Source organism: Manis javanica, chromosome 8 (assembly GCF_040802235.1).
Source record: "Manis javanica isolate MJ-LG chromosome 8, MJ_LKY, whole genome shotgun sequence".
NCBI classification, from domain to species: Eukaryota; Metazoa; Chordata; class Mammalia; order Pholidota; family Manidae; genus Manis; species Manis javanica.
The window spans coordinates 40,678,476-41,255,191 of NC_133163.1; the positions used below are offsets into that span (position 1 = coordinate 40,678,476).

Consider the following 576,716-nt stretch of genomic DNA (forward strand, 5'->3'; position numbering starts at 1 on the left):
AAAGGCTTAACATCCAAAACATATAAAGAGCTCACCCACCTCAACAAACAAAAAACAAATAATCCAATTAAAAAATGGGCAGAGGAACTGAACAGACAGTTCTCCAAAAAAGAAATTCAGATGGCTAACAGACACATGAAAAGATGCTCCACATCGCTAGTTATCAGAGAAATGCAAATTAAAACCACAATGAGGTATCACCTCACACCAGTAAGGATGGCTACCATCTAAATGTCAAACAACAACAAATGTTGGTGAGGTTGTGGAGAAAGGGGAACCCTCCTACACTCCTGGTGGGAATATAAATTAGTTCAACCATTGTAGAAAGCAGTATGGAGGTTCCTCAAAATGCTCAAAATAGACTTACCATTTGACCCAGGAATTCCACTCCTAGGAATTTACCCTAAGAATGCCGCACTCAAGTTTGAAAAAGACAGATGCACCTCTATGTTTATCGCAGCACTATTTACAATAGCCAGGAATTGGAAGCAACCTAACTGTCCATCAGTAGATGAATGAATAAAGAAGATGTGGTACATATACACAATGGTATATTATTCAGCCATAAGAAGAAAACAAATCCTACCATTTGCAACAACATGGATGGAGCTAGAGGGTATTATGCTCAGTGAAATAAGCCAAGCAGCGAAAGAGAAATACCAAATGATTTCACTCATCTGTGGAGTATAAGAACAAAGGAAAAACTGAAGGAACAAAACAGCAGCAGAATCACAGAACCCAAGAATGGACTAATAGGTACCAAAGGGAAAGGGACTGGGGAGGATGGGTGGGTAGGGAGGGATAGGGGAGGGGGAGAAAGGGGGTATTATGATTAGCATGCATAATGGGGGGGTGGGAGAAAGGGGAGGGCTGTACAACACAGAGAAGACAAGTAGAGATTCTACAACATTTTGCTATGCTGATGGACAGTGACTGTAATGGGGTTTGTGAGGGAGACCTGGTATAGGGGAGAGCCTCATAAACATAATATTCTTCATGTAATTGTAGATTAATGATAACAAAAAAAAAGAGAAAGAAAAGGGGGATTACTCCCTGATAGGATAAAACTAACTGCAAATCAATGATTAATGCATGCTTTACATATCTTTAATTTTGATCATTTAAAGGTGTCAGATGATCAGCTATGGAAGTACATTTTTCTGATAATATTCCTTTCTCTTAAAAAAAATCAGTTCCTGTGTGGTGATCTCCAATAAGTTCTTCACAATGGTAGAAAGGTCATATTAAAGTGTGGGCAAAGGGTTTGTTTGTGTTTATACAGAGGATCAAAGCCTAATTTGGCTACCCAGAAAATGAATTAATATACAATATGAAGAAGAACTTCCAACCTCAACATCCTCTGAAAGAGTCATTCCAGAAGATGATCATTAAAAAACTTCAACAAAGATCCTGGCGCTGTTGCAATTGTAGCTGCATTCATCCCACCGGTTCCTGGACTTGCCATTGGAATGAAGAAGGAGATATCTAGGCGGGCCTGTGCATACAGTAAAACAACAAATTTGACTGGATCTATACTGTTGGAACTCAACCAAGAATTAGGAGAAGTGCAAGTTGCAGTGCTCCAAAATCTTGTGACTATAGACTATCTACTGTTAAAAGAACATATGGGATGTGGACAGTTCCCAGGAATGTGTTGTTTTAATTTGTCTGATTTTTCTCAAACTATTCAAATTCAGTTAGACAATATCCATCATATCATTGATAAGTTTTCACAAATGCCTAGGGTGCCTAACTGGTTTTCTTGGTTTCACTGGATATGGCTGGTAATTGTAGGTCTGCTTTGGTTATGTAGCTGTATTCCTAGTATGTTAATGTGTGCATGCAATTTAATTAGTAGTTTAAAACCTATACATGCATATGTTACTCTACAAGAAGATATGTCAAATAATCAATCTTCCCATGTTTTCTTCCATCTGCTACTTCTATAGCTTTTCTTCTTCCTTCCTAATTACAACCCTTTAGTACAATTCATGCCTCATATTGAAATTACCAAGTATAATAATTCTTCCAAGTGGTAAAGATACCTCAAGACAAATGCTGGGCATAGAAGCCACAGGGCATAAATCTGCAAAGAAGTAAGAAGCTAACCTTTCCAAATAATATTGCTTCTCTCTCACTTACCAACTTTACATTTCCCGTATGGCCCCGGAAGATGACTGGTTAGCTAGAGATGGGTAAGATTCCTCAAGGGAGGAACAACCTAAGACAGGCACAGTCGCAGGGGGGCCATCAGGTGAGAAATTGGGGATCAACAGAGGGGAGGCTTAGAACCTCATCCCCCCTGTTTTGAGAGAAATCTTCTGTATCTGTGGATGTTTTGTTGCCCTTGTCTAGCTTGGATTAATACTTAGTCTATAGGCACACACCCGATCATCTACATTTGCCCTCTTACAGCACTATATCATGTTTTCTACCTTTATCTTGCATCTACCTACCACTTCAGCATTTTATTAAAAATAATAATAATAATAATAATAGAGAAATGTGGGATTCACATATAAATCAAGTATAAAAATCAAACGAATAATCATATTGGACCTGATTGTTTATAGTTCATGATCCGTGATCAAAACCGAAAGTTTCTGTGATATGACTGCCCTTGCACTGTTCACCATGTAAGAACTTATTCACTATCCAAGAACTTGTTCACCTTGTAAGAACTTGTTCGTTATGCTTCAGAAGATTGGAGACTGTTGAGAACTAGGCTTGGGGTTGATTAATGATTGTGCATTGAGTCCCCTATACAGAATTTTATTGTTGTTAACAACCATTTGATCAATAAATATGGGAGATGCCCTCCCCCCCACAAAAAAACAAATGATATGATCCAGAAATTCCACTTCATATGAAATATATGAACACACATGTCCACACAGAAAACATGTGTGATGTATTCAAACAGAGAAAAAAGTGAAACAATCCAATATCCATCAACTGATGAGTGATGACAAAGGTGGTATGTCCTTACAATTGAGTACTAGTCAGCAATAAAAAGGAATGAAACACTGACACATAGTACAACATGGATAAACTGAGAATGTGCCAGGAGAAAGCAGCCAGTCAAAAAGACCATGTACTGTATGATTTCATTTATATGAAATGTCCAGAATAAGCATATCTATAGACACAGGAAGTAGATTAGTGATTACTAGAGCTGGGGGGTGGGAAATGGGGAGTGACTGCTAATGGGTATGGGGTTTCTTTTTGGAGCGATAAAGATGTTCTAAAATGACTGTGGTGATGGTTGCACAGTTTTGTAGCTATACTAGTAACCATCTTGAATTGTACATTTTAAATGAATGAATGTATGGTAAATTAATTCTATCTCAATATAGTTATTTTAAAAAGTGGTCAAAATGGTATCAAGGGTTATTATGGGATGAGGATATCTGCTAGTTGAGGGTTATGTAAACTGTTAAAAATACTGTTTGAAAGAGAAGATTAATAATTTGAATAGGCACCTATCAAACTTTCTCCTTCTCAAAACAGATTCTAAGAAGAAGAGATGAAAAGAAAAAGGTATTTGGCTCTTTGCTCAGTTCCCTGGGACATTATACTTTAATCAGAGATTATGCTTTAGTTTAGGTCAGTCAGGAAATACTTTCTCAAAAATATTTTTTTACTCTTCTGTATCCTGAAAAGGCAAAAATGAATATTTTATAATTTGGATAATGGGGAGATTTGATTTTTAGCTTTGATATTAATTTTGAAAGGCACCTAACACATGAGCATTTTTACTCAGCTAGCTATATGTGTTTTAACATAAGCAGTGTCAAACTTATTTAAGAGCATTTAACAACTGGGCTGTACATGGAGACCATAGAAAAAGCAGCTGCAGTGTTAATTAATGATATTATGCATCCCAGCCAACTGAGGCCTGACAGAACATTGGACCACAGAAACCCTGTAAGTGAATAACATGGGAACCATTCTATAAATAGGAAGAATATTAGTTATTTGCCAGAGCACACAGATTCTGATGCGACCACACAGAAAGGCGTAGGAATGCCATCGGGATTTCTGACAAGCTGAATGATCCTTGGACATAAGAACAGCGGTCAAGATATTATGTTGACTGAATATTATGATAGCTTAAACCTCTCTTTTCCCCTGGTTACTTTTCAGCTTTCCAGAAGAGGAAGGCGCAGCCTGGGAACATGGACGGCGTGGCAGTGCGCTGTCGGAGTCTGGCTCATGTGCTGGGCTCAGCCACTCTCAGGGCCAGTGCCCAGGGAAGGTGCTGGCTTCTTCTGCTTGGCAGGGACCATCTGTTTGCTCCTGAGGTGCTGAAAGAATCTGGGCAGACCGTAGAACACTTCTGCCAATGCGCAGAGTGGAATGATTCTGTCCTGCCATCCTGAGGATGGTGCATGTGGCCGCTTGACTGTCTCCCAACCACCTCACATTCATGTCCCACTAAAGTTCTCATTTCCATACGTACTTTGATACTCTTGTGTTTTGGTACATATTATTCCTTTTAGTTAGAATTTCCCTCTTCTTCATCTAGAAAACTTCTCAGGCAAAATCAGTCATTTCTACCTCTGATCTCGTCACAGCCCTTAAACTGTACATGGTTCTCCCTCCCCAAACTATGAGTGTCTGAGACACAAGGATTACATCTTATATTTTAAAGTCTCTGTCACTTAGCATGACTGGTATGTAGTAAGTACTTCATAAATGTTTGTCAAGGCCACTGTATTGAGATGCTGATGGATGACCTGAGAATACAGAGATGAGTAGCCAGCTGCCTGGCCCAGGAGAGAGAGAATGTTATTAACATTCAGTAAGAGACAATTAAACTGACCACCACAGCTAAAGGACCCACCATCTCTAATGTGAGTGTTCGAGGCACCAAGGGGAGAAAGATTTGCTCAAATCATACGATGGTGGGTGTGTTAGTCCACTATGGCTGCTGTGATGATGTACTACAGACAGGGTGGGTGGCTTAAACAACAAAGAAGTTTATTTTCTCAAGACTCTGGAGGCTGGAAGCCTGAGATCCAGGCGTTGGCAGGGCCGGTCTCATTCTGAAGCCTCTCTTCTGGGCTTTCTCTAGGCAGCCGCCTTCTCGCCCCGCCTTCACGTGGTCTTTCTGATGTGAGCGTGTGTGTCCTATCTCCTCTTCTTATAAGGACACAAATCATAGTGGATTAGGGCCCACCCTCGTTGAAAGGAAAGGAGCGACACACAGCAGCAATTCACCGGAGAGTTCCACTTTATTAGGGAAAGGTGCTGGGTTATATAGGAAGGGGCATAGGGTGATTGTGGTGTTACTTCTACGGGGCTGGTGGCTGTTGGCTAGGTGCTGGGATTGGGAGGGGGGTAAGAGGTGATTGGGCTTCAGGTGGCGCCAGTGGGAACCGAGGACCCCGAAGAGAAGCCGGAAGTTTGCCATCTTACTGGTGGGGACCCTTCATTCCCCCCTTTCTCCTCTATGGGTTTGTGGACATTGCTTTCTCTCTGACTGCTTCCTGCTGAACGGGGGCGGAGAAGGGAGTGAGGGTTTGAGGATTGGGAGGAAAGGGTTGATAGGATTCCCCACAGTAAGGATGAGTAGATGTGGACTTCTTCAGGTTGGAAATCAATGAAGGTTCCCTGTAACCATAGGTCGAGGACCTGTTGATTCCAATGGTGCCAAGAGGATATGGGTGTCAGGAGCCAGGCGTCTGCAGCCATTGTTTCCAGGAACAGTTTCCAGTGGAGAGATGGGTCCATCTCAGTGTGTGGTGAGGAGGTCATGTGAGGGTGAGGGATCTTCTGTGGCCAGAAGCTGGTAGTTCCTGAGTAAAAGCTGGTTGAAAGCTTGATTAGAGATTTTTCTGACTTGGGATTTGATGAACTTTTTTATACAGGGTAAGAAGAGACAGGCGAGAAGAATGATTATTATGGGGCCTGCAATGGGCCAGAGCCAGGTGGGGAGGGGGTTTGTTAGTATTGAAGAGAATGGGTTGGAATTGGAAGCAGAGTGGAGGCTGGAGGCAAGGTCGGTGAGTTTGGTGATGTCAGTTTCTACAATGCCGGATTCGTTGATGTAATAGCAACACTCTTCCCAGAGGAAGATGCAGGTGCTGCCCTTCTCGGCTGTAAGCAGATCTAGGGCCCGCCGGTTTTGAAGGGTGACGTTAGCTAGCGAAGTGACCTGTCTTTGGAGAGAGCCTAGGGAATCGGCAGTGGATATCAGGGCTCCCTCAAGTTTGGCGTTGAGATCTCTAACTGCCCATAGAGAGTGACTCAAGGCTTCTCCCGAAAACCCTGCCCCAATGGCTGAGGTGATCAAAGAGCTACTGACCATGATGGGAAGGAAAGCAGCTCTTTTTGTGCACGAGGGCAAGGGAGGTTGGAGCTCAAGAAATTCTGCCATGCTGTAAAGTGTAAACTGTGGGATTAGGGTGATGAGAATGCAGGGTGTATCGGAGTTGAGAGGCAGTGAGTTAAAAAGACTGCCATTACACCAAAAGAAGTGTCCTGGTTGTGTAAAAGTCTTAGAGCCAGAGGTAGGGGTGTAGATAGAGAGGCAGTGAAGTGTGCTGGAGGGGGGTGGAGTTGGGCCTACACAGTGGTGGATGGTGAGATTATCTGCGTATTCTGGTTCCCATAGGGGTATGTCTGCCAGGGGGCGGAGGGGTTGTCCTTCTGCATGGAAAGAGTAGTTGGAAATATTGAGGGGCACAGCGGCCAGCAGTGGGTGCTGTAGTGATGCGCACAAGAAACAATTGGCGGTGTTGAGGGTGTGGTTGAGAAAGATGGTGGTGTCTTGAATGAGCTGTAACCAAGAGTAGGAGGAATAAGAAGATGAAGAGGTGCCATCAAGAGTTTGGATAATGACTTTCTCGGAATGTCTGATATCTGATGCAACTTGAGAGATCTGGGAGTGAGCGGGAACATACTCTCGAGAGATATGAAGGGTACCGTGGGGGGTCGAGGACCCCCCCCCGTAGTAAACTGAGGCTGTTACTCCAGCAGCCCATCGAGAGTCCCAGGGATCTGGGATTGATAAGGAGAATGAGCCGTTGGGATATTTCATGAAACGGTTGGAGGAGTAATACTGTGGGTACTGGAAGTCACCCATGTAGTGAATGGCGCAAGACCAGTAGGGACATCCCCCGTAGGTGTCTTGCCATTGCTTGCAATAGGCTTGTCTTTGGTCATAGAGGAAGCAGAGGTAGGGAGAATAAAGGTAGCTGCTAGTGAACACTTCGGTGGAGGGAGGAAAGTGGAGGTATAAAGGCTCAGAGCAGCTTTTCAGAGGGCAGTCTGGTGTGGCAATGAGGGCAGTAACTTTTGTTTGATGCTGTGTGTAAGTCTGTCTGACTTTGAATCGCTATACAAAGGAGGCTGGGGTGGCGGGGAAGACAATAAGAATGAGGAAAAAAAGCGAGAGAGCAGTAAAGGAGGAAAAAGTCATGATTCGGGTATGGATGGCAAAGGGGGTGAATGGGATTTTGGAGGAAAGAGGACAGTAAGGTCAGGAGTCTGGAGGGAGGGAGAGTCTGTAAACTTTTGTAGGTTAAGAGATCTTTTAGGTGATGTGGGGACAGAATGGTAAGGGGCGCTCCGAATGTTAGTTTATGAGCTTCTTTCTGCAAGAGCTGTCCAGTGGCTAATGCCCGTAGGCAGGGGGCCCATCACTGAACTGTGGGGTCTAATTGCTTGGAGAGATAAGCTACTGGGGCAAAGAATGGACCATAATATTGGCCTAGGACTCCTAGAGCTTGACTGGACCTCTCATGAATGTATAATGAGAAGGGTTTTGACAAATCAGGGAGATGGAGAGCTGGAGCTTCCACAAGGGCTTGACAGAGCTTAATGAAGGAGTGTCGGGGTGAGGATGATAATGGTTCTTCAGGGGGGCCCTTGCTGAGGTCGTATAGGGGTTTTGCCAACAGGGAGAAGTTAGGGATCCACGCTCTACAATACCCAACTAGGCCTAGAAAGGAAAGGATTTCTGTCTTGGTTTTGGGAACGGGCAGGTCAGAGAGGAGTCATTTTCTGTCTAAGGTAATGGACTTTCTTTGTTGAGACAGAGGGAATCCAAGGTAAGTGACAGAAGGGGAAGAGATTTGAGCTTTGACGGGGGATACCCGGTAACCTCTGGAAGCTAGAAGGTTAAGTAGAGACGCAGTGTCAAGTTGAGACTGTTCCCACGAGGGACTGCAGAGTAGAAGATCATCTACATATTGTAATAAAGTGGACTCGGGGTGATCATGACGAAACTGTTTGAGGTCTTGAGCTAGGACTTGTCCAAAAATATGGGGACTATCTCGGAAGCATTGTGGCAAAACTGTCCAAGTAAGTTGTTCAGAATGTCTGGTGTATGGGTCCGTCCAGGTGAAGGCGAAAAAATCTTGGGAGGAGGAGTCTAGAGGGATAGAAAAAAATGCGTCCTTGAGATCTAGGACTGAGAAGTGGGATGCTGAGGCAGGGATCTGCGATAAAAGGGTATGTGGATTTGGAACTAAGGGATGGATAGGGACAACGGCCATCTTGATGAGGCGAAGGTCTTGGACAAGGCGGAAAGATCTGTTGGTTTTTTTAACAGCTAATATGGGGGTATTAAATGGGGAGTGAGTGGGTCTGAGGTAGTTTTTGTTTAAGAGATCTTGAATGATGGGTTGGAGGCCTATGAGGGCTGAAGTGGTTAGGGGGTATTGGGCCTGACAGATATACTGAGAGGGGTCATGTAATTTGATAGAGGCAGGGGGACATAGAGCCATGGAGGGGCTTGTAATGTCCCAAACTTTGGGATTTACAGGGTGTATGAGGGTGGAACCAGAGCTTTCATTGGGTAGAAGGGGGTTGTCGGCTATGAGGGCCATCAGAAAGGGAGTACTGGGGGCTGTGGGAGTGGATATAGTTATGGAAACATGGAGGAGGGAAAGGATGTCCCGTCCTAGTAAAGGGATGGGACACTGGGGCATAACTAGGAAGGAGTAGGAGAAAGGTATGGGATTGTCTAAGATTGTGCATAAAAGGGGGGGGGTTTTAATGGGAAAATCTGTTTACCTCCTACCCCGACTATAGGAGTAGGCTGGCGTGGTAGGGCCCCGGTATTCTCGCAAGACTGAGAAGGTGGCTCCTGTATCTAGGAGGAAGGAGATAGGGCGACCGTCTACTGTTAAAGTAACCCTGGGCTCCTGTTTGGTGATGGAAATGGTCAGGTGAGAAGACCCCGGGCCCTGTCAATCTTCTTCTGCCAGCCCCACTACGGCGGGCTTAGGATGAGGGTTGTTCATCCAGCCTCCCCTTTGGGTGGTTGGGCAATCAGACCCCCAGTGGCCCTTTTTGTGGCATCTGGGGCATGGGGTGGTAGGAGATCTGGGGGAGGGGCACGCCCTTGACCAATGTCCCTCTTTTCCACACTTGAAACAAGCTCCTGGGGGGGGGCTTGTTTGTAGAGGGGCACCCAGGTTGTGGTTTTATCAGCTGGGCCAACATTTGGAAATTGGCCTGATCAGCCTTTTGTTTACGGCGTTCTTTCTCCTCCTCCCGGTTATGGAAGACTTTAAAGGCCACTGTTAGGATCTCAGTCTGTGGGGTAGCGGGGCCTTGTTCTAACTTTTTGAGTTTAGCTTTAATGTCGGGGTAGCTTTGAGCTAGGAAGTATGTCATAAGGACATGTCTTCCTTCAGGTGTTTCTGGGTCCAGGCTGGTATACTGTAATAGGGCTTGAGTGAGTCTGTCTAAGAACTCGGAGGGGGTTTCGTCTCTCTTTTGAATTATGTCTTGGAGCTTTTGAAAATTGACTAGTTTACGAGCTGCCTTTTTCAGACCTGCTATTAAGCAGGAGGCAAAAATATCTCGAGAGTGGAGACCCACGGCGGTGTTATAATCCCAGTGTGGGTCTTGTTCGGGGACAGCAGTGGGGCCAGAGGGATAGGTGTGGTCAGTCCTGTGGGTCTCGGTAGAATGTGTTTGGGCGAAGTCCCAAACTCGTCTACGCTCTTCAGGGAGGAGAGTATTGGCCAGGAGTATGAAAATGTCATGATGCGTGAGGCTGTAAGACTGGAGGGTCCATTGAAACTCCCTGACGTATGTCGTGGGATCAGTGGAAAAGGAACTTAGGCGTTTCTCTAGTTGGGCTAAATCTCCTAAGGAGAAAGGGACGTGAACGCGCATGATGCCTTCAGATCCTGCTACCTCCCAGAGGGGGGCTATAATTTTGGGAGGCCCTCAGGACTGGGTCTGAGGGGGACTGAAGGGTTCTGGCTCAGTCTGTGTGGGGGAGACAGGTGATGGGGGCAAAGCCGTGATAATTTTGGGAGGCCTTCGGGACTGAATCTGAGGGGGCAAAGACGGAGGAGGCTCCTGGAACTTAGAGGGGGGCTGAAAGGCTCAGGCTCGATCTGCGGGAGGGGGGAGGTGAGGGGGATGGAGGAGGAGTGGGGAGGTGGGGGAGGAGATGGGGGTGGAGGGAGGGGAGGAGGGTGAAGGGAGAGGACGGGAGGCTTCTGCGGGGTTGGAGGCAGCAGCAGCGGCGGCAGAGGAAGGGGGAGGGGCTATTGTAGGAGAAGAAGGGGAAGGGAGAGGAAGGGAGGCTTCCACCACAGAGCGGTGGCAGCGGTAGAGGAAGGGGGAGGGGCTCTTGTAGGAGGAGAAGGGGAAGGGAGAGGAGGGGAGGCTTCTGCTGTGGGGAAAGAGGCAGCTGCTGCAGCGGAGGCTGGAGGGGTTGTAGGAGGTGGAGGGGCCGAAGGGGGAAGTCTGTATGGCGGAGGCTCCTCGGCTGGGTCAAAGGTAATTGAAGAGGGACTGGGAGTGTGGGGAGGGGAGGGAGACGGCTTGCAGGCTAGGAGAACTTGGGGCGGGGAGCAGGTGGTGCAGAGGCTGGGATTTTGAGCTAGGAGGCGAAAAGCTTCGATATAGGGAATCTCCTTCCATTTTTTCAGGCGCTGGCAGTAGTTAAAGAGATCGGGAGTGATGTTAGGATCAAGAGTTCCCCCTGCAGGCCATTGGTTGTTATTGTCTAGGGGGTATGTCGGCCAATCTTGGGAGCAATATTTACGGTGAAGTTTTGGTTTTATCTCAGGCGTCAGGGAGAGGGTAGCCAGATGCTTAAGCAGGCATTCAAGAGGTGAACTTTCAAGGCGGGATGAGGAGGCTCCCATGGCTAAAGGACAGAGAAGGAGACAAACAGGGGAAGACGAACGGAGATCCTCGGACTGGAAGCAGAACGCAAGGAGACAAAGGGCGTTCCCGATGATCCTTGGTGGTCTGCGGAAACTCGTACACGAGTCGAAATTTCTTAGGAAGTGTGGGTCGTCACTCAGACTTCCCTAAGAAGGCAGTTTGCCGGAGTCACGAGGTACCTAGCCTAGGAGTTTTCGGCAGACAGAACAGATTTCGGCGGACGGAACAGAAGGAGGTTGGGGGGGGGGGAAGGGAGCGTTCTCATCTGCAAAGGAGTCACCTCGTTTATGGCTGTTGGAGGGGGGTCTGAGGGTCTGCCACAGCCGTGAAGGCCTGAGGCGGGGATTTATGGCTGTTGGAGGAGGGGCCTGAGGGGCCGCCGCAGCCGTGAAGGCCTGAGGCAGGGAGAGTTCCCTCCTCATCCCGGAGCGTCAGGGCCTTGCCGGATGATCACGGTCAATGGCACTGCGATAGCTCGGGGAAGAGTGGCCCACTCCTGGGGGAAAACTTATCTAAAGGCCAGAGAGGAGTGGTGTGATGAGCCAGCGCTGGAAAAAGAGGACGAGGGCAAGCTGCTGCTGGTGTCGGGGGGAAGACGGGGCCCAGTTGGGGTGTCCTGTCTCCTGGGTTTCGGCACCAATGAAAGGAAAGGAGTGACACACAGCAGCAATTCACCGGAGAGTTCCGCTTTATTAGGGAAAGGTGCTGGGTTATATAGGAAGGGGCATAGGGTGATTGTGGTGTTACTTCTACGGGGCTGGTGGCTGTTGGCTAGGTGCTGGGATTGGGAAGGGGGTAAGAGGTGATTGGGCTTCAGGTGGCACCGGTGGGAACCGAGGACCCTGAAGAGAAGCCGGAAGTTTGCCATCTTACTGGTGGGGACCCTTCACTGGTGACCTCGTTTAACCTTAATTGTCTCTTTAAAGACCCTATCTCCAAATAGAGTCACATTCTGAGGTACTTGGGGTTAGGATTTCACCTTATAAATTTTGAAGGGATGCAATTCAGCCCATAAAAATGAGTAACTACCTGTTTTGCCTGAGGTTAACAATTGCATTGAACCATCAGTTCTGCAATTTTGTTTTACTTTCTTTGAACTTGATCTTCACATCTAAGCAATGTTGACAGAGCCCCTTTAAGCACACGTTTAGATGGTAATTGGAACTGGCAAATGTAGAGACTGGATGCTAACATAGGTTCCTTCTCCCTCTTCTCAGTACTGCCTGGGCTGGGGGGATCCAGCCTAGGGACCCTTCCATAGGATGTCAAAAACTCTGTGGTTCCTGACTCAACACACTGCAGCCGTATGGACTGTTTTTATACCACAAAGGAATGTGCCATTGAAAGTCTATGATTAGCATTTGCTAAAGGTCCTCTCTGAAGTTAGCGCCACCCAGCACCAAACTAGATTAGAGTTCGTGCACAAGGCTGAAGAGGGAAAGAAGACAGCTAAGGTCTCTGTATCATCCTTACACACTAGAATTGGGTATAGCTGAAGACATCAGCCCCAGAGGTGGACTGAAAGCCAGACTTGTTGTGCCAGACTATTATTATGTGAATTCTGACTCTAAGTGTAGATGGCTATTTCAAAATAAAACAAAAGAATCAATGTAATATTGTGAAATAGTTCAGAGTGGATTCCTCTTAGAAAGAGCAATCCTGGGGTAATTTCCTGAGCTAAAATGAGTTTTTGTTTGTAGCGGTGGCACTCCAAAGAAACATCTTTGCCCTCCTTTAGTTAATATTTCTCCAAGGAGGGTTCTCAGCCACCTCTGTTGGACTAACATGGGGTTCTTCATAAAAATGTTAGTTCCTCTGTGCTACCTCATGTCAACTGAATCAGTATCTCAGGGTGGACCTAGGAATCTGTTTTCATTTTTGCCTTGTGTAATTTTTATCCAGACTAACATGTGAATCACTGATTTAGTAACTCTTCTGGAAATGTGGGAGAGGTGCCACTGGGTGTGTCTCTGTACGCATGGGTGTGGTTCACAGACTCGGAAAGACTGACAGACTCAAAATCCGGGTACCAGGGACCCAGCTTCTGAGTCACTCTCCAGGGCTCTGCCGACGCTGCAATTTATCCTTCTTCTCTATCCCTTTGTTCTTTGAGGTAACAGCTTGGATCATTCCTAATTAAAAACAAAAACAAAAACAAAAACAAGTGCCCGAAACTTTTCTAATCCTGATGTTACTCAATGTTGATGATGGTGTGATTAGGGGAAGGGCACCCTTACACCCAGCTGCTGGCAGTATGAACTGGCACTCTGCTTCCCAGAGGGCATTTTGTCAATCCGTACTAGAAATGATGACTTCTATGTCTAGAAATGAACCCCAGGGGAAAAGTGAGAGATTCTGTCAAAGACTTACATTGAAGAATATTCATTAGAGCCTTATTTATAATAGTAAAAAATGTTTACCAGATAGGGAACTTGTCAAATTCATGAAATTAAAACTTTAGGTAGTCACTAAAAATTCTGTCACAAAATACTTAACAGGTGGGAAAATATATTTAATTAATTTTCTCAAAAGTAGGCTGAAAAATCTCTATAAAAATTCCAATTTTCTCACCTCCCCTGCAAAATTTCTCTATCTTATCTCAAGAGAAAAATATCTAGTTGTTAAAAATTAGTATCTTCAGGTGAGGAGTTTCCACAGGGGAGAAATGAGCAGGAACCCCAGGGATGAAGTCACCTTAATCTTTAGGGAAATCACATCAATCTACTACCTGTATCTTAATTTGAGCTGGAATCAGCCGGTTTGAGTGAATAGAAATTTGGACTTGTGGTGGAGGTGGAAATAGTCAATTAGAAAGGAAAACACTTTGGGCTGTGCATCTCAAGCCTTAGTGTGTAAAAGGATCCTCTGAGGAGCTGGTTAAAATGCAGATTCCTTGACTCCACTTCTAGAAGCTTCTACGTAAGAGATGGGGCTTAGCAAACTTCACTTTAATAAGCCCCTGATGTAATTTTGCTGCAGGTGACCTGAGGGTACCTGAGGGAGGTGCAGGCTGGGCAGAGAACCACAGGAGAGACCCAGAAAAGCAGAGGGCACTGAGAAGTTCAGGTGAGGGGCAAAGAAAGAGGTGCCAAGTTTTAACATTGCTCCTTCTTTTTCATGTAAATGAAGGCTATTTACTATAATACTAGGACTATAAGAATAATCTGAAAGCCCTTCATAGGCTAAACCTGAGGGTATGGCTGTCATTTAAAATTTTAATATGATTTCCAATGGAAAATATGTTTCAAGTTTAAAACAACAAATTCCCATCTGAACTTTTGGAATTCAATTTATCCCTCTACTGGCAACTATCTGTTATGACTGCCATGCCCAAGGCTCCTGAATAGAACTGGGAAAACCACCTCAACCCCAATGTCACTTTTTAGATGTTCTTCAATTTTTCACATTGCTATTAGCTTATTTATCAAAACAGAAAAAAAAATAAGATAAACCTATTTTTGAGAGAAAAGGACAGTTATCTCCTGTTAAAAATACAAAATGACATTCAACCTCCAGCCAAAAAGCTAAAAGCCAATTTGAGTCTCCATTTTTTTCACAAACAGCTTTGGATTCTCACCTTGTTGGAGAAGGGAAATACAAGGAATAAGGATATAGCTAACAGTTCTGGTCAGTTTGAATTGGGAATGGCCCCTTAAAATTTGATAAATTTCAAATTCCAGAACTCTAAAGAATAAATATTTAACAAGTTTCTTTTGACAGGAATGGAGTAGGAAAAGATGAAAACTGCCAATGCTTAATATGTACAAAACAAATCTGCTGTTGTACACTTACAATTTGGTGATAAGAAGTTGCTTCAAAGAAAGGTCAGATGTGATTTGAAACTAGGTTTAAAACAGGCGGTGGGGTGGGATGGCAGTTGCTTCCGTGTCTGTCTTGATTGGGTACAAATACTGGCAAGACTGAAAAGGGCTCTTAAGGTGTTCTCTCTCCTGATGTTTTAAGTCATTTCCAAAATAAATGAATATAAAGCCAAAATTAAAGGCCCTAAGAGTTTAGCTAGATGCTCAGTGTGCTACAAAAGACTGAGGGTGGATTCATGATGTTCCAAGCTTTAATTAAAAAAACCCTTGGTTCAAACAGAGTCCCTTTGCTGAGGCAGAGGACTGGTCCCTCTGTCCCTTGAAGATAGCAGATGAGACTTTTCTAGCAGTTAGGGTTGTTTAATTCCAAGCAACAAATGTTGGCCAGTTTTCAGAACTGCTGAGAAAGCTGAAGAAAAGACTGAAACCAAGGAGCTCCTGAATTCCTGGCTCTCAAAGCAAGAATTAAAGGGTCGTCTCTTTAGGAATCATCATTAGAGCCAGTCGTGGGGTTTCATAGCTCTAATCGCCTTGTTTAGGTCACGTGTCCATCCCTTGATCTAGGTGGGTGGGAACATTTTGATGAGTCATCTGGCGGGAAAGGATAACAGAAGAAGGGGGAGTTGACAGTGGGAAACTAAACACGTACCCTCTTCAGCCCCAGGATTCTGTAACTGCTGTTCCATTATTAGAAAATCCCCATTTTCTCTCATCATAAGAAAAAAAAATTTTCTGTAACTATGTATAGTATAGTGATGGATGTTAACTAGACTTATTGTGGTGATTATTTTACAGTATATACAAATATCGAGTCATTATGTTGTACACCTAAAACTACCATAATGTGTCAATTATACCTCAATAAAAAAGTAAATAATAAAAAAGAAAATGTTTTTAAAAATTGAAAATCTGAACTGGGATACTGATTAAAATGAAAACTGACCACCCCTCACAAAAGAAAGAAAATTCCCACCTGGAACAGCAAACCAAAGTGGCCTCAGAGAGCTTCTGCAGGCTCTGTTCTAATTTCAGTTTTTCACCTCAGAGAGTAACAGCATCAACAGAGAAGAAAAAAATTAGGGGAATAATGACAGTGTCTATGGCAATTTTTTTTTTATTGCATATTTGTTAAGGGTTCAGATTTTTGGTCGGATTATGGTTAAATTTTGTGTGACCTTGGGTAAAATTCTTAATTTTCCTGAGCCTCAGTTTCCTCATCTCTGAAATATGAGTCATTACGTATTGGGTTATTGTATGGGAAATGCTTTTTACAGTGCCTGGCAATAATAAATAGTAACTATTTATTTATTAATATTAAAAAATAAATAATATTTAATTATAATTAAATAATTAAACAAAAATTTATTTTAATGATTAATAAATATTTATTAATAAACCATAAAGTACTGTTTTATTTTGATATATTATTATTATTAATAAATAATATATTATTATTCCAAAAGGGGATTACCTCTCAAATGTCAATGATAAAGATTTCTATAGTAACATTTTAATGAATTCATTTTCATAAATTTATTAAGCTTGCAGACATGGTGAACAGACAGATATTCTTGGATTCTTACCAACCAAGCCCAGGGGACTAACAAAATGAATTGCGGCAATTCACTGAAGCTATAGGTTTGTGTTCCATGAGTAGAAGAACATGTCATAGGGATTGTGTCCAGGTACATAGCTGGTATTTATATTTGACAGTAACTGGAGTGACACTGTAGAAAGAAGATTACAAATGCTTACTTCAAAGACTTACCCTGACTTTTTCTGAAAAGGTTTCCTCCCTGATGACTTCCTTGTAATGGCATGGATACCAAACCTTCGTAGGGGTTTGATACGTAATCAGATTCTGTACATCCCTGTCCTTTGGCAAACTGGAGTGGTTATGACTCCTTGGTACATCACTGTAATGACTAAAGTACATGTGAGTTTCCGGCTAACAGTGTGTACTGGGAATTATAAAACCACATGTCCCAGAAGACCTCACAAAGCAGGATTTCAAAACAAAGAGGTACTGGAGGCTGGGGAGAGAATCCCACTCACTTAGTTCATCATGAGCACCTTATTAGCAATGGGAAATGGGGAAAGGAACTGTTACTAATGCAGATTTACAAATCATCCTGGTGCGACCAGAGTTATGTGTGAGAGGCCAAGATGTCTGCCCTTCTGTTGACAGAACACCCTTCCTCTGGAGTTTGCGAGTTGGAAAGTTTCACTTCCCTCTTAGAAACAAACAACCATGTTCAAAAGCTTACTGCCAACTCTGCAGAATCCCCCATCTTTTTATTTCTAAACCCAATGGACAAACAGTATTTGTCGCCTCCTGCCAGCATTTTTCTTCATCACCATGTTTCCCTCTCCTGTCTCAGAAGACAAGGCTGATTCAACACTTCTAGACTCTATGTGGGGAGACACGTAAACACATGAAATACTAAGACCAAGTAGAAATCAGTACGAGATGAGGGCTCATTTCTGTGGCCCACAGACCTGCAGCCTGGACAGCTTTGTGAGTTTCCCTGCATGCTCACAAATCCCTGTGCTTGGTGGAGATTTCAGTCAGCTGATCTGCACCAAACAGAACAGCAACCAAATCTGCCACCAGGCTGTGTTTGAAGGAACAGGCAATTTGTTGAAGTCACTTTGGATGCAGGAAATCCTGTGTTTACTGCCTAGGAAATACTACATAAAGATCTGGACTTTTTCCCCCTTGTAATGCTCTTTCCAAGTGAAATTTGGCAACAGAGCCACTGCTGATAAGAAGAACATTCCTCAGGAAATGACAATATGGTGATAGCTGATCACATACAATAGCCCTTACTTCTTTGTTTCCATCCTGGTTCTCAAAAGTTAGTTGTGAGCATCACTTCCTCAGGAGTCCCATCACTCATAGGCTCATGCAGCTTTAGGAGGCATTGCCATCTCCCTGAAAATGTCAAAAAGGATATATGAGAGAAATGCCTCGAAAATACTGGGCTCATTGGTAAAGGTGCTGGAGATGTATGAGAGAGACAGTATTAGAGAGACAGTGAGATTCTCTAGGCCTCAGTTAATTTAATTGAATCAACTAAATGGGCATGAAGTAGGCCTCTAGTCAAAAGATCATGGGTTTTAGACACAATCTGACTTTACACAGCATGGCAAAGATGTCTGGTAATTCAGTTAAAGGAAAAAAACATCAACAGAAGAGACTGGCAGAGCCCTAGAATTCGGGTGAGCAGACACAGGGCATCAGTGCAATGTAGGCAGCACCGTCCAAGAATTTAAGTCTTAGAAGTATTATTGCCCCATTGAACAAGGCTGTAACTACAGTGGGAGAGCATTCTTCCTTTAAATTAACTTACCTGTGAGCTTTTTCCTTTAGATTACTTATTTTGTTGTTACCTTTGGCTTTTTGGGGCTGTATGCTAATTTTTAAGTTTCAACTTGTAGTTCGTTTTTAGTTATTTCTCTTTTTAAGAAATGATGATATCAATAAACATACTTTCACCTTTGAGTACAGTTTTGGTTAAATTCTGTCCATAGTGGCTGTATTTTTATATGTAATGATGTTATATTCATTATTTTATTAATTAGAGTTGCCAGATTTAGCAAATAAAAATATAAGATTCCCAATAAGTTTTAATTGCAGATAAAAAACTGATAAACTTTTAGCATAAGTATATCCCAAATACTGCATGGGATATACTTACAATAAAAAAAGATTTATTATCTGAAATTATAATTTAACTGGGTCTTCTGTATTTTGTCTGGCAAATAAAGATCAAATGCAGTTTTAGTTAACTTTTGGCCTAATATTTCATGGAAGATCTTTCCCCCAAATAATCATGATCTTTTTTGTTTAAATTTTCGCTGTTAAATTCTATTCTTTCTGTGTATGTACGGTTCAATTTGAGGAATGTAACCATAAGTTAGTGGGCCTCAGTGGAGGGCAGTTTCACTCCTCAGGGGATATTTGGCAATGTCTGAAGACATTTTTGGTTGTCAAAATTTGGGGAGGTGTGCTAGTGGGTAGAGGCCAGGGAAGCTGCTGACCATCCCGCAGTGCACAGGACACCCCACAATAAAGACTTTCTCAGTTGCTGCTATATTGTTAAATACTGTCACAAACTTTACAAAATTGTATTTTCTGTTGCTGTTATATTGTTAAATACTGTCACAAACATTTGAAAAGGGGCTTATATTTTAAAATATATCTTTGTTTAAAATATATCTGTTAAATTAACCTCCAGTGCATTATTCATATCATCTCTATTTGTTGCTGATTTGATCTATCCAAGAGAGTGCCATATCAAAGTCATTCATTAAATTTAGCAAACATTCATTAGATCTACCAGAATTTCACAACTTGTTCCAGGTCCTGGGAATCCTCAGCAAACAAAACAGACAAACGTTTCTGACTTTATGGAGCTTTTATTTTAATGGGTGGGGTTGGATTGGCAACATACTAAACAAATGATATGCAAAATATAAGATGATAAGTATTAGGAAGGAAAGTAGAGCAGAGAATAGGGGTGGGTGCTGAGGTGGGTGTGGGCTGTAAATGTAAACTAAGTGGCAAGTAAGTTATTGCTGAGAAGGTGACATTAGAAGAAAGCCCTTGAGGACATGTCAGAGAAAGTGATGTGATATCTAAGGAAAGAGTGATTTAGGCAAAGGAAAGAGAAGTCCAGAGGCTCTGATGTATGTCAGCGCTTGGCATGACTGAGCAAGAAGAGGACGCCAGTGAGGCTGGAGCAGAGGGAGGAGATGGGAAGTAGTGAGGATGAGGTCAGAGGGGCAGTGGGGTGGGCTAGTGTCCACGTCACACAGGGTGTGGGAGGCCACTGTGTGAGCTGCCACATGATACCTAAGTGAGGTGGGAAGCCTCTGGAGAGTTCAAGTAGACTGACATGATTTTACATATACTTCGGAAGCATCACTTTGGCTATTATATTGAAAGTAGACTGTGGGGGGAAAAGGCTGAATGAAGCAAAGACACTAGTTAGGAAGCCATAATCCAGAAGAGAGATAAGGCTTTGTCCCAGATGGTATGAGTGGAGATTGTGAGAATGGATTGAATTCATCAGACACACCTACACATTGTATACAAAACGGTATAATCCCTATGATTATCAATCTTTAACAAAACCCGTATGTCTACTCTGACTCAGTGATCCCACTTCTAGGAATTAATACTGGAGATATACCTTCAACAATAATACATAGAGATGCACACCTTATTCATTGCAATGGTATATGTAAGTGGAAAATATGGAAGTTTAGTTGAATATGTTACTTACACACAGTGGAGTACTATGCAGCTGTAAAATAGAAAGAGGTTGAAGATCTGTATTAATTGATATGGGAAATTGCAGGTATTAAGTGTAAAAGGTTTACTGCACAAGAGCATAAGTAGTACGTTACCTTTGGGCAAAAAAAAGAAAAAATAAGTGATCTGTTTATCATTACAAAAGAAACAAAGATAAACTAGAAAACAATGAAGTTGGACAGCTACAAGGTAGGGTGTGGAATGGTGTGAAAGGGATACAGGAGAGAGGGATGCTTCTCTTAGTAAGCTTTATGTGTAATTTGGACTTTTAAAGTATGTTAGTAGCCTACATATTAAATGATAAATCAGAATGAGAAGTAGACAAAACCTAACTGAAACTGAAAGAAAATGGAAACGAATGAGTGTATTTTAAATGATTACTATAATCATAATGAAAGGGCAGAAAATAAAAAGAACCTATGAAAGTAATTTATGAACATGGTTTTAGATTACATATCCTCAGGCTGGAACAGAGAAGGATGTGGGGAGAGCAAGTAGAAGAAGCACAAATTCTAGTTTGTACTCTCTGGTAGGTAAGTTTTGGGGGTGTATGTAAGAAGCAATTTTGAAACTCTTTTAAATTAGGATTGAACAAATGTGTTGCTGTGGTTGGAATTTAGGGTTCTCACTGCAGAAAAAGAGACATACAAATATAGAATAGAGGAAGGCAAGAAACCCTGGGGGATGGATTAGAATTTGAGGTATTGGTGTGAAGTCATCATTTCTAAAACATGTGTATGTATATCTGTGTATATGTGCACATGCATACCCATGTGCATGTTATCTGTATATATACACGTATACATTTATTTCCTGTCTGTGGAAAGGTTCAAGAAGCAAAATCTCTGTCTCTGATACCATTTCCTACTAAAAGGCATCAGAGTTCCTTGGAGAAATGGCTCACTCCAAGGCTGGATCATGGTAGGTATAAGATGAACCTTGAAACTATTGTTATGCCAGAAAGTTAGGAAATGCTTTTTTTTTTTTAGAAAGACATAAGAGCAAATTTGAGGGGGTTCTCCCTGGCCAAATCTGGAAAGATTTGAGCATAAAGATAATTAAGTACAGTAATGAATTATAAGCCACTGGAAAAAATACATATTCATGAGCCCATACTGATGACAGGTAATTAACAGTGGAGGGGGTGGAAAGACTCTTGCTTACAGTAGAATGCCTTCACCAACTGGTAAATGTGGAGAGAATGTTGGAGCTGAACAGTCATCATTTTGCAACCATCATTATAAAGATTGTTTCAGCCAAGAATCTTCGATGGATGCTATGTTTAGGGGGAAATTTTGAGGAGGAGTAGACTGCTCATTAATTGAAAGAGAGAACAAAATTCTGTAATTAACAGAAAAAAAATTGGGTGACACCTTGACTGAATGATCAAGATTCCTGTCACCTCTGAGGGACATTGTGTGCCTGTGCATGTGATTCTCTTATACAACCTATGCTGCATTGAAGCTGAGGATACATAACTTCCAACATGACAAAAAGGACCATCAGTCAAGTACAGCACAAGGAAAATTACAGTTCGAGAGGAAAAGTGGGTGGGAAGACTTGTACTCCTTGTCTTGAGGTGTCCTTCCATCTGAAAAGTGAGAATTACATCACTCCAACCTCTGCTTTGCCTCACATCTCCTTCTCTGACTCTGTCCCTCCTTTCTCCCTCTTATAAGGACTTTTGTCATTACATTGGGCCTTTCTCAATGATCCAGGATATTCTTACCTCGAGATCCTTACTTAATTATACCTGCAAAGTCCCCTTTGCCAAGGGAGGTCACATATCCACAGGCCCATGGATCAGGACATGGACATCTTTGGAGGGGCCATCATTCTGCCTCCATAGGACTTTTGTTCAAAAACGTCAGTGCCATAAAAGACAAAGAAGGACTAGAGAGTATAAGAGGCTAAAGTGATGTGACAACTAAATGCAGTATCTGACCTCTACTGGAGAGGAGATACTATAAAGGACATTCATTACTATATCAACTGATAAAACTGGAACTTAGATGGTTGGTGATGAAAGTATGAATATAAATTTATGGAGTTGATAAATACACTGAAGCTATGTAATAGTATATCCCTATCCATAGTAAGTAAACACTGGAGTATTTAGGAGTGAAGGGCCACGATGGATGCAGCTTACTCTCAAATGGTTCAGAAAAAACTGGTGTGTACACATATATACATATAAAAGGCAAGAGAATAAATGATACAAATGAAGCAAAATGTTAACAATGAATCTGGAAAAAGGCAGAGGGTATTCCTTTTGCTATTTTTACTTTGGCAATTTTTTTGTAAGCTTGAAATTATTTCCAAATAAAAAGATAAAGAAATCACCTACCTAACCTGTCACTTAGCCCCAAAGTTGTGACAACATCCCTGATGTGATGGGTGGTCATCTCATCGCTGAGCATCCAGTGTGGAGGTCTGAATGCCTCTAAGGATGGGTGAACTCAGTATATCATGAGGCGGCCTGTCCAGTTGCTGGTGAGAGAAGGTTAAGAAAAATGAAATCAATTCATTGGTGACTTTCACCCATTGGTTGTAACCCAGGCTTCTGGTGAAATACAGAGTAAGTCTTCTCCCTCTTCAAGTACTTGAGGCTCTGTTGTATCTCCTCCATAATTTGTTTTGCAGGCTCAGAGTTTCTTGTCAGTGGATGCCTCTTGGTCAATTTCTAAACTTGCAAGCCAGGGTGCATTTCATCTGTCAGTGTTGCTCTTAAAATGCAGTGTCTGTGACAGTACAGCACTCCAGCTGTGGCCGCTCCAGGGAAGAGAGCAGTGGGCCCATCCTAGTTTGATTTGCTCCTTCCTCCTCTTCCAACCACACTCTTCCCAGGTCGCCACAGCCTCTAGAGGGAAGAGCGCTGTTAGTGATATACGTGGATTTCATGACTAATCAATGCCCATGGATCAGTGTTGTCGGCTTCCTGTTAAGACAAAGGGAAACCCCGGCTTGAGCCTCCTGCTGCTGAGATGGAAATGGCTCTAAGCAGTTGTCCTCTCACCTCTGCACTTCCTGCACAGCCAAGGGAGGAGGCAGGTTTCTTGGCTAGGGCTGATGAACAGTGCGCTCGGGAGTTTGTGTAATTCTAGTTTTTAAGCTGGCTGCTGCGAATCCCCAGCACCCAGGGCCTGGGGGCTCCATGGACTACAGCACCCTGCAATGGGAAGTTTCGGAACTGCTCTGCCAGCTTCAAAAGGTGTTTAGGAGACTCGCCTAGGGTCACAGCCTATGTCTGACTGCATAAGCAATCCTGGGTTCTAGTGTGTTACTTAGAAATCAGTGCAAGCGAGCTTGGGAGCAGTCTTCTGTGGGAGTCACTGTAAGGGTGATAGGGAGTTTCCAGAATGTTAGGATCGCCTTTGTGACATTCTAGTGAGGCAAGGTCACCACCAGCTGCCCTCAAAGCATCATTTCTCCAGATCATGCGGTGGGGGCTTCTTTCCCTGTTGCATTAATGTTCCGTCAGAGAGACCCCACCTAATAGACACTGGGAGACCAAGCTTTTAGTGTGAACTCACCAGCCATAAAAATGTCAGGTCACTAAACGTTTTTAGTTTCAGGGTCAAATAGCTCACATTAGGGCAGTAGGAGAGGGGCGTTTTCTGCAACAGGCATTTTAAGAGAATTCCTAATAATGGGGGCCTTATCACAGTGGAGTAACTAATGAAGCTGGTTCGAGGGAAGGAAGAAAGGCAGGGAGGGAGGGAGAAAGGACAGGGTCTTCTTGGGAGCCTTCTAATGATAGTCAATGGGCACAAACTAACTTACGCTGGAAATCCTAGAGGTGATCACCTGAACTGCCTAAATGTATTAGCTCATTAGTGACCATCCCTTCCTTTTATTTCTGGCCGCCCCCACCACCACCCCTTCTGTCTTCTAAAGGAACCGACAGCAACCAGCGTCCCCTTGGAGACTTAGGAGGCTTAGGGACTGGCTGAGTGCTCAAAGGTGCCCATCTGGACCGAAGTCCTGGGACAGGTAACGAGGAGCTACCCTGTTGGGCTGTTTTTCTGAGATACACCTAGTTGTGAATACACCCAGGAAGTCAAAGAGCATAAATCAAAGGGAGTTACTGTGGTCTGTGGGAAAGAGGGCGACTTGACCTGGTTTGGTAGGGAGGTGTTGAGGCTGTGCGTTTGGGAGCTTTTTTCCTTTTGGGCAGCTGGTAGAGGCACCTCCTGCTCCCCTGGGCCTGTCTTCCAGAGTCATTGCTCAGCATCGCAATCACCTCCTCTCCGGCACCACTTTCCTCCTAGGAGACTCAGGGTGTCCCCACATCTGACTAGATTTAGGGAAGTTTCCATGCAGTGGAGGCGGCTGTGAGGACACGAAAAGGAGTTGCTGCCCACCACATGGGACTGCAGCTTCCTTTGCCACAGAGATGTCCCCACATGACCACAACGAGTGTAAATGAAATGGGAGATGGTACCAAAGATCAGTAGAGAATTTCTTCCTCTTTCCAGTGAAAGAAACCATAGGCAAAGAAGCAGAAAGCAAATATTTTATTTACATGACATGGGAAAATTATACTTAGGAAACTCCTGTGAAAAACAGAAACATATGAAGGTTTGATGAAAATACGGATCTTCTTTGTCAAAAACCCCTAGGGCAATCCTGTGTTCATGTTGTTTTGTTTGGTACCATGGAAACACATGGTTGATTGCAATGGACAAAACTATGTCAGGGAAGAGACCAAAGGTTAGATCTGATGTTTTCCCCACAAGATGGGAGAAAAACAATTGATTGGTCTTTGCTATGGAAAACTCAAAAATCTTATAAACAGGGAACTCCTTCCTCCAGGGGTCCCAAACTTTCTCTAAGATAAAGAAACTGCATATTTTAAGCCATTTTTAAATTAGATTCAGAAGGTTTTTAGACTTCAGTAAAGCCTGTATTAATAGGGGGAAGAGGGACACAGAGACTTAAACCAATGTATAGATTAGTTAGAGAAAAAGACTACCTAACTCAACATAGTGATTGTCTATAAATTACCCCAATCAAGAAGCCCTGGAACCTGATTTTAAATGTCTCTACACACAGTCCAGTGGTTTTCAAAGCTAGTATTTATGGAACTGGATGGTATCAAGTAGCTGCTAAACCTTGGGAGTTCTTAATTTAGGTTTCCACTTGATAGGAAACAGCTGATGTTATTAAAAAAACAGAAAATTCCTTTCAGAGCTCAGTTCTTTTGAATAATTATGTCCAAACTAGTTTAATAAAAGTTTATTCTTTTAGGGTCACATAAACTCATGTTAGTTTATAGAAAAGGGGAAAATTCTGGAGGGACTAAATAGCTTCACCCCTTGACGAAGCAAATTTTCCCCCAGTGATGGTTTTGGGAAATTGAAGACATAAATGTAACGATCTGAGTTAACGTGTTCTTCTTTATTTCTAGCAATACACCAAACAACTGAGGGTCTAGGTGGTTTTGCACATAGCTCTGCACACAAATGTACAAATAGACAATAGGAAATTCAGTCTGTGGGATGGAATATGAGATTTGCCTAACACGCAGAAGGCTCACTCCCATCTGAATGCCAGCATAGGATAAGGCAGCCTTTGGATGCTATGGTGTCCAATGGCTAGATGAAAGGATGGTCAGCAATTCTAACAGCATCGTGAGTTCACTCCAAAGACTGGAAGTGTTTGGTTCACCTACCGACCAGGAGGACATTTGTTTTTAGCTTGGCTTCAAATTGGGTTGAGGATGGCCAGGCAGCCAAAGTATATAATACACATTCTTGTTCTATCCAAGTGACACTTCCCATATTGACCTATACCACACTTTTGAAAAAGGAAATGCTTCAAAATGAAAAAGGTCTTTCTTTATTCTAGAGACTAGAGATACTTTTCTATACTCCTAGTTCACCAGTAGTCCCACCATGAAGCTATATAACATATAAAGTTATACAAAGAGGTTATAGAATTATAAAAGGAGGTAGCATGGTAGTCTGTGGACATGCAGAAAACTATGCTGTTCTAGGTCCAGTATGTACAATTTTAAAAATATTCATATACTTCTGATTTAATAAATTACTTGCAACATTTAAATTTCACAGTAAAAAGTACAAAGTTTGATAATGCTGTTTTAAAACTCATAGAAAGCATATCCATACAGCCAATGAATTCATCTCTTTATTGCATATTGCTATTAAAAAATGTACAGTCTCATAACACATACAACATTTTTCTTGGTACTGTAACAACAGTCTTGCACCTAAACACGAAGTGGTTCCAACTACAAAGCTAATAAGATACAAGACATATAAGTAAATTTACAAATTACAATGCTTTTCCTTTTTGGCATTAATTTAAAAAAGAAAACAACAAACAAAAAACTTTAAAATACACACTCAAGAGAGAAAATGGCTACTTACACCAGCACCAATCTAAAAAGTAGATTTTTTTTTTAAACAATGGCACATGGAATTACCTGCACACAGCTTCTGGGGAAAGAAACGGAAAATGGGAATGGTAAAGAAGGCCTACCAGAATGGCCGTATCAAAATGAGGATGATTCAAAAGGGCAAGAGGGAAATGCTACACAAACCTGCACCTTTATGTGACTCTCCATCCACTTGTCCATTCCTTAAACTGTAAAACAAAGCCACTTTCAAAATACAGTTCCAAAACTGAGCCAGACCAAATTTCTCTTGCTATAAATAGAAAAGAATATAGAGGCACTTTAGTTAAGGAATAGAGAAATCCAGCATCACATCCCACTCCTCACCTCCAAGCCTGTGGAACATAGTCTCCATCCGCACCTTTATTGTGGTGTCTTCATAGACCCTGGTAACGAGGAGGTGGGGGCAGCACAACCTCTGCTGTGCATTTATGACTATTTTATTTGCTAGAGTCATTTACTTCCATATAATGTATAGAAAGTCACTAAGTTTGCAGTGAGGGAAAAACATGTAAAACCATAGCTCTTGACAACTCTTAGAGCATTATTTCACAGCTTTCACAAAGCGCAGAGACCTCGGCATCTGCACTGAACATTGTAGTTTGTACAAATGATTTTTAAATAGCATGATTCCTGTACAGCAAATACATTGGTATTCTATTCACCCCTTAAAATCCCCTTTAGAAAGTAAGCGCCTTAGGGACAGGGACTCTGTCTTGTTTATCATTGTAGCCCCACTATGCCTGGCACATAGTAGGTGTTTAATAAATATTTATTAATTCACTGAAAAACTCAATTTAGTGAGTAAGTGATGTTACAGTGCAACAGGACAAATGAGTCTCTCCACAGGAAACCCGAGCACAACAGGATCAATGAAAAGGAAAGAGAACCTTAGCGCCCCCCACCCCACTACAAATAAATAAAGCAAAGCAAAAAAAAAAAAAGTAACAGTCCTCTTCGTATATAATTTAAGCATATTAAGAGTTGGTAGGTTAATCGTAAGCATCTATATTTTATTTTCAAATGTTCATTGTTTTTATTCATTTTTCCCTGAGAGCTTTATCTTTTGGACTGAAATTTTACAGGTAGCTTTACTGACACACAATTTAAAATGATAACATATAAACAGCAAACCACTTCAAACATAGAGATAAATAGCTCTTGGCATCTCTGTTGGTGTTGTTGACATTTTGTGCATTCACTAAGGGTTCTATAGTCTAGACCCATATTCACAGAAGATGCAGCTTGTCTTCCAAAACAGAAAGTACAAAAAAAAAAAAAAGGTACCACATAAAATTTTTTTTTTAAAGTAATCTTTATCCTTTCAGACAATTACTCCTTTCAGGTCTTGGGTGGCAAATTTTATTTTTAAAATTTATGTATCTACATTGTTAGGACAACAAGCATTCTGTGATGTTCTCTAACAAGAGCATGGACTGAATTTAGAGAAATAGTATTATTCCCAAAAGCAATGTAAAGAAATCATCAAGAGTGTTTGGCAGAGAACTCAATGAAATTAGGATAAGAAAACCTGATGTCCAAGTTTTAAATATATAAAAAAATTCTGATTGACATTCTACCTAATTCAGATTGTGTGCAAGATGTTCTCAATAAACATTTATGGACTGCATCCCCACAGCAATGACAGAAATTCTAAGCTGGTCTTATCAGTTACTGATGCAATGCTTCAGCATCACCTTGTCAACTATCAAAAACCATTTTAACTCTACACTTTTCCAACACCAATTTCACCAGTGAAAATAATTTCAAAGTATACCAAGCTGGGAAACCATGAAATATTTCTCTCTCTTTTTTTTTTTTGCTATTGTTATTCTTTTTACTCTAGGGACTGCTGTCTCTGTCATCTCTTTCAGGAGATAGTATTGTGCTTTCTAAACAGCTGTGGTGTTCGGGGAAGAAAATGAGCCACACTCAATATGAATGCATACACAAAGGGTTTCTGAGCACATACATTAATGAGCTTTTTAAACCATACGTATAGGTCCCCAGACAACACTCAGACTTCTATATACATTTTTTAATATATATACACATACATTTACATACACACATTCACTCACAGATGAAAGAAGAAATTGCCACTGTTTGGACTGCAAGGCAGTGTAATGAAAAGTTCTAGTCACTTCAAAGGGGCCGCTAATGAGCTTTCTAAAAAAAGTATTCAGGGAAAATTAGAAATTAAGTTTTGTGACTGGTCTCTCGCGGCTACTGTCCGTCACCTGGTTTGTAATGCGCTTGCGATTCCGTTTCAGTTTCGAAAGGTCTTTGTCAAACACTTCTCCTGAACGTAAAGCCGAAACCAGGTCATCAAACTCTCCACTTTCTTCACTATTCTCTTTCGCTTTCCTCATTTTACGTTCCCTTTCACGTTGTTCTTTGAGCTGCAAACAGAAAGCAATCTCTTAGAGGAGTGTCAAAATCATTTTTTCCCCCCCGGTGGAGATGAATTCTGTGAAACATGAGCCATGCTTCAGTCACCCCCAGACATGTTTTCCCCGAGCGCTGCTAACCCCCTTGGGTGTCACGGGAGAGGTTAACGGGAACATGAGGGCTCACTGTCGAAGCAAAGCACGCTTAAGAAAAATGACCACTACTTTGTGATTAGACTCTCACCAGCTAGAATCCAGGTAGACCTCATGATGTTCTAAGAGCAACTGGGACAATTTGTATTTCCATCATGGAGTGAGAAAGTTATCACTATTAAATAGACTACAAATGTTGGTTTCTTTGGTGATATACAGAGACTGAAGCAAATGCTCACCAGGCCATGCCCCATACATCAAAGGCTTAGCCTCTACCCACTGTGGATCTTTGGAACCTGCTACACAAGGTTACTATCATTAAAAGCCAAACAATCCACATATAAAACATTTAGGTAATTTAGACGTTTATCTGAAGGGGAAAAAATTCTGTTGTCAAGAGATAACCATTGTGAACCTGAGATCCATACTGCCCGATCGCCTAGGAGGAGCCGCACACCAATGTAAACTCCCGGCGGCCTCCTAGCGGGCACCCGGACGCCCTCTGGGCTGCCGGCTTCGCTGCAGGCTGGCACCAGGGGCTGCGGAAACGGAACCTCCGGCAGGGGGCGCCTGTACCTGGGCTTCCAGGCGAACCCGGCGCTCTTCCTCCTCCTTCTTCTTTCTCAGGTTTTCATTCTCTTGTTTGGCTTCGGACAAGGCCTGAAGAAACTGATCGAAAATGCCAAAGAACTCGTCTGGCTGTATTTTACCAGCTTCTTCCCCAAAGTGTTTCACTGCTTTAGTAAACTGGAAAAGAAAAGGTTTTAAAAAGTTCAGTGTTCCAGGAGCAGTCAACGATCCAACATGAATCTCTCTAGAAGGACTAAGGCTCAGGTAGGTCACAGGTACCCCACTGGATTTTAGGGAGCCGGTACTGATCTTTGCTAGCTGAACATGTCTGTCGGTCATTTCTAACGTGAAAAATTTAATACTCCTTGGCTTCTGCGACCATTTATTCCTGTCCATCTCACTTCAGCTTAACACCTATGATTACTTCCTCTGACTTTTTATTAACTAAACAGTAGTAAAAACAAGAAAGCAAAATACCACAAAGTAGAGCACGCAAGACATAAAACCAATAGCAAGCTCAGCAGGGTAGGGAAACTTGTACTTTTAATTTCCTTTGAAGTAGTTTAATATCATTTATGGGGGCCATATGGTTAACATCAAAAGCACATGGGATCCAGTGCTTCTTAGCTGCTTTTCCTAATCATAAATAATGCTGGTATTGTTATATTTCCTGGGCTTCAATTAGAAAATAATAACTGATTGTGGAATCATTAATACAACCCAAAATTTATGACTGAGAATACAATTTTACTCCAAGTCCTTTGTTTCAGAATCCCTTTCAATGCAAATCTTTTTAAACAGCTAAAATGCAAGTATTAAGAACAATTTTTAAAAATTAAAATTATATGTATATGGTAACAAGACAGTACTTCAGTCTTTAGTTTTAACTGTCTCTAATTTTAGTTCTCCTGGTAGTTATCTTTTTAACTTGAGACTGCATGCTTGCAGGAATCTTAGCATTATGACTGTCCAAATAATGTTCAATGCCAGTCAAACGGTTTGTCAGAGTTTTTCTTCCTTCTCTAAGTATCTAATGCTATTACTCGTAAGCTACTAAGGATGGTGTTTCTAGTTTCAGTGTCAAATGAGTTCTCATTCCCTATGCCTAATCTACCACTTACAATTCTCAAGATCTTCTAATTTTCTTCATCTTTAGTCTATGAGGTATTTATGCAGTCCTCCCCAACCCAAGAGTTCCTAGTGGCTTTTATTTTTCTTGTATTACCTGACTTTATTATATTGTTAAGTTTTTTAAATATTTCAGTAATACTATGTACCTAAAAGAAATGTTTTTATTTATTCACTTTTTTTGGTCTCTCCCCACCCCCCCTGCTTTACTGACATAACCAAATTACAACATTGCATACATTCAAGGTGTACAGCATAATGACTTGACTTACCTATATTGTGAAATGATTACATTTAATGTCCATCATCTCATATAGATACAAAAAAGAGGAAAGAAATGTTTTTTTCCTAGGCCTACTCTCTTAACAACTTTCAAATATACCACATTGCAGTGTTAGCTACAGTCATCATGTTGTATATATTACCTCTCTAGTACTTATTTATCCTATACCTGGAAATTTAAACCTTTTGACTACCTTTATCCAATTCTCCCTCAATATTTATTCTTAAACAATTTTTGATTATGTTATGTGTATGTGTGTATATATATACCTATATATATGTATGTATGTATATGACATTTTAAATTACTATTTCATATCTTTAAATTTATAAAAAAATGTTATTTTGCCTTTTCCTCTTCACTGAGTTGTTCTCCATGTTTTACTTATTTGGAAATCTTTAGGGAAAGACAAAACATTCTTCACACGCCACAAACAGCACTCTAGCTTGCTCCGTGGTTTTATAAGCTAATTTCTAAAAGTTCTGGTATGAACAAAACAGCAACAGATAGCATATAATTGAGTTTCTAAAACATTCAAGTTCATGCACTTCAAGCCATCCTGAATGATCTTTTTATCTAGGAATTCTAGTGATGATGAAGTCATGTATATTTTAGTCTTAGAAATCTGAAGGAAACTAGTCCCAGACTAAAGTTCCCACACTAAAATAAATTTTTTTTTGTGAGTGTATTTTTAAATTAAAAAATTAACTGTCCAGTTGATTTTTCTAAAAATGTTTGTAGTACCTACTATGTTGCCAGGTTTGGGGTGGGGAGGAACAGCATTTCTTCCCTCACAGAGTATGTACTTCAAGGGGTGAGGCATACACGAACAAGGACGGGGTCTATCACAGTGGAGGTTGCTGACATCAGTTGACTGATTTCAATCACTGGATATCAGAAGTTGGACTTCTAACAGCAGTCATTTGAACATATTTTGTCTTTTCATGTACTTAATAACGTTGGAGGTGGCGTTTAATGTTGAGATTAGCTAATATATCTTAACACATCTACCCCTGACTTTAACCAGTATGTGTGCACACTTTTATAAACAACCACCTGGATCTACAACTGAAAAGCTGACCACAGAGAAATGATATCCATTACTTAAGTATCAAAGCAAAGATTCAAGTTAAAGCAAGAGTTTTGTGGCAACTGTGAGATGGGCAGTACGGAAGAATTCGACAGGGCGGGGTAGAGGCTTAATATCACTTATTAACAATGAGAAGGGGACTGAGAGAAAACAAGAGAATGTGCGCATGTATATGAATGTGTATGTATTTTGCAAGAGGAAATGAAAAGGGTGGGGGATTTAAAGGTCTTGGTTATTAACCAACAAAAACTTTCCCTTTACAGGAAAACAAAATTTTGAAATAGCAATTATCATAAAGAGAAATGTCTTTTTAAACAATATGCCTCTTGCAATGAGGCTGCAAATTAAAATGCAGTTCATTTAGTAAGTTCTGCTGGAGATTTCAAGAGGGAGCATCCTGTCATCCTAAGATTCTACCTCAGGAGATGACATTACTCATAGGCACTGAAGCACTTGGCTACTGTCACACAGATTCACTTTTCATCCTGCCTTGGGTTTTCGTAATCTATTCTTTGCTGGTTTCTAGAGATAAGTACTTTGATTCACTATCAACCAAGAGAAAACTGTTAAGTTTTTACTGGTTTTACCATTCAGATACTTTAAGGTCTTGGTAACCTGAAGGCCACATAGATCAGTTAGACAAAATAGACAAAATGGGTGTGTTTCTATTGATCACAGTCCTAGAAATAAAAATATACTTAGAGTATTAACATCTGAAAGTACCAGCCCTGTCAAGCAGCACTCAGTGTACAAGGGGAGATTTACCAGGTCTTTAGCTTCTGCTAGAAGATCTTCAACATCAGAGAAACTGAAGCTGGCCACTGTGATGAACTGGCTGACAACGGACACAAACTTATCCCCGAGCTGTGGGGGCTGAGACTTCTGATACTCCAGCTCCTTAAACGCAGGAAATGGATGATGTCAGTGTAGGCTTCAAATACAGACACACCTTGTCTCATTTTCCTTATGCCTCAAATTTAATAAATCAGAATGGCAAATAAAACAACACCTGTTCTAGAATATTTGGTGATTAAGATTTACATTAGCTCTTGTCCTTCCACCCACCATGTCAGGGCCTTGTCCATGTGCTCACACATATTTGCAAACAGCAGTTTAACCAATTATCTGAATACTTAATCAATGTGATGCCTTATGCTAGCTTTAGAACTTAAGCAGATTAGTATTTGGATAAAATTAGTAGAAGTCTAACAAGTAATGGAGAGCAAACTGGATTCAAAGGGTATACAACTGAAAGCAAGATAATTTGTGGGTATTCCATGCTCAGAATTCTGGTTCCTTGATTGTTTCTTCTCTCCCTCTCTGCTAAATGTATTTACTCCCTAACCCATGATATCTGGGTCAGTTGAATTTTACCTGTAGCGTTTGGCACCATAATCATCTACCATTTTTCTTCTTGTCCATACCATTTGATTTTTATGAAAAGGCAGTTAGGAGTACTAGTGTCTTGTTAATTATTGATATTTTTCGTTACCTTGGTGATGAACACACAGATTATTCAAATCTACTTTCAATAATTAATTGCAACCACTGCTGGATGTACTTTCTTATTCAATCCCACACACTTCTGTGAGTGGGCATGAGGGCTCCCACTGTACAGACACAAAAACTGAGGTTTAGAGGGATTAAATTATTTGCTCAAAGTCAAGTAGTTGATAGAGGCAGAATTTGAACTCAGGTCTGATTGATGCCAGAGTCTTAGTAACAACTACACTGTATATTAACTGACTGAAATTGGATCTATTTTATTTCGCGTCTACTTTGGCAGAAGTACCAACAATCAGAAGTACAGAGGTCACAGGCTATGGGTTCTAATTTAGCTCCACCACTAATCTGGTTCTTAGGCATAATAGGTAGGCTGGGCCTTGGTTTCTTCACTTGTAAAGGGAGGACAATATCCACATCACCATGAGGACCAATGAAATCATGCAAGTGGAAAGTCTTACAAATCATGGAGCTTGTTCTGATTGGAAGAAATTGCCACAATTCTAGTACCTTGGCCTGGAAGGTGAGCATGTGTGTGTGTGTGAGGTATAGAGACATGAAAGCAATTTAAAAGTGTTTCATTAATGCATAATTTCATAAGAATTCCATTCAAACAATATAAACAATTTGGGCAAAGCACTATTAGAATACATGGATATTTAGATGGGCCAATATCTGCCTCCCAGTAGTTCCTTCAAATGCTGTATCTTGACATTTAAGCTGCTGGTGGTGGGGAGTGGGGGCCTCTTTCCATAGGAACCCCTTTCCTATGAAGAGTGTGTTACAATGTACATGACCCAGGGGCTGGAAAGATTTCAGCAAAACTACCCTTAGTAAACACAAAATCTCCTTGGCCTCCTTCTCTCATGCCTTGTTCTTAACTAGCTCAGATGCAAGTGTCAGAGCATCCATTATCAGGCTTTCGAGCTGCCATAACTGCCATGCTAGTTCCCAGAAAGCCCTCCACTGGGAGGAAATGGCAACCAAGTGAAGGCTATCAAACAAGCCTGGTCTCAAATTGCCCTTCTCCAGTTTGGCCTCTGAAATCTGAGGAGGACTATCCTATGCCTTCACTCAGTCTCTTGGCCCAGTGGGGCAGGGAGGAAAAAGAGTTCACTCAATTAGTTCATCTCCTTTTCTTATGATTGATTCAGCAGCCACCTCTCCAAAACCATCCCCCCCCAAAACAAAAAACCTTACATGCTCCTTAATTAAAAACAAAACAGTAGACACTGTGACTCTAATTTTTATTAAAGCTATGTCTTTAAGGAAAACTACTTCTTATGGCATGGTTTTACTATTTAAATAAAAAAGAAGAAGATCATTGTGGCATTACTAATGATTTGAAAGATACTTTGGAGAGGGGGACTTTTCCAAGCTGCCTGTGAATCAGTCTCCTTCACCAAGCGCCAGACCATAGGAACCCTTTTCCTATGAGTGGGGTCTCACCTGAACCCACCTCCTCACTGGGGACTGTGTTTGGCCCATACCCATGAGGCACTGTGCATCACAGTCAAGTTTAAGTCCACTGAATCCTCTGCCTCTAGTATAGTCTGACCTGCTTTCCTTCCACGGAGGTCCAGGCCTAGATGGTCTCAAATACTTGGGACAACCTCCCTCCTGTGTAACCAACTTTTCCCACCCTCCTCCTAAGCCACAGATCAAAGTTTCTCTCTTCCAGAAAAGAAGCTTCTTCTAACATATGCCAGTCATTCCACAAACATCAGATTAACCTAAATCCACCCTCTTCCTCAAGGCACCTCTGCAATCACTATGCTTATCTGGATGTGGCCAGGCTGAGCAAAAGTACGTGTTCACTGGATGGGTTGTTCTTGGTCATTCCAACACCTGGGGGGCAAGGATTCCGAATCATCTTGGCCCCTTGCCTTTAGAACGGACTGTACACCCAAATGTTTGCTCAATGAATATTCCCCAAAGGACTGACTCAGATGCAACAGAGGAGTTCCACTGCTCTACTGAGAATGAATACCATTTATTAATAGAACATGGACACTGAGGGGACCCCTGAGGATCACCTAGCCCAATCCACATTAACAAGTACTGCCTCACAGCAAGTTAGTGGAACTCTGGGTCCAGTTTCTCAGCTTGGCTCCAGGGGCACCCCAATGACACCCTGCAGCCTGCAACAGAGCTGCCAGGCTACACACAGTCTGCTTTTGCTTCTTTGCTGTTGCTGGGTTTTTTTGTTTTTTGTTTTGATCAATAAATGTTTTTCCTGGCCTATCACAGGCCAAAGCACCCAGCAAGCTGAAGACAGTGAGGAGACACGATGAGAACGACGTGAGTACTCACCATTTCTACTGCCTTTAGACCACTTCTCAAGGTGCTGATTTCTTTGTCCAGCTCAGTCATGCTGTTGTAAATAACAACATGTTAGCATCCAACATGTGACTTAGACATATTAAATATATCATGGGTTTAAATAGTTCATGCTTAGAAGTTTATGCTAGTTTATTTTAAGTGTTTAAAAGTCTCTTCAATATTCAGATCTTACAGAAAGACAACCTTTTAAACTCATGGCATTTAGGAATGGAATTATATTTTTTGTTTTCTACAGCTAGCAGGTATATTACATAGGTTAAAAATAGCAGAATAGAAATACCTCCCATCTGTACAACTGTATTTCATGTTTTGAATCACAAAAATCTCACTAAAGCACATTACTGTATGTGGAAATAAATCTCTTGCCATATGTGGCTCCCTTTGAACAAGTAAAAGAAACTGGCTTATCCATGATCATGTTCACATTGTGCTCTTCATAATCAGTGTGTTGCTTTTCATGAAAGCTCTGCTGAAACGAATATTACAAGGTGATGGCTCTAATTTCAATCAACAAGGATTTTTCTTAAAGTTGTACTAACTAGTTTTCATTTTCATTACCTTTTTTTTTTTTAATGGAGAAAGCCTCCTGGGCTTTTCCCATAAACCTTTCTATTTGATGGCTTTTAGACACAGAGATTACAACTTAATGCTTGCAGATAACTCAAATGTAGACAAATTCATTTTTTAAACTTCATTTACTTTACCAATATATCATTTACTTTAACATTTTAATTTCATGTCTTACATGGTACATTTCTACCAATTTTACAAAAAAGGGGAAAAAATTAGCCTGCTCCTCATACTTTTCAAATTCACTACAGAAAGATGCAGTTTAAATTAAGTTTTACAAAAGCAGGGATCAAAGGAGGAGGGAAGAACAGCAAGGAAAATTGCCTGCTTCTCAGTCTCTGAAAAGTGCTGTGAAGTTTGGGCGAACACTTGGCAACTTTCCATTTTATTTTTAGTTTCTTCATTTGCATAAGGACTGCTTTCTATTAAAAGGTCGCCTGGTTTTCTGGGAATGTGTGCACATGTGAAAATTACTAGTAACACCCTGACATTTAGGTCTGTTGGCTAAACCATGTATCCTCATTTAACCGAGGGTCCTTCTACCTGTATACTTTAATAGAATTACCTTTGAAAAGGACTAGTGAAACCACATTCCTTTCCTATACTCTTAATAACTCAGCAAATTAGGTTTTGCACAAGTTACATATTGCTTTCAGGAGTATTCCACAGGAGCTAGAACAAATATATATTCAAATCATGTAACACGTTAGAGTGGTTTAGAGATGGACTGAAAACTTTTATTTCATGCGCTATTCAGGGAAGAGCAAACAGAAGGACCCCTTCCTTCATGTGTGGCTAGCAATATCTCAATGGCTAAAGCACTGTCCAAGCGCTTTAAAAACTAAAGGATTCATTGTAAGTACTTACTTTACTTTTGCTGCTTGAGGAATGTCCCGCAGTTCCTCATTTAGATTGAGAACCTTGGGGTATTTACTTTCCACAATAGTTATGAGATAGTGCAGTAGCGTGATGTTCCTGGGATTAGAGAAAGAAAGAGTATTTATTCAACACGGTTGCTGTCTGCATGATTTGTGTATTTAAGTGGCTGTACCCGCAAGAATGCAATATTCCTGCATTCATTTCAAAGTTTGAAGGTTCCTATAAGGCAGGGATTCTCAGGGGAATGTTGTAAGGGGAGAGCCTATGTGAGATTTACATAAATACATGTCAAAAGGAAGCATACATCTTCTAAAAGCGAAGGACAGGGGATAAGAATTACTTCTGGCTCACAATGAAGATCCATCAAAATCTGGGTAATGCAATGGAAATAAACCTGACCCACAGACAACAGGGCTGTGCCTTCTCAGTGTGCCACCCAAAGATGAGGTGTGTTCTGTGGCTCACGACCAGCAGTGGGGGTGGGGAACAGTGTTTGATCCACTAACGAGGACTGCTATTTTTCAAGTCTAAAACTACAGAGCAGAAACTCAGTGATGAGAATTATTGGTAATTCTCATTTAAGGTTTCTTTGAACTGTATAACTTTTCCCCTCGGACTCCTTTGTTTTGCTGCTGCAGTACAGGATGATTAGAAAGTGAGAAAGCCCCCTAATTCTGGGCTGGACCTGGGCAGTGGGCCAGGACTGTGCCATCATGGATGTGATATCCTTGCAGCTGGGAATCCACTTCCCAGTTTTGGCAACACTTCAGCTCCTGACTGTATAACCCAGCTCCTCTTCCATGGTGACAGGGCTGGACCCTGGCTGACCTGGGTTGAAAAGGCAGGCATCTGATAACATAATCCCCAATTCCAGTGCACCTTACAGTCACCTGGACCCAAATGCCTGGGTCAACCAGAGATTCACCTAAAGGAATGAGGAGGGGCCAGGTGTGGGTATTTTTTTTGTTGTAAATTCCACAGTGATTCAAACAGCCAGGATCAAGAACTACTTGTCTACTCAAAGTTATGAGAATCAGAACACAAATGCATTTCTTTACAAAACTTCCATAACTTTCAGGCAGTTTGCTAAGTCACAACAGTCCCATGCCCCCTCCAAATGAAAGGAAGCAGAATTGTCAGGCATTTTCTTTTCCATAACAGCAAAAACCCCTTCTGGTTACCCCTGCAGGTTTACAAAGGTCCACACAATCCTACTCCTCCGAGTCAATTGGCCCATATGTAAAAAAAATTTCCATTTTCCTTGCTCACAATAATTCAAAAACAATTGCTCAGCAAAGTAAACAGTGGCTAATAATTCTGACTACTTATTTTGCTGTTCACAGAATCTAAATGTCTTCCTATGTGTGTGCTAGGTGAGGGGCAGTGTGAGAGATTAAAATCCCAGCTACCCTCACAAGAAAGGGTAATGCCATTTTTATTCATTATTTCAGAAAAATGCTTTGTTAGATAAATTTTATTTAATAATCATATATTAAATGGTTAGGGGATAAAGACTGAAAACTAGACTAGAGCTTCTACATTTGTTTGCTAGTCAAATAATGCCTCATTTGACTGAATATAAATTCTGGAAGAATGAAAAACAGCAGCTAAACAGCCACACATTTGATTATTCTCTGGTCATTACCAGAAACAGGTCTTCAATGCAGTGAATGCACCCTTCATGATGACTGTCCCAACCTTCTGCAGTTTCATTAGATTCAAATGAATATTCAGTGAGTGACTGCTTATAAGGAAGGCACTCTGCTAGGCACTACGGGTTTATAAGATACTGCTGCTACTTTTGGGGATCAAATACTCACAGGCAGAAACAAGAGGGAAAAGAACAGAAATGTTTTTTACTTACTTATACAAAAAAAAAAAAAAAGCCTTGTGCATTAAATTCTGCCATACCTTCAATATGCAGATAATCATGTAGTAAGTGCCAGATTATTGGTGAATTTGCAGCGGGGGAGGGTTTGGAGGATGGAGGGCAAAGGGTATCGAGAGCGTGTGTGTGTGTGTGTGTGTGTGTGTGTGTGTGTGTGTGTGTATGTGTGTTAGAAAGTGAGGCTAAGAGGGCAACAGAGAATGGGACTAGTCAGCGGTACAGAGGGTTTCTTCCTCCCCAATCTGTAAGCCAGTTGAAGAGAACAGCCTTCCTTAAAAAGGTGGCTGTTGTCTATATGCATATTAAGATGCTGCAGTTCACCTCTTACAGCCTCCAAAGAGACCCATTTGTTGGCTGAGTAGGGCTGTGGATGGGACCAATAGAACAGGTGTCAAATACCTCCAGGCAATATCTTGCTTCTCATGACTTTAGGCAAGCTAAATGAGTCATGTGACCCTGCCTCCATTTCTTTATGTGACAGTAGGTGACACAGCACTTGGCCTACATACTTCACAGGCTGTTCTGCCAACCAGATGTGAAAGTGCTCTGAAAAGGATCAAGTGCTTACAGCAAAAAAAAAAAAAAAAAGGAGGTGGTGGTAAGAACTGCCCTTAATTAATCCATCTCTACAAGACACAAAAATAACGGTTAGCCTTATAACATAACCCATTGCTTATTTCTTATAGGATGGATTCAAGGTTGCCATAACACAATGATTTGCTAACCCTATAGAAACAATAGAGAAAAAGGGCTCACTAGTCAGGAATAATTAGGATAACAGCCCATATGTCTACAAAGAAGTTGGGTAAAGAGAAGTTCACCTTCGAAACAATTACGCAAGTTCCTTTGAAGTCAGTGAGAACCTTAGAGAAACACAGTTCTCGGGGAACTGCAGTTAATATGCCTAATGACACTACCTGTTAATGACACCAGAGCATTTTCACAACTCTTTGTCTTTTAACAAGAACCTGTACACCTAAAACACATTTTCTAGGCAGCATGTTAATGAGATATCCTAAACACCCAGCAATCCTCACCTTCTACCATCGGCTGTCAGCGTTTTTCTTTTCCCTGAACCTGGTGCCCTGGGGCAGGGTGCCTGGGGCATGCAGAGGCACTGCTTACCAGGGAGCTGGTCCTGCTGTTTCTTTAGCTGGGCACCAGTTGTACACATGTGTTCAATTTGATGAAAACTCATCAAGCTTACATTTATGAGTAGTGAGCTTATCTTTGGTGTATTATACTATAATAAAAAGTTTACCCAAGAAAACCCCAAAAACAAAAATCTCAGACTAGATGATATCCTTACAGACTGAAAATGGATGACAGGTAGTTGGCCAGACAGGAGTTTGGGGATCCTGGTGGCTGTGAGAGAGGTAGGATAAGGGTCCATGTCAGAGAAGGAAGGGGCGTGAGAAAGAGAACCGCATACCAGAGACTGCAGGTCGTGGAGGCCCAGGATGCCCTGACGGTGCACACTGATGCCCTGACCTAAGCTCCTGGGCCCTCCAAGTGTTGGCAGGCCCCACACTTACTTGTCAATGCTGGACTTGGTATCAGCAATCTTGTTCAGGCTAGATATCTTGAATCCGTAAGCATTGCCTCTTTGGCCTTTATTCATGTAATTTCCAAATGCCAAGACCACTTCTAGCAATTGCTTCAGGGCATTGCTCCTCAATACCTCTTCTGAGCCAAAACGGATTGCTTCAAAACAAAGCGGGCAAAAGCAAAACTATTACAACTGAGACTTCTCAGTGATATCCATTTCAAATCCACACACACAGAGTGAAAATGGAAGATGGGCCATTAGACCACCAGGGAACACCTGCAAAACACCTACACTAGTAGCACAGAGCAAGGGGACAGGGACAGCCTGCTAAAGTTGTTCAAGAGACCCACAGAGAGCTGCATGATCCTTTCCTTTCTTGGTCGTTTTCTCAGCTGACTCATCAAGCATAAGCAGTTAGAAATACATAGAAGAAGAGCAACCGCATTGTCCGCATTCCTTTGCAAATACAGTCTTGCTTAGGGTGAATCAGATCTACAGGATTACTGATCAATTCCATTGATAGAAAAACTGGCCAAGTGTGTTCCATGTTACAACTTGCAGGTATCACCAGGGACTGGGGCTCAAGGTAGGTCCCAAGTCAGCCTGTATTCTGTGGCTGTGCTCTTCAGTTGGCCACATTCCAAACATTTAAATATTTAACAGCCTCAAAATCAAAACATACAAGTCTCAAATCTTCCCTTATGAAAATCTAGTTAAGGTTCCATTGAAAGAAAACTAATTACAGTCTCAATGCCAGTAGCAGTCAAGCTCCTCATGAACACCCAGGATGTCGAAAGCCCAGTTTTGCAGAGGAGCCCAGGAGGTGTGCTGTGAGCGCCATAACCCAGGCTAGGCCAGCAAGCCAAGTGACGACCTGAAGTAATTATCTGTCAGAATTCCAAAAGATTTCAAGCAAAAAAATCACAAAAGGGATCCTATTTACTATGTGCACTTGGATTGTACTTGTGAACAGGCACTTAAGATGAACATCTTTCCAATCTGGGGGCTTGACTTTACCTTCCACTTTAGGTTTCACTTCTGCCACACGCTCTGCAAACTTCTTTTTGAAGTACAGCGCTTGCAGTCTTTGCTGATAATGATTAATTCTGTAAGAGCAAGCATGCACCAATGAACATTTACTGAATACATACATCTATGTTCACTCATGGATACAAAGGTGGAGGTACCTTAGAGCACCTCCCTCAAACACACACGCGTGTACACACACAGAGTTCCTCTCCTGGCCAGGAGCACAGGGCATGAGGCCAGCTTTGCCTGGGGAGACCATTTCCCTCTGACCTATTCTGGGCAATTACAGCAGAATCCTTGCCTCCGGGCAGGTTAGGCAACCACTGAAAAATGGTGAGAGTTGGCTACTATTGACTGAAGTCCCCTTTTCCTTCCTCAGAGTCCCAGCAGCTCTTGGGAACAGAGAAGAGATAAAAAGGAAGGAAAATGTTGGCTCCCCATTTTGCTGCAAATAAAGGGCTGTTTCCCACCTTTCTCCCATGCTTAACTTTCCACAAAGGTTGCCTTTGGCAAAACTGTAGAATTAACCTTGTTGCCAGCATTTTCTCCTCACATCATCTCCCCAGTCAGGGCCCCAGACCTTCCCCTTTCTTTACAGTTAGTTACCCGTCTGCTCCTCCTAGGGCTGGCAAGCTGTCCCTTCCAAGACAGCAACTAGCCACTTGAGATAACAGGGACACAAGCTGGCCTCTAATCACCAAGACAAGCTGCATTGTGTTGCTGAGGGGGTGGGGGGTGGGGTGGGCATCCTCACCCAGGCCTTCTGAAATCATGGCATAACCTGCCCTCCAGTGGAAGTTTGCGTCCAGTAGGACTAGGGGTCAGCTCCTCCAAAACTATGCCACATAGTTAGAAGACCTGGGTTTGCAGCCCGGGTTCTTCTCTTCATAGGTGACCTTGAACAGGTACCTTAACTTCTCCCTACCTAACAGCCTCCCTGGCAGGGCTGATAGGAGAATTAAGTGGGATGATTAGTGCAAAGATCGAGACAAGCACTAAGTGGCAGCTATTATGGGTGGCCATCTATTTGCCTACATGTAAGGTTTCTGGGCACACCTGTCAAGTTTTAAAACCATCCCTTGCCCTACAATAGTAAACAAAAAAGCAGATTGAGATGGGACAACCACAAAATTAAGTCTGGATATGGTAGAAATATAGAATGAGAGGCATATTTACCCTGGCTACCTGTGTAGGCTTTGGCACCCGGGGAGAGCTCTGCCCTGGGCCTGACTGAGAGTTTCAGGACCACTGGTCCTTGTCTAAAGCAGAATCCACTCCCTAGGCCTGGGATGGCAAACAGACTCAGCTCACACACCAAACTCAATTATGAAGCAGTGGCTGCCCCCAAGGCTTTCTGCAGAAGGGAGGAGAAAGCTCGCCAAGGCTCAGTGGGCAGAGTGCCATGACTGATTAGTGATGTCTGCACATGTCGTGGTTTGACATCCAGACCCTGGCTGGTCAGTTATGTGGGCTGTCGCATAACATCACCAAGTTTGTCCAACTTTTTTTTTTCTGTTTTACAACTTTAGATGCTGAGGTACAAGGAGGAGTGAGATACAATCCTAAGAAGTCAAAGTGGTGAGGACAGTGACACTGACTGGAACCACGAAGAGTTTATGAATTCATTAGGTCAAAGTGCCCAGAATGCGAGAGAATTGTGAAGAAACCCTGAGCCCGGCTTACCCATGGGCAAGAACTTACATAAACAAAACAAGTTCCACACAAGTCAGGCTTGAGAAAATTTTGGAACTTGAAAAGACTTCAAGTTCAGCCAGGTTAACTGGCCCAAAGAACTCAACATAAATACAAAGTTTAAGTTCCTTAGGAAGATAAGGAGCTTCTTTACTTTTCAAGTATTTTCAAACTCACCGGCTCATCTCAAAAAGGAATCTATCAGCCTTGGCCATCCGATCCAGTTCATGTTTATGTTCCTCCAGTAGGTCAATGTCACTTTTTTCAGGAACAAATTTCAAGAGCTAAAAAATACATGCAAATATTAAAAGTGAGGTTTATAATTTAAATTCTTGCAATTTTTCACCCTTTCAGTTAATTTTCCCATGATGAAATTTTAACTTTTTCTTACTTTATAAGCTCTGTTAACAAGTGATTGTTAAGATACAACAGAAAAGATCAACTCTTCCCCTTTAGGTGGCCAAAAGGTACATACTTCCAGTTATAAGATTAGTACTAGCGGTGGTGACTGAACACTGCTGTATGACACATATGAAGGCTGTTAAGATAGTAAATCCTAAGAGTTTTCACCATGAAGAAAACATTTTTTTCTTTGTTTGCTTTTTCTTTTTCTTCTATCTATATGAGATGATGGGGACTAACTAAACTTACTGTGGGAATCATTTCACAATATATGTAAGTCAAACCATTATACTGTATACCTTAAACTTATACAGTTATGTATATCAATTATATTTCAATATAACTGGAAAAAAATCTTTCCATTTTTACTTGAAAGTAGTTAAATTGATGTAAGATTTGTTCCTGGCATCTTTCTGTTCTACATTGCCTCTCAAATCAAAATTGCTTTAAGGAAGTTCTGTACCAGGACCCACTGTGCATGGACCATCGAGGGACCCTGGAAATTCAACCCTCTCATTAGAAGATGATACAATTCAGGTCCAGAGAGATTAAGACACCTACCAAGGATTACAAAGAAAGTTCATGTAACTGTCAGAAATAGAAGCTAGGTTGAGTCCCAGCTATATGCTTTTTTTTCTATTAGTCATGCTGGAATGAGTATCTCTGTGTATTTCCCATTCAGTTTACTTATTCCTCTGGTTTATCTAACTCTATCTCATTTTTTTGCTCCATGTAGAGGTGAATAAGAGGAACACAGTGGGGTTTTAAGTGGGAATACTTCCATATTTTATTTTGGAGGAAGAAAGGATCATGGAATGTGGAAAACATAGCAATAGTATTTAAAGTTGAAGAAGCAGTTTTTTATGTGTCTGATTTCCTTTAAAGGTACAAATATGTATATATGTATGGGCAGGCCTGTGTATGTGTGCAGTTTTCTAGATCTAATGCCCTTGGACTTTTTTTTTTGTAAATTTACACTGACCCTCTAGACATCAAGGTCTCCCCATAACTTGGTGCTGATATGGGATGATTCATTTAGATTTTCAAATGTTTGTTGGATTTAACTAAGGGACCTCAGGAAAGGCAGTCGGTCTGGGTGCCACCAGAAGCAAATGAGAACTGGAGCTACAGGGAAGGAGGGGAACGGTATGAGGTTGGAAAATATTCTAGGCAGAGTGCGTTTGGTGTGAACAGTACAGGTGGAGGAGCAGCTGTAACCGCAGTGCGGGAGGGTGACAGTGGTCCAGGTCAGGGAGTGGGAACGACCTTATAAGAAGTTCAGTCTATTTTTGAGGTCACTAGGATGTAACTTAAAATCTTACATAGGTGAATGAATTTGATTTTTAAAAGATCACTGTGCCTACAGAAAGGAGAAAGAATTAGAAGAGATCAAAAGTCTTAGGGGGTTGTGATTAGACAGTTGAAGCAGTGATCCAGATGGGGGATGGCAGTGGCCTGGGTTGGGAAGTGGACAGATTCTACAGCTATTTTTAGGGGGTTTGGATAGAACTGTCCTGACTTGTTGAAGGATGGATTATGGTAGATGAGGGTCAAAAGGGTGAGGTCCAGGGTTCTGGCTTCTGCAACAAGGTACACAGAGTGTAACAGGGAACTCAGGAAAAGAGGTTGGAGGAAGATAGGTGTGGAGAAGGAAAGTTTATTGTTTGAAATGCTGGCAAGAGAACTAAGGGATGATTTTCAGTAGGTGGGCAAATGGCTCTGAAATCCTAGAGAGATGTGTTTGCAAGATAATGCACTGGTGGTAGTTGTAACATGCATGGATATGAGTGAGGTAACCAGGATCCATCAAGAGAACCCAGGAACCAGGGCTGCAAAGAAGACATCATTTTAAGGGAAGAGAAAAAGAAGAACAGGAACCTTCAGAGAAGACAGTGAGGAGCAGGGGGGCTAGAGGGAATTGCAGGGCCAAAGGGAGAAGGTGTTTCATCATGAAGCAAGTGTCCATTGGCATCACACACTACCAGGAAATCAAGGAAAATGACTGCCAGTGTCCCCTGGCTTTGACAACAAGGAAGGTGTGTGTCTTTAATGAGAACAGCTTTAGGGAGGTAAAGAAGATAGAGTGCAGTGAGTTGAAGAAAACAGAACAGAGGTGAGTGTGGACAAGCTTCCAAGAATTGTGGTTGTGTCAAAAAAGAGAGTGGACAATAACCCGACAGGTATGTGCAGTGTGAAGAAGTGTGTGTGAAAGGCTGGAACAAGTTTGTGTCAAGGGACAGAGGTAGAAGATGTAGAGGAGGGGGTGGCATGCTCTGATCCAGCTGGGCCCTTGTACAGAAAGAAGGGACAGACTAGAGCAGAAGCCAGGACACCCCTCTTTCCTAATGGGATGGAAAGAGGCAAAGATGGAGAAGTGGATGCCATGGGGTTCAAAGGTCTGATGGCCTGATAGCTCTAGCACTTACGTGCCTCTGGTTCAAATGGTTGCACTGGGAAGGACAAGTTTCTTATTCTGCCTTAGTGCAGGGAGGGAAGGCAGCAGAGCAACAGGAAGGAAGGAGGAAGAGAGAGAAAAAGGCTTATGTGTGGACTGTCATCTACTGGACAAGGAAATTCAGTTCTAGTCTCACGGATAGCCCCCCACCCCACTACCAGTCACACTGAGCCCACAGCCCCCTGTTAGGATAACACAATGACTAGCTCTCTTTTGGAACTTACAAGAACACAGCATGAGGCACATACTAAAGGCTCAGTCAATCCTTCTCAAAGCAGAGTTGAGTCACAGACTGTGTATGGATAGTTTTAAGAAAGGAATGAAGAGTTAGACAAACACCTGGGAATAAGAAAAAGGTACGCAATCTAAGAAAGAGAAATGTATTGATCTCATCTGAGTTCTGAAGTCAGCAGCTAAAAGCAGCAGAAGAGGAAGGAATGAATGTGGCTCAAATGCAAATCATAACTCTGAAAAGAGATGCTGGCTTCAAAGTTTATCTAGGAAAAGTGCTGTATGAAGGAAAAGGAAACAACAGAAGAATGGTAGAGTGAGGAAGAAGAGAAAGAGCGTGGGGGTTGAGCAGAGAACGAAACATAGAATTGTTAGGAGAAACCAGGTCAAAATATCCTCCTTGGCCAGATTCGGCTTCAGTAGACTGATTTTCTTACTTGTATTTATTTCAAGTACATTCTATTTGCACTGCAAGCCCTTTTGGCAAGATTTTGAAATCCTTTCCCTCAAGGAGGAATTTTGCTGGATGCAATTTCGCAGTAAACAGATCTTGTGGAATTTTAAACATAGGACCTTGTCAATGGGGCTGAAGGCCCAAGATGAAAGCAGCTTTCTGCAAAGTTCTTCACTCTGGGTGAGCAGCGTCTGATGCAGACAAGAGCATGTGGTCAGCTGGGGGCTGGGGAGGAGAAGAGGGCAGCTGGGGCAGAGACTCTATCCTGACTAGTATACAGAGAGGGAGAGGGAGAGCGTGTGGAGGAGCTGTAAAATGCTCTAAAAAATGAATTTTAGGTTTAGGAATTTATTTTGAACTATTCATACACAGAGCATCCTGAGAGACTTGGAAACAGAGCCATTAACTGTTCATAATGAATCAAACCTTAAAAGGGTAGCATGAGAAGTTTTTCCACTGCTAAGTGTGAGGGTTTCACCTAGGACAACTGTAGCTGCAGAGGCTTCAGGGAGGGACGGGTCCATTTGGGTGTGGTGACACCACATGCCTCACTCCTTCCTGCTTTGTGTCTGGGGCCTTTTAGGACATCGTGAGAACCATGGAAAATGTACATGGGGATGAGCAGGCGCTCCACCTGGACCAGCCTGGCTAGCCGGGAGCACTGTCAGCAGTGCAAACTATCCTTTTCCTCTGCTCTTGGAAGCTGAGCATGCCTATAGATGAAACCCTGAGTTCAGCCTGGAACCATGATCGCTTGTGTCCACAGATGACCTTCAGTGGCCCTGGCTCTAACAAATGAGGGCCTCTTGACCAAAATCACTCAAAATATGATTCCATCCCAAGGACAATGAGACAAGTGGACAGACAGCCTTAGAGTAGTCTGAGAGTATCTCCACAGAGCACAGAAAGACGTAGGCCCAAAGAAGGAGGCAGGTGATAATCTCTGGAATGTCTCTTAGGTCACCAACACTGTCTGTGGGGAACAGTTGAACAGAGCTGCTGAGTAACACGTAACACAGAAGCAGTGGCCACGGGGAACGTGTTATAGAAATACCACGTGAAGAGAGACAGGGTCACTACATCCAACTTCCTGCCTGGCCATAAGAATAACACAAATTTTCTCCAAATGGCATGAACGAGGGTGGGTACTGACTATGTGTAAATCCATCCTGGACTTGTGAGCCATGACCTTTGAATTTACTGCCATTTATGACACAAGACTAGCTTATGACTTAAGAGACAAGACTCAGTCCCAAGAAACGTACACCCCACCTTATACCATGTGATAATTTTGATCCAGGTGACAGTGCTCAGAGTTTAACAGTGGTCTTGTGGTTGTGGGAATGGTGAGCAAAGACCAAGATACAAATTGTATTAAGGATTTAGTAATGAGTCAGTTTACATGGTCCAGTCTGTGATCTCACAATGCTAGTGGGATTCTTGATATTCCTGTCAAACCCGGGTTTTCTTAAAGCTACCACATTTATATAATGTACAAAGGCATATACCTTAATTACAGCATGAAAGACAGGGCCTGGCATGCCGTTCCCTGGCATTTGACAAACTTTTGACTTTCCTTTTCATGAATCATTTTGAGGTACAATGAGAGAATAAAGTCATAGTCTCCTAACAGAGCTGAATGGAACCCTGCTTCAGCCTCTTCAGTTCAGAGATGAGGAAACCATCTGCCAACAGCAACCAGATTTTCTCATTGTCCCACTCCCTGCTCAAAGTCAGTTGTCACCTGTGCTCTGAGATATGTCTGGCAGCTCACCTGTTCCAACATGTCCTTGGGCAGATCTTCCTGCTCATCCATTGTTAGAATTGCCCGTTTAATTTCATCATTAGATAATTTCAACCTGGAGAAAGAATATTTTATTTTGTTGTTAACAATATTGACTTGACTTTTAAAATTTAATTCAAGATCATTCATTTTGTTACTCTCGCTGCTGATTTTCAAGTATTGTTTTTCTCAAAATCCTTTAGTGAAAGCTTATTTCCTGACAATATTACACCCAAGAATAGTATTTTGAAACTGTTTTAACATTCTTTCAGGGCTTTGTAATGCTCTGCTGACACAGAGATCAAAGCTGTTATAGTCTTTCATTTAGTTTCCTTAAGCAAGGAATTGAAAGATGAGAAATAGGGAAATCACTCACATACAACTTTATAAAAAAATATAGTGTCCGTGAATTGCAGAAGAAAAGAAAACTAAGTTTCTTAATTTCATTATATCTCAGGAGTTTTAAAGTTTGCTGTCAGATTAAAAATGGATTTTAAGAAGGTTAGAATCTTTTTAACATGAGAATCTTTGTTACTGTTAAAAAGTTAAACAGTTAATATATAAAATAAAATGTATAAGCACTTCCTAGTTGGAGAGTTGTCACACATATTTCATTTGAGCTTCATAATAACTGTGATTTTTTTTTTTTTTTAGAGAAAGAGGCTCAGAATGGTGAAGTGATTTGCCCAAGGTCAAACATACAGAAAGTGGCAATATCTAACACAAACCTAAAACTCTTGATTGCTAATCATAAATTCTTTTACAAATGTTGGTTATTGTTATATCTCATAGGAAAGGATTTAGGCAAAAAAACAAATCTGTTTTCTGACTACCATAAATTTTTATGATTAATTTCATCAAGGACTCAAGTCTTGATTATGTCAGGACAACAAAGGGTTGACTATAAAAAGAGTCATGAAATTAGAACACAGTTGTAAAAATGTGTTCTTATGAGACACAGCAAATAATATTCTTAACCATGGCAAAAAAAATCCTAATCAGATTATTACTTGTAACAGTAGTCACTCTTTGGTTCTATTTATAAGCATTAAATCCAGACTTATTTTAAAAATCTTACTTCCTTATGAGCTACCATTAATGTGGTATATTAATATTGTCTGTCTTGTCCTCTGGTCTGTGATCTTCAAGAAGCATCACATTTAGGACTGGAGATAAAGACCTAAACACAGAAAATCAGAACAACATGCACAGCCTTCAGGACTAACTCTGGAGGGCAGGACTTGGACATCTAGCTGGCCGCGCTCCATCCTGCCTGGGGCAGTGTGACCCTGGACAGAGTTCTTCTTGATCCTCAGTTCCCTCGTCTATAAAATAGGGACAATAATAACTACATTTAGGAAAAGAAGGATTGTGCATGTGTGTGTCTGTGTGTGTGTGTGTGTGTGTGTGTGTGTGTGTGACAGCATTCAGCAGTGGCCTTGTGGTTGTGGCAACGGTGAGCCAAGACTGAGATTCAAATAGTATTAGGATTTAGTAATGAGTCGGGGCTGGCCACAGAAAGGGCTCACTAAACTCTACGTACATTCTACAAAGCCAACTTCTCTACACCAGCGGAAAAACCGGCAGTACTTAAGTAACTTTGATATTCACATGCAGCTTTCTGGTCATTAAACAGTGCTTAGTAGGGTTATTATGAACACTTCCTAAAGCACTCTTTTATGCATTATTTCACCAGTTTCCTCTCTATATACATCACCCATTAGCCCCAGGAGTATTAAAGCATTAGAAGACATGGTTCTCATTCTAAAGGTGGTTATTGTTTGGGAGAATCAAATGATAAGCTGAAACACTCAAGACATAAGGGTGTGTGACACACACACACACGGCCACCCGTGCTCCCCAGGTAACTGAGAGGGCTGAATGAGCGTGGGCATGGATACAAAGGCCCCGGGAGCAGGAGAGATCCCTGGGGAGGAGCTGGAGGAGACACACTCCACTCCGGATAACTCTGGTCTTTTTCTCTAGCTTTTGATATGAGTCTGTTAAAACCATCCATCCTGCTATTTAAGCTGACTGTTGTTCAATGTGCCAATAAGTAGAAAAGGGAAGGAACACATTTGGGAATCCTATTATACTAATACCATTCCCTTCTACTTCACGTTTTCAAATCCAAATATAGCATCTAGGCAAACTGTATTCTAAAATGAGACCCACTCTGTCACCTAGTCCACGCTTCAGTGGCATCACAGCTCCCTGGACCTGGTGGATTTCTTTGATTGCTTTAGTCATTCTTGAGACAGTCGTTGCTCCATGAACATGTTCACTGGACCATCATGTTCACCCACAAACATAAATGGAATAATTTAGCCAAGTTGGCCTAGAAACCTATGACAGGAGAAAAACTGTATTGTTGCACCAATAATCTAGCGTACAGGCCCTGGATGACCCTAGATTCCAGGATTCTAAAGACTCTTCTGTCAATTATGGGCAAGCACCACAGTGCCACCATGCAAGGCCGAGGAAGAGGAGCATTAGGGAGGGTTGAAACTGCCACTAAGGAAAATCAGTTGTCTGTGGGAATATCTGTAGTCATGAGAAAAGCTCTGCTTATAAGAAAAATTAGCTCTGTGTCCTTTTCACATCGAGTCAAAGAAACTATTTATGGTGTATGTAGTTCTGCTGAGTACTTCTGTTTTGCATTTAAAAGAAAATGAGTTGAAAATCATAGTGAGAACAATACTTTAAGTATCAGATTTGCATTTCATTAGCTCCCCATATGGGGTGTAGAACTTCTTGCTTTTGAAATTGTATATATTTATGCTCCTTAACCCCCACAGGCTGTCTGGACTAGACACTAGCTCTAATTCATAACAATTTTGGTTTCTCTTAATGGGGCCCACAGAGACTCGGAACTTTAATGGACAGTACTTAAGAAAATCTACCTGTCAACATACTGCCTGGCAAGTGGCCTGTTGGAGCGGACAAAGAACTGTGCCCTTGGGGAAAGAGGAGAAGGCTACGCTGCCACCCCCTCCCCACTCCCCATGCTTTTGGAGGTTGCCCAGTTCTCAGTATCATCTGTCCCACAGAATGAGTTGCTAATCTCTGTAATTCAAGGACCCTGCCAATTATAGCTTTTTAATTGCTTTTAAAGCTTGGCAGTGTTCTGGGGTGCAGGAGGGCGGCACCTTTGGAGACATCCACTGCAACTTTCTTTACAAGGCAGGAAACAAACCAGCCATTTTATAGCATTTTTAGTCTACCTTGCTCTACTCAGGTATTTCAAACATTTGCCAAGAGAACTGGAACACCAAGGCATAATTAAAATAAGTTAGGGAAGGATGGGCTCGATCAGCCTTAGCTCTGCTTCAGTGGATTGAAGCCAAATCCCCCTACTTTAAAGAAGCTTTTTGTGGTTTGCTATGTATCCTGGCTGCCATGTTAAGTGAGCATCTGGAAAAAAAAAGAGTGGCAGAACACTTCATAAAACTGTATTTTAGGTGGGTTCATTTTTCAATATAAACCTGCCTCCAAGTTTCTTTCTTTCTTTCTTTCTTTTTTGGAAGGGAGAAGTCTGTTTTAGGGAATAAGCAGAATGAATTTTAAATTGCCACATGTTGCGTATATTCATGTAATAGAGAAATCATTGCTTGGCTTTGCTTAGCACCTGAAGAATGGGTTCTCAGTGTAAGGGACATCATGTCCATTGTGCTCTCATCACATGTCTGTGAAAGGCGGAGTCCCTGGCGGCCTGGAGCTTTGATTCAAGTTCACACCTTCCTGGCAGACTCTGGGAGCTGCAGGTGATCCTGCCACTCATGACCTGAGCATTGTGAAAATGGCCTGCGTTCTCTCCCCTAACTGGCCCCTGGGACAGGGAGGGCTTTCCTTCCTACTGCTGTCCTGGCTCCAGGCAGGGTTGGGGTAGGTGCTCTGACCAAAGGGTCCACTAACCTTTGCAGTGTGGGTGTAAGAGTTTTTAAGGATGACCAAACATTTTGGGCTACCCTCATTAAAATACCCACCATGGAGTAAGCCACCATCAGCTTCCACCTGGTGGGATCTGGTATAATGACTGTCCTATGGGAATTACCTTCTTAGTGAGATAAGAAACAGAGAGGGCCACACTTTGGAAATGAAATAAGCTTAATAGAAAAAAGACAGCAAGCCTGGAATACTTGAGATAAACTTGGAAGTGTTCCTATTCATTGTCTCCATGCAAAAACCAGTCTCCAAGTCCTACTGAGGGTTTTGGTCTCTCTCAATTCTGTCCCTCATCAGGTCTCACCTGGACAATAGAAAGAGCCTGCCTAATGGCTGCCTTCCCTTCCAGCTCTCAAATCCTTCAACCTGTCCTGCAAACCCTTGAGAGAGCACACTTGAAACCTATTAAAAACCTTATTACAGGAGGGTGTTGTGCTCAGTGAGCTGGGCTGGGCGGAGGGGGACAGGTGCCAGGTGATTTCACTCATCTGTGGAGTATAAGAACAAAGCAAAAACTGAAGAAACAAAAAGCAGCAGACTCACAGAAGCTAAGAATGGGTAACAGTTACCAAAGGGAAAGGGACTGGAGGTGGGGGTGGGAAGGGAGGAATAAGGGGAATAAGGGGCATTACGATTAGCACACATAATGTGGGGGGTGACACAAGGAAGGCAGTATAGCACAGAGAAGACAAGTAGTGACTCTATAGCATCTTACTATGCTTATGGACAGTGACTGTAATAGGGTATGTGGTAGGGACTTGATACTGGGGGGAATCTAGTAACCACAATGTTGCTAATGTAATTGTATATTAATGATGCCAAAAGAAAAAAAAACACAAGAACAAAAACCTTATTACAAAGCATTCTCCTGAATAATTTGCACCAATTCCCAAACCCATGGGTACATAAACAGACCACTTATTGAGCAGCTACCACAGGCATCCACCCTGCCAAGTGCTTCACAAGCACTTGGTCAAATTCTCACAAGCCCCCTGCAAGACCACTACTTCCATCATCTCCATTTTATAGATGAGGAGGGTGTGGCTTAGCCCTGGACTGACTCAGGCCCTTACTCTGCACCAGGCATGGATCACAGGCTCACCTGCTTGGCCTCATTTATTTCAGTGGGTTAATTGTGCAAGGGCAGGCCTCTCCTTAGTTATGCTTATGCCCCTCTGGTGCCTCTGCTCCTCCTATCCCCCTCCCCCATGTAAGGGCTACTGCCTCCAACATCCTCTGGGAACCTGCTGGTACCCCTCTCACTTGGCCGAGCTTCCCTCTCCTTCCAGTCAGAAGCCCAAGCCCTGAATTGTTCGCAAGTCATCTCGCCTATGTCATTTTTCTTCTCAAATTAGCCAAGAGCTTCCAAAGACAGTGTTGTTTTAAGTCTCAGTACATCCTGTGACACCCAGCTGAGTGCCAGGCAAATAAATGCTCTGAAGTGGTAAGTCTCTAAGAAAACAGTAGGAAACATGCCCTCACCTCCCTCCTCCCTCCTTTAAGCTGCTAGAGCTCCTTTGGTGTGCAGGAATGCATTGCCAGTGGAAGGCGACAATGAGAGCAAGGTAACCTGCTGACTGGTTAAACAGCTTAACAAAAGATGATTCAGAATTAATTCTGCTTAATTTCTTTTACCTTTACCATAGGACAGAGGATAAAATTATTGTGAAGAAAAGCATGTGGTACTACATCCTCTACGGGAGAGAAGGTTTTAGAGCCTGATCAATAAAGCCCAGTTACTACCAGTGAGGTCAATTAGGACTCAAAATTAGTTTGTTGTGCACAATACATTTTTTAATTATGCTAACTGTAATAACACTTATTCATTAAATTGGATTTTAATAGATAATTTAACGAATATAAGGCAAGTTCTTAAAATTGTCTTCTAGAGAGAGTTTAGACCTATTCAAGTTCTAATTCACCTTAGGCTCCTATACTTTTGAGGTAGCAAGGGAATTACATACCACAAATATGAAACAATTCCTTCAATAATGGGATGGGAAATCTGCCAGAAAGAGTTGTAGCCTTACCTATAACTAGTGTAATTACCCTCACTGGCATCTTGCATGGAGAATAATCTGTCTATGAGAAACTGGTTCATGGCTTTTACTCCTATGAGCACTTAAATAATATAGAAATTCAGAGTGACAGCTCACTTTGTCAAGTTGTTTTAAAGTGTTCCTCTAGACTGTCAAAGCACAAAATAGATGGAGAAATTCTAGGATTAAAAAAAGTCATCCCCAAATTTTCATTCAATTTCATTATTAAATAAGTTATTTGTAAAAAGAAATTGGAACAAAGCAAATTGTATATAGTACAGAAGAAAAATAAGTAGACCTTAAAATTACTTTCAATGGTGTCTTCCTGAGCATGTGTTTGGGGAGCAAAAATGGAGATAAATATGGGGCCTGGCCATTACATGGATTCCAGCCAGATGCCAACCTGAAATGCTGAAAGGATGGTTTATGTTACCATACCAGTTGTATTAAAATTCAGGATTCACTAAGCTTCAATTTCTCTTTTACTAAAAGAAACACTTGCTCCCTAAAGTAATATATATCTGGCTACCAGTCAAGCTTCTGTGCTGCGAACCAACCCGCCATCCTTTGTGTTAAATGAAACTCATTCCAAGACCATCTAAAAAAAAAAAAAGACTATTAACTTTCCCTCTTTCCTCTCCCTGAAAGGGGAGTTACCATATTATCAGCCTCAAAAATACATACACAACATGCTTTCCAGAATGTAACCAATATGACTTATACTTAATGCCCCAAAGTTCAGGGTTTTCTACATCTTTATTCACTTCACAAGCATTAGGTATCTTTGCCTGATGTGAAAGTCTCTTTTAGGGAAAAGAAGAAACTAGATACAGGAAAGCTCCTTGCGATCCCCAGGACGACCTGACACAAGGCCTGAGGCTGTAATCAGATCTCAGGCTCCCAAATTTCCTTTTTTCAAGTTTAAGGTTGTGATGGCTCACTCATTATGAGAAAGATTTCTGAGCAGGGGTGAACTGGATAAGTTTGCATTTCACTAAGGTTTGAGATTTATGTATTTTTTTCAGTCATAAAAATGTTCAAAAGGAGCAGGAATCATACAACCTTGGAGTATAAAGAGGTGGCTTTAGGTAGCAAAATAAAACAGAGAGCTTTCGCCATCGGTGCTGGTCCCAGGACAGTGTTACTCAGGGTGAAACAACTCCAAGGCAAGAAGTATAGATAAAAGCAAAGTCCCTTTTACAGGCTCTCAGGGAAAAGTAAACAATTGATTTGGGATATCCTGCTTATTAAATTTTAGGTGTCTGTAAAAATTAAACTGTAAGAAAGAGGGCACCCAGCTCTGACATGTTCCATTAGGGCAAATAAACACCAACAATTCTCACCATAGACGGAAGAGAATCTGAAGACCTGAACCTTAGCAGAGTCCAATTAGAAGAACAAGTACAAATATGTGGTTTGGAGCCACATGATAGAAAAGTTGGTGCTACCAGAATGTTTAATCAACATTAACAATACCTTGAAAGAAGGATGTTGCAATTCTGAGCTCTCCGACCATCAATCACTGAAAGCTCTTTGACTTTAAGTTTGGAGCTCAGTGTATCATCCATGGCATCTGCTTCTTTCTGTAAAGAACATGAAAGAAATCCATCAAAGTCAAACAGGGACATTCCAACTTCAGACACACACTTTTACTTTATACTTTGTTTATACACGCACACACACACACACACTCTCTCTCTCTCTCTCTCTCTCTCTCTCTCTCTCTCTCTCTCTCTCTCTCTCTCTCTGTGTCTCTCATTTGTAGGAAAAGCTGAGATGGTGAGTAGGTGGTGCAATTGAAACCAAGGCGAAACAAAGGGAAATAATAAGAAAAGCTGATCACCCACATTTGAAAAAGCATTATTTGGAAGAGCACAGAGCTTCTAGGTTGAAAACAGAAAGCATTTATAAATTATCAGTGAGTGGCGCCCTCCTTTTGTCCCCCAAATCCCTATGGTAGCAAACTGAAGAACTGTCACTCTGAATCAAGCTCAGCAGAGGATTGCCATTGCAGGTCCAGCCACTGCCGGGCCAATCACTCCAGAACCATTTGCATCCTGAGCACTCAAAAAGCTAAACAATAAAACCTCCCAAACATCTTCATGTGTAATAGGAAGTGCCGAAGCCCATATGGTACCTTTCATTACCCTGAACCTAATGGACGAGGGGGAGGGGGCAGTTCAAGGCATTAGTTCAATTACTTGAACTAACAATAAAATGCTACTTGCACACTCTGCTGCTGTACAGAAAGCTGTAAGCAATGATGGCTGGTCATAATTTATGGTGGAAGAGGCCTAAAATATTCAGATATAAAATACTGTTTGAGTAAATTGGGCATCAAGGTGAAAATAGACTAACTTGATAACTAGCAAGTTTGATTTTATTAGAGATCAAGATTACTTTAAAAAATGGATCATGGCATTTGAAAAATGTAAGGAAACCAAAGAACACTGGGACTGTGTAACAGTTTAGGAAACAAAGACAACACAGAATTTATAATAAGAGGCACCATGTGATCAAAGTTCAACTGTTTCTCGTCATGTAAAGATTTCAGGCATACCTCTAAATATTCAGTTAAAAGTTGAAACCCAGTGTGGAACTACCTGGCTTTACATTACCTATCTGTAAAAAAAAAAAAAAAAAAGGGAAAACCAAGACATTCAAGCTTACAGTGAGCCAAGCAGTTATACTAAGGAAGGTTTAGGTAGTAGCTCACTTACCTGCTTGGAGTTACTGTTCACAAAGAAATCCTACAGCCATGGCAGAGGCATGGAAAAGGCAAATCAGACACATGCAGTTTAGAAATCACAGCAATAAAAGGGGGAAAGTCAAAGCAGTCAAGGATATCAGTGACACAGGGTAAGAGATGACTTAGGCCCCTATGAGCAGCACTGAGAGTTGATGAAGACGAGAGGGCCCGGCTGAAGCTGTGATGAAGAGCGCAGTCCTGAACACTCAGGGTACTGAGAGAGGATGGCATGTGCTGTGCGGCATTCCCAATGACGGCAAACCAAATTCAGAAAATAAAGGGCTTAAAACCTCCTAGAAAGACCCAAGTTGGAAAAGGAACAAATCCTCTTTGAAAGGACCACTGGGCTTCATTTATTCAACATGATTTTTACTTGAAGCAAGAAAATATCAATTAGTTCCATCAACTTGAAGAAACTACTCCCATTGTCGCGTAGTACCAGCAAAATATGCTTTTTTTTTGGTGGAAATAATCTCTTGTCTTCTTGTGTCATAAGGAAGGATTAAGAAAAGTTCAACCAAGATCAAGGCATCAATTCAATTACTTAAATTAACAATAAACCACTATTTGCATACTTTGCTGAGGTACAGAAAGCTATAAGCAATGATGGCCAGTCATTATTTATTGTGGAAGAGGCATAAAAAATTATATATAAAATACTGTTTTAGTAAATTGGGCACCAAGAAAAAAAAAACAGACTAACTAAGGTCAGCAATATAAACCCTCAGTACCCCTTGAGGGTCCAAACAAGGCCTGTGGGTGCTATGGGTCGGTATGAGGAAAAAGAAGAAGCAATTAAGAGACAATAAGTGATTCATGTGTGTGCAGCTACTGGTGGCCCTGTCCCAACTGCCTCGGGCTGTTCAAGCATACAAGATCAACAGCCTTTTCTTGAAACAGTTCATAGAACAGATCTGGAGTGGAGGCGAAAGAGGAAGTAATTGACATGTTATGAGTGAGTTACAGCTTTCTTTGCATATTTTTGCCATGCTGGAATGAATAAGCTTCGGTGTACAAAACGCACCCTGGCTTTCAGACCAACTGCTTGCACAACCACCATTTGCTCAGCAGATTCCTTAAGGCTTCACTGGTCCCAGCAGCACTGCCAAGGCCAGTTTTACACAGATGAGCTGTTTCACATCATTCTTTGGTGGGAAACAAAATGTGTCCTTCCCTTGATTCTCCCATACAAGGAGGGATTGCTTTTCTAGAATAGCAATTAAAAAATCAATTGATAACCACAAGAAACCTTTTTTCTCCTCTGATATCACAGTTTTCTTTTCTCCCAGTTGAAACTATCAGGTTTTCTACTCTGAAACTCCTTAGGACTCTCTCTGTAAAAGCATTTTCTCTTTCCAAGGGTGGAAAAAACTATGGTGAAGTAAACTCCATGAGGTCTTCTTATCCTGCTTTTCTCTCTTAAGGAGACAAGCTGCTAGCTGAATTTAGATCCTGCTCATACTGCTGGCCCCAAAGAAGAAACTTCTATGAAGTTCTCTGGCAACTCATTCTTTGTAAGTTCCCACTGTCAGGAAATTAAGACACCTGATTCCTACTGTAGTGGGCTATAGGATCAGGCAACTATCATTTACTAGGTATATGCTCATGCCTTAGCCTATCTGTAAAATGGGATTAATGGCTGGATTATAATTGTGAGGATTAAGTGTGATAATGCACGTAAAGCACTTTGTACAGTACCTGATGCTAATTTATGGACTTGATATTTGGAAGCTATCATACAATTATCTTACAAGCTGATGATCAAGTCTACTTTTTTCTTCTATTGCTCCGCTTTCAGCTGAGTTGAAGAACAGCTTATTGAGATCTCCCATTGGTAGCCAACAGCAGCAAGAAGTGTTAACAGTTAATAGTGAAGTAATGCATTTTATCTTTCCAGAGGTGAAGATCAGGAATGCCATGGGAGAGTTTGGTTAAACGTTAGGTTTAAAATTTCCATTCTTTAAGAGTCCTTTAATCATCACATTTTAAATAAAATCACAAAGCTTCTTAGATGGGGCATGTTAAAAATAATGATGCTTCAAGCCCTATTACAAACAAGTTAACATTCTTTTTGAAACCTCAAACTATTCGCTAATTATAAGGCTTGGGCCAAAGATGATAGAATTGTCTATATTTTGCCCCACCTAACAGGATGTCTGATATTTTCAGATGATTTTTGGTGTAGGGATTAGGGGCTGGACAAATAGGAAGTTAGGATTTACATTTTCAGGAACCAAGTGCTAACAGATTCCTACAGACAGGGTTCTACAGTGAAATGGTGACTCAACACATCACACATAATATTCCCTACATGAATGTTTTAAATTTCTTTTTGAGGCTGAGAATCCTTTGTAAATCTGATAAAAGCTGAGGATCCTCTCCAGAAAAATGCACATACTAATATTTATAAAATCTTCTATTTGATTAACTCTTACTGTGGAATCCAGTTATTGAACCTTCATACTTTATTTTGGTCCTAAGGAAAACTAGCATTAAAAGTTTCTCTTCTGCCTTCAAGTGCCATGACTAAGAACCAAGATTATTGAAATAAACATCCTAAATTGTATTTTCAATGTTAAAACCAGATATATAGAATAATGAAAAATGTAAAAAGAATAAAAAAAGAAAATTCTTTGACTATTTATAAATAATAATAAGATGCTAATGAATGTTTCAAATGAGACCCCAAGAATGACTTGTAGAGTACCCATTAGCAGGAGTGGTCAGATCCAGAGCTGGGGATAGCATACCTCTCTGTTCCCCAAATCAGATCAGACAGACTTGGAAACATTGTACAGTTGATCTTTGAACAGCATGAATTGGACTGTACAGTTCCACTTACACATAATTTTTTTTTCAATAAATATAGTAGAAAAGTTTTTGGAGATTTGTGACAATTCGAAAAAACATTTCCTTTAGTTTACTTTCTTGTCAAAATACAGTATATAATACATATAACACAAAATCTGTGTTACTAGTAAGGCTCAGTCAGGATGGGCTATAGTAGTTAAGTTTTTGAGAAATCAAAAGTTAAACGTGGATTTTCAACTGTGGGTGTGCCAGGAAGTAGGGAGGGTGGGGGAGGAGGTGAGCCAGCGCCCCAACCCTGGCATTGCTTAAGGCTCAACTATACTATGTGCTGATAACAGGACCTGTAAAGAAGGGGTGTCATCAGAGTTGGGAGGAGGAATGGAAATAGTGAGTTGTTAATTTATTGCTACAAACACATACCTCCCATTAGATACCTGCAAAGTTTATTTCCCTCTGTCCAACTGCACAGATAGAATTTATAACATCTATAACATCTGAAGATGAAAATTTCCCACAAAAGCAAGATGAATATTGTTTAACTGTATCTACAATAGTACTATTATGCAATGTGCCATGTTATGTATTAAAATATGTCTTTTGTGACTGGCCTGGGAATCATCTATAATACAGTTTCAATGAGAAAAAGAGGTTCTGAGATTCAAGGAATTGACTTTCAAATGAACTTTTGGAATGTGAGCAGGGGAATAACTGCTCGCTATTAAAGTCTATCTCATGTGGCACATAAGCTTCCATAATCAGCTCTGCACACCTTTGTATTCATACTAAAAAAAAAAAAAGAAATTCTGAATAGGAATGGTCTTGTTCTTAAAACTGCAGTTAAAGAAAATGCATTACAAAGCCTGACACTCATAACAAATAAAACCAAGGTATAAGAACAAAGTGGAATGTAGAGTTATGCCACTTGTAGACCTGCCTGTGCCAGCTGTTTAGACACTGAATATACACAAAGCTGTATTTTTATTATCTGTGAAACAGGAATAATACTCACCTCACAGAGTGGGTGTGATATGAGGAATAAATTTTAAAAAAGTATAAGAGCTTCTTGAAAACTACATTTTAGGGTTGGTGAGATTGGGAACTTATATTATACTCAGCACCAAAACTGTAATGGGTACTTGACACTGACTATGACCTACGAGTCTACATTATGGTTATTCACAGACTGTCCTCACTTCGGCTTTTATATTTTAAGTTACACCGTAGGTTCAACAGTTTAATACATTTGCCTCCTTTGAAGTACTTCATATATGAAACAGACAGTACAAATATCTGTTCTGCTTTTAATAACATAATCAATGGGGCATATCATGTGTGTGTATTTATTTATATAAAATCTTTCCTAAGTGTCATTAATCAGTGTGCACATGTTATACTAATCTGGTACTTGAAATTTTTCCCCAAATCTTACTCTTTGTAGTGTTCCTGTTGCATGAATGCAGATAATGGTATTCACATGTTCCTTAGCCTCCTTGAGAAATTTATGTGGCCAAAAGATGGCTGAAGTCCAGACAGAGTTTGACCAGGTTTTATAACTGGAGAGAAGAGGAGATACCATAGAAAAAAATAGGTTCCCAGTATTCACTTGGGAGTGGAAAAGACAGCAAGCAGTTCAAATGCGATAATTATACAGTACATTGCCAAGACGAGAATGAAAATGCATACGTCTTGGACACTGCCATTAGTTATGAAACTGGGGGACATTCAATGACAGGTACCCCATTTCCTTTACATATTCCTCCTAGAATGTCTGCATCTTTTGATTTTCTCTCAACATTCAGTAAATTTGATAAAATGTCTCAAATAACTTTCCTTTTGGAAATATAATTATGGTTCAAAAATTCTCATCTCAAATTCTTGCACCAAGAAGGGAAACATACTTGAATCAAACAGAGCAAGTGTTGAAATTTTTCCCCAGAAAGTGCTATTGAAAATGTCACAAATGATTCTACTTACCAGTCTACTTAGTGTTAAGTACAACTGAAATGTTCTGGTCTATCCTGATTGGAATGACTACTGATTACTCACAGTGATTGGTTGCTAGGACAGAATTATCCAACTGCTAAGCTTTCTGCAACCCTGTCTTCCAGACCTCTTGAGAAATGGCCACATACTTGTCCCAGAGCATTTTGGCAACATCCTTCTGCACCTTCTGCTGAAAGCCAGTTAATTATGAGTCTTGTAAACTTGGGTCTTTCAACCACCTGCCTTCATAATAAATGCAACCCACATGCTCAGACTTGAATAGCATCACTTGGAATGACTGCTGTTTTGCCTTCCTTTACTTTACTTCTCTAAGTCCCCAAACTTTCATCTCAGGTGACCAGAATGGAGCAGCACTAGTGGCTACAGCTGAAGTGGAAATCAATGAGATGTGCAACAAGGTCAGAGGACTATTTGGATCCACCAGAAAATTTGCTAAAATGTCCTAAGACATCACATCAAGGCCCCACACAGATGGCAGAGCTGGGGGTGGCGGTGGGGGTGTGGGGCGGGGGCGGAGGGCAGGAAGGAGGAAGAAGGCAGTGAGGGGAGGCCAATCGGGAATGAGTCTGGGCCTAGCACCTGTGTCTGAGGGCTCTAAACATAGCCTTTGTTTGTACTTCGAAAGAAAGATAAAGCATCTTGCTGGACATCCTATCTCCCTTTTCTTCACTGTCCTTTATTTGATGTGTGCCACACTGCACAAGTGTTCCTCTGCACTTAGGGGACCCAACCAGGGCTCCTGTTTTAGGGCATGCTGCCCTAAACCTGTGTTTTTGACTTTACTAAAATAGCATGAAATGCAATACAGAGAAGTTTTCCCTCTGAGTGAAGATATTCTGACTAAAGAACGTACTACCTTTTCAACTTCAGATGCAGGGAAGGCCATTTTGAAAATAAAACTCCCTCAGCTTTTGTTTTTCCCCCAGTCTCAGTCCGTCTTCTCTCGTGTTTGGGAGTTCTGTTTTGAGACACTCTTTCTTGGGAACCAGGCCAAACCTAAGCAGACTAGGAAGTCTGCTGCTTATCTGAGGATGCTCCACCCCGGGCGTGACTCATGTGGGAGTTAAGAGCCTCCCAGCAGAGCCGGAGGAGAGCCCTGTGCAGATGTGGCCAGGCATCCATGTGTTCCTGTTAAGATGTGCTTTCTCCCCTTATCATTTCTCTCCATTATTCTCCAGATTCTTTCTTTTCACACTCCACACTCAATTTTTCCCTTCCCTGTTCTGACTGATTCTTTGGGACCCCACTCCACCTTTAACTTGTTCTCAAACTCTGTCTCTAACCCACCCACCCTCAGGAGGTGCTCAGATGCCCTCCCCAGGAGTGACAGGTGCCACACAGATGGGACCAGGCCTTATGACATAATGTTGACTACTTGGCCACAATGATGTGGATAGCCAGTAAGCACCAAACTGTATGTTTTTGCTACTATCACAAAGGTTTGGTCACTTTTCAGAAACTTCTCTGATCCTATTAGTATCGTTACCACCCCCACACTAGTGCTCTGGCTTCCCAGCCCCACTTCTGAGTCTACCATGTTCATGACATGCAGTAAAAACTTCTCTCTAGGTTCTAGCTAGCTGCCAAATAATGGTCACTTACCAACTTCCATACTTCAAAAGGTGCTATCTATTTCAAGAAGTCCACTTCTGATAATAGCCATATGATACATATTTTTAAAGAGTCAGATAAATAAACTAAAATGGCTTCAGAAACACTATGAGGTGACAATACAAGTTAGGTAACTCTCCTACTAATATTTTCTCCTGGTGATCGATTTGACTAAGCACAAGTGATAAAAACACACAGAACTCCTTCTACACATAGTGACAAGGTCTTGGACACACACCTGGCTATGAAGCTACGTAACAAGGAGTTTATATACCTTCAATGTGTTCACACACATACACATACAACCCATGCTGCTTTGCAGGAACATATCAGGGTAGAAGGAAGAGCGCCTAGAACTAAGATGCTTATCATATCATGGTTAGGGCAGATGATCCAGGGATCATGCAGAAGGACATGATGTTTTAATTTTGTTGCATCTGGATGGCACATGCTGTTACCTGCTGTCTTTGGTAGGCAGAGAAAGTTCTTTCCAGGTCTTCAAGATCTAAAATTTTGAAGACTTTTGTATCATCAATTTCAGTCCATATTGTTCCTTCCAGTTTGTTCTGCAAACATCAAGTTAATAAGCACTAGGGTTCATACTTACATACAAGAAGAACAGACATGGTTATTTTCAAAAAGTGTTACTATCCCTAATTTTTCATTCTACCAGATGCTCAGAGAGAGCTGGCTTCAAACATGTCATTTATTTCAGAAGTTTTATCACTTACATATCTGAGCTAGTGAAAACCCCAAGTCCATTCTAGAAAATGAAATCATTTAACACTAGGGCTGTCTCCCTTTTGGTGATAACACAGTGAGCTCCTAATGTATCCATTAGAGGGAAAATTACAACAAATGGCTTACCTCAGGCAGCTTAGACCAGTTGAAGGATTTCAGGGCATTTGTGGGCTGAGGAATGTTTTTCTTCTTCAGTGCCAGACCCAGGGGAGCACCAGGAGGTGGCATGACACCCCCTAAGGGAGGAGGCCCTGGTGGAGGGGGAGGGCCACCTGGAGGGAGGGGAGGGGGTGGAGGAGGAAGCAAACCACCTGGGAGAGGCGGGGGCGGTGGGGGAGGAAGGAAAGACCCTGGTGCAGAGGAAGGGAAGGGCCCCCCTGGGGCTCCAGGCGAGGGTCCACCTGGGACTGAAGCACAGACGGCCCTCTAAAAAGATAAAAATAGGAAAAGAGAAGATCAATGGAAGAAGTAAATGCAATGGATGATTTTGAGAGTCTGCAACTTTGCCTAAAGATGTTATAGAGAAACTCACACTTTTGAGAGTGTGGATTTAAAGGAGCAGTAAGTCAAAAGGACGTGTTAGGGTCCTCATGGACTTTGTTGAGTTGGCCCAATGGATTTGACACTCTAGAGCTGGTTTGCAAAGAGTTCACACATCACTCACTTCTTGTACATTTGTACAGTTTGGTTTCCATAAAGTCAGTTTTAAGAAGTTTACATGACTTCCCTTGCTTGTTAGAGGATCTGTCTTTCAAACACGTACCTGCAAGCTGCCTCTGCTGCCTGACCTACAGGGTAGCAGGGGCGGCAAGGCTGGGAACCTCTGATGAGCCACAAGGCATTTCGGGTGTCATTCCCTGCCAGAAGCTGTCTGCTCAAGGCAGAGGAGCCCCCGCACAAGCGAGGCCTCAGGCGGCTGCTCACCCTGCTGAGCTCGTGGAGCTGCGCTGTAAGGTCTGCCACCTGCTGCTTGACTTGCTTATGCTCAGTCGTCTCCTTTTCAAGCTTCTCTTTCATTTTGTTTAAGGTCTGCATCATCTCTTCCTTCTCTTGGGTCTTGGCATCACATTCTCGCTCTTTCTTCTCCAGTTTCTGCTGTAACTCGTTGTGCTCTACACAGGAAACAATCGGACATGAAAATAGGAGACTCTTCGAGCTGAGACATTTCTTCTGAACAGAAAAGCGACTGAAGGTGACTGTGAGGATCTTTACTAGGTAAGTATTATTCCTCTCCTCCACCAACAGCAGCAAAATGGTGTCTATACTTGGAAGGAGCTTCATACGCACAACTTTATTAACCATATTTTGTAAAAGACTGAAGAAGAGACCCCTGAGGCTCAGTTCTAGGTATGAAACACAAGTGTGAGCAACTATTTGTGGAGGAGAATAGTGCCTATTTGGTATTTAATTCAGAATCCTGTCATAGAAATGACCCTTTAGCTACACTGGGTAATATTAATATTAAAAGGACCTCTTTTCATAAATAAGCCATGAGAACCAGAGAAGCCCATTGTTTGTTAGCTAGGTTTGCAGGCTTGTGTCTCACTAGCAGAGGGCTCAAAGGGAGGGTCTTGCTCTGTGAGGAAATGCACTACTGGCCCACATTTGTCATTTCTTCCATTCTCCCTCAGAAGGCTACCTGGCCTTGAAGGTTTCTATGCTTCTAGCAAACAATTCCTAAAACTTGTGAAAGCAGATGTTACCATCTCAGCGTTAAATGTCTTAAAGAGCAGTAGTACTGGCTGAGAATGAGAATCACCATAACATGGGGAGAAAAATATTAGCTCTCAGCTATAGTTTTACTGACTTCTCCAGTCCTGCTATAATGAAACAAGGCAGTCAATTTAGCATAATGCTTGTTTACATTGCCAATGTGCCTGCTGACTCTAGCAGTCACAGGAGCAATGAGCTTTGGAAAAGAGAACTTTAAGGCTGCAGATTATTATTTCAAATACTTGGCCCAAATTTATATTCTTTTTATATCAATAAATCCACTGGAGATATAAACCACTGGGGCAGAGCTACACAGAATTGGTCTCTATTTCTGAATTTGATAACATTTAATTCCTGGTTGTTCAGTCTCTTACTTTCTCTCCTCTGAGTTCTTCAAAACCAGAGCTTGTAGAGAACTGCTCAAGCCACTAATCCTTGGATTTTATCAGCCTTTGAGTTAAGATAACCATCAACCCACTTCTACCACTCTGTGGATGCTTCCCTGACTTCTTCAGAGATACATCTCAAAACTGCTTTTTCTGCTCAATGGAAAAGGACAAATGTGATGAGAGGAAGGAAATGTTTCGGCAACTCTTGGACCTTCTTTTCAACATACTGAATATCGGGATGAGTGCTATTGTATTTCACTGGCTGTGACTAAATAACTTGGACAAGGAAAAGGAAGCCAGTTAACTAACACAGTGAAAGAGTAGTGGCCCGGAATATGATTGTTTTCACAAAGGGGACAACTTTAATTTGCTAATATTTTGAAGCAGGGACAGGGGATAAGGGGTAGTTATATTCATTCTGTGAGTGGCTGGCATAGTGATGTGAGTTACATAAATGGCACTCCTGTCATTTGATGCTAAGTGTTAATATCAAAGATATATTAAAATACTCACCAATAGCTGGCCTGTTAATGTTTCATAACATATATATCTACAATGGTCAGTGGTTTTCTGTGTGATATCTCTTTTTATAACTGGTGCCACATTAAGGTCATGCAGAGAACTGGGCTGCTGATAGCAAGTGGCCGGTGTTTCCCTTAAAATTCTGGGTACTCTCTGGTGTTCCTTATTAAATTTTCTTAAAATCTAATGAGATTTGAAGAACAGTTATGGGGTAGGGGAGATGTTGGGATGATTGGTAGTTAAGAAATTTGAATTAATGAATAAGAACAACAAATGCTACAGGCTTTGCAAAAAAATGCACATGAGTATAATAAAAGTATAAATTCTTTGGGAATCAACCTGACAACTAGAATAGTTTCAAGAAAATCCAAGAAAAACCAGTGCAAAATGCCCTTAAGTCATAGAAAAAGGAAGGCTGTTTGATGCACCAAAGTCAGAAGAAGGACCAGTGCCAATCAATTTCTACTACGCAAAAACCAGTAACACATCTTCTTCTCTTGTCGGGGCCTCCTCATTTACCTTTTCTCATTTTTTCTGCTTGTTCTTTCCACTGCTTAACTTCATTTTCATTAACCAACCTGTATAATAGTTAGAGGAGCATTCATTACAAAACACATAAAAGGTCAACTGCTAAAAATCCATGCTCTCTAGGTACACAAATTAGTTTACTGCAGAAAAAATCCTCAGCATGCTTGAAATCCATTTAAACCCAGATGTTACTTTAGATATATTACAGGTTTGTATATATAGGGACTCATATTTCACCTCTAGAACATGTCAATTATCCCAGTTGCTATTTTCAAATAGTATAAAATAAATGTCTTACATTGTCACTCTTATCTCACAGCAAAATAACAAGAAACTTACATTCGCACGACGTTCTTAATATTAAAGTTTTCCAAAGGTGTGGAGTCAGGGTCCTGTCCTTTGTCATTTTGGATAACTATTTGCTGTATAATTCTATCTAGTAGTAGCCAGTACTGAACAGTGTTGCCACTTCTCTTGTCTAAAAGAGAGAAGAATGGTGGAAAAATATTGCAGTTGCTTATAAACTAGGACAAATATTTTTCAACACTGGTCACCTACCAGAGCCACAGAACTAGAGAGATATTTATAATATCTGAACCAACACTTCCCAGAGTTTCTGGAATTCTGATATGTGGTAATTATTTATTTGTTTGGAGGTCCTTTCTACCCCTTTCTAAATGTGTTGCAAGGCATATGTTTATTTCTAAAATTAAAGTAATTTAGAACATTTCAAGAACGTCACAATACCCTAAGCTGTGTGTAGACACACTGGGCTGTCAACAAACCAAGATTTGGAATCCCTAGTGTGCACCCAACCTAAAAACTGTTGTTCAGAAGCCAGAGCCCTTGGGATGATGTCCAAACATTCAAAAACACATAAGTGAGGCACACTCACAAGGCATCTGGAGGCAGTGGTGCAGGATGGACATAAAGTGAGGGTAAGCTTCACTATGGGTCAGCCTCTTCCTGGTCAGTTCAAACATCTGAGTTGCACTTTTTGTGTCTATGTGAACCTATTTCAAATGAAAAAGAAATCTAAGTCAAACATCCGATATCCTGAATTCCTGCAATGCAAGGCAAGCAAATCCAAGGCAAACAGAAGCTAATCTTGCCACTCAGGTAGCAAAACAGGAGTGTGATTTCACTCGTTGGTTACACTGGTCCATGTCAGCCGTACCACACTGGTTACACCAGGGCAATTCCACAAGCTAATGAATCAAATCAGAATAAATGTAAGCATACATACCAGTTCAAACCTTTTGGCAAATTCTAGTTCGTCTTCATTTCGGAGCATTTCAAAAAAATCTAAATGCCTGAAAGACAATTAAAAAAAAGCTATTAAAAGTAGAACATCCTAAATAAACATAGGCACATTGGAATCAGGACACTAATACCAAGGCTTTTCCTAGAATTTCAGATACCTCTAAAAGAAATAAGACAACATCTGAATGCCTTTACTTACTCTATTCTAGGGAAAAAAAGACATTATCTCACTGAAATGAGAGCACAATAAGAGACCAACTTAAACACCTAGGTTGCCTAGCATATAGTAGAAAATTGATAAATGTTTATCATATCTAAAAATACTCAAGTCCAGATTCTGCTCACAGACTCCCTTTCTGCAAAAACAAGTCCATATACCCACTCTTGACTGACCAATGAATTAGAGATCACAAAAGAAATGCTCATGCCATTCACTTATTCCTTCAAGTATTTATTGTGCCCCCTACTATCTGTAGGAAGATCTTTTAATGCTGAGGAAGTACAAATGAAAAGGCTCTGAGGCAGAAGGATATAAGGTGTTCACAGAGTATCAAGAAGAGCCTGCTGGAGTATATGAATGAGAGGGAACAGTGGCAGAAGGAAAGATCTGAGAGCTAGTAGGAGATGTTAGAAATAGTAAAATTATTGCAAACAAGAGCCAATGAACAGGAAGGTGGAAATTAACTTTCACAGAATAGTTATCAAAAGTGCCAGATGATTCCAAGTGATTCCATGATTAAAGTCAATTTTCGTAACATGAGACAGCCATTGCTGTCACCACCACCACTAATACCACTATTTCTCGCATGTATAAAAACAGGAAGGTTCAGAAAAATTGAATAACTTGGCCAGAACACATAGCAGCAGGAGGCAGAACAAGAATATGGATTCAGGTCTAATGCCAAACTGCACACTAGGTCCTCTACACAATGTGGTGCTTTTTTCACTGAGAAAGCCTTACCAGAGAAACATCATTAACTGAACTAACATGCTGGTGCAAGCTCCTTATGTTAAAGACAGGTCACCAGTAGTACATAGGCTGGCACTACACATATGGAAAAAGCATGATGATCTCAGATAATAATAGTCTAACTTACCTATCTAATGTTGAATTTTCATGTTCCCTTAATTTATCTATTACGGGTTGAATTCCTAACATCAGAAATTCGTAACGAAGATGGAGTCTAAAGTCCAAACTTTCCTGAAAGTAAAAGGGTGATAAAACACATGTTTATGCCTTTTAGACTACACAGTCATTTTTAAAATTCTTCTTTAGTAGTGTACACCTTGAATCACAGTATAGAAGCTTACCACTCCTGCTCCTTGGCTTAGCACTGCATTGATAAAGGACATGATGGCTGTCTTGAGACTCACTTCATCTCGATACCGCCCTGTGCTTTTATCCAAGTCATTAATTAATGTCTACCAAGGATAAATACAAAAACAAAGGACTGAATCATTACTGACCTTACACTCATTTTATTAATTTTTTTTATACTTAGAATTCCTTACATCTTGTGTTTAGTCAGGATTATATGATACACAGAAAGTCATCTCTTCCCCTTAAGATTAGTCCTAAAACTCTGCTTTAAAAATTCTTAAATCACATATGTTCATATATACATGTATATATACAAAGTACAAAAGACCATGCTTCACTAACTCTGCCTGCTTTTCATATTTGAGTATAAATATGGTGACATAATCTCATTCTTTATATCGATCCTAAATCAAGAATGGCAACCTATAAAATTTTCAGGGAGCATCCCATATAGCGGATTCCAAAGATGTGTGCTATATAACGTGTAGGAAGCAGGGCTACATTTTCAAGTTCAGTATATCCAAAATCCCATATTGATCAACTACAGCAAGTATATTCTGCTCTTTGGTACTAAATCTAAGAGAGGAAGGAAACACTCGCAGTCATGGTGTGAGTAATCACCACAGGGAACTCTAAAGTCATGCTCCCTCTGCAGGGCCAGGAAGGTGCCTGTCAGAACGGGCGACCACAAAGCCATGAGGGAGTGCACCCACCTGAAAGCGGGTCCTTTCACTGGCATACTTCTGGTAGTGCAGCATGGCCTGCAGGACCTTCCTGTGGCCCCCAGGAACCAGGCACACGGCGCCCAAGATTTCCAGCACAGCCACCTTGGTTTTAATGTTCTCTGTGCTCAGACTCTGAGCAATTACATTAATACTCTCAGAATGAGCCAGGACGTGAGCCCGGCCTTGAGAGTTGTTCATCAGCGCCTTTATACACCCAATGAGAGAGGTATGTATTCGAGACTCTGAGGTCTCATAGTCCATGGTCTTTAGAAAGTTGAGAATACATGACAGGCCATCCAAGTTGATGAATCTGGTTACAAATCTGTCACGAAGAAGTTAAAATATATCAGACTCAAGTCCCTTTGGAATTTTGTAATCACTCTGAAAGGAAAAGCTTGTAGATGGAAGACAGCGAGAAGGGAGAAGACATAGTTCCTAAAGCACCAAAGGCTTACACTGATGGAGTCTTCTTAATTCCAAGCCTCTTCCTTGGCACAGACCCAAAGGACAGGTCCAACCAGAAGCGTAAAAAAAAAATTTTCATTTGAGGTAAACAGATCTCAACAGACAACAAAGAATCAATTAATAGTTCATAGAACCACAGAAAATCAGGAATGAGAAGACACTCAGAATTATTTGTCTAGGTTAACATCATTTGGTGATCCTGTATTATTGTAGCATCCAACTCCCATGGACTTTTATGTGCTGACCACTGATCCAGACAGGCCCCATATCAAGGAAAGTCAAAGGGCACCCTTAAACCCAAGGACATTTGTTTGTCAAACAAATGATGATCTATATCCCCAAGGTTTTGTAGCAACATCCTCCTTTTGTATGACATATTACATGGAATTCCAATATATAAAACAAATAAAAGCAATTCCTTATTACTGTACAGTAATTTTATTGATATTTATAGCAGTTATTTACTGCAAAGTCAATCAATGAAAATAATTCACAATGCACATCTGCATGTTAAGCTTTTGAAAACTTCAGAAGTAACAAAACCTGTTTATCTGAGTACTCCATAAACTTCCAAACTTACTTAGCTTTGGATATCCTTAGATATTTATCTTAGATATTTGTTAACATCTAAGAATGCAGAATATCCACAAAGGGAAACATCAATCTGGTTATGATAGGCTAGAAAACCTATCAACTGCATAGATTTTTGATGAATTAGTAGATTTTTATTTATCATTTTATAGTCAAATAAACAAAGAGAATCTTTATTTCCATTCATTTTATCCAACCACATAACCCAGGTACAGCCAAGCTGGTTAAGCCAGTTGGTGCAGTACTGATTTGTTTGCAGCACCAATGCAATGGCATGTGCCTATAAGCACCCCAGTATCCCATCAACCGTTAGAGGCACTGATGGAAAATGAAGGTGAGGGAGGCACACAGTGGAAGCTGATCACCCACCTTTTTAAAAATGACAGTTTCATTGAGATATGACCTACATGCCATAAACTTCATACTTTCAAATGCACAATTCAATGATTTTAATACATTCACAGAGTTATGCATTCTCACTGTCTGATTTTTGAACAATTTAATCACCCCACAAGACAATTCTTCCCTCACCCCAACCTCAGACCACTACTAGTCTTTCTGTCTCTATGGATTGGCCTTTTCCAGATTTTCATATCAATGGAATAATATAATATGTGGTCCTTTGCATCTGGCTTCTTTCACTTTGCATAAATATTTTCAAGGTTCATCCATGTTATAGCACTTATCAGTACTGCATTCCTTTTTATGGCTGAATAATAGTCCATTGTGTGGATATATCACATTTTATTTATCCATTCATCAATTGATTGAATTTGGATAATTTCTGCTTTTTGGCTATTATGAATAACGCTGATATAAACAGTCACACACAAGTTTTTTGGGAGACACGTTTTCATTTTCCTTTCCTCTATATTGAAGAATAGAACTGCTGGGTCATTTGGTCCCTATGTTTAACATTCTGAGGAACTGCCCAGTTGTTCTCTGTAGTGGCTGTACCATTTTACATTCCCATCAGCAATGAATAAGAGTTACAATTTCTCCATATCCTCACTAACACTTCTTAGCTGTCTTTTTTTATTTTAGCCATCTTAATGGCTGTTTGCATATCTTTTAATTGAATAAAATCAATTTATTGAATGGTCATAGGTTCAAATATTTCATCTATGGTTCAACTGCATACTTTTAATTGAAGACTTCTTGAAAGTTGGTTATTGCAGAAAAAAAGAAGAAATGAAGGAAGAAAAGATGCATGGAAAGAGAAGAAGAAAAAGAAAAAGAACAGAGACAAGTAGGACGTATTACCCAGGAAAAAGTACCTCATTGGCTTTGTCCTCAGTGCTGTCTTCAAACTCTCTATAGTTTTACTTCTCTCTTCTTCCTCTTCCTTCTCTAACGCCAACAGAGATTTTCTCTATGCAAAGAAAACTGAAATTATTTCTCCAAATTCTACATTTGAATTACAGTACAAGCAAGAAAAGCCCACATATTTCATACTACTGTTTTAATACAAATAAACAACCAAGAAATCTATGATCAAGGTTTACTACAGACCACACAGTAGCACAAAGAATTCTACAAATTTGTTACCTGTAAGTTAGTTCTTTTAAATTTTACATAAAGCTCCAAGGAAATGTTTAGAAGTCTTAGTAGAGATTAAATTGTCTAAATATTTGTGTATAACTCTTGTTTAACTCTGAAGAAGATATTACCATGTATATTTGATAGAAAGAGGATTGGACCTGTAGCTAAGTACAACATTCTGGCAATTAAAGTTAATATCATTATCACTCTATATACAAACAGAGATGGGCAGCAATCTTCTCATACTCTCTCCCATTTTTCAGGTGAGAGTGTAATCATTTACACTTTTGTTACGTGTGTGTGTGTGTGTGTGTGTGTACACACTCTCCCTATCCGGGACCTGCCAGAGCAGTGCTTCTCAGACTTTACTGTGGGTACGATTCACCTGAGGATCTTGCTCATCCACAGGTTCTGATGTGGTATGTCTGGGGGAAAGCCTAAGGTGCTGCATTTCTGACTAGTTTTCCTGCAATGCTGAAGTGCAGGCCTGTTGACCTTGCTTTGAAGAAGGTTCTAAGGAAGCAGATCTCAGCTGATAAAAAGTCAGGAATGCCAGTAAGGCTTACAAACTTGTTAAAAGGTCTTTTCCATTTCTTTCATCCCTTCATCACCTAGTTATATTAAAAGTATCCCCAAGTCTTACGGCTCCAGGGGCCTTCACCCACTGAAGCACTGGACCCTTGCCTTCATTCCATTCAGAACACGTGCTTGTTTAGTCTCACTCTTTTTATCTATTACGAATTCTGATAAAATGCATGGCTGGAAAACAGACTGTGGTATTGGAGGGAGAAAAAGTTTGGCTCTTATCCATGTGTCTCAATGATCCAATCTCTATCTTTCTTTCAGGACTATAAATCACCAAAGGATGACTTCACTTCATTTTTTCAAATTGAGGTATAAGCATTAACTAACTAAATGTTAACTAATGCCTAAATTTGCCTTCACAAGCAGGAAGGGAAAGACCAGAGCAAACAAATATATCATTTATGGCAACAGGAATTGCCATACACCATACTTATAAAATCATGAATTTTATTTATGGAAATAAAAATTATTAAAGTCTTGTTTTTTAAGCTTGTTATTTTTTCTTCTAAAGCTGTCTTCTTGCTGTTGATGAGCCTGAACAGCTGTCACCAGAGGATGTGTGTGTAGAAATAGCCAATGAATTTCTTCACGGCTCTGGGATTCATCCCCTGGAAGATTCAGCACAAATCCAGCTAGGTATGTTTAATTTCCTATGGCACAGCTGAACTCTGTTAGACTCTTAGGCAGTCAGTTCAGATCTGCAGCTCAGAATCAAGCCTTTTATGAATATCACTCTTTATTCCTAAGCTAAATCACAGAAAACTATCCCCAAATAAGGACTACACACATTTCTCATTGCAGTTCACTAATACTAAATGAAGATGTATTTATGTGTCCTTTTAATAATCTGGGAGAGAGTGGAACATTTGAATAAAGGCAGATTATATTAAGTCTTCCCCTAGTAGAGTTGGGAGATTTATGAAAAGTCAAGAAAATTAAATTGGAATCTCCTTTTCCAATGTAAGAACCATTACCTACCTTTAAAACAGAAGATAATATGCTGTTTTATGTCAGTGATACAATTCGATTTGAATCTAAGGTTGTGTTTATTGTATTGAGAAAACTGACAGTATGTAGATGACAATGATATTCTAATGTGACTTTTCAAATTAAAATAATTTACATAAAGTTTAAAGTTTTCAAGCTCCACATTTAGGGCGAAGGCTTAATTTGCAACTTTGTGTAGAAAAGGGGGATATGTCTACATTTCTGAAGACTGCAACTATGCCAAACACCCAGAATGCAGCTTGGCATACACAGGACAGGCCTGTGGCAGCTTTCTGGGTCCCCTGCACATGCACCAAATCCCTGCCATGTGGGAAGTGGGCAATGGCAGAGGATCTCTTAGTCAAAGCTACTAAGGTGTAATGTTGGAACACACAGGTCTTAGAGCGATGCATGAACTAGGCACAGAAGTCCTTCTTGCTGAGAGTCTGGAATGAAGCTCCTCTCTAAAACATTTCCTTGATGTGAAATCAGTAAGCCAGGCTGCTGAGCACCCTGAACTTCACCTCATATCCTTCCTCCTTGAGAGTGCACGGAGAAGCCACATACAAAGAAAACCCAGGGCCTTCTCAAATCTGTTAGGCTGTACTTTTTTATTATACTATTTTTCACTCTTTAAAAGTCAACAGATCACTCAGGGGTCCTTTAAAGAACAAAGCACTCTTGTTAGGAAGCTTACAGAAAGTAACTAAACTTGTTCCTCAAACGGCTTCACAGGCCAGTGAGGGCTGCAGCTCTCATCCTGGACTGTTTATCAGACTCTCGAGGCATTAAAGGAAGCAGATGCCTGCCCTACCTTAGAAAAGTTGGGAGATGGGGGTGGGCTGGGATTACTAAACCTCTTTTACTTGCCAAAGGTTTTAAAAACTGAGTTGGTGAGAGGCAAAGTGCAAAGGAGTCTTTGAGCTTAGACTGACTGGTTTCAATGCCAGCCCCACCATTTCCTTATTAGATGACCTTGGGCAGAGTGACCTTTCTCTGAGTATCAGGCTCCTTATCTAGAAACAGCCCTTACAACACAGGGTGCTTGCAAGGATTTTAAACATGTGAAGTGCCTGTCACACTGCCTGTCATGTGATGCACACTCAGTAGCAGTAGTTGCTATTGATGCTGAGGACAATGGATGATGACAATGTGGATAGATGCCCCTTCAATGATTCCCTACACAAACAGCCACAGAGTCGAGCTGCCAGGCCATGGAAGGATTTGGAGGGACTATACGCCTTTCCAGTCCACAGGGACAATGCTTCAAGATTTCTGCAGTGTTGCCAGGAATTCTGCAGTACAGTTATAAGAGAGATTAGCCAGAACTATGGGAGGAGGTGGTGACAACAAATATGGTGAGAAAAACAGCAAACTCAGCAGACGGCTGTAGTCTCATCAGGCCTCCTTGTTCCTTTATATGCAGGAATTCAGAGGCCTCATTACCTCATGAACTGTTAATCCCTTTTCCGTTTAACCCTGGGAAGATGCTGGCTCGTCCTTAACAGGAACATCATCAGAAAGCTCTGTTACATGTTTAGTACATAAAGAACAGTAAAGTGACTGGCAAGTGAATAGCCTTGAGATATTCTTGGAAAGGACTTTGGATTAGGAAGCAAATATAATTCAAATGTAAATGACTCATGAATGTCACAAAGGGTCGTCCAAGGAGTTGGCTGAAAGAGAAAGGAGGCTCCAGAAGACGTGCCTCACGCTGGCACATCAGACATTCTGGAGCAGGAAATGAGGCAGGTCGACGCTGGACGAGGCATGGATTAAGTCACCAAAGGACAAATTAACCTAACTGCCCCAAAATGTGAAGAAAGGAAAAATCCACAGTATTTAGTATTCCATTTATAGAAGTGAATTCATTAGCAGAGAAGCAGCTTCCCTTGTTCCATCAACGCTGACTTAATTAGAAAGAAAGGCAGCCTTCCTGACCACTCTTTTGTCTCCCTAGAGCCAGGAGCAAGAATTCAGAAAATAGCTTTTACATGCAGGAAATGTAAATGGCTCTAAATTATTACTGCTTAGGCAGATGCACAGAAAATCCCTGATGGTCATCACAAGCTTCACATTCTGCTAATACATTCCTACAAATGCTGAAATCACCCTTTTCTCAACATTGTCATTGTATACAAGGGTTTGCATAAGGAGGATTTGGTGGTTATTTTCTCTTCTTTTCTGCTGTGCTTTTAGACTGGGAAAACCCTCAGGGCAAAAGCTTATACAGTTTCTTCTATAATTTATACAACTTTGTTCACATTTACCAGGCTGTTTATTATTCACTGTTTGACAGCAGAAGAAGCATCTAAAAGGAAAATGCTAGAAAAGAAGAAGTTACTCAAAGTCAAGGCCTCTGAAAGTTTAGCAAAAGTGTGAATGATTCATATATTCTAGTCAGTTAACTTTTGCCATAGCAGCAAAACATTAGAGAATCTAAAATGTTTCCTTGAAGTGATAATAAACTATATCCCCATAAACACGCTGGGGAAGGCAGGATAAGAAAGAGGTAGAGAAAAGGATCATGGAAGTTTGGATATTATGAACTCAAAGTTGAATCTAACAGACTGACTCTTAAAATCATGAGTGTGAATGACTGTTCCACTGTGGGTAACCTCCAATTTTTACCAACATGTGAAAGATTTAAGTTGCTAAGGCTCAAAGGTTGATGACGTTTTCTAGTGCAAATTTATTTGGGATCAATAGGTGCCCCTCAAGTTGCTCTGAATACTGACATCATAGAAATATCCATGTGCTCAAAGCACATGTTTTAGACATTATGAAAGCATTTTAAGCAATTACTGAACCAAAGATTTCTCAAGGACATCTAAGTGTTATTATTATGCCTTTTCATTGAACCATTTATTGCATGGACTCCTTTTTTTGTTTATATGAGTAAAAGGGTATCTTGGTGCCATGCAAAATCAAAAACCCAGTACTAAGCATGTCCTCAGTAAAAAAAGGAATGGGAGGAAAACAGTGACGGAACAGTTTCATTCTATCATTTTTAAATGGTATTAACTTTAAGAATAGCAAAGCTCCAAATGATTGCTAAGAGCAATTGCAAGTTAAGGTTGAACATAAGCCAGACTTAAGATTACATTTCCTCTTACAACATTAAACTCACTTATATTTTAGTGTGTGCTGATTTTATGTTAAACATACTGGAAAAAATCATTTTGCCAAGGACCACTGCTGCACTCTTTTAACCCCAACGTTGGGAGTCTGGAAAGGAGTTTGGGAAGATGATGACACTGGGTGGTTCTTACCCAATTTATTGTGCAACTTTGTGCTTTGTACTAAACTTGCATTTTAAACATGTGTCACAGAATGGAAAGTATACCTACAGCAGCCATGGAATTGAGCTGATCAATGTAGAATTCAGGCCAACTTGTTGCTCCCTTGTTTTCTTCTTGGTCCTAAAGAGGAAGAAAAAAAGTAATATACCACCAGACATAAAAACACAACACCATAAGCACATTTGACTTCCACGGCATCTAGCAGGTAGCCCATACAAACCATTAGAAGACACAGAGAAGATACCTGTCTTGAAATACTGACCTTAAATCATCAGACTGTTCACTTGACTAGGGTGGACCTCCCAATCCAATGTCCACAGAGAGTGCTGAAGCCAGAGTTAGGGTGACAAAGGGGACATTTTCTGAATCACAGATCAATGGGGAATTTAAATGGGAATGCGGCTGCACCATGGCATGACGCTGGTTTCCTTCATAGGCTCAGTAACATTAGTAAGGGCACTGTGTTCCCTTCACAAACAAAGGATCTCTAGGTCCTGTATCACACTGAGGACAGTATTACTGGAATATACATCTGGATGAAATCCACAAGAGAGGGAAAGTTGTCTTAAAAAATGACCACAGAATTTGGCCAGTTGTTAATAGACTTTTTCAGTTAGTTTATTCATATTCCAGCAGACAGCAAAAATTTTGAAAAAGGGTTTCATTTGATGTGACCAAAACTAAGTAGTGCTTCAGGCAAGAAGGTAGAATACAGCCTGGCATTGGGTGAGAGGTAGTAAAATGGACACACGTTAGTCCCAGGCTGGCCCTCACACTGTGAGAGCTTGTGAGTCTGATAAGACTCAACACATCTGAGGTGAAGAGTAGTGAGACCCATGGAATTCAGAAACCCACTCCCAAATCACTCCAGCCAGTCTTGGGTCTTACCCACAGGGTGACTTGAAGCCAGCAGAGAGCCCCCAGGGCTTCTGTGGATGTGAGATCTATACCAGCCTGAACCCACACCTCCAAAAAAAAAAGCAGGTAGCCGTGGCCTCTGCTCCGTCTGAGCATCAGGCCTGTAAGAAGATGGCACCGGGGTTGGGGATTTTAATGCATGTTTGGAAATTTATGTGGCTAGTCATTTGTGTCACCAGACGTGAAGAGGAAAATTCAGCTATTCTCTAGCTTCACATTCAGAGATTACCTTAGTACGATCGATATCCTTTGCCCACCTTGGAGAAGATGCTGGGCCAGGTACAGGTAGCTGTTACCTATTTACTGGTGTCAGAATCCCAGTCCTTGGCATAGCCATTTCAAGGTGGGGCTTTTAATTTCGGTCCTATACTTCAAATTTTGGTCTTACTTCAAAAAGAAAAAACAGTAACACTTTCTCTGAGAAAATCTTTCTAGACAGGTCTACTGGGGTGAGATAAAGAAACATAATTCCAAAACTATTCTATTCTTTAAGTAGTCATAAAAGAGGGACAAAGTAACTATTGCTTTCAGTGCCTTAAAAGCTGGCAGTAATTGATATCTGAACTGAGGCAGTTGCATGCATTTCATTTGGAGACTGAACAAGCCAGATGTTGGGGACAAAGGCTACAGCAGCAGCTTTGAAGTGGGACTGGATTACACTTACATGCTTTTTAAAAGCTTAGGAAATCTGATGAGTTTTTAGAACAGCCCTTTATTATTACTTAACATGTTAATAAAATAGCTACAATGGTAGTTAAAATGGAGTATTAAAGTTATCAAAACCCTACTGTTACTAATGTATTCAGCAAGCCAAAACCCACAGTGATATTCAGTAATACCTGAATGTATAAAATGAAATAGAAGTTGCTAGATCTTTCTAGTCCCTCAGACTACGGCAAATTTTTGAAACTACAGCAAAATCACGTCCCATGTTCAGGGTCCCATGGGAGCCTGTCTGTTGTATGCTTAATAGTCATGGTTACAGAATAGAGACCATTTTAGAAACTGAAGATTAGTTTATAGCGAGAACTCTTTACACTTTGGAAATTCTTTAATAATATGAACAGATTAAGAGTAGACCTAGATACCGTAGTCAAAATAAGGGAAAGAAAGCTTCATTTTTATTTCACATGCCTCAGTGCTGAGAAAATCAAATGAGCTAACATATGTGAAAGCTTCTTATAAAAGTACTAAGTGTTATCACTATATTGCTGGAGGATGAGCTCCAGAACTCTCCATTTTGGCAACAGATCTCCAGTTTCCCCTGGAGAACTCTGTAACCCTGGTCCTTCCATACAGCTGTGTGCTGCGGTAGCCAAGTGAAACTTGCATCTGTGAATCAAGTCTCTCCTCTACTTTGTGTGCCTCGCAGAGTCTGTAGTCATGCAAGAGGTACAGGCCAGGAGGAGATGGATGCAATTGTTCTCTGTGGATCCCCTAAAGAGCACTGGAAATGGGGACATGCCATGGAGAGACTCTCCCCTAAGAAGTCTGATGCAAATACAATGCATGTAGTATTCCTGGAAGGCAATGGAGTCCTATGGACTACCAGCCTCTAACATGTATTAACTATGCTTTGAACCACCTGTCTCATTACGTTTCATTTGTTCTGGAGAAACAAGTGGAAAAATATACAAGATCATATAAATAGTATCAGTTGTAATGGAAGCAACAGCCTCCACCACACATATGGCTTATTATGTGTCACAAAGTTGAAGCACTGTGTCTTTATTTGATTTACCCTCTGAGTAGGTGCTGTTATTATATTCATTTTACTGAAGAGGAAACAAAGGCAAAGAGAAGACAGGTGAGTTGCCAAAGGGTATCATGCTGAAAAAACAGAGGCAGTGGGAAAGAATCAGGGCAACCTCTTTCCTAAGATTATACTTCAGATAAATCACCCAAGGCTGGCCTTTTACTCCTGACCACTTCACTCAAAGAAAGTCAGACATGGTTAATGGCCAAAAATGAGTTCACCTTTCCCTAAGCCCTTATTGCTATTTTTGCTACATTCAACATTTCTGAATACTATTCTAAGACCTGCTGTCTTACCCAGGTTACCTCTGACCCGTCTCTAGACTCTTTCTGTGGAACTCTTCTGACCCTCCACCAATGCCTTATCTGTCTTCACGTGTGTGTGTACGGACTGCACTCAGGCTTCTTCCTGACCTGTGCTCCTGTTCTGTTATCAAGCTCAGTCTAAAGGCCATCTTCATGGTGATTTCCCAAGAGCTCCTAAAGATGAGCTGATAGCATTGAGCAGTTCTAGAAACTGCAATTATAAACAAATCCCTCCCTAAATCATAACATCTAACCTTACTTTTGGCTACCATCCTCACTGATTTCCATTAGCTGTTTTTTCTCTAATAAGCAAGAATACAGGTTTTATTCTTTTAAAAACTTCCTTTTCTTCCTTTTAAAACAGTTTGTGGGAATGACATGTAGAGAAGCTGCCCTATGGGAATACATATTTTAGCAATCACATTAAATGCTCCTGTTATTCGACCGACAGACTGGATATTTCTTAAAACCTACTTTTGATTGCTCTTGAAAGTGTTATAAGCATTTAAGTTTCTATGTCTTCAGAATGTTTATTAGATAAGTAGAAATGAATTGACAAACATTTTATGTTATCAAATTCTCTAATGATGATTGTTTCTTAGGACTGCAAACAGAACTTATTTTCAGAGACATGGTATAGTGGAAAATGACCGGAGTGGGCATCCGGAGATGACATTCCAGAACTTACTTTTTGGTTTGCTCAACCAGCATTCCTTGGTAAGTTTGAATCCCTGGACCTCATTTTCCTTCTCTCTAAAATAAGAGGGTGAGACCAGACTCTTTCTGAAGTTCCTACAAGCCCCAAGATTCTATATAACTAAATAGTGAGATGTCACAGAAAATACAGTATGTTCTTAGTTTGAGGGCCCAATTTCTAAAATCAGTAATTTAAAAAAATGTATGTTGTTCAGTGACTTAATTATAAAACACTTAACTTTCTTTTTTTTTATTGAAGTACTACTGATACACAATCTTATATTGGTTTCAAATATACAACAACAACAAAAAAACCCAACAGTTCAACAGTGGTTTAACAGTTACTTAACTATTAAATCCTCACCCCCACCAGTGCAGTTACTATCTGTCATCATAGAAAGATGTTACAGAATCATTGGCTATAATATCCATGCTATACTACCATCCCTGTGACCAATTTATTTTATGGTTGAGAATTTTTGTATTTCTTTATCTCCCTTCCCTCCCCACCCTATCCCAGCCCCTACCCCAAGGTAATCACCAGTCACTTCTCAATGTCTGTGAGTCTACTGCTGTTTTGTTCATTCAGCACAAAACCCTTAACTTTCAACAGTACTTCCTTTACAAGGTAATTGGAGGAAAAAAACAAAACAAAATTTCCTGCAGGGTGGACACTTTGACTCTTTGCTTTCATACTGACTACAGTTTTTAACCTCTATTTTTGGTTATCTACTTTGCTTTCATTATCTCAAATTCTGAAAAAAACCCAACAAAACAAACCAAAAACCCCTTTTCTAGAAAAGGGAATGTGTACAGTACAACTGACCTTCAAAAACATTGACTTTTTTTCTAATCAGGCTTTAATCAACCAACTCATATAGAAGGTAAAGAAATACATATTCTTTCTACCTTGCTTCATTTCCACCTGTCACGTTTTTCATTCCAAATGCATAAAAATGCATTTATTTTTCTCAATGGTGCTTTCCCATAGGAACAAATTTTACACTATTTTCTGGTTTGCACCCTCTCTGAGGTAACATTCACATCTATATCCCAGAACTCTGTCTCTCACTTCATTATCATCTCCCTAGCAGTTCAAGATGACTGCGTTCCACTTTTACTATCACCATCCACAGATATGCATTTGAATCCTCAGCCACTCACTACTTATAGTGACTCATAGCTAGGCAAGGTAAGTAGCCTCTCAGTGTGACTCAGCTTTACTTATCTGTAAAATGGTTGCCTACCTTGTAGAGTCATTGTGAGGATTTAATTAGTTAATACAAGTAAACTAACCTCTGGGAGAGGCATACACACAGCATGCTCAACACACGTTAGGATAATAATAATACTGTTCTGGAATCTCCAGCTGTGGCCTAAGTCCTTGTTACTAGGACTGTAAAAACTGGAGCAACCAGTTTAGAGGTTAATTTTGGCAGTAGTCATTCAAATTTAAAACACACACTGGCCTTTGACCCTTTAAGTCTACTTTCAGGAATTTGCCCACAATTACAGAGCCACAATCACACAGATATACATTACAAAGATTATTTTCACTGCAGTGATATTTGAATTAGTAAATAATAAAGTTAACAAATACATGGAAGGGGGATGGTTAAATAAATCATTTTGTAGTAGTAACAAAGACTGAAATAGAGTTATGTAAATGATATTACAAATGACCAAATTTATTATATAGGGAAAATCCTTCAGAATATTGTTCTCTCCCAACTGTAGGAAAAAAATGTACACTTTACACACAAGCATTTCTGGAAATATATACAATAAATTTAACAATGGCTACCTCTAGGTAACAGTAAGAAAGGTCTTCTACTTATAAACTCTTGGGCAATTCCAACTTTTATTTTACCAACAATATGCACTATTTTCACAATAACAGAAGTTTTAAAGCATTACACATTCTATAAGGACAAGAGTTTTGCTTTTTCTGATGTTCTGTGTGACATGAAATACATCAAGTCAAGATCATGTAACATTTGGCATGTCTCTGTTCTTGGTAAAGGATAGAAATGTTTTAAACATTTCTTGATTATCTTCTCTCACCAGATTTTCTATTTCTAAAACACACTATAACCTTAATACGAGCTGTTTATTTATTCAGACAAAGAAACTGCATGTTTTAGCCTAAGATGTATGAACTAGAAGCACACTAAAATTTTCTAACATTCCATACTCCTGTATTTGTGTGGCAATGTCTTGGTAGCAGCTGAAGTCTTTCAGTGATATAAGTACAACTCAAAGTACAGTTCAAAAATTAAGTCTGTAAGTGAGAATAACCTCTTTTGAAATGATCACAGGACACATTTTTCATAGGATTCTTTCCGAAGTAACAACATGTAAGAACTGGTAGGGTTTTCTTCAGTTTAAGAGGCTCTTAATAAGGCCCCAAACAGGCTGTACAAAGGTCAATCAATTGTAAAGGACATGTTCTGTGGTTGTTCACTAGACCACAAATCACAGGCTGGAGAAACATGCAGTTGGCCAACTAACGCCATAAATCTCTCAATGTTCACTGTCACAAATCCATGAGGCTCTTAGATAATGCTTATTAGGAAAGAAAGGCACATTCTTTCACTGTCTAGATTGGCTAAAAATCCTTTAGCGATATATAATAATGGTACCATCAACTAAAAAATAGTAGAGACATAGTAAGGTTTAACTAAATGAAAGATAAAGTTTCAGCATGGTACAAAGTAAATTTCTTTCTGATAATTTTCATTATCAGGACAAAGGCAATTAAATACTAATAAAAACCTGTTCCATTTGTAAAGAAAATGCTATTACAAAACACGTTAACTGTGATTGTATACAGGACCGAGAAATTCTATCCCTTGTTAATGATCAAAACAGTCACTTGTTGCATTAAATTGTCATTAAAACTCTGGATTTCATGGGCCCTGTCCCATATACTAATGAGTACAATTTATATTAAATAAATTCACTCTATATCTAGAATTTTAACAGAATACTAGACAGAAAGGGGCACAGAGGCCAAAATATTTTGTTCTATTAGGTACATCTCCATATGATGTATGCCATCTAATAGACTCAAGCACATGACAGGAAGTAGCTGTCAATGTGGGTGGACCAGGTGCAAGGAACAGGGGAGGAGGAGCCAGCAGGATGAACAAGGGAAAAGCATATTGTGGGAGGCCTTGCTAATAACCTCTGTTAACTTTCTTTTCTGGGTCAGTAACAGTGTCATTAGCATCTTCTGCAAAGATGATACACCAGGGGCCGACAAACCTGTTCTGTAAAGGACCAGATTGTAAGTACTGTAGGCTTTGTAGGCCATATAGTCTGTTGCAACTATTCAGCCCTGCCACTATACAGTGTGAAAGCAGCTACTGACAAATGAGCACGTTTCAATGGCCCTTTGTTTACAAAAATCGGTAACTGGCCAGATTTGGCCCATGGGCCACAGTTTGTCAACCCCTGTGCTAGATTAAGTTTAGCTCTCAAGAGGGCAGAAGTACATCAAAATTCTAAGTTGGTCACCAGCTATTTTCCATGCTTTCTCTTCTCCTCCAAGCCACTCTCTCTCTAGTAAACCCTAGCTACAAGATAAGATCAGCTCATAAAGTATACAGAATTTGCCCAGTAACTTGCACTTTTTCTGGAGAAAAATCAGGACCTACCATGCCTGAAAAGTCTACCTTCTTACCAAGCTCCCTGAAAGTAGTTTAATCCTACTTTTAAAAATAGCATAACATCCTTAAGGTCCTTTATATCCTGATATTTGCCTCCAACTCTTTCTGCTCTGTTCTTTCATCAGGAAGAGAAGCAGGTCCACAAATCTGGATTTCTAGAATGTTGCTTTATTCAGCCCTTCCAACACCTACCTCTAATCCCTAGCAGTGGGCTAAAACTATATCTAATATTTGAAGCTTGCCAAAGGGAGGCAGTTGTTTCAAAAAATAATTCCTATGCTGTCACATTTCAGTATAATCATGTGGTCCCTGGGACTGCCAATCCCGGGTACATTTTTTGGCCACTGCCACAATTACACATCAAGAACACTGCTGCCAAAATCCGGTTGGGCCCACACAAGGCATGATTACAGAACAGCAGCTTCTTCATCTACTGGGAAATTCAATACCCCCTCCTAAGCCTCAGACTGTCAGTCATTTTCTAGAAAGCCTGGAGGGTGACTTGCAGTAACAGTGGCTTTCATGTTTAGCATTTAGAATCAAGGAGGAAAAGCAAACATCTTTCTCCACTTTTCCCAGTGCTACAAAACATCTGTATGTTTTTCAGGAGCCAGCACATAATTATATAGCTAGATCTTTGACCCTGGAGACACCCTAGTCTGAGTTTCCCCTCACTGGGGTCCCTGTTTAAGGTCACCAGCAGGTTGATCATATGCTCTCTCAGAGAAAGAAAGCTTCATGGGTCCACACATTTGGAACCACCACTCTCACTAACTGTTAGAAAATTCACCTCCTACTCAATGGACAGATGTCTCCTTATAACTTCAAGTACTTGTTGGCCTTAGCTTGGCCCTTGGGAACTACATGGAGTAAGTCTAATTTCTTCTATTAACAATAACCCAGTAAATATTTAAACAATTTCAAAAGAGCTCCCAAAGTCATATCTTTACCAAGCCAACAATTCTCCACTGGCAATCTAGTGCAACTTTATCTTCCTCAGTTCATGAATAAATCACCAGTTTTCCATAAGTTCATCAGACCCTTATGTCCACTCTTTACAAAAATAACTCCAACTCTAACAAATATATCTAAATTCCTGTGAAAGGGCTCTTTTCACATGTCAAGGATGAGTAACTCTAGATAGTCTCTACTGAGTGGGCATCTAGAGAATTTCTGACCAAAATGTCTCCCCAAAAAGAAACAGAACAAGTTCTGCTCTCCTGGTGGTCCAGGACTAATAATGTTTATGATTTAGAATAAAAGATATATGTCATATGAAGCAGAGGTAAGCATGTATAGTCCTTGTTTTACTAAGTATACATATTTTAACAAAGTTGGTTGTAAACTTCATGGTAAAATTGGTTTTCTTGTAAGACTGAAGGCACTTTATCTCTAAAACATAAATATAAATGAACAGAATTGGAAATGTGTGAATAGGACCTAGGCTCACTAGCTGCCAAGACTATGTGGATAGTTTAAGCCCCTTTAGAGCACTGTTTTCCAGATCTCTGGGTTATACTTAACGCTGCCCCTCTCCTGTACATCAACCCTTTCAAACATCAGACTAATTTCTTCCATGCATGGGTGTAAAGCCTGACACCTCTTCTGATCCCCTGAGCTCTGCTCATTCCTCTTCTCTTGTCTATGCAGGTATAATGCCCAGCAGAACCAATATACAATGCACATGTCCCACAGAGAGCCTCCCACTCCCATATCACGTACCCCAGCCTAGTATTATTAAAGATCCCAGAGTATTTAAAGTTAGCCCCTTCTTCATCAATTCCATATGATAGAGGGTAATTTTTTTAAAGGTTAAGAACTGATGTTGAAGATTTTACTGAACTCATTAATAAATGAGGAAACTAGTAAGATGCTACCACAGGTTCAAAAGAGAGTCCAAAGGGCAAAGATGTATATAAGCATCTTTTTATTAACAGGTACAAAACTAGTTAACAGGACAATAATCCATTGCATTAGACAATTTGCATTTCAAAGGACAAGAATCATTTGCACTATCAGTTTTTTAAAACAGTTTTCAGATTTGTTAAATAGCTCAATGATAGCAAAAAGTGGAGATCACTCTGAAGAGGGCTACAGACAGAACATTCAGGAAAATTTCCCCCATTTCAATCTATCTACACCTTAGCAGAATAAGAGGTAAATGACTACTACTTCCTGGTTGAAGAGGACACAATCTGTAAAGGTGCAGTGTGGATGCCAAACTGTATGACTAAGACTGCTCCAGGGTCCTCACACCTAAATTACCCAAATGCTCAGGCCTGCTCAAAGCTCCTGCTCAAGAACACCTACCTGACCCTGACCACTTCATCTCAATTCCTCTTTTCCTCTTGTTTCTGTTGTCTTACCTAGGCTGTGCGGCATGGTTTCTAGTCGTGCATTACTGAGTCTCCGACTTGAAACCACCGAGACCACTCTATCCCTCTCATACTGACAGCTGCAATTTATACTCTATCCTCCTTAGAAATTGGTTGGGCAAACACCTGAGGTATTTCTAAGAATTCTTGCACTGTTCATTAGAAAGAAAAAAAAAAGGCTGTGAGCTCTCAGTGAGTGTAGACCCACTCCTCACCCCCCTCTCACCCAGCCAGAAAGAAAGCTATATTTGACAGCTGTTTCCTAATAGTTTGGAGCCAATGCCATTTCAGAGTAACAAAGCCTGACTTGGGAGCAGCACCAGTCCTATGCTGCTGAATGGAGGCCCTCCCAAAGGCGGGGGGAGAAGACCCCTCTGCTAATCATGCTCACACTTCAGTGCTGAACTGAATCTAGATGTCCCTTGCTTTCCTTCTCATTCATTTACTCATCCAATAGATATCTGTTGGGTTTTATAAGGGTCTAGGCTCTGTTCTAGGTGTTAGAATACATGAATGAAAGAACAAATCTCCCAGCTTTCCTGGTTAGTGATATAAGCACAAGATATATGAGAATATGTTTCCAACTTTAGCTTTAAGAGTTTCTGGAAGATCACCACCTTATTCTGGCAATAGGTTCTCAGACTTTGCAAGTATAGCTGCAAAAAACTATACCCATTTTAGACTTCACTTCCTCTTTCCATCACGATAAAAAGAAAGTCAAATATTATTAACTTCCCTGCATTTTTACTAAACTCCAGTCTTTATCAATGTATCTTCTAACCTCAAAATAAAAATGAAGTGTAAGCATTCCTAAGCTCCACTGGGAAAAAGGCTTTGAAACATTTCCTTAATAGCACAAAATGTTAATACTGTTTTATATGTTACAAAGCTTATTTACATGGAAAAATCATCAGAAATTTCTGAATGACCTCAAATGAAACATAGTGCATCAAAACCAGGCTTGTGCTACTTCTCAATCAGCTATCATTTTTGTTCTCCCCAAAATCACATACCCCCAGAAAAGCAAGGACAGAGTGCCACTTTACAGAGATCTAGTCTTGATGGGAAAGAACAGCAATGAAACAAAGAAAAGAGTAATGATATGAATTCAAGAATAAAGAAACCAACTGCATTTTTAAAACAGCTCAGGCACCCAGTCTGCTCAATACCCTCTTCTTTCCTGAAAAGGCTTGGGCTGAGTTTAGAGAATTGAAGTCTTAAAAGTAGTATGTTACAGGATCCTGGAGAGAAATGTATTTCATGTGCTGGCATATCCAAGAAAAGAGCCACAATTCTTACCTAGAACTAAACGCTGAGACTTTACAGTTCACCTCCCAAACTATGAGACATTTATTTTATTTATTTTAACAAGTCATTTATTTGGCAAAGCCCTTCACAAGCACAGAAAATGACTGGAATATGCCTAAAAATTTCAATTAGTATAACTCCAACATCTGAGGCAAATTTTAGATGACAATTCCCCCTCATTTACATGGCAAAGAAAAAGAAACATTTCCCAATTATTATTTTCAGAAATGATACAAGCTCACATTCCCCTGCTGCCTATGACACAAAAGTGTACAATGACATAAAACAAATTACTTCTATTTAGCTCGTTAAGGGTCAATCTTTGCCCCACACATCACCACGGAGTGCTACAGACCCAGGTACAATTTAGTCCAGCTGGTTGGTGAGCTAACATGTTTGGACACACATCACTAAATCCTTACGCAGTGTGGAAATCCAATCAGTGGTGTCAATGGCCTTTATTCCCTCACATCTTGCTACCAGATTTGCTGCTACCAGAACAGCCTTTCAGAATGTCGTAAAGCAGGTTTTGATGTTCTGTAACCTGTTCTTGGGAAAACAATCAAAGTATGTTTATGATTTGCAATATAATGCTTAAAACACAAGGCTATAAAGGATGGACTTTGGAAAGCAGTAATTAAACTAAGAGAATCAGGGGTAACATATTCTACTGAGGGATGCATTCCCAGGATGACTGAAAAATGTTATGCCAGGATTGTCCCCAATAAGGAGAGTCATAACTGTGTTTGATTCTAAGCTATCACCGATTCTATGATTTACTACTGAATTAATGACAGCATTTTTGGCAAAAAAAATTTTTTAAAAAGCATCAGTTGGAAGATGTCACCATCTAAGACATGTCTAAATGTGAGGCTGTGTGGAAGCATATCTTAGAAACTGAGGAAACATACATGCTTTTCCTTATGTATGGGGACAGATGAAAGCACACCATCTTAACCCTGCTCAAAGCAAATATTCCATACCTCACTGAAGAATGACAAGAGAATTTAAGACACTAATTTAAAGTTGGTATTCTTTGGTAGACTTTCTATTGTCATCTGCTTCTAGTTCCACAAATTACTAGATTCCTTGGGTGTAAGGAATTTGAAAAATCCAAAATTAGTATTAGCTGCAGATTCTATTGGACATTGGAAGCTCAACGCCTCTTCCTGCTTCACAAGGGCGTGCAGCTGTGAAATGCACCAAGAATAACATGGATTCAATCATATCAGGCATGTTAGAGCTTTAGTGAAAAGAATAAAATAAATACATATATAGGAAATACTCAGGAAAAGTGGGTTTTGTTCTTCTTTGCTCTCTCTTTCAAAGTGGATACTTCCTTCAATTGATGTCTTTCACAGATCTATCTCCTGGAGATGGTAAAGTCAGGCAGGCTGAGGCATCCTTTCTGTGAAAGTAGGTGCCACAGTACTTAGGGAAGCTGCAGAGACCCAGGAGAGACCCAGGGGAAAAGAAGCATGGAATATGATATTTATGACCAATTATATATAGGAACAAGAGGAGCCATCAAGGGCAAGGATGACAAATATTTAGTACATGTGCCACATTCTCCCATCATGTGTCATGGCAGACATTGCTGATCAATTACCACATTATTCTTATCCATTCATAACCTCTGAATGCATCCCAAAGTGCTCCCTTTAGGCTTTAACCTAATCTATTGTTCAGAGTTGGTAATTAAGATAAACCTTTTCACCAGCTCTGCTTGAGGTTATTCACAGTGTACTCAGTTAATCAGGAAAGAAGCCACAGTTGTAAGGAATACAGAAACAAAGGCTGTGCATTCGTCTGGACTATCTTCTGTGCTGTATGCCTCTCAGGGATATATTGGGCTGGTGATAAAAAGAATGGGAAGCTAGTTCTGGACTCTCAGATGTGAGAAATTTATAGTGATATCCTTTCCATCAGAGATACAGTGATCAGTGAGACCACTTGCTCAGTGTGCAATTCTCCACCAGCAGAATTTTGGAAGTGAACTGGAGCTGTGCCTATGTGCTTTAACACCCACAAGCAATGGATCAAAGCGTAGTCATATTTAGAACCTTGGATCTACAATAGCACTGTTGACAAGTATCCTTGGCAAAGATGGAGAGCTCCAAAATAGTCATGTGCTCCTTACGGCAATCAACACACGACAGAATGTGTTCTGTACCAGAGCTGTCAAAAGGGAGCTGTTGAAAGGAACCTGCTTAAGAATGAAGATTTGGAAGCCAAAGTTAGCTGCTCTGCAACAGCTGGGAACAACTGCCCTCCCAGGGCTTCCATTCAAACCCAAAGGTCCAATACTCTTCCCGTGGCAGGAGAATTCTTCCAAAGTGAGCACTAATACAGGCATGAGTGGCAAGCACAGAGTGACAGCTGTGGGAGTTGCTTCTCTAGTCCCCATTCCAGAGGGGAATAGAAAGCTCCACAGGGCTCACAACCCTCGTGTTCCCCATGGTTCCACATTTACTGGTTTGTCCAACTAACACATCTTACTATTGTTCAGCTGTATATTGCTTATTTTTATTGTTTGAATGAGTGTAAGTGAATGCAAACACAGGCTCTTTCTTTCCCACCCTCTTTCAGACTGGTGTTCCCTAATTACAGGAAAAGCAAGGCTTTGAATAAAGGGATGTTACTCACTAAAGAAATACTAGTATGAGGAAGCACCAAAGGGAGATGGCATCCATAGAGCAGATACATATTCACTGTTTTTACAATGGTGTAAGAATAAAGCAGAGTAAAGTATTTATAGACCAAAGAATCAACAATCCCCAGATCCAGGAACTGACTTGTTACATAGAAGCTAGCTCAGAATCTAGGCATTGGGGGATAGACAGACAGCAAGTTACAGATCTCAGTTTCTCAATATCTGAAGCAATCAAGGAGTACAAGAAAGGGTAGAGGCTTTTTATAAAGAGATGCCTGAGATAAAGATGCTCTGTTTAGAGAAGAAAGAGAACAATTGTGTGATTTCCAGTCTCCGCCAATCTGCTCATTTGTGGACACATGCTGGTTCTGTATCTGCACTTGACTCGCTCAGCAGGGAAGAGGCCAGTGCCACTGAGGAACTTGTGTTTAGTGATGTCATATATCAATCAAGAGCTTGCTAAAGATTTAAACACAATTTGCCTTGGTCTGCAACTGAGAGCATAAAGAGGTCTAGAGGAGATGAAGAGTGAACCACACACAGAGAAGTTTCCTTTGTAGTCAAACCAAATAAACATAATGCTGAGTGAATTGTCCATTTTATATACTTCTAACATTTTGTACTTTTACATGGCTTTCTGGGTATTTGAATGGAATGCTTTTCATTTTCTAAACCTTGGGTTTTTCTTTTTTTAAATAAGCACTTCCTATTCCAGCAATTTTTACTTCTTTGATGTGCTAAGACATAGGAGAGAAATCTGAAGACATTTCATGAGAGTTTCTTGTACCTGAAACATTCAAACTTATATAAAGTGATTGATCAGGGCAACAAGATACTACTCCCCTCCCCTCAGAGGGCACCAACCCCTCCCATAGATGGCAAATAATTCACTGCAGGTATAAACTGTTACAAACACTTTGGAGAACAGTTAAAGTTCAAAATGTTCATGCCCAACAACCTAGTAATTACATGTCCAGATGTCTATCCTAGAGAAATTCTCAAACACATGCACAAAGATGTCCACTGCAATATTTTTTTGAATAATGAAAAACTGGAAAAAAACATCATCCAAAGGGGGATAAAAATTATTAAAATGTAACATGTTTGTATAATCAAACATTATACTGCACTTAAAATGCAAAAATACCAGGGGGTGGAGCCAGGATGGCGGCGTGAGTAGAGCAGTGGAAATCTCCTCCCAAAAACACATAGAGCTATGAAAATATAACAAAGAAAAATCTTCCTAAAATAGAGACCACAGGACACAGGACAACATCCAGACCACATCCACACCTGCAAGAACTCAGCGCCTTGTGAAGGGGTAAGATACAAGCCCCGGCCCGGGGGGACCCGAGCGCCCCCTCCCCCCAGCTCGCGGCGGGTGGAAAGAAACCGGAGAGGTTTTTTTTTTTTTGGCGAGTGCTTTTTGGAAGCCTTAAAGGGACAGGGACCCTGGTGCTAGGGAGGCAGAACACCAGGACCGGTGAGCAGGTGCCTGGGACTGGCGCCTGAGGACAAAGAATATCGCGCGCTTTTCCCTGTGGGACCGGTGGGCGGGTGCCTGAGACCGGCACCTGAGGACGGAGGAAATCGCGCGTTTTCCCCCGTTTTTTTCCCCTCTTTTTGGCGAGTGCTTTTTGGAAGCCTTAAAGGGACAGGGACCCCCGTGCTAGGGAGGCAGGGCGGCAGGACTGGTGAGCGGGTGCCTGGGACCGGCGCCTGAGGACAAAGAATATCACGCGTTTTTCCCTGCAGGACCAGTGGGCGGGAGCTTTTTGGAAGCCTTGAAGGGACAGGGACCCTGGTGCTAGGGAGGCAGGGGAGCAGGACCAGTGAGTGGGTGCCTGGGACCGGCGCCTGAGGACAAAAAAAAAAAAATCACGTGTTTTTTCCTTTTTTTTTTTTTTTTTTTCCTGTTCCCTCTCTCATTGTTGCTGTTGTTGTTTTCGTTTGGAGAGTGCTTTTTGGAAGTCTTAAAGGGGCAGGACAGGTCACTTAGACCAGAAGCAGGGAATCTGGGGATCTCTGGGCAGTCTAACCCCCTGGGCAGCAGGGAGCACAGAGGCCCCTTATGGAGATAAATAGCCTCCCGACTGCTCCCCCTCCAACAGGGCTCCACCACTGTGGAGGAGCAGCCCCAGCCAGGCCACGCCCACGGCAACAGCGGAGATAAACCCCATAGCAACCGGGCAGGAAGCAGAAGCCCTGTCTGCACACAGCTGCCCAGCACAAGCCACTAGACGTCGCTATTCTCCCAGGAGAGGAAGGCCACAAACCAACAAGAAGGGAAGCTCTTCCAGCGGTCACTTGTACCAGCTCTGCAAACTATCTCTATCACCATGAAAAGACAAAACTACAGGCAGACAAAGATCACAGAGACAACACCTGAGAAGGAGACAGACCTAACCAGTCCTCCTGAAAAAGAATTCAAAATAAAAATCATGAACATGCTGACAGAGATGCAGAGAAAAATGCAAGAGCAATGGGATGAGATGCAGAGAAAAATGCAAGAGCAGTGGGATGAAGTCCGGAGGGAGATCACAGATGTCAGGAAGGAGATCACAGAAGTGAAACAATCCCTGGAAGGATTTATAAGCAGAATGGATAAGATGCAAGAGGCCATTGAAGGAATAGAAGCCAGAGAACAGGAATGTATAGAAGCTGACATAGAGAGAGATAAAATGATCTCCAGGAATGAAACAACACTAAGAGAACTATGTGACCAAGCCAAAAGGAATAATATTCGAATTATAGGGATACCAGAAGAAGAAGAAAGAGGAAAAGGGATAGAAAGTCTCTTTGAAGAAATAATTGCTGAAAACTTCCCCAAACTGGGGGAGGAAATAATCGAACAGACCATGGAATTACACAGAACCCCCAACAGAAAGGATCTAAGCAGAACAACACCAAGACACATAGTAATTAAAATGGCAAGGATCAAGGACAAGGAAAGAGTTTTAAAGGCAGCTAGAGAGAAAAAGGTCACCTATAAAGAAAAACCCATCAGGCTAACATCAGACTTCTCAACAGAAACCCTACAGGCCAGAAGAGAATGGCATGATATACTTAATGCAATGAAACAGAAGGGCCTTGAACCAAGGATACTGTATCCAGCACGACTATCATTTAAATATGATGGCGGGATTAAACAATTCCCAGACGAGCAAAAGCTGAGGGAATTTGCTTCCCACAAACCACCTCTACAGGGCTTCCTACAGGGACTGCTCTAGATGGGAGCACCCCTAAAAAGAGCACAGAACAAAACACACAACATATGAAGAAGGGAGGAGGAGGAATAAGAAGGGAGAGAAGAAAAGAATCTCCAGACAGTGTATATAATGGCTCAATAAGCGAGCTAATTTAGGCACTAAGATACTAAAGAAGCTAACCTTGAACCTTTGGTAACCACGAATCTAAAGCCTGCAATGGCAATAAGTACATTTCTCTCAATAGTCACCCTAAATGTAAATGGACTTAATGCACCAATCAAAAGACACAGAGTAGTAGAATGGATAAAAAAGCAAGACCCATCTATATGCTGCTTACAAGAAACTCACCTTAAACCCAAAGATAAGCATAGACTAAAAGTCAAGGGATGGAAAAACATATTTCAGGCAAACAACAGTGAGAAGAAAGCAGGGGTTGCAGTACTAATATCAGACAAAATAGACTTCAAAACAAAGAAAGTAACAAGAGATAAAGAAGGATACTACATAATGAGAAAAGGCTCAGTCCAACAAGAGGATATAACCATTCTAAATATATATGCACCCAATACAGGAGCACCAGCTTATGTGAAGCAAATACTAACAGAACTAAAGAGGGAAATAGACTGCAATGCACTCATTTTAGGAGACTTCAACATACCACTTACCCCGAAGGATAGATCCACCGGGCAGAAAATAAGTAAGGACACACAGGCACTGAAGAACACACTAGAACAGATGGACCTAATAGACATCTATGGAACTCTACATCCAAAAGCAACAGGATATACATTCTTCTCAAGTGCACACGGAACATTCTCCAGAATAGACCACACACTAGCTCACAAAAAGAGCCTCAGTAAACTCCAAAATATTGAAATTCTACCAACCAATTTTTCAGACCACAAAGGTATAAAAGTAGAAATAAATTCTACAAAGAAAAAAAAAACGCTCACAAACACATGGAGGCTTAACAACATGCTACTAAATAATTAATGGATCAATGAACAAATCAAAATAGAGATCAAGGAATATATAGAAACAAATGACAACAACAACACTAAGCCCCAACTTCTGTGGGACGCAGCGAAAGCAGTCTTAAGAGGAAAGTGTATAGCAATCCAGGCACACTTGAAGAAGGAAGAACAATCCCAAATGAATAGTCTAACATCACAATTATCGAAACTGGAAAAAGAAGAAGAAATGAGGCCTAAAGTCAGCAGAAGGAGGGACATAATAAAGATCAGAGAAGAAATAAACAAAATTGAGAAGAATAAAACAATAGCAAAAATCAACGAAACCAAGAGCTGGTTCTTCGAGAAAATAAACAAAATAGATAAGCCTCTAGCCCAACTTATTAAGAGAAAAAGAGAATCAACACAAATCAACATAATCAGAAATGAGAATGGAAAAATCACGAGAGACTCCACAGAAATACAAAGAATTATTAAAGACTACTATGAAAACCTATATGCCAACAAGCTGGAAAACCTAGAAGAAATGGACAACTTCCTAGAAAAATACAACCTACCAAGACCGACCAAGGAAGAAACACAAAAGTTAAACAAACCAATTTACGAGCAAAGAAATTGAAACGGTAATCAAAAAACTACCCAAGAACAAAACCCCGGGGCCGGACGGATTTACCTCGGAATTTTATCAGACACACAGAGAAGACATAATCCCCATTCTCCTTAAAGTGTTCCAATAAATAGAAGAAGAGGGAATACTCCCAAACTCATTCTATGAAGCCAACATCACCCTAATACCAAAACCAGGCAAAGACCCCACCAAAAAAGAAAATTAAGGCCAATATCCCCGATGAATGTAGATGCAAAAATACTCAATAAAATATTAGCAAACAGAATTCAACAGTATATCAAAAGGATCATACACCATGACCAAGTGGGGTTCATCCCAGGGATGCAAGGATGGTACAACATTCGAAAATCCATCAACATCATCCACCACATCAACAAAAAGAAAGACAAAAACCACATGATCATGTCCATAGATGCTGAAAAAGCATTTGACAAAATTCAACATCCATTCATGATAAAAACTCTCAGCAAAATGGGAATAGAGGGCAAGTACCTCAACATAATAAAGGCCATATATGATAAACCCACAGCCAGCATTATACTGAACAGCGAGAAGCTGAAAGCATTTCCACTGAGATCGGAAACCAGACAGGGATGCCCACTCTCCCCACTGTTATTTAACATAGTACTGGAGGTCCTAGCCATGGCAATCAGACAAAACAAAGAAATACAAGGAATCCAGATTGGTAAAGAAGAAGTTAAACTGTCACTATTTGATGATGATATGATACTGTACATAAAAAACCCTAAAGACTCCACTCCAAAACTACTAGAACTGATATCGGGAATACAGCAAAGTTGCAGGATACAAAATTAACACACAGAAATCTGTAGCTTTCCTATACACTAACAATGAATCAATAGAAAGAGAAAACAGGAAAACAATTCCATTCACCATTGCATCAAAAAGAATAAAATACCTAGGAATAAACCTAACCAAAGAAGTGAAAGACTTGTACTCTGAAAACTACAAGTCACTCTTAAGAGAAATTAAAGGGGACACTAATAAATGGAAACTCATCCCATGCTCATGGCTAGGAAGAATTAATATCGTCAAAATGGCCATCCTGCCCAAAGCAATATACAGATTTGATGCAATCCCTCTCAAATTACCAGCAACATTCTTCAATGAATTGGAACAAATAATTCAAAAATTCATATGGAAACACCAAAGACCCCGAATAGTCAGAGCAATCCTGAAAAAGAAGAATAAAGTAGGGGGGATCTCACTCCCCAACTTCAAGCTCTACTACAAAGCCATAGTAATCAAGACAATTTGGTACTGGCACAAGAACAGAGCCACAGAGCAGTGGAAGAGATTAGAGACTCCAGAAATTAACCCAAACATATATGGTCAATTAATATTTGATAAAGGAGCCATGGACATACAATGGCAAAATGACAGTCTCTTCAACAGATGGTGCTGGCAAAACTGGACAGCTACATGTAGGAGAATGAAACTGGATCATTGTCTAACCCCATATACAAAGGTAAACTCAAAATGGATCAAAGACCTGAATGTAAGTCATGAAACCATTAAACTCTTGGAAAAAAACATAGGCAAAAACCTCTTAGACATAAACATGAGTGACCTCTTCTTGAACATATCTCCCTGGGCAAGGAAAACAACAGCAAAAATGAGCAAGTGGGACTACATTAAGCTGAAAAGCTTCTGTACAGCGAAAGACACCATCAATAGAACAAAAAGGAACCCTACAGTATGGGAGAATATATTTGAAAATGACAGATCTGACAAAGGCTTGACGTCCAGAATATATAAAGAGCTCACACGCCTCAACAAACAAAAAACAAATAACCCAATTAAAAAATGGGCAGAGGAACTGAATAGACAGTTCTCTAAAAAAGAAATACAGATGGCCAACAGACACATGAAAAGATGCTACACATCGCTAATTATCAGAGAAATGCAAATTAAAACTACAATGAGGTATCACCTCACACCAGTAAGGATAGCTGCCATCCAAAAGACAAACAACAACAAATGTTGGCGAGGCTGTGGAGAAAGGGGAACCCTCCTACACTGCTGGTGGGAATGTAAATTAGTTCAACCATTGTGGAAAGCAGTTTGGAGGTTCATCAAAATGCTCAAAACAGACCTATCATTTGACCCAGGAATTCCACTCCTAGGAATTTTCCCTAAGAACGCAGCAATCAAGTTTGAGAAAGACAGATGCACCCCTATGTTTATCGCAGCACTATTTACAATAGCCAGGAATTGGAAGCAACCTAAATGTCCATCGGTAGATGAATAGATAAAGAAGATGTGGTACATATACACAATGGAATACTACTCAGCCATAAGAAGTGGAAAAATCCAACCATTTGCAGCAACATGGATGGAGCTGGAGAGTATTATGCTCAGTGAAATAAGCCAAGCGGAGAAAGAGAAATACCAAATGATTTCACTCATCTGAGGAGTATAGGAACAAAGGAAAAACTGAAGGAACAAAACAGCAGCGGAATTACAGAACCCAAAAATGGACTAACAGGTACCAAAGGGAAAGGAACTGGGGAGGATGGGTGGGCAGGGAGGGATAAGTGGGGGGAGAATAAGGGGGGTATTAAGATTAACATGCATGGGTGGGGGAGGGAGAAAGGGGAGGGTGGGCTGCACAACACAGAGAGGACAAGTAGTGACTCTACAACATTTTGCTAAGCTGATGGACAGTAACCGTAATGTGGTTGTTAGGGGGGACCTGATATAGGGGAGAGCATAGTAAACATAGTATTCTTCATGTAAGGGTAGATTAAAAATTAAAAAAAAAAAGAAAGAAAGAAAGAAAGAAAGAAAAGGGGGATTACTCCTTGACAGGATAAAACTATTGGTAAATCAAAGATCAACACATGCTTTAAATATCCTTAATGTTGATCACTTAAAGGGTGTCAGATGATCAGCTATGGAGGTACTCTTTTCTGATAATATTCCTTTCTCTTAATAAAAAAAAAAAAAAAAAAGCAGTTACTGTGTGCTGACCTCCAATGAGTTCTGCACAGTGGTATAGCGGGCATGTCCAAGTGTGGGCAAAGGGTCTGTTTGTTTCTATGCAGAAGATCAAGGTCTAGCTTGGATACCCAGAAAATGAACTAAGATCGATATGAGGAGGAGCTTCCGGCATCAGCACTCTCTGGAGGACTTGTGCCGGGGGATGATCATCAAAAAGCCTCCAAGGGGATCCGGACGATGCTGCGGTTGTGGCTGCATCCAGCCCTCCGTCTCCTGGACTTGCCATTGGAATGAGGAGGGAGATGTCTAGGCTGGCATGTGCATACAGTGAGACAACGAATTTGACCAGATCTGTACTGTTGGAACTCAACCAGGAGTTGGGAGGGGTGCAAGTTGTAGCACTCCAAAATCTTATGACTATAGACTATCTATGGTTAAAAGAACATATGGGATGTGAACAGATCCCAGAAATGGGTTGCTTTAATTTGTCTGATTTCTCTCAGACTGTTCAAGTACAGTTGGACAATATCCATCATATCATAGACAAATTTTCACAAATGCCTAGGGTGCCTAAATGGTTTTCTTGGCTTCACTGGGGATGGATGGTAATTATAGATTTGCTTTGTTTATGTCACCGTATTCCTATTATGTTAATATGTGTGTGCAAATTAGTTAGTAGTTTAAAACCTATACATACTTAAGGTACTCTACAAGAAGATATGTCAAAGAAATAATCAATCCTCCCATGTTTCCTTCCATATGCTACATCTATAGCTTTACTTCTTTCTTCCTAATTACAACCCTTAAATAGAATTCGTGCCTCATATCGAATTTACCGAGTATCATAATTCCTCCAGGTGGTAAAGATACCTCGAGACAAGTGCTGGGCATAGAAGCCACAGGGCATAAAGCTGCAAAGAAGTAAAAAGCTAACCTTTGCAAACAATATGGCTTCTCTCTCACTTACCAACTTTACATTTCCCTGTATGGCCCCGGAAGATGACTGGTTAGCCAGAGACGGGTAAGGTTCCTCAAGGGAGGAACAACCTAAGACAGGCACAGTCGCAGGGGAGCCATCAGATGAGAAGTTGGGGATCAACAGAGGTGAGGCTCAGAACCTCACCACCCGTGCTTTGAGAGAAACCTTCTGCATCCGTGGATGTTTTGCTGCCCTTGTCTAGCCTGGATTAATACTTAGTCCATAGGCACACACCTGATCATCTGATCATCTACATTTGCCCTCTTACAGCACTAAACTATGTTTTCTACCTTTATCTTGCATCTACCTACCAGTTCAGCATTTTATTAAAAATAAAAATAAAAATAATAATAAAGGGAGAAATGTGGGATCAACATATAAATCAAGTACAAAAATCAAATGAATATTCATATTTGACCTGATTGTTTATAGGTCATAATGCGTGATCGAAACCAAAAGTTTCTGTGATGAATGCCCTTGTACTGTTCACCATGTAAGAATTTATTCACTATGTAAGAATTCATTCACCATGTAAGAACTTGTTCGTTATGCTTCAGAAGATTGGAGACTGACGAGAATTAGACTTGAGATGGATTAATGATTGTACATTGAGCATTGACCTCCCTATACTGAATTTTATTGTTGTTAACAACCATTTGATCAATAAATGAGAGATGCCCTCTCAAAAAAAAAAAAAAAACTAAAAAAAAACTAAAAAAAAAATGCAAAAATACCATATATTATTTATGAGTATATACATGCAGAGTAGGGTTATAAATATACGGGCAAGGAAAAAAACCCCATGTATCACCTTCTCTGTAGAGGTCACCTTTGGGCTGCTATTATATCTATGTTTTATTTCTTCTTTAAAAATCCAAGGTGAATATGATAAAATGTTAGCACTCATTAAACAAGGGTGTTTACTATATTCTGTACTTTTTTGTATATTTAAAGTTTTCACAAAAAAAATGAAATAATCAGGAAATACTAGTTTATCTCATGACTTAAGGGAAAAGGTATCAGAGGTTTATTAGTTTTCTTTTTTAGAAATTTTACAGAATGCCAATTAATCAGAACCCTGAATGTCTGCTTTGGTAATTAGATGCAAGGCTTCTAACAAAACAGTATTGGCAACTGCGCTGAAACATTCTTCTATGATCTCCTCAAGAAATCACACAGCCATAATGCACTGCTGAATCACAACACTGCAACTTAAACAAATTTTGTTGCCGCACAGAGAGCTTGTAAGCTTGGCTTACTTTGACCTAATAAGTTACTTATTTGTGACAACAGACTTGTTTAAGGGAACTGCTTCGTCTTGTGCCCTATAAAGGGATTTTCCCCCTTTGCAAACAACAGCAATAGAAATGTTTTTGTCTAAAAATATGCTTTAGTCCTCTTATTTTGGAAACTGAAGATATTGATCAACCATTTGCTTTTTCCTTCTTTTCAAAGGAAGGAATTTTAACTTTATTTAAAAACTGGCTCAACCCACACACATGCTCACTGTCCAGAGTTCTGCTGGTGTTCATGACTGCTGGCCAGGTGAGCCTGCTGGCATGAGCATCTCCATGGGCCGTGCCTGGTCAATAGGGATGCAAGCGCTGCGGTGGCATGCAGATGAGAGAAGAAAGGTTTGGAGTGGAGCTAGACTTTCCCTGGGCCTCAGTCTTCCTAAACCATTAACTTCTGGAATCAGACTCAGGGTTCCACCCAGAAGCTAAGGCACTGAACATTGACCACCATTGTCTGAGAACTTTTGACAAAAATGGGGCCCCCTTTTTCCAATTCCTGGCACCAGCAGTAATGACTTTCTTGGTCTCTTCCTTTTGTATCCTCCTAACTACCTGTCTCTCTCTCTGAAATGTCTTGTGGTTCAATGAAGGGCAAGGTGCTTTTGAAATCCCCACTACCATTCTGAGAAAGCAGGCTTCGTTATATAAGGATATAGAGCTGAATTCCAGGCTAGCCTGAGTGCAAACAAGCAAAAACTCAGTTCATACCACTCTTTCAACCAGAGTCAGCTGTCACTGACAAGCAACTACAGCCCACTGCTGTCCTCCAACCTCTGATAACCCTCAAATCAGATTATCTCAATTTTCACAGCAACCCTGTGAAACTGATCTCACTGTACAGGGAAGAGAGAAATTAGAAGGGTTAAGAAATATGTCTCAGGGACGAAGACGCAACTAGTAAATGGCATTCTGCTTTCTCAGGTTACCCTGTGGATGGCCTCTATGTAGAGTATTTCTCATAGCTCTTACTTGGCTTCTATTTATGCTAGAAAAAAAACAGGGTCGCATACACATTATGCTATTGCTTAGAACAGTTGAGAGGGACAAACATAACACAGGAAACATATAGGCAGATACCTTGCTTGAAAGGCTTTTGCAGATAATCTGCCCAAAGGGAGGTCCTTTCAATGATGGTATCTCAAGCCTGAAAAATGGAGGACTCTACAGAACTAGGATGTAATACCCCAATATAAGGCTCCAGAAGTTGGCCACAATATTTTAGACTTATTCACTTCTCCAAGCACCAAAGAAAGACTGACATGTTTTAGTTCACTCTATGGGCAAATTTGCCTACTCCTTTATCATTAATGAAGCTGCACCCCTATTAAAAGTCAACATTTATGAAAACATAAGCTGTGAGCTTGGGACCATTCTAGACACCAGAAGGCTGGGATTGTGGTAGGCACAGTTGGGATGATGGAATTGGTAACACTGGGAGGAAAAAAATACCCAAAACTGGTATTACTGAACAAAAGGATTATACCTAGGAAGCAGATATTCAAAAGGGGAGGCAAATAAATACTTAAAAACCAATCATCTTTTATTGGACTAAAACTTTGGTTTAAGGGCTGCCAGAGAGAGAGAATCTTTGAATTTTATATGTTGAATCTAAAATTTGGTGTTCATTTTGATAACACCAACCTTTGTAATAAAAATAAAAAGGAAATGGATTACTAGCTTTAAGATTATATTACTTGAGGGGAAAGGACAACGAGAAACACATCTTCAGGGAGTTTCTGGGCAGAAAACTGAGGAAATTTCATTAGGGCCTAGATCACCATCTTTTCAGACAGTACCTCAACAGACAAACTGAAAAACTCTGGGTGGTTCACAAATTCATCTTTGTTTTAATCCCACCAGAGAAGAGTAAAAAAATGAGGGAGAGAGAGAGAGAAAAAAAAGGAAACACCTGTCCCTCAGCTAGACAAAGGCAAAAAAAACCAAAACCCACCAGGGTTGTCTTGACAACACAAGCATTGGTTGCATTTTAAATAACATTTGTCTTCCTAATTTCAATAGAAATACATGGTGGCTTTGTAATGCTCTAGTTGGCTAGGCTGAGAGCCATCCTTTCTGTAGGTTTCTGGGTAGGGTGGGCCACAAGAAGAGAGTGTCACAGGTGATGGGGAGGCAGCAGCCACTGTGTAGTCACACACACAGCCCTTTACCTGCTGGCTCCCCTCACTGGTTCAGGCAGCAGGTCTGCAACTGCCCTGCCTTCCCCTGGGTCCTCCTTCAGCCAGGTGTGTGAGTGTGTGTGTGTGTGTGTGTGTGTGTGTGTGTGTGTAGCTCTGTGACGAATGGCTCCTGGGTCCTCCTTCAGCCAGGTGTGTGTGTGTGTGTGTAGTGTGTAGCTCTGTGACGAATGGCTCCTGGGTCCTCCTTCAGCCAGGGTGTGTGTGTGTGTGTGTGTGTGTGTGTGTAGCTCTGTGACGAATGGCTCCTGGGTCCTCCTTCAGCTCTGTGACGAATGGCTCCTGGGTCCTCCTTCAGCCAGGGTGTGTGTGTGTGTGTGTGTGTGTAGCTCTGTGACGAATGGCTCCTGGGTCCTCCTTCAGCCAGGTGTGTGTGTGTGTGTGTAGTGTTGTGTTGTGTTTAGCTGTGTGATGACCAATGGCTCCTGCTCCTGGGTCCCTGTGTGTGTGTGGGTAGTGTTGTGTTGTGTTGTGTTTAGCTGTGTGACGATGAATGGCTCCTGCTCCTGGGTCCTCCTTCAGCCAGGGTGTGTGTGTGTGTGTGTGTGTGTAGCTCTGTGACGAATGGCTCCTGGGTCCTCCTTCAGCCAGGTGTGTGTGTGTGTGTGTGTGTGTGTGTGTGTGTGTAGCTCTGTGACGAATGGCTCCTGGGTCCTCCTTCAGCCAGGTGTGTGTGTGTGTGTGTAGTGTGTAGCTCTGTGACGAATGGCTCCTGGGTCCTCCTTCAGCCAGGGTGTGTGTGTGTGTGTGTGTGTGTGTGTAGCTCTGTGACGAATGGCTTCTGGGTCCTCCTTCAGCCAGGGTGTGTGTGTGTGTGTGTGTGTGTGTAGCTCTGTGACGAATGGTTCCTGGGTCCTCCTTCAGCCAGGGTATGTGTGTGTGTGTGTGTGTGTGTGTGTGTGTAGCTCTGTGACGAATGGCTCCTGGGTCCTCCTTCAGCCAGGTATGTGTGTGTGTGTGTAGTGTGTAGCTCTGTGACGAATGGCTCCTGGGTCCTCCTTCAGCCAGGGTGTGTGTGTGTGTGTGTGTGTGTGTGTGTGTGTGTAGCTCTGTGACGAATGGCTCCTGGGTCCTCCTTCAGCCAGGTGTGTGTGTGTGTGTGTGTGTGTAGCTCTGTGACGAATGGCTCCTGGGTCCTCCTTCAGCCAGGTGTGTGTGTGTGTGTGTAGTGTTGTGTTGTGTTTAGCTGTGTGACGACGAATGGCTCCTGCTCCTGGGTCCGTGTGCGTGTGTGTGTGTGTGTGTGTGTGTGTAGTGTTGTGTTGTGTTTAGCTGTGTGACGACGAATGGCTCCTGCTCCTGGGTCCTCCTTCAGCCAGGGTGTGTGTGTGTGTGTGTGTGTGTGTGTAGTGTGTAGCTCTGTGATGAATGGCTCCTGGGTCCTCCTTCAGCCAGGGTGTGTGTGTGTGTGTGTGTGTAGTGTGTAGCTCTGTGATGAATGGCTCCTGGGTCCTCCTTCAGCCAGGTGTGTGTGTGTGTGTATTGTGTAGCTCTGTGACGAATGGCTCCTGGGTCCTCCTTCAGTGTGTAGTGTGTAGCTCTGTGATGAATGGCTCCTGGGTCCTCCTTCAGCCAGGGTGTGTGTGTGTGTGTGTGTGTAGTGTGTAGCTCTGTGATGAATGGCTCCTGGGTCCTCCTTCAGCCAGGTGTGTGTGTGTGTGTGTGTGTATTGTGTAGCTCTGTGACGAATGGCTCAAGCTTCTGCCGGATGCCTACCTCTGAGTCAGAGGCAGCAAGAACTGACACAGGCTTCAGTCTGCCCTTGTGGGCTCCAGCCAGTCCCTGCCCTCCCCCAGTTTACACCCACTTTCCTATCCAACTGCCTGCCTCATGGGCACGAAGCTCCAGCAGGAAACCCAAAGCTCCCTAAACAGCTTTAGGGAGAGTGCTTAGCAGCTTCCAGGTTATGTAAGGCTAAATCTCTGCTCTATGTGTGTCTCCCCCAGCAGGCCTGCTTCTCTGACTAATATGATTGATACAAAATATACTGCATGCATTTTTTAAAAAGTAGTTTTATTTTATCATCAAGGAAGATATGTACAAGGTAGGAAGGAGAACAATGTGTTATGGAAGATTTGGGAAATATCTGTATAAAGAAACAAGTTAAATCAACTACAATCCCACCAAACAACTGTTTCTGTCTGCCTACCTCTACTCTTTTGCAAACTTCTGATGGTACTGATTACAGTTTTCTGTCTTTTCTTAACCTTACCATTCCATGCTGAGCAGTTTCCCATGTCATTCAAATTTCTTTGAAAACATGACTTTTCAATGGCTGTGATACCTCATTATAGCTGTGTACTTTAATATAACCTTTCTCTTTGAAATTGGCTCCTAATCCTTGGCTTTCTGAGGCAGCACTGCAAAGAACATCCTCACACACAGTTCTTTGCATCTCTCCTCACATCTGTGGGATCAACTAAAGGAAATGTTTCAGGCTCTGGATATATATTATCAAGTGGTTTTGCTCACCATCTTCAGGTCAATCAGTACTTCATACTTAGGCCAATGTTCAAAATATTTTTCTCCTAGGAAAGCATGGGCATCGATGAATAGTAACAGCCAGTGCAAGAAGGGAACAGCGTCCTGGGGTGCCCTGCTGTGCCATGTTAGAAGTTAACCCTTGAGTCCCTGGTGGGTCCTTGGAGGGAAAGGTCAGACTGTCAGGGCAGCTTTAATTGGGAGGGCTTAAGGCAGCTGCTCTTTACCAACCAGAAGTTTGCACTATTTTGAAAGATGCTATAGTTTCACCAGGGTATTCCCAGTGAACATCAGCCTGTGTTGGAGTGTCCACCTGGTGGTCTCTTCTCCAGGCTGAGCAAACCTCAGCTATTTGTCTTCACTGCCAGTGTCTTCATTTTCCAAAAGTTTAAGCCTCCTTTTATATTTCCTAACAAGTCCTACAAATTGCTTAGCAAAGATCAGATTAAGCCAATAGTCTAAACTTGACCTTTTAAGCATTGGCAAAGGGACAAAGAATGAAGTACAAATCAAGAGGGAAGCATACAGTAGACATAGACATAGCTCAGCTGCTAGAAGAGGAGCCAGTTTCTAGACGATGGGCTGACAGCATGGCAGCACCAGCTCTCTCACTGGTATACCCACTGGATGAGTGAGGGAACTGTCGTCTGTCGCACACATACACAGAGCTGGGTGGCTCCTTCCTCAGTGCCCTACAGCCTGTCTGCTCACCCTATTATGGAGCTTATCATAAGAGTTGATAAGTATTAGACTTTATCTGCTTCTTCTACCAGGCCATCCACTCTAGGAAATTTGAGTTTTCTGTTTAATCATCCTGAGAATCTAGCCAAGTGTCTGCCCTAGGGAAGGTACTCAATCCATGCCAGGTGACTCACCCACCAACTTGTGCCCTTCACATACTGCATTGCTTTGAGTGAAGCCCTAGATACTCAAAGCTTATTGTTTCTTATTGTTTTGATCTGGGATTATACAAGACCTCTCATTTCTCATTGCCAGGGAATAGGCAGACAAGGCAGGGGTTTCAGAGCCTGAAGATATGCCAGTTACCCCCAGCTACTGCACTTGCCTCATCTGGTCTTTACAGAAGCACAGGGGAAAGGCAGCCTGATCTTGTTTCTGATCATTTCTATGTCTGCCACTTTCTCTAACCCCTTACCACTTAGACGCACTAATGCCAACTGGAATCCATTATCAGGATGAAAACTCAATGGCAGGAGACCAAATCAGGGATTGCTGAAGAAGTCTAGACATACAGTCACTGAAAGCTTGTTTTCTCCCTTTGACTGCCTCCCACTCCCAAATCCTGAAAACCCAAAGCTCACGCTACTGTGGGCTTAAACAACTACAGTAAAGAAAGAAGAGGATATCTTTAACCTCCCTCTCAAATTTTGCAGCCTGAGTGTGAAACCATGGCTTCTCCCCCAGCCCACCCAGGGCAGCTTTGTGTCAGGACGCTGGGAGCCAACTAGAGGATTCATGCATCATCTCGCCTTGTTTTCCAGCTGGTTTGTTTGACAGTTACATAGAAACTGATGGTTCCTTTTGTCTTTAATTCCACTACTTTAGCACATGTTCCTTTACCTTTGCTCCCCTCCCCCACCCCACACTCCAAACACAGGAGGGCCTCACCTCCCAAGGAACTGGAAGCACTGTCCTCATGGCCGTACACCATAGAGCTGTAACCTGTGTGTGTGTGTATGTGTGTGATGAAAGAGTTCCTTTTTGTGGACAGGGGTCGAGAACAGATCCAATTAGGATATGTAAACCAAGTAAAAGGAGTGAATGACAAGTCTCAGCTGAAGTTTCTGCCACTTTTCCTAGATGTCTTCAGACTGCCTACAACCAGATTTGCCCTTTGCACAAAGCATAACAGCTGAACTGCAACCAGGTTAGGAGGGATTGTTGAGCAATTTAATGAAACTAGAGTCAAACATAAGCTCAGCAGCAGAGTAAAAATTCACCTTCTGCAAAGGAGACATCAAAAGGTACCTCAGTGGAATATGAAGAATTCAAGGGCATTTATTAAGCCTTGGCTCTGGCGATCAGAAATGGAAGAGGAAGAATCAGGTGCAGTCATCAAATCCTGATCTTTGTCTCAAATAGCTGTTGTCACTACAGCTAACAGTGTCTAGCCCCACTCACTCATTTTGTAAACTCCAGAGCTCAAGGAGGAGGAGAAGGTATTTTCTAGATACTCATAAGGACTGGTTCAGGAGCACAACGAGGACCATCGACCCTGTGAAGAATCACAACTAAGACTTCTGCCTGTCCTCAGCACTGCTGTCGCCATGATCCAGTGCACATACTACTTTTCATTCTCCTCTCTGCAGACCTACTCCTTACTTTTCCCAGGACTTAAAAATCATGTTAACAATAAGCAAATACAGCATGGCTAGATGTAACCACTTTGTGGTCAAATGGTTCATTGTTTAAAAAGCTTTAGCTTAAAATCCAAAAGATTGTTAACAGATGCAGTTTCTGGCTTGAGACTGGGAAAAACCTCACTTAAACAAAAGAATATGTTGTGATTGGAACTAAAAAGGGAATTACCTTTAAAGATAAGAACCACAAACATTTCCTATTTGAAAATACCCCCAACCCCACCAACAAGACCTTTGTTTTTGGACCTCTTGTGAAAGCTAAGAAGTTTGACAGTAGATTGCGCACAGGATGAACCATGGCGGACCAACCCGTCTAGTCGTTTTTACAGATTTGTTTGGACTTTCAGCGAGGCCACAACATCCATCTCCTGCTCTCCCCTGGATTACTCAATTAGGCAAAATTCCAATTAATTTCCTTCCAATTCTTTTGGCCCCAGAAGTACATTTGCTGTTTTCATTTTGGCTCTGGAAATGGGTTTTCAACCAGAGACTTAGATAGAAGTTTGAGAAATGAATACAGAGCTCAATAAGCAGATAGCAACTGGTAGGACCAAGTCACTCTTGACTGGAAAAGAACCACTTGGCTGAGAAATGCCTGGCCCCATTTTTAGTTCCTGGTTGCATTTGCCTCCACATCTGCTGTGCACTTTTACCCAGAAAGCCTGCTTTTCACCGACTCATGTACCTGTTTCTGTTGGCTTTTGTGGGCCCTTACTCCATGGCCTCACTATGTGTGAGAATGTCTGTAATGCCCTGGGTTCTAATCTTGAAAGATGGAAAATCTTAAGGAGCTGTGGGTGTGTAGCTTTCCCTTGGCCTGAGAAATGGATGTGGTTTGGCTTGCTAGTGACAAGCTGGTTTGAAAAGGCTACATAGCCCAAGGGAAATAAATCATCTGTTCTTGGTTTAAGGATGGCCTCTGTGGGCTCCATTCTGAGAATGGGCCACCAGTCCCTTGCGAGATCACATTCCCTGAGGAGAGGTAAACAATCAGGCCCTGTTAGTGCTTACGTTTTAGTGTTCTCAGTTCACTGTGTTACTTCCTGATTTATTAAGGTGCCCCAAAATGGTCAGTTTCAGACCAAAGAAACAGTATAGCTCTAAGAGTCTGAGGAGCTCTAATCAAGAAAATCTTTAGTCAAGCAACCCTACCATTCTTTTTAAAGTGAGGCAGGTCTATAAGCCCATGGGATTCCCCAAAGAGTCGAAATGGCTTTCCCACTCAGTTGCACCACTAAGTCATACAAGGAATCCAAGCTGCTGGAATGAAGCTAGCAGGAGAACTGCATTCCCCAAGATCTGTGCCATCTGGCCAGGTACTAGCAGGAAAGGCCCATCCATCATGAAATGGGATTCTGAGGCCAGTGGCCACATCCACATCCATCCTCCTCTGAAAACCTAACCCCACCACGCGCATATAACACAAGGTTTGCAAGGGGATTTGATAGGCCTGGAAATTGAAAAATGAGCAGCAGCTGTGAGCGCGAGGTCATTACTATCCTCCAGGGTTTGCCTTTTCAATCTAAGGGGCAGTAGTTTCCATGATTAAGTTTGAATTGCTATCAAGGGTGTAATAAAATCTGGGAAAGAAGAAAACTTTCCCCTCAGTAAGTTGCTCCCATTTTCTTGCTCTTTCCTTTTCTCCAGTGCATATTCTCAATCCCCACTTCATACTGTTTCCTAATTTTGAGGGAAAAAAAATCTATTTTGGCTCATCTGACTGCAGTGTCCTCTGTGTACACAGGGACTTGAAGGGTTTTCGTTCTCAGTTCTAGGGGCCAGGTCTTCAACACAGCTGCCTGAAAAGTTCCCTTGTTTTCAAAGACCATACAATATCATCACTTTCAGAACCGAACACATTTTCTTTAAACTCTAAAATTCTTTCCCAGTGTATTATATCTATTTCCTGAGCTATGACAATCAGTTCAACAAAAGAGAACTTTTCTAGTTGGTAAGATGTGTACAAAGAGGAGAAGAGGACATATTCATTCACAAACACATCTTATTGCTTAGTATTGAATTTTAGAACCATTAGGACTCCAATTCAGTCTGATCTGAGAGAGGCACAGAAATCATGCTGGGAGGTTACAGCTCTACATGCCTCTCAGAAAAGGCCCTTAGAACCAAACCCCACTTATGATAACTTAATAAATTATAACCACCCAGGTAGAAACTTAAATGTGCTTAAAATATTTTGACAGTTCAGTATTACACTAATGACAACTTACAACTTGGTAGTTCACTCATCATATATTCATTTCAATGTATTGGATGGTGGAGTTTCAATGATGAGTAATACATGTGCCTCACCATCAGAGGCATAGAGTCTGGTTGGAGAAGGGCACATACCAGCTCACTGCTGGAGAGATGCTCCTGGCAGGGGGGCAAACTGATTACAAAAGGCAGCTAAGAGGGGGCAGAGGTGCCCCAAGACAGCCATGTGGGCAAATGCAGATCCCCAAACGCATACTAGTTACGTAAGAAAAGACAACTCACAGCCTGAAGAGATACTGCCTTGCTGTAGTTTATTCCTGCTTCCCTGGGGCAAGAGTGAGTAATCACAGTGCCTGCCACCTGCTGGAGAGAGGTAGCATTCTTTCAGGTGCTGGCCTGGGCCTGCCCGCTTACCCCATCTGCAGGCAAGTCTTATTGGAACAGAAGGAAAAGCTGCAAAAGATGGCCATCAACAATCAAGATGGATTGGTTCCAAAGTGGTATAGGAACAGTCTAGACTTTGCACAGGGCTTAAAGATGGCAGGGTGAGCTGTATTGTGGAGACACAGCCCATGGGTGATGCCTGGTGCTGTAGATGCTAGGAAATAGGGCTCTGGTGTTTTCACTGCCCAATATCTATCCTCCCCTTCTCCAACAGTAAGAGAACCCCAGATTTTAAGTGGAGTGACCATCCAGAATAGACCATGCTCCTTGCAGTGAGGTGTGGCCATGTGGCTAACAGTGGAACGTGAGGAGGATTTAGGTGTGTAACTCCCGGACATGTCCCAAAGAGCGGAGGTGGGGAGGTTTGTGCCTTCTGTCCCTTTCCTCCCTGCACAGTTTGGATATGAAATGGTTAGAGAGCCACCTTGGACCATGAGGACAAGGCTGTACCTTGGAGATGGTGAAATGGAAGGTTGTTACAAGGTGCTGTCCCCATAATACTAGTCTTAACCTACCTATACACAGAGTTTTATGTAAAGAGTAGGAAGACAACTTTGATCTTTGAGTAAACCACTGTTATTTTTTGTCTCACTTGCATGGGGTTATGAATAATAATTACAGGGATGGGAGTGGGGGTGGGGGAAGAATCCAAGGAAATGTGGATAAAAATATTTCAAGGAGTCAGCACATTGCCACCTGCAGCACCAAGGCAACAACAGCACACATTCAATCTAGTTTACAGGTTATAAAAAGCTGTAGGAATTCTGATGGTGAAATGCGAGAGCAAAGGGAATAAAAAATGATAATTTTCCAGTTACCCATAAACACAATGAATATCTTACCTTTTTCTTGCTACAGTATATTTGCCATTTTTTCTCAGCTGGAAGTGCAAACATGGCTTCCCTGTGTTTGTCTGTGAGGTCAAGTTCATCCTGAGAAGAAAAATACTGATTAGTATTTCATAGATGAAATGTTATTCCTATAAGGGAAGTTATCAGCATCCGCAGGAAGAGAAAAAAAAAACCAGTAACATATATTAAAAAGAACTTGGAAAAGACCAAGAAATGAAGTTAGGGTGGATGTTACCACCATTAAGAGAGCACTTCCCTGTCGTGAGGCGAGGCATCAAGCACAGTAAGAGTGCAGCCGACCCTCACACTTGCTCATAGGTGTGGGAGAGTGGGCTGAGCACGGGCAGAAGCACCCTGAGCCCCTGGCTCTGCTCCCCGAGCTCAAAGGCACCGGAGCTCCAGAGTTTGGAGGGATTACTCACATTACAGGCGGGATTTGCTGGGAATGGCTCCAACAACACTGGATGTCACAGTGGGCAGCAAAGGACTTGGACAACATGAAAGTTGTGGAGGAAAGAACCAAAGGCTGGTATGTTTGGGGGACACAGACTAGCTCACTGAAGCACTGGGATTATGCAATCAGCATGTAAAAGGTTTGAGAGGTAGCAAGTGACCTGTTTGTGGGAAGTCTTTAATGTTAAACTAATGAATGAATTCTCTTGACCAAGGAGAGCAGAGAAGGTTCTGAGTAAAGGAGTGGCATCCTCACAGCCATAAACTTCACTAACAGAGGTTTATGTGCCAAGAATCATGCAGCCATGTTCTCATCTGGTTCCCACAACAAGCCTGAGACCCTCTCATTATTACATCCTCACTGTAATAATAACCCCTGTTGCAATACAACTGGGGGAAATTTGGATGGGAGATTGGGTAAGTGACTTGCTCAAGACCACACGCCTGGTAAATCGTGGGGCTGGGTTTTTAGCCCAGAGCCGTCTGCCTCCAGAACCCAGACTCAGCCTCTCAGATCAGTGTCTGGAATCACTAAGTTTACGGTGGTGTGAAGCTTAGATTGAACATAAAGGGAAGGCAATTTATAAACATCCATAATAGTGAATAACAACAATGGGATTAATGAATATAAAGTGTTTAGAGAAAAGTTCTTGGCATTTAATAACTAGGTTGGTATTATTATTGGTTTGAATGTCTGATACATTTTTATTTCTATAGGTAAAATCATCCAGTTGAGGGTGGAGGATTGGTGGGTGTGAGTAAGACATATATAAAGATGCTATAAATTAAGGCACAGTAAGGTTTAGATCCCTAAAGAGTATAAACAAGCTTCCTCTCTGAAGGACTTTGCTGTGTATTTGCAATTCTCCCACTTATGGACACTGGCTTTACATCTTACACTCCTACCTCCATTTAGTCAAGTCCATTTGTTTTTTTTCTTGAAAAGTCTCATGATTTTCCCTTTGTCTCATTCTCAATGAAACCACCTGAACTTATGCACTAATAACCTCCCACTTGGCTTCCAGCAATCGCCTCCCATTGCTCTTCTTATCCTTCCAATCCTTCCTGCAGCTCAGCCATAATTAGTTGAGGCAGTGGTTCTCAGACCTGGATGGGCGCGCGAATCACCTGGAGGGCTCCTGCAATCACAGGGCAACCCAGCACTTCCCACTGAGCTCACAAGAGGAAGCACATGGGTTTGGTTTCTAAGTTTCCAAGTGTTGCCAAAGCTGCTGGTCCAGGGACCACACTTTAAAATCACAGTGCTAAAAATAGAGCACTTGTGCCATTTTCAGCTCCCAGTTCAAAAAACTTTATTAATTCTACATTGCCTACAAAATTAATTATACATTCCTCAGCCTGCTTTTGAGGTCTTCCATTTATAACCCCAACTTCCTTTGCAAGACTTGCTTCTGACTGTCCTCTTATGCCAAACCTCCAGGGCTGAGCCACTCAGGGACTGATTCGTGCTAGCTTCTCAGGGAAATTCTTAATCTCGTAAGGCCTCTACTTCCTTCTCTCTAGGATAGGACATCATTTCTCTTGCAAGGCAGTTGTGAAGATTAGCAGTATCAACTAAGTATGTAGTAATGCTTGGTATGGGAGGGTGGTTGGGGGAGGGGGGTAAACTATACTATTGTTATTTCTCTTGTCATTTAAACAAAAATCAAGTGCCATTTTCTTTTAAGAGCAAGGTTAAGTCAATAAAACACACACCCACACACTATGACATCCTAACCACAAGAAACTAGTTACGAATTTCAATTTCAACAATGAACCAAAGAAACAAAAGATGTTGACAGAAAACTACATTATGAGGGGACATGCTAAAAATGTCAAAATTTTGGCATGCAAGTATATATATGTGAAGTAATTATTTTTCTTCCTGTCTTCCTGTTTTAATTTCCTGTAAGTCACACCTGCTTTCACCTATTGATGAATGGGGAAAATAATGGTGACATAAATCACTTCCCAACAATTAGGGTTTTTTGAGGGGGTCAGATCAGTTATCGTAACAGCTTGATAATATGGTGCTTAGTTTGGGGAAAAGGTTTGTGATTTATAAGGGAGAGCAGTACTACTGTACTATTAACATAGCATCCTTTACTATACTATAGTAGCACTGTGTTTTTATTAACTGAGCAGAGGTGTGAGGAAAACTGTGAATCCTAAAATCTAGAAATTCACAGCAAAGAGTATTAATATTACCAAACTTTGCTGTTAAGAGGTAGAAAACTTCTGCTTCTGCTGAGACACAAAATTTCTCAATTTTGAATTGAGAAAACACAATTGAACTAAGACTTAGAGGCAGATGGCTTCACGTAAGAAGAGAATTTCCATGAAATAAAAAAGAATTTAAATTGTCATTGGGTCTCTGTATACAGTTTGGGAGTACAGTAAGAAGAAAGGAAAGAAAAAATAGATACAGAAAATAGTAACAGCTAAAAATTATTGAGTATTTTCTGTGTGCTACTAGTGTTTTATATGAATTGATTTAGTTTATCTTCACAGAAATCCTATAAAATGAGTAATGTTACCCCATTTTCCAGGAAACTGAATTACAGAGAGATTAAATAACTTGCTCAAGGTAACAGAGCTAATAAATAAATGGTGGAGGAGGAACCTGAGTCTACTGTCTGGTTACAGAACCCACATCCTTAGCCAGCAGATTATCCATTCTGTTGATCATTCATCAAGGTAAAATCATGACACTGGTGTGACTCTGAAAATGCATCCAAGTGCTGCACTCACTGTTGACTCAGTGTCCATTGGCAGAGAGAGGATTTTGTTGTCAGACACCCCTGAGTTCTAGTCTGACCCTTATGGGTTATACAATCTTAGATAACTGACTTTCTTCACCTAAAAATGGGAGTAGTAATATATATATATGATAAAGCATTCTCAAGGATCCATTTGTGCAACTAAAAAAATTTTTTTAAGTGTCTACTAAACGCCAGGCATTGTGCTAAGTGCAAGGGATAAAAACGTATCACAGAGCTCATATTCTTGAGAGGGCAGAAAAGAAATCAAATAATCACATGAACTGAGGATGACCACACAGGAAGCTGAGCTCTGAGAGCCCACTTGTTGTGGGACAATGAAGGCCATCCCAGCAAGTGAGAGCTGAGAGAATAAACAGAATTAAGTAGGAAAAAAGCACTACACACAGTGAACAGCAACCTTGAAGGACACTATGAACTTTGGTTTTTCTCCTACCAGCAGCCAGAGGTCACTGGCAGATCTAAGCAAGGAGAATGACATAGATTAAATCAGATTATACCTGGGAGTGCCTAGGCACAAAGCCCAGAATGTAGTGGACCCCCACCCCTCCATTCCAAAAGTATCTCTGTTCTGACTCATTTTTGTAATACGGCTGAACCACACATGCAAGACTCTAAGAGACTATCACGGCTTTAGTGATCAGTCAGCACCTCCTCGCTGTCCTACCCATTCCAGGACCATGGCCAGACATTATAAAGAGTACAAAGATGAATAACAGACCCTGATTTCCCTGAATTTAGAATCTAACTGGGAAGACGATGATAGAAGGCTTCAACAGTTCCCTTTCTTTTCAGGATAAAGTCCAAATCCTTTACACAGGAAGCAGAGCTCAGTTCAGCTACCTGGTAGGTAGAGGCCCTTCATGATATAGCCTTTACTGACTTGCCCCACTTCACCTCCTCGCCCTCCAGCCACCTTCTAGCACTTTTGATCACAGGTTGTCCACTAGTGAAACTTTGCACATGCTGTTCTGTTTTCCCAGAGAGCCCTTCCCACAAATCTAAGGATCAATTCTACTCATCTAAGCTTTTACAAGGCATTGGTGATTCCTTCCAGGCAGCAGCATATCCTGACTTTCCTAGGGTGGATAGCCGCTCTGTGCTCTCTCACCCTTACAGCACTTACCACACGGCTGCTGTTAGGTTACTGGCATGACTGACTCCCATTCTGGACTCATTCCCACAGGGTAGGAACTAAATTTGTTCTGTTCATCTGTGTATTAACTGCCAAATTAATTGCTGTCCCCCAAAACAATATCTGACACAGCTGGATTCCAAAAAAAATAAAAAAGTAACTTGAGGGAAGGTGGAGAAGTTGGGTAGGAAGGAGAAGAGAGAGGAGGAAAGGAGAGGACTATTGTAGGGTACAATGATGATCAACGCATTTCACAGATTAAAACTCATCCTTTCTGTTTTCTTTTTGGTTGTAAAATGTACATACACAGTAAAACTCACGGATCTTAAGTACACAATTTTAAGTTTGGGAAAGGTATACACTGAAGTGGTTGTAACACTTTACACTTTAGACACTGGTTATATCATTTTACTCTTCCATTAGCAATATATGGCAGCTCCCATTACTCCATGTTCTCACAGATATGGTGCTATGCCTTTTTAACTTGAGCCATCTAATTTATGTGAAGTGTTATCTCAATGTAGTTTTAATTTAATTTGTGTTTTCTTGATGACAACAAGTGCTGAATATACCTTTTCACCTATTTATTGGTCATTCAGATGTATTCTTTTGTGAAGTATCTATTCAAATATTTTGCCCATTTTAATTGAGCTGCATTATTATTGAATTAAAGACATTCTTTATATACTCTAGAAACATGTCCTTTGTCAGAGGTATATTTCGAGACTGTTTCTCCTAGCCTGTGGCTCACCTTCTCATTTTGTTAACCATCTATTTTGATCACTAAGTGTTTTGATTTTAATGAAGTCTAAATTATTAATATTTCTTCTTTTAGAGTTAGTACTTTTTTATCTTCTCTAAGAAATGTTTGCAACTTGCAGTCAAAAAGTATCCTATGGCTTCTTATGGAAGCTGTCTAGTTTTAGTTTTAGCTTCTATGTTTGAATCCGTGCTCCATCGCATAGACACCATTCCAGGGGTCTGTCTTTAATCACAAAGTGACTGGATTGCTTTTGCCTTCTCCCTTTCTCAGCCTTTTGCACTTGTTTAGACATACTGCTGGAGAAGGAGCAGAATGAAAACAGTTAATAGGAGGAAGAAAAAGAATGGAATACAGACTCATCTGAAAATCATCTTGAACATTAATTACTTCAAGTTCTGCTATTACTTCAAAATAATATTATAGGAGATTTTTCATTTTGATACTTAATTCAAATATTAAAAAAAGCAATCATGGAAAACACAGCAATTAGGATCACTATATCTCAGATTATATCTCTTTACATGAATTTTTTAGAAAAAGTGCATTGATAAGAGGCAGAAAGGACATCAGTGGTTGCATGGGGCTGGACACAGGAGCAGGGACGGACTCCAGGTGAGCAGGGTAATGGAAATGTTCTCAAGCTAGACTGTAGTGATGGCTGTACAACTGCATGAATTTACTAAAACTCATTGAACTGCACACGTACGTATTCTATGGTACATAAATTATATCTCAATAAAGCTGCTTCAAAAAACTAAACAAGTTTTGTTTTTTGAGCAGTAAGAAAACAGAAGTTCAGAGTAGAGAGAAGTACATAGCCTTGTGTATGTAGTAAGGAAAGAAATTTCTAGCTGAACATTAGATAAACTGAGGAGTTGGCTTAGAAGAGTAACCAATTGGAAGGAAATGTATGACGAGGGGGGCAAGAAAAAATGTGGACGCTTTGAGAGTAAGTAGCTCAGTCTGGGAAATGTCACAATTTCAGACCAACTTTTGTTTGAAACCAAAGATCATGTCCATGAAATATCCTTATCCTTTCCTAGAAAATTACATAGATTCTATTGTATGCATTCCATTTAGGCCAAGAGATAAGCAATGTTATTCCCAAGTTCCCTTAATAGCAAATTAAATGGTATGTTAATATTAATGATAAATTCTAAAGAACATCTTCGGCATTAGGTTTTTCCCCCGGCTGTGGCACTCATTCGAGTACTGGCTCCTTTGTGAGTTAATAGCTGAGTTTTCCACAAAATTTATCAAATGTAATTACCCAACCCCCGGAAGCATCCTGGTTGCTTGTAGACCACTGTCTTTTTTTTTTTGTAATCATGCTGTCAGATGTGGTTTTGGGACTGCGAATTGCTGCAAAGATGAACAGAGCAAATTTAATTCCTGTTCCTACACATTAGACTTGGATGGTCTAGTTCCTTTCATCGGTTGTGTTCTCTCTCTCTTTTTTTTTATAGTATTCTTTTTTTGGACAGAGTTTTAAAAGTTATTTAAAGGAAAATGATTTAGTGAGTGATAAGAGGAGAAACATTTGCACCAAACAACCTTCCTTTCCACAGAAAGTTCCAAGATTCTTAAAAGCTGAAACCAACAAACAAAACCCTAAAGGCTTTTCTTCTTGAAGAAGCCAGAAATTATATTTTTATACCCTTATAAGATGTGTTTTTATATATTTATGATATATTGGAGAAAAGGTACAAATCATGTTTTTTATTAAGAATAAAGAATCTTTGAAGGGAGCCCAGCTCTGGGAACTGAAATTCTAGTCTTCACACCTAACAAAGCATATTGTTAAGCCCCACTTCTAGAATATTCCGTACAAAGAAATCTTAGCAGTCCTATGCTCTAAAGTAAGCAGGCAGCTCTACAGATAAGTCTAACATAAATCAGAAAACAATTGGCATGGTACACATAAATCTAAGGAAAGAGATTGATGTGCTAGATAAAGAAAGGGAAGGAATTTTGATACAATGTGCAATAAAGGTCTTGAATGAATTAGAAAAGCTCTTTTTAGACATTGAGCTAAATTGAAATATGGGGTTATTTATAAAAATGTCCAAAGCAATATTCAAAGCATTTATTCTTTGAAAATCTACCAAATCAATAGATTTCAGTAAGCCAACAACGTAAGTTTCTGGCTAACAAGAGAAATTTCTAATAAAGGAATTTAGTATTTCTCTTTCTAATGAGTTCAGCTAACTCTTCACATACACACTAATACGTATTTACTAACACGTGAGTAGCAGACCTGTGATCTGTGTTGTATGGAATGAAGAATAAAAATGAGGAGAGAGAAAAGCTAAGACAGGCTTTGGGGGGGTGCCTGTCAATCAGCTCATTGCTTTGTGTGGTTTTTGGTTGGTTGGTTTGGTTTTTTGTTTTGCTTTTTAATAGGTTCTTTAGGAGGTAACTGTCCATCTGACTCCATGTATGAAGCTGACAGAATTTCTAATCATATTATTACTCAGACAAGGCTAACTTTTCTCCTTCAAATGACATACTTCCATATTTGCCCACAGCAAGCAGGCCTAACTCACCCTTCCTAACCCCACCCAACAAACATTTCCCATGTGCCCAGCAGGCAGCAACCCTCAGCTTCACCTCAGACACCCAGCACTGGCAGTGCCTTCTCTGGATTAAATACACTCTGTCATTAACCTTCTCCTCCCATCCCACAACTCAACACCACCAGAAATAAGTCAAACCATCAGAGGGACAAGTGACCTGGTCTTAAGTCATATGACATAATGATAAGTACAACTTCATGGGGAAAATGCCAGACAAGGCAGATGGGGGACTGAAGGTGATACTTCAGCAGCAAAAAAAAAAAAAAAAAAAAAAAAATCACACTTTCATAAATGTATCAAGGAAATTACTATTAGGCTAAGAAAATTCATTATATCTATAAACGTTCATCCTCACCACAGCAAATGAACATCACAGCCAGGAGTCATGAATTGCCAATTCAGCCCTTAACATTTAACTACAATGACTCTGAAAACAGTATTTTATTATCATAGTGATGGTTTGAAATCCGAAAAGTTAGATAAGTTTTTTGTTGGTTTAAGTAGAGGTACATTCAGTGAATTATTACCTGCTCCCTAACCAGTCAGGAAAGATATAAATGGAAAACAACAGGGTACCTTAAATCCCAAAAGGGATGTGTACACAAAGGGAACAAACTGAAGGTCTTCAGTTGGTAAGATTTCTGCCAACATTCTTAGTCATTATGTGATCCACCATGAGATGATTCACCACCACCTACATAGTAATGTTCTCTGATAGACATGTTTTCATCACCCATATAAAAATAAGAAGTGAGATCCCACAAGCAAAGGCTGACTAATAGAAATAATTTTTAGTTTCTTAATTCCAATGGTTCAGTGTTTTGTGCTTTTATAGTAGGCAAGGCAACCTATATCTGGCTTGCTAGACAAAGTCTTCTGCTAAACCTGTAGGCTCTTATTTAGCTTCTTTGTGCTACTTTAACTAGAAACTCATTAGAGTAACTTTAACTTTTAACTGGTGTACACCACCAGTTTTCTAGTAATCTAAAATAACTGTTCTAAATACATGTTAAAACCATCTCCCAGTACCCATTCAACCAACCAAATTTCCAGTTCTTACACCTATAATCTAGAACAACTTCTTTGACAAGACTTAATTGAGAGAATTTCTAAGAAGTGTTTTCCTAATTGAAAGGAGGGACTTTGTCTCCTGGGACACAGAACAAGCTGTAACATGACAGATGAGAAAGGCACTCTAAGGCTCTGTGGGCAACTGTTAGCCAATTACCGCACGTCCTCCTCCCTCAATGATACCAGCATTGCTCTTGCCAGCCCAGGCCCCTCCCACGCCTGCTCAGCATGCCCTCCAGAGACTTGTTTGGCAGCTCAGCTGACACTTTAAAGTTTTAATTGGGTCAAAAGATATCTGGAGCAAGAGGTGTCTTCCTACATTGCAGCTATTTACTTTACCATGTAAAATATGGTATAGAGTAAGTCTCTATACTCCCAAGTATAACAGTATATATACTGGCATATATATACTGGTAAGGACAGAATGTATTTCTTAAAACATTATCTCCCTTGTTCTTTTAATCTTCTATCCTGCATGCCAGCCACTCTGGCATGTAACTGACATCCAAACAAAGAAGAGGAGAATGAGAATGACAACAGATGGATGGTGTGCAGGAAGTCAGGGATCAGCCCACATCTATTGCTACTACCTCAAGAATAATTCAAAACACAGAGCCAGCTGCTGGAGGACTTAGCAGTCATTAATTCATGCACATACACATGCATAAATTTACTCAAATACAGGATGTTTCCAGTGGATTCATTTAAAGTTGGACAAGAAAAAATTGAATTTTAGGGATCTGGTTTTCAAAAACAAACAAATGAGCAAAATAGTTTTCATCCATGAACCAGAAAATTATAACCAAAAAATGTACTGAGCTTCTAAAACATGCATCAAGAAACAGAAATTTCAGAGGAATTCTGGGAATTGAAGGTCAAGGAGAGGAGGATTCTAAACACAACAGATGAAAGTATTCCAGGACGGTTTACAACTGAAATACCACATCCACATATTGGGCACTTACCTCCTCCCACAGGCCATGTAATATATGTTTTGTGAGAGTGAATGGTGTTTAAATGATTCCCGGTGCATCAATATATGTTCTTGTGTGCAGTTATTTGTACAAGCTACCAGATTGTTCTAACCATTATTAAAACACATTTTCAAAATTACACTCGAAAGCTTACCTAAACCACATTACTTATGGGGATCAAATTATTCTCTCAGTCTTTTAAAACCTGTACTGGTTTATATGGAGACTTGCAGAGAGTTTGCAAGTCAGTACAGCATGGTGACTTTGTGTAATTTGTACACAGTAGCCTAAGGATTAAGTTAAATAATAAGATTTTAAATTGTAGCCAAAGCTAAACAGGTACATACTGCTCAGAGTCTCTTTAGGATTCATAGTAATGAAAATCAACAAGGCCAAAGGGACTAATAACCATGTTCTCAATAACATTAGTTCAGAGATGGCTTTGCAGTATTTGTATGTAAAAAAGAAAAGTTTTCATGTTTGTTTTCTCCACCTCTCCATACTCCCCATTTCAGTCCCCATAATCTAAATAAAAAAAGCACCCTTTGATTGGAACAAAGTATCTAACTCAAGTCAAAATCTAAATTTAACTGCCTATGAAAAAAGGCATTTGTTATGATCTTTGATTGATAAAATATAAATTTAGGACTAGAAGGAATAAAATAGCTTTGTCATTTCACTTTTTGCTTTACAAGATTTGTTTAGTGAATCAGAAGACAAGAAGGAAACTTACGAAACCAGGTTGACTATCTTACTGTCTCTGAGCAGACAGGACTTCAACCAATACAAAGAAATTTTTATTGACTACTGGGATGAAGATCTGTGGCCAACACTACCTGGGTTATTAGAATGAATATAGTGTTCTATTAAAAAATAAACAGATATAAAAAAGTAAAACCACCTATATCAACATCACCCTATATCACAAACCACCAGTTGTTTTCAGGGCCAAAATAATTGGTTTATAAAGTTCTGGGTTTGGGAGAATTTTGTTAAATTGATTGTACATGGGCAATAGTTCACACCTACTATTTAGGAATTTTAGCACTTAACACATTTAAGCCCACATCTACATTGTTTCTTCCCTCTGTGATGTATTGCATATTTTCATACTAAACATTTTTCTATGAACTCAAGTTGATTTAGCCAAAAATGTTAGTCAAGGGACAAACTACTCAGTATTTTCTTGTCAACAAATCATGCTATTTGGCTAAACAGAATTTTCTCTTTTGACCTTTATAGGTTTGTCAAATGAAAAGAATTTCCAACTTCATGGAAATAGAACAATTTTAATATCAATACTTCATTAGATTCTGAGTTTTGGCTTCCAGACAACTCAACACTATAAGACTATTTAAGGTATTTCTTTGAAGTCTTTATATAGTCTGATTTCCTCTGCTTAATTATTGAGCAATCCTTTACACTCTAAGAAACAATAGATTAAAACTATGACTCCTTATAATCAGTTTTCCTTTTCTTCAATTAGTTTAAAATTAAACATTCTTGCTAACCAATTTTTTCATCTTTCTTGGAGACAGGGAACTGAAGAGCTCCTATAAAAAACTTTCTGTTCTTAGTCCTGGTCTTAGTGTAAAAGGTCTTAGTGTAAAAAAATTTTAAAACAAAGAGATAAGAAGTGTTGAAACATTTCGATTCTGGTGATAATGGAAGCATGTTATTATTAAAGAGAACTTAAAATAGCCCTAGTAATAAAAGAAACTGTGATGACAGCCTGAGACTATGGGTAGCAATTCACATGGCTGGTAAGAGAACAAAATTTGTACACTGGGAAATCTGTAAGACTAAGTTGGATTCTTGTAGCTTCTTTCATACCAAAGTGATTTCAGAACATATTGAAAAATGAAGAGATTACTCTGTAAGCTCCCAAGTGAATTCATTTCATTCAGCTTACTTTCACCATGCATTCATTTAACCCTGACACATCAGCTAAATTCTTTCATTCCTGCTATCCTCATTTCTTAAATTCTAAGCTGGTTACTAATTTTGAGAATGTCCTCAGTACTTAAAAATAATAAAACTGACCTATAGTAAGTAATTATATTTATGAAGATATAAATATTCCCATCATTCTATGGTTTCTACCATCACTACCTTCCCCATTAAGATTTTAACTTTCAGTGACAATTTGCAATAGTATAAATCATAGTTTCCCGATCAGTAATGAATTTCTTAATAGGTTTCTTTAAAATATGTCACATTTCCTGGAAGACACCAGACTCTAAATTATCCCAAAACATTAGACTCATTGGCCAAATAAATGGAAGACTAAGCACTGGATTTGAAGAAAGCAGATAACCAGAAAACAAAAAGTAACATTTCAGGCTTAGAAAAACTTGGGTCCCTGCTCATACTGCATATTATTACCAACTAGCTCTAAATTCACACTGGTTCAGAAATGAAAATTATCTTCCAAAAGTCTATGAAAATGGTTCCAAATATACACACAACATGTGTAATCTAAGAAGTGAGATTTAGTACAACACACCTCAGAAATAATAACCAGACTTGTCTTAAACCTGGTTTCTCACCTAAAATCTCACCAGAAAAAGCAGCTGGACATTTTGCACTTTTCACAAGGCAAGATTGTTGACGGTCTCTAAGGAGATACCAATTCCAGTATCACTGTTGCTGTGAAATATTCTGTAGGAAAACCTTAGTTCATCAACTCTTGGCAATATATAGGAGTCTTTGCACTGAATAGAAAAGTGGAGGGGGCTCCTAAGAAGTCTCTCTTTTCTTTCTATTTCAAAATTAATGTCTCCAGAGGAGGCATATCACTTCAACAATTGGACCCAAATGAAAACATACTCAGAATCTACCCAGAGACATGACACCTTCTATACTTCATAGTAGCTGCAAAGAGCAATGGTTATTTTTGTACATGCAACCCAATAGCAAATTATTTTGATATACTTTGGTATATTTGGTTCTTACACTATAAGAAAGCAGAGGTACTTTCCTCTGGTTCAAATATGAATCTGAGATACATAATTAATTAGCAAGGCAACCATCCCCATCCCTTATCTAGGTTCATCTCTTAGAACCCCCAATCCTCCCAGCCTCCTATTTTATGTTCCGTCTACAATGAACTTTTAGTTCCTTGAGCTATCCACACTTTCTCTCTCACTTCCCAGTCCTATGCATGCTGTTTTCACTGTCTATAACACTCTTTTCTCTCCTCTTTGTCTGGATATTACTTCTGGTTTTTCATGTCTTACATCAAATGTCACTTCCTGCAGGAAGTCTTCCAAGATCCTTCCATACTAGGTTAGATATCTGTGAGGTTTGGGGGTAGGAGCCAGCAAATAGCATGCTTAGAATTTACTGAAAGCTAAGCTAAGGAATAAAGCAAATGGAATTCAAAATACCTTCCTTTTTACTCATGAAATTTGGGTTCAAGATAAGTGGGCTTGCTGAAGATTTCAGTGCTGAATTAGACACTTAAACCCACCAGTCATAGGGACAGCTGGACAACTGTAGAATTCCTCATGGGGGTTCCTTCCTATGAAATATATAGTACCAAGCATCACAGAATGTGTTTTCTGAAAGCAGGTTGGTTTGCAGAGAAAGGGAGAGGGACTGAACTATGGATACACCAACGAGGAGTTGGAAGAGAAGCTGGGAATGTTACTCCTGGGCTACAGAGTTAAGCATGATAGAAACAGAACCTTTGAGTGGAACTTCCTCCTCATGAAAAATCCTGACAAAATGTCTGCTGGAGCAGCCCCTCTCACGTCCTTGGTCACTTAGATAACATTGCATGCTTACTTCTCTGTTTCCTTGGCAGACCTTCAGCCCCACAAGGTCACTAGGGACCATGGTTTTTTTGCTCACCAGTTAACTCAGAGCACAAGGTGGGCACTTACCACATAACCACATATCCCAGAAGAATTCAGCAGTCAATTAGTGACACTTTCTTCTGTTCATCTCAAAGGAAATCTTCAATTGCTAATGTTGAGATGGAAAAGTTAGTTGAATAAGGACAACTTAGAGAGTCGTCATGCCTAGAACTCTTCAAATAGGTTGGTGGAGTATTCTAAGACCTTTAAAGGCCTGTAGAAAAGAAGACTATAGCTGAATCTAATTTCATGGGAATAGTGCTGAGTTTCCCATTAGTTATGTTCTTGACTTGTGGCTGAGGCAGAGGAGAAAGCAGGAGTTGAGGGGAAGGTGGGGGAGGTAATGCAAGAAAAAAGGAATGATGCTCAAAATGGCATCAAATATGGTTAGAAGAAATTATACAAACTCTCAAGTTACTATTTTAATTTTAAATATCCCAAATCACATAAAAATTATTAGCAGGAAGACTATATCCCACTTGGCAACTCACAAAAACAGAACAAAATAAAAAATCCTATTATAGGTCCTCAGTTCTCCAGGAGCTATAGAGCAGTAGGGAGTAAATATTAACAAATATTGGCAAAAATTTGGTGAAACTGGAGAGAGAGGCTTAAAGATGGTGCCAAGAGAAGTGAGACAGAAACCTCCTCCAAAAACCACATATAATAGGAAAATACAGCAAATACAATGAATCCTGAAAGAGCAACCAGAAAGAAGACTGCAATAGACTGCCTACATCTGGGGAAAAGAGAAGACATCACAGAAAAGAGTAAACTAGCAAAGCCAAGCCCTTCCCCCACCCTGGCTGACCAATGGGAGGAAGAGAAATGGAGTGCAGAGAGGGTGGAAGTTTAGGACTGCTGAACACAAAGCCGTGGAGATCTGCTCTGGAAGTATGAACCCATATTACATGATGCTCTGGAGATTAGTAGGACTGGAAGGCAAAGATAGGCAGAATACTTGGACAAACTGAGATTCCAGCTGCTTGTGGAGAATAGGAACCCACAACAGGCTGCTCCAGGAGAAAAGAGAGGCGAGCAATTTGAAAGACTTCCCAACAGTGAGAAGGGCTGCTAAAGAGGAAGAATTACACAAGCTTGTTGCTCAGAAGACAGGTCAGGTGATCGCAGCACACTCAGCCCAGCAGACTGGGAACTTTCAGGAGCTTCAGGTGCTCCATCCCCTTGGCTGGAAATGTAGTGCTGAGGCACCCCCCACACACACACACACACTGTGATAGGCAGACTGTCATTCCTTCTGCCTGGCTGGCAACAGTTTGCAAACCTGCTGCCCCACCATTACGTCAGGCCAGCCAGAGGGTGACTCAACCTATGGCAGCTATAGCAGTGTAATGCAGAGGCTCCGCCCTGGCAATGAAGGTAGGCACTGCAGCAGGGAAGAACAAAAGAGATCTTTCCTCCTGGCAGGCACCAGTGTCACTTGCCTGTGACCCCCACCATCACTCCAGGGGCTGGGCAGCTCCAGAAAGTGAGCTTCTGGGCGCTAGAGGGTGTCACCAGAAGTTATTATTCCAGAGTAATCAATACAAATACGAAATGGCAAAAGAAATGGGTACAAACCCAAATCCCACAAACACCAGAAGGAGGGCTAAATGAAACTGAAATCACTAATATTCCTGATAAAGATTTAGAAGTAAAAATCATAAACATGCTCATGGAGCTACAGAAAAATATTTAAGACCTGAGGGAGGACTTCAAGAAAGAGACAGAAACTTTGAAAAACATAGTATCCAAAAAGAAACTTACAATGGAGGGATTTAAAAAGAGATTAGATAAAGTAGAGGAGATGGTAAATGAACTATAAATTACAGAACAGGAATAAAAAGAAACTGAGGAACAGAGAGAAAAAATAACTCTAGGAGTTAAAAAAGAATAAAAGAACTGTGCGACCAATCCAAATGGAACTATATTTGCATTATAGGGGTACAAGAAGAACAGAGAAAAAGGGATAGAAAGTCTCTTTAAGAAAATAATGGCTGAAAACTTCCCCAATCTGGGAAAGGAAATAGTCTATGGGGCCATGGAACTGCACAGATCTCCCAGCACAAGGGACCCAAGGAGGACAACACCAAGACATATAATAATTAAAATGGCAGAGATCAAGACAAGGATAGAGTATTGAAAGCAGCCAGAGAGAGAAAAATGATCACATACAGAGGAAAATCCATCAGGCTATCATCAGACTTCTCAAAAGAAACCTTACAGGCCAGAAAGGGAGTGGCATGATATATTTAATGCAATGAAACAGAAGGGTCTCAAACCAAGAATACTCTACATGGCAAGATTATCATTTAAATTTGAAGGAGGGATTAAACAGTTTCCAGATAAGCAAAAGTTGAGGGAATTTATCTCCCACAAATTGTCTCTACAGTTTATTTTGGAGGAACTGGTACAGACGGAAGTGCTCCTAAGGCTAAATAGATGTTGCCAGAGAAAATAAAAGCACAGTAAAGGAACTAGACCAATTAATTACTAAGCAAATGCAAATTAGATCAACTACCCACAAAGTCAGTCAAGGGATACACAAATAGTACAGAATATGACACATAATATATAAAGAGTGGAGGAGGAAGAAAAAGGAAAAAAAAAGAACCTTTAGATTGTGTTTGAAATAGTGTAATAAGTGAGTTAAGTTAGACTGTTAGATGGTAAAGAGGCTATCCTTCAACTTTTGGTAACCACAAATCTAAAGCCTGCAAAGGCAATAAGACACAGAATTACTGATGCATAAAAAAAACAAGACCCATCTATATGCTGCCTATAGGAGACTCATTTCAATCCCAAAGACAAACACAGACTAAAAGTGAATAATGATAAAGGGGTCAGTCCAAAAAGAGGATATAACCATTATAAATATCTATGCACCCAACAAAGGAACACTTACATATGTGGAACAAATATTAACAGAATTAAGGTGGGAAATAGAAAGCAATGCATTCATTTTAGGAGACTTCAACACTCCACTAACTCTGAAGGACAGATCAACCAGACAGAAAATAAGTAAGGAGACAAGAGGCACTGAACAACACATTAGAGCAGATGGACCTAACAGACATCCACAGAACAGTCCACTCAAAAGCAGCAGGATACACATTCTTCTAAAGTGCACATGGAATATTTTCCAGAATAAATCACATACTAAGCCACAAAAAGAGCCTCAAAAAGACTGAAATTGTGCCAACCAGCTTCTCAGACCACAAAGGTATGAAACTAGAAATAAATTATGCAAAGAAAACAAAATAGCCCAAAAATAAATGGAAGTTTAACAACATGCTCCTAAATAATCAGTGGATCAATGACCAAATAAAGATAGAGATTTAGCAATGTAAAAAGACACATGAAAACAACTCAACACGCAAAACCTGTTGGATGTAGCAAAGGCAGTTCTAAGAGAAAAGTATATTGCAGTACAGGCCTACCTCAGGAAAGAAGAAAAACCCCAAATGAACAGTCTAAACTCACAATTAATGAAACTAGAAAATGAAGAACAAATGAGGCCCAAAGTCAGTAGAAGGAGGGACATAATAAAGATCAGAGGAGAAATAAATAAAATTGAGAAAAATAAAACAATAGAAAAAAATCAATGAAACAAGGAGCTGGTTCTTTGAGAAAATAAACAAAATAGATAAACACCTAGCCAGACTTACAACAAAAAAAGAGAGTCTACACACAAACAGAATTAGAAATGAGAAAGGAAATCTCACTACGGACACCAGAGAAATGCAAAGAATTATTAGAGAATGCTATAAAAAATTATGTGCTAGCAAACTTGGTAACCTTGAAGAAATGGACACATTTCTAGAAAAATACAACCTTCCAAGACTGACCCAGGAAGAAACAGAAAATCTGAACAGACCAATTACCAGCAATGAAATTGAACTGGTAATCAAAAACCTACCTACGAACAAAAGTCCTGGACCAGATGGCTTTACCACTGAATTTTATCAAACATTTAGTGAAGATCTAATACCCATCCTCCTTAAAGTTTTCCAGAAAGTAGAACAGGAGGGAATACTTCCAAACTCATTCTATGAGTACAGCATCACTCTAACACCAAAACCAGGCAAAGACACCACAAAAAAAGAAATTTACAGACCAATATCCCCAGTGAACATACATGCAAAAATTCTCAACAGAATATTAATAAACTGAATTCAAAAATGCATCAAAAAGATCACCCATCATGATCAAGTAAGATTTATTCCAGGAAGGCAAGGATGGTAAAATATTTGAAAATCCGTCAACATCATCCACCACATCAACAAAAGGATAAAAATCACATGATTACCTCCACAGATGCTGAAAAAGCATTTGACAAAATTCAACATCCATTCATGACAAAAACTCTAAGCAAAATGGGTAGAGGGCAAGTACCTCTATATAGTAAAGTCCATATATGACAAACCCACAGCCAACATCATACTTAACAGCAAAAAGATGAAAGTTTTTTCCTTAAGATCAGGAACAAGACAAAGGATGCCCACTCTCCCCACTTTTATTCAACATAACCCTGGAGGTCCTAGCCACAGCAATCAGACAACACAAAGAAATAAAAGGCACCCAGACTGGTGAGGAAGAAGTTAAGCTATCACCGTTTGCAGATGACATGATATTGTACATAAAAAAACCTAAAGAATCCACCTGAAAACTATTAGAATAACTGAATTCCGCAAAGTTCAAGGATACAAAATTACTACACAGAAATCTGTTGCATTCCTATATACTAATGATGAACTAGCAGAAAGAAAAATCAGGAAAACAATTCCATTTACAATTGCATCAAAAAGAATAACATATCTAGGAATAAACCTAACCAAGGAGGTGAAAGACCTATACCCTAAAAACTACAAGACACTCATGAGAGAAATGAAAAAGACACCAATAAATGGAAATACATCTCGTGCTCATGGATAGGAAGAATTAATATTGTCAAAATGGCTGTCCTGCCTATAGCAATCTACAGATTCCATGCAATCCCTATCAAAATACCAACTTCATTCTTCAGTGAATTGGAACAAATAGTTCTAAAATTCATATGGAACTACAAAAGACCCTGAATAACCAAAGCAATCCTGAGAAGGAAGAAAAAGCTTAGGGAATTACACTCCCCAACTTCAAACTCTACTACAAAGCCACAGTAATCAACACAATTTGGTACTGGCACAAGCAGAAACCCAGAGATCAATGGAACATAATAGAGAGCCCAGATATAAGCCCAAGCATATACGGCCAAATAATATATGATAAAGGAGCCATGGATATACAATGGGGAATTGACAGCCTGTTCAACAATGGTGTTGGCAAACTGGACAGCTACATTTAAGAGAATGAAACTGGATTATTGTCTAACTCCATACACAAAAATAAGTTAATCAAAGACCTGAATATAAGTCATAAAACCATAAAACTCTTAGAAGAAAACATAGGCAAAAATCTCTTGAGTATAAACATGAGCAACTTTTCCTGAACACATCTCCTTGGGCAAGCGAAACAAAAGCAAAAATGAACAAATGGCACTATATCAAGCTAAAAAGCTTCTGTACAGCAAAGGACACCATCAGTAAAACAAAAAGGTATCCTACAGTATGGGAGAACATATTCATAAATGACATATCCAAAAAGGGGTTAACATTCAAAATATATAAAGAAATCACATGCCTCAACACCTCAAAAAGCAAATGCCTCAAAAAGCAAATAACCCAATTAAAAATGGGCAGAGGATCTGATACCAAAGAAGAAATTGAGATGGCTAACAGGCACATGAAAAGATGCTCCACAAAGCTAATTATCAGGAAAATGTAAATTAAAACCACAATGAGATATCACCTCACACTAGTTAGGATGGCCAACATCGTAAAGACTAGGAGCAACAAATGCTGATGAGGATGTGGAGAAAGAGGAACCCTCCTACACTGCTGGTGGGAATGTAAATTAGTTCAACCATTGTGGAAAGCAGTACGGAGGTTTCTCCACAAACTAAAAATAGAAATACCATTTGACGCAGGAACTGTACTACTAAGAATTTACCCAAAGAAAACAAGACCCCAGATTAAAAAAGACATATGCACCCCTATGTTTATCACAGTATTATTTACAATAGCCAAGATATGGAAGCAACCAAAGTGTCCATCAGTAGATGAATGGATAAAGAAGATGTGGTACATATACACAATGAAATATTACTCAGCCATAAGAAGAAAACAAATCCTACCATTTGCAACAACATGGATGGAGCTAGAGGGTATTATGCTCAATGAAATAACCCAGGTGCAGAAAGAGAAGTATCAAATGATTTCACTCATTTGCAAAGTATAAGAACAAAGCAAAACTGAAGGAATAAAACAGCAGCTGACTCAGACTCCAAGAAAGGACTAGCGGTTATTAAAGGGAAGAGGTTGGGGAAAGAGGTGGGGAGGGAGGGAGAAAGGGATTAAGGGGCATTATGATTAGCATACATAATGCAGGGGGGTCACAAGGAAGGCAGCTCAGCATGGAGAAGAGAAGCAGTGACTGTATGGCATGTTGCTATGCTGATGGACAGTGACTGTTGTGGCATCAGGGTGGGTGGGGTGACTCGATAAGACAGATGAATGTAGTGACAACAGTGTTGCTCTTGTGAAACCATCATAAAATTGTATATCAATGATACCTTAATAAAAAAAATCACCATCAATAGGAGCCAAGATGGCGGCGTGAGTAGAGCAGTGGAAATCTCCTCCCAAAAACACATAGAGCTATGAAAATATAACAAAGAAAAATCTTCCTAAAATAGAGACCACAGGACACAGGACAACATCCAGACCACATCCACACCTGCAAGAACCCAGCGCCTTGTGAAGGGGGTAAGATACAAGCCCCGGCCCGGCGGGACCCGAGCGCCCCTCCCCCCGGCTCCCGGCGGGTGGAGAGAAACCGGAGCGGTTTTGTTTTTTTTTTTTTTTTGGCGAGCGCTTTTTGGAAGCCTTAGAGGGACGGGCCCCCGTTGCTGGGGAGGCAGGGTGGCGGGACCGGTGAGGAGGTGCCTGGGAACGGCGCAGGAGGACAAAGAATATCCCGCGTTTCTCCCTGCGAGACCTGGGGGCGGGTGCCTGAGACCGGTGCCTGAGGACGGAGGAGGTCGCGCGTTTTTCCCCTTTTTTTTTTTCTCTTTTTGGCGAGCGCTTTTTGGAAGCCTTGAAGGGACGGGGACCCCAGTGCTAGGGAGGCACGGTGGCGGGACTGGTGAGTGGGTGGCTGGGACCGGCGCCTGAGGACAAAGAATATCCCCCGTTTTTCCCTGCGGGACCGGTGGGCGGGTGCCTGAGACCGGCACTTGAGGACAGAGGAAATCGCGCGTTTTTCCCCTTTTTTTTTTCTCTTTTCTGCGAGTGCTTTTTGGAAGCCTAAAAGGGACAGGGACCCCGGTGCTAGGGAGGCAGGGCGGCGGGACTGGTGAGCGGGTGCCTGGGACCGGCACCTGAGGACAAAGAATATCCCTCATTTTTCCCTGTGGGACCGGTGGGTGGGTGCCTGAGACCAGCACCTGAGGACGGAAGAAATCGCGCGTTTTTCCCCTTTTTTTTCTCTCTTTTTGCCGAGTGCTTTTTGGAAGCCTTGAAGGGACAGGGACCCCGGTGCTAGGGAGGCAGGGCGGCAGGACTGGTGAGCGGGTGCGTGGGACCAGTGCCTGAGGACAAAGAATATTGAGCGTTCCTTCCCTGCGGGACCGGTGGGTGGGTGCTTTTTGGAAGCCTTGAAAGGACAGGGACCCTGGTGCTAGGGAGACAGGGCAGCAGGACCAGTGAGCGGGTGCCTGGGACCGGCACCTGAGGACAAAAAAAAAAAAAAAAAAATCGCTTGTTTTTTCCTTTTTTTTTTCTCTTTCTTTCTGTTCCCTCTCTCATTGTTGCTGCTGTTGTTTTGGTTTGGAGAGTGCTTTTTGGAAATCTTATAGGGGCAGGACAGGTCACTTAGACCAGAAGCAGGGAATCTGGGGATCTCTGGGCACTCTAAGCCCCTGGGCAGCAGGGAGCACAGAGACCCCTTACGGAGATAAATAGTCTCCTGGCTGCTCCCCCTCCAACGGGGCTCCACCATTTTGGAGGAACAGCCCCAGCCAGGCCAAGCCCACAGCAACAGTGGAGATAAACCCCAAAGCAACTGGGCGGGAAGCAGAAGCCCTGTCTGCGCACAGCTGCCCAGCACAAGCCACTAGAGGTCGCTATTCTCCCAGGAAAAGGCTACAAACCAACAAGAAGGGAAGCTCTTCCAGCGGTCACTTGTACGAGCTCTGCAAACTATCTCTATCACCATGAAAAGGCAAAACTACAGGCAGACAAAGATCACAGAGACAACACCTGAGAAGGAGACAGACCTAACTAGTCCTCCTGAAAAAGAATTCAAAATAAAAATCATGAACATGCTGACAGAGATGCAGAGAAAAATGCAAGAGCAATGGGATGAGATGCAGAGAAAAATGCAAGAGCAGTGGGATGAGATGCAGAGAAAAATGCAAGAGCAGTGGGATGAAGTCCGGAAGGAGATCACAGATGTCAGGAAAGAGATCACAGAAGTGAAACAATCCCTGGAAGGATTTATAAGCAGAATGGATAAGATGCAAGAGGCCATTGAAGGAATAGAAGCCAGAGAACAGGAACGTATAGAAGCTGACATAGAGAGAGATAAAAGGATCTCCAGGAATGAAACAACACTAAGAGAAATATGTGACCAATACAAAAGGAAAAACATTCGTATTATAGGGATACCAGAAGAGGAAGAAAGAGGAAAAGGGATAGAAAGTGTCTTTGAAGAAATAATTGCTGAAAACTTCCCCAAACTGGGGGAGGAAATAATCGAACAGACCATGGAATTATACAGAACCCCCAACAGAAAGGATCCAAGGAGGACAACACCAAGACACATAATAATTAAAATGGCAAGGATCAAGGACAAGGAAAGAGTTTTAAAGGCAGCTAGAGAGAAAAAGGTCACCTATAAAGGAAAACCAATCAGGCTAACATCAGACTTCTCAACAGAAACCCTACAGGCCAGAAGAGAATGGCATGATATACTTAATGCAATGAAACAGAAGGGCCTTGAACCAAGGATACTGTATCCAGCACGACTATCATTTAAATATGATGGTGGGATCAAACAATTCCCAGACAAGCAAAAGCTGAGGGAATTTGCTTCCCACAAACCACCTTTACAGGGCATCCTACAGGGACTGCTCTAGATGGGAGCACCCCTAAAAAGAGCACAGAACAAAACACACAACATATGAAGAATGGAGGAGGAGGAATAAGAAGGGAGAGAAGAAAAGAATCTCCAGACAGTGTATATAACAGCTCAATAAGCGAGCTAAGTTAGGCAGTAAGATACTAAAGAAGCTAACCTTGAACCTTTGGTAACCACGAATCTAAAGCCTGCAATGGCAATAAGTACATATCTTTCAATAGTCACCCTAAATGTAAATGGACTTAATGCACCAATCAAAAGACATAGAGTAATAGAATGGATAAAAAAGCAAGACCCATCTATATGCTGCTTACAAGAAACTCACCTTAAACCCAAAGATAAGCATAGACTAAAAGTCAAGGGATGGAAAAACATATTTCAGGCAAACAACAGTGAGAAGAAAGCAGGGGTTGCAGTACTAATATCAGACAAAATAGAATTCAAAACAAAGAAAGTAACAAGAGATAAAGAAGGCCACTACATAATGATAAAGGGCTCAGTCCAACAAGAGGATATAACCATTCTAAATATATATGCACCCAATACAGGAGCACCAGCATATGTGAAGCAAATACTAACAGAACTAAAGAGGGAAATAGACTGCAATGCATTCATTGTAGGAGACTTCAACACACCACTCACCCCAAAGGATAGATCCACCGGGCAGAAAATAAGTAAAGACACACAGGCACTGAACAACACACTAGAACAGATGGACCTAATAGACATCTATAGAACTCTACATCCAAAAGCAACAGGATATACATTCTTCTCAAGTGCACATGGAACATTCTCCAGAATAGACCACATACTAGCTCACAAAAAGAGCCTCAGTAAATTCCACAATATTGAAATTCTACCAACCAATTTTTCAGACCACAAAGGTATGAAGGTAGAAATAAATTCTACAAAGAAAACAAAAAGGCTCACAAACACATGGAGGCTTAACAACATGCTACTAAATAATCAATGGATCAATGAACAAATCAAAATAGAGATCAAGGAATATATAGAAACAAATGACAACAACAACACTAAGCCCCAACTTCTGTGGGATGCAGCGAAAGCAGTCTTAAGAGGAAAGTATATAGCAATCCAGGCACACTTGAAGAAGGAAGAACAATCCCAAATGAATAGTCTAACATCACAATTATTAAAACTGGAAAAAGAAGAACAAATGAGGCCTAAAGTCAGCAGAAGGAGGGACATAATAAAGATCAGAGAAGAAATAAACAAAATTGAGAAGAATAAAACAATAGCAAAAATCAACGAAACCAAGAGCTGGTTCTTTGAGAAAATAAACAAAATAGATAAGCCTCTAGCCCAACTTATTAAGAGAAAAAGAGAGTCAACACAAATCAACATAATCAGAAATGAGAATGGAAAAATCACGACAGACTCCACAGAAATACAAAGAATTATTAAAGACTACTATGAAAACCTATATGCCAACAAGCTGGAAAACCTAGAAGAAATGGACAACTTCCTAGAAAAATACAACCTCCCAAGACTGACCAAGGAAGAAACACAAAAGTTAAACAAACCAATTACAAGCAAAGAAATTGAAACAGTAATCAAAAAACTACCCAAGAACAAAACCCCGGGGCCGGACGGATTTACCTCGGAATTTTATCAGACACACAGAGAAGACATAATACCCATTCTCCTTAAAGTGTTCCACAAAATAGAAGAAGAGGGAATACTCCCAAACTCATTCTATGAAGCCAACATCACCCTAATACCAAAACCAGGAAAAGACCCCACCAAAAAAGAAAATTACAGACCAATATCCCTGATGAATGTAGATGCAAAAATACTCAATAAAATACTAGCAAACAGAATTCAACAGTATATCAAAAGGATCATACACCATGACCAAGTGGGGTTCATCCCAGGGATGCAAGGATGGTACAACATTCGAAAATCCATCAACATCATCCACCACATCAACAAAAAGAAAGACAAAAACCACATGATCATCTCCATAGATGCTGAAAAAGCATTTGACAAAATTCAACATCCATTCATGATAAAAACTCTCAGCAAAATGGGAATAGAGGGCAAGTACCTCAACATAATAAAGGCCATATATGATAAACCCACAGCCAGCATTATACTGAACAGCGAGAAGCTGAAAGCATTTCCACTGAGATCGGGAACCAGACAGGGATGCCCACTCTCCCCACTGTTATTTAACATAGTACTGGAGGTCCTAGCCACGGCAATCAGACAAAACAAAGAAATACAAGGAATCCAGATTGGTAAAGAAGAAGTTAAACTGTCACTATTTGCAGATGATATGATACTGTACATAAAAAACCCTAAAGACTCCACTCCAAAACTACTAGAACTGATATCGGAATACAGCAAAGTTGCAGGATACAAAATCAACACACAGAAATCTGTAGCTTTCCTATACACTAACAACGAATCAATAGAAAGAGAAATCAGGAAAACAATTCCATTCACCATTGCATCAAAAAGAATAAAATACCTAGGAATAAACCTAACCAAGGAAGTGAAAGACTTATACTCTGAAAACTACAAGTCACTCTTAAGAGAAATTAAAGGGGACACTAATAAATGGAAACTCATCCCATGCTCATGGCTAGGAAGAATTAATATCGTCAAAATGGCCATCCTGCCGAAAGCAATATACAAATTTGATGCAATCCCTCTCAAATTACCAGCAACATTCTTCAATGAATTGGAACAAATAATTCAAAAATTCATATGGAAACACCAAAGACCCCGAATAGCCAAAGCAATCCTGAAAAAGAAGAATAAAGTAGGGGGGATCTCACTCCCCAACTTCAAGCTCTACTACAAAGCCATAGTAATCAAGACAATTTGGTACTGGCACAAGAACAGAGCCACAGACCAGTGGAACAGATTAGAGACCCCAGAAATTAACCCAAACATATATGGTCAATTAATATTTGATAAAGGAGCCATGGACATACAATGGCAAAATGACAGTCTCTTCAACAGATGGTGCTGGCAAAACTGGACAGCTACATGTAGGAGAATGAAACTGGACCATTGTCTAACCCCATATACAAAGGTAAACTCAAAATGGATCAAAGACCTGAATGTAAGTCACGAAACCATTAAACTCTTGGAAAAAAACATAGGCAAAAACCTCTTAGACATAAACATGAGTGATTTCTTCTTGAACATATCTCCCCGGGCAAGGAAAACAACAGCAAAAATGAGCAAGTGGGACTACATTAAGCTGAAAAGCTTCTGTACAGCGAAAGACACCATCAATAGAACAAAAAGGAACCCTACAGTATGGGAGAATATATTTGAAAATGACAGATCTGATAAAGGCTTGACGTCCAGAATATATAAAGAGCTCACACGCCTCAACAAACAAAAAACAAATAACCCAATTAAAAAATGGGCAGAGGAACTGAACAAACAGTTCTCCAAAAGAGAAATACAGATGGCCAAGAGACACATGAAAAGATGCTCCACATCGCTAATTATCAGAGAAATGCAAATTAAAACTACAATGAGGTATCACCTCACACCAGTAAGGATAGCTGCCATCCAAAAGACAAACAACAACAAATGTTGGCGAGGCTGTGGAGAAAGGGGAACCCTCCTACACTGCTGGTGGGAATGTAAATTAGTTCAACCATTGTGGAAAGCAGTATGGAGGTGCATCAAAATGCTCAAAACAGACCTACCATTTGACCCAGGAATTCCACTCCTAGGAATTTACCCTAAGAACGCAGCAATCAAGTTTGAGAAAGACAGATGCACTCCTATGTTTATCGCAGCACTATTTACAATAGCCAAGAATTGGAAGCAACCTAAATGTCCATCTGTAGATGAATGGATAAAGAAGATGTGGTACATATACACAATGGAATACTACTCAGCCATAAGAAGTGGAAAAATCCAACCATTTGCAGCAACATGGATGGAGCTGGAGAGTATTATGCTCAGTGAAATAAGCCAAGCGGAGAAAGAGAAATACCAAATGATTTCACTCATCTGAGGAGTATAGGAACAAAGGAAAAACTGAAGGAACAAAACAGCAGCAGAATTACAGAACCCAAAAATGGACTAACAGGTACCAAAGGGAAAGGAACTGGGGAGGATGGGTGGACAGGGAGGGATAAGGGGGGGGAAGAAGAAGGGGGGGTATTAAGATTAGCATGCATGGGGGGGAGGGAGAAAGGGGAGGGTGGGCCGCACAACACAGAGAGGACAAGTAGTGACTCTACCACATTTTGCTAAGCTGATGGACAGTAACCGTAATGTGGTTGTTAGGGGGGACCTGATATAGGGGAGAGCATAGTAAACATAGTATTCTTCAGGTAAGTGTAGATTAAAAATTTAAAAAAAAAAAAAAAGAAAGAAAGAAAGAAAAGGGGGATTACTCCTTAACAGGATAAAATTATTGGTAAATCAAAGATCAACGCATGCTTTAAATATCCTTAATGTTGATCACTTAAAGGGTGTCAGATGATCAGCTATGGAGGTACTCTTTGCTGATAATATTCCTTTCTCTTAATTAAAAAAAAAAAAAAAAAAAGCAGTTCCTGTGTGCTGACCTCCAATGAATTCTGCACAGTGGTATAGAGGGCATGTCAAAGTGTGGGCAAAGGGTCTGTTTGTTTCTACGCAGAAGATCAAGGCCTAGCTTGGATACCCAGAAAATGAACTAAGATACGATATGAGGAGGAGCTTCCGGCATCAGCACTCTCTGGAGGACTCGTGCCGGGGGATGATCATCAAAAAGCCTCCACAGGGATCCGGACGATGCTGCGGTTGTGGCTGCATCCAGCCCACCGTCTCCTGGACTTGCCATAAGAAGGAGGAGGGAGATGTCTAGGCTGGCATGTGCATACAGTGAGACAACGAATTTGACTGGATCTGTACTGTTGGAACTCAACCAGGGGTTGGGAGGGGTGCAAGTTGTAGCACCCCAAAATCTCATGACTATAGACTATCTATGGTTAAAAGAACATACGGGATGTGAACAGATCCCAGAAATGGGCTGCTTTAATTTGTCTGATGGTTCAAGTACAGTTGGAAAATATCCATCATATCATAGATAAATTTTCACAAATGCCTAGGGTGCCTAAATGGTTTTCTTGGCTTCACTGGAGATGGCTGGTAATTATAGATTTGCTTTGTTTATGTCACCGTATTCCTATTATGTTAATATGTGTGTGCAAATTAGTTAGTAGTTTAAAACCTATACATACTTAAGGTACTATACAAGAAGATATGTCAAAGAAATAATCAATCCTCCCAAGTTTCCTTCATATGCTACATCTATAGCTTTTCTTCTTCCTTCCTAATTACAAACCTTAAATAGAATTCGTGCCTCATATCGAATTTACCGAGTATCATAATTCCTCCAGGTGGTAAAGATACCTCGAGACAAGTGCTGGGCATAGAAGCCACAGGGCATAAATCTGCAAAGAAGTAAAAAGCTAACCTTTGCAAACAATATGGCTTCTCTCTCACTTACCAACTTTACATTTCCCTGTATGGCCCCGGAAGATGACTGGTTAGCCAGAGACGGGTAAGATTCCTCAAGGGAGGAACAACCTAAGACAGGCACAGTCACAGGGGGGCCATCAGGTGAGAATTTGGGGATCAACAGAGGTGAGGCTCAGAACCTCACCCCCCCTGCTTTGAGAGAAATCTTCTGCATCCGTGGATGTCTTGCTGCCCTTGTCTAGCCTGGATTAATACTTAGTCCATAGGCACACACCTGATCATCTGATCATCTACATTTGCCTTCTTACAGCACTAAACTATGTTTTCTACCTTTATCTTGCATCTACCTACCACTTCAGCATTTTATTAAAAATAAAAATAATAATAATAATAGGAGAAATGTGGGATCAACATATAAATCAAGTACAAAAATCAAATGAATATTCATATTTGACCTGATGGTTTATAGGTCATATTGCATGATCAAAACCGAAAGTTTCTGTGATGAATGCCCTTGTACTGTTCACCATGTAAGAATTTATTCACTCTGTAAGAATTCGTTCACCATGTAAGAACTTGTTCGTTATGCTTCAGAAGATTGGAGACTGACGAGAATTAGGCTTGAGATGGATTAATGATTGTACATTGAGCATTGACCCCCCTATACTGAATTTTATTGTTGTTAACAACCATTTGATCAATAAATATGAGAGATGCCCTCTCAAAAAAAATAAAAAAAAATAAAAAAAAAAATAAAAAAAAAAATTATCAATAAAAAAAAAAAAAAAAAAAAAATCACCATCAGTGGAAAATATTTTAAAAAATTTTCCCAAAACTGGGACCCCCATGCACTACAGGTGGGGCTGTAAAATGGTGCAGCCACTTCAGAAGACAGTCTTGCAGTTCCTCAAAAATTAAACAAAATTAAAAAAAATATTAAAGTTTTAACCATATAACACTATTACTCAGCAGCATTTTTCAAAATAGGTAAAGACTGGCAACAACCCAAATGTCCATCAATAGTGAATCGATGAACAAAAGGCTGTATGTTTGTCTATACAATGGAATATTATTTAGCCAGAAACAGAAATGAATTACTGATACAACATGATAAACCTTGAAAAGACTATGCTAAGTTTAAGAAGCCAGTCACAAAGGACCACATATTATATGTCTCCGTGTATATTAAATGCCCACAATAGGCAAATTCACAGAAATAGTACATTAGTGGTTGCTAGGGAATGGTAGGGTTGGGGAGAAATGAGGAATGATGGTTAATGGGGAGGGAAGCTTCTGGAGGTGATGTGAACATTCTAAAATTTATTATAGTGATGTTGCACAAGTCTAACTCTACTAAAAGTCATCAAATTGTACACTTTAAATGAGTGAATTATATGGTATGTGCATTGTATCTCAATAAAACTGTTATTAAAAAAGAATAGGCAGGGTGTGGGACTACAACCTTTACAACAACCACGACCTGAAACTGGAATGATTCTGATTCTGCCATGTGTGGCAGGGGGCCAGCTAGAGAACAAGGCGCTCCTCCTGCCCATCTTTAAAGATGCACATGGCTGATCTCTCACCAGGTTTGCTTTATTTATGAGATACGGTCACAGTAAGCAATTCTGAAAGCAATCTACTTGGTATCACTTTCAGAAACACAAAACAAGTGACTCATAAGAGAAGCCCAAGGAAACTAGTTTAGAACACCGGCTCTGATGAGATGCTTTCCAACAGACACAGAGGTAAAATGGACTCACCTTGGCTCACACACTGCAGGCAGATTAACTTATTCCTTTTTCAAGAAAAGGAAAACCCTGGGATATTTTTTTAGGGTACTGTGCCCAAAAAGCACTCAAATTATCTCCCAACCCTCTCAATGCACAAGGATGTGAAGTGTGAAGTACCTAGAAGGAGTCAGCCTTTTTAAAGAGGTAATCTTCTTTAATCTTTACACCAACTCTACCAGAGAGATGGTATTATCCCCATTATATAACAAGGAAATAAACTCAAATTCTAGCAGAAACCATCTTAAAGGAAGTTACCTTAGATTGTCTGCACTCTCTGCCTCCCCACATGGCCTCCCCTCTCCTGTGCATGGGTAGAGGCAGACTGCTTCTGCTATTACTCAGAGAACCCAGGGCATACATTTCCAGTGGCTTTGAGCCCACCTCCTGTGGCCCAGGACTTGCCTGGCAGTTGAATAGATTTGTGGTCTAACTCCCTGAAGTCAGGAGCAGACAGAAATCCATCCGTCACTCACCAAGACAGATACAAACCTCAAGATAATTTGTTTTCCAATGGTTTCAGCTTAAAGTTCTGGTTTGGCACTGGTTTTTTCACAACTAACAGCTGTTGGCAATTTTCACACAGAATAAAGACATCAATAAGGCAAAGAGTGGAATTTTTCTCCCTAGTGAATCCTGAACAATGAGCTGTCTTTAAGATACATGCAAAGCTGCCTCCACCCAGGCGCTGGCTCGGGCCTCATTCAGGGTGTTTGACAGCATACAGCGGCCAGACAGTGCGCGTGGAGAGGGGAAGCTCTGCCCACCAACCCCACTGCCACCGATGAGGCCTTCATCTACCAGCAACAGCTGGCTCTGTAGTCTGACTGGTTTTAAAATACTTGTAAGTAGGAAATAAAACCACACCTGTCAATGCATAATTACTGCTCTCCTTGATGGCCATCACAGTAGATGATTCATTGCCCATCCCTGGGAGAGGATTATGTTTCTTCACCTGCCCCAGTGACCTCAGGGTTGGCGATGTGACTTGTAGTGCCAATCTCTACAGATGGATGAGACTCTACAGAAGGATAATACACCCTTACCCTGTGAACTCAGGGGGGCCAAATGATTTGCACTGGCCAAAGAAATTTGAGCAGAAGTGACATAGGACATTACCAAGCATAAACTTAGAACCTGCAAGCAGTTCACCACACCTCTTTTTCCTCTTCCAGCAGGCCTTGGTCTTGGAACAAAACCACAGCTGGCCCAAAGTGCACATGCAACATTAGGAAGAGAAAAGCCTCTGTCTGCTGCTGTAACCACCAAGATTTTGCTATCACAGAGCAAACTTGATTAAGATGACTGAGACAGCCACTTCTCTTCTCACCTTCAACAGCTCCTCATAACACCTCCTCCAGAAAGCCTTTCCTGATCACTCTTCTCAACACTATGTCCTTTAGCCCACCACACATTTATACACAATCTATGTGGAGGTGGGTAGTGCTTTCCCCTTTGGTGGCATTATACCTTTACTGGTCTCCTTTTGCTACTATGACTGTCAGCTCTTTGGGAGCAAGTCCTGGTTTTCTATCTTGAACCTTCTCGTTAGCACCTAGAACAGAGTTCTGCACACATGGCAATGGAGCATGTGGGAATTCCCTAAACACTGAAAATGTTCAACATTGTTAAGTATAAACATGCTGCTTAGAGTTCATCTCTTCTTTCTTCCAACCAATTCTGTTTGGAAGTAAGCCCACTTACCCACACAGGCACCAGAACTCAACCATCTGCTTCATTGGCTTATCTTAGAAAATAAGTTTCTAGATGAATTCTGTTCTAGAAGAGCTGGAGTAACATATCAGTTCAGATATTTCCCTGGGGAGGGCAGTGACAGTCTACATTACTATCTTGGCCCTTTAAGAGTCATGCAAAAAAACAGCACTTTCTAGTATCTGTTGAATTACTAGAAATTGTTTGATTATAACTAATTCCATTAAAAAACTCCAATAGTGATCAAAGTAGGGTAGAGTACTCCCTCTACTATAAATGTAACACTTATTGAGCAACTAATAAGGGCCAGGCATTGGGCCATTCCCACTGTGTATTACTTTCATTTAAACATACCAAACTAGAAGGAGGTATTATTTTTTTCTCCATTTTACAGAAAATAGGCTCAAAAAGTCATAGGCTTTTCCCATTCTTTTACAGATAATAAAGTTAGAACAGTATTTGAGCCAAGGTCTTCCTAATTCCCTAATTCTAGTGCCCTTTTAACTATACCATAATATCCTTCAAAATGCAGAATGGAAAGAAACACTACTTCAGAGATGCTTAAAAAGCTAAGTTGATGAATGGGTCCTACACCACTCTCTCACCTGCACATCTGTCAGTTCAGTACAGTGGATTCTAAAATAGGATAGTATCTATACAAAGCTTCCCACAACAGTTCTTATTGCAATCCTATCATTAGGCTAAATAATTATACTGTACTTAAGTAATAATGTCTTTCATCAAAGGATCAAGGACAGGAGGAGTAGTATGACTAATTTTTAAAGAGACATTAATACTATACAGGGGGTCAGGGTGGAGGAAGCATTGGGGAACCCCAGGTGTGAAGCAGAGGAGGGAATTATTTTTGCATACAAGTGTAGACTCAGGTTGGGATAGGATGGATTGGACAGGGAAACTTAGGATGCAGTACTGTCACAGATTTGAAGACTTAAAGGTCCAAGTCCCTCCACTTAAAGCACCAGCAAAACCCTCTGATGTAGTAATGCTACTCTCTTCCTTCTCTTTTTCCACTGGCTCAGTGCTGACACTGGGGGTAGAGGTGGGAGGCAGCCTTTTCACTAAAGAAGGGCAGGCCCATGGCTGAGCAAACCAAACCAAACCAAACCAAACCATCCACATCCTCTCCTCCCCCTCCTGGCCCCCAGCCACAGCTGGGATGGATGTCTGGGACTCACCACAAGTTCACTGAACATGACATCCAGCTCCTCCACAGGGGGCATGGGTAACGCTGGCTCCATGGTCTGAAGTGCAAAGCTGCTGTCGTTTCGCAGCCGATAGGTGATTTCTGGGTGATCATTATTTCGGAAACAGCAAAAGATGAATGAAATCCCCCGTCCACCTCTCTTCCTTGGGGCCATGGCTGAATTCTTTTCTAATTCTTGGAGTGACTAAACTCTGTAAAAAGAGGACATGACATGATTAAGTAGGCTTTTTTTAATCAGACCAATTAAAGAAAGAGACTCTACACTGAAGGTAATGTCAGTGCCCTGCCAGGCACAGCCAGGATGACTCCAAGAGGGTCTGGAGACCAGCTGGGCAGAAAGCACATGTCCTACTATTCGCCTACTCAATGTTTCTTGTGACCAACTGCTAAGCAAACAGTACAACCCCATCCACTCCACATCACAGCATATGTTCCAATTGATGGGACTATTGGCCATTCTTTGTATATCCCATGCTCTTTCTTGCCAACCCATTTGTTCTGTTACTCCCCATGCAAGAATGACCTTTTCTACTTCGTCTCCTAGGAATCTAGGATCTCTTACACACCCTTTAAAGTTCAATTCCAATTTCTCCTTTACCTTTCCCAATTAATAATATGTATGTTAAGGCATATCTACCTATTCCAACTAATGTCACATTCTAAGTTCCTTAGAAGTGTGTCTTCCTGTTAGACTGTGATAACTTAAAGCCAGGGGAAGGGGCTGTTCATCAAGCAACTTGGTGGCCCTATGTCCTGCATAGTGCCAGGGAGATAAGAGGCACTCAGTTAATGTTTATTGTGTTGAATAATTTAAATTCATGACAAAAAAAAAAAAAGCAACTTCACAGGAGCTAAAGAGGTTGGATATTTTCAAGCAGAAAAGTCCAAATGAGTTCACCAATAGGGAGATGGCTAATTATGGTATATCCACATAATAGAATACTATCAACTCATTAAAAAGAACAAGGCATCTGTGTATGTAGATACGGAAACATGTTCAAAATGCTACATTACATATACTATATATTACAAGACTACATGTTTTAGAGAATATATATGTTATTTATGAATATATAAGAAAGGGTTAATAGCAGTAATCTCCAAAATAAAAGCAGGGGACTGGAGAACTATTCCTTTTAATTTATACCCTTTTGAATTTGAATTTTTACTCCCCATAATACATTTTTAATGACTGCATAGTTTAGTTTTGTTTTGAAGTTACAACTATATGTATTACCTTGGGAAAAATTTCCAAGTTATATTGTCAACTGAAAAAGCAAGTCGGAAAGTAGTGACTCTGTGGCATCTTACTACACTGATGGACAGTAACCTCAATGGGGTATGGAGGGGACTTGATAATATGGGTGAATGTAGTAACCACAATGTTTTTCATGTGAAACCTTCATAAGAGTGTATATCAATAATACCTTAATTTTAAAAAAAGGAAGTCAGAGAATAACACATACAACATGATGTCACAGTGTCTTCTTAAAGCAATCTCACACAAAAACTTAAATCATTTACATGTAAATGCACAGCAAAAGACCTGGAAAAATACACAGCAAATTCCTAACTGAGAAGAAAGGAGGCTGGAAATGGGGAAGAAAGGAAATACTCTCCTCACGTTATTTTTGTTTTTATAATGATCCCATATTCATGTACATATTTGACTTTTGCAGATTTTCAATTTTGAAAAAGAGATGGGACTGAAAACTTATTTAAAAAGTGGAATGTGAAATGGCCCTTCACGAATTAGGGTGGAGGTGGAGAAACACATCTGTGCAGAGAAGATGGTAGGAACAAAGGCAGGAATTTGGGGAGGAACCACGTGAAGTCAGACTAGAGGGGCAGGATGGTGTGGAAAAGCTGCAAGCCAGGCCAAGGAGTCTGGATTTATCCTGCAAGCAACAGGGAGTCACATTTAGAAACCTCTCCTATCATTCTCTTTCTCTCTCAAAAAAAAAAAAAAAAAAGAAACAGAGGAAGCAGGTGTGGTTGGGTCTTGAGTACTCTCATTTTTTACAGCTGTGGGCAGGTGACCTTGCTTGAGAAGCTGCAGTGAAGGCTGAGCACCCTCAGAGAGAGAGGAGATAGCAGGTTGCCAGATGATGTAATTACTGTCACCATCCTGACAACTGCTGACAAACTAAGCGTGTGCTGAAAGACTGGGCTAGCACTTCTGCAGGCACTTCCTGAAAGGGAAATGAGGGCCCAAGGGGAGGCAGAGGCTCCCAACTATCCTTGAATTGATTTGAGGACTGCTACATAGCAACAAGATCAGAACTATGCCACCCCAAGATTGAATTTAAAACCAATAGGTAGGAGCTATAAGGTGACATAAGGAATAACTTTCTCATGCCTGTGATTGGGATAGGATGGAGCCAAGGAGTCTTTGGCTCTGTTTTCATCGTACTAGAGTTACCTGTTAGAAATGCCCCAGGTGTAAGGTACCCCAGTTATTAGACTGGAGAGGGGGAAGAGATCAGAGGTTTTCAGTAGATACTGATTTGAGTTTTGTACTCCAGAAGTTCTGCTTTTATCCATTTTGGATATTGAAATTTTAGGTATTAATCAATATTTTATAATAACCTCCAGTGGCTACTCACTGCAATTATAAGAATATACAAAGTCGTCCAACAGCCTCCAGGGGTCTCCACTTTCTGGCTCCTGCCTGCCTCTCCACCTCACCACATGGCACTCTTCATCTGAGATACCGTACTCCCACCATACTGGCCATACTGGCTCCTGCCTCAGGGCCTTTGTATCAGCTATGTCCTTGGCTGGTGTGCCCTGGCCCACATCTCTGTGTGCCTGACTCTTCGTCATCACACTTTCTCAGAGAGGCCATCCTCAACCACTGTGTATGCAGGGGTCCCCTTCCCATGCTCCAGGCACACTCTTAAGCCCTTTACCCTGCGTGATGCTCTTCATGGCCGTTGCCACTGTTCGAACTGATCCTATTTGGTTATTCCATGGGGGCAGAGGCCTTGCATATAATGTTCACAGCTCTGGCCCCCACACATGATAGTACATGAAACCATGTACATGGGATACTCACATATTAACTGAACATGAGACTTTTTACATAAAATCTCATTTAAACAGAGGACTTTACTTCAAAAACAATTTAAAACTATGGGATATGGAAATGAAAGTCGAAGTGGGCCTTAGGCTTTATCTGTAATATTTTTAGTTTTTAAACAATAATATTCATATATTATGTATACAATTAATAATAAATGTAATACATGCAGAAGAGAGACTAGAACCTAGTGTGTCAACATTTAACGATGATTACTTCTGCATAGTGAGGAAATGGATGTCATCTTTGAACTTTGTTTTTGTCCTGAAGTTTAAAGAAAACATTTATGACATATGGCATCTCTTCCAAATCAGAAAACCTAATTCCAAAATCTGTCACAAATTTCTTGAGTTTGTAATTAATACAATGATGCAAACTCAGATAAAAGGTTTTATAAAAAATTATGACTTAAAAACATTTCTAGAGTCAAGTTTTCCATTTATATTAAGGGAGGGTGGTCTCTGAAAGCTGGCAAGTAGAGGTCTTTGGGATGGGTAGGTAGGGGAAATGTTAAGAGCAGGGTGTTCCTCATGGAGCCGCACATGATGATCCAACTGGCTCTGGAATAAAGACTTAGTTGAGACATCCAATATCCCAGCCTGTTGAAACATCCATCTCCTGGCCTTGGCTGTACTTGTATCAGGTCAGAGGAGACATACACAGTACCTGGGATTCCCTTGGCAAATGTGTATTAATACCATTTAGACACCAGGCATGACGGTAAGCATCTAAGGATATGAAATTGAATGAGTCACTAGAAGCTTATAATCTAAGGGACAGAGTAGTGCACCAAATAGTTATAACAAAGTAATATGGCATATCTTACCAGTAAGTGCTATGCAGTGGAGCAAGAAGCACATAGGCAAGAGTTTGGGAGTGGTCCCCCTCATGGATGAGTGCAGCTTTGATAGATTATGGAAAGCAGGGCATTTAGGCAGAGGGAACAGAGCAAGCAAAGGTATGAGGTGGGAAAGGGCAGGGAGTATACAGGGAATGAGAGGCAGTATGCCATGGATTATGCTATATACCACCATCTTCCTACAGCAGAACCCTGGAGCTCTCAAAAGCCATTAGTGTCTCCCTAATACCATTCTAAACTGGCTTTCAGTGCCACATCAAATCAGATTCAACTCAACTTGTCTGTCTTTTCTATTTCCTTAAGAGTATCCTTCACTTTAGCCAACAGACTATTTTCCATGCCACATGAACATCTTGAGCTCCTCTCATCTTTTATCCAAGGGATCCACTCATTTATTCCTTCTGCCCTCATTTTTGTCAACCTTCTCCCCACTCTAACAGCGCCAGCCATGAGAGTACTTGGTGTGGTAAGCCTAACCCTATTGGTGGTAGCTGAAATTTGGTTCAACATTTCTGAAGGGCAATTTATCAAAACCTTAAAATAGTCATACTTTTTGACCTAGTCTTTCTACTTTCGGAAATATATCCTAAGGAAATTGGAGATACTATCAAAGATGCTGCACAAAAATCCTCAAAGCATTACGTGCAATAGCAAATAAAGAAGGGCATATAATAAGTGCCAGCAAGAGAGGACCATATAAAAGGGGCAAATAAATTATGGTACAACTAGATGATAGCCTACCCAGCAATCCTTTGTAAAAGAGTATTTAATGACATGCAAATTCTTATGATACACAAAATAAAGAGTAGATATACAAAGCCTGTTTACACAAAACACTTACATAATACAAATAGGAAAAAAGGACAAGAGAAATGCACCAAAATGTAAGCAGCAGTTAGCTCATGTCAGAGGTATGGATTACTTCAAAAAAATGAAAAAGCCTTCTGTACTTTCCAAGTTGTTTTTGCAATGAAGACACACTACTTTTACAATAAAACAAGACTTTTAAAAAAACATTTTATATGATTATTTGTTTATATGAAAAGGGTGTGTGTGCATGCAAAAATGTTTCTATCAAAAACATCCCAAGTTACAGAGTTTCTTAAACTAACTTGATGAAGGACTGGTGGATTTCCCTCCAATCTGTTAGAAACACCTTTTTGTAAAATTGTAATACAAACATCTCAGCAGTCAAATTTACTGTAGAATTTCTTTAAGTGTGTAATTCTTGTACACTTTATTTCTCAGCACAGGTGGGTGGCAATGGTGCTGATGTACACCAGGAGATGGGAATTAAGGCTTAGCTCATTAAAATGTGTTTGTCTCTGGTATGTGTCCTCAGGGCAGGAACCATATCTCACTCAGAACCAGGCCAGAGTCCTGTCTATCCTATCACTAGACTGTCAGTAAACTGAAGAGACATTGTTCAGGGACTACTGTCAACGTCTGTGTGACTAACCACATGTCTGTATAAGATAGAGAGACAGTGTTCAGGTTAATGGGAAATGAGGACAAGAAAAACTCAGCCATCAAGTGCATTTCTGGGCAGTCTTGCTAACTTACCCAATTGGATATGGTCTGGGCCCTCAGCATTTTGTGATGCATAGCCAGCAGTTACAGTAATTTGTAAGTCTGCATCTTTCTTCCTTCACTGAAGTCAACTCCATGAGGAAAAGTGCCTACAGCATGGGTCCCCAAGTGCCTTGCACATACAGAAGTATGACCAAAGTATTTGGTAAATGAATTGAGAGCAATTGCTTTACTTTGAATTTTACAAGTTGCTTCACTTAAACTGAAGTTATATTACATTCTGGCTGTATTGAGGAGGGGTGCTGAGGAAACAGTAAGATCTAAAAATCAGTCCAAAGCATTTTTCAAGTCTTAAAAAAAAATGCCAACAGTTCTATAAACAAAAGAAAATGAGGATCTTGGCTACTTCCTAAGACAGATAGTAAGATACAGAGCCTATTACATTTAAGAACCTAACTGAAATCATTTTAATAAGGACCAAAATATTGTGTTTGACAGGTGATTTGTGTTTAAAAGCCTCAGTAAAGCCCAAAGACCAAGTTTTTATGCTGGTTCCTCTGTGGAACCCCAGATACAAAGTCCTCCTTAAACCCATCCTTAAATTGTAAATAATGGCAAAGCTTTAAGATTTTTCAACAAACAGCCATTTTTAATACAACATATTGCAACTCTATTGCTCAGAGCCTAATCTCCTAGATACAGGCCAAAATAGAGATAAAATTAATTCCACCTGACTCCTGAGTGGCAGTAGACTCTTCTGTCTGGTACTCCTTAACTGCTCTAGCACCTCACTAGTGTGACCCCAAAAACTGCCTGTGTATGGGATTTTTGTGCATACATTCATACCCACCACCTCACTCATCCTCCCAAGTTAGAAGACCTCAGAGGGAGGGGGCAGTCAGAAAGAGAGAAGTTTGAGAGAGACTTATTTGTCAGTGAAGCTAAAGATGTTGATTCAGAGAAGCCTGATTGGTCAGAGTGGGCAAGGAAGCTGGGCAGAGACCAGGGAACCTGCTTGCTTAGCCCAGCTGGAGTCCAGGCCACACCCTCTCCGACCTCAAGGCCACACCGCCCTCAGTGCATCCTCCCCTTGTCTCTCACCTGAGTGACTACAGCAGTTCCTTAACTCTTCTCCCTGACCCTTGATTCCCTAGTCTAGGGGTTGATAAATACTTTCTCTCAAGGGTCATATAGTAAATATCAGGCTTTGCTGGCCATTAAGCCTCTATCACAGCTACTCAGTGCTGCCATTTTGCCCTGAAAACAGCCATAAACATTCATAAAAATGGGCATGCATGTGTGCTAATCAAACTATTTGTGGACACTGAAATCTGAATTTCATATAACTTTCTCATGTCACAAATATTCTTTTTTAAAATTTTGTTATATCATTTAAAAATGTAAATTCCATCCTTTGCTTATGGATAATAGTAAAATAGGTGGTTTGCCCATGTGGGCCATGGGTTGAAGACCACCAATAGCTCCCTAGTCCATCATATTCGTCCATTTAATTCATTAAGTCAAAAGTTTATTGAGCACTGATTATGTGCCAAACACTCTGCTAAGCACTAAGGAAAGAGGGATGAAAATGAGATGATGTACCCTCGGGGAAACTTATTTGCTTTGGAAAAGGCAGAGAAAAGACAATTATAAACCAGAACTATTGATTTTTGACTGGGGGATGCAAGAGGAAAGTTAAAGAAAATGGTGGTGGTGGTGTGATGGTGGGAGGGGCCAGCTACATTAGACAGTGTGATCAGGGATGGCTTCTCTAGAGAGGGGGCATTTAAGCTAGTACCTAATGGATAAATGAGACTAGCCCTTCAAAGTGTCAGGGAGAGGATTCCAGGTAAAGGAGTGTGTGCAGAGGCCCAGAGCAGGTGGGGACCTTGGGATGTTTGAGTCAGAGAAAGACTAGTGTGGCTGAAGCATAGTGAGTAATGGATGTGTTGAAAGAGAAGAGGCTGGAAAGGACAGGGGCTCTAGACCCTAGGGCCTCGTACACCAGAGTGAGGAATCTGGGATTTATTCTCAGCACATCATAAATCTGACTGTGTCACTCAGCTCTGTAGTATCTCCTGGATAGAGTCCAACTTTCCAGCCTGACCCTCCACAAGATCCTCTATGGCCTGGTCCTTGCCTACTTTATTTTCTACCCTTGTCCCCCAACACCCCAAACACTATGCACCCATATGCCCCACACATGTGTGCACACAGTCATCAAAACTTGACAGGAGTCACATCCTGAGCCCATATACCTGCAGTCCCCTCAGCCTCAGGTTCTCTTTCCTTCTTTACTTGACCATCTTTCAACTCACCAACCAAAATCTGCTCAAATGCTGCTATATTTATGAGCCTCAAGTTTCCCAGCGATGGTCACACATTGATTTCCACACCCCTAGCACCATATACATAGTTGGTAACAGAATAAATACATTCATTCAGTTTTCTGGATTTTTAAAAAAAAAATTCGTATCTGCTAGACTTCCTCAACTAGACTATGAGATTCTGAAGACAGAGACTGAGTTTCATGCAGTCCCTGGCACACATATTCTCAATAAATATTCACTGAATTCAACAGCATAGATGTCTTAATGAACAGATGGTCGAATCAAACTTCAGGGTTGTGTAACTGGGTGTTCTTCCCACAGTTGCCGGCAGATCTGTTTTTCACAACTGCCAAAACATTTGATGTCAGTTGGTTCACCAAGGGCTCCTTAGCCATTTGTCAAGCTTCTTGACGCTGACAGTAGCCTCACAAACAGATTTCATCCTCCAGGTGTTTGAAGCTTCCCTAGAGCAAGGAGTTTCTTTCTGACTGAATTAGCTGTTGCTTTGTTTTATACCTGTCCTCAAGTAATGTCCACTGGAAACTGAGCCACTGATGGAATCTTTCAGACTTTTCCCCATTCCTTACATTCAGTGAACACTTTGCCCAAGAAAGTATTCACTTACTCAGCTATCATAGCTGAACCTCCTCAACAGACCAAACAGAGTATAAGGTGCTAGAGATGTAGATAAAGAAAACCCACAGATTCTGGGAGATCATAGCCTAGTGAGCATACTCAGTGAGGAGTGAAGTTGGTCCTTCTGTCCAATGAAGAGGGAACACAGTTACTGAAACCAGGGGCCTGTTTCCGTATCTTGGCCCCTTTTTAATCAGATCAGCCTGAGGGAAAGGTCTAATTTTAAAATGACAGCTGGGCCCTCAACCAGAACACATTTTTCAACCTCAGCTTCTGGCACTGTTGCAGAGGGGAAGAAGTCACTTCTGGGACATGCAAAATGCAACCCGTCTATAATATAACACATGACTATTGCTATGCCATGCACAAGGAGGCAATTAAAAAGCTACTCAAGATTTTGGAGCAGGTGCATTTTCCTTAGCAAAGAGTAAGAAATTTAATCTATCTGTGGCCTAGCTCAAACTCAGAGTCTTTTGTATTGCTCTTTAACAAACAAACAAGACTCTCAACGTGTTAACAGTCAAAAGATGAGGGCCAAATTTTAGGAAATGTAAACGATGGTAATCCTGAAGATAAAGAGCCCTGGAGAACAACTTACTGTCTATAGGAAAACCCTCCTTAACACTTTTCCTTTGATAATGCCAAGTCACAATACATATGACATGTTCAGTTTTTTTTCCACAAAGCAACACTTGATCAGTACCTAATATATGGGGAATAATTTGAAGGTCGTGGTGACAAAATAGATTTGTACAGGTACATGCAACATTTTAATTGGCTCACCAGGGACTTCTGCCACATATTTATAAAATGACTGTCCACCCTGAGGGATATGCTCACTGGCTAAGTTACTAAGGTTTTCCTCTAACCAAAGCAGGTACAGGAGAATAATAGCTTAGCTGCTGGAGGAAGGGAGAGAAAGAGAGACGGTGAGTTCCTGCCAGCCACCAGCCTGGTTAAACAGTCGAGTGTTTCCGTGTGAACTCACTAAGTGTCGTGGGGACTGCATATGTCATACCCCACTTCTATCATTTTAGCCAAGATAGACAGTATTTCATATTAACTCTCCAATTAGGATTTCAACACTAAAATATTGTCATTGTTTCATTCTTTAAATGGTCTCTAGAATTTCTAAATGCCACAGACATAAAAAGGGACAAGAAAAAAAATTTACTCATAATAGCAATTTCAGAGCACGGTTTGGGGAACACAGTTTTACTGATGTACCAACTATTGACTATTGTTTGAAGAACTGCAATTTACCTTACAGTTTGAAATTTCCCAAAGGACCCCGACATGCAGTGTGGGTCTCAATGCCGTGCTGATGTTAAAACCCAAATTCTCTTATCAAGAAGAATGTGAAATAATTGCTCTGCTTCTTTCCTTGGCCCTCTCTCTCCCCAGTCACATTCCTCATGTCTGGTTTCATCTTCCAAGCACACCAGAGGCCAAACACTATTTGGAGCTTTAAAAAATCATGGGATACAGCCTAAAGGTTGTAGGAGAATTATTTGAAAGGGCACGTGTTTTCCCCACAAGTTTCAACATCCTCACCGTTTCTCAACCCACGTGACCAGGGGAAGACCAGCCCTTCCCACACACCTGGTTCCTAAATAGTGTTCTAACCGGACACTTCTTAGAGCAGCTCCTGGAAATTCACCAAGCAGTCTTCTCTGCCCAGTGATTTTTCTGAGGCAAGTGGAAAACAATACAGGCACCCCACCATCGATGAGAAAACCAAAACCCCAACATCCAAAAAGCCACCAGCACCTTGAAAACACTTTCTGCTCCACAGCCTAAAGCAGGGCAATGAAAGCCAAGCACACTCCTTCCTCTGGATCCACGCCACAGTGTAGGTGGGGGTGTGCAAAGTGGAAGCCAGAACTGGTCCTGTTCCTTCCCCACTTTCTTCCTAGACAAGGGAGGACTTCCGGTGAAGTCCGTGCACATCCTCAAGCCAGACCAATCCTCAACCAGCACATATTAACACTCTTTCTCCAAGCCCAAGCCACAGACTCCTGCCAGAACATACACACCTGCTCCTTATGTAAAGAGGAAAGAAGGGGACCCCAGGTTTCACCCTGAAACACTGGCAATGACTGTTCTGTCATGACTCATGACTTTACCCATGGATTTAGGGCATACTTCCCTAAAGCCAGTATAACACTATTCTCGAGTTAGGAAGTTTGTGCTTGTCACGTGACAGAAACCAGTCTGGAAACCAGGACATCTTGTCTCGATCATCTGGGAGGGAAGCCAAACCAAAAGTGTCATTGGAACTTCCCACCGAAGAAAGCAAGCCTTGCCACAGAGCCTGTGGCCTTGGGCCTGCTGACCTGTTGCGAGTCTGTGAGTTAAGTCAATAAACAAATTTAAGCTGAAACTGAAAGAAATGCAAATCATTTTCCCCCTTTGGGTTTCTATCTTCACTGCCTCTAAGGAATCCACTCAGACTGTACAAAGACAAATTTAAATGAGGGGGTTACACAAACATAGGAGGCTACAACTCAATAGCCAGCTTTGTCACATCAAAGCTCTCGTTCTTCCAAAAGGCCACATTGCGTTCTTTAATAAACATGTAAAAGAATGCAAATTTCTCAAAACACAGAGCAGCTCTTTCAGAAAGGATAGGAGAAAAAGACATCAGTCACAAGAAAAGAATATTTGTACATTACAAGACACCGGCAAGTATCTGTACTCTAGTCCCTGGTCCTCCTCTGATGCCACTAAAAAAAACCCCTGAAGTCAGAGTCTTCACCACTATGGGTAAATGTGGTGCCTCTTAGAATGTCTCACCACCACATGGGCCACACTTTAGATACTTCAGGTTTCAGACCTTCCCAAACAAGCAGCCAACGCTTTGGTGCCAACCACAGAGAAAATGCATGATCCTGAAAGATACTGCCTGAAAAGAAATATATCATCAGGCATGTTTTAGAAGATTTTCACCAATGGCAAATTCTTAGAGAGAAGAGGTTCAATAGATATGTACTTAGCTTGCAGAACTATGCTTTCCAGACCTCCTAGCAAAGTTTAGTGTGAGTTATAGACAATAAGAGGAAGGTGCTCTGGACCAAGGCCTCACAATGCTAGAGGCACAGTGTAAGAAGTCCCTCTCCCCCATGAGGCCATAAGACATGGTGCCCTGGGAAAGTGAACACTACTACTGACCCTCACAGTCCCCAACCCAGATGCTGCTCAATCTTATTCTGTCTCAAATATTGTAACTACATTTTACCATCAAGGCATTTTATTGCCAAGTAGGTATGATTTTTATTTTTCCACAAGCCTCTGTGGAGAATGTCGTCTATTGGCATCCTAGGGAAACTCCAGTTCTCTGGACTGAAAATAAAGAAAGAAAATCTTGCCTAGAGGGCTTTATATGTTCATGTTTACTGAAAGCAAATTTTAAGACTCACTAATTACCTTTCTCTTTTCATGTTCTTCTGACTACTTTTATGCCAAGATTCCTTTAATACAATTGAAAAAGGACAAAATGTAGAACAAAAGTTCTTGGTTAAAATTAGCCTTACTCTCTGGTAACTATTAAGAAACCCCTGACTTTCTCATGGCAAACGCCTGTGCATGTCAGTTGGGGGAACCTGACAGCCAGACACAGTATGGCACAGGCAGCTGTGGGGCTGTGACTCTGCTCCAAACACCAGCTTAACAACTTCATTCGCGGAGTGACTGTAGGAAGGGCATCAGCATCCTGAGGTCCTCAATAAACACTCGATGGATTCGAAGTGGACATTGCAAAGGAAAGTGAGACCTATATTAAAAAGTTGGAGGGAGGATTTAGATTTGTCAACTACTGTTTGGTGAAAAAATGTTAACCAGATTCCTTTCTCTGACATTCCTGTGTGTATATCAGCAGAACAAATTCCTGGAACGAAGCTGGTTTAATCTCTACAGGGCAGTTGTCATCACTAAATCAAGGGCTCTGCAGGTTAGCTAGCTTATCTGCAAACTGTGGGAAAATCTCTGAGGGTTTTAGGGGCAGTGTGGAAAAAGGCATTTAAAAATATCTTAGTTTTCCCTGTATATTTCAAAGCATTCAGCATGTTTAATATTTCAATGCAGCCACTTCTGTGACAATGGTCAAGAGCAAACCCAGCTCAGTCACAGCAAGACTGCTGACATCTGCAGCACTGACCTGATTCCCCTTCACATTTCCCTCAGTCAGTGATCTCATCTACTTATTTTTCTACTTTCTACATCTGCAGGCATCTTGTCTGCCCAGGGAAGTAACTGTGAAGTGGTCATGAAGACAGAAATCATCCTGCAAGCACCCAGGGCTTTCACATTTTTGCCTCATAAACATCATTTTAAACACATGTGTATATGGCCACCATTTGCCATTACAAATGTAAAAAATGTACAAAGAAAGCTAAGTTCCTGGTGATTCCTTGGTTTAAAATGACCATATGGTGAGTTGTTTACCAGATCTGGGTCTCTCCACGAGGCCTGCTGTGCAGAGGGGTTCATTTTTGGCAAGGCCAGCACCACACCTATGTCCTGCCTGTTCTTGAAGAGTCCTGCTCAGGATGAGGTAGGGAGAAGCCACCCAGAAACATTAAGGACAGATGATGGAGTCACATTATGAAACCCAGAACTCCCTTCAAAAGAAGCACTCTGTCTTTCATAAAAATTCTACCTACATATTTCCAGAATCTCTCTTCTGGCCTTAGTTCATTTCCATATCAATAGGTGTTTCCAAGGGGTGGAGAGAAGTAGTTCTGTTCCATATCAATAGGTAATTACAGGGGGTGCTGGGGCATGTCTAGACTGAAGAGGTTAGGTGGGGTCCCTTTTTGCAGCTGGGTCACGAGAGACAGGGGTGAGCAGAGGTGGACAACTGCTTGTAAGCAATAAACAGATTTCTCCCACTTTATTTCTCCCTTTGACTGATTTTGGTTTCAAAGGTCTTTTGCCCTGGGCTGGGAAAATATCTCGGCCCCAGAGTTACTGTTTGCAAAAGGCCTATGTCTAAATGTTTATCTACAATGTATAGCACAGTGCTTTGTAGAGAGTAGTCAAAAAAATAAAATTAAAAACACTGATACTTAAAAAAAAAAAAAATTCTACCTACAAATTTTACATAATAAATCTTCAAGAGAGACTTATGGGAAGATGACAGTAAAGTTTCATTTGAATGCAAGGTTGGTGTAGAATAAGGCAGAGAAGAGGTACTCGGGCTGCCGCCTGCCCCAGATGTTGTGTGGCTCTAGTAGGTGCTGCTCTAAAACCAGAATTACCCAGCCCTGCACAAGAGACACCCATACCCTCTAATGATTACAGGTGAAGGCATTACTTTGTCATGTCAGCTCTAAAACTAATTTCCAAACACACAGCACTACAAAGACCTACAGAAATAAAACTCTGAGATGGGATTTCCTCAATCTCCCTTTGTGTTGGGACCTTCCAAAAGCACTTAGATATATAATCCTCCAAAATGAGAATTTTTTATTAACTGGGACTTGGGTGGGGTGGATGAGAAAACCAGGAGGTAAAAAAGAAAACCCCAGCCCCACAATGGGCAATCTAATAACCTGTTGATGGGAAAGTCAATTATATTGCCTCAGTGGAAGGTGATCTGGCAGTATCTACTGTTACTGGCCCTTTGATCAATATCTAAGAAAACCTAGATGCTGTATGTAGGGATTAACACATGGATACAGACTACAACACTGTAACAGAAAGACAACAGGATTTATTATTTGTAACAGAGAATCATGTAAGTGTCCTTCAATAGGAGAATGTTTTAATAAATGTTGGTGCACCCATTGTATAAAACACTGCTTCTCATACTGATTCTAAGGCTTTACTCCATACCAGTTTTAACAGAATCTCTGGTATTGGGGCTCAGGTCATAGCAATTTTTCCAAACTCTACAGGTGATCCCAGTGTGAGGGCAAGTCTGGCACTAGTGCCACAGAATCCCATGCCTGGATTCTAGGAATGTGCTGTGCCCACGGATAAAGACATGGAAAGATCTATATTCAGAAGAGAGAGAGAGAAGGGAGGGAGGAAGGGAGGAAAAGAGGGAGGGAAGAAATCAAATTGCAGAACAATACCTGTACCATCATTTATGTTAAAACTAAAACAATACTGTTATTTGTTGCTACACACACACATATCCCTATATCTTTCCAGTATTGGAAGTATTAGCTGTAAAGTTGTTAAAGTATTTAGGCAGATGCTTAGCACATGGAAGATGTTCAATAAATGGTGGCTATTATTTCCATGTGCATCTAAGATTTGGGAACCTTTAAGAATAGTTTTATGTGGAAAATGAACTTTCCTAAGTGTTTCATGCAGATGTCAATATTCTACTGAAGCTAGAAGGTTTGCAGGCCTTCTCACTAACCCCATTAAACTCTAAGTATACACCCAAATGACTTGTTAGCTGTCATATTGATTCATTTACTTAAAATTACAGCTTGCTTTGTGCATATGGGAAACCCATGGTCAAAAATGCAGATGGTTTCAATATCAATATACATTGATTTGTAGATCCACCAAAATGGCCCCCTTAAAAGTTGTTCTAAAGGCCAATGAGAGAGGTGGAGCCAAGATGGTGGTGTGAATAGAGCAGCGGAAATCTCCTCCCAAAATCATGTATATTTTTGAAAATACAACAAATACAACTATCCCTACAAGAGAGACTAGAAGATACAGGGAAACAGCCAGGCTACATCTACACCTGTGAGAATCAGCGCCTTGTGAAGGGGGTAAGATACAAGCCCCGGCCCAGCAGGACCCAAGCGCCCCTCACCCCAGTTCCCGGTGGGAGGAGAGGAGTCGGAGCAGAGAGGGAGAGGGAGCCCAGGACTGCCAAACACCCGGCCCTAGCCATCCGCACCAGAGCACAGACACACAGTGCATGGGGTGCTGGATACTAGGGAAGCAGGACAGTAAAACCTGCGGGTGGGTCCCCGCAGCCAGAGCCCCTGGGGCAAAGAAAAGTGAGTGCTTTTTGAAAGACTTAAGGGACAGAGACTCCACAGCAGAACAGAAAGGACCCAGGACACTTAGCCCAGCAGATGGGAATCCCGGGGAACTCCGGGCACCCTAACCCCCTGGGTGGCAGTGCAGCTCGGAGGCCCCTCAAGGAGATAAACAGCCTACCGCCTGTTTCCCCTCCGATGCTGCTCTGCCATAGGGGCCGGGCAAGAATCAGAGACTCTGTCTGCACACAGCTGCACAGCACAAGCTGCTAGGGGTTGCCATTCTCCAAGGAGAGGAAGGCCACAAACCAGCAAGAAGGGACATTCTCCCAGCCAACACACGTGCCAGCTCCCCACAACTACCTCTATCGCCATGAAAAGGCAGAAGAATTTGATACAGATCAGACTAACCCAGACTTCCACCCCTGAGAAGGAATCTGGGGAGAAAGACCTAACCAATCTCCCTGAAAAAGAATTCAAAATAAAGGTCATAACCATGCTGATGGAGCTGCAGAGAAATATGCAAGAGCTAAGGTAAGAAGTCCGGACAGAGATTACAGAAATGAAACAATCTCTGGAAGGATTTATAAGCAGAATGGATAAGATGCAAGAGGTCATTGATGGAACAGAAACCAGAGAACAGGAACACACAGAAGCTGATGCCGAGAGATAAAAGGATCTCCAGGAATGAAACAATACTAAGAGAACAATATGACCAATCCAAAAGGAACAATATCTGCATTATAGGGGTACCAGAAGAAGAAGAAAGAGAAAAAGGTATAGAAAGTGTATTTGAATAAATGATTGCTGAAAACTTCTTTAAACTGGGGGAGGAAATAATCATTCAGACCACGGAAGTACACAGAACTCCCAACAGAAGGGACCCAAGGAGGACAACACCAAGACACATAATAAATAAATGGCAAAGATCAAGGACAAGGACAGAATTTTAAAGGCAGCTAGAGAGAGGAAAAAAGTCACCTACAAAGGAAAACCCATCAGGCTATCATCAGACTTCTCAACAGAAACCTTACAGGCCAGAAGAGAATGGCATGATATATTTAATGCAATGAAACTGAAGGGCCTTGAACCAAGGATACTATATCCAGCATGCTTATCATTTAAATATGAAGGAGGGATTAAACAATTCCTAGACAAGCAAAAGTTGAGGGAATTTGCCTCCCACAAACCAATTCTACAGGGTATTTTAGAGGGATTGCTCTAGATGGGAGCACTCCTAAGGCTAAACAGATGTCACCAGAGAAAATAAAATCACAGCAAAGAAAGCAGATCAACCAAATACTAACTAAAGGCGAAAAATAAAATCAACTACCCACAAAAGCAGTTAAAGGAAACACAAAAGAGCAAGGAATAAAACACCCAACATATAAAGAATGGAGGAGGAGGAATAAGAAGGGAGAGAAATTAAGAATCACCAGACAGTGTCTATAATAGTTCAATAAGTGAGTTAAGTTAGGCAGTAAGATACTAAAGAAGCTTTGAACCTTTGGTTACCACGAATCTAAAGCCTGCAATGGCAATAAGTGCATATCTTTCAATAATCACCCTAAATGTAAGTGGATTGAATGCACCAATCAAAAGACACAGAGTAATAGAATGGATAAAAAAGCAAGACCCATCTATATGCTGCTTACAAGAGACCCACCTCAAACACAAAGACATGCAGAGACTAAAAGTCAAGGGATGGAAAAAGATATTCCATGCAAACAACAGGGAGAAAAAAGCAGGTGCTGCAAGTACTAGTATCAGACAAAACAGATTTAAAAACAAAGAAAGTAACAAGAAATAAAGAAGGACGTTAATAATGATAAAGGGCTCAGTCCAACAAGAGGATATAACCATTATAAATATATATGCACCCAACACAGGAGCACCAACATATGTGAAACAAATACTAACAAAACTAAAGGAGGAAACAGAATGCAATGCATTCATTTAGGAGTGAACACACCATTCACTCCAAAGGACAGATCACCAGACAGAAAATAAGTAAGGATACAGAGGCACTGAACAACACACTAGAACAGATGGACCTAATAGACATCTATAGAACTCTACGTCCAAAAGCAATAGGATACACATTCTCCTCAAGTGCATATGGAACATTCTCCAGAATAGACCACATACTAGGCCACAAAAAGAACCTCAGTAAATTCAAAAATATTGAAATTCTACCAACCAACTTTTCAGACCACAAAGGAATAAAACTAGAACTAAATTGTACAATGATAGCAAAAAGGCCCACAAACACATGGAGGCTTAACAACATGCTCCTACATAATCAATGGATCAATGACCAAATTAAAAAAGAGATCAAGCAATATAAGAAAACAAATGACAACAATAACACAAAGCCCCAACTTCTGTGGGACGCAGAAAAAGCAGTCTTAAGAGGAAAGTATATAGCAATCCAGGCATATTTAAAGAAGGAAGAACAAACCAAAATGAATAGTCTAATGTCACAATTATCAAAATTGGAAAAAGAAAAACAAATGAGGCCTAAAGTCAGCAGAAGGAGGGACATAGTAAAGATCAGAGAAGAAATAAACAAAATTGAGAAGAATAAAACAATAGAAAAAATCAATGAAACCAAGAGCTGGTTCTTTGAGAAAATAAACAAAATAGATAAGCCTCTAGCCAGACTTATTAAGAGAAAAAGAGAATCAACACACATCAACAGAATCAGAAACGAGAAAGGAAAAATCATGATGGACCCCAAAGAAATACAAACAATTATTAGAGAATACAGTGAAGACCTATATGCTAACAGCTGGAAAACCTAGAAGAAATGGACAACCTCTTAGAAAAATACAACCGTCCAAGACTGACCAAGGAAGAAACACAGAATCTAAACAAACCAATTACCTGCAAAGAAATTGAAGAGAGAATCAAAAAACTACCCAGGAACAAAACCCCCAGGACAGATGGATTTACCTTAGAATTTTATCAGACATACAGAGAAGACATAATACCCATTCTCCTTAAAGTTTTACAAAAAATAGAAGAGGAGGGAATACTCCCAAACTCATTCTATGAAGCCAACATCACCCTAATACCAAAACCAGGCAAAGACCCCACCAAAAAAGAAAACTACAGACCAATATCCCTGATGAACGTAGATGCAAAAATGATCAACAAAATATTAGCAAACCGAATTCAAAAATACATCAAAAGGATCATACACCATGACCAAGAGGGATTCATCCCAGTGATGCAAGGATGGTACAACATTTGAAAATCCATCAACATCATCCACCACATCAACAAAAAGAAGGACAAAAACGACATGATCATCTCCATAGATGCTGAAAAAGCATTCGACACTGAAAAAGCATTTGACAAAATTCAACATACATTCATGATAAAAACTCTCAACAAAATGGGCATAGAGGGCAAGTACCTCAACATAATAAAGGCCATATATGATAAACCCACAGCAAACATCATACTGAACAGCAAGAGGCTGAAAGCTTTTCCTCTGAGATCGGGAACAAGACAGGGATGCCCACTCTTCCCACTGTTATTCAACATAGTACTGGAGGTCCTAGCCATGGCAATTAGACAAAACAAAGAAATACAAGAATCCAGATTGGTAAAGAAGAAGTTTAACTGTCACTATTTGCAGATGACATGATATTGTACATAAAAAACCCTAAAGACTCCACTCCAAAACTACTAGAACTAATATCAGAATTCAGCAAAGTTGCAGGATTACAAAATTAACACACAGAAATCTGTGGCTTTCCTATACACTAACAATGAACTAATAGAAAGAGAAATCAGGAAAACAATTCCATTCACAATTGCATCAAAAAGAATAAAATACTTAGGAATAAACCTAACCAAGGAAGTGAAAGACCTATACCCTGAAAACTATAAGACACTCTTAAGAGAAATTAAAGAGGCCACTAGCAAATGGAAACTCATCCCATGCTCTTGACTAGGAAGAATTAATATTGTCAAAATGGCCATTCTGCCCAAAGCAATATACAGATTTGATGCAATCCCCATCAAATTACAAACAACATTCTTCAAATAACTGGAACAAATAGTTCAAAATTCATATGGAAACACCAAAGACCCCGAACAGCCAAAGCAATCCTGAGTAAGGAAGAATAAAGTGGTGGGGGGACCTTGCTCCCCAACTTCAAGCTCTACTACAAAGCCACAGTAATCAAGACAATTTGGCACTGGCACAAGAACAGAGCCACAGACCAGTGAAACAGAATAGAGACTCCAGACATTAACCCAAACATATATGGTCAATTAATATATGATAAAGGAGCCATGGACATACAACGGGGAAATGACAGTCTCTTCAACAGATGGTGCTGGCAAAACTGGACAGCTACATGTAAGAGAATGAAACTGGATCAGTGTCTAACCCCATATACAGAAGTAAATTTGAAATGTATCAAAGACCTGAATGTAAGTCACGAAACCATAAAACTCCTAGAAAAAAACATAGGCAAAAATCTCTTGGACATAAACACAAGCGACTTCTTCATGAACATATCTCCCCGGGCAAGGAAAACAAAAGCAAAAATGAGCAAGTGGGACTATGTCAAGCTGAAAAGCTTCTGTACATCAAAGGACACCATCAATAGAAGAAAAAGGTACCCTACAGTATGGGAGAATATATTCATAAATGACAGATCCGATAAAGAGTTGACATCCAAAATATATAAAGAGCTCACATACCTCAACAAACAAAAAGCAAATAATCCAGTTAAAAAATGGGCAGAGGAGCTGAATAGACAGTTCTCTAAAGAAGAAATCCAGATGGCCAACAGGCACATGAAAAGATGCTCCACATAGCTAATTATCAGAGAAATGCAAATTAAAACCACAATGAGATATCACCTCACACCAGTAAGGATGGCTACCATCCAAAAGACAAACAACAACAAATGTTGGAGAGGTTGTGGAGAAAGGGGAACCCTCCTACAATGCTGGTGGCGATGTAAATTAGTTCAACCATTGTGGAAAGCAGTATGGAGGTTCCTCAAAATGCTCAAAATAGACTTACCATTAGACCCAGGAATTACAGTCCTAGGAATTTACCCTAAGAATGCAGCACTCCAATTTGAGAAAGACAGATGCACCCCTATGTTTATCGCAGCACTATTTACAATAGCCAAGAATTGGAAGCAACCTAAGTGTCCATCAGTAGATGAATGGATAAAGAAGATGTGGTACATGTACACAATGGAATATTATTCAGCCATAAGAAGAAAACAAATCCTACCATTTGCAACAACATGGATGGCACTAGAGGATATTATGCTCAGTGAAATAAGCCAAGCAGAGAAAGAGAAATACCAAATGATTTCACTCATCTGTGGAGTATAAGAACAAAGGAAAAACTGAAGGAACAAAACAGCAGCAGAATCACAGAACCCAAGAATGGACTAACACTTACCAAAGGGAAAGGGACTAGGGAGGATGGGTGGGAAGGGAGGGATAAGGGTGGGGAAAAAGAAAGGGGGCATTACGATTAGCATGTAAAATATGGGGGGGGGGGGCATGGGAAGGGCTGTGCAACACTGTGAAGACAAGTAGTGAATCTACAGCATCTTACTACACTGATGGAGTGACTGTAATGGGGTGTGTGGGGGTGACTTGGTGAAGGGAGGAGCCTAGTAAACATAATGTTCTTCATGTAATTGTAGATTAATGATAACAAAATAAAATAAATAAATAAAAAATAAAGGCCAATTAATATAAAACTTAATTGTAACGCTAGGTGAAACCTGGATGAACTCAGACAGGAAGAATATTTCCAATACTGCAGGCACCAGCTATAGATACAACAATGTAAGAAACTTTCAAAAAATGTTTTATTTTAAATTTTGCTTGTCCCAAGAGGCAATTATTGGAGAATTTCTGGTTCACTAAAGACACTACATTGAGAGTTCTTCAAATGATCAGAGGGCCAGTTAGAAGAGAAGTTGGGAGGTTCTATTATTTTTTCCTCTTGTTTGGTTTTGTTTCAATTACAGTTGACACTTGAACAACATGGGTCTACTTATATGCAGATTTCTTCCAACAGATATATTGGAATTTTTTTGGAGATTTGCAACAATTTGAAAAAACATTTTCTTTCCCCTAGTTTACTTTATTGTGAGAATACATTAAATAATACATATAACATGCAACATGTGTTAACCGAGTGTTTATGTTATTCGTAATGCTTCTGGTCAACAACAGGCTATCAGCAGTTAAATTTTTAGAGAGTCAAGAGTTATACATGGATTCCAAACTGCACAGCAGGTCAGCACCCCTAACCCCTACATTGCTTGAGGGGCAACTACATGCTTCTATTGTGGATCAAAAATCATAAGGGCATCACAAATATAGCCCAGAACCGGAGGCTTAAGGGTGCTCATGCATGAATGAAACTTAGTACTTGGTCATGTTTTTAAGATGCAATCAAAATACAGATTTTTTTTTAAAGATGCCATCAAACATATCTAAAATAATTATATTTTCATAAAGGTGAATTCAGTGCAATTTCCAAAATTCTTCTCTATTAGATACTTTTTAAAAAGTATGCATTATCCAATTTACTTAGGCATTGAATGTTTGGCTATAACAACTCTGAAGCTAGTCTTTGGCAATGCTCTCTCAAAGATGATCCTGGGGCTCTATCTTTAAAAGGTGAAATGTTTAGGGTCCTCCTTATGAATCAATAAAAAAGTCACCACACTGCTTATAGAACCAAATAAAAACATGGTGATAGGATGAATTTATAAGAGGCAAAAGATGATCTTTCTAGGACAAATTGGAAAATTAAGTACTAAGTTTCATTCTTGTCTGAGGATGCTTAAGCCTCCTGTTCTGAGCTGTATTTGTGATGCCCTTGTGATTTCTGATCTACAATAGGAGTATGCAGTTGGCCCTTGAAAAAAATCTCAGAATTAATTCCCTTTCCAACTGTCTGCAGGCAATATTTAGTGATATTTGAAGGAATTGGGTTTCAATTACACAAACTTTTGGGAGGTGTGGCCAGGAAATAATTAGAATCTTATCTCGTAGGACTATTGTTAGCATTCAGACCTCAATTTCATAAAAATTCATTGTTAAAATCTTAACTTGGTGGAAAGGAGCCAAACAAATAATGAAGAAAGATCTTTATTGAATTTGGACTACTTTACATGGATTACCACACTCTTGCTTTCAGCCCAGACCAGAAAGAAAAGTCATTCCACAGTCATCAAAGGGGAAGTGTGTAGAGGAAGCTGAACTACCCAGTGTGTCTACTCCACCCTCTGTAATCTTCTACATAGTAGGTGAGAGCAGTCATTGCTTTATTGGTTGCTTCAAGAAGACTACACACAAAGAGACTGCCTCTCAAGCAAAACTTGTGCTAAATGAGACAGAAAATGCTCTGTTTTAAATTGTTACTTTGACTCATTTACGGAGCCTGGAATAATTAGACTGAGGCTAATAACTGGATCTCATATTCTGAAGAACATTGATAAACAGCCAGAAGTCATCAAATGGCTAAATATGGGAAGCTATCAATATAGGACTGGTTAAATGATTCAGGATACCTTTCTGTGATTAAATACTATACAGCCATTTAAAAGAATGGGACATCTTTTCTGATGTTAAGGGGTCTAAACTGTATTAAATAAAAAGTCCAAGTTGCATAACAAATATGGTATATCATGAATGTAAAAAGATTATACTTATTTAACAATGCAAAGAAATTGTCTAGTATGTGATAAAATAATAGATTTTATATGATAGACTTTCTTCATGAGGAAGTGACTCTATCTAAAGAATAAAATGGAGATTGGAAAAGGAAGGGAACTTATTTGCATCTTAGTCCCTTCTATTTTTTTTTTTAATGTGGGCTTCAGCTACATTTTTTGCCTAAATTATCAAGCTGTTCCTGAAAGTTTTCAAAAAGTTTAGCAATATTTGTTTGTAAACTAGTCTTTTTAAAATAAATAACTTCCACTATCAACCCTCTTCCTTATGCCAGGCACTTTCAACATGTTCTGTATCTATGTTATCTTAATTAATCAAAGAGATAAGCAATGAGTCCTTAAGTGTCCTGCTGAGAACACAGTCCATTATCAATGAATATCTGTACTCCTACCTTGGTTCACAGAATGTTTTCATTTCTTCACTTTTCCATTCACCACACCTAACCCTACAATTGTAACTTCTCAAAGTGAAAACAACCTGTTCAATTGTAAAATACCAATATGAGAAACAACTCTTTTCCTTCAAACTTATAATTACTTTAGAAGGGTGGGGAAAGAAGGAAGGGAGGCTATCAAACCATTTAACTAAAGACCAGGCTGTATACCGATGAGATTCCATCTCATCATCATAGCAAGAGAATGCATAGCTGCTCATTTTCACCAAAACAGTATAATTCAAAATCCCCTTAAATCCACTATATTTTTTGCTACAGAAATAAATATTACTGTCTTTATCTTCAGAACATCCATGTTTCAGGTGGCAGCCCAAGGAACATTATATAAAAGACTAGATGTGTCTAATTAAGAAATTTTTTGTTACATATTTATTGGGAAGTTTGACCCAAGGAATGAATTTGCTTAGTAATCTCAAAATCCTGCTTCCTAAAGCCTGATCCTAAAGCTAGTGAAATAGTAGTACAGTGTATCCTGTTACATTCCTGGCTTCTGACCCAATCTTAGGCAAGCAAATACAGTAATTAAAGTATGAATTATAAAAGGACACCAAATGGAAGCATAACAGATCTCAAAGGATGAAGGCAAATATTGTTAACCATTTTTTAAATACGGATAAGGAAATTAATGCCAAAGTTAAAGGTGGTATAACACTGAAAGAGACCCCAAAATAGCCAAGTCAAGAAAGTTAGGCTTTGCACATCAAGGGAGCATTCAGTCTACTTGATATGATCAGAAAATGATTAATTCTTACTTACTCATGATTCCTAAGTATACACCATCATCTTTCCCCTTGTGCCCCGTGTCTCTCTTTTTCCTTCTAAAATCATCATTTACCTTACAGACACCACTTTCCATTCCACGAAAACAATCAACCAGGAAAATCTTTTCATTAGGTCTCCCTCCTAATCCAGCAGCCAACAGGGCTGTGACAAGTGTTCTTGCTGACCTCCTACTGGCTTCTTCATGGCCACTCTTATGAACACCACCCTCCTCAGTGGGTGGTGACATGGTAAGAGGTAAAAGCCAGTCCCTTTGTGGAAAAACATGCTAGTTAACAACTGTACTTGTCAGACTGGAAAAACAACCAGGACAGAGATGCCCACAGGTAATCGACCAACACACACACACACACACACACACACGGTCAAACTGGTTTTTCCTCATAAGTACAATTCATAAGTAGTCAAGAATCACCCCCAGCCCCTACCACACACATAGTAATCCCACAATCACAATTCTGTGTGTGTAATAACTTAGACATTGTTATTCATTCATTCATTTCTAGACCTAGGGTGTGCCCACTCTCCTGTTCAGTCTTGGGATACAAGGATGAACAAGTGCACCTTGCCCCCCAGAGCTGGTTCACTGGCAAATGAGCCCCTGGCTTTTCCAGCCCTCTCAAGGTTCCAGACTATTGAACTCTGTGAGCAGACAGACAGAGCGAGCAACTACAGGGAGTGGTCAATTTTTCACCTCATCTTCACAGGCAAATATTCTTCTTGCTTCAAATAGCAATTGAGTTTGTCAGTCACTTTCATGGTCCCTTGAATATGGCCCAGAAGAGGAAGTAAAAAGAAGCAGAGGGTGGTATCTGTGTTTTTAAGGAACAGGGGCCATAGAGTACCCTGGGATGCTAATGTTTGGCATTTCAAAAAAGATACTAGACTTTCACTTCCATCCATGAATGATTAACTGCCACAGGAATTGCCTTCCCACTACAAATAACTAGAAAAATGGACAAAACACATGAAACAACTATATTAATCACTGGACAAAGGCAGTACAGGACAATGATCCCTGAAAGAAGGAAATCCCAAGTGAGGTGAGCCCTTCTATCATCCAAACTTACTCCACAGAGTAGCCCAGGAAGAGGAAATCCAAGCCAGGTTCAGGGGTCTTGCTAAGTTGGGGAGTCAGAGATAAAAGTTCAAGGAGGCTGAGGCAGCTAGCACCCTGGAAATCTGCAAAGGGGTTCCCTCAAAACGTTGGATGAGTACTGCTCTGCACAAAGATACAGGGTTCACACAGCTGGGAACAGTCTGCATTCCCACCAGTCTGAGCAGGAAGAGCTGTACCACATAAAGCATGAGGAAGAGCCTCCCAAAGGGTCCTAGACCTGCTGCTCTGGACAGTGCTTAAAAACAGCCTCAAGAGGATCTCATTGATACCAAATAACTTAGCTATGTGCCAGAACAAAGGCCAACACTTTTTAAAGGAAGTCCTTCGGGCAGAAAGAAATTGATACTAAATAGAAATTTGGATCTACACCAAGCAATGAAGAACGCTGGAAATGGCCAACCTGTAGGTAAGTATGAAACCAGACAGCACCTCAGAGTTTCCCTAGCCACTGACCTTTAGGATGACTCACCAAGGTCATAGATGGTCCTAGCTCTACTGCTAGCTACCCCCCTAACCTCAGTCAATCTCTTAAACTCTCTGGGCTACTATTTCCTCAGAGTAATACCCTCCCTTGGACTGTAATCATGTTATACAGTGATTGTGAAGATTGTGAAGGTGCTTTGCACATGTTAAGGATTCAGCACGTATTTACTGCCGGCCTTCTAAGTAAATTTCTAGGCCCTCTATGTCTAGACCTCAGTTTCTTCATCTGTAAAATAAAAATAATGGTACCCAGGGTTGCTGTTTAGATTAAATAAGTAAATATATGTAAAGTATAAAGAATAACATCTGGGCACTGTAAGCTCTTACAGATGTAATAATCATTAGTACCTACTGCTGCTAACTAACACCACTGGGCAGATGGTAATGAAAAAGACCAATTTGGTTCTTGCCTTTGGAGTTTACATTTGAGTTGTGTGAAAAGGAAAACAATGCTTTGGGGATAATTGTTAATATCTTGCCTGAGAACAATGTACTATAGCTGGGGGAAAAATACTAGGCTGAAGGAAGACCTTGATCTTAATCCCAGATCTACTCCTAAGTAGCTCTGTGGCCCTGATTAAATTAGTTAGCCTGTTGGAGCCTCAGTTTCTCCCATGGTAGGATGAGAATCTTGAAGATCCTTTCCAGCTCTAACATCTGATGAGGTGAACCAGAGGATCCAGTTCAGAAACATGCTGGTCCTACCTTTGAGCAATTTAATCCTCACAGTATCAAATTCCCATATAGGAAACAATTAATTCTCAGAAAGGGAAATTTCTGACTTAAGAAAGCCAGAAGAAATTAGCTCTAAATTGAGGATTGGTGTAAAAGTTTGCATGGAACTCCAAAACCAAGAACCAAGGCTACTTAATTTATCCATGTAAAAATGGGAAGGATGAGAGTGGCACTGTTTCAACCCATTGCTGGGTAAGCCAGCATTTTGGTTTTTGTTCATTTATTTAAATAAGTGTCTTTATTTTTTTACTGTAGTTAATATTCAATATTATACTGGTTTCAAGAATACAATATAGTGATTGAACAGTTATCTACATTATTGAATGTTCACCCCATCTAGTGTTATTACTATCTGTCAATGTAGAAAGATGTTACAGAACTCTTGACTATATTCTCTACGCTATACTTTCATCCCTGTGACTAATCTATATTATGATTGAAAGTTTGTGCCTCTTTATCCACTTCACCTATTTCACCCACCCTCCCCAACCCCTCCTCTATGGTTACTCTCATTGTCTATGAGTCTATTTCTTAAACCATCCCCATTTGAACCTTTGAGAGCTAAGGAATATAATTAGAGGAATCAGGGAAGTTCTTTCTGATCCCAATGTGTGAATTGGCTCCAGTGAAACAGAGAATTCTCTCTCCTGCCTACAATTCTACAACGAAGAAGAAAAATGGTGGTATACTGTAGAAGTTCCTTATGGCTGAGGAACAACAAGAATTATGTAAACAGCTAGCTTCTTCTACCCGTTGTTTATACCAGCATGCAGTACAATTGGTAAGCTATCCACTATGAACATAAAAGCTCCCACAAAATAGATTCAAACCTTACAAAACACAGATCATTTTAGCCACATCTCAAATATTGAAAAGTTTTTCTTTTTGACAAACATTCAAGATAAGGTTCCACTGGAAGAAACAGAAAGTAGCAGAACCCTAAGAGAATGAATCTATGGCTGATCTTCCAACAATAGTTGTGAAAGGACCTCTCCTAAAGTTTCCCAACATTTGGCAGAGGACAAGCCAAAGATTTTGACAAATTTTATAAAGTGAAAAGCCCCCATTAACTTTATTGACGAGAACATGTTGTACAATATTAACTCAGAAAAGATATTGCTCTGTTCATATATACAAAATGACACATATGATCTCCGGCAGTTCCCAGAAACCCTTCAGTTCACTATGGGTCTAGCCACCTTCTCTAAAATACACAAAATAAAAATGCAACAAAGGGGTCCTTAAAGCACCCTCATGTGCATGTACATACACACACACAGAGTAAAATTTGAGAGTATGCTGCATTTACCTTTGGGATTGTAGATGGGAAGTAGATGGGATTGCTACTTCTAATGGATATGTCTTGTCTACCTTACACACCTCTGGGAACCACTTCATCTCCTCCTCCATGTGATTCTAATAGGGTCCACCAAGTGGTCCTGCCTCTCCATCCATACAGGTGAGCACAAGGCATTGGTTTGGCCAATAAGGCACTCCATCCCCTGTACAGAGTGACTGACCCAGGGATGGATGCACAACACAGGGCAGACAAGAGGTCTATGTGGATATATACTGCAGGTGAAAAGGATTGCTTTCTTTTTCCTGGAATCATGAGATTAAGAACTAGGTATGCCTGGAATTTACAATAGCGGCCTTTTCCAGCATGTGTTGGCAACTGCCCATTGAGTGAAGCTAGCATAGACAAAAGCAGAACTGAGAGATGGGATGAGAGGGATGGGGAGGTTAGGAGGTTTTAATGACAACATTTAACCACTAGATCCAGCTAAACCTCACGTCAAATAGCCCTTAACCATTCCACTGCATTATTCAATGAACTTTTTTCCCTTTAGGTCAATTTAAATAGGTTTCTGTCCTTTAATAGTGCAAAGAACCCTGATACATGCTCAGCTTCACTAACTGAGATGGAAACTACCACTTAATGACTGCCTCAAGTGTCAGAGACCATGTGTGATATCAACAAGTATCATTTTGGCTAATCTGTATAGTCTTGTTGGGGAGAAGATATCACAACTTTACAATAAAGAAAGTAAAATATCAAGAAAATCCAAAGAACCCAGAGATGTCAACAAGGACTCAAACCCTGCCTGTCTCATCTCAAAGCCTGTTCTCTTTCTATACACCACACCCCCTTAAACCACAAACTCTTTTATTTTTCAAGCTACTGCATTGTGGGTAAAATTGAAACATTTCCAGAATATCTCGCCTGGCTTTGGTACATCTGCATATCAACAGGTGTTCAGAGGTGGAGAGAAGCATGGCTTTAGTGCATTTGCATCTTTCCTCAAGGGTGGAGAAGTTCATCTTTATATCAGTGGGTGATTACCTGGGCAACAGAGGGCTTCTCTGTACCTGAGAGGTGAGGGGGAGGGCCGGTGTGGTTGCTGCTTGAGCAGAAAAGAAAGATGGCCTGGGACTGCAGTTTGTGAGCAATAAACGGGTTTTAAACTTTCTTTCTCACTTTAACTGATTTTGGTTTTTAGAGGTATTTTGCCCCAGGATTTCCTTTCCCCGGACTTACAGCATTATTATTTCTAAAGAATAAACCTAATAGTCAACCTAATAATCAAGCCATAAATCCAAACACACGTCTCATTTTAGAGAAGGCTGTAAAGATTTTGCTGCTCATGAATCAATATGAATAATGTAACACCTCTTTTCTCAAAGGGTTCCTATTTTTGGAAACAATTTTGCCAGATTTTTTTCCCAAGAGTCTTAAGCAAACCTACAGGGGGACTTAACCCTTGAAGCTTGGAAGTAACATGGGTTTTGGTATATATGGTGTGAAAAAGTTATAGTTAGTAGAGTGCAGAAGTCATCATCATTGCTACGCAAGGAGCATTCAGAAATCACCACCTCTGCCTTCCTTTCTCAAAGACAGGCCACAACTCAAAATTTTAGCCATTCATCTCTAACTCTGTCCCTAGCAGTAGAGTTTGAGACAGGAAAGGGAAGGAATATAATGAGGGCAGGAAGAAGGAAGAAAAGCATACAATAAGGCAAATTATTTTTAAAAGTATCAAGAATCTGAAAATTCTATCACTGAGCCTACAAAAGAAACTGTCACAGGTAAATGTATCAAACCAGTGGGGGGAGGTGAGAAAGAAGGGGATGGAGAAACTGGAAAGGGTGTGATGCATAAAATTCAATGCTCTGCTCTGGGCATAAAATTCATTAGCTACATCTCTCTTTTATCCCATCCAGTAAAAGACCTAGTGTGGCAATAAGGAAACTGTGTTTAACTGGGCATTACTATCCTTTCTTGTAGGATTTGGGTGTTAACATGTGGAACCCGAGGTCTTTATTTGGGTAATAGCCAACTGTCTTAATTATAGGTTGGATTACTTATTTTATATAACCACAAAAAATGTGTTAAAACTATCGGGTGTCACCCTATTTCATAACGTAATAGTATACTCCATTCGTAAGGTAATATATGGTTTTCTAAGTACTTATGTATGCACTGTATCATTTGATTTTCTCCACAACACTGAAAGAGGAAGAAAGAGGCACAGGCAATCAGATATTGTTCTGTTTCTACTTTCCAGATGAGAAGCTCTTTGGGTACTAAAGTAACTTCCACAAGGTCAAACCACTCCTAAGCAGAATAGGTACTTGAATTCAGGCCATCCTTTATTCAGTAGTTTGCATTCAGCTTGCCCATCCTAGAATTACCTAACAAAAAAAAGTCTAGGGCTCTTTTGCTAAAGGCTCTGATGGAAGAAACATCATTTAAATTATATTTGAAATAGATGATTACAATGTGTCACCAACATATTTGATGTTTTAGAGGGCAATATATTATATTTCCAGGAGGTGTCCACAGCAGCACCAATAATATATATGTAGATGTTTCAGTGTTTTATTGGGTCGACTACAGCTTTACTCACTCTTCTTGATCCAAACATTAATTAAACAGCCATTTGTTAGGGGAAATATGTGAAGGATTAGGAATACAAAATTTAACACCATACTCTAAGCCTTTCAGAAATCAAGTAAATAAGAGGAAGAGAGAGAGGCTGACCTGCAAATGTGCTGTGAGATCACAGAGTAACTATATCCAAGATTGTCTCAATAGGGAGGGAAACAATTAGAAATCACACTTGGCTCCAGGCATTAAGGAGTTTACGATCTAACAGAGGAGAGCCTCATGAACACAATAAAATACATAGCAGTAAGATATAAATGCCACAAAAGAGGTATTAAGCTATATGGGTTCAGAGGACATAAAGGGCACTTCCAATTAGAATGACCTCAGAAATTTTTTTAAAAAGATGAAATATGAATGGGCCCTTAGAGAACTGCTATATCTTAGTGGAGCAGAAGGAAAGGGCTACACAAGCCAGCTGCCTGCTCTCCGAAGGGGTACAGCCTGAGAAACTCTGGGTTCCCTCAGGGTCTGAGACAGCCATCTAGCTGAGGATGGGGTTGCTGTTGGATTCCCTTGAACTTTCTCTCACTAACAAGGTCACAAAGACATCTCACGAAATGAACAAAACTGTTAAAAGGTATCCAAGACAATCATTTTACTAGGACCTGAGCCATTATGTTAAGAACATGAATTATTTGTGCCTCCGATATTTTTCTCTAAATAGCCTTCATATCCACTGATGGAAATGATCACAATATAAAGAACAAATATCCCACTCTAAAAAACTGTCAATTATATCTTCACAAGTCATTCTAAACAGACTGCTTAGTTTTGAAGAAGTAAATTATGATTATATCATCTAAAAGCATGCTAATAGCTTCAAAGGGACATATGGGCTTCACTAATCTCATTTCTGATAAAACTGAAGCTAGCATATGTGCTCAACCAAAATCATCACAAATTATAAAAGAGACTTGAGAAATCACCTTTGTTTTGTAGATACTGAAGCTATGAGAGATTAAATAACTTCTTGGTCATATGAATTTGAAGACAGCAATTAAATAAAATGCAAGGAGTGACTCTAAGTATATTCTTGATTACCTGACCTAGCAAATCAATCTCAAAATCCTATATGAATGTGTTTTTATCACACTTAAAAAAATTGATTGGTAGGTAAAAAAATAAGCAAAAAAGTGTATATGTGAACATTTTGGTTTATAATGATACTGATTTAAACACTGCTTGGAATTTTATCAATATTTTTACAATCTAATTCTAACTGCTTAGTAGAATGAGTCAGTTTTGATTACATTTTCCTTAACTATATTTCAGTCAAAGAAGAAAACCAGAAACCCAACTCCAGAGGCAAACAATATGGCCCATCATCTGTGAATGAATCTATGATCCTTCAAATAACTGAAAGAGCCTGGGTTGGGGTGGTCAAAATAAACTTCCTGAACTTTCAATTTTAACAAATATTTCTACTGGTATTTCCACTGCAATACTAGATCAGTGCTTAATTTTTCTGTCATAACAGTCTCTAATAGATCTTCCATCGCCTGAAGAGTATCTCTCTTTCAGAATGTTTTTATCATGCTACAAATAATTTTCACTACATGTTCTCTTCTAGCAAACAGGAATAGATGTTCATATTCTCTCAGTTGTAAACCAAGTGAACTGAGTTGCCAATCATGATGGCTACTCTTCTAATCCCACACTCTTTTACATATATCCATAATGTGTAGATTAAAACTGACTGACTTTATAGTAAGGATGGGCAAACTACAGCCCATAGGCCAAATGAGGTTCCTCCCATCATTCCCTTACCAAGATTTTTGTAAATAAAGTTTTGTGGGACCATAGCCACACCTATGTTCACAGACCACCTATGGCTGCTTTCTAAGTAGCTGACACAAAGATATTTTGGTGCCCCGAAACCTAAAACCTAGATTTACTATATAGCATCTTATAAAAAAGTTTGCTGATCCCTGCACATTAAGTACATGAAACAAGAGAAGTTTGGAGATTTTCCAAAAATGCATATTAAAAATAAATGAATTCATTCATTTAGCAAGTATATCTGACCACCTGTGGAAATGGCTCTTGGAGCTGGGGACCCATCAATGAACCAGAAAGATGCAGCCCCCATCTTCATGGAGGTCACATTCTAGTGAAAGTAGACAGCAAGCATAGTTATTCTAATTTCAGATAGATAAAACAGGATATTCAGAGAGTGACCAAGGATCCTTAGAAGATACAAAGTGTTGAAGATGACAGCTGGGAGGATGCCACTGGAACTGGCATTTGAATGATGAGAAGGAGACAGCCATGCAAGGATCTAAAGAAAGAATGTCCAAGACAGAGAGAATAGTAAAGGCTTGATGGGAGGAAGTGCTAGACCCACTCAAGAAACAAAGGTGCCTAATATACCTGAAGCATTAGTGGACAAGAGAGAGAGTCATAAGGCCAGGTCAAAGGTGTCAGCAAGATCCAGACCATGTGTGATGAGTAAGTAATAAGCAGAATTAAGATTCTAATACATTTCCATCTTCAGATCCTTAGCTATAAAAAACACTACTAGACAGAAAACTAGTCATAGTGTAAGGATTTCTTTGGAACTTCATTTTGCCACTTCTTCCTTTTGATCTGATGAAAATTACCTGAACCTTTCAATGCCTAGCAGCTCAAGAAAGAACAGTTTGTTAGAGACAGTTTATGCTAAGGAAGTAATTATCCCCTCCCAATTCCAGCTCCCCAAAAAGACTGACTATCTTTCTCATTGAAAAACATAGTGACCATTTCAAATGGGATTTTCTTAGGAAAGGGAATTTCCCATTATTAAACATAATTAACCCTATTTTCCAAAGTCTACTAGGCTATACATTTGATGAAGTAAGGTCTGTCTCCTTGCCATCTCTGCATACCAGCTGTGTGTAAGTACCACCAGAAATCTTTCAAATCTCTGGCTGGTTGGACAAAATGCAATATGCCTCAAAAGCCTGTAAAGATGGACCATATGGCTTGGTTTACCATCTCCATATTAGATGGGGAGGACTGTTTTCTGTGTAGAGAATTTAGTATGTCAGTGAATAGCCACCAAATCAATCTCCTTTGTTAATGCCCTTTTCCCTCCAATTTTTTAAGAGGATTTATAAACCTGAAAAAGACACGTTTCCATTTTTAGATCCAAAAATAAAAGAAGTCAAGGGCATTCAGAAGAAAGGCCAAGATAGAGATGCTCTGATAAACCCATAACTCTCGGTGAACAATCTCAATTTAGGAAGAATGAGTAGTTATGAGATATTCTGGGGGTATGACATCCAGCTAGCCTTCACTAAGATGTGACAATGCACAGATATGCAGAACAAGCTGTTCTATGGTGAGTGCTGTGTGATGGATGTTTATAAGCACACATGAACAGGCTATAGGAGAACAACACTAAGAAATATGCTGAAGATTAGGATTAAAGATGGCGCAGTAAGAGGTGAGACAGAGGCTTCCTCCTAAAACTGCATATAATATGAAAATATAATTAATACAACTAACCCTGAAAGAGCAACAGGAAAGAGGACAGCACCAGACTGCATACACCTGGAGAAAAGAGCAGACCTCACAGAACAGGTTAACCTACCAAAGCTGTGGCTTGGCAGGACTCAAGTCCTTCCCCCACCCCAGCTCACCTCCGGGGGAAGAGAAATGGAGCAGGGAGGGAGTGGAGGCCTGGGACTGCTGAATACCTAACTCTGGAGATCTGTTCTGGGAGCACAAACCTATATTTCATGGTGCTTTCATGATACTCTTCTGATTAGGGGATTGGAAAGCTAAGACAGGCAGAATTCCTGGAGAGAGTGAGATTCCAGCCATTTGTGGAAAACAGGGATCCATATCTGGCTGCTCTGGGACAAAAGAAAGGTGGGCAGTCTGAGAGATTTCTAACAAGGAAGCCCTTAGCAAGAGGGCTGCTAAAGGGGCAAGGATGGCACAGAGCTTACTGCTCAGGAGAAAGGACAGGTAGACGAAATTGTCCAGGTGCACTCTGCCCAGCAGGTTGGGAGCTTTCACAATCTTCAGGTGCTCCAGCTCCCTGGCTGGCTACACAGCTCCAAGGACCCCCTCCATGATATGCAGCCATCTGCACCTTTCTTCCGGCTAGTCCCACCTGGTTCGCAAACTGGCAAACCCTAACCTGGTGTTAGGCCAGCCAGAGGGAAGATCTGTCTACAGCAACTTCAAACACAAAGCATAGAGGCTCATACCTGTGTGCTCGGCCCACTGACTCAGGTAGTGGAGACAGGCATAGCAGCCGGGAAGCAGTACACAGCTCTTTCCTCCCCCCCAAGGCACCAGTACCACTCCCCTGCGACCCCTGACATTGCTTCAGGGACTGAAGAGCTCCAGAAAGTAGAGCTTCTGGGCACTAGAGGGCGCCATATACAAATATGAAATGGCAAAGGAACCTGGTACAGAGTAAAATTATTAATACAACTCCTAAGAAAAATTTAAATGACATAGACCTCATGAATTTTCCTGAAAGGGAGTTCAAAATGAAAATCATTAACATGCTAATGAAGGTACAGAAAGATATTCAAGAACTCAGGAATGAATTCTGGGCAGAGATCCAATCGTTGAAGAGCACAATGGAGGGTATTAAAAGCAGATTAGATATGGTGGAGGAGACGATAAATGAAATAGTAACTAGAGAAGAGGAATACAAAGAAGCTGCGGCACAGGGAGAAAAAAGGATCTCTAAGAATGAAAGAATATTGAGAGAACTGTGTGACCAATCCAAATGGAACAATATTTGCATTACAGGGGTACCAGAAGAAGAAGAGAAAAAGGGATAGAAAGTATATCTTTGAGGAGGTAATTGCTGAAAACTTCCCCAATTTGGGGAAGGAAATAGTCTCTCAGGCCATGGAGATGCACAGATCTCCCAACACAAGGGACCCAAGGAAGACAACAGCAAGACAAATAATAATTAAAATGGCAAAAACCAAGGATAAGGACAGACTATTAAAAGCAGCCAGAGAGAGAAATAAGATCACATACAAAGGAAAGCCCATCAGGCTATCATCATACTTCTCAGCAGAAACCTTACAGGCCAGAAGGGAGTGGCATTATGTATTTAATGCAATGAAGCAAAAGGGCTGTGAACCAAGATTACTTTATCTGGCAAGATTATCATTTAAATTTGAAGGAGGGATTAAACAATTTCCACAGAAGCAAAAGCTGAGAGAATTTACCTCCCACAAACTGTCTCTACAATGTATTTTGGAGGGACTGCAATAGATGGAAGTGTTCCCATGGTTTAATAGCTGTCACCCGAGGTAATAAAACCACAGCAAAGAAAGTAGAACAGCTAATTACTAAGCAAATGTAAAATTAAATTAACTATCCCCAAAGTCAATCAACAGATAGACAAACAGTACAGAATATGATACCTAATATATAAAGAATGGAGGAGGAAAAAAAAGAGCAGAAAAAAAAAAAGAACATTAAGATTCTGTTTGTAATAGCATATTAAGTGAGTTAAGTTAGACTCTTAGATAGTAAGGAAGTTAACCTTGAACCTTTGGTAACCACAAATCTAAAGCCTGCAATGGCAATAAGTACATAACTATCGATAATCACCCTAAATGTAAATGGACTGAATGCACCAATCAAAAGAAATAGAGTCACTGAATGGATTTAAAAAAAGACCCATCTATATGCTGCTTACAAGAAACTCACCTCAAACCCAAAGACATGCACAGACTAAAAGTCAAGGGATGAAAAAAGACATTTCATGCAAACAACAGGGAGAAAAAAGCAGGTGTTACAGTACTAGTATCAGATAAAATAGACTTCAAAACAAAGAAAGTAACAAGAGATAAAGAAGGACATTACATAATGATAAAGGACTCAGTCCAACAAGAGGATATAACCATTATAAATATATATGCACCCAACACAGGAGCACCAGCATATGTGAAACAAATACTAACAGAATTAATAGGGGAAATAGAATGCAATGCTTTCATTTTAGGAGACTTCAGCACTCCACTAAAAATGAACGACTAATCAACCAGGCAGAAAATAAGTAAGGAGACAGAGGCACTGAACAACACATTAGAACAGGTGGACTTAACAGACATCTACAGAACTCTATACACAAAAGCAGCAGAACACACATTCTTCTCAAATGTACATGGAACATTTTAAAAAATAGATCATATACTAGGCCACAAAAAGAGCCTCGGTAAATTCAAAAAGATTGAAATTGTACCAACCAGTTTCTCAGACCACAAAGGTATGAAACTAGAAACAAATTACACAAAGAAAATGAAAAATCCCACAAACACATGGAGGGTTCACAAGATGCTCTGAAATAACCAATGGATCAATAACCAAATAAAAACAGAGATCAAGCAATATATGGAGACAAATGACAACAATAATTCAACACCACAAAATCTGTGGGATGCAGTGAAGGCCATCCTAAGAGGAAAGTATATTACAATACACCCTACTTCAGGAAAGAAGAACAATTCCATATGAGCAGTCTAAACTCACAATTAATGAAACTAGAAAAAGGAGCACAAATGAGGTCCAAGGTCAGTAGAAGGAGGGACATAATAAAGATTAGAGCATAAATAAATAAAATCAAGAAGAATAAAACAATAGAAAGAATCAATGAAAGCAAGAGCTGGTTCTTTTAGAAAATAAACAAAATAGATAAGCCCCTGGCCATGCTTATCAAGAAAAAAAGAGAGTCTACTCACATAAACAGAATCAGAAATGAGAAAGGAAAAATCACTACAGACACCACAGAATTATTAGAGAATTATTAGAGAATACTAGGAAAAATTATATGCTAACAAATGGATAACCTAGAAGATATGGACAACTTTCTAGAAAAATACAACCTTCCACAGCAGACCCAGAAAGAAACAGAAAATCTAAACAGACCAATTACCAGCAATGAAATTGAACTGGTAATCAAAAATCCTACCTAAGAACAAAACCCCTGGTCAAGGTGGCTTCACTGCTGAATTTTATCAAACATTTAGTGAAGACCTAATACCCATCCTCCTTAAAGTTTTCCAAAGAGTAGAAGAAGAGGGAATACTTCCAAACTCATTCTATGAGGCCAGCATCACTCTAATACCAAAACCAGGCAAAGATAACACAAAAAAGGAAAATTACAGACCAATATCCCTGATGAACATAGATACAAAAGTACTCAACAAAATATTAGCAAACTGAATTCAAAAATACATCAAAAAGATCATCCATCATAATCAAGTGGGATTCATCCCAGGGATGCAAGGATGGTACAACATTCGAAAATCCATCAATTTCAGCCACCACATCATCAAAAAGAAGGACAAAAACCACATGATCATCTCCATAGATGCTGAAAAAGCATTCGACACTGAAAAAGCATTTGACAAAATTCAACATCCATTCATGATAAAAACTCTCAACAAAATGGGCATAGAGGGCAAGTACCTCAACATAATAAAGGCCATATATGATAAACCCACAGCAAACATCATACTGAACAGCAAGAGGCTGAAAGCTTTTCCTCTGAGATCGGGAACAAGACAGGGATGCCCACTCTCCCCACTGTTATTCAACATAGTACTGGAGGTCCTAGCCATGGCAATTAGACAAAACAAAGAAATACAAGAATCCAGATTGGTAAAGAAGAAGTTTAACTGTCACTATTTGCAGATGACATGATATTGTACATAAAAAACCCTAAAGAATCCACTCCCAAACTACTAGATCTAATATCTGAACTCAGCAAAGTTGCAGGATACAAAATTAATAAATTAATACAGAGAAATCTGTGGCACTCCTATACACTAACAATGAACTAGCAGAGAGAGAAATCAGGAAAACAATTCCATTCACAGCTGCATCAAAAAGAATAAAAACCTAACCAAAGAAATGAAAGACCTATACTCTGAAAACTATGAGATGCTCATGAGAGAAATTATCTTCTTTAAGATACCAATAAATGGAAACACATCTCGTGCTCATGGATAAGAAGAATTAATATTGTCAAAATGGTCATCCTGCCTAAAGCAATCTACAGATTCAATGCAATTCCTATCAAAATACCAACAGCATTCTTCAATGAACTAGAAAAAATCATTCTAAAATTCATATGGAACCACAAAAGACCCTGAACAGCCAATGCGATCCTGAGAAGGAAGAATAAAGCTGGGGGGATTATACTCCCCAACTTCAAGCTCTACTATAAAGCCACAGTAATCAAGACTATTTGGTACTGGCAGAAGAAGAGACCCATAGACCAATGGAACAGACTAGAGAGCCCTGATATAATCCCAACCATATATGGTCAATTAATATATGATACAGGAGCCAATGGACATACAATGGGGAAATGACAGCCTCTTCAACAACTGGTGTTGGCAAAACTGGACAGCTACATGCAAGAGAATGAAGCTGGATTATTGTTTAACCCCATACACAAAAGTAAACTTGAAAGGGATCAAAGATCTGAATGTAAGTCATAAAACCATAAAACTCTTAGAAGACAACATAGGGAAAAATATCATGAATAGAAACATGAGCAACTTCTTCCTGAACGCATCTCCTCGAGCAAGGGAAACAAAAGCAAAAAGGAACTCATGGGACCACATCAAACTAAAAAGTTTCTGTATTGCAAAGGACACCATCAACAGAACCAAAAGGCATCCTACAGAATGGGAGAATATATTTGTAAATGACATATCGAACACAGGGTTAACATCCAAAATATATAAAGTACTTACACACCTCAACACCCAAAAAGCAAATAACCCAATTAACAAATGGGCAGAACATATGAAAAGACAGTTCTCCAAAGAAGAAATTCAGATGGCCAACAGACACATGAAAAGATGCTCCACATCACCAATCATGAGGGAAATGCAATTAAAGCCACAATGAGATATCACCTCACACCAGTAAGGATGGCCAGCATCAAAAAGACTAAGAACAACAAATGTTGGCAAGGATGTGGAGGGGAACCCTCCTACACTGCTGGTGGGAATGTAAGCTAGTTCAACCACTGTTTAAAGCAATATGGAGGTTCCTCAAAAAACTAAAAATAGAAATACCATTTGCCCCAGGAATCCCACTCCTTGGAATTTACCCAAAGAATACAACTTCTCAGATTCAATATGTACCCCTATGTTTATTGCAACACTTTTTACAATAGCCAAGATATGGAAGCAACCTAAGTGTCCATCAGTAGATGAATGGATAAAGAAGTTGTGGTACATATACACAATGGAATACTACTCAGCCATAAGAAGAGGGCAAATCCTACCATTTGCAGCAACATAAATGGAGCTAGAGGACATTATGTTCAGTGAAATAAGCCAGGTGGAGAAAGACAAGTGCCAAATGATTTCCCTCATTTGTGGAGTATAACAATGAAGCAAAACTGAAGGAACAAAATAGTAGCAGACTCAGAGACCCCGAAAAGGAACTAGTAGTTACCAAAGGGGAGGGATGTGGGAGGGTGGATGGGGAGGGAAGGAGACGGGGATTGAGGGGTATTATGTTTAGTACACATGGTGTGGGGGATCACGGGGAGAACAGTGTAGCACAGAGAAGGCAAACAGTGAATCTGTGGCATCTTACTACACTGATGGACAGTGCCTGCATTGGGGTATTGGTGGGACTTGATAATATGGGTAAATGTAGTAACAGCATTGTTTTTTCATGTAAAACCTTCATAAGAGTGTATATCAATAATACCTTAATAAAAAAATTTTTATAAAAAGAGAAGAAATATGCTGAAGCATGAACCTTTAAGCAGCAGCACTGCTAGAGAAGAGCCAGCACACAATGTCCTAAGAGAATTAACTTGAATCAGTTTCCTCCCCTGTAAGGTAAAACAGGATAAAATAGTGCTAAATCCCAGGTTAGTGGGCACCTTACTAAGTGCACAATAAATAGTATAGTTATTAAATGTGTCAATCAATTTACATGCCTTACCTCACTGAATCATTAAACCCAGAAGTAGGCACTATTGTGCCACATTTACAAGTGATTAGAAACAAAAGCTCAGAGGGGTTATATAACTCACTTAAAGATCCTCAGCTAGTAAATGGCAACACCTAGATTCAAAAAGTCTGTGCTGAGAAGGTGCACACTGGTGACCCACCAACACACCAAGACCTACTTGGTGGCAACTAATAATACAGTAGCAGCTAATGTTTGTTAGGCACTTGCTATATGCCAGACCCTGAGTTCTAATGGACCACCTATTTCATCAAGTTCTAACTACAGCCCTACAATGTGGTTCTAATGATTGGCATTGTTTTACAGTGAGGATCTGTGAGGATCGGGGGGCTCAAAGATGAAGTGTACTGCCTAAGGTCACACAGCTAATAAATGGTGCAACTGAGATTTGAACCCTGGCTGTCTGGCTCCAGGCAAACTCTTAACCATTAGACCAGTCTCCTTAAAGCATAATGTTTTAAACTGTAGTTGTATTAGTTGCCAAACAGTTGGACATTCTATTAACACAGGACTTTCATTCTCAAGCAGCAACAATTTGATAGTTTGCTGTGGTCCCACCACTCACTATTCTTTCTCCAACACCAAGGCTAGGAGTCAGTTGCCATTTTTCATCATTATCACTTGCACATTTTTTCCTTATAGAAATTTTAGGAGGAAGGTAAAACAATTCTTGGAAGTGTGTTTCTCAAACATGGGAGAATAGAAAATGTTGTGCCACGTGGGAAAAGAAAAATGGGACACAAGTGGAAATGAATAGTCTCGTGTGTTCAATAGGCAAAATAAGTGACTGCATTCCTTCCCTTGCTCACTATATACCTACCTGCTAGAACCATCTGCATTTGATCCATCTTAACCTCTACATCATTGTAAGCACCAAAGACATGTGTACAGCAAGTATACAGTCGTTGAACAGAGAAACTTTCACTTCTGACAGCAGAATGGTGGAAAGAGTACCACACGCCATAGAATAATGCTTCTTAAGCTCACATGACTTGGAAGTCTCTGGTCAATTTAATTCATATACGTTTTGGTTTTTAAGTGTTTACTTTGCTCAGATAGAAAGAAACCCAGGCTTAGGAACAGGATCCATGTTACCCTGTGGAACATTACTGCCTCCCTTAGTAAGGGGACCTCCATTCATAAAAAAAGGTCCCTAAGCCCCATGTTCACACCATGATGCACACCTCACCCCTCACCCCCACCAATTGCTTGGCTGCAATGTTTGCCTCCAGTTTCACTACTCACTGTGCCCCCAATCAGACTTCCCACTGACACAGGTCCCCTGAGTCCACTTCCACTCTGCCACCTGTGGGGATCTATTTGTAAGTGGTAAGAGGTCCACCCAGATACTTACTGTTTCACAGAGAAATAGTGCATTTGTCATGTGGTTTGCCTTACCTACATCTGAGTTGAAATTCCATTTACAAAGGGAAGAGAGTTAGTGATGGACCTTAAATTTAAAATCAACCAAGGTTTACACCAGTAAGTTGGGAATGCTAGATTAACCCATCCCTTTTACAATTATCTCAAACATGCTACTATTAAAATGGGTGGTGGGAGTAGAAATTTATTTGGCATTCGTTTGAACCTAGTGAACTGTTCGTAGGCAGGAAAACAACCATGGTTACCCTTCAGGATGCAAACCACCACCCAGAGCCATGCTTTAGATGAAGAGGCTCTGAGGGCTTGCTAACAACAGGAGCTGACGCACATGGTGGAGTTCAGCCTCCTTCCTTTGACTTTCAACCAAGAAGTTCAAGGGAGCAGGTTTTACACAACCATATTTATTCTTACCAACATATTAGAACTTAGAACTATACTGTTAATCACCTGTTAAAAGATAAACAAATGAAGAAACATTTCTACTGTATTTACCTCAGAATTGAGAGAAGTGATATACAAAGAGCTAGGACAAATTACAAGTAAACATGGGTCTTCCTTTTAATTTTAGTTGCACGATTTTTATTCTTGGTTCTACCTCCTTTTAAGAGCCACGCAAAGTGAATTTCTAAATCAAACTCAAAAAATCAAAAGCTAAATGTTGCACTGGCATCAGGAAGCTCTCCTCCAAATGTAATGGAAAAGAAACTACAAAAAAGCATTCTCTGCTCAGGGAAAACCATGAGTGTCTTTGGTAAATACGCTAAATCAATAGCTTCCACTGGTAATGTGTCAGGCTGGGCACAATAGCATACACACAGGTGGTATGTCATCGAGAGGAATCTTCCAAATCAGCCCTCTAAATGCTTTTTATTTTTTGTTCAATACTTGTTGACTGATAAAAGCTACAAATATTCATAACTAAATCCTCAGGAAAAAAAGGGATTTATTAAACTACTTCTCTAACATTTTCTAGTAATACAATTTTTTTAAAAATCAGTGGAAAACTAAGGTGCTTTAGACCTTGGGGGGGGAAAATGGAGAATATTCATTCTACCAATGGACAGCCACTCATAACCAGGAGAAATAAATTACTTGAAACCACATGTAAGTCTAAAAAAATAAAAGTAACCTTTTGACCTACAATGCTTAGAAGGACAGAGGGAAAAGGAAGGCAAGAAAGATGCACAATTTATTCAGATTACAAACTGACAAATGTACTGAGTATACTGGCCTCCAGGTGGTTCTGGGTAAAGAGCAGAATAAGGAAAAGCCATCAGGCACAGGGCATGTAAATATGACCCTGGCCCTGGCGGAAAAATCTGAGTAATGATGCCCAAATACAGGAGTACAATCTAAAAATAGCCCTTCTGCTCTTACAGAGATATTTTCCTTTTAGCATCCATTCAAAATATGTGGGAAGGCAAAGTAGTTGGCGTTAAGTGAATTTCCAGATATCACCCGGTCAAGTGATGCTCTAAACCATTTTCAACCAATAGTAAAAATGCAAAAATGCAATTTCCTCTTTAGTTTTCTCTTGGGGCGGGATAGAAACGGAGTAACACACAAAAGACAATAATGGGCAAGAATGTCATTTCTAAACTCTATGAAAAGCTGATAATATCTCTAGGCAAAACATATTAACATCTAACTTATGTCATTGGAAACCATTAGGTCTCTGGAATTGTGTCAGTGAGAACCACTGTAATTTTTTTTTCCATAAAGAAAGATAAATAGAAGATGACAGAATGTTGACATTGTGATTGCATTTCCTATCATGCCACAAATTTAAAAGATTTCAAAATCACTGCCTGGGTTTTTTTTTCCACTTAAGATTAAAAATAAAAAAGTGGTAAGGTAAACCAACTTGTGAGTCAAAATAGGTTGTAATTCCAGCACTTTTTCAAAAAGCACACCTACTAGCAACCAGGTTTCCTATGCGCCATGCGTCCCCAGCTGTTGTAAACCTTTCCCCAATGGCAGGTAGAAAAAGACATATATAAGTCTAAAAAAATAAGGTAAACTTTCTTTTTTCCACACTATTTAAAATTATATAAATACAATGGTAGTGTGAAAAAGAAGAAAATGGAGTCCCAAAGGATCCCATTTCACTACATAAGACTAGATAGACAAATAGGGATGTCTTTTTGGTCAAATAGAAACAACAGTCGGCCTCAACTGTTTCAGTACAAGGAAAAGATAGAGCTTGGTGGTAATGACTGGGTGGAAGAAGTCACTGAGTCCCATTGTGACAGCCTGCCTGTGGAACAGCAGGTACCACCCAGTATTATTCACAGTCCTGGATATGGGTGCATATGGGTGCCCAGCAGTGAAGCTGTAAGGGTAAACAAGGGCCCTCTCTGCCCTCAAGAAGAGTCCAGGTTAGTGGAAGAAACTGCAAGTAGAACAGCTTCTCCTAGTCATGTTCAAGAGCACCACGTTTGGATACAAGAAGAGGCCCAAGTATAAGGTTAGAGATAACCTATCCAGAGAACTCAGGCCACGTACACACCCTCTCATTTTTCTGCATACTTTATGAAGCATAGGATAAATACTATATGAATGCTCAGAGTTGGAACAAATTAAACTTGCAAATCAGGGCCTCTCTTACCTGGCCATCCCAAACAAGTTCTCCAGGACCTTCACAAAAACACAGATCTTACAATCTCATGCCAGCTGTCTCAGTTAAACAATGTAATAGGACCAGAAGGTGATCTACATAGATGGTCTGTAATGGAGAGCCAGGGACTTTCCCTGCTCTTCACTGAAAGCACATTTTCAGGAGTGAGGAACAGAAGGAAGGAAACGAAAGATACACCACACCTTTCCTGCCCACATATAAGCCCATTTCTGTATAGTAGTTCACTTTTTGAAAGCAGCAACAGTATTTGCTACTGAGTTTGTATAGAGTCAGAGGCTAAAATTAGAATATAAGAGAATTACTTTAAAGGTTTATCATATATTAATTAGTTTGACTATGGAAAAATGAATATTTTGACTCAAAACAGTACCTAGTTGTTTTACTGGAAATTATACAGACCTAGGCCGAACATGTTTATGGAAGTACAGAAGGTGGAAAAGAATTCAACAGAAACAGAGATATGGAAAGGTAGAAATCATGACTTTGCATAACTTGGGCCATTTCTCCCAGTGTCCAAACCTGGTGCTCTTGAGCATGACTAGGAGAAGCTGCTCCACTTGCAGCTTTTCCATTAACCTGGACTCTTCTTGAGGGCAGAGGGGGCTTGTTTGCCCTTACAGCTTCCCTGCTGGGCACCCATATGCACATCCAGGACTGTGAATAGTACTGGGTGTTACCTGCTGCTCCAAAGCCAGGCTGTCACAATGGGACTCAGTGACTTCTTCCACCCAGTCATTACCACCAAGCTCTATCTTTTCCTTGTACTGAAACAGTTGAGGACAACTGTTCCTGTATGACCTGTATGAATAGTGCCTCTTTGCAAGGGGCACTATTCACATGGTACTTTCTGTTACTGGAGTTGGGCAGTGCCAGCCTATGTACACACATGCTGCTCTTTAAAATGACACAGGGGCTCCACTAAGTACCATGGCCCATTCCTAAATTAAGGGAAAGGGCCCTTTTATTGTATTGTCAGGAGAAACACCTCCCAATCCAATGAAGATCCTTCTCTCTTCAATCTTTCTCAACTTCTATTTATTTTGTTAATAATAAACTTTTTATCTATCCATGCAGGTAGATAAAAAGTTAAGTTGCCTTTCTAATTTCAGTGGACTGAGAATCCTGATGAAATTTTTTGTTGTTTTTGCCTATCTAGCAAGCTGATTTTACAGGGAATGACTCATTCCTATTCCTTGCCCTCTTGGTGTCTCGCCCTCCACCCCTGCCAAGAACATGCCAATGTGAGCAAAGACCTAAGAAAGACCAAGCAGACTTTATCCCTGGGATTCTGAATCTCCAGAGTCACCTGTAATTTCCAGATTACCTTATAGGTAGAAGGGCCAAAGTACAGTCTTCTGGCAAATTTTGTTTCTTGCTTATATTTATTGCTTCACAATCAAAATAATTCTGATGCAACAACTAAAAGAAAAGGAACAAAGAAAGGGCCAGTATGTTGCTACTTGGTGCCTTCTCTGTGATCTTACACAGTGCAAACCAAGTCAGCCCAGAAGACAGCACACTAAGGAAGTAGGCAACTGTTCAATACCCCTCCACCAAACCGAATGTCCCAAGGGACAGTCCACTGAATAGACTCCGGTGAAAAGTGTTCTGAGCTCCATTCTCAAACTCCTTGAAAATAATAAGAGGTACCAAGTTGACCATTCAAATGCAAAAAAAATCATCATCATGCAAGTGAAATACATTTTGAGCGTATGTTCCATTAGATTTTCTGCAGTTGTTCTTGGTTGCCCCAATGCCATTAGGTCTGAGATTCTTGACACACATATGAGAAGGTTCAATGAGTATAAATATCAATTCACAGATATTCGCTGGCAATCTGTTATTCATTTTAAGAGCAAGATCTTACATTTTATAGTAGTGTGCAAAATGATTCCATGTACTACTACTTTAATCCTCACAAGCCCCTTCTAAGTCGGCAGGGAAGCCAAGCAGCATAATAGTCATTTTACAAAAGAAGAAATTAGATCAAACCTTGCCCAGAATCACAGAGCTAGTAGTGGCAAAGCTGGACCAAGGACAGACTCAAATCAAAATCTGTATTCACCAAACCCAGCACTCTAGTGCACCACCCTGACAAATCCAGAATCCTAAAGCCACCTTTAGTCCCAGGGGTCCTCACTGCTTAATGGAAGAAATAGGATGAAACCAATCTGTGGAGTAAGGTGGAGAGGGCAAGCAAAGACAAAGAAAGAGGAGGCTCAAGTTCTACATTTTGCTAAAATGAAGAAACACTGTCTATTCAGTGTTGATTCACTAATCATATCATTTCTTGGCTTCATGATGAGGGCTATTAATTATCATTAATAGAGTCACAGGAAATATTTTCAGAAGCAATAATCAGTGCGGTCAATGAGGAAACCATGTAATAAGCCAGTTCATTGTTCAAAACTAGGCAAATTTATTTTTAATATAGAATATTCAATTTTATCACCTTTAAATGTTAACAAAAATGTAAAAGAAGAAAAAAATCACACTGAGTATGTTTTCTCTAAAAATAACCAACCATTTATAGGTTTAGGGTAAGGACTATAGGGTAAGTACTTATAGGTTAAATACAGGTAATAAACTAAAATATATAGCCACTGCCTTCAGGAGCTTAAAATTTAGTTAAGTTCTAGACATCTAGAGAATAGAGCCATCAATTCTGACTTCATGAATCTCTTCCTCAGATCATTCTATCTCTTGCCAGGAGCTTCTGGTAAAACAAAATCCCAGAAGGAGAGGCCTTGAACTTGGGTTAAATGCTTAAAACCAAGAGCTAAAGCCAAGACAATACTTTTTATTATGGTTCAGTGATGGGCAATGTATACTATTCTCAAAAACCTGTGTTTTCAAAACAAATAGCTACATCCACAGCAGGAAGCATCTTGGGTCCAAACACAGCCTATGGCGAGCACCCAAACAAGGTAAATATATGCATATGTAGCATGCTGTTGGACCATAGTTATGAATGATTAAAGTCATGGCTGGATGCAATAACACAGTTTATGAGAGGCAAAGGAGTTATCACCAAAGGACTGGAAAAGCAGGATCCTGAGAACAAGAAGCCAGAGTAAGTAAGAGCCAAGTGAATCAGGACACATGAAAGCCACATGCATGTTCAGACTGAACATTGTATGTTTATAGATTCATGAATACATAAAAGGCATTGGCAGTAAGTATTGACTAGATCTAAGATCCAGTTCTAGAGAGTAGAAATTCCAATTTTCTAGCCCAAGTTTTACTCTTGGAGGCAATTTTTGTTTCTTGCTTATATTTATTGCTTCACAATCAAAATAATTCTGATGCAACAACTAAAAGAAAAGGAACAAAGAAAGGGCCAGTATGTTGCTACATACTGGGTATTAGTCTACATACAAATTTATCATGGACTAAGAAAAAAAGTGTCACCAGTTATATGCATGTGTGAAACATAACAAAAAAATAAAGAATATGAGTGATCCTTCATGAAGGAGAGAATATAAAAGCCCCTCCTGAAAAACCTGTGTTTTCAAAACAAATAGCTACATCCACAGCAGGAAGCATCTATAACTATATCTTGTTATAACTTTTCTTGTTATAACAAGAAAAATGCTCTTGCTTGTCCCAGAGACAGCAGAGAACAAGAACCAGGATACGTGCCACAGCACGCCAGTGGTCTCCCCAGGGGCTTATGCCAAGAACTGGTTAATTGCTATGGAGTAAGTTTTTCCAGCCCTCAGGAAAAAAAAATTTTTTAAAGAAAAAAACAACTCACACAACCTCACGTACAAGGTTTCTGAAGTGGCTGGTGATGGTGGTGGTGGTAGTGGAGGAGGGTATTAAATTCTCTTCAGCATCACATGCTTGGCCTAAGTTTGGAGAGGAATTTAGATGTAATTTGATGTAGACACTATCATCACTAAATGCCAATATTAGAAAGAACAGACTTATATATCATATCTGCCAGCCATTGAGAATTAGTCAAGTTAATGGAAATTAAACAAAGAATGCTCACATTAACTAGGAAAGGTCTTTCAGTTAATTGCTACTCCTCTGTCCACTTACCAGACCTTCCTAGAGAGCTTACACATTGTGTGTCTATGGTATATTGTTTGTTGGCAGTCTCAACACTCAGTATCAGTCACACAAAAGCATTATGAACTTAGCAGTCATATATGGAGGCTGGGGGAGAGAGAAATTTGTGCCCAATTCTTCTGTTTGTAAATTTGTAACTCGGGATTTCAAATTGCAAGGTGGATAAAGATAGCTAACAAACATTCAGTCTTAAAAACATCTCTGACAAACTAGTAGCCAATAGATATGAAAACCAAAATGAAGTCTAATCCCCAAAGGTCAAAGACTAAATAAGACAAAACTCATACATATGTATGCTGCTAGAAAATAGGCTGATAATGATAATCAGATCTTTGTAAAATTTACTTTGCCCTCATCTCACTCCTGAACATAGAAACAGAAGTATCAGTTCTAATGGAAGGGGATGGTAGATAACTTATTTTTAAACTGTTTCCAAATATTTTACTTGAATATGGGCAAATTCCATTACTGGACATTCCTAGCCCTCACTAACCAAGCCATGGTAAGGAAACACTGCCAGAAAAAAACAGCAGGAATAGCACATCCACTTACTTTTCTCATTTTAGGTCAGAGAAAGACAGCAGCAATTTTCCAGCACCTGAATTCACCTAAGTAAAGCTTTTGCTTTGCTGTGATTAACATCTTGCTTGGACCTTCTGGGGCTGAGAAAAGTCTATCATCAGCCGACTCTCTGTGGTGATGGATATGTTGTATATCTGTGCTATCCAATGAGTAGCCACTGGCCACATGTGGCTAATGAGGGTCTGAACTGTGGCTAGTGTGACTGAGAAACTGAATTTTTAATTTAATTTTAATTAATTATAACTTAAATAGTTATATATGGTTAGTCAATACCATACTGGACAGAACAGTACATGCTTTATTTAGAAGAATCAATTCTCAGATTCACATAACTCCAGTTACAAACCACACCGATAATGATCAAAAGACCACTAAAGGTGAAAATACCACAAAGAGATATAAGGACAATTTTCTGTAGATAAGTTGTATTGCAGATAAATCCACTTAAAGTACTCAAGTTGAAAGTAGCTAGTTTATGAAGTCCTACAGTGACTGATACTTACAAATCCTTACTGCTTAAAAATCATTCACAGACACTCACAAGGAGCTGGTCCTGAGGCCTGGAAGGTCAGACAGGTTGCCTCTCTGAATCCACTGTGGTAACAAAAAAGATGTATATATAGATTAGGAACAGTCAGTTCTACCTCACACTTGCATGAGAACGAGCCTTTTTCAGACATTCTCTTTCTCTCAAGATCAGGAAAACACAATGCCAGATGAAAAAATGTGTATCAAAGATCTGTTTTAAAAATTTAAAAACTGCTGAAAACACCTATTTTGGGGAGTTTGGGAAGGTATTATGAATTCTCATTCCCAAGAAAGCATGGCTGGACCACAAACAAGTCAAAAGAAATATATATGTATTGTATATATTTAGAATTCAATTCTTTGCAGTTCCAATTGAAGTCATTAAGCCAAATACATTAGTTACTACAGAAATTATACAATAGGTTAAAACAGAAAACACATCAACCATTACTCTAAAGTATTCTAATACTTCATGGTGACATAAAATTCACTCCTGAAATGATGTATTTAAAATCTTATTTTGCCTAATCTATGAAATATGGGCATAATAACATGGGTAGACAATTTGCATGGGCATAAATAGGCAGCTGTACAAAAGCTACACACACACACACATATATATATATACCTCAACCTCATTTTAATGGAAGCAAGATATTGATTTGACAGATCTAACACAGGACACTGACAGGATGTGCCTGAGATGGAAAGTTTTTAATGGAGAGGAGATAGGAGCATGGGGTCCTCTCCTGATTTGAGTAAGGCACTTCAGGGACAGACACTACGGAGTCACAAGACGTATGACTAGACAGCGATCACAGAGCATGCCAGACGTAACAGGGGTGAAGAAGCCCTATAAACAAACACTGACCCTGTAGACCCTACCCATGTGAAGTGAGCCCCAGCCACAGGGAGACGGACATAGGCTCACACTGGGTATGTAAAAAGTCTGGAGGGACTCTACCTTTGCAAACATCATTCATGAAGTTCTGCTTTGCAAGAATAAAAATAAGGGGGTGTGTGAGAGGCAGTCATGAGACGTAGGTCTCCTCTGTTACAGTGTGGTTTCGGCAGGCAAAATACCCCGATTGCTTACTGCTAATACATGACCCAAAGTAACCAACAGCAGCCAGAAGACAGTGGGAATTATCATATCCAAATACCAGAACTAAGAAATGACATTTTTGGTGTTCCCTTCCCTGCCTACTTCCCAAGTCAGCCACACAGGGCAAAGGATCTGAGTTCTTGTCTTTGACTGGTGCTCTAGGCCATTTCCAGGATCTTCTGACTTGTCTGCTCACTGCCACGGTGAATTATGAAAGGCCTTGTTCTCCTGAGCTCAGGCAAGAGCAAATGCAAACACCACTGCCTGGTACAAGCCTTTAACAAGCCTGTGAGGCTACAGCCTGCAGAAGGCATGGTCTGCAGCAGGCTTGCCAGCAGCCCCAAGCCAGCTGACCAGCATCCAGTCACTATTTCTTTTCTAAACGCCAACTGAACAAACCTTGATTCAGCTCTTACGTTACACTCTGGTAGAGAAGAGCACAGAGGCAGCACCAAGAGAATGATTTTAGAGAAACTATTCCGAGCATAGACCAAGTATGTGTTCCCGTGGAATCTCCTCAGGGAGAATAAAAGCAGGAAAGTAAAATTCCTGGTAATGTCATATCCAGTCAAACAGGAAGGTTTATAGGCTCAGGGCTGAAAGGTTTCCAAAGCTATGCTGAGCCAATCTGAAAATGATTTATTTGATTTTCATTTGTTTCATTTCCTCTAAAATTATCATTCAGCTCCTACACTCACCAAAAGGAAACACTTCATAAACACAACAAAAATATAGTATTTAATAAATAGATGAGATGTGGAGAAATTGGAACCATCACTCACTGCTGATAGGAATATAAAATGGTACAGCCACCTTGGAAAACAGTTTGGCAGTTCCTCAAAATGTTAAGCACTGAATCTCCATATGACCCTGCAATTCTATACTCAGATTTTACCCAAGAGAACTGAAAACATATGTTCACACAAAAACTTGTACATGAATGTTGACAGCAGCATTATTCATGATAACCAAAGAGTGGAAGTAATCTAAATGTCCAAGAATAACCAACTGTGGTATATCCATAAAATGGAATATTATTTGGCAACCAAAAGGAATTAAGTATTGTTCATGCTATGACAAACTTTTGAAAACATACTGATGAAAGAAGCCAGTCACAAAAGACCACATGTTGAATGACTCCATTTATATTAAATGTACAGAACAGACCAATACAGACAGAAAGCAGAACAATGGCTGCCTGGAATGGGGACGGGAGGAAAGATGGGGTACACAAATGACTTCTAATGACTAGGGAGTTCCTTTTCGGGAAGCTGAAAATTTCCTAGGATAAAACTGTGGTGATGGTTGTACAACTCTATGAATAAACAATGAACCATGAAAAAAACAATTCACTGTAGTAGAAAACAGGTGACTTATGTATGTGAAATATAACTCAATAAAGCTGAGGAAAGAAAAGGAAATCAGACCTGAAATGTCTCACCTGGAATGGCAATTATTCTCCTCAGGGTCTTTTGTTAACTCTTCACCTTGTTATAACCATAGACTCATAAGAAATTGCCCAAAAAAAGGTACAGAAAAGTCCCTGCCTTTCCTATTGGTAATATCTTACATAACAATTGTACATTATTAAAACCAGAAAATTGATATATACTGACACATTACAGTTAGCTAGACTACAGATCTTATTCAGATTTCTAGGGATGTCTTTTAAAAACAGCTTCTGGTCAATAATCCTTGAGGCTCGTTTCCTACTCTTTTTACCCGAGATAGCAGGCACCTCTGGCTGTGATTACAGCAAGCTAATCAACAATCCCAGAGGCACAGGTGGCAGCGAGGGACATTCAGTGATGGATATTTTAACACCTTCCAATTTGCCTTGAGAAGAAAACTAAGTCACCATTAGTGAAGTGATTCCACCGAAGCACATTAAATGCATACATACTTTAAGGGCCCTTTAGACTCTATGCTACTCACCAAGCTTTTCCCCTGGAGGGAAACTTAGGGAGTCTTTCCCCAGAGTGGCGTTGCTGATATGCTATGACAGCTAGAGCGCTTGTACCCAAGCTTTCCTTAGGTGCACAAAGAACTTGCCATTAGTCATCCTAATTCACTGTGAAAGAAAACAGACTGGTGAAGGGCTGATGGATGAAAGGAAAATATCTCCTGTTAAAGACAGCAGATAGTTTTTTAATTTCTGTGTGGGAAATGAAAAGAAATTCCTGTGCAAGTCTTTCACTAGCTGCCCAAACCCCCTTATGTCTCAGCTTTATGATTTATAAGCAAAAATCACTGTTCAATTATCTAATCATCAGTTTTCAGATATAAGACTCTTTCATGTTATTTTATTCTTTCTTCCTTTTATTTCCTAACTTTTGGCTCTTCTGCTTTAATAAACAGTGAGCTAGGCCAGAAAAAATCACTTCAGTTTCTTATCAGTAGATATATTAGAATATATAGGAAAGCAGGAAGTTGAAACTATTAACTGAAGAGAAGAATTGGGCTTCGCAGCAGTTAACATGAAAGCATCTCCACACATGAGGAAAAGGACCTTCCTGCTGAGGACGAGGAAGCAGAGCAGCCGGTCAGGGGGCTATGGGAGCAGTCAGCACTGCCTCAGCCCTGCCAGCCAGAAGAATCTGAATAGGAAACACTCAATGTGCCACACCCAGGCATGGAGCTGAGAGCAACATGGCATCCTCTGTAAACTATCACCAGACACTCGCTCTTACTATTCTGGATCACCTACAGCACTAAACATCCAAGGTAAACTGAGGTAAACAAGTCCTCAAAATCACAGTGAACTTCAGGGGAACATGGCTTTGTGCTAATACCCCAGACAAAAAAAGGTAGCCAGACAAAGCATGTTAAGTATCATATTTGGCTGCTATCATGATGACATGTTGATTTACTAACATCAATAGGTGACCACTGCAGAGAAATGAGTCCTGAGGTTGTCCTTTGATAAATAACAAAATCCAGGAAAGAGAGCAAAGACTCTAAATAGTGCGGAAAAATTAGGTCAAGGTAACGTGCACCACAAACACAACAGGGAAGGAGCACAGCACTGGGAGAGAAGCAGCAGCAAATGGTTGTCTTCCCACAGCATCACTCCTAAAATTAAGTTAAAAAAAAGCTTCACCATCCCTCCACCCACACCAAACAGTGAGAAAAGCCCACACCCAAAGAAGACAGCATTCACAAATATGTATACCATGTGGCCTTTTACTCAATGGTGAAAATAGATCTGAGTCAGAAACAATTTCTTCTTTCCATATAAGTATGTGCTGCACCTCCCAGCTGGAGGTGGTGTCAGCTGACATCCTCCACTGGTCCTATGAATAGCGGCTCTGGTAGGGGCATGAAGACTGGCCTGCAAGTCAGAAAATCAGGGTCCTCATCCTGCCTTCAGTGTCAACTAATGGGGAATAACAAATAATTGTATAGAATGGGAAAGTGGATTATCAGTGACTGACAATATTTTTCTGAGCTGTGAAACTCTTTATCCAAACAAAATCTCATGGAGAACCCCAAAATACAGAAGAGTGAAGCAGACCAGCCTGATTACCACTGGAATACTTATTGGACAAAACGGTGAGGGGGTTTCACCCCTGAGATATCTCCTGGAATTAGGACTCCACAGTACAAAGTAAAAAAAACCACTCATGAGATCCCCTAAAATAAAAACATGGTTCTATTTAAAAAATGTACACTGAAATCAAGAGAAAAAAGACTATGTAGTACAGAGTAATGGTTCATAATGTCTGATTTTTGATAGGTATGGATGGGGATGGACAACGATATTGCAAGGGGTTTTTCACTCATAAGCATGTAAATGACTCATATAGATATGAACCCCCATTTTTCAAATGAATTTATAAGCTATAATTAATAAAACTGAAATTCATTGAAAGTGTTACTGATTCATGGTCACATGGGAGTCAAAAATTTATTTTTAATTAAAAAGGATTCATCAGATGGAGGGAGAAGATTAAAATGGCAGCATGAGAGGTGAGATAGAGATAAACCACATATAATATGAAAATACAGTTAATAAAACTAATCCTGAAAGAGCAACAAGAAAGAAGGCTGTGCCAGACTGCATACAGACCTCACAGAACAGGGTAACTACCAAAGCCGTGATCCGGTGGGACCCAAGCCCTTCCCCCACCCCAGCTCACCAGTGGGAATAAGAGAAATGGAGTGGGGAGGGGGTGGAGGCATAGGACTACAGAATGCCCAGTCCTAGAGATCTACTCTGGGAGCATGAGCATACACTGCATGTTGATCTGGAGATTAGTGGGATTGGAAAGCTAAGACAGGCAGAATACTTGGAGAGACTGAAATTCCAGCCACTTGTGGAAAACAGGGATCCACATTCAACTTCTCTGGGACAAAAGAAAGGCAGGCAGTCTGAGAGACTTCCTAACAGGGAGAGGGCTGCTAAAGGGGTAAGGATTGCACAGAGCTTGCTCCTCAGGAGAAAGGACCAGCGGACCAAATTGTCCAGGCAGACTCTACCCAGCATGTAGGGAACATACAGGAGCTTCAGGTGCTGCATCCCGCTGGCTGGCTACTCAGTTCCAAGATCCCCCACTGTGATATGCAGCCTTCTGCGCCTCCCTCCCGACCTGTGGGCACTGGCTCGCAAACCAACAGCCCCTGCCTTGGTGTCAGACCAGCCAGAGGGAGGCTCCGCCGATGGCAGCTACAAACGAAAAGCACAGAGGCTTACACCTGTGCGCTCAGCCCACTGGTTCTGGCAGTGGAGACGGGTACAGCAGCCAGGAAGCAGGGAAGAGCTTTTTCCTTCCTGCAGGCAACAGTGCCTCTCACCTGTGACCCCTGACAATGCTCTGGGGGATGAGCAGGTCCAGAGAGTAGTGCTTCTGGGCATTAAAGGGCACTACATACAAATACGAAACATCAAAGTAACCTGGTTCAAACCGAAATCTCACAAACACCAGAAAAAGGGCCAAGTGAAAGAGAACCCATCAATCTTCCTGAAAGAGAGTTTAAAATAAAAATCATTAACATGCCCATGGAGCTACAGGAAAATATTTAAGAACTCAGGGACAACTTCAGGACTGAAATTCAATCATTAAGGAATTCAATATCTGAAAGGAAGCATACAATGGAGGGGTTTAAAAGTAAATTAGATATATTAGAGGAGATGGTAAAAAGAGTATATTTGCATTATAGGGGTACCAGAAGAAGAATAAGAGAGAAAAAGGTATAGAAAGTGTCTTAGAGGAGGTAATTGCTGAAAACTTCCCCAATCTGGGGAAGGAGATAGTTGCTGAGGCCATGGAGATGCACAGATCTTCCAACACAAGGGAACCAAGGAAGACAACAAATAATAATTAAAATGGCAAAGATCAAGGATAAGGACAGACTTTTAAAAGCAGCCAGAGAAAGAAAAAAGACCAAAAGCAAGGGAAAACCCATCAGGCTATCATCAGACTTCTCAAGAAGAAATTTACAGGCCAAAAGGGAGTGGCATGATATATTTAAAGCAATAAAATAAAAAGGCCTTGAACCAAGGATACTCTATCCAGAAAAACTATCATTTAAATTTGAAGGAGGGATTAAACAATTTCCAGGTAAGCAAAAGCTGAGACTTTACCTCCCAAAAACCATCTCTATAGTGTATTTTGGAGGGATTGCTACAGATGGAAGTGTTCTTAAGGCTAAACAGCTTCCACCAGAGGAAATAAAACCACAGTAAAGAAAGTAGAACAATTAATTACTGAGCAGATGCAAAATCAAATCAACTACCCCCAAAGTCAGTCAAGGGATAGACAAAGAGTACAGATATGATACCTAATATATAAAGAATAGAGAAGAAAAAGGAGGAAAAAAATAAAGAACCTTTAGATTGTGTTTGTAATAGCATACTAAGTGAGTTTAATTAGACTGTTAGGTAGTAAGGAAATTACCCTTGAACCTTTGGTAACCATGAATCTAAAGCCTGCAATGGAAATGAGTACATTCCTATTGATAATCACACTAAATGTAAATGGTCTGAGTGCACCAATCAAAAGACATAGAGTGACTAGATTAAAAAACAAGACCCAACTATATGCTGCCTACAAGAGACTCACTTCGAACCCAAAGACATACACAGACTAAAAGTGAAGGGATGGAAAAAAATATTTCACGCAAATAATAGGGAGAAAAAGGCAGGTGTTGCAGTACTTGTATCAGATAAAATAGACTTTACAACAAAAAAAGTCACAAGAGAGAAAGAAGGACATTACATAATGATAAATGGGTCAGTTCAACAAGAGGATACAACCATTATAAATATCTATGCACCTAACACAGGAGCACCTACATATGTGAAACAAATACTAACAGAATTAAAAGGGGAAATAGAATGCAATACATTCATTTTAGGAGACTTCAACACACCACTCACTCCAAAGGACAGATCAACCCAACAGAACATAAGTAAGGAGACAGAGGCACTGAACAACAAATTAGAGCAGATGAACCTAACAGACATCTACATAAAACTCCACCCAAAAGCAGCAGGATACACATTCTTCTCAAGTGCACATGGAACATTATCAAGAATAGATCATATATTAGGCCACAAAAAGAGCCTCAGTAAATTAAGAAATATTGAAATTGTACCAACCAGCTTCTCAGACCATAAAGGTATGAAAGTAGAACTAAATTATGGAAAGAAAATGAAAAAGCCTACAAACACATGGAGGCTTAACAACATACCCCTACATAATCAACGTATCAATAACCAAATAAAAACAGAGATCAAGCAATGTATGGAGACAAATGACAACAATAATTCAGCACCACAAAAATCTGTGTGGAAGCAGTGAAGGGCGTGCTAAGAGGGAAGTATATTGCAACACAGGCCTACCTCAGGAAAGAAGAACAATCTCATATGAGCAGTCTAAACTCACAATTAACAAAGCTAGAAAAAGAACAAATGAGGCCCAAAGTCAGTAGAAGGAGGGACATAATAAAGATTAGAGCAGAAATAAATAAAATTGAGGAAAATAAAACAATATAAAGAATCAATGAAAACAAGAGCTGGTTCTTTGAGAAAATTAACAAAATAGATAAACTCCTAGCCAGAGTTATCAATAAAAAAAGAGGGTCTACACACATAAACAGAACCATAAATGTGAAAGGAAAAATCACTACAGACACCACAGAAATACAAAGAATTATTAGAGAATACTAGGAAAAATTATATCCTAACAAACTGGATAACCTAGAAGAAATGGAAAACTTTCTAGAAAAATACAACCTTCCAAGGCTGATCCAGGAAGAAACAGAAAATCTGAACAGGTCAATTACCAGCAATGAAACTGAACTGGTAATCAAGACACTGCCTAAGAACAAAATTCCTGGTCCAGATGGCATCACTGCTGAATTTTATCAAACATTTAGTGAAGAGATAATACTGACCCTCCTTTAAGTTTTCCAAACAAAAAGTAGAATTGGAGGGAATACTTCTAAACTCAGTCTATGAGGCCAGCATCACTCTAATACCAAAACCAGGGAAAGACACCACAAAAAAAGAAAATTACAGACCAATATCCCTGACAAATGTAGATGCAAAAATACTCAACAAAATATTAACAAACCAAATTCAAAAACACATCAAAAGGTCATCCATCATGATCAAGTAGGATTTAGTCTAGGGATGCAAGGATGGTATAGTATTCAAAAATCCATCAACATCATCCACCACATCAACAATAAGAAGGAGAAAAATCACATGATCATCTCCACAGATGCTGAAAAAGCATTTGACAAAATTCAACATCCATTCATGATAAAAGGTCTCAACAAAATGGGTATACAGGGCAAGTACCTCAACTTAATAAAGCCCATTATGATAAACCCACAGCCAACATCATAGTTAACAGCAAGAAGCTGAAAGATTTTCCTTTAAGATCAGGAACAAGACAAGGATGTCCACTCTCCCCACTTTTATTAAACTAGTTTATAAATTTTATAGTACTGGAGGCCCTAGCCAAGGAAATCAGACAACAGAAAGAAATGAAAGGTATCCATATTGGTAAGGAAGAAGTTAAACTGTCAGTGTTTGTAGATGATATGATATTGCACATAAAAAAACCCTAAAGAATCCACTCCAAAACTACTAAATCTAATATCTGAATTCATCAAAGTTGCAGGATACAAAATTAATACACAGAAATCTGTTGCTTTCCTATACACTAAAGATTAACTAGCAGAAAGAGAAATCAGGAAAACAATTCCATTCACAATTGTATCAAAAAGAATAAAATACCTAGGAATAAACCTAACCAAGGAAGTGAAAGACCTACTCTGAAAACTACAAGACACTCATGAGAGAAATTAAAGAAGATACCAATAAATGGAAACACATCCCGTGCTCATGGATAGGAAGAATTAATATTGTCAAAATGGCCATCCTGCCTATAGCAATCTACAGATTCCATGCAATCCCTATCGAAGTACCAAAAGCATACTTCAATGAGCTAGAGTAAATAGTTCTAAAATTCATATGGAACTACAAAAGACCCCAAAAGAGCCAAAGCAATCCTGAGAAGGAAGAACAAAGATGGGAGATTATGCTCCCTGACTTCATGCTCTACTACGAAGCCACAGTAATCAAGACAATTTGGTACTGGCACAAGAACAGACCCATAGACCAATGGAACAGACAAGATAGTCCAGATATAAACCCAAGTATATGTGGTCAATTAATATATGATAAAGGAGCCATGGACATATAATGGGGAAATGACAGCCTCTTTAACAACTGGTGTTGGCAAAACTGGACAGCTACATGCAAGAGAATGAAACTGGTTTACTGTCTAACTCTATAAGAAAAGTAAAGTCGAAATGCATCAAAGACTTGAATGTAAGTCAGGAAACGATAAAACTCTTAGAAGAAAACATAGGCAAAAATCTCTTGAGTATGAACATGAGCAACTTTTTCCTGAACACATCACCTCGGACAAGGGAAACAAAAGCAAAAATGAACACATGGAACCACATCAAGCTAAAAAGCTTCTGTTCAGCAAAGGATACCATCAATAGAACAAAAAGACATCCTACAGTATGGGAGAATATATTGGTAAATGACATATCCAACACGGGGTTAACATTCAAAATATATAAAGAACTTAGATGCCTCAACATCCAAAAAGCAAAAATCCTAATTAAAAAAATGGATGGAGGATATGAACAGACAATTCTCCAAAGAACAAATTCAGATGGCCAAGAGGCCCATGAAATGATGCTCCACATCGTTAATTATCAGGGAAATGCAAATAAAACCACAATGAGGTATCACCTCACACCAGTTAGGATGATCAATTTCAAAAAGGCTAGCAACAACAAATGCTGGTGCTGATGTGGAAAAGGGGAACACTCCTACATTGCTGGTGGTAAACTAGTTCAACCATTATGGAAAGCAATATGGAGGCTCCTCAAAAAAGTAAAAATAGAAACACCATTTGACCCAGGAATTCCACTCCTAGGAATTTATCCACAGAAAACAAGTTCTCAGATTCAAAAAGACATATGAATCCCTACATTTACTGCAGCAGTATTTACAATAGCCAAGATATGGAAGCAACCTAAGTGTCCACCAGTAGATGAATGGATAAAGAAGATGTGGTACATATACACAATGGAACATTATTCCACCATAAGAAAACAAATCCTACCATTTGCAACAGCATGGATGGAGCTAGAGGGTATTATGCTCAGTGAAACAAGTCAGGTAGAGAAAAATAAATACTAAATGATTTCCCTCATTTGTGGAGTATAAAAAGGCAAAAGTGAAGAAGCAAAACAGCGGTGGACTCACAGACTCCGAGAAGGGACTAGTGGTTACCAAAGGGGAGGGGTGGTGGAGCATGGGTGGGGAGGGAGAGAGAAGGGGAATGAGGGGTATTATGATTAGTACACATGGTGTGGGAGGGATCATGGGGAAGACTATAGCATGGAGAGGACAAGTAGTGACTCTGTGGCATCTTACTACACTGATGGACAGTGACAGCAGTGGGGTATGGGGGGTGCTCGATAATATGGGTGAATGTAGTAACCACATTATTTTTCATGTGAAACCTTCATAAGAGTGTATATCAATGATACCTTAATAAAAATATATATATATGTATATATATTTATATAGGATTCATCATATTGGGAATCACTGCTGTAGAGAAAGGCACAATATTCCACTTGAATTAAACAGTATAAGCAAATATCCTTAAAATAAACTTACAGTAGCCTTCTTTTTTTTAAAGAGTCTACTACATACAATGTCAAACTAGTTAGATTTCCTTGTGTATTAGGTGTGGCTATTAAAATGTTGCTTTGAGAAGGCTTCTGAGACCTCATTCAGGCAGGGTGGGAAAGAAACTTCACATTAGATAAACACTGTCACAGCTGTGGAGGGAATAGGAAGTCGGGGAAGGGACATGTGTATTTGACATCTAGAAGCTATGACACATAAGCATCTAAGATGTGACAGTTAGGGAAGACCCAAATTCTAACTCTGATTCTGTCATTACACTAAATTTATTATGAGGCAAATCACTCATTCCAGGTTGAAATTTTGTCAGGTTTAAAAAGGAATCATCCTGACATCTGATGCAGAACACTCAGGGTCAACTCAGACAGTGAAGGTTATGCCTCTTGAAAAGCCACTGGAGGCAATAAAACTGTCACAGAACTGGTGAGCTAATCCACACCTCTCCATTTCAAATGTGAAGAAATTGAAGCCCTGGAGGTTGCTGGCCAAAGTCACACAAGAAGATAGCAGATTAAAGAATTTGAATCCTCTCTCTGGAAAGTTTCCTATGTGAATCAGAATATGTGGTTGAAAACTCTTCACTGAATTACTGTATTAGTTCTCCTTGGGACAACTGATAATGCAAGGGCTTTCTGTCTGATACTGTTAAAAAAATTCTCTCTTCAAAAAAATTCATGCCTCTCAACTAGATAATTATGCTAAGTATATTATAGCATTATTGCTAGTGTATGGATCTGTATACTTCACCACTTTTAAGCCTTGGTATTAAAAACGTTTCTTGAATAGAACAAAAGAAGATAATTATATACTTGAGAATCTCAGTAAACATAAACCAAAAAATAGTTGCCAATCTCAGTAGAAAATTAATGATGTTATATCTTACAAACTGTCAAAATTTGGCCCACTTAGGACCAGCCACTTTGACAAATGAAACCTACATAAAGAAAGTTACAAAATGTGAATCCATCAGTCTTATATTTCACGTATAACTTTTGTAATAAGAATTAACAGGGATTGGTTGATTCAGAAAATGACTGAGCACTGCTTCACATTTCTTAAATCAATTTACAATAAATTCATAAAATAACATGGAACCCCTTACCATTGACAAGAAAAATATGTTTGAATACTTCTAGTCCAGAACTTCACCGGCCACAAAAGACTTTATAATCTCTACTCTGTTTCAAATTAAAGATATTTCACAAGATTTTGCCATTGCAAGTCAAGAAAACATGATAGAAAGTTAAAACATTCATGTTCCATTTTATATTAGCGGTGTCATTTATCACAGAATGTATAAGTGAAGTGTCTGAGTCTTTACTTAGAAAGGCATTTGGTACTCTTGGAAATTCCTCCAATCGGGCAGTTTCATAATGATTCAAACCACTTGTAATTTGAATGGTACCTAGGAACTGACAAGTCAGCTGGGGAGAAATATCCATTCTTCCAGGCTAGAAGGACATGAACTGATGGGAGGAGAGTACAAAAGTGACCTTCTCCTCAGGATCTCGGTCCTTTCTCCTGGGAATCCTCTCATAACAACCTCTACATTACTGAGTCAACCCAAACAAACGCACAGGGACTACCACCCACCACTTTCCTTACCAGAAAGCTCCACAGGATATGTTGAGCATTTTGTTTGTTACTTCTTGAACAAAGACAGACAGCCCCAGTGCCTCAAAACTGAGTCCCAGAAAAAAATACGTAAACAGAACCATGACATTACTGAATGTTATCTTTTCTATCTTATCCATTACTGTGTCATTATTATCATCTGAAATTAGCTTCAAAACATAAACCTCTCTCTATGCTTGGAAAAGAATTATTTTCTGTTTAAATGAGAGCAAACCTAAAGCACTTTAGGTAGGAAAAAAAACATTCAACCCACAATATGGACTTACGATATACTGACATGAAGACAATCAGGCTGTGAGTAGAGCTTTTTTATAATATTAGGTGTGCGACAGAAGTGATGCTTTTAATATTTTACCTAAGCGTTTAGTATCTGTTTTAAGACACCATTCATAAACAAAAAGTACTAGGTATAACATTTCATTTATCATATAAACCATTCTGATATAAACTTCTGCCTCCCTCCTCATAATATTTGGATTATTTCATCGTTTTATCTCCTATTCTGCCAAACATGTTCAGTCCAGTGGAAAAGCTACGTATAATCTCCGTGTTCCCTCTGCCTTCAGAAATGCCTCCTCTGTAGCAGGCTCCCTATCAGCAGAAAAACCACTGAGGCAAACTCCAGGAAATGCAAATTGGCCATAAAGTGACAGGAGCTGACCTAAGGTTTCCCACCAGATAATGAGGAACTGGCCTAAGATAATTAATTATGCAAATCTGCAGCCAGAGATGCTTACTCTCAGAAAAATATTATTTCAGTTCAGTTTAAATTTGCCTGGAGATCTCATGAGTTTCCTTCTACTGGTTCCAAGATTGTTTACTTCATTTATGAAGAGTTCTGGTAGCTTCATGTTTGCATTGCTAATTAATCTCTTTTATAGTCTGTTCAAAACATTGAGATTTAAACAGATAACGGACAAGCATGCCATTTCAAAAAGGCAAAAATACAAATGGCCTAGGAAAAAAAATTTCTATTTAACAAATTTTAAAATGGAAATTAAAACACAAAGTGATAGCATTTGCCAGTTGTTCAATCACAGATAATTTTAAGATAATAATATTCAGCATAGACAAGGGTGAAATAAAAGATGCTTTAATAACCTGATTCAGTGTCAACTAGCAAAACCTTTTTTGAGGATGATTTGGCAATACTTACAAAAAACTTTAGAATTGTATATACTTTGACCCATTTATTTTATCTGTAAGACTATTCTAAGAAATAATCTGAAACAAGAAAAAGATGTTCATAATAATTTTTAATGGAAAAACATTAGGAAAAAAGATTACCCTATAAAGCACATGAAATGAAAAGAAAGCCTCCAGCTAAGTAGTTTAAGTTTTAATAAATTCACACCCATTAGGAAAACTACTAAGAAAAAAAACAAGCAAACAAAAACAGAAAATAACACATGTTGGCAAGGATGTGCACTTTTGTTGGTGGGAATGTAAAATGTTACAGCTGCTATGGAGAAAAGTATGGCAGTTTCTTAAAATTAAAAATAGAACTACAATATAATCTAGGCTCTGGGTACATCCTACCTCTGGGTATAAATCCACAAAAAAATTGAAAGCATGGTCTTAAAGAAATATTTACACACCCATTTTCATAGCAGCATTATTCACTATATAAGAGGGGGAAGCCAAAAACTGGATATCTACATGTAAGAGAATGAAATTGGATTATTATCTAACTCCATACACAAAAGTAAACTCAAAATGGATCAAAGACCTGAATATAAGTCATGAAACCAAAAAACTCTTAGAAGAAAACATAGGCAAAAATCTCTTGAGTATAAACATGAGCAACTTTTTCCTGAACACGTCTCCTTGGGGATGGGAAACAAAAGCAAAAAGGAACAAATGGGACTACATCAAGCTAAAAAGCTTTTGTTCAGCAAAGAACACCATCAGAACAAAAAGACATCCTACAGTATGGGAGAATATATTCATAAATGATGTATCTGATAACGGGTTAACATCCAAAAAACTCATATGACTCAACACCCAAAAGGCAAATTACCCAATTAAAAAAATGGGCAGAGGGTCTAAACAGACACTTCTCCATAGAAAAAATTCAGATGGTCAACAGGCACATGAAAAGATGCTCCACATCCCTAATTATCAGGGAAATGCAAATTAAAACCACAATGAGATATCACCTCACACCAGTTAGGATGGCCAGTATCAAAAAGACTAAGAACAACAAATGCTGACGAGGATGCAGAGAAAAGGGAACCCTCCTACACTGTTGGTGGGAATGTAAATTAGTTCACTCATTGTAGAAAGCAATATGGAGGTTCCTCAAAAAACTCAAAATAGAAATACCATTTGACCCAGGAATTCCACTCCTAGGAATTTATCCAAAGAAAACAAGATCCCAGATTCAAAAAGACATATGCACCCCTATGTCAATCACAGCACTATTTACAATAGCCAAGATATGGAAGCAAACTAAGTGCCATCATTAGATGAATGGATAAAGAAGAGGTGGTACATATACATAATGGAATATTACTCAGCCATGAGAAGAAAACAAATCCTACTATTTGCAGCAACATGGATGGATCTAGAGGGTACTATGCTCAGTGAAATAAGCCAGGTGGAGAAAGATCAGTACCAAATGATTTCCCTCATTTGTGGAGTATAACAACAAAGCAAAACTGAAGGAACAAAACAGCAGCAGACTCACAGACTCCAAGAAGAAACTAGTGGTTACCAAAGGGAAGAGAGTTGGGAGGGTGGGTGGGGAGGTAAGGATAAGGAGATTAAAGGGCATTATGATTAACACACATAATATAGGGGGAGTCACAGGAATGCAATATAGCACAGAGAAGACAAGCTGTGACTGTATAGCAGCTTACTACACTGATGGACAGTGACTGCAATGGGGTGTGTGGGGTGGGGGGGACTTGATAATATGGGTGAATGTAGTAACCACAGTGTTGCTCATGTGAAACCTTCATAAGGTTGTATATCAATGATACCTTAATAAAAAAAATAATAAGTGGGGGAAGCAATCCAAATGTTCATCAGTAGGTAAATGGATAAACAAAAATGTAGAATACAAATACAGTGAAATACTATGTAGCTTCAAAAAGGAAGGGAAATCCTGTTACAAGCTACAAAGTGGATGAACCTTGGCGACTTACACTAAGTGAAATAAGCCAGCCACAAAAGGACAAATACTGTTTGGTTACACTTACATAACGTATCTAAAGTAGTCAAATTCACAGATAAACATAATATAATGACTGTTATGAGGGGATAGGGAGAGAGTGCAAAGGGGAGTTGTTTAATTGGTATAGACTTTCAGTTCTACAAGATGAAAAGGTCTGGAGATCTGTGTCACAACAATGTAAATATACTTAACAGAGCTGAATTACATATGTAAAAATGGTTAAGATGGCAAATTTTATGTTTTCACTAAAATTAAAAAAGTTTTAATAGCATGAAAAGTGCTTGTGAAAACATTTAGAGGGAGGATGCAAGAGTACAGATAATAATCAAAAATATTTTTTAATCTTTTCATAAAGATATTTTCCCATGTTAACATTATTTATCTCCTTTGTAAGATTTGTCTCTACTGCTTTATACTTTCCTATTTTTTCATATAGTAACTTGTATTCATTTTATATTAAAAAATGAAATAAATTTCTGACTTAATAGTTTCAGAATAGCCTTGAAAATTCCCCATGTTGGGCAGGACAACATTTATCAAGGAAGGGATTAGTGTTAGAAAAAAACCCAAGGTTTAGAAATGAGCAAAAGAGACCACTGGGTATCTTTTGTGTTCTAGCAGATCCTCTGGAGACTATCTTTGACTTTTTGTTCTTTTAACTAGGCCAATGGTTCTCAAAGTATGGTTTGCGAAGCTCTGGGGAGCCTCAGACCTTGTCAGGGTACTTATGAGTTTGAAACTATTTTCATGATGATATTAAGATGTCATTTGCCATTTTCTCTCATTCTCTCAAAGAGTATATAGTGTAATTTTCTGAAAGTTTCAATACTCATGATGAAGTCATCACCCAGATGACAACATGAAATAGGTTTCACTACTGTTTTCTCTTTTGTTTAAGAAAGAAAAAAATCTTCTCAATTCTGATTTCTAATCTGATTGATACATTAAACAAACAAGTTTCTTTTATCAGTTTAATATTTATAAGCTCAAAGTGTCCTGAAATAAAAAAGTTTGAGAACCTGTTGGGCCAGACTATTTCACAGCTCTTGAGGGATAGAAATTAATTTGTAAAAAACACACAGCAATATAATGGCTCTTATCTATAGCAAAGCAAATGGATTTTTCTGGTAGAGATACAACTGATTTTACATGTAGAAAAGAAAACATTACATTTTATAGCCCGTTAGGGTATTAACCAGTTTTGTATCTACTACCAAATTTATTTAGGCATTTCTGATTGTGATGGATTGATGGATAGATGGAAGGACAGACATGTATCTGGTCTTCAACTTCTCCTTTGAACTGGTCTTAACATCTTACTGGTTCCTTCACTAATTAATAAGTTAAATAAAATTGTTGTGCTTATTTTATAATCTCATTTTTAAACTCTTTGAAAATTATTCTTTACCGTCAACTATCCATAAACATATCAGTTTGTGCTTACAGTCCATAACAGTAATAAAAACAGAGAGCTCAATAATTAATAACTTTCTAAAACAGAAAACACTAGGTCCATAAGGATTCACTGGTGAATTTCACCAATCACTTAAGGAAGAAATTATAGGAACTCTTTGCAAACCCTTTCAGTGGATATAAGCAGAGGAAAAGCTTCCTAACTCATCAGTGAGGTGAGCATTAGACTAACAGCAAAACCAGACAAAAATATTACAAGAAGAAAAAAAAACAAACTCTAGGCCAATATGTCCCATGAATATACATGCAAAGATCCTCCACAAAATATTAGCAAATTGAATCTAACAATGTATAAAAAGAATTATACAACACAATCAAGGGGGATCCATCCCAGGCAAGCAAATCATATGACCATATCAACAAATGCAGAAAAAGTATTTGATAAAATCTAACAGTCATTCATAAAACTCTCAGTAAACTAGGAATGGTGGAGAACTTTCTCAACTTGATAAAGACTATCTAAAAAAAACTAGGTTGCTGACACAAAGTTAATAATAAAAGTTGATTGCTCTCCTATATACCAACAATGAATAAGAGGAATTTGAAATTAAAAACACAATACCATTTACATTAGCACCTCCAAAAGTGAAATACTTAGGTATAAATCTAACAAAATATGTACAAGATTGATATGAGGAAAACTACAAAACTAATGAACAAAATAAAAAAATTAAATAAATGGAGAGCTATTCCATGTTCATGGACAAGAAGACTCAATATTGTCAAAACGTCAGTGATGTCAGTTCTTCCCAGCTGGCTACACCCATCTGTTTACATATTATCTATGGCTGCTTTTCCTACAACAAGGGCAGAATTGAATGACAACAGAGACAGCATAACCTACAAAGCCTAAAATACTAACCATCTGGACATTTACAGAAAAAGTTCTGTATCCCTATTATAAATTATTATCCTCTTAATTAAGCTTTTACTTACCTGAACCCTATACTTTCCTCTAAAGCAAAACTTAAGTTAGGTAACCTCTCCAACTTTGTTTCAATGGAAGTCATATGAAATTGTTCTCTTAAAACAATATCGTGTTGCATTTTTTAAAATCGAATATTCCAATGGTGAGGATTTAAAAATATACATCATGTTTTTTAAGGACAGAGGACATGTCTTTGGAGAGCTTACAGATAGATAATAACTAGCAAAAATCTATTATAAAAAAAAGTAATTATTTCATAATTTTAAAATTCTGGTTATTTTCTAAAACTCAAAACTGAAATACCTTTCTCCTTGAGCATTTTTTTTTTCCTTTATGGAAGCTAAAACTCATTTAACAAAAACACTTAGGCCAAAGAACTAAACAAATTCAAGTATTGTTTAATAAATCTGTGTGTTGTATATTTCCTCTAAGAATTTTACGAATTTAAACTGCACTCTTTCACAAACTGTAAGTATATAACACTTAGACTGCTCTCAATAATAGGAGTCTAGAAAACCTAACATTCTTGCTCTACTCCCAAATATTTTTCTAAACATCTATACACTCATAGATCTAGTAAATTATACCTATAATTCTACCTCTAGTGACCAGATAGGTCTATAGCATCAATTATTCTTGTCTTAAATAATTTATAGGAAACAGAGATGTCGTACCATGAGGTAGAGACTGTGAGAAATTCTATGGGACAAACAATCCAGTTTTTTCCCCAAGTAAGCTGCAAAGAAAAATGCTACACGGGATGCAGAGAAACTAAATGGGCATATAAAAAGTGACAATATATGAGCCTTATTGGAATCATGAGTTGCACAAACAATCTTTTTAAAAAACCAAGGATAAATCTGAAAAATGATCAGATGTTTGGTAATGTTAAGGAAATATGTTATTTTAGGTATGATAAAGGCATTTTAGTGTTGTTTTTAAAGAGAGCCCTGATTTTTTTGGACATAAGTATTAAAATATTTCCAAATGAAAAATTATAAAATGTCTGGGACTGGCTTTACAATAATCCCAGAGTTGGTGGACAGTAGTTGGGGGTAGAATTGAAAGATTCCTCATGAATTAGTAACGGGTGAAGCTATGGTTATATGTAGGATTCTTATACTAGCTGTATCTGTCATTCTACATGTGTATGTGTATGTGTGTAAGAAATTTTCAATAACAAACTTTTAAAAATTATTTTCACTCTATTTGAAACAAGAAAAGTAGGATTGGAAAACAATAAATCTGAGGGAGAGACATTTTAGGAAGACAGAGGGTCCTAAGGCATATTTGTGAGGTATCATCCATTTTTGCATTTGGGGTTTCATCTTAATAATCATCAATAATACAATGTCATAATTTCTATTATATAGTAAAATAGGCAGGACTTTAAGTAACACCCATCCCATTACTGTTTGAGAGTGAGTGGATCCTATGAATATGATGATATATCACTCTCATGATTATGTTACATTATATGGTCAAAGGGAAAATATTATCCTGGATATGACCTAATCAGGTGAGACCTTAAAATTACCCTTTTCTCTGCCTGGTTGCAGAAAAGCCAAGTCAGAGAGCTGTGTTCCAGTTAGTCTGGAAAAAAGCAAACATCCACATGTGAACTACCAATATGGACCATGCGGCATGGAATGTGGACGGCCTATAAGAGCAAAAAGCAGTCCCTGGCCAACAGCCAGTTGTCCTCAGTCCTATAGCCACAAGGAAATAAACAACCAGTGAGTTTGGAAGAAGCCCCCAAGATTCAGATGAGAACTACAGTGGCCGACAGGTGAATTTAACCTTGGTGAGACCATGAATGGAGAACTAGCCCAAACTTCTGACCTGGTGGGGCTGTAAACCACTAAATTTGTGGTAATTCACTATGCAGCAATAAAACTAATATGCCTGGATAAGTATCTTATACTTGAACAGTACCACAGTACCTCAAAGTTTACTTCTGCACATGAATTTATTATCCCATTGGCACCAGATGAATACCTAAACATTCAGCAGTTTAACTTAGTGTTTCTCAAAGGATCATGAATCCAAATTTGAGAAACCCTGAGCTACATAATCCCTTATAAATGAAATATTCCTTTTTCAACACACACAGTTAGCTTTATAGGCAAGATTACATACTTGAGTGCTTTTTACAGTGTGAAGGCTTCTACAGCAGAAAAATCCTGCAAAATAATCAAATGGAACAAGTTTAAAGCAAATTGTGACTAAGCCAAACATATCAGCAAAACCTTAGCTTATCATCACAGTACAAAAGCTTTTTTTGTGTATTTTATACCATGTAAAATAATACAAAGCTTTCTATCCTTCAATATCCTTGCTTGTGATTAGGATGTATGAAAAAAATATTAGATCCCATTACAACAAAAATGTCTTTATAACCAAGTTTTCCATGTCTCAGGTGGTCCATAAATATTAAGGAATTATCCCAACTAGTCTTTGTCCATATTATACATCTATTTATTTAGAGAAAAAACTGAGACGTACATGAAGAAAAGAAATGGAAAAGATCCAAAATTCTTTTTTTAAGACTGTAGTTAATTTCATTCTTTTTAGCCTTTGTAAAAAAGTAACAACTTTATTGAGGTATATTTATGTGAGATACTCACATGCCACCAAATTCATCTGTTTAAAATGTACAGCTTAGTTGTTTTTAATATATTTACAAACTATATAACCATAACCACTAATTTTAAAACATTTTCATCACCCCTAAAAAGAAAGTCTGTATTCTTTCTTTTAAACTGTCATCCTTCCTTTAATACCAAGGCATGCTAACAAATTCTTCTCTAGTACTAGAAAATATTGGCCAATTAAGACTCAAAATCAGCACTTAGGGGGAAAAAGAGAACCAGAACCCAGGATAGATTTGATCTACAGACAGAATAAATATTGGAAAAACTGATTTGAGCTTGTACAGAATTGCTTCCTATAACCAGTTCTGGGAATATTCCTTTAAAAACACAGACATGATCAAATAAACAAAACCTGCAACTACATGCCAATGAAAGCAGAGAATCTTTTTACCTGCACAATGCAATTTGTTTACTTCAGAAGCTGAAAACAGAGGATGACTGAGTTTTAAGCAAACCAAGAATTCTGTATTCCAAAAGAAAAAATCTGGATTTAAATCAGCATTCTGAAATGCTCATACCCAATATTAAAACATTTTTTACATGCCAAATGGATGAATGAATGATGCTTTAAAGTATTGCTTCTATGGCTTATGAGCTAGTCCATAAAATGTCCTGTATATTTCCCCCTAAAATTTTTATTGCCTTGCCTTTGCTATGTTTGATGGAAATCTGGAACTGAAATTCTAAGTAAAATCCAAGTATGAAGAGCCATTTTATTCTATTTCCATTTTTGGTGGTTGCTGCTATGGGACATTAGAGTCCTCCAATGGTGACACCTGGCATAGGTCAAGGACGAGGACAGAAATTTCAACAAAGCAACCTACCCCATGTTTCTGCAGCCAGAGTCTGATGAGAAATTCATTGAGGTAAACTTAGCTGTGAAAGTTATTTTCCTAGAATAGAAGCTAGTAAGAGCTTTTACTACTACTCTCCCACCTACTTTATCTCAAGGGCATTCGTGGTGTGGGACATTTATGATTGGGTGGCTTGTTTCCTTTTCTTTTAAACAATAGGTTAATATGCAAACTGATCCTCCCAGGAAAGCATCTGAAAAGGAGAGAATGACTTCCACAAATTATCAGTAAAGCCTGCCAAGATATAATAAAGCTTCAAGATTATTAGAAACATTAGTTTCCATGAATTAGGTAATGCACACTACACTACATGTAAAAAAAAAAAAAAGACCTATCCTTTCTACAAACTCAAATTCTAGAAAGGTAAAAAAATATTCACACCAAAATGGACAATTAACCAGCCAACGAGCCAGGCCCAGGACACTTTTACAGCTATAACCACATTCCCCAAATGCAAGATCTTTTGTTCTTCCCACATGTTTTCTGGCCTAACTAAATATCAGAATTACCTAGAGAGTTTTAAGATCCTAGGGATTGGGCTCCAACCCCAGATCTACCAAATCAGAATTCCTAGGCATTTCTTTTTTAAACCCACCATGGAGAAATTTGATGCCCAGGCATGACAGAAAAATAACACACAGCCTGCAGGAAGAGGCAAGGATCCCTGCAAAAGTCCCACCTCTCTCACTGAGAAGGGACTCTGGTTTACGTTTTAACTGAAACTGTGTGCTTCCCCAAGCATTATCTTCACCTTAGTTACTCAAGAACTAAGCTCAAGTTGTTTAAAAGTTCACAACATTCTCCCTTTGTACACTGGAAATCTTATCAATGTTTTTCTGAGAGGAAAGGTAAGTTTGAGCATTGCTAAGCCTAAATTTTAAACACATTCTTGTTTGAAGGAGAGAATAAAAAGGTACATCACTCTGTTAATCCTTTTCAGAGCTCTTCCCACATTACTGATTTGAGATAAGCTGTCATTTTTAAAGGCTGAAACATCCCCCTTCCCGTGCTTTTTTAAAGCATTTTGGCCTTTGACTGTAATGACAGAGCTGACCTTTTCTTTCCCCAAAGCCTCATCTTCCTTATCCACATATAACATTACTGACCTACCAACACAGACTATGGGCTTCAAAGTTGTTTACCCACTAGCACCAGTGGGCTTGCCCTGACCCAGCATCAGTGTCTCAGAGTCCCCTGTTGTAACCAAGGACATGTCCTACAAAGGTGGCTGGCCTCCCCGGCAGTGGTCATGGAAGAATGGAGAAGTGACCCCAAAGGGTTTAATCCAGTGACCTTTACTTCACTCTAACCAACTGCCCAAATAAATAAAAACAGCAGGGTAGCTTGGTTTCCCAGATGAATTCCAATTTATCCCTAAATATGTAAGCCTGGTCCCAATGTTTAAAGTTCTCAGGCCAACTGAAATCTATCAAATGACTCTCAACCAGGGCCAACCTTGCTTCGCAGGGGACATTTGGAAATGCCTGGAGACATTTTTTTTGGTTGTGACAACTGGAGAAAAGGTTGCTAGTGGCATCTAGTGGATAGAGGCCAACGATACTTCTAAACACCCTACAGAGCCCAGCACATGGACATCCGCAACAAAGAATCCTCCCATTCAAAACACCAATGGTGCTGAGGTTGAGAATCCCCGAACTGGATCATTTGCCAGACTCTCATTATAATTTAACTTAGTTTAACATAGGGATCACAAATTCAAATGCCTTCAAGGGCTAAGGAGGTAAAGAAATATCACATAAACAAAGTGGCTGTGTATAAGGCACTAGGGTGTGGTGAGGTCTGTGACAAATCAGAGTGTAAATGCTCACTAAAATCATTCTATTTTAAAAAATAACAATGTGCTGGCCAAACCAAAAAAAAAAGACAGCTGGCTACATCTATTCTGTGTACCACTGGTAGTCACACTCTGGTTTAAAGAGATTATCAATTTAAACAGAACTGGATGATAAACCAAGGACATTTCTAGCCTCATTCCTATATCTTATGGAACTTCTTGAGCTCCTGGAAATACGACTAGAAACTGTTCAGTAAAAAGAAGAGACTAAGGATCAGATCTGGAGGATTTAGCTCCAGCCAAGCACAGGGTCTCAGGTACACTGCGTTAAGAGCAGGGGGCAGTGTTGGAAACTCTCAAAGTGAAAAAATAAAGGTTCCCCTTCACTGATCTCCATCACCAGGAAACCCAGTGACTATTACATCAGTATTATACAATGCCATATACATGAGGTCATTAGTTTGAGAGAATACTATTTGCATAAAATTTTAGAATTTTCACATTGTTTCACAAATGAGGAAACAGACTCGGGATATATAAAGGAATTGCTCAGATTACCCAAATCTCAACCTAAATTCAATTTATTTTCCTTTTTCCTCTGTGCCATTGCAAAGTAGCAATCAAAGATGAAGGGATTTCATTCAAGGTGTTTGTGGCAAACTCTCCATCAGCATAAGTCATAGGTAGATGTTAAACTTAAAACTACTCAACATCCTCTTTCTCCATCACAAAAATCACTAACATGTTTGCCCCAAGTCACTGTTTGAAGATCTCTTTCCCATATAACACAAGAACTAAAAGCAGGTTAAGTATCTCCAGCCCTCCTTTCATATCAGGCTATAGAGAGAAGAGCCAAGTCAGCAAATGGAGCAGAGAAGAAGGAAGCCCTAATCTGAATATTCCCGAGTGTATGCATGCTTTCTGTTGGAGGAATTCCTGGCCTGAAGAGACAGCATAAACAAAGGCAATCCAGAGGGAAACAAATGATAAGATAAGTGAAATCCAGTAACTCCCTCTGTCCTCCCTCCACCTTACTTCCCCCAACTTGTTCCATCAGAAAAAACAATCTGAGCTTGAGAGAATTAAAATGTAAACTGTCTGCTCTCTGCTGTCACACAGTCCCCTATTCTAAACTAGGAGTTAAGAGGGAAGATGTGCTTCTTTATAAGGTCAGTGGTTGTGAGTATGAAACCTGGCTGACTGGGGACAGCCCTCTCCTCTGTGCACAGGGAGGCTGTGCGAGCAGAAATGGCAAGGAAGCAGTTGACTGGTTCTCCAGACTCAAGTTACATACAATCCAAGGAGTGTAGTCGGAAAAGGTAGAGTATGGAAGAAAGACAGTTCAGTCACAACCTGAAAAGAAACTGGGTCAAACTAAAAATAACGTATATTTTTAAATTTTAAATCAATCCTGTAGCAGAAAACTTGCTACTGGAACTTCTGTAGTTGTGTCACCTGCTCACAGAATGTCAAGCCCTAAGGGCATTATAGGAGTTTTCTAGTCCAATCCAATCTCTATTTCTGGTTTCAAAAATGCAAAAATATAGTAACAGGCCTTCCATTTAACCTTCTGAGAACATGATGCCCTCTCAGGCATCAACTTCAATTTGAGCAGGATTTATTCCACATGCTCTCTGACTTTTAGTTTGAATTGCCACTGAGTCCTGAGCAATGGTCAGGGGGTAAGTACCTGTAATGCAAACAAGATTGCTGCACACAAAACAGAATGGAAACCAAACAGAAATGTTAGTGTGTTTTTTTTCCCACCCTCATCCTAAATCAAATAACCACCACTAGTATGAGATAACCATAGCTATCATTTTATTTCTAATCCTAAATCATTTACCTTGGCCAAAACTATGAGACATTTTCTTATCCATAATTTCACCAACTTTCAAGGGTAGAGAATGTTTTCATGCTTTCAAATGACTTAACTTTCAATTTCATTTCCTTTAACTTTTTAAAGTAAATTTTGTAATAAATTTCAGGATTTAGAAAGGCTCCTACTCCAACCCCCTTGTCACAGAACTGCAAGTTATAACTCATCTCTAGACCTTTCACTGCTCAGTTTTACCAAATCTCTATGAAACAAATACAGATTCAAGCCTAGAACATTATGAACAATCTAACTCACCTGGTGGATGGTATTGACCACCATCCTTCATTCTCCTAGGGTGCAAATCTGAGGAAGCTTTATAAAAGAAGAGTGAAGCCTGGAAGAGGCACAAAAACACACACTAAGGACTTCAGTTACATTCCCAAGGAAGGAAAAAAACCTAGGCTCTGGGGATTTGGCAAAGTTCTAGGAAGCTGTTTTTAGTCCTGACCCAGTCTTCACAGGACACCTATCAGAAGTATATATTTCTTTGGCAAACTGCTGGCAAAACCTTGCCTCTAACTTACAGAATCTGAAAAAGTTAAGACCTTCATTAGCTCATTCTATAATATGGCACCATCTACTACTCTTAATGGTGATGGCTTTGCGCTGATATATATCCACAGTGTACTGTCTAGTCTCCTTTGTGGCCAAGACAACGAGGAGTTAAAAAAAAAATTGACTAAAATGACATGTGCAGTTTGTAGCTTCAAAACAAGACAAAGCTAACCCATGCCCTTGACCTGGTTTGTATGTCACTAACAAATGGAGCTTTGCCAACAAGCCAGAATATAAGAACCAGAAGATGGGCATCTGCATTGCCCAGACAGTGCCCAAAACTCAGACATGGGCTGTCTACTCTTGGGAGTCTAAATTCAGAAAATTAGATGGGCAATGTTTTTGCTAATCACACTGAAGATTTTTTTTTTTCAGAAATGAAAAAGACAAAGACTAGTTTAATAGTGGAACCTAATTATGTACCTGGCAGAAGTACAAGTAACATTAAACTCCGATCCTGGTACAATTAATAGAACAGGACAAGTTCAGGTTACTGCTAAAGGTGAATGCATACTTAGGAAGTATAACAAGGTGAATGAAAAAGAAAAAGGCTTTTGAAATCAATGTCTGTTGAATGAATATTGCTTTTGAGTAATAACCCAATAGTTAATAAGCCTTTTGTTTTCATTTTCCTTTCCTGATAATATGCTGTTAGGGCATAACTTTCCTATTAGTTCCTAAATGACACGGTTTGTGTTTTACTCAATTGTCTTTACTAAATATTGGCAAAGTGGCACAATATCCAGTTTTAAGCCAAAAGGAAAAGATCTAGTGTCAGTCAGGAAATCGCACCAACTACACTGGAAGTTGAACTTGCTTCCCTAGTTTTCCACATTTAATTCACAATAGTAGCTAAGGTTTAAAAGAGTTGCAATTGGCACCAAATTTGCTCCACCATAAAAATAAAAATCACTTTTCTGAGGTGGGAAAAAAAAGAGCTTATTTAAAAATATTTAAGGGTACCCAATGTTAGATGACATGTTTGACTACTGCTCAAGTAAGTTTTCATATTTTCTTTGCAAAAGAGTTTTCACAGTTTATGCTAAAAGACAACAGGGAGGACAGAAGATAAGAAGTTATTCAAGTCTTAACTCTCAAGGCAGGTTTCTAAGGCCCTGTTCTGAGTGAGAAGGGTTTTTATCAGATAAGCTATTCGACCCACAGAAAAGTTATCTCAGTTAACAAACAGGGCCTAATACTGGACAGACTCCAAATAGATTTAATGATGGCATATAGGAGCATTTCCTTTTTCAAATAATTTGCCTATCATTTACATAAGCAAAAAAGAGGGATTTCAGAAGTTTTATCATTCAAATACACCAATGCAACATATTTAATCTCATTTAACATTTAATGTTACAGAAAATGAGACTTTTCCGTAGCAAAGCGCTTTTACTTGCAATCAACCCAGCACTTACTGGTCAGCAATGTTTCAAAATTAAGAAATGCAAAGGAAGTTGTGATGCCCCCAACTTGAGGGAGAGAAAAGAATGTAACCTAGGGGAAAACTGAAGGCAAGACTTTCATGTGAGGCAGGCATAAAGAGCTGGACTGCCTGGGTCCTTAACCTGGTCTACCGCTAACTAGCTGAGCTAGGCAAGTTCCTTAACTTCTTCATGCTTCAGTTTCTTCACTTGTAAAATGGTAATAGTACCCACCTACCTCATACAGTTGTTGAGAGGAGTCATGATGAAGCCCACGTAAAGTATTAGGAAGGGCCTGGCACATGCATGCACCTCGCATTCCTTGACTAGTAGTATCACTATTAGCTGGAAGTCCTGAGCTGTGTGGTCAGGCTAAGGGCTCTGAGGAGGAAGGAGCAGAGGAGGGTGGTAACAGCTGAGGAACAGACAGGGAAGGCTTCCTAGAGACTGTGGCACTCAGGCTGGAGCACAAGGAGAATTTAGACACACAGAGGAATGGATATTCCAGATGAGGGAAGCGGTTACTGCAGGAAGCCACTGATAGGGATAAAAACCAAGAGTGCTTAAATATGAACAAGGAAAATAAAGCTCACCAAAGCTGAAGACATATTTGATAACTTCAGATTAACTGAGATCGGGAGGGGAGTGGAAGGGAGAAGCCTCTATACATTTGTTGCAGTGCTCCTAAGATTTAACATTTAACTCATTTTTAGACACCTGTACTGGGAACACAAACTCACTCTAAGTGCTCAGTTCTCTGCTCTTGGAGCAGTGGAAAGGATGCCAGAAAATAAAAAGGTAAACATTTTTTTTTTTTTTGCTGCAGAAATAGTCTGCCAGCGTGGAATGTAGGTCACCAAAATCAACTTGCCTCTTTATCTGTCCCTCTTTCAGTGGGAATAATAAGTGATGGCTTGAAGGAAGTGGGTAGGGGGCACTTCAGAACCATCTTTCAATTCCAGTCTCTATCAGTCACTCTCAGACACTGTAAGCACAATCTACATAAAAAGACAGTACACTTGCTAGGCAAATGTAATTTAAAGAGAGGTATCTGCCAAAGCAGCCTGCCCTGCCAACCGGACATTACCTCCAAGCTGCATCCAGAAGCTACCCTCCTTACTGATTTCTTAAATAGTATCTGTTTTATCAGTTGCCTCTAACCTGAGCTCTTGGTGACACTACTAAGAACTGATGCTGTGAGTGTTTTATATATTCACTTAGAAGATTTCTTCCATTACCAAGTTAGAAACTAATTCCAGAGTAAGTGACAGTCGTCTACATTTCTTTTTAAAAGAAGAAAAATCTCGAAACAAAACAGAAGAATTTTCATTTTGATTGTGCCTTTCTACAGATTAAACAACTTTGCTAACCTAAATTGGCAAAATTGCTTTGTTTCCTGCAATATAAGGATAAATCAACACTTGAAAATACCAGGAGCATGACACAAAGCCAAGGAGGGCCCCACGGAAGTTACAAGCTCTGCGATTATTCTTGAACCAAACACCTAAGGCTCTTAGTGTTACCAAGCTTTGTTGGAAAAGGTTCTTGCCCTGATCCAACAGCTGTAACGTTTTAAGTGATTTCACATAAGATTTCAAGATTCTCAAGCCAAGGCCACTCTTTATACTATCCCCCAAACATTTACAAAATGAAACACTTTCAATTTTAACTATGTGCTGTTTGTAAACACCCTATTTATTCTGATGACCACAGTACCAACACTAAAAGCAGCCTTTTAAACACAGTAGCTCAAATAAAACCACACACAGACACGCACACATTTTTAACACCCAGAGCCCATGTCCACAAAGCAAAAAAGCTGGGATTTAAATTCCTTGGCACCTACTCACTGAGTTCCTGTAAGCACACCCAAAGCCCTGACCCACAATACCCTCTTTACTATCACACCTCCCCGCTAATTTATACTTCTCAAAACCCACAGAATCCAACTTCTGGATAACAGAATGCTACAAATACTGGACAAATATCTCCCATCCCATTCTTCTCTTATATCAGTCAGCCTGGGACAACAGATCCTGTTTATAGAACGATTCCATCCCAGATGAGAGAGCTCGTGTCCAGCTCTTCTACCCAAATGGTGCCTCGGGAGCCTTTGGTGGCCTAGCAAAAGCCTCTGGGTATGGGCCTTTGTCTCTCCCCATTCTCCTGTCATATACCTACTGGAAAAGTTATCTGGACCAATGATAGTACAATAGGAATCTAGAAATGCCCAGTTTGGGATAATTAGAAATTATATTAAGACCTATAATAAGAATTGTAGGAAAAAAGGCCTCTGTGGGTGAATGTATTCCAAGAGCAAATAATTATGAAATACATCTATTTCATACACATGGAAGACCTTTACACTTCAAGTCATATGCTACTCAGGAGTTTTGGTTTATGCTAAGGTGAAATTGCTTAACAGAAAGCTAGGAAGATTATAATTGATGACAAAACTATCAGTGGAAAGAATACAGATCTTGGATCTCCAATCATGGCTCTACTACTTAGTATTGATTCAACAAATATTTATTAAATACCTATCAACAGTCAAACATTTCTTTAAATGCTGGAGAGACAGGGATGGACAAGATAAAGACTCCACTCTCAGAAACCTTAGGGGAGTTGAAAAACCCTTCACACTGGAATTGCTGTCAGAATTATAGGGAGACAAGATGTGACCAGATAATTGAAAGAGATTTTCAGTCGATGATACGTTCTAGGAAAAAACAGTGAGTGACAATTTCTAATCCTTTTTCCTCCTGAGGATGTAACCACCTACTTAAAAGATGATGAATGTCAACTACTTGGCACACAGCATCACCACACATTTGCCTACACACGTGTGCATTCACAGACAATCAGAAATACATATTCCCCCCTTAACTGCAATATCTGTCATAATCCACCTTGGTATGAAATGAAAGAAAAAAAAGGAAATAAAAGATTTGTATAATTAAATTGCACTTAATGCAATTAAATTACAAAAAAAATATTCAGGAAAAATCTGTAAAAACATCAAAACCTTACCAATCAATTCTAACATAAAAAGACAAATAGAAGTCCAGGGATAGTAATAGCATTAGAAATCATATAAATAGTAATATGGCTGCCTTGCCCACTTTGAAGGATTGCCACAAAGAGCTAGGCTATTTCACCATACAAGTAAGGCTCAGAGATATTAACCCAATGCCACATTGTCAGAAGCAGGGTTTAACTCTCATCTTCAGATTACTTTTAAAAATGTAAAGACAATGACCAACTCCTTAAGAGTCTCAAGATATCTAGAATCTACTTTAGAAAACCCTCTATCCCATTCTCCCCATATTACCAGTGACTAAGGTTCCCAAAGAAAGTGTTAACCGTAGGGTAGGGTAGCCAGTAATGGCACAGCCAGAGCAGGACCTAGGCTTCCTAGATTCCAGCCCAGTGTGTTCATTCTCAAGCACCTGCATCCTTCAGGCAGACTTTTGGATTTATGGGGCCCACAGGGATGACACTGACTTCCAGAATTCAATTTCTGATATTAATTGTCCCTAAAAAATTCCAGTGAGCGGCCCGAGGGCAAACTGAGGACCTTTACAGGTGGCCCGGGGGCTCTCTTCATGCAGAATAGAGTACAGCTGCCTCCAACACTATTAGGTACCTTACCAGGAAAACGACGCTTCTAGTCTGGGAACGAAGAGATCTTTCCATTTTAATTTTCACAGTATGCCTCAGTAAAAAGGCTCCACGCAATTTTTTCTGGAAGGGTGGTGACACCAGGTATGGGCACACCAGAAGGAAGGGAGTCTAAGAACTGTCCAAGTTCTTTACTAGAGCATGGAGAGAGCCCCAGGGAGGTTAAATGGGTGTGGAAGAGAGCAGCTGGGCCCCGGGCAAGCGCTTGACCACACCCACTGGCCACGCCCTCCCAGCTGCCCGCAGAGCCAAAACGAATTGAAACAGCAGTGAGAGCAGTTAAGATTCCGACGGCAGAAGTCGCCATGGCAACGGGATTCATCTTGCAGACAACTCTGATTCAATAAATTCACTAGGTCCATCTTCAGTCGCAAACAACTACCATCTAAATTAGGGAGCAAAACGGTCAAGGGTGGCATCTGCTCTTGATACCTGAAGGTGGAAATGGGGGAAGGGCGAATTGGGGGCAAGAGGCAGAACACCCAACCCTAGGATGTGAGTAACTTGAGAACAGAGCCATTAGAAGGGTTTGATGAATGAGTGAGTAAGCGAAAGAATAAAGGTGCTAGGGATAAGTAAAGGAAATCCTGAGACTTCATAGAGGTCTCGGGCATCGCGCACGTCTCCAAGCAAAGGGCAAGAGGATCACAAGCAGTTTTCGACACCATCTGGGAAAACCGATTACCCAGTCCTCCTGACCCACATCAGGCCTTATCATTAGATTATTACACACCCCGCACCGCCTTACCACCTCCCAGCCCCAGGGCTCAGGAAAGCGCTTCGCCCCAGCTCAGGCGCTCTTTGTCGCGGAGCAATCAGGGCCGGGGGTAACCAAGATGCTCCTTCCCCAAAGGGGCGGGAAACGAGGGCGCTCAGCGGAGCCTCGAACCCGTTCCGCAGGCGGCGCAGCCTCTCTCGTCTGTCCGCCAACACCCCATGCTCTTTCTGCAGCGGGGTTTACCCTCTTCTCTCTTTTGACACCTTTAACTTCCAACTTTGTCTTACTTGAGTCACCCTATTCCCTCTCAATGAGCCTTGAAGTGAGAGTGCCAGGGATGGTTGGTTAAGGGATCCGCTCGGAAGCGGATGGGTCAGTAAGTCCCTTCTTCCCTGTCTCCCCCCTCGGAGCCTCCCGAACCAGCAGTTCCCGACCGCGGCAGTGGCCACAGGGCCCGACCGAGGTCACGACCCCAGTGCCCCAGCCCCGGGATGCCTGCAGGAAGACGGCAAGTGGTACCCTGCAGGCTCTCTTGGCATAGGAGCGCCTCAGAAAAAAAGGAGGGAGGGACCCCCGTCCTTGGGGGGCGCCTTCCTCCGAGCTCGTCCTGATTTGTACCGCGCTTGCAGCCATTTTCCCAAACCGATCTTGGCAGCCGGGAGCTGTCTAGGTCCCGTTCCCACCCAGACCCAACCTGAAGGACAAGTTTAATATTTACCTACTGGCCCCAGAGCTCCAGGCAGGCAGCGGGAAGGCGCGCGGCAAACCCAGAGCCCGGCCTGAAGACTTGCGCCCACCCCCGCGCCACCGCGCGGTGCCATTTAATGAATGAGTGCTGCGGACGAGGCGGCGCATCCCCCTTACCTGAACAGCCCCTGCATGTTGGAAAGGCGGCTCTGCGCTCTGGGTACAATGGGATCCGGTTAAACAGTTTCCTTCACAGACGCTCGTAGGTTACCAACTCGCAGGTGACATCACCCTCTCCTAGCCTGATAGGATACAATGCGGCGCCCACTGCGCATGGACTCCCCGGCCAGGCCCTCAGATTTTTGGGAGTTGTAGTCTCTCTCTCCACACAACACAGCCTGAGTAGCGACACCACTGCGAGCGCAGAACTACATTTCCCGAAGAAGTCTTCGGCTTCTCCTGCCCCGCCCCTTTGTCCCGCCCCCACAGGGACCCGCCCCCTCCCCGCCCTCCTGCCTTGCAGCTTTTGCTGTGGTTGTTCGGTAACCGAGCTGCGGACCGCGCAGGCGAGCAGGGGGTCACTCTGCCGTCGTGCTTTTTGATTTGACCTCCAGAAGGCGCCGTGCGGGTCCCCAAGGGGTCCGAGACTAGTGCGCACCCGCCAAGCAGCTCTGATCAACCCAGCTCTGTGGGCCTCGGCTGGAAAGAGAAGATTAAGCCTTTCACTAACCTTCCCTACCACTAGAAACTAATTAATAGGACGCGCTGGTTTCTGGGTTAAATGTGGTCCTGGAATTCCCCCACGTTCTCGAGGGGGTGATGCCGGCCCCGGAGGAGATAAATCCCCTGTGTGCTCCACTTACAGTTCACCTTTCTGTCTTCTCTTTCCTTTAACCACTTAACGGAATCCGGGTGACCAACCCGAACGCGGGGAACAGCTTAGTTGCCTGAGCTGACGGAATAACGGAGGCTATCACTAATAAAAATACGGTGAAATAGGCTAGACAGTCGCTGCAACCCTCGGTCAGGGAGCCATCTGCTGCTGCGGAGATAATACCACAGCGCAGCCATGCTTTTGTTCTTCCCTGCAGCGGACTTCCCCCTCTGAGGTTCTCAACTCCCAGGCAGACAACATCTTTGTTTAAAGTTTTAATAAATGGCATATACAGAAAGAGGTACTTTTAAACCCACAACACTCTCCCCTGTTTTTCTATACCTTTCTCTTCAAGTCTTTTTGAAATGACCTAAACCAAGCAACAATGATGCTGTTCAAGAATGCCACGATCTTAATAGTCCTAAATGTTTAGTCAAAGGTAACCAAAAGAGGTGTGTAGCAGAATTCTGACCCTTTAGATTTATTTATAATATGTAAAATTTTTCTATGGCATTTTTTATTATTCAATGAATACCAAGTATTCAGAGCAAATCTCCAGATGTCTTTTTAAATGAAAAAAAAATGCATCTAGTTATTCTAGTTGTAAAGGTAAATTATAATGGCATTTGATGTGTCTCAATCACATATAAAGATCAGCTCATGCCCGTAATTCCAACTGCAAAGTCTCTGGAAGACTACATCTTGTGAAAAAGAAAGTTCATAAGATTTCAAACAACTCTCTAATTATTGGTGGAAGTCTTGTCATTCTTATTTTCTCATTTCGTTATGCGACAGTAACTTGGGTCCAAGAGTAAAATATTCATGAAACTAGTTGAAGACTTCAGGGGAGAGGGAAATGCTTTGTATTGCTGAGAGAGGGGGTTTTGGTGCCGTTCTGATTTTCTTTTAACAAGCCTTTTCTGTATAAACACATTTTACTCCACTGAAGGAAGATAATTTTGCTGCTCTCCTGTTCTGAACTATTCCATTCATTTCAAACATTGTGTTAAATGGAACCCAAACAATACAAATGTTCCCTTGGCCATCAGATCAAGTACAATCAGTGATATTCTAGTTAATGGCTTTTAATGTATTGCAGTTCATTGTGGAAAAATATTCAGAAAGAAATTTGACCTGGAATGATTCTAAAGGTTCTCCTGGTTTTATAACTGTACAAAGCTTTTAGATGGAAACATAATCAGTGAGCTTGAAATTTACTGAGTCAATAAATTGCATGCGGAGACTCTCTATAAGTCAGGGCTTCTTCCTATAGATAAAAGTCTATTACTGAGGTACATTCTGAGGAGTAACTTTATAGGATAAATCACCTTAGAGCAATTTCTTAGGCCTTCAGCAATGAAGGAGAGGGTGGAGTTTTCCTGAAGAAATAAATTCCATTCTCTATGGCAGTTAATATTATAGGGCTGTGCCATGTTACACAGCCCATTTCCATATATAAAGGAAGTCATATATAGTAGATTCTAAGCACAAAAATGTGTGGATGTGCATGTATGAGTTGTCCTTCCTATTTAAATAGATATAAATATAGATAATAGATATCAAAAGCAAGGTGTTATGTTTGGAAGCATTTTTCTGTAAGTAGTAATGGATTTAACTGAACCCTGCACACTGTTTCATTGGTAACCAGGGAAACAAAGATGGCTCTCCAGCATCAGAAATGCAGTTTGTGGACCTGGGGCCAAAGGAAGATTAACAACTTCTATAGAGAGAGGAGTGAACTACCTCTCTCTGAGACACACACACACACACACACACACACTCACACTCACATACGTTCATTGTGTGTGTTTGTATTTAATTCTAGGTGACTAAGTAGTCTCATAAGCTATCAGAAACATCCACTCTGTCTAGCTTAATTTATATTTCTAAAGGGTTTCTTGGCTTTTTCTTTTCTTTTTTAGTGACTGCTGCTGTTCTAGAATGATTTTATGAAAGGCCTTGTACCATAATCATTGCCTATAATTAGGAACCTGTGAGACCACTGAAACTAGATTTAATTCACCATCATCATATAGGTGGAGAAGGGGGAAAATGCCATGGGGTATTTTGCTGATCTTTCAAAATAACCTCTAGTCTACAAGGTTTTACTCTAGATAAGGGAGGAAATGAAATATCAACCAAGAAAGAATTATAAGTTTGTAGCTTTGCATGACAATAGCCTGATGTTTTGCAACAAGTGAGGCTGTGTACTGAGCCCAGATTTTGGGTCATGGCATTTTACCACTTTTGAGGAACGTGACTTTATTGTGTGTTGCTTATTCTCTCTGAGCCTCAATTTCCTTATTTTTAAGAAGGTATTAGCAGTAAAACCTACTTCTTAAGGTTTCTGAGGATTAAATTAGATGAGACATATAAAAACTTTTCAAATGAAAAGAACTATACAAATGCTAGTTCATGTTACCATTTGCAATTTTCCCCTGAAGATTATCTAAGAAACGCCAGCCCAAATTATGGAACAAGTTAATAAAAAACCTACTTAAAATAAAAGATTCTTATTCTTAATAAGAAAGTATTTGAAATTATATAGTAAGCACATACTATCTCACTTATGTGTGAGTAGGCAAAATGTACTTTGAAGAAAAAAATAAGAAAGCCAAATTGATCAGTGCCAGTCCTTCTGCAGTGCCCTAAACTGTCCTCATCTCACAGGCGGCTTCCCAAGCTTCCCAGCCTGGGAAGGCGCTGCTGGGAGGCTGGAGGCAGGAGGAATCAAAAGCCAGGGTATTTCTGCACCTGCACAGAGTTGCCTTGGGTGATGTTTCTGGCAGAGGCAGCAGCATTTGCCCTGTTGGACTGGTCCATCATGGTTCCAGGTTCTTCCAAGTCACTCCAGCCTCTGTTAAGGCCACCTTGTCCCTTTGTCCCTCCAGCCTCAAGGTGGAGGCAGCTTTCTGCTGTTGTTAATCTCTTGCTGGATGTTTGGCCTCTCAGGCTTTCCATTGCTTTATGAACAATTCCCTCTATGATATTATATCTGTGTGGAATACTTAGAATGGTTTTTGTTTTCATGGTGGAATGCACAACTGATACACTCATGTCTTAGTTGAAGTTATTTTAGATGCAACAGACACTCTCTCTGGCCAGTTTATGCAAAATTAAGCAAACAATAGGATTCATTCAAAGCACTGAACAATTAAGGCCCCACCTATGAGCAGGAACCAGATCAGCTCCGGGTATCTGAACAGTGAAGTTTTGGGACCTTTTCTCCAGATGTTGCTCTAACAGACCCTAGTCTGTGTCTCTTTGCTCCCAATTTCAAATTCCTGAGAGAAGCTAATTGCCCTATTTCAGGGTGACTGTCTCTTCCTTGATTATCTACAGCAGTGGTTCCTAAAGTGGGGACCATAGACCAGCAGCATCCATATCCCCTGAAAACGTGTTATAAATGCAAATGCTTTGGCCCTGCCTACACACCTACTGGAAAACAACCTTCAGCAATGGGTCTCGCAACCTGTATTTCAACATATGATTCTGAAAACACATGAAAGTTTTTGAATCATTCATTTTTGGCAAAGATTACAAGATCCATGTGGGTCAAGAGCTATCCCTGTACATCTGGGCGTCTTCCCAGAGAGGAGAAAGTTTTGTGAACTTGGCAGCCACCCCAAGAGGTGTCAGGTAAAACTGGTAAAGCTGACAGGATCTTAACGGCAACATTTGGTTCTTCCTGAGAAAGAAGGCTTTGTAGTATTCTGAGCCAACTAATCAATGTAGTCACTGCACAAGCTCTTGGAGAAGATTCATTTCACTGTGTTTAACTGAAAGCTCAGAAAAGCTGAAAAGCCAGCACTGGGACAATATAGGGGATATGAAATGTTACAGAAACCTAAAAACAGTAGCAATAATAAAATCAGGCCATGGTAACAGGGGATGTGAAAATAACTCCAGACAGTCCAAACTCTCTACAGACCAGAGAGACTCTCTTTCATCCAAACAGCTCTTGGGAATTCAAAAACAGAACTCACCTTTGACTATATTATCTATGTTCCCTGTTTCAGCTTATTCATAACTGGCTTATGCTTAGCCCATCCATGAGTTCTGTTCAATTCTGAAGCCACTGGCTCCATGTGGCTATTAAACTAATTAAAATTAAATTAAATGTAGCAGTTCCTCAGTCAAAATTGCCATATTTCAAGCAAGGTGGTCACATGAGGCTAGAGGTTCCTGTATTGAATATCTCAGATATAGAAAACTCCTGTCCTTTCAGAAAGTTCTTTTGGGTAAGGCTGCTCCAGGGTCTTTTATCTCATGAATTTTGGGATCTTATCATGCTGAAACACACCTTTTTCCTCCATCTTTTCCAGGACAAATTCCAGAGAGAGAGAGAGAGAGAAAAAGGGAGAGAAAAAATCTGATAGTTGCATTTTACAATTTTAAACCAGATCACACCATGATAAAGGTAGAATAGCCCAACAGAACAATGGCCAAAAATCTTGAACAGGCACTATGCATGCACAAAAATCCTATATCCAAATGGTCAACAAGCATATGAGAAGGTGCTCAAATTAGTCATCAGGGAAATGCAAATAAAGTTCATAATAGGTATACTACTACACACCCATTAGATCCTTTAAAATTAAAAAGACTAAATATATTAAGGATTGGCAAAGATAGAGGCAACTAAATCTTACACTGCGAGTGAGAGTGAGAGTGCAAATTTGTACAATTGCTTTGGAAAATGCTCTGTTGGTATCTACTAAGAGTGAACATACACTTACTTTACAGCTCAGCAAGCCATTTCTAGGGATAGGCCCAACAGATTTGAGTATGTATGTTCACCAAAGGACACATATCCAAATATTCATAGCTATGCTGTCATTATAGCCCAGGGTGCCCATGTCATGTTTGAGATATACTAAAAATATTGTTGTTTGAAATTCAAATATAACTGGTTGTTCTGTATTTTTATTTGCTAAATTTGGCAACTCCTTTACAGTTCCAAACTAGAAACAACACAATTGTTCATCAAAAGTAGAATGGATAAACAGATTGTGGATAGGCACATAATTAATACTATAGAGCAGGAGCTGGCACACTTTTTCTGTAAAGAGCTAGATAGTAGTATTTTAGGCCTGTGGGCCATAGGATCTCTGTTGTAACTACTTAGTTCTGCCATTGTAGCAGGAATAGATGTAGTAGATGTAATAGCAGCCACAGATGTAAAGAAATAAATATGGCTGTGTTTTAATAAAAACTTTATTTATAAAAACAGTTTGCCATCTCTTCCTATTTGCAATGAAAATGAATGAGTCATATCTGCATGTAAAAATATGGATGAACCTCACAAAAATAACAGTGAGTAAAAGAGTATATACTGCATTATTACATTTACATAAACTTCAAAAACAGGTAAAACTAATGGTGGTATTACAAGACAGAAGAGTTCTGGGGTTACTTTCAGGGGATAATAATAAGAAAGAGCATTAAAGAGATCTCTATGGTGCTGGTATTGTTCAAATTTTTTATCTAGGTGCTAGCTACATGAGTATTTCACTTTCAAATTCACCGTGCTGTACACTTATAATTTGTGTGCTTTTATGTGTGTGCCTTAAATGAAAATAAAATATTTATGTAAATTAAAAACTAGAACAAACTATTTCAAGATCATGCCCATAAGAAATTGTTTTCTGAATTCTGGTGCCCAAGTTTTTGTTTTTGCCTAATCATAATAGGAATTCATGTTCTTTGTAGAGTACTTAGAATGTACTACTATGTAAGGCAATAAAATCACCCATAAGCCTGCAAACCAGAGAGAAACATTAACATTTTTTTTCTCTGCCCTCCTTCTTTTTCAAACTGGGGACCATTTTATTTTAATTGCCTTATTTTATTGAAAAAAAGTACCTTGAGAATTTCCTTCTCAGCGAATTTTTTTTGCACCTGCATTTTAGTAGCTACATGGTATTTTATTATGTGGAGGTAACCATTTTTTATTTAATCAGTCAAATATTATAGCATAAATCATATCATATTTTGGTATTATCAATAATTCTGATGTACATCTTTGTTTGATGTTGGTGCCCATCCATGAGTACATCTCTAGAAGTAGAAATATAACATAGGAGGATATAAAGGCTTTTAATGCTTTTGATATGCATTGCCTAGTTTCCCAGATACTAGGTTTTATTGCTTGTGGATGGTATGGTTGATGTTTCCTATTAATCCACATAGGTCTGGTATCCTCTCTGAGAGAATTGACTTGTGTCCTGAAAGCATGTTAAACTCTTTGAGACACATTCTAATAATGCTAATGGAGTGGCTGAGGAAACTGTCAGGAAATGAATGTCCAAGGGAAAAGGAAGACCTTTCTGTGGTCCTTAGTTAGCTGGCCCTCTAGGATATGTTAGATGTATTTGTTTGGTAGGGATACACAACCAAGAGACCATCGATGCGGTGGCCTGAATAACAAAAATTTCTTGTCTCATGGTTCTGGAAGCCAGAAGTCCAAAATCAGGTTGTCTGCAAGGCTGGTTCCTTTGCAGGTCTATGAAGAAAGATCTGTCCCGGCCCCCTACCCTTGTCATGTGCAGAGCCAACTGCTCCCTGTCTCTTCAGATCTTCTCCCCTCTGTGTGTCTCTGTGTCAACATTTCCCCTTCTTATAAAGATACCAGTCATAGATTGGGCTGCCTAACGAGCTCTCTTTAGCTTGATTACCTCTGTAAAGACCCTGTTTCCTAAGAAGGTCATACTCTAATGTACTGAGGTTTAGAATTTCAATGTAGTTCTTTTTTTTTTTGAGGGGCTGAGGGGAACATAATTCAACCCGTAACACTAGCTCAACCCAAATAGGAGAAAACTGGCTTTCTTGCTCTCAGCAGCAGTGTTAAACACCAGCGTGTTATAGTTACATTAATTTTAAATTAGTTGAACATCTGATTAGGAAATAAAGATCAGATCTAAAAATAAAGATAGTAACCTGAAACTTCTCAAGAATAACAGAAACAGAAAAGGCAGGGTGCTTCCTATTGAGGCCTAGATGCTGATGGTTTCTGGCTTTGAAGGCCTAAGTCTCGCCTCCAGGTACACAGTTCTGTCACTCTAGATCAGGAATTCTCAGATGAATACACTACCGACTTTCCCTGGGTAAAAACTCCCTGGCCATACATTTTAGACAAACCACCCCAAGTTTGTTTTCAAAATATCCCCTACTGAGTGTGTCACACAGTTTTCATTTTCTTTTTCTCTTTAAATATCAAATCTCTGCATGGGCTCTTTAACCCTAAAATGGGCAGTTCACGTGTGGCAAAGCCTTGCCTGTGAGTAAAAGATGGCCTGGGAGTTCTGTGGTAAGAAAGAATTCTGTTTACTTTTTCTGTAAATTTCCTCATTGGGAATTATCCTGGCAGATATAATCTCCCTTGTAGCTGAAATATTACAGCATGCCGGATTTATGTCAGAGCGTTGTTTCACAGCTGTAGCTGTGTTAACACTTAGACACTGGACTTGGAGATTAGGGACAATTGTGGTCCTGTATTACATGAGAACCTTGTGATGTGGAATTTCTCATGGAAAGCCACACTTCAATACACTATGTCATGGCATATTATCTTTGGAGAGTATTTTCTCTTCACCAAACTGTGATTGTAACCTTTTCTGTCGGGTTGTCTGTGCCCTCTCCCTGTGTCTCAAGCTCCTAGAACAATATTTTGGGGTTGTTGGAAGACTAACCACCCAGTTTAAGTGGAAAAGGAGATATTGGAATGCTTTATTCTGGCTTTGCTTTCCTGCAAGTGACAGGTTTTCTTCTTTAGGATTTATGTTATTGTTTTAGGAAATTATACTCATTCAAATCTAAACAAAGTTAAAGCAAGTTAAATATAACCCTGTTACTTTTCACTCATGTATAACAGTGATTCTGAAAAACAGGGTCATCCCTCTCTTAACTTATGCATGAAAGTCAACTATGCTGGAAGCTACACCATCTCTAGCTACAGACCCATTAGAATTTGGAAGTTGAGGTGCTTTGAGTAAGGTGAATATTAAGATGGGAACCTCCAAAGAAACTAGAAGTCTCTGGGATGAATATGGGATTTTTAAAAGTTTGATTGTATCCTAATTCTCTAGTGGCAGATCCTTGCAACCATCATTCAGGAAGCCTTTTCACATATGCACATTGCTAAAAAGGTGCAGGTGAAGAGTGTCCCTACCTAAGGCAGAGTGACACCAAGGATCCGCTGCAGCCCCAAGGCACTTCCCCACAAAAATCCAGTTAGATTTCAGGAATATTGTGAGACAGATGTTAAACACAGTTAACATTAAAAAGTTAAATGACACAAACTTACAGCTAAATTAATTATATTAAAAACAAAAGTGGTAAATACTCAAAATTCATCACTTAGTAATTCTTACTACCTTTTCCTGTATCTGTGGTCTTGAGATTCCACCTGAATCCGATGAGGAAACATGTCATGGTGTATGGCTGCACATCTCTTCCCAGCCCCACAGTTTCACATCACATTAGTAGCTCAAAATCATTCATGTTGAGAGTAGTTACATCATGGAAATGTGCAAATGCTACAAATTAGAGCTTCCCCTGCAGCCCAAGTTGTTACACATTTACTGGCATCCTCCATCCCTTGAATTTGTAATAGAAGAGAAAACAGCCTCCTCTGACTGCTTTGTGCTGGTCTGTATTTTTCTCATGTGACTTCATTCTGCTCTTGGATTCTAGAAATGAAATACATGTGTCATTTTACTGAAGTGAGTCATCAGATCCTGAGCAGAAAAGAGCTCAGGTCTTTATTGGGTTCAGGGAGCTGAGCATTTTCCCTCAGAGAGGAAAGAGGAATTTGATGATAGGTATAGCAGTGGGGGTAGCATTTTGAAGCAAAAAGAGAAGGAAATCAGCTTGGGCTGTTGGAGGTATCAGATGCAATGCAGAGAGAACTCTGGAGTAGCTGCACTAGCATGGGGGCTGCGTGACTGACTGCAGAGCAGCTTAGAATGGGGTCCTGCATGCTGTTCTTGAAAGCATATTCATGAGTCTGCAAAATAGTGGTAAAAATAATCTTCAACAGACAATGTGGAAGGTTTTTATGAATTGAAATTTTGGGACCATAGGTTAATTATCTCAAAAGTAAATAAAGAAAACTATATTAGAAACCCAAGGCTATTATCCAAACAATAATATGGGTACTTTGTATCTTAAAAATTATTTCTTCCAAATGTTCATTTGTGTTACTTTCACCTGTTCATGTTAGAGGATACTTGTTTCTCTCAATAAAAAAAAAAACTTCTCCAGACACTTCTCTGAAGAAGAAATACAAATGGCCAACAGGCACATGAATCATCCACATTCCTAATTATTAGGGAAATGCAAATTAAAACCAGAATGAGATATCACCTCAAAGTAGTTAGGATGGCCACTATCCAAAAGATAGGAACCAACAAATGCTGGGAAGGATGCGGAGAAATAAGAATTCTCGTACACTGTTGCTGGGAATGTAAATTAGTTCAATCATTGTGGAAAGCAATATGAAGGTTCCTCAAAAAACTAAAAATAGAAATATCATTTGACCTAGTAATTCCACTTCTAGGAATTTACTCAAAAACAACATTCCTGATTCAAAAAAATATGTGCATCCCTATGTTTATTGCTGCACTATTTGCAATAGCCAAGATATGGAAGCAACTGAAATGTCCATCAATAGATGAACTGATAAGGAAGATGTGGTACATATACCCAATGGAATATTATTCAGCCATTAAAGGAAAAGAAATCCTGCTCTTTGCAACAACATGTATGGAGTTAGAGGGTATTATGCTCAGTGAAATAAGTCAGGTGGAGAAAGACAAATACTATATGATTTCACTTATTTGTGGAATATAAAAACAAAGCAAAATGGAAGGAATTAAACAGCATTAGACTCATAGACACTGAGAAGTGACTAGTGGTTACCAAAGGGGAGGTATGGGGGCAGATGAGGGGGTGGGAGGGGAAGGGGGATAAAAAGGCACAATAATTCACAATCACAATATAAGTTGATCATGGGGACTGATGAAATTTGAAACCAACTGATGTACATTTGAAGCCCACATAAGGTTGTTTATTAATGATACTTTACTTTAAAAGAAAAGGATTAACATTATGGTGGTCAGGTTCTCAGGCTAGACCAAAAAAAGCAAACACATCCCAGAATAGTTAGTCATAACATTCATCTTATTAGCTTGAAGTCTGAATGGCACGGGAAGGGGGAGGCTTTATAGGAGTAAAGGCAAAAGACAGGAGAGAGCTTACCTGTCCTTCTCCTGAGCCAGTGGAAGGTGCCCTAGGAAGATGTGAACTAGGTGAACGTGTCCTCACCTCGCTTTATGCCTTGCTCTCTCAGTATCTACTATCCCTTCTCACCCGGCTCCCTTTCCCTGGTGGTACTCTGCATTTTTCCACCGTGGAACGTACCCTTGAAAGTCTGTCTGAATTCCTAAAGTGCTTCAAGCTCCAAAAATTACTTGCTCTCACTTCCCTTCAGACGTGGTCCCTCCATCCTTTTTTTCTAACGCAGCTGGACTCAGATGTCATTGAACAAGTTTACACATATGAGTAAACAACGAATAGCCTCTAATTTTCTAGAATCACTTGAAGTTTTAGGAATGAATCTTCCAAGTGCAAATTACCTCTAATTGACAGTCCATTGTGACATTTAAAAAGCAAACAAGGAAAAGGAAGGAATGAAGCACAGAAGCACACTGCAAGCAAGTTGCTTAATCCTTTAAAACATGTTTGTAATTTTTTTCAGACTGCTCCCTTTGAGCCTCAGATTTTCCTGAACTGGCCAAAGTTGGATTTGAGTTAATCCTTGTTTTGGTAATTGCCCACTGGTACAAGCAGCCCCAGAATAACAAATGCTTCAAGATTAAACATTACAATCCTCTAAATTTTTCTGATTCATACTTGAAAAGCTACACATTTCCCAGGAGGGGTTTTTTATAGGAACTGTGGAACTTTAAGCCTAAGAAAGGGGATGGTGTGAGATGAAGTGTGTGAGCATGTGCACACACGTGTGCTGGGGTAGGTTGCAGAAGTACATATGGTGCACAAACTATTCATCATTTTGCAAGCAGAGGTCAATGTGTAATGCAACACAAAGAGCTGCAACAGATTCTAGTTTTGCCCAGTTTAGGAGACATGTTTTATCAGCTCTACAATCTAAACACATATCTAAAATTACTTCTGTCCAGCTATTCACTTCTCAGACCAAGATCTTCCTACCATGGTTACTGAATGTATATTCTATGTACAATTCTAATCTCATTGCTTCCTTTTCCCATAGTTAAATGTGTATGTATTCCCCGATGTTTTGCACAAAACAGGTGTCTTCTGGTGCTTGAAATGCCTTTTGATCTGTTGTTCAGAGTTTACCAGAACTTCCTATTAGTAACCCCAAAATACATTTGAGTAAATAAATTAGCTATAGTTGTTCAGCCAGGAACCTGAACACTAATGAACAACCACCAATGCTGATGAACAACCATCAGGTGAAAACAACAGACCAGACGGGACAGGAGCTTGCACAGATGTGATCTGTGGGTCAGGTCTTTATCTTGCATTCACAGTGGGTGAGGAGCCATGCAAAACACAGAATGCAACATGGCCCTTGACCCTGAGGAACTGAGAGATTAAAAAACAAGAGTGCCTCTGTCATTTCACCACAGGGAACATCACCAGAGAAAGGGGGAGAATCTCAATGATTACAGTGAAGGCCAGAATCATTGACAAAATGGAAACTATGCTTCTGTTTGGGCTAGGTTGAAAGGCAGTAGAGCACCCACTTGTCACATTTTTTCCTGGGCAGTACCTGCTTACTTTTTCCTTCTAGAGCACTGCTGCTAATAGAATTATTAGAGGAGCCACATACATACTTGAAGATGTTTTAGTATGACATTTAAAAAGTACAAAGACATAGGTGAAGTCAATTTTAACAGTATATTTCATTTAACCAAATATATCCAAACTATCTTTTCAACATGTATCAAATAAAAGTTATTAGATAGTTTACAATCTCTTTTTCACACTAAGTCTTCAAAATCAGTGTGTATTTTACATTTACATCGCATCTCAATTCAGACTAGCCACAGTGCAAGTGCTCACACGTGGCCATTGACTACAAACGGAAAGGTGCAGGACTAGAACATTCCCCTCCAGAGGGTGCTCCATGTGTACTAAAGCTCGCATTTACTGAGGAGGGGACACTTTACTTTCTTCTTCTCTCTCACCGCTTATGGTAAAAAGTTGGTTGGGGACAGGAAAGGGATATGGCAAATCAGTTTTAAAGATTTTCAAGGAGCATTTTAGCAATGCTTGTTATCCTTCTGAGATACTTAGGACCTGAAGAGGATCCTTTGTAAAAAGCAAACTTTCTCTGGGATGCATCAGAAGAATTCCCTGCATTCTAGGGAGTTTGATTTATGTGCTTGCATGCCCATCACTTATGTGACAGGCCCTGCTCTGGCTCTTTGCACAGTGTCCTCTGTGGTTTGGATTGAGAGGAATTCCCTGACCACACTGTCTTTCCTATCTGCAACTACTACCTAAAGATAATTCACTCTGGAAGCTTATCCTTCTCTGCCTCTGGTCCTCTCTAAAATGCCAAGGCTCTGTGTCTGAGGGAGAGTAACTGATAACAATAGGTTCTACCTCTCGGGTATGTGGACTTTTCAAAGCAAGCTTCAGGGCACTATTGTGCGTTATCCTCACCACAATGTGAAAGAATTGGCGCTTTGATGAAGAGTCCAAGTTTCTGAAAAATCACAATGATTTGGTAGCTAATTTCTAGCTAAGGTTTTCAAATTTTAGCATGCATAGGAACCTTTCAGGGTATTTGTTACTGCTCAATGCCGAGGCCTCTTGTGGGCACTAGAACCCAGGTTCCTACACCTGGAGCTCATTGCTCTGTGTCCTCAGCGGCCCCATTTCAGGACATACACAATAAAGCACTTGTACTTTCATATGAAATTATGTTTCAAATCCTTTCACTCTTCAGAGGGTTTCCCTTGGCAGCATGAATTTCTGAGTGTCTCTTTGAGCAAAGGAGCTCCTGGATAGTTTTTTTTTCTTTAGGAAAATGACAGGGATTATCTAGAAGCTAAATAGGAACTGACTATCACCTAGGGTGATACCAGGTTTACCACTGACTTATCTGTCTTCACCATCCTTGCTAGACATTTTTTTTTCTTTTATCAGTTTTATTTGTTAATTAGTAAGGTTCTCTTTAGATAAGTGAGAAAATACAGACAAATGAACGTTACCCACAGATCCATCATTCAGAAATGCTCACTTCTTTTTCACAGAACAGATTCCTAACATAAATTCTCTTTGCACTTGCCTTTTTTCACTTTAATCTTACACTACACTGTAAACTTAAAAATGTCTTCATCCATATTATTGTTGTTTTTAATGATCGTTTCCTCTACAGTATTCCATCATTTCATCAACTATGTAGAACTTTCCATTTTTTTAATATACTTTATTTTTTAGAGCAGTTTTAGGTTCACAGTAAAACTGAGAAGAGGGTACAGAGATTTCCCCTCTATCTCCTGCCCCCGTATATGCACAGATTCCCCGACTGTCAGCATCCCTTGCCAGAGCGCGGCATTTGTTACAAATGCATCTGCAATGACACATAACCACCCGAAGGCCATAGTTCATATTAGGGCCACAGTTGCTATTGTACATCCTATCAGTTTGAACAAAAGTATAATGACATGTATCCACTATTATAGTAGACAGAGTAGTTTCACTGACCTAAAAAATACTCTATGCTCTTCCTATTCATCCCACCTCCAACTCTTGGCAACCACTGGTCACTTACTGTCTCCCTGGTTTTGATTTTTCATATACCAGAATGTCATATAATTGGAATCATACACTATGTAGCCTTTCAGGTATTTTCTTTGCTTTGCTTTTCATTTCATTTTTCTCTTCTCTTTTCTTTCTGTTTGTCTGTCTGTCTTATCTTCCTCCTTCCCTCCTTCTCCTTTGTTACAATGCTGTGGTGAAGATTTTTTGTATACATCTCTTTTGAGGAAGAGCTTGCATTGTTAGTAAATAAAAATGTAGAAAGCAGAAATAAACACCCACTTCCCATCACCCAGAATTAACTACTATTAATGTTTCAATACATTATTTTCCAGCCTTTCTATGTATATAAATATTTTTAAAGTATACATATATTTTCCTTAAAAAAAAGGAGACAGTTCCAAGTAAAATGAAAATTCCTTTTGGCTATCATCTTCTAATCTGGTCCCCTCCTTCCTCTGCAGAGGGAATAACTGTGATGAGTTTGGTGCATATTGTAATTAATTTTTATACATAGCATACATAATATATGTATCAAAAAACTTTTTGTAATGTTTTGTGTTTTTTTGTTTTTACACAGATGATATTGTTTTGCATATGCCATTCTGCAGTTTGCTTTTCCCATTCAGCAATATGTTTTTGACATCCATTCCCATGTAGTTACACATAAATCTAATTCATTCCTTCATATTTTGACTTAACTGTTTCTTCTTAATCTACTTCTTATGTATGGAACTTTAGGCCGCCCCCCCCCCCTTTTTTTTCTTATTATTGTGAATAGTATGTGAACATGCACATCTTTATGCATCTCTCTTTGTGGATGTGATCTTTTTCTCTAGGTTAGATACCAAAAGGTAGAACCATTCAGTCATGGAATAAGGATAGTATTTTTTTAAATAGTGTCAAATTTGTCTTCCAATGTGGATATACCGAGTTAGCTTCCTACCAGCAATATATATCTGTATTTTCAGGATCTTGATAATGTTTGACATTGGGAAAATTTTAAATTTTGACAGTCTTATGGATGAAAAACAGCATACTGTTTTAATTTGGGTTTCTCAGATAGGCAGTGAAATTAAGAATCTTTTCAATGTTTATTAGGAAAACATACACTTATCTAAGATTATCTTATCATATGCTCAGTAAAAATCCCCATCTGGTCAAAGGCTATATTTTAAGGCTTTCAGAACTTATTTTGAAATTTCCATCTAAAAATTTTGTAAATATTTATATTCTTGTCAAATCATGATAAAATGTCCATTTTCAGCACTTTCCCGGACCCTGGATTATTCATTTTAATCTTTGCCAATCAGATAAACAAAAACAGTATATTGTTCTAATTTTTCATTTCTTTGATTACTGGCAAGGTTAAATATATTTCTTTAATACTTTCTTTTTTGTATAAATTGCAGTTTACAATGTTAGCCAACTTTTATGTTGGTGTATTGTGCTTCTTTTTTTTTTATTGGTTGTCAAATGATCCTTTATTGAAAAATTTTCCTTTGTGGAACCTAACTAGCTAGGCATTCCACAGCACCACTGTTGATGTCATTTATGATGTTGTGAGGGTGACAGCCATCAACACTGCAGCCAACAGCAGACTGGGCGGTCCCCAGGATCTCTTCCATGGTTCCAGAAAGTTCTCTGGCTAAAGATCAGTGCCACATCTGTTGGACAATGTTTACAAGCTCATCAAAAGTGATATTTCCACTGTGCTTAATGTTTCTCTGCTTCTTTCTATCTCTTACTGGTTCCTCGAGGGCTTTGATGAACAGGGCAGAGGCAGAAGGCACCACCTCGGTCGGGGCCTGTCTGCTCTGAATGGTCAGTTTCACTGTAATCCTCAGCCCCTTCCAATCACTGGTAGCCTTGGCAATGTCATCACCAACCTTTCTGGGAGACAGATCCAGGGGCTGATCTTGGGGGCCAGGACAGACATGGCACCGACTTCCCCCTGAGGTATCTTAGGTAAAGGACTTTGGTCTCCTTGGGGTCGAACTTAGGCGACATGGTGGAGGCAGCTGGTGTTGGGTGAACCTGGATTCAGGAGGACAGAAGAAAGTTGCTCCTTGTCTTCTCCGAGCCAAAGTCACGAAGCAGTGTATTCTTTTTATTATTAACCCACTGTCATATAATTTACAAATATCTTTCTAGTTTGGCATCTCTTTTAACTTTGCTTATGGTGATTTATATACACATATTTTTAATTTTTTAATTATTTGAATATTAACTTTTACATTATATTTTCTGCCTTCTAAGTAAGAACTCATTTCTTATCTCAAAATGCATGTTCATTATGAGAAATTGTCAGAATACAAATAAAAGGAAAAAGTAAAACCCATGTAATTTTATCATGTAGAGATAGTACTTATTAGAAGTATATCCCTATAGATCAGTTTTATGCATATACAACATTCATGTAACTAAAAAAAATCATATAGAACATGCCATTGTCATTTTAAAACTTCAAATCACATTGAATGTTCTTATGAATCATCAGTTATAAATATAAATATAGTATTATATTTGAGAATATACCATCATTTAATTAGCCAATCTGGTTTTTTGAAATATTTAGATTCTTTCCAAATATGATTACCTTTAAAAGAGAATTTGTCTGGTTACTTGACATAACAAGCTGTCTTACACATAATCTCTTTCCAAGGGGAGGAAGTACTCTTTCAACAAATGTCAATTTATTCTAGAACTGAAGATTTACATCATCCTGATTTAGGATTACTATACTTCCTTCCCTTCAGGGTCAAGCATGCTCCTGGAAATCCTAATCGGTAAGGTAAATGTGTGGGCCTGTAGTATTTCCTCCACCTTCCCCAACTCTTCAGTCGGCAGGGCCATGGTAGTGTAGCAGAATGGTGTCCTCTAGAAATGTGCTCTGCCAACCTGTACAGTCACAGGTAGTGGCCCTCCTTAGGCCAAGCTACACTCTTATTTAAAACATGTGTGATCTGCAACTTCCCAGTAACCCTGCGGAACATGCGATTCAGGGATAATGTTCTGGGCCAGTGGTTCTTCACTTCAACAACATCAGGATCACCTGACAGTGCTGGTTGAAATACAGATTTCTGGGCCCCACTCACATTGCTTCTGATTCAGTAGATCTGTGGGGGACCCAAGAGTTTGCATTGCTGACAAGTTCCTAGGTACCGTGGATGCTGCTGATCTGGGGACCACACCTTGAGAACCAGTTTTAGGCTCTCTTCCTCCAAACCATCACATTCCAGCCACTCCCTACTTAAGCCCTTTCATGGTATCCTCCTGTCTACAGGACAAAGTCCAGATTCCTTGGCAAAGCCCACAATACTTTATGATCTGGCCCTAAGCTACTTCCTCTCCAGATTCACTCTTTACACTCGGCCCACCTCTCTGCCCCAGGAAGCTGACCTGCATGGATTGTATCAACAGGTTCTGTGTGCTATACCTTTGGGTTGACTGACAGAAGACTGGAGGGTGGGAAGAGAGAGAAGCTGCAGTACTTTTTCTCTGCATTTCTTCCAAGAGTTGGCAGTGGCTGCATTCCTCTATCAAAATCCAGATTCATTGGGTTTTTTCCAATAGCTACAGTGCTCGCTGAGCCTGGCCCTTTCCCCTTAGTGGGCGCTGGGTCTAGGATCATAATGATGTCCTGCTGTCCTTGGTCCCAGGAGAGTTTCACCATCTCTTTTCACCCAGGTGAGTTCCTTCACCTCTAGGCATACCTCTGTGGACTTTCTCTTAATCGATTCTCTTTACTTATCCCCTTTTGATCTCCTTCCTGCTGAGACTGACTGATTTAGGCCCTCATTTTACCTTCCAGTCTCATTTCCCTCTAACCTCTCTCTTAGCACACACTGGCTGCACTTTTCCCAAACACCATGGAGCTCACAATTTCTTGTTTATCCCTTTGGCTGAAAAGTTCCTTCACCTTTCTCTCTGTGCAAAATTCCTCATCCTTAGTCCATAGATCTAGTGCTAGTTTTCTTCATAAAACTTCCCCTTCTCATTCAAACTTACTCCATGTTTCTGGGACCATTTAAATATACAGATATATTGAGATGTATTTTACATCCCATAAAATTCACTCATTGAAAGTGTGCAGTTCAGTTGCTTTTAGAATGTTCCCAGAGTTGTGCAACTGTCACCACAGTGTGATTGTAGAACATTTCATCACTCCTAAAAAAAACCTTTATATACATTAGTGGTAATTCCCGGTTCCTCTTGGCCCCTGACAAGCACTAACCTACTTTCTTTATCACTCTGCCTACTGGGACCTTTTGTGTAAGTGGTATCACACAGTAAGTGGTCTTTCATGCCTGGTTTCTTTCACTTAGTGTAATGTATTTAAGGTTTATTCATGTTGTCATGTGCATGCCTCAGTATTTCATTCCTTGTTATGGCTGAATAATATTTCATTTTATGGATATATAAACACATTTTGTTAATCCATTCATCAATTGATGAATATTTGGTTTGTTTCTATGTTTTGGCTATTATGAACAATGCTGGTATGAACATTCATGTGCAAGTTTTTGTGTGGACATACGTCTTCAATTCTCTTGGGTATATGTCTAGGAGGGGAAATTCTGGATCACATAGTAACTCAATGTTTAACATTTTGAGGAATTACCAAAATGTTTTCCCAAGTGGCTGCACCATTTTGCATTCCCAAGTTTTCTACTGCCTCCCCAATAGCTATTACTGTCTGTCTTATTAGTTATGCCATCCTTGTTTGCATGATGAGGTGTCTCACGGTGATTCTGATTTGCATTTCCCTAAAGGCTAAGGAAGTCGAACATCTTTCCATGTGCTGTTAGCTATGTGTGTATCTTCTTTGGATAAATGTCTATTCTAAAGTTCTTTATGTATTCTGGATGCAAGTCTCTCTTCAGATACATGGTTTGCAAGTATTTGCTCCTATTCTGTGTGCTGTCTTTTTACCTTCTTGATGGTATCCTTTCAAATACAAATGTTTTTAGTGATTTTGTTGAAGTACAGCTTATCTATTTTTTCATTGGCTCATTGTGCTTTTGGTATTGGACCCAGGTAATGAAGTTTATTTCTATGTTTTCTTCTGAGTTTTATAATTTGCTCTTACATTTAGATCTTTGCTCTATTTCAGTTCATTTCTGTGTATGGTGTAAGGTAGCAGACCAACTTCATTCTTTTATATGTGACTACACCATTGTCCCAGTTCCATTTGTTGAAAAGACTATATTCACCTGTCTTAAAAATCTACTGAACCTCATGAAAGTGAGGGCTTCTGGGACATTTTTTTAAATCTTTAATTTATTTTTTTATATATTTTATTTTGCTATCATTAATGTACAATTACATGAGCAACATTATGGTTACTAGACTCCCCCTATTATCAAGTTCCCAGCACATACCCCTTTATAGTCACTGTCCATCAGCGTAGTAAGATGTTATAGAATCACTACTTGTCTTCTCTGTGTTATACTGCCTTCCCTGTGTCCACCCCCCTACATTATACATGCTAATCATAATGACCCTTTTTCCCCCTTATCCCTCTCTTCCCACCCATCCTCCCTAATCCCTTTCCCTTTGGTAACTGTTAATCCATTCTTGGGTTCTGTGAGTCTGCTGCTGTTTTGTTTCTTCAGTTTTTTCTTTGTTCTTATACTCCACAGATGAGTGAAGTCATCTGATGCTTGTCTTTCTCCACCTGGCTTATTTCACTGAGTATAATACCCTCTAGCTTCATCCATGTTGTTGCAAATGGTAGGATTTGTTTTCTTCTTATGGCTGAATAATTTCATTGCATCTTCTTTATCCATTCATCTACTGATGGACACTTCAGATGACCAATAGGCACATGAAAAGATACTCCACATCACTAATCATCAGGGAAATGCAAATTAAAACCACAATGAGATATCACTTCACACCAGTTAGGATGGCCAACATCCAAAAGACAAACAACAACAAATTTTGGTGAGGATGTCGAGAGAGGGGAACCCTCCTACACTGCTGGTGGGAATGTAAAATAGTTCAACCATTGTGGAAAGCAATATGGAAGTTCCTCAAAAAACTCAAAATAGAAGTACCATTTGACCCAGGAATTCCACTCCTAGGAATTCTGGGACTTTTTATACATTATTTTATTATAGCTTAATTGACTTAATTTAATAGAATATAAGCTCCCTAGAAATTGACCATATCTGATGATGTAGGTATAGCATAATGTCTAATACAAAACAGTATTCAGTATGTACTACAATATCTAAATACATCTTAATGTTTTATTCTACTAAAATGCAAATGATATATGGGAAAGGACATTATTAATTCCTTACCATGGAATAGTTCAACAGATTAAAAGAAAACATGAATTATAGGAAAGGAGACATAGGAGAGGTGGGTTCTGATGGAAAAAAGAGAAGAGAAAATCTTTAGCATTGGTTACAGCAAATTTTTGTGGAAAGAATGGATATATGAATGCCCACCTTCAATATGCACTTTTTATATGCTTTAGTTCTTTTTATCCTCATAATAATTGTATGAAATTCTGCATTTGTCATGATCTTTTTTCAACTGTGGAAAATCAGAAGACTAACAAATGATGAAATGTTGAGCAAATGAATGTATCAATGAGCAAAAGAACAGCCTTCGTATTGCCATGTAAATTTAAAGGAGAGAAGTAAATAGCAGGAGAGTGAGATTGATGAGGGGGGAAGGTCTAATACATACCTGGCACTGTGCTAAGTAAGCACTTTGTATACTATATTTCTCAAAATAATTTTTGATCTATAGACAAGAATTTGAGGCTCAAATAAATTAAGTAGTTCGCTCCAGGTCACACATCTATGATTTGGAATCATGTCTCTCTGGGCCCCCTATGCCTAATCTCTGGAATGTCTCTGGGGGATCAAAAGAGGGCATGTTGGCTTTGGTGGGACTTTTCGCACACTGATGGAATAAGCCCCTCCCAGCCACCCAACTCCCTCATGCCTACCCTTAGTGCACTTACATACCCTTCGTTTAGAAGGTTGCTGCACTTTGGGCCAAGGATTTCAAAAGGGCCAGGCAAGCAGCCTTACAAAGTCGCTTGTAACTGAAACCACTGATTTGGTTCCCTGGGTCCACTCTGGTGAATGTCTGAACTGCTCAGGGCATACTGCCTTATAAATGTCAACTTTGTATTTATCAGCACGATTCTTAACAATAGCAATCAATAAGACATACCCTTCTTTTGCTAATGGATGCATTAAATGGCATCTGTCCCCTTGCATTAAGAAATCACATTATGCTTGTCTACCAATTGACCGAAATAAAAATGCATTTCCAACAGCTGTACCTCTTTAATGGCTGCTGCTCTTTTGGGGGGGGGGGTTTAGCACTAAAATGACAGATAAGATAAACAGAGCAGAACTTCTAGTTCCCCAACCTTGCCTATCCCTTACATGGGCACTGACCAGGGAACTAAACTAATAAATGAGTTTTTCAGGCTAAAACGTCATGTGTAGCACTTTAGACATACAGGGAAGTTCTAGAATTCTTTTCCAAAAGCCATTTCTCCACTAAGCTATTTCTCCATTTCTCAGAAAACTCACCCAACAAATGTGACTGAACCCAGAGGCCTGAGGAAATGGAGCATTTGTGTTATGGGTCATAATTTTTTACATTTTTTAATCCCTAGGTCATAGATTTAGGTCCAACCTGATTTGCGTAGGTCTAAGACCAGATTATACAGTTATGATCTTCACTATCAAAGCAATATTGTATATATTTTCCCACATCTGATTAATGGATTATTCCCTTATGTATATTGTTACTTTGTTTCTCAAGCCATTAGTTGCTCAACGTTTCCCTCAGGCATTTTATTTTATTTTTGGGTTTCTTAAAGTATTCTTTTGACAAAGTAAGTCATAAAACTAAAGTGTATTTATTCTCTTTTCAATTTGTGGATCTGATCCACCATAGAATGTTCTGAGTACATAAAGACAGGAACTGTGTGAAAAGCAAGTATTAATAATGTAATACTTCCCCTGGGCATATTTGCCAACCAAAATATTGAGCTCCCTTTTTAAAAATGCTTGGGAATTGTTAGTTTGTCATTGAGTTAAGGGTTTATGTGTGTGAAAATATTCCAATCAAGGTTAATGGGCTCTGTAATGTAATGTCACATGCAGTCTCCCAAAGGGACACTCTGGGGATTGCAACTTCTCCTGACGGAGAGGTGGCCTAATTTTTCTTAATCACTGGAATGCCAGAAAAATATGCTTTTAGTGTAGTAGGCCAGTCTTGGATACAATTGTCAGTGTCCCTTTATGTTGAAAATATAAATACCCAAGTGGAATAGTTTCTATTTACCACTTTTCCATTTAAACATGTTGCCCATATCTGCTACAAAAGTAGATGAAATAAACCAAAGTGTTAATTTAAATCTGATCCCAAATCACTGGCCCAATTTGTTTTCCATAAATGCTCAGAGTATTAATTCCAGTTTAGCTTCCCTCTCCCTCTCTGCTCCCTTCCTCTTTTCTTTGCTTTGAACTAATTCACCACTTGAAAAATCATCTGTCCCTTTTCAGTCTAGCACTGGAAGCCATGCCCCCACCCCACTCCCAGCCCAAGCAAGGCTATGGTGCATCTGTGGCCAGGCAACGCAGGGCCTGACCCCATCTACACTCCTGAAGGGGGTGGACAAGCACTGCTCACAACAATGCAGCAGCTGTTGCAGACCAGCTTCTTTCTTCCTCAGCAGCACATGGAGGGGGCTGAGCCTAACTGCACTGATGCCTACATTTTTTTGCTCTCTGGAAGAGCAACCGTTTCCAGCCCCCTCTTTTCCCCTTAGTCTGTTCATCCCCAAGCAGGAAGGTAGTCACTGGAGGCTTGGGGGTGAAATATGATGCAAGAGCAGGCAGGGAACTCTCAGACATGGAACAAAGCCATTAGAGAGCTGTTGCATCAGCCTAGGACTTTGATTTCCGCTATTTGTGTCTTAAATGCTAGTCACTATAGCTACTGTGAATAACAGTTATAAAGGTGAGAATGTAACCAGCTAGTGACTTTTTAGGATTGTGTATCATATTTTCTGTTTGAGCTTTACTTGCACTGAATGTTAAGTCAAAGATACCTTCACTAATTGACGGTTAAAATGGAATAAAAAATGAATCGCAATTAGCCACCTGAAATTGATCATCTGTAACCTTAGAGAAAGATTTCCAGTATTCCAGTTTTCTGCCAGATGTAGAAGTGTGCATGTTATAGAGCTAATCAGAAAGAGAGTGTCAGAAACCCATTGTATTAGCATTGTTATTTATTCTGATTTAAATGCCCAAGGTCAGATTTATCATGTTAAATTTAATCTGAAGAAACAATTAATAGCAATCCCCTTTCTCTCTGCTCTTCTTAAATGATTAGATGAGCATTTTTTCGTATCATTAGACATTGCAAAGATCCAAGCCTATGAACCATGAGTCTCATGTAGAAGTTGTAAAGATTTTTTATAAAAGATCAACCTGCACAACTTTATGGTATTTTTCTGTCCTGTAATCTATTTTCTCTTCAGTGGCCTGCATATTGCCTAAACAGCCACTAAAAACTCTTCATTTCCCTTTCACTGAATTACCCAGTTCTATAGTCAGAGGCCATTCTATCAGTGAAATTTTGCTTTAGCAAAGCCTGTGCTGCAAAACCAAATGATACAAGCACGTGTAAAAAAAGATCTCCCCAAACTTAACAGAGAAGCAAAAAGCAAAACAACTTCCCTTCTCCTGATGGAAATGATTACCAATGCTAGATTACCCACAGAGAAGCCTCTCTCCATGATGCATGGAAAAGTTTCCAGAACATAATCTAATAATAGCAAAATAAATAGAAATTCTAAATAAATACTCCAACAAACCCAGAGCTCACATCACTAATGGGAATCTAGAGTGCTGACAGTGTGTGGGCTTTTCCTGTGACCCAGAGCATGGAAGAGCTATGCACCCAGTCTCGGTGATATCATATGAAGGTGTGGAATGTCATTGTGCTTTTCCAAACGGAAAAAGTGATGTACAGAAAAGGGGTATGGTTTACTCTAGGTTATCTCCCACGGAGGCAAGTTTATTATGGATGCAAGCATCCTAGTGTTCAGCTGAGGCTTTGTCTTCTAATACATTGTCTTTTCTAGCACATAAACTCTCTTTTCACTGTGAAGCCTTATTAGGCTTTCCTTACATCTCAATGAGCCTATCGTGGTGATTGGAAAATAATTATTTTAACAATAGCTTTTGAAATGTATGGAAGTAATGCATGTGCACTATAGAAAAACTGAAACTATAGTCAAGGAAAAAATGAAAATAAAAATCAGCTGCAATTCTATCACGTCCATTTCAGTGCATACCCTTTTAGACATTTTCCTTGGCATATTCATAGTACATAAATAACATATAAATATAGAATTTTATTTTTTACCAAAATGGGATTGTATAATACATAATTTTATATATTTTTTGCACATATTGACTATTAATATATAAATACATTAATGTGCTTCTACAACTTCATGTTTAATGGCTAAATAGCGTTCTGTTATATAAAATTCCATAATTGTTAACTAATTCTTTGTGGGTTGGGTGTTTAGTTTGTTTCTACTTTTTTATGAATTATTGTTTTATGAAACAGAAACTTCTGGAGCAGACATTTTTATAATTAATGTTTGCATACATTCTTAATTACAAATAATTACTGGTTGGTTAGTATTAGTCTAGTGATTTTTTTAAGCCCAGCAATTTACAGATCATGTGCACCGCCAAAGCACATGCCTCCTGAAGGATCCATGTCCTGACACCCTGTGGTACCACACAAATGCTTATCTGCTGAAAGTGACCTTGAACTTTGTAGTTATTTCTGCTTTGGCAATATAGGCAGGCAGGGTTTTAGCACTAGGGGGAGAGGAGAGATGAATAAGTGTTAAAAGCTAACTGAAAAAAAGGTTTGTCAGTGGAAGAGGTCAGTTCTCTCCCACACAGCAAATTCGGAATAGAAATGTTTTCTAAGTGCCAAAGTGATATAAAATACTATCCATGCAAAGGAACAAATTATGGGGAATAAACTGTGAAGGTCAGATTATCTTCTAAGAAGTCACAGGGAGAAACAAAACCCCCGGATGACAGAATCCCATCAACTAGCAGATCAGCCTTGAAATAGTGACTTTCATGGGGCATCATGAACCCTTCCAGGAACTGCAGATCTCCTTGATCTTTCTGCCTGCAGTGTTTGGAGATGTTTACAGTAAAACTGTAACCTTAGACTTGCCTTTCAGGAAAAGAATAACTGGTAATCCGATCCTAGAAAGCTTTCTGCACTGGGCTTTTTAAGTAGTGAGTGAGTGGAAGGATTTCCCTCCCACCGTGCTCCGAGAAGGGAAAGGGGCTGGGAACTCACATGCCTTCAGTCATATGAGCCGGTGCTGCGGTGACTGCTTTACCTGCATCGTCCCGTTGCTCCTCTCAACAGCTCATTATTATTCCGTTATATACAAGAGAGAAGCTACCATTCAGAGACATTAAAAAATTTACCCCCAATCATATAGTTGGCTATTGGCAGAGACTAAATTTGAACACAGTTCTGCAAATCACATTTTTTTCCACCACACTTACATATGTAAAAAATTGTCCCTATGTTTCACCCAGTTCTTGGTAATTCCTCTTTGCCAGCCAGGCAAGAAGACTTGGTAAGTTGGGGTCCCCCTTCCATACTTGGTAGCCTCAGAATATAGACATGAGGTGACCTCTAGATTGAATAAAACTCTACCTACTCCAGATGACTCTGAATCCTGGAGGACTCCTAAGTCTGTATACTTCATAGGTGGCACTCATGTGGGAGCCTTTGAACTGGATGCTATTGAAGGTGGTTTTTTTGCTCATTGGAGGCAAGGCAGGGCACCCTGGTGGGGTACTGGCTTTCTTCGCTATGTCCCTGCCAGGAACCTAGGACAAAGACTAGAAAAATTCTTTAGTATTGTCCAACAATACACAATGCTTAACTTGCCCCTCATAATATTTCTACAGGGCAAGAATTATCTTCATTTTATAGGTAAGAAAATTAATGTTTAGAAGAGCTACACACCCAGTTAATGACAGAGCTAGGATTCAAACTTAGGTCTCCCTGGCTTCAAAGTCTACCCTTGATCTGTCTTAACCATTAAGTAGTACTGCTTTACATATAAATTCTTAATTGTTCTTAAGAATACTTTGCAGATGAGACAATACATACACACATATTCTGAAGATTGTCATTTAACTATCCTGGGAACATTCAAATTTAACTCCTATATCCATTCCCCTTTGAGCAGGAAAAGCCCTTGGGTTTTAGATTCTCCCAAGCTTCTTTGTATCTAGCTGTGAGGATATGTGATGTGTGTGATTTCAGGTGCATGTCCTTGGAAGAGATTGGTTGCCTCTACTTTCTCATTCCTTACTGCTGATGGCTGGCCCATGGTCTGGTACATGTGAGCCACCATCCTTCATAAGGAAAAGAGCAACACTTTAACAGGAGGTAGTCGACACAATCAAAGCAGCTTGGCTCCCAGTTTGGCCTCCAAACAGAGACACAGACTTGCCCCAGAATGCTCAACTACCTCTGGGCAATAATGAGTGAAAGCAAGAAACTTTGCTTGTAAGTCACTGTTGTAGGTCTCTGTCATAGTATCTTGACCTATATTCTAACTATCACAAGTACTAGTAGTATAAGGGTTTCTTTGCACTTTTAGTATTACATAGTAATGGGAACAGTGTCCCTAGTCAGCTTGCCTTCAAATGTTACTGCTTATTTAGCATTTGTATCAGGCCCTATTACTTGTAGTCTCTTGAATGCTTAGTTATAGATTCTCCTTGATCTAACCTCCTTCTGTCAACTTGAAATGCTTACGTATTGACTTTGTTGCCTGCATGATGAAGCCCATTGTTCCTTCTGTACAAATGAATTTGCCATTATGACAGTCATATTTTTTCCCTATTGTGAAGCACTTGACAAATCTTAAAATGGAAAAGAATGTCACAAAATTTGCTTCCTCCAGTAATTCAGACTTGCACTCAAAAGGCTGCTCAGCAAAATGTAATTTGTGCAGTTGCAACTTTGTATCATGTCCCTAAACCAAGCTCATTCTGATGCTAAGCTTAGCCAGTTTGGTGGGTTTTTGTTTTGGAGGTAAAATTCGACTGGAACCGGTATCCTAAGCCTTTGTTTCAACTTCTTCTCTACTGGCACAGATACATTTAAAAATAGAACTTAACCCAATGTGTCTCATTGGAAAAGAAGTAAGAAACATAAAGTCTATAATTTTTACACTTATAAAATTTGTGACTACTAAAAAACTCCATTACCTTGGCTTTTAAAAACTCAATTTTATGTTTGTCCCAGAGTTCTTTTACAGCCACACATTAGAAACAAATACTAGCAACATGCTATGGGGCTATTTTGAATTGTGTTCAATGAAAAACTGACACGCATTTTCAAAGCTGGCCTCTGATTTCCAAAAAGTCTTTTAAGGAAATACTTTAATTTATGTATAACTGAAACTTAGAGAAGGGTATGATTATTTACACAGTTTGGGATTCCCAAATTACCTAACAGGATCTAAAAGTAGAAAGATTATTTTGTGTAAGGACAAAAAAAAAATGAAGCAAAAATCAAAGTTTTCTTCTTACATTTGTTTCAGTTTCAGAAGAAACACTTCATGGTAATAGACAAAAGAATAACTCTTTCTGAGGTCTAGATATAAGATCATTGAAGCATATTTACATGGGAAAGGCTGAGATTAACCAGTTAGAGAAAAACAGATTGGAAGGTACACAGTAAACAAAAAACAGAAATCTAGATGGGGAGGCATCCTTTCAAAGATGAGCCCAACAGTTCCTCCTGTTTTTCTGTCATGGGGAAGCACACAGCCATGGTCAGGGCCCCTGAAAACCCTATTTCTTTCTCTTTCTTTACACATTCAATCTAACATATTCCTCTTTTATAATGTAACATTAACAGAGTTACTTTAATCAGCTAAGTTTTCTTAATTCTTAAGGAAAATGCTTTGAAGTGAAGTGAGAAAAATGAGAATGGAAGTACTTTACATATTTTATTTTACAGGGAACTTGGTGAGGGTGAAGGGGTGGGACATCTAAGTGGTATTTTAGGAAGAGGCTTTGCATAACAGAGGACAGCTTGGGGAAGCTCAGTATAGAGAGTGCTCTGATGAAGGCAGGCCCAAGAGGAAGACGAGCTTCCTCCTGTGCAAGCAAAATCTGCTGTCTCTGGTGGTGTCAGAGGGCCAACATTCCTGGTTTTGCCTGTTACTATAAAACGCCTCCACTCTAGCATCAACTATTTAAGGAGCATAACTCAAAATCAAGAAAAAAATGTTGATTTTTTGAATCAGGAAAGCAGACTTAAAAAAGGATCAACATGACAGCAAATGTTGGGTATATACAGGTTGGCTGTTGTTATTAGAAATGCAAGCTTGCTGAATTTTTAAAAAATTAATGGAAACATCTTTTCTTTTAACCTTAGTTTAATTATGGTGAATTCTTCTTTATAAAATGAGCAATGAAGTGAATAATATCACAACTTTTCTGGATATCTGGGAAATATCACTAAATCGAAATTGGTTTAATTTAGATGTAATCTACTTAAATAAATGCTTTAGTTCTTTCTTTATTTAAATATGAGATCAACCATTCTTTCATCCCATGCACTGTGCTCACCCCTACTCCATATGCTGAAGAATTTACTTAAAATAATAGGTAGGATCAGTGCTTAGAAAACTCCTCTCTCATTGCCGCATAAAAATGCTAGTAACAATAAAACTCGATATGAGTTTTATGTACAAATAAGAACAAACCATTTGAGGGGTGATCATCTATCCCTCAGTTGGTGATAATCATCAGCCTTGGGCAAGAATATGATCAACATCATCAAATATTTATTTGGCACCCATAAGGGTGCTGTTCCTGCACTCGGCCACACACCTTTTCTATAACGGTACTGAAACAGAGTCAACACTTCAACCCCTCAAAGAAAACTACAAGAATTTATTTGTGAACTGAGCTCTAAAAATTAGTATTTTTGCATACATCTATTGTACAACTCACACGGAAACCAAGCCCTACAAGTCTAACTCCTTAAAAGCACCAAGAAGAAGTTAGATTTGCTCTTTTAAGCTAAATATCAGGTGACTGAGAACTTTCAGACTATAATTTTCCAGGGCAGGGGTAGAGTAGGGATGAGCATTGAGCTTGCAAGAAGCAATCACGGCTGTAGATAGACCTCTCTACCATCAACTGTATACATATTCATAAGATACATACACATGTAAATATATTTAATCTGTAAGTGATTCAGCTATAGATGCTTTATCTCTCAGGTTTTTAATTTGGGGGCATATTCTTAGTGCCCTTCAATAAATACTTTCATTTGCATCTCATTTTCATCAGGTGTGTATAATTACATGTCTTTATCAGGCTGAGTGAGATCCTAATATGTGTCTCTTCTCTCATAATTTCAGTGCTGTTCTTCCCTCGTTGGTTGTAAGATCTTAAGTTGGTGGCTCGGAATGATTGGTTTAACTGGGATAGCATGGAGCTGACTGGAAAGGGAGGAGGGCCTAGAATGAGATCTACCTCCAGGCTCAGTGCTGGCACCAAGAGGCAGACCCTGCAGCAGGGCCTGGCAAGAACTTCAGGTAAGAAGCATAATCTAGAGTCATGATCCTCAAACCTGAGTGCCCATGAAAACTGCTAGGAAAGCTACTTAGAAGCATGGGATCTTGGACCCCATAGCCAGAGGTTCTGATGTAGTGTGGCTTGTGGGGGGTTCCCCAGTAAATGGTATTTTTAGCTGTACTCCCAAGTGATTCTGCCGGGCTGTGGGCCACACTTTGAGAAACACTGATCTAGTGGTTTGCAAAATAGGTAACAAGTGATAGTCAGGGATGGCAGTTGGCAAGAGGCCCACGGCATCCTGGAAATGAGATCTCATGGAAGATGGACAGAACCTCGGCTGAGGAATTCAGGCATGGAAAATATTCTGAGAGCTGACCTGGCAAGCGATGGTAGGAGGAAAGTACCAAAGATCCCATTTCCCAGGCTGAGATGAGTCTCTGCCTTTGGAAAAAGGACTATGAAGAAAGGCAGTGCTGTGCATGGAGGGTGGGGTGCAGGACCAGGGAACAAGGGAGTTAGGGGGAGTCTGGGACTTGGAATAAGGAAGACTGCCTGTATTGGCTTGAATTGTGTCCTTCAAAAAAGATATGCTCAAGTCTTAAGCCACAGTACTTCAGAATACGACCTTTTTGGAAACAGAGTTTTTATGGAGGCAATCAAGTTAAGATGAGGTCATTAGGGTGGGCTTTAATCCAGTATAACTGGTGTTTTCTAAAAAGGGGAAATTTAGACAGAGACAGACACATACAGAGGCAAATGATGTGGAGACACAGGGAGAAGACAGCGTGCAACTGGAGAAGCGTGTCCCCGTGCTGGAAATGGTTGGCAAATGCCAGAAGCTAGAAGAATCAAGGAAGCGTTCTCGCTAGAGGTGTCGCAGGAAGCACGGCCCTGCCAATGCCTTTATTTCAAATTTACAGCCTTTAGAGCTATAAGAGAATACATTTCTGTTGTTTTAAGCCACCTAGTTTATGGTACTTTGCTATGCAGCCCTAGAAAACTAATACAACCCTCACACTTCCTATCCCACTACCCTGGCTCCAGCTGCATGACCACCTGGATGAAGCCCTCCTCTCCGGCCTTGCTTCTCTCCCCTTCATTCTCCACCCTGTGGGCAGAGCAGTCTTTCCAAACACAACTGATTGGTTCATTCACTTGCTCCAAATGTGTTGGCTTCCCTTTTCTTTTAGGAGAGAGTCCAAACCCCATGGCTTACAACCCACTTACATCTGGCCCTGCCTACTTCCCCATCCTCATATCTTGTGATTTACCCTGTTTCCCTTAGTCTTCACCCACTCACATTCTACCCTCTGAAACAATCTGTTCTTAGACTATGTCATGTTTTCTTTCCTTCTAGCCTTTGTGGAAGAGGACTCTTTACCCTGCCTCTTTTATTCCTTAAGTGTCCACAGCACCAGTCAGCACCCCCATCAGAACAACCTGGGTTGCTGCTGACTGCTCAGTTGTTGGTGTTTGATCCATTAAATGTAAGTTCTACAAGGGCAGGTATCAGACAAGCAGTGGCTCCAGAATCTCTATAGGAGAGGATTTGACAGGAAATCTTGCTGTAAGAAGGGCTAGGAATTTATTTTGGGGCTATGGAGATTGTGGGGTATCTTGAAGCCTCCCCCACCTATTCCTGTATACCTTTTTGCCAGCATCATGCCTGTCTTGCTCACTGCTGTCAGGCACATAACAGATACTGAAAAATGTAGAACAAGTGAATGACTGATTGAATATGTGGGGAGTTCCATGATCAGTGCCCAATTCAGAGTTAGATGCACTGAATCTCAAATGGGACTAGAACATCTGAAAATCCTTCCTAGGATGGGATTGTTTTTTGCTGCCCAACTGTTGGAAGAGAAGAGCTGCAGAGACTAGTAGTCAGGCTAAGCTGGGAAAGGCTGACTAGTCATTCATCATCAGTTCCTCTGGCCTGGTCCTTCCTGCTGCTCACCAAAAGTGCAGCTCTCATTATTGACTCTTCACCAGCTGCTTCCTTTTTGCAGCAAAATAAAAGGGCACCATTTCTCCAAGATGGGTGGTCTACATAAGAATGATTTCATTGATCCCTAAAGATGCCACACAGCAGTCACCCTCTTATGTGTTTATTGAATGGACATGGCCCTGCAGGATCCCATGAAATGGTGTCTCTTCAGGGAATGGTAACAGTTGAGTTACAAAGGGACATTAAAATAGGAAGAGAGAAGAAACATAACTTAATGTTGAACAGTGAAGGTAATCTTTGGAGGAAGAATTTATATTGACCTTGAAGAGACTTAGGAAGAATCTTGATAATTACATGGTTAGACAGTCAACAGTGGTCTACTGAGTATCTTCAAGGGAGTATTATTTTAGAAAGTAAGAGTATGGAAATGGGGTGAGAGCTTTCACCAGTGCGTTGTATTATGAATGGAGTCTATACAGTAGGAAACTTGTGGGCAGCTAACACTGCATTTCTATGAGATACATTTGTGAGAGAACTAGAGCAGAGGAACAGTCTAGTAGCCATGAAACACTGCAGGTTGCCTGCCTTTATCTTTCGCAGTGCAATTATAGGCTATACTCTGGGCCAAGGAGTCACACTGGTTTCCTTTCAAATACCAGCTAAGAGGGATAGTCACTCAGAATGACAGTAGTTGGTGTTGAAGAATTGTGAAAGTATCTCTAGGCTCCCTGAGAAAACAGGGTGATGATCAGTTAGTGGTGTCCACCAACTAATGGGGACAAGAAAGGAGAACAAAGGCAGCGTATGTTTGCATAAACTCTCCATCCCTGTTCTAAATCATTGGCAGCTATTTGAGTATCCTCTGGGGCTTTGGTTCCTACTTCCTGTGTAACTGTAAGGTAGAAGGAACTTTGCTCTTCTAGAGCTGAGTTTGCTGAGATGATAGATTGTGCCTTCTAGGTTGAAAAATAAGAGATACTTACCCTACATCAATAAGAATGCTCATTAATAAATCAAAGAAATTAAAACAAGCAAAATACTCTCTTAAAACTCTATTAAATATTAAAGATGAAAGAAAAAAAAAAGTTCAGGGAAATGTATATTCTCATACACTACTGAACAAAGTTCAATTTGGTATAATCTTTCTGGAAAGCCATTAGGTATATATGTCAAGGGCCCAGAATGTTCATATCCTTTTACTCAGTGATTTTAATACCCAAAATTTATCTCGATCATATAATAGAACAGTTATAAGGATTTATATATATTTAATGCAGCATGTTTTGATGGCAAAAATTTGAAAATATCCTAAATACCTAACAAGATGGGATTGATGAAATAAACAATGTTAAGTACATTTAAGAGAATAATATGGGAGTCTCAAATATCATCAAAGATTATTAAAGAAAATATAGATATTATCTGTTCAGTTAAAAATTCAGGCTACAAAGCACTATATAGAGCATGATTTTTATTACTGAAAACATTTTTCTCTTTAATGTTTAATGTGTGTATATTAATAGTATATCACAAGTACACACACACAAGACTGAAAGGAAATACACCAAATGTCAACAGTGATGATTTCTGGATTATTCAGTGAATTTCAATTACTTTAAATTTTCTGTACTTTCCAATACTTTGAAATGAAAATCAAGGAAGAAGATCATTGCTTTTTAAAAATTCACCTATGCCCTAAGTTACCTCTGGGTGGTCTGGCCTATAAACTTGTCCCCACCCAGGACCAAACAGAATTTTGTATCATTGTGAGTTACTTAGGCAGCTATTGTACAAAGCTTGCTACAAACAATTTTCACTGAATTTCTATAGACAGAGAGATTAAACATTGGAGGGAAAGTGGGGGAATAAATAATTAGGGTAGAGTCAGTCTGCAAGTCATTGGCAAGACCTTAAAGAAAATCCGAGACTCTGGTTCCTGAACTTAAATCCCTCTACCACACTCATTGTTCAAACCCATTTGACTGTCACATGCCCCATAATCAGTCAGGATTCAGTCTTTGCAGAATTGGATTGCAAATGAAAAGTTTTTTTATTTTGTCTCAACTGCTGTTGAAGTCTTCTCTGAGGCCTTCAAACTCTAGTTTTCCAACTTCAAAGAGCCCTTCCTAGTTTCTGTGACTATGCAATGTTTGTAGCTGGGCATACTTCATGTAGCCATTCTTCCCCAGTCAATGGCAAGGTTAACTTTGTTAACATGTTAATAACTTATTATATATTATTTATCATTGGCATTTGTAATTTTGAGGTAACAGATACTTCTAATTTTAGATATTGTAAGATTATTTTAATAGTTACTATACATGAAAAAGACAAAATGAAGGATTCTTTTTTTAAAAAAAAAGAAACAAGGAACATAGTTCCATCAAGTTGGTAGAGCTAGTTATGGGCATACAAGCAGCCTGTTTTTGGTGAAACAAAGAAGGGAAGAATAGGCCTGGAAGCACAGAAATCTGCCCATTCTTTGTCTGATTTAATCTGTGACTTGCCTATAACTCACATTTTTTTCACTCTCTCAGAGATCCAGTGTCTTAACTGTGAAACAGAATAATTTATGCCCTTAACATAAAATTGGATTAGACAGCCCGCTCAAAGTGGAGCTTAGTTAAGTGACACAAACACAAGTTCCATGAGCTTCTTAAAGAAGTATGTCAAACAGCAAGATGTTATTAAATTACTTTCATATTGATTAAAGATAATACTAATATGCTTTACATTTGTACAGAACTTGTTTACAAAGTAATATGGTCAACTAGAAATGTATTCTCAGCTAAATTTGTGAAACATTAACTTCTAAAAAGTGTATTTAGGTATTTAATATATAAAGTAACATTATTTAATAAAAACAGTGTAGATGTATTTTATGTGAATTTGAATTATCTGCATGAAATAGTACGATATAAAGATAAAAGCAGTTTCTTTTAGTGTACAAAATTTGACTTGAGAATCCCCAAATTAAAAATTTGTCACCCATCACATGATTTCAAAACTGATGGGCCCAGTGGATCATTGATGCTGTTGTCTGGCATGTGATACCATCATTTTAGCCACTTAGGTAAACAAAAATACATGCTCTCTCTCTCTCAAGATTGGTTCTGAATAATACTGGTTTTGAAGTAAATGTGAGCATGGAATTAAAGTCCCTGGGCATCTATCCTTTGGACAAGATGCCCCTCTTCCTCACATAAAAACAATTATGTGATGTCAGGCATTTATTATCTTAAATGCCTCTCACTTAGGCTTTGAATTTGAATGAAAATTAGAGCAAGCAATGCCAGCAGTTTGAATCCAGTTAACTTGATTCTGAATCTGTAGCAACACCGAAGGCCTGGCCTATATATATATATATTTTTTTTAATTTTTTATTAAGGTATGATTAATATACACTCTTATGAAGGTTTCACATGAAAAAACAATGTGGTTACTACATTTACCCATATTATCAAGTCACCACCCATACCCCAATGCAGTCACTGTCCATCAGTGCAGCAAGTTGCCTGGCCTATATTTTTTAAAGGCATAATAAGACCCCTACAAACTTTTTCTATCAGGAAAATAGTTCAGTACTAATCCCAAACAGGCTCTGATGACCCTAAGTGACACTGACTTCAACTGCTCGATTTGCACTATGCTAATAGCTTTTTAATGGCTAAATCTGAAGATCTATATTTGGACCTCTTTTTGCTTGGCTTCCCTGTATCATTTCCTTCCTGAAACCCCTTCTTTTGCTTCCTTCACCATTCAGCTGTCCATAGCTCTGCTACCACTCAGCACTCTGCTCCTGGGGACTCTATGATTGTTGCTTGCTCTCTGCCTTGAATGCTGGTGTTTCCCAGGGTTCCAGCTACGGGTCTTCTTACTCGTTTATAAACTCTCCCTGGTGATTTCACCGGTTCCCTTGACTTTAACCTCTACCCATAGGTCATGACTCCTACCTGTGACCATCTTTGGTGCTACACACCTCATTGAATAACCTCAGGCACTCAGACTGAATTCATTATCTCCACTGTCCTCATCAGTTTGTCCTTGGTCTGTTGATCTTCCTATATTCCCTCCTCCATCAATGTCATCACTCAGGCTGCAAGCTAGAAGACAGAGTCATCCTTAATAACTCTTTCTCCCACCCCTCACTGTCCAGTTTCTCATCCACTGTTATTAATTCTATTATAAAACTATATTTTCAGTTTGATTCCCCATTTCCTTCTTCACTGCTACTACATAAGGGGAGGACTTCTTCATGTCTTGCCCAGACTATGTACAGTATCCTAAAGTTACCCTGATCCCAGACTCTTCCTCCACACAGGTGATCCCTGACTCCACTACCCAAGTGAGTTTTCTAAAAAACTAGTCTAATCATGCTTTAGAACTTCCATTGGGTCCCTGAGCAATAGAATTGTTATATTGAATGAACAATGGAATTCTTTAATAGAGAGTTAATATTGTTTAACGTTTAAGTCCAGGAGTCAGGTATGGTTTGACTCAGGAGTTTATGATCTGAATGACCTTGGCCAAGGTCTCTAAGCTTTAGGTTAGGCACTACCTAACCAAATGAGTTTCAGAGGTTAAAGATAATTTCCAAATGAACTGAAAGCTGCAGTAATTCCAGTTGCATGAATACCCACCCTGTCTCTTCAGTCACAATATGTACTCACTTCCAAAAGGTTGATCAAGATGAGAAATGCTTCTATATTTGATTTTAGCTTTTAAAAGCACTGAGCTATTTCTTAAAGGGTTACAAGCACTTACTGAAACACTAACTCATCTTTCTTTACTCTACTTCCAAATAAATTTCTTGTACATAGCTCTGCAGTCATAAATTGTCCTGAGTATGTGGGGTCTGGAGTCTGCAGACTGTAGACCATCACTTGAACATAATTCTCACCCTCTGGGTACCGCTCTGCATATTCCAGCCCTGCACCACTTTGGTCTCTTCTCTGGTGCCCACAAGTTGGTGGCTCCCATGTACTTCCTGAGTGAGTCCTTCTTTTCTTTTTTGGAGAGAGATTTCTTAATGTAAGCCAAATAAATTTCCTTTTCAGTAATTTTTATTTGTACAATATTGGGAGGCATCCAAAGTTCTGGCATAATCTTTCAATGAACTTAAACTAGAATCATGAAATAGCAGAGCCAGAAGGGGTAAGAGACCATCTGATTCAGCCCTCTGACTTCAGCGGTGTCTCTGTTACTCCAAGGACTTTGGGCTCTGTCCTGGGAAAGCAAAAACAATACCTAAAATGTGGAGAGCCCTCAAACTACAGGACAGCAACTGTCCTTGAGAAAGCACTCAAGCGGGAGCCACTCCTTCAGTGTTGGAGAACCCCGTAAAGTCACCTGAGGCCAGGCTAGGAGGCCAGTTTTCAGAGGGGGTTCCCTGCTCTTCACAGGCTTTTCTCAGCCCCCCTGGCCAAGCTCTGTTCCCTCCTATGGTGCTGAGTTAGTTACTGGGTCCATCCCCTGAGTGACCTCCCTTGTTATAGAGGTGGGCAGTAAGGCTGCCTGGGGATGAGAATATCAGTGCTCATAGCCAATATTCTTGAAACGAGAAGTGGACAACTTTAAAGATTCATTGGTCTTTAAGAGGATCTGTCTAAATAATTTACTCAGCAGAGATAAAAATTCTCCCAAGTTCATTTCCTAAGGCTCTCATTATTCAGTCGTTTTTGCCTCCATCCTAAAATAATGTTCTCTTTTTAGCCATCACTTTATTGACTCAAAGAATTATAAAAGCAAAGTTTCAGGAAAATGGCAAAGTATGAATTATATGAGAAAGCCACAACTGTTTCTTCCCTTAGTGTCCCTATCTTAGAGTTTGGTGACAAGGAGCCACGGCTCATGGTGAAGTGACTGAAGGGCCTCCGCATCTCTAGCTGCCAGCGAAGGGACAGCCCCCCTCACTGTGGGTTTCCTCTTTCGGTGCTTACAGTGTCCATCTCTTTGTTCTTCGTCCACCATGGAAGATGTGTGAATCATGGAGAAATGCTTATATCCTTGTGGGTAGCATCATATGCCATAACTGGTCTCCAGAAATTTCAGTGTTTAATTAAGTATCAAAGAAATGACAAGCATTTCTGGGCCATCTTTTCCAAGAAAACACAGCTTCGTGGGAGATCACAGGTTATTTTTTCTCTTGTATATGGTGAGAATGGAAATGTACCCTTAATCCAACACTGGCTATCAGCCCTCCTTCTAGATGGGACATATTTGACTTGACTAGAACCTCCTACCTATTGACCTTTGTATTTTCCTTCCCCGTGTCTTTTTATCTCTCCCCAATTTGGTTTGGGCTTTGCTGCCCGTTACTCAAATCCTTCACACAAGCCCTCTTGCCAGTCGTTGGTCACACCCAGGAAGATGAGTGGTTCCTGACTGGGGCCTGCACATCAGCAGGAGACTTCCTCTAAATAGGAACGTCCCTACTAACCTTCAGGTTTATGGAGCTGGAATCTCTGGGAGATGCACATGCATGATGGCTTCCAAAAACTTCCCTTTGATTCTGACACAAACCCCTGTTAAGACCCACTGCTTCTAAGGAAACCCTATGTTGACTAATGTGGGTGTCCTTATGATTGTTTCAGGGGACTCAGTGCTGGAAAAAGATCATATAATGTGCTGATCCTTGTCACTACAGTTTCATGGTCACCAACCTCAACCAGGCGTTCAACACTGCCCATGCATCCTACCAAATTTCTTTAATGATTGATCCACCTGCTCTCCAGAATTAGCATTTCAAAGTTTCCACGCTCTTTGGCTTCCCTTCTTATCCCCTTTCAGCTTCAGCAGAGGATTTTGCCTCTGATGTGGGAAATTCACAATTATTTGCAGTGAAATTTATAAACTTACTTGTATCTGCAGCCCTTCTCTTCTGTCCTGTTGCAATGGAGACCAAAGACTATTGTAAATAGTGCTGTGATAAACATAGGGGTGAATATGTCTTTTTGAGTCTGAGAAGTTGTATTCTTTGGGTAAATTCCAAGGAGTAGGATTCCCAGGTCAAATGGTATTTCTATTTTTAGTTTTTTGAGGAACCTCCATAATGCTTTCCACAATGATTGAACTAGCTTACATTCCCAGCAGTGTAGGAGGGTTCCCCCTTCTCCGCATCCTTGCCAGCATTTGTTGTTCTTAGACTTTTCGATGCTAGCCATCCTTACTGGTGTGAGGTGATAACTCATTGTGGTTTTAATTTGCATTTCCCTGATGATTAGCGATGTGGAGCATCTTTTCACGTGTCTATGCTCTGTCCTTATACAACCACTTTCCCCTAAGCTTTTGTGACCCTACACACTCTCCTTGTTTCTTTTGTACCTTGCTGTCCTTCCGTCAAGTCTTTACTGGTTTTTCTTACCTAATCTGCCTAAGCTCTAAGAAGTTTCTTAGAGCTACGACTCACCATATTTTGTTCCACTCACCATTTTCTTCAAATCTCTACTTTGTATTGTAACATGTATGTGTGTGTGTGTGTGTGTGTGTGTGTGCATATTCAGTTATAGGAACTCAGGTGTGCAAAATATAACTTAAGAAAAAACCATTTCTCATGTTTGCACTTCTGCTGATGGTGGTAACTCAATCACTTTGACTCAAGGTTTCTGAGCCTTAGTACTACTCACATTTGGGGCAGGATAATTCTTTGTTGGGAGGGCTGGCCTGTGCATTGTAAGATGTTTCCCAGCATCCCTGGCCTCCACCTAATAGATGCCAGTAACCATCTCCCCTCCCACATTGTACCAACAAAAAAAAACTTCGCCAGACATTTCAAATGTTCCTTGGGAAGGTGGGGGGTCGCCCTTGGTTGAGACTGCATTCAGCTTTGCACTCAGTCTCTGTAGGAGTACATAGTCATTTTCTGTTTCACTTCTTCTCCATGCTCCTTCTCATCTCCCAGGGAGGGGTGTCAGATCTCTGGGGAATTCGTGTATAGTCTTGTCACTGAGAGGCAAACCTTCGGACTGCAGTCCCTTCTCTGCTGGCATCCCCCATTGGCAGTAACTCAAAAGCTGTTCTCACAAGAGCCTCTTCTCAGGGCAACTGCTCAGCTGGGTTCAGCCTTCTCCCCTGTTGACACATTCCTGACTCTTCTCTGGCTGGGGGTTCCTGAGCTTCTGAAACTCAGCAACATTTTCCATCGCATTTCCTACTCTGGCTGCCACTCCGCAGCCTCTCCTGTGGCAGTCCCTCTCCTTCCTCTGCAGTCTGGCACGTCAGTCTTCTGTGCTCACTCCCTGCTTACTCTCGGGGTCTCCTTCAGGTACACTGCAGGGGCAGAGCAAATGGTGATTGTGGGACACACCCTTTCCCTCTGCACCTGCTCTGCCCTTCCTTGCCATTCTATTGTGGCTGTTCCATGTTGACATGGGGGACCCTGGAAGAGTTTCTTCCCAGCTTCTAGAGAGGAAGCTAGGCACACGTCCCTTCTGTCTTGTCTTCCCACATTTTTCTGGGGGTTTCTATCACCCCTACCCCATAGGGATTGTACCCAGAGGCAGCAACATGAGGGGCCCTTCTACAGAGCCACATCATTCTCTTCTTTTATGTCTGTCTGCTCTCCTACATCTCCCCACCTCCCTTTCTCAAGTGTTCTCTCTGTGTTTTAGAAAAACTACTTTTGCAATCAGACGCTGGACTGTATCAGATAAGCACTGTGTTCTGAGCACTTCTTCTTCTTGTCTTTCTGGAGCTCAAGGAATCTTTTTTTTACTTTTTTTCTCTCCTTGAACCTTCTCTGCCAGAGGTTTAAGAATCTACTTTGGAATTCAATATACATTTTTGAAACAACTACTTGATTCTTTTGTTTTCCCTGGCATTTTTGGTGCCCTCTCTTCCCTGTAGCAATAAGCCTTGACCTTAAGAAGAACTGGAAAATAAAAAGAAATTCTCAAAAAAGAAAGATATAAAGTTTATTTCCACTAGTCTGTCCAACTTTAACTGTTGCACTTCACTTTGTAAAAGCCTTCTGCAGGGCTTCCCAAACATTTCATTTCCATCAGACCTTCATTTCCACAGAGATGGAGGATCATGCTACCTGTTGCTGACCTTAAATGCAAGTTAGAGATGTGGGGTCACAAAGAGCTGACTACTCTCATCTCCCTCCAGACTTTGAAGTGGGCCGTGCCTTAAAACAGTTTCAGTTATCAGGAATCAGCTTTGAGAGATACCACTGGGGCAGAACCTTCTGTGTCTGTGGCTATAACCAGTAAAAAATTTGAAGAGAGTGTAAAGTGTGCATGTATGTGCTCAGTTACTTGCTGTGCCTGGTTATTTCAGTGCCAGTAACAGTCATTCATTTTTTTCTTGTAATTCTATTCAGCATCATTCTGGACTGATTCAAATAGGAAGCCGACATGATGTCTACCCAAACTCATTTTAATCTCCAAGTTCCATAAAACAATATAGACACTCATATAACTCACTTTCCTGGAATAAAGGTTGTAGCAACTAAAGTGCTTCCAATTTTATTTTTAGAAAGTGGTGCATGCATTTTACATCGAATTAACTCTAGTTCCTTTCTGTGACAGCTGGGGAGGTATTTTAAATCTCAGCCAGTGCGTAAAGAATGATTTGTTTCTTATGTGCATTTTTGCTTGCAAGAGACCATCGACTCTATTAATTAAACAAATGCTGAAGTGAATTTAGTTTCCTTGAGAAGCCACAACCTGCACAGTCTGTTTGACAAACCAAGACAAAATGAATTGTGATAAAATAGATGTTATATTACCAGTCAGTCTGACATGGGAACCAAGGGACAGGTCCCAAAGAGCGACAATTACATCATGTCACAAGGGGGCCATTACGTTTCAGACCACAAATGCTTCATGACCTCTGCCTACAAGTGCTTCTGCGTGGAATTTTCAAGCATCTGCAGATCCATGTGCAACCTTTCAAGGTAATCTAACCTCAGCTGGTTCCTAAACCTCAAAATTACTGCCTACAGACAAAAGCGTAATTGAGAAAAGAAACTCCCATAAAAATACACACGAGATATAGGTTGAAAATGGTGTATAATTACTGGTACATTATGATCGTTACGGATGCATTAAGAGTTTGCTCTCAATAGAGAGATAATAAATCTTCAAGGAATTAAATAATTCTTTTAAGGGCATAGTGACAGTTAATGATGATTTCTATGTCTCACTAGAAAAAACTAAGAAGTACATTCATGTAGGAGGTAATTTTTTTGTTTCTTGAAAGACAGGATAAACACTATCATTTTGCTTTGAATGTGGAGATCGAATAACAAGTAAATCTTTGGTAAACCCCTTGCAGCCTGGAATTGGCTCAGGAAAAACAGAAAGAAGAATTCAGAGAAACCGCATGGGTGAGAGCTTCAGTCTGGTAGATGACAACCCCGAGGTATAACCGGTGAAGAGGTTTATGTGCAAACCTCAAACCACTTGTGTTAACTGATTGACCCTCAGTATGTGCTACTGATCAATCATTCATTTCCTGCCTACTGACTTCTTTAAAAATTATTATTGCTTCTAGGCTTGTATTTATTTATTTTTCCAACTTTTTACTTTGAAAAATTTCAAATCTACAGAGATGTTAAAAGAATAGGATAAACACTCTTACATCCTTCACCTAGATTCATGAAATATTAACATTTTATCACATTGTGACAAATTTGTTTGTTCTTTGTGTACATCTCCCCAGTCATTTGTAAGAAAGTTGTAACAGTATGTATCTCTTAAGAGCAAGGACATTCTCCCACATAAACCTTAGTATCATTATCACCCAGGGAATTGAACATGGTTATAAAATATTATCTGATTACTTTAAACATACATTTCCCATGTTGTTTCTAAAATATCCTTTACAGTATTTTTTTTCCCTAATCTAAGTCAAATTAAGGATTATGTATTGTATTTGGTTGTCCTATGTCTTTTGTCTCTTAAAATTTAGAACAAGGCTCAGCACACATTTTCTGGACCAGACTTTGAGTATGAATATTTTTATATAATATAAATAATATATTGCAATATAGTAATAATACAAATATAAATATTGTAGGCTTTGCAGGTCATACTTCTTTTTCACAACTACTTAGGTCTGTTATAGCATGAAAACAGCCATATTAATTATGGCAGCCATATTAACATGGCTATTTCAGTAGAACTTTATAGACACTGAAATTTGAAATTTATATTATTTTACATGCCACAAAATATTTTTGCTTTTTCAATTATTTAAAAATATACAAAAATAAACAAATAAAAATATACAAATCATTCATAGCTCACAGTTCATAAAAAACAGGGGTGGCAGAATTTGACCTAAGGACCATAACTTGCTGACCCCATATATAGAACAAATCTCTGCCTTTTCTTTTGAAATTAACCTTTTTATTTCAGTATATTGAAATATACATACCTTTAAGTGGACAGCTTAATTTTTCAAAAAGCAGCATAAGTAACACAACTCAGAATAAGAAATAATAGTGACTTTATTTTGTTTTAAAACACTTATTGGTATTATGTATGTTGACCCATAGGTGGCTAGCACCATGTCTATACGCACAACTATAGGATGCTCCTAGAAATGGAAAAGGAAATGTTTCTAGAACTGGACGTCCTTACCCTCTGTTTAAACAGCAAGCTCTGTAGTGATCCAAATGTCTCAATCTTGACAGTGAGCCTGTTCGTTGGGCCCTCCCAGCTAATCCTCACATTTGAAGCCATTTCAGAGGGAGGGCATGATAGCACCTGCAGGGGCCAACAACTGCTTCAGCCCCTCTTATCTTATTTTCCTATCAGCTAGCTCTATGTATCACCTCCGATGGTGTCCAGGCAGGAAGGTACATTTTAAGAATGAGCTCAGCAAAAGGTAGAGATCAGCACAGCCCATGGTCTGTCAGGCCTGGGCTAAGGGAAGTTCATGTTAGCAAATCTGCTGTGAAGATTTGGAATATCATGACTGCCAGTCAGAGGGAAGCCATCATTTCTGAGGGGCAACTAGCTGATAAGATCACTTCAGGCAGTTTTGTATCTTGTTTACTGCATTTTATTTACCACGGGGCACAAAATCTCTTGGCTTTGTAAGAACAGAACCTGGGAAGGCCCCTTTAGACATGGGAACCGTCACCAGGGGCTCATGGGATTCCCCCTGAAACAGAAATAAGCTGCTCACAATTCCTTCTGGTGCACCCCAGCTTTCCTATTTACTCCAGGCTTCTTAAATTCTGTCTACACATCTCCTGAGCTTATTCTGAGAGCAAAGTAGGTGCATTTTTTCAGTACTCAGAGCCAAACATCAAGTCTCAGTTTCAATGAACATGGGAAAATTGCTTAAAAGGCTACTTAGGACACATATCTTAATTTGAGAAATGTACAATTAAGTAAATAATGGTCCGCCTTGAGCCTTAGCTTGGGCTCAATTACTCATTTTTACAAGAGAGAATCTGTCTCTAGAAGCACATCCCAGGGCAGCATGCATTGTAGAACATGAATATTCTGCTAGGGAATCTCACACTCACATCCCAGAATAAAGACTGTGTTTGAAAGGTCGACACCAGTACTAAAGAGCTGAACAAACTAGGTAGCCAGTTGCACTCCGGGGTCTCAAGCTCTTCATTTTTTTCTGCTCTCAGATCTCATTTTATGTTAATTAGCAGCACCTGCCTCCCCCCACACAAGCTATTTTCACTTGGCTGAAGACATCAAATTTTTAGCTCTTTAGTTTTATAGAAAATGGTTTTTTTCTTATGTTCACATTCTAAATAATAAAATGTCACAGTGAACTAAAACAATGGGGCAGAGAATCCCTCATGGAGAAAAGAAACAAATTCGACCTTATGTAATAGGGAATTCCAGGTTGGGAAGGAAAAGAACTGTGATGAATTCTGGTAGCTTTTTTGTTTGTTTATCACAGTGCAGCTTGAAGAGATAATGGGCTTCCTTCTTGTTATTTACAGTAGGACAAGGTTGTCAGTTAAGTAAATCCTATTCTCTGGCTTCCCATTTGGCTTTAATTTCTATCTCAAAGCATCATAAATAACCAATGAAGAAAAAATACTGTCTAAACATTCAGAGATGATTTCAATAACATTCACATTAAAAATGCATGATTGTTATGAAGACTTAATTTTAGCCATCCATAGGTTCTGTCTTTTACTCTGGTCATATTTCTCTTTGCATTGTCTGTCTTAGTTATTTAACTCTGAAGCCCACTAAAGATGAGAAATGGGCATTTATAGGGCAGGTGCACATGGTTTAGTGGTTCAGTTGCTGACCTAGCATTTCTGCCTCTGAAGCATCAGCCATTGTGTTCTCAGCAATGAGCTTTAGTCAACAATCTCAAGCCAGAGAGGTGGTGGAGAGAAGAGGGAGCAGTAGATGTCAGTGATGTTATGTAAATTGATTATGTGAATTCTAGTGTCTGTAAATACACTAAAATAAACTAACACACAACTAATATCTCTATCCACCCCAGCTATGTGAATTCTAGAGTTATACAAAGTGGTACCACAGACCCTCACTGAGATTAATGAGAGCTCTCAGATGGAAGCCTAGGAACATAGATGCAGTATATTTACACAGTGACTTTCATTTCATTGAAACCAAATAAAAGCCTTAGCATGATCAGGTGAAAGACCCAGAACAAGCTATTAATTACTTTTATTGTTCCTGTTCTTTAGGCAAGCAGAGGAACTTCTGGTTAATCACCATTCTTTATTGTCTTAAAATTTTGTTATGTATTTTATTATTCTTTATGACATGTTAGCAAATAGCCTGAAATGTAGTATGAATGGTTGAAGTTGAGAGTATAAGCAATATGTCTTAAAAAAAAAAATCTTGGCTACTAAACTTTGGTTAAGTGTGGGTAGGCTGCTGAGGTTTCTGTGGGAAGCGCCATGCCGGCCTTGGGAGGGCCGCAAGGCTCAAGTCAGGCATCATCCCGGATCATGGAGCTCCAAGCTATCTGGCTGTCTAGGAGAAACGTCCCTTGTACTTCTATTTTTATTTCTACTGGGAAGGGGCTATTCCAAGACTTATTTTATTTTATCTCTACCAGCAGAAATGTAAAGCAGTGAGATGTTTCAAATCAAACAAGTCAAAATGGTAAGAGACAATGGCCATGATAGGTTGGGATAAAGAAAGATCCTTTGGGTTAGACAGGAAACAATCTTTTAAAGATCCAGGAGCATCTAGTGAGATTGGGGCCAGAATTTTAAGAGAAATTCTGATGAGTTTTTGGCCCTAGTTCCTCTTCTCAAGTATATTACAAATTTCTTAAGAGTTGAGTCCTTTTACTTCTCTCTGTCTTACACATGGAACCTCAGCAAGGAACCTTCCACAGTGATGTTTTAATACATGTTTATTGACTTATACTGTTCTTAAAAAAATCTTATATTTTGTCTCTATATATATTTTGAGTATTATGATGATGGTGAACTTTGAAGTGGAGTTAAGTCACATTCCGTTCTGCAAAGGATACATATGAATTAAGGGTAGAATGAGTGGAGAAATAGTCCCGTCTTGTTTCTAGCCTTTTGTATCTGAGATGTTTGGAGAAGCAACACTGCCATCTTCTGGTAGATTCATGTCATCCTTCTTTTGGCTCTGATGGCTTTCTTGCCTATCTGTACTTTGTGTTTTCATCAATACAGACCTAATTTGCTTTGAAGTTTTCCAAACTTTAAATCAAGTCTAAATACTGCCTTATTTAAGATGCATAAAGATTAAAAAGCATGGAAATAAGGCCCTTGAGTTGAACTTTTGCTGAAGAGCGATATGATTTTGATAGTAAAGAGAATCTTACCCCAGGCCCACTGTGATGTCAGCATTAAGACTTTACTGGCGGTATTCTAGTAGATCTTTAACATGACCAAGAATGTTCTGGCCTTAGCGTTGGGGACGATGGGACTGGGTGGAGGGAGAATATGGTGAAAAATTCAGACAAGTTGTAGCAGTCATGGAAAAACACGGGTGAGCAAGCTGGTCAAACAGTCTGCGTGAGTGGTGAACAAGAAAATCTCCCACACTGTGTTTTCAGACTTAGAGCTCCCCTTATTTGTGTTGGAATGTTTTCATTTACATTACTTGAGCAGTTCCCTGGCAACTCATGTGGATTCATGGTTTTCTGAACTGAGCATATACTAGGTGTCATTAAGAGTTAGCTGCATGAATGAATGAGTGTGAAAATATCTTTGCTTTTATAATTCATCTCTGAAATACTTGGCTGGGACTGGTGATAAAGAGTAAATAATTAATTTTCCTAATCTCTCTTACTGATTCCCATATCCAAAATCAATGGGAACTGCTCATAAGGGAAGGAAAGTGCTCATGGATCAACCCTATTCTTTTTTCTTTTACTTGATGCATTTAAGGAAACATTGAGGACATTGGAATAGAAACTAAGATTAATCTTTTCAAGGGAATGCTGTAATCATCGGGGACTATCTGTCTATAGTAATATGCACTTTTGCCTTTGACTGGGCTACGTTATAATTCTGCCAAGAACAAAGTTAACTTGCAGAAAACTGAGAGCAATGCAAATATGTCAATAGACATACAAATACATTCTGTCCCGTGGAGCATTAATTGAACCTTCTCTCCCCCCACCCCCTAAAAAGTACCAGTTTTGTTTCCATTTGAAAATTCATTTCAGTATTCCTGATTTATAAATGTTTCTAATTTTGGCTTCTCCTCTGAACTGGTTGTTAATGGAGCCTCACTCTCTCAATCACCAAGCAATAATTGTACTATGTCTATATAATGGGATTTCCTGTTGAGTTATTTGAGTCCCTCATTTTTCCAGTTCCCTCATTTAATTAATAAGTTAAATGAAAGCTTTGAGATTTATTTGTTCTATATTTGTATGAGAGTCATGGTTGTACTTTTTAAGAAAATTCACTATTTAGCTGACTATTAGAAAACAAGTTGAAGGAGCCCTCTTCCCACTTGGTTTCTCTAGGAGTTGCCTCACAGGCATTCCAAAGATTGGTTCCCTTGCTGTCTTTGAAGTAGAGGATGCGACTGAGAGTGACTGAGACTATCTGACACAGCTGACTGACTGCTGGGTGGCACTGTACTTGTCCCAGTGGTCCTGCCCCTGTGTGAATCATTTACGGAACTCCACTGCTGGAAGTACCTGCGGAGCCTGCTGCCTGTTCTTCGGACTGTCCTTGGCTTTGCCGTGTTGGCTAAGTTTCACTCAACAGCTGGCATTGGCACTGATGAGATCTGCTTCATATTCTAGCCCTCCCACATACTAGTGTGGGATCTTGGGGAAGTTACTAGATGTTTCTCAGCTGTAAAATAAGGCTGAGGTAAAGAGTTACTGAGATAATGCATACTGTGTCTGGGACATAAGTGCTCCCTGAATTTTACCTATTGCTATATGGAGAGAAAAACAGGCTGAGAACTGAAAGCCCTACTTTATCCCATGGCTTTGGGATCTGTAGCTATGTAGTAACACTATGGGAGTAATGTTTCAAGGTCATAGTGAATTCAGACTGGACCCATGTGAGCCTGCATTGGACCAGAAGGATCCAGAGGGCTGGGTTGACTAGATCAGGCAATGTCTTGGAGCAAGCAGACACCTCTTCGCTTTTCAATTACTTGATTGTGGGAAAGTCCAAGGAGAACCAAGGTAGAGCCCAGAGGTAAAAATGTGACAAGTGGCATGTGGCAGCCAAGGGCAGTGGCCATATTCTAGCTGCTACGGAAGTATTCCAATATTTAATAACTGGTATGGCCCTGCTGAGTATAAACCAGTCCTGGAAGATGGTGGATGAGCTGCATTGGGGTGGAGGTGACGTCTACCCAGTCATTCCCAAGGGACACTCTATAGGAAAGGCCAGAGGCAACCAGATGATAAGTAAAGTACACTTTTTACTTGCCTTTAATCGATTCTATGTGCGATGGAGCAGCTCACATGAAGTTCTTCAGCAATGGGCTGGTTCTACCATGCCACCCCTCTAATACAGTTTCACCTACCAGTAGATATTACTATTCAACCGGGACAGCAATAAAATAGAGGCTTCTTAAATATCATAGCGGCACAGGCTATGGACTCCTCAAAGTTGGCAATGATAGAAACCACATCCATTCACTCCATTTCTCCTCAACCACTAATTTCTATGCAATAGGAAGAACTGATTCTGAAATACACTCTTTAGGCACAGAAGAAGGAATTCTGATACCAGTGAACCAATTTAGCTGAATTTTAATTTTAAAAAGCTGTAAAAGAAAGTTTGGAAAATCATGTGTATTTTTATTTGGGTTCCTTTGCAGTGTTATTGATGTTTAACTTCAAATATCCACTAGAGGGCATGAAAGGAATTGTTTGACTCATGGTACTGAAAACATGATTTGAATAGCAGAAAGGAAAAAGCAAATTGATATTATATATATATTACAGCTTTTAGACAGGAAACAACAAATAACATTTAAGCATCAACCTGAAATATACTGCAACCTTTACTTTTCTTATTTCCCATCTAGAGCCTTCATTTAAAATAAAATGATTGTCTCATTTCTCTAGAATGAGATCTATTATGTTTATAAAAGACAAATGAAATAATTAAATACAGTGTCAATGATTTTATTCAGATCTATTAGAGACCCTTGAAAAATACATGAAACTTTAGTACAGACACTATGTTAAGCACTTGAAAAATACTATAAATTTTTATAACAACTGAGGTTTTATAAGAAGCTGATTTTCTTATGTCCATTTTGCTGAAGTACAGAGAGGCTGTGAATTTCGTAGCATTTCTCTGCTAGGTAGTCTTCAAGATTTTTCACAAACTTTTGGCAAGTAAGAAATCAGTTTTCAGACAGGATCTAGAATCCTTCATTTAAATCATGAAATAACCAATCTAATCATTCATATTTCTCTATTTTGGATATGCTCTTTTTCTGTATTTTTCATAACCATATCCTGATTCCAGTTCATAATGATGTGTTTTTATTTTTTGCATTTCCTCTCTTAATTGATTTCTCAGCACCTCTTCAAATTAATCGGGACTCTGGCATTTGTAAAGAAATCTGAAGTCCATTCTAGAGCGGCAACCTCGTTTTATTCTCTTTATGGCTTGGGGTTCCAGGGTTTCTCAGAAGTTAAGGACCACCTGCATTAAAATACTGTGAAGATTTTTTTAAAAACAGAGATTATTGGATCACGGCAAAGGTCAGTTGAATGAGAGACTTTGGGTTGAGGCCAGGAAGCTGGATCTTCATATCTTCCCCAGTTATTTTTCATATACCCTAAAAACTGATGCACTGGTGTAGACAATGAGAATGACTGGTGTTCAGGCAGCTTTTAGTGAACTTTAATTGTCAATGACTTGCCTTAGGCATTAGGCTATCTCAACTTCCACATGGTATCTGTTGGCCACTAAGCCAACCACACAAGTGGAAAAGCATGGCTTTAGGAAGCAGAAATATCTAGATGGTGATCACTTATTTAGCTTTAGTTTCCAACATGGTAATTTTTTAAGATAAATGAGATAATACAGGTTAAGCACTGTGCCTGGTCCATATTACAGCCTCAAATAATGTTAGGTGCTAGCAACTCATCATGCAATCCCATTTAATAGGTAAAATATTCATACTTGCTATTTGAGAAAATAAATATCCTATAAAGTGAGATGCTTATAGAAAAAGCATATTATCATTTGCATGAAACATGAATTCTAAAGAAAGTTCATGATTAGGTACATCTGGAAATAGTTTTCCCAATAAAGTGATAGAAAAGTATGACATACTTCCTTTATTTAAAGGTTGCCGAATTCTGGGAGACAATTCTGCATGGTTCTCTCACATTTCTGCATGTCTTGGAAGAAAGGCATTGATTGCTTTTGGTTCTGTATAATCTTTCCAAGGATATTTGTATAGCACAAAAAGCCTTTGGAAATAAAGGGAGTATCTCTCTGGGGCAAAGGCAGACATGCTCATTGCCCTTTATAAAAGATTCGAGTTCCCTAGACTCAGAGTTTCTGTTCTGAAATGCAAGCAGCTGTGTGCTGGTCCTTTCTGGGCTCATTTGTGTCATATCTGTGAAGCCTGGGAACAAGAACTGATGTAAATGTGCTGATGGTCGTGCTGCTTGCTATGTTGTGGTAATGAAGTCCTTGGTCTCTGTTTCAGGAATGTGTGGTTTTTTGTTTTTTGTGGTTTTTTTTTGCCAGGACTGATGAAATCATAGCAGGCTAACTAACTGAATTTCAAGTAGGGTAAAGTCTTAGATTCTTTACAGTGCTTGATACTATATAAAAGTACATTTAGTGCAAGTTACATTTTATTTGTTTTCTGAGCCCAAGTGCCTGTCTAATGAAGTCAACAATGGCTACTGGAAGGGGAAGGTAACTGACCAAGATCACAGAGCTGGTTCAGAGCTAAGTCTGGAACTCTGGGCTCATAACCTCTAGCCCACTTCTCTTTTCTTCAGGCTTTGACTCTTGGCTAAGCATCCCAGGTGAAGAATACACAAAGAGAACTTGATTTTATCAGGACAGTTAGACATGTTATCATGGAAAAGGAATGCTTTCTATTGGACCACTGGGACTTAAACAGTTATCCTTAAGCCATTTCCTCTAGCGACTTTTCCATGTAAAGATTGATGGATATGCTGCTTTGGTGGTATTTTCAGAGACGATGCAAGTTCATGGATTGGCCAATAGCATGACGCATGTATAAGGAAAGCAGAGTAAAAACTACATTGCCAACAAGCGTTCGGATGGATGAATATGTGAGCTGTGCTTAAGAGAGGAATTCTGGATTACAATGGAATCTAAGGTGATGGAATTCACAGCTAGTGGATGGAGAGAGGTTAGATTATGTTCAGTGTAGATGGTGGTGGGGTGCAAAATTGGGAGGCAAATATAAGAAATAATTCCATTCAAAATACTATTTATTCATAATTTGTACAGTGACTTTTGGTTAGTGAAAGAAAACCTTAAAAGCTTGGAAGTGAAAACAGCTGGAGAGTATTAAGCAATCACCAAGAGTTAGCAGACAAGAGGTTGGGATAGATTCTCAAAAACAAAGAACACTTGATTTAAAGTCCTGTCAGGAAACTTGGCTTTGTTTTGGACATTGCTATTTAGGTATCAGAGTTCCAGTCAATAAAATACATGTGTATTCTTACTTTAGCATATAGTTTTCCCGTGCCAGTAACATCCTCTGGGAGGACACAGGGAGTCCATCCTTAGTTTAGTATAGTTAGTTCATCAGGCAGCTAGGGTCAAGCCTGAACGGACATGGAGAGTACAAATGGTATGAAGTGTCTCTGTTCTTAAACAGCTTACAATCCATGAGAGACAGATACATAAATGAATAACTACAGCAGAGTGAGATAGATGCAATAATATAAATATTTATGAGATGGAGAAGAGGTTCATAGGAACATTAATTCTATGTTGAAGTAAAGAGTAATGAAACGGTTCACAGAAAAGGTGACATCTATGTCACTGGTAAATTTTTTGGTTTATTCTTTGAACATGATCTAAAATGGTCTGATTTCCCCAGTTAATAGCATGTCCTTAAAAAACATGAATTATCTCTGTGATACTATGACTTATAATACGAAATATATATTTGGTCTTTATCCAACTTCTGGCACAGAGCTCCTAAAACCCCTGGTATTTCCTAAAACAATAAAGGTGGCTTTGGTGACTTTTGGAAAGCACCTGAGTGTGGGGTCTGGTTGCCAGGAGAAACGACCACGTGATCAAAGGGTTGGACCTGCCAGCCTCTGCCCTCCTCCAGCCTCTGGGGCAGGGACGGAGGCTGGAAGTGGAGCTCAATCATCAATGGCCAATGATTTAAACAATTTTGTCTATGTAATGAAACCTCCATAAAAACTCAATAGGACAGGTTCAGAGAGCTTCCAGGTTGCCGAACACGCGGAGATTCAGGGAGAGGTGCACCTGGAGTGGCTGCGGAGGCTCTGTGCCTTCTCCATCCCTTCCCCTGTGCATCTCTTTCATCTGCCTCTTCCTGACGTGTATTCTTTTATAATAAACCATTAATCTAGTGAGTGAAATGTTCTTGAGTTCTGTGTGCTACTCTAGCAAATTAAACCCGACGAAGGAGGGGGTCACGGTAACCTCTGATTTACAGCCAGCTGGTCAGAAGTCCAAGTAATAACCTGGACTTATAACCAGCCTCTGGGTGGGAGGAAACTAAACTGCCTTGTAGGACTGAGCCTTTAACCTGTGATATCTGATGCTCTCTCTTCATACATCGCGTCTAAATTGAGTTGAATTATAGGACACTCAGCTGGCATCAGAACATTGTTTGCTGTTAATGTGGGCAGGCCCCCCTCACACACATACATTGCAACTGAGTCCTGGAACAGTCTCTTTCTTCATTTTACCTAGTAGAAAAATAATTTAAAGGCCTTAGGAAGTGGTTTGCCTCTTTGAAATGTTTTCCAACTGCCTAGATATCATAAATCAGATCCTCTCTGCAAATGCTGTCAGAATTACTGAGTGATGGTGCAATAGCAGATTATGCATCATGATAATCTGCTTCTTGATTTTCATAACTAGTTGACAGTCATAACTGTCTGTCTGGCTGAGGAGCAGTTCACTGACTGACTTCGGACGTGAGTGGAGCTTAACAGGTTCACCACTGAGGCCTGGTGACAGTGAAGATGCTGCAACCTCGCTCAGACCTGTGGACCTGAAGGCTCACCTCATGAGTACCTCTGATCCCAGTGACAAATATTAATTTGGGTTCCACTGGAACTTACCAGTTGCTAGCTTTCCTGGACATTTAAACTTCATCTACCAGTTCTTTGTGACTTCAAGCTTAGCAGGAACTAAAAGAGACAGTTGTGCATGTTTCAAGTAGAAAGCAGCCTCGGGCTTTTGTATTAACTATGGTTTGTAATATTTCTCATTCTCTTACAGATTAATACTACACATAACATACTTTGATTAAATTTCTACTGTACCATTTTGAAGTTAAGAAAAGACAAATAATTGTTGCTTAAAATTGCTTTTCCAAGTAACTTTCAATTCTCATCAAGAGAGACTGTACCCTTGGGAGATTAGTCCACTGGTTAATTCTAGTTACTGTATTCATATGTGCTGTAAATATCACAGTAATTGTCTCCTAATCAGGGCATCTCCTCTCCCAGGGGACTGCCCAAGACAGTCCTATTGGTTCACAAAGTTTTCCTTTTCCTCTCTCCTCTCTTCTCCTCTCCTTTTCTCTGCACTCCCTTCCCTTCCCTTGGTGTGCTATCTGAATCCCCTTTCCCTTTGGTTTCCTTTAATTATTCACAATTTCCTTCTGAATGCCATCAGGGTTTGGGGAGAGAAAGTTTTGGAAATTCAAAGTCTATGGGAGGAAGACTGTACATTGGACATCTGACTTTCTGTGTGCTTTCTGCAGACTCCCCTCCTCATATGGAGGAAGTTGTGCCTGTGTCTGAAAGTGGGAGGCACCCCGTGGCTCTGATCGCACTTGAGTCACCATCTATAACCACTCTCTTTTCTCTTGTACTTCCCTTGAGTCTGAACTTTTCAGCTTTTAATTGTTCGCTTTTTTTCTTTCTTCCATCATGGTCAGCCCCAACGAACTCTGCGTCCTCTTTAGAACTGCAATTTTGGTTGCTCATTCTTTGTTATCTTTGGGGGCTCTGCATTCAATACATGGTTCTGTTGAATTTTCCTTTTTCTAATATAAAATTGCTCATACACTTGGTTCCCTTTTAAGAACACCCTGAGTTTCTGGCAGGCTTTTCCTCCACTGAAGGTGGTGCTGGGAGAGAAATGGCCCTCAGCCATCAATGTCCTGGGCAGAAGGTGCATGCCTGCTGCCAGGTGACCCTAGCCTTCCTCCGCTCTGCTTCAGTTTTAATCTTTTATCTGTTACTCTGTCTCCCGTCACGTGGGTAAGCAGTCGTGGTCTCCCGTGTAACGTCTCCTATCTGTAACTAGATAGATAAAGTTGCCCAATTTCATGCCTTCAGAAAATTTCTCTTCTGTCTTTTTGTGACAAGAAGTGTCTTTTTGCTTTCCCAGCTTTCTTTCTCTCTTCATGAGCCAGGCTGAGAGATAAAGACTCTTTCGTCATTTCAGTGGCCTTCACAGCCTGGTATGGGAGAGGGAGTTAAAAGACAGCGACAGAGAAGACCTCAGCAGCCCAGGTCCTTCTCCTGGTCCCTAGTGACGACTCTGACACCACCGTCCCACTGCCATCAGCCTTTCAGTAAGTTTGGCTGTGAAGAGTGAGCAGATGCCAGAGTGGGTGCAGAGTTAAGGGAGAATAATACAAGGAGGAGGGTTGGAATTTACTGTCAGCTGGAAGAATCCACTAGAGAGGGAGAAGCTGAAGGCAGGAAAACCCCATCAAAAGGGTTGAGTCCCTACCTCAGGCATCAACCTGATCTAGCAGGTAACACACCTAACTTCCTGCCCTGCCATACAGCAATTGATCTCTTGCCCATATCTACAACTTTACTACTACTATTGGGGTGACTTTAGGCAGTTACTGGAGATTATGGGGTGGCAGCTTAAATGTCTCCATCCACTCCATAGTACCACCATTGAAATTCCTTCCCTGCTAAGGACTTTGGCACCCATCCCCTCCCTGACCTGACTCCTGCCATCACCGCTGCTCATGCGGATAGCCCATGTGACACCAGGATGTCTTAGTTCCCTGCCACTCATATCCGTCCTCAGCCACCCCTCCCACGCACTTGTGTGCAAGACTCTGATTGGGCGGTCAAGTTCCCGAATACCTCTCACTCACTTTGCTCCAGTCTTGTTGAACATCTTTTTGCTCCTCTGAGCCATGTTGCTTCCCAGCTCAAGACAACACTTGAGGGAACACATACATCCCTATGTCTGAAACACTTCCTCCCAACACCAATCCCGGCTATTTACCTACCTTCTGCTTACTCATCCATTAAGTTTTAGTTTAAGCAATGCTTTCTCAGGAAAGCCTTCCCTGACCCAGATGACAAGGTGGGGCCTCTCTGTTTTACATTTCAAGGCACTGAACATTTTCCATTGTAGCTTAGCTCACAGCTTTAAGGATTTAGTTCAATGGCATAATGATTGGTGTACAGTGTACTCAGCAAATATTTGTTTAATGAACAAATGAATCAATGAATGAATGGAGAATCTGATAAACAAGAGAAATGTGTTAACATTAATACAACCCCTCACTTTTATTCACATTGCATTAGTTTTACATGCATGCATTTGTGTATATGCATATGTTTAGTTTTGTGCAATTTTATCACCTGTGTACATTTGTGTGGCCACCACCACAGTCAAGAAGCAGTATAGTTTCATCACAAGGACCCATCATTCCATCCTTTCACAGCAACTGTATCTTCCTACCTCTACTCCTTTCTAACCACTGGTAACCACTAATCTGTTCTCCATCTCTCTTTTCTGTATTTCAAGAATGCTCTATCAATGGAATCATACAGTATACAAACTCCTGAGATTACAAATAAAGCTGCTATGAACATTTGTGTACAGAGCTGTTGTGAGCCTATGTTTTAATTTTTCTGGGATAACTGCCTAAAAGTGAAATTGCTGAGTCAGGTGGTAAGCACATGTTTAGTTTTTCAAGAAAGTACTTAATCACAGATATATTTATATATATTTATATATGTTTAACATTTTATTTAATTTTGCTAGTAAAATTTATATTGCATAAAAATAAAATTGTACTGTATGTACTCTTTTGAACTTTGCTTTTTCACTAAACATTAGATTTCCAAGATTCCTCCATATTGGTGCATGTAACTATAGTTTCATTTTCATCGCTGTGTACATATTTCACTTCATGACTACATCACATTATCCGATCAGTGGTAGAACAAGCTGTACTGTTTTATGAACAGAGTGTGTCATTTTACAAACTTAAACAGCCTTTAAGTGTTCACATGCAAAATTTTATTTGGACATATTCCTAAGAATGGAGTTTCTGAGTGTTGAGGAATTTGAATGTTTAGCTTCCAAATGAAAGGCTGTATTTATTTCCTAGGGATCCTCTCATGAATGACCACAAATATAATGGAAATAATGGGAATTTAGTCTCTCACAGTTCTGGAGGCCAGAGTCCAAAATCAAGGCGTCAGCAGTGTTGGCTTCCGGAGGCTCTGAAGGAAAATCTCTTCCATGCCTTTCTCCCAGCTTCTGGTGGCTGCCAGCCATCCTGGGTGTTCCCTGACTCAGACACACATCACTCCAATCTCTGCCTCCATTTTCACATGACATGCTCCTCTGTGTGTGTTAGGAATTGTTATGGAACAAAAACCTAGAAGTGGTAGAAAGGGTCTGATCCAGAAATAGGAAAGTGGGGATGGAGGAGGACACTTTGCACAGTGTACCATGACTTACAAAATGCTCACATTATCTGAAAGGATCCCTCAAATCAACCCCGTACCTTCCACATTATCTTTATTGCTATGATTGAAAGCTAGGAAATTTCCAAGGTTGGTTTAGATCCCAGGTTGTCAGAGCTTAAATCTGAGATTTTTATAAGACTTGGGTTAGATAACTTCCATGTCCATGAAACTTAGACCTGTCTTGCTGGATTGCCATCTGGGTATTTTAATACATGAAATATCTTGTAATATTAACTGTTCAAAATAGATTTTGCCCTTTTACCCCTAAACTCTTTTGATTCTGTTTGCTGACAGTTCTGAAAGCAATTGCCCTCTGCTCACTTTACACTGAAAATGGTGACGACTTGAAATTGAGACCATACCAGGGATAGCATGGAACTAGAGCTTCCCTGCTTGAAGGACTTGCTTTTCTCAGATTTTCCATGAATGATACTTCTAAATTTCCTCAACAAGGACCTGATTTATCTCACAGCTACTGCCACATATGTGATTCATTCTGTACTTCCTGAATGTACTTCCTGTTGCCAGGTAGGTGAGAGACAAACCCAGCTGCCAACTTTCAAGAATTTCTCCAGTTTCCTCCAAAACACCACTAGTCTTCAAATGATCAGGTTCCACTAGTTCAGTGAATTTCTGCCTACCACTACTACTTAAAATATATTATTTAAACATATTTTTGCAAACTATTATAGATTACACAATATAATTTCACATATTCAAATTTTAAATGATGTTAACAAAATATTCAAACATTTCTGAAGTCTTTATAGGAAAAACCCTGGTTTTTCCTACCTCAGAGACAGGCGCTGATGCAACCCTAACGATATGGAAGGACCACATGGCTGGGATTTTCCTGTCTGGCTTTGGGCCCAGGTATTTCTTGCTTTAAAAAAAAAAAATACTTGAAAAGAACTTATTTACTTTTACTTGCAGAAAGCACAGAAACTTCTATTAATAGAGCTTATAAGATGTTCTCTTAGGAACATCTAAAATTTTTATTTTGTTAACCATGGTATCAAGTGGCCTGAGGTCCAGACAGGGTCTCTCCCTTCCTCCTTTGCTCTCTGCTGTCTTGTTATGATTTGCTTCATGGAAGTATTTCCATATTTTTAGTTTATTGGGACTTGGAGGGAACAGAAAACCAAAAGTTATGCCTACTTTATCTTAAACCTGGAATTGATTTTTTAGATTTTAAATAACATATATATGGTTTCATTTCTATCCCATAGAGTTAGTATTTCCAGCCTTCTCTGTATGAATGGGACATTAGCTTACCACCCTTGGCCTTCCCTCCCCAGGCCCACCTTTTACCTGCTGGGAGTGATGTCTTTACATTGATAATATACCAGCATTAAAATTTTACATTATTTAAATCTTATATTAAGTACTTAATATTATTTAATATGTATTAAAGTTTTAAATTAAGTATTTAAAATTTTAAATTAAGTAATTAATTTTATATTAAAATTTTGTATTATAAGTCTCCACAGATGCGCACATCATTTGGAAAGGAAAAAAAGAGGCAACAATTGGTGAAGTAAAAAGAGACTGGATTGTTTGTCAGAAACCCTGGCTCTGTTTCTTCTGCTTATTTCTACATGTGCTTTCTTGCCCCATTGCCTGGCTGTTTTCTATTCATCTCTCAGGACTAAACTGAACTGCATTTCTTTAACTCTGATTCCTGCTTTCATAGTAACCGGTTCTCCCATACAGTACCTACTGCACACCTACAGGGCACCCCCTGCACACCGTCCATGGGGCATCCCCTGTACCCTGTCCATGGGGCACCCACCGCACCCTGTCCATGGGGCACCCACCACACAATCTATAAGGCACCCACTGTACACTGCCATTTGTATTTTTTTGTGCTTAGTTATATCTGTCCTTCTCATTAACCTGCAAACCTCGTGAAAGACAGGATCCTGTCTAATTAGTTCACCAATGTAAACAGCTCCTAGCTTAGTGTCGGCATCCAAAAAAATATGTATTGAATGAATTACCTGGGTCATTTTAAACTGAGACTTGGAATATTAATGGGACTTAACTTGGCAAAAGGGTTGATATTGAGATAACTGTGGCTGATGCACCAACATTTAAACCACCCCCTTGGCTACTGTGCCACAGCAATCCAGTCTGAGAAATTGGCCTCTGCTTCCAGGATACACGCTAATTAGTCTAAGGCACTACAGCAATCACATGCCCTTGTCACGTAAGGCATGTCTCTGGTGACAATCTTTTCCGCAACAGGGAACCCATGACCTGAACTGGCCAAATCGAGGGGAAGGAACTTCCCATCATCGGGGAGCTCCATTCACACTCGGGTGGGCGTGGAAAGGAAGCCTGTTACTGTGTCATACTGGCAGCCCTCTTACATTAATGGAGGTTTACAGGATTTTAAAGAATTGTGTGATATAAGTTTATTCTGTGACATTTTCCTCATTAAAGGTGTTTTAAATAGATTGAGATACATCAGTATTTCATGAGAAATAAATATACATGATCTGACCCTTAACACCCATTTAAAAAAATCTAACATAAAAATGATAAGGATTATTGCATCCTTCATATAGCGTATGTCTTACTAGTTTTAATTCGACTGCCTATTTTTTTCTCAGTTATATACATTAATGATATTTGTTACTGTTTTTGAATGGGAAGAGTCTCTATTTTCTTAGTGACATTTAGGTCCTCTTTTTTTGGTTCTTCAAGAAAATACTTCATGCTGAATTTGAATAGTAATTGAGGGTCAGATCCAGAGGTGGTGAGCAATTATAGATCTAATTTTGAGAGCCTGAGATATGAATCTCTCTATCTAAGTGCTCAGCTCAGTTTCCATGAGAAGGATGTGTGGTAACCATTCTGGCAACTTGAGGGTGACCACAGAGGCTATGCACAATTTCCATCTGCTGCTGGAACACTAAAACTAGCCCTCATTCCAGAAAAGCCTTTGCAATAAGCTGTAGTCCAATGTTGTCACCTTCAGCCTCCAGTTATTGACTGTGTGGTCTATCAAACACTGACTCCTACACCTCAGATGATATCTACTGGCCCCAAAGTGCCAAACTATCTCAAGGACAAATGGTCCAAATCATGTGATCAAAATCAGACTGAGGGAATCCAGTACATGAACCAAGCTGGCCCAAGAACTGCATATATTGTTTCCTGGCCCAGAGGATGAAACAGAGGCTGTGGGTGGGACAGCAGAGAGCACAAAGAACCTGGGCATATATGAGAGTATCTATGAGACACTGCATCAGCAAGTCCTGATACCTAACCTGTCTCAGAGAAGCAGGGAAAAGAAAGTATGTTTCAGAGGGAACTAGTGAGGAAGGGCCACATATTTGAGGAACAGGAAGAAGACTGGTGTGGTTGGATTATTAACCTGGGGAAAAGTTTCCTGAGATGAAACTAGAATGGTAAAGAAAAACCAAATCATAACGGGCTTGTAGTCATAATCATTTAGAACGCAATCTCTGGAAAGAGCAAACCTGGGCTCAAATCTCAGCTGTCCAATTTCCAGATGAGTAACCTAGGGAACATTACTTAATCTCCTGTCTAAACCCCTATTTCCCCCCCTGTAAATGAATGGCATCTTAATAGCTTCTTCATGGTGTTCTTGGGAAGAATAAATGAAATATTGCAATGAACTTAGAGTTTGATAAATGAACCAAATAAATAAAATAAAAAGCTGTTATAGTTGCTATTGTTACTATTATTTTGGGGCAGAATTAATGTAAGATATTAACTATGATGATTTTGGACTCTAAGAATTTAAGTACAGATCATGGTCAAATTTCCATTTTACAAAGCTTCTTCAAATTGCAAAGTAGATAATCCATCAGAGAGGGGCATGTGTAGAGGCAGGGCGATCAGATAGGAGAGGCTATTGCATATTCTGGGCAAAGATGTTGAAATTTTGGATTAAGGTAGAGGCAGTAAAGATGGAGGGAAATATATGGATTAGAATTAATTAGGAGGCAGAATTGTCAGGATGTAATTGATAATTGAATATGAGGGGTAAGTAGAGGGAAGATATATAGATGACTCCAAAAGTTCAGGCTTAGTGCATTTATTAAGCCAGTAATCCTACAGGCGAAACAGGTTGTCTCTTAGTGCCTGGGGGTATAGTGGGAGGGAGTATACAACTAGTTTTGTACTTGATGAGTTTAGGTTACCTGTGCATCCAGGGAGAGAAACTTGGCAGTTTTGTTAGGTAGAAAGAGAGACATGAGCATCTGGGGAAGGGGAAGATAAGGTTCAAGGAAAAAAATTGCCCAAACTCTACCCAGTTAGGCAGTCCCACATGAAGACAACAAAGTCTTTGCAGGGAGACAACTTCCTTGCCTATTGGAACCAGGCCAAATGGGTCCCAACTAGATCTCAATGTGGGTACAATTGAACAAAATTAAGGAATGGCCAAACCACACCTCATCATGGGAGAGGACACACACACACTGAGAGGGATGGCTGTATAGATGAACCTGTCAATCAAATGACCCCACCTTGTCAATCAAAGAGGCGCCTCCTAATCAGAATGTAGTATAAAGGCCTCCCACCTCTGTCTACCTTGACTCTGGCCCACTTCCACCTTGGAGTGTACTCAAATAAATATTACTTTCGCTCTGGTTCACTATTGTGTCTCTGACTTTCAATTATTTGTTTTGGTGGGAACAAGAACCAAGGAGAACAAACTCAACCTGCAACGGTTGAATATATAAATCACCTTTAGAGGAGAGGTCTGGTTGAGAGATACAACTTTGATTGTCAACATATAATGGTTACTGGAATCAAGGGGGTGGATGAAAAAATTGGGAAGAGAAAAATGAGCAGACCTGAGAGGAAATCCAAAGATTAAAAGCCAGTCAGTGAGTCAGAAACAGTGAGTTTGATTGCAAATAGTTAGACCAACCCAGCCTGTCTTGAACAATAAAGGATCATGAAATGAGGAAGCCCTGGGGTAACATGGGCATCAGGGCTGGTTAGACTCAGCAGTTTAATCATGTTATCAAGTTCTCAATTTCTTTCCACTCCTGGGCACTACCTTTTGTGGTGTTTGCTTCCTTCTAAGGCTGACTCCCTTAGGGAGTTGCAGGATGGCTGCCTACAGTTTCCAGGGCCACATGCTTCCTTCACCACTCTGTGAATGGGGAGTGGGTCTTTTATTTTTCTCAGAGAAGGAATAGACTTTTCCCCCTGAGGTCCCTATTAAAAGCCTCCCTTTCTTAGGTGAGAATTGGGTCACATGCCCATCTCTGAAACAAAATTTGGTAGCCTCAGAATGGGATTCTGATGATTAACCTGAACCACATAAAACCCACACAAATGCTGAAAGTAGAGTCAAGTCTTCCACTGCTCACTGGCTGTGAGCCCAAGGCCTGAGGCCCGAGTCCCTGGACAAAACAGGTTTAGCTATTGAAATAAAGGACCCTGGCTATTGAGAAGGTAGTTGCAGTCCCCACTAGGCCCAAGCAGGGAAACAGATGGAGAGATGGCTTAGGGATTCTGAAGAAAATTAGGAGAGGACAATGGGTAGAAGTAGAGAAGTTTCAGCTGTGGACAATATTCTGTGCATGACTCTCATCGTGATCTGCTCAAGTGGGGTGGTGTCAAAGGGTGACTGGAGATGAGGCAAGTCAGAACAGAGAGACCTGGTCACTAAGAGAGCATTTTTAGATGTTGAAGTCTTCCAAGATGATGTCAGAAGACAGATAAAAAGATTTCAAGTGCCTATGGCCAAGGCTGGCCCTGAATAACACAACAGTAATGAAAAGATCACTGAACCCAAAGGCCAGAGAGCTAAGTTTTCATTCCATCACAGTCACTGGCTGCTGAGTAGCAGCAGGCAAGTAGCTTAAAGCCTCTCCTTTAGTTTTCTCACAAAACATGAAGGAATGATCAGCACAATCCTTCAGATCCTTTCCGAGTGTAAAGATGTTGCTATTCCATGACTTCAGTGGGGTTTGAGTGAACCACACTCCTCCCTCAAGTTCTGGGCAGATTTAGAAATAGAGGTAGGAGTAAGAAGCCAAAATACCAGCTTGACTGTTGGTCTGAAGAATGCAGCTGGAGCAGGGGCCAGAAGATGGTTCTTGTCCCCATGCTCCGAATTGCATTTACTAACCTGGTCCTGGCATGGCAACTGGAAAAGCAGTGGCCTTTACCAGCAGGGACAGACCCTTTCCTGGCAGGCTTACCACATGGAGGACAGGTGGGCACAGCAGCTATGGAGGCCATCTCCCTAGATAGAGGCCAGAGAGAGAGAAAGGCCACACGTGGGCTGTGGTCGCTGCCACACTGACACCTGTCAGATAGAGGACAGGTCTGCTCACTAGTTTGGGTTACATTCCCTTCCTCGGGCGAATGAATGGAGGAAAGGAAGGTGAAAGGTTTCTCTCCAACACCACCAGTTTAATGTAAGTGTCTGTTTGATCGTTTGAGGCAGGAACTTGGGGAAAAGAGGATATGTTTCCTCTGTATGATACTCAGACTAACAACCCAAAGTAGATAGTTTTAAATTGCATCTATGATATCAATAATACCTTAATAAAAAATTAAAAAATAAATAAAATAAAATGAAATAAATTGTATCTATGAAGTTGAACACATGTATAAGAGACAAGCAGAATTAACATGGAAAAAAGTTCCCTGAGTGATGATATAACTCCAGGAATATTTTTCCATAGTCTTCCAAATGTTCCATTTGTATCTTGGACTCAAATCAGAATTATGAGGTTTCTAAGCAACATAACAAGAGACAATAAAGAGGCCTTGAGTCATTTTAAAATAAATTAAAATGAACTGATTCCCTGTCACCCTAGCTCTATCCAGGTCAGCTGAGGTGTGGATTGAATTTCTGATGACCCACTTCAGTGATGTTAGCAACTGTGACACTCATGATAAAAACTGGGTAGCAAGCCAGTGAGAAAAATGCAGTTATGAGTGCTCAGTATGGCTCTCTTACACGATATTCTTTAAACTGACATCTTTGCTACTCCTGGTTCTGAGATTTTCAAAGGGGGGCCCCAGAAAGCAGCTAGTCAAATGGGCCACAAATCCTAGAACAGGAGCAGCTACCTCTTAACACAGGCCTGGCCTTGTGCATCAAGGTAGGCAGGCACTTTCATGGTGATAATAGAGGGATGCAGGAAGAGTTTCATTTTCTCTTAGAACATCTTCCCTGTTGAGATTTCTGTAAGTCCATCATCTGATGATCATGTGGGGGAGTTGAAGGTAGGTTAAAACACTGTTTGAGGAATGCTGATTTAAATTTGACTTAGGTATGTGGAGAAGTTAAATATATATTAAGTTGTTAACAATCTCTAAAACCTTTGTGTGAATTAGCCTTTGCAAACCCCATTCCCCAGGGCAACCAGCTGAGAGCAGGTTCATCTGAGCAAGGGGCAGGACACATGCCTGTGAATGGCTGGGGCACTGGAGCGGAGGAAGCGGGTCGGGAGCAAGGGTTTGGAATGACAGCCGCGAGGAAGGAAGCGCCATAGGGAAACCGGCTGGTGGGGTACTGGCCAGAGAGGGAAATGGTGCTGCTGGGGGAGACTGGAGGACATCGGTGATTACCTCCATCCTTCAACCTCTGTGTAAGCTTAGCTTTGCCCCCTCCCAAACCTCAGAAGAGCACTGTGCCCACCCACGGCAGAGATGGACAGCTGAAAACTCTGTTCTGTCTTGTAGCAGCAGTCTATGCCTACCCCAGGGCTGACCTCAGTACCGGTCAGAGGCCCAAATCGGACACACTCACCCAGACACATAGACACAGACACATATGCACACACACACACACAGAGGAACACCCATGAGAACAACTGAACTAGAAGTAACAATGATCCCAATTTAGAAGGATCCTTGTATATAGAATAGAAGCTCCCAAGTGGAAAACATGTCAATGGATGGCCATTGATTGATTTCAGAACCCAAGTATGAATAATTCTTCTTTACTAAAATCAGTGCATGATCCTCACCTGGCACTCCCTTTTGACCACAGTTTGGGGAAGTCACCCTGTTACTGTGTTCTACGAAGTGCTGCCCTTTGGAGAGAACAGAGAGGCCTGGGAAACCGGAAAACCCTAGCTAACTGGAGTTTCAGTCACTAGAGCTCTCACAGGGATTTTTCTGTTGTTTTTGAAAAACTACAAAAGAATCATTGACACATAGATATGAGCATTAAAAATATTTCCACAGTAAGTGCAAAACTGCTGGGTGTGAATTATAGATGAGCATGCAACATGATTTCTGTGTGATGAAATCGGGAGGCATGAATCCCTGTCTTTAACACTTCTTTTCAGAGAACATTCTAGGCTCTGCTGGGAGAGGGCAGGAACAGCAAGGCCAGACTAATCCCCATAGTTCACTTAAGCATGACCCAGAGGCAGTGTATATATATCATATTAAATTCCTTTTTAAAATTATTATTGAATATTAAATTACTAAATCAGTTTACTGAGGCAGGAAAAATGGGCTCACTGAGTCTAATGATTTTATAAAACATTCTCCAGCTTTCTGTGTAAAGTTACAATGTATGTGTGTATATATATGCACACACATATAGTATTCTCTAGATAATGCTGAGGTAACAACGGTATTCTATTCTCTAAGCATTTCAGCTAATTGTCATTTTATTGGACAAACATAGTATTTCTTTTATTCGATTTAGCATTATTGCAGTATGATTTACTCATTTTTAGGACACTGGGAAGTCTTAGGAGACTAAACTGCAGGTTGCAGAGAGAAAATGGTGGTGTTGAATTTCAGTGTGACATTTAATTTTCTGAGTTATTCAATCTCATCTTTCAAATCATCACTCTTTGGATGACTCCTGCAGGAAATCATATCTCTTTGCCCCAGTTCAGTTTGTATTTTACTCAATTCAATGATCTTAGTCCCATGTAGTCCTACTCCCAGACCAGCCCATGTTGCAGTGTGTTTTTAATGAACTTGTTTAACAAGGAAGGTCCTGGCTGTGCTGCAGCATTTTCTGTTAGAATCTAAGTTCTCTAGAGCACACAGATCAGGTTTTACCCCAGTATTTGGGGTTGCCTTCCAACTCTTTTTATTTTGGAAATTTTACGTTTACTTAGTTCTATTGAAAATGCTTTAGGAAAGCAGGCAGAGGTCTTATAGCCACTGGCAGAAATTGTGGAAGCCTAATTCATTGAAACATTTACATATGTTTTCTCTCTGAGTTTTCCCTTTTCCCCAATTTGCTATGATGACCTGGACCTACTGGAAGTGCACCTCAGGGATCTTTGTAGGAGGGAAAACACAGGCACCAGAAGCTTTTGTCTTTACAAAAAATCAAACCCAATGATAGATGATGAGGGGTGTCCAGGGACAGGGAGGGGAAAGAGAAGGTTCTCCAGAAAGCAAGGTGGGGGACATCCAGGGAAGATTACTGGGGATTGGGAAGGGATGAATGGCTGCGGGTCCTGCACAGTCCTTCCTCTCTGTCTGCCTGTACAATGGAGTTCCCAGGGGACTGGAATCTGGTCCAGAGAAGTAGCCACAAATGGGGTTGCCTGCATGGTACAGTGAGGGAGGCAGGCCCCAGATGGTTGACCCATGTTTAAAGACTCTCCACTGTTGTGACAGGTTGTAGAAAAGGTGTAAAGAGGAGATCTTCTGGCAGGTCTCTCCTTACTTGTGGCCCTGGCTCTTATTCCCCACCCACCTCCCATGCTACAGACAGCCTTCTGGTTACTGAAATCTTGCTCTGCCTTCACAGCCAGTTCAAGTCCTATCTTCTCTGCTATTTTCATCCACGCTGGTCTACTTCTGCTCATCCTCAGAACTCCTCCCACACTTGCAGAGTGTCCCACACAGAGAAGACTTGATGCTCCATTGTCCTAAAGTCTTCACCTATTCATTCATTCCACATATATTTATTGAACTGCTGATGTGACAGGCTGTCGTGCACACATGGTAAAGGACCTTGCCCTCAGGGCGTTCACATTGCATGGGAGGGGACAGAATGACAGCTCCTGCTCTTCAGTGTGCGCCAGGCTCTGTCCCAATCTACTTATCAGTATGAGAAGGGAGGTGTCATGGAACACTGAGGTGGGCACAGCTCTCAGACCACACTTTGAGGAGAGATGCTACATCACAAACTCCTCAGAATATACTGGAATATCTAAGCACACTAGGTAATTAAGGAAAAATGGTCCATGGATATCAGGCAGGATCCTATAACCCCCTAATCTCAGGCACAGTGAGATCTCAGATTTTTTCCGTTCTAAAATTTGTATTTTGTTGTTATTAGGTCTAAAGGCATATGCATATAAATACTAACTTTTTGTGTATTTCCTTTGATCTTAGAGTTGATTTTAGAATGATCTTGCAGCCCAGTAAAAAGGCTATTGGTGATTTCTGAGGTGCTCATAGAACAGATGACCCTCCATGTTCAAGACTATATTTTTTGCTCCAGCTTGCATATGTCCAGTTGGTTAAAGGAAATTTTTTATACTCAGGAGTCAGGAGTTATCAGATCCATTGTGGCTAAATATCATCCAGGCCTAAGGGAGATGTTGGCTTGAAAAATCTTGTCTTCCCTGCCAATAAGAAGATAAAAACATGGAAGTAAGGCAAATTAAGAGTGGGTGGTCTTTTTTTTGAATTACTGGCATTGTAAATAAATAAATAAATAAATTCCCACAATATTGAAAGCCAAATATGTCCTTGGGGAGAGGGGTTTCGGATCCATGTGGAATAGTGAAATTAGAGCAGTAACTTGATGATTTCTAAGAAAAACAATTATCTTCTATTTGGTGTTAGAAGCACTTGGTTCAGACCATTACTTAGGGACCATTTTTTCTGTTGATAATTATCATTTTGTGAGGCAGAGAGCTCAACCATGGAATTAGGAAGTGTCTTATTTATTTTTCTTACAATGGTGTGTCAAGGGTAAAGAAAGAAAAGTCTGGAAGAAGCAGAGTAGTGGGAAGGAGATGTTTGTAATTATGGATCTCCAGTCGACCCTAGAGGGATGCCAGATCTTACTAGCAATTGAGAGGAAACCTGGCTGAATACATATGTGGTTGGTATAGGATCTGTTCTTGTCAATGCCACTGAAGCTTCAGAGAGGAAAATTAAGGCTTTCTCATTGCAAGTTGGCATGTAGTATTTTGTTTTAAAAAGGGAGAGGGAAGCTAATGTATGAAAAGACTCTCTTTTCCTTTGTGCCTGCATTTTATGTTATAGAAAGTTTCCCACTAAGGAAATAAAGCTGGGATTGACTTCACATTTAAAAAAGTCAATATTTTGAGGCTATGTGCAAAAAAAGAAGATTTTTATCCTCTCTTGGAAAGCTGGCCCAGGACAAACTGCATCCTTTAGACACAGTCACACACCAGGTGGAAGGGCCCTAAAAGGACAAGGAAGGACAGTTCTCTTACACCAATTATATTCCAGCCTCATTTAATAAGTTTTATAGCCACATTTTGAGTATCCTTAAGTTTCTTTGGCTTATGCAGATTAAACCACATCAGAGAATTCATGGGACCCCCATTTTCAGAGTGTTATCCCATCAGGTGTTTTTAATTTTTCTCTGTGATCATTTGACTCAGAGGGACACACTTTTTAGATTTTTATTTCTCAAGTTATTTATACACTTGAAAATGTCGTCCTTTAACAGGGACAAAAGTGGAGGGAGGAAGTGCCAGGTCCCCTTTAAATAGGATAAATGATAGGCTGATGCAGCAGAGCCCAGGAAATGGCAGCCAATCTAGAATGTGCCATCCTTTCCTGGCATCATTTTGCTAGGTTTTCCTTAGGATCTTGTCACTCTTCTATTTCTGCTGAATGGCCTGATGATTCCATAATCTTTGTAGACTGCCCACAGATGCTGCTCCTATTTCAGCCAAAAGCCATCATTTAAGTTTACAATGGTAGTGGCTGAGAACTAACTTCCAAAAATTGAACTAGATAACAATAATTGTTAGAACAAGAACAGACAATATTAATTAAAAACAATGTGAGTCACAGAGCACAGAGATAAGTTAAGTTTTGTGAATAGCATTTGGAGACCCAAAATACAAAATGAACAGACTTCAGTTTCTTGGGGAAAAAGAAGAGTAAAGAGAGAAAATTTTGCAATCCTATAATTGTTTGTTACCAAGAAATACTAAGTATTTCAACCATCTTGGAATTGCTAACATCTCACAAATAAGGTAATTTCCAGGGAAGTCAGGTTAGGGGCAGACCTAACTGTTTCCAAAACATATTAAAAACTATTTATATGTTTCCCAATGCATGTTCACATCAGCAAAGGACTTAGCTAATAAAACAACTGGCTGAGCGAACAGTCAGATACTTGTACTACATTGTTCTAGGTACCTACTTGGTCTTTTGAGATTTGTCCTTACCTGGCACTCTTCTCTAGCAAGTCTTTCATCCCCATTTGTACCTTTGTTTACCAAGTTGAAGTCCTACTTGGTTATTTATTAATGCTGAGTCTCACTATATAGTCCATACTAAATTAAGAAAATTGTTTTATTTTTAATCTGTCCCTTACATCAATATTCATGACCAGTCTGAGAAAATATGTGCCTTTTTTTCTTAATTTCAAATTGTGCATGTAAGAAGCTGGTCAAAGGTAAATTAAACACATTTATAAAACCATTGAATTTTTCTTACTCCTTCTATCACTCATGCAGCCTCTTTCATGAACAGATTCTGAAAGAAGCACAGAACAGACTATGTAAACCTGGTTCTATTGCTCATTATATACTGTGGGCAGGACTAAAAGGCATGTCAAAATTAAATAAAATGATGGTCATCCCCAAATCAGTTGGCAAGTATTAACCGAGGGAACCTGTACAACGAGAAGTTTCATTATTTTCTAAACTAAGCAAGTGAGGTTGTCCTGTCTCCTATACTCCATGGTTACCAGTTTTTTTGGCTTTTATCTTAAAAGCCATTCTATTCTGTCTGATGCTGTGGACCAAAAAGAGCACTCCAGGGGCACACAGTGCTATCACTGAAGGGGTCTTCCTGCTGAGGAGAGACATTCTTTGCTAAGAGAATATGAAGACTGAAAGCATTCGGCTGGAACCTTAAAAGGAGATGTGAACTTGTTTTGTACCTCCAAACTGGTAATATGCTACCTAACAATTGTCATTTTCTACAAATAAAGGGATAAAATTAACTAATGCAAATAAGCAGGATATTGAGACAAGGTGCTGTAAAGTGAGATAAAATGGTGTAAGAAAAGTCAAGAATGCAAGTAGTGACTCTGTGGCATCTCACTACACTGATGGACAGTGACTGCAATGGGGTATGGGCAGGACTTGATAATATGGGTGAATATAGTAACCACAATGTTTTTCATGTGAAACCCTCATAAGAGTGTATATTAATAATACCTTAATTAAAAAAAAGTCAAGAATGATCAAGATTAGAAAAAACCTTCAGTAATTATAAAAATAAAATAATTAGGTTAAAATATCATGATTATATAGATAGCAATAAAAAATTGGTTTAAAGACTATTTCAGATAAATATTGTTAATATTTTGTTATATATCCTTTGAGGTTCTTCATGAAGAAGGAATAACACCCTGCATAATTGTTTGCAACTTGTTTAACTTAAAAATTTACCGGATGTATATTTGTACATCAACAAATATAGATCTACATCATTTCTTTAAGTGGCCATGTAAGATTCCATTTTATGATGTAGTGACAGTTTGAAACATTGTGATTGTGGTGATCTAACTTGGAGTCTGGGATGGTGGCAGTGAACAGGATCCTATCTGCAAGTGGAAGCTTTGCTCTGTAAGAAAGTTTTCCTCTTCTTGTACAAAGCAACCATGGCAATACTCATATTCAGAGTTAAGAGAATGAAAATTCTCATGAATTAAAAGATAATTTTGTGAAGGTCAGCAGGACTCAGGCAGAACACTATTCTGATTTATTAGACTTGTCTCCTTATGCTAGATAGAACAGTTGTGCCAATGTTAGCTTGACCTGCTCCTCTCTTCCTGAATCTTAAAGTGACATAAACATGAAAGAGAAATACTGCTGCCCTTTCTGGCGTAGTAGCTTTGAACTGAGATAAAAGCTATCTGTTCTGGGGGATGGAAGTCTGATGAGGCACTGTAAGTGCCCTGAACTCTGGACACACTATGGCTATCCTATCTGAATGAACCTTTTCCGTCTAGATGATTCTAAGTTAGAAAGCTTGTAGATTTATGTAGATGACCTTTGCACGAGAAGGAGTAAAACACATATCCTGAAGGAAATATATCTGGACCCATGAAACTCTTCACCTAGGATGAGGAGGAGAGGGTTGGTGGGGAAGGGACATGTCATCAGACAAAGCTATACTTCTTCTTTTGTTCTGATAGCCAATAATTAGAATTATTTTTCTTTTTAAATGTTTGATGGTGAAAAGAAGTTAAAACAGTTGAACTATTCAGAGGGTCTAAAGAAAATGAAAACAGGCTGGATAATTCTATTTCCTTTTCATTTCTATTTCGATTTCATTTTCTATAAAGGAAAATGAAAACAGTTGGATAATACATTTAACCAACTCTTTAAGATAGATACTTGGTTTATTTCTGGCTCTTTTCTGTTTCTTGACCTACAGGCATTCTTGCCATATTTATTTGATTATATATACCCTTATGATAACTGCCTTAAAATGGAATTGCTAAATGAAACTTGGCAAAAATTTAAAGTTTTTGATCTATATTGTTAAAGATAATAGATAATAAAGGATAATTTATATTTTCACAGAAAGCATACGAGAATAGCTTTAATATTGTCACCAACACTATACCATATACTAAAAAATAAAAATAATTTTTAAAGACTTGTCTAATCTGAAATGTGAAAAATGCTACATCAATGTTTTAGTTTTAGATCATTCTTGAGAACAATGATCATAATCATCATTATCACTGTATTTATTTATATCTTACTATATGGCCAACTACTATAATAATCACACATCTTTCTTCTCAGAATAGGACAGTGACATAGGTTCTATTAATTCACCTATTTATTGGCCACTTATAATTTTGGGGTATATTCTGTTCATGTCTTGTTGATTTTCCTTGGTGTAGAAGTATACCTTAAATGCTAAGGAAATCAAACTTTTCCTTATAATCTCCTTTTTGGGGGTTATGTCTTTATTGGTGGTCAAAGTAATTAAAAATAATAAATTATGGGTAAAATCCTGAAGTTGAAATGCAAACAGAAACAAGTGAAACTCAGTGTATACCAAGGTGTTAATATAATCACACAGAACCAAAAATAGTTAATCTGAGTGACTTTAGAATACTTTTATGTATAACCTAGTGGGGTATATTTCAAGGACAAAAAGGACTATAAAGAAATATTAAACTTTACTTAGTAGATTTGTCATTAGTAGAGGTATTGATGTGGTAATTCTGAAACTATTCGTACATATTTTAGAACTGAGCATGAAGATAGATGGGTAGATAGGTAGATAAGATGATAGATAGATATTGATATTGTTGGGAAACAGGCTCTTACTGAGCGATGAAGATGGTGCGAACATGGAACGGGACAAGGAGATGAAGAATCCTGTGGTGTTTGATTGGAACTGGAAGTATTAATATGAATTTATGATTTCCTATATATTATATTTGTCTCCCTGAGCAACCTCCGGATTTGTAAACATGCTTCAACAGGAAGCAGGCTGCATAAACAAGCTCCATGATCCCCAAGAAGCACTTATTCTCTGATGCCTTCAGATATTGCCACAAGGGCAGTGGGCATTACGTAGGAATTACCTCCCAGAGTAGGAGTTCTTCTCAGAGAGCTAAATCAGGGACTTTCTCCATCACCAGGACAGGGGGCCATCGCAGTCCCTGACCAGAAGGACTTGATTATTACTATGGAAATAATGACTGTGGCATATTTCCTCCTTTTTTCTTTCTGTTCCAAATGAATCACTATTCGCAGGAAAATAATTTTCTCTTAGGCTGTAGGTGATCAGCTCAAAAGGAACCACATAATGGAGAGAAGTACCCATCATTGAAAGATCTTGGACTTTGAACTTAATGATATAACTGGATGGGACTTTGGGAGTATATCCTGTGGGAAAAGAGAAGGTAAGTCACGTACACTTGGATATTTGGGTGGCTAAAGGGGCAGTCTGTGAATCTTTTCCAAATTTTTAGAGAAATGATGCATAAGAATTTTATAATGTTGGCTCCATATTCCACCAAATTTAGAACATACTGCAAATCTCATAATAAACATCGCAATCCCACAATAAACATATTATATAAGTACTAAAATTTAAGGAAGTATTTATGAGATGTCCCTTTACCATAATAAGTCAAAAAAGTATGTATAGCTCTTAGCATAGTGTCTGTCCCATATGAGGTGTTTTATAAGTGAAACATTAACATGTTATTTTTAACATTGATTTACTTGTCTGTCTCTCTTCCTCTCGCCTACAAAACTATGAGAACAAACTGTCCTATTTTTATTTTGTACCTTGAATATCTTCCATGGTGCTAATAGGAAAAACTAAATAAATGCTTGTTGAATGAATTTGAATTATTAATTAATTAATTAATTAATAAGGTATAGAATCATAAAAGTTTCCATTTCTTAGATGGGAAAACAGATTTATTTTCTCTTATAATTTGAGGTATTGAATGTCTCAACAAAATATCATTAATTTATTTGCCCCCAAAAGTTAATATCCTAAACATCCAAATGGTGACTGTCCGTCCTACTCCATTGCACGGCCAGGGGTCCCAGAACTGGAGGCGGGAGTGAACAGATCACAAAGCAAAAGAAAGGAAGAGATTATTTTATATTAACATAATGTAAAGCACAAAAAAATACATAAAGAGAGACAACTGAAGTAAAGGGTTAGCGACAAAGATTCACGAAGCAGAAGATGATTCAGTACAGAGCTGGGAAATACTCTAAATGCAAAGGACGTCTGCAGGTCACAGTGTGGTAGGATGCACCAAGCAAGCCCTTGGACAGGAAAGGATCTATAAGGGGCAATGGTGGTGCACTCAACAACTGCTCTCTGAATACTACTGGGTTAATATTAACTTCTCTCTTCCTTCCTTCCTTTTGTCCATCTCTCCCTCCTTCCTGCCTTCTTTCCTTCCTCCCTCCCTGCCCTTCCTTCCCTCCTTCCTCCACCTTTTCTTTCTTTTTTCCTTCCCTCTTCCCTCACCCTCCTTCCCTCTCTCTCTCTCCCTCTCCCTTCTCCTTCCTTCCTTCCTTCTTTTTGTAGAGACAAATTAAAATTTACACACTTCTCTTTTCTCAGTTACTAGACTTCTTATTTTCATCCTGCTACCACCATTAGTTTTCATGCATGCAGAATGCTGGACTTACAACAAAGAGTTATATCTTGCATTCATCTCATTAAGTACCATTGGGTTTGGTGACTATATGATAAGTAAGTCAACTAATATTAATTTCAAAATTGTATTAGCTTTCATAGCCACAGAATCAACAGGATTTGAAGTAAAAGTATAACCAGAAATACAACATTTATCTGTAAGAGTTAGGGTACAGGCAAAAACTATTTTAAAATCTCCAATCACCTGATAATCAGTTTAAGAATCCCAAATAATTCCTTTCCACCCAGGTTTCTCCTTTGTTCAGGCCAAAGAGTACACTAATTGTGGGAAAGTGGAACAGAGGAATTCCTTTCACAGCATGTCACCATTTGCTCATATAGGTATTCAAAGTTCACATGCAAACAGTAAAATAGGATGAATCCCATGCAATATGCACTTAATATCTTTTCTAGTAGTTAAGTCCACAAGTGCACTTTCACCTTGGAATAAATATACTGCATAAGGAGGAAATAAAGACCCTCAGACATTAAATATTCATGTACATACCTAAAATTCAACAGTAAATGTTCAAGAAGACTTGTGTATAAAGATTTATTATTATTATTGTTATTATTTTCCATTTAATTGGTTTCCTAAAGAATTATTTTTATGAGGCCTTTTTTGAAGTTATAAATTCTTTAAAGGAACAAAGAAATCTCCAGGCTCTATATTTTGGGAAACTTTTCCATTGTTTTTGGTTTACCTCCAACTCAAATAAGCATTATCATATCAGCATATTCTTATCATTAAGATTTTTAAAAATTAGTCCAAAGAACATATACATACACCCTATGACACACACATGCACATACCTCCCACCTCTACAAAGAAGAATTGGTGTTCTACCATCATAATTACAGGGCCAAGAAGCAGAATAATGATGTCCCCTCTACCACAATCTATCTGGGTCAACTTGGACAAGAAACTTGACCAATAGGACTCAATTTTATATAATATAAAATAGTTGGAGTAAGGAAAATTTTGAATTAGTCGATTTTCTTCTGTCAATCAATTAGTCACTCAAGCAATCTAGCAACTAGTACTTCTTGAGCCTTTTTCACCATATGAAAGTCTTAAACAATGTGTGCTGGAGAATCAACCATTATTAAAATGTGGCTCCTGTCTATAAGGAGCACACACTGAAGTGGGGAAGATTTAAATATATAAACAGATAATTATAATTCAAGCTATAATAAGTTGTAGTAAAGTTAAATGCATAGTGTTGTGATGGCACCAAGGAAGAAGAAAATGCTCTTGAACATGAAAATCTACAAAGGCTTAGCAAGGGCTTCAGGTATGGATGAAGGTGAGTTTTCAAGGAGAGGTATAAATTTAGCAGTCAGAGAGTTAGTGATAACTAACAGTCCAGGAAGAATACTTATAAAACCCATTTCAGCTCCAGTGTTTACTGATTTTTAATGAGGTTCCCAGAAGAGACATATATGGACATCTGGGTTTTTGTTTCTTAATATCCATATCATGGAAATGGAATCATCTATGTTAGTCCCTTTAGTAACACTGAAAAGAGAATACGCAATACGTGCTTTCTATATATAGTCCTGGGTGGGGGATAAAGGCAATCACATTGAGGAATGCCTTGTGCTAGCCCTCCTGTAACACCAATATTTGGTAAGATTTAGGATGGTGTGGGAATGGGGAGAATTACTTGGCTGACTGATCTCTTTTGGGAGGTTGGTACATCCGGATCCCTAATATCCTGTGAGCCCACCCTGTTGTTTAAGGAATGGCTAATTTTGCTTTGTCTCTATAATTTCCCACTATCTCTGGCAGGTCTGCTATGTCCACACATACTCAGGTCAGGTATAGAAGCTGCCATTGCTCTCTGTTCATTTGTGAAAAACTCATTCCTCTCTAAAATTTAGCTCAGCAAATTTTCTTGCATCCTTTGCTTTTTAGCTAACACCACTGAAAATTGTGTTTGTTGTTTGGCTCTTCTCTTTTGCTTGTTCTTACTATGAAATAGAAAATCTTTTGGATACCCCCATTTTTTTAACTGGAGCAAGGGCCTCAAAGATATTTTATTAGCAATTTGGAGGAAGCTGTATAAGGGACTACAAGTCATGTGCCATTTTAGACTGGATAACAAATAAAGCCTTTTTAATACCCATCTCAGTCAAAAAAATTATACTTCCTTTTATAAAGTTATTTGCTAATTTATGCCCCTGATTTACATTTTATTCTCCTTCCCCTTGTCCTAATATAATGTTAAATGCAGTTATAATGTGTTCTTTTGCTGAACAGCCATGGTTTATCCTGTGCTCCTTGGCAAGTTTTATTGAAGGACATATTTTCTTTATTAGCAAATCCCAGAATACAGCCAGTTCATATGATTACTTACATTTTGATATAAAGTATTAGTTTTAAGGATATTAGAAGCAAAAATATAGCAGAAAGATTATGGGAATAGAGCCAATGTTTATTGAATCTCAGTATAGTGTGAGACAGTTGTTGGGATTATGGGTATTTTTTTGTGTGTGTTTCTAATTATTATTTCAGATCTATTTTGCAGAAAAAATCTGGCATGTTTGTAGTCATAAAGAACAATTCAGTTGCATAGTAAGAATGTATATTGGTATATGGCCACATCATTTTTTAAAATAAATTTGATTTTCTTTTACAAGGCTTTTATATCTTGTTTATTTTTTTAAATTCCTAGCAGCAATGATCACATTAACGTATGTCCCAAAGTTTTATGGCACATCTGGATTGCAGCTCATCCTGTGAGATGTTCAGAATTCAGCTCAATATATTTGCATGGATATTTTTCAAACCATATATAGAAATGGAGCTTTTCCCCTTCATGTAAGATAGGTTACAAAAAAGCTTAATGTAAACTGAATTTTGTAACTATAATCCCATATTCTTATTGAATTTAATATTCATTTCAGAAGTACTATTTCTTAATTTTCAGTTGGTCTTTAGTAACTGGTGTTTGGTCTCTAAATGTAGCTATTTTTATGGGTTTGCACTAATGTGATATAGTTTATGAGGGAGAAGAGAAGATCAGAGGCAAAAGTCATCTTCCAATGATTTAAATATGCTTTACTTTTACCTTTAGATATAAATCCTTCTCAGAAATATCCTCAGATTTACACTGTAGTGATAATACTTTGGTGTGTTTTTGGTCTTACTTGGATTGCTCTTCTGTTTGATTTGTTTTGGAAAAAACTAAAAAAAAGCTCACTTGCAATATGTTATGTCAAACAGAAAGAATGTTGCCTAAGAGAAATTACTCATTCTGGTCTTGTTTGGGTGAAAAATCAAAATGAGTATCTCATCCTTCTTTTTCAAAATTCTGGACATAATGCAAAAGAGTAAATGTTTTCTTCACTAACCTGACATATGAGTCTCATCCACATGGAAGTTTTGTAATTCATATTTTATTTTGAATCATAATAAACAACTAATTAAAAATGATATCTCAATTGTCTTTATCAAACCTTTTATTTTCAAAATATTTCATTATATAATATTTTATATATTCAACATAATTTATGGAATCACATAAGTTGAAAAGAGCAATAAACTCCCATGAACCCACCATAAAACTTGTGAAATAGCAATAATGACAATACAGTTGAAGCTGTCTGTGTATACCACCCCAGCCCCAACCTCCGGGCTCAACAGAGTCAATTGTTACTTCCATTCATGTTATTAGTGCACACTTACTATATTTTTTTCAGTAGTTACACAATTTCTGCTCACACTAGAGGTTCATTTGAGTTTATGTTATTCCATATTTTCATGAAAACTTGGCATTGTCAGATTTAAAATATTTGCCATATCATAGGTATAAGATGTTATCTCACTGTATATAAGTCTTGCTCTGATTATTCCTGACCACTATACAGGCTGAGAACCTTGTGTTTCTAGTTTTTTTTCTTTTGTGAATTTCTTTTTCATGAATTTTGCCTATGTTTTCTACTATGTTATTTTTCTTTTATTTAGTAATTTGTAGGAGTTACTTTCTTTTTAATAAGTGATGAATAGTCCATTTTCAGTGATATCATAGATTTCATATCCAGGTTGTGGCTCATCTTTCTGCTCTTTGTAATGTCTTTTGATAAACAGAAGCTTTTAATTATAATGTTGTTCATATTTTCATATATAACCACCATTTTTTCCATCTTGCTTAAAAGTCTTCGATAACTGAAGGTGATAAAGGTATTGTCTGGTTACTGTAGTTAACTAAATTAACTGAGTACCTAACCTGTGTAAGTGACTGTCCACAGCACTGTGGAGAATATGAAATGCAGATATAGTCACTGTCTTAATAGTAATAAGACTTTGGTTAATATTAGATACAGAAAAATAAATAAGCTGTTGTGTGCCAGTCAATGTGGTAAATGTTTTGAATAACGAAAATGTATTAAGCACTTACATGCTAAATACTTTACATTCATAATTTTAGCTAATCTTTACAGTAACCTTAGAAGTAAGCAAATAATAGCAATTTACAGATGAAGCAATAGATCTATGATAATTTGCCCAAGTCACACACCAAGTTAGATCCTGAACATAGTTTATTCAAGCATAGTAAAATTCCAGTCATTTTCATACATTGTAAGAAAAATGTGAAATAACACAAATAAATTTAGCATTTACATACTGGAGACCTTCTAAGCACAGAACACTGATTTATGACTTCTAGTGTTTGTATGTCTAGTGTTTGTATTTATTACATAAATAAATGAGTACCATAATTAAGATCAAAGTACTTTGGGATCAAAGTGGGAGAATCCTAAGTTATGGCTGAAGAGAATCAGAGTCAGCATCAACAAGAAGTTGGCAGTAGAAGACTCTGGCAGGTGAAGCAGACTGGAAAGATTGGGGGCAAAGGCACAGGGCTTGACTGTGCTTAGAAAATGGAGGGCTAAAAGGAGACCAGCAGGGCAAGAGGTAAGGTTGAGGATGAGTTTGATGGCTACAGAACAGAGCTGCATCTTGGGCGGAATGAGAACCCATGGGGGACTGATAAGTACAGATGGCATAAGACTGAGCTGGAAAAGGTTAGGAGAGAAGAGAAATTCCAAAGATTTTGTGATGCTCAGTGTCTATTAATCACAAGGACAAAGTTTCTTGGTACTGACCAGTGGATTGACATGGTAATAATATGGAGCAAGAATACTTTTTCCCAAGGTTTCAAATGGAACTGTGGTGGGAAGAAATCATTCAGACAGGTTCAAAATGTCCTCTCAGGTATGAAAGTCTTAAAAGGTGAATAAGTCACTGCCCACTGCTGTACTGGAGAAGAACTAACTAAGTCCAAAGTTAGCAGAAGAAGCCAAGGCCTTTGTCTTTTGGCATAATTACTTGAGTGAGGGAACTGGCCAGACAAGACCTACCCTGATTTTGGGCTTTTTCCTCCCTGGGTAGGAAGCAGCATTAGCATGGTGTATGAATACTTTAGAAAGTCCTCATACAGTCTGTAAAGACTGGGAGAGGTGGCTGTTTTGTCTAATGAATACATATGGGAAGAGTCAAGGAAAATAAATAAATAGGGAAATATCTCTAAAATAAAATAACAAAAGAAATCTGTAGAAATTGAGTGTAATGAAATGGCAATATATGATTTACCTGACAAGAATTCAAAATAACTATGATAAAGATGTTCTACAAGATCAGGAGAAAAACGCATAAACAATATCAACAGAGAGAGAAAATATTAAAAAGTACCAAAAAAAAATTCACTAGAGGAGTTCAACAGACTGAAACAAACAGAAGAAAGGATCAGAAAGCCTAAAGACCAGTTAATGGAAATCATCTAGTCAGGGGAACAAAAAGAAAAAAAGAATGAAAAATGCTAAAAAAAAAAGCTTAAAGAACATAAGGATATTATCAAGTAGGCCAATATATGCATTATGGGAGTTCCAGGAGAGGAGAGAGAGAAAAAGGGGTAGAAATCTCTTTCAAAGAAATAATGGCTGAAAACTCCCCAAATCTGGGGAAGAAAATGGATGTCCAGATCCAGCCAAGCTGAACAGAATCCAAATATGATGAATCCAAAGAAATCCACATGTAGACACTTTATAATCAAATTCTCAAAAGGTCAAAGAGATTTTCTTTTGTTGTGTTTTGTTTCTGAGACAATTATTTATAAAGACATTGTCACTGACATACATCTGAGAAATGTGTGAAAGAATTTGATAAATGCTCTTTGGAAGATTGGGCAAGAGAGATCCAAGAGCAGGGCTCTATATAATAAAAAGAAAAGTATATTAAAATTTATTTCATCTCTTCAAATTTAGAAAAAAATCATACATACTTTTTTTGTATGTGAGAATACCTAAGATCTACCCTCAAAGGGAATTTTGAAAGCAGCAAGAGGAAAATAACGTCTTGCATACTAGGAAACCCCTATGAGACTATGAGCAGATTTCTCAGCAGAAACATTGCTGACCAAAAGGTAATAAGATGATATGTTTCAAGTGTTGAAAGAAAAAAACTGCCAATCAGGAATGCTATACCTGGTAAAACTGTACCTCAAAAATGAAAGAGATAAAATCTTTCTCAGACCAACAAAAGCTGAGGGCGTTCATCATTACTACATCTGCCTTACAAGAAATACTAAAGAGAGTTCTTCAAGTTGAAATGAAAGGATGCTAAACAGCAATATGAAAGTAAAAACTTGCTGGTAAGTGTAATTATGTGACAAATACAGAGTAATGTAATTCTGTAATGGTATTACATTAACAAATCAATAAAACACAAAAGAAAACAGTAAGATGAAAAGGGGGATGAAAGAACTACAAGACAGAAAACAATGAACAAAATGGCAATAATAAGTTCTTCCCTATCAATAATGACTTTAAAGACAAATGAATTATACTTTCCAATCAAAAGACATAGAGAGCTGAATGGATTTTTTTTAAAAAAAGATTTAACTACATCCTCTCTGTAAGAGATTCATTTTAGATGTAAGGACACACATAGGCTGAAAGTGAAGGGGTGGGAAAAGGTATTCCATGCAAATAACTAAAAGAGAGCAGGTGTGGTTATACTTACATCAGATAAAATAGACGTTACAATTACAAGAGACAAGGACATTATATAATGAAAAGAAGGTCAATGTATAAGGAAGGTAAAATAAATACAAATATATATGTAACCAACAACAGAGTACTTATATATAAAGCAAACACTAACACAACTGAAGGGAGAAATAAACAGCAATACAACATTAGTAGGAGACTTTTCCCCACTTTCAGTAGTGGATAGAATATTCAGACTGAAAATAAGTAAGGTAATAGTGGGCTTGAATAACACTACAGACCAAACAGACATATATAGCACATTCCATCCAACAACAGCAAAATACACATTCTTCTCAAGGGTACATGGAACATTCTCCAGGATAAATCACATTAGGTCACAAAATAAGTCTTAACAAATTTATGAAGATTGAAATCATATCAAGTATCTTTTTCAAACACAATGGAATGAAACCAGAAATCAACAGAAAGAAAGAAAATTCACACATGTAGAAATTAAACAACACACTCCTGAACAACAAATGGATCAAAGAAGAATAAAAAAGAAATTAGGAAATATCTTAAGACAAATGAAAACTAAAACATAGCATGCCAAAAGGTATGAGAAGCTGCAAAGCAGTACTATATTTATAGCCCTGAATGCCTAAATTTTAAAAAAAGAATGATTTCCAATAAGTCCAACTTTACAATTCAAGGAACTAGAAAAAGCAAAAACTAAGTCCAAAGTTAGCAGAAGGAAAGAAATAATAAAGATTATAACATAAACAAATGAAATAAAGAACACAAAAATAGAAATCAAGAGTTGATTTTTTAAAAAAGATAAAACTGGAAAAATTTTAGTCAAACTTAGAAAAAAGAGAGAAGACTCAAATAATTACAACCAGAAATGAAAGATACATTACAACTGATGCCAGAGAAATAAAAGCGATCATAAGAGACTACTGTGAACAGTTAACTATATGCCAATAAATTGGATCATTTATAAGTAACAGATAATTTCCTACAGACCTACAATCTACAAAGACTAAATCATGAAGAAATACAAAATATGAGCAGATCTATATGAGTAAGGAGATTGCCTCAAATAAAAAACTTACACACAAAAACAAATTCCAGAACCAGATGGCTTCATGGGTGAATTCAACCAAACATTTAAAGAAGAATTCACACCAGCCTTTCTCAATTTCTATCAAAAAATTGAAGAGGAGGGAATACTATCAAATTCATCTTATGATGTCAGCATAACTCTAATATCAAAGCCAGACAAAGACATTACAAGTAAACTATATATCAGTATCCCTGATGAACACATAGGCAAAATCGTCAATCAAATACTACCTAACTAAATTCACTAGCACATTAAAAGGATCATATGTCATGACCATGTGGGATTTATCCTTGGGATACAAGGATGGTTCAGCATGAAAATCAATTGATGTGATAAACCACATTGTCCAAAATGAAGATTAAAAACCACATGCATCCAATGGATGCAAAAGTATTTGACAAAATTCAACACCCTTTAAGTGTTGGCAGGGATAAGGAGAAAAGGGAACCTTCCTACACTGTTGGTGGGAAGGTAAATTGGTGCAGCCACTATGGAGGTATGGAGGTTCCTCAAAAAAACTAAAAACAGAAATACCATTCAGCCCAGCAATCCACCTCTAGGAATTTACCTGAAGAAAACAAAATCTCTAATCTGAAAAGATATGTTTATTGCTGCATTATTTACAATAGCCCAGATATGGAAATAACCTAAGTGTCCATCAATAGATGAATGGATAAGATGTGGTACATACATATAATGGAATGTTATTCAGCCATAAAAAGAAAAGAAATCCTGCCATTTGCAACAACATGGATGGATCTAGAGGGTTTTGTGCTCAGTGAAATAACCCAGGTGGAGAAAGACAAGTATCATATGATTTCACTTATTTGTGGAATATAAATACAAAGCAAAACAAAATGAACCAAACAGCAGTAAACTCATAGACACTGAGAAGTGACTGGTGCTTACCACAGGGGAGGGGTTAGGGTGGGTGGATGGGTAGAATGAGGAGGATAAAGGGGCACAAAAATTCTCAGTCATAATGTAGGTTGTCATGGGGATAGTAGTGTAGCATGAAGAATATAGCCAATGATTCTGTAACATCTTCCTATGTTGACAGATAGTGGGGGAGAGGATTTAATAATATGGGTAACTGTTGAACCACTGCATTGTATATTTGAAACTAAAATAAGACTGTGTATCGATAAAAAAGAAAAAAATTCAACACCCTTTCATGATATGAAGTTTCAACAAACTAGGAATAAAAGGAAATTACTTTAACATAATAAAGGCCATATATAAAAAGCCCACAGCTAATATCACACTCAATGGTAAAACATCAAAGCTTTCCCTCTAAGAGCAGGAACTGTCCCTCTAAGGCAAGGATGCCCACTCTTGCCATTTCTGTTCAACACAGTACTGAATGTTGTAGCCAGAGCAATTACACAAAAGAATAAATGAAAGGCATCAAACAGAAAGGAAGAAACAAAATGATATGTTTGCAATGATATATTACATATAAAAAAACCTTAAATGCCACAAAAAAACCTGTTAGAACTGATAAACAAATTCAGTAAAGTTTCAGGATATAAAACCAATATGCAAAAATCAGTTGCAATTCTACAGACCAACAATGAATTATCTTCAAAGGAAATTAAGAATACAATCCCATTTAAAATAGCATCAAAAAGAATAAACACTTAGGAATAAACTTAATAAAGGAGGTGAAAGACTTGTACACTGAAAACTATAAAACACTGATGAGAGAAAGAAGACAAACCAATAGACAGATATCCCTTTGTTCATTGGAAGACATAATACTGTTAAAATGATACTACTGTGCAAAGTGATCTACAGGTCCAGTGCAATCCCTATCAAATTCCCAGTAGTAGCCTTTTTTAGAGGAACAGAAAAAATAATCCTAAAATTCACATAGAAACATAAAGGACCCCAAATAGCCAAAACAATCTTGAGAAATAACAAAGCCAGAGTCATCACAATTCCTGATTTCAAAATATAAAATGGAATGGGAGAAAATATTTAAAAACCATATATCTGATACAAGGTTAGTATCCAGAATATATACAATAATCCTTCAACTCAATAGCAATAGATAGATAGATAGATAGATAGATAGATAGATAGATAGATAGATAGATAGATAGATATAGATAGATAGATAGATAGATATAGATAGATAGATAGATAGATAGATAGATAGATAGATAGATAGATAGATAGACAGATAATCCTATTTAAAAGTGGGCAAAGGACTTGAATAGATATTTCTCCAAAGAAGACATATATGAAAAGATGCTCAACATCACTAAATGTAAATCAAAACCACAATGAGAAATCAACTCATATCTGTTAGAATATCTTTTATGTTAAAAAAGAAACAAATGTTAGCAAGGATGTGGAAAAATTGGTGGGAAAGTAAAATATTGTAGTTTTCATAAAGACACTTTATGGAAAACAGTGTGGACTTTTCTCAAAAAAATTAAAAATAGAAATATCATATGATTCAGCAATCCTACTTCTGGGTATGTATTCAAAAGAACTGAAATTAGAATATCAAAAAGATTTTCACTCTCATTTCATTGCAGCCTTCTTCACAATAGCCAAGGTATAGAAACAATCTAAATGTTAATTTAAAATAAGTCTAGCCTATGTCATCATTCATACCCACAGCTATGAAATTTTCACCAGCAATTTATATGTGAACCTATTAATTCACTGAAATTAAGACAACAGTAAAGTCCATTAAAAAGGAGCTTGACATGCTTGCAAAAAATGTCTCAATTATAAGCCAGTATCAAAGCCAACAGGGTCATTATTTGCTAACCATGTCATACTGAAATGGCACAATATTCAGTAAGTTTCAAATAGCATACTGAAATATTTTAAGAGGCTTACTTAGTTTCAGTAATACCCACAGACAAGCAGAGACTATGAAGGAAGGAAAATGCAAACCAGCAATATCATTGTCTCAATAGATACCATCAAGAGCTAAGAGATCATTAGTAGAAATAACACAGACAGAACAAAATATCCTGCTGGCAGCTCTCCAAAATCACAACCAGAAATACAGTGTTTAATCCTGTTGCTTGTAAGCGAATATAGTAACATTCCTGGGAGAACATCTAAAGCCAGGTATCTAAATGAACAATGCTTCTGGTAAATGGAACAATATATTTTGAAAATAAAGCTTAGTAATAAAAAAATAGATACATTATATAGAAATATATTTCTAAGAGATCTTAGCACACGACAGTTGTTAAACAGCATTGGAAATCTCAATCAGGGTTATCTCAGCACAAGATTGTTCAGTTTTAAGGAATATGATACCTTCTACATATTGCAAACATTTTGTTACTTTTGGCATCTAACACCTAGGACTGTTTCCAAGTTATTATAAAATGATTTAGGATATCTAAATTATAAACTCCAAAGTGGTGATTTTGAAAAATTATGACTACCAAATTGAATAAGCTTACAAACAAAAATTTGGGGGTGGTTTCTAGTGAATATCACTCTCATGCCCAGGCAGATTGCTTAAATAGTGTATAAAATCAGACCCTTTCAACTGGTTTCAAAACTTCTTCACCTCTTCCAATACAGAGGCAAAAAATTAATGTCTTCATGTCTTCCTTCTGACATAGATCTAATAAATTACAATGCTTAGTTAGAAACAGTAATTCATTTGGAATTGCTCATTGACTATAAACGTTTCGGAAGAGTTTATACAAACTAGTGTAGTTTTTACCAACATAAAAGTATAAAGTATCTATATAAAGAGATTTATTATAAAGAATTGACTCACAGGATCATGAAGGCTGAGAAGTCACATGATCTGCAATCTGCAGGCTGGGAGTCCCAGGAGAGCCCTTGGTACAGTTCTGGTCTGAGTGCAAAGGTCTGAGAACCAAGAAAGCCAGTGTTCTAGTTCAAAAACAGTCCAACAAAGAGAACAGATTCTCCCTTACCCTGTCTTTTGTTATCTTCTGGCCTCTCCACAGATTCAGTGAAGCCTATGTTAGGGAGAGCAATTTGCTTTACTCAGTCTACTGACTCAAATGTTAATCTCATTCAGAAACACTCTCACAGGCATACCTAGAATAATTTTTAACTAGGTATCTGGGTACCCTGTGTCCCAGTCAAGTTGACAATTAACCGTCACAGTTTCCATCAGACAATGACCAACCAAAAAAGTCAAATTATTTCTATAAATCCTTAATATTTCAATGTAGTTACATAGACACCTCTATTAGTCATATATAGGAATATACTTATATACTTTATGAGCTAAATATAATTACTGTCCTCATTTTACTGATGTGGAAATTGAGGGTAAATAGCTTGCCCAACATCACCCACCTAGTAAATGACAGAGTTGTGGTTCAAACTCCAGTCTATTCAACATGAGAGACACTGTTATTAACTGAATCTTTCTAACTGCAGTACGGAAGGCACATTTGAGGGCTTGTATATTGGAGGCAGGAAGACAATTACAAGCCTGTGGTAGCAAGGATGGGGATCTTGGAATGATTTTAGTGCTTTTATGAAAAAGAGTCAAGAGACTAGGTGGCCAATAAACATATTTATGTATCTATATACTTCTCTCTGTCTGTATGTCTTTTAGTGGAAGAGTCTGGGTTGCTATGTATGAAGGAATGCAAGAAGTCAAGGGTAACTGAGGTTTCCAGTGCGGATATCTTCTATCTCAACTACCCACATTGCTACATTTGATTACATAGGTAATAGTGATAATCATAGATTATATTTGCCCAGAATCGGAGACATAAAAGGTTTTGAAATGAGTGTCTTTAATTGGTTCACAGAAACCATATATAGTCCAATAATGAGCAGCAGAAAGTCTTAGTCTGAACAGATCTTCCTCTATCTCCCAAGCTGGTAGACAGACACTGGCTCTTGCCAGACTGCCACCATCAACAGATGGAGCTGATGAGTTTGTAACAGAGGGAGACATGGAGGCACCAGGCATAGAAAGTACCCCTCTCGTTCCTGATCTCTGGGCATATGGCTAGGAGCAGGAGGAGAGAAAACATTGTGCCTACTGACATTTGCCAGTCCTACAATGAATTTTGATGGAAAAACTCATTAAATTTTTTTCTTTTGAGAAGTTCATTGTAACCATCTTAACATAACAAAAACTTTTTTCTCTTTCTTAAGGAAGCCTACCCTCATTATTGTGAGTACTAAATCACAGAGAGAGTCAGTTAAGTGCCTTTAGCCAAGTATAAGAACCACACTGGTCAAAATGCTCTGGGTAAAGTTCATCACTTAATCAGCCAGCTTCCAAAAGCAAAGTATCATCTTCTAATTTTTACACATTATCTTCAACCATGCCTTTAGCTTTTGAGGTGTTTTGACTTATCAGAAAGGCCTGCTAATACCTTAGAGAAATTACTGGAAGGGAAGACTGAGTTTGAGAAGAGTCCTTAAAGCAAAGATTAATACTTTTTTAACCAGCTGTTCCAAGAGCAGTTGTGAAATTACAGAGCTGTGTATCTAGGGCATCTAAAAGGTCAGTTGGGACATGGACCCTTGCCATCTTTGGAAGCTCCTGAATTATTAAAAAATTTTAAATGACAAAACAGAGGTACAATACTTGAAGTATAATATGTCTACACTTAATAAATTAATACTTTTAATGTATTAAAAATATATATTATATTTATAAGAAATATAGCACAAAGTAATTATGTTGTTTAGGAGATAATTACATCATTAGCAAAAGTTATATGTTCATAATACATGATGGGGTTGCCTTACCATTTAGCAGGACACAAGCATAAAATTGTACAATGGAAGTCATTATCTTTCCGTGTGTTCAGTCTGTCTCATTTGCAGATCCACATTAGAGGACCTTCATGAATGTGAACTTCAGATAATGGTATCTCGGGTCCCCATTAGGATAGGACTGAGCCCCATTCACTTGAGCCAAGAAATTACTTCACAAATGGACCTCAGACTTGGTTGGCAAATGGTGATGTTGTTTCTAAGACACTCCTACACCCTCCCTCCGATTCTTCTCCTAAGAAACATTTTTTGATCGCTTATTTTGAGTGTTTATGGCTTAGGAAGTTATATAGCTCAGCTTCTTGTGAGAATGGCCCATAGTACATTCTTATTCACAGGAATTTCTTTTGACCCCACACACAATCCTTACTGAAGAACCTCTACAAGAGTGCCAACTGGGTTCTGGAGTCACACATATTTGGGTTTGAGCTCTGTTCTGCCACTACTAGTTAAGTGACTTCGAGAAATTACCAATACTCTAAGCCTGCATCTCCACTGTAAAATGGGGATAATAACACTCTCTGTTTTATAGGGTGGTCAGAAGGTGAAATGAGCTGCTGCAAGGAGAGCACTAGGATGCTGCCTGACACCTTGCTGGTAATCAAGCAATGCTGGGCATCATTATATTACTATTATTCTTTTCCCAGAACTATACTCAGATTTCCCAAGCAACATGGCTATATGGAGAAGATACAAAAAAAATCAAAACTAACTCTTCTTTTTTTTGCTACTTTTTGATATCTTTAATGTTTCAAATGTTTACCTATTTTAAAAGGAGTTGGAGGCACCAACTGCTCTGATGTTAACAGCCCTCACGTAGTACCAAACTTGGCCTCCAGATGTCAGTATGAACTCAACTGATTGAGGCAGTTACTGTCTCAAGTGGTAGGATGGTCAACTGTTCTCTACTCTTTTGCATTAAATAATTTAGCATTGCAAATATGTACAATAACCATTCTTTGATTTAGGTAATAGATCAGCTTCTTTGACTTCAGAAGACACTGCACCATCAAATATAACTAATATGCAATAAGTGAATCAATCTGGAAGTACCATTACAAGAAATTTGGAGAGTTTTAAATTAAAAAAATATGGAATGAGCGTTATATTTAACACTTGCTCTGAAAATTTTTTTTACATGATTGTGATGTATAGCACATGAGTCTTTAAAAATTATTCAAAAGAATCAGAGGCCACATCTAACATTTTTCTACATTCTACAACTGTGCAGTACACATATAGAGCCACTTTCACTAAAAGGTGAATCATATAAAATAATTGGTCCATGTCTATGAAAACCATGTAAAAGTAAGTCAGTCTATAAAGTGACTGTTATGGGCATCACTACAGAAACCTCAAGAAGTTTACTCTTAGAGGGCACTGCTGTCCATTTATGCAGTCAATAAATATTTATTGAGCACCTGATACGTTTCAAGCAAGTTTCAGGTGTTGAGAATACAGCTGTGAAGAAAGCAAACAAAAACCCTGCCATCAAGGAGTTTGCAGTTTAAGAAAGATAGGGCAATAAGCCCAATAAATAAATAAACCCAATAAAGTAAAACAGTGTATTAGAAGATAATTTCTACACATCAAAAAAAGAAGAGAAGGGAACATTTGAAATGTGTGATTGATGTGGGTCACAGAGAAAAGGTGACATAAGCAAAAACCTGAAGGGAGTGAGGGAGCAAGTTAGAGGTCTATCAGGGGGAAAGAGCGCCCCCGGCAGACACCCACACAGGCACAGGCTCCAGGTACAGCAAGAAGGTGGGTGTGGCTGCAGCAGAGAATGATGGGACACCTCTGAGGATTTGGTAGTGTGACACGATCTGTCTTCTGTCTTAATAGAATCAGTCTCATTGCACTGCTGAGAATAGACTGTTAAGTGTGGAAAGGGTGGGAACAAGTCAGAAAACTTCTGTGTTCCCTACGTTAGAGACCACGATGGTTTGGAGAAAGGTTTCAGTAGAGCATCTGAAGGTTGATGTTCAAAGGAAGATCTCTGGGTGTTTCTGGTGTCTAGAAAGGTCTGGTAGGTTAAGGATGAAGCTGTTTTAAATTAAGGTCCACTCTGAAAACCAACCAACCAACCATCAAATGAACCCTCATAGTCTTTTATGCTAACGGTTGCTTCTTGGGAGTAGATCATAGTTGATTATAGGTTTATGACAAGACAATGAACTTTAATTTCCTAATAGTGCAAAAAAGAAGGGTCAGCAAAAAAGTCAGCATGAAATATGCATAGAGCAGTGATTTTTATGGGACACAGAAATGCAAGGTCTCTTCCAACACTGCAAAACTTTTGGGAATTCAAATAATTTTCTATTTTTTCTGGAATCCTAGTTTATTTTTTAATACCACAGTTACTTCAGAAATACCCATTCAGTTTGTTTTAAATTTAGTTTTTAAAAAAATTAAGACTTTTATAAAAGACAGATTTTAGGTTTCCAGAAAAACAGAGAGAAAATATAGAGAATTCCCATATATCTCTTCTTTCTCTCTTCCCCAAAGCAGTTTCCTCTATTATTAAAATCTTGCATTAGCATAATAATTTTGTTACAATTTATGAACCAATATTAATAGATTATTAACTAGAGTCCTTGGTTTACATTAAGGTTCCCTCTTGTACAGTTCTACAGGTTTTGACAATGCATAAGGTAGCCATTACAGTACTTTATACAAATTTCACTGCTGTAAAAATCCCCTGTGCTCTAAGAATCCCTCCCTTCCTCCCCTGAACCAATCCCTTCCTCCCAACCACTGATCTTTACTTTCTCTATAGCTTTGCCTTTTCCAGAATGTCATATAGTTGGAATTATACAATATGTATGTAATCTTTTCAGACTGACTTCTTTCATTTAGTACTATGCATTTAAGTTTCCTTTATTTCTTTTACAGCTTGATTGCTAATTTAATTTCATTGCTGAATAGTATTCCATTTGTAGATGTGCTAGTTTATCCATTCACCTATTTGACAATTATGAAAAAGTTGCTATAAACATGCATGGCCAGGTTTTGGGTGGACATACATTTTCAACTTATTTGAGTAAATATCAAGGAGGGTAATGCTGGATTGCATGGTAAATCTATGTTTACCTTTGTAAGAAACTGCCATGCTTTCTTTCTAAATGACCATACCATTTTGCATTCCTGCAGTCAATAAATGAAGGTCCTGTTCTTTCACATTCTCAATATGTGATGTTGTCAGTGTTTTGGATTTTAGCCATATTAATAGGTGCATAGTTTTATTTAATTATTGTCTCAATTTGCAATTCCCTAATGGCATTTACTGTTGAGCCTCTTAAGCTTATTTGCCATCTATGTATCTTTTTTGATGAGGTGTTTTCAGATCTTTTCCCATTTTCTTAAATCTTGAATTTTAAGAGTTCTTTGTATTTTTTTGATCCAACCCCTTTATTGGATATGTGTTTTGCAAATATTTTCTCCCAGTCTGTGGCTTGTCTTTTCATTCTCTTAACATTGTCTTTGCCAGAGCAAAGTTTTTAATTTTAATGAAGTCCAATTTACCAAATTTTTTCTTTCATGTATTGTGTTTTTGGTGGTATGTATCACCAAACTCAAGGGCACCTAAATTTATTTTATATTATCATCTAGAAATTTTCTTCCAGAAATGTGTTGCAATCTCTTGTCCACTGATGGTCTTCTTCCCCTTTTCTTCATCAATATGGTTTACCTGAATAGAGTATTGAAAAAGATGGCAGATGAACATTTTTTATATCTGCCATTATATTTTTAAAATCATTTTTGGTATATATAAAAGCTTTTTAGATTTTGCATATTTATTTTTATCCTAACATGGCACTCTTATGTTTAATTCCTACTTGATTTAATATTTTAGTTGTTTTTGGTTGATGTAGTTCTTTGCTGTTTTCTCAGATTTTCTAGAGAAACATACATTTGACATCCTTTCTAGAATTCATTACTCATTCTTTATCCTATTGCATCTAATGCCTTCAGAGGGATGTTTAAGTGGTAACTAAAGGCAACTCAATTTTTTCCTTAGATGGGACTATCTCTGGCATATCTCTGGTTATTTCTGAAAGATAACCTCTGTCAGACAAAGGGATTTTCCATCTCTAGCCTATGAAGTCTTCCTCCGACAAGGATGCTGAATTTTAGCAGATGGCATTTGGTAGATTATTTTTCAAAATGATGAGTTATCTTCTTTAATGTATTTTCTTTGTCACCTGTATTTGCCAGTTTACTTTTATAATTCTTTTTGTCTGACTTCTGGGTGAATTTTTCTTAATGATCTTCTTGCTAACATTTTTGGTAGGGTCCATTCTAGTACTCATCTCTAATACTTCTAGCCTTTTTCTTTTTAATATCCTGGGTAACTTTTCTTTTTGTCTCATTTCATTTTATACTTTCAAATTGAAGAATAAGTCTGAATCATTAAACCACTTCTCTGTTTCCTCAATCCAACTCTGTTTCTGTGGTGGCTGTTTGTATGTCAGCTTTGCCACCTATTGTGAGCTTTTTAACATGTTAATGAGGATTTTATACAGTTTATTATACACAAAAATGTCACTAAGACAAAAAGATGTACAGAGGGTTCTGATGCTAGTGTCCACTTCTTCTTCCCCTGTAGAATGGCAATAGTTCTTAGCCAGTGTGCTTAAAAGAAGTTTTTGAACTGCAGATTTTAATCATGTGTCTTTTAAGTTTTCATCTTCTGCCTATAGTTGTGAGAGTCTTACTTATACACTATTGGTAGTGAAATGAACACCGTAAGTATTGATTAACTCATTCACGCATTTAGCATTTTAGTTCTGTTATGTTCCAGATGCTGTACTTATGTGTTTCTGACTTTTCTCATCATCAGTCCCAACCAGCATCAGATGAACTAAACTGGTAGGGAGGCAGGTCCCTGCTAAATTCCTGCCTTTGCATAGTGAGCCATCTCTATCCTTGTGAATGAGAGATACATCTGAGGAGATGGCAGAGCCGCAGTTAGGAGCCCCGAGCCATGCTGTATCATCCCTCATTATACCGGTGAGGCTATCATGTGAGAATCAATTTCTTAATGTGGAGTCAATTTCTTGACTGACTTGCACATAAAAACTGTCCTCAGATACTTTGCAAACATTTGTTTATGTAAGTTATTCTCTGTGCTTGTTAAATTTTCAGCTCTTTCATATCTCACCCGCTCACACCAAATCTAAGGGAACACCAAAAATCTCATTAGTCAAGATACATCATATGCTAGTGCAAGATTTTTTTAAATGAAAGTTTTATACAAAAAAATCTATGATTAACAAAATGTCTGATTTTAAAATAAAGACAGGATCAGTATTACTAATTTTACCTATAACTTCAGACTTCAATATGGATTGGAATGGCATTTAATAATCTTATCTTTACTTAAAATTTTGATACCTCTAATAATTTTAACACTTCTTACTGAGTTTTTTGGCACATGTCCCCTTAAAATTTGGAACCAGGCAATGAGCACCTCACTCATATCATCCTAGTCTTAGTCTTCCTCTTTTACTACAGAATGTAATGCCCTGACTCAGAGAATCATGCACTCTAACTTAGCCCAGATGTATGGACAGATTAGGTTTTCCCAGGCATTTCCAACTCACCAAGTTCACCTTTCTTTGACTCTAAAGCAATATTCTGTTCAGGTAAACCAGATTGATAAGGACAAGGAGATGGAGGACATCAGCAGATAACAGATTTCAACAAATTTCTGCCAGACAGAAAGTAAGTAGCTGAGTAATGTCAAATGGAGCAGCAAGAGGAAGCCAGGTCCTAGCGCACAGACAGTCATGGCATCAGCTCCAAAGAGGCTCAAGGCTCCGAAATCCCAGGGTGGGAATTCAATGTGTGGAGTTAAAAACATAGGCATTAATTAAAGGTCTATATACAGAACTCTAAACACCCCCATGCCTGCGCCAAACTCACACCTCATAGTTGCTATATTTCCCAAGCACCAAACTGGAGGATATTTCTCTAAAGAAATTTCACCCAGAAGCAAAGACTTCTACATTCTGGCACTTAGAGTATCTCCTAGCATAACAGCCTGATGCCATTCTGACTTTCTAAAGCAAAAACCAGTTGCTGTGGCTTTATTCCTATGCATTCTGAAATATTAATGACCCCCTTAAGACCTCAGCACCATTGAGGTTAGTCCCCAAAGTGAGAGACCAAAATAAGCAAGCGGGACATAAATGGGCCTGAAGGAAATAGAGATGGTGCATGGGACAGAAGAGAACCTGACTAATCTCTTCAGAGATCTTATGAAAATATTTCACACTGAAAACCAGAAATGGATGATAGGAACAAATAGCACATTTAAAAAAATGCCTTTGGATATGAAAATGATGATCTCCAAACCAAAAAAATTAATAAAGGATTAGAAAGTCAAGAAAATATTCCATAAAGTGGAGCAATAAGACAAATGCTCACTTTTTTTTTAGATAAAATGTGAAATCCAGGGGATCCTTTAAGGAAGCCCATTACCCCAGGAATGGGAATCACAATATGGAAAAACAGTGGAGCAGGATTCCCAGAGATGAAGGTAACCACTTGTCATGTTGAAAAGTCCACCACAGGCCAGCTCCATGCACTGGATCATTAGTATGAAATTTGAGGAGGAAAAAAAAAGAAAATCTGAAAAATGGAGAGAGAAAGAGAAAAGGTTAAACAATGAGAATCAAACAAGAAGCACATGGGCACTTGATTTTTTTGTCACCAGATCTGGATGCTGAAGGATATGGAACAATATCTTCAGAGTTGTGAAGAAAAAGACATTTTCAATGAAATAAATCCCCAAATTCAAGTATTGATCATGTATAGCCTGCTTAGTGGGAGGACAAATCCCTGAGCTGATCTAAGCGTATTTGTAATTGTAGAAGCAGCTGCCTTTGACAGCATAAGGAGAGAATGACCAACGAACAGTGCCAAATCCACAGTTCGAAGCCTAGTGACTTTGCAGGGTGCTTTCCTTCCTTCATTAAAAGGATGGGCAAAAAGGGACAAATGCTCGAGAGTGACACGAGCAACCATTTTATAAGTACTCATTTTTAAAGCCAGTCCTTCAGAGACACATACTTCTTTTTAGATATTATGTCTACATTTAAGTGGCTGTCCACAGGAGAACACATGGTGCCGTTCTAAGTGATGGCTTTGTGGACTAACCAGTGAGAATCTCACTGTTCAGGGGAACACGAAAGCCCAGATTTACATGAGTCACTTAACTGAAAGTTATTTTAATACAATGAAAAGATAAGAGAATTAAAAAAATTAGAATAGCAAGCATGAAACTTGTCATTGGCCCCAACCTACTGCTTGAGAAGGAACTGGGCACTGGCTCTGTGTGCCCACTGGGACCTGGTGAAAAAGGGGCTAGAGCAGTGTCAGCAGGTGGAGGTTTTTAATATGCCTGGAGACCCACCTTCAGGGTGAGGCCCTGGGAGCTCTTGCCCACAAAGCCTGCTTTGGGCAATCCACGAAACAGGATGTCTGCGGAGCTTTGGTAACTGACACAAAGGAACCCCTCTGCTCCTGTGGTGGTGGGAGAGGCTGGGCCCAGCATCTGCACACCAGCTCTCTCTTGTCTTGCTTGCTAACATGTCCTTGACCTCGGACGTCCTTTACACTTTCTGTTTCTCCTCTGGTTTTATTTTATTTCTATTACTCTGTTTTTTATTCTTAATGTTATTGTGTCATTTTATATGGCTTTTATTACATTTATGTGGACATTTTAAGTTGAAGTATGCTCTCTTAGCTATTTTAGTCTGTAGTTTAAGAGCCTGTATGTCCTATTTACCAATTGAAAGTACAAAGTAACATCTCTTCTGCCATTGTTCTGATCAAACTGCTGGAGGCCCAGTCTCAGTAGTGGTAAAAATGGTTTCCTTTTCTCCCTGGGGTTGCCCTTCTGCAGATAATCCCTAAAAGTCTTCATGAAGCATTTCCTGTCCAAAAGACTAATCTTGGTTCTTCCTGCTTCACCCCTGGAACTGGAACTCAGACATATCCCCTTAAGGCTATAGGACATCTCACCCACCACTGGAAGCTGGTTCTGTGAAGTTATATAGAAGCTACGCTCAGGGAAGCTGAGCAGAACTTCCCAGCCGTGGCTGAAGCACTCACCCCAGTTGTGTCCAAAGTGACCCCTCAGCAGCTCTGCTCACTGCCACAGGCCTGTGTGGGTTCCTGCCTGATCTTCAAAGCTTGATGGCGAATGAACCTCATGTCCTCTACCTCCGCACACTCAGGACTATGAGGAGGTCCAGGTGGATCCGGCCTGGGCTGTGCCATTACAGCTCGTCATGCTCACTTAGCCAGATGATTTCTCAGGAAGATGGCATCAGGACAAGATCCTCTGTCTGTACAATGTGGTGGGAAAAGAAAAAGGAGGGAGAATTTTGGGTGATATATGGTCACATCCGCTATGAAGAACTTTGTCAGTATACAATAAAGAGCCCTGAACTTGAATTAAATTTAGAATAGCCTCATTCACTTAGCTGTGAGAAAGAGTATATGGTTCATTGAGAAAAAAAGCTAACAAAAAACAAGAATTAAACGTTGGTTGAGACAGAAATATCCCTATACGTTTTTGTTTGATAAAAGCAGAGGGATCCATTTTAGGACAATCCACTGACTAAACCTGGACAGGGATTCATGATACTATAGTTCCTCCAAGGGATTAGTGGGAAGTCCCAGAGGACAAATGGAAGCTTACTGTGGATTAGATGTAGATTCAAAGACTTTGAGCATGGGAGAAACTGAACATGCAGCCTAACAGGGATGGGGAAATAGAAATGATCACCCAGCAAGTACTTAAAGGCTGCCAGTGGATTATTTTCTCCTTCTCCCGTGGTTTGCTTGATTCTGTTACTTCTAAAATATCCAGTACTGTTTACAGGCAGAGGTATAATCTCACCTCTGGCAAGACCACTTCCTCTTAAGGAAACAAGGCAACTTCCAGTTACATGGGATCACCAGGACAAGACAGGACCCTTCTGATTAGTCATCCTAGCAATGAATCCTACAATAAGGGAACCGCGATTAACTGCTATCCCCCTTTCCCCTCTGCTTTATTCAGCTTCATGGATGTTACCTTTCATTATGTAAATAAACAATTAGAAACTGTAGTTATTTCTTAGCTGTGTCAGACCAAGTTCTAAGGGAGCAAAAATCTCATTTCCTAAAAGATCATTTTTGTCTATATGAGATTTTTCCCCCCAAATCCTCAGTTAGGCAGGTGTGTAAGCAACTGAAGCAGTCCATAGAGTTTTGTATATGGCCAACTACTTTTCTGGGATGCTAGCTTGCAGGGGATCAGTTTTAGATAAATTACTCTTACCTGAAAGGACCCTGCCAACTACCTAGTGGCAGGTTAACACACTCCAGCATAGAGAAAGCAGCAGTTGATTTGCACAGAAATAGCCTGAATGTCCACTTGATATACTGTCCTTATTCTGTTATGCCACTGTCAACAGCTACTGAATATGTACACTCCATCAAAGCATCACACATCACTGCCTCTGATAAAAGGAACTCACTTCCCAATTAAAGAAATAAGGCAAAGGGATGATTCCCATGAGATGTGTTTGTATCTCATATGTCCTTCATCTAGAAACACCTCGTCAATTAGAAGTGCAATGGTCTGTGGACCTGGAGATTCTAGCTGGGAACAAATATTTTGCAGAGTTGGGGTGTTGCCCTGCCCATGCAGGGTATGCTCTTAACTCAAAATCTAATGCTATTCTTACTCCCATGAACTAAAGATTGGGATCTAAAGAATGGTAGTGACATTTCTCAAAATTATATGGAAGGGTCTACTCACAAAATTTTTCTTGACATCCCTGTGACCCTGGCTGTGCTGGGACACAGATTTTATTCTACTGTGAGGGACGAATTCTTCCTTTAGAGGACACCTGCTTCCCTCACCCGGTTCATTCCTTCCTCTCACTCCTCCTCCCATCTTACAAGCCAACGGGGGCAATTCCATCTCACTAAGCACCATCCTGCCATCACTTTCTCCATGTTTCTAACAACTGCCCCAGCAGTGCATTTACCCCATGGCAGGGTCCCTGTGAGGGTGCTATAATGGTTAATTTTATGTGTCAATCGTTTGGGACATGGGATGCCAAGACATTTATAAAACATTTTTCTGGTTGCCTCTGTGACTGTTTTTGAGTGAGATTAACATTTGTATCAGTAAACTGAGCAAAGTAAATTGGCTTTCCCAGTGTGGGTGGGCTTCATCCAATTCATTGAAGGCCTAAATAGAACAATAAGTAGAGTAAGAAAATTCATTCTTTCTGCCTTATTGTCTTCAATCTGGGGTATCAGTCTTCCCCTGTCTTTGGACTTAAATGCCAATTGCAACTCACACCAAAGGATCTCCTAGTTCTGAGGCCTTTGGTCTCAGACTGGAATTAGACCATAAGCTGTCCTGCAGATCATGAAACTTCTGAGCTTCCATAATCATGTGATCCAATTCCTTGCAATGAATTTCTTACACAGATGGTCCCAATTTAGGATGGTCAACTTAGGATTTTTGACTTTGCAATGGTGTGAAAGCAATATGAATTCAGTAGAAACCGTACTTCATACTTTGAATTTTGATCTTTTCTCCAGGTTTGTGATTCTGGGCAGTGGAAGTGGCAGCAAGCCACAGCTCGCTCCCAGTCTGCCACATGATCACAAGAGTAATGACTAGCACACTTACAACCATCCTGTACCCATACAACCTTCTGTTTTTCCCTTTCAGTACGGTATTCATGAACTACATGGTATATTCAACACTTCATTATAAAACAGGCTTTGTGCTAGATGATTTCATCCAACTGTAGGCTAATGTAACTGTTCTGAGCACATTTAAGGGGGCTAGGCTGAGCTATGATGTTGGGTGGGTTGGGTGCATTAAAACGTGTTTTTGACTTACGATATTTTCAATTTACTATGAGTTTATCAGAATATAACCACATCATAAATCAAGGAAGATCTGTATGGTTAAAGGATAAACTAAAGCCTATTAAAGCTTTAAGAGTTTATTTGAGCAAAAATCAATTTGAATCTGTCAGTATCAAACCAGAAGTGGTTAGGAGTGTTCTACCAACAGGAGCGTGGGGCAAGACAGTCATAGGGAAGGCACAGAAGCAAAGCAAAGCAAAGCAAAGCAACTATTTGATTGCTTACAGCTTAAGCAGTTGGTTGTGCTCCATTGTCCTTAGGCTTCAGTTTCTTAACCTTGAGACTTCCACAGGCTTAGATTTTAGTTTGTTTACTTAGGCAGCTAAACCATTAGAATCACCTCAGTCTAATGGCTTTCTTATTTAATTTAACCATTTGTATATAGAGATTGGCTTTGCTTTTTGAGAACCCAGATAAATACAAGGTTAAATCCTATGTTGTGAGCAACTGCCCACTAAGCCAATGATTCTTTCATGACCAGTTTTACATTCCGTACACCCTGATCAAGCACCCTCTGAATCTAATTGCAGGTACACACCAATGAATTGTTGTATTTCTTTGCTGTATAACACCTTTTCTCCCATATCATCCCTTTGTCCCCTAGAGGTTTATGCCGGGATTTCACTCTAGTTATTTTCCTGGAAGCCAGGAAGAGGAAGTAAGGGGTGTTTTTGAGTGGAGCATTTGTTGCCTTGTCAGGGAGAGACTTTTGCTGCATTTGCCAGCACAGAAGACGTACATGCTTTTACAAGGAAAGAAAAGTCATCTCTGCAAGTCCAGGGCATCCAGGGATGAAGGATGCAGGGTCAACATCCTCAGGAGTATCCACCCAGATTCCCCTGTTCCATGTTCCAGAATGCGTACTTGGGCCCTGGCTTCTGTGTAAGAGACCTGTGCTGACTAGGCATTTAAAGGTCTCTAGAGCATCGTGACTCTGAGAAGTAGGTTTTTAGCCATTTGTTCAGCTGTGACCTCCCACTGCAGGGAAGAAAGGCTTTTTGTAAGCTACAGAGAAGCTCTCAGGCTTTCACATTCATTCATTAACTAATGACACGTAGTTATATCTATAGCCACATCTATGCCTACATAGAGAGATTCATACTTTGCTTTTTTTTACTGATATTTTTTGACAATAATGTCAAAGGCTAAATTTTCCTGTCTTCCAAAAAAGGATATTGTTATAATTTGTAGGATCATACTTTCTGAAATAAATCTCTCAAGCCCTACTTTTTGGGTTAGTATACTTTTTGTTTGATAGGGCTTAAAAAGTGAATAAAGTTTAAAGAAACAATGGATTGATAGTTAGAAATAATGTGTCAAGAAACAGGCTCCAGTGAAAACAGCTCCATGGTTCTGTACGTGTGTATTTCTACCTCTATTGAAATACATAATGGGGCAAAAAATGGAAGCACAGCTTTCAGAATAAGCTTCTATTGTATATAAATGCCACTATGAGTCTGAGCCTGGTCTGAGGCTGATGTGGGAAGATTGACATGCAAAGTTGAGATTTGCACTGTATTTTAAAATTATTTTTCTTAATGATGATAAATCAAATAAATTTCAGAGTAGAAATGTAACTCCAATAAGAGGTTTATGGAGAAACACCTGGCTGGTTTTCTTTTCTCCTGTCCTGTTCTGACACGTTGGAAAAGGCTCTATGAAAACCCTCTGTAGTTTCCATAGAGGAAACCTACTAAGCATATTGATATTCAGCACCTGATATTTTTTCTTCTCCAACTTCTATTTCAGATGTGTCTTTATTTAGCTTTGATTCCATTTCTTGAAAAAACTTGGCTATCAAATTAAATAGAAGAGCAATCCAGGCAAGACAATGGAGATTCCAAATTAATAATATGACTGAGTAAATGATATTCTGATTCTCTTTCATCAGATTTGAAACTAAAGACAGGATGCATGCAAATAATCAGATGGTGACTTTTACCTATAACATTTTTTTTCATTCATTAGTATCAAGAAAAATGCTTCCTTTTATACTCTGATTCTGAGAACAAATTAGGAATGGAAAAAAAGACATATCTAAAATTATCACTGCTTTCAAGGATAGAATACAATTTAAATCACAAATATTAGATTCTATTCCTTTTTAGAATACATCTAGAGGGTAAAAAAATTCTCTTCACCTTTAAAAATTGTACTATTGAATACCCCCAAAATGTATCATATTTTGCAATGAGGTTATTTATTTGTCATTTTTACTGCTGGGAAACCTTTAAAATGAAGGAAGGAAAAGATAAATATATAACACAAAATCATTTAAAATGGGATCATATTTTGTTAACAAAACACATTTTATTTTATCATGCCACTTATCTGCATTTCTGAGTTTAAAATTCTATGAATTCATTGCCTTTGTCATTAGAAATCTTGGGAGAATTCTGAAGAAGGAAAAGGAAAACAGTACTAATTTAATCATCCTAATACTATAATGCAACTTTTACATCCCTTCAGGTTTTGTTATTTATTTTTAATGACTGAAATCTACATGTATGAGGAGGTGGCTGAAAGAGCATGAACTCTGAAGCCAAAGAGAAGTAACTAGAGATAAATAACCCAATAAATACATTGTGATTGATCACAAGAATGCAATTCGATTGTGCTTGTTAGAGCACAAAATACTAGGAAATATTTTAAATTACCAGACATGATATTACTCAATATTTATCTATAATTTCATAAATTAACTAGCAAAGATTTATGAACCATAATTATCAAAGAATAAATTGAATTAAGTGCCATTGACCCTTGAACAATATAAGTTTGAACTTCCTGGGGCAATTCTATATGGATTTTCTTCAATAAATGTATTAGAAATATTTTTGGAGATTTGCAACACTTTGAAAAAACATTTTCTTTTCCCTAGCTTACTTTATTATAAGAATAACAGTATACAGTACATATGTAAAACATGAGTTAACTGTTTATGTTATCAGTAGGCTTCTGAATAACAGTAGACTATTAGTAGTTAAGTTTTTGGGGAGTCAAAAGTTATACAAGGATTTTTGACTATCTGAGTGTTTGTGCCCCTAAGTTCCACATTGTTCAAGGATCAGCTGTATAATTGGAAGGTTACACTCATTTTTGGTTTAAAATGATATTTGGTTTGCTGTGTCTAATGCAGCTTCTTCCAAGCACTGTCTGTCAAAGCACATACACGTCTTTATGCACCTGTGTGCATACTCACACACCCGCACACCAATAAAACCAAAACATACCTAAGACTGAGAGTCTAATCTGTTGACATAACCTGTGTGTATTTTACTAACTGAAAAGCAAATGTAAGGAACTTCTGCATTAGTATGTAGAAAAACACAAGAGACTGTCATATGCACACTAACAAAGAGGAAATACTGGATAAGCTACAAAATTATTGTTTCATTTTTTAAAAAAGGCAGAGACCTGAGGACATGGAAAAGAATACTAAGTGAATTAAATTTTAGAAAGTGACAAGCCCTTCTTAGAAGAGGAGATATTCATGGCCTGCCCATAGCCTGATACCCACTGGGATATCCCAAGTGCAAGAGAGGTTGTCCACTGAAGCTTAGGAGCAGGGCAGGAGAAAAGAGGATATCTGCCTGAAGAACACCAGGCCTTCACTGAGGGAAGGCAGCCGCTGGCAAAGAGGAAAAGCTGAACCTGGAGAGCAAAGAGAACACATAGGAATCCAAATAGGTGCACGAGGCAGACAACTAGAGAATGACCTTTTATGCCTGTCTAGAGCCCCGCTGGCCCTCATCTCCCAAGCTTGCTGAAGGGCAGGTCTTCATTCAGGCCCCAAAATATTCCAAGCCAGAGACGGGTCAAACCCAACTAAAACTCCAACAAAGCCAACCTAAATCATCTAAAGATGCAATACTTTCACCACACCACCCACAACTAGTAGCCTGGAAAAAGGAGTATGCCTTTTTCTAAAGGTAAACATTATTCTCTGCAGTCTCCATGACTCTTTTCCACACAGGCTGGCATAAAATAAAAATTTAAAGAAGTAAAATGTGATATCTGCTCAAAAAAAAGTCAGTCTTCAGAATTTTATCAGACATACAGAGAAGACATAATACCCATTCTCCTTAAAGTTTTCCAAAAAATAGAAGAAGAGGGAATACTCCCAAACTCATCCTATGAAGCCAACATCACCCTAATACCAAAACCAGGCAAAGACCCCACCAAAAAAGAAAATTACAGACCAATATCCCTGATCAATGTAGATGCAAAAATACTCAACAAAATGTTAGCAAACCAAATTCAAAAATACATCAAAAGGATCATACACCATGATCAAGTGGGATTCATCCCAGGGATGCAAGGATGGTACAACATTCGAAAATCCATCAACATCATCCACCACATCAACAAAAAGAAGGACAAAAACCACATGATCATCTCCATAGAAGCTGAAAAAGCATTCGACAAAATTCAACATCCATTCATGATAAAAACTCTCAACAAAATGGGCATAGATGGCAAGTACCTCAACATAATAAAGGCCATATATGATAAACCCACAGCTAACATCATACTCAACAGCGAGAGGCTGAAAGCTTTTCCTCTGAGATTGGGAACAAGACAGGGATGCCCACTCTCCCCACTGTTATTCAACATAGTACTGGAAGTCCTAGCCATGGCAATTAGACAAAACAAAGAAATACAAGGAATCCAGATTGGTAAAGAAGAAGTCAAACTGTCACTATTTACAGATGACATGATATTGTACATAAAAAACCCTAAAGACTCTACTCCAAAACTACTAGAACTAAAATCGGAATTCAGCAAAGTTGCAGGATATAAAATTAATACACAGAAATCTGTGGCTTTCCTATACACCAACAATGAACTAATAGAAAGAGAAATCAGGAAGACAATTCCATTCACAATAGCATCAAAAAGAATAAAATACCTAGGAATAAACCTAACCAAGGAAGTGAAAGACCTATACCCTGAAAACTATAAGACACTTTTAAGAGAAATTAAAGGGGACACTAACAAATGGAAACTCATCCCATGCCCCTGGCTAGGAAGAATTTATATCATCAAAATGGCCATCCTGCCCAAAGCAATATACAGATTCGATGCAATCCGTATCAAATTACCAACAGCATTCTTCAATGAACTGGAACGAATAGTTCAAAAATTCATATGGAACCACCAAAGACCCCGAATAGCCAAAGCAATCCTGAGAAGGAAGAATAAAGGGGGGGGGAAGTCACTCCCCAACTTGAAGCTCTACTATAAAGTCACAGTAATCAAGACAATTTGGTACTGGCACAATAACAGACCCACAGACCAGTGGAACAGAATAGAAACTCCAGACATTAACCCAAACATATATGGCCAATTAATATATGATAAAGGAGCCATGGACATACAATGGGGAAATGATAGTCTCTCTAACAGATGGTTCTGGCAAAACTGGACAGCTACATGTAAGAGAATGAAACTGGATCACTGTTTAACCCCATACACAAAAGTAAATTCGAAATGGATCAAAGACCTGAATGTAAGTCATGAAACCATAAAACCCTTAGAAAAAAACAGAGGCAAAAATCTCATGGACATAAGCATGAATGACTTCTTCATGAACATATCTCCCCGGGCAAGGGAAACAAAAGCAAAAATGAACAAGTGGGACTATATCAAGCTGAAAAGCTTCTGTACAGCAAAGGACACCATCAATAGAACAAAAAGGAACCCTACAGTATGGGAGAACATATTCATAAATGACAGATCCGATAAAGAGCTGACATCCAAAATACATGAAGAGCTCACACACCTCAACAAACAAAAAGCAAATAATCCAATTAAACAATGGGCAGAGGAGCTGAAAAGACAGTTCTCTAAAGAAGAAATTCAGATGGCCAACAGGCACATGAAAAGATGCTCCACATCACTTGTCATCAGAGAAATGCAAATTAAAGCCACAATGAGATATCACCTCACACCAGTAAGGATCATCATCATTGAAAAGGCAAACAACGACAAATGTTGGCAAGGTTGCGGAGAAAGGGGAACCGTCCTACACTGCTGGTGGGAATGTAAATTAGTTCAACCATTGTGGAAAGCAGTATGGAGGTTCCTCAAAATGCTCAAAATAGAAATACCATTTGACCCAGGAATTCCACTTCTAGGAATTTACCCTAAGAATGCAGCACTCCAGTTTGAAAAAGACAGATGCACCCCTATGTTTATCACTGCACTATTTACAATAGCCAAGATATGGAAGCAACCTAAATGTCCATCAGTAGATGAATGGATAAAGAAGATGTGGTACATATACACAATGGAATATTACTCAGCCATAAGGAAAAAACAGATCCTACCATTTGCAACAACATGGATGAAGCTAGAGGGTATTATGCTCAGTGAAATAAGCCAGGCAGAGAAAGACAAGTACCAAATGATTTCACTCATTTGTGGAGTATAAGAACAAAGGAAAACTGAAGGAACAAAACAGCAGCAGAATCACAGAACCCAAGAATGGACTAATAGTTACCAAAGGAAAAGGGACTGGGAAGGATGGGTGGGAAGGGAGGGACAAGGGCGGGGGAAAAAGAAAGGGGGCATTACGATTAGCATGTAAAGTGTGTGTGGGACACGGGGAGGGCTGTACAACACAGAGAAGACAAGTAGTGATTTTACAGCATCTTACTATGCTGATGGACAGTGACTGTGAAGGGTTATGTGTGTGTGGGGGTACTTGGTGAAGGGGTGAGCCTAGTAAACATAATGTTCTTCATGTAATTGTAGATTAATGATACCAAAAAAAAATGTCAGTCAACAGTCTTAGAGATGGACAAAGTATTAGAATTATCAGATGGACATTTTAAAATAACTATGACAAATATGATAAAGAATGTAGTGAAAATAGTGGATAATATGTAGGAACAGCTGGGGAAATTTCAACAGAGATGGAAACTAATGGCAAGCAAACAGAAATGCTAGAAAAAAAATACAGAATTGGAAGTGAAGAAATCATGTGATGGGTTCAATCTGGATAGAGCAGAGGAAATTATCAGTAAAACTGAAGATAGTCCAAGAGACTATTATTAAGTCAATATAAGTCCAATTAAGTATTATTGAAATAATACTTAATATTTATCCAGTATTAAGTACCAACAGAAAACAAGAGTTTAACAAAAAAGGACAGAATCTCTAGGATGTCCTGGTGGAAATCTCTGGGACCTTGGACTAGGCAAGGAATTCTTAGATATGGTTTGAAAAACATGATCCACCAAGAGGAAATGATAAGTAATATCTGATCAAAATGAAATGCCTTTGCTCTACAAAAGAGATGGACAAAAGAACTAAATAAAAGACAAGGTATAGACAACTGGAAGAAAATACTTTCAAATCATTTAGCTAACAAAGGACTTGTATCCAGAATACATATAAAATTATTAACAGTCAGTAGGAAAAGAAATAAAAGATTTGAACAATATTTAAAAAGAAAAGAATGCAGATTTCAGATATACACATGAAAAGCAGTCAACATTTTTAGTAACTAAGGAAATGCAAACCAAAACTGTTATAAGATACACTGCCAATCTACTAAAATAAAAATAAATAAAGTAAAAAAATAAAAGGCAAAATGCCAAAGCTGCACAAAATCTGGAATTCTCCTATATTGCCAATGGGAGTGAAAGTTGTACAGACACTTAGAAAAGAGTTTGGCATTAAAAAAATTTAATTTATAGATACATTTATCACATGAGTGGCTCTATCACTCCTGGCTATTTACGATGATAAGTGGAAACATGTTCTTACAAAAACCTCTATGTAAATGTTTATAGCAGTGTTTTTCATAACTGTACCAAACTGGAAACAATCCAAATATCCCTCATCTAGAGATTGAATAAACAAATGGTACCTCCATACCATGAAAACTACTCAACAATAAAAAATAATGAATTATTGATACATGGAACAATAAGGATGAATCTCAAGGCATTATGCTAAGTAAAGAGACCAGCCTAAAAACTCTGCTTACTATACAACAACATTTAAATGACACTCTGAGAACAAACAAGTAGTTGCCAGGGGTTAATGGAAGGGAGGAAGTGTGATTATAAAAAACGTTAGGGGAGCGTGGGGGTGATGGAACCATTACATATCTTCTTTGTTGTAGTGGTTTCATGGCTCTATGCATTTTACAAATTCATTGAATTATACACTTAAAAAGTGAATTTTACTGTCTGTAAATTTTAAGAAAGAGTACCTTAAAATCAACAAAATATTTGAAAAAAAATTCACACAGTGATAGAGACTGGACAGGAGTACTGCCTTCTTGAATAAGCCTACCTGCCATCTCAGAGAGACCTAGGTTTCATCTTTCTTAGGCTACAAGCATTCTCCAGAGGACACATCAGCAAGGCACAAACCCACCTTTTCCCTGACCCATCCTCTCAAAAGCCCCCCAAAAAACCTGGCCATAAAAATCCTCTTAGCCTGTAAGAGACTCCTTCTTTGTTCTGCTGGCCAAAACAGAGGGGTCCCTCTCAGGTTTAGCACTAAACCTGCTTGGACTGCTGAGTTTGCATCCCTGTTTTCCCTCTAACACAGGAACATAACTGAACAGCCAATGAGCACATAAAAATGTGCTCAACCTTATTAGTCATCAATGAAATGCATTCAACCCAACAATGACATATAATTTCATGCCCACTGTAATGGTCAAACTCAGAAAAACAAATGACACCAAGTATTGGTAAGTCGTGAAACAGCTGGAACTCTAATACCTTGCTGATGAATGTGTAAGATGATATAACCCCTCTGAAGAATAATTTAAGCTTTATTTATAAAGATAATATATATCCACCTATGATTCCAATAACTCCATTCTTACCTAATCACTCAAGAGAAATTAAAACATACATCACAAAACTTTGTATGAGGATATTCTCAGCATTCTTATTTATAATAGTCAAAACTGGAGATTACCCTAACATCCATTAATAAGAGAACAGATTTTCTAAATTGTGGTATATTCATGCAATGTTTATAATGTAGTATTCTACCCAGCAATACAAAATCAGTGAACTACTGATACAATAACATGAATGAATCTCAAAACATGTCAAACAAAAGTAGACAAATACAAAAGAATACATACTCTCTACTTCTATTCATTTGAAATCCAAAACATGCAAAATAACTATGCTGCTAGAAATCAGAAAGTGGTTACGTCTTTGAATGAGAGGGAATTATCACATAAATAAGCCAAAGATAGTCTTTGTATATTCACCCTATATTGTTTATTTCCTCACAGAAGGCAAAGCCACTGCCTCACAAACATACTAGCAACAAACTCAAATTATTACACACCCAGTTGTTTTTAAAATAGACCAAGGTCACATAGAGCCTGCCTGCTTGCACATCCTGTGAAACTGCGCAATGTCTGATAAGCATGGGTAAGATAAGCTCTGTAGCTTAACAGCCTCCACACCGTTACTGCCCGTTGGAGCTCTCTGACAAAAGACCCCCCCACCCACCCACCCACGGGGCTGCTGGGCAGCATCGCCTAGACTCACAGCCCCTCTGATTCTCCTCTGCCTTGGAAATGACCCAGGCCTCCAGTCCTTCTGAATAGTAACCCCTGTTCTGTGCTGTAGTCTGAGGGATTTACTCCACATGCATACTGGTTAAAGTATAACCCAAATAACATTCATGCAGGCTACTGCCACCTCATGGTCATATCCTTTTCCTTGATCAGTTCTGAAATCTCATGAGCTCACTGCAAGAATTGATTGTAAAGTCTCATAAGGGTTGAATTAGCTGACAAGGACTTGAAATCAGCTATAAATAAATACTAAATTTCATTTAAAATAGCAGGTGTTTCAATTTATGAAGAGTTTTAATAACTTAGGGAAATCCTGATGAACACAAAAAGATACAGAATTATATACATACTATATCAAGGAGGTGAGGATTTTTAAGAATGCATGAAGTTCAGGTAAACATGTTAATAGGAGCCACTATGATTATATTATGATTTTTCTCCCTGCTTATTTACATCTCACCATGCTTTCTACAAATTCTTCAGTGAACATTGGAAACTTTTATGTCTTTGAAAATGTTTTCACCTTTTTATTACCATTCTTTTTACTGATAAGAGAATGTGATTTAAAACACAGATGAGTTCTAAGCCTCATAATATAAAGTGAAAAGTTGTATTAGAAAATTAGAAGCAAATTTCTATGGGAATGCCAAAGAAGTACCAACTATCTGTACCCTGTGATTTCAGAAAAATGTAACAGAGTTTCTTCTGAGTGATACTTAAAAATATTTCTTATGTTTTTAAGCATGAACCCTCAAAATGTGTTTATTCATATAAAATTATCAATCTACATATTGAATATTCATTATTTAGTTTTTTTAGTCTTATTTAGATTAAAAACAAATATAATAGGGATACTTTCATTTCTGGGTAGGATGGAGTAGCTTGTGATGGAAAAACGCTCCAGCTGAGAACCACTAAAAAGTCGAAAAAATTAAAAACAAAATAAAACAAAATCATTTGTTTAAAGTCATTAAAGAGCTGGTAAAGCAGTGAATACTAGAAGGATTAAGATTCTAGGTAGAGGGGACGGAACAGAACTTTCAGCTGCTTTTCCCCTTTGGTCTTTTGCTGATTCTAGGTATAGGCAGAAGACTGCACATCGGGGCTTTGTCGAAGCACCATACTGCTGAGGAACAAATAAATCAGCATTTCTGATAGGCCTACATGGCTGGTTTGACAAAATGGGAGACCTGAAGTGTTTCAAATCTATAGCTTGTTTTAACCTTTATATACTGTCAAATGCTGAACTGCATGTTGTTGAAGGCTGAGAAGGTAAGTCAGAAACCTTTAAAAGCAGAACAGAGTTTCTAGTAGATGCAAGTTCAAAGAAACAAAGAACTAATTTCAAGATCAACCTAAGGGAATAACTGCGGACATGCCAGGCTTCCATTTGAGGGTCATTTGAAGGTCTTAGGAACTTGAAGAAACCAAGGGGAGACTGAGCCTTACTGAATCTGCAGTCCAGCCTCAAATCAGATCATTCCCTGACTAAATGAAGGTATTCAATTATCCTCCCACACCCCTACCTCTCCATATGCCTAGCAGAGAAAAGAGCAAAACCTGTCTGGAGGAAAACAGCATTACCTGGAGCACCTATAATTTAAAAATATGCAAAGTTCAAGATCCAATAAAAAATTATCAGGCATGCCAAAAGACAGAACCCTGTGGCCAGAAATCAGAAGGAGAAAAGGACTCGAAAACAAACTCATAGTTGTTCCAGATACTGAAATTAGTAGATAAAGACTTTATAATAACTAATTATTATGATTTTTAAAAAAATATAAAGGTAATATGGAAAAATAGATGAAAAGATGAAGGAGTTTGCCAGAAAACTGGAATCTACCAAAAAAGGGAGAAGGGATTAAATGGATATTTTAGAACTAAAAAATATTGACATTAAGAACTCATTAAATGGATTTAAAAGCACATTACATAATAAAAAATAAGTTCTTCCAAAGATAAACTTTTTCCTAGAATGTATTAGAAAAAGAGAGAAAATGTTAGGAGTTATATCAAAACCAACAGCATTCAAAAACTATTGTTTGCTCTATTAGCTTAGTGCTCTTATTTGCCCCTTCATTTCCAAAGGCTCTAATAAAGGGATTGCTACTGGCTTTACAAAGGGATCAGTCCTTTGGCTAATCCTGCCCCTAGCAATGTATTTTATCTCCATCACTCTACCTCCTATCATCCTTTGCTCCGTCATCTCTTGCCTTCTCTCCTGTTCTTTCTTTCCTATCCTCTGCATCTAGACCACGATTTAAGATTAGTTTCCACCTAACATTTTAGCCTTTCTCCCTTCTTTCTAAGATTACCCTTGCCTAAATGTCAGGTTACAGTTCCCCATTGCTCTGGGCTCTGCCCACACACCCCCAGCCTAGCTCAGGACATCCAATCTGGACACAGTACCAAACCCTCCTGCCTGCTTGCATAATAAAGTAAGTTAAACAACTGTCAGCTGGAAAATCAGGACACTAATGGGCATTGATAAATAAATCATTTATTGTTTAGAGAGCCCCATAGAACAAACTACATTTACATTTTCAAACAAAATCAAGACATAAATTATAATTTAATTTCTTATTTATCAATTTATTTTTACCATTGGAGTAGGTCCAAATCCAGTCTGACTGGTCTCCTTGTAAGAGGAGGAGATGAGGAGAGACACTAGGGTCCCCAGGCACACCGGGTCGGCCTTGTGAGGAGGCAGCAAGAGCGTGGCCATCTGCAAGCCAAGGAGAGACCGCAGGAGAAGCCAACCCTGCCTCACACTGTTCTTGGGCTTCATCCTCCAGATTGTAAGAAAATACATTTCTGTTGTTGAAGCCACCAAGCCCATGGTATTCTGCTATGGCAACCTTTGCAAACTAATACTCTTTCCTCCCATAGACTGGAAAATTTTCTGTCAATCTGGAGGCCATATTGCCTTCAGAAGTCTTAGCTCTCTGTTCAGTATTTAGGCAACCGTCTTCTTTTCTGGGCTTGCTCTTCCTAACTGGCATTTCTCTTACCTTGCCTTTCCCCCTCATTAAATCCATACATGAATGTGGGCCTAGGGCAAAGGGGGACAAAGGAGCCATCTAAGATTGACAAACTACAGTTCTTTTTATGGTCCATCTGAGTCACCACAGGACCACATCCACTAGGTCCACATACTTCAGGGTCATACAGAGCACACACTCCCCTGGTTTTTCCCCAGATGCATAAGTGTCTGTTAGAGCTATCCTGGAGTGGTAATTTTAGCAAAAATGGACAACATTCTGTAGGTCTTCTTATTTTATCCATTTTTTAATTATTTTAATCTTGCCCTAAGCTCAACACAATTCACATAGCATTTTTCCATTCTATAGGCATAGGAAATATCACTGTATCTGAAAGCCTTGAACAGTCTATAGATTAGTGGTATGAAGAGAATTGGGTAAATTAGGTTTGATGCTGTAAATCCCACCTCCGTCACAGTTCCTTTCTACTGAGTTTTAGATAGTAATAGCTTCCCTGCCTTCTCTGTGGGGCTGTCAGGACCAAATGATAATGGCATAAAACTAAACTACATATTATAAATCTCCAAACAAGTATTTATTCACATATATGACTTTTAAAGAAACTATTTGGATATCCTCTTTTCCAAAGGAAAGACAAAATCCTGTAGTAATCTTCTGAGGATTAATTAATTGGCCCCAAGTATTTCAAAATAGTTAAACTTAGTTTCTTGATCTCACTGCCTCTCTGTCTCCCCATTTCTGAAATAAGATTACAATAAAGCAAGTTTTACATATTTAACTTTTACAATGACTCAAGTAGTATTGCATAGGTGAGGAAAGCTACTACAGTGGGGATGTGGGAGTAAACAAAATGTGTACGACAAAAATCTCTGGTCCTTTGCTGGGAAATATATCTCCTTTATGTAATAACATATAACTAGCATGCAAAAAACACTAACTGTTAAAAAAACAATAAAAATTCACATGCACCCACAATAACATTAAAGATTTGCTAGATGTCTAAAAGGATAAAATGATTAGAAGTTATATAAAATACATATAGTTTTTTCTTTTAAAAATATTTTATTATCATAAAAAATCCATTTTAGTTACTATGAAGGCTCTGTTTAAAAGTTTCTGAGCAGTTTGTTTAAATTTTATTAATATAAATATAGTTTAATAAGATCTAATTAGAGTACATTACCATTTAAACATGGTAAGTAAATAATGAAAAATACAATATAATGCAATGAAGTCATTTGACTTATTTAGGTAGGCCTTTAAAATACCATCACAGAGAGCAGTCCATAATTCTGAAGCTGAAGAGTTAATACAATTTAATTTTTATTGTAAAAACTCCTGTGTAGGGAGTGACATCAGCATCATGGTGGCATAAGGTGCCCCTCATTTTTGTCCTCCTCCCAATAACAAAAATTTGGCTTCCATTCGTTGACAAAAGTGCCTTTGAGGGAGCTGGGGGATCCAGCAGCATGCACTAAGGGAGCCAGTAGGAGTCTTGGCCACCTATGTGCCGGGTAACAGGCAGAGGGACAGACCTTGGTCCTGGCTGTGGACCCTCCCGTGGGCTGTGAATCATCTCCAGCCCCTCTTGGCTGCTGCTGGGGAGCCCTCGGATGACATGAATTTAGAGAGCCACTCGCAGATGAGAGAGCCTTGTGGAAACCTTGGTTTTCAGTGAGGCTTGCACTCCATTGGAGGAAAAAAATCTTTTGGATGCATTAGAATTGGTAAGATGAACAGTTTGACTTTAACTATATCACCCCTCTTCCAAGGTGACACAGCTTATGGCCAAGAAAGATCTTCCTCAGCCTGTGATTAATCCTGTGCAAGAAAGGAAGAGACTATGAGGACTCAACTCCCCCAGCTGTGCAGGTTGCTGTCAAAGGCATTTCTTTCTAGCCCCATTCAACTGAACTACATGATGTGGGGGTGGAAAGAAGCAGATCAAAGTCTTGGAGGACACTGAAAGAACACAGATCCTAACTGTGTCACAGATTCCATCAAGAAACTCACCCATGAGCCACTGGGAACTCCTCACTGGCCCTGGGCACCCCCAGTGCTCTGTGTGCCACACCCTCTACCCTGTGGCCAGCTCCCTGTGTGCACTCCTGATGGCTGCATGAGTGGGGGCCACTGAGCAAATGCAGAAAAGTCCACCATATCTGGGGGTCAGAGACCACAAACCTGAGCTTTAGTGCCACCTTTGGGAAAACAAAAGGCTGTCGGCACTAAGAGTCTGATGCCCTGAGGATCCAGAGAAGGCCGACAAGCTTAAGAATTCTGCCACAAGAGCAAGCAAGAAGCACGGAGCACATACACACATAAAAGGTCTGAGACACCCTCAGGGCTCCAGCAGGGCTGACGGAAGGTTGTTATCCTAAAGGCAATTCATAAAAAAATGGAGGAGGTGACTGCTACTTCAAATACAAAAACAGATATACCGAACTTTAAAGAACATGAAAAATCAAAGTAACATGACACCACTAAAGGATCACAATAATTTCCTGGTAAACAAACCCAAAGACACAGGGATCTGCAGGATACCAGATTAAAAAAAAAAAAGACAAGAGAAAACAAATGCTAGTAAAGATGCGGAGAAAAAGCAACCTTTGTGCACTGCTGGTGGGAATATAAATTGGTATAGCCACTATGGAAAACACTAGGGAAGGTCCTCAAAACGTCAAGAATAGAAAGAACTACCATGTCATCCAGCAATACTACTTCTAGATATATTTCCAAAGGAAACTGAAACAGGATCTCAAGGAAATATCTGTATTCCCACATTCATTATGGCATTATTCACAACAGCCAAGACATGGAAACAACCTAAGTGTCCACTGACTGATGAATGGATAAAGATGTTGTATATGTATATATAGAGAGACACACACATAAACGTACAATGGAATATTATTCAGCCACAAAAAAGAAGGGCATCCTGCCATTTGCAACAACATGGATGGACCTTTAGGGCAATATGCTAAGTGAAATAAGATAGAGAGACAAATACTTAATATCACTTATATGTAGAATCCAAAAGCTGAACTCTTAGGAATAGAGAGTAATTTTTTAGGGTTATTGGTGACTAGAGGGCAGGGAGGGGAAAAACTGGGGAGATGTTGGTTGAAGGGTATAAACCTCCAGTTATAAGATGAATAAGTTCTGGGGATTTAATGTACAGCATGGTGATTATAGTTAACAGTAGTATATTATATACTGAAACTGCTAAGAGATCATAAATGTTCAGACCACAAAAAAGAAATGTAATTATTGACATGATGGAGTTGTTGGATTACATTATAGTGGTAATCATTTTGCTATGTGGTATCAAATCAACATGACATACACCTTAAACTTATACAATGTTATATGTCAATTATATCTCAATAAAGCTGGAAAAAATCCTTTATACATATGCTTGTCTATAGGTAAAGCAACATCAGGAAGGACATATAATGAACTTTTTTTGTAGCTTAGTGGTTTGTTATATGGGATTAATATAAATCAGAATCCCATTCATGTTCCCCATCCCTCCATTCTCCTAAAAGTAACCATTTCACTGACTTACTTAGTGTGCTTGTTTGCCTTGTGCATATCTTTATCTTAAAAGGTGTAGTTAAGCCTTTTGCTTATTTAAAAATATTGAGTTATTTATTTTCTTATTATTGAGTTTTTAAGAGTTCTTAAATATTCTGGATGTAAGTCCTTTTCTTGGGTATATAATTGCAAATATTTTCTTCCAGTCTGTAGCTAGTCTTTTCATTGTTTTAGCTTCTTTTGAAGAGCATAAGCTTTTAAAGTTTTAATCTGTTGAAGTATTAATTAGGCTTTAGGTCAGTGCTTCTAAACTTTTGTGTGTATCTTAATCACCTGTAGGGTTTAAAACAGACTGGTGGGCCCCATTCCTAGAGTTTTGTACTCAGTCCTCTGGAGCGGGGGCAGGGAGGGGTGGTGGTGGAAGGAAGGGATTTCTATTCTTAACAATTCCCAGGTAACAGTGATGCTGCTATTCCTGGCACCATACTTTGAGAACCACTCATCTAGGTCAGAGTTTCTCAACCTTGCTACTAGCATTTTAGACACAATCATTCTTTGTTGTGAGGGCTTCACTACAGGGTATTTAGAAGCATCTCTGCCTGTTCCCACTAGATGCCAGCAGCACTCTCCTGCCAAGCTGTGACAATCTAACATGCATTTAGACATTGCTGAATGTCCCCTTGGAAAACAAAAACACTCCAGTTGAGGACCATTAGTCTAGATTCATGTTCCTCAAACTTGTTGCACATTGGAATCACTTGGGGAGCTTTAAAAATTGTTGAAGTTTCCACCTTCAAAGATTCAGATCAAATTAGTCTTGAGTGGGGCCTAGGCATCAGGATTTTTTAAAACTCCCTTGGTGATTCTAATGTGCAACCAAGGATGTGAACCACTGTTGTAACCTCTAATTAGAACAGCAGAGCAGATCCTACAGTAACCAAAGACCTCCAAAAAGAACACAAATAAAAAACAAAGAAAGTGATTCCCCCACATGCTGAGGGGCTCTGCCCAGAGTAGAGTTTGATTAGAGCATCAATTAATGGGATTCTTACCTTGCCCACCTACTCCCCAAGGGCTCTCTGGAGGGTACCCCTTCTTTGTATTCCTTTGTAGAAAATAAAAAATAGTTTCTTGAAGAATATCAACAACTCAATTTAGTAATAAATTCTCAATCATTTTAATAAAGAACTGTAGTTCTAATTTTTTTAAAATGGTGAAACCTATGCTAATTTCTCAGTTGACTACACATGATTTGACTTGTTATGTAGGCAAAGCTTTGATCCAAGCATCTTTGAGGGCAGTCCCTGCATTGCCACACATTAGAATCACCGAGTAAGTTTTAAAAAATCCTTCTGGGTGATCTTGGCTAAGTCACCAAACATTATGAAATATTATCCTTTTCTGAAAAATAAAGGAGTTGATCGAATAACTTCTGAAAACACTGAGGTCACATCAGTTCATCACTGCTCATCTTATGGTAAGTTAAACGATTAGAGGCAAATTACCTAAGAGGAAATAAATGGTATCTTAAACACTGGATTCTCTCACTTCTGTTTTCTAACACAGAAAGACTTGCATTTCCTACCCTACAAATTTCATTCAATAAGTTTAAGCTGTCATGTGCCTAGTAAATCTAAGGTTGTGAATCCACATAATATATATTTTTTACAACAAAACTTCTCTATCAGATGCATATACATGTGTGTATGTGTTTGTGTGTGTGATGTGTGGAGAGAGAGAACTTACCTCATTCATTCCCTTATGTTTAAGGTAGATTACAAGGTTTTCAAATGACAGAGAGACCAATTTACCAATATGTTTAAAGAATATGATTGTTAGAGGGATTCCCACTGCAGCAAAGAGAATACAGAACATCTGTCCTTCAGCAGTTGCAGGAAAAGTTGTCCCATTACCTGGTAAGAGAAAAAAACATAAATGTAACATCCCTCAATATGGCAACATGATGTAGTTTGCACATTTGACATTGGGCTTTGAGGGCAAATTTTCAGTCATTGGTTTTCTAAGAGCCCCAGCACACACAGGCATATTAAAAAACCAAGCAAAACAAAGTAACAATGACTCAGCCAGATCTTAGCCTAAGAAAATAATCAAGAAATGTGAGCTAAAATAAAAAAGTTTTATCACAATATCACTATTTCAAATTTTGAAAAATTGGACTTGGCACACATGTTCAACAATAAAGGAGACTGATTATGTGCAATATGTCATATTGATATTAAGAGATACTGTGGTATCTTTAAGAATTAAAGTGAAGTATATATGAATAGAAAGGCACTAATGACATTGCTCTGAGAAAGCAGCCTAAAACTGTATACTTTTATATATATATAATATGAAAAACTTTATATGACAAAAGGTTAACAGTTATTGTGTGTGGAGCAGGAAGATTATGGATAATTGTTTAAAAATTGTGGTTTTCTATGTATTCCAAGTTTTCTACATATATCACATTCGACTCTTGAAATTAAACATGAAAATTAAGAGCATTTACTTTAGGAATCAACTAATTTTGAGGATGCATGCTGCAGTTTATGCTCTTGAGTCCTCACTCAGATTCTCTCGACCCTTCTGGTATACTTACCCCCAGGTGCCATGAGTACCAGCTGCTAAGAGATTCGCTTCCTTCTCTTGAGAATTGGCTTTAGCCCAGTGGAGCTGCCCTACCTGGGAGGTTTGTCCACAACTCGACTGAAGGCATTAACTGACAGGAGATTATACAAGGCCAGGCACCACTGCAGAGTGAGACCAATTTTGTGGTGCAATTCCTGCTTCAGAGCTACCTTATTGGACTAGACTGATGTATATAGTTACACATCCATTTGTTGACTTATCAATTTTAGGTGTTTTGATGTGAAAGATCCAACTCCTACAAATACCTTCTTCCTCCTCCTTCCCATGTCCCATATTTATATTCCACTTTTTTTCTTCTAAACTTGCCTTTCCACTTTTAAACACTATTCCTAAACTTGTTTAAGTTTTCCTTGTAAATTCTTTCTTCCTGATATCATACAATGAGAATATTTATCGCAATCCTCCCATTTTTTCCCTCCCTTTCTCCTTCCCCTCTTCATTATTCCATATTCTGGTTTCTTTTTTATATTATCCTATATGATTATGTTTACACTCTGTTCTGTAACTACAACCTATCCCTTTTGAGAGCTCCTTATGCTAAGAATTTATTTACTTATTTATTTTACTTCACTCATGGGCCCTATTCTGCCCAAGAGTTGGTGGTGATGCAGCTTTTTAAGGAGCAAGAGAAGAGAATTGTCTTATTTGACTTATCTGGGAATGTTATTCTAGACTTGAAACACTTTCTGGTGAAATGGAGTAAGGGGACAATTTTCTTATTCCCCACAATTCCTGGTTCAGAGACCATAGTATTAAGCTAAGATTTTAAGGGACCCAAGTATAGAAAACAAGAAAAATTTTCCTTTTCACAGAGAGTGAAGAATATTGTCAACTTCTCCCCTATATTTTAGTAGACCTAGTTTAGTAAGGGCTGCCACCCCATAAACTAACTCATTTCATTAAATCTAAGACACCATATAAAGTTATGGATAGTAGATAGACAGTACCTCATGCAAAAAAACATTTATAAATTATTTAACATTTTAAGTGGAAAAAGCAAAAGCATACCTACCTATGATTGTTACAATGATTAAAGAAGTTACAAAAGAGTTTCCAAATGTCCAAAGAAAACCTTAGTTTTATTCCCTGTGGGAGATATTCCTGAAAATATGAGAGAAGTCATCATCTACAAATTAAAAAGAGAAAAAAGAAACAGAAACAAAATTTAAGGCTGTATAATGTAAATTTCTCCAAGTACAACACTAATGAAAATCAGTTACATTTAGTGGGATTAAAACCAAAACCCATATTTAATTGGATCAAACTGGAAATTTTCTGTAGGATCAAGTGAAATAGAAATACTTATGAGGCTTCTGGGTGGAGTAGGAAGGCAATGCAGAAACCTCCTCCCAAATAGCAAATATATAAGAAAGGAAGCAACTACATAGTAAATAGTTGCTAACCTGTGAATGACTTACCTAAACACTGCAGAACAGACCATCTATACTTGGTGAAGAGAAGAACACACTAAGAAGGATAAAGTGGCAGAACTGCAATCCAATCAATCAGGACCCAAATGCTTCCTCCATCCCAGCATACAAGCAATAGGGAGAGGAACAGAGTGGAGAGGAGTTAAGCATGTAGGAATCCTGCACACCTAGCCCTGGAGATCTGCTCTGGGAATACAAATCCACATTACATTGGGCTTTGGTGATTAACAAGGCTGGACACCACGGACAGCTGGAGTACTCTGGGAGGTTGAGACTCCTGTCACTTGGGGAAAACAGGTATGCTCCAATGGTCCCACTGAGACCCAACAAAGAGGCAGCAGTCTGAAAAATTTACCAGCAGTGGGAAGTGTGCCAGAGGGGTGGGGGTTGGAGGGAGTTCTCTCTGGAGGAAAAAGGGCAGGTAGGTGATGATTACCCAATTTTCCCTCAGCCCAACTGGTGGGGCACTCATGGGAGCCAGACCCAAACACTCCATCTCCCTTGCTGGTGGATCAGCCCTGCAGTGTGCCTCCCTGCCCACCCACCTTCCCAGAATGCTCAGCCCAGCAGAGGTCTGATTTTGCTGCCTGGAAGGCAGAGGGATGCTTTCCCAGCTTTCCTGGTCCTTCCTCCACCTAACTGGTTGGGTGCCAACAGGAACTAACTCTAAATGCTCTATCTACCTCACTGGTGGCTCAGCCCCATACTGTGCTTTCCTGTGTACATGCCCTGTCCACCCCACCTGGCCCCAAAGCACCGCCATTGCTACCCAGCAGGCAAAGGGTGGCCCTACCCACAATGATCTCAGCAGATATGCACACAAAGGGCCAGCTGAGGTGAGCTGTCAGCCTCTGCTGACAGATTAGCCACTGCTTCCAGACAGGCATAAGGGTGGCCCTGTCCACAGCCCACCAACAGCAACTGTGGTTCCATTGCAAAAGAGAATCAGACACTGGTGATCCAAGAGTCTTAGGCTTCTGGGCACAACAGGATGCCTTCTTCATAAAGCCATTACTCTCAAGACCAGCAGGCACAGTGGATGTATCTAATACAAAAGGAAGAAGGAAACCCAAGCAAAATAAGGGGGCAAAGGAATGTTCCAAACAAAAGAAAAAGATAAGACACCAGACAGAGATCTAAATGAAACAGAGATTAGAAGTTTCCTTCATAAAGATTTCAAAGTAACAGTCATAAAGATGCTCACTGACATGGGGAAAAGAACTAATAATTTCAGTGAGAAGTTCAAAAAAAATATAGAAGATTTGAAAAGAGCCACTCAGTTGTGCAGAATACAGTAACTGAATGAAAGAATACAATGAGTGGAATGAATAATAGATTGTTGGAAGTAGAGGAGACAATCAATGAGTTGGAAGTTGGAGAAGAGCAAAACAACAAAGCTGAGGAACAGAGAGAAAAAAAGAATTTCTAAAAATGAGAAGATGCTAAGAGAGCTGTATGACAACTCCAAAAAGAAACAGTAATTGCATAATAGCATCCCAGAAGGAGAAGAGAGAGACAAAGGAGTAGAAAGTCTCTGAAGAAATAATAGCTGAAAACTTTCCCAACCTGGGAAGGAAATAGACACCCATGTCCTGGAAGCACAGAGAGCCCCTAACATAAGGAACACCAGGAAGACAACACCAAGACATATAGGAATTAAAATGGCAAATATTAAAGATAAAGAGAGACTCTTAAAGCAGCAAGGTAGATGCAGACAGTTACCTATAAGGAAAACTCCAAAAGGCTATCAGCAGATTTCTCAGCAGAAATTGTATAGGCCAGAAAAGAGTGGCATGAAATATTTAATGTATTAAATGGAAGAACCTACAACCAAGAATCTTCTACACAACAATGTTATCATTCAGAATTGAAAGAGAGATCGAAAGTTTCCTAAATAAGCAAAACTAAAAAGAATTCACCATCACTAAATGAGCCTTACAGGATATGTTAAAAGGACTTATGTAGATGGAGATGTTGTTAAGCCTAAATATTTTTCATCAGTGAAAATAAACCTACAGTAGAGGTAGCAAGCCAATTACTTACTATGAAAGTATGAAATTTAAAAAAAGTAGTAAAATCAACTATACACAAAATCAGTTAAGGGATACACAAAAGATATTGATTATGACATAATGTGTGGAGGAGGAAGAAAAATAAAAAAGTACTACTTTTAGACTGTGTTCAAAATAGAGCAACCATCGCCTTAACATAGACTGTTATATATTTAGGAAACTGTCAATAAACCTTATGGTAACCACAAGCCTAATGCCTATAATAGACACACAATTTTTTTTTTTAAAATCCAAGTATAATATTTAAAAAAAACAAAAACATAATTAGAGAAGAGTATAAGAGAGGGAGAAATGAACAAAGAGGAACTACAAAAATAACAAGAAAATAATTAATATAGCAATAAGTACACACCTATTAATAATTACCTTAAATGTAAATAGACTAAAGGCACCAATCAAAAGACATAGGGTAGCAGAATGTATAAAGAAACAAGACCCATCTATATACTGCCTGCAAGAGAATCATTTCAGACCTAAAGACATACATAGACTGAAAGTGAATGGATGGAAAAAGATATTTCTTGCAAAAGAAAGGGAAAAAAGCAGTAGAAATATTTATGTTAGAAAAAATACTTTAAAACAGAGAAAGTAACAAGAGAAAAGGACATTAAATAATGATAAAGGGATCAGTCCAACAAGAAGGTGTAACAATTATAAATATCTGTGCACACAACATACAAGCACTATAAAGCAAACAGTAACAGAACTAAAGGAGAAAACTGACAATAATGCAATCATATGAGAGACTTTGATGCTCCACTTACATCAATGGACAGATCATCCAGAAAGAAAATAAATAAGGAAACAGAGGTGTTGAATGACACATTAGACCAGATAGATTTAACAGATATATAGAGAGTGTTCCACCCAAAAGCAGCAGGATACACATTTTTCTCAATTGCACATGGAACATTCTCTAAATTAGATCACATATTAGGACACAAAATGAGCCTCAATAGATTAAAAAAGACTGATACCATGTGAAGCATCTCTTCAGATCACAGTGGTATGAAACCAGAAATAAATTACACAAAGAAAACAAAAAACTCACAAACACATGGAGGCTAAAGACCATGCTTCAATGATCTATAAAAGAGGAAATCAAACAATACATGAAGACAAATGAAAGCAAAAATACAAAAGTTCAAAATATGTGTGATGCCACAAAAGTGGTTTTAAGAGGGAAGTACAGAGCAATACAGGCCTACCTCAAGAAACAAGAATAAGCCCAAATAAACAGTCCAAACTTACAACTAAAGAAACTAGTAAAAGAAGAACAAATGAAACCCAAAGTTAGTAGGATATAAAAAAGATCAGAACAGAAATAAATAGAGTGTAATGAAACAATACAAAAATGTCAATGAAACCAAGAGCTATTCCTTTGAGAAGATAAACAAAATAGAAAAACCCTTGCCACACATCAAGAAAAAAGAGGACACAAACAAAACCAGAAATGAAATAGAAGTTAAACTGACATTACAGAAATATAGAGAATTATTAAAGAATTCTATGAAAAATTATATGTCAATAAATTGAACAACCTAGAAAAAATGAACAAATTCCTAGAAAAGTATGACCTTCTAAGGCTGACCCAGGAAGAAAATATGAACAGAACAATTACCAGTAATGAAACTGAATTGCTAATCAAAAAACTCCCAACAAATAAAAGTCCAGGAATAGATGGCTTCACAGATGAATTCTACCAAACATTTAAAGAAGAGCTAATACTTATCCTTCTTAAAGTATTCCAAAAAGTAGAAGAGGAGGGAAGACTTCCAAACTCATTCTATGAGACCAGTATTGCTCTAATACCAAAACTAGACAGAGAAACCACAAAAAAAGAGAATTATATACCAATATCTCTGAAAAACACAGATGCAAAAATCCTCAACAGAATATTAGCCAACCAAATTAAAAAATACAGAGAAGAACTGGAAAAAGATGGCAGTGTAAGAAGTGAGGCAGCAACCTCCTCCCAAAACCACATACAACACAAAAATACAACAAATACAACTAATACTATAAGAGTGACCTGAAGATTGCAACAGAATGCCTACATCTGGGGAAAAGAGAAAATTTCACAGAAAAGGGTAAAGCAGCAAAGCAGCAGGACCCAAGCCCTCCTCCCACCCCAGCTCATCAGCAGGAGGAAGAGAAATGGAGCAGGGAGGGAATAGATGCCGAAGACTGCAAAACACCAAGCCATGAATATCTGCTGTGGGAGCATGAACCCATGGTGCTCTGGAGATTAGCGGGACTGGAAAGCAAAGACAGGAAGAATACTTGGAAAAACTGAGATTCTAGCTGCTTGTGGAGAACAGATACCCACAACAATCACTCCAGGACAAAAGAAAGGCAGTCACTTTGAAAGAATTCCCAACAGTGAGAGGTGTGTTAAGGGGCAAGGATCACGCAGAGCTTGTTGCTCAGGAGAAAGGAAAGGAGGACTAAATCATCCAGCACACTCAGCCCAGCAGGTTGGGAACTTTCAGGAGCTTAAGACACTCCATGCCCCTGGCTGGCAACACAGCCCTGAGGACCCCCACTGTGATATGCAGCCAGCTGCTCCTACCTCCAGGCAGGCACCAGTTGGCACACCTGCTGCCCCACCATTACACCAGGCCAGCTGGAGGGTAGCCCTGACTACCACAGCTGTGGGGTGGAACACAAAGGCTCCTCACTGCATTTCTTGGCCAACTGGCCCTGGCAGTGGAGGCAGGCACTGCAGCAGGGAGGCAGGAAAGAGACCTCTTTCCTCTCAGCAGGCACCAGCATTTCTTACCTGCGAACCCCACCACTGCTCTAGGTGCTGAGCAGCCCCAGAGAGTACAGATTCTGGGAACCACCTACACAGTTATTATTCCATAAAAAATAATTAGAAATACTAAATGACCAAAGAACCTGGTACACACCCAAATCCCTCAAACACCAGAAAGAGGGCTAAGTGAACCTGATATCACTAACATTCCTGATAAAGACTTCAAAACAAAAATCATAAACATGCTCACAGAGCTACTGAAAAATATTTAAGATTCACGGAGGACTTCAAGAAAGAGATAGAAACTTTGAAAAATACAGTATCTGAAATGAAGGATGCAATGGAGTGATTTAAAAGCAGATTAGATAAGGTAGAGGAGACAGTAAATGAGATAGAAATCAGAGAACAAGAAAACAAAGAAGCTGAGGCACAGAGAGAATAAAAGAATGAAAGAATAATAAGACAACTCTGCAACCAATCCAAAGAGAACAATATTCACATTGTAGGGGTACCAGAAGAAGAAGAAGAGAGAGAAAGGGATATGAAGTCTTTCTGAGGAAATAATTGCCAAAAACTTCCCCAATCTGGGGAAGGAAACAGTCTCTCAAGTCATGTAAGTGCACAGATCTCCCAACACAAGGGACCCTAGGAAGACAACACTAAGATATATAATAATTAAAATGGCAAAGATCAAGGACAAGAACATACTATTAAACACAGCCAGAGAGAGATTAAAAGAACATGTACAAAGAAAAGCCCATCAAGCTATCAGCATATTTCTCAGCAGAAACCTTACAGGCCAGAAGGTAGTGGTGTGATATATTTAATGTAATGAAACAGAAGGGTCTTGAACCAAGAATACTCTACTCAGAAAGATTATCATCTAAATTTGAAGCAAGGATTAAACAATTTCCATATAAGCAAAAGTTGATGGAGTTCACTTCCCACAAACCATCTCTACAATGTATTTTAAAGGGACTGCTCTAGATGACAGTGCTCCTAAGGCTAAATAGCAGTCACCAAAGAAAATAAAACCACAGTAAAGAAGGTAGAACAATTAAGTATTTACTAAGCAAATGCAAAATTAAATCAACTATTCACAAAGTCAATCAAGGGATGCACAAAGAGTACAGAATATGACACCTAATATATAAAGAGTGGAGGAGGGAGAAAAAGAAGGCAGGAAAAAGATAAGAACCTTTAGATTGTGTTTGAAATAGCGTAATAAGTGAGTTCAATTAGACTGCTAGATAGTAAAGAAGCTGCCCTTGAACCTTTGGTAAACACAGATCTAAAGACTGCAGTGGCAATAAGTGCATATCTATTGATATCACCCAAAATATAAATGGACTGAATGCGTAATCAAAACACATAGAGTTACAGAATGGATAATAAAACAAGATCCATCTATATGCTGCCTACAAGAGACTCACTTTGAACCCAAAGACATAAAGTGAAGGGATGGAAGAAGATATATCATGAAAATATTAGGGAGAAAAAAGCAGGAGTTGCAGTACTTGTATAAGACAAAACAGACTTCAAAAGAAAGAAAGTCACAAGAGACAAAGAAGGATATTACATAATGATAAAGGGGACAGTCCAACAAGAGGATATAACCATTATAAATATATATGTACCCAATACAGGAGCACCTACATATGTGAAACAAATACTAACAGAATTAAAGAAGGAAACAGAATACAAAGCATTCATTTTAGGAGACTTCAACACACCACTCACTCCAAAAGACAGATCACCCAGGCAGAAAATAAGTAAGGAGACAGAGGCACTGAACAACTCATTAGAATAGATGGACCTAATAGACGTCTACAGAACGTTTCACCCAAAAGCAGCAGAATACACATTCTTTTCAAGTACACATGGAACATTTTCAAGAATAGACCATATACTAGGCCACAAAAAAAGCCTCAGTAAATTAAAAAAGATTGAAATTATACCAACCAGCTTCTGAGACCACAAAGGCATGAAACTAGAAATAAATTATGCAAAGAAAACAAAAAAATCCCACAAACACATGGAGGCTTAACAACATGCTCCTAAATAATCAATGGATCAATGACCAGATTAAAACAGAGATCAAGCAATATATGGAGATAAATGAAAACAACTCAATACCCCAAAACCTGTTTAATGCAGCAAAGGCAGTTCTAAGAGGAAAGTATGTTGTAATGCAGGCTTAACTCAAGAGAGATGAACAGTTACAAATGAATAATCTAAACTCACAATTAATGAAAATATAAAAAAAAATGAGGCCCAAAGTCAGTAGAAGGAGGGACATAATAAACATCAGAGCAGAAATTAATAAAATTGAGGAAAATAAAATAGACAGAATCAATGAAAGCAGGAGCTGGTTCTTTTAGAAAATAAACAAAATAGATAAACCCCTACCCAGACTTTTAGAGAAAAAAAGACAGTGTACACACAAAACAGGATCAGAAATAAAGGAAAAATCACTATGGACACCACAGAAATACAAAGAATTATTAGAGAGTACTATGAAAAATTATATGCTAACAAATTAGATAACCTAGAAGAAATGGACAACTTTCAAGAAAAATACCACCTTCCAAGACTGACCAAGGAAGAAACAGAAAATCTGAACAGACCAATTACCAGCAATGAAATTGAACTGGTAACCAAAAAACTACCTAAGAACAAAATCCCTGAACTAGATGGCTTCACCACTGAATTTTATCCAACATTTAATGAAGACCTAATACCCATCCTCTTTAATGTTTTTCAAAAATTAGAAGAGGAGGGCATACTTCCAAACTCATTCTGTGAGGCCAGCATCACTATAATACAAAAACCAGGAAAAGACACCACAAAAAAAAGAAAATTACAGTCCAATATCTCTGATGAACATAGATGCAAAAATACTCAACAAAATATTATCAAACCAAATTCAAAAATACATCAAAAAGATCATCCATCATGATCCTGAAGAAAACAGGATTCCTGATTCAAAGACATCTGCACCCCTATATTTACCACAGCACTGTTTACAATAGCCAAGATATGGAAACAACCCAAGTGTCCATCATTAGATGAATGGATAAAGAAGATGAAGTACATATACACCATGGAATACTATTCAGCCATAAGAGGAAAACAAATCCTACCGTTTGCAACAACATGGATGGAGCTAGAGGGTATTATGCTCAGTGAAATAAGCCAGGGGGAGAAATACAAGTACCAAATGATTTCACTCATATGTGGAGTATAACAACAAAGCAAAACTGAAGGAACAAAACAGCAGCAGAATCATGGACTCCAAGAGGGGACTAGTTGTTACCAAAGGGAAGGGGTTGGGGAAGGTGGGTGGGGAGGGAGGAAGATGGTTATTAAGGAACATTATGACTAGCACACATAATGCAGGTGGGTGACAGGGGAGGCAGTATAGCACAGAGAAGACAAGAAGTGACTCTATAGCATCTTACTATGCTGATGGACAGTGACTGCAAGTGAGTGTGTGGGGGGTACTTGATAACATGGGTGAATGTTATAAGAACAATGTCACTCATGTGAAACCTTCATACAATTGTATATCAATGAAACATTAATAAAAAATACACCAAAAAGATCATCCATCACTACTAAGTGGGAGTTATTCGAGAGATGCAAGGATGGGGCAGTATTCATAAATCAATCAATGTGATACACTACATTAACAAAAGGTAGGAAAGAAACATATATGATCATCTCAATAGATTCTGAAAGAAGATTTGATGAAATTCAACATTTATGATAAAAACTCTCAATAAAACATGTACACAGGGAACATGCAGCAACATCATAAAGGACATACATGACAAACCCACAGCTAATATCATTCTCAATGGCAAAATGCTGAAAGCTTTTCCCCTAAGATCAGAAACAAGGTAAGGTTGCCCACTCTTTATTCGACATAGTACTGGAAGTCCTAGGCATGGTCATTAAACAAGATAAGAAGATAAAAGGAATCCAAATTGGTAAGGAAGAAGGTAAACTGTTACTGTTTCTGGATGGCATGATACTGTTTCTGGATGGCAATATACAGAAATCTGCTGCATTTCTATACACTAACAATGAGCTAGCAGAAAGAGAAATCAGGGAAACAATTCCATTCACAATTGCATCCAAAAGAATAAAATACCTATGAATAAATCTACCAAGGAGATGAAAGACCTATACTCTGAAAACTATGAACCACTCATGAGAGAAATCAAAGAAGACACAAATAAATGTTAATCTATTTCATGTTCATGAATAGAAAGAATATTGTCAAAATGGCCATCCTGTCCAAATCAATTGATAGATTCAGTGAAATCCCTATCAAAATGCCAATGGCATTTTTAAATGAACTAGAGAAAATCCTAAAATTCATATGAACCACAGAAGACCCTGAATAAACAATCTTGAGAAAGAAGAACAAAGCTGGGGTATCACACTCCTTGACTTCAAGCTATGCTACAAATCCACAGTAATCAAAAGAGTATGACACTTGTGCAAGAACACACCCATAGATCAATGGAACAGACTAGAGAGCCCAGAAATAAATCCATGCATATTTGGCCAATTCATATACAATAAAGGAGCCATGAATATACAATGGGGAAAGACAGTCTCTTCAATAAATGGTGTTGGGAAAACTGAACAGCTACATGCAAGAGAATGAAACTGGATTATTGTCTAGCTCCATACACAGAAGTAAACTCAATGTGGATTAAAGACATAAATATAAGACATGAAATGATAAGCTCTTAGAAGAAAAAACAGACAAAAATTTCTAGGACTCATCTCCTAGGGCAAGGGAAACAATCGTAACTGAACAAATGGGACAACATCAAACCAAAAAGCTTCTGTACAGCAAAGGACACCATCACCAAAACAAGAAGCCAACCTACAGTATGGGAGAATGGATCTGTAAATGATTTACCTAATAAGGGGTTAACATCTAAAATATATAAAGAACTCATACTCCTCAACACCGAAAAAGCAAATAACCTGGTTAAAAAACAGGCACAGGACCTGAACAGATATTTTCCCAAAGAAATACAGATGGCCAACAGGCACATGAAAAGATGTTCCTCACCACTAATGATCAGGCAAACACAAATCACCACAATGAGATATCACCTCACATCAGTTATAAATGCCACTATTCAAAAGACAAGAAATAACAAGTGTTGATAAGGATGCAGAGAAATGGGAACCCTCTACACTGTTGGTGGGAATGTAAATTGGTGCAGCTGCTGTGAAAAGCAGTATGGAGGTTTCTCAAAAGACTAAAAATTGAAATACTATTTGATTCATTAATTTTTTTCTTACACTATCATTGATATAAAATCTTATGAAGGTTTCACATGAGCAACATTGTTGTTACAATATTCACCTATATTATCAAGTTCCTCCCCCACCATACCCCATTGCAGTCACTGTCCATTAGCATAGTAAAATGCTATAGAGTCAATTACTTGTCTTTGCGCTATACTGCCTTCCCCATGCACCCCCCTATGTTATGTGTGCTAATCGTAATGCCCCTTATTCCCCTTCCTGTTCCCTTCCCACCCACCCTCCCCAGTCCCTTTCCCTTTGGTAACTGTTAGTCCATTCTTGGGTTCAGTGAGTCTGCTGCTGTTTTGTTCTTTCAGTTTTTGCTTTGTTCTTATACTCCACAGATGTGTGAAGTCATTTGGTACTTGTCTTTCTCTGCCTGGCTTATTTCACTGAACATAATACCCTTTTGCTCCATCCATGTTGTTGCAATTGGTAGGATTTGTTTTGTTCTTATGGCTGAATAATATTCCATTGTGCATCTGTACCACATCTTCTTTATCCATTCATCCATATCTTGGCTATTATGAGTACTGCTGTGATAAACATAGGGGTATATATGTCTTTGAAACTGGGATTCTACTTTCTTAGGATAAATTCCTAGGAGTGGAATTCCTGGGTCAAATGGTATTTATATTTTTAGTTTTTTGTGGAACCTCCATACTGCTTTCCATAATGGTTAAACTATTTTACATTCCCTCCAGCAGCATAGAAGGGTTTCACTTTCTCTGCATCCTCGCCAGCATTTGTTGTTCCTAGTCTTTTCTATGTTGGCCATCCTAACTGGTGTGAGGTGATATCTCTTGTAGTTTTAATTTGCATTTCCCTGATAATTAGCTATGTGGAGCATCGTTTCATGTGTCCATTGGCCATCTGAATTTCTTCTTTGGAGAAGTGTCTGTTCAGATCCTCTGCCCATTTTTTAATAGGGTTACTTGCTTTTTGGGTGTTGAGGTGTATGAGTTCTTTATATATTTTGGATGTTAACCCCTTGTCAGATATGTCATTTATAAATATATTCTCCCATACTGTAGGATGCCTTTTTGTTCTACCGATGGTGTCCTTTGCTGTACAGAAGCTTTTTAGCATGATGCAGTCCCATTCATTTTTTATTTTGTTTCCCTTGCCTGAGGAGAAGTGTTCAGGAAAAAGTTGCTCATGATTATATTCAAGAGATTTTTGCCTATGTTTTCTTCTAAGAGTTTTTTGGTTTCATGACTTACATTCAGGTCTTTGATCCATTTTGAGTTTACTTTCATGTATAGGGTTACACAATAATCCAGTTTCATTCTCTTTCATATAGCTGTCCAGTTTTGCCAACACCAGCTTTTGAAGATGCTGTCATTTCCCCATTGTATATCCATGGTTCCTTTATTGTATATTAATTGACCATATATGCTTGGGTTTATATCTGGGCTCTCTAGTCTGTTCCATTGGTCTATGGGTCTGTTCTTATGCCATTACCAAATTGGCTTGACTACTGTGGCTTTGCAGTACAGCTTGAAGTCAGGGAGTGTAATCCCCACCCCCCCATGTTATTCTTCCTTCTCAGAATTATTTTGGCTATTCAGGGTCTTTTGTGGTTCCATATGAATTTTAGAACTATTTGCTCTCGTTTGTTAAAGAATGCTGTTGGTATTTTAATAGGGATTGCATTGAATCTGTAGATAGCTTTAGGCAGGATGGCCATTTTGACAATATTAATTTTTCCTATCCATGAGCATGGGATGTGTTTCCATTTATTGGTATCTTCTTTAATTTCTCTCATGAGTGTCTTGTAGTTTTCAGAGTATAGGTCTTTCGCTTCTTTGGTTAGGTTTATTCCTAGGTATTTTATTCTTTTTGATACAATTGTGAATGGAATTGTTTCCCTAATTTCTTTTTCTGCTAGTTCATAGTATATAAGAATGCCACAGATTTCTGCTTATTAATTTTGTATCCTGCAACTTTGCTGAATTCAGATATTAGATCTAGTAGTTTTGGAGTGGATTCTTTAGGGATTTTATGTACAATATCATGCCCTCTGCAAACAGGCTCATTAACCCATTAATTTAACTTGTAGGAATTTACCAAAGAAAACAAAATCTCTAATATGAAAAATACATATGGACACCTCTGTTCATTGTCACATTATTTACCATAGCCAAGATATGGAAGCAACCAAAGTGTTCATCAATAGATGAATGGATACAGAAGATGTTGTACATTCACATGATAGAATATTATTCAGCCATAAAAAAGAAAGAAATCCTGCCATTTTCAATAACATGGATGGACCTAGAGGGTATGATGATGAGTGACATAAGCCAGGTGGAGAAAGAAAAATACATTTTATTTCACTTATATATGGACCTTAAAAACAAAACAAAATGAACAAAACAGGAGTAGACTCATAGACAATGAGAAGTGACTGGTGGTCACCATTGGGGAGTGATTGGAGCAGATGGGTGGAAAGAAATATAGGGTGAAAAAATGGTACAATAAGCAGAATAATTAAGAGATTTTTTCTATGTTCCTGATTCTTTATAGCATGCTAGAATGAATCTGATACTAATATATCAAAACCAGGCATGACTAGCACAGGTATAAAAAAAAGAAGGAAAGAAGGAAGAAAGAAAGGAAAGAAATTATAGAGTGTTTGTAAATATGGAATCCAAAATTCTAGATAAAACATTATTAAATCACATCCTACAGAGTTATAATGAACACATTATGAGTAAAGGAATGTAATGAGTGTTTAATAATAGTAAATCACTAAAAATTTAATGAATGAAAACATACATTAATCATTTCAGTAAGTACAAAAATAAATGAAATCATTTGAGGGAAATATTTTGTAAGTTAGAAATGAGAAATAAATGTTTTCATTTAATATAGTCTAATCATAACAAACCCCAGGAGCTTCATGGTTAACAGCGAAACATTAGAGATATTCTAATCACAGCCCAAAACAAAGTATAGATACCATTATGAGACTCAGAAAAAAAATCTAAAAGCAATATTAAAACCCTAAAACTTCAAATATTACAGTAATTGGACACAGGATATAAAATATATTTAAAATGTTTAATGAAACAAAAGGAACTGGAGATGTAGAAATACTGTATTAACAGGAAAGATCACACAATTAAGAGGATAAAATTGAACTTTTAGAAAGGAAAAATATAATGATTGAAATAAAAAATTCAAAACATCAGATAAGATGGAGCCAAAGAGAAAATAAGTGAATGATAGCTCTTAATGTATTTTTCAAAATATAACAGAAAAAGGGCAAAATAGTGGAGAATATAAAAGAAAGATTAACAGATACAAAGGAGAGAAAGGATAGGTCAACCATATTGGTCATTTTAAAAGAATTGATGAATTTCCCAGAACTGAGAAGAGAAGCCAGTGTGAAGATTCAGGAACCAAACCTGAATAAAACAAAAACAAAAGTCGTATCTAGACTGTGGAAGGAAAACAACAACACAGCAGAGATCAAAAGAAATTCATAAAATCAGAGGTCTCTGATGTCAGAGAGAAAACATAAATTACCTACAAAGTATAGGCAATTAGATTGACAGAAAACTTCTTAAAAGCAGCTAAAGGAAGCCACAAAATAGTAGAATAACGTTTTACACATTCTGAAGGAAAACCATGTCAACCTAGTGTTGCATACTCTGCTAAAATATATCTCAAGGAAGAGGATGAGATTTATGTTTTTAGACCAAAACAGAACAAAAAGAAGGTATTTCCACTAGCAGCCTCCCATGAGAGAAATATATTAAAGATAAATTTCACAAGGAAAATTATCCCTGAAACTCTGAGATGAAGAAACAAAGAATGAATAAAGAAATCAGCAAAATCTGGGCAATGGTGATCAGAGGTAAACTACTCCAAGAGACAGAGCATAATCACTGGAAGAGGGGAAACAGATGAGGTGAGCACCACCATCACCCAAACTATTTGGAAGTAATTTCCAGACTGCGATGTAGGGAAGGAGCACCCAAAGAACATAGTGATGTCACTGAATGAGGAGACAAAGGTTGGAGTTCAGGAGAGCTGAAGTGACTACAATTTGTGGGCAGAGTTCCATAGAGAAGGAAGCCACACAGAGAAAAAGTTCTGGAGCGCTGCATTGACTCTCCAGCTGAATGACATTGTGCACATGAAAGGGATGAAACTTTCTGAGGCTGATCAAAAACAATTTCCAGATTCTCAAATTGGCCCCAGGGTCTGGTGTTCACACCCTTGTGGGATTCCTTCCCTTTGAGTAGGAGGGGGGACTTTGACTTATTTCTAGTAACACAGAACACATTAAAGGTGACAGGATGTGCATGAGTCCATGTATGTGATTAAATTAGATGTAGTGCTGATCTTGCTGTAGTCTCTCTCTGCCTTGCTGGCTTTTCATATTGTGAATGCCCATGGAAAGGGTCATGTCCAGGGACAGGGAGGTAGCCTCTGGCAGACAGTCAATGTGAAACTGGGGTCCTTGGTCTGACAGTCTGTAGGAATTGAATGCAGTTAAAAGCCACATGAGTTTGCAAGCAGAGTTTTCCTCAGTTGAGCTCAGATGAGACTGCAGCCCTAACTGGCGCCTTGTTTGCCATTTTACGGAGGACGCACTGAACTGTGTTTGGGCCCCTGACCGCTGGAAACTGAGATAATAAATGTTTTAAGCTACTAAGTTTGTGTTAAAATTATAATGGAGCAATAGCTAACTAATACATTGTAGAAAAAATTACTGTGGCCTGCAAATTAAACAGTTCCTGGAGCTCAAACCAGGTTGGGAGCTGTTTGAGTTTTCTTAGCCAGAGTGAAGAGGCCTCATGTATGTTCAAGACATTCAGTAGAGGGCCCACAGAGGCTGTGACGGAAACGGACAGTAAACTTAGCCCTAGCAAAAAGTCACTTTAAGACCGAAAGGAACTTAAGACAAATCTTGAAAGGATTAGGGTAATGTGTAAGTAATTTAATTACCTGTCAAAGAAAGTCCATGGAATTTAAAGAAATACCATAAAAGCAGCACCCAAAAACAATTCTCAATACTCATTAACCAATTTTTAACAATTAATAGATATACAAAGAAGCAGAAAAATGTAACCCATTACCAGGAGAAAAATCAGTCAAGAGAAACCCATAAATAATAATTCTATTAAAATGATGGAATTATCAGGTAAGGTCCTAGAAATGGCTATTTTAAGTATGTTCAAAGATATATAGAAGCATTAACATAATGAGGGGTAAAATAGAATATTTAGAAAGTAACCAATAACCAAAAAAAAGAGTATTTCACTAGATGGGGTTATGAGAAGAAAAGATTAATAAACTCAAAGATATAGCAGTAGATTTTATCCAAATTGACGCATGCAGAGGAAAAAAACAAGACTGAGAAACAAAATCAGGTATCAAGTGTGTGTTGGGCAGAGTGGGGCAGAATGATGATTGAAAATTTCCAAATCTGATGAAAACTATAAACCCACAGTTATAAGAAACTCAATGAATCTTAAGCAGGGTAAACACATACACACAAAAACATAAACATCATAACCATAATGCTAAATGCCAGTGATCTAAAATGTAACCAGAGGAAAAAAAGACACAGTATGTAAGGGAGCAACAAATACAAGAATAACAGCAGGCTTCTTGTCATAAGCAATGCAAGCAGAACACTGGGACAACATTTTTAAAGTGCCTACTAGAATTATAGATCCAATGAAAACATCCTTTTAAAAAAGGCAAAACAAAAACGTTTTCAAACAAACAAAACCTGAGATTTATCTTCAGATTTTTGTGGTTTCTTATCTGAGTACTTCCAACTGTATCTGCTACATTTGAGATTCTGAGTCTTACCTAAATCCTGGTAGAGAATGGTAATATTTTCACCCAAGCAGGCAATGCAATCCACCTGTGTAGATCAAACCTCAAGTTCCAACTCACTTGGTGTTCAGCTCCTACAGCCTCTGCAGTATCGTTTGGACCTGTCCCACATGTCCATCATTCAGGGGTCAGTCTGAGACCTAGCTCAGGCCTACCCACTAGCTTAGTTCTCAAAGTCTTTTAGGATCTCTAAGTGAATTAGGATCAAATCCATGAATGTGCAGGTCTGAGGTGAGTCCAGGAGATCTTAAGGAATTTTGCAGGTTCACTTTCCCAATCAGTTCCTTCTCTGTGATGTTCCCATTACTTGTCTTACTCCTAGGGGCTCCCCTTCTTGGTCTTCGACCTAGAAACCAACTACTTCCATGATTGTACTGTATTTGGGGCCAACTGGTAGGAGGACAGAGATGGAAAAAAAAAAGAAAAGGGTTTGGTCCTAGCCTTGATACTATGGCTTTAGGAAAATAGAAGGTAGTTTCCCTTCCTCGAACTTTGCCTCCTGTGGGTTCCCATTGCTTTCCTCTTGCTGCCAGTGTCACACGGTACCTTGGGAGCCAGGGTGCAAGATAATGAAGAAAAGAAATAAGAGGAAGGATTTCTACTCATTGAGCATCAGGAGTTTCTGCTCCTTGAACCAGAATGACAGGGTATCTGCTCCTTGAGCTCTCTGCTCACTTCTGAGTCTCCAGATCCATTAAGGTCAGGTTGGGGGATACCAGACAGAGAAAATGCTTAACTCACAGTTAGCTCAGCTTTAAATTCTAGTGTTCTTCCTCTATATTGCTGCTACTATTAACTTTTTGGATTCCTTAAATGCCTGATCCGTATATTTTTGCAGGTTTTATAGTTACATTCAGTGGTGAGAAAAAGTGAAGTGTGGTTACTCCACTTTATCTGTAACTGTCAAATGATTTTGGACAAAGCTGCCATGCTAATTACTCAGGAAAAAGAGGTCTTTTCAACAAATGTCTCTGCAACAACAGGATGTGTGTATTAAAAGTAAACAACATCAAATCTTGATGCTCACCTCACACAGTTCACCAAAATTAATTTGAAATGTGTCATATAAATAAATATAAACTACAAAACTTATAGAAATCTTTGTGACTTTGGTTTCCTTGAAAATTTCTTAGAACACAAAAAGCAGAATCTACAAAAGAAAAAATTATAAGCTAGTTTATAAAAAATAAAGTTCCATTCTAAATAAACCCTAAATAAAATGAAAATCAATCCACATCCTAGGAGGAAATACTGGTAATCCTTATGCCTGACAAAGTGCAAAGTGCTTCTGTCCAGAATATATAAAGAGCACTTACAACTCTGCATAAGAAGACAAGTGAACAAAAGGGTAAAAGATTTGAACAAACAATTCACAAGAGATGGTATAAAAATGGCCAATAAGCTCATAAAAATGCTCAACATGACTAGTCATCAGAGAAGTATAAATTAAAATGAGATATCATTGAATTGGTTAAAACTGAAAACCTTACAACACCAAATTTTGATGGGAATGTAGAGCAACAGGAATGCTAACATGTTGTTGATGGAAATGTAAAATGATATAGCTACTCTGGAGAAGCATTCCATTTGGCAGATTCTTACAGTTATACTTGCTTAATACTTCGTATGCAATTCCACTCTTAAGCATTTACCAAATGGAAATAAAAACATGTTTCCTCACAAAGATTTGAAAAAAGTATTTGTGCATCTTCATTTATGATAGACAAAGCTTGAAAACAATTCAAAGCTCATCAAAGCTCATCATCAAAGTCCATTACTCATTAAGTAAATGGATAAACAAACTGGTATAGATGACACAACTGATTACTAGGTAGCAATAAAAATAAATGACATACTGGTAAATGCAATTCTATAGCTTAATATCAAAAACATGTTAAGTGGAGGAAGCCAGTGACAAAAGTCTACGTATTATACGATTCCTATGTACTCAGTGATTCAATTTTGTGTTTAAGAATACTATTAAAAAAAAAAGAGTACTGAGTATCATCACATAATAATTCTCTCTAAATTCAAAGAAATTTCAGTAGAATCCCTAACAGAATATATTATAGAGTTTGATAAGCTGATCTTTCAATGCATACAAAAGAGTAGGAAAGTTCATTTCAGGACTTATTGCAAGGCTATTATAGTTTAAACAAAATGGAACAGAATCAAAATCCAGAAACAAATTCATGTACATATAAGAATATGATAGAGACATTAAAAATGAATGTGGAAATAAGGAATCAATTGTTCTGAAACAATGATCTCTTTATATGTAAAAATATTTAAATTAGACCTTACTTTACATGTACACATACATGCACACAAATAAACACACATAAATCCAGCTGGAATGACAATTTAAATGTAAAAAAACAAAATTTAAAAACTTTTAGAAGAAAATTTAAGAAAATGCCTTTATGACATCAAAGTTGGAAAAGACTGTCATAAATTGTACAAATCCTAAAGGAAAAGAGTGAACTACTTTAAGATGAATTTTTCTCTTCCACAAAAGATAAAAGGAAAAATTTAAGGAAAATTCATCTAGAATTTAGAGCATGACAATCTCTGGAAAAAGTGGAAAGGAGATAAGCCATATATACTGCCAAATTCTTATCTCTTTTCAGAACATCTGTTCTGAACTTCATATGGAATAATGAAAAGGATAATTTCAACCAGAATATTTTGAGTTTTTATACTCATGTAGTGACTGGGTTATAATTTGTCCCTTCTCTGACTTTTACCTCCTCCCACCTTATCATTCGTTGTCACCTTTTTTCTTCCCAGTCTGCATGATTTCCTTATTCCCACTCTAGGCCCTCCCAGTCTGGACCATAGCTAAAATGAAAGGTCCTGTTTTAGTAAACCATATTTAGTCTCAGTGGAGGAAGTTAGTTCATAGATTTTTCACTTTAACTGGCTTCTTGCATAGACAGCCGTCTTAGAACTAAAAATAGTCATATCTTCATTTCTTACTTGCAAAAAGAGTCCAACATCTTCTGGAGTCATATTAGAACGATTTTTCAGAAAATCAGTTTTAGTATTAAGTGCCAACTGTTGCTGCTGTACCTCAAAGTTTTTCTCCAAGGTTTGAAATATCATTGCTCCAAGCACAAGGTACAATATGTAGGCGGGAAATAATATGCCCTTCTGGACTTTGGTGTTTATCTTCTTATATCCTGGGAGGAGGGCCAGAGAATTCAAATCACTTTAATGCGAAATTTAATGTCCTCTCAGGAGACCCAGTACAAAAAGCTAAACCAAATTCCCAGATATGGAATGTGAACTTGCTCTCACTTATTAACCTACCTTCAAATAACTATATGAAAGAAACCAATCCTAAACAGCCATGGAGGCAGAAACATAACTTCATTTTTCTCCTAACTACAAGCTTCCTTATTAAAAAAAAAAAAACAATAAATTGCACTTTTTTGGAGATAGGGAAGTATTTCAGAGTCAAAGTTAGCAAAATGGCTCAGTTATTCAGTCAATTTCCTTAGAAGAAAGTTAATTATATAGTTACACTTTGGGGTATGTCCTGTGAATATTTTTAAGAGAGTACAATGTTCATGCTTTTATTGTCTGATAAAATAGTAAGTTAGACCATTCACACTCTTCCAGTTACATACCCTTGCTGTGTTTCAGATTCTTTGTCTGTAAAATGGAGATGATAATAGCTCCCTGACAGTGTTGTTATAAAGATTAGCTGAGTTAATATATCTAAGCCCTAAACAAGGCCTACCAAATAGGAAATGGCCAACAAGTCTTAGCCAGTAATTAGAGGAGTGGTAGTGCCTATAGCAGTACTAGGAGTATCAGGAGAGGCGGAGCATCTACCCTGCCCCCAGTTCCTCTGCCCCTCTGCCCTGTAGGCAGGAGGCAGAAGGGAACAGCATAGTTGCTGGCAAGATGAAGGAGACATCTTGCTGAGGCCAGATTTAATATTAAACAAGGAGAGCCCCTTGTGTTTATATGACTGTGACAATGCACTGATGCAGGTGCTCTTAACTTTGGAGAAGCAGCGCTCTCCACTTGAATCACCTCCTCACAGCCAGTTCCACGTTAGAGAACAGGGCAAATCTTAGTAGCACTGACCCTCACCACTTGGCTAGACTTTCTTTCCCAGTAGGATTTTTAAAACAAAAGCACAAGGTTATGTATTTTGTATATGATATTCAAAACTATAATAGTTACAATAACAAGAACATGTTAAAGCCAATATACTTAAAATATTCAAAATGCCCCGTAATAAAAATTGTACAACATGGCACAGTTATCAACATAAATTTCCAGTGTCAAATAATAAATTTACCCATACTACACATAAATAATTCAGAATAACAATGGAACAGTACAGTCTTGCCAACACAACGGTTCTACTTCAATTTCTACCATAATAATAATAATACAGTTTAAATATCTTGTATTTCTGTATTCAAACTAACAATAAATACTGTGACAAAAAAATAAAAAAAGACGCCTGAGTTAAACCTCCATAGAGCCTTTCTTAAGACTCCTTGGCTTCAATAAAACACTGTGAACAGCGAATAATCAAGTCAAAGTGTTGTACTCTGAAAATGAATACAATGTTGTGTGTCAATTGTATCTCAGAAAAAAAAAAGAAAGAAAAATATACTCCAACCTTCAGGGATCCATTCTCCAGTCATACCACCAGGCCAAGGCTGCCCCCTTACCGTTCCTGTCACTAAAGACCAGGCCTCAAAGCTAGTGAAGCAATTTCAGAGTAATCCTACCAATAGAATGAAAGTTTTGCAACACAAAATTACATAATAGTTAGCTTGAAAAGGACATTTTGAACCTGTTTAAATGATCCTATCACCACTCCACAGTTCCGTCTGGAACCTTGGGGATGGCTGGTTCTATGTACAGTCATGTCCCCATTATAACCACGCCCCTCCAGTAGGCCATCACCTCATCTATGACTGTCACTCTGCATCCAAACCCTTCTAACCTGCTACACTTCAGCTGTGATCTCATTCGGCAGAATCTTCCTGGTCCATCAGTCCCCCACTGATCCCCTTCCTGGCAATGATGTGGCTTCCATCCTATAGTTAGGGAACCTCTTTATATTTGCCCCTCAGACTACTCGCTTCTGCTCTTATCTCTGTAGACTCATGTTCAATACTGTCGGGGCCTGAACTGTGTTCTTCCCACCCCTTACTTGCGAAAATGCTCCACAGCCTTCCAGATCTGAATACCTAATATCATCTGTGATCCTCTCTCTGATCCTCTCTAGTTAAACACAGTGTTCTCTGCCGTTAATTCAGTTATAGCGTTTGTTTGTACTATATTCATGTACAATCCCCTAGAGAAGGTATAGATAGATTTTATGTTATTCAAGTTGTTATACTTCCTTTAAACACCTAACAGGGCTTTATATCCCCAATAAATGCTTCTTGGATGCAAGTGAATAATTTCCACACAACTTGCATTACGGGCAAACTTTGCATTTTCCCCTTTAGATTACAATATCAGAGATGATATAAACTATTGCAAAAGTCATAGGCTTCAGAGTTTGGCAGCACTGGGTTTAAGTCCTGGCTCAGTCACCTTCTAGGTTGTGACCTTGGATAGCTAACTTCTCTGAATCTCTGTTTTCTTATCTATAATGTAGATTTCATTACATTGTTACCATTTTGGATTTGTATTTCTGTGTAGACTGCCTGACACAAGATAAATTCTCAATAAATAGCTTTTATGACTCTGTGACTAGTTAATAGCAATTGTCTTTGGGCAGAAAGAATTCTCACAGCACATTTTATGGTGACTTTCCTCTAGTGCTGATATTTTTTTTATTTTGGTATTTGTTGGTAGTAAATACTAATTATTGATACTAAATACTAATGATTGGAAAATGTGGTAATGAACAAGCTTGGAGTCCGAGTCTTGGCCAGAAATTCTGGGGAATAATCTGTGAGAAACATGAATGTGTCATTCTTTCTCTCTTGAATGCCAAGAATCCAAGTGGGATTCTTCTTTTACTAATTGATCACTGCCATGGTGAACAAGGAATGAGGCAGCTATTTTGAGTGAACCAAGAATGTGGCCATAAAACACGCAGGGAAGCGTTGGAGCTGTCCCAGGTTCCAGGTTTTTGTGATCATGAGTGACTCTGAACTGGGCCCCACCCTGCAGCTGCCCCAAATGGGGCAGAAGGGGCTACAGTGCCCTGTATGCACACAGTGGCTCTGTGTCAGGTCACTGCTGGCCTGGCAGTGTCACCTCCACTGTGACACTAGGGCACACTGAAAGCTGAGGTGGCCCAGCTTGTTGCAGATGGAAGCTCCTGGATACTTTGTGGGCTAAACAACAAGTTGGAAGTCTAGGAAAGAAAACTAACAAGGTTGTGTTTTTACTTTAAAGCAGCTACAAGAAGAATAGTAAGAGGAGAAAGAGGAGAAGGGAGGAAGGGAGCGGAGGAGGGGAAGGAAGAACAAATGAAAAATTACAAGAACAAGAACAAGAACAAGAAAAGGAAGGGTGCTTGCTATGTGCCAGGGACTGTACTTACATTGATGGAACCTCTCTGAATCATCGTAACACCATTTAAAGTAATAAATTATAATTCTTCTGTTTTACAGATTAAGAATCGATACCCAAATTAAGCAATTTGTCCAAGATCACACAGCTGGTGTAGTGAGACTTCAATGAGCTGAGATTCAAACTAATGCCTAATTAGCCCCGAATGAATGTGTGCCCTTTACTACTATTCATTCATTTATTAAATGCATATTAATTGAGCAGCTATTAATCTGTTCTGACACTGAGGATACAGCAGTGGACAAAAACAGACAAAAATTCCTGCCTTCTTGGAGTTTACATCCTAGTGGTGTGGGGGTTTCAAGTAATAAACACATGAATGGGTAAGACCAGAATGTCAGGTGATGAAGAGTGCCTTCGTGGTGCTAGGGGCTGCCGTCTTAAATGGAGCAACTAGGGAATGACTCACTGACAGGATGTAAGTTGGGCAAAGACCTAAAGATGAAGGAGGAGAGCTCTGGGAATCTGGGGATAAGCTTTACAGGCAAGGGCAGTGGTAAGTGCAAAGGCCCTGAAGCCGGAATATTTTTAATTCATTCTACCTGTGTGTAGAACAACAAGGCAGCCAGAGTAGATGGAGCAGATTTTGGGGAGGAGGGTGGGTACTCCTAAAACTCAGGGTTCAGTTGCAAAGGAGGGAGAATATGGATGCTGTGTGATCAAAGACATCATGTAGCCCAAAGAGGCTCATGGAGGAAATTCCTAAAAGAAATCAATGCACAAAGAATGTGTGTGATTGACCTCCAAGGAGTTGAGCTGGGATTAGGGAGAAAAGATAGGATGCAGTTCACACTTTTCGTTTAATACACTTTCTACTTATTTTTTATACTAAACATGTATTTCAATTTTAAAGCTCAGTTAAACAAAGAAATGAATACTCATATAATGTGCCTAAGTACATGCACAAGAATATTGCTTTACTTTTTATAATAATCAATAGAGAAGTGCTTTTCAAAAATTGACAATTCATTCTAAGAAAGAATTAAGATAATAATAAAATAGATCTATTGACTTGGAAAGAGACCTATGATCTAGGGCCCCAAACACTGGAGTATGACATTTTATAGATGTAATTGAATAAATGTGCCCATTTACTTATGTGCCAATGTGCAAAGTTCCTCCAAAAAGGTTTTATACAATAATAGAAAAAGACAATGGAAACCATCTGTTTATAATTATGGAATTGGGTAAAAAAATGATGGAGCATTCAAACACTGAACTGTGAAACAGTCATTTCAAATGACTGCATAGATCTGTATTTAGCATGAAAACATACGCCATCTATATTTTAAATTGATACAGAGCAAGTTTTAAAATTTTAGGTGCGGAGTGACTGAATTTTTTATAAGCTCCATGAAAGGAGAGACTATTTTCAGTGCTATATCCACTATATCTAGTTCTTAGGGCTTGTCCTGTGTACAATGAATACCTATTGAATGTTGAAAGAATGAATGAGAGTGTGCACCCACACACAAAAACACAAAACCAAAGGACCTATTGCAATATGTTAACAGAATTTGTCATTTCAAATAACATTGAAATGGTTTTATTTTTTCTTCATGCTTAACTTTTAAAATTAACATATATCTTGTAACAAAATATTACTTCACTTAATGTGTATGTAAAGGGTTACAAATTTCTGTATGTTTCAAGGGTAGGAGTTGAGAAAATAGTCATTACTGAGAATCACTGTAATTCCTCATTCTCTAGCTCAGGACTCAAACAGAGGGTGGCATGCACTCAGCAGGACTAGTGGCATTTACTGGGAAGAAATGGTAGTTCTTGCAAGCGGCTGATAAGGGGAGACTGAAGACGTAAAAGGTAAAAACAAAGCAGAATTCCCAAGCCTAAAGGGTTTACAGGGTGCTGCTGGCTCCTAGAAAGCAGACAGGGAGCAGACAGTCTTAATCATTTGGGAATTTGGCTAGTACCGTTACCCTTGATTTATTTTTAGATGCTGTGCTTGCAAATTGGGCAGCTGCCTTGTGGATACCCAGTTAGGATTCCTCAGGCATGGGTGTGATTTGCACATGATTCAGTCAATTATGCATTTCTCTTGAAAAATGATGCCATAATTAAGACAGCAATGTGGACTTGTTGGTCTGTCTGAGCAAGAATAAAGCAGCAGCTTTACACATCTGCTAGGGCCAGGAAGGAAGAACAGCTGGAGCTGAGCTAAACTCAGTTGGCAGTTTCTGTAATAGAAGGTTCAAAAAAGAGTCTGGAGATACCTACCTTCAGCATGAGGCTGTAGAGACACCCTTTCTTACATTCAGAATTATGGGACAAGTTTGAGAAAATGAACTTCTACAGCTATCACAACCGGAAGAGCTGCAAACCAAAGTCATATAAACCCCAAGTTTTCAGAAGCTGTTTCTTCAATTTTTAAAAAATGATTGTTTAGAGTGTGTGCATTTAACTGTATTTGTTATGTCACTATATTTGATCTTTTTGTTGTTCTATTATTTCCTTTTATTCTTTACCTATGTACCTATTGGTATTGTTTTATCCTGTTTATTTTCTTCCTCTATGTCCTAGCTTTTATTGCCATATTCACCTATTATATTTATTTTACTTTATATTTTCTCATTTAAAAATGTTTTACTACATCGTCTTAATATATCCTCTTAGATAAGTCTATCTATCTACTTTATACAAATGCAATCACCACATCCCATTTTACCTCTTTCCATGGTCACATTTAAAAACATTGTTTCCATTAAACCACTTGATTCCCACTGAGCTTCCCTCCTATGATACCTAAATGTGTCAGGAATGCTGTATTTCATCCCAGAGGTCAGTTCTCAACCCTCACCCTGGTTCACTGCTACAATCATCCATAGTGTTCCACACCAAATCTGCTGGAGGCTCTCAACTTACAATGCTACAGGTCTTGGAATACACAGCTGCGTCACCTGAAGGACCAGTCAATTCTACTGTCTACTACATCACTGAGAAGAACTTGTGCAGACAATGTTTATTGCCTACCCAATGGCCATTGCCCGTTCCCTACTCTTTTGCTGGTATGCTTTCCTGACCCATAGGACTAATGGGAAGTATAGCAATAAGGAGAAATGGATGTTGGGAAAAACAGCTTTCCATATATATCGTTGAATGTGATTATGTCTCATTTGGTGCCTGGAACCACTGCAGCTATCATGAGACAATGAGGGGAGATATTGTCCACAAACTGAGGATGCTAAGGGGAAAAATGGAAAAGTACCAAACTCCATCATTGCTTTGGGTTGCTGAACCAAACCGGAATCAATTGCCTTTGAACTTCTTATGAGAAATAATAAATAGTCTTATTACTTGAGCCAGTTTTAGTTGGGTATTGTGCTACTCACATCCCAAAGCATCCTAACTGGAACATACTGTCCCAATGCAAAGGTCCACTGCTGCAGGACTCACCTCACTGACTCCTCTCTTTTCACCCTGATGGTGATGTTCCCTTGCAGACCTCAACTGCATTTCACTGCTACTTAATTAAAGCCACCACAGTTCTCCCCAACTAGTTTCAGTAATTATGACTCATTGATAGAGTTGTATTCTTGTTCTTCATCTCCCACCAAATGTTTATGCAGATTTGCCTACAGATTTCTAAGCAACTGTCAGCTGGCATTGGTTCTCCCATGTGTGACTAAATGCTCGCTTCCTTTTTGATATGGAATGGACATTCTTAGTAATGATGCACTTGGTTAACTGATCATTTGTTTAAAAATGATATTCTTAATCCCTACTTGAAATATGGCCCTTCTTCACCATCACATTAAATTTCCTTACAGAATAAAATGCAAATTTCCTCCTCACCATATACATGCTACACAATAACTTTCCTCATAATTATAGAAGTATGTTCCTATAAAGAACTGGAAAATGCCAGAAGACAAAAAGAAGAAAATTCCAACCTACCATCCAGAAAGTTCAGCTAACATGTCAGTATCTATTTGTTTTTAATTTTTTACAATTGAGATCACAATGCATGCATAATTTTGTATCCTGCTTATTCACTTAACATGCTGTTTTTAATCTTGCATTATTACTGTTCTTTAAAAGCATGATGTTGAAAGGTTGGAAAATATCCTATCATGAGGATGTACCAAAATGTAGTTAATCATTTCATTACATAGAAGAAGCTATGTAATATAATGTTAAAACTATGGGTTCTGGAGTAAAAATCCCAACTCCCGTTTTAATAGATATGTGAGCTTGGGCAAGTTGCTTAACATTTTGGAGCCTTAGTTTCCTCCAAAGCTAAAATATGTATAATAATAACATCTACCTCCTAGGCTTATTGCAAGAAACAAATAATATGAGGGCTTAAAACAGGATCTGGCACAAAGCACTCAATAAAGGCTTATTATTATTATGAAATTTTGGGGTTATTTTCAATCTTCTCAAATATAAACAAAACTCCCATGTCTTAAAATATCACTGGACATAAATCACTTTTTGCCTTTCTGATTATTTTTTGGAATCTTTTCCTAGAAAAGGAATTCCTGGTTAATGTCTATTTGTTTTTGATACTTTATCAGAGTTTTATAAAGATTAAAGAGCAAGGAATTCAGGTCTCAAGAGACAATATTGAAATACATTCCATGAATAAAATAAGTATTTTCCACTTTAGATAGTCTTCCAGTCACCCTCCCAACATTATAGGGTAAACTCACCCATTTTCTCCAAAGTTGAGCTTCCTGTCCTTAAATTGAAATAATCCAGTCTGTTCACAGGGCAAAATTAACTACTAACATAACAACGTATCTATCCAGGGGCCACTCATATGACCTACTAGAATGGTGTTTTCTTTTCCAGTTATGGATTCTCATTTTCCTTTTGTGGAGAGAAATGTGATTTAAACAAGAATCTAGGCTTTTTCCTTCATACAATTTTTGAAAACTCAAAGGAACACAAGGAATAGATAAGGGAGTCCTTTCTGGAGGGAGCCTCATTAAAGACCCCAGGTATGAAATTAGGCAATTAAGTAGTTTCATCAATCAATTGTCAATTTCTTTGGATATACCTTCATTCTTCCTATGTTCTGATTGAAAATGTTAGTATATCTTTAGCTGCCTTCCCACTTCACAGAAAGACCACAAGATCTATCCTCAATTCTTAGTCATTAGTCCCAAAACTCTCTACCCCTCATGGCAGACAAAGACAAAGTAATAAAAGAAGAATTTTTTTCTCTACTCAGAAAATCCTTTCACCATACCCACTCCTTCTACTTAATCCTTTGAAACTTTAAATTGAATATAAAAGTTATTTTGGACTAAATTAGATGAGAGTCATTAAGATATATTTTACTAATCTTTTGCAGTTTTAAGTCTGTATTCTGTGACAAATTTATATCTTTAAAAACATTTCATTAAAGGATGCTCAGGAACTTAGATCAGTGATGTTTGTGCTGCCCTCCTGTGGTTGTTCAGGGTCCTGACAACCTGACAGCCTTTTGGCCAGCTGCCTTCTTCCACTCTTTGTCATCTGCTTTCTCTGCTGCTGAGTCTCCTTCTTACTCTCACCTACAGTATCTAAAAGAATTCAGCTCTTCAATGACTTATCCAGATTCATGGCTCCATCTGGACCCTGACACTGTAATGTTATCCTCTGCTAAATTCTATCTCCTTTCAGGCATTGGTTCTCCCATGCGTGACTATAAACGCTTGCTTCCTCTTTGATATGGAATGGACATTCTTAGTAATGATACACTTGGTTAAGTGATCATTTGTTCAAAAATGATATTCTTAATCCTTACATGAAATATGGCCCTCATCAGCCAGATGATCAGTCTGGGCACCTCTGTTAGCAAAGCTTGGCCTATTCACTGAGTGTTTTTTATAGGTATTTCTGGGTCTACCATTTTGGAGGGGGGGGCCTTTACCCAGGAGACTTTTTCCTATGTTTTTGTACCTCCCTGCCATCCGGTTGAATATGTCTTTTCCTATTTCTTTTTTTTAGAATAAAATTAAAAGGAAAACAACAGCAAAACAGTCAACCAAAGAAGATTCTTTAACAGGCCCTTTATAAAAATTAAGCAACCAGAATCCAATAATCCAAAAAATAAACTTTATTCTAAAGATAGCTTCCCTTTTTACTTATCATAAAAATACACCAGTTGTAGTATGCACAGTTGATGATTTCTTCCATTAAAGCAAAACCCCCAAGCACAAATAGATATTAGGTTGCAATTCATAAAGCAATGTTTAAGATTTTAGGCAGAAAATAGGACAACGCTTAGTTAGATGTTGTCACAAGTGACTCTGGCCAGTCTCTGAGTCCAGCTGATTTTTAAGGTACAAGATTGACCAGAAACAGACAAAATGGCCATCTTACTAGAGAAAACATGGCCTAAAATGCAAGAGCATCATCTTGGAGTTAACAAATACCTCTGTATCTTGAAAAGCACTCTCAAGAAAGGCTGCCCTCACCAGGGAGCTGCTCTCCCGGGTCCTGGTGCTGCTGCTAGGGGCCACCTTGTTTGTTAGCCTTTAATCTGCACGACTGCTGACATTTGCTCACTCCCTTGGGTCTTAACTGTCATTTTAAGAGTTAGAATCTGTAATGGGTTAGTTTAAACACTGCAGTTATTTTTGTCACAGGAGCCTATGCCAGGTAATTTTTTTTAAAGAAGCAGAACCTTTTTTAAAAGCAATCTCCATAAGGAATTCCAATTTTTACAAAGGTTCAAAGGGAAACTGCTCTAGTTGAACTAGGAGATGGGAAAGTGTCTAGGCCTCTTTGAGGTCCTCCTTCAGACCTCCATCCAATCTTCTGGCAGTGACTCCCAAGCCACCTTCTAGGATCTTTAAGACTCTAAGAAAACACAGGTTGAAAACATTGGTCTTTGCCAATCTGACCATTGGTTTTCTGAATAAAAAACTAGGATAAACTCTAAAATACTTGAAGCCATTACAAGAGAAACCAAATCACTCTCTAGAGAGGAGAATGCCTGAGAAGGGGAACAAGGGAACTTCCTACAGTAATAATAGTAATAGTAGTGTTCTGTATATCAACAGGGATATGGATTATCTAGGTATAAGCATTTGTCAAAGCTGAACTGTACACTTACGGTCTGTGATCTCACTATATATGCTTCAATCTAATAGGGTTCTAACCAGGCTAAATCTGGTTAGTCCCCAGATAAATACTGACTCACATCCACTTAACTATAAAGGTGCTCTGTAACTTCAGTGAGTTTCATCTATAAAGATCAAGCTCATGTTTAAGAGCACCCCCTATTTGGGGACAGTTAATACTATAATTCCAAATCAAGTAACACAGTCCAATGACATCAATCCAATGCAATATGTACCACTGCTTAATCTCTAGTTCCAATTTGTTGTTGATCACATAAAGAAGGATATAACTGCCCTTATTAAATTGATTACACTTTGCATCACAATATGTTAAGGACTAACGCTGTAGCATCCTAGAAACCATTCCCAGAAAAATGAGTCCATAAAAACAGCCAAGTTTCAGGTAAAAGTGATATGTTAATTCACAAGTGGTACAAATATTAAGAGTTTCATTACCAAACAGCAGTTAATGCAAATTTGATTTCTTATACACCTTTGTGAATCTGATGAAATATAAACCCTTCTCCTCAGATGTGTGTGCACAAGCATGTGCATGCATGCACACACATACACACACACCAAATGTTGGAAACATTTCAGCAACTTACATTCCCTGAAGCTTATCCATGAATTCTAGGCAATGAATCCCTTCTCTGAGTATTTGCTCAGCTTCAGAAAGTCTCATCTGAGAATAATCACTACAGTATGGTAGAATAATCAAAAAGTTGTCCACGGGCAAGGACCTGATGTTCTATTCCTAAGTAGGTTTTTTATATTGTTGAGAAATGTATTTTCTCTGAATTGGCTCATGTCTATTAAAAGAATATGTATGTGTGCAGCATTATTTGATTTTGAGGGCACTGGAATATAATGTCACATGACTTACCTTGGAGCTTTTACATTATAGACATCTACTGAATTTTAAACTCATATGGTCCTCCCAGCAATTTCAGTTTTCAATCTCATTTGTGGATAGGAAACCTCAAGTACAGACGTATCCGAGATGAACTGGCTATGCTTTCCATCAACAGAAGAAAAACTGACTCTGAATCCTTGCTCTGGTACCAACCCCTTTTCTTATGGCTATGTTGTCATCCAAGTGTTTTAAATAAATAAACAGAAACAAAAATAATAGGATAGATATTATTTGTTGAGCAGTTCCAAGCATTATCAAGCTAAGAATTGCTCAAGAGAGTCCACTACGAGGTATGAATTTGAAATCAGAATTTTAAATGTGGATTTACACTAAATGATGATCTTTAAAAAAATAATATGAACATATTCTTCATCATCTGGTAATTGTCTTAACACTGAATATTGCTACTTCATTTTAGTGTTCAAGCTTGCATTGGCCCCCTCACTGTGTTCATGCCATGTGAAAGCCAAATAATTTCATAGCGTCCCACACAAAGGAAGGTTTCTGGCAGTTCAAATGGAGAAATGTAATGAGAGACCTGCATTCACAGAGCACATAGTAGCTTGAGAAATATGCTCGATAAATGCTGGTTGTTGATTGAATACTCAGTTTTGAAAATAGTATTTAACTTTTCTTCTAGAATACCAATTTAGCAGGAAGTGTTATAACAAGTAAAAGGTAATCCTATTTCCAAAAATAGATTAAATTCTCATTTAATGCAGATTTCAATTCCCTAAATATACTAACCGTAATGCCTTATCTTTAGTAATTAATTTAAATTGGCATGTAAGAACTTCTTGCTGAAAGAAGTTTGATAAATTATAAGGTTTGACTAACTTGTACTACCAAACAAGTCCTTGGGTTTTAAATTTCATTTTGTGCAGCATATTTATGCAAATAAGCCTTTTCTGCCTTGGCTATAGTAAAGCCAAAATGCTGAAAATTATAGAAGCATGAAGCCTCATCGTTTTAAAATTAAATTCAGCATCAGTGATTTAGTGTCAGCAAACACATTATCTGTCATGTTAAGTACTATTAACTTATACTGTGCTCTTATTTGCTGCGCATTTGTTTTTATTTTAAAATACTTATTGTTGAATAAGGCCTGCAGTGTAAAGAGTATATTTCTAGGTTTAGGTTCCTATGTGAATAATACTATTATAAAAAATTTGAATCAGTATTGGGAAGTCCTATGAGTGTATATATGTATGAAAGGGGTCTACATATTACTCAAAGCTGAGAAACACAGTGCAGATTAGTATCGATTAATTTATCAGTATTCTTGCTACTTGATTATCCAACTTCTTCTACAGGATACCATGACATAGTTTGGCAAGGACCTTGATGAAATATATGCATTTTTGGTGCCCTTTTTGGCTCATTTTTGGTATTCCCATGGTCTCTTCATGTAGTAATGCTACAGAAAAAATAAACTTTGGAATGAGGTATAGGGGCACCTTCATCTCTCTGGAGATTCCGTAAAAGCCATCTGTCCCATCTGATCCCCTCTGAAGTCTATTCTCCACTGTAAAGACACGCCACAGTGAGACTCAAGCGGCTCGGGTATCACATGGCTTTGGGACCATAGAAGTGTTCCCCCCTGCTTTGGATAAGAATGGGCTTGTAAGGGATAGAGAAGATCACAACTCCAGGGTACAGTGTCCACCTCTCTTTCTCTCCTCCTCTTTTTGACAGATGGAGTGTTGTTTCTCTGCCATAGCCTGAGTATCTCACTCCCTGTGAGTAGCTGTCATATCCTGGCACATTCTGGAACATGGTCACACCTACCCATTTTAGGCCCTAAGATGGGGTGCAATTGCAAGTTCAGACTCCAACCCCTGGCGGTCTCTGGACACAGACCACGTGGACATGGAATTTCACCTCTATGTACTGGTCTCCTCTGAGGCTGTAGGTCCCCATCTCAGCCATCACTCATGGCTGCATGTTCTAACCAACCCAGTGATCCTAATTCTGCCCAGCTCCAATCCCAGCATGGGCCACCCTGGGGCTACTCTAAACGGCAGAACTAACAGAATTCTCCTACAATTGTCCTGTGAGGACAAGTGCCTTTTTTCTTCTGTCCATCTTTCTGCTTTGAGCATGTAGTTTGGTACTCAGCATAAAGCTGGCTTTCATAAATACTTACGATATGAATGAATGAGTAAATGAATGCAAGCCTAGAAACATGCCCTAAGTTGCCAATGAAACAAAGACCTGAGGCATTTTCTCCCACTTCAGAAACACACACAGAATTTTATTTTTTAATTTTTTAATCCCAAGTTATTTCATTTGTACCATCTCCAAATCCAGCAGTTCTTCCTTGTGGCCCTTCTAGCTTTTAAAGGACTGACACAGTCTCTCCTCGCACCTTTCTCAATCATGGAGCAGTAGGAAATGCAATATTTCCAGGGACTAGAAGTCAGAATCCCTTCTCTTCCAGGAGGCTGAGAGGGAGTTCCAGCTGTCCAAATAGTACAGTCACAGAGCCTTCCTGTACCTCAAGACTGGAGGGAATTTTACTTTATTCTGCTTAGGAAATCCAGAAGTCTAATATGGATTTAAAAAAAAATCTGTGTTCAGGGAAACTTCCTTGGTTGCGGTAACCATACTGCTTGCTTTCACTCTCTGCTTTAACAGAAATACCCCGGCATCACACCTGAGCACCTGAGCAAAATGTATGTCTATTCAAGTAATCTTATTTTTTCCTTTGCTTAAAAATATATTAATAATATTGTTCATTTTAATTCTCATTTCAAATAAATTTTCCAGAATGAAAGTCTGTGATTATGAATTAACTCTCAAATTTCTACTACAAATTCAGACTATGGTCCAAGAATCCAGGACTTTCTCACACTAAAAAGAATTTATTTCTTGCTTCAAAAGGCCACACTATCATTAAATAATAGCATACTTGAGGAGAGGCATCTTAACTACAAACAGAATGATTAGTAACACCTAGCCAACATCCCATCTTAAAATAAAAATTATTTCAAAATTCAATATCCCATTATATGCCAATATGGCAGAATGTATTTTTTAAAAAGTCTACAGCAATATTCCTGGTCCCACATGCTGCTCCTCATCAAGCAGTGGTCTGTATTTCCCTTCTCTTTTGAAATTGAGTTGACCTTTGCAAATGTCCGCCTAAATGAACTGAATGTGGTGGAAATGACTGCATACTCCCAAGAAAGTATAAGATTTCTACCCGGCTCTCTATCTTGGGGTGTTCACTCTTGGAGCCCAAGGATGATGCTGTGAGGAAGCCCAGGTCACATGGAGAGGCCATGTGGAGATGTTCTGGCTAAGTGTCCAGCAAAAGTCTCTGCTGACAACAGCATCACTACCAGACCTATGAGTGAGCAAGCCTTCGGGGGAGTCCAGGCCTGGCTTCAGGCCCCCTTGGAGGAAGTTGAGTGGAGCAGGAATGAGCTATTCCCCCTGTGCCTTGACTGAACTGCAGTTCTGTGAGCAAAACAGTTCTTGTGGTTTCTTCAGGCCATTAGGTTTGGGGCTGGTGGTTCTGCAGCAATAGACAACCAGAATACCCACATGCTACCTTACCTCATTCAACCCTCGGAACCAGAGAGGTATGTATGATGGACTCCACATTGCCAGTGAGCGAACAGGCACCATGCTAAGCCCTGTTAATACTTCAGTGAACATACCAGACATGCCTGCCTTCATCAAGCTTATGTGGCACAGTGGCTGTGTTTCTTTCCTTTGGAACCATAGCCACTGGAGGCACGGTATGTGCCTAAGAATTTGCTAAGCCTATATATGTATACATCCTTTGGTCCCTACTCTTGCCGTACCACCCCTAAATTTGGGTTGCCATGTCACATCCCTTCTCCAGCGCCTCTTTTAAGCAGTCACACCCACCGGGCCCCAGGCTTCATATCAAAGCAAGCCCTGTTGCATACCTAACACGCCACTCCTAAACAAGCTAACTCTATTTGCATCCATATTGTCCTGTTTTTCTGGGATGCATATTTTCTGGATAATCATGCTGTGAGTTTCTGCACCTCACTTGTCAAATTTAATGTATGTCCTTCAATTTTCTATTTATGGCTTTGGCTCCTACCTACAGCCTCTATCCTTGCAATGCTTGGAAAGGCAACTAAACTAATAGCCCTGCCAGCTTGACCTGATCTGAGACCTAGTCCACCCAGACAGTATGCCTATACCTAACATACCGCAGCACTCCAGGCAACAAATTCACTCACCCAACTTTCAGCACTAAGCAAGAGGGCAAAGTAAAGTAATGCATAGTAGTCAGATGATAGAATATTACTGAGGGCACACTAGATTAGTATAATATCTTGCAATTGTCATATTGGTACTAGAAATGAAATGATGGATTCTTAAAATCAGTGTGAGTAAAATCATCTTGGTTTTGAGAAGCATGATGAGTCTAGAGAGGACTCCCTTCAAATATTTTTTATATTCTTTCACTTTAGGAAAGTAAGATAACTCAATTAAACACAGAGTATCTTTAATGTTTTAGCACTCCTCAACTGTTTGGCTCACATATATTCCTGTATATTTATAATTATCTCACATCTCCACAGCCATTAACACACTGGCCTTGACTTTGAAGCCTTGGATATAGAAGTTGTACTTCACTCCTTAGCAACATCCCACATTCCCAAATGGCAACCTCTGAGTCCGGGTTTTAGCTGATTGTGGCAATCTGGGTTTCATTATTTAAGAGTGATAAGATGGCAGATTGGGCTGGTTCCCACTATCTCAGAATAGCAGCCTCAAATATTTGGAAAATGTGAACACAGGAATATTTAGGGATTTGACGAGTGTATGTTATTTGCTGTCTGAAAGAGAAAAAGCAGGTTATCACCCAACAGTTTTGATACTGGGTTTTATCTTCGTGCAACAAGCAGATTACAGTTGAAAGAGTCTCTTGCCATTTTCTGAGACTGTGGATTTACTCATATCTCTAGCATCTCCCATTTATTTTTAGCTTCATGTTTAGTCAGTAATGGTGGAATCTGGGTGCTAATATGTTTTTAGCAAATACTATCCAAATCTGCCAGTAATTTCAGCTACTCATGGCCATGTAGAGATACAAAGGAAGAGATACAAAGCTTTCAGTGAGGGAATGTTCCCAAAGGTTTCATAGGTTAGAGTTCAACTTCAATTATGAATTTCAATTTATTGTACCCTTTCTTTAATCTCTTATAGTATTCATGCCTGAAGAAATTATGCTAGAAAAGAAGTCATTTTAGATATCTCTTTCATCACATGGAGGGACATTTTTAATAGCCAATGGGCTCATATCTTGCACTCTTTATTTCGAAAAAGACAGAATTCTGTTTTCAGCTGCTAAACACTGCTCTGCTCTGACAAGACAATCTTTCCTCAGTAGTGAAGGGAGGCCATGCACACCAGAGTTTAGCAGATGCTATAACAAAGATCAGTTCTCAGGAAGCCGGGATAAGCTGGGTCTTCCAAGCTTCAGTTTCATGAGCAATTAAATCTGCATTCCTGAATGTAGAAGTTGCCATTTGAGGTACCATTCTGTTCACTCTTCATATGATATTCTGCATCTAAATCAGACCACCCAAAAGGAATAGAAATGTGACCAGCAGTCAACAGTATACTTGAAAATATAAAGCCAAATTGAATGGCCCAAGAGATATTCGTTGTTTATACTATCTGCTTCCTTACTGTATTACATGTGCATAAGTAAAAGTGCCAAAGAAAGGAACAGAAGTCCAGATTGAATAGCTGGAAAATGTATGTCAGATCTACTTTCCATTCACCTTCTAATTTCATTCCAGTTCTTTGCACCAGCCAGTTCCAGTTCTGTAGCACACCATGGGCTTATGGAAGAGCCATTCTCTTGCTCTGCAGCACTAACTCATGTTGAGGTGAAATAGGCAGTGGGATTGCAGGTTGCAACAGTTGAACAAGGGAAGCCACTTCAATATTTTTTTTATCTGACTAGGCATTTTAATGTCACTGAGAACAAAACAGTTCTCTTCCTCTCTTTTTCTTAACTCTGACCATCAGGGAAGGCTTAGAAATGCTATTTAAATTATGGCTTACATTCATCATTTCTTAATACTCTGGGGTACATAGAAAATGAAAAGATAATGTTTTACCTTGAAATACTAAAATGGAAAAACCTTCTGTTCATGGGATCTCTATGGGATGAAGTAATTTGTGTGACTGCAATCATAGAGCTAGCTAAAATAGCATAAGAATTCTCCAATGTCTTCCTTCTGTGAAAAGCAACATTTCCATGAAACTACCTTTATAGCCTGGAATGGCTGTCTGCTTTCCAAAAAGAGCTCTAAATGGCTATTAAGCAACCAGTAACTCTGCCTAAATATAGAGCAATTAGAACTATTTTGAAAGTTTTGAAAGATTGTTCTAACCTCTCCCCTTCCTTTGCCAAAACTAGATGGAATCAAGAAAATAAGCAGCTCAGAGACAAGTAAGACTGAACTGAGTCAGCACTCTGCTTGAAAGTGAAATGTGTCTGCACTGTTAGAGAAATTTTTGAATTTTTAATTGTTATAATTAACTGGGGAAATGTGATGCCATAATTACAGAACATTCCCACTTAAAAAAAACCCCTCAGGTGCAGAGTTGAACTAACCCTATTTGTCAATGCAGTGCACGTAATTATGCATCCATGCAAGGCCTATTATTTAAAAAATATTTCTCTTCTTGATTCCTTATGCCTACTTCTATTTTCTACATTAGTCACCTCCTCCAATGTGCTTGATATGTATCCATATGTATGGATACTTATAAATCTACATTTTGTGTGTGTAAGATTACATTAGTACATTCCAGTATAGATATTGTTTTGTTTCTTGCCTTTGGGACATTATGCTTTTAAGATCTACCTCTGTTGCTCTGTGTGCACCAGATGCATTGTCTCTTACTACTGCACAATAGTTCACAGTGTGACTCCCTTCCTCTCTATCATCTCTCATTAAGAACACTTAGGTGGTTTCACTCTAACAAGCAACACTGTGCTGAATATCTCTGTACAGTCTTTCATGGATCTGTAAAAGAATTTCTCTAGGGTATGGATGCAGGAATAGGATTTCATGGCCAGATATACATATGCAATTTTTCTAAGTACTTGGGATCTACTCTTGCTGTCTGGGACAGCCAGGCCAGTTTGCTCCTTCACCAGCAGTACGTGGGACAATTTGTCTCCTCACATTTCCATTAATATTTGATGTATTTCTACTTTCTGATAATGGGCATAAAGTAGTATCTTGCTGTTTTAACAACATTGAGATTTTGATATATTCTTTTGGGGGGAGGTCAAGAGTAATTTTGTATGAGGGTAGTTACATTACATTAGGTAGGAGCATGCTGTGTCTTTGAGAATGGGGATGAGCATGGGTAGGGATGCTGAGCTGAAGGGGGTATTGGAGACAGATGTGGATGTTCAGCTTAGTGTTTCATCAGCCCTCCCAGTGATTCTGTGAACTACACATACCCTTTAATAAACCCCTTTCTGCTTAAAGTAATTAAAGGGGATTCTCTTGTTGGCAAGTAAGAAGGCTGGTCTATATAGTAATTGGTACCATAAGTGGTTGCAAATCCTTAAGGAATAACATGGGAACCAAAGATTGGTTATTAAGATAGGTTTGGTTTAAAAGCAGTGATGATCTGGTTTTCATTATAAGACAGGTCATCGCAGGATTTTATCCGTAGTCTTATTTTTCCATATACATTTTGTAAGAGATTTGATGAGAGCCTTAAGAATACTCTTGGAGTTTTATTAAAATCATATTGAATTTATAGAATGATTTTGGGATAATTGTTGGATAATTGGGATAATTTTATAATGATTTTATCCATTGAACAACATGATACAGCTCTTTATTTGTACTTTCTTTTATGTCTTATAATATTTTAAGAATTTCTCCATGGAAGTTTTGTGGATTTTTGTTAGATCATTTCCATTTCTGGATGATGTTCATTTCTCATCTAGTCCAGTAACAATCCTGCCTTGACATCCAGGAAGTAATGAACTACATTTTGTTAACCATTATAACCCCATTATATGAACCCTGTAAAATAGGAAAGGAATGGCAGAGGGAAAAAATAAGATTGTTTATTATATATATAAATACATGCTTTACAGGTTTTTTAATGCTTCTGTGGGTGATGCCTGGATTTCTAATGCATTTTCTAATCAGTTATTGCTGGTGTAAAGAAACAGTATGGGTTAAGGAAACTTCCTACACTCTCTTACTAGTTGTATCAGTTTCCCAGTTGATTCAACTTTTTTTTATTTAGATGATCTTACCTTCAAATAATGACTATTTACTTTCTTCCCTTCCAATCTTTAAAGTCTGATTTTATTGACCTATTTCACTGACCAGGACTATAATATCATGTTGAACAGGCTCAGTGATAAAGTCTAGTCTTCTATAGCCTTACAGGGAATGCATACTAAAAGAAAGGTGACTTTGCAATCTGTGCTCCCCATTTGTTACTGCCACCCTCCCTGCACCCCGCCCATCCCTGCGCTGTAGCATTCTGCTTTTTTAAGAGCTGAGTCTCTCAGTTACAACCACTAGTCATTGGGATGTGTAGTGGGAGAGAGCGAGGGAAGCTGGGGGAGCCCAGGTCCTTCTCCAATGTTTGCACTTATTTCTCCCATCTCCCCTGGGCTCAGAGACTATACTCTTGTTGCCCACACTGATCTGGGCTTCTCTTTTTCTGCCTCAGGTTGAGACAGAGAAGGTAAGATTCATTCAGGGCTCTTCTTCTACACCCATGTTATCTTCTGTCTGTGCTCTTTGCTCCTTCTATCCCTAGGCTCTTGTTTCGTCTGAAACAGGCAACCTAGCCAACTTATAAATCTCCAGGTATTTCTCAGTTTTTCCAATAAGTTTTTTAGATCCCTCACTTTCCCACTTACTTCTGTGGCATCTTTAGGATTGGGTTTAGAGTAGGGATTCAGAAAGTCCAAGTAACCTTTAAATCTTTGCTGTCTGGGACTGTTGTCTAAAAATGAAAAGAGATAAACTTGACTGACAATGTAATGAGGTAGCCACAACCTGCATGAACTACTGTGAAGCGTTATTTATGAAATACTGTGAAAGTCGGCCTAAAATTAGAAAGGGAACTAAGAGCTAGCCCAAACTTCTGTACACCTTGAGCTAAAAATAACATCTTAAACATCTTAATATCCCCAGTACCTTAAAATTTTCAACAGAAGCTAGTGTCACAATCCTGAAAGGAAAATCCTTATCCTTTGCTTAGAATGAGAGTAACAGGGGAGGCAGGGACAGCTGAAGAAGAACATGCACTCATGTTCCGCTTTCAGATGTCTAAACCTAACTTTTAGTCTCTGGAGCTAGAGATTGTGAAGTTGGGTAAGAGAAGGAGGGAAGGTGGCAACAGGCAAATCATGGCACCAAAAAACTGTGGCCCTAGATCTTTACTCTTGAACACCAAAGACTGAGACATATTCACCGGGAAAAGGAAACACATGGATGAAAGAGAATTTAAAATAAACCCAGAGCAAAGCTTTGGACTGCCCATCTCATGCCTCTTGCTTCTTCCCCATGATATTCCCTAATAGGGAATTAGTACTTCTCAAAGGTAAACAGTAACTGGCAAAGTACTGACATTGGAACTGTGCAGATATTAAGAATACGTGGAGCAGAGGAAAGGAACATAAAAGACAGATAAAAGAGGCATCACAAAGAGGAAGTTTTTAAAATAAAGACATAATTGAGGAAGCACTTCATTATCTCAAAATAATTATAAATAACAGTCCATTCCTCACAAAGACTTTCGCTGTTTGAGTCCTTCACTGTATGTGACTCAGGTCAGTTCGTTCGTTCTTGATCCACAGCTACCCAGGGAAAATGCCTCCCTCGCCTTGCTCTTGGTCAGGGCCTTGCCATCTCCCATTCTCAGCCTTTCTGCTCTTTCCCAGGCTGTTTTGTTTTTCCCAGGCATGAGCAAGCCACCAGGCTGACACATTCCCCAGCTGCAGAATGTATCAGACACTTGAAAGGTTTAAGTGATGCTCACCTCCCACTTTTCCCATCAAATTCTCTTTTGGAAGTGGAAAAGCTACCAAGTAAATATAATGTATGAAAAGAAAATATTATGTGTAAAATTCGATTTTATGTAGGCAAAATATAACCATACTTGTGTAGTTTCCAAAACCAAAAGGATGCTTATATAACTAGAAGCAAAAAGGTATTTTTTTCAATTGAATTAAGATTTTTTTAACTTGTGGTTGGTAAAATATACATAGTATTTACTATTTTAACCATTTTTAAGTGTACAGTTCAGTAATATTAGGTACATTTCCATTGTTGTACAATTGTTGCCCATCTCCAGAAATTTTTCTGCTTTCCAAACAGAAATTCTGCCCATGACTAACTCCTAATTTCCTCTTCCCTTCAACTCCTGGTAACCACCATTCTACTTTCTGCTCAATGAATTCAGCTATTTTAGGTCCCTCATGTAAGTGGAAACATTTAGCACTCTTAAAATCAAGTAAATCGCATTTTGTCTACTAATCTCTACTTTGTGCATTCAACATTCTTCTTATTCTCCAACCTGATTAGAGAGAGGTTTAAGTCATAACTGGTTGGATATAACCAGGCTACACTGGATTTTCCTTATACCAATGAGCAAGTCTCCCTGAGGCTTAAATGAACTAGTACTAGAGAAAATGTATTCTGGATGGAGAAACATAACTGAAGGAGAAAGTGAGAGAGCAAAAGAATCACAGGAAAGACTCAACTGACAGGAGTCAGTGAGTTGGTGTGGGTTTTAGTTCAATCAATCAGTAAGGGTACCAGCTGGCTTGAAACTGGGTGGGGGCGCTGGACATGTCTGTCCTGGACTGGGATACAAGGTAAGGCATTTGGCTTTGGTTCACTCTATAAGCACACTCATAATTCAGAGAAAGAAAACAGAGTCAAGCATTTATTTTGATTCTTGGTTAGAAAACTTTCAAATGCTGTAATTGTTAGGAAACAGTAAGATATTTCTGACCACTAATATTGATTCACCAGCTTTTCATAACAGATAAAGACCACACACTTAATTATTATTCCAGGTGGCCCTTCCTAATTTAGAACTTTGAAAGGCACCATCCACTAATCATCAATTATTTAATGAATCTCTGTTATGTTTTAGGCGCTGTTCTGGGTACTCGGGTAAAAAGATACTACATTCAAAAGGCTCCTAAGGGAATAGTTGATAGGTAGGTAGGTAGGTAAGATGGGAACAAGAGGGAGGAAAAGAGAAAGAGAGAGTGACAGAGAAAATGAAAAACAATGTGACGAACTAAAAAATCTGGGTAAAGAATAAATAAGAGTTCTTTGTACTATTCTTATAACTTTAAGTTCAAAATTACTTTTTAAAGGTGTTACAAAAAGAATAAGAACATACAAGTGATCATAACTGGTTCATTGAGAAAGTTATGTTATTAAAGCCTACCCTTATTTTTTTAAAGAAATAATTCCACATAATATTCACAGGTATTCAGAGGAAAATGGTGTTCCATGGTAACAAATATGCAAAATATATCCTGTGCTCCTCTGCTAGACAGTGTAGTATATGTTTTAGCATATTCACGGCTCAGAGAAGTCCCCTAGGAAAGCCAACTACTTTATTCTGCTTAACATAGGATATCCCAATTTTATTAACATACACTAAAACAGATTTCAGAAACGCCATTTTAAGATAAGGAACTCAATTTGCAAACATTCAAATTCACCGAGAAGGAATCTACTTGCAATACTGCATATGTTGCTGATTTTCCACAGACATAGTTCAAGATGATTCTCAGATGCCTTTGTGTGCAGGTATAAACATGTGATTCCCCCCTTTAATTAGAAACTCTTACCCTTAATGTGGTATTTATTGAATCTCATGCTGAGATAAATGTTGTTTATGCAATTTCTCAGGACTAATTGCTGAGTTTTTAGAACAGTCTTTCACTAAGTTCTAATGAGTACAATTAGATGAACCACTAAGATAAAGCAAATTATAAACCTGTTGTGAATCAGCTGATCTTGAAGTACCCGTGGTAAAAATGAAAGATGGTAGGCCTTCTGCCTGAGAGGTTATCCAGGTAAACTCCTTGTTCTCCTTGAGGCTTTCCTCAGAATTCCCCAAGAGTAGAAGGTAATTTCAGAAATGTAACATTAGGTTTTTCTCTACATCAATAATAAAACCCCTGTTACATGATCTTTCACTGTATGTTTCTTTAGTAGAAAAAGGTTACATATGAATATTTTGGAAAGTTCTAAGAAGTAGTTAAGAACAATTTTTTTTCATAAAAAAATTTTTTCAATAAAAGTCTCAAATAAGATGTTTTATTTCTTACTTGACAAGAACACACCTGCAAGCAAAATCAGAGAAGGCTAATTTTTAAAGTTTATAAATTAAATATTCAGATTAATTTCATATGTATTATTGATATAACTCCAATATACTGCTTCCTTCTGTATTTGTATTTAGGGCAAACAACCAAACAATACCTCATCAAAGATAGAAATACTAACTCAGTTTTATAAGGAATAAAATGAACTGTCACCAAATGATATGTAATTACTAATAATTATAAAAGGATTTCCTAACAAATGCAGTTTTTTTCATAATCATACCTGTAAATTCTTAGAGCACAGTGACTCTAAAAGAGCAGGTACTATCTAAATAATACATCAGTTCTTATTCAAATAATTGGCTAACTTGCTAAAAAAAGTGCATTGATGTGAAAGATGATATTATTAAGCAGATAAATGCAAGAAAAAGATATAATGCCAAATAGACAAAGCTTCAAAATGTCAGACTGTCATTTTTCAATGATATTCCTAGTTGGCTTATTTCTTCACAGTTCTTTACAACTATGCTCAGTACACTGTTTAAATTGTCATCTAACTGTTAATTAATTATTTTGGTTTCTCTGACTAACCTTGTGCCTTGGATTATGTGAAATAAAAGGAAAGGAAAGAAAAGCAGAAAGACTAAATGCAGAGAAACAAAGAACCCAACATCCGCTGCTCACCCAAGTGACAGTTTCTGTGCTAAAATATAAGATAAATATTTATTTGTCATGTTGCATTGTCATGTGGAAAATGCTCATTGCTTTTTTCCTTGGTTATACTGAAGGTAGAGAAAATTAGTTTTAATTATTTACAAGAGAACCACAAGTTAGAGTTTAGCTCCATTCATCAATCACTTATCATTTATTCATTCATTTAATTCAGGGATTTCTAAACTACAGTCCATGGGCCAGCCACTAGCTTTTATAAATATTTACTGGAACAAAGTCATGCCTACTCATTATATTCCCTATGGCTGCTTTCAGACCAATACAGCAAAGGTGAGTAATTTTAACACTTTATGGTCCACAAAGGCTAAAATATTTATTACCAGGCCCTTTACAGAAAAATTTTGCTGAGCCCTGATTTAATCAGGCCTTTAGTCATTTGTTATTGTTTAACTGTGTTTTACAGAGTCAAACAGACATTGGTCTTAATGCCAAGGCTACAGCAATGACCACTCATCTGTGGCCTCTGCACCCTTGGTGTTTATATGCTAGTGTAGGAGACAAACAGCAATGACGTCAACAGTGTGACCAAATCTAGAACAGAGAAGACACAGCAAATTATGGGAACACAGATCACAAGCACCACACCTGGAATGGAGAAACGGAGAACGGTACAATAAGGGTGATCCTAGAAGGAAATGATGTCTAAGCTGAACTCTGAAGGGTAAATAAGAGTTGGTCAGGAAAGTAACTCCCGGTGGGAGTGTCGGGGTGGAGAAGTAAGGAGTCTGAGGTAGGATGTGAATGTTGCAAGGAGAAAGACACATTCTGAGTCTTAGGGAGAGAAGCAAGTATGGCATAAGTATGTCCAGTCTGTTCAGAGCAACAAATTCCAGGGAGAAGCAGGAAAAATAAAAGTAGAAAACAGTCAGAATCCAAATTATGCTGAATCTTAGAAGTATATTCTAAGGAAAATGGAAAGCCATTGAAGGATGGGAGAGATATAATCATATTTATATTTCAGGATGACCACTTAGACTTCAGTATGGAGTTTGGAGGAGAGAAAGGCTAGAGTCAGAAATAACAGGTAAGCAGCTGTTGTAGGGATGGAAATGGTATACTGAAAATGGCCAAGTGAGGAGATCGGTAAATCCTCTCCCTAAAAGGCAACTGTAAAGCTGAATGAAATTGGCAACAAAAAACAAGTCATTTTTCAATAATTTGTAAATGAACAAAAGCATGCAACAATCTGGGAAAACAGTAACTTCCCAGGTGGGACCTTGGAAACTGGTAGTGCTCTGGACATGGGCTGCTCCCATCCCACCCAAGGATATTTTGACTAAAAGCTCAGTTGACAGGAGATATTCCAGGGCAGGGCAGGTTGTAAGGATCAGCAGCTGCTCCCTGACTGGTGAAGGGGTTTGCCCAGTTTGGTGTAGTGGGAAAAACCTACATGCAATGTTGTTTGTTGGTAGAAGTGACGATCACAACAGTAGCTGAGTAGGGAAGTTCATAGCCCCACTAGCCTGGGCTTGCAGTCATTAATGGACAAGGCATATTTCTTGATAGACTATGTGCATGTACAGCAGATACTAGAGAGAACTCAAACCAGTTACACATACCTGGTCGACTCTGAAGCTGATCACATGTGCATAGGAGACACAAAGGGCCTTGCAAAAAGTAAAAGCCTGGGCATACTTGAAAATGGCATGAACTTTACATGCCACCCCTCTTATCCACATACGTATTTATCACAGAAGACTTACTGGCTAGAAGTGGTTGAGCACAACCTCTATCCGACCTATGTTCTGTCCCAAACAGTGCAGATACAGGGTGAGTTCAATTGAAAATAAAAACAAGAATATTTAAAAAAATCAAAAACACTAAGAGACATCAGCATACACCACAGGGGAGACAGGGTTCACAGACCTAGCCAGGAAAATTACTAAGCAAACAAATAAATAAACAGAACCTCGACAACAATCTTCAGGGGTAAGAAACCTCAGAATCTAGATTTTCTTTAATATATTATCTAAAATGTCCATATTTCAACAAAAACTACTACACACACAAAGAAACAGGGAAGGGTGACCAATATTCAGGAAGTAAAGCAATTAAAAACTTGTCGCAGGTAATTGAGTCACGTGCAGCTCCCATCCTCCAAGAAGCAGACCAAGAGGAATCAGACTAGCAAGACATGCACTGGAGGAAATATTTGTGAAGGATCAAGGGGGAAGGGAGCAGAAATAGGCAGAGAGAAACTTCAGACCACAGTGCACACCTCAGACAAAAAATACAAGAGACGGGAAGGGAGGACTGGGTGGGAAGACCCTAAATTGTAGTGCTGAGAAAGTCTTGAGCAAAGGAGGCCTGCTAGAGGGTGCACTGGGCCGGCTCAGCTCTGGTACCCAACTATACCTAGTTATTGGCTGCAGCAACCCAGAAGTGTGGCCTCAGTGTGACTGAAGGTGGAGGAACTCAGACATGGAAACTTCTGGCTTCTTTACACCCATTCCAGCACACCCACTTCTATCAGTTTTGCTCTCCTCTTCTGCTTGCCAGGCTTTCCATCTGATCTGGCTTAAGCCGTCTGTCTTACCTGAGGGTTTCAGCCCCAGACAAGTTCACTATGGATTCAGTAAGACCAAGAAATAACAACAGAACATTCTTGGGATAAAAGGGTTGATACCTGGCATTATTCTTATGGTGGTAGGTCGAGCACTAGAATCACGTCCACACCCAGCAGTCTGCAGGTCTGTAACCTGCCTCTACCTCCACCCAGAGCTCTAGGCAGAGTTCTTTATATAGCGACTCAGTCAATAATAGCTCATTGCCTACGGGTGTGGAAGCAGTGGGCCAGTCACATCATCAAGTAGTTTAGGGTCAGGTGAGGATGCTGGCCATAGGAAATTACATTTTCCCCACACCACCAAAATCTTGATCTAGACTTCTCAAAGCCACCCTAACAGTGAGTTTGCCTGATCCCCTTGGGCCTCACCAGGATATTAAATTATGTGTCCTGAGTGAGAGACCCAAAGTCAAGGAATTCTTGCTTAATCGTTCTTGTGTTCCAACCCTCTTGAGCCAGGACAAGATGATATACCCCTCATTCTTCATGGTACATACTAACTCTTCTCTTTCAGGGTGCTATTTCTTCCTTCCCTTTTCTGACCCTACACATCCCAGACAGGTTATCTGGAAATTTAACCCTAGTTACCATTCTGGCAGCCAGGAGAGGAGATGGGAGCAGCTCTTGAGGAAAGCACCTGTTGCCTTGCAAGGGAAAGCCCTCTGCAGCACCTTCTGGCAGAAGGTGACAGTTCCCTTCTAGGGAAGGGTGGGACATGTCTGCAAGCCCTGAGCATTTTGAAAACTACGGTTTTGAAAACTTAGGCCCTGCTCCTAGATGAGAGTCCTGCCTTGTCTGAGCATTTAAACAGCTCTGAGACTCTGTGACTCACAACTGCTCTCTGCCAATCAGCTATTTTTACTCTTCCATTTTAGAAGATAAAGATCTCTTCTTAAGCTGTCAAAGTGGCCCTCTGTCTCAAACTTAGCTTTTAACAGTTTTCTAACTGCCCTCTGTGGATAAAGTGAAGGTTCTTATGGCCAGGATCCTCACCTGAACCTAAACTACTTGATGATGTAACTGGCCTGTTGCTAGGCTACTGCTCCCACACCCATAGACAATTAGCTATTATTGACTGAGTTACTATGTAAAGAGCTCTGCCCAGTGCTCTGGGCAGAGGCAGAGATGGAGGACTTGCACAATGCTGGATGCAGATGTAATTCTAGTGCTTGACCTATCACAGAGAGAACAAGCCAGGTAATAAACCCTTTCACCCCAAGAACATTCCATTGTCATTCCTCATCTCACTGAATCCATAGTGAACTTGCCCAGGGCTGAAATCCATTGGCAAAACAATTAGCAACATCAGCAGGATTCACTATTAACCAAGGAAAAGAACAGGCTGCCCTCATGGGAGGGGTGCTTTAGTGGGATGCCCCTATGAATGGGGAAACAGTTGATGGTCCCCCAGTGGGTATGTGGTCTGACGTGGCTTGCCTTCAGGAGGGCTGGGCTCCACCCCAGGACTGGAGGCAGGTAGAAGTGATACCTGAGGCAACAGGGGGGCCCTTGGTATGTAGTAAGTAGGTCCTTTGAAAAACAGAGTGCCCATTAGGTAGCAGGGACTGTGGGTTGGCTGCTTCTCACAGTATTAAAAAAGTCTACAGATGAGAAGAACATGCTCCTGAAAGAGACACAAGAAATGGCAGCCCCGAGAATGCTAGCTGCAAACTGCTGTGGATTCATTGAAGAATGAAATGGCATTGATATGAGAAGAGGCAGCACAAGAACACTGGCTGCAAGGTGCTGTTGAGGAAGTAGAAAAATTTGTTGGTAACTGAAATGGCATCACTACGAGGTACTGTGGAAGAGGTAAAGGCCATGAAGGAAAAGGACAGACCCCTGCAAAAACCACAAAAGGCAGTGAGAGAACATGAGCTGCAAGGTCCAGTGAAGGAGGTAGAAGATTCCTTACAGAATGAGACAGCAGCACTGCCAGGTGCTCTGAAGGAGGAAAAGGCCATAGAGGAAAATGATGTACCCCTGAGGGAAGCACAGGGTGGCACGAGATGGCCAGCTGCGAGGTACTGAGGTGAAGGTAAGAGAGCTGCTGAAGACTGAGCTGGCATTGCTGCGAGGCACAGTAGAAAGGTAAAGGATGTAGCAGAGGAGGCACTCGGGGGAGGGGAGAGAAAGGTGCCATCAGCCCCGGAAATGGAGGAGCTGGAAAGGTGAAGGGGTGGTGTCAGGGGCACTGACCCATCCTCTATTAAAAGCATGCCTAGTGGTTGTAAAGAAAATAAAGACACAGCAGCCAAGGGTTCCCCACATGAGGTCTTTTACCTCCTTCACAGGACCTTGCAGTTCACATTCTCACACTGCCTCTTGTGTTTTTTTGCAGGGGTCTGTCCTTTTCCTTCATGGCCTTTACCTCTTCCACAGTACATCGTAGTGATGCCATTTCAGTTACCAAGCCCCCACCCAAGGTTGTGGAGCACTCTGTGGTCCACCCCTATACTCAGGCTGAGCTGGTGGATTTGGGCTCCTGGTTTAGGCAGAAGCCCTCAGAGTCAATATCAGCTTGGCTCCTGCATCTGTGGGACTTAGGGGTGGATGGAATTGTTCTGTCAGGATCAGAGATGGGAAAGCTGTCTTCCCTGACAGTGCAGCCTGCCTTGAGGCAGCGATTACAAAATGCACATCAGAGTCACTCCCTCCTCGATTGGCTTATGGTTGCACTTCGTGCTGTGTGGCCCAATCTGGGTGATCTGCCATCCTTCCCTGTTAGATGGCAGATGCTGAGCTCCAACAGGTGCTGTGAGAGGTAGGCATAAGAAATACCATCTATAGTCCAGAGAATTATGGCCCAGATGAAGAAATTTTCACTACTGGGATAAGAAATATTGTACTTCAAATGGCTCCTACATCCCTCTTTGGGTCTCTAGTGGCCATTCTTGCCCCTCACTTAGGGCAGCCCATAAGCAAGGTTACCTGTACAGTGGCAGACTTAGGAGAGGCTGAAGCAATGACAGCATGGAAAGAAATAAGGTCTGCTAACTCACAAGAAGAATTTAAAAGGAGCCATGAAGGTTACAAGGATGCAGATGGGGGTTGATTTAATATGGGCAGGAGCAGATGGAAGGAAATTAGATGGGAAGACAAACAGGATCTTACTGGAGCTATGGCAATAGCTGAAACCAGAGCAGTAGTTCCAGCCATTAAGACCAAAGAGGCAGAGGTTGGAGACAGAGCCATGAGTCCAGTCTGTGTGTTTGCAAGACTTCCTGCTGGAGAGTGAGCCAACCTCACTTGAACTCACACAGGAAAATAATTGGGGAACATGGTTTGACTGAGGAGAAGGTTGAGGTACCTGTCCTGAGGTATCGGGGGGGACTGGAGGCCACATGTCAAAATATCTATCCATTGGTCCCCAGTGAAAATATAACATGTCCTGGCTCTGGTGGATGCAGGGGATGAATGTTCACTGATTTATGGTAACCCTGAGTGGTTTCCCAGGACCCTTGCTATTATAGATGGATACAGGGGTAAGGCTATCAGAGTGAAACAATCCCAAATCCCTTTGGGAATAGGGCATCTACCCCCAAAGGAGTATACTGTGTATATCTCTCCCATCACTGAGTGTATTTTGGGGATTGATATCCTGCAGGGTCTATGGCTGCAGACCACTGCAGGTGAGTTCAGGCTGAGAGTACGGGTGGTGAAGGTAGTTCTGAGGGGACATGTTAGGTACCTGCTCATAGCTTTGCCTGTGCCTTGGCAGGTGACTAATACCAAACAATACAAACTGTCTGGAGGGCCTAAAGAGATTGGAGAAACTCTCTATGAGCTGGAAATGGTGGGTATTATAAAGCCCACCCATAGTCCTTTCAATTCCCCAGTGTGGCCAGTAAAAAAGCCAGATGGCTCCTGGCATATGACTGTGGATTACAGAGAATAGAATAAAGTCATACCCCCTATGCATGCTGCTGTCCCCTCTATTGCAGGCCTGATGGATACCCTCAGCCACAAACTAGGAACATACCATTATGTGGTAGATCTTGCTAATGCCTTCTTTTCCATTGACATTGAGCAGGAAAGTCAGGAACAGTTTGCCTTCATATGGGAAGGATGGCAATGGACTTTCACCGTCCTTCCACAGGGATACCTCCACAGCCCCACCATCTGTCACGGACTTGTAGCCCAGGACTTGGCTACATGGGAGAAGCTGCCAACGGTGCGGCTGTACGGTTATATTGATGATGTCATGCTCACATCTGATTCTCTTTCAAATCTAGAAGGTGCAGCACCTAGACTTCTACAACATCTACAGGAGAAAGGATGGGCTCAGCACCAAGGTTCAGGGACCTGGTTTGTCTGTCAAATTCTTGGGGGTCGTCTGGTTGGGTAAGACCAAAGTTATACCAGAGGCAGTTATAGATAAAGTCCAGGCCTTTCCTACCCCTACAACTGTGGCATTGTTACAGGAGTTTTTGGATCTTCTAGGCTACCTGAGAGTGTTTATCCTGCACTTGGCACAAATTCTGAAGCCCTTTTACCAGTTGGTACAAAAGGGCTTCGGGTGAGACTGGGATGAGACATGTACATCTGCCTTTACTACAGTAAAATGGGCAGTCAAGGCCATGCAGGCCTTGAGTGTGATAAACCCATCAAGGCCCTGTGAGCTGGATGTTCATGTGATTGAAGACGGTTATGGCTGGGGTCTCTGGCAGTGGCTTGAATGAACTCGCCAACCTATTGGATTCTGGTCACAACTCTGGAAAGGGGCAGAGCTACGATACACTTTGATAGAAAAACAACTGGCTGCCATGTATCACGCCTTGCTGGCTACAGAACCCATCACTGGAGTGGCCCTGATAAAGTTAATAACCACCTCTCCCATCTTGGGGTGGGTACGAGACTGCACCCAAAAGCCAAGGAGTGGTGTGGCACAAATGCCCTACACTGGCCAAGTGGGGTGCTTACTTACAGCAGTGTAGTACCCTCTCTACTAGCCCCCTGAGTGAAGAACTCCAATGCTTATTGGGCCAGTGACATATACTAGTGAAAAGCAGGAAGAATTTATTTTAGAACCATGAGTAGCAGAGAGTCCCTATCGGGAGGGAAGAGCCCCTATGCCTGAAGATGCATGGTACACAGATGGCTCCTGCCATGGGCAGCCCCCAAAATGGAGGCCATAGCTTTCCATCCTAAGACTGAGACAATATGGATGGAAGATGGTGAGGGGAAGAGCAGCCAATGGGCAGAGTTGTGGGCTGTGTGGCTTGTGATCAGCCAGGAGCCCTCCCCAATAGTTGTCTGCACTGAGAGCTGGGCTGTCTATCAGGGCTTGACCCTGTGGCTACCAACCTGGTATCATGTCAACTGGTTGGTTGGTCACCAACTCCTTTGTGGGCAAGAATTGTGGCAAGACTTTGGGCCTGTGGTCAGACTAAAACATTATGTATATTATGTGACAGGTCATTTGCCACTGGCATCCCCAGGAAATGATGAAGCAGATAAATTGGCCCAGATATGTTGGTTAGAAGGAAAACCTTCCTCTGATATAGCCCAATGGTTATATCAGCATTTGTTGCATGTGGGGCAAAAGACAATATGGGCTGTGTAGCCTGTTGGTGGGGCTTGCTTCTTACCTTTGAAGAAGTCAGCAGAGCTCAGCAGGAGTGCATCATATGCTCTAAAAGGGACTTATACTGAATTCCACAGCAATGTGGGACAATAGCTAAGGGGCAGATACCCCTTGCCAGGTGGCAGTTACACTATACTGGGCCTCTGCCTGTGTCAGAAAGGTACCAGTATTCCATGACTTATGTAGACATAGCTACTGGACTTCTAGTTGCTTTTCCTACACATTGTACAGACCAACAGACAAACAAAAGAGGCCTGAAGCATCTCTTTGCAGCCTATGGCCTACCATAGGTAATTGATAGTGATCAAGGCACCCATTTTACTGGACATGCACTACATGAATGGGTGTAACAGTCAGGAATCAAATAGAAGTTTCATGTGCCATACAATCCTACCACAGCAGGCATGATAGAGAGGTACAATGGTTTAAGATCTGGACTGAAGTCAGCTACCAAAAATCTGTGGTGATGGTTAGTCTGCTTATGGACAGTGCTAAAGCATTTGAATAAGAAACCTGGAAAGTGAGCCTGAGCCCCTTAGACAAATGCTAAGGCATATTGCTGCCTCCCCTATACAACTGCAAGTACAAACAAAGGAAGAAAGAATCATTGAAGCTGAGGTTTGGCCACCAGAATAATATCTTGCCGCCAGCACCAACTGCACTGAACCCTGGAGACTCCACCGAGTGGACGTGGCCTCGGACCTTTTGACACATGGACCAACAATGGCTGGCTCTCCTGGAACCTTGGGAACAAGGCCTGGAAGCTGACCTCCTGTGTAACAGCAGAGTGTCCCCCAAAGATCACAGTAGTACAAACTGAATGACCAGAAGGTAGGAACATCTTACCAGGGAGTTTTGTTTTATCATTATGGCCAGTGCCTGCACCTCCAGTAGCACTATATATAGACCCTTCAGTAACCCCCACGGGGGAAGAAGTAAAGGTATGGCATACTAGACCTGGAAGGAACCCCCTTCCTGCTACAGTCCTATCACAGGACCACTCTCTTGCATGCATCCTACCTGATGGACAAGATTTGTCTATATTAGTATCATTAAAACATGTGCTTATCATCCCTAAGGTCTTTGTGGGTTGGGCACACACCCTAGCCAAAAACTGCTACTCGCTGGGGTACATGGAGCTCCATATCCATACCACTACTAAGTGTGGGTCATTAACTCATCTGAGTAGAACTCGTGTTGAATATAGCTGGAATAACCTCCTCAGGTTTAAGGATTATTATAATTTTTGCTACCTGTATCAAAATTTTGTATCTTAATTTCTGTTATTATCTATATGTTTTTGTTATCCTCTGTTGCTCTTGTGGAATCTGATTACAATGCTCCAGCTTTCTCTCACAGGGACCATTGTGGAAGATTGAGAGTATGAAGACTGTGAGGCGAGAATCCTGGAGCGGTGGAATGCAGATAAAGTGAAGGTTCCTATGGCCAGGATCCTCACTTGAACCTAAATTACTTGATGATGTAACTGGCCTGCTGTTTGGGCCACTGCTTCCACACCTGTAGGCAATTAGTATTATTGACTGAGTTACTATATAAAGAGCTCTGCCCAGTGCTCTGAGAAAAGGCAGAGACAAAGAAGGATTACAGACCTGCAGACTGTTGGATGCAGATGTAATTCTAGTGCTCAACCTATCGCCAGGAGAACAAGCAGAGTAATAAACCATTTCACCCCAAGAACATTCTATTGTCATTCCTTGGTCTCACTGAATTCATAGTGAATTTGCCTGGGGCTGAAATCCACTGGCAAAACACCCTTAATTTCTCATTATTTCATCACAGGATATCAATATAGCTTACTAAAAATAAGGCAAGTCCACTCCTAAAAAGAAGACACTGTTCCTCAAGACCTTTGACATGCCAGAATCATTGTACTGTCAAGAGCATTTCTCTCCACCAGGACATTTCCAAAGGTTACCAATGGGGAAATCTTCATCAATTGGGCTCTCACATTTTGCCAGAGACTATATCATGCCTTCCACATTCCACTCAGGAAAGGGCCCTTTGTGCCAGCCAGAAAGTGAGTGAGCCAGTCCTAAGCCCCATCATACTGTCAGCTTCCGCAGACTTCACTCTCAGTCAGTTTCACCACCTATGTCAGTTTAGGTCCTCCAAGAAGCAGATGCTAAGATGTGTTAGACATGCAAACGATTTACTCGGGGGAGGATAACAGGAAGGGAGCAGGAGTGGATATGGAGACCCTCAGACTTCCTTGCAGATATGACTCCTGCAAAAGGAGAGAAGAAAAGGATTGGTTGGGAAGAGGATCAAATCTCAGTGCAGTCCACAGAAAGTCTTGCCAAGCTGATGGAGAGCTCCCAAGAGAAGACTGCCACTAGAAGAGCCCACAGCAGGCAGGCAAGGCCCAGATGGAACACCACACTGTGTTCAGTCAGTGGCTGGGAGCCACCAGGGAAGCATGGCTTTGGTGGGAGCACCCTGTGGCTCTAAATTGAGGTAGGTGGAAACTGACAGTCAATTGTGACCAGAGCAGTTCCTATGGAATGATGGTGTGCAGGGTGTAATTCCATCACTGCTCTATGTGATGTGTCCTACCCCAGTGTTTCTGAGGATCCTCAGACTAGAGTGCTTGTATCACATGTCTCTGGTTTTTGAATTCCTACTCCTGCTTAAGTACTCTGTCTCCCCTATTGGTCTCACTACCATTTTTCGACAACCCCAATGCTATCTGGGCATCTCTGCCCCAAATTTGAAGAAAGACCTTCACTTCATTCTACAAAGTGACATTACCACAGTGCTGTGAGAGGTAAGATATGTGACAACAGGGAAAATATTTGTGATAATGGGGACAATGCCAAGAGAGAAATGAACCATTTAAATTTTAATTTAGCTGTCATAAATCCCCTGGTCCTTCCCTGCCACAAGGAATCTTTTACTAGTTTTTTTTCATCCCTCCCACAACCTACCCCTCCACCCCTCATTTCTCCTCCTGAGAAATATTTCCCATTCAATTCATTTATTATCTTAGTTTCTCAAAATTTTCCTTCTCCTGGGTTGTCAGAAGGAAAAAAAATATCGGTATTCCTCTCTTTTGCATTCCGTTGTGTAGTTTGTGGACAGTTTTCTGTCTTTTATTTCAACTGCTACCTAAGATGAGGATCTGGAGTCTAACTAGGCATAACTAAAAAAAGGGTTAATTAAAGTGTTTATTTTAAATATTGTAGCCAATCTGGGATTTCTGGTACTTTTTCATATCTTGGTTTTTGCCCCTTTTGACTGAATTTCTATTTGTTAACAAATTATTAAAAACTCAGTCTCAAGATTAAACAGAAGGTTATGATAGAGGTAATCCAAAGATACAAGAAAACAAATAGCCATAAGCCACATCCTTTTCTATGCAATACCTTATCTCAAGTTCATTTTCCAATCTATTGGTATTTTCATCTTTGAAGATAGGTAACATTTAGTAATGGCAAATGTACATAAAAAAGACTACATATCAATTTATGAACAGATGTAGGCATGTAGCCAACATGTATAAAAAGAAAATGTTTTAGGGAACTGATTCTTTGATGTGTAAGTTCTTTTGTAAGAATTTTTCTTTATCTCTCCCATGAAAAAAAACCTAGTTCAAAGCACAATCAGTCTTTCATGGAAAGGACAATGGATGGAAGCAATTTGAAGCAAATGCCCTTTGATTAAAAAGATGACTATTTGACTTCTTAATAAATAATCAACATCAAAATAAAAGTCTAGATCTTTTCAAGTTCACATGTGTATGGTTTATTTTAGCAGAATTAAAATGGTATATGTACTTTGAACTGTATAGTTTAAATACTTTTAAAAGACTCCTTGGAAATAATTTTAAAATCACCCAACTTCACTCATGCACTAAAGCATGGAAAACTGAAAGCAAATCAATAGCCCCAGAATATGTATTTGCCTTTCAGCATCACCTTATACCTGTAGCTTTTATTCTGAAACTACCCTTGTATGTAGTTTGTTTTGAAGTCACTTTTGATAGCGGGAGGTATGTGCTGCAATATACAGATAAGCAGAAAATGAACTGTGGATGAAAAAGCTATTAGTTCTAAAACTCAAAGAGAGTAACAGCCTCAGCACTGTGTGTTTGTCTTTTTCTGATTTAAAATTTTCTCTCTTCTATATGCCATATGATTGCCCCAATTTTGAACAGCTTATTCTGCACTTGCATTAGTTTATTGCTACAAGAAATTTTTTTCTTACCTACAAATTCCTTAGAAAAGTGATGATGTTCACACATCTTGTCTCCTAAAATGCCCCAGAAATGGCAGCTATGGACATGGGGCAGGAACTCTGGTTGCTTCCCAGCTGACAATGCCACTTGGCCCCTGCTTCAACCATGGCTGTTTCTTTAAAAGACAAAGTTTCATTTTCATTTCCAAGAGTCCAGACAAAGGTTCTCAGTGAGTTGATATTTTCCACTCAAGCAAGCACAAAGCATAAAAATACAAACAATAGCTCTGCACTCAAATTTAATTCTAATTACGTAGTTCTCTGAGTAGGCATTAGCTGAGAAAAAAGAAATCTGCTTATGATCTGATTGTCCTTTGTTTGTGGCAAAAAAAGATTTCTTAAATGGTTGGAATTATTAAACTAATATTAAACTATTAATAAACTAGTATTAGTTTATGATCTAAAAAAATTAAGTTAAATTCGAAGTGAGGAGAATGAAAAGTATAAATTCTCTTCATATCCCCTTGTCTAGTAAAATACTTTTTATGGTAGTAATCACATAACAGTTTTCTGTGTATATTTCATGACCATTTTATGCATTTACATATACACTGTATATATGTAGTGGGTTAAATGATGTCCCCACAAAATTTATATCCACCAGGAATCTCAGAATGTGATCTTATCTGGAATAGGGAAACTGCAGATGTGGCTAAGGTAAGGATTTTGAGATGAGATCATCCTGGATTAGAGCTCCAAATCAATGATGAGTATTCTTATAAGAAATAGAAAAGAAGACACACACACAGAAGGAAAACCATGTGAAGACAAAGGCATTAATTGGAGTGGTACTTCTATAAGCCAAGACACTGCAAGGATTATCTGCAGCCACCAGAACCTGAAGAGAGGCATGGAATAGATTGTCCCTCAGAGCTTCCAGAAGGAACCAACCCTACTGACACCTTGATTTCAAACTTGTGACTTCCAGAGCAGTGAAAGAATAAATACCTGTTATAGGAAAGGGAAAAAGATGTCAACATGAGAAGTGAGGCAGCAACCTCCTCCCAAAATCACATATAACATGAAAATACACGAAATACAACTAATCCTGAAAGGGAAACCCAAAAACTGAAGAACAGAGGGCCTGCACCTGGGGAAAAGAGAAGACCTCACAGAAAATGGTAAAGTAGCAAAGCCATGATCAAGCAGGACCCAACACTCACCCCACCACAGCTCCTGGGCAGGAGGAACAGAAACAGAGCAGGGAGGAAGTAGAAGCCCAGGACTGCTAAACACTCAGCCCTGAATATCTGCTCTGGGAGCATGAACCCACATTACATGGTGCTCTGGAGATCAGTGGGTTGGAAAGCAAAGACAGGCAAAGTACTTGGAGTGCTAAAGGGGGAAAGATTCCACAGAATTTGCTGCTCAGGAGAAAGGACAGGTGGAAAAAATCATCCTGGCACACTCAGCCCAGCAGGTTGGGAACATTCAGGAGCTTCAGATGCTCTGTGCCCCTGGCTAGCAATGCAGCACTGAGACCACCACAGCTATTTGAAGCCTGCTGCTCCTTCCTCTCAGCAGGCACCAGACTGTACACCTGCTGCCCTCACCATCACACCAGGCCAGCTGGAGGGTGGCCCTGCCTACAGCAGCTACAGGGGCATAATGCAGAGGCTCCTCCCTGCGCACTCAGCACACTGGACCTGGCAGGGGAGGCAGGCGCTGAAGCTGGGAAGCAGGAAAGTTCTTTCCTCTTGGCAGGCACTGGTTCTGCTCACCTGTGACCCCCTGCCATTGTTCCAGGTACAGGGCAGCTCCAGAGAGTAGAGCTTCTGGGCACTAGAGGGTGCCACCTATACAAAGTTATTATTCCATAAGAATCACTAGAATAAAACACAAAAATTTTTTGTACAAACAACAATCCCACAAACACCAGGAAGAGAGCTCAGTGAAATAGAAATCACCAATCTTCTTGATAAAGATTTCAAAATAAAAATCATAAACATGCTCACAGAGCTAAAGAAAATGTTCAAGATCTCAGGGAGAACTTCAAAAAAGAGACAGAAACTTTGAAAAATACAGTATCTGAAATGAAACATGCAATGGAGGGATTTCAAAGCAGATCAGATGAGGCAGAAGAGACAGTAAATGAAAGAGAAATCAGAGAAGAGGAAAACAAAGAAGCCAAGGGACAGAGAGAAAAAAGATCTCCAGGAATGAAAGAATAATAAGACAACTCTGCAACCAAACCAAATGGAACAATATTTGCATTATAGGGGTACCAAAATAAGAGAGATAAGGGATAGAAAGTCTCTTTGAGTAAATAATTGCTGAAAACTTCCCAGTCTGGGGAAGGAAATAGTCTCTCAGGTCATGGAAGTGCACAGATCTCCCAACATAAGGACCCTAGGAAGACAACACCAAGACATATAATAATTAAAATGGCAAAGATCAAGGACAAGGAGAGAGAATTGAAAGCATCCAGAGAGAGAAAAAAGATCATGTATAAGGAAAAGCCATTCAGGCTATCAGCAGACTTCTCAGCAGAAACCTTACAGGCCAGAATGGAGTGGCATGATATATTAAATGCAATGAAACAGAAGGGTCTCAAACAAAGAATACTCTCACCTGGAAATATTATTATTTAAATTTGAAGCAGGAATTCAACAATTTCCAGAGAAGCAAAAGCTGAGGGAATTTACCTCCCACAAAATGTCTCTACAGTGTATTTTAAAGGGGCTTCTCTAGATGGAAGTGCTCCTAAGGCTAAATAGTTATCACCAGAGAAAATAAAACCATGTTAAGGAAGTAGACCAATATATTACTAAGCAAATGCAAAATTAAATCAACTACCCACGAAATTGAAACTAGAGAAAAGAGGAAAACAAAATCAGTCAAGGAATACACAAACAGTACATAATATGACACCTAACATACAAACAGTGGAGGAGGAGGAAGGAGAAAAATAAAGAACCTATAGATTATGTTTGAAATAGCTTAGGAAGGGAGTTAAGTTAGACTGTTATATAATAAGGAAGCTTCCCTTGAACCTTTGGTAACCACAAATCTAAAACCTGCAATGGCAATAAGTACATATCTATCAATAATCACCCTAAATGTAAATGGACTGAATGTACCAATGAAAGATGCAGAATTATAGCATGGATAAAAAACAAGAAACATCTATATTCTCCCTACAAGAAACTCACTTCAAACCCAAAGATATACAAGACTAAAAGTGAAGGGATGGAAAAAGATACTTTATGCAAATAATAGGGACAAAAAAACAGGCATAGCAGTACATATGTCAGACAAAGTAGATTTCAAAACAAGGAAAGTAACAAGAGACAAAGAAGAACATTACATAATGATAAAGGGGTCAGTCCAACAAGAGTATATAACCATTATAAATATCTATGCACCAAACACAGGAGAACCAGCATATGTGAAAGAAATGCTAATAAAATTAAAGGGGGAAATAGAATGCAATGCATTCTTTTTGGAGACTTCAACACACCACTCACTCCAAAGGACAGATCAACCAGACAGAAAATAAATAAGGAGACAGAGGCACCAAATAACACATTAGAACAGATGGACATAACAGACATCTATAGTACACCCCACCCAAAAGCAGGAGGAGACACATTCTTTTCAAGTACACATGGATCATTTTCAAGAATAGACCACATACTAGGCCACAAAAAGAGCCTCAGTAAATTCAGAAGGACTGAAATTGTACCAGCTTCTCATACTACAAAGGTATGAAACTAGAAACAAATTATGCAAAGAAAACAAAAAGCCTACAAACACACGAAGGCTTAACAACATATTCCTAAATAATCAATGGATCAATGACCAAATAAAAACAGAGATCAAGCAATATATGGAGACAAATAAAAATAACAAATCAACAGCCAAAAATCTGTGGGATGCAGCAAAGGCCATTCTAAGAGGGAAGTATATTGTAATACAGGCTTACCTCAAGAAATAAGAACAGTCCCATATGAACAGTCTAAACTCACAATTAATGAAACTAGAAAAAGAACAAATGAGGCCCAAAGTAGGAGAAGGAGGAACATAATAAAGATCAGATAAAATTGAAAAGAATAAGAAAACAGAATCAATAAAACTAGGAGCTGGTTCTTCAAGAAAATAAACAAAATAGATTAACCCCTACCCAGACTTAGCAAGAAAAAAAGAGTATATACACATAAACAGAATCGGAAATGAGAAAGGAAAAATCACTATGGAAACCACAGAAATACAATAAACTGTTAGAGAATACTGTGAAAAATTATATGCTAACAAATAGGATAACATTCTAGAAAAGTACAACCTTCCAATACTGACCAAGGGAGAAACAGAAAATCTGAACAAATTACCAACAATGTTAATTGAATGGGTAATAAAAAATCTACCTAAGAACAAAACTGTTAGATCAGATGGCTTCACCACAGAATTTTATCAAATATTTAGAGAAGACTTAAAACCCATCCTCCTTAAAGTCTTCCAGAAAGTAGAAGTGGAGGGAATACTTCCAAACTCATTCAAGGAGGTACCTTCTAATACCAAAACGAGACAAAGACACCACAAAAAAACAAATGACCACTAACCAAGAAGGTGAAAAGCCTATACCCTGAAAACTTCATGATACTTATGAGAGAAATTTAAAAAGACACCAATAAATGGAAACAGATCCCATGCTTATGGATAGGAAGAATTAATATTGTCAAAATGGCCATCCTGCCTAAAGCAATCTACAGATTCCATGCAATCCTTATCAAAACACCAACAGCATTCTTCAACAAACTAGAACAAATAGGTCTAAAATTCATATGGAACCACAAAAGACCCTGAATAGCCAAAGCAATCCTGAGAAGGAAGAGCAGAGCTGGGGGATTTTACTCCCTGACTTCAAGCTCTACTATAAAGCTACAGTAATCAAGATAATTTGATACTGACACAAGAACTGACCCATAGATCAATGGAATAGAATAGAGAGCCCAGATATAAATACATACATATATGGCCAATTAATATATGATAAAGGAGCCATGGATATATAATAGGATATATAATAGGAAATGACAGCCTCTTCAACAACTTATGTTGGCAAAACTGGGCAACTACATGTGAGAGAATGAAACTGGATTATTGTTTAACCCCATACACAAAAGTAAACTTGAAATGGATCAAAGACCTGAATTTAAGCATGAAACTATAAAACTCATAGAAGAAAACATAGGCAAAAATCTCTTGAATACAAACGTGAGTAATTTTTTCCTGAACACATCTCCTTGGGCAAGGGAAACAAAAGCAAAAATGAATGAATGGGACTTCATTAAACTAAAAAGCTTCTTCACAGCAAAGGATACCATCAGCAGAACAAGAAGGCATCCTATAGCATGGGAAAATATATTCCTAAATAACACATCTGACAAGGGGTTAACATCCAAAATATATGAAGAACTCACATGCTTCAACACCCAAAAAGCAAATAACCTGATTAAAAAGTGGGCAGAGGATCTGAACAGACACTTCTCCAAAGAAGAAATTCAGATCACCAACAGGCACATGAAAAGATTCTCTACATCACTAATTATCAGGTAAATGCAAATTAAAACCACAGTAAAATATTCCCTCACACCAGTTAGGATGGCCAACATTGAAAAGACAAGGAACAACAAATGCTGGTGAGGATACGAAGAAAGGGGAACCCTCCTACACTGTTGGTGGGAATGTAAATTAGTTCAACCATTGTGAAAAGCAATAGGGAAGTTCCTCAAAAAAACTAAAAATAGAAATACCATTTGACCCAGGAATTCCACTCCTAGGAATCTACCTAAAGAAAACAAGTTCCCTGATTCAAAAAGACATATGCACCCCTATGTGTACTGCAGCACTATTTGCAATAGCCAAGAAATGGAACAACCTAAGTGTCCATCTGTAGATAGATGGATAAAGAAGATGTAGTATATATTATACACAATGGAATATTATTCAGCCATAAGAAGAAAACAAATACTACCATTTGCAACAACATGGATGGAGCTGGAGGGTATTATGCTCAGTGAAATAATCCAGGCAGAGAAAGACAAGTATCAAATGATTTCACTCATTTGTGGATTATAAAAAGCAAAACTGAAGGAACAAAACAGCAGCAGACGTACAGACTCCAAGAAGGGAGTAGCAGCAGTTACCACAGGACAGAGTTGATAATGCTGGGTTGGGAGGGGTGGAGAAGGGGATTAAGGGCCATTATAATTAGCACTCACAATATAGGTAGGTCACGGGGAAGGCAGTAGATAGAGCACTGAGAAGAAAAGTAATGACTCTATAGCATCTTAGTACATGGATGAACAATGACTGCAATGGGGTGGGGGGACTTGATAATATGGGTGAATGTTGAAACCACCGTGTTGCTCATGTGAAAACTTTGTAAGATTGTATATCAATGGCACCTTAATTCAAAAAAAGAAAAAAAGAAACAGCCATGAAAAAAAAAAGAATATTTGTTGTTTTAAGTCACTGAGTTTGTGGTCATTTGATATGGCAGCCCTAGTTAGCTAATACAGTCTATAATTATTTATGCACACACACACAAATATTGTTTTGGAAATTTTCCGTAAGGATCAGTTGTTCTCAACAGAAGTTGTGTTGCCCCATATAGAAACATATGAAGGTGGTTTGGGTTTCACATAATTGAAGGATGCTACAGGCTTTGCGTGGGCAACCTTTATACCAGTCCCACACAATTGTTCAGCCTTCTGCATGACTTTTGAATGTCTTACCAGACATTTATGCAGGTAAATAAACCAATTATAATCATTTAAGGTAAGAACCTTATGTTATACAAGTGAACACAAAGAATTTTTGCATAGTTTTAATATAAAACATTTTCTGAATTTTTTAGAAATACAATTACTGTAAAGTGAGAGCCATTTTTTCTTTTTTCTTTTTCTTTCTGTTTTGGTTTGGAATCACTCTGATGGACTAGGCACATCTGCATTTGTAGCTGTTGCCTCAAGGCATCTGACAGTGTCATTTTACCTCTAATTTCATTATGCCTAAACATTTACATAATTAAATGGATATTGTATTAATCAGGGTTTTCCTGATTAGTATGAAGAGATTTATTATAAGGAACTGGCTCATGTGGTTTGGAGGCTGACAAATCCCACCATCTGCAGGTGAGCCGGCAAGCTGGAGAAGGTGGTAGGTTTAGATGGTAGCTTAGGAAAATGCTATGGTAACTTGTATTATTTGATTATTGGAAATAAGGAACAGAAAATGGAACAGGACTGATGGAGTTTTAAAGCAATGTTCATGTTTAAATATGCATGATTTTCTGACCTGCACATATCAGCTTTTTCCACATCCCAAAGAATGGTAGTATATTCATGGACTATGTGAGGAAACTTCAGGTGTAGGGATGGAACTCTGGATCACAGGGTTAGCAATAACATTTACTTTTTATTCATTATAAGATTTCAAATCTTGTCTGTATTGATGACTACCTGTGTAAACTTGAGCAAGCTGCTTAGCTGCTCTAGACCTTACTTTCTTAATCCAATAGGTTCGTGCTGTATGTTTCAGTTCTGGAAGCTGTGTCAAATGAACTGCCATGGTCTCCCCCACTTTACTTTAAAGGAGGCTGCACAGTTGTAGATAATGCCTGTTAGAAGATGTGGACACTTACCCAGCCCACCACCCCCACCGCAGACATAACCCCCTTAATTTCTTTAAGGTTGCTGGCAAGATACAGGAACGTCCCCTGAGTCAACAGAACACAGAAAACTGCCTTTCTGCTTGAAACTAGAAAAAAGGGGAAAACAGGAAAAATAATGTCTCAACAAATCATCCTGTCATACAAGCATGAAGAATTCTAAGCAATGTAACTCCAAAACGTCTTGCTCTAACTGTATGGTATTCTGTGCCTTTTAAGATATGGTATGACAAACAATTTTTTATAATCTGCAAATGATTCTTTGAAATGTATCCTTTTACTCTTTTTTTTTTTTTTTTACAAAGTAGAGGAGAGCTCATTTTTGTTAACAAATAGAAGTAACACAATTCATATGTCAGTTTTGTTTGTTTAAAAGGTTTGGGGACATGTAAAGTGCCCAGAAAATTCCAACAGGCTGTTAGAATCAAATGGATCAGGACAGCTTCTTCAGCAATTGAATATCACTCTATATAACACTTTTTGGCTATAAATGAAGGCCTTGTTCTATACATGGTCTGGATGCTTCTGATTTTATTAAAACTATACTGAGAAGCTTGTTTGCTGTGAATTCCTGCCTTGTGGCTAACGGTACACAAAGTCAATACAGTGCCTGAGCAGCCATTAGGTCTCACACCACCCATGTCCCAGGTGGAATTAAATGTCCTTAAGTAGGCTGTTTTGAAATTCTAGTTTTTAAAGCATGCTTTTCAAAGCAGCAAAGTACAAATGACCATGTGTACATTTACTGCACTATGCAACCTGTATATAAAAGCTATATTGAACATTTATGAGGGTTCTCCTCTGAAAACCTGCAGATCATAATAGAAAGTATGTTTTTGCATTTTTACCAAAACCTCAGGCTCCAATAAGCTGAGGGCTTGATGGAGCCAATAAGTAAAAAGAGGGAACTGGTTACCACAATATATAGATTTCCTGGCACAAATAAATCTTTTTCACTCACTTAGGCCTCAAGGCAAAGGAATGAAAGAATCCGAGCAGTTCCAGAACCCTTTGCCTACATCTGCCCATGCCTCTGCTCTTTTTCTTTTCAGAGAGCAAGTTAGAAGAAGCAAAGCAGGCAGTGCCCATGGGTTTTGAAAAATAGGGTGAAGTGGAATCCTGAGAGCCTCTTTCATCTTTTCCATCACATGTCTAATACATTCCCTTGACTTTCAAATTTCAGAACTATTGCACATTGTTCAAACAGCAAAGGTCTAATTATAAATATCTCCAAATGTTTGCATTAAGTAAATCAACTTGTTTCCAAGGTAATCTAGAAAGAAAGATTCATTGCACTTACCATTTGAAAGTATTTAAATATACTTGATTTCCTCCCAACTGTTTTTTTCTAACAGTCGGGGTCCAAATAGGAAACCACTCTATTTTCTTTTCAAAGAGAAATCAATTCAGGGAATTGGTTGGATGACAGAAGAGCTGGAAGCCAAACAAAAGATAGTGAAGCCACCCAGAGATTAACAATAGCTGAGAGAGACAAAGGGAGGCAGGGGGTTTCCAGAGCCCAGAGTCAGGGTCACCAGACAGTAGGGGACACCGCAGCAGACCTGTCCCGTGGAGCTGGGCCAAAGGGGAGATACAGCCACTGCTGGAGAAGCCACTCAAATCACAGAGCTCTCCTGTGGGCTTCCTTCCTGCTGCACTCCACTCTTCACCCCACCCCACAACCTCTCACCAGAATCTCACATTGCCCAAAAGCCAGAAGTCAGCTGACATGGGAATCTGAGAATCACAGCCTACCAGGCAGAGGTGAGCCCCACTGCCACAGAGAGCAGAGGAGGGGATGGGAAGTGATCTGAGGACACAGTGAGATCAGTTTCCTTGACCATTCTCTGACTTCTTAAAGCCAAAGAAAAAGATATATCTGACCTGACATCTCTAGCTTATTGGATAACAGGGGTGGTAAGGTTCTGAAGGCTGCAGCAGCGGAACTCCACCTGACCTCTCCCTGCAGCATCGCCAGTCTCTCTCTCCATAGCTCTTCTGGCCAAAGCTCTGTCCGGCGGACCCAGGGCAGGCTCCTCCAGGGGACCAGTTGCCTTTCTCTGAATTTTCTTGATGTTCTTTCAGTATTTCCTCATAGGTACACAGGAACTATTATTCAGTATTTCATGAGCTGTCATGAGGAAAAATGGCTGTAGGGTGAGTGCACAACTAACAGGGTACTTTTGCCACAGGTGCTTCCAGAGCTCTGAGATAGAGAGAAAAGAAAGAAAAAAGTAACGTGACTGAGTGGTGAGTTCTATTTCCTGTCCTCTCAGGGAAGTACCTAGAGTAAAAACACCTTTCCAGTTCTTACTGCTTTCTTCTCCTTTTTAAGGAAAAAAGATACACCTAAGAGGAATATTTGGACTATCTAAGAGTGAGAAACAAGGGCTGTTCAGGAGAAAACAGCTGGAACATATCTGCAATGGGAGTGGACAAAAACGTTCTTTCTGTGCCATCAGTGAGCTGTTGCTGTGAGAAAGCCAAAATAGCAACCACTTTATCGCCAAAACAATTCTCCCTGAAGCCAGTTCCCAGCTTCCCAGGCACAGCGAGGACACTTCCCAGCTGTTCAGCAGTGCTGAGCAGTTCTTGGCTGCCCAGAGCCTCAGATCACAAGGGAAGCCGCCATGCCTGAGGAACTTCCCCTCACATGTGAAGAGGGGCACAGCAGGCCTGGGCAGGTCCTGCGGAGATAAGACACTACGCTGATCAATGTGAATGCAGGGAGGAAACTATTGTCTTTAATATAAATGATGTAACAGGCATCTATGGAGCACTTACAAAGTGCCAGGCTCTCTGTTACCTCACTGAATCTTCAGAACAGCCCGATGTGGTCACCATTATCATTTTCCCCATTCCAAGATGTGGATCTTGGGTTGTCTGAGTATTGGGTTATTTAACAATATGTGTATATAACCAAGATCTGAGGTTGGGGTATTTGTCCAGTGTCACACAGCTAGTAAGTGGCAGATTTAAGAGTCAAACCTAAGTCTGTCTCTCCCCTAGATCCAAAGCTCTTCACCACTCTGTTCTTCTGCTTAGCAGGTCTAAGGGAAACACAATGGACAGTTTGTACATTCAATGCTAACCGGCCTCAAAAATAGCCCTGGTCTCATCACCTGTGACTTATGGAGGAGACAGTAAAACAGCATCATTACCTGTTTGTTGTCTTTGTGTAATATGTGAATATAAATGACCAATGAACCCTTTGCTCTTTTTAGTTCCAATGACTGAGTCACAGGATATCTGCTGATGTTCTAGAAGCTCATATTCTGAATCTCTCCAGCTACCCAAGCCTAGAGAATAAATGCTCCATTTATCCAATTTGTCTTCCCTCACCTTCTCAGCTGGGATCACCAAAGATTGGCATCTACAGGCTCAGCTCCTGCCCAGTTCTGGAGTGACTCCTCATCTCATCTTCAGGGAGAGTCACTTCTCTTAATGGCTTTTTGCCCCAAATCCATTGTGTCTGCAATAGGCACTAGTCATTCAGGTGCCCACCTAGTCTACTCTTCTCCAGCTCACATGCCTAGACTTTACTCTCATTCTTGCTGCATTGCTGGAGTCCAGATGGCTCATCTCTACTGTATAGACTCTTCTCCATGGAAGTTGACCCTGTTCCTTGAATTCTTACAACACTGATAGAAGTAAATCACTCAGCAAAGAATGACAAACACATCACCTAGCCTCCTTGATGAATGAACTTCCTTTAGACTTGCTGTCCTGGCCTTGACCGCAGCATCTTCCCAGGAACCACCTATCAATACTGCCACTTTTCCTTTCCTGCACTCATGGCATAGAGTGACCATTTAATTTGTTGTCTAAACCAGTGAGAATGAAAAGGAAGACTAAATTACATGAAGACAACAGGTGTACGCCAGGGCAGTCACATGGCAGACACAGCTCACTGATTCTATTCTTCTCAACAGTAATCCCAACAGCCCTTCAGAGAAGACTATGTGTAATCATATAATTGGCACCTTAGGTCACTTACTGCTCGTGTTTATGTGCACAAAACTCATTTCATTGTTTCACCAAAAATTTGAGTGTTCACTCAGCAAGTTTCCAGATGAGGAGCAATTTACTCTTTAAAAAAAGGGAAGACATAAATTTTCCTCACAAACAGATTAGAATCTAGTTTTGAAAGAAAAAACACCATAAAATGAATAAATAAACATATAAAATAATGCACTTTATGAGTGCAAATATTATCTTTCATAAATGAATTTCCCTGAGGGAGTGAAAAAGCAGGTAGCAATTTGCAAGGGAAAAGTTAGGCTTCAGCTTGAACATTACATTGTACGTTGCACTTCACTTGGAGTAGATACAAAACACAGCCCAGATTATAGAGTCAAAAAGTCCTGGATTTAAGTTCTGGAACTGCATTTACCAGCTGTGTGAAAATAATGGAAAACAGAAAATAAGTGCCAAAAGAGAGATAACCATGCTTTGAAAGTAGAGAAAAGGAAGAGACTAATTCTGAATAGAGATATTTGTCTTATTGTACTTCTTTATATAATTTTTCCCTAAAAATAATATTTATTGGATTTAGAAAGCACAAACAAGTACAAAGAAGAAAAAAATCCACAATCCTAACACCTAAATTGCCATTGCTGATATTTAAAAAGAACAACAGCAATAGGACTATAGATACATGATTAGGAAGTTCAAACAGTACAAAGAGATATCAAATAAGAATAAAAGTCTCAAGACAAATACACCCCTATGTTTATTGCAGCACTATTTACAATAGCTAAGAAATGGAAGCAGCTTAAGTGTCCATCTGTAGCTGAATAGATAATGAAGATATGGTTACATATACACAATGGAATATTATTCAGTCATAAGAAGAAAACAAATCCTACCATTTGTAACAACATGAATGGAGCTCAGTGAAATAAGCCAGGCAGAGAAAGACAAGTATCAAATGATTTCACTCATCTGTGGAGTATAAGAACAAAGCAAAAACTGAAGGAACAAAACAGCAGCAGACTCACAGAACCCAAGAATGAACTAACAGTTACCAAAGGGAAAGGGACTGGGGAGGGTGTGTGGGAAGGGAGAGATAAGCAGATTAAGTGGCATTAAATGCCCCCCCAATATTATGTATGCTAATGAGGGGCGCATGGGGAAAGCAGTATAGCACAGAGAAGACAAGTAGTGACTCTATAGCATCTTACTATGCTGATGGACAGTGACTGTAATGAGGTATGTGGTGGGGACTTAGTAATAGGGGGAATGTAGTAACCACAATGTTGCTCATATGAAACCTGAGCATAAGATTGCATATCAATGATACCTTAATAAAAAATAAATAAAATGAAAAAAAAGAATAAAAGTCTCTTTCTACTTCTGCAATATCACTCCTTGAAGTTCCCACCCTTAGCATTTTTTTATATATCCTTTGAAGGAAAAAAAGGCATTTATCTGCATGTATATATTCTGTACCTTCCTTTCTTTCATTTAATAGCATATCTTGGAGGTCTTTGCATCTCAGCACAGACAAATCCCCTTTATAATTTTACCAAGAGCAAAATTGTCCATCACAGAGATTATAATTCATTTAACCAGTTCTTTCATTTATTTGTTTGTTTTTGCTACTATAAGCAATGCTGTGACATACGTTTGAGCCTCCTTAAATGAATGTTGCTTACAAGTGGTTACCAAAGGGGAGGGGTGGGGGAGAGTAGGTGGGGAGGGAGGGAGAAAGGGATTGAGGGGCATTATGATTGGCACACATGGTGTGTGTGTGGGGGGGATCATGGGGAAGACAGTGTATCACAGAGAAGACCAGTAGTGACTCTATAGCATCATACTATGCTGATAGACAGTGACTGCAATGAGGTGTGGGGGTACTTGATAATATGGGTGAATGTAGTAACCACATTGTTTTTCATGTGAAACATTCATAAGAGTATATATCAATTATATCTTAATATAAATAGATGATAGATAGATAGACAGATAGATAGATAGATAGATAGATAGATAGATAGATAGATAGATAGATAGATGTAGCTTAACCTCACAGGCTTATTAGCAGTGAAAAATGCTATATGTATTTTCACCATGTTTCCAGAGTTCATTCATTGTCTGTCCTTGCCCATTCCCACCATCTTCTCCTCACCTCTAGTTTCCTGTGTCCTTAAGCCCCTGAGTTTTGTCAGGCAGTCTTGTCTTCTATGGGTTGCCTAGCCTCCTTGATGAATGAACTTCCTTTGCACTTGCTGTCCTTCCCAGGGACCACTATCAATATCTGCCCTCTGGCTCACAACTTTTAAGTGTGATTGAGAAGCACCCTCCTTGGGCACTTGTAATTTATAATAAATATATATATAAATTTGCTTTCATCCCCAGTTCTAGCACAAAGCACCAAAAGCCCCTGGAATTTTCTAAGTGGTAGGAGCAACAATGGTGTCTTTTGTAGGCTCCTTTCAGAATCCTCCTTAGATCACCAGATGGTGGCCGGTCACCAAAGGAACCAACCATGTGATTAAAGAGTTGGAATTTTCTGTCTATCCAACCCAGACCCCCCCCAGGGAGTGAGGAGGAGCTGCAGATTGAGCTCAATCTGATCTAATCAGTGTTGCCTGTGTAATGAATCCTCCAGAAAGACCCAAAAGGAAGGGATTTCAGAGAGCCCCCTGGTTGGTGAGCAAATGGAGACATGGAGTTCTGTGACCTTCCCCAGTACCTTGCCCCACACATGTCTTTCATCTGGCCATTCCTGGGTTATTTCCTTTTATAATAAACCAGTAATCTAGTAAGTAACTGTTTCTCTGAGTTCTGTGATCTGCTCTAGCAATTACTGGAACCCAAGGAGGAAGTCACTGGGAACTCCCATCTATAGCCAGTTGGTCAGAAGCACAGGTGATAACCCGTACTGGCATCTGAAGGTGGGGGAGGGGCACAGTCTTGTAGAATGGAGCGCTTAACCTGGGAGATCTGGCGCTATCTCTAGCCTATCTCCAGACAGACAGTGTCAGAACTGAGTTGAATTGCTGGACATCCAGCTGGTGTCAGAGAATTGTTTGGTGGTAATGGGAGAAATCACCTCCTGCCCCCTGACATGCACAAACACACATTAAAATTTGAGTGACCGGAATCATTAGCACTTGAACCTCATCAAGTGCTCCTATCTGGAGCATGGGAATTTGACAGGAATGTTTCTAAGAGTGAGATTCTAGGTGGCCTTTAAAGAACAGGGTGGATTTTACAAGGCAGGACAAAGTCCTCAGGGGAGGACTAAAGGATTTCTCCAGATACTTTACAATGCATGACACTATATAAGGCAGGTAGTCCATGAAAAGTCAACTAGTTTAGCAAGATTCCTCTAAGCTCCACATTAGTACCTGGAGGCCAGTTTACTGTGAATTAAATTGCACTGAATATTCTCAAGCCAGACAAACTGTCTGCAAGATTACTGAGTGCCCACAGAGGGCCATAATGACCCCGAAGCAGAGGCCCAGAGGCCGTTGTGAGGAGCTTGGATAGAGCTGTTCTCTTGGGAAGACTCAGATGTAAGGTTAAAGATTTTATGAAGAATTATGATTCTTAGTGATGAATGAAGAAAGCTGTAGCAAAACCACCCTGCCAAAAATGAGGGAGCATCTTAAAGACTTGACAACAGTGGCAATTCTGCCTGCCAATGCTGTGGAATAATTTACGAACCGCAGAGAAATTTGGTGAGGTTTAACAATTACTGGATGATGAATGCATGCTTGGAAATGTTACTATTTCTGAAATAACATAATGATATCAAATTGACAAATTCCAGTTTATTTCTGTATCTGAATAATAATAATAATATCTGGAAAAATACAGAATCTACACGGCCAAGGATGAATTGGTCTGGTTTTTTTATTTACCTAGTATGGTAGGAAGAAAAATAGTCCCCCTAAGAAGTCCAGGTTCAAATCCCTAGAACCTGTAAATGTATTAGGGGAACTGTGCAGATGCAATGAAGTTGAGATAGGGGGAGTATCTCAGGTTACCTTGGTGGGCCCAGTACAGTCACAGGGGTCCTTAGAAGTGAAAGAATGAAGCAAGTCAGTCAGAGAAGACATGATGACCACAGATACAGAGGCTGGAGTGATTTGAATAAGGGACCATGAGCCAAGGAATGCAGATGGTTTCTAGAAGTTGGAAAAAGGTAAGAAAATGGATTCTCCCCTAGAGCCTCTAGAAGGAATGCAATTCTGACAACATCTTGATTTTAGCCCAATGAAACCCATTTTGGACTTCTGACCATAAGAATTGTAAGGAAATATATGCTTTAAGACACTTTGTGGTCATTTGTTATAGCAGCAATATAAAACAAAGATACTTATATCTTTCATTATTGTTTTCTTCATCTCTTTGTTTCATAAATTCAGAAAGCCCAATAGCCAAGTCCAATATTGAAGCAAATTCAACAAATCTATTTTATAAAGCATGAGAAAGATAGATCGAAATGAAAGCAAGAGAAATATGGAATAATACTGTAAGCTTTATGCCATATTAGCCTAGAATCATCTTTGGCTTGTTGGTAATTCAATTTACTTATATACTTTCAGTATCTCTTACAGATTCATATTGAATTAAGCTGTCCCTTAACAAGTCTTTCTTCAGAGAAATCTCTTCCACATAATTCATGGAAATCTGAATATTTTAAAAGCAATATACTTAAAATTTTAAGATATTCAAATTTGTATATTTAGATGTTGTGGTAGATCCTTTGGGGGATTCTTCTCCAATTAATTTTTGTATCTTTGGGAATTGTCTCTTGATCCACAGGGTTTAAATTTAATCCTTCCTTCTAGCCAGTATGAATTGGAACAAGGAAAGGCCAAGAGGAACTCCTGACCCAAGCTGAGTCAATTATTTCTCCCAGGGAATCTAGAATTTGAACTGCCAAATTCAGGGTCTGGGAACTGGAAACAGAGTTACTTTAATATTAGAAATGTAGAGAGAAGGTCCGGAAATTCTACAGCTGAATGCTAAGGCTTCCAAGGGCTGGTTGTTAGCCTCTTCCTTGGATTCGATAAGATACTCTGTGGCAGAATGATTTGTGTAAACTGCAGCAATTCTCACTCCTCCCTGTCCCCACACTCTTTCCAATGTGATTTGCAGCTCCTCTTAGTGGTAGAATGTTTACCTAGCCCTTGAATTCAAGATGGCCTTGTGGCTCGTATTGAACAATGGAATGTGGTGAAAATTATGTACAAGCTTCCATGTCTCTTCAGTGTGTGTGTGTGTGTGTGTCTGTGTGTGTCTGTCTGTCTCCTCTCTCCTTTCTCTCCCTTGCTTCCTATGAGAATTAGCCTAGCATATCCTTCAGGGATATTAGAGACATGTTACCTATGCAATGCCTTAATTTAAGCCAAGAGCAAGTCAGTCACCAGACATGTAAGTAAGGCACTGGGGCTATCCTTAGACCTGCCAACTGGTCATAAATTTATGAGCAAACCCAGCCAATATCAGCCAAACGTGGCTCAGATCAGTGTAGATCCATTCATCTAACTCAGAGATGCACAAGTAATAATATGTTCATTGTTTTAAGTCAGAGTCTTGGGTGATCTATCAAAAGCAATGTATGATTGATATACCCTAGTTAGTTTTCCTGTTTCTTCTCTTATTTATTTCAAGAAACATTTGTTAAGCATCTAGTAAATACCAGGCAAGTTCTTATGCTAAGAATATGACATTACTCTAACATTACTATAATATAAAGTCACCACTTTCAAAAAGCTGACATTCTACTGAACACTATGGGAGATGTAGGAGACAGATAATAAGTAAGTGAGTAAATACATAGTATCATAAGTGGAAAATAATAAAACAGGATTAGAAAAATAGGGAGTATGGTGTCAGGGGAAGAAATTCATATCTTATAAAATGTACAGAGAGACGTTTCCTCTATAAAATGGTACCTGAGGAGGCAGAGCCAAGATGGCGGCATGAGTAGGACAGCGGGAATCTTCTCCCAAAAACACATATATTTTTGAAAATACAACAAATACAACTATCCCTAAAAGAGAGACCTGAAGATACAGGATAACAGCCAGACCACATCCACACCCGCGAGAACCCAGCGCCTGGCGAAGGGGGTAAGATACAAGCCCCAGCCCAGTGGGACCTGAGCGCCCCTCAGCCCAGCTCCCGGCAGGAGGACAGGAGTCGGAGCAGGGAGGGAGAGGGAGCCCAGGACTGCTAAATAGCCAGCTCTAGCCATCCACAACAGAGCGCAGACACAGTGTGTGTGTGGGGTGCTGGAAACTAGGGAAACAGGACAGTAAGAACTGTGAGTGGGTCCCCACATACATGCCCCAGGGACAAAGAAAATCAAGTGCTTTTTGAAAGTCTTAAAGGAACAGGGACCCCACAGCTGGACGGAAGCCTCCCAGGACACTTAGCCCAGCAGCTGGGAATCCCAGGGAACTCGGGGAGCTCTAACCCCCTGGGCAGCAGCTATGAGACAGCTCACAGCAATAAACAGCACCCCCCGTCCATTACCCCTCCGGGGCCCCACCATAGCAGAGCAGCAGCCTGAGGCTGGCCATGCCCAAAGCAGGAAGCTTCCTCTATAGCGGCCGGGCAAGAAACAGACCCAGTCTACGTGTAATTGCCCAACACAAGCCGCTAGGGGTCGCAGTTGTCCCAGTAAAGAAAGGCCAGGAGCAAGTGGAAAAGGTCTTGGCTCTCCCAGCTGACAGACAAGTCAATGGCATACCGCTGCATTCATCAACATGAAAAGGCAAAAAACTTTGATCCAGACCAGGCTAACCCAGACACCTTCCACATCCCAGACACCTTCCACATCCTCTCCTGAGAGGTATCTGAGGAGGTAAATTTAACCAATCTTCCTGAAAAAGAATTCAAAACAAAAGTCATAACCATGCTGATGGACTTGCAGAGAAATATGCAAGAACTAAGGAGGGAGAATACAGAAATAAAACAATCTCTGGAAGGACTTCAAAGCAGAATGGACGAGATGCAAGAGACCATTAATGGACTAGAAATCAGACAACAGGAATGCAGAGAAGCTGATGCAGAGAGAGATAAAGGGATCTCCAGGAATGAAAGAATATTAAGAGAACTGTATGACCAATCCAAATGGAACAATATCTGCATTATAGGGGTACCAGAAGAAGAAGAGAGAGAAAAAGGGATAGAAAGTGTCTTTGAAGAAAAAATTGCTGAAAACTTCCCCAAACTAGGGGAGGAAATGGCCTCTCAGACCACAGAAGCACACAGAACTCCCATGACAAGGGACCCAAGGAGGGCAACACCAAGACACATAATAATTAAAATGGCAAAGATCAAAGACAAGGACAGAGTATTAAAGGCAGCCAGAGAGAAAAAAAAGGTCACCTACAAAGGAAAACCCATTAGGCTATCATCAGACTTCTCAACAGAAACCTCACAGGCCAGAAGAGTATGGCATGATATATTTAATGCAATGAAATAGAAGGGCCTCGAACCAAGAATACTGTATCCAGCATGATTATCATTTAAATATGAAGGAGGGATTAAGCAATTCCCAGACAGGCAAAAGTTGAGGGAATTTGCCTCCCACAAACCACCTCTACAGGGCATCTTAGAGGGAATGCTCAAGATGGGAACACTCCTAAAAAGAGCACAGAACAAAACAACCAACATATGAAGAATGGAAAAGGAGGAATAAGAAGGGAGAGAAATGAAGAATCATTAGACAGTGTTTATAATAGTACAATAAGTGAGTTAAGTTAGACAGTAAGATAGTAAAGAAGCTAACCTTGAAACTTCGGTAACCACAAACTTAAAGCCTGCAATGGCAATAAGTACATATCTTTCAATAATCACCATAAATGTAAATGGACTGAATGCACCAATCAAAAGACACAGAGTAATAGAATGGATAAAAAAGCAAGACCCATCTATATGCTGCTTACAAGAGACTCACCTCAAACCCAAAGACATACACAGATTAAAAGTCAAGGGATGGAAAAAGATATTTCATGCAAACAACAGAGAGGAAAAAGCAGGTGTTGTAATACTAGTATCAGACAAAATGGACTTCAAAACTAAGAAAGTAACAAGAGATAAAGAAGGACATTACATAATGATAAAGGGCTCAGTCCAACAAGAGGATATAACCATTACAAATATATATGCACCCAATACAGGAGCACCAACATATGTGAAACAAATACTAACAGAATTAAAGGAGGAAACAGAATGCAATGCATTCATTTTGGGAGACTTCAACACACCACTCCCTCCAAAGGACAGATCCACCAGACAGAAAATAAGTAAGGACACAGAGGCACTGAACAACACACTAGAACAGATGGACCTAATAGACATCTATAGAACTCTACATCCAAAAGCAACAGGATACACATTCTTCTCAAGTGCACATGGAACATTCTCCAGAATAGACCATAGGCCACAAAAAGAGCCTCAGTAAATTCCAAAAGATTGAAATCCTACCAACCAACTTTTCAGACCAAAAAGGTATAAAACTAGAAATAAATTGTACAAAGAAAGCAAAAAGGCTCACAAACACATGGAGGCTTAACAATATGCTCCTAAATAATCAATGGATCAATAACCAAATTAAAACAGAGATCAAGCAATATATGGACACAAATGAAAACAACAGCACAATGCCCCAACTTCTGTGGTATGCAGCTAAGGCAGTTCTAAGAGGAAAGCATATAGCAATCCAGGCCTATTTAAAGAAGGAAGAACAATCCCAAATGAATAGTCTAAATTCACAATTATTGAAACTGGAAAAAGAAGAACAAATGAAGCCCAAAGTCAGCAGAAGGATGGACATAATCAAGATCAGAGAAGAAATAAATAAAATTGAGAATAAACCAATAGAAAAAAATCAATGAAACCAAGAGCTGGTTTTTTGAGAAAATAAACAAAATAGATAAATTCCTAGCCAAACTTATTAGGAAAAAAAGAGAATTTACACACATAAACAGAATCAGAAATAAGAAAGGAAAAATCATGACAGACACCACAGAAATACAAAGAATTATTAGAGAATATTATGAAAATCTATATACTAACAAACTTGATAACCTAGAAGAAATGGACAACTTTCAAGAAAAGTACAACCTTCCAAGACTGACCAAGGAAGAAAAAGAAAATCTAAACAGACCAATTACCAGCAATGAAATTGAATTGGTAATCAAAACACTACCCAAGAACAAAACCCCCAAACAGATGGATTCACCACTGAATTTTATCAGACATTTAGAGAAGACATAATACCCATTTTCCTTAAAGTTTTCCAAAAAATAGAAGAGGAGGGAATACTTCCAAACTCATTCTATGAAGCCAGCATCACTCTAATACCAAAGCAGGCAAAGACACTACAAAAAAAAAAAGAAAACTACAGACCAATATCGCTGATGAACATAGATGCAAAAATTCTCAACAGAATATTAGCAAACCAAATTAAAAAATAGATCAAGGGGATCATACATCATGATCAAGTGGGATTCATCCCAGGGATGCAAGGATGGTACAACATTTGAAAATCCATCAATATCATCCACCAAATCAACAAAAAGGACAAAAACCATATGATCATTTCCATAGATGCTGAAAAAGCATTCAACAAAATTCAACATCCATTCATGATAAAACCTCTCAACAAAATGGGTACAGAGGGCAAGTACCTCAACTTAATAAAGGCCATATATGACAAACCCACAGCCAACATTATATTTAACAGCCAGAAGCTGAAAGCTTTTCACCTAAGATCGGGAACAAGACAGGGATGCCCACTCTCCGCACTTTTATATAACATAGTACTGGAGGTCCTAGCCATGGCAATCAGACAATGTAAAGAAATATAAGGCATTCAGACTGGTAAGGAAGAAGTTAAACTGTCACTGTTTGCAGATGACATGATAGTGTACATAAAAATCCCTAAGGAATCCAACCCCAAACTACTAGAATTAATAACTGAATTCAGCAAAGTTGGACGATACAAAATTAACATAAAGAAATCTGTTTCATTCCTATATACTAACGATGAACTAGCAGAAAGAGATATCAAGAAAACAACTCCATTCACAATTGCATCAGGAAGAATAAAATACCTAGTAATAAACCTAACCAAGGAGGTGAAAGACCTGTACCCTGAAAACTACAAGACACTAATGAGAGAAATTAAAGAAGATACCAATAAATGGAAATACATCCCATGCTCATGGATAGGAATAATTAATATTGTCAAAATGTCTATCCTGCCTAATGCAATATACAGATTCCATGCAATCCTTATCAAAATACTAATAGCATTCTTAATGAACTAGAACAAGTAGTTCTAAAATTCATATGGAAACCACAAAAGACCTGGTAGAGCCAAAGCAACCCTGAGAAGGAAGAAAAAAGCTGGGGGAATTATGCTCCCTGACTTCAAGCTCTACTAAAAAGCCACAGTAAACAAGACAGTTTGGTACTGGCACAAGAAGCGACCCATAGGTCAATGGAACCAAATAGAGAGCTCTGTTATAAAGCCAAACATATACAGCCAACTAATGTATGATAAAGGAGCCATGGATATAAAATGGGGAAATAACAGCCTCTTCAACAGCTGGTGCTGGCAAAACTGGACAGCTACATGTAAGAGAATGAAACTGGATTACTGTCTAACCACATATACAAAAGTAAACTTGAAATAGATCAAAGATCTGAATGTAAATCATGAAACCATAAAACTATCAGAAGAAAATATAGGCAAAAATTTATTGAATATAAACATGAGAAATTTTTTCTGAACACATCTCCTCAGGCAAGGGAAACAAAAGCCAAATGAATGAATGAGACTATATCAAACAAAAAAGCTTCTGTACAGCAAAGGACGCCATCAGTAGAACAAAAAGGCATCCTACAGTATGGGTGAATATATTCATAAATGACACATCCAATATGGAGTAAACATACAAAACATATAAAGAACTCACACACCTCAACACCCAAAAAACATATAACCTGATTAAAATATGGGTGGAAAATCTGAACAGACGCTTCTCCAAAGAAGAAATTCAGATGGTTAACAGGCACATGAAAAGATGCTTTACATTGCTAATTATCAGGGAAATGCAAATTAAAACCAGAATAAGATATCACCTCACACCAGTTATGATGACCATTATCCAAAAGACAAGAAAGAACAAATGCTGGTGAGAATGGGGAGAAAGAGGAACCCTCTACACTGCTGGTGGGAATGTAAATTAGTTCAATCATTGTGGAAAGCAATAGGGAGGTTCCTCAAAAAACTAAAAATACCATTTGACCCAGGAATTCCACTCCTAGGAATTTACCAGAAGAAAACAAGATCCCTGATTCAAAAAGACATATGCACCCCTATGTTTATCACAGCACTATTTACAATATCCAAGATACGTAAGCAACCTGTGTCCATCAGTAGATGAATGGATTAAGAAGAGGGGGTACATATACACAATGGAATATTATTCAGCCATAAGAAGAAAACAAATCCTATCATTTGCAACATCATGGATGGAGCTAGATGGAATTATGATCAATGAAATAACTCAGGTGCAGAAAGGCAAGTACCAAATGATTTCACTGATTTGTGAAGTATAACAACAAAGCAAGCCTGAAGGAACAAAACAGCAGCAGACTCACAGACTCCAAGAAGGGACTAGCAGTTACTAAAGGAAAGGGGGTGGGAAGGGTGGGTGGGGAGGGAGGGAGAGGGGGATTAAGAGGCATTATGATTAGCATGTATAATGTAGGAGGCTCATGGGGGAGGCAATATAGCACAGAGAAGACAAGTAGTGACTTGTCTTACTTATAGCATCTTACTGCAGTGATGGACAGTGACTGCAGTGGGGTGTGGGGGGGAACTTCATAATATGGGTGAATGTAATAACCACAATGTTGCTCATGTGAAGCCTTTGTAAGATTATGTGATAAGATATCAATCATACCTTAGTAAAAAAATAAAAATAAAATAAATTTAAAAAGTAGAACTAAAGCCAGAGCACTGAATTGGAGACATGAATTTGGGAGTCATTTGTATATAGTTGGACTTGAAAGAATTCCCTCCAGGGATCATAGATGGAGAAAAGAAGTCTTGGGGCTTCAGAATGATTGTATCCAAGGAGGTAGGAAGAACCAGTAAGAGCTGAGAAAGAGGCAAGGTATGGGGAGAACCAAGAGGGGTTTCTGCCAACACATTCCTTTTTTTTCTCTTTAACCTAGTTGAAGCTGGTTTCTGTTATTTATGTAATAGGATAATACATGGAAATTTTAAACAGAGGTTTTCCTTTCTGCAAATTATCCCTGTTGCCCTGAGGCTCTCCAAGCACAGGATCCAGGGCACCCATGGCTGCACAGGGAGGGAAGAAACAGACAAAGCCTTCCACTGACTTGGTAAGTGATTTTTAAAAAATTCATGTCAGGCATAATAGTTTAAGACCAAACTTCCTGGCCTGCTCTTGGGCAGCTTTCCACACACGGTTGACACCCCTGCTGAGAAGGGACAGACCAAGACCCTCAGGCAGGCCTGAAAATTTCCCAGATAAAGGCCTTTGCAGCCCACCTCCCATCCAGAGTGCTAAAGGGACTAACTCTTAATGCATCTCACACCATTTCAGGAGAGCAACATGATAGCCTTATGTGTTTAGGCAGAAAGAACCTGAGCCAGTTGACACCTCCCGTGGCCCCCTCTGAATTCTGCACAGCCAGCACATGATGCAGGTGAGATTCAAAGATTTCCTCATGTCCCAGAAGGTGGCTACAAATTTGAGCATCTGCAAGCCTGCCAAGGAGTCACCAATGCCAGAGGCAAGGTTCCAAACCAGTGGTCTTGGGGTGGAGAGCTCAAAAGCCCAAGCCAGAAGGAGGCCCCAGCTGTGGCTTGGAAAAGCAGCAGTAACAGTGAGAACCAAAGGAGCCCACTGTGCATTGATGCTGTGGGAGATCAGCCTAAGTTAGGCGACTTCAGTTGCAGAGAAATTCAGTTATATCTGAACTGTGGCGACAAATTTTAAAGTACTTGCACTTGCAATGGAAAGATCGCTCCTTAATCTGGCTATCAAAGTTCTAGTTACACACTCTGTATTACTTATTCAACAAGTAACCAGAAATTTTGTAAATTCCATTGAAAATATATATTCTGGTGGCATTTTTCTCACTAATTTCTCACTAATACTATGGGCACTCCCCAACTGGTGGCTTAAAATGTATTCTTTCATATAAATGGCATTATAAATAGTGGTTAGTATTATAACACTGGCACAACAACAGACCCACAAATCAATGGAACAGAATGGAGGGCTCAGATATAAACCCACATGTACATGGTCAATTAATATACAATAAAGGAACCATGAATATAAAATGGGGAAAAGACAGCCTGTTGAACAACCGGTGTTTGGAAAACTGGACAGCTACATGCAAGAGAATGAAACTGTATTACTGTCTAACTCCATACACAAAAGCAAACTTGAAATGGATCAAAGATCTGAATGTAAGACATGAAACCATAAACCTCTTAGAAGAAAACATAGGCAAAAATCTCCTGAACATAAGTATGAGCAATTTTTTCCTGGACATCTCAGGCAAGGGAAATAAAATCAAAAGTGAAAAAGTGGGACTACATCACGCAAAAATTCTTCTGTACAGAAAAGGACACCATCAGTCGAACAAAAAGGCATCCTACAGTATGGGAGAATATATTCATAAATGATTTTTCCAATAAGGGGTTAAGACCCAAAATATATAAAGAGCTCATATGCCTACAAACCAAAAAAAACCAAATAACCCAATTAAAAATAGGTGGAGAACCTGAACAGACATTTCTCCAAAGAAATTCAGATGGCCAACAGGCACGTGAAAAGATGCTCCATGTAGCTAATCATCAGAGAAATGTAAATTAATACCACAATGAGATATCATCTCACGCATGGCAGAATGGTCACTATCCAAAATACAAGAAATAAGTCTTGGAGAGGATGTGGAGAAATGGGAACCCTCCTACACTGTTGATGGGAATGTCAATTGGTACAACTGTCATGGAAAGCAGCATGGGGGCCCCTCAAAAAACTAAAAACAGAAATACCATACAACCCAGTAATTCCATTTCTAGGAATTTACCCAAAGAAAACAATATCCCTGATTCAAAAAGACATATGCACCCTTCTGTTTACTGCCACATTATTTGCAATTGCCAATATACAGAAGCAACCCAAGTGTCCATCAATAGATGAATGGATAAAGAAGAGGTGGTACATATACACATGGAATATTATTTGGCCATAAAAAAAGAAATTCTGCCATTTGCAACAACATGGACAGATCTAGAAGGTATTATGCTTAATAAAATAAGCAAGGTGGAAAAAGACCAATCCATATGATTTCACTTACTTGTGGAATATAAAAATGAAGCAAAACAGAATGAACAAAACAGCAGTAGACTTACAGGCCCTGAGAAATGAGTAGTGGTTCCCATGGAGGATTGGGGTGGGTGGGATGAGGGCAATAAAGGGGCACAAAAATTCTCAATCATAATAAAAGCTGGTCATGGGTATAATAGGACAGCATGGAGAATACAGTCAATGGCTCTATAACATCTTTCTATGATGACAGATAGTAACCACACTAGAGGAGGCAAGGATTTAATAATATGGGTAATTGTTCAATCACTGTGCTGTATATTTGAAACCAATACAAGATTGTATATCGATGATACTTCAATAAAATAAATAGTGGTTTCCCATATTAGCTCATTATTAATAAGTTTATGTAATCCACAATATAGTTGAATTATAACTAGTCTACTTGGTGCCAGAATAATATAGTGGAAAGAGTGTTTCTAATCCCTTATACTACCTATTCACAGTGGGTAATCAGGTATATACTTGGCTTTTCTGGGCCTCAGTTTCATTATATGTAAAACAGGGATAACAGTATCTTTTCTTATAGGTTTTTAAAATAAGAATTAGTAATAATTTCCATAAGGCACTCAATAACAAGTGTTATAATTTGATCTTGGCTAGGGCTTAGGAAAAACAATCTGATTGAACAAATCTACCCTAAGCTATTGATGGTTCATGTTCCCTTAATCCTCAAAGAGGTATTTTTACTTTAAAGTGAGAAAGTTTCTAATCAAACTAAATATCTAAATAAAATGATATTAAGTAATTCTTTAATAAGAAAGCCAACTAAATTTTAAAGTACCATGATGGGAAATAGTTTGAAATAGGATAATCATCCTTTAAGCAAGATGGATCTACCTATGCAAGCAAGCTTGGTGTCCTCTCTCTTAGGATTAATTTGGGCTGAATTTACTAGAAAAGCCCTAACAGGCTTATACAAGATAGGAGTTAATCTTCTTCATTCACATAATAGGAATCTGGAAATTCATAATGTAGGACTAGTATGGTTACTGCACAAAGTCATCAAGGCAACAGCTCCTTTGCTATCCTTGAGAGTGGTTCTTGTCCTCTTGGTCCTACATGACTGACAGAGCACCAGCCATCACATTCACATTCTAGGCAGCATGATAAAAGAAGGAGCAAAAAAATCCCCCAAATAACAACAACATAAAGCTTTCTTGAAGCCACGCATAATAAGTTCACTTGCATTTATTAGCTAAAATATAGTCACATGACTATATCTCTGCAAAGAAGGCTGAGAAACATTAGTTGTCTTGCTTTCCAAATAAATTTAGGATTCTATTACTAAGAACACGGGGGAAAACAGATGTTAAAAATAAGCAGCCAGCAATTTTTGCCACAGCATGACTGAGCCAGTTATTTAACTCTTGCCTCTCGGTTGCAATTTCTCCCTTTTTTATTCTTCTTTGTGATGTTGGAGATGGGATTCTGCCAATGATATTCTGCCTTGCCAGGGGACTCTGGAAGGAGACTAGAACACCTGAGTAGGAAAGATGCTGTCCCTCTCACGTTACTCAACTTTGTTTCACCTTGTCATTGCAGTTCTTTTTCAGCACTCAAAGACCAGCCTCATCTCTCCCTGCTTCAGATACACCAGCGCCAGGTCAGCTGGCATCCCTCCTGTGGACGGAACTGTGTCTACTTAAAATTCATGTTGATGCCTTAACTCCCAGTGTGATTGTATTTGGAGATTGAGCTTTTAAGAGGTAATTAAAGTTAAACGAGGTCACAAGGGTGGGACCCTGAGCCTAATCTCACTAATATGTATCCAAGAAAGGCCACGTGAGTACATAGCCAGACGGCTGCCACATGCAAGCCAGGAAGAGAGCCCTCATCAGAAGCCAACCCCATGTTACCTCACTCTCAGACTCCCAGCCTCCTGACCTGCAAGCTTAGAGATTTCTGTTGTTTAACTATCCAGTCTGTGGTACCTTTTTCATGGCAGCCTGAGTGGACTAACAACTGCCTTCCTAGAGGTCTGAGTAGTCAGTCCCACAGGGCCCCTTCTCCAGCTTCCTTCCCTTTGCTTCCCCAGATCAGGGGCAGTAGCATTTTCAGCAGTTACCACTTTTTTGTTAACTTATGATCTAATTTTGCCTTTTCAGTTCTTGAATATTTATTTAATATTTCAGTTCTTCAGTATCTAGTCAATTCTTCATATTAAGGTTTGTTTGTTTTTCTGTTAAAATAAGTGGTTATGGTTTCTGACTCTCAATTGGACCTTGCTTGTCACAATAGACACAGCTCTGGCATACTCCCAACTGTGGCCACAGATACTTCAGGAGAAGTGCAGTAGCACATTTCCCAACCTTCATCTGCCCCCAAACACATCTCTATCAAACCCCACCTGCCACTTCACAGCTCCCTCATTCTTGGTCTTCATGTATGTCCCCGTGGTCCTGTACCTAGGTTCTTCCTTCCTCTTTACCCAGCTGGATGGTGTACCTGGATTTTAGTTCCCTTCCTCCATAAAACCCAAATTCTCACATCCTTGCCTGAGGACTGTACTGCACCACATCTGGATGCAAAAGTCTGGGCCAAGCATTCCATGTTTCTCTGGATGGAATAAGGGTCATAATCTAAAATCACACACCCAAACCAACTCCCTTAATCAAGCTGTTATTTTTTCCAAAGTTTTAGAACTTTCTATTTTTGTAGCCTGTGAGTTCTCAATGGTTGTAATTTGTTCTGACAGCAACAAAGGGAATTCCATAGACTGGGCAGGGCACTTATGTAAGAAGATGGACTAATTTGTTAGTAAGGTAGACCTTTTAGGTTGGGGGCAGCCTGAAATAACTTTGTATGTAGCTGTGCTTTTAAAGAATAATTTCCAGGCAATACATCATCCTCACACATTTTCAGGTTGTTTTGCATACTTAAAATTTGTTTTTCTGCCTCACCTTTTTCATGCTATACTTGAATTATGTGTTTTCATGTACTGGAAGTACTGGAACAATAAAAACTTTGGAGAGTTTATCTTTACTTCTGCAACAATATTCTCTTTTCTATTATCACTGCTTCTCTCCTTAAGTGATCTGGTTTAGTTTAACAGACTTTACCTATCGCCATAAATCTCACAATCACTAAAAAATGCTAGGGAACCAATGTAAAGCATTCTCTCAAAGTGCCCTCTTATCAACTTATCTTGTACAAGATAATAACATTTTTAGGCCCTCTTCATGCCAAGAATCTTGTTTGCCTGAAGCATACTTCTTGTAAACATGTTTTTATAGCCTTAGGCATAGGAGAGAAGGAAAGTTGAAGAACCAGTCACTGCTTTAAATTCCCTGTGCATTCTCTGTGGCTAAAGAAAATGAAATTCTCATCTATGTCCTAACATGAAGAGCTAAACTGCAATAAGTAGACATTTTCAAAATTCTTAGAAAGCCTCAGGACTGATAACAATCACATTGATTCAACACAGAGATCCTTGTAGGCCTCTGCCAATTTATGTTTTTTGTGCTCTTTGGGAACCCTGGCATCCACAGCCAAGGGAGCTGCAGTTTTTAAAGCAAAGAACAAAATATAACATCAAATCAGTTTAAATTTCCTTGTGTATACATATGAGGGAAATTATTAAATGACACTGGACAAGACTGTCCAGGAAGTTGTATTACGGCTGTGGTATCCACAGCAGGTGGGCAAACTGCAGCAGGCAATCCAACAGGCTTTGCAGAAGCTTCATCTTACTCTGAGTGCACTAGTTGGGCTTATTCTGTAAGGGGCAAGGGTCTGAGGCATTGTGGGCCACAAGGTCTCTGTGTCAACTACTCAACTCAGCTACTAGCACAAAAGCAGCCATACACTGTACATACATGAACCTGCCTGAATGTGTTTAATATCATTTTTTTAAAAAAACAAAAGAGGCAGAAGGCCTTTCTGGTCCATGGTTCATAGTTTGCCAACCCCTGTTCTGGGATATCTAAGAATATTCTTTAAGACAAAAATGAGCATGCTGCCTAAAAAGCTGGACTCTGCTTTTCCTGTCTCCCATGTAACTACCTACACGTTATACCTATAAAAATATACACAAAATGTTGTCTTTTTTCTTTCAGCTTCCTGAATTAAGGCAATGAATTTTTATGCCCACGGCAAAAGACATTTAGTGCCATTTTTTCATTTGCTATTTCTGAGGGTGATATACCTCACAAATATACATATCATGGCAAGATATAACTAACAGGATCATTTATGGGCAAGGCCTGGGTTCTAACTTAACCTCCTCCCAAAGGGTAAGTGTAACAGCATTCCAGGCCTTTACCAACCAAACAACCCAACCAAGGCAGGTGAAGGTTAATGCCTCTCATGATACTCAGGAAAGTCAGTCAGCCAACACAAACAGAGAAGGCTGTCGGTGTGATGTTGACCAACTGGTGGGTGGTTTATAGAAAGGAAAGGAAGTGGGATATTTGGAAGAGCAATAGAGGATAAAATTCTTTTTAGACCCTTGAGGGAAAGATTCAAGTTCAGGGTTGAAGTTAACGGGGTTCATAGAGAAGAAGCTTTATCTTTTAGAATCTAATGATCCAGTTCTTAAGGGATTTTTCTTTTCGGTAAATCACCAAGTTTTAAAAACCCAACCTTAAAATAATTGTGCTTGAACTCCTCAGAGTGGGGTTAATAATACTAACAGCTCATATTCGCGTATTCACTGTGTTCTAGTTTTACATATTATCAAATTTAGTATTTATTGTCATTACCCAATTTATAGGTGAGGAAACAGGCTTATAATGGTTAAGGGCACATAGATTAAGAGGCAGGGACAGGATTTTTAAGTGAGTTTGTCTCAGTTGGAAGCCTATATTCTCTAAGTTGACGTTATACTATGTTATTTTCTCTCTTCATTTCTTGTTGATAGCTAAATCTTCAGGTTACAAAGGATTTTGAAAGCAATTTTTAAATAGATGCTAAACTAAGTTTTAACTCTCATGTTTCAAAGATATCTAAAATCAAATTATCCAACCACTGAGTTGTTTGAAGTTCTGTTGAGAGGGTGTTGTCTTAAATTTGGAAATATTTACCCATGGCCAGAAAAAGAAAGGAAAGGAAAGAGATGGCAAGAGGAAGAGTTCAGGAAGTTTAATATTTAATTGATTTCATTAAATATTTAACTTAATTTGTTTCCATGAACATTTGCACAAAATATCTTAGGGCAAGCACACTGACAAAATTAAAATAGAAAAATGCTTGTTTACATAAGGTGTGTGATGGTGAAGAGGGAATTTCTCAATCAGAAATAATGAATAATCTGTAAAAGGAATATATGTGTGTGTGTATACATACATAGATATACACACACACACACACACACACACACACATATTTTTTTTAAGAGTATTCCCATTATTTAATCCAGTAGTCTCTTGAAGGAGCTTTCATGTTCTTACTCAGGCTTAGTTCTTCCTTTCTGCTGCCTAACTACGGATCTCACAAATCCTAGCCTTGCAAATTTAAGATATTTTGCTATTAACATGGGGGTTATATCATCTCATTCTTTGACGTGGTGTTCATCTCTAACAGCTGTATCTGCTTTTTCCTTTCTATCATAGGATTTCATATATTTGTGTAGCGCTGAGCACACAGTCCCGTGTTGTTTTCCCCATTTGGTCTTTATTACTTTATCCCATGGGTTTGTCAGTGGAGGCCACCCTTCTTGCTCCCCCACTGCCCACCCCTCCTTCTCACTACCCAACATTACAAAGCTTAAGAGCAGGAAGGGGAGACCCTTAGGAAGATGGTGTCTTATGTACTAGTTAAAACATATAGGCTTTGTTATTTACATATATATTATTTAATTTTTAAAATATATTTTATAAATGCATGTATTTAGTTTCTTGGCTGACAAAAACAAAATAAAGGAAGCCTGAGGAAAAACCACTCCCTCTGGGACCTCAGCTTCAACTGCTTCTCCTTGTTTTAATGAAATCATTTTTGAGTTCTTAATTTTTTTGTGTCCAGAAAGCCATCCGGAACTGAGCTGATTCTGAAAGATGAAGCATATTCCAGGACCCGAGACCCCAAGGAGTTAAACTGTCTGCAGATCATTCAGACCACCCACCTGCAAAAGACACACGGTCTGTCCAAACCCCACAGAAAGGAAAAGCCTGCCTCTCAGTATCTCTCCAAATAGTACCCGGGAGGCTTTGTTCCTCTTTAGAACTGCTGAGCTGGACAGGAATTTTCCTCTTCTGGCTCAGTGTCCCTTGCAGGTGGGAGGGAAGAGGAAATTAAGACAAATTCCATTGCTGGAGAATAAATGGTGGGCCCAGGAGACCAGTCTATCTAAAACTGGGAAGAGAATTTTGGGCTTCATATACTTATACACTGTGCTTCCATTCAAATGTTTCTTTTTTTCAACACATCAGTTCCCATAAAAAGCATTCCCTTTTCAGTAGCATAATCAAATGTGAAATAAGAAAACTTCCATGTTGAAGTTACTCTCAGGTTTCTTTATGGGTCATGCAAGCAAAACACTCATTTTGCATTATATTCATATCCATTTTTGAATAAAAAATTGATTCCCCCCATCTTATTCACTAAGTGACTTCTGGCTGTGTGTAAAAGAGCAGATCCATTCATAAAAAATTGGAACTACTGATGACATTTAAAAGAACAAAGTGTCTGAAAGTGTGGTAGGCAAAATTCTAAAAGTAGCCCCTGAAGACACTCACCTTTGTATAATTCTCTCCCAGTTGGTATGATGGGACATTACTCTAGGATTATGTCATGTTGCCTCACAAATGGGATTTTGCAGATGGAATTAAATTTACTAATTGTTTGACCTTAAAACAGAGATCACATGGTGGGCTAGATCTAACTTCACGAATCCTTTCAAAGCAGAGTAGTTTCTCTGTCTGGTGGCAGAAGAAGTCAAAGAGATTCTTAGCCTAAGAAAGACTCAATTGCTCATTGGAAGATTGGGGGCCTCATGACGAGGAATGAGGGCGGCCTGTAGAATATGGGAGTGGTCCCCAGCTGGCAGCCAGCAACAAAGTAGATTCTCCCACAGCCTGAATGAGCTTGGGAGCTGATTCTTCCACCCAGAGCCTCCAGATAAGAACCCAGCCAAGCCCACAAGGACCTCTGACTTACAAAATGGTAAGCTAATAAATGGGTATTGCTTTTAGCTGCTAAATTTGTGGTAATTTGTTTTGCAGCAATAGAAAACAAATGTAGAAGGAGATCAGGGGATCGCTGAAGGAGATGAAGAGCCCCAAAGGCATTCAGAGTAATAAATGCATCCCTGGAACAAGCTTCCTCCTTAAAGGGGAGGAGCTGCCTAAAGCTGGGAATAATGTCTGGGCAGACGTATAAATTCTGAGGTAATTCTTAATATGTTATTTTACAGCCATGTTCTATCTGCTGTTTTTGAATCTGCTCTTCAGAATCTACTCCTCTGCTCTGAACACACCCTGGGAAGATGACAATGAAATTGGTGAGCAGCTCTGAGCAGGTATCATCACATGGTACCAGTACTTTGGGTGTCTTTGTCCCTTCATGTCCCACACATGTCCCTCTGCCTTTCCAGGACACTGAGGGCTGTGAGAAAGCACTCTCTGGGACGCCTGCTCTTGCTGCACCATTAGTCACTCCCGACCAGCGACTCCAGCCCCACTAAAACTAAACATGCTTCCCAACCACCTGTTTGTCAGTGGACCCACGGCATCCTCTCCCCGGAGATGGAAACAAGGGTGGTCCAGCGAGGCCCCTACCAGACAACTTGGAAGGGGTATCACTGGACTCCAGGGCAAGAGATCCATGACCAGGGATCCACATAAAAAAACCAGCAGGACCTAACAAAATAAGACAGTCACAGGAAATGCTTGGTGAAAAGTAATTATATATGTATAGACTGGCCCAACTTCATTTTTGGGGGAAGAATCATACAGGCCTGAGTCATTCTAAAAGTTTAGATACATACCTCTTGGATCTGGCACTTTGATCCCATTTATCACTCTGAAATCTCATCTACTGGAATTTCAGCCTTATTTTATTGGGTATTGACTTCTTTGCAGCACTGACACTATCCCTCTCCCTACTTCTTGAAACTTTCAGTTTTCCTGATACCAGCTTCTCTTCCCTACTACATTTCTGGTTTCTTCTTCTTTTTCTCATTTAGAGATTCTCTGCCTCCACTCAACCTTAAATCTGGTGTTCCACAAGGACGCATCAATGACCGGCTCCTCCTTCTTTCCATCTGTCCTGGGTTATTTCATTCCCTCCTATGGCTTGGTTTCAGCACCATATATGCTGATGATTCCTGAACGTCTATCCCTAACCCATTCCTCTGTCTTGAGCTATAGGGATGTACATACAACCATCTCCTGGGCACTGCAATTAGGATATGCCACTGGTACCCCTAACTCAATGTTGTCTGTTTCCCAATCCATGTTCTTCCTCTTTCATCCCTTCTGGCTTAACAATATCAGATGCACCAAATGCTAACTATAAATCAACCTATTATGGATATCAAATTCTCATCCTCACACCCTGAGACCCAAGTGACTCAGGTCAATAATAAGTAGTTAACATTTAATGCAGAACAGTAAACCACCTTAGCTTTGAGCAAAAGAAATAAAGAGAGCAAGAAAAAGAAAAACCAGTTTCAGAGTATCATTAGCTGGTAGGGATACAGGTGAGCAGTGCTTCCTTAATCAAATCTATATGCCAATAGGAACAGAGTTCTCACAGGGAAATCTACTTTAGATGAGGCATAGTCTGGCACTGACAGGATCATCCTCTTCTACAACTTCTCTCAACCTAGTCATCGGCCCTCATGCTTCTCCACAAACAGTAAAAGCTTGGTCCTTTGATGATTCCAAGTCAGGACCCTAGCAATTTTCTTACCCAAACAGCTGACTCCCCAGCAGCTGTAGATTCCTAGCAAGGTTTCAGGATTTCCTAGAACATGTAGCCCATAGACAGGGCTTCCCCCACTGCTCCAGGCCCATTTGTGCTTATTTCTATCTTTTGCACCAGCCAGGAAGATAATTTACACACACCTCTTCTTACTATTTCATTTAATTATAATATAATCCTACACATGCAAACATGAAAACAGCAATCATGTTTTATTCCAGGTTCTAACTGCATGTAGCAATCATGTGCTTTCACTAAATTATTTCCATCTAGCATACATAGCACCATTATTCCAGAATGCCAAAGGCCCACCTGCAGCTTCCCACCCCCATCAGAAAAGCCAGTTCGAGTTTCATATACTTGCTCTGCAGTCTCATGTAGTAGGACTCCCTGTAAATATGCACATACATACACACATTCTATACCCCAAATCTGTGTGAGCTCAGCTCCCCTTCTGCTTCCCATTCCCACCAACAACCCAGACCCTGAGATGATGAGTGTTCGCTCACCACACTCCTTTTTCTTTTGTGCAAAGGGACATTCTCAGCTGGGCTGTCTCCTTAACCATTTCCTGTTCCTCCGATTCTATTTTCTACAGACAGAGCCCTTATTAACCTCTTTTCTTCTTTAATAATACCTTAAGCTAGTCTCATTAGCAGCAACCAACAGCCTATTTCTTAGTATTTGAACCCCTCCCCAAAAAATACAGAGTGAAAAAGGGAAAGAGAAGAACGTCCTTTTTCCTGTGTTCCTCCTGAAACTCCTTTCTCCCTCTAGGAATGGTCTTTTTCTACATCATATCATTGGAAACGAGCCTGAAGATTAGTCAAGTCATGTATATAAAAATGAACAGTAGAGAAAGACAATACAAGATATTTAGGTGGTGAGTTACTAGGCACTGGGGTCAGCAAATGCTTGAATTTTTGCTTTTGCTCTTCAAAGTTTTGTGCTGTTGGGTATATTCCAAGCTAGTACTCAAGCCATTACCAGATGGGTCATCTCAGTAAGTTTTTCTTTAATTTTTTTCCCAAAGATGTTATCAGTCAAGCGTTCCCAAAGGCTCAAGGGCTTTTAGCAAAGCAAAAGGGAGCGTCAGTGTCTCAGCCTCAGGATCACTACCTGCTGCAGGAAGCCGGAAAGGAACCAGCAGGTGTTGGCCTTGCACTGTGTCCTTGAAGAAAAGCCTGAGAGCGTGCTGAGGACTGAAAACAACCAGCATGACATGACCATTTAAAAAAGAAATCCTGGAGCATTCCAGAAACATGAAGACAAGCTCAGTACTGTGCAGCCGAAGGAAAGCTCTCCTCTGGGACTAGTTCACGGAGAGGAGAGAAATGACTCATAAGAAGTGGCCGTCTGATGGAGAACAATCACAGACTTTTTTATTTAAGAGCTGAGCTGCATGCTCACTAGTCTTACATGCAAAGGTTGAATGTAATATGTAACAGAAAAAAATAAATATGTTTTCCAACTGTCTCCACGCGGCCAGCTGCCAACCTGCCTAGCCTGGGTGTGAGTCTCGCCCTAAAGTTAGCAGAGAGATGGACTGCATGTTTTGGTTGTTTTAATTAGTGTTGCACGCTAGCCATTTTAGCTGTGAAAGGCACTGAAGTTTAACAGGTAGGACAACCAATTGTGGGCTGAGTTTGGGATTATATATAAACTCACTTCTCCTATCCACCCGAAGCAAAAATGAAATCTCTCTTAGCTTCAGTTTCCTGATTTATAAAGTAGGAAAAATAATTATTCTGCTTCAACACTGGGTTTTACTGTTATTCAGGTCTCATTTAAATGTCACCTCTTTAGAATAAGACATTCTATTGAAAGGACCTCCCTCCAACTGCATGCCACTTTCTGTCACATCACCCAGTTCCACTTCTTTTCCAAAACTGCTTTTTGTTTGTTCCCTGTCTCCCCCAATTAGAGTATAATGGCTAAAGATAAGGATATTTTGTCTTTGCTGATTAATTTAACGAATAGTTTTTCGTGGCTTCTGGGTGCCAGACACTGTTGGGTGCACTGGGGATTAGCAATAAAGTAAGGGGATTAAGGCCCTGTTTTTTAATGAAGAAGTCAGGCCTTGAAAAATAAGCAAACTAACATGTCCAGTGATAATAGGTGCTTTGAAGAAGAATTAAGTGGAATAAAGGAATAAAAATGGGTCATTAGTGGGTACAATTTATACAAGGTAGTCAGGAAAGGCCTGAAGGTAACATTTTAATAGAGACCTGGAGAAAGTGAAAGAGCAAGACCCGCAGAGATACCTGGAGCTGGTGTATTGTCCCAAAAGAACGAGCGCTAAGGGCGAAGGCCTGGCTTGGTCACTCCCAGAAGAGCAGGGGCACTGTGGCTGGAGAGGAGTATGTGAGGGGCACGGTGGGAGGGGATGGAAAGGGAGCCCAGATGATGGGAGAACATGTAATTCATGGTAAGGACTTGGGATGTTTGCTGAGTGAGATGGGGAGATGGGCTGGTTTTGCATGAACTGACTTCTGTTTTATGGGGCTGGCTGTGGCAGCTGTGTGGAGAACAGATTGAGGAGGGGTTTGAGTGGAAGCCACTTGACCCATGGAGGTTATAGCAATGATCCAGACAAGAAATAAGGGTTCTTTAATGGGTAGTAGAAATGGTGGTAGTGAGAAGGGTTTTGATTCCAGATACTTTTAAGGTAGAGGCTACAGGATTTCCTGACAGATTAAATGTAGAGGGATACTCTGGGGGTGGAGCCAAGATGGCGGCATGAGTAGGACAGTGGGAATCTCCTCCCAAAAACATATATATTTTTGAAAATACAACAAATACAACTAATCCTAAAAGAGAGACCAGAAGACACAGGACAACAACCAGACTAAATCCACACCTGTGAGAACCCAGCACCTGGTGAAAGGGGTAAGATACAAGCCCCAGCCCAGCGGGACCCAAGCGCACCTCACCCCAGCTCCCGGCGGGAGGAGAGGAGTCAGAGCAGGGAGGGAGAGAGAGCCCAGGACTGCTAAACACCCAGCCCCAGCCATCTGCACCAGAGCGCAGACACAGTGTATGTGTGGGGTCCTGGATACTAGGGAAACAGGACAGTAAGAACTTTGAGCAGGTCCTGAAGCCAAAGCCCCTGTGACAAAGAAAAGAGAGTGCTTTTTGAAAGTCTTAAAGGGATAGGGACCCCACAGCTGGACAGACGCATCCCAGGTCACTGTCCAGCAGCTGGAAATTCCAGGGAACTCTGGAAGCACTAACCCCCTGGGCAACAGCTCTGATATCCATCACAGAGGTAAACAGCCAAACAGCCCCCCATCCATTACCCCTCCGGTGCCCCACCATAGCAGAGCAGCAGCCTGAGGCTGGCCACACCCACAGCAAGGGAGCTTCCTCCATACCGGCTGGAAAAAATACAGAGACCTAGTATACACTCAATTGCCCAACACAAGCCACTAGGGGTCACAGTTGTCCCAGTAAAGTAAGGCCAGGAGCAAGTGGAAAAAGTCTTGGCTCTCCCAGCTGACAGATGAGTCAATAGCTCACCACTGCACCTATCATCATGAAAAGGCAAAAAAATATGATCCAGAAATCAAAAAACTACCAAAGAATAAAACCCCTGGGACAGATGGTTTTACCTCGGAATTTTATCAGACATACAGAGAAGACATAATACCCATTCTCCTTAAACTTTTCCAAAAAATAGAAGAGGAGGGAATACTCCCAAACTCATTCTATAAAGCCAACATCACCCTAATACCAAAACCAGGCAAAGACCCCACCAAAAAAGAAAACTACAAACCAATATCCCTGATGAATGTAGATGCAAAAATACTCAACAAAATATTAGCAAACCAAATTCAAAAATACATCAAAAGGATCATACACCATGACCAAGTGGGATTCATCCCAGGGATGCAAGGATAGAACAACATTCGAAAATCCATCAACATCATCCACCACATCAACAAAAAGAAAGACAAAAACCACATGATCATCTCTGTAGATGCTGAAAAAGCATTCGATAAAATTCAACATCCAATCATGATAAAAATTCTCAACAAAATGGGTATAGAGGGCAAGTACCTCAACATAATAAAGGCCATATATGATAAACCCACAGCCAACATCATACTGAACAGCGAGAAGCTGAAAGCTTTTCCTCTGCGATTGAGAGCAAGACAGGTATGCCCACTCTCCCCACTGTTATTCAACATAGTACTGGAGATCCTAGCCACGGCAATTAGACAAAACAAAGAAATACAAGGAATCCAGATTGGTAAAGAAGAAGTTAAACTGTCACTATTTGCAGATGACATGATATTGTACATAAAAAACCCTAAAGACTGCACTCCGAAACTACTAGAGCTAATATCGGAATTTAGCAAAGTTGCAGGATACAAAATTAACACACAGATATCTGTGGCTTTCCTATACACTAACAACAAACTAATAGAAAGAGAAATCAGGAAGACAATTCCATTCACAATAGCATCAAAAAGATTAAAATACCTAGGAATAAACCTAACCAAGGAAGTGAAAGACCTATACCCACCCTGAAAACTATAAGACATTCTTAAGAGAAATTAAAGAGGTCACTAACAAATGGAAACATCCCATGCTCGTGGCTAGGAAGAATTAATATCGTCAAAATGGCCATCCTGCCCAAAGCAATATACAGATTCGATGCAATCCCTATCAAACTACTGACAGCATTCTTCAATGAACTCAAATTCATATGGAAACATCATATGAATTCAAAAATCCCATCATCTGGGCTCCCTTTCCATCCCCTCCCACCGTGCCCCTCACATACTCCTCTCCAAAAAAAAATCATAAGGAAACGCCAAAGACCCCTAATAGCTAAAGCAATCCCAAGAAGGAAGAATAAAGTGGGGAGGATCTCACTCCCCAACTTCAAGTTCTACTACAAAGCCACAGTAATCAAGACAATTTGCTACTGGCACAAGAACAGAGCCACAGACCAATGGAACAGAATAAAGACTCCAAACATTAACCCAAACATATATGGTCAACTAATATTCAATAAAGGGGGCATGGACATACAATGGGGAAATGACAGTCTCTTCAACAGATGGTGCTGGCAAAACTGGACAGCTTCATGTAAGAGAATGAAACTGGATCACTGTCTAACCCCATACACAAAAGTAAATTCGAAATGGATCAAAGACTTGAATGTAAGTCATGCAACTATAAAACTCTTAGAAAAAACATAGGCAAAAATCTCTTAGACATAAACATGAGTGACCTCTTCTTGAACATATCTCCCCGAGCAAGGGAAACAAATGCAAAAATGAACAAATGGGACTATATCATGCTGAAAAGCTTCTGTACAGCAAAGGACACCATCAATAGAACAAAAAAGTATCCTACAGTATGGGAGAATATATTCAAAAATGACAGATCTGATAAAGGGTTGACATCCAAAATATATAAAGAGCTCACACACCTCAACAAACAAAAAGCAAATAATTCAATTAAAAAATGGGCAGAGGAGCTGAATAGACAGTTCTCTAAAGAAGAAATTCAGATGGCCAACAGACACATGAAAAGATGCTCCACATCGCTTGTCATCAGAGAAATACAAATTAAAACCACAATGAGATATCATCTCACACCAGTAAGGATGGCTACCATCCAAAAGACAAACAACAACAAATGTTGGTGAGGTTGCGGAGAAAGGGGAACCCTCCTACACTGCTGGTGGGAATGTAAATTAGTACAACCATGTGGAAAGCAGTATGGAGGTTCCTCAAAATGATCAAAATAGAAATACCATTTGACCCAGGAATTCCACTTCTAGGAATTTACCCTAAGGATGCAGCACTCCAGTTTGGAAAAGACAGATGCACCCCTATGTTTATCGCTGCACTATTTACAATAGCCAAGATATGGAAGCAACCTAAATGTCCATCAGTAGATGACTGGATAATGAAGATGTGGTATATATACACAATGGAATATTATTCATCCATAAGAAAAAAACAAATCCTAACATTCACAACAACATGGATGGAGCTAGAAGATATTATGCTCAGTGAAATAACCCAGGTGGAGAAAGACAAGTACCAAATGATTTCACTCATATGTAGAGTATAAGAACAAAAGAAAACTGAAGGAACAAAACAGCAGCAGAAGCACAAAACCCAAGAATGGACTAATAGTTACCAAAGGGAAAGGGACTGGAGAGGACAGGTGGGAAGGGAGGGATAAAGGTGGGAAAAAAGAAAGGGGGCATTACGATTAGCATGTATAGTGTGGGGGTCATGGGGAGGGCTGTGCAACACAGACAAGTAGTGATTTTACAGCATCTTACTATGTTGATGGACAGTGACTGTGAACGGGGATGTGGGGGGTACTTGGTGAAGGGGGGAGCCTAGTAAACATAATGTCCTTCATGTAATTGGAGACTGATACCAAAATAAAATTTTTTACAAAAATCAAAAAAAACCATGGAGGGCAAGGAGGGGAGTAGGGAGAGAGAAGTCTCAAGAATGTCTCTCAGGTTTTGAGCTGAACAACTGGAACAGAGATGAGGAGCTTAGGGGAGGAGAAGAAGAAGAGTGGAGGCAGAGATGAGGCATTGCATTTAGACATACTAGTTAATTTTGAGTTATCTATCAAAAATCCAGGTGGAAATGTTGAATAAGTTAACTATACTGTCTCAGAAATTCAAAGGAAGATGAAGAAGCTGGAGATATAAATTTGGGCAATACCCACAAATAGATAGAATTTAAGACCATCTCTTTCACCATTGTATCACTGAAGCCCAACACAGCATGGATGCTCAATAAATATTTGTTGAATGAATGAATGTTATGAAGATCAAATAAGATAATGGGTATAAATGTGTTTTTCAAACTACAAATCCCTCTGCAAATAAAAGGTTATGTGCAATATTATAATATGATTATCTTACAAACAGAAAAGCTTTGAATGAGCAAGAGATTTAGCAAAAGTACAGATAGAAATCTTGTCTCTCACAGAAACGAACTCCAGATGGCTTCTTTCCTCCTCCCTGCTTTGATATTTGAAGTAGATACTGTCTAATACTGTAATTAACAATAGCAAAGCACCATAGAAAAGAAATGAATGCTAGTGAAATACAGCAATTTGTTTTCTAATAATGGCTCTTCAAATTGTCAAAAATATTTCCATAGCAATTTTTCAAACTGCCTCAGAAGGAATACTTTTTCAAAAGGTAACTCTAAAACTACATGGGTTTCGTATGGATTTTTCCACCCAGCTCACTCCATAATTATAAATTCAATTTGCATTAAATACAAAATAGTATTGATTTCCATCTATTAGCCTTTTAAGTCACAGCCTGAAATTTTCATTTAAAAAAAGGGGGTTGCTTGATGAATCCTATTGGGGAAACTATTGCTTAGGGCTTAAGCAACTATCCCACTAAAATTCTCTGGGATTTTTAAAAACACATAATAGAAATTAGAAGTCAAAAGTTATATTCCCTCTACTGGTTATGGAAATATAACAAAGTTAAGGGTTTTCTGTCTATGAAAGCTGAGTGTTGCGACATGAAGACTTAAAATTTTTCTGGACCAAGAAAAGGGATAGGTAGTGGATGGGTGAATGAATGGATGGTTGGGTAGATGGATGGGAAGAAGTGAGGGCTGGGAGAAAGAGAGGCAGACAGACATGAGAGTAGAGGAAAATGAGATATTCAGTTTGACTTTTGACTAGGGGCCAAAATGGTTCAATAAGTTAAGGATAGTCTTTTTAACAGTTGATTGGTATAGTTCACATCCCTATTTGAAAAGTAAACATTTATGATTATTTCACAAGATATACAAAAATTAACTTGAAATGGATCACAAATGTTAAGTCTAAGAACTAAATCTATAAAACATGTAGAAGAGAACAAAGAAAAAAATTTTTTTGCTTTGATTTAGGCAAACAATTCTTAGGACACAAGAAGTGAGTCAAAAAAGATTCATATATTAGACTTCATCAAATTTTACATAGCTTTTGAAAATCACTAGTAAGAAATTGAGAAACCACACCAAAGACTAGAAGAAAATACTTGCAAAACATATACCCGACAAAAGGCCTTCTTTTTGAAATATATAAAGAAGTTTTAGAACTTCAGAATTTTGGAAACAGGCAAATGATTTGAACACATACCTCAGAAGACACAAGGATGACAAATAAGCATATGAGAAGGTTTTTGGTATCATTAGTCATCAGAGAAATACAAATTAAAACCATAATGAAATACTACTACATACCCAATAGAATGGATCAGATATTTTTCAATTAAGGAATTGATTTGGATCAATATCATATACTCTCTAGCCAGGAGGAAATACAGGGACCAAACTGAAAACCAAATATCCATCAACTGGTGAATGGATACATTGTGAAATGTTCATACACAAATACCTTCAGTACAGAAGGCAGATGAATCCCAGAAGCATTAGGCTAAGTGAAAGAAATCACCTACAAGAGACCCTTTTCTGCTTAATTACATTCATAGAATGTTTTTTTTTAGAAAAAGGCAAAACTGTAGTGACATACACAGGTCAGCAGTTGCCAGGAGCTGGGGGTGGTAGGAGGGGATTGACTGCAAAGAGGCAAAAGAGAACATTTCAGAGTGATAGAAGTGCTCTATATCATCACTGTGATGATGGCCACAGATCTGTATATATTTGTCAAAACTAATTGTACATTTAACATTGGTGAATTTTATTGTATGTTAATTGTATCTTTATAAAGCTGACTAAAAGTACTCATTTGAGATATTTAAAGCTGTTGCCATGGAAACAAGAGAGGGTGGAAAGAAACTAGAAGACAAATCAATAGAATTTATTCAAACTGAAAGAGAATTGGAATAAGGTTTTAAGAAATGAACAGAGCCTCAGCGACTTACGGGCCAGTATCAAACTTTCTATCACAGACATACTGGGAGCCTCAGAAGGAGAGGAAAGAGTGAATAAGGCAGATAAAAAATTCAAACAGATATTGGTCAAAAATATTCTAAGTTTAAAAATATTGATCAATAGAAATCAGCTTAGTGAAACTAAAGCAGGTAAATACAAAGAAAACTTAAACAAGGCACATCATAATCAAAGTGCTGAAACCCAAAGATAAAAGCAGCTAGAGAAAAAGACATAGTACATACAGAGGAACAACATTAAGAATGACTACTGACTTATTAGAAGCAATGTAAGCCTAAAAAATAAAACTTTCAAATGCTTTAAGAAAAACCTGTTAGGCTAGAATTATATATGCAATGGAAATATCCTTCAGAAATGAAGGCAAAATGAAGACATTTCCAGATAAATGGAAGCTGAGCAAATATGTTGTCAGTGGACCCACACCATAAGAAGTGCTAAAAGGAGTTATTCAGGATGAATGCAAATGATACCAGGCTTACAGGAAGAAATATAAAACACAACAGAGATAGTGAATTTGTGACTAAGTATGAAGACAATTTTCAATTAAATTCTTGAAAAGATAACTGGATGTGTAAAGCAAGATAACAATAATATAACATATGTAGAAGTTAAATGTACAATGTCAATAAGCACAAAGACAAGAAGGAATGTAAATAGAAATATTGTAATCCCTGGAACAACCAATAAAAAATTAAGAATATGAAAAGTTGTAGTTAAAGATCTAATAGAGAAAGTAGATGCAATATTAAGTATTTTAGTAATCCAAAATAAGGCAGAAAAGAAGGAATTAAGAAAGAACAGAGGGAACAAACAGAAAAAAAATAGACTTACAGTCAATTATATCAATAATTATATTAAACTTAAGTAAAATAAATACTCCAATTAAAGACAGAATTTACCTTATTGGATAAAATAATAAAACCAAATACATGTTGTTTACAAATGATGCACTTTGAATATAAAGACACAGATAAACACCTAGTATGAAATAAATGAGGAAACACAAATTACCAATATCAGGAATGATAGAAGAGCCATCTCTAATAATCCTGCTGCTATTAGAAGGACCATGTAAGTTATGCTCACATTGAAGGCTTACAACCTACTGTCATATCCCAAATGGCTAAATAGTCACTCAGATTGATTACCGTTGGTACTGCAAGCCATAGATTGTGCTAAACAGCTCATGGACATCCTTTTATTTAGTCCTCCCACCAGCCTGTAGTGTAGATGTATTTTTGTTCACATTTTATAGATAAGAAAATCCAGGATTACAGAAGCAACTGACTTGTCCAAGATCATACAACTTGTTAGTAGCAGAACCACTTACTTATTAGACTCACATCTTGGGGACACTGTTAGCTTCATAACTGTCTCATTAGAATGAGTCTAAATGCATACATTATATTTTAAAGGAAGAACAGGGTTTTTTTTTCTGAACAATTTTACAGCTTCAAGGTCTTGAAGGAAGAATGGAAAAGCTACGTACTGAATTGCTGCCACTGTTGCCATGGAAACCTGAAAAGCGATTACACACACATCCCTTTTACAACCCCATCTTTTAATAAGTGCAGAACATAACCACAGGTTGCTGACTCCTCATGGAAAACTCCCTGAAAAATCCATCTAATCAAAAATCTCAGCTTTTCTAATACAAAAATCCCAATTCACACAGTAAATTGAACTTTGCCAGATGGGGTAGATAATGAGCCTCTTTTCCTAAACTGCTGCCCATCTTCTGCTTGTTGAGAAGTGAACAAAGACGAAACAAAAACAAATCAAAATAATATTGAAACACAAGAACAAGAGGCTGCGGTGCACTGGATGTTTAAGTCCTACGAGGCAGACCCAGGGACACTGGAGATGGAGCTGTGGGTACTCAACAAAAGCAGTGGTAAGTATCACTGAGATTAATAGGCAAATAAAACATTCTTCAGCAGCTCAGACTGAACCTCTGTTGAGTATTTCTGTGATGCTGAGGTACAGACACTACCAACTAAAGTCATGGGTCACAGTCAGGTGAAATTCTGAAATTGAATGAGGCACATCTATTTATGAAGAAAGAGTGATGGATTTGCTTATCTGAAACCCTTTAATATGGCTTCCTAGATGCTGATGTGAAAAGTCACGAAAGGAAACTGAAGCAAGAACAACAGGTACAGAAAAGTAATAAATGATTTGCTAATGGTTTTCATATTTGACTCTTGTTCAGCCATTAGAAATGATTTAGAAAATATGTTAAATAGGATTTGGTTTGGTTGCAAATGGCTGAAATCCCAAAATAACTGGTGGAAATCACGTCCAATTTGGTTTTTCTCATAGATGACCTAGGGCTGGTCTGGAAGCTCCACAATCATCCACCCAGGCTCCCCCTGTTTGATGTTCTACCATTCTCGGGAAGCACTTCCAACTCAGGTGCTTCCAACAGGTGGCTGTTCAGGCTGCAGCCCGCATAGTCACAATAGAACTGGCAGAAAGGAGAGAAATGAAGAACACTTCATTTCCCTTTATGAATACTGTTCTCTAGTTTCATACACTTCTGCTGACATCCCATTGGCTGTGTCAGGAGAGACTTTGTCTATACCTGTGTGCCACAGACGAGCAGGACCTTGCATGTTATCAAGAAATAACCCAGAGAAAGGAGGACAATTGTTTTCTGCATAGTCCCAGGAACCACAGGACTCAGGTTTGTTTGACTTACTTATTTGACATATATTCATTCAAGATAGGATCACCCTTGAACAAGTCGGCACTGGGGGCATGAACACCTCTACCCCCACACAGTCAAAAATGTGCATAGAACTTTTGACTGCCCAAAAACCCAACTACTAACAGCTTACTGGTCTACCATTGAGCAGAAGACACTCATAATAGGAACAGTCAATGAACAAATATTTTGTATGTTATATATATTATATACTATATCTATACAATAGAGTAAGCTAGAGGAAAATGTTATTAAGAAAATCATAAGGAAGAGAAAATCCATTCACAGTACTGTACTGTATTTATTGAAAAATATCCACATATAAGTGGAGCTGCATGATTCAAACCCGTGTTGTTCAAGGGTCAGCTGTATTAATTGTACAGTATATGTCAGGCTTTGTGTTAGATTCTGAAGATAAGAAAAACAATAATGACACATAAGTAATCATTTCAACACAATGTGTCAGGAATTTCATAGAGATAAAAAAGTAGCTAATCTCTGCTTTGCAAGGAGAGCTTTCAAAGAAATTTTCACAGAGGACATATCATAAGGTAACTCTTTAAAAAATGACTTTGCCAAATGTACTGGTGGTGAGGAGCTGGAGGTGGGGGGGGGAGGCAAGAGTTGTCAGAGAGCAATGGGAAAGGGAGGAGGCATTCCAGGCAGAAGGAGGAACAGATGCAAATGTGACAAAATATGGGAAAGTATGTTTTGCTAGGGAACTCTATGGCAGTTCCATAGAACTTGAAATGGAGCTGAAGATATAGAAAGGAAGACAGGCAGGAGTGGTAAATGACAATGAATTGGAGACAGGTTAGAGAGCTTGCGTATCACCCTGTGCTTGGTGGGAAGCCACTGAAGAGGTCTAGGAGTTGAATGATTACTCTGGAGGTGGTAAGGAAATATGGAAGGCAGATGGGAGATGTGCATAATTGAAAGCAGAAAAACTTCATTTGTCAAGCACTGACTCAGGGCTAAATCTGTGCCATGTGGTATGGTTAACTGCTAAGGATACCAAGTGGAGCACCACAGAGGCAGGGACCCTCAAGCACCCACAGCAAGGGAGAGACGTGAACCAGTGTTAACAGTGGTCTGCAACATGAGTGACCATAGAAAGGTGGGGGTGATCAGGAGGACAGTAAGAAAGTGCCTCACCCAACTGGGATGGGACAGAAAAACTGCAGAGAAACTGAACTTCAGTCTGTGAGACTGAATAAAAGTTTGGCAGGTGCTCAAGGGCTACAAAGGGCATTCTTGGGAGAGTATATGGTACCTACAAACATAAAGAAGCATGCAGAAAAAATACCAGTAATTCAGGGTAGGAATTCAGGGTGCCAATGGTGGGGTATGAGGAAGAAAATTAGGCCCAGATCAGTACAGACTGCTGGGGCATCATGTGATCAGGCCTGGTAAGAGGTCACAGCAAATGTCTAAGCAGGAAGAGATGAGAGCCTGGCTTAGAGTGGGTGGAAAAGGAGGTCACCGAGCTCCCGTTTGCCCCCTGACCCACTCCACACCCTTTTCCACTCCAGTGCCCAAGAGGCTGAACTGTAAGGATGGCATCAATCAGCTCTCTGGTCCTCTGGCTTCTAGTTGGGCTGGGCCCATGGCAGGACATGAGAGAGTGAGGCCAGGGCGGTATTTGTTCTGCCAGCTCGCTGCCTTCAGTTACCCTGGGCTGGCTTCACACTCCTGTTAGGTGGTCTGAGCTCCAACGAGCTCTGGCAAACTTCCCCTCTACCCTAATGCTCTGGCTTTCTCCTGTTCTCTGGGTTCCCAGAAGCACTCCCTGCCCTTCCCCAGTTGGGCATGGGAACGGTAATAACAACCCACTACCGACAGGGTATTACACTTTCCCTACACTGTGCAGTTTCCCTACACTATGCCTTTGTGAATAGTCCCTTTATTAAATTCTCAAATTATGCAATAAGTGTGCCAACTCCTTCCTGCCAGGATCCTAATATAATAACTGAACACCACCCTCACTTAAACTCCATTTCTTCACAACTTCTGTGACTTTTCTGTGTAATCTGAAGCACCCAGTTTTCCAGGAGGAAGTATCAGACCTCCAACGTCGTTCATAGCTCTCACGGCTTGTAGTCAGTGTGTCAAAGACCACAACCTGATGGGTTCAGATAAATGCAGAGGAATAAAATGAAATTCTTGCTACCAACAAATTCACAAATTAGTAGGGGAGATAAACTTGTACACAACTAACAGTAAACCCACCAGATTAACCTTTGGTATACTTACTGAGCATGGCCTCATTTAAGCAAATAGTCCAGACCAAACTAAAATCATCCTTTCCATGGGGAGATATAGTTGAAGGGGTTCTGAGGATCTAATGTACAGCATGGTGATTATAGCTAGTAATACTGTATTGTATACTTGAACAGTTGCTAAATGAGTAAATATTCAATGTTCTCATCACAAAAAATGAAATGATAATTATGTAATGGGATGGAGGTGTTAGCTAATGCTATAGTGGTAATCATTTTGCAGTATAAATGTATCATAACTGTCCTACACATTATAAAGGTATCATAACATGTCATATACCTTAAACTTATATAATGTTATATGTCAATTATATTTCAATAAAATGGGGGGGGGAAATTAAGATAAGGAAATGGGGCTCAGGGAAGTGCTAGAGTTTCTGCAAAGCCACACAGCTCTTCCACTCAAGCAGCAGGATTTGAACTCAGTTTTAGATGTGTCCCTTTTTGCTAAATAACTATTTTTTTCACAGCTATTCAAGTACAGTAGCAAACCCATGTTTGTTCCACCCCATTTCTCTCCTAGCCTAGAATTATGTACCTCAGAAGCTGCACATTAAACATCCGTTAAATTTTTTTTTAAGTCATCATTTCCAATTCCCAGTTCCAGGAGGAGAAAATCTGACTGTCCATTTGAATCAGGTATTCAGTTCCAATCCAGTCAGGCCGGCTCACAGTACAAATGTGGCTGCCTGCAATTCAGCACTCTGAAGAGAGAGGAAGTTTCCAGAGAAAGGGGAACAGACATCCCTAAAAGCATCTATCACAGTAGTCAGTAGGCCTTGCTTAGTCTTTCTTTAAATGAATAATTTCCTAAGGCAGACTGTGATATACCAGGAAAGACTGAAGGCCGTCTTGTCAAGGCATTTTAGTGCTTTGCTTCTTTAAGAGAAGAAATACAGCATCTTTACAACTCAATTATGTTTCTATTATCCTGGTACCAGTCAAATTAGACATTCCTTAGTGCCACAGTGATTTTTCTGGGGGAGGGGTGTTGTCACACCTGCCACACAGCTGGGTCCAAGGACTGCCTGCATGCTCCCAGCATGCTCTAGGGTTTGTTTCCATGCCAACCAGTCTAGGAGTGTTTCCACCCTATCTAGCCGCTCCAGGACAGACATTAATAGAATAGGCATATATAAAGAAGAGTAAGAGACAGGTTGAATAAGTATATGCAATTATTTTCATAGCACTGTGTCCTAAATTATTCCTTATGCTAGTCCCCTTTATAACACAAGATAATTGGATATAGATTATGATGTCTTTCCTGCAAAGTGCTAAGAGCTCTTTGAAATAGGCTATCACATTATCCTCACAGCATCCTTAAGAGATAAGAAAGGTCTTGTTTTGCATATTGGGAAACTAAGGCACGTAATGGTAAAATATCCATTTTACACACACGAGATGATGGAATTCAAGAATCCTACCTGTACAATCGGCATTTTTCTCTACACTTTTCTGCCTGCCTCATTCAGCTTCAAGCTCCAGAGCAAAAAGTCTGATTAACTATCATTTTCATTATACTTTGTGTTCACTGTAAAAAAAGCAAAAATAGTGGGGGAGGTTCCTGGGAAGAAAAATTGAGGAAGCTATTGCAGGAAAAGGCAGGTAGATACAAAGACTGGGAACCAGGAAAGTGAGTATAGATGTTGAACTACACATATTTCACCTACATTTTCTTTCAAGGAAAAGAAACAACCATGTGGCTTTGGGACAACAGAAGTTTAATCCACTGGCATAGAGCATGTTTTTAATTCAGGGAAACAATAATTAACATCAAGTATAGCCAAAATTAACAAAAGACACTTTAGACAGTGAGAGGGAGACTCAGGAAGATTTGTAAAAAGAAAGCTGAAATGTCATCAACCCACTTTCACCTTTCCTGGAGATTCTGCCTTTGGCCTCAACCTCCTCAGAGAACGGAGACCAGGAGGGCAACCTGGGAATGGACAGAAACCTGCCTTTGTGAGATGGAGTCTGGGGACATGTTAAACCCTATTGAAATGCTGACTCCATTGTTTTAAAGATCCTGAGATTAATTTCACTTTATAATTCCATGAGAAAAGCTATAATCCAAAAAGACACCCCTCTAGCCAGCAAGTGCAGAAATGCCAGGATGTAATTTTATGCCCCTAATATTTGTCCAAAGCAATAACCAAATGCTTCAAAAGCACTGAGAAAGTCAATAGCCAGTGACATGCTAACATCAGATGCATTCTGAACCCAGAGTTTTGGGTACCCAGAATATTTTTTCTGGGCTCATATACACACACACACATTTATATTTGTTTCTTTCCTCTCTTATTCTCTTATCATGTGGGATATTGTGATGATTAAATGAGATAATTCACACAAAATATTAGGCTAGTGCCTAGAACATAGGTAGCACTCAATCACTGTTAGGTATTTATTAAAACAACTCCTTAGAATTCTGTCTCAATCAGACAGGCCTTTTTGTTGTAGTCAACAGTAAAACACAAGAGGGCAAGGAAAAAAAACTAAAACTGGAAAATGGTGAGGCTGTGGAAGTGGCCAGTCAGGAACAGCCAATTAAATAGTTGCCTGAAGCATGTACAAAGGATCTCTCTAGACAGAATGGAGCACAGAATGCAGACAGAATGAAACAGTCATATGGGTACACTTTATGCCTCTTAAGGAGAATCTTAGAAGGGGCATATTAAGTATATTTGTAAAAATTGACAGAATTTGGAAAATATGCTTAATTAAATGAAAGATTTGCATGAAAACTAGTCTTTTCCCAAGCTCATTAGAGAGGCAAGTCAAAGATCCCTTAACAAATTTAGAATGTTGCTTTCATATGGTGAGAAGATTATTGAAACAGCTCAATACATTAGCAATAAATTTATGGCACATCCAGACCTCAAGCAGAGCTAACACATTTTCACATTTTAGGTGGTAAAAAAATGTAGATTCTAAGAGAGAACTCAAGAGACAAAAGTGACATGCTTTAAGTCTTCCAAATATATTTGCAAAAAAAGATTTATTCTTCGCTGTTTCAGTATATTGCTTGGAGCAAGAAAAATCTCTTCATTACATCCCTGGCTGGCTCACACTGCTTTTCCTTTTTTATATGCTGCCCTTATTTGTCACACAAAGATATTTTGAATTTGACATAAACAGACACTCCCCCTGTAGTATGATAAACTAGCTGTTACAAAGACCTTAAAACCAGACAGAGTGTTCCTACATATCTAACCCAAGTTATTTTCTGTGGCTTAACATATTTTCAATAGCAGCTCAACCACATGCTTAACTCAAACATAGAATTCCTTTCACCAGCTATGGAAAAAAATTATCAAAGAGGCTATTGCTTCTGTGGAAGTTCTTATACATGACTCCAGGGGAATTATCCTTTCCCTCATTCCAACATGCTTTATGAGGTTGTCCCAACCTAGCTGCACCAAACCCCTGGAACATACAGCTCTGTGTGTATCACAATTGTGTAGGTTGAAAGAGTCCCAGGAGTCTTGGAAAGACAAGAAAGAATGCTTTAAAGCCCTGAGACCATTAATTATCCTGCAGAACACCTAAACAGGCAGAGTGTCTCCTCTCCATGGTCCGCATTATTCTAGGCCCTTTCAAAGTACAGTAGCCCCACTTATCCACAGGGAATATGTCCCAAGCCCCCCAGCAGATGCCCAAAACTGCAGACAGTACTGAACCCTATATATACTGTTATTTATCCTATATATACATATCTATGATAAAATTTAATTTCTAAACTAGGCATAATAAGAAATTAGCAACCATATCTAATAATGAAACAGGACAATTAAAATACACTGTAGTAAAAGTTATGTGAAAGTGCTTTCTCTCTCTGAAAATACCTTATTGTATGGTACTCACCCTTCTAGAGATGATGCAAGATGATAAATGCCTGCAGAGGTGAAAGACATAGGCATTCTGGTGTAGAGTTAGGCTACCCTTGACCTTCTGATGATTCATCAGGAGGAGAATCATCTGCGTTCTAACAGCTGTTGAGTGAAACTGTGGGAAGCGAAACCACCGATAAGGGGACTACCAAGCCATTTCCAGCATCTTTCCCTCCATCCTTTAGACCCAATGAGTAGCCTCCACCCTTCCACCTGGATCATCAAGCTCTGACCAAGGAGATAGTAGGCAAGGCCAGGTGGTCCTCGACACAGAAAACAGCCTGCATCCATGGCAGCCCAGCCTCCGGCTGCCTCACTAGGTGATTAAAGATTTGGGTTAAAAAAAGTTTGGGTTTAAAGTAGAACAAAGTGGGTTTGAATACCAGTTTCACCTCTCACGAGCTCTGAGACCTTGGACAAGCTTTTTAACTTTGAGCCTCAGTGCCTCAACTATCAACTGAGGATAATAATCCACCTGCTTCTTTGAGTTTTGGGGGAAATTCAATGGCATAGTTTATGTAAAGAATTCAATAAGTACAGTGACCTGTTGAAGCTTGCTAGCTATTGTTATCAATGACTACTCTGAAGATGCAATCTGAACTGCTTATCCCCAAACCTTCCGTCATTCACTAAATGATCTTTGACCCATCCCAGGCATTGGAAAACCACCACAGAACTCCATCAGCTTGTTGTGTGAGAGCCCTGAGGTACAAACTACATGCAAATATTCAAATTTGAGGAAACATATGCCAATATCCAAATTGGAAGAAACCACACAGCTAAAGAAATATACCTCCTTCCGGTCCCAGATTATTGTTTCCTGGCCCCTAAGAATTACCCCACCAGACAGATGGGTACAATCACATGAATGCCTGGCAAGAAAGTCAATCAGTAACATTTAAGAAGATAAACAATTAACAAGAAATACATTAAAAATTTTAACCTTACTGTCTTGCCAATGTGTTTCGGCCCTGGGCAAGTTTGCTATGGATTCAATGTGACCAAAGAAATTTGACAGCAAAAGGTTGGCCCCAGGATGCGAAGGATAACAAGAGATACATATTGTGCTGGACTTCATGATCTCTGAAGGCACAGTTTCATAGAATGCAGAATTTTCCTATTGGAAGAGAAAAGAAGCATTATTTATGTGTAAGATAAATAAGTTGGTTATGATTTGCTCTCACTTCAAATAAAAATTATTGTATATTCTTGTACTTAAGTAATATGATTACACTGTCTTTGTTGCAATCGGTGTCTTCCTTCTCTCCTTTGAGGGCTTGGCCCTGGATTTTAGTTTCTTATTATTTGTGTCCATGACTCTTGCTGGCTTTTGGGTTAGTCTATTGCTATGTAACAAATCACTCCCAAACTTTAGCAGCCTAAAACAATAAACATGTATTTTCTCACACAGTTTCTGGGGGTCAAGAATTTGAGAGTGGTTTAGTTGGGTGGTCCTGACGCAGGATCCCTCATGAGGTTGCCACCAAGCTGTCAGCAAATGCTGTAGTCATTCCAGCATCTGATAGCTTGAATAGGGCTGTGGCTGTGGGGCAGGAGGCCACAGTTCCTGGCTGGCTTTTGGTGAAAAGTGTCAGTCCTTGCCCTGTGCGCCTCTTCACTGGGCTACTCACAACCTGGCTCTGCCTTCCCAGAGTGAATGACCCAAGACAGGGCAAGATGGCAAGACAATGACCAAATGGAAGTCACATGGTCTTTAATAACCTATTCTGGAAAGTGACATATCACTGCTTGCATCATACTCTTTCAGTTACACAGACTAACCCCAATAAAATGTGGAAGAGAACCATACAAGAGCATGAACACAAAGAGGAAGGGATTTCTGGGACCTTTTTGGATGCTGCCTATCACAGCTGTTATATGTGATTTGTTATTTGTGAATAAATGATTTCTTCTTCTCTGAGTGGCATAAGGTCTTTCACATTCTTCTACATCCCAATTAGCATCAGGATGATATCCAAAGAAATGGATTTAAAGTATAATCTTCCAAAATAATTCTATCTTATCTTAAACAAAACATTTTTTTAACTTAAATACATCTTTTATCCTTTTTACTGGCCACAAGACAATGGGTCTGTCATGCTGGTATCACTAGAATTGTTGGTATTTTTTTCTTGAATTGGATTTCCAAGAGAAAATAGTAACATTGCTCTATCAGTAAAAACCATTTGAAAGACTGGAATGGCAATGAAATACAGCAATTAAGACTCAGATGCTTAGTCATGCCAGCCTGTGTGCAAATCCTAGTTCTGCCTTTCACTGACTATTTGACTTTGAATAAACTGAGCTGCACAGTGTCAGTTTCCTCACCTATAAAATGGGCTCATACTGAGCTTTGCTGCATGAAAATCAGGAAAGAGCCTAGCCAAGTGTGACCATGGTCAGTAATGAAGATTTTGTGTTTTCTGCACTGTACATACAGGGCAAATGGGCAAAAGGGTTTGCAGGAAGTTTGTTCCAACTTATAGTAACTCCTCCCTCTTCTTTCATTTTAAGGAAATTATTTAGTCTTTTTTGCTGTTTTATAGAAGGCAGATGGTTCTTAAGTGATTCTTTAGTTTTAATTTTAAAAGGCTGTGAGCAGCCAAGGGAAGTAGTGAATAAGTGTTTTATTTAATTTTTGAAATTAATTTCAAGAATTTGTCAGAATTAGGCATTCTGGAGCTAGACTGTTGCAGAGTTTGAGTTTTTCCCTACTGTTCCCCTGCTCTTCACCCCTCCCCCAGAAGTGAGCCAATACACAGTTGAATGGAGGTAGCAGCTTTCACATGTGGTGTGAGGATATGGAGGTCCCAGGAGAGGTGAGGAGGCTGGAGTGTAATCAGAGGCATCTATTTGTTATGAACAGCCCCAAATCTCTCTGCTTAAGTATTGAGCAAGGTTATTATTCTCAGCCTGCCATGCACGCGTGCACAGCAGGACCAGCTGACTGAGAGTGTCACATCAGTATTCTGCACGTTCCACCAGCCAAATTTGCCATTTCACTTAGAATGCTTCTGATGGCACATTTTTTCATATTCCTGGCCTCCTCAAAGAAATGGATGCCACCATCAGTGATCTGACAGGCAGCCAGGCACATAGTGGTGTGTTTGTCATCAAATGAAAGGGGAAAGTTATTAAAACACTCAGCAACCAACCATGAATTCAGTCTGAATCATTTAAATTATAAAAATACTTTACCTACAAGAGTCAAAAATAAATAACTAAATCAAGGAAGAACTGTGGAAAGAGGAAGAAAAAATATAGTAAGTTAGAGTTTACTAAAAAGACTAGCTTTCCTCTGTAATTATGTCCAAATAAGAGTAAGTGAATGCAGACATTTTTTCAGGCCACAAAATAATTTTTTGGCCATTGAAATTGATTTCTACTCAAGGTCCATTCAGCATCACACACTTTACAAACCTCAGAAATTGCATGTTTTAAAGTACTTTTTAAAAGATAATTAATATTTATATTTAATTATACTTTTCTCAATATTTCTTAGATGTGATGGGCTAGGAGACATCTGAATTGCTGCCTCACTAAAGAAATAAATAGGGAGCATTGTTTTATGGGCTGTGGAATGAATGTACAATCTGTATTATCAGCTGAGCTACTAAAAAATGGAAATTTATGATTTTTGCCCTCCAGAAAAAGCTTATTAAGCTCTTTGAAGAAATGGAAACCTCATGAGTAGTAATCAAAGCATATGAGGCCTCCTGAGTGGTTAACAGAGCCCACTTCATCAAACAATTCCACGGAGGACAGAGTTGTCCAAGGACATGCTTCCTGTGAAACATATTATGAAATAGAAATTCAGCTGCAGATAGTGACTGAGCTAAGAAACCCGAGTGTACTTAGAATCTATCTGTGGCAATCTTTCCTGAGAACGTATTGACCTTTCATCACAGTCAAATCCTCAGGAACTCTAAGCAAACAAGAAGCAGATTGATGTGTCCCTTTCAGGGCAAATCTGTGGATAGAACTCTCCAGACAGAAATGCAGAGGAAGGCCCCGCTACTGGAAGCCTGAGTGGCTATGCATTACAGCTCCTCAAAGAACATGAGTCAGTGTGATTTAGAACCACAATCTGTACATGTGTCGGCTTGCACTAAACACACCTTCCCTGTTTCCACTAAGAGAATTGCTCACATGGGAGCCTAGATGCTCTTAGCCTGAAGAAAGAACACCCAATAGAAAACATACAAAAAGTACTTTGATTTGCAGGGCACCCTATGGGATTCTGTATTAGTTTCCTAAGTTTGCTATAACAAAGTTCTACAAACTAGGTGGCTTAAAACTACAAAACATTTTCTCACAGTTCTGGAGTCCAGAAGTCTGAAATCAAGGTGTCAGCAGGGCCGTGCTCCCTCTGAAGTCTCTAAGGGAGAATCCTTGCTTGCCTCTTCTTACTTCCTGGTGTCTGCTGGCCATCCTTGGTGTGCTTTGGCTTGGAGATCTGTCACCCCCACCTCTGCCTTTGTGGCCACATGGCTTTCTTCTCTGTGTCTTTGTCTTCACATGGTGTTTGCTTTTCCTATAAGTACACCAGAAATACTGGATTAGAGTCCACCCTAACAACCTCATCTTAACTTGATTACATCTGCTGAGATCCGATTTCCAAACAGAGTCACATTCACAGGTACTAGCAGTTGGGACCTCAACATATCTAGTAGAAGACACCATTCAACCCACAACAGACCACTTGGTTGAAGAAGACAGACACAATTCATCCAGATGAACAGGATGTAAGCCATGAGAAAACTGGTTGCAGAAGACAAAGGAAGAGATTATTAAAGAATATGCCCAACAGTTGTGGACAGATCAAATTCAGACATTAAGTAGAATAAAGACTAAAAGTGTACATTGGGTTTAACAGCAGGAAGGTCTGTGTCTATACAGTGGTGAGGACTAGGACCAGATGGCAATGGGTATCAGGAGGAGCAGCAAATAGGCCATGAAGACCGTGAGTGCAAGCAAGTGTACAGAGAAAGACACAAGCCAGCCACAGGAGAGGCTGTGATTCTAAGCAGGGCCTTTGATGTCAAGGGCCTGGAAGCAGCCAACATTTACTGCTGCTTTCTCCATACTGAATGACCACTGGTTCATACACCTGTCATGGATGAGAACACTGGACGCTAGCACCTCCAAGCTGGGGCAAAGTATGCTTGCAAGCCTGTTCCCTGCATATAATGGTATTGGCAGGCTGTGTGAAGAGGTGGTTTGAATTGAGAGGGGCTTGTTATACCTGCTGTGGTAGGGAGGGTGCTTTCCTCTGTAAACTCTCAGGAGAACAGACTCCTAGCCAGTGGGACTGGCTAAGTCTATGATGCTTGCTTGCATCTAGGGCCCAGAAAACTCCTGCAATTTGCAAGTCACCTGTCTCTGTCTTTACCACCCATATCAGCCAGATTATCCAGAGAAACAGAACTAGTAGGATATATGTGTACATAAAAGGGATATTTTACAGAACTGGCTGACAGAACTGTGAGGGCTGGCAAGTTCAGAATCTATGGGATTAGCCAGCACACTGGAAACTCAGGCCTGGAGCTGATGATGCAGTCCTGAGACAGAATTTCTTCTTTAGGAAAACCTCAATTTCTGCTCTTAAAGCCTTTGACTGGTTGAATGAGACTCCACCCACATAATGAAGAGTAATCTCCTTTTCTTAGAGTCAGCTGATTATAGAGGTTAACCACATCTACAAATACCTTCACAGCAACATCTAGATTCAGTTCGATTACATAAATGAGGACTGTAGCCTAGCCAAGTTGACACATGAAACTGACCATCCCATCCTTCTCCTCCTAGGACCTCTGAGAGGCCACAGCTTCTGAAAAAGAGTACCAGTCTGGCCACAGCAATCATGCAAAAATGTCTACTTGATAGGAATAGGCTTGGATTTAGACATTTATAAAACACTATTTTCCTAGCAAAATTTATATGGTAAGTGTAGTTAGTAGCCACAAATAAGACTATTTAAGACATTTGGTTCACAGAATAATAGATGTTTGCATTCTTTCTAAAAGCAAAATTTGAATCATGATGTGCTTTACTCATTCATGGTATAAAGACACCAGACCCAGTCTGAGGCAATTAACTCTTTATCTTATGGTAACACTACCTATTACTATCTGGAGGTGTCATTAACCTCCCCTCTCCTTGGAGGAGTACTTAATACAAGGCAGCTCTGTCTCTCTCTTACCATTCAGTGGAGCATTTAATTATCAAAGGATCAAAAGCATCTTGTTAGAATGTTGCCACGCAGCACTGACTCTGAGGGAATTATGAAGGACAATCTACAAGTAATTTCCTGAAAGAAAAGGCTGTCAACAAAAACGTAGAGCCCAGAAAATGACAGCTTCAGAATCATCACGTCTTTTTCCGTATTCCTATCAGAGATAATTCTAAAGATAACTTGCAACAGGAAAAGCAGCCAAACAAAGCAAGAATGTTTTTCACATTCGTGTACCGAATAATTGAAGCGTCACCAAAGGTGCTTACTTGAGAATGCTATACACTGTTATTAGCCTTTAACATTTTAGTTCAGGTCATGTACCAAAAGACTGTAGTAGATGATGAAAAACACACACACACACAAGTGAGCTTCTCCAAACTTCCACAATTAAATGAGGTTAAGCTCCTTCATTCCCTAATCACACTCCCTTCCTCAGAGATTATTTTATTACAGCTTCTCTAGAGAAGAGTTGTTTGAAGTTGAAATGAATATGCCAACCAAAAGATAGAAACTCACAGTTGAATATACAAAGGTGTCATTTATAACTCGTCCTTCCAAGACAAAACCACCTCACCTTCAGATAAAACCTCCTTGATGGGTTGATGCAGTGGCTCAAATAATACAGTCACTGAACGTGAGTAACAGGAAAGAAATCCTGGGGCCGCCTTTCATGTTCCTATTTCCCACCTCCAACCTGCGTGTATGATTAAAAAATGTCACTCAATTACATTTCAATTTTTCTGCCAGCTGTGTTCATTAAAAAATTTCAGAAATGTTCTGGTAAGGATAATTTATTGAATAGATGTTTAATTTGCCATTAGAAATTGACAAATATGCAGCAGCACATTTTATTCTCTCAGAAATAATTTATTTTAGGATGTTGTGTTTTTGATAAGTGGACTTGCGTTTGGGTCTTGAGGGTGTCATAGAGAATGCAGTAATTCCTTCTTAACAGTGATTTAAGTGCTTTTAGAACTAGGTCCTATCAAGAAAAAACTTGTAGGTTGCATTAGTGAAGGGGATTATTTTTTATTACATAAATATTTTATGATATCTATTTTCCATTTCTTGCCCTGATTCTTTATGACCACCGACTCTTATTAATTCCATGCTTGATATAAATTGAATGTGAGATTTTGACGTGTGTGGTTGCAGGGCCTTGAGGGCATAGAATCTCTTCTCTAAGGTGACAATTACTTAACTTCTCCTATGATTAATTTGCCCAACCACAGTCCCTGAGCTACCCAAGAAAGAGGTAATTTGGAAATATAGCAGCAGGCTTCAGATGTGATACCTCATATCCTCCTATGTAGGCAATTTGTGGGAACTCAAAGGCAGAGTTCACCAGGAGATGCTTGGGATGGGGTTTGTGAAAGTGAATCCAGGCAAACTCTCCACTGTCCGGAGGCTGGCGCTCTCGTCTGGGGACTTCCTTACTTGCTGGCACTGCATGTGAGGCTAGGCTGGGCTTGGGAAGGTGGAGACCCTCACCCACACTATGGCCGCCACTTGTCCGCAACTATGCACGAGATGTGGTCGTAGCAGCTGAGACACACTCCGCTTCCCCTGGGATGTGTGCAGGCTCTCCCCACCTCTGTTATCATCACAGAATTGATTGGACTGCTGTTATTTTCCCAAGTTTGTCCCATAAGACAAAGGATTAACAGAGGCAGAAATGCTTCAACAAACAGGACACAACGTGGAACAATGAAGATGATAAAGGAGCAGGGTCAGGGGAAATGACACTGGAAAGAAAGGCTAGATCAGATATCAAGAAGACTTAGGAAGGAAGCTCATGACCTCCTATGTAGGCAATTCATGGGAACTCAAAGGCAGAGTTCACCAGGAGACGCTTGGGAAGGGGGCTTGTGAAAAGAACATGGATGTCTTCTGCAGGCCACAGGTTCTTAAGTGGTTTACAAATCCTCCCCCAACCCCTTTTTTAAAATCACAGCATATATTTATTGAACTTAACTACATGCCACTTTATAAGAATCTATCTCATTTAAACCTCACACTAGCCCTCTAAGTTAGATGCTCTTATTATCCCCATATTTTCAGATGAAGAAACTGAGGCACAGGCAAGTTAAATAACTCTCCCAAGATTACATGAGTAGGAAGCAGAGATGCTAGAGCTCTAACTCAATTTGTCTAATTTAAAATCTCACACACAGAACTGTCAAGCTACTCCATATTTATTAGTCCTGCATGGGATCCTTTCAACATTGATGTGCTGTTAAACACACGTGATATATGAACTGATTTGTTTACTTGGGAGAAGGTTTAATGCTAGCCATGTTTTTGTTATTGAGCTATAATTGTCACACAATAAATTGTATTTTACTCCTTTTTAAAGGAAACAATTATCCCTGCTCCCCAGTGTTAATTTAAATCATGAGATACAGATGTCAATACACACACATATATACATATACAACACATATATTTTACATGTATGTGTGTGTGTGCATGTGTACATATAAAAACTTCCCATTTATGTGTCCTTCATGGTTGGCTAAAGCTTCTACTTCTGCACAATCTTTATTCTAGGGTTCAGGCTGACGGAAAAAATCCCTTTCTGGGATGACCCTGCTGGATTCATGCCAGAAAGAAAAGGGGAGAGAGAGGGTCAGACATGCAGTGGCTCTGAAAGCTTCTGCTTGAAAGTGGCACATATTGTTTCCACTCACAGTTTATTTGGCAAATCAAGCGGTACAGCTAGACTTAAAGTCAGGAGGGTAGAAGAATAATTTTCCCATACAAAGGGACCCCAAAGGGAGAGACAAGAAATACTTGGAGAAATAAGATTATTTATATGTGAAATAAAAAACTAGACTTAAGCTCTTTTTGCTTATAGATTTTTTTATGGAATCTAAAGCAGTAACAATTCCATAGGAAATGTATAAAACCAGTAAAATTCAAATTAATGTTTATTTCTTAAAAAAATTAATTTATTTATTTCAGTAAAATGTGTTAAACATTTTACTGAAACTAAAATGCCACTCGTTAAGGGAACATTGTTACAAAGAGTCAAGGCCTTTTTTTTTTTTGGCTGTTGCTCAAGACTATGATTTAGGAAGGCATGCCTGCTCTGCGATGTGACATGGAAGTGACTAAATTCTCCCTACACTTTTCACACTTTTCTCTATTGGAACCACTGTACTGAACAATTTTCTGCAATAGCATTTGGCCTTCACATAGATTAAGCTCATCATTACAAATGAAGTCCACCTCTGTTCATTTTTCATTAACTCATGACATTTAAAGTCATATAACTTGGTGCCAATAAGATCATAAAGATACCTGCAACATACTGAAATTTTATGACAGTATAAGATGGACATTTAGATGATCCAGAATATATTTATATTATTTTTTAAAGATTGTTCTCACTGACATTAAAACACAAAATTTAAGGAAACTCCTAGACAACCTAAGCATGCTCTCCATATTCCCACAAGAATGTCAGCCCAGGGGTCGGTGAAAGGGAGCCATTGAAGAATTTAGTGTTGTGGTCTTTGAAAAATGAAATTTATTTTTGAGAAAGATAATGCTTAAGGAGCCAACGGGCACCAGCTGGGAAGCATGACACTAGGTTGAGAAAGGGAAAGTAAAGGCCTGAACATAAAGGTGGGATGAATAAAATGAACGGATGAAAACTAAATGTTTAACACACCAACTTGAAATCTGGACAGGAGAACTCTTGAGGGAGCAGGGAGAGTCGAAAGGAGGAAAAAGCAAGCCTGATTTCTGTGACCTGAAACGCCCACCCCAGTCTCCCCACACCCAAGAGGAACTCCTCACTGATCTAAACCTGGGCACATGATTACTCACAAAACTGGAAAGAACACTGGGCAGACGAAAAGGTACATATTCCATTTCCAGCCTTGCCAATCTCCGACTCTCACTTTGGGGAAACAATGGCTGGAGCTTATAAAGAGAAGATTCATAAGCCTATTTCACAGGTTTTTTTAGACAGCAATACAAGAAGAAATATGTGAAAGCAGTTTTAAATTTAGTTCAACAAAAATGTATTAGGTATCTATTATATGTAGGGAGGAAACTGTTAATTTGAAAAGTGTTATACAAATATTAAGTTGTCATTTGGGAGCTGATATAACTTTCCCTCTCCTTGCCTTCTTCTACTGGAACCAAGGCAACCCAATAATAGAGAAATAGGATGGAAAGTTTTGTACAGAACTCAAATCTGAGCAGGAGCCAGACACTTTTAACATAATAAGGTACAGAGTATAAGCTAGAAAAGAGCTCTTATATATGAGTACCTGATTTTCCTTCAGAGAATCTGCTCCTTTCTGTTCTACCCTTAGCGCAGGGCCTTCTCTTGGCCCTGGGGCGCCTCAGAGCAGACCACCCATGCCAGAGCTCTGACAGAGGAGGATAAAAAACCTCAAAAAAAGAGAACTGGCTGAAGGTCAAGGGACTGAGCTGAGGAGGCAGAAAAGGAATGAAGGAAAGGGTCAAAGGAAGGATCTGTGTGCTACTGAAGCGAGCAGCCACCTGCCCACAGCAGAGGCCCCAGACCTAAGGATACCACCACAGACAAGTGAGTTACAGAAAGAACTACGCGCTGGTTGGATTATGCTGCTGGAGGTGAGAACTGTTTGAACATTCTTTGGGGGACTGTGTGCATTTACTCAGCTGAGGGAAGGCTTAGCTCATTGCCTTCACACCTCCTCATTCCAATCACCAGCAGATGCCTGGATTCTGACAGTAAGAAAGACCAGCAAGTAAATAAGTCATGTGGAATCAATCACTGGCTGAGCAGTGAGACATTCTTTTGACCCTCTTACTCCCTCCCACCAAGACAAGGAACACAATGTACATCTTATGCTATCATCAAACACACCCCTCCGCTGTAGCATGGTAGACTATCCTCAGGAAAGTTCAGAAATCATTAAACATTGACATAAACAGAGAACAAAGAGTTTCTTGTGGGAAAGCAGGTCTTAAAAGACCATTACAATTTTTCACTGCTTGATAAGTTTTATCTTCTATATTTTGATTTCTGACTTTTTTGAAGTTTTCTGAGACTTTCAAACTAAAACTAAAATGTATGTTCTTGCCTACTTAGCCTTGTTAAAGGAAGTATTAAAAGGAACTGTGGTTAGGCTACTGGTCTTCCATCTAACAGAGGGCAATTCAGCTACATACAAGGACACATTGTGGACTTAAAGTAAATCAGATTCAGCAACTTTTTAAAGGTGAATTTGAAATCTGCAATAGCAGCCAGGGAGCTGAAACATTAGAGAAAATTGACGCCAACTCAGAAATCGTAAAATTTATAAAAAACTTCATGCCACCTTACACTTTCAGTACAAAAGGTCATATAATAAATATTGCCCTTGAGCCACATACCCATATCAGAAATGAAACACCAATATGGTTATACTACTTTACAGGAGTTTTTCTAATATTATTATAACAACATTGTTCTCTTGGAATCAGCACCTTCCAAGGCCTTGAGACACTTCCCCAAATTGTCTGGGTCCTGGTTTCTCACTCCAAAACCTAAAAGAGCAAAGCATCTGATTATCTGTAACAGCTCATGAACACCCTGGCTCTCATGGATACTTGACACCCACCCAAGGGGCAAGTAATACTTACTCCGTCTCTAAAATAGTTCTCCCTTCTCTAAAAGCGGAGACTGAATTAAGAGAAAGTGAGTGTGTTGCCAAAAATAACAGCAGTTATTGAATGAGACATGAACAGATCTAGTTGTTAGGGTTCCCAGACTGGTATTTTATCTACTGGAATAAATCACATTTCCAGCATGGAGATCAGATGCTACCCTCCAGAATGGAGGTAATTCTAAGAGTTATCAATCTTAGAGTTGGAGGATTTCAAACAAACCAGAAATATTTTAGATCCTGAAAGAGATACGAAAAAATCCTAAGTGATTCCAATAAATGTAACTAGTGTGGGGCTATTAACAAGGTAATATGGCTCTCACTGTAATGTGCATGTATATTTCACTTCATACTAATGTGTCCCCTAAAACATGTTATGGATATAATTTCTTACAATTTTATAAATCAAGCTGCATTTTAAATATCCAAGGGAAACTCATTATTGAAGGAAGGAAGCTTAGGTAAATCTTTTGTACATAAGTATATTTTTTGGAATGTGAATAATCAGTCTTTCCTTTGGCCGCTTGAAAGTTTCAGATTCAGTACATTTGTGTTTCCTGATAGCAAGTCTTGCTCAGTTTTAATTAACAGAAAAATATTAGTTTATACCTGTTCACTTTGGACAAATGTATAAAGAATTGAATATATTCTTGAAAGTCTTTCATTTGTACTGTAGGTAATGGTATGGGAGTAGCAATTGATACCAAGGCAACATTCTTTTTCCTTCCTAAATAAAATCTCATAAACATATTTTTAGACTATGCCCATCTGCTCCCATGGCCTTAAATTGTTAGGCATGTCTTATATGCATGGGTTGGCTCTCAAAGAGTTATCTTTTTCACAGATATCTGTAATTGGTAGCAGCTGTTAATCAAGCACATTGTCACAAATCCTGTAGTGTAGCATTCATCCTAAAAGTCTGGTTTTTTTTTATATTTTGAAGGGAAGCCATATGTCTTAGGCAGCATGGAATGGAGTAGATTTCAAGCAATTATATTGATTTGCTTTTGCTGTAATTTGGCCTGAAATATCTGATTTGAATGTTTATGTTGATCAAACTCCCTGGAAACTGTCAAGTCTTATCAACACTTTGTGCTGTTCACACATAACCTAACAGGAAGTATCCCTTTAGCACTCTGTTTACAGGCCTTAGGAACAGAGCACTGAAAGGTGGCAAATTGTAAGAGGAAGCTTTGGCTTCCACAGACTAGGGCATGAATCCATCTTCTATCCTTAATTATTACATTTTTAATCACATTTGAGTGCCTGGATACAATAACACTATGCTAGGTGCTGGGATACCAATCTTAAAGTTAGAGGATTTTAAACAGACCAAAAACATTTTGAATCTTGAAAGAAATATGAAAAAAATCTAAGTGAATCCAATACATCTAACTAGTGTGGCACTATTGACAAATAATATGCTGAGTAAGGCATAGTACTAGCCTCAGAGGCTCCCCTTTATTGGGGGATGCTTCAATCACCAGGGCAAGACAAGATGAGGCTCATGCTTCAAGACACCCAGGCCCTAGGAGCCTATATCCTCCAAGCCTTCTACCTGAAATCTCTGAGACCAGGCTGAAAACACTTCAAGTTCACGGAACCAAGATATTCACCTTTGGGTCCAGTGCCCACCTTCTAACTGGAAGTCAGGACTGAACCAATTCATGCTTCTCTCACTCATTCTTATCAGTTAACTCCCAAAGTCTAGGCTTTCTGCTCCTTTATTCTCTAGGCACTATATTCTCTGTCCTTCCATATCCTCTGTTACCATAATATCTGTCCTTCCTTATCCTCAAATCAATAACCTAAATCTCTCAAGAAATAGATGTTAAAAGAACAAATAATTAATGAGTATAGAAATGCAAAAGAAAAATCATAAAAGTTGCATGAGTTGTGGATCTATAGAATGGAAGAACTGGGATGGGGAAGAATTTAGGGAACATATAAGAAAATTATTGGAACATGTAAGTGAATCAGATTGGAAACTAGGAATGAAGAGAAGCCACAGGAAAACTGCTGACAGAATGGCAAGACTTCACAAGGTCAGGAGATTTCTTGAGCCAAAAAGAAATTTCAATGGGATAAGAGAGCACAAGAATCGAATTGACTTTTAAGAGTTCAAGGGTGGAGATATTACTGGAGGTGACGAATCTAGGATATGCCCGAGGGATTGAAAAATTAAAAAGGAGTGGAGACAAAAGTCAACAGAGCTGAAGGTCAAGGAACTGCGATATCAGAGTAAAGTTTTAATTATTTTTCTAGCTTTAGGACTATGAAACAGACTGAAAAGAAACCATACTGATATCTCTCATTTCAGGGTGATTTGTACACTTCCAGTCTCCCTGGAGGTACAGACTGTGTCATACTCATTTGAGCACAATGGTTTCCACATAAAATCGTTCGAGCTTTGTTGAAGTGATTGAAAGATAAAGGAGAATTGCCTACTTTCCCCCATCATACACACCACTAAGCCAGCACTGTCAATCAAAAGCAACTGTATGAAAATCTGTCTAATTCACATTCCAAGTGAGGCTAGCCAAATGCTAAAGAAAATAGGAGATTAGCAAGTAATGTAGCAGTAGAGATGATGTCAATGACAGATTGCCTCAAATATCAGTTAAATAATTTCTCCCTTTAAATGGCTGTTAAATGTGAGATACAAAGAATGTTTGAAAGCTTATAAAGTTTTACAAAAACCTAATCAAGAGGACATGCCCAGGATGAATTTCCTCAATTATCAAAGTGCCCGGCCAATTGGTCAACATGACTTATCCTCTCTGAGGCGCAGTTTTCTCATAGGCAAAGTAGGTGGATTTGCAGTATCCTCTCTCTAAGACATTTGGATGATTATATGAGATGATATTTGTAAAGACCTTAGCACAAGGCCTAGCACATAATGAAAATTTAAGAAATGAGAGCTATAGGCATAGTTATCCATAAGAATGAAGCAAACCTCAGGCTTCCTAACCTCTCTCCACACCTAGTCACCCACAGGGACAACAGCTCTAAAGTAACTCTGGCCTTGCAGGTCAATATGGAAGACAGAAAATATATATTAACTTCCCTTCCAAAAACCTGCTGAATCACAGTCAGGAAGTACAAGGAGAGATTCATGTGTAGAAGCCTAAGAATAGGAAGAATATTTGTTTTCTAGGGGTGCCATAACAAAGTATCATAGAATGGGTAGTTTAAACAACAGAAATTTATTTCCTCATAGTTCTAGAGGCTAGTAATCCAAGACTGAAGGGTCAGCAGGGTCAATTTCTTCTGAGAAAGCATCTTCTCTGTGTCTTCATATGGTCTTCCTTCTGTGTCTGTCAGTGTCTAAATCTCCTCTTTGTATAAAGACACAAGTCATATAGGATTAGGACAACCTAATTTTACCTCATTTAACCTTAGTTACTACCTCTTTAAAGACCCTATCTCCAAATACAGTCACATTTTGAGGTGCTGGAGATAATGGCTGCAGCATATGAACATTGGAGGGGAACATACTTCAGCCCATTAAAGGAATATGGGCATGAAGCAAAAAATGCTCTAGATACATTTTTGGAAAACAAAATACAATTGAAAACCAACAATGGATAATCCAGAGTGGAGATAAGGATGGATCCGAGAGGGTGATTCCAGAGAATTCAGAGATAGTTTATGGGGGAGGATATAAGACAAAGTTGAAAAGAAAGGAAGAAATATGGAAATCAAGGAAAAACTTTTTAAAAGAAAAAAAAGGAAGAAAGGAAGAAAACCAACCAAGACAGCCAATAGGGTTCTAATGGAAGATCTTGAGGAAGACAGCAATGAAAGTAGAGGGCAAAAATTATTGGACAAACAATAGAATAAAAACTTTCCAAAAGACCAGTCTTTAGACTGAAAAGATCAGACAGTACTGAACAGAATGGAAGAAAAAAATACTCACAAAATTCTAAAACATCGAGAATGAAGAGAAGATTGCCCAAATTTTGAGAAATAAAAACCAAGTTATTTAGAAAGGAAAGAAAATCAGGTTGGTATACTTCCTACCAGCAACCTTGAAATTTAGAAGAAGATGGACAAAGGCCTCCAAGGTTAAGAAGGAGAATGGTCTTAAATCTAGAATTCCATATGCAGAAAAATTCTACTTGAGTGTAAAACAAAACAGACATTCAGATATACATACTTAGTTTACCTCCATAAATATATTCATTAAAAATAATTTTTTTAAGGGGCAAATAGAGAATGGGACAGGGGATGTGAGTAGGTCAGCATGAAAAGATGTATTATACTCTCTGAACTATTGGAAATTTGATCTCCATGTAAGTGTATTATTTTCAAAATAATTAAAAAGGAAAGTCTTCCCAAAGATTACTAAATCGCAAACATCACCCTGTTGAACCACAGTTAAATTCACCTCCACTGGCCTTGAGGACAATTCTTCAAACAGCTGCATGGTCTCCACGTGGAAGAGATGTCATCAACAGTAAAAGACTGGACATTTGTGTATTAGCAGTTTATAAAATAGAACCTTTTTCTGGCTAATCAAAATACCATAGAAGTCTGATTGTGGTTCTATTCTTCACCCTATCTCCACTCCTTTTTCATTTACATTTTTTCTTTTTTCTGGTCACATTGCTATGAACTCATACCTTCTATATAATCTAAGTATGGATTTCTTGTCATGAAAAACAATTATTAGCACCATTAGTCTGCAAATTACATCAAAGCTGTATTTTTCTAATAATAAACAAGTATGATAGTATTTTTTTAAATGCTGTTTCACATATGTATATATAAATCTATGATATAACATAGCTGTAATTTCTGTTGTGAGGATGAGTGAAAATCAAAGGATGGATTGGAATAGTGCTTTTATTCAGGACTTCAAACTGAACCTCTATTGAACTTTGCTAAAGGGGAGGGTAAAAGTTGAGCTCTCACAGGTCCCTTTTCTCATGTTTGTGCTGATTCCTGTCAGTCATCTTGCCCAAGAATCTCACTGATAAGGTCATTCCTCCACTTGCCTATTGTAACACTGTCAATCAACTTCAACCTCATAGTAAATAAACTGAGATCACTCTATTTCTCATGTCCTGCACAATGAACAAATAAACTTTAGACAAAATAGTTACACCATTTCCCTGAACTTCATCTCATTGAGAAAAAATATAGACATAATACAAGACTTTTGTAGTGTTGATCTATTAGTTTTCTACTGCTGTTATAATAAATTACTACAAACTTAGAAGCATCAACAGGGCACATTTATTATCATCAGTTCTGTAGGTCAGAAACTGAATACAGGTCTCACTAGACTAAAATCAAGGGGTTGGCAAGGCTGCATTCCTTCCCGGAGGCTCTAGGGAGAATTCTTTTCCTTGCCTTTTTTGGCTTCCAAAGACTGCCTACATTCGTGGGCTTATCCTCCATCTTCAAAGTCAGCAATGGATGAGTCTTCTCACACTGAAGTCTCTCTGGTTTTTTGTAGCTGAAAAATTTTCTCCACTTTTAAGAACACATGCCATCAGATTGGGCCCACCTGGATAATCCAGGATAATCTCCTTTTCTCAAGGTCCTAAACTTTAATCACACTGGCAAAGTCTCTTTTGCCATGTAAGGTAACATGCCCAGAAGGCAGGGATTTGGGTGTGGACATCTTTGGGGACCATGATTCTGCCAGCCATGCTTAGCTATTGTTGTCCTTTGATTCCCTGGACAGGTGATCCTGTAAGGATGAAAGCATGATCTTGATGTTGGGACATTTTAAGTACTTCAGACTCTCTTATCAGAATTACACACTGATAACCAGGGCTCTCAATGAAGCAATCTACAATTCTAAATGGCATAAAAAGTAACCACATTCCAAACCTTTTAACTTACATTAACATAAGGTAATAGAGTATGTCCCTGATTTCAGCATGGCTGCCTGTTACAGCAGAGAAGAAACAAGCCAGGCTTATTGCAGCAACTCAATTTAGTAAAGAGACTGTGGGGGTGGGAGAGAGGAAGGGCTAGATTTCATATCATTTATTTTATTTCTAAAACTACTTTTTTTTTTACTGATGACAAAATTAATATATGCACATTCTGGAAAATGTGGAAAATATACAAAGATGTATTTTTACGAAAAAGAAAACTGTGAATAAGCTTCCATCTCCTGCATTCTCATTTAGGTTCAGATTTAATTGATAACAATTGACAGTAATTGTTGTAATACCACCACATAATAACATCCCCAGATATCCAATTTTCTATATTAAGACTAAGGGGTATCTTCAGTTGATTCTCTCCTCTCCCAGGTCTATCCCAAACTATGGGCCACTTGAAGATCTAACTTAGCATAATAACTCTCCCAAAACTGATTTGCCCAGATAATAAGCAGTTGATAGTAATCTTGAAATGTGACCACATTGAGGTCTTCACAATGACAGTGGTAAACATTTATTGAGTATTTCTAATGTGCCATATAATGGCCTACAATAATTAACTCATTCAATTCTCACAACAACCACTTATGGAGTCATTGCGACTCCCATTTTATAAAGATGCACATGGAGACACTGAGGGATTAAGTACCTTACCCAGGTCACTTGGTCAGCAGACAGCAGTCCTGGGGCTTCAGACCCCTGCTCTCAACCTCACCAGCATCCCTGGAGCACCAGGATACCTTGCTCTTTGCCTCCCATAAATGCAATAAGGCCAGAGAAGACAGACATTAGAAAAATAGCATCTATATTGAATTATAGGAAGATCTTTAAAGGTATCAAAATACCAGTAGCAACTAACATTCTATGATTCCTTATTGTGGGCCATAGACCGTGCCAGGCATTTTATCTCATTCAACCCACACAATGACTTCATGTGGGAGGAACTATTAGTGCCACCATTTTACAAATGAACAACTTAAATCTTGGAGAGGTTAAGTAACTTGTCACTGGCCACACAGGTAGCAGAGCCAAAGTTCCACCCCAAATCTATCAAACTCCCTAGTCTGCCCTCTTATCTAATGCCTTTTATTTGATTCAGTGCTTGACTCAGTTCTGTTTTGCAATTTAAGGACATGGATAAAGATATGAAAGGCACAGTTATCACACTGCCTCAAGGTTCAAAATAAAAACTAAAATTAAACTTGACAGCTTAGGAGTGAGGCATAAAAAGGGGAGAATGAAGATGTCAAGTCATGCACATGAGGCTTCAAAGTAGCTCACGATGTTAGTGGAACCTAGCAGAGGCTGGAACCTAGGAAGGCTACTGAATATACAGTCAACCTGAGACAAATATGAAGTGTGGCTGCAGTGGCAAAGGTGTGGGGAGGGACATAGGCCTAAACTGGAGGGCAAAACCAGAGATCTGACAGCCCAATAAGACAGCTGAGCACTCCCCAAAAATCTGGGCACAAAGAGGCTACAGTACATATCAAATGAGAGAACTCCAGAGAAATGGAGTTTAGCCTAGAGGAGGAAATAAAATAAGTAAACAAAAACAGAAGAGTTGGCTTTAAATATTTGAAAGACCAGCTATTGTGTAAAAAGTGGAATTAATTCCAGAGAGGTGAGGTAGGATCAACAAATATATTTTCAAGAGATTTTTACAGAGAAGATAAACTTGTTCAAGCTGAAGGAAGATCCTGCAAACAAAGTTGTTCAAATTGGGAATTGTTATATGTTTCCCCTTCACCTGGAGTATCCAGCCACAAGCTCATGACCACCCACCAGGAATGACACACAGGGGCCAAGGAATGTGTGGATTGGGCAGGGGATCAAAGGAGGACCATCTGCTTAAAGCTTATTTTTAACTATACACCTCAACGAATCCATGAAATGGACACCAGCAACCAAGAGGGAAGGGAAGAAGACAGGACATCCAGAAATGGAAAAACATTAGGGAAATAAGAAAAGATGGAAAACCTAATTTCTATTAATTCTAGGCTACTGCCGACTCCTGGATTTGCTCAGCGCTTTGTGTTGTGGCATTCATCGGAGAAAAGGAAGAATCCAGTGTTGCCTTGTTTTTATCAGGAATTGCATTTCTGCCTAACATATTGCCAAATTGACTATTAGGCTGTAAATATGTTTCTACTTGTGTTGTGAAGTAAAGGTGCATTTTGATGGATGTCAGTAATGAATGGAATATATTGAGCCCCAAACAATTCCAGGCTGTTGGGAGGAATGGAATCTTAGAGAAGGTGGGTGGCCACTGGAGATGTGGAAAGAAATAAAAGACTTGAGAAAGCCTGGAATCTGGCCTTTGGAGAATTGTCAGATTTTACCTGTGAAAAGCAAAGATTCTATCAGGGGTTTAGTTTTTGTTCATGTTCAAAGACTACAAAAAAATTAAGACAATGCATTCCTTTATTGAGAGGCTATAATTTGCATAAGATTGTCTGGCATTTTTGATACTACACTGACAATGAAACCAACCTCATGTGTAAATGTGGTTGTGTACGCACCCACAATGCTTTCCACATCAAGGACGTGTGTAGTTGTGCTCTTCCAAATAAGTGTTTTTAGAGTTTGTATGGTTGGCAGATCAGTCATGCTTTGTTGGGTATATATATCCTTTTTCAATGTGTGCCACACGATTATTACATGGAACTTAGGCTGCAAAACAAAACAAAAATCCACACAGATTTGTACCATATGACCTGAGACCATTGTGAAGCATATTATTATTAAGATTTCTTCTGCCTTCTTTTGTGGTTTTGGAATCACAGTTTGCCACTAAGTAACTCAGAAGTCCTACTTGTAATCTGTCCTTCTTTGATGGGGTCATGAGAAGTGAATTATACCAACTATGCTTCTAATTCCAGCCAGCTTGTATGTCAGAAAGTCATTGCTATGATCTATTTCATGATAAATGACAACTAAAAGGATGCCAATAAAACTGGTGATCAAATTTGATTGTAATATCAATGTCCCCACTATATACTGGCCACAAAACAAATGAGTACAAAGAGCTGTAATGAAGATTAAATATAATATATATGAAATACTTCAATATTTGGCACATAATAGACATTCCATAAAAGGTTTATTGTTAAAACCAATACCTGGATTAGGTGTCTTTTTTTATATATTCATCGGCCTAATCTCTATCATAGAGCTCAGTATACTAATGTGTTTTGCTCTGTTTACATATCTGTCTCACCACCCAACTAGTCTTCAAGTCTATATCCCAAGCACATTAATCAATGTGATTTATTGAATTACAAAATGCAGACTGCTTGCCTTTGGACTATTAACTTAATCAATAGTTTGCTGCCAACTCCACTGTCTTACAAAAGATTAACACTTTTTCTTAATCACATTTTCTAGTTTTCTATTTGTGCAATCTACACATAAATCAAAGTTTTAAAAATGTTTTTGCATATAATTGTACTCTTGGAACTCCCACATTTATTAATGAGGTGCAGACTCAAAGACTGATTATTCTGGGATTCACAGTACAGTTCTGCAGTGTAAGAAGTGTATGGTAGTTGACCGTGTACATTGAGACAAACATCACATCAAACCACTGAACCGGAGAACAAAGAATCTGAATGAGAGATTTCCTTCCTGGTCAGGTCTGGGAATTCCATGGAGACAAAATCCAGAATATTTACATATAGAGGTTGGAAAACAACTTGTAGGGAGACTAAGAGTAAAACCAAAGATTCCTTAACTGGCATCTAGGTGTTATAGATATCCAAATGGCAAAAAAAAATTCTCTACTGAAGTACCATTCTTAACATATCAGAATGCTCAAGTATGTCTGGAAACACCTTGATGATTCTACCCTTTGCTAAGCCCCAAACTGGTTCAGCTTTCCCAAAAACAAGGTGGAAAGCAAGTGTCATCCAAGGAGGATAAAGTTTCCCAGTCTTCTTAGATCAAAGGGCCCACTCTAATTTCCTGATACTGATAGAGAAGAGTAGTATCATAAAATGTGGTGGATTTATACAATCATGTTGATGCAGGTGGGAGAGAAGGTGTAAATGAATACACAGAAGACCCTCATTATGCCAATAAAACCCCCAATTCCACTTTTACCATTAGCTCACATGCCATTAAAGAACACTAAAAAATAAATGTGTATTTTCTCCAAATAGAAGAGTTTTGATCCACATTCTTGGGCCACAGGTTTGTCATTGACTTCAAATAAAGACCTTTTAAAAAAATATATATATATATATACACACACATATATATATGTATATATATATACACACACACACACACATATATGTATGTATACATATATATGTGTGTGTATATATATATGTATACATACATATATATACATATATATATGTATATATATCATGGTATCCACCCTGCCCCTCTCAGGCCTGCCTTAGTAGAAAGATAAAAACCAGATCCTACATGCCCAGTACCATTATCCAAGTCCTGATTCATAAATAAAGTAGACAGGAATGTTAGTCCTTCGTGTACTAACATAAATGTATCATAAACATCAAAACATTTTTTAATTAAAAGTATGCCTAACCTTTTTATTAAATCAAAATCCCTGTATAATTTATATTCAGTTAGTCACGTGTTATTTAATTGCCTGTCACAAAGAGGAGATAGCATTCTCAAAATGTAATTTCCAGAGGATTACAAAGTACGGTAAGATGCCAGTCACTGAAGCTGTTTCCCAGTAATCAGCACCAAGCTCAACATTTTACAAGGAAAATTATGCTTTCCAAGACCAGCCACTTACCCTACAGAAAAGCCTGCCTATCCCAAGCAATAGGCACCAGACATGCTCTGCTTTGTTCAACATCTGTGCACTGAGCACTCACCACGTCCTTGACCCTGCACTGGGCATTGGGCATACAATCCTTTCGAGGATCTCACAACCCAGTGGTTGAGGCAAGCAAACTAAATATAGTTGCAATGCAGAGCAGTAAGGACTCTGGTAGAAGACAAAAGCACTAAGATAATTTGAAAATTAGTACCTACAGAACAGCAGAGGATAAACTGACACAGCTAGCAGTGACAGAAGTGAATATGTTTGCTGTCTAAAAGGTACTGAAACCTGCCTATACATTAAGATCTTCATAACAATGTTTTTCACATTCTTCTCACAGGATTGAAGAGGTCCATGAATTCCCTACCTTTCTCTGGCCAAGTGGGATTGACCAGATAACTCAAGCCATTAGGTAGGGCTGTTGGAGGGGAGGGAGGGGGAGTAGAAATATACTTTTTTGGAGCAAACTTTAGTTCTTTATTCCTAAAGCAATAAATGGTATTAGAGCATAATGATGGTTGACAATTCTGAATAAGTACTCTCTAGATTTTTTTCCTCTTAAACCACAAGAACTTCTGATAAATTCATACTTCAATAGCATGTTGAAGAACAAAGATAGTATGAGGGGCATATGAACAAAAACAATTATAATAGGATGTCACAGAACTGCAGGAACAATGTCAAAAAATAGGGTGCTTTCAGAATTAACTTGAAGTTAGGGAAAAACACCAAAGAAGAAACATGGAAACTTTTGTTACACTCAGGCACCAAGAATGGAACAAAAAATTTGCTCTTGAGGGATCAGTTATAGAGTAATTGCAGGGGAGTGTTAAAAGGAGAAAATGTTGAATATCTGTCTTGCTTCTCTTTTACATTTGAGAAGGATGCTCTCCAGATGGAAAAGGATAGCAGCTAGAGAAAAGAAGATCATGGCAGATAGATGGATTGGAAGGGAGTTCCTGACTCCAGTGACTGTTTCCTAGGGTTTGATTATAAATGGCCACCACAGCCCTAGCAGCAGATGTTTTAAGAACAGAGTGTCCTGGGGCAGGTTCCTTGGAAGCAGATGCAAAGAACAGGATTTGAGTGTAAGTGGTTTATTTGTGTGCTTTTTTTAAAGAAACAGTTGTAATACTGTACACACAAATAAAAATAAGAAATGGCATGGGGAATATGTGACTGAGTTAAACGTATTTCAACATTTTTACTACTTGACGGATGAAAGACTGAAGAGCTGAAGGCCTCACAGTAACATGAAACGTAGAACAGAAGAGTAACATCTTTACACAATAAATTGTTAGAAATTATATAAATTTAAGTGTAAAGTTGTGTGTGTCTGCCACTCTTGAAGATTATCATGTATAGATTAGACCCTGCCCTATGCTAGATATTTAAAACAAAACAAAAAACAAAAACTTTGAGTACTTAGAATTGACTTACAACCTTAAAAACACAGAGTAATAAATGGTGACACAATAGTATTAAATCAAAAATAGTCAAGCATATGGTGCCCCAGTGGAGCAAACATGGAGTTCATCTTCTCAAATTATTAAAGATGTATCATTCCAGTTGCTTTCCTTGAGTTTGAAAAACTGTTTTCCAGATGCCTAAGAAAAAATGTATACCTTCTGCACTGAATCCATGCAGCAATCTGATGAAGTCATCTATGTCCATGGAACCTGCCCACTTGTCACTGACGCCTGTGCTGGTTAGGATTTGCTGTATCTTATCTGTTATGCTGAAATCTCCTGGTATTATAATATTATGGACAGAACCGTGAATTCTGTAGTTTTTTTTTTTTTCCAGTAACTGTGGCACTGCACTTGACTTAAATGCAACAGACAATGTGTTATTTTCCTAACAAAGGTGATTCTTACTAGGCCATCCCATTCCTGACAATTGATAGGTGGTGTTGGACTCAGGTTCTATTCTCACGACACTGGATTCCACCCTGGGTGATGGTCAGAAGTTATTCTGCCCAACTTTCATTAGACAGCCCATATATGCTAACAGCTGTGTAGTAATTGAAAGTCTGCAGTATAACTTATCTCCAGGTTTTGCAACCAGTGAGAGAGCAAATTCTCTCTGAAACTAAGTATAGCACCTCTGAAAAAAGGTCGGTGAAGCAACAGCTTGAAAACAAAAGAAGAGATCTGATAAGGCAAATTTGCCTCACAAGCATTAAAGAAGGGCACACCTGTTTTCAGTACGTCACCCACCATTAGTTTACTGGCCAGAGGTGTGCCCTGAACTCTTCTGTGAAGTTTAGCTACTAGCGTTTGGTCAAGTTCACAGGCAATTACCTTTTTTGCCTTTTCTAGCAACTTTATAGTCATATTGACAGTTCCAGGTCTGACGCACGACATCAGTTGGTCTTAAAGCAGCCTTATCTATAATGCTGATAACAATGATAGGAGTTTTCAAAATGTACTACCCGACCCCCGTGCTGAACACCAGTCCTGTGGCGCTCTTTGGCTCCTGGCTCTGTTTGGGCCTCTCCATACTGGATCTTCAGCATCCCTGCAGTCAGCCGACCCACAGGCCCTGGAGACGAAGGAGCCCAAAGCGTCCCAGAGTCCCGCAGCTCGTGGGGCCCGCCCGCAGGCACCACGCCCGCCCACACGGAGCGACGAGGGCCTGCCCTCTTCCCCTCAAGGAGTTTGTTTGGGAGGACAGGCCAAAAAGCACGCGTGTGGAAGTGAGGAGGGGAGACAGAAATGAGAAAGAGAAGAAGGCAATACAAGATGGATTCCTAGTCAGATGAGCTTTCCAGGAACTAGGGCTGCATCCTGCCCCGAACTCCGCGAGGCAGCAGGAAACGTCTCAGAGCAGTCCTATCCAAGGGACGAGGAAGTCGGGACATTTTCTCCAACTACCAAAGTTCCTTTTGGGTCATTAACTCTCCACCATTCCAAACTCAGCTGCTGCTTGAGAGGAAACTTCAGGTGTTGGGCAGGTGCTCGCGGTACAACTCCAGCAGCTCGGCGGGACGGTGAGAGCTGAGAGGAGGCGAGGGGAGCCCCAGCAGCGCCCACTACGAGCAGAGAATCGGAAGGGCAGGGAATGGTGACTAACCACCGTAGCCCTGGCTTTCAAAAAAGGGAAAACTGGGATCTGTAACCGATCTTGGAGATGTTGACGTTAATGTGGGAGCAATAAATATACTATTACAGGGTTAGTTTGAAGTACCTTAAAGAGGAAGCAAAATGACCCTCCCCTCTCAGAGATACAACTGATATGATACACACATGCACGCGCACACACACGTGCACATACACACGAACAGGGGTCATAGGAAAGAGCCCAGGATTTAGAATTAGACAGATGGGGACTCAAATCTTGCTATTGGATGACCTTGAGCAATTTAAATAATCTCTGGTTCTCTGTTTTATTGTCGGTGAAGAACAAGACCTATTTTATAATTTTGTTCTGAGGCTTAGATCTCCTAATCAGATCAATATGCCTTAAATTAGATCATTACAGTTATTAACTAAGGACTTTTCATCTTCTAATACTAACTCTTTTCTTTAATTTTCAACTTTCAAATTTCTAGATAAGGATAGATGAACAAAGGTTTTATGACTATTCTAAATTGAGGGTGTTTGTCCCCTCAGATTTATAACTTTTCAATAGTAGGCAGTATAGCACAACAGTTAATAGTGAAGGCTCATGAGTTCAGTTGATCTGCATTCAAATCCCAGCTCAGCCTCCTATTACCATGTGGCTATGACCATAGTCTGTAAAAAACTGGGAATTTTAGTTCTCTCATCAGTAAAATGAAGCCAGTAATAGTGCCTAGCTTATAAGGTTTGGTAAGGATAAAAATCAAATAATTCAAGTACAGCACTGTGCCCAGTGCCAGCGCCCAATGAATGTTCAATAACCATTCCCTAATAATAGCTACGGTATCTAATAGTGATGGGGTGGGGTAATGATGAAAGCACAAACTATAGGCAGCATCAACCTAAAGCTTTAACACTATTGATTTTCCCATCCTTCCATACTTTTATCCTGGTCCTGCTATAGCATTCCTTGCTGTGGTAAGATTACTTAGATATTTACTACACCATCTATATCACACTGACTTCTAATTGCTTCACTTTTCATGAAGATGCCAGAGACAAGGTCACCACCTAACCTAGCTCTGCCATTGGTACAGACCTGTTTGGGAGGCCAGGATACCAAGGAGGCAAGAATACACTACTTCTTACTGGCAACATTAACTCAATAAACCTCCCAAGGGCACAATAAAAATGCAGTAGCCAGCAGTCTTAATGAGGACATGCTCAGAGCACAGTGAAATCTTATGATGTGCTCAGTGTCTTGTGGAATTCATACAAATTTGATTTAGCAACATTAGATTTGTTTCTCAAAAATTAGCAACGATTTGAAATAATTGTCTCTTATTTTAGCTGTCATCGCAAATTACAAGTGTTATGGCATTGTTTATAATTCAGGGATGTGACCACAAAAATCTGCCTTTTAGCTGTAGGCAGATGTAAGTGGAGTTTACCTCCATTAATTTTGACACATGCCAAATGTTTCTTTAAGGCCTTTTATCAGAGTGTTACATATATTGGGACACATGAAAAACCTATTTTTGCAGATCACTTTAAAAGGTTGCCTCTACTCTATCATTATGACATTTCAAATAAATCTTTGTCTCTTTTACTCCAAAAATCTCTTCAACTATGCCCCATGTTTTGTTCTCCACCAAACCCCTACAGCCACAAATACTGGGATGGCTCTAATCCCTTATAAACTGGAATGGCTAAGAAAAAGAAGTATGAGAAATGTGTTAGGCCCTTCGAGAATGCCTAGATTCCACTTCTCAGGAACTGCTCTCCTTGGAGTTAGAGGTAATAATAGAAATAATGGTCACACTGAAGTGATATTATCATATGCAATGCCGAAGGGTAGCTGGTGGGGGGGGTGTATAAAAGGGACAGTGTAGAGTGGATATTAGTGACTGCCACCAGATGAAAGAACATTTATCAACTATTTCAAAGACACCAAGATCAATCTGGAAAGAGATCATGATAGAAATGAGTTGAATATGTTCTAATCAGGGACTTATGGGGATTTTTCAAAGTGATGATCTGGCAAGTATAAAAATCTCCTACAGAGTCACTTGAAAACTAATCACTCAGCATGTGGGTCTATCAATTGAATTAATAGGCAAAAGAAGAAAAACACTGCATAGAAGTATATCATCTAGTTGAAAGTCACAGCCTATAATCTCACTTCTGTGGAATAGAATTGAGGGACTTGAGCCTAAAAAGTCAGCCCCTCTGAAAAGCTAAATTAATGTGTGACCCAGAGCATCTGTACCTTGGACAATTTCCTTAACCTCTCTATGCTTCAGTGTCCTGAACTGTTCATGAAAGTACAAATATAAAGTATACAGTAAAAATACTCAGTAAGTATTTTTGTTGTTAATTTTATTGTTGTCAGTTTCAGTACTCTTATTACTACTGCTAAAATGCTATTTCTACAAATTCAGCCATAGGAAAGCCTCTTGGGCTCTGCTGAACTTTTCAATCACTTCTAACAAGCATACAAATAGCTAGTTTCTCAGCTGTGGCAAAAACTACTGGTTATCCACTAATGTCCATCCTCCCCTCTTGGTTTTCCTCACTAGTCATCCCTTCTTAGTGTCCTCAGCAGGTTCTCTTACTTCTCCCTCACCTCGTAATATAGGGGCACCCAGGGCTCATACCTCGGATCTCTACACTTCATCTATGCTCATCCCTCAGAGATCTTTCATCCATCCAGTCTCTTGGCTTGAAACACCATCTATATGCAGACCATTCAAGATTACTGTATCTGATGCAGACCTTTTGGTCACTGATGTATTCCAGGCAGGCACCTCAAAGAGTGTCTGGTATATAATAGGTCCTAAATAAAAACTTGTTGAATGAATAAATGATTTATTAATGTTTATTGCTTTTATTTTGCTTACTAATAATTATTTATTTAATTAATGTTTATTACACCAATGTTTATTGGAAGCCATGGATACTCAGAATAAGCTACATTTCTCAGCCTCTCTTGCAGTTAGATATAGCACGTTGGAAAGACGAAAGGCTGTAAGAGAAGTCATGTGTGTTATAGCAAACATCAATAATGACATCTACTGACCTCAATAATCTTAGTTTTCACCCCTCATTATGAAAATCAGACAGAACTCATTTAGCATAGAAGAAATTTCACATACCTCATTAGCCTTTACGGGAAATCATTGATATTGATAATAATGATCTTGATTTATCAGTATATCAAAATAAATTCTCTTTGCCAACAGCACATGTATATTTACATTTAGTAAAGATTATAGATAGATATAAAATATTTAGAAATACAGTTAAAATAAGTCTTAGAACTTTACCTGGAAATCTAGCATTTCCCATTAATGTCAGTTAAAAAAACTTTTTGCTAGATGCAAAATTAAATAAACTGCTAATTTTAAAGTCTCTTATAAGGTGTTAGAATATCTAGTGAAGAAATGCAAACATTGGAAGACTGAGAGATGTGTTGGTCTCAGGTGATATTTCACTCATTCATGCAATAAATAACAACCAATGTGTAAGGCCCTGTGTTAGGTACTGTGGACTTGCAAAGCTTGTACATGTTTGAAGTCCATGTTTTCATGGCAATTGTGATCTAGGAATGAGATGAGATGTTCACTCAGAAAATAATTCAAGACAGGATACAGTAGGTGTACTAGGGGAGGAAAGAGCAAAGACCTACAGAGGACAGAGAAAAAGGAAGCCTTGATCTGGAATTTAAATAATTAATGATCCAAGAATCCATCAAGCTGAGCCAATCCCATAAAGAGGCAAATCTGCAATATTCCACTGGGGGCCTTAAAGATGGTTCATCTGAAAATGTCCTGCAGCAAAATTCTGCCTCTTATAGTTTCCTTTCCTTATCATTAAGGAATCAGATGGTTTCAGTCTATCACCCCTCCTGTACTTCCTTTATCCCACCATCATGACCATTTGTTCCCAGGTGCTGGTTCATGAATAATAGTTCTAATAGCTAAGACTAACGGATCACCCATTATGTACCAAGCACTGTTCCAAGTACTCCATTTAATCATCACAACAACAGTATGTGATAACTACTATTATTACCTCCATTTTATAGAAAAGCAAACCAAGTCATAGAACAGCTAAATAACTGTCTGAAGGTCATACTGCTAGTAAATGGTGGTAAATAGACAAAATGTTCACCATTACATGTCAAACTGAAAAAAAAAAAAGGAAAATGTAATAACTGACATTTTACTAATATTTTACAAATATTAATTCTATATAAAAATGTAATTGTACATGAAAATACATACAATTTAAAGAACTGTCATGTGTTCTGAGATTATGCTCAAATGCCTAAACTTTTATGAAATGATAGTCAAAGTTACACAATCACCATTTTTTTAAAACAGGCCCATAGAATTCTAAATCCGCTGAGCTCTCTCTCCTGCCTCAGGAGCAAACCCTGCTGCCCGGTTTGTCCTCCCACAGCCTCATCCCCAGCCAGCCTCCACTGCAAGTCCCTGTGACCCCTGCCCTTTTCCCCACCAACCTGTTCACACTACCCTGTGGAATGCCTGGCATGCCTGTGTTTCCCGCCACTCCCTTAGTGGAACCACCTCCGTGGTGGGCACACTGTGGGCTTCCTCCTCACGTGTTCGTTCTGCCGTCGCTGGACAGACTCCCCTCCTCACCTTTACCACCCATTCTTCATCACTCCTCATGGCCCTCACAGGCTTACTTCTGCTACCCTTTTTCCCCAGTGACTTTATATTGGTAGTCAGGTACCTCCATAGCCCAAACCTCTGTACCTGATACCTCTCGAAGATGACCTTTATAACATCCAACCACTGAACGACCTCCTCAATTCCAGGAGGATTTATTATCACTTTGCCTTGCTCAGCCTTAGCCATGGCCATATGCACGCCCCATGCTGAGAAAGGGGGCAGGAGGAAGGTGAATCCATTGCATTTGGTTGTTGCCACATCAGCAGTGACCTTCCAGAGAATAGCTACAGCAAACACGTGGAGACAGACTCCTGGCTGCAGGACACAAGAGGTGAGTAGGTGGCAAGGAAGTGGAACCACCATCACTCAAGAAACTTCCCTCAGTGGAATTAATTTGCTCCCATGGCCTAGCTGCTCTTTTTAAGCTCCTATTCTGTTGGCTACACTGGCACTAACCTGGTTTTCCCCCTACATCTCTGATAGCTCATGCTCTGCTTCCTTTTAATTTATAAAATATTTTGTGAACCTCAGTTATGAATCAGGCAGTTTGCCAGAACAAACTGAGGACACCAGAGACACAGTTCCTTCCTTCAAATTGTTCAGTCTCGGAGAGGTGACTATTATAGATTCAGTTCATTATACCCAAGCAAAGTGAATGAAATGGAAACAGAGGAGAGAAATATTATCTCTGTCAAAAGATGGGAATCAGGGTCAAAGAAAGCCACTTAACAGAGGTGAAACTGCCCTTAGTCTTAAAGATGAGAAGCATATCAGCATTTGTAAACGGCTAGGCAGACAGCCTGACAGCAGATACTACACACAAGCCAAGGCACAAAGCATAGCCTATGTGGGTACGGCAAAAGGTCTGGTGTGGTTATAAGACACTAGTGAGATAGGGGTAAAACATACCACTGGGAAGGTGAAGTGGGACCAGACTGTGGAGAGTTTTAAAGAAGATGCCTTTAATTTGAATAATCAGAATAATAACTGAAAGATACTGAGACTGTGACCCTTCACATCCCAGTTGGTGCAATGTTCTTGGACACACCAACCCTAGACCTATGTTTCTTCTTGGTTTCCCTCATAGCCTGACACAGTGAGGACTGTGGTAGTTGCCCTGATGATGGAGAGGGTAAAATAATATGAGTCATCTCAAATCAGTGGGACCTGGTAACCGATGACGTATGGACATTTGGAGAAAATGAAAAGTGAAAACTGACTTAAGGTCTTAAACCTAGGAGACCAGGGGAATAATCATGTCAGTAGCCAAGAGTCAGAGGATCTTTGCCAGCTCTCTTTGACCTTCTCCACAAATCTTCTTTTCAATCTTCTTTTCATTGTCTAAACTCTTTTGCAGGACATTTTCATATCTTCAGTTGTTCAACTGCCACAAAGATGTGCAGCCAGTTCCTCTGGTGGTTCCAGACAGTTTTCAATTGGCCTTCTAGAGATCTCTGGATGGTTATCTCACTATGATCACAAATTAGCAGTCTCACATGAAACTATCCTCTCCTTATCTCCCAACCAAGCCAGCTATTGATCCAGGCTTCCCTTTTCTGTGATTAATACCTTTCATCCAGTCATAATTCTCTGAATGGCAACTGTGAAACTGAAAAACATGTCAAACTGAAAAATCAGGATAACAGAGCAGTAGCTTTCTGATATATATAATTTTACGAATATAAATTGTATATAAAAACAAATTGTACATGAAAATTGTATAAAATGTTAAAAACTGTGCTGTTCTGAGATTATGCTAAAATGTCTAAGCTTTTATGAGATGACAGTCAAAGGAACCTACACAATCACCTTTTTTTTTAAACAGGCCCATAGAATTCTAAATCTACTGAGCTCTCCCTCCTGCCTCAGGAGCAAACCCTGCCGCCTGATTTGTTCTCCCACAGCCTCATCCCCAAACAGCCTCTACTCCAGACCCACACACAGCCCATCTGCCACTAAAGCCTGTTGAACAAATCCCATGAGCTCTCCTGTCATCTCTCACCTCCATCCCATTCTTTTCATCCCTTCAGCAAGCTATTTACTGTAAGTCCCTAACTTCATCTCACCTCCAGGAGTCCCAGGAACTCATGCCTGTAACACATGCTTACATCATTCCTTAAAGCCCACCTTTATTCTGCCACTTCCCAATGCAACAATTTTCAGTGAGGTCCTAACAGTGTTCTCAAACCAGTGACAGACATTTTCACATTTCATCATCTTAAGGTGCTCCCAAAGCAGTGAGAAAGTAGCAGTTCACCAGACCATCAGTTGCAGGTCTCTTGGGCGAGAGTTATTTTTCACTTAACTTGTTACTGCCCGTCACACATAGGCATGCCCAAGACTGTAGGCTAATGCATTTTCTAATCTTAGCAGGAAAATAAGCTGTTTCATAGGCAGCCCTCTAAAATGTCTACTACTGAAACAAAATTTTTTATTTGAATAGACTTTTTCCTTATCTTTCAAATGGTCCCATAGTAATATAACACGGTGTCTGTGCATTAAGTTCTATTTCTGAGGTTATGTGCTTTCAATACGAGAGACTGTAGAACCGCAGTAATTGGCAGTCATAGGGAAATTTGTGAACTAGAGGCATTGGGTCAGGTTATTTTCCCTTATACAAGCATACCAATTGTTCAGTCTCATTAGCAGACTTCTGAGTTCATAACAAACTCCAGGTTTGCTAGCCTTCCCAAAGGCAGCACAGACGATCCCTCTGCTGCAGGCTGCAGTTTCACAGTGCCACGTGTGAGCCAGATAGATGTCACTGGTAGAAAGTAATTGGATTTCAGCACAGGGAGCCCAAAGTGTCACTTGGAAAGGTGACCTCTTGTTAGGTCCAAGTGTGCTTCTGAGTCTAATGACTCTACTGCCCCTTCAAGGAACAATTGCAGGCTCCACCACACAGATCCAGGGGTGAGAGAGTTCCCTGGGCTCAGAGCTGCAGTGAGCCAGAGGGGCCAGGGCTCAATGGCTACGGGAAGGAGATCAGCGCAAGTGGATACGTTCAAGAAAGACCTCAGGATGACAAGGTGACAGCTGTGACTGGGTCTTCCTGACCCCTGAGTCCACCTACAGGAACAGCTGACTTTAACGTTTCCAGAACACAAGAGGCAATACTAAGGAGGCACCAAACTAGTATTTGAGCCCTGCTTCTGCTCTCCAACGACAGGTGTGATTTAATTAAGATATTTATTAAATTTTAAAAATTGTTTTATTAAAAAAAGTTTAAATCGTTTAACAGGAAAGACAGGAAGATCCTGGTTAGTTCACCTTTTAGGATCAATTCCAGTTTCATTTTCAAAGTGACTGTTTTTTAACTACAAAATAGCACATATTCATTGTGGAAAACACAATAAATAAAAGGTGAAATAAAAAATAAAATCACTCATGATCCCAAGACCCAGATGTATCTGCTGTTAATACTTTTGAGAATACTCTACCAGTGAGGATGTATATCTGTGCATATACATATATATGTTTTTTCTTTCCATATATTCTCTTCTTCTCCATTACCCTAAAATAGATAATGCTGTACTTACTGTCATGTAATCCACTTTTTTTCACTTAACAGTGTATCACATTTTCCCATGTCATTAAAAATTCTCCAACATTGTTTTTAGTAGATGCTTACCTTATAATGCAAGGACTAACTTTACTTTGAAAACATATTTGCATCAATCTAAGCTGTACTGTTATTTGCAAGCCACTCAAAGGGCAGAACAAAGGGGCTGGTCAAGTACTGCTTCAGCCTGATTGATCCTGATAGATACTACTAAACACTTCTTCATAATTCTGTACTTTAAACAGCATTTTTATCCAAAGTGTAGAGCCATCCAAGATATTTCATGTCAAGAAAATAGAAATGATAATGTAGAACCTTTCTGCAGCCATCATATGCCAGGCACCATGCCAAGCAATGTGGTGCATTGTCTTATTTAATTTCATCAATACCCTTTAGAATGATTGTTTTCCATATTCTTTCCTCATGGAAACTGAGACTTAGGCAACATGTGGCAGACCTCGGGCTCAACCCCAGTTAATCCAGAGAATCAGACATTGTATATCATTCATCTCCTGTTTTCCCCAAAATAATTTCTGCTAAGAAAGAATAGCCCACCCTGCAATTGATCCTTATCCCAACACACAATCACAGTATGCTCAATAACACATCATAAAGTGGGACTAACGTGCATAATCCTTTACTTGTGTTAGTGAATGAGACCACTAATCTTGCATTTTGGAGCAAATGATGAGAAAAACTAAAATCCTTCATTCCAAGTGATTTCTAGGACTTAGAAGTACAGTCTCCTGTGTAGATATTGTTGCAGGTGGATTTCCTTCACAACCTCACACTGCCTTTTAGAGCCACCTCTCATATCCCACCCCAAACACAGGGCAGGCCACCAGGGCCAGTGATTTACAGTCAATGGCTGGATTGCTTTCAATGCTAGATGATTTCTACTTAAAGAATGACCTTCTAGGTACTACAGAGAAGTCTTAATTCTCTGCAGTAAAAGTCAGAAAACCTTAGATTTCTGAAAACATAACTTTAATATTTGCTTCAAATTATTTATTTTTCTTCTCCCAGAAAACACAGTATAAATTAGGACATAGATGATCAGATCAAGTATCAGCCCTTAATCTGTAAATAATCTCTCTGGCTTCTTGGCAATCAGGAAAACAGTGGGAAACAGCCAATTTAAGATGAAAGGGACAACCTCTTAGCATTCAGAGAGAAATGATTTCCCTCATCACTTTCACTGGAAGATGCTGTTGCTGTGGCAACTGGTTCCCACTTTCGTCCCACATCCAATTGCTGAGATGACAAGGAAGCTGGTCAGGCTAAGACAACATCATTCACACTATTCCTTTCAGTGACAGCCAAGAAGATCTGTAAGAGAGATTCCTTTTACAAACCCAGCATTTTTCACTATAGTAAAATACTGCTTGACTAAGCTTCCCTAACTTGGATCTTTGGCTACAACTTAAGAGTTCTTTCATTTAATTAACTCCTTATCCCAACAAACCATCACAGTCTACTCAACAACACATCATAAAGTGGGAGAAACTTGAATAATCCTTTACTTGTTAGGATTATGACCTGGTTAACATTTATCTTCATGAACTATGATATGCTTTAGGGGCAACATTTTAAATGCTCTTTCTTTCAGACATTGTTACATACAGTTTGCATGAGGCATGATATGTTCCTATGGGGCACAAAAAGCTCTGGGCAGAGATATTATGTAAGTGGGCCTATGACCGTAGTAGGACCGCAACGGCTCCCTTACACTTGTAGTCAGTGTTCAGGCTGCGGCTGAAATGTGGACCATGGATTGTTCTCTTATATTTTATCCCTCTTCCAGAAACCCACCTGGACTCTCAACAAGCCTTGGACTCCCACTGAAATCACAAATGGGGATATCTTGTGCACTTATGGTAGCTAGCTGGCTAAAGGATAGCCCATAATCCATTTCTTTATTTTTCTGAACACACAAATGCTTCTCAAAGTGGAGCCAAATCATTTAACTCTATTTCCTGAAGGAAATGCAAAGGAATCGGCTCCTCTTGGATGACCACCTCCCATGATTTCTGGAGCACCTCAAAGTCATGATGTCCTTCACTAAACCTGTTGTAAAAACAAAGGACCTACATTCACCATCCTGCTTAAATAATAAATGCATTGCTTTTAAAAGTTTCATGTGAGCTGGAAACCAAATGTTCTTCAGAGAACATTCTCATTCATCAGCAAGCAATTTCCATTCATGACTCATGCTGTGGTAAGCTTCTGAAGAAGAATGAAAAGGAAGCACATTTTCAAAATTATATGGTCCTTATGTGCCACTGATAGCTTTTTGTCTCCCATTTCCCAGGGGGCATGTTCACTCCCTCCCTACTCAAACAGGGCACAATATATTTAAATAACTTTCTGGGATTTCACAACCAACATCCCTTGTTGGTTCTGTGCCCAAAATAAAATGCTTTTGCCTTTGCCCATCTATGAGGCAAGTTCCCATTGGTTAACTTTTGAAACTTGGGCAGAAGAGATAGTGAGTGGGAGCAGAAATCAGCACCCATGAGCTAATAGCTATTTGTCCCTTGACTGATGCAAAGCTCTCATGGGACTAATCATAGCCCACACAAAAAAATGATAATAACATAGTTTTAATTACAGCTAATATTTATTGAGCACATACCAAATAGCATTTAAAATGCAATTTGCATGCATTGCCTCATTTGGCCCACCTGAACACACTGCAAATCAAGTCATTATTGTCATCTTTCTGAGGTTCAGAGAAGTTCAGTTACTGTCCCCAAATCATACAGCACAAAGACAGAAAAACCCTAGTCCTATTAAAGCCAAAGGCCAAAGTTACCTTTATCTAATCCCAATGCATTTGTTATTTTTAGAAGCCCTTAGACACAGTAGTATATTCACCCTTCCTCCTCCTCAGATTAAGGTCACAGTTATAATCTGTTTACTCCATAAAACACAGTGAAGTTTAGCACAAGACCAGTTTTCAGGAAATATTTGCTGACTGGAAAAAAATCTTTTTATTCCAGCGTTTATGATCTCAGAGGTCTTGCAGAAGCTTTTACTTTTTAAAGATGCATGCACCATTGGCCACTGGCCAGTTCAGGAGTGTCTGCAACACCACTGTCTCTTGAGATTCTGAGATCCAGTCTCTTTTCCCCACTTGCCACATCCTGGTGTATAAGTCTGGGGAGAGGAAATCCCAGGGCAAAATACCTCTAAAAACCAAATCAGTCAAAGGGAGAAATAAAGTTTAAAATCCGTTTACTGCTTACAAACTGCAGTCAGGGTCCTTCTCTCCTGCTCCAGCAGCAGCAAAACTGGCCCTCCCCTCACCTCTCAGGTACAGATAAGCCCTCCTGACCCAGGTAATTACCCATTGATATGGAGATGAACTTCTCTCCACCTTTGAGGAATGATGCAAATGCACTAAAACCATACTTCTTTCCACCTCTGAACGCCTATTGATATGCAGATATACTAAAGCCAGGGGAAATTGCATGTAAAATTGTAACATTTCCAGAATATCTCACCTGGCTTTAGTGCATTTGCATATCCTCAGGGGTGGAGAGAAGTTCACCCCCATATCAATGTGTAATTACCTGGGCAGCCGAGGGTGTGTCTGAACCTGAAAGTTTAAAGGGAGGGGCTGGCTTGCTTGTTTGCTGGCTTGCTTCTTCCTGAGCAGAGGAGAGAGATGGCCCTGGACTGCAGTTTGTAGGTGAGGGGGAGGGCTGGTTTTGCTTCTGCTGGAGCAGGAAAGAGAGAAGACCCAGGACTGCAGTTTGTAAGCAATAAACAGATTTTAAACTTTATTTCTCCCTTTGACTGATTTTGGTTTTTAGAGGTATTTTGCCCTGGGATTTCCTTTCTCCAGACTCACAGAGATATTCTGAAAATATTACAATTTTACCCACATGGTGCTTATTCTCTACTGGATTCACAGTGCAGATTTTTAAAATTACCTTTGTAACTAATGATACTGAAGAGCCAAAATGAATGTTGTCTGATTCTTTAAGCCAATGTGAGCCATCCCTGGGCAATTTTAGTAGAATAATCATTTTGTATTTCAAGATTAAATAAAATTGTAACACTGAAAAAAGAAAACTGATGCCTGATGCAGGTATATGAGGCAAGGTTCCAGCCCACAAGCAAGGCTCTGAGTCATTTCTACAGGCTTTGCAACGCCTCACTTCACATCCGAGAGAGCAGAGCAAGTGCTGTTCATCGTCCCAGGAGGGCCTTCCAGCTCAGGCGTGCAGAAGTCTCTCCCTGCTGATGACAGGCACTCCCGAAGGGCCACACACCAGTGGAAGAGGAGCCAAGGGATTGATCAGACAGCACACAGCGCAGAGCCCAGTGGTGTCTACTTTGTATTTTTTTTAGTTTTATATTTAAGATATTATAACCAAAAAATTATATTCAGCTACTGTAGAAAATTAGAAAATACAGATGAACTAAAAGAATGTTTACAACACTTATAATCCTACTCCACAAGATAGCATTTAGTGTATACCTTTCCAGAGTTATTCTATTTTTTGAGAATGGATTACACTACATCTATTGCTTTTATAAATACAATTGTGGGTAAAATTGTAATATTTCCAGAATCTCTCACCTGGAAGTTCATCTGCATATCAATAGGTATTTCAAGGGGTGGAGAGAAGTGGTCATCTACATATCAATAGGTAATTACTAGGGCATAGGAGGGCTTATCTGGACAGGAGAGGTTGGGTAGAGCTCTTCTCTTCTGCTGAAGCCTAGTCAAGAGAGAAACCAGATGACTGCTTGTAAGAAATAAATGGGTTTCTTAACTTTATTTCTCCCTTTGACTGATCTTGGTTTTAGAGGTATTTTGCCACAGGATTTCCCTCCCCGGACTGACAACAATACATTGTGAATACCTTTACATGTCAATAATATTCACCTTTGCTGTTATTTTAGTAGTTGTATGTCTATCTTACATGATTAAATCGTAATTTAACCAAATTCTCTGTTGTTGAACCTTGAATTGCTCATATAAATACTTTATTGACCATTGTGGGTAAAATGTAATATTTCCAGAATATCTCACCTGGCTTTAGTACATCTGCATATCAACAGGTGCTCAAGGGTGGAGAGAAGTATGGGTTTAGTGCATTTGCATATCCTCAGGAGTGGAGAGAAGTTCATCTCCATGTCAATGGGTAATTACCTGGGCAACTGGGCATGTCTGAACCTGAGAGTTTAAAGGGAGGCACTGGCTTGCTTGCTGGCTTGCTTCCTTCTGGAGTAGAGGAGAAAGATGGCCCTGGACTAGTTTATAAGCAATAAATGGGTTTTGAACTTTATTTCACCCTTTGACTGGTTTTGGTTTTTAAAGGTATTTTGTCCCGGGATAGCCTTTCCCCACCCTTACATCTGGTGGCAGCCAACAGGATTCCGGTGAACCCAAAATCTGTCAAAATGGGTGTGACCTTGGGAGGACCACCCCCACAAATGATGGAGAGAAGTGCCGCTTGTGCCAAGGGACATGTGTCTACACTCATGTGGGTGTGGAGGCACCACCACCACTGCTGGCCACACTGACCCCAGCCCATGGCCCAAGCCTAAGGCTACTGCTTCTGCCACTGCTGCTGCTTCTGCTGCAGGCCAGAGCCTGGTCACAACCATGGAAAGGAGCTAACGTCTGGTACACCTCGATAGATAAGCAACTGGCTGCTGTGTACCACGCCTTGTTGGCTTCAGAGCCCATCACTGAATCAGCTCAAACCAAGGTAATAACCATCTATCCCATCGTGGGGTGGGTGCAAGACTGGACCTAGAGGCCATGGAGTGGTGTAGCAGACACCGACCATATATCATGTGACTGGCCATTTGCCTTTGGCATCCCCAGAGAATGATGAAGCAGATGCATTGGCCCAGGTGCGCTGGCTAGAAGGAATGCCTGCCTCTGATGTGGCCCAATGGCTATACCAGTGTTTGTTGCAGGCAGGGCAAAAGACAATGTGGGCTGTAGCCCATCAGTGGGCTTGCCATTGACCTTTGAAGAAGTCAGCAGAGCTTGGAAAGAGCGCCTTGTGTGCTCTAAGAGGGACTTACACCGAGTCCCACAGCAACATGGGACAATAGTAAGGGGGCCAATACCCCTTGTCAGGTAGCAAATAGACTATATTGGGCCTCTGCCCATATCAGAAGGATATTGGTATGCCATGACTTGTGTGGACACAGCTACTGGACTACTGGTTGCTTTTCCTGAATGTCGTGCAGATCAGCAAACCACCAGGAGGGGCCCCAAGCATCTCTTTGCAGCCTATGGCTGGCTGCAGGTAACTGAAAGCAATCAAGGCACCCACTTTATTGGACATGCATTGCAAGGATGGGTGCAGCAATTAAGAATAAAATGGACATGGCCCTGGACATTTCAACACATGAACCAGCAATGGCACCTTGGGGAAAAAGCCTGGAAGCTGGCCTCCTATGTATTCCTGGAACAACACCAAAGAGGCCCCCCAAAATCATGGTTATTTGCTTCTACAGTCCTTGTGTCCTAGATGCACCCCCTGGCTGTAGCTGCCACGTGATGGCAGGAATGGACAAGCTTTGGACTAAATTTGCATGGGACTTTGAACCTAGCTGAATCCTCTGGCTTGAGAATTATCATGGTTGTGTTGCTATTGTCAAGAAAAATATGCTAAAAGAGAGGTCTGACTTTGTCTAATGTTTGGTTAAAGTTTTGTGAGTAATCTAGCATGGTTGCTAGGAATGAGTGTTAGGAAAGAGTATAAAACCTAAATGTGATTTATTCCCACTAAGATGTTTAAACATTTTAACAGTAAGGTATTAACAAAGGGCCACGTGGTGGAAGCTGCTCAGGCTGAGAGTGGGGGTGGAGAAATTGATAAGGGCCTAGCTATACCTGTTTGAGTTTTTTTAAACCTACCAATAAGAATAAGACATGTAAAGGAAAGATATAACGGGCTTAGGCGAAATCCAGGGAAAACTGTGAACCCTGTAGTACTCAGCCAATGAAGAACCAGGGGAGGGACTCGCGCACTAAGGGATAAATTATTGGCGCCAAACTCACCAGGTGTGCCTGCCCACGATACCCGATCTTGCAAGACTGTCATTAAAGCCTTGCTCCACTCTTCTCTTTGTCTCTGTGTCCATTTATTGAATATAGACCAGTGAGTGTGTTTCTCACACGAGTAACAAGTGTAGGAACATATTTTGTACTTAGTGAGAGATTGTGCTGTAAAGTACATTTACTTAATCTGCATAGGCTGAATCCTCTGGTTTGAGGACTATCATGATTTTACTGTTGTTGCTATTGTATGTCATTAGTTTGTTTGGAAGAGGAGGAATGAATAAATTGTAAGGTGAGATTTCTAGAGGGGTGGCCTGTGGGTAAAATTGTAATATTTCCAGAATACCTCACCTGGCTTTAGTACATCTGCATATCAACAGGCACTCAAGGGTAGAGAGAAATGTGGCTTTAGTTCATTTGCATATCCTCAGGGGTGGAGAGAAGTTCATCTCCATGTCAATGGGTAATTACCTGGGCAACTGAGGGCATGTCTGTACCTCAGAGTTTAAAGAGTGGGGCTGGCTTGCTTGCTAGCTTGCTTCCTTCTGGAGCAGAGGAGAGAGTCGGCCCTGGACTGCAGTTTGTAGTTAAATGGGTTTTAAACTTTATTTCTCCCTTTGACTGATTTCAGTTTTTAGAGGTATTTGCCCTGGGATTTCCTTTCTCTGGACTTGCAACCTTCCTTGAATATAAATCCCCATATACTTGTTATTTACTTAAGATAAATTCCTAGAAGTGGAATTGCCAGATCCAAGGATATAGGTTTTTAAGGCTTTTGACACATATTTTCAAAGTGCTTTCCAGAAAATTTAAATCAATTTACCCTCTCATCAGCAGTGATTCAGAGTATCCTTTTTTTCAAAAAATAAAAATCTTCTATTTCCCAGAGTCAAATATAAATTCTCTTCAGCAGCATGCATCATTGCTTTGCTCTACTGACATCAGCAACCACAATTCCAGACAGCAACAAGGAGCTCTTGTGATTACTAAATGGATGCAACATTCTGCTGTTTTCCAAGGGGAGTGAAGTCGGGTCCAGCACACAATGCTCCAGCACACTTTCCCCAAGGGCTGCCCAGTTCCTCCTACCACCCACCCACACCCCATTCAAGGAAGGGGACTCCAAGCAGGCCCAGCCTATCTGTGATCATTCATTTTGGGACAGTGGACTTTTGTGGGTTAAAGTGAGTTACTGTCCAAGGTACAGTTATGATCTCAGAGGTCTTGTGAGCCAAGCTGATGTGAGGGGCCGCCCAGGTTCAAGGGAAAACTTTGGAGGTCAGCAGATTCCTTCAGAGGCTCCTTCGGACTATTGGGAGAATATGCCCTTGATAGGCCTCCAGAGCCAGTGGTAACTAGCTGAGGCTGATCAAGCCCTGCAGGGCCAGAGCAACCTGACCTCATTTTCCTGCCAATGCCTTTCTTTGTCAGGGGACATCACTGGCTTTAAACTAGATGGAGCAAATTCCCTAAGAGTGTATAAAATAGAGATAACAGATTAAAAGAATCCAAGGTATCTTCCTTAATAATGAAACTTCAAATTCCATCTTTGGGTGGAAAAAAACCTACCTAATATTTCTAGAGTGAATTAAAAATTATATACCTGTGATACAATGAGTCATATGAAATACATATCTGGTCATTCATATGACCAGATACATTTCCCAGGTGTATTTGGTCTTCATCCACAGTTTGTGAAAACACTGCAGAGTCATGAAGGTGAGATGGGTGTTTTGTTTGTTAATGAGAGACTTTTGGAGCCCACCTGAAGGTGGGGGCTGGAAATGGCCAATGATTTGGTCAATCATGACCATGCAACGAAGCCCTCACAAAACCCCTGAGAAGAGTTTATTGCTCTCTTCTCCATTGGATCCTGCTTCTTAGTCAGGGGAGCTTCTATGCTTGGGGAGCCAGAACACTTCCATGTGCCACCAAGCCAGTCCCCAAGCTCCACAAGGATAGAATCTCCTTTATTTGGGATCTTGTCCTGTGTATCTCTTCATCTGACTGTTAACTTGCATCTTTTATTAAACTGGTAAAACTGTTTTCCTTAGTACTGTGAGCCACTCTAGCAAATTAACTGAACCCAAGGGGGAGGTCATGAGAACCTGCAATCTGTAGCCGGTGGGTCAGAAGCACAGGTTAACTGCCTGGGGCTTGTGACCATCTGGCGTGGGGGGTGGAGGGCAGTCCTGTAGAACGGAGCCCTTAACCTGGGGATCATGGCGCTGTCTCTGGCCCATAGCATCAGAATTGTTGAGTTCTGGGACCCCTGGCTGGGGCTCAAGGATTCTTTGGTAGTGTCTGTGGGAAGAGGCCCTCTCACACACATTGGAATCAGGTCTGGGAACCCAAACGGAATTATACTACTGTTACTGCTGTGTATAATACTGTTATTGTTGTTATATATAGGAAAAGACACTGTCGGAATACTTTACTTTCATTCATTCATCAGATAATTATTCCATGCACTAGAAAATACTATTAGGAGTATGGCCCCTAGAGTCAGACTGCCTGGGTTCAAATCCCAGCTGCAGCTCTTGTCCTGTGACTTGCATAAGTTACTTTTCTTTCTGTGCCTCAGCTTTCTCTAGTGTGACATGGAGATAATACACCAGAGGATTTCTGTGAGGATTAAATAATATTTTATTTACTTGCTTAGGACCTATATTAAAGAATGTCTGGAACTTAAGGCTCAATACATGCCTGCTATTATTATTCCTACATATTCAGGGACTGGCTGGAAACTGGAGACGTGAAGAAAAAAAAATTCCCTAGTTACCTAAGGCTTTCCTATTTGATAGAGAAGTGGAATATGTAAGCAAATCATTAGGGCAGCTTGCTAAGTGTGAAGAAGGTGCAGTGGGATCATTAAAAGGGAAGTGTTTAACTCTGCCTGAGGATGCTGGAGAAAGCTTAACTATTCCCTCCTCTGGGAGTCTGAGGCTTGAGGCTAAGTTGGAATTCGTCAGGCAGTAAAGCAGAGGAAGGGCATTCGGGCAGCACAATAATAAGCAGGAATTCATGGAGAGAAGCAATGTGGGGGAGAATACCACTCGGTCAGGCAGGCTGTGACTTAGGCTGGCAGTGGGGGAAAGGGGAGAAGAGGCAGGAACCCTCACCCGACTGCATTCATGAAGTCCTCCACATTTCGGGCATAGGAGTTCTAACTTCACCCTGTAAGGCCCCCTTTCTCTCAACCTGGAGCCTTGGGAGATTGTGCCAAGGGGAACTTCCTAAGTCACAGCCAGCCTGACAATCATAGCTTACTCAATGAGAGCTATGGCAACATATGCCATTATTTTCCGATTAAAATAAACCCAGATACTGTGGACTGTAAAATTTGCATAACTTTTCAAGGGATTTCAGCGAAAGTTAGAACTTATAGAGGACTGCTTAAGGCTATAACTGCAGGCCTCCAAGAGCAGGTAATTATTCTCCTCTGCCATTCAGGACTGCCAGAGAGAAAAACAGGGAAAGATGGCTTGTCTGAGAAAAGCAGAAGAAACAAAGTTCTGTGTCATGTCTTGTTCAAAGACAGCTTTGCATAAATTAGGGAACCATGGAAGGATTTGAAGGAGGGAAATGTAGGTAGATTTCTCTTGAGAAGGATCATGCTGGCTTCAGTGTCATTCTAAAATCATAATCATAATCATAATCATCATAATAAAACTAGAGACAGAAAAGCCAATGAGGAGGCTATTTCCATAACCCAACCCTAGGATTGTTAGCTTCCCCTTTTGTTATTCTCTAATATTATCCATTTCTCTTGCATAGTATTTGGCACTTTATTTTGTGTCTGGGCTCCTTACTCAATTGTAAAGCCCATGAAATAATAAGCTATATGTGTTATTCATTACTACATCCCCAGTGCCTAGTACTATACCTGACATATATTAGCTACTCAATAAATGGCTGTTAAATCAATGTACAAAGATAATTAAATGGAATTGTTATAAAAGTATCCTAAAGGCCTAATATTTTTTTCCTTGGAATAGACTAAAAAATAAATATCTAACTTTATTGGTCATTTGATGTTCCTTTTTATTCCTGGAATTTAAATTCTTGAAATGATACTTGCTGAGTTCATCCCAATTTTATGCATCTGATTTGTTGGTTCTATAGTCATTATCCTCACAAATGAGAGACTGAGAAGCTCAGAGAGAGATTAAATACCTTGCCAGGGTCACACAGTTGGTAAGAGAGAAAGAACTTGTTCTTATGCCTGGCTAGCTCAAGCCTGTTCTCTTATTCGCTGTACTAGACTTCAGACGTGGTGGGCCAACTAGAAAAAGCTTTGGGGAAGTCATGACATTTGATCCGGTTCCTAAAGGGAAGGTAAACTTCCACATGTTTGGAAGGGGGTAGGACATTCCAATGCCAGGGGGAAAACATGAGCAGAATCCAGTGTCTGAATTCTTAGTATCCTGGGAAGAGTGAGTAAACCTATGTGGCTTAGGTATTTAGAACTCAGAGAGAAAAGAAAGAGTTAAAAGTGGGAGATCCAATAAGAAAACTTGGTTAGAGCCAGCAGTTGTCAGGCCAATATAGTCTAGGAAGAAGTGAGCCAATGCATGTTCTAAGTAGGGAGAGAGGTACTGTCAGGGCTGACTGACATGTGCATTATGTGAGACTTGAGCTTTTAAAGTCACTTTTGGGAAAGCCAACTCCTTGGCTTACTAGTTTCCATATCTTTAAAAAAGCAGCATATTAATTCAATTCCACTCCTCAGCTGTTAGGAAAGTGGCCTCATTAATTATCACAACTTTACTCAAAATAATTATGATAACAGGTTTTCCTTTCTCAACTGCAAATTCATCAATGGATATAAAAAATACAATTGCTTTTCTCTGCTTCTGGTTTCTGCAAAGTAAAGTAAACCACAGATTTACCTAAGGCCAAGTCTTCCCTTAGTTCATGAAATTCTACCCAGGATAGATGAATCGTTGTCTTTTCATTACAAGACCAGGAAGAGATGCATCTGGACCCCTTGATTTCTCGCCATCATTAGATTCATCCAGGCTCAGGATTCACAATTGCTGTGGATCTTGGTGGGAAGGTTTAAAGCTTGCTTCTGCTTCTGTAGGTCTTCAGAGCAAGTATCTCCCTTCCATTTTGCTCCTCTGTCCCTTTTCCTTAATGTTAGATGTTCATCAAGCTTGCCTGGAAGGAGGATGCAAGCCAAAAACTGCATGCAGTTGGGTGAGGCCTGAACACAGAACCCCACCACAGGCAAACAGCAGCCACCCCCACCCCAGCCCTGAGGATTCTGATGCTCACATTCCCATGTCTGCACATTTATGACACAGGTATGTCCTAAACATCAAATGGAAGCTATGAAAACAATAAGGAAAACACTCCTTTGCATTCTAAAACATGCTAATTGAAACCAGACTTTGGATCCTCATTTCTTCTAAATCCAGGTGAAAGTTCTTTATCCTTAGAAAGAAATGAATGTGAGCAGTGTTTTTCTTGGATTTGGAAAATATTACTCAAGAAGTAGATGCAGCTACATCTTCTCTGTTTGAAAATCCTCTTGGCCCTCATGCCCACCTATTTCTGTCTCCGGTTGCACAGGGTCCCCAGCCCTCACTACCCCAACTGCCCTCCCCTCTTCCCACTCCCAGCCAAATGACCCACAGGAACATACAAGGGTTACTTCCTCAGTGGACTGGGTTTTTGATAATGATAAATTGTTTATGTTGGAGCTATGGCCTGACTTTGTCAAAAGCCATATGGTGCTGAGACAAAACTGGGATGAGGAGAGAACAGCAAAGATCTGCAAGATTCGAGGCTAACCAAAGCTGTGAATTTAATGAGGTCAGAAGAGATTTAGGGAGTTCTGGCTCTTTTGGCAAAACCCCCAGTTGAACACAGGAATGCCCAGAGGCAAAAGCAACTCAACCTACAATAAATTAATAAAACAGCCTACTGATTCCAGCTTGCAGTCAACAGAGTAAACTGAGGCTGCTTCTCACCTTTCAGGAAATGAATGCTCTCCAGCCTCACAGTTTTATACTAGGTATATACCCAGTCTCCAGGGATCACAAAGGATGAAATGCTCTTGGCATGTCCCTTCCTCAGTGGTGTATTATACTGGTGTCATGTAGCATCTATAACAAAGTCCCATTTCTTTTGTGAAAGAATTTTATATATCCTTCCCAAGAGAGTTGCTAGCGTTTCAGTGGGTTAGTCAATATAAGGTTACATAATGAATAAAAAGAGCTGTATAGTTTCACTAGAAAGAAACAGGAAAGGAAAACATTCTCTATTTTCCCTTAAACTTTCCCCTTGAATGAAAAAGTCAAATATTTATCTTCCACAAGTTAACATCCACAGAAGCTATTCACCCTCCTTAATCCAATCATCTACAGAATCAAAATATTCAAATGGAATTTCTCTTAAAATATTTGTGACATGGAGTTAGTCTCACAATTTCAAAATATTCTATCTTTAAAAATACTTAAATAATTCTGAAAGACAGTTGTACTTGATAGTAAATAAGTTGATTGCATTCATCTCAAAGCCAAGCAAATAGACCCCTAATAGTTTTAAGTGGCCCTAAACAGGCCACTATACTGGAAAGAATCAGAAGTAGATATTTGCATATGGGGTATTACAAGGATTATTTATTTAGTACACAGATTATTACATAGATAAGAGAGTCAGGAAGTATGACCTGGGCTCCTATTTTGGTAAGGGTAGGGAGTTGGAGATAATTCACAGCAGATACGCTAATACAAGGCTCAAAGCTGCAGTGAACAGCAGCTGACACAGAGAGGGAGGGAGTGACAGTGATAGTATGCTCTGAGCGGAAGATTAAACACCTGAGTGGGGAGGTAGGAGCTTCAGAGACAGCAGTAGAGAGGACTGTGAAAGTTTAGATGGGCTACATATTGCTTTTGCCCTTGATTCCCTCACGGATTTAGAAAGCATCCAGGGTCAGCAGCAGATCGGCACTCTGAGCAGCAGTGACAGGATAAAGCTGGCAACTGAGGCAGGATGAAGAAGGGAAGGAACAAAGAAGGTGGAGTGACCCAGGAAGAGAAGCCAAACAGAGCAGGCTACCCTGTCCGTTTTGCCTTCCATTAAGGCTTCAGCAGATGATAAGGAAATCTGAGCCAGTCAGTGAAAAGAGAAGAGCAGATTTGTGGTATGAATTCACTCAGCCTTGGAGAGAACAGCTCCCAGAAGGAAATGGTGAGGTAGGAACTCTGGTTATTGATGGAATTAGGGTGAACACAAGGGTTGTCATTTGTAATCATTTAAACTCCAGGGAAGAGGAGAGCTTCGAATCATCAGCATTACTAGATTATGTAAAGCCTATTATAGAAAAAAATAGACTAGCTCTACAAAAATGATTTTTTAGCAATTCTGTTTAGCAGGCCAAGGCTAAAGATCAACTGTTCAAAAATAACAATGAAAACAGTAAGTTTATGCTTAGGTAAAGACATTGTAATGTTCTAATAGTTGTAGGAAAGTAAAAACATTTGAAATTTATATGTGAAGATTATACACATGAGAAAGAGGAGTGGGGTTAAATCCCTATGATGTACTTTTCAATTAGAGGTGGGGAAGGTAGGCAGAAGGATGAATGGAAGATGGACAGATAGATGGGTGGGTAAGTAGGTCAACTGATTAATGAATAAATCCCAAAAATAGGGCAATGTGCAGAAAAATATATTTGGATGTTTTAAGAGAATAAATCCCTAGGTTTATATCCTCTTAAAAATAGAATTTTATGTAATCTTTGTAATGGTAAAAGTAAAACATACTCACACAAATAGTCCAATTCACGTCAAAACAAGAAGAGGCCTACACCGCTGGACCAGTTAACATGAATGAAGAGCTGAGCCAGTAACATCCGCCAAGATGAATGTAGAGAAGGCTCCAGAGGCTATAAAAAGAGAAGACAGAGAGGAAGAGGCTTCCAGAAGAAAATGAGAAAAATAAAGGCAGTGGATTTAGGACTTAGGAGTAAGAATGGATGGGTCAGAGAGGGAAACATGGGGAAGAATAAGAAACTAACAAATGAAAGAAAAATCTATCAGGCATTACAGAGGTTGGGAAACAAAAAGGAGATGCCTGAATACTTCTGGTAAAAGTGAGGATTTTCCATTTGAAAGGCTTGCCAGCCTGTGAGCCAGGACGGTGATGGCCGCCAGCCTTATCGTGCAGGCTGTGCACATGCCAAGGTACCCGTCCACCCAGCTCCAGGCGGTGGCCGGCAGCCTTGCAGGCTCAAAAGCTGAATTTTCAGTGCTGGACTGGCTCCAGAGTCCAGGCTCACAGAGATTCAGAAACCAGAATGTCGATGCATACACACACAAGCACACTCTTTCCCACAGGCCTTCTCCAGAGGAAACTGAATTACAATGAGAAGATCACTTGATGAGCATGGCATTGGCACCAGAGAACCCTTGAAGCATCAAGAATAAAAGCCTAGGCTACAGAGCACATGGGTATGTCGCTTGCTAGCAGTGTGGTTTAGGCACGTGATTTAATCTTTCTGTCTCAGTTTTCTCATCTACAAAATGGGACATTCTTTCAGTTGCCTATTCCTATGTAACAATTCACTCTGAATTTTAGTGACTTAACACAACAATCCTCCCCCCACCCCCAAATTTGCCACTTGGCAAGACTTGGCAGAGATAACTCCCATATGCTTCTCATGGCATTAGCTGGAGTGGCCCACTGAGGGGCTGGGGTCCTTTTACAAGATGGTAAGTTGGTGATGACTCTTGTCTGGGCCTCAGCTGCAACTATGGGCCCAGGCTTCACTTCCTCAGTGTGGGTCTTTCTATTAATTTCTGAGGTTTCCCCAGACAATGGTGGCTGGATTCCAAGAACAAGTGTCCTGTGGGACATAAAATAAAAGCTGTGCATTCTTAAGACTTGTGCACAGAGACTGGAACATGCCATATTCTGTTGGTCCAGTAGTCATGACGCACAGATTTAAATAGGGCCATACGCACCTCTCAGGGGGAACATGTGAAAGACCTGGGCCATTGGTTTAAAACTGCAAGAGTCTGGCCTCTGGCCACAAATTGTTTACATTCCTCCTACAAGCAAAATACACACACCTTCCCAAGATCCCCATTACAACATCAAGCTTCTTTTTGTTTTGTACTGCTTCTCTCTTTAGGCCAAGCTAACAGTGATTCCACTGGAACAATTCATTTAAAAACTGTGTGGTTTTTGTATAAATCATATTGAGGTCATTCCATTAGACAAGAGCCACACTGCAATTTTCTTCAGGATAAGTCCTTTCCTACCTGAGCTTCCTGTAAGGTTTGCTATCTTTTAGACTCTTAGAAGCTTTTGTTTTTAATGAGGAGTTTCTAAGAAGCTTTTCTTCAGATTCTTAGAGGACCTTTGTCTGAAAAGTTCTACTAGGCACTGCCTTAGATCTTCTGAAGTCTCACAAAGTATTAGATAGTCCCACTCTGGGTTTGATCTTAGGCCTGAGGCCCTTTCTTAATTGAGTATTTTCTGGAGAAGCTAAGAAGGAAATAGCTTTTTTTTCACATCTAGCAAGTCCTGGCTTTTTTATACATAATAGTTCATTCTTTAACTCTATCACTACCTCTCTTTTTTTTTTTTTACCATAGACAATGAGAAGAAACCAGGCAGCCCTTCTAATATTCTTCCTGAAAATCTCCTTAGCTAGAGAATTTACTATGTGTATTTTCCTATTTTCCACACTACTTCAGGCAACAGTGCTACCAAATCTTCCAGCACTCTGTAGCATAGATCCCCTTGATTCCAGCTTCTAATAACATTTTCCTTCATTTCCTTTCTGCCCTCACCAGCAGCTTCCTCCAGGCCCTATAAAGCTTCTGCTCACACCCTCCTAGAGGCCCAGCTACCTGCTACCCTCCACCTGGTCTCAAGCCAATTCCACATTTTAACTTTTTAATATACAGTGCCCCAACTCCAGGTACCAAAATTAACTTGGTTTCTTATGAATCAATTTATCATTTACTCCACTAATAACTATGTCCTTATAGAGTTGCTGTGAGGATCAACTTAGTTAATGCCTATAAAGTGCTGATAGCACATATGACTCCATAGAGGTTTTCTGTTATATAAATGCTTACCATGAGTGTTTGGTGTACTGCCTGAGAATATCTAATACTTTGCTATAGAAAATAAAAAATAAATGAGATACACAAAACTTGTAAATATTACACATGTATATTTATTCACATATAATCTCAGTTCACATATCCATGTAAATTAGTAACCTGGATAGCATATTTACACATAAAAACCGTAAATAGAGCATGATACACGTTCAATATGCTTTATTTATGTTTTCCGGATTAAAAAAACACAGAATGGAAGATGAAAGAATGATAATAGGCTAGGAGATAAAAAAGAGTGGAAGGATCAAGAAACACTAAGGAGGAAGTAATATTCCTGATGCACTAAAACATGAGACACATGAGACTCTTAGAGTTCGTGAGGGCTACTCTGACCACCCACTGGAGGCCACCCCTGCTTGTGTCACTGGCTTACAGCTGCTCAGTAGGCTAATGACAAGCGACAGTTGAGTCACTCCAATAAAGTGTAACTGAGCCCAGACACCTTCTGCCTGACTGGATTCCCTCCTGAGACCTCAGTCCTGGGCCTTGAAACCACATCATTGGCCGAGAAGACTAACATGGCAGAGGGGTGGACAGTCACACGACCATCATGCAACCAGGGACTCTGCTGGTGTGGTCTTTCCACCAACCTCACACCATACCTAATTGGGTTAATTTATCCCGGTTCTTCCACCTTGCATTGGGTTGAGCTGTCTCCCAAAAAGAAATGTTATTGAAGTCCTCACCCAGGTACCTGTGAATGCCACAGTTTTGGAAATGGGTCTTGTCAGGTGTAATCAAGTTAAGAAGAAGTCATACTGGAGTAAGGTGGGCCCTAAATCACATCACTGGTGTCCTCATAAAAGACATACACACACACACACACACGCAGAGGGAGGATGGCATGTATGGACAGAGGCAGAGATGGGAGTGATGCATTTATAAGCCAAGGAACACCAAGGATTGCGGGGAACAGGCAGGGACGTATCCCCATCTTGAGGCTTCAGAGTGGGAGTGGCCCTGCCAGCACGCTGATTTCAGACTTCCGGCCTTCAGAGCCGAGACAATCAGTGTCTGTTGTTTTAAAGCCGGCCAGTTTGTAATACTTTGTTACGGCAGCCCAAAGATACTAAGATGCCTTCCTTCTTGCTGTGAGTTTTAAATGAGCTATAAAAATAAGTTAGTCTATTAGAATATATAAATTTGGTCTGTGGGCCTTTCTGTTCTGTGACCCCTGGGGCAGTCGTGTGGCAGCGCACTCTGCGGCTGCCACTGCACCAGGTCATATCCCACATGCCAAGTCAGAGATGATCACGTCTGGCTTGGACAGTACTGGGGGATGCACTGATAACTTCTGTCCTCTGGTTTGCAACTTTTAATATTAACTGGGGAACTTGTTTATTTTATTCTTTTCTTACAATATAATTGAAAAGTAATAATGTGTACGTTAAGGTGTACAATATGAAGATTTGATACACATATATATTGCAAAATGATTACACCATAGAGTTATTAACAGATCCATAATTACCATTCCTTCTTTGTGCTGAGAACATTTGAGATCTACTCTTTTAGTAACTTTCAAGTATATAATACAGTACTGTTAACTATAATCACCATGTTGTACTTAGTTACCCAGAGCTTTTTCATCTTATAAGTGTCAGTTGTACCCTTTGACCAACTTCTCCCTATTTTCACCATCTCCCAGCCCTGGCAACCACCATTGTACTCTCTGTTTCTATGAGTTTGGCTTTTTAGTTACACATAAAATTGAGTGCATACAGTATTTGCCTTTCTCTGATTTATTCCACTTAGCAAAATGCCCTCAAGCTCTATCCATGTTGTCACAAATGGCAGGATTTCTTTCTTTCTCATGGCTGATTAATACTCCACTGTATATGTGAACTGCATCTTCTTTATCTCATCACCCACAGACAGACACTAGGTTGCTGCCACATCTTGTCTATTGTGAAAAACACTGCAATGAACATGGGGGTGCAGAAATCTCTTCAAGATCCTGATTTCATTTCATTCAGATATATGCTCAAAAGTAGGATTGCTCCATCATATGGTGGTTCCATTTTTAATTTTTTGAGGAACCTCCATACTCTTTTCCATATGCATCAATTTATATTCCTACCAACAGTGCACAAGGGCTTTCTTTTCTAGGGGGGCTTGTTTAAAGGTACATTTCCTTCCCCCAGACTCACACACACGCCAAGGCTCAGACCAGTAGGGGTTGAGGACATGACTGGTGTTTGCCTACATATCTGATTCTACCCTCCTTTCCGGCATGAGGAAGACTACATTTACTCACTCCTTTGGAGTTGGGCAGGCGTACATGAACGGTTCTAGACAGTGAAACACCATCAGAAGTGACACATGTCACTCATTTAGGTGGAAGCACTGAGAAACTCCAGTGTATTTCTCCATTCATTCCTTTTCCCCACTGCCGCAAGTGTGAGGTCCTCCTTTGCAGTGCAGTGCCCCAAGATTAAAGCTACCTGGACCAATGAGTCACTGAATGGCAGTAGGTTATTCTGGAGAGGTGCCAGACATGCCTCTGTGTTTAAACTTTTGTTGTATAAGCCCCCCAAATTTTCTGTTACCACAGTAGAACCTATCCAGTTCTGGCTAGTAGATCTGAGGTAGGGTCAGAAACAAGTACCTCAGATCCATGGACCACATTTTGAGAAACATTTTCTTAGTCTGACCATTCACCATCTTCTATACATATGCTTTTTCCAAACAAGGACCAACACATGAAACTGTTCTTGTATAATTCTCTTAGAATCACACTACCAACCAGCTTCCCTTCATTTCTTCTCAGATCGTTTCCATATACATTTTGGTCATCTTCCAAAGCTGGTATTCATAGTCTCTTGGTTCACTCAATTGTTTGAGGATTTTGGTAAATCTAAAAATATCTGATTGTTATTTTATTAGGAGTACATTACTGCTACTCCCATATAGTGAAAAGAAACTGTCCCCAAAAGAAGGAAATGGAGAAGGAATTAAAGAAGGCATCCAGAAAAAGTATTAGAAGGACAAATGCAGAAAAAACAAAAATATGATCGTGGTAGATGGAAAGAAAAAAGTAATATATAAATCTTTGTAAAAAGAGTAGATATTATGTCAAGTGTTCTTATCACAAAATAACAATAACAACAATAATACTAAGGTGGGGGAAACTTCTTGAAGGTGAGGGGCATGTTTATGGCATAGATTTTGGTAACTGTTTCATGAATGCATGCTCATGTCCAAACTCATCAAGTTGTATACATTTAATAGGCACAGCTTTTTGTGTGAATCATACCTCAATAAAGTTTTTTTTAAGAAGTCAAATAAAGCCTAGCAGGTGAAAAGTAAGAGGCAAAGAATCAAAGAGGGAGAAAAAAAAGTTGAGAAAATGCAAAGAAAAACCTAAAGGAACAAAAATAGAAGAGTTCAGCCATTCAAATCCAAGTTACAGAATGCATATCCAGAAAGACATTGGTAACACATAATCATGACAACACTAATAACAGAGCTCCCATTTATGGATCATCTACTACATCAGGCCCTGAGCTATGCATTTTTTCTTCATCTCCTTGCATCTTTACGACTACCACAGAGTAAATTTTCTTACCACTAAGATAAAAAATAGTCTGGAAGACATTCAATAGCTTATTTGGGTCACACAGGGTAGTAAATGGCAGAACCAGATTCAAAACCAGTCTGTCTTGTTCCAAAGCTTTGCTTTTTCCTGTATATCTCATAACCTCCCCATAACATAAATGTCAGGACGGAGAGCAGGACCAAATATAAATAAGAAAATGTAGTGTAAATGAAGGGCCTAGAGAAAGAGATCCACTATCCTCATCAATACAGAGGGAGAGTTAGACTGGAAGGTAGGTTTCTTTCTTTCTTTTTTCCTCTGAACATACAATCTGGAAGCTCTAAAGATTTGAGTGGGAATACAACGTGGTCATCAGCATGAATTGGGAAGAGTCCCAACTCTCATTCCCATATATAATAAGAGGTGCAGCAGCAAGAAGGAATTTCAAATGAGATTTTGGAAAAGGTGATAGTTTTGAAAGTAAATCAAAGTGGCCCCAAATCCAAACATTTAGAATCTCTCAATAAAAACAGACACCTTAGAGGTTACTTATTTACCACACATGCTAACAGGTCCCCCAAGAGGCATTGAGCCAAGAGAGCTTAAGAGCTATGAAAGGAATAATGCTACTTTCTTAATGATAAGGAAATAACTGAAAATAATTTATCAAAATGAGGGATATTTTACAGAGGTATATGGCAGGTGATCAAATTATCTTCAAATGAGAAGAAATAAATATGTTAAGAAGCATGATTAAGTTGATGAAAGCCCTCCTGGCTTTGGAAAGGATAAGAGAATGGCAGGACGTGTTTTAAAAACAATACAAAGAAGACTCAAAAGGAAGGAAGAAAGCCAAGGTCTTTTTAAAAAACAAATAAATGCTCCCAGCTGTGCTAATGGCTAATGACATGCATAGAGCAAGGGAGGCAGGGTGGAAACTGAAGCCAAAAAGCAAACAAATGAACAAATAAGAAATGTTTGGAGCAAAGTCCAGGGAGTGAGAAAAGAAAGAGATCAAGAGTGAAATTTCTTTTGATGAATGCTTTAGTGTTCAAAAAGCAGAAAGGGGTGATGGCTTAAAAAAGAAGCAATAATGAAGACAAATTAAGAGACTGGGTTTAAAAGTTACACACACAGGACTCTAGTCCCAGCCCCATATCTTAGGAAGCTCTTTTCCTTTTTTTTCTTAGGGAAATTTCTTAAACTCTTTGCGCCTCAGTTTCTCTTCACATGTAATACTGGAGAAAAGAGAGATTTTTTTAGTACTTGTATTACCTTCTCTAGCCAGGGCTCTTGCAAAGAGTGAAATGAGTTGATGAGCATGAAGCTTCTAATATGGGGCCTGGCTCATTGGGAAACACTGATAAATGTTCATGATTAGGATTTAATTATTTATGATAACCTTGAGAGATGAACACCAGAAAATAGCACTGAAAGAGAAACTGAAAATATGTCTCTGAGGAGCTATTTGAAGGGCAAAAATAAAATACACACAGAGATGTGAACTAATGCTTGAGAATCAATAGAAGAAAAGACAGCTCTCAAATAATTTATTTAACAAATATAGCTCAAAAAGCAAGCTGCGCTGTCAAAGTGTTAGTTGAAAGAAAAGGACTTCTGGATCTAGCAGACTTAACTGCTGGGTTCTTAGAAGACAACTGAGAATGTCCAGGATCCTGCCTTCAATGAAATATGAGAGAAGACTGCAGTGAGCTCCACAATGAAATAATGAGGGTTAACAATAGCTGCTTGAGGAAAGAGGAAACATACTAACAATTTGAGGTCACATCCTAAATGCCCCTCTATAAAGGATGGTTAGTTAACTAAATTACAGAACATCTGTATCCTGAGGGACTGCTGAAAAGAATGTAATGATTCTATCTCTGCTGACATGGAGAAACCTTTTATATGTTATTTAGTGATAAAGTACAAAACATCGTGTATATTGAATTGCCCCATTTTATGGGGATATTCCATAAGATTATATGTACATAAAAGAGCCAGATACACAACAAAGAATCTGGGAAATGGGGCTGGGGTGTGGGAGGGACTTTTCCATTTTTTATTTTTTACTCAGAGGAAGGCCAAATGGTGTACTGATTAAAAACCCAGGGTCTGCAGATCTACCACTTTAAGTAACCTTGGGTAAGTTTCTTAACCTCTGTGTGCCTGGTTTTTGCCTCTGTAAAATGAAGATGCTAGCCTCATCAGGCTGTCATAAGGATGAAATGAACACTGGAACAGGGCCTAGCACCTAGGCCTCTCCACCTGTCAGCTGGGAGTGGTATCACTACCCCTTTGTGGTGTTTGCAGACATGTTACCAGAGCAGGGGTCACTTCTCTAAGTCTTTAAAAGCCTAAATGAGGAGAACAGAGGAAATTAATAAGATTATGAACATGAAGAGGAGTTTTCTGGCCATTCTTGAATGTTTGTTCCTCTAGGAAAATGTCAGCATCATTTTGTTAAGTTTTCCTCAAAATCTTATGAGTATTTTAATTGGCATCATGTTAAATATATGGATTTACTGAGGGAGGCTTTATACTGATGAGCCTTCATATCTAAGGTCAAGGTGTGTCGTTTTTTCTTATGGACTCAATGTAATTTAAAACTTTTTCTTTATATGGGTCTGCATATTTCATGTTAATTTTGTTCCAAAATTTTTCTTTCATATTAATATTGTAAATAGGATACTCCATGATACTGTTTTACTTGATCTCGTTTATATATGGGAAAGCTGTGAGGGAATGATCCTTACCAGATAATAAAATGTATTATGGAACTATGATAATTAAAAACAGTTTGCTGAAAAGGAAATGAGAAGATCAAAGGATGGAACAGAGAAGTCAGAAATAGACTGTATAATTCACATGGGAATTTAGCATATTCAAATCAAAATGGGAAAAAATGAATTGATCTGTAAATTACAGTGGAAAAACTAGCCATTTCAAAAAAAATAAACACCTTCTTCAGTCTTTACATCAAATAAATCCAGATTAATCAGAGATTTTTTTAAATGAAACTATAAAATACAATAATTTTTAAAAAACAGACCTTTTATAGGAGTAGAAGAAAACATAGATGAATTTATTTATAATTATACAATAGCAAATGATTTCTAGGCAATACATATAAAGCCTAGATACCAATAGAATAAATTAAAATGTTTCTATGCTCAAATTTATTCAAATTCGTATAGAAGAAAAGTATCATAAATAAAGTCATAAATGACAACAAATGAGGAACATACTTTCCACAGATATAAAAAGAGCTCATTGACTTAATTTACAAAGTTTCTACAAATCATTTAGGAAAAAACCTGACAACCCATTGAACAAGTGAAGGAAGGCATCCGCCCATGAACACAGTTGGTAGAAAGGAGGATCTGCCCGGTAAACACTGGCACCGACAGATCCCCGTGATGAGCAGGACCTCGGGGAGCCCAGACAGGCTGTGAGGCCCAGACATCGGACCCAGCAGCACTGGGCACACGGACCATTCATATGTACATATCTCAGTCTGTGTACGCAATATGTGTTTTACAAATTTTATGATTATATACATTTGTATGTTGTAATAGTGTCTATGGACATGTTATATAAATTTAATATTTATGGAACTGTGATGGATGCTGTATTGAGCACTTTGTATGTATATTGTCTTACTTAATGCTCACAATTACTTTATTTGTCTAGAATTATTATAATCACCATCTGTGGTTGGCTGGAAATAACCCCAAATTCTTTGACTCTCCTCCCATTGAGAAGTGAGGTCAAAGTCCCCTGCCTTAGATGTGGGCAGGCTTTGTGACTGCTTTGGCCAGTAGGTAATTCATCAGGAAAGGGATTCAGTGCCAGTTTCCAGCCCCAGAACTCAAAGAATTGCCCTTCCCCACCTCGTGTACACTCACAGTCAGAGTGCTGGGCTGCCAGTGTAGGAAGCGCAACTACCCTGCAGGAGACACCACCTGGAGAGACTCCGAGCCCATTCAGAGAGGGAAAGGGCACAGCCGAGCCCACCCTTCCAGCCGAGCCCACCCTTCCAGCCGGTCCCATTGAGGCTTCCGCATGGACCCTCTGGACCAGAGCAGCTGCCAGCTGAACACCACCAAATGACCCAGTCAGTGCCACACAGAGCAGATTTATGAGTGGAAAACTGCCTACAATTTTGACTCACAAAGTCATGAGATGTAATAAAATGATCATTGCTTTAAGCCACTAAGTGCTGAGGTGGTTTGTTATACAGCAGTAGATAACTGGAACTTCATCTTCCAGATGCAGAAGCAGAATCACAGCAAGTGAATTAGTCTGCTCTGAATCACATACCTAATTAATAGTGCAGCTGAGATTCCAACTCAGGCAGTCTGCTTCAAAAGCCTATAATCTCAGCCACTCTACTGAATTATTTTAAAATTATAATTAACTTCTGGAGATGGGGCATATATAACATCTTGATTCTTCTTAGCATCTACTCTAATTCCTACCTAATGAAGAATTTGTGCCAAAGGCATGTATCCTCTCTGCATTCACAGTTTTATCTATTTATGCTTATTTTCACATCCTTCTGAATTTTAAAATATGATGAATTCCTCCAACAGATTTGCCTGCTTATTAGGACAGTTGGATAGAGAGCCCTATTTCTCTTCTGCCTTTAGCATAGATCATATCAGCAGTGCTGCTTAATACCAAAGGGGCAAGCTAATGAGTGGGAATTGAGAAGTTGATTTCTATAGTATTAAATGTAAGGCTTAGTAATTTTCCAAGGAGACAGAGACTCTGGGGTCTTGGAAGTTTCCTTGATAAGCTATCATCCCATCTATTTTATATTAGAATGCATTGTTTACTGAAAAGGGGTAGGAGTGGGGCAAAGAGGAGACTAGACACTAGCTTCTTGACAGGCAAATAGATCTGTACCTGTAGCCTTTCTGGAGCCAAAAAGGTCAGGGGTTGAGGACCTGGAGGTACTGATGAAATCAAGGTACTTCAGCTAATTAAACACTTCAGCAACGTGCATTGTGGTATAGACACTGTTGTCTCCAGGATAGCATCTATCTTGATGTATGACATCAAAGACAGCAGGTTCTCTGTGCAAATGTTATCCTCTAGTTTTTGGGCATTTTCACAAAAAATAGGGATAATCAACAAAGCCTAGACTTATTTTCTTTGATGTCACTTCCAAAACATTTTGAATTCAGCCTCCCAGAGACCGATCCCACTGAGAACAAGAGCTCAACAGTGATCGGAACACAAGTATCAAAAGACACTTCCTAGAACTTAAAACATAAAGTTAGCAAGCAAGCACAAAACACTTCCAAATATGCTAATTTAATAATTCTCATTCATCTTGGCTTTCTGAGTTGCCTTCTAGAATTACTGAACATTAAATGTATAATTAGAAATCCTGAAACTTTAGAGAATGCCAAAGGGTTCTTCCAAAAAAAGTAAAATCACAATGTAAAACAATGGTCCTACAAACAAGATGTTGTTCTAAGCATTTTATATTTATCTTCACAATTACTCTATGATGTGGATAATATTATTGTCCCCACATTCTACAGACAAGGAAACTAAGGCTTTGAGAGATTAAGTAAATTGCTCAGGTCATACAAATAGGAAGTGGAGGAGCCTGGAATCAAACCTAAGTGGACAGATGCCTGCATGACACCTCCTCCCTAATTTAGAAATCAGAACAGTTCCACTTTTATTCATTTTTATATAGAAGATTAAGAAAAAGATTTATTTGTTAGCTATATCTCAATAAAGCTGAAAAAAATTCAGACAAATCCCAATTGGGGAACATTCTACAAAATACCTAACCAGTACTTCTCAAAGTTGTCCAGGTCATCAAAAACAAGTAAAGTCTGAGAAACTGTCACAGTCAAGAGGAGCCCAGGGAGACACAATGACTAAATGTGACAATCTTGGATGGGATCTTGGGACAGAAAAATGGCATTAGAGAAAAACAAAGGAAATCTGAATACAGTATGGGCTTTAGTTAATGATAATGATATTAGTTCCTTAATTATGACACACGTACCCTACTGATGGGAACTCTGCACTATCTCCATAATTTTTCTGTAAATCTAAAACTATTCTAAAATAAACATTGTGTTTTTTTTTAAAGGAACATATGATTGATTTTTAAAAAAACATTTGAAAACTTCTATTTTAATCTAACCAGTATGCAGGCCTGTGAAGGAGAAGTTCTGGACCTGCCCACAAAGGACTGGTCTGTGCTGGTTCTGGGATTAGATCCTCCCTGGCACATAGTCTAATGTTTCTTCCAGTATATTCAGCTGCTCATAATGAGCATAAATTAGGTTGGACATTTTTACTCTTTTTTTTCCTTCCAGTTTATCTCTCTCTATAAAAACATACCACTGATGGGGAGAGGTTGTTTTATTTTAAACTGATCTCACTTCTAAAAAAAGAGATGACTCCATGTGAATGTCACTACCTTGAATCTAAGTACCTGACGTTACCACGACTAGTCTGGGCCCAGGAGGAACTGGACATATATCAATCTCTGTGCTGTCCATGGGACAAAAGCAATTTAAAAAATAGTTCTCTTTGTCATGAATAGAAGCAAATTGTAAATAAATAAAGGTAATGAAAGCACAAATCTATTAAATTCTCATTGGAAACAGTTGCTTGTAAAGACTGTGCCTGCAGCCTGCTCTCTTTTTATAAAAACAGGAGATTATAGAAAGCTGTTAAAGATACATTAGCACCAAGCTGAGATTCTCTTCCTTTCCTAATAACTGAATAATAGCAATAATATATTTTTTTTCCTTCAGCAAACAAAGCCAATCATACCTCTTTAACTGTTCCTTTCAACCTTACAAAGAAACTCCTGCTGTTCCCAACAGGTTCAGCAGGCTTCCAGGAATAAACTACAATTTATTTGTTTCAGAGGGGGGAAAAAAATCATCTCTTCATCTCTTCAAAATGACAAAGCAAACCATGACCAGGAAGAGAAGAGGGAAAACACAACTGAATTTACTGTAATAAAAAACTACATGAACTACTGCATGATAACTGTAAACCCAACCCATAATGTGCTGCTTAAGTCTAGAAATTGTGAAACAGATGTTGCTTTGCCTATTTCCGTGAGCGGGCCAAAAGCTGACTTCAGCATGTACAGTGGGTCCCTCCACAACCAGCCGGAATCTACATCCAGAGCCCTGGGCAACTGATAAGAGATGACATAGAGATCAGGTTCGAACAGTTCTCTTCTCTATGACAATTCACAACTAAAAAATAAGGTCTGTAAATGGTTGCTACCACACTTGATTCAAAATGGCATCATTCCCCCCCGGGCTGTGCCAGGCCTTTGTACAATGCGGTGACAAGAGACCAGGACTGCAGCCCAGGGACAGAGGAGGCCCAAGGCAAAGACAGTAAATACATATGCAGGTATACACACGAGGTAAAAATAACCATGAGAAGATTTTCCACCAAAGCTACATAAACTATTCAAGGTATGCTCTGAAGTTTATAAGCCAGGCTGTTAAAGAGAGAAATTCCACACTTTACTTTTTAAACTTTGGTCTTGGAAGGACATTTATTTCAGGCTATGGTACCAAGTATACACATCTGTGAAAAAGAAAAACAACACAGTTGAACAAAAAATGAGCATGGAATGCACTTCATCAGCATTTTTAAATATAACTTTTAAAATAATATCTAAATATAGGCTTTCCATGCCAAAGTGGAGACAGATGTGTTTTAATATAATAGCTTGATATTTGTCCATTTCCTGATGACCCTTACACTTCTAGGGTGGGCTTCTATTTTCTCTTTTTGAAACAGATGTTGGTAAATGTCTATCCCCAAAACCAAAAATCCTGAACTACAGGGAATCCAACCAGTTTTTTCTTTCTTCCCTCAAATTTACATCAGCTAGATCCCATTCTTTAGTCAGCAGCTATGACTATAGAACATAATCAAAAAATAAAGTGGAAACACTTTGATAGTCCAGGATGAAAGCTTCCATTTCAAGCATTCAAAAGGCAGTAATCTAAATGTAGTGCCAGAGACAACTCAAGAAAAGTGTAGTATTCCCCTTTACCCACTAAAACTGGATATTCAATAAATGTAATTTTATACAGTCAAACATGTATAATAGCTGTGCTAACCAAATGTTGCCTAGCAAAAAGCCTGTTAAAGCTTTAATCAATAAGAATATCTTGAAGCTAGTGGATTACAGTTCAGCATAAGCATTGTTAGCCTCTGCAGGACACTAAAATGGCAGTTGGTCTCTAAATTAGTATTTCTGCAATGCTGGAAAATACCTCGGCTCTCTTCAATAGGCAATCATTTTCCTTTGGAATTTTGTTTATAGTCTTGTTAACAGGCTTTTATTATCCCCCAAACAACTTCTGCAAAAAAGCCAACTTCATGACCCCTGTACAAATATCACAAATTCTAATTACTCGGCTACAAATCAAGGCAATTTTACTCTAATGTCTTTATGATGCCTTCTTAGCAAATTATTAATAAATGAAAACTTTTTAAAAAATGGATCAGGAGCCCATTAAAAGAAATCTTTGATCAGTCTAAGGATTTTTGACAATGCAGATAGCCATCTTCTAATGGACTTGTTTTGTAAGTTCAGACCTTTAGCAATGGATTATTTTAAAAAGGGCAGACCTGTAATTTGGGCTCATCAAGCTATCATATATATCCTTGTTTTCTTTTACTCTAAGCTTTATGAATCATGAGAAAGACTTTGAAAACTTCAAATACTTGAATATTACCAAAGAGGCAATCATGAGTAAAATTCAGCTTTTAACATTATGATCCTGAAAAAAATGAAGAAAATTGTTTTTGCTTTAGTCTTTTAAAATATTACTGCAGTAAAAGAAACTGTAGCTTGTTATTCCTAAAGGTTAATTTTATGCCTTATCTTAAAAATTACTAACCCAGGAGCTTCATAAATCATGGCTCTTTATTTAACCAGGGTTTCTGCATTTTTCTAAAAAACTAGGAACTAATCAGAAGTCAAAAGAGAGTAAAATCTTGCCAAGCAGAGAATATGATAGGAAGAAATGATCATCTTACAGGTAAAAACAAATTGGTGGATTCTGCCAAAGAAAAACAATGTAGACCAAATTATCACATGATACAGCAAATCCACTTCTGACTAAAAGTGACCCAAAAGAACTGAAAGCAGGGACCTGACCAAGTACTTGTGCACCAGTATTGAAAACAACACTATTCAAAATAGTCAAAAGGTCAAAACAATCCCAACGTCCATTGACAAATGACTGGAGAAACAGAATGTGTATACACCCTCTGTGGACTACTATTCACCCTTTAAAGGAAAGGAATTCTGGCACATGCTACAGCATGGGTCACCCTGAAACATTATGCTGAGTGGAGTAAGTCAGACACAAAACGACAAATACCATATGAGTCCACTTACACGAGGTACCAAGTAGTCAGATTCAGAGACAGAAAGCAGGACGGTGTTGGCCAGGGGCTGGGAGCAGGGAGGAATGGGGAGCTAGTGTGTAATGGGCAGGGAGTTCCAAGATGTTACAAGATGAAAGGAGTTCTGGAGATGGATGGTGGTGATGGCTGACCAACAATGTGAATATGCTTAAAGCCACTGAACTGTACACCTAAAAGTGATTTAAAAGGTAAATTTTATGTCATGTATATTTTACCACTATAAAAAAAATGTGGCATTTTCAGCTGTGATGATAATCAGTGACTTTTAAATTGGAACTGGCTATCAAGGAAACCCAGATTCCCCAAAAGTGTGCTCACAGTGTCACAGCAAAGTGTCAGCACCCCCACAGACCTCTCCTGACGTCAGTCCCTGAGTACTGCCCTGTGAAACTGGCATAGGCAACACAGGAAATAGGCTCATTTTATATTTCATCCTGGTCCCTTTCTTTCCAGTGGCCATTCTACAAATGATTACTTCTTACTAGTATTTGAATAAACTTCATGTATTCCCTGTTTTTTTTTTTAACTACAACACTGTTTGAAAAGAGAAAACCAGGGAAAAGAAAGCCCTTTGGAAGAGAACAAGAAATGAGGAATTTAGAAAATCAAGGACTGAACACTTTTGATGGAAGTGAAAGCTGACTCAGGAGAATTTGATTTTTCATTATACACTAGATGGAATTGCCAAGGGAGGGAAGGGACATATACACATAATTAAAGGACAAGAGGCGAGATCATCTATACACTTAATTCAAAAAATGCAATGTACATTTATTTAATGCTGCATAAGAATGTAAGTTTAATCAAGAACTTTAAATTCTGTGAAAAAGACAAGCACTAGGTCATTATATTCTCACCTGTAAAAGATATGAGAAGCTTATTAAGCTGAACATGGAGAAAAAGTTGAAAATGTGGCCTAATCACCTCAGATTAAATACTGTTTCTTATAAACATAATATCAATTGTGTTAATATTGAATTTAATTAACAAAAAATAACTTGAAAGATAGCACAACACATAGAAAAGACTTCTAAATATGAATGCTACATGCTTAGATATTTAAGCATATAGTATTATTTTACAAAATATCTAGAGGTTATTTGGATACATTCTGAATAAAAGAAATTCCAGTTCAATAAAACAGTATGTTGAAAACAGTGAAAGGAAATTGCAGTAGATGGTACTTTTAAAGCCCCCGAGACAGAGAGAAGTGAGACTGAATATACAGATGGCATAGGTGTCATAATGCTATATGAATGGACACATTAAACTATTCACAGCCCCATCACTTGGCATTAGAAAGCCCCAGATCACATGAAAAGCAATTTTGAGCCAGTGAGTACAAAAATAAACCTAAAGAAAATCTGTATTTGGTGATTATATTAAGTCTCACACTTACCTAAAAGACTCTAGCTTTTAATAAATGTGTCAGAAAACAGGAATTGCAGAGAAAAAATATGTAAATGAGTATATGTATGAAATGTTTTTAAAGCTTATACACTAAGTTTAATCATTTTTAAATGTTTTTAAAAATCAAAATGAAGGGTAATTTGAATTCCAGTTAGAAAAATTGCAACACTAACAAAAAGTCCTAAGTTCCTAAAGTCCTAAGAGGACATCACTAGAAAGAAATTTCTGTCTTTATATAAGCATCAATTTTTTAAGAATTAACTGAATTTTTTATTTGGTATGGAAATATATGAATGTTTGTAACTTAGAAATTCTTGGTTAAAGGGAACTGTGTGGCTCATGTCTTTTTAAAAAGCGTAAGGAAATTGGAAGCTATAACCTTTCAAATTCTACCCCAAATGCAATTGTTAATGTAAAGCAGTTACTCTGAGGAAAAGTAATTTTAAAATTGCAAGGAATAACAAAGCCATATCAAGCATTTATTAAAACAAATTGTTCCAGATAAAATAACATAGTTGTTCTTGGCAAAATTATAAAGTTTGTTTAGAAAATAATGCAGAATTATGTGGGAGAGGGCATTAATAAAGCATCTGATACAGCATTTAATAAAATGTTATCTGAAGCAAATTTAAATTAGCTTGGAAATAAACACTGTCAAATAAATTAAATATTGGCTAAAGTATTTTAAACAAAGGAAATTGATAAACAGCCCAGTATCCAATTGAGACAAGATACTTGGCAGAAGGTCTGTTCCCTCTGGTCTCAATAAAAATTTTATTAATGACTTGGAATACAGAATGAGCATTAGGTTATTGATATTAGTAGAAGTTCTGTTTTGAATAGGCAAAGGCTGTGCTCAAATACACAAAGATCTGAAGGGACTGGGTCTCAAGCCAGAAAATGACAAGCTAGAGTCAGCTGAGAAAAACGCAAGCTACCATAGCATGAGAAAACGAATTTGAAACTAATTTAATTCCATGAGAAAATATGGCAATTGGTAATGCCAAAGAGACTCTGCTAGGAATAATGGACTATTAGGTAACCACTTACAGAATGACAGGAAATAAAAGCAGGACAAAGCTGCTGTTCCAAAGTGCCCTGTCCATTTCCCCTCAGCCGTCTGCCCTCAGTAGGAAGTCAGTGATTAGACAAGGTGAGACTGAGAGGCCTTTCCTAACTACACAGCCTGACCACTTCCATCGCAGACGGTGGGATGAGAAATAGTAAAATATACAGAAGAACCCGATTTCTGCACACTGACTCACACTGACATCTGATTTTGCTGTTGTTGGTTTGAGTTTGGGTAGAAACAGAAATGAATCTTCCTGCTATTGATTAACAATCATCTCATGAGATGGGTTTGATGGAGCACCTGACTGGGAGTCAGCAGACCTTCCGAGCAGCCTGTGCTCTCCCTGCGTGCAGTGGAGGGGCCGCACTATGACATTCCTAATGTCCTTCCGGCTCTAAGTCCACATGGTGGTCACTTTGAGTCTTTAGAAAATAAGCTGAATGTAGAGCAAAGAGCCTGTGGTAAACCTGCAGAACAAATTACTCTGATAGATGAGGCTGAATATATAAGTGGATTCAAGAAAAAAAATTAAACTCTTCAGATTCTCACTAATAATTAATATGTATAGAGTGTTTCCTCTTGCTAGGCACTGTGCTAAGTCCTTTACATGGATTTTCACATCTAATTGTGTAGAAGAATTCTTCAGTGTAGGTATGATTATCATCTCCCCTTTACAGACAATTCCACTGAGTCTCTGAGAAGTTAAATAATTTACCCAGAGTTGCACAATTAGTAAGTGGTAGTATTCCTAGACAAAGTCTTCATCAGTCCTTGATAAACTGAGAAAAATAAGGACAATAGCACTCAATAAATATTTGCCAAATAAATAAAATGACAAATGGAACACAGCTATATGCACACTCTCTTTTGGGAGCCAGCACAATGAGGGAAACGACATCGTATCTACTGAGCACTGTTCAATGCCAGGCACAGTACTGGGCACTGTGCAAACTCCCATTTAGTCCTCACAACAACACTCTGAGATAGATGTAGTTCTCCTTATCCTATAGGTGAGCAAATAGAAACCAGGCTGTCATTGCTGTGTCCCCACCTGGGCAACTGTGGCATTTGGGATGAGGTCTAGAGCAGAGGGGAAAAGAGACACTGAACCAGGAAGAAACCTACAGGGATGTGCTGCAGCATTCCCATCCCTTCTAGCTAAATCACAAGGCATGTGGTAGAATTGAATCATTTTTCAGCCTGATAGTCTTCAACTTCCTGCATCTTCCTCTTTGCACCCCAATCTCCCATTTTGGAGAGCCCCTGTTTTGAATGGTCTTGGTGAAATGGGAAACTGCCCCCTACTGCACCAGGGATGACAAAGAGGCCAGGCCCTCACCCCCCCATCAGGGCTGCCTTCTCAGGGAGGGAAATGAGGCCCTGGAGATAGGCTGAGCCAAACAAAGGAGTGCTGCTCCCAGAACTGAGTCCTGAGCTTAAAGGATGGGATGCTGGGAGCCACGCTCCTTACAGCTGTGCAGGAGGTTTGCAGGGCAGCCTGACCTGCAGGAGACCTGAGATGCTGTAGCTCTGCTACCTGCCTTAAGAAGACTGTGGTTGCTTTCCATTCTTCAAGCTCATTTCTTCAGCTTCCCACTGAGTTTATAAGCCCAAAATATCTTTCACACAAATTCCCTTTGTGTTTAAAAGCAACAGAGCTGGTTTCTGTTACTCACAACCAAGAAACCTAAATGATACAGGCTGTAGGTAAAAAAGTAAGGGCAGGTATTCACAGCGCATTTAAAATCTGTTCTTGTCAGACCACTCTCTCAAATGATAGCTTCCATGGATTTTCTAAACAGGAACACAATTTCTTCCTGAAAGGTTTATTCCTTAATCTAACTTCCCAGAAAGATCACTCCTGGATCTGTGGCTGAACATTGGTACCCATTCACATTCTCACCTCTGAATTCCTCAAATCCTTCCGCTCAGTTACACCAGATTTTTTTAAAAGTGTAAAAAGCATGGTATAACAATCAAGCTCTGCATTTATGTCATTTTGACATTTGACCCCTCTAAAATTCTCTAAAATTGAGGCCTTTTTCAAGACAAGATAATAAACAAGAATACTTGATACTGTCACAGGTATTACGCACACTGATACAAAAGCTAATGCCTTTAAAATCAGCTCCATGATTGCCCTGCATGAAGTGATTGCTCACTACTAGGTATGTCATTGTTCCTTCCTTCCCTGTTATCCTTCCACACAGATACACACACATCCTTGCTCATTCACAAACACATTCACACACAACTACACGTCTCACATTATTTTTTCACTCAGATCAAAGAGAAAGACAAAGCCACCTCTCTGTGTTAACAGCAAATCCTTTTCTAAACCGAATGCAAGAAAATCCATACAAAGAATTTTTCACATTCTGAGATTCTATTATGTATGTTCTGGAAGAAAACTCTCCTCATCTATCCTGAACTTCCTTCACATGGGGAAGCTGGATGAGAAGCCTGGAAGTGAAGTGTGGCTGAGGTCCTCTGGGGAAAGAGGAAGTCGGAGCTCTGAGGCAGGTCAGGACGTGAGCAGGAAGAGGTCTGAGGGACCCTCTAGCGGCGGGGCTCAGGCGGGGGGGATTCTAAGCCGCCACAGTGGGGCAGCCCCTGCTGCGGCCGTCCACAGGTGAGGTGGAGCTGCCTGCATGTCTGTGACTGAGAGAAGAGAAAAGGTGGGAAGGAGAGTTCCAAGACGAAATCCAGGAGAGAAGCAGAGTGTAGGAGAATGCTCCCTGAAAGTGTGCAGAATAAGAAATACAACACGATTTCTTTCTGAAAGATTCATTCCTAAGAATGTTGTTAGAGCATGAGCCATGAAGAGTTATAACTGGATTTTCTCCGACTGATTTTCCATGGATTCTGATATATGCCAATAGAAAAATGCTTACATAAACAGAATAGAAAAACATTTTATTCTACAATGAACCAGCCCATTGGAATTTTTTAAAGTTCTCTTCATTGCCTATTTGCACTAAGTACATTTTTGCCTTCATTTTGTCTGGCTGCAAGCCAGGATCTTTGCAAACTACCTCACTACAATTCAATTTCATAGCGCTTATTTACAAAATACTGGGTTGTAGGTCCTTTGAAAATCTAGTATAATCCAGAGTCAATAGAAGGTTCTTCTGCCCTTTAGAGACCCAGGAGAAATTGGCCCAAATCTCCAGATTCTGTGTCCTAGGAAAGTACAGATTCCACCCCCAAGATTTCCACAAAGCCCAGTAAGGGCCTACCTCCTGTGATGGCCTCCTGGCCTCCTGCTGCTGCGGCTGGCTATGTGCTCTTTTCTATGTCTATGGAATCCGAGGTGCTCCTTGGGCCCACTCACAGCAGAACCACTCAGCATCACCCTGTTTAGTGAAGGTGTTGGGAGGGAGACGGAAGGGCATTTCGACTTCAAAAACTCAGGTGGACACACTGGCATTGCAGTTCTTACGTGCGCTTCAGCCTTGCGTCTCCGGGGGCCCAGAGGCCCTCCACCCCACATGCCAGGTCTGCAGACCTCTCTGCCTCGTGTTCTCCTTCCCCACCCTTTCGGGCTCCATTGCTCTCTTGCCTTCTTTGAAGAAGCACTGGCATGTACCTGCTGCCCAGCTTTGCATCTTACCTGCCCGTAACTGTTAATACAAAACAGTGCCTTTTCCTGACAAAGAGTTACTTCATGAAAAGGAATTTGGGCACTAGCCATTAAGGGGATAAAATTTTCTTTCCCTTATTAGTGGGAAGAAAGGAGGGTAGACAATATTAGAAAAAGGAAAGGAGTGATGATAAGGGTTGGAAAACTTCAACTCACCACCCCTGCAGTGCAGCCTATTCTCTGAAAGGGCTGGATGATGAGGGCCTGAAACACCTTCAGATGAGGCTCAGACCCTCACTGCCCCCCTCAACTCAGAGTAAGGAGCCCAAAGCCACGACGTTATGCCCAGTGGCCTGTGCTGTGGACGCTTTTACATTTTTATGTAAGAGACAAGAGTCCCAGATCTTTTTCTCTGCCTGCTTAAATCTATGCAGTTTAACACATGCTGTTGCTCTCCTAATAATGCAGATTGACTGCTGTAAATGTTATCATGAGGAATAATTTTGAAAAGTATCAGGCATTATGGAAACGATTTATCAGGAGCTGGAAAGGTGGTAACTATCTGTTGAGAGAGATAAAGAGAGGCAGATACGGAGAGACAGAGAGAAAGAGAGAGATAGATATGGAGGAATAGAGAAAGAGAAAGACAGAGATAGACGACAGAGAGAGAAAAGCAAGGGGGAAAACACTTCAACTAGAGATAATGCCCTCAAAATAATAGCATCTAAGCTTCAAATAGCAGTGCACTATCTTCCAATTTCAATTTGATGTGCACAGAATTCTTTCTTTTCCAATGCCAAATCCTGAATGAAACATGCAATAAAAATTACTGCCTGAAACGTGGTGATAGCATTTAATCCTCTGGCAACACATAAGAAAGGCTTTCAGCTTTAGACCGAGGACTGCCACACTGCAGCTTTGCTTGTGAAATTATTTATTCATGTCCTGGTTTATAAAGTCCTTTTTATATGCTTTCTATCAGCTAATAATGGGCTAGAGCACTTATGTTCTCAGCCTGACAGATCCATATTATGGGGCTGGAAGTTCGATGCCTGGCACAAAGCCGCTGCCTGGAGGGAGCCATGCTATCTGCCTGAGGGGGTTCCAGCACCCGGAAGCTGCAGTGAAGATGGCAGGTTGGAGCACCTCGGGGACCAGAGGGATGACGTGTGGTGGGGAGTGAAAGGTGATGAGGGAGGAGGGCAGTACTGGAGCACTTGGGAGCTTCGGGTCCCTGTGCCCCAAATGTCTAGGATGGCATGTGCAGAAAGGGTGGAGAGAGCTTTGACACAGGATAAATCTCTCCATAAGACAAGTATGTCAGTATCATTAATCAGTGGCAATATGGGCTGATTTCCCTTTTGTGAACATGAAAAAGGTGGGGAAAGGATATTGATTTTATGAGCAAATTAAAAGTAAAAGCAGATTACCAAGGAAACATTATATGCTTAAGAGAACAAAACTGATTTGAAGCTTTAATGTGTATTTGTTTGTATGCACTCTATCTCCGAGGAAAGGTAAGGTTACAGTGGGGGAAAAAAGCTTATTAAGATCATTCTAATTCACTCAATAAAGTAGGACTGCTAAAATACTATACTTGAGTAGGTTAAGTCTTCCCTGACCTTTCTGAATTGGTCAATTGCGGTTATTAAGAATTCTCATAATACCAGATAACCTCTCTTTCTCAGGACTTACCACAGTAGAATTTTATTTAATTTTGTGCATATGTGTGTGTGGGGGGGACTCCATGAGGATTCCATGCGGGAGTGTGTTTTTTCCCTTCACCTAGTACCTGCAGAAAGCCTACCACTCCCTACTGAAAAAGCACTATGAACTCAATATAATAAGTATCATTTAAATAATTTAATTCTGACTTTCCATTAAATATTGGTCCCTATGAAATGACAGTAAAGGGTACATCAAATGACCATAATACTAATAACAGAAATTGAAAGGACAAATATTCTGACAAAAATTGATGATCATGGACAGTGTTAAGATCCCTTTGCTTTTATCAATGTTAAAATGTTTTAAGAATAGTCAAGCTCAGAAATTCCTAACAGTATGGTTATGAAAAGGTAAATGCTGAAAAGCACCATCCAATGATGTAAGTTTTCATCGGAATTAAGCCAGTCTTAAATTATTTGGTCTTCATTGCCAAAACACACACTTTTTTTCTCTTTCTTGATCATTCTGTGCAAATAAATTATCTTCCCACCACCTAATACCTCCATGCTCCTGCAGGTTATTTGGTCATTTTGCTTCAGCTACTAGACTTCTCTGCTGATCGCACCAAGCCTGGCCCCACCTCGGTGAGTGTGTCCTTCTTTGTCCCCAAACCTCTGCAGAGTTTGTTCCTTCTCTTCCTCCTGGCCACTCCAGAGGGGCCTTTCTGACCACACTAATGACACCTATCCCCACTGACTCTCTAGCACATCACCTTGTTTGATTTGCTTACTAGCACTTATCCCCATCTACAGTTATCTTATTTGTGGGCTCATTGGTGTGTATGCCTGTCTATTTTAGGTCTTTCCCACAAGAATGCTAGGTCCTTAAGAGCAGGGAACTATGCCTGTTATTTCAGGTTTATAACCCCAATGCCTAGCATAGTGCCTAGTCTACAGCAGGCACTTCATAATAAATATTCACTGAATGAACAAATGAACAGAAAACAGGTGAGGGAGTCAATCTTTACCATATAATATCAAAAGAGAATGATAACATATCCTTGGGGGAGGTGAGATAATAGTGCATAAAGCTTGTTACTAAAGTGTCCAATGTCAGCTGAGTTATCTGTCTGTCTAAGCTTCCAATAGCTTAGATAGCACTAGGTCAGCATTTGCAGTGTACGGTCAGTGCGCACTTGCATTTCTTTATTAGAAATGCCCACAGCTATCCCAGAGGCAGGATCACTTGTGTTTTTACAGATGATGAAACTGATTTTGGAGGGATTAAGTTACTTTCCAAGTCACGCAGGAATGGGCAATGCGACTGGGTCTCTAGCCCCACCTTTTGTACCTTTTCTGCTACACCAGCCAGTGTCTGACTCTTTGTTTCCAAACAAATCATTTATTTATTTAGTTATTCTTTCAAGAAACCCAAATCAAGTACCTACTATTAACTGTGAAGGACTCTTTTAGGCACTATGCCACAGTAAAGACATGCAGATAACAATTTTCTCTCTGGAAGATTAAAATGCACAAATGGCACACCAATTTGAAGATATTTAAGTGTCTAATTAGTAGGAAAACCTCAATGTTATAAAGGTAGGAAAACCTGCTTGGACAATAGTGGGATGGCCCTCCAGGAAAAATGACCTTGTCTCTTTCCCTAGAATGATGATAGGATTTCAGTAAAAGAGAGAGGACATTCTAAGAAAGAGGAACAAAATGAAACAAGAAAATGTGATGTGTTTTCAGACACTAGTAAAAAGTTAATTGAAGGAAGTATTTGAACAGAGGGGAAACATTGGAGGTGAGACTGGAATTGATATTAAATGACAATTGCTCTTTGGTGCTTTTAATGGCTCTGAGTGGATTCTTTTGAGTCTTGTAAAATGCTCAGCCAGTTGCCATAGAAATACAGGAGTCATATGCTAGAGACGAAGCTAGGTACCCCTGCTGGTAGAGGGAGCAGGATATGGTATTCTGAAACCCCAAATTGGAAATTAAGAGAAGTCTGTGGTCAAATTTATGAATTTTTAAACTTTGAAATTCTATGAATTAAATGCTTGATATGGAATATCTACTTATGGTAGAATGCTTTTTGCAAAATTCTGGAAAAGAGAATCTTAAGTTCCATAAAGCTGAAAATTTGGAGAAATACTTAAATTTGTTGGGGGAAAAGAGGAATCAATTCCAGGATTATTATTTAGTTTGTAAGTCTCTACAGCTCCATATGCAAAGAAAGCTATAGAAATACAGAGATACAGTACAGAATCACATATGCACACACCCCACCACACTTACTACATATGACAGGACAATTTTGGCCTCGACAGCATTTTCCTTATATGTTGGGATACTTTCAAAGTCACTCTTTACAACAGAATCTGATCATTTTAATGTTAAAATTGAGTTAATTAAACTTGTAATTCCTTTACGTTAGTGAAGCTTTTGCAAGGTGATCTAAGAGATCAGTGATAAGAGATTTTTATCTTAGAGATGTTGGTTTTCATAGAGTGAATAGGAAGGTTTCACGCATTTTCATAGGCAAACCACATTTTGCATATACACATTCCTTGGGGCTTTGTTAAATATCAATAATTGAGCTATTTTTTTCTGGATGAAATCTTTTCATGATTGTGGTTATCAAGAGTGTGGACTGTGGAGTCAGAAGGAAATGAACTGACGTCCCAACAGTTCTGCCACATACTAATGATTTGGGAAAATAATTATCACCAACCTCACTGTGTTCTTGTCAAGATGAAATGAAATGAGATTCATGTATGGTGTTTTGAACAATATCTCACATATATTAGCCACTTGGTAATCATACATATTAGCAATGATGATGATAATAATTACCTTATAAACAATGACAATCACTTCTTGAGTACCTAATATGTTCTAGTTATCTTAAATACATTATAACTAATCTCCACAAAATCTCTGTGAATTAGATATTATCCCATTTTATGAATGAAAAAAACTGAGGCTTATAGGGATTCATAAACTGATCCAAACTGCTCCAATGCCAAATGTAAGAGTTGAGCTTGGACCCCTATTTGACCCACCTTGTTCTTTGTTTACTCTGCTGTTTCTGTAATGATGTGAAGTACTTCAGGTTTCTCCATAAGGCTTTCTTTCCTTTTATCTAGAATAATGGTTCATAAATATTATGACATACAAAAAACTCAAATAATGTAACATTTACTAAATGGAACACCAGCGATCTAACAAAGGAATTAAATAAAAGAATACCAGGCAAGGTAAAGTTTGTGCAAGGTAGAAAACAGACAAAAATAATTCCTAGCTGATGTACCATCTGATAGTCTGACACTGGTATAAGCAAAAGAAAAAAATGGATCCCTGGTTATATTATGGTTAAATTATTTGTATACTACTCTCATCATCACTATATAAGTAACATGGTCCCCACTTGACTAAGCCAAGATGAATAAATTACTCAATATTCATCAATCATGAGGGAAAAGACTTCTAGACTGATTAAAAACATTATCAAATGCCAAGATAATAAGTCTGAAACAATATAACAAGGAGCATAACATTTGTGCTTGATTCTTTACAACAGAGAATCGAGACTATCTGATCTTCACTTCATTGCAATTAACTCTAGGCCATCTTTAAAACCTAAAATGAATGTTTTGTAGTTGGCATAATTTTTTCCAATAAAGCCTCCTTTATTGACTATGCTATTTGGAGACCAACTGGGCAGGACCTCCCTGGCAAGTGTGTGGTTTGGATGGTTAAGAAGACAGACAGGGTTCCCATTGCATTTTTACCACTTAGTAGCTGTGTTAGGCTGTACACATTAGCTAACTTTCTAAGTATGAGTTTTTTTCTTCTGTGTGGAAATAATAATAAAAGAATCTACTTCATGGAGTTGCTGTATGGGTTAAGGAAGAGAATCAATGTGAAGTTCTTATTTCAGTGCCCGGTCAGAATAAGTCTTCGATAAAGATCAGTGGTTCCTTTTTTTATTATGGAAAAGTAGAACAATAATGCAGAAAGCATATGAGATTTGGATTCAAACAGACCTGGATAGGATGTAAAAAGCCTCATTCAATTACTTACTATTTGTGAATCTAAGCAAATACACAACTCTTTTCCAGGAAGGGAATCTGGGAAAGGTTGGATTCGTTACTGGAGGAGTTAGAACGGTAAAGCCAGGATCTTGGGGAGGGAAAGTAGATTTTTTTTTGCAGGAAAGCCACGATAATGTATTAAGTTGCCATACCAAGTCTTAAATGCTAGCAAAGACATATAACTTTCAACAGGAATAAAAAATTCTCTCAAAAGTGACATGGACCAGAAACTGGAAGAAAGAAGAGATTTTTTGATTCATGCAGCTAATGTGTGCCATTGAGAGGCACATACAGTTGTGTGAATTGATGGTATGCTATGACATGCTCCACAATCTCAACAAGCTTGGAAAGAAGGCATGTCAAAAATTATAGAGGATCACACCAGTTAGAATGGCCACTATCCAAAAGATAAGAAATAACAAATGCTGGCGAGGATACGGAGAAATGGGCACCCTCCTACACTGTTGGTGGGAATGTAAATTGGTGTAACCATTGTGGACAGCAATATAGAGGTTCCTCAAAAATCTAAAAAATAGAAATACCATTTGACCTAGTAATTCTACTCCTAGGAATTTACCCAAAGAAAACAAAATCCCTGATTTGAAAAGACATATGCACCCTATGTTTATCACCACACTATTTGCAACAGCCAAGATATGGAAACAATCTAAGTGTCCATCCATAGATGAATGGATAAAGAAGATGTAGTATATATACACAATGGAATATTATGCAGCCATAAGAAGAAAACAAATCCTGCCATTTGCAGCAACACAGATGGATATAGAGGATATTATGCTCAGTGAAATAAGTCAGGAGGAGAAAGACAAATACCATATGATTTCACCTATTTGTAGAATATAAAAGCAAAGCAAAACAGAAGGAACAAAACAACAGTAGACTCATAGACACCAAGAGACTAATGGTTATCAAGGGGGAGGGCCTAGGGTAGGTGGCCGGGAGGGTGAAGGGGATAAAGGGGCACAATAATTCACAGTCACAATATAAGTTGGTCACGAGGATGGTAGTACAGCATGGAAAATATAGTCAATGATTCTGTAACTTCTTACTACGTTGATATACAGTAACTGCAGTAGAGGAGGTGAAGATTTAATAAGATGGGTGACTGTTGAACCACTGTGTTGCATATTTGAAACCAACATAAGACTATATATCAAGGATACTTTAATAAAAAAAATTATAGAGGATCTGAGATTTTACCTGTTTCACAAACTAACAGTTTAGCCTACCATAGTTCCATAGATGCTGGTAGAAGACATAAGACTCCTGGGCCAGAGATGAAGGACAGTTGATTACTCACAGCAATAGCAGTAACCAGAGTATTGGCATTCATTTGTGCCAGTTTCTCAAGCCCCAATCCCAGTTTTGAGGCCATGCACACATAGTGGAGAGCACTGCGAGAGGGGAATCCTGAGGTGAGGATATTAGAAGTATGCCTGCCCTTTTCTCTGGAGGCAGATGTGTTCTTTATTATATGGGACAATAAGCATGCCTACCCTTTGCCCAAGAGGAAGACACTATCTTTCAGGCTGATCACCACACAAAGGACTTTGGAAAGACTGTCCAGAACAAAGGGCAATCAGGGGGGGGGTCTCTGCTCACAAGACTTGCAGAAATGCGAGGCAACGATTCTTTATGAGTCCCTAACAATGCAGCAAGAAGACATATATAAGACCTTCTCAAGTCATCCATGTTGGAGAGAAAATGCCATTCTGAAAAATCTCCTTAGGAATGTGAAGCCTGTAGATGAAGACTTCATTTTCCCACCCTATGTGTCCATTGCCTAAAGCTAGGCAGATCATGGCAGGAACCAGCACTAACAATTTACTAAATGTCAGCTTTGCTGAACCAGAAAACACCCCTTCTGACGTGCCAGCTGGTTTGGGCCTGATGCTCTGTATTCTCACAGCTGCCTTAATCGTGTTCTTTGTAGTGGGTGAGTGATTCCCTGGATAATGAAAGATGATAGCTAATTTCTTTCATCTGAGCCCTGTTCTCTATTGACACACTGTGAAAAATTGGAAGACAGCTTATTTCAAACCCATTCTGCAACTGTGCCATCATTGCGGGAGGATCACAGTCCCACAGCTCTGCTGGGAGTCTCCATGCGGAAGCCTGGCTGGCAGGGCTCCAGGGAGATGGGGGTGGGAACTATAAAGAGGCAAATCTCCCAACTTGCACTGTATCTCCATCCATGGAAGTGGAAGTGTGCCAAACAGGGATGGTCTCGGGCTCTCTTCCAGGGACCAGCTTTTACCATTAGATTTCCCAGTCCTTCCCAGCAGGATCTGTTCTTAGAAAAGCATCAGCTATCAAACAAATCTTACCTTAATGTGATCTACAATATCTCTCTTTAGGGTGGGGTTGAGGGAACTTCATTTTTAAGCCATTCTTTTAATGAAGAAATAAGTCACCATCTTCAATTAAGAATAACCCTAGCAAAACTTGCACAGCATTCTCCAGGTGCCAGACACTGATGTAAATGCTGTCATATACTTACCCATTCAGTCAAGGTTATCCTCATTTTATAACTGAGGAAGTTGAGGCACAGAGATATTATGTAACTCCAAGGTCACACAAATAATAAGCAGCAGAGATAGGATTGGAACCCAGGCAATCCAGCAACAGAGTACAGGATCTTAACCACTGACCACTACAGCCTGTGGGATAAAAGACTGCTACCCCCATAGTTGGCTGACTCCACTGTATAGGCTGAACTCAAGTAGTGCTTATTGATGAATTACAGCTTTTTAATTTGTTTCAAGAAGTAAAATCGAGTTTAGAGAGAAAGAAACTAACTTGAGCAAAAACCGAAAACAGCAACTACTCTTTCAGCCCAGATACAAGGCAATAAAAGACACTCACCTAAAGTGATAAGCACAAAGACCCTTAAAAATAAGCCATTAATAAGGTAGGGCAGAGTTTTATTTTTTCAAATATTTGGAACTACATTCCCAAAACAATGACAAATTACATGTCCATCAAGCACTTGGTAATTGAGACCCAAAGCTCATAAATCATCGTCAAGAGGCCAGAATGCCATATTGCACCTGGTATGTTCCCTCCTGAAGGGACAGCTGCAGAGCACATGTCCTTCCTGCCTCAGAGACAGGACGTCACTCATTTCTCAGAAATTATTTGAAAAGAGTTGTCTCAGGTTCAGTATCCAGGGATAGGCAAATGGTGCTGAAATTACCTCATTTTGGAGCGTCTTATTACCAATTTCTAATTACATTTCCTTATTTTCCTTGAATGACGATTTTAAAACCCTTCTTTGCCACAGTTATACCTATGCTCATCAACACAGAGTTAAGAAGTGGCTTGAGGAAAGTAATTGAAAGCAGTATTTCTAATACTTATGTAATCATGTCATACATGCAGTTGGCAGCCATCTCAAAAGTGTTTACTGTCCAAAACACTGCAGCTTCTAGCTCACTTATCATTTGTGGCCCATTCAACATTCATCTGTCAGCAGATGGAGAACCCTGTGTCCTATTGTCAACTCTTAAACACACACACACAAACACAAATTGAAAATAACAGAAATCAAAGGTGTCTTATACATAATTCAGTTTATACTGCTTGTTTTACAGATGAAAAAACTGAGGTCCTGACATATTTTTATGTCTAGTCATTGTCGTAGTCCCCTTAGCTGTAAGCAACAGAACTTCATCTCAGACTAGTTTAGGCAGAAAAGTAGAATAATTACTATAGGCATATGGGAATGCCTCCAAGACTCATGGGCAGAAATACAGGAAGGCATACAAACTAGACAAAATCAGGGATTCAAGCCCTATACAGCCTCAATTTCTCCTTCTTGTATTTCTGCTGCTCCATTGCACTTTGCTCTCTTTCTGTTTCAACCTGCTTCCTTGACTTCCCCAAATGTCCAAAGACTCCAGGAAATAAACTCTTCCACCCAGCCTAATTCAGATGACCACCCATCACCCACAGCCCAGGAACATGGTTGCATCCTAACGTGACAGCTTCCACTGCAGCAATTCGGTTGGGAAGAAAATTCCCAGAAAATGACTACAGGGCAAAATATTCCATGTGAATCTAGAATTTAGAACTCCTCACTCTTGGCTGAGTTTCCTTTTCTGTTTCATCTCTTATCACTTTATTTATAAGTTAATAGTTTAAACACATGCAGATTTTCAGTCTATATTGTACTCATTCATTTATTGAGGATCTCCTATATATATTCTGTGTACTTAACAACTATACAGTTGCACTTGATCTTCATGACAGTTTGGCAAAAGAAGTAATATCAACTCCATTCTACAGATTCAAAAACCAAGTCTCAGACAGACAGAATGAACAGCAGCCAAGGCCCAGTAACTAATGCCCAGATGAATGGGTAAAAAAAGGTGTGGTATATATACACAATGGAATATTGCTCAGCCATAAGAAAGGAGGATATCCTGCCATTTGTGACAACATGGAGGATCTTGAAGGCATTCTGCTAAGTGAAATAAATCAGTTAGAGAAAGACAAGAACTATGTGATATCCCTTACATGTGGAATCTAAAAAACTCAAACCTAAATAAAAACAGAGTAACATGGTGGTTATCAGAGGATGGGGAGCAGTGAGATAAGATTGATGGTGTTTGAGGATATAAACATATAACAAGTAGCAGGTAAGTAATAGAGATTTAATGCACAATATAATGAATATAGACAATTATACTGTATTCTAATTACATAATATAAATATAGCTACAATGGCAATAATGTTAAAATATATAAAGGTATCAAAAAGCACACTGTCCACCTTAAACTTACAGTGTTGCATGTCATATTTATTCAATTTTAAAAAAAGGGTTGACAAGGAGGAAGATGAGAATGAGCACATAGAAGGAGAATATAGTGGAAAAGGGAAAGAAATGAAAATTTAATGCTAAGCTTGAAGAGGAGTGTTCCTGGAGGCAAAACATAAGTTCTAAACACCAAAATCACTGCTTCGCATAAAAAGAGAAAAATTGTGAGTTTCTTTTAAGAACCTACAGGCAAGCCAGTCTTATAGAATTTAAAGGGTATTAGTTAAGGTTTCCAGGCCCCAAAATATCATTCCTATTACCAGTTATTTGACCATTATTTATAACTGACTCCATGGCAAGAAGGTCTAAAATATCCAAGGAAAATATTTTAGAGGGAGTATGTGATTATTACAGTCAAAATGAGAAGTTGGAAGTCAGTTGGCTATGTTCGTCGTGATACGTTGAGATTGTAGACTAATTGACCAGGCTAGCCCAAAAAGATGTGTACGTGATGTACTGCTCACTCTGGGGTGCATCCTGCAGAGGCAAACCGGACACCAGGGTACCGCAGGCCTCCTGTCCTAGAAACCAGGACGCTCGGAAGTTCTCTCACCAATTGATGTCAGGGAACTGGGATCAGACCTGTGATGGACTGGCAGCCACTCCAGTGCGCAGAGCCGCGTGTGCTCCTCAGTGCTGTCCTGGGACATTCCCACAGAGCAACAACTCCCAACGCCCATGAGGCAATGTACCAAAAGGGGCTGAGAGGAAATTAAAATTTCAATTCAGGCAATTGCATAATATCTCATTTCCAGCAGCAACCTGGGGAGGAATATTCTCATCTCCATTTTACAGATGAAAAGCCTGAGGCTCAGAGAACTTAAATCACTTGCCCAAGGTCACAAAAGCAGGAATAGCAGAGCTGGCCCTCAAACACACATCTGTGGGACTCCACAGGCTCACTCTGGGGGACCGCGTCTACCACCGGCAAGACTACCCAGCCTGAGTCTCATCTGCCCCCACACCCATCCTGAGCTGGGGGAGAGGGGTGAAGGAGGGTCTCCTCGTGGCCTCCTCATCCCTGTTCTATGTCAGAGAGAGAAAGGAAAGCAGAAGCAGACGACTTTGGAAAGCTATGCCTCTGCCCTCTGAGACCAGCCCTCTGTTTCTGGTCTTATACAAATCACTTCTTATCTTAATGCCACAGAGACCAGCCCCGCCCTCAGAACCTACCTTTTGCCCTCATATACTTTATATATCCCTCACTTACCCTCTTCCATTGAGCCTCTCTCATCTCTCATACTTGTTCTGTCCAGAGTCTATTTCTCTGACCCACCACATCTCACCTCACCCTCATCGGTAAGGAAATGGAAGTGACCAGTGGAGAGTGAGTAGGAACTCTTTCTGACTTCCTGTACTCTTCTTTAAAGATGCCTGCTCCTCCATTCCATCCTTTATATTTCCCAGTTCTCGCTCTTTACTTTAGCCTACCATAGCCTTCTGCCATTTCCTTGCCCCAGTGACCCCCCCTTGCTGTGCTTACTTTGGGGCTCCACTCCCCACCTCCAGTGAGCCCTCTGCCCCATGGCCTCCAGCACAGGATGGGCCGTGCACGCCAGGTCCTCACATTTACACCCTTCTCCCCACCTTCCCCTTCCCAAGGTTCTGTCTCCGCCCTTGCCTAGGTCTGGCCTTCTTGAAGGTTGGTGCCTGTAAATGCTCTGTGGGGGATAAATAATAACCACAAAAGAAAAATGGAACAGAAAGACATAAATATTTATCCAAATATTATCTATAAGAACAAATGCGTATATGTTTTTAAAAATCAACTATAAAAATTAAGGAAAATCTTAAATATCATGACATTTTTGTTTTCAAATCTTCATGCCTTCAATAAAGAAATACAAAATGTTAAAATTATATGCCATTAGGGACCTATTTTTCCCTGATAATTGTGGGCATTTTATGTTTTCTACTACAGAAGGAAAAAAAAAATCTAGGAATTCTAATTCTTTCTGAGTTTCCTTTTTGAACAAACTCTGTTCCTTATAGATCAAATCTACATTCACGCTGCTCTACTTTCTTCAATCAATATCTGAGTAGAAGAGAATTATTGTATGCAGAATCAGTAATATGGGAAAGGACAGGAAATCTCATGCCCTAAGTGGCTTTCCAGACAACAGTTCTGGTTCATAACAGACCACTTTATAATAAAGATCTGCCCATTTTAAGTGAGAGCTGATAAATGAAAAACCTAGGTTTCCCAAGAAAATGAATTATTTGATCATTCTTCACCATACAAAGATTTCACCAAAAAAAAAAAAAAAAAGTCTTTTAGAAGTTTTCTGGCCTGAAAGAGTTAAAGCAGTATCAGTTTATCATGTATTCTTTGGCATGCAGCTTCTCTAGACTGGAACAGCTTCTCTGAGAGAAGTATAGCTTAGTAGCTCCTTGGAAGAGCCCACAGGCAAAGCCAACCTTGGAAATACTGGAATTTCTACAAGTGGAATAGAGGGTATTGTTCAATGTTCCCAGGTCCCTGAATATCAGTCCCACCACCAGTCACTTCATCATTGGTTAGCTGTAGTCTAAAATTCTCCAAACACATTAACAAGCACAATTAATTTGTGCTGAAGTCCTTGTTTTTTAAGCTTCTGTAACAAAACTCTTTAATATTCTGATTTATCTTAGGTTACAAAACTCTTTAAGATTCTGATTTAAAATTTCCCCCAAAATATGTCCATCTACCAGAGAAATAGCAAATTTTACCTATTTCTTTTTTTTTTTTTTTTTTTGACAGATAGGTCCATCCCACTGCCTTAAACTAAGATCTTAATAATCACTTAGCAACTTGGCAAGAACTGACTGCCAGCTGAGAACTAAAACAGAACAGAAGACAGGCCCTAAATCCATGGCATCGAATGAGAGGAAGGGGTCCCATGAATCAACAAATTATATTTCAGACCACCAGTCCAGGCTGGAAGAGCCCACCCTAAAAACTCTGAGGTGTGGTTTAGGCAGTGAAAGTAGCAGGAGTTGAGTTATCACAGAAATTTTCAAGTTAGCGGAAACCAACTCACTGAGAATCCTTTAGAACAAAAGTCTACTGTCTCTTTATGACTTCTTAAATTATACATTCTCAGACAATGAGTATCTAAGATGTGGCCAGGGCTGTTTAGAAACACTTCAGAGCATGTGAGCATAATTTCATACTGCATTATAAGGATTCTTATGAAATTACACAATGCATCGCTCTGACCCTCAAGTCAGTCCACCCTAAAACAGAAATGCTCTGAAACATATCAGTAAACTCTGATTATTTTGGCTTTCTTATAACAGAGCCTTCAGAAATTGAGAGTATTCTTTTTGAGACTACATTAACCAGCCAAAACAGACAGTTCCCAACTTAAACTAGAGGAATTTTGTCATTAAATGGCTGACTTGGCCAAACACAACATCCTTTACATCACTTTCTTTTTTTTTTATCCAGTGTTTTTCTGTCTTAAAGGTATTACATCTCCTAAATTTTTCTCCAGTTTTTCTTTCCAGTGAATCTACCTAGGTCACAAAAGCTGCTCCTTGTAAACAAACTTCTTCATTAGCCAATAGGCTATTGGAAAGCTGTTTAAATTTTGGTCTTCAGATCTATTTTAAGGCAGAAACAATTTTTATTCTTGCTTTTAGCCAAGATCAAGATGCAGCGTACACTTGGGAAATCCAGAAGCCTTTCTTAAGGAATTTAACTCAGAATTTTTGGCAAAGGACTCAGAATACATGGATTAAGGACCACCCAAGGGGGACCACCTAATATACGTGTAAGAGAAGGGCAAAGATGCATCGCCCGTTCATCCAGGGATATTCTCGTGGAACTCAGCCTCCTCTAAGGATCACCATCCTGTTTGGACACATATAGTTCAGTACATTGGCATTCATTCCCCAGTTTCGCCGACTCTATTCCTATCTGCTAATAGGAAATCTCCAGCTGCCCGAGGAGTGCTCCCCATCCCCGTATTCTGGGAGTTTCTGGAGGGTGCTGCACCTGTGCTGGTTCCCCCAGTGCCCACGCTGCATGGAGGGTGCTGCTCCAGGAGACACAGCAGGCCAGACCTGGCAGGGTAAAAACTGCTGCTGTCCAAACCTTCTCCAGGCACTGCAGTCCTGGGGAGGAGAGGAGGCAACCTCCCTTAATGTTACCCTCTATTAGGTGGCTCCCTAAGCGGTATGTCACTGAGCCCCAGTGCAGCACCAGGAAGCATGACGGTATGGGGGTTTACTTACAGCTATCTCTTCTCCAAGCCCAGAGATGCTCCAGGAGCTCAGCAGTGATTCCAGTCTCAGAGCAGCTCCAGGGCTGAACTCAGTCTTCCTCCTTGTCTCTGATGAGGAAATGTTTGCTATAAAATCCTCCCTGTCATCCAAGGGCTGTTTCTCATGGTATCTCCTTAGCTCCCTGCCAACAGTCATTGGGTCACCCTACCTGCTGCGAATACAGCTAAGCTGCAGCTGAGTTCCTTGCTAGTCAAGCCTACCTAGTAGCCAAGCCTCCAAACATTCCCTTGGAGGTGATCAGACACCATCTACAAAATAAAATTATGTTGATTGGTGCAACTAACATGTCCCACATAACAGAGAACACAGGGAATCTGATTCAGGAGACAGAAGACCACCTACAGTGGACAAGTAAGGAAAGACAAGGAGAACAAAAAAGAGAAAATGTAGGAATGAAATAAAAAGTAGTAGGTTTACACTAGCATAGGGCTTCCTGATGATGGGGCTGACAAGGGTCGAAAGCAGCTTTTCATTCCCACAATGATAAGATGGTCATTCTTGTTGGACCAGGCCCCAGACTCCACCCCAAAGCACTTTGCATGAAGAGGGCATAAATGTGATATGACCTGCTTATGACTGTAATCCAGGAAAGCTAGGAGAGGAATCATGACAGGGTTAGGAAAATTCATCATGCTCTTTTGCTATTTACCCCCACTCAGACTCAAAGCCCCAGCTGTTTGATTTTACTGATCCCAATGGACTGTTGGGTGGTGTTGGAGATATCTGTAGCCTGCCAGCATTTGGACATTTCTGCAGGTTTAATTATTCTCTGGTAATAACTTCTCCCTATTTCTGTGAAGAACAGATGATCACCAATACCAGACCAGGGTGCTGTGTACTATGCAGGAGAAAAGACAGAGCTTTTTCCAAACATGGTTTATGAATGTCATATCCACATTTTGGTGTAGTCACTGTAAAACTTTAATATCAATAATAACAGCCTTTCCATTACACATATTTAAGCAAACACTTTCCATGTCAAGCAGGAGTAATTATTATCAATATTTGGGTGAACCAGAATACCGGTGACAGATCCAACAGCTGCATTCAGTTTTGGCTCAGCACCAAAACACAGAAAGCTCCCCAGTGACAAACAGGGCAGAGTTTGATGAATTCCACTTAGCTCTTCAGTTACAGATTATTAAAAGATGAATTATAAAATTGGCACAATAATAGCCATGCACATTCTTTCTGGCCAGCATCACCCCCAAGGCTCTGAGATCACAGAAGAATCTTTAAATCAGAGGACAATTGAGGACTAACTCAAACAGACAGTGTTTGTAAAGCTGCCATGCATCATTAGCACATGCACGTCCCTGAGCGATTGTTCACTCACTCACCACAGACAGCCACATGCAGTTGCTAACGGGACAAAGACACAGGATGACAGAAGGGTCTGGGCATTGCCTTTTCCTACTCTATGGACAGGAATCAAGGAGATGGAGGCAAGCAGACCAAGCTTTCAGAGGAAATTTAACCAGAAGCTCTGGACCAAGGGCAGAGCTCTACATGCTTTACTAACCAGACAAAGGGTTTTGGCTGCATGATCATGTGGATTCTAGGTGGAAGTCAGAATAATATGTTAAATCTATTAGGATGTTCAGTATTTCCAGTACAACACACTAAATATTTAGTCCCTTTCAGATCTATTGTTTTAGTCAGCATTCTCCAGAGAAACACAACCAATAGGATAGCTAGATGTAGATACCATATATGGATATATTACATATTGTTATATAACATATAGGTACAGTATGAATAAATTATACATTATATTGTACTTATTAAATGTAATTCTATGATATATGTATAACTATACATAATATATCATTGTATATAATATGATCTTATTATATGCTATATAATATAAGCCTCCCCTTTCTAGACTGACCTTTCTCTAGCACACTTGTTGGGAAGGGAGCTTTGTCTCACACCCCTGTCTACTCATACTTGATCTTCTCATTGGTCTGATGGCTGCCTTTAACCTCCAGTTGTCTTGCTCCTGGGAAACCCCTGAAGACTAAGAACATGGTTCTCCCTTAAGAGAGGTTGGGCTAGGCAGAGAAGACCAGGAAGAGACCCGGCTGTACTTCTTCCCGTAGTTCCTCAGCTAACACATCACACAACATGAGTACAACACACTTAGCTGAAGGTTTAGAGAGAGACAGAGGATACTGTAACATAGGAATAAATTAATACTGAACATTAAGCAAAATGTTTAATGTTTATAGAAACTTATCAAGGTAAACCCTTAGGGATTCCCTGTAGGAATTCCAATTTCCATCTCCTGTCTTAAAGTCCACTTTTCCCTTACCTCTTGGAGGGAAAGCTACTTCTTCCCAGAGTGACTCTCCACTTCCTCCCTAGGACCAACCTGCTACCCTACCAAGGAAATCTGTGGGCTGCCACAGACCCCAGCAAGACATTTCCAATCCTGGAATTACTCGTCAAGAGTGTGTTTTGTCAATAATCCAGGTTGGGCTTTGCTATTTCAAATACAGTCTCCCATGGAGATCTCTCCACAGTGTGATCTGAAGGTAATATGCCCCAGATCCTTCCTATAGTCTTCTAGGGCATTATTCATAACTTCTGGACAAAATATGCATGAGCAATACAGACATACATATCCCAAGAACAAAATAATTATCTGAAGCAGTGTAATCCAAATTTACACAAACAAAAATATTTCGAACAAACAAAATTTCTGCCCAGCTTTTCCCTGCCCACCACAGAAAGAATATTTCATATTAGAGATTTCAGTTCCCCTTCTCATCATCTCCCTATTCATGATGACTTCTGGGAGCCCAAATGGGCCTGGGCATTGGAACACAGCAAAGGGCCTTTCCTGTCCCCTGAGTCCTACCCTAAGACAGTCCTTCCCAACCTTGATCATACATGAACTCATTCAGTACAATAGGATAAATGAACCAGGTAGCTTACGGCAAGATGCTGCCCCAGGTCCCATCCTGCCTTCCACAGAGGGACAGCAAGCAGCACCTTGGCACACACCTACCCTCCACACAGTGCCCCTGGGAGCCCCAGCACACCTGCCGGGAAGCTCTGCCCATGCTGGGTGCATCTCCCTTGAGCCAGACAACATTTTTAGGCATAACTTCCTATCCCAATATCACTGGCAAATGGCAGGAGAACAATATAAAGATAGATTCTCCCACCATCAGCAATAAAGCCCCAAGGCTAAACCAAGAATCTGGGCCATGGTTTATCAGACACATCTGTAATGCCTGGCCTTCCCCACCCAAAGAGGACCTCAGCTGTGACTGTCCCTAAGTTGAGAAGCTGGGGTCTGAAAAAGCTAACTGGTAAGGGTCACTAGTCTTCCTACAGAGAAAAAAAGGCAAAGCTCTTGCTACCTAGAAAATCTCCTTTTTTCACCAAAAAAGGAGAAAAACAACAAAGACAGAATTGTCTTCACAACCTTTGTGATACATGAAAATCCTATTACTTAAGAGTACTTGTACGCAAATCCTGGTTTGTTGACTGTCATTGAAAAACAAGAACAATGTCTTCCTTACTTTCCATTGCATTCCAGCTGCTAGCAGAATGTTTGGCACATAGTACATGCTCAATCAATATCTATTGACACAATGTGCCCCACAAATTCAAGGAGTGAATAATTTTTAATATACATATCCAAAATTTAGGGAATTGAAATTCATTCCATTTGTCAATTACAGTTTGAGGAGATTATCTAGCAGGAGGCAGCTTTCTTGAAATAAGATTTCAGACAGAAATCCATCTGTCAGCTAATGATACAGATATTAAGAAATGAGAAATCTCTAACAAAATTGCTAAGTCCAACCTCCTGCCTGAGAAGCAGTTGAAGTGCTATTATCTGCTTACACCGCAGGACAAGAGTCCTTCAACTCCTTCTGTTCTTCACCTTCAGAATCTGTTGACAAAGCAATATACCCCCACCAGGAAGCAAACAGGCCCTTGTGCTGTTTAGACTATAAGCCATCCTGCTGGTCAGATTCTTCTCTAAGCATTCAAAATGTTTCTAAACATATTCACTGCTTTCTTGATGCAAGTCAGTAGTTGATGCAATGCAAATGGTTGAGTTATAATAAACACAGCACAGTTAAAAATTCATTCCAATAATCATTCTTTTTTGTTCTTAATAATTAGACCAGAAATGATCTGAAGTTTATGTCTTTACATCTGTGACAAATGGAAGTGTTTAAGCAAATACATAGTGCATACAAGCAAACATATTAATAAAATTATAGGAGACCACATTAATTCAACTTGTGAAAACTAAATTTTTAAATGCTTTTATTATAGTAATACACATAAAGGAGTTTGGGCTTTTTGAAAATGAATATTTATTAAAGCATGTTAACTGGATTTCTCCATCAATACTTTGTCGTATTCTATTTCCTTTAACAGTGCACTAAAATGTAATAACTGAATTGTTTCTTGAATATCATACAATATTCTACTTTTATAGTAGTTAACTTAGTGGTCTAAATTAGTAAGGTTTTATCCAATGGAAATATTGAGGTAAATGTGTTTATGAATACAAATAATACTACTTAACCAAATATATGGTATTAAAAAACACCCACTTCCTCCACCAAAACATACAACCTTTTCATAAACACCTATTCTTCTCCTTTCTCCTTGAATATGAACAACACTTCAAAATAAAGGAAATACTTATTCTCATTACCAAAATTCCAATATTTGTTTAATTTATCAGCAATTCATTTTATGGAATTGAGATCTTAAACCGCAAAATCACAGAAACAAAACAAAACAAAGCATGAGAGCCAGACCATGTCTCTGTCAGCAGAAACGTATTTCCATCTTGGGCTTAAATTCCCCAGAAGATATTTTTTGTAATGTTATTTAACATTTATTTCACACATACTTAATAAACATCTTCCCTGACAAACTCTTGCTATTCCCATGCTTTTAAAAATGTTTTCCTTACCTGGTAATTAGAGTTGGAGGGCACCTGATTAGCCACCTCTGGAGTTACTCATTTCTAAATTTAAACTTTTGAGAAATTAATTGTGTCACCTGCTATATGCCAAGCACTGGGCCTAGAAAGAAAATAAGGCAGTCCTTAGTGAAGCAAACAGACCTATAACAAGTCAAGTTAATGCCACTTCATCAGGGATATAACAGAGGTAGTTACAAAGGAAGGTCCATCAACTCTGCTCGGGTGCTGCCAGGGCCATCTTAGAACAGGATAGCTCAACCAGTTCTCTGTCAGATGAGCAGACATTCTCTGAAGGTAGTGAAGAGAAAGGCATTCCAGACAGCAGGGGTGGCTGTGCATGGAGAGGAAAAAACAGAGGGCAAAGATGTGTGGGTCATTGTCATCAGAAAACAACAGAGAGGGGAATGGCTAAATGCAGGAAAGCAAAATTAAAAACAAATCATGGAGGAGGCTTAAAGATGGCAGTGTGAGAGATGAGACAGAAACCTCCTCCCAAAACTACATATAATATGAAAATATAGCAAATATATCTGATCCTGAAAGAGCAACAGGAAAGAAGGCTGTGGCAGACTGCCTACACCTGGGGTAAACAGCCGACCTCAAGGAAAAGGTTAAAGTACCAAAGCCCTGATCCAGAGGAACCCAAGCCCTTCCCCCCAGACCCTAGCTCACTGGAGGGAGGGAGAAAAACAGCGGGGAGTGGGTGGAAGCCTAGAACTGCTGAACACCCATTCCTGGAGATCTGCTCTGGGAGCACGAACCTACATTACGTGGTGCACTGGAAATTAGTGGGGTAGGAATGGTAAGACAGGCAGAATACCTGGAGAGACTGAGATTTCAGCCACTTGCAGAAAACACTTATCCACAACTGCCCACTCTGGGAAAAAATTAAAATGGGCAGTCTGAGAGACTTCCTAACAGTGATAGGGCTGCTAAAGGGGCAAGTATTGCACAGAGCTTGCTGTTCAGGAGAAAGGACAGGTGGACAAAATTGTCCAAGCACAGTCTGCCTAGTATGTTAGGAACTTTCAGGAGCTTCAAGTGCTCCATTCCCCTGGCTGGCAACACAGCTAAGAAGCCCACCACTGTGAGATGCAGCCTGCTTTTCCTTTCTCCCAGCTGGCACCAGCTCCCAAACCAGATGCCTCCATCACTGCACCAGGCCAGCCAGTGGGCAGTCACATCTACAGCAGCTACAGGTGCAAAGCATAGAGGCTTCTCCCTGCATTCTTGGCACACTGGCCCTGGCAGGGGAGGCAGGCACTGCAGCTGGGAACCAGGAAAGAGCTTTTTCATTCTAACAGGAACCAGTGCCACTCGCCTGCCAACCCTGCCATCGCTCCAGGGGCTGAGCAGCTCCAGAGTGTAGAGCTTATGGGCACTAGAGGGTACCACCTACAAATATGAAATGTCAAAGGAACATGCTTCAAATCAAAATCCCACAAACACCAGAAACAGGGCCAAGTAAAAATGAACTCATCAATCCTCTTGAAAGAGATTTCAAAATAAAAATCATAAACATGCTCATGGAGCTACAGAAAAATATTCAAGAACTCAGGGAGAAATTCAGGAATAAGATACAAATGTTGAAAAATTCAGTATCTGAAATGAAACATACAATGGAAGAATTTAAAAGCAGATTAGATGAGGTAAAGGAGACAGTAAGTGAAATAGAAACTAGAGAACAGGAATACAAAGAAGCTGAGGCACAGAGAGAAAAAAAGATCTCTAAGAATGAAAGAATATTGAGAGAACTATGTCACCAATCCAAACAGACAATATTCACATTATAGGGGTCCTAGAAGAAGAAGAGAGAGAAAAAGGAATAGAAAGTATCTTTGAGGAAGTACTGCTGAAAACTTCTCCAATCTGCAGAAGGTGATAGTCTCTCAGGCCATGGAGGTACACAGATCTCCCAATACAAGGGACCCAAGGAAGATAACACCAAGACATATAATAATTAAAATAGCAAAGATTAAGGATAAGGACAGAGTATTAAAAGCAGCCAGAGAGAGAAAAAAATCACATACAAAGAAAAACTCATCAGGCTATCATCAGACTTCTCAACAGAAACCTAACAGGCCAGAAGGGAATGACATGATATATTTAATGCAATGAAGCAGAAGGGCCTCAAACCAAGAATATGCTACAAGGCAATACAGTCATTTAAATTTGAAGGAGAGATTAAACAATTTCCAGGTAAGCAAAAACTAGGAGACTTTACCTCCCACAAGCTAACTCTACAATGTATTCTGGAGGGACTGCTCTAGATGGCAGTGTTCCTAAGGCTAAATAGTTCTCACCAGAGGAAATAAAACCACAGTAAAGAGAGAAGAACAGTTAATTACTAAGCAGATACAAAATCAAATCAACTACCCACAAAGTCAGTCAAGGGATAGACAAAAAGTACAGAATGTGATACCTAATATATAAGGAAAGGAGGAAGAATAAAAGGGAGGGAAAAAAAAGAACTTCTAGATTGTGTTTGTAATAGCATACTAAGTGAGTTAAGATAAACTGTTAGATAGCAAGGAAGTTACCCTTGAACCTTTGGTAACCATGAATCTAAACCATGCAATGGCAATAAGTACATATCTATCAATAATCACCTTAAATGTAAATGGGCTGAATGCACCAATCAAAAGACACAGAGTCACTGAATGGATAAAAAAACAAGACCCATCGATATGCTGCCTATAGGAGACTCACTTCAAACCCAAAGACATACACAGACTAAAAGTGAAGGGATGGCAAGGATATTTCATGCAACTAATAATGAGAAAAAAGCAGGCATTGCAATACTTGTATCAGACAAAATAGAATTCAAAACAAAGAAAGTCATGAGACAAAGAAGGACATTACTTAATGATAAAGGGGTCAGTCCAACAAGAGAATATAACCATTATAAACATCTATGCACCAAACACAGGAGCACCTACATATGTGAAAAAAATACTAACAGAATAAAAGGTGGAAATAGAATGCAATGCATTCATTTTCAGAAACTTCAACACACCACTCACTCCAAAGGACAGATCAACCAGACAGAAAATAAATAAGGAGACAGAGGCACTGAACAACACATAAGAACAGATGGACCTAATGGACACTTACAGAACACTCCACCCAAGAGCAGTAGGATACACATTCTTCTCAAGAGCACATGGAATATTTTCAAGAATAGATTATATTTCTAGGCCACAAAAAGAGACTCAGTAAATTCAAAAAGACTGAAATTGTACCAACAATCTTCACAGACAAGAAAGGTATGAAACTAGAAATAAATTGTGCAAAGAAAACAAAAAAGCCCACAAACACATGGAGGCTTAACAACATGCTCCTAAATAACCAATGGACCAATGACCAAATAAAAACAGAGATCAAGCAATATATGGAGACAAATGGCAACAATAACTCCAACACTGCAAAATGTGTGGGATACAGCAAGACCGTGCAATGAGGGAAGTACACTGCAATACAGGCCTACCTCGGGAAAGAAGAACAATCCCATATGAACAGTCTAAACTCACAACTAATGAAACTAGAAAAAGAATAACAAAGGAGGCCCAGAGTCAGTAGAAGGAGGGGCATAGTAAAGATTAGAGCAGAAATAAACAAAATTGAGAAGAATAAAATGATAGAAAGAATCAATGAAAGCAAGAGCTGGTTCTTCGAGAAGATAAACAAAATAGATTAACCCCTAGCCAGACTAATCAAGAAAAAAAGAGAGTCTACACACATAAACAGAATTAGAAATGAGAGAGGAAAAATCACTACGGACAATACAGAAATACAAAGATTATGAGAGAATACTATGAAAAATTTTATGGTAACAAACTGGATAACCTGGAAGAAATGGACAACTTTCTAGAAAAATACAACCTTCCAAGGCCTGCCCAGGAAGAAACAGAAAATCTGAACAAACTATCAGCAATGAAATTGAATTGGTAATCAAAAAACTACCTAAGAACAAAACCCCTGGACCAGATGGCTTCTCTACTGAATTTTATCAAACATTTAGTGAAGATCTAATATCCATACTCCTTAGAGTTTTCCAAAAAATAGAAGAGGGAATACTTCCAAACTCATTCTATGAAGCCAGCATCCCTCTAATATCAAAACCAGACAAAGACACCACAAAAAAAGAAAATTACAGACCACTATTCCTGATGAACATAGATGCAAAAATACTCAACAAAATATTAGCAAACCAAATTCAAAAATATATCAAAAAGGTCATCCACCATGATCAACTAGGATTTATTCCAAGGATACAAGGATGGTACAATATTAGAAAATCCATCAACATCATCAACCACTTCAACAAAAAGAAGGACAAAAAGCCCATGATCATCTCCATAGATGATGAAAAAGCATTTGACAAAATTCAACATCCATTCATGATAAAAACTCAATAAAATGGGCAAAGAGGGCAAGTACCTCAGCATAATAAGGCCATATATGACAAACCCACAGCCAACATTATACAACAGTGAGAAGTTGAAAGCTTTTCCTTTAAGATCAGAAACAAGACAAGGGTGCCCACTCTCCCCACTTTCCTCAACATAGTTCTGGAGGTCCTGGCTACAGCAATCAGGCAACACAAAAAAATAAAAGGCATCCAGATTGGTAAGGAAGAAGTTAAATTGCCACTGTTTGCTGGTGACATGACATTGTACATAAAAATCCCTAAGGAATCTACCCCAAAACTACTAGAACTAATAACTAAATTCAGCCAAGTTGCAGGATACAAAATAAATACACAGAAATCTGTTGCATTCCTATACAATAACAATGAACTAGGAGAAAAAGAATCAGGAAAACAATTCACAGTTGCATCAAAAAGAATAAAATACCTAAGAATAAACCTAACCAAGGAAGTGAAACCTATACCCTGAAAACTACAAGACACTCATGAGAGAAATTAAAGAAGATACCAATAAATGGAAATATATCCTGTGCTCATGGATAGGAAGAATTAATATTTTCAAAATGGCCATCCTGCCTAAAGCAATCTACAGATTCAATGCAATAACTATCAAAATACCAGCAGCATTCTTAAACAAACTAGAGCAAATAGCTCTAAAATTCATATGGAAGCACAAAAGACCCTAAAATAACCAAAGCAATCCTGAAAAGGAAAAATAAAGCTAGAGGGATTATGATCTCCAACTTCAAGCTCTACTACAAAGCCACAGTAATCAAGACATTTTGGTACTGACACAAGAACAGACCCATAGACCAATGGAAAAGACTAGAGAGCCCAGATATAAACCCAAGCATATATGCTCAATTAATATATGAAGAAGGATCCATGTATATGCAATGGGGAAATGACAGCCTCTTTAACAGCTAGTGTTGGCAAAACTGGACAGCTACATGTAAGACAATGAAACTGGATTATTGTCTAACCCCATACACAAAAGTAAACTCAAAATGGATCAAAGACCTGAATGTAAATCATGAAACCAAAAAACTCTTAGAAGAAAGCATAGGAAAAACTCTCTTGAATATAAACATGAGCAACTTTTCCCTGAACGCATCTCCTCGGGCAAGGGAAACAAAATTAAAAATGAACAAATGGGACTACATCAAACTAAAAAGTTTCTGTATAGCAAATTACACCATCAATAAAACAAAAAGGCATCCTATAATATGAAAGAATATATTCATAAACGTCATATCCGAAAAGGGGTTAACATCCAAATTATATGCACAACTCATATCCCTCAACAACCAAAAAGCAAATAACCCTATTCAAAAATGGTCAGAGGATATGAACAGACAATTCTAAAAAGAAGAAATTCAGATGGTCAACAGGCACATGAAAAGATGCTCCACAATGTTAATTATCATGGAAATGCAAATTAAAACCACAATGAGATATCACCTTATATCAGTTAGGATGGCCATCATCAAAAAGACCAGGAACAACAAATGCTGTTGAGGATGACGAGAAAGGGGAACCCTCCTACACTGTTGGTGGGAATGTAAATTAGTTCAACCATTGTGGAAAGCAATGTGGAGGTTCCTCAAAAAGCTAAAAATAGAAATACCATTTGACCCAGGAATTCCACTCCTAGGAATTTACCCAAAGAAAACAAAGTCCCTTATTGAAAAAGACATATGTATCCCTATATTTACTGCAGCACTATGTACAATAGTCAAGGAAACAACCTAAGTGTCCATCGGTAGATGAATGGATAAAGAAGAAGTGGTACATATACACAATGGAATACTATTTAGCCATGAGAAGAAAATAAATCCTACCATTTGCAACAACAATGATGGAATTAGAGGGTATTAGACTCAGTGACATAAGCCAGGAGGAGATAGACAATTACCAAATGATTTCCCTCATTTGTGGAGTATAACAATGAAGCAAAACTGAAGGAACAAACAGCAGGAGACTCACAGACTCCAAGAAGGGACTAGCGGTTACCAAAGGGGAGGGGGTGGGGAGGGAGGGAGAAGGATATTGAGAGGTATTATAATCACTACACATGGTGTGGGGGGAGTCAGTGTAGCACAGAGAAGACAAGTAGTGACTCTGTGGCATATTACTACACTGATAGACAGTGACTGCAGTGGGGTATTAGGGGGGACTCAGCAATATGGGTGAATGTGGTAACCGCATTGTTTTTCATGTGAAACCTTCACAAGAGTGTATATCAATAATACCTTAATAAAAACAATTGTAAAAAAAAAAAAGTGTCTGTGTCCAAAATCTGATGAGGGATTGATAAACAAGACCTCATTGGAAAAAGGAGAAGGCAGAACTCATTTTTCCTTAATAGAGCAGAGCCAAATAAAGTCAGCATCACATTTTGGGGCAGTTCTTCAATCACAGAGAATAACCACTGAGATTATTTTCTGCTGCTTATATTTCTCAGCGAATTGTTTCTAAAAATGAAAAACAAATCACTTCTACTTGCCCAGGAGATATGAGTTACTATTAAGAAGATTTGTGTGTTTAATAAGGATTTGATTAGGATTGGTGTTCTTTCCAACTGTGACCCTGAGTTGGGTCCAGAATGGGGAAGGTTTGCATTCATTGGCAGAGATGAAAATGAACAATGGGCACAATAGAAAATAAGGAAAGAAGTTCCATGGATGTTTAGGGATTTGGTGTTTCATCATAACTAATGAGTTGTAATTTCTATCCTCTCTGCTAGGGCATTAAAAAAATAGGGCTTCTGCCAGGTTTCAACAAAGCTTTCAATACATCCCCCCTGCCACCAGGGGATAGGTATGCTTTATTACCTACTGTCAGTTCCCACACTTGATTGTTCCATGGTAGAATCTTAATTCTTTTGTTTTAAGATCCAAGGATGAAATTGTGTTCCAGTGCAGAAAAAGCTGTCCCCATTTTCCTCTCTTAATCTTAAAAAATTTTCATCATACTTGAAATGAGAACATTCTTCCTCTTACCTTTGCAGTACAACTTTTTAATTTATAAATTCAATTATCTGAAAAATTCTGTGCCAGAACTGAGTCTTTTTTTTTTTTCTTGAACAGCACAATTTTTTTTTGCAAATACTTCTGTCCTTCCTTAGAGGCATGTGAGTTAATACAGCTCAAGGCCATTCTTACTCCCTGACCATGTCTCCTCATGGGATTCGGCTAGAACTATTCATATAATTTAAAATATTTTAGAGTACTTCCTGAAGTTGCAAATTTCAGTGACAAACTTCTACCCATAGCAATTTTTACAAATATGAATATGTGAGTAGAGTTTAAATAGGCCCTCAGCAAGAATTTTTGAAAACCCACTTCTATGACAATAGACACAAATGACAGATAACTCTTTTGATTCTGGCACCAAAATTCTGGTGTCCCAGAAGTGTTTTTCAGAGATTGTGAATAGCACAATCAACAATTTATTGAAAATCAACCTCTGAAAAACAATACATAGAACTTTTGATATTCTACCTTTTTCATGAGAAATATCAGAAAAAAATAACAAACTGCCAAAAATTTGAGTAATCTAGCTAGTGGACACAAAACTAAATGTTTTTGCAAGTTTCAACCTCTTTCCTGTTTGATAACATGTAAAACTAAGCTTTTTTTCTTTAGAAAGTGTCCAGAAAAATAGTTGCAATATGAATGGTCAAGAAAATTTCATCACAGGTTTCTGACAGATGGTTTATTTTAGTTATGTTCTCTAGGATACAGCAAAGTTATATATGCTATGCATGGCACAAGAGTAAGGAAAACTTACAATAGAAAAGAGATTATTATCTCAGTCTCCTCAGCTCTCATGTCACTTTCCACATACCTGTTATGGTACACATAGTGTGATATTTGTCTGCATCATATTCCCACTAGACTCAGCTCTGGGAGAACAGAGAGCAAGCCTCAGTATTCTTTGTTTTCCTAGGATCAAGGTAAGTCCTTAATAGGTATTCAAATACTTAAATATTTATTCAGTAAGGAAGAAAAAGGTAATCCACTTCTTTTGTTATATAGTAGCCAAACAAGGACTAAAGTCAAAAAATGTAAATAAGTTAAACACATGTTTATTATCTAGTCACAATGTGAATAAAAAGAATCACAGGAATATATCTCAACCTCCAAAATCAGGATTCCTCAAGGGAATTAAGCCCTACAGAAAATGATTTGAGAATCTACTTTCTCAATTCTCCCAAAGATGGTCCATTATAGATGCATAAGGAGACATTAATTCATTACATACAGTAAATGTCTTTGGACATTAGGGCTTAATTCTCTCAAACTCTGGTTGAGAAAGGCTAGTATTGACTGTTACTACACAAATTTAAACTATGAATATGAAAAAGGCAATCAGTTTTCAGTCTGACCATAGGAAACATAATGTCACATATTGATTAGGCCAATCTGTTAATGAGCTGGTTGAATGTTTAATGATTAGTCTGGTATCCAAAGCCCAGACATCCTAGAAAGCAGAGTCTGAGACAAGGAGTTAAAATGCTAAGACTTTATTTGTGAGATGTAAGCCCAGGACAGTAAGGGAGAGAACAAAATGAGCCAAGAAACAATGCATTGCAATATGATGCAGTTTGCTATTTTGCCTGTGCCCACCAATCCCACCCATGACCTGGGAAGAGACCCAGCAGGTCACTCATGTTCACATGGCACATGGGACTTCCCTGGAATGACTGTAAGGAGAACTTGCTCCACAGAGTGGTCCAGGAAAATGGAATATAGGGGCGGGGATTATCTGCCCAGCTCTCTCTCATCTCCCATTTCCCATTAGTCAATGCTCACCTCAGGGGAAGCTGACTCCCATGTACTTCCTGGTTGCACCACCCAGCCTTCAGGAGTTCCTCAAGATGCCAGATCTCATGCCTGCAGAGTAGTGTTTCATTCAAGTCCAAAAATGAAGGGCAACCAAATGAGGGTGGGGTACTGACCAAGAGAGAAAGAAAGCAGCAACCATGGAACTCTAAGAAGTACACAAGACTTATGCCCCAGTGCAATTTGATTAAATCTTAGAGTGAAAGCTTACAATCCACTTTCTGCCTAGAGACCAGGGGTTGCTAAAATGTGGTGAAGGAGGTTCCATTATAAGAAGAAAGGATCCTCCCAAACCTCCTGCTTTGGCTTTGCATCTTCTGAGGAAATGGCTCTGGTCCAAAACACATCCTCTACTTTTGCCTTATCTTGGAGAGCACTGGGCACTTGTCCAAGCTACTATTTTGCCATGTCTCCCAAAAGCTAAATTGCTGTTTCTGGGTATAGGCTGAGGAAAGTGCTTAAGTGGATTGTTTAGCCTGATTTATTTTCAGCAAATCTTTTTCAGCTTACTATTTGTACAACTATTCAGGTAATCTGTGTTAAGACCTAGTGTTGTTATTTTTTCACCTTTATTTAGTCTCTTGGCTAATTCACCTACTATTCTTCATTGAGTATTTCAACTAGCCCTATCTAACTCCACATAAACTAAGTTAAGTGAGAGTTACTATGATCTGTCTCTTAAAATGGGTAGATGAACACAACTCTTAAATTATCTCCTGGAATCTATTCTCTTACAATAAAACTAAACACCTAAGAACCAGAGGCTGCAAAAATGTCTAAGAACATTCAGTTTCTAACAGCATGAACTATATTCATCAAATCTTTCCAGGGTTTGGTCCACCTTGGCAATCATACACATCACTGATTAGCTACTTTGTGGAACAAATTCCACCTGCAACTCCTGCCACTCATTTGTAAGCTTGAATGTTGAGACCCACCCGCCCAAGTCAAACCTTCTACCCAGATCCAATCATATACAATAAGATACTGGTAGAAGTCATCAGAATTTTGCCAAGGGTTATATGTGTTTAGGATTTACCAGCCAGTCTTCTTAATCCCTTGTTATAATGTTAACAATCCCTAGAGTAATTACTCACCTCAGAAACTTTACAATAAGAAAATACTAAAATCGGGAGCCAAGATGGCGGTGTGAGTAGAGCAGTGGAAATCTCCTCCCAAAACCACATAAATCTATGAAAATATAACAAAGACAATTCTTCCTAGAATAAAGACCAGAGGACACAGAACAACATCCAGATCACATCCACACCTGTGAGAACCCAGCACCTCGCAAAGGGGGTAATATACAAGCCCAGGCCCAGCGGGACCCAAGCGCCCCTCACCCCAGCTCCCAGCGGGAGGAGAGGAGTCAGAGAGGGAGGGAGAGGGAGCCCAGGACTGCTGAACACCCAGCCCCAGCCATCCAGACCAGAGCGCAGACACAGTGCATGCGTGAGGTCCTGGATACTAGGGAAACACGGCAGCAAGACCAGTGAGCAGGTACCGGAGGCTGGTGCCAGAGGACAAAAGAAAAGAAAGTGGCCATTTATTTTAATTTTTTTATATTTTATTTTTTTACTGTTGTTGTTTTGTTTTGGCGAGCACTTTTTAGAAGTCTTAAAGGGACAGGGACCCCAATACTAGGGAAACAGGGCAACAAGACTGGTGAGCGGGTGCCTGAGGCTGGTGCCAGAGAATAAAGAAAAATGAGCAGCCATTTTTTTCTTTTTTTTTTTTTTGTCGTTGTTTTGTTTTGGCAGGTGCTTTTTGGAAGTCTTAAAGGGGCAAGGCGGGACATTTAGTCCAGAGGCAGGGAATCCGGGGATCTTTGGGCACTCTAATCCCCTGGGCAGCAGGGAGCACAGAGGTCCCTTATGGAGATAAATAGCCTCCCGGCCGCTCCCCCTCCAACGCGACTCCACCATTTTGGAGCAGCAGCCCGAGCCAGGCCATGCCCACAGCAACAGCAGAGATAATCTCCATAGCAGCCCGGCAGGATGCAGAAGCCCTGTCTGTGCACAGCTACCCAGCACAAGCCACTAGAGATCGCTGTTCTCCCAGGAGAGGAAGGCCACAAACCAACAAGAAGGGAAGTTCTTCCAGCTGTCAACTCGTCCCAGCTCTGCAAACTATTCCTATCACCATGAAAAGACAAAATAACAGGCAAACCAAGAGAACAGAGACACCAGAGAAGGAGATAGACTTAACCAGTCTTCCTGACAAAGAATTCAAAATAAAAATCATAAACATGATGACAGAGATGCAGAGAAATATGCAAGAGAAATGGGATGAAGTCCGGAGGGAGATCACAGATGTCAGGAAGGAGATTACAGAAATGAAACAAACTCTGGAAGGATTTATAAGCAGAATGGATAAGATGCAAGATGCCATTGATGGAATAGAAAACAGAGAACAGGAACACATAGAAGCTGACATAGAAAGAGATAAAAGGATCTCCAGGAATGAAACAATATTAAGAGAACTGTGTGACCAATCCAAAAGGAACAATATCTGTATTATAGGAGTCCCAGAAGAAGAAGAGAGAGGAAAAGGGATGGAAAGTAAGAAATAATTGCTGAAAACTTCCCCAAAATGGGGGAGGAAATAATTGAACAGACCACAGAAATACACAGAACCCCCAACAGAAAGGATCCAAGAAGGACAACACCAAGACACGTAATAATTAAAATGGCAAAGATCAAGGACAAGGGAAGAGTTTTAAAGGCAGCTAGAGAGAAAAAGGTCACCTATAAAGGAAAACCCATCAGGCTAACATCAGACTTCTCGACAGAAACACAACAGGCCAGAAGAGAATGGCATGATATATTTAATGCAATGAAACAGATGGGCCTTGAACCAAGGATACTGTATCCAGCATGACTATCATTTAAATATGATGGCAGGATTAAACAATTCACAGACAAGCAAAAGCTGAGGGAATTTGCTTCCCACAAACCACCTCTACAGGGCATCTTAGAGGGACTGCTCTAGATGGGAGCACTCCTAAAAAGAGCACAGAACAAAGCACCCAAAATATGAAGAATGGAGGAGGAGGAATAAGAAGGGAGAAAAGAAAAGAATCTCCAGACAGTGTATATAACAGCTCAATAAGCGAGCTAAGTTAGGCAGTAAGATACTAAAGAGGCTAACCTTGAACCTTTGGCAACCACGAATTTAAAGCCTGCAATGGCAATAAGTACATATCCCTCAATAGTCACCCTAAATGTAAATGGACTTAATGCACCAATCGAAAGACACAGAGTAATAGAATGGATAAAAAAGCAAGACCCATCTATATGCTGCTTACAAGAAACTCACCTCAAACCCAAAGACATGTACAGACTAAAAGTCAAGGGATGGAAAAACATATTTCAACCAAACAACAGTGAGAAGAAAGCAGGGGTTGCAGTACTAATATCAGAGAAAATAGACTACAAAACAAAGAAAGTAACAAAAAAAAAAGGAGGGACATAATAAATATCAGAGAAAAAATAAACAAAATTGAGAAGAATAAAACAATAGCAAAAATCAATGAAACCAAGAGCTGGTTCTTTGAGAAAATAAACACAATAGATAAGCCTCTAGTCAAACTTATGAAGAGAAAAAGAGAATCAACACAAATCAACAGAATCATTATAAAGAAGGACACTACATAATGATAAAGGGCTCAGTCCAACAAGAGGATATAACCATTCTAAATATATATGCACCCAACACAGGAGCACCAGCATATGTGAAACAAATACTAACAGAACTAAAGGGGGAAATAGACTGCAATGCATTCATTTTAGGAGACTTCAACACACCACTCACCCTAAATGATAGATCCACTGGGCAGAAATAAGTAAGGACACAGAAGCACTGAACAACACAGTAGAACAGATGGACCTAATAGACATCTATAGAACTCTACATCCAAAAGCAACAGGATATACATTCTTCTCAAGTGCACATGGAACATTCTCCAGAATAGACCAGATACTAGCCCACACAAAGAGCCTCAGCAAAGTCCAAAATATTGAAATTCTACCAACCAATTTTTCAGACCACAAAGGTATAAAACTAGAAATAAATTCTACAAAGAAAACAAAAAGGCTCACAAACACATGGAGGCTTAACAACATGCTCCTAAACAATCAATGTATCAGTGAACAAATTAAAATAGAGATCAAGGGATATATAGAAAAAAATGACAACAACAACACAAAGCCCCAACTTCTGTGGGATGCAGCGAAAGCAGTCTTAAGAGGAGAGTATATAGCAATTCAGGCATATTTAAAGAAGGAAGAACAATCCCAAATGAATAGTCTAACATCACAATTATCGAAATTGGAAAAAGAAGAACAAATGAGGCCTAAAGTCAGCAGAAGGAGGGACATAATAAAGATCAGAGAAAAAATAAACAAAATTGAGAAGAATAAAACAATAGCAAAAATCAATGAAACCAAGAGCTGGTTCTTTGAGAAAATAAACACAATAGATAAGCCTCTAGTCAAACTTATGAAGAGAAAAAGAGAATCAACACAAATCAACAGAATCAGAAATGAGAACGGAAAAATCACGACAGACTCCACAGAAATACAAAGAATTATTAAAGACTACTATGAAAACCTATATGCCAACAAGCTGGAAAACCTAGAAGAAATAGACAACTTCCTAGAAAAATACAACCTTCCAAGACTGACCCAGAAAGAAACAGAAAATCTAAACAGACCAATTACCAGCAATGAAATTGAAGCAGTAATCAAAATCTACCAAAGAACAAAACCCCTGGGACATATGGATTTACCTCAGAATTTTATCAGGCATACAGAGAAGACATAATACCCATTCTCCTTAAACTTTTCCAAAAAATAGAAGAGGAGGGAATACTCCCAAACTCATTCTATGAAGCCAACATCACCCTAATACCAAAACCAGGCAAAGACCCCACCAAAAAAGAAAACTACAGACCAATATCCCTGATGAATGTAGATGCAAAAATACTCAACAAAATATTAGCAAACCAAATTCAAAAATACATCAAAAGTATCATACGCCATGACCAAGTGTGATTCATCCCAGGGATGCAAGGATGGTACAACATTCGAAAATCCATCAACATCATCTGCCACATCAACAAAAAGAAAGATAAAAACCACATGATCATTTCCATAGATGCTGAAAAAGCATTTGACAAAATTTAACATCCATTCATGATAAAAACTCTCAGCAAAATGGGAATAGAGGGCAAGTACCTCAACATAATAAAGGCCATATATCATAAACCCACAGTCAACATTATAATGAACAGCAAGAAGCTGAGATCAGGAACTAGACAGGGATGCCCACTCTCCCCACTGTTATTCAACATAGTACTGGAGGTCCTAGCCACGGCAATCAGACAAAACAAAGAAATACAAGGAATCCAAATTGGTAAAGAAGAAGTTAAACTGTCACTATTTGCAGATGACATGATATTGTACATAAAAAACCCTAAAGACTCCACTCCAAAACTACTAGAACTGATATCGGAATACAGCAAAGCTGCAGGATACAAAATTAACACACAGAAATCTGTAGCTCTCCTATACACTAACAATGAACCAATAGAAAGAGAAATCAGGAAAACAATTCAATTCACAATAGCATCAAAAAGAATAAAATACCTAGGAATAAACCTAACCAAAGAAGTGAAATACCTATACTCTGAAAACTACACATCACTCTTAAGAGAAATTAAGGGGATATTAACAAATGGAAACTCATCCCATGCTCATGGCTAAGAAGAATTAATATCGTCCAAATGGCCATCCTGCCCAAAGCAATATACAGATTTGATGCAATCCCTATCAAATTACCAGCAACATTCTTCAATGAACTGGAACAAATAATTCAAAAATTCATATGGAAACACCAAAGACCCCGAATAGCCAAAGCAATCCTGAGAAAGAAGAATAAAGTAGGGGGGAATCTCACTCCCCAACTTCAAGCTTTACTACAAAGCCATAGTAATCAAGACAATTTGGTACTGGCACAAGAACAGAGCCACAGACCAGTGGAACAGACTAGAGACTCCAGACATTAACCCAAACATATATGGTCAATTAATATTTGATAAAGTAGCCATGGACATACAATGACAAAATGACAGTCTCTTCAACAGATGGTGCTGGCAAAACTTGACAGCTACATGTAGGAGAATGAAACTGGACCATTGTCTAACCCCATATACAAAAGTAAATTCAAAGTGGATCAAAGACCTGAATGTAAGTCATGAAACCATTAAACTCTTGGAAAAAAACATAGGCAAAAACCTCTTAGACATAAACATGAGTGACCTCTTCTTGAACATATCTCCCCGGGCAAGGAAAACAACAGCAAAAATGAGCAAGTGGGACTACATTAAGCTGAAAAGCTTCTGTACAGCGAAAGACACCATCAATAGAACAAAAAGGAACCCTACAGTATGGGAGAATATATTTGTAAATGACAGATCCAACAAAAGCTTGATGTCCAAAATATATAAAGAGCTCACACACCTCAACAAACAAAAAACAAACAATCCAGTTAAAAAATGGGCAGAGGAACTGAACAGAGAGTTTTCTAAAAAAGAAATACAGATAGCCAACAGACACATGAAAAGATGCTCCACATCACTAATTATCAGAGAAATGCAAAATAAAACTACAATGAGGTATCACCTCACACCAGTAAGGATGGCTGCCATCCAAAAGACAAACAACAACAAATGTTGGCGATGCTGTGGAGAAAGGGGAAGCCTCTTACCTTGCTGGTGGGAATGTAAATTAGTTCGACCATTGTGGAAAGCAGTATGGAGGTTCATCAAAATGCTCAAAACAGACTTACCATTTCACCCAGGAATTCCACTCCTAGGAATTTACCCTAAGAATGCAGCAGCCCAGTTTGAAAACATATGCACCCCTATGTTTATCGCAGCACTATTTACAATAGCCAAAAATTGGAAGCAACCTAAATGTCCATTGGTAGATGAATGGATAAAGAAGATGTGGTATATATACACAATGGAATACTACTCAGCCATAAGAGGACAAATCCTACCGTTTGCAGCAACATGGATGGAGCTGGAGGGTATTATGCTCAGTGAAACATGCCAAGCAGAAAAAGAGAAATACCAAATGATTTCACTCATCTGTGGAGTGTAAGAACAAAGGAAAAACTGAAGGAACAAAACAGCAGCAGAATCACAGAACCAAAGAATGGACTAACAGGTACCAAAGGGAAAGGGACTGGGGAGGATGGGTGGGTAGGAAGGGATAAGGGGGGGAAAGAAGAAGGGGGGTATTAAGATTAGCATGCATGGGGGGGTTATAGAAAGGGGAGGGCTATACAACACAGAGAAGACAAGTAGTGATTCTACAACATTTTGATATGCTGATGGACAGTGACTGTAAAGGGGTTTATAGGGGGGACCTGGTATAGGGGAGAGCCTAGTAAACATAATATTCTTCATGTAAGTATAGATTAATGATAACAAAAAAAAAAAAGAAAGAAAGAAAAGGGGGATTACTTCCTGATAGGATAAAACTAACTGTAAATCAATGATTAATGCATGCTTTAAATATCCTTAATTTTGATCACTTAAAGGGTGTCAGATGATTGGCTATGGAGGTACGTTTTTCTGATAATATTCCTTTCTCTTAAGAAAAAAAAAAAAGCAGTTCCTGTGTGGTGACCTCCAATGAGTTCTACACAATGGTATAAAGGGCATATCAAAGTGTGGGCAAAGAGTCTGTTTGTGTTTATACAGAGGATCAAAGCCTAATGAACTAATATACGATATGAAGAAGAACTTCCAACAGCACTCTCTGGAAGACTCATACCAGAAGATGATCATCAAAAAACCTCAACAAAGATCCAGGCACTGCTACAGCTGTAGCTGCATTCATCCCATCGGTTCCTGGACTTGCCATGGGAATGAAGAAGGAGATATCTAAGCTGGCCTGTGATTTCAGTAAAACAAATTTGTCTGGAGCTATACTGTTGGAACTCAACCAAGCATTAGGAGAAGTGCAAGTTGTAGTGCTCCAAAATCTTACAACTACAGACTATCTACTGTTAAAAGAACATATGGGATGTGAACAGTTACCAGGAATGGGTTGTTTTAATTTGTCTGATTTCTCTCAGACTGTTCAAGTACAGTTGGACAATATCCATCATATCATAGATAAATTTTCACAAATGCCTAGGATGCCTAACTGGTTTTCTAGGTTTCACTGGAGATGGCTGGTAATTATAGATCTGCTTTGGTTATGTAACTGTATTCCTATTAGGTTAATGTGTGTGCACAATTTAATTAGTAGTTTAAAACCTATACATGCTTAAGTTACTCTACAAGAAGATATGTCAAAGAAATAATCAATCTTCCCATGTTTTCTTCCGCCTGCTACTCCTATAGCTTTTCTTCTTCCTTCCTAACTACAACCCTTAAATAGAATTCTTGCCTCATATCGAATTTACAGAGTATCATAATTCCTCCAAGTGGTAAAGATACCTCAAGACAAATACTGGGCATGGAAGCCACAGGGCATAAATCTGCAAAGAAGTAAAAAGCTAACCTTTTCAAACAATATGGCTTCTCTCTCACTTACCAACTTTACATTTCCCTGGAAGGCCCCGTAAGATGACTGGTTAGCCAGAGACGGGTAAGATTCCTCAAGGGAGGAACAACCTAAGACAGGCACAGTTGCAGGGGAACCATCAGGTAAGAAATTGGGGATCAACAGAGGTGAGGCTTAGTACCTCACCCCCCCTGTTTTGAGAGAAATCTTCTGCATCCGTGGATGTTTTATTGCCCTTGTCTAGCTTGGATTAACACATAGTCTGCAGGCACACACCTGATTATCTACATTAGCTCTCTTACAACACTAAACTATGTTTTCTACCTTTATCTTGCATCTACCTACCACTTCAGCATTTTATTAGAAATAATAATAATAATAACAATAAAGGGAGAAATGTGGGATCCACATATAAATGAAGTATAAAAATCAAACAAATATTCATATTTGACCTGATTATTTATAGTTCATAATGCGTGATCAAAACCGAAAGTTTCTGTGATGACTGCCCTTGTACTGTTCACCATGTAAGAACTTATTCACTATGTAAGAATTTGTTCACCATGTAAGAACTTGTTCATTATGCTTCAGAAGATTGGACACTGACGAGAATTAGGCTTGGGGTGGATTAATGATTGTGCATTGAGCATTGACTCCCCTATACAGAATTTTATTGTTGTTAACAACCATTTGATCAATAAATATGAGAGATGCCCTCTCAAAAAGAAAAAAGAAAATACTAAAATTGATCAAATCCATTAGCTAAGAAAAATTTAATAACATGTAATGTTTTCTAGTTAGAGCTAAACAAAGTGGAGTACTGCCTTGACAAAAAGAAAGGCTGCTAGATCCCTTGTGTAAAGAGGTAACTCCATCCCTGAGTTCTTGATCAGTGAAGCCATTTTTTCTTTTCTTTTTTCTTTCTTTTTTTTTTTTGGCATCAGCCTTACTTTTTATCCATCAACCTTCATCCATTTGAAGGGTTCATGACATCATCTGTGCATGCTTGCAGTACCAAAGTTTTCTTTCTGTAGAATACTAAGCCAGGTCACATCATTTGTCAAAAGCAGCTGGGCTCCATCTACACTCTGAGTTAGTCTGACTGTGCCTAAGAGCTCTGCACTCACTACACAGACTGACTTAGTAAATTTCTGCTGAAATCTCTACTGGAATGAATGACTGATAGCCAAGCTTTCCCACTTGGTTCATTTTTCCCAGTAGCCACTCTTTGTACAATTCTTTCTATTCAGCTCAACTGAACCCAAAATTTATGCCCATCATAATAGGATGAAGAGTGTTCTGATGACACAAAATTGGCCACTGCAGTACCAATCCCTGTTGGAAAGCAAAGTGCAACTGTGGCCTTGAGCAACATGATAGATGCAGTTTCACAGATAGAGTAGAACTTGTAGGACTGACATCCAGCTAATATAAGCTCTTATAGTCATATTGGTTGCCAAAATACTGAAATAACTTTATATTTCTTGCTAAGTAGCTGTTGCCCCATGTTCCCACAACACTCCCATGCCCCCAATACCCTAGCTACCCTGGGCCCCTCTCCCTGATCTTTGTTCTCCCACAATTTGACAGCTAAAGGGTAAGCCTAGCCCAGTACTCTGCTCCAGCAAAAAAACTTCTATCCACTCTGGTCATTCCTGACCTATTTGTGTCTGTGCTATTTCAGTTCTTCAATCATTTAAACAGCACCCCAGAGAACATGTACTTAGAAGCAATAGCCTGAAGACTGTAGGGCCCTGAAGAATGTTGAGACCAATAGAAATGACCACTCTAGAAGAGATTTACTCTTTCTAAACATCTGTTGTTAATTTCGCTTGTCATTTCACTGAACACCAGGGACTCTCCCTTCTGTTATTTTATTCCAGCCCTTATTTTCATGGTGCCTATTGTGATTTCAATTAGTTTCTCAAAGCAGTACGTAATGTTAACCGTTCTTTGACTATAGCTAAAAAAGAACAAAGTCTTCTCAGAACTGATGTATTAATTCCCAAAACTGCCAATCAAAATTTCTAAGACTTCTGGTAGGAAAATTGAGTAATGTCAAAATAGAGCACAGAGAAAAGTAAGAACCTGAGCCTGTAGAAGATAAAATTAATATGAAAGAAAATCTGCAAATTCTCCCCTAAATTTAGTTTACAGAAAGAAGAACTGGTGGAAGCCCAGATACGTGAGCATTCTCAGGAACCCAGAGGTAGCAAACTCCTCTGAATTCTAGGAATGTGCAGAGCTGAGCTCACAAGGTCCAACGTGTGGAGGTTGTTCTTCTAGGAGAAGGGCTAGCAGCTAAGATCCACACTCACCTCAGTTTTCATTCACCATACCTTCTCCAGGTCAGTATGAACAAATGCAGTCTTAACTCTCTTACATCTGTTTCCCCCATAGGTAAATTGCCAGATTTCCAGAATCTCCAGCCTGGCCTTAGTCCTTTACATGTCAATAGGTGTTTACCACTGCAGCCTCCTGCAGCCTCCAAGGTAAGGAGTGGAGAGATAAAGGCCATTCTCTCCTCCCCTCTGTTTCTGGTACATAATTGGTCTGGTGTCTGCCAGTCACCAAGGACCTGCTCATGGAATTTTTCCCGGAGTGGGCAGCAAAAAGTAGACAGCTTGCTGGGAGTAAAGCGTGAGCGGCAGCCGGATGAGATAGACAGGGCCAGGCCTAGCTAGCAAATTCAAGCAAGCTGTGAGCAATAAATACAGTTCTCCCACTATACCCTTTCCCTTGACTTATTTCGGTTTCACCAGTTTATTAGGAGGATTTGTCAGGGGCAACAACACCCTTCATCTTGGAGCTACACACCCTCAGAAGCACAACACTCAGTGAATGACTTTAGTGCCACAGTCAACTGCAATGCCAACCAAACAGAAGTGGCTGGGATTTTTTTTTTTTGATGTCTATTAAGCAGCTGAACAGTTCATGATTTACCCAAAGTAGTTGAGTGTTGCCTGAATCCTGGGAAGGTCTGTTCTCATCAGCTATACTCTAAGCCACAAGCTGGCAAGGGCTGCCTTTCAAAGCTCAAATCAGCAGTACTCTAAAGGAAGGCCCAGATGAGCCCCAACCTAGTGAGCAACTTGAACCCTGGTGGCAGATCGAAAAGCATGACAGTGGGTTCTCCCCCAGAGCCTGGACAGAGACGATAATTCACAGCCTCAAACTGAAAGTAATCAGGCAAAATTTAGCTGATCTAAGAGCTCATCTCAAGAAAACCCTGAATTCTCTATTTTCAGTTTATTGCATCAGTTAAGTGTTCTTGTGACTGAGGCCCTTTGCACTGAGCAAGGAATAATGTCTTCTGCCTTGTTATATTACTGTCCTACAGTGGGGATTTAATCATAATTGGCCATATAGCTCCAGGTTGCACCTTAACATATGAAAGAGTTCTATCTGATCAGCTGTCACAAGGTCCTAAGAACTTTCAAACCCTAGTGTAGTAGAGTTTTGCATTGCCACAAAATTGACTTTTTTAAATATTTAGTAATATCAGGGAATATTTAATAATTAGCATGAGGTTTCTATAATTTTGAAATATGCCATTTATTTTTTCATCCCAGCAAAATAAATTACCAATATCCATAAAACTAAACTATTTGCAAATTCTATTCCCCTAAAATAGTACTCAAGTCTAGCAAAACATTTCTCTCACAAGGCTTTAAACAACTTTTTCAGAACTTTTTTCTTCCTTCTTTTTTATATAGAATTTCAATCCCAAGTTTTAATTTCATTAAGTGAATCCAGAAGCCCATAGGCAAAAGTGATGTTTAAATATATATCATAGCAACAAGAATATTTCCACAATCACTTGATTCTTCCTAGTCCCCTCTTTCCTCTCCCACTTACTCCCACACAACAATTCCTTTACAAATCATTCAATTTATTATGGAAAAGTTGGTAATTTCTAACACTGAAAGTATCCCTGAACATGGACAAACCAATAGCTATTTTTCAAAGGAATATTCCACAAAAAAGCAATACTTTGTATACGTAATTAGAGGATCAAAATGAGTATTCATAGCCTCAAATTCCCAAATCTATCTCAAAGAAGGACGTGATCTGAGTCTCTAAGTTTATCTAGTGGTACAAGAAGAGTATTCCCATATGTCTTGGTTAAGATTCATTCATTATTCCAAAATTATTTGTGTGTCTACTTTATGTACTAGTGAGACTTCATTCTTAAAATAGGGATAATAAGTGAACATTACCTTACGAAGACAAGGTTTGTGAGGAATGTGTTGTGTCTTGCATAGAAGAGATGCCAAATATTTGCTAACAGTGGATAACAATGTTGACAACATCCTGGACAATGGAAACAAAAAAATAATATTATTTTATTAATCTCAATTTTGCTCATAACTCTAGCAGGGCAGACAGATGTCTGGCCATAATAGGACTACAAGTGGCATCATAAATACAGAAACAAAATATCCTGGATCTTCCAGGACAACCCATATTTCAAATATTCTGCCCCATTGACAGAGTTCAATACATGTCTTATTATCTTATTCATCAAATATGGTTTCTATAGTTCAATAAAAAGACAACTGAAACAAGAATATTGAAGAGGGATTAGAAACCTTTGCTTTTCACAAATGTACAGTTATGTTAAGGAGTCTTATGCACATGAGGCCATTTTAAAAAGCAAAATAAAACATATGTAGCCAGGCCCAATTGCTTAGACTAGATAACAAATGCTAAGAGGGCTATAAAAATTTAGAGGAATTTTAAGGAGAAACTTGGACGTGAGTTCAAACTTAAAAATGGGTAGGTATTTCATAGAAAGAGCCAATTACAGGGGAAAGGCTGAGCATCATTACATTGAAGAGAAAAGTAAGGTACAGATTATAAAATTGTCCTCTCAAAGATGAAAAAGCAAACTTGTTGAATATAGTGGGGGAAAACCCCTTTACTGCAGACACTGTGACTAGGAACAATGTCTTCAGACAATATATTTCCTAAAGCAACTTGAGAAAAGAAATTTACTAGTTCCTAGGCAGCATAGTAGAAACCAAAGATAAAAAAATGTATTTGTCTGCAAATCCCTTTGCATTTATTTAGTACTTTCACTTTTGCATGGTTCTTTCTATATGATCTCACTTGAATCTCACAAGTAACTGCAGATTGGGAATAAAGAAAGCTCCCTTCTGGGCCTGGGCTGTGTCTTCAGTGTTGACAGTCTTAAAACACTAGCTAAGTAATCCTGTTTCTACCTTGCTGAATAAGAGAGCTCTGCTCATGAATTGGACTCCTAGGAAATGTAAATTCTGCCTTGATTTAGGAAAGACATTTGGCTAATGTTATATAATCACTGATTAATTGACTGGTTTCCTTCTTGCATTCTGAATTTGATTTGAGACCATTTGGAGGCTAAATAAGAGCTCCCACATCATGGGTTTCCTCATGTAATGAGTGGTTGGTGTGTAACTGTGTTCTGGAAGTATCCAGAGGAAAGGCACTGCAAAATTTAAGGGCTTTTTTATTGTCCAATAATATAAAATAATAAAGGCTCTCTTTTGATTCTGGCAAGAGAGGTACCATAATACATGCAGCTCTCCAAGAATATGTCCTCCCATTCCCACCTCTTAGAGATGTAGAATGTTTCCTCTCTACAGGGATAAGAAATGTTTGGAAATGGTGCATGGCAAGCAAATTCATAGTATCCCTGGTTTAGCATTTTAGTCTGTAGTAGCTGCTTTTGGCAAACCAAGATGTCTGGCTCTAAGTGGAGTTAACAGCACCACATAGACCCAACAGAGCCCTTCCTGACCATACGACTGTGCCTTTCCCCATCTGGCAGACTAATGCCTTGGATTTTAAGAATATCCTGACTCTGTTCTCTCCAAATACATTTACAGTTAAGGCACTGACTCTTTTTGTAAGTCCTTCCAGCTTCCTCACTACTGCTCTTAAAAAAGGTAACCCAAATACTTATAAGCTAAGCAATTTTCCCCAAATCAGATGGGGAGCCAAAATTTGACTAGTCATTTTTGGGAGCCACAGTAAGGAGCTCCTATAATTTATAAAGTTGGGAAGAGACAGCCATAGAGAATAAAGCCAGTAAGAATGAATGTATATGGAGTTGTACATTAGGTGTACAACTATTCATAGGAGCAGACACCCTTCTCTACATAGCAGACACACCAATGAAATAGCTTACAAGTATAGTGTTCCTGAAACAAGGGAAATCAGCAAATATCCTCAAGAAGATAGCTGAAGGGTAATTTATAGAGGAAGAAAACTCAGTGAAATTAATCTAGTATGGGGCAAAGATGACTTTGGTGAAAAGTTTATAAATGCAATATAATGGTAAGAATTTCTTCATGTTTATCAAGCTCTCTTGAAGGAGAAACAATCCTAACTTAAAGAAACTGTCTCTTAGAAATGCCCACTCTTATTGCTATCATTCTGTGTTGACCAATAGACAGACCTCTAATTTAGGTACCAACATGCAGATACCAGGAGGCAGACCCCTAAAACTATGTAGGGCTACAAATACTTATTCTGACAGATGATATTCATACTGTAATTTAATACATAGGAATTCTGGTCTGCACATCAATGCCTTGTAAGTTCATTAATAAGACATCATCTGCTGTGCACTAGTCATCTCTGCTGAATTGACACAATTAAGTTTCTGGACCTGTTAAGAAATTGGCAACCAGTTTGCCCTATGTGATGCCCTCTCCAAGGTACTGATTCCCATGGGGTCCTGCCCATGACTGCCAGACAGCCTCTCTCTGTAACTGGGTTTACCTGGGGCATCTTTGATTCAGTGCCCTGGATCTTCTCAAACTCTAATATGCTGCCAAATTACCCAGGAATCCTTTTAAAAAGTAAACCTCTATGGATGCTTACCAAGCCAAGCAGATACATTATTTTTCCCAGCACAGAATCTGAAACACTTCAGTTTCCTTATCTGTGACATAAGGCAGTTAAATGAGTTCTTGAGGGTGAGTAGGTTCGTTCTTTTAAACTACTTACTTACAAGGTCTTGATTGTGATGGTGCTAGTGTTATTGATTAGTAATGTCTGCCATGTATTTAGGATGGAAAAAAAAACATGGCAGACATGTCACATATTTCAAAGCCTATATAGATAATCTCTAAACTTCCTAACTTTCCATGATTCTTGGGATTCATAGCATTTTTGACATCTTGAGAAAGAGAAAAACTTCTTTAATAATGAAAACAAGCCATCTAGATTCCTAATATTCAATGTTTGTGTATTTGTATATGTGTGTAACAGAAACAGCTCTTAAGCTCAGACTTCTGAAAGTTCAGATTTTTCCCTCGGGAGGTTCCAAAAGTAACACATACCTCTGGCTCACTGCCTCTGCCAGAGTGTACTACAACTTTGTCTGTGTGACCAGAGTGAAAAGGATGTGTCTACCACACTACCAGAGTTTCCAAGAGCTTCAGTAAAACAAATTAGTTAAATTTTAATGAGGTATGGAAGAGATCGAGGTAAAACATGAGGAAACTGAAAAAATGGAGAGAAGTTTCTCTTTCCTCCTTGAACAGCATCCTTATTCAGTTCAGTTTGATACATATTAAGATTCAGTAGAAAAAAAGTCACTTAAATGTCCAATATTAAGCATATCCATTTGATAGGATGTTATACAACCATTAAAGTTATTTATGGAAAAATCTGTAGTAACAATGTGGGATGCCCATGTTCTAAGGTAAGAGGAAAATGAGATGAAAATTTTCATAACTATTAAAATATACACATGGTGGAGGGGACAAATTGGAGCAAAAATAGCCTTGAAAGGTTAACTTGGTTCTGAAGATTAAGACCAGAGGTACAATATTTCTTAATTTTCCAAGTTTGCCACAATAAACATGTATCTCTAGTGCTTTTATAAATAAGATAAATTACAAAGAAAAACTTTCTATGTTTGATATTAATGAATGTTTGCCTTGTTAGCAACTGAAAATGTAGATTCACCTATAATCTTACCACTTGGTGACAGAGCCATTTTACTGACAGTGTATTATCATAAATCTATTTTGGAGTTTGAAATAAAAGAGAGATCGCACTTTCTAAGGGGAAAAGTATGGCTAAAGTGTGAGGCTGTCAAACTCAAAGGAAGTTAGAAGTGTTTGTAATTAAGAAAAGAGTTATGTTGATTCAAAACCCATCTTCACATAAGCTCAAGACTTCAAAAATAGAGCAAGGATTATAATAGTAGCCAGAAGACTGTACCCCCTTCACACTGAAAGAGAATTGATGTGAGGGATTCACAAATATTATATTCACAATTAAATTCACAAATGATTATAATATTTTTTTCCAGTTTTAGGCCAGACACATGGAACAAAAAGCTAGCACATCCAGTGTGTGAAAAGATATAATGATAGTAATGATAATATAAATAATAATAACCTAGCATTTTCCCATTTACAGAGCACTTCAGCTGGTTTTTAACTTATTCTTCTCAGCTGCCCTGGGAGGTAGGTATAGTTATATACACTTTAAAGATTCAAAAATATTAACTGACTAGTCCAAGATCACACAGAAGAAGATTCAAATCCAAGTGCCTGGAATCCACACTCTTAAGCATTTCCACTACTATTACTTATAGAAAACTAGATGTTTTGAGGAAAAACTCTACCCTGCCTGTTAGGATGAGAAAGATCATGTCAAGAGACTCCTGGCTAAAGCTCAGTGATTCTCAGAAGAGCACAGCTTACTAAAAACACGTGGAGGGGCTTTTTCAAATGTACCCAACACCCCACAGTGTTCTATTATTCCATCCTCAAGGCACCATGTTCTCTTCTCCTGCAGGGAATTACATCTCCATTGCACAGCAGCATTACTGATTGGACTGATACTGTGTGCTGCTACTCCTGTGTGTTGAGACAGGATAAATGTTCAAAAACTTCTGTCTTGGCAGAAGAAAAACTATAGGGAATGTAAAGCCTAGGGTGGCTAAGAGTTATAAAGGTCTTAGAGCCTTAGACAGAGTCTGAGCTCATCAAAAAAGATTCCAAAACTGAGTGGCTTTTCCTAAAGGGTCAGCATTCACTAGAGTGAAATGAAGGATGCTGGTTCTTCCCAGTCTGTGCACCAGTCCAGGCCCATTCTCTGTGCTTCTCTGGCTGCCTGTGTCCCCAAGGAACAGATAGTATTATCTAGGTTCTTTGGGATCTGGTGCCCTGTAGGGTTCAGCTAATGGAAGCAACATCAGGAGGTCAGAGGGTAGGAAAGAGAGAGAGATGAGGGTATTTCTCCCTACTTGGTCCTGATTAGCTCCACAGCTCTGGGTGGCAAGGTCTCACTCTAACTCCAGCTCTCTCCACAGCATAAGCTCTCAAGGGATTCCAGAAATATTATTCCTTCCCTCCCCACTTCAGTCCCAGGAAACAGCTTCTCTTTGTTGCTGGTCCCTGAATGTTTCAACATTCCTACTTGGTCACCTTAACCAGGCCCTTAGTTCTGTAAATTGTCCCTTTACTAAACTCTCTTCACAATTTCAAATGAGTATGTAGAAGAATTGACAATAGGCAGAAATTGATGTAAAAATTTCTGGTTATGCCTAGTTATGCTCATTTCTTTCAATTCTGCTCAAAACTCTTTAAATACTATGCTGCAATTAGTTGACATTAATGCTTTGATATTTTATAAAGACTGTGTATATATTTTATAATATGTAATTAACCTAAATAATCCCCAAGGCCCCATGTAGCTCAGCCTCAGCTGAAAGTTACATTAAAAGGAAACACAAATCTGACTTCACAAACTTTGAACAATATTAAAGATATTTGCAGTAGCTTTTTTAAAGGGGTCCTCCAGGAGTTTTATATAGGGTACCAACCAGAAAGTTTTCCTGAAGTTATCTTTACCCTTCAGTACTTATCTCCCAAATCCCATACCCAGTATAGCCATGGAACTTCTTCCTATTTTCTTCTTTTGGAGGTTGCCACACCCCAGTTTTGCTCTCTCTGTTTACTTCCTCCACTTGCTTGGGAGCCCCCTCCCTGGCAACTAGCCAGGTGTGATCACTAGGATGCCCCACTCCCTGGCCACCAGGCTGGAGAACTCACAGTGTAACCCCACATCACCACCAGTCCTCCCTGAATCCCTTGAGAAGAAACCATGCAGCCTTCTGGGAAGTCTTCTGATGTTTTCTTTATTATTAAATTTCATGGACAACTCCTGATGAATAAATTTCTTCCTTTCACTTGGGTGAGAAACAGGTCATATACTCAGGTACCCTTGCCTAAGAGGAAAGCCGAGCCCCGTGGAGCTTGAGTCTGTAGCCTAAACAACACGGAGACACCTGAATACAAACATCACTCCCCAGGGGCAAATGCATTGTTTCCCTTAGGGAGAGGATCCCAATGCTGAAGACACAGAAAAAGTCCCACTAATGGAAAAATATGAGAAAGGTCTCATACTCAATATTTATATTCTAAAGAATAGCTTGTTCACTACACAAAAAAATCAACATGTTTTCCTTCCTAGAAAGAAAGAAGCAGACATAAACATTTTTTTTGAAGGAGTAGAAACATCTCAGTAAATCAAGAAAATATGTTAAGTCTGTCACCAAATCTATGATGAAAGAACCAAAAAGAATATCAAAATCATTTAGGTCTATTTCTATAAGAAACAAGACTGCAAGTCATTTAGTCTATACACGTCCCTCGAAAATTCAGCTCTGTTGCACAAAATCTGGAATAATTATATGAAATTATAGGATAGACTCTAGCCAAGAATAATCTCCTCAATTTTCAATGTCACTGCCATAGCACAAAGCACAAGGAAAGAAAAACTAAAGGAAAACTCATGAATTGCACATACTTTTACTCAAGTTTTAAGCCCCCTTCTACCTTATAACTTATAAAAAAATGTCCCAACATTGCTTGCCAAAGGCAAGCCCAACAACCAACAGAAAAGAGGCACAGAGACCAGCAGGTCGCAGGAGCCAGGCATTCGGTAAGCCAGCCTGCTCCAGGAATCACTCACACAGTACTGACTAATACAGAAAACTGCTCTTTTTTTCTTCTGACTCAACATAAAATTCTGGCACATGTTCCTCTGTCTACTCAATGACAGCTAGAGAATGTGTCTGAGAAAAGATGCGCAATCAGTTAGAGATCTCCACTACTAT

General features: G+C 39.4%; 1 protein-coding gene, 3 long non-coding RNA genes and 2 pseudogenes across 15 annotated transcripts; 1 reads left to right on the forward strand and 5 right to left on the reverse strand.

The window, feature by feature from the left end:
* Positions 1 to 26,418: 26,418 nt before the first annotated feature.
* DAAM1 (dishevelled associated activator of morphogenesis 1) lies at positions 26,419 to 315,799 on the reverse strand. 11 transcript variants are annotated; one of them, XM_037006938.2, is made up of 29 exons: positions 229,081 to 229,188; positions 216,796 to 216,839; positions 196,064 to 196,154; positions 194,673 to 194,752; positions 146,238 to 146,457; positions 113,215 to 113,304; positions 78,978 to 79,049; positions 73,791 to 73,885; positions 71,446 to 71,779; positions 70,723 to 70,833; positions 70,509 to 70,612; positions 69,395 to 69,461; positions 69,044 to 69,161; positions 68,488 to 68,626; positions 68,140 to 68,198; positions 65,921 to 66,108; positions 65,123 to 65,422; positions 64,714 to 64,821; positions 57,801 to 57,830; positions 56,557 to 56,663; positions 49,088 to 49,172; positions 43,949 to 44,055; positions 42,068 to 42,156; positions 41,037 to 41,205; positions 37,602 to 37,709; positions 36,135 to 36,195; positions 33,084 to 33,215; positions 29,824 to 29,994; positions 26,419 to 29,106 (listed from the first exon to the last, which is right to left on the reverse strand). In XM_037006938.2, the coding sequence occupies exons 5-29, from the start codon at positions 146,418 to 146,420 to the stop codon at positions 28,897 to 28,899; spliced, it is 3,237 nt and encodes a 1,078-aa protein (XP_036862833.2). In that variant the 5' UTR covers positions 146,421 to 146,457; positions 194,673 to 194,752; positions 196,064 to 196,154; positions 216,796 to 216,839; positions 229,081 to 229,188; the 3' UTR covers positions 26,419 to 28,896. The 11 variants fall into 11 exon arrangements, with proteins under 11 accessions (XP_036862833.2, XP_073098420.1, XP_073098419.1 ...); XM_073242319.1 differs by having other exon boundaries at positions 194,659 to 194,752; XM_073242318.1 differs by lacking the exon at positions 216,796 to 216,839 and having other exon boundaries at positions 229,081 to 229,192.
* LOC140850745 (large ribosomal subunit protein uL11 pseudogene) lies at positions 244,027 to 315,879 on the reverse strand (annotated as a pseudogene).
* A 6,119-nt stretch (positions 315,880 to 321,998) lies between these two features.
* LOC140850746 (uncharacterized) lies at positions 321,999 to 346,740 on the reverse strand. The gene is made up of 3 exons (XR_012133808.1): positions 345,890 to 346,740; positions 325,899 to 326,134; positions 321,999 to 324,413 (listed from the first exon to the last, which is right to left on the reverse strand). It is a non-coding gene; the product is annotated as an uncharacterized lncRNA (long non-coding RNA).
* A 56,156-nt stretch (positions 346,741 to 402,896) lies between these two features.
* LOC118972275 (uncharacterized) lies at positions 402,897 to 414,327 on the reverse strand. Of its 2 annotated transcripts, XR_012120868.1 has the most exons (4): positions 414,227 to 414,327; positions 413,965 to 414,098; positions 404,963 to 405,108; positions 402,897 to 402,983 (listed from the first exon to the last, which is right to left on the reverse strand). It is a non-coding gene; the product is annotated as an uncharacterized lncRNA (long non-coding RNA). The 2 variants fall into 2 exon arrangements; XR_005061157.2 differs by having other exon boundaries at positions 413,965 to 414,324.
* Positions 414,328 to 438,083: 23,756 nt separating this feature from the next.
* On the forward strand, positions 438,084 to 441,388 carry LOC140843258 (uncharacterized). Its single transcript, XR_012120869.1, has 3 exons — positions 438,084 to 438,181; positions 438,432 to 438,518; positions 440,976 to 441,388. It is a non-coding gene; the product is annotated as an uncharacterized lncRNA (long non-coding RNA).
* Positions 441,389 to 481,880: 40,492 nt separating this feature from the next.
* LOC108383559 (dimethyladenosine transferase pseudogene) lies at positions 481,881 to 482,822 on the reverse strand (annotated as a pseudogene).
* Between the last annotated feature and the right edge of the window lie 93,894 nt (positions 482,823 to 576,716).

What these genes read in the sequence shown, in the direction of transcription:
- DAAM1 (XM_073242320.1), bottom strand. Translation starts at nt 146,420, where the DNA reads ATGGCCCCAAGGAAGAGAGGTGGACGGGGGATTTCATTCATCTTTTGC. An exon ending in AGCAGAAAAAATGAGAAAAG is followed by an intron (nt 66,109 to 68,139) that starts GTAAATGAGGAG and finishes TTTCCTGTGTAG; the next exon opens with AGCACAACGAGTTACAGCAG. An exon ending in TGAACAGTAACTCCAAGCAG is followed by an intron (nt 56,664 to 57,800) that starts GTAAGTGAGCTA and finishes TGTTCTTTACAG; the next exon opens with AAAGAAGCAGATGCCATGGA.